This window comes from Cyrtonyx montezumae, unplaced genomic scaffold, assembly GCF_038088225.1.
Source record: "Cyrtonyx montezumae isolate F1298 unplaced genomic scaffold, pur_monq_1.0 scaffold_3, whole genome shotgun sequence".
Taxonomy (NCBI): Eukaryota; Metazoa; Chordata; class Aves; order Galliformes; family Odontophoridae; genus Cyrtonyx; species Cyrtonyx montezumae.
Genome location: NW_027072034.1, coordinates 97,539,248 through 98,115,963, shown reverse-complemented (window position 1 = coordinate 98,115,963; position 576,716 = coordinate 97,539,248). Strand labels below are relative to the sequence as shown.

The 576,716-nt window shown below is 38.8% G+C and overlaps 3 protein-coding genes across 4 annotated transcripts; 2 read left to right on the top strand and 1 right to left on the bottom strand.

Moving 5' to 3' along the window:
* Positions 1 to 296,733: 296,733 nt before the first annotated feature.
* Positions 296,734 to 297,417, bottom strand: LOC136051441 (uncharacterized). Its single transcript, XM_065740882.1, has one exon. It carries the CDS (start codon positions 297,415 to 297,417, stop codon positions 296,734 to 296,736), a length of 684 nt encoding a protein of 227 aa, XP_065596954.1.
* Positions 297,418 to 297,462: 45 nt separating this feature from the next.
* On the top strand, positions 297,463 to 535,773 carry PDE3A (phosphodiesterase 3A). Of its 2 annotated transcripts, XM_065742517.1 has the most exons (16): positions 297,463 to 297,761; positions 450,538 to 450,588; positions 499,214 to 499,474; positions 501,686 to 501,840; positions 504,866 to 504,981; positions 508,652 to 508,871; positions 512,651 to 512,736; positions 513,219 to 513,388; positions 514,591 to 514,728; positions 520,011 to 520,122; positions 522,681 to 522,794; positions 524,231 to 524,430; positions 526,583 to 526,786; positions 530,118 to 530,273; positions 531,552 to 531,792; positions 534,716 to 535,773. In XM_065742517.1, exons 1-16 carry the CDS (start codon positions 297,684 to 297,686, stop codon positions 534,961 to 534,963), a joined length of 2,550 nt encoding a protein of 849 aa, XP_065598589.1. In that variant the 5' UTR covers positions 297,463 to 297,683; the 3' UTR covers positions 534,964 to 535,773. The 2 variants fall into 2 exon arrangements, with proteins under 2 accessions (XP_065598589.1, XP_065598590.1); XM_065742518.1 differs by lacking the exons at positions 508,652 to 508,871; positions 512,651 to 512,736.
* A 13,709-nt stretch (positions 535,774 to 549,482) lies between these two features.
* Positions 549,483 to 574,280, top strand: SLCO1C1 (solute carrier organic anion transporter family member 1C1). Its single transcript, XM_065741116.1, has 15 exons — positions 549,483 to 549,543; positions 552,959 to 553,104; positions 556,266 to 556,407; positions 557,121 to 557,253; positions 557,875 to 557,996; positions 558,669 to 558,815; positions 559,914 to 560,012; positions 560,802 to 561,047; positions 561,886 to 562,050; positions 565,534 to 565,729; positions 566,705 to 566,870; positions 567,148 to 567,332; positions 571,446 to 571,510; positions 572,633 to 572,750; positions 573,801 to 574,280. Exons 1-15 carry the CDS (start codon positions 549,540 to 549,542, stop codon positions 574,021 to 574,023), a joined length of 2,157 nt encoding a protein of 718 aa, XP_065597188.1. The 5' UTR covers positions 549,483 to 549,539; the 3' UTR covers positions 574,024 to 574,280.
* The last annotated feature ends 2,436 nt before the right edge of the window (positions 574,281 to 576,716 follow it).

The following is a 576,716-nucleotide window of genomic DNA, read 5'->3' as shown; positions in this document are numbered from 1 at the left end:
CATTAATGAAATGGGTTTTTTTTTGGTCCAGGTACTCAAAGATTTGAGCATTATCAAATTCTGTAAAATGTAGCTGGAAAATTATGGTGTGTGGTCACTTTTTGCTATTACTTTTTCTGTCCCAGTGGTTCCTAATAGTGCACTTCTAACCACCTGATTATTTTACTGAGGGAATGACAGAAGTAAGTTTGTAGAGTTTCTCTTGTTAGAGTTTAAGTCAGATCAGGCTATTTTTTTCCCCTCTTGAGTGAAAATCTGGCAGCTTCAGCATGGATCTAAAGAATAAAAATGAAGTAGAAAGCATACCAGTTGCATCTACTGATTTGCAGTAACTATTCACATAACCTTTTTCCTTGAGTAGATGAATATGATACTTTTTTTTTTTTTCAATAAGGAAGGTAATTACTTTAATCTATCCAAGGGTGTTGCAAGATAATACAGTAATAATACAGTAAGTGCTACCGTGTCCTTACTGCTCAAGATCAAAACCTGAAATGTTAAGCTATCTCATAAATTATCTTAGCTATGGTTGAACATAGCAGAAGAAACGTAGCAGTGATTGGATCATGATCCCAACCTTATCCTATGGCTTAAAGCTTTTCTTTTTTTCTAATTATCCAGGTGTCTTCCGGTTCTTAAATGTTAACTAGGTGCTTAGTTAATAGAAGTAATTTGATCACTTTTTTTTTTTTAATTGATGTAATTTATTTATTTTCACAAATTGATACATATAAATGTTTGGCATTTTACAAAACATCGATGCATAAGGTACATTCTTTCTCTTGTTCCCCTCTGTTTCTCCAGCAGTATTGGCATCACCAAATAATCTGCAGATTTCCTAAGTTGTGTACCTCAGGTATTTATTGTGTCCGTTACAATTAGCTCCTGTGTGTAGACACAAACAAACTTTAAAGACTTAGGCCATTATTTGCATGTGCATGACAAAACCTGATGTTATTTTGTATAACTGGTGGTTCAGATCAAAATGATATATATTTTGGTCCTTAACTATGTGTTTTGTATGATGTACTGCAGACCATGTAGGCAGATCTGTTTTGTTATAGTTTCCATAGCTAAAAGGAGCACAGTAGTTCCTGTTATTTTTCCTTACAAAAACCTAATCCACTAGCTGATGTGTGATGTACCCATGACAGTAATATGGCAGTTGGCAGTGGTAAATATAGCTGCGCAGCTTGATAATGGCTATGTGTTTAGGAGAGCTTCAAGCTTCCATGGAGCTTGTAGGAAACCTATCTGAAGCTCCAATTCAGTTACTGGTGTATATATTTTTTTGTGCATTGTCACAATTTGTTTTCAATTATGGATGTCTTTTTCCAAAGCTGATTTCATTCCAAGGAGTGCCTAAGCATGAGATCAGTTAAGAGAAATGATTGCTTGGGCAGGTTTTATCTTTCCAGTTGTTAATTTCTCGCTTCTGTAAACAGAGGATAATCTGAACTCTGCATTCTTTTATATTTCATTGTTAAAGACCTGCCGTGTCAAGAAGTAGAGATGGGCATGATATTTTGCAGTCCTATATAGAATGAAAATGCCAAGCAATAATCCCTCTTTTGTTCCAGACAGATGAAGTGATCCATCCATCCACTTGTATCCACTGTAATTAGAGTTTATGAAGCAACCATTTCAGTACAGAACTTCCATCTGCACTTCATAACAGTTTCTTATATAATAAAGGACAGCATTTGAATTGTCAGTCTTACAGATAATGTGTGTTTTCAGTGATTTTATATTTTAAATGTAAAAATACAAAAGTCGGCTTATCCTTGTATTCTTGCTTTCACTTTCTTTCTCTTTCCCCGTTTGAAGATAGTAGTCTTCAGTTTGGGTCCCTTTCCTTTTTGCTTTCTTTCCACAAAAGAAGCTGTGCTGCTTTTCATGGAAAAGGGGCACCCACTGTGAAGAAAAAAACAGTTTGTAGGCCAAACAGCATAAGGGATGGTCTCATTTATAGTGGTCTGCCACTGTACTTCCATTCTTACCTACTTAGTGTACTTCTTTTAGAATTCCAGTAATAAAACATCATCTAAATCCAGAGGCTTTTCAGATAAATCTTGAAGGCAAATAGTATAGTTTCACAAGGCTGCCTTTCATTTTGGCTGTGCTGTAGCTCCCAAAGTTTTGACACTTATGATTGCATCCTGGTAAGAAAGGTAACTCAAATGTGTGGCAAAAAGGCTCTGTGATTATTATGTGTGTGACATAGGCAGGGCTAAGATAGAAGAGGAAGGCAGTACAAGGAGATGATCTGAACAGGTAGACAGCTGTATGGGAAGAGGTTCTGCCATCTTGGTCACAATTCTGCAGGACAGACTCTGAGCTCATACTCTTATTTGAACTCCCAAGCCAAAACCATGGCCAAGCTGGATTAGATTTCTGTCCAAATGAGGACTGCACAAAAAGATTTTGTCTTCAAATCAATGTTACAAAGTAAAATCAAGGGGAAGAGTAAATGAATATGCCTCTATATGCTTCTTGTAACATTATTTCTGTCCCTCTTTGCTTAAAACACTATTTGTTATTTAACAAAGGATATAAAAATAGGTTTTCAAGCATACAAAATAATTTGCTGTTTTCTATTCTGGAGCAACTCCATATCCTATAAAGGAAAATCAGAATAGGTCAGTGCTTCTTCTTGACTGTAACCAAAAAGTAGCCACACTTACTAGTGTTGAAATACAACAGCAATGTTACGTAGTGGATTTTTCTGTGAGAAATTTCTTTCATGGTGCACAACTGACTTCAGAAATTTGTCTCAGGTGTAAATCTCAACACTTCGTTCAGATGCCATATGCCTGCTAGTTTATTCATATACTTTTTCCCCCTAATTTTCTAAATTGATTTGATGAAGGAAAACCAGTTTAGCATCTAAACAAACAAACAAAAGAGCAATTTGTTTCAAATCAGTTTAATCAAGTAGTGACTAGAGATGTTTCCTTTATTTAGAGATAGAGGCATATAATATATCTTATGTTACATGAGATCAGAGATCTTAAATGTTCAAGCTAACCTAATGCTAGCAGAGAAAAGTTAATTTGAATACTTGTGATAAATTGCTGGGATGTCAGTTTCTAAAGTTGGGGCTTTTCTTCTAGCACATTTGGATTTGAAGGAGTGAATTTACCTAAAAGCTTACACTGGCATAAAATATGTAGTCTCTACTCTGTAGTGACATCAGGGGGTTTTCTTCAGTTAAACATACGTTAGGAATGACATCAAGCCAGGCTGAAAAGGCACTGGGATAAATGTGCCTTTGTGCTTATTTTGGTAGGTGAATTTTACTCAGGTTGGTGCACTGTACTGGTAAAACTGATGTGCAGACAAGTTCTTGTTTTCTCAGGGTAAAGACAGCTTACACTTCAAAAGTATTATACCATGCAGTATTTTGACATCTGAGAGTCCAGGTGCTGTAAATCTTTCAGAAAGAAAAGTGTTTTTAGAGTTCAGGGTGGAAACAGAAGCATGAAAGTAACTGTATGTGGTTTTAGCTATTATAAAGAAATCTCTCATCACTGAGGAGGAAGAAGTGCTTAGAAACGATGTTAAAATGGCAACCTATTTTCTCATTAATGCTTCAACCCACTTCTCATTTCCCCTCCTTGTCAGGGGGCTTTGAGTTACCTTTGCATGAACTTCTGCTTTCTGGCATGATCAGCCTTTTTGCTGCATTCCTGACCTGTTTTAATACTATTAGATAAATGACCCCAAATGACTGTAGTCTTCTGGACCTGTTCACTATTATTAGCAAGGTTCCATGAGAAATGCAGGGGCTGCATTAAGTGAGTCTTTAGTAAACACAAGTTATCAGAAAATCCTGTTTTAGTAGCAGAGAGAACAGCATGTCTAGGACTGATGCTGGAGTTAGCTGTACCAGTATTTCTAGATTAGAAAAGTATTCTCTGTGTTAGTGCTGTTTTATCAGACAGCTGCTTTTGAGATGATTATATGAAAGGAAAAATTTATAAGTTTTCTTCAGCATAGGCTTTGTTTTCCAGCCCTGAGACAGTGATAAACTAGTCTTAGTCTGAATTGTGTTATGTGTATTGGTGAATGAAGGACAGCAGGCTGTAATGCATAAGTAAGGGTACATTTAGTAATGATCAGCAGACTGCTATTGGCTATAATATAGTGATAAAATATAAGGCATTGGGAATTGCATCTGCCTGTAGTGCAAAACGGTGAGGACAAGAAGGGCTTGAAACCAGGCTGCAAAACAGCCAGTGGAGCAACTACACCCAGACATACTGTTAGTTCTGTGAAAGATGCCAGTCTCTCTCCTTCTGTCACCTTGATTGCACTGAAAGCATATATACAACCAGAACACATAACTTTTCTTTGTGCCTGGATTCTTAAAAGGTGGAACACTGCCTAGTGCCCAGGCTGTAGATTGGAAGGCACCAGGTTTTATTTTGTCATTACGTGAATTAGTTTGAATACAGAGATAAACCTAGTTTCTTAGCTGTGCCAACTATTTTATTTTGATGGTTATTCTTCTGATGGGTAAGAGGTACCAAGAGCCACTTCTGAGACTCAGGCTGCTACCCAAGGTTTGTAGTCTTTGTTGGTATGTTGTGTTAGACTTCACATGTGTACCATAGAGTCGTTTGAGTTGGAAGGAGCCATCTGGTCCAACCCCCTGCAATGAACAGGGACTTCTACAGCTCGATCAGGTGCTCAGAGCCCCATCCAGCCTGACCCTGTATGTCTCCAGGGACAGGGCATCCACCGCTTCTCTGGGCAACTTGTTCTAGTGTCTCATCACCCTTACTGTAAAAACCTTCTTTATATCAATCTAATTCTCTACTCTTTTTGTATGAAACGATTTCCCCTTGTTCTTCATGGCAAACATTTGTATATATCCTGAAAGTCTGCTTTTAACAAATTGCTTCCTTGACCCTGCTTCCTACTCCTGGAAGAGCCTTAGTTGGATTGGGTATATTTTTCCCCATTCAAGATTCACTGGTTTACCAAGTGCAGCTTCAGCCCTTGCTGTAACCAGGAGTTTGGTGCTTAGATCAGAAATATTTCTGATTACCTTGTCTGCATGCCAGATGATGCAGTTGTACTCATGGCATATCATGATCAGAGTGTATATACAGAGCATCTGTTAGACTGTGTGTCCGTAATAGAAGTTCTTACCAGGATGTCATCAAGAAACTTGTTTTGCACTTCTGTTTGGTTCTTTAGGCCCTGTCCTTCAAATTTCATTCCTTATCTGGTGCATGCATTTAAAAGAAAAGGGATTTGACAAAAATTGTATCCTTTCAAATGCTTTTCTCCCTTGTCTAGTCTGTAAAAAAGAAGTTGCTGCAGGAAGAGTAAGTGGCTGGTGAACATGCAGTCACTGTTGTGCCTTGCACTTGACTCATTCATCTCATTCACATTTTGTGTGGATGAATTCATGGAAAAAAAAAAAGTATCAAATCCTGTATTCAGAATATTATATTAAATGAATAAAATAAGGCATAGGCTGTGTTTAGATTCCACTTTGACTTCAAATAATGAACTAAAACAAGGTTAGTGTTTTCAGGTAGATGAGTTTTGTCATCTGCCAATAAAGTGATGATTTTCATTATTTAAATTGATGTTTAGTGTGCTTTAGTATACTTCTGTGAAACAGGTCCTTCTCAAACAGAAATCCATAAACCTGCTAACATTTAAAGTTGTCTCTTAAGATTCTTTTTGCTAAATGAAGTAGTTAATAGAATAGAGAACAGGATATGCTATATAGTCTGTATGTATTCTACATAAATTATTAAACATCTCAAGCACTGTGATCAGTTTTGGGTCTCTCAGTACATGAAAAACATTGAGGCCCAGGAGGATATCCGGAGAAGGACAGCGAAGCTGTGAAGGATCTGCAACACAGGTTTTATGAGGAAACTTGGAATTGTTCAGTCTGAGGAAGAGGAGCTCAGGGGAGACCTCTGTAACTCCCTGAAATATGTTTGCTGCGAGGTGGGGAAAGGCTTTTCTCCCAGGTAACAGCAATACGATGAGAAGGAATAGCCTTAAGTTGTGCCAGGGAAGGTTCAGGCTGCATATTAGGTAATTATTTTTTTTTCTCAGAGTGATGTTGCGTTGGAACAGGCTGCCCAGGGAGGCAATGGAGTCACCATCCCTGGAGGTATTCAAGAAACGTGGAGATCTGGAACCAACGGACATGGTTAATGGTCATGGTGGGGATGGGCCAATGGTTAGACTAGATGATCTTAGAGGTCTTTTCCAAACTTAACAATTTCATGACCTGTCCATTCTATGTATGATAAAGGTAATGGTGATGTGGTGTTTTCGGAAATGGCTGCTTAATTTATGGTGGAATGTCTTGCATTAAAATCTCATTTCCTTAGCTATAATTTTCTTCAAATGTGCGATCAGTTATATGTATGCCACACTGCTTAACCCCATCCTTTGTAGAATACGGTCCATTTTTCCCTCTTTATTCAGTGTGTGGGCAGGAGCAAGGTTAATGCTTTTAATTTCAGGAGGTAGGAAGATATAATGTCTTTAATAAAAAAGATATATTTTGACCAAGGGAGTACAAAAAGTTTGATTTCATAATTTGAGGGCAGATGAACTCTAATCCAGTGTTCGGAACAGAGGGTCTTGATCTTTCTAGAAAAATCTATGTGTTCAGAAGTCCCAGCAACCACATTCTTCACATTTTCCTTGATGAGTTTTATCAGAGAATTATTACACAAACTGTTGAATGATATAACTTAATTGCAGCTGATATGTTTGTAGCCTGGTATTTTGTATACTTGTGTGGAGGACAGCAGCCAGACAAGCTTTCTCATACACATCTGAGACCTAATCTGATAGAGTGTCTTTGAACTGGCAAGCATCACTTGAAAACAAGGATCTTTGGAGGTTATGTGAGCATGGAAAGCAAGGTAGTAAACAGTTTGAAGGGGAGAGTGGAAGTGAGATCCATCAGGATTATCTCTGTGGTAGATCATAAGACTAAGCAGATGAAAAAAATTTTTAATGATCTACTGACAACGTTGCTTATAGCCTCGTGTTAAAGGTGAAAGTCTTGTAATTGGCAGCCTCATGGTGTGTAGTCTCACATGAGTTCCTCGTGTAAGAGTTGTCCGTAACCCCAGGGGCCATTGTTTTAAATCCCACATGATTTGCAAAATCAAGCTCTGAACATTACTCAAATAATATTTAGATAAAATGAACAATTTAATCCTGTCTGTGGAATGCCTGAGGTACTATTTTGTTTTACAGCATTGCAAACTATTTTTATCTATATACTTTAGGAGAGAAAAGTGTGCTTACAACCATACAAAGTTAGATGTACTTCATTTAATCTTTGTAAATAGAACTTTTAGTTCTATCAGTCCCCTTTTAGGGGATTGTTGACAGACTTATTCCTAAAATTATGCTTTTTTTCCCTCTTCCTCTTTCTCTTCTTTCTTTTATTTTTTTTTTTCCCTGAATGGGTTCCCAATTACAGGTAAGACAGCAGTGAAAGGCTGGATATTTAAGACTCCTTGTTTATGTTCTCTAGGCTTTGGAAACAGTCTGTAGTATGGCTTTCCAACAGGAATTGCATGCAACCGCAGACAAGCTCTTGTTCAAATAGCAGTGACAGGGAAATACAAAATACTACCTGCATCCTGAGAAAGTTAAAGAATGGAATCACTACATTTTGATGCTTCCCCTCAACAACAGCCTTTTTATATTTCTGGAAAATATTTATCAGCAGGATGAAGAAGCAGTCTCATAAAATTTTAACTTTCTTATATGCAGAATGCCAGGTGTTTGATGCTTGGCACATTTTGAGTCATTGAAGTTCTGCAGTGGGGGGCAGACAACAGTCCCAGCCAATACTACTGTAGGCCAGGATGTTTGGAGAGAAAAAAAATGAGTGTCAAGTTTAATTTTACATGACTTCTTCCATTCTGCTCCCTTATTCCTAGAGCACTTAACTTGCTTTTACTCTTGTATTCTATTTCTTTTTGCTATCTTTTGGAGAACTATATTCCATTTTCACAATCGTAATTTAGTGTTTTCCACTGTCATAAAGGAGGCTGGTTTGGGAATTGGACCACCCAAATGTTGACTATTAAATAGGATGGAGCGGGAGGAGTGGGAGGTCTGGACTTGCTGATTTTATTTATTTATTTATAGCTTTGGAGGTGAGTGTAGTTCCCAGGAGGTTGCCAAAGTTCTGTGGAAGGGGGAGTTGATTTTAATTTACCTCCAGCTAATGGATGCATGCCTAAGAGCTTCAGTTGCTTTTGATCCAACTGTGACTCCACTTGTTTTTCTTTCTGTCTAGGAATTTTTTTAAAGCAGCTCTATGACAATGGTACTTCTGTTTCATTCTAACAGTACATGCCAATAATTCCATTCTTCAGATGTACAAAAGAGGCTTTTCAAGAAAAACAATTTTGCAAGTACAAGTTACTGTGGGTCTCCTGGTAGGTGTGTGTGCGTAAGCTATACTGGTGTTGTAGTCTTAACATTGGCACTGGAATGGCCTGCCTAGGGAGGTGGTTGAGGCACCATCCCTAGCGCTGTTCAAGAAGCGTTTAGATGAGGTGCTAAAGGACTTAATTTAGTAGTTGGGTAGGGATAGTGATAGGAGGATGGTTGGACTAGATGATCTTATAGGTCCTTTCCAACCTTATGAACTTATGAACTTATGAACTTATTGACATTCTTTTGTGAACACGTGTCTCTGTGCTTCACAATCTGTGTTGTGTTGTCTCCTTGTACTCCCAACAACAAGATGGAAGCTACTATTTGTTTCATTTTTATAAAAATTTATGAGAAGTACTCTTATTCTAAACTTTGATTTCTCCAGAGAATAAGTTAACAGAACAACAGAGAATGAGATACTGTATTCACTACTAATTCCTGATAGGGTAGACATAAACCTGCCTAGTTCTGTTGGTGGCACAAAATTTGTCATAGTCTTATCCACAGGAGACAGAAAAGGAGGCATTCCTTACAAGCAGTTAATCTGGTTAGCTCCTAACTTGTATCCAGAAATTGTGCCATAAGACTCAGAAAACTTCCCGTATCTGATAGCAGTCCATTGTCACCAAAACTCAGTCAAGATAGAAGAGAACATCAGTCAGATTACTATGTCCCCTATGGAGCACCCCCTGTGGTAATCAGCAGTGTGTGTGCTAGTTTGCTACCACAAGAAAAGTTTTGTGTTGTTTGTGCTACTGCTTCTAGAAAAAAAGGCAAATATTTGTAAAAATGCTACAATGAACAAAGACTCCAGATGTGGTTACAACAGTCACCTAGGGAGCAATTCAAGTACCTAAACATAGGCATCTAGGATGTTTCCTAAACTACAGAGTATTGAACAGTACTAGCAGAGATAATGCAGAGCCAATGGGATAACTTTCTCATTCTCTAGTAATAGCTGTAGACCAGGAGAGGCATACAGAGAAGTCTAGAATTTCATGAGACGCTTGAGTTTAGACACCTAAAATACTCCTCTGGTAATGTTTGGGATTAAAACGGGTAGAGACTGATAGCTGATAGTGGAGAGATAGCGTACATATAGAGATCTTGTTAGTTGGATGAAAATGATGTTCTTTCATTCATGAACTAGAGGACAATACTGAAAGAATTACAGCTATACTGCCAGGTATTGGTCCTCAACAAGGCACAGAAAAATGTAATTTTCCAATAGTTTTAACCATCATTTCCCAAGTGAGGAATATCTACTAACCTTTTCTTCCTTTTTTCTCTGCTCGTTATATACTTGTCTCTTTCCAGAGACAACTGATGCAGTGGGATTTTGGAGAAGCCCATTAAGATCATGCCAAAGCTGATCTGGAAATATCTGTTCTCCTTTATTTGGGAATAAACTGTAACCAGCCATTTCAGCTACTGATAGAGTTGGGTCCTTTTTCCTGTTTTCCAGGTTTCCCATCATAGAATCATAGAGTCACCGAGGTTGGAAAAGACCTACAGTATTATCCAGTCCAGCTGTCCACCTATCACCAGCAGTTCTCTCTAAACCTTATCCCTCAATACAGTGTCTAAACATTCCTTGCACATGGTGATATCTGTGCTGAATTGTCGATAAAGGAGTAAATTCTGATGGACAGAGATGCTTTGCTGTGGAAGACAGAACTTTTTTTCTGATTGGACTTCTAGACATTGCAGAGTTTAATAGATGGATTTCTAGAACAGTCATGTTGCAAACATGGTCCCCCTCAAGGGGGAAGGTTGAAAAGGTGTATGGGAACTGTTGAGTCACGGCCTGAACCACTGACTGATCACCTGAGGTGAGCACTGAGTCAGCTGCAGGAGCACAGGTGAAGGCAATGCACTGTGTGACCAGAAGGGGTGGAGTCTGGCTCCACCTCTCCCAGACCCCATTTAAGGGCTGACCACCACTGGGGAAGGATCTCATGTTGGAGATCCCTCCCTGTGGAGTTATTGGTTAACCTCAACCATCTGGAAAAGGTGACCCTCTCTTTATTTACTGGTTGTCTGTTTACCATCCAGATAAGCCTATCAAAATATGCCATCTTCCTCACTATTTTCTTTGAGTACCACTCTTCTGGATTATTCGCCCTACAGAGAGTGAGATGGATGTTTGCTACACAACAGACCAAGGTTTTCAAGATTCTAGGAGTCATAAACAGCAGTGAAAGACCTATGATGGTTGAAATATTTCAAAGTGATTACTGTTATGCAAAGTGACATTTCTTTACACAGTCTTTGGACATCATGGAGTAAATGTGTACTCTGATCACAAGACAGAGGTTGGAAGCTCAGAAACAGTAATGTCTTCTGCGTAGGATTTACTGATACTGTTGCAACTGGCTTGCAAAGCTGCTGTTACCTTATTCTCAGATCCTGCTGAGATCACTGTCTTAACATTAAACATAAGCACCGGCTGAGATAATAACACCTGAATACACAGAAAGCTGAAAACAGTGCAATGGAAGAAAATGTCAAGAGCCCAATCCTGCCTAGTGTAGGATATAAGCAAATCTCAATGGGGGCCTGTTTGGTGAATGAACTGTTTGCTGGTTCAAACTTTAGGTTGTCCAGAAGCACGCATTAAGCCTTGAAGAGGCAGTGATTTTATAATCTTTCTTCCAGAGCAGCAGCATGTTGTGCAATTGTGCTTTGGCCACTGATTCACATGTGTATTACAATGGAAAGTCTGCCAGCAGCACTTAGGGCGAGCACCTAGGCCTACAGCATGTGAGGCAGAACAAACATCTCCTTTTTCCAAGCAAAACATGTCAATCAATTTAAACTTTTTTTTTTTTTTTTTTTTTGTGTAAGCTATCCTTTTTCTTCAAATAATCCTCTGTGCAAGAGCTCATGGGAGCACTGTTTTCTGAGTGCATTATGGCTGTACAGTACACATACTGCAACACAGAGCAGTGTGCCTCTTACAGCATGGGGTGCTGGGTGAGGAGTTGCCTGCTCATTGCACCTTAGCCCTGGTAGCATGCTACTCCTCTCACGAGCCTGACCCAGATTGACACTGCTCATTTCACCCCCTTCTGTCTCCAGAGTTCCAAATATACAACCCTTCAAGGGCTAATTTGTTCAGGTCCTGAGAGGTCTAGCCTAATCCTTCTCTGATCTTTTAGTGACCATAGAGTAACAGGAACATTTGGAGAAGAGCTTCTTGTCTCGTGACTGGTGTTCAGAAATGTTATAAGTTAACTCTGTTTCTACACAGCTTAAAGGATGTCAGATTCATTTTGTATGCTGTGAATTATCATAGAACCATAGAATGACTTGGGTTGGAAGGGAACTTAAAGCCCATGCAGCCCAATCCCCTGCTGTGGGCAGGGCTGCCACCTACCAGATCAGGGCCCCATCCTGCCTGGCCTTGACTAGGAATGGGATGTCCGCAGCTTCTCTGGGTATCTTGAACCAGTGCCTCACAACCACAACCCTCTGAGGGAAAAATTTCTTCCTAACATCTAACCTAAATTTTCCCCCTTTTAGTTTAAAATTGTTCCCCATTGTCCTGTCAGACTGTGTAAAAAGTAGACGTCCATCTTGTTTATAAGCTTCATTTAAATACTGAAAGGTCACAATGAGGTCTTATCCTGTCAGGTTCAGGGAATCACAAGCAATGGTGTCTTACAGGGATCAAGCCCTTGCTTTCTAACTTCTACTGTTGAAAAAACAGAAATTCAGTTTAAAACAGAGTGGATGATAATTGTTTATGAAATTGAATTGAATATTGTCTCTATTGACTTGAGCTGTGGATCAGATGCTCTTGGAGCCTACTGTGTGAGGCACCTGCTATGTATGTGGGTGCCAGTAAGGCCCTTGGGATAGAAGTGAATTTCACCTTGGCTGAAACTACATGGTGTTTGTATTCTCTGGCAATAAACTCACAGTTAATCAGTCTTTTCCTCACCCTGTGGTTACAATGGGTGGATGCTTGGCAGCAGGATATTTTACACGCCCCTGACATTCATCCCTGATCCTCTTAATTAATGGAAGCTTACAGCACTTTGGAATTGTTGTTATTGTTTTGCTGGATACACTGACTTTTCTTGGACTCAGAATCATTTGCAGAATTTGATGTGCAGATGACCTGACTCTGCTTAAAAAAAAAAGATGTTTTGAATTACCTATTATCTTGTGCAAAGTAAAACTATTTGCTCAGCCTCCTTGTTGCCTTAGAAACTTGTTGCAAACAGCAGATAGATGCATGACTTTAATATGAGGAATGTCCAAAGGATGAGCATGTGAGTAGTGAAAACAGAAAATCACAGCAACCTCATTGTGATGTCTATCAAAGAGTGGGAGACTATTTGCAATATTTCCACTTTATTGTATGTTATTTATAGGCTTCTGGGCCAGCACCAGGCATTTGAACTTCTTCCTGAAAGACATTTATGAGCTTCAGTCCACATTTAATCCATCTCTCTTCCTCTAAGCCCCCAGATGGTCTTGTTCAAAAGCAGAAAATATGAGACGACATGGGAAGAAGTTTGTTCTTAGCATTTGGGAATCTGAAGCCCAAATTCTGGAGTCCTACCTTGGTTTTTATTTGGGAGATTGCAGGTTCTATAGATTTTGTCCGATGTAAAGACTTCTGCATTTGTTATAGTTCTAGTATTCATATGTAAAATTTAAAGATCACAATTAAGGCTCATTTCATTTATAAACAGTTAAGGGTGTTTACAGTTGCTATCTGCTGAGTTCTAGATGTTCATCATACCATAAGGAGAATTTGTTATATAGACTTAGAAGCATTGCAAAGAGAATATTAACAAATTTGGAAATAACTTGTGACAAACTTAGGATCCTTGTCCTTTAATAAACTTAGCCCAGCTTCCATGTTCACATGCACGCCTGCTCATATGTCCCATTGGCTTCTAGGAAGAAGTCCCTACAAAAGCTGGGATATGCTGGCATAAATCTGTGGAGCTCTAGATGTTTAATTCCTTTCATGTGTGTGAATTTAAATGCAACGAAACAGAACTTTATTTGTCAGCAAACTTTAAGTCTTCTGAAACAGTAAGAAATAATCAACTTCAGTTTGTATGGAGAGGATTGCCTAATGGCAACAGAAATTACTGTAGTTAATTTGAATTTAACTCTTAGATATTATCATTATTATTATTAAAAGGAATTACTGGCGTACCAGAAGGTTGGTGGATTTTCAGAGTTGTGGCCTTGATACCAACTAACTAACCTTTTGCTTATTTGATTATGTTTACAAAAGATCTAGCTTTCTGTTGGATGTTATTCTCCAGCTAATGAGATCTTTGAAATTTTCAGCCAATTTAATTCTGCAGGCTTGGAATAGGAGAAGGAGCTCTGTTTTCTGGATGATCTGGATGGTATTTTTGAAATCCACCTTAAACTCTCTTGGATCCAGCAACAGAAGGACTGCAGAAGTTCATCAGCAACTAAAAAAAAAAAAGTCTGTTTCAAACATACTTAGAATAACCTAGGATAAAAGAAGGCTGTGGTAAATATCACAAATGGGGAGAATTTGGACAAAACCTGCACAAGTGGTTTACCTAGCTGAAATGTCCATTTCCAAGGAATGGTAAACAGCTGAGGATCCATATTTTCAGAATCACCACGTTTTTGCAGTAGGTTAGCTGTTTACATGCCAACGCCTTCCTATTTGCCCTACACTGAATTTGTCTTTGAACAAGTAAAGTGGCTCCCACCTGGCAGGAAAAAGATTGGGAAATCTCTTCAGGCTCCTTACATATTGTAGATGTTCTGTAGGTGGCTGTATGGGCAGAGCACCCCACTAGGTGCTGACCACAGTACTACTAAATGTTGCTTGTTCTCTCTTCACTAAATGGTCCTGGATTTGTTTGAATGTCAGGATTATAACAGCGTCTTTAAAGCTGTAGAATAAAGAATCAAGAATTTTGCAGCCTTATTTTCTGTTCTTTGCTTTGTATTCCTCCCCTGATGTAAGAGTAGGGTATGCTTCATGAATGTCATGAAATGTTTCTGGGTTTCAGTCGAGGTGGAAATTTCTAGTTTGGTTTGTATCTCAAGACAACTAATTGATACCTGTGGAATAATTTTTGATGCTAGTATATTTTCTGGCTTATGAGTTTAAATTCTGTCCAGAAGTAGTTAATGTGATGAATATTTGACACTGAACAATTGAAGTAGAAAAGCACTTTCCTCCAAAACATTTAAATATTCTATTTATTTTATTTGTATGCGAGTATTTTTGGGGGTGGTATTTGGTTATTGTAATATGACGTGCTAAACCATCAAAGGTTTGTTTTGTTGTTATGGCATTCCATCAGTAGTTAGGAAAAGAGAACACAATCAAGTCCTAAAGGGAGAGACAGGAAGTTTTTGAACTGCTGAGGCTGATCTGTGCTTGAGGATCTGATTTGCCCAAAGTGCAGGTTTGCTTTCTATTGCATCAATGTCACTGTGAAATCCTAAATTCCTGTTGGCATTCAAAACGTTGGCATTTTCTAACTAGATTTTCCTCTGCAAATAATGCCTTTTATCTTGTATGAGAGAACAAGGGAACATTACAAGATACGTGATTTTGCTAAGCACTAATCGGTATGGATTCAATAGGACATTTTTCACAGGACCTTCCAGTATAATCAGCATCAAAGGTTAACATTATTGTAATATAGGGTAAGCACAGGGAAAACACTTCAAAACATTTCTTATAGCATACAGGATATAAGATGAATAGATGCCTGCGGAGTTCCTTCGCTACCAGTAGGTTTTGCCATGAATGGCACACTGACCAGTCTGCCAGCACTCTGATCCTGTGCTTACTGTGTGTGATCTGGGAAAGACAGGTAAGATGCAGTATGCTGCAGCAGCAGGACAAGGTGGGGTTTCCTTTGTGGTACAGCCCCGTGGTGAGAGGTGGTATCTGTGATGCAACTTACTGGCAATGGAGTGTGGTCCCTTGTGTCCTTTGTCAGGTGGCTTAACTCGTAGAACTTCTATTGGATCAAAAGGCATTCAGAAGACTGCACTCTGTGAATGTGCATGGTGCAGCAGGAAGATCTGGAAGAGTGGATAGCTCTCCACATGTATGTGTTCAAATATACTCCTAATAGTATGTGTGGACTGGAGTTTGGTTTCATGAACAACATTATATTCAGCCCTTTCATGATAACAAACAGAGCTGTCATTTTGAGTTGAAGTAATTTAACCAAATGCAGAACTGCTGTACTGGAAAGAGAGGAAGTTAAAAAAAAACAACCACCAACGAATCACTACTGCTTTCGAGATCCTATGTATTCCTGTAGGATATTTCCTTTGAAAATCTTAGGCATTTGGATGTGTTTCTGCACAAGGGTTGCTCTGCAAGTAATGCCTCCTAATTTACTATTTTGGGCCCATGACATCAGAGGTAGATGTTGGTTGAACCTTCCCACCAAAATTCTATCATGTGTTGTTGCCATGCGACAGATGGCAGCAGAGGGGCAGTCTGACACAATAGCACCTGATGTGGAAGTGTGTATGAAAGCGATGGTGTCAGTGAATTCATCCATGTGGAAAAATTTGCAGCCATTGACATTCATCAGTAGTTGCTGAGCACTTACAGAGACCAAACAGTGGATCTTCCTTTATAATCCGTAATAAACGTATGGTTTCACTCTTGTCTACCTATCTACAGGTTCTATAAACATTTATTTCTTAAAAAGATGCCGAACTTTGGCAAAAGAACACGTTCCATTCATTACCTCTCTGAAAAAAAAAGCAATTACAGAGACTGTGGATGTCAGAATGGTGAGGTGGTACATGATGTATTTAAGTAGGGACAGCAGAGATCTGAAAGACAAGCTATGTTCCAAACAACCATGCACAGCTGTGACACCGTGAAATTAAGAAAAGAGTGTCTCAATCAGCTTATCTGTGTGAATTGGTGTATGACAGTGAATTCATATGGAGCTGATTATCAGATTCAATGCCCTGGAAATGGTAGTGGCCATGTTGAAATACTGCAAGTTTGTCAGGACCTATTGAGGTCCTGAATATAAGGCTAAAGTTTTCTGGATCAAACCAATGCCGCTGATGAGATGTGGTGTCACCAACAAGAGCAGAAGTCAAAAGTGGCAACATTTGAATTCTCCATTGAAGGAAATGTTCAAGATGTGGTCTTCAGTGGGTAAAGAAGGTGCACTATCTTTTGGGACAGGAAAGGGGTGATCCTGGATTTCCTGAAACCTGGACAAACCAAGTCTGACCACTATATCAAAATACCAGCTTAGCTGAAGGCTCAAACTTTCAGTCAGGCCAAAGAAGACAATCTTTCTCTTACAACGTTGTAATACCAGGACCCATGTCAGTCTGAAAACTGTAGAGCACATTGCCAATCTTGGCTGGACTGTCCTACCACACCCACTGTATAGTCTAGATTTGGTGCCCTATGACTTCTGTCTGTTCAGGTCAGTGAAGATGGACTGCCTGAACAGCATTTTCCTAGCAATGATGCTATCATAGTGGCTATGAAATAGTGGGTCATCAGATTTTTGAGTGCAGCATGCAGGCTTTTGTTCACTGATGAACTGGTGTTGAAAAATAGTTTTTTGTAGCAGAGAATTTGCTCTATCAAATAGTATTCTTGTGCTCTTAGTATCTGTTAGAGTTTCTATGAAAATAAATAAGATGCATTTCTTTCAGAGTGTCGTATGTACAAGCAGTGAATATTTTAACAAGTCAACCGTCCAAAAAAATGAAAAAAAACCCAACCACCACAAAACCCACAAAAAAATAAATAAAATATACAGTATGATAAATTGTGTGAGAAGGCCTGTGTATGCATTTATGCCCTAGAAGATGTAAAAAATAGTGGCATCTGGTAAGAAGGCTTTTAAAATCATTACATTCAAATATCCAGATGTGTGTGATCATAGGTAACAAGAAGAAAAATTCAAATGCTATAGAGGTCGCTGTGTCTGTATATTTAAATAAGAAATAGCAATGTTAAATTTGGGAAAACATCATGAATTCTAACATAGTGTTAGATTGTTTACTTCACTGTATGTATTGTGATACACACTCGAAACTGTAAGCAAGGGTATGTAGTGACAAGATAAGAAATTGAAAGATAGCACCTTGCTCTTATGAACACTTATATTTGTTCAGCCAGCAACATTGATAATTTTGTTGTCTTAATTTAAATCTCTCACTGAATTGTGAAGTGTTTTTAGGAGGAAAAAAAGCCTGTTTTATTATACCATCTGAGTGACAGCTGACAAACCATGTCTTGCACAGGTTATCCCAGAATGAGAAGTAGGAGAGCAATTATAACAGTATGTGACAGACAAAACACTAGGTGGTGAGGTATGATTTTTAGGTTCAAACCAAAGGACTGAGATTGGAAAACTGATTGAACTGGAGTGGAGATGGCTATCGTGTTGCTTAATGAACTGTAGGCTGGCAAACCCTGCTAATGACAGGCATTTCTGAAAGGCCTTCACTGGGTTACTTGAAGAGATTTAATGCCATCTCCATCTCAGGCTGGCTGTTGGATATATTTCTTTTCTGCATCTCTATGAATGAAGAATGTCTGAATGGATTGCAGAGAGCACTTGTATGTGGTGCAGATCTGTAGATGGGAGAGCAACTGTAATATAAGAGAAACATGAATGGATCAAACAGTCACATAGTGCATTAAAAAATAAAAACTTTTTCTTCAGCCACAGGGAAGATGAGAGCAATGAACTACAAATTTTGTACAGCTGCTTGGTTTGCTTTTTGCAGAAAATCTCATGGTTACCCAAGCAAATGCCACATCAAATGAATTATCTCTGATCTGTGTGACATCTCCTTCAGTGAAGCACATTAGTGCATCTCAGTCACATGGGCCAGTTCTCACACAGATGTGTTTATTCTTGGGGTAGCTACAAGAAGCACAGTACTGATGCTTCCTACCATGTGAGTTTAAATCTGTACAGCTCCCACTCCCCCTCACCTCAAAATTTTATGTAAGGATAGTTACTTCACCACTGTACCCTACCTTCTTTCTCCTACTCCTCTCCATGTCTCTGCTCCTCTGTTTGTTTTGTAGTATCTACTTTTACAGAATCTTGGTTCATTTAACACACTGCAGAATACTTAGGATGTCCTTAGATTCATCTGTTTTTGTGCATTGCCTCCATATATCTCTTTTCTGTCCTGGGCTCCCAAGTCACTGGCCTCATGATGCCTTGCATCCTTATGTGTTTCACTGCCCATTATGCATGGGAGTGGTATTACTCTTGTTTTTACAGGCTGTCCCCACCTGCAAATGCACTTGTCTATTCTTCAGAAATCTATCAGCTATGTGGAGGACTGTTGGTGCTCTCTTTACTCGAGTGGTATTCTCTGTAAAGAGGATGGTAAAGCTTTGATTTCAGGCTTTGTCCTGTACCTGTACTTGTCAAAGTGGAAAATAGTGATGTGCACTGAGGGAGGAACAGTGAAGAAAACTATGTTGGAATATGGGATTACAATACTTGACTTTTCCTGCTGTGCTTTATCAGATGTTACTGTGACTGTAGGGACATGGGAATACCAGGGCAAAATTGAGATTTGATCTTTTGATATTTGAACAACTTTCACCTGTCCAGGTTATTTTCTGTCCATATTAAGTGAACGCAGTCTGAAAGTGAAGAAGCAGAGGAAGTTCCTGACTTTCTTTCATGTTCAAGCAAACTACAGAGGCTCTCCTGTAAACAACCGTCAACTGTCCTGGTATTTAATGCTAATAGAAGAGGAATTTTTTGACCCCGAGCCAGTGATTTGACAATAAAATTCTTCTGGGTTTTCTAACTGGACTTTTCCCTGTAAAGTAATCTGTTTTTTTTTTTTTTTTTTTTTTTACGTTTTCCAGACATGAACTGCCAGCTCTGATGTGTGTGTGAGCTGAAGCTACCAGACTCATTCCAAGCCTTGATGATCCTCAATCAATAGAGACATCATCCATCTCTGGTAGTTGTTAAGTGCTGCTAAGGGGCTACTTAAACTGCCAGCTAAATCAAGTTATTTTTGGTAAAGCTCTCTGAATGGTGCAGTTACTAATTGAGTGAACTCAAGCAAATCCTTTATATTATTCTGCTGAGTGCGTGGCAGTGATTTACAGATTATACATAGTAAGACCAGGTTAGCAAAGGATAAATACCAAAATGTGAGTGTAGCAGCAATAGATGAGTCTAAGCACTTCTGGAGAAGAAAGGAAGTATTTTTCGCTTTTTCTAAATCAGTGATCAGTGTAAATATTTACCACAAGATTCTAAATCAAAGCATGAGGAAAGAATAGCGATGGTGCAAAGATAATTATGTAAAAAGCTATAAAACAGAATGATTTTGAGGGAACCCTTCTCTTTGGATTGCTGAGATTAAACTCTTCCAGAGATGAAGCTAAGAATATGCACTGAGAATTTTGCACTCCTGTGCAACTTGAAAAACTTCAATCACCAATGAGCAATAGCATCATTATGTAAGAATCAAGAATCTAAAAATCTAGACAGAGCATCAAAGATAAGACCACAACATCACAGAAAGGTGTAGAATATAGATCAACTTAGACAGTCCAGCTAAGTCACAAAGACCCTGTTTGATTTTTGACAAATCACTTAATGTCGTTGATTTCTCTCTCCTGAGCTGCACAAAAGCAAAGAGAAGTGGTTGTCACTCTCAAGTAGATTTTGGAAGCTGTTTTGTCCTGGTGCTCTCTCCCTCCTCCCACAGCAGTTTAATAGGCACAGAACAATTCAAAGGCAGAGAGGTGCTCCTGGTTTTAACCTCATGGATGGTCTTGTGATGAGAATTCCAAAATCTGAGAAGTATGGATTCTGCAGGAAGTGTCATGGCCTTACCACATTTTCACCACAGAAAAATACCTTACCTGACTTCTTTATGAGAAGACATGACTGGAGAACAAGAAAATAGGATTAGCAAAAGAATTTTTTTAAGTATAGCCTGGAAAGCTCCAGGGATCTTTAATAGCCTTTTGGAAAACAAGTGGACCTGTATGCTCTGCCTCTGTCTGAGCTCACCCTTAGAGAAGGCCAGGGGCTTGGTTCAGCATCCTGGTGCCTGGCAGATGACCTGCTGCATGTGCTCTGCTGGTGGTCTGGGCTGGTGCTCAGGAAAGCAGTCATTTCTTGAAAATGAGATTTGTCTTACCGCTGCTTACATGTTCTAGCCTTACCCAGTTCCTTGATAGAAAGATATTCAAACCCACAGCAATATCTGATTTACATGTAGGCCTAGTAAAGGAGACTTCCTAAATACTGGCCTGAGTGATTATCTTATGGTTAGCCCTCTTCCAAGCACATGAAATCCTAGCGCAGCCAAGGTGACATAACTGACAGGTGTTGTCAAACATTAATCAGTTATCAACTGAAAGAGGTGTATCTCAGTCTACCTTGGGAGGTTAAAACACAGAGTGAAGGTTATAATTATGATGACATCATAAAGGCAGCAGGCAATTACAATTTGACACAGAAGAAAAGCCTTGTTCAACATGCCATATTTAGCACACGAGCATTGCAAATGTACCTAAGCTAGTGAAGTAAATAAGAGCTACTGTCTTTTAGCAGCTTCTAAATCCTCCAGATATTTTTAAGACCAAGGCTTATCTTCATGTGACATGTTTGTGCTTTGAAAATGATATGTGCTTCTGAAACTAAAAAAGCTTTTGGAAAAGGAGAAAGACACTGTCACTCACAGAATAACACCATCTACCTCAAGATGCTCAAAGTTCTCTGCCATCTCAAATCAGATCCATTCTATCTGGAAAAAAAAAAAAATAAACAAGAAAAAATGACAGATGTGTTAATTTGTCATAACAGAGAATATAAAATGAATATTCCATAATTATTAAAAATTTGTATCTTTAATTTTGCTAATTAAGAAGTGGTAGCATATTATTTGCAGGAATTTTAAAACTATACATTTAGATAGTAGTGAAGATCAATGTATCTGGTATATCTATATACTGTTTTGATTTGTTTTGCTTTGCAAATTATGTGCAGAAGAGGTAGGAGTAATTCTACACAGTGAACTTCAGCAGAAAAAGCATTAAGAAAAATCTTTCAGTGATAGAAAGGATATAACTTGCGATTGATTGAACATGGATTGTAATATGGGATATTGACTTGGGAGGAGGGAGACATGGTCTTCTTTTGTATAAGACGTGCAAGCTATGAAAGAAAGGTAGGATTTGAGATACTTTTGAGCTGTAGTCAGATAAATTTCAAAGAAATTGCTTGGAGTGCAGGTAGCTTATGTGTATGAGCTCTTTAACCCTAATAGGTATCTCTCTCTGCTTGTGTAAGCATAAAGGCTAAGATTGTCTAATTAGCCATCAGTGTGTTCTTACAAGCTGTTGCTGTGATGCTTATTTACTTGTTAGGTCTCCAGTGTGTTCTACCAGTCCAACAATGGTATGAGTTTGTAGGTATAATAATTAACTGTGCAAGATGATCTTGGAGGAAGTACATGACTAAAATGGACACTGAAGCTGGTGATAGAATGATGTTCTAGTACCTCCAGAAAATCTTCCTCCCGGGAAGTTTGCTTGAGTCAAAATATGTAAACACAAAAATGTTTAGGAGCAGGGAGAGTGAAAGGCAATGAGAATCAATGCATTCATTTTCTGTTATGTGTGTACTATTTCCACAGGATACTGACAAAAGAAGCAGTGAAGTCTGAAATCACGAAAATGGAAAAAGAAAAAAAAGTGAGTGAGAAAACTTCAAATGAAGACCAAGTAAATGCAAAGATGAATAGATGCATAGAATGATGAAGTAAGTGAAACAGTTACTGACTTGGATGAAGCATGGGACCAGGAAAGATCAGTAGATAAATGAAAAATTATTACTGCCACCTTAATCCCAATGAAAACCATATCACATACTTTTGTGACATTATGCAACTTCCTGAGGAGAATGTGCAAAAGACTTTATCAGTGAAAGATATGAAGGTGAAGTTAGTCTCAGGCTGGAAGACCATAAATTGCCTGTATTTCCTGTTAGAATCCCTGTACAAGCATCCAAAAGGCCATAAAATGGAAAGGGAGAAGAAAGCCAGTCATGTGCGTGCAGATCTTATTTAGAACCTTCCTCTACAATCTGTGGGGAGACATTGTGCAGTGTGATGGTATGCCAAGGAAAATATCTACAGCACAAAGTTCTGATGCTATTCTTAATTATGCGCTTGAACAAATAATTCACTGTAGATGTTAGTATCAAAATTGAATGCATTCCCTCATCTCCATTAAGTTGTATTGTTACTGACCTAATTATGAGAAAACTTGCAAATATACACATGGATTGATTACATGCTATGAAAATAAAAAATACACTAGAATAACTACATGTAGATTGCATAGCTCTGATTCGTCAGCTCAGCCAAGAATGAGAAAACATAAAAAAAGAGAACCACAGCCAAAAAAGAGAAAGTTGATCATCATTTATGGAGTTAAGAAAAATAAAGCCCTACAAATAAATTCAATGAGAACTCTGATTCTAGATTCTAGTTTAGAAAAACAAACAAACAAACAAAAAACAACACCGTGACTCAGTTTACACATCTTGGCTGACTTATCCACATGAAAACAATATCAGAAGCTGTCTAATACAGGGTTGCCTTCGGCAGCTTAAAATTGCTTTTTTGGTAAATCTACAGTATAAAGTGAATCATTGAATCTTCAGTGTTCCATTTTTCTAATAAATGGATTTGAAAGTTGCAGGCCTTCTAAAAGCACAGGAGATCTAAACACTTTGAAATGCTATAATAAATCCCTTAGAAATTCAGGAATTCAGCAGCAGTCAACAACTCCTCAGGTCTGAAGAAACTCTCAAGAGAAGTGGTAAAAGTGGAAAAATGTGTGCCATGTGTCAAGTAGAAGTGTTTACTTGAGTACTTCAGCAATTGAGTAATTGCCAAATTATGCAAAAGAGATGAAGGAATGTAGAATTACTTTAGGTTTACTATTTAGATGGAGGAAAACATACTGCTACTCTGGAGAACATTAAAAGAAGTACTGATAAGTCCAGTGTAGATAGACATGGTTCATGAATAGCAACAACATATAATATAAATACAAATACTAATACGAATGATTTGAAGTCAGTGTACTTACACTATCTAAATTTACATTGATTTTTGGTGTATTTTAAGAAAAAAACAGCTCTAACAAGAAACAAATTATATTCCATGCTTCTTTGGTATCCTAGCAACTGAAGATTAAATGTGTAAGTAGAAACTTTGCTCCATGTTTAAAAAAAACAGAAATTGTTTCTCATGGATAGTGGAAAACACCACTTATCTGAATATTCTCAGTGTCTCATACAAGTTAGACGTGGATAAAACTTTGTCTGCTAGAAAATCTGGTGTGTTCTGAAGGAAAAGAAAAAGTAATAAATCCAGCCTGCTTGTTAGTTCTTCTGTTAGTGAGATTTAACTTCTTAGTTATGCTGATAAGACCAGCATCATTTGTCTGCACTTAATCTATGTCAGTGTTGATTTAGGGTATAGAGTCATGATTATAGACGTGGGTTATTTTTCCCACTGTATTGGAAGAGAAGGAAGACATTATAGGAGTGGACTCATTTCTTGCAAAAAGAAATAAGTTCTCTTGTGCTGATGTCTAAGAGTATCTTTTTTCATTCTTCTGTACTAAATCATTATTAATACAAATGCTAGTACTCTGGGCTTATATTTACTGTTCAAATTGTCTGCCTTTATGTCTGTTTCTTCATATAACTAGAGTCATTTGAACATAACTGATTGGCTTAATTCTGAATTAATATATAGTAGTTCATAGCTTAATTTGTGATGACGCATCCAAATTAACTTTTCAGGAGGATCTTAGAAAAGTATAAATGACTGCATTTTTTCAGAGAGGTAATGGATGGAACATGATCTTTTGCCAAAGTTTGGCACCTTTTTAAGAAATAAATGTTTATAGAACCTGCAGATAGGCAGACAAAAGGGAAAATATATGTTTTTTACAGATTATAATGGAAAATCACCTGTTTGGTGGAAATGTTCAGCAAGCATCAATGAATATCAATGTTTGCAAATTTTTTCATGTAGATGTATTCAATGACACACCTTTGCCTTATATGCACTTCCATGTCAGACATCATTCTGTCAGCCTGTCCCTCTGCTGCCATCTGTTACACAGCAACAAAATATAATTGAATATTGGTGAGAAGGTTCATCCTCTACTGCCATATCAGTAACATCAACCTCTGATATCATGGGCCAACAAAATACAATAGGAGGCATTATGTTCGGAGTAACAAAAACATGTATGAATTACTATTTTGTACAAAATTTTGAACAAAATGTGCAAATTGGTCTGGAGAGGCTTTGAAGAAGTGACTTCAGGATCAGTTCCTTTGCTTGTGGTCCAAATAAACCAGAATGTGAATTACTTATCTCCCACTTGGGATTGCTCCTTCCTCTTTTCCTTTTGCCAGCCACTTCTCTTCCTGCAACTCAGGTTCCAAAGGAGAGCCCACAGCACCTTGCTCCAGGTATTGTGTTTCTATCTAATATGTCCCCATGCCGTTCATCATGCTAATTAGTTTGGCTGAATTGCCATCCCCTCTCACTTCCCAGCCACAGTGCTTACTGTTCACCCACAAAGGCAGCATTGAACACTCTTTAAGAAGAAAATCATCAAGGGATGCTTATATCTTCTCATGCAGCTTGGTTTCTCAGACACCATTTATCTGACAGAATAGAGAATAACCTCATACTCCAGCAAAACAACATCCAATCCAAGATGCAATATTCTCAGCTTCTCCTGGCTTTCACAGGCAAGTTTAAAATTTTCCAGGGTTTAATGAAGTAGATGGTAGAAATGTTAGGCATTCACTGGAAGGCTGTCCAAGAAAAACAGCAAAACATTTGGAAATATTGCACTTGTCAACACCAGCAGTTTAGCCATGCCCATCTGGCATACACCTGTATAGACCTTGATTGTGTCCAAAAAAAGCAGATGAAAGGAAAAGCTTTTCATGTGTTTTTTTTTTTTTTTCTGCTGTTCTTGAGGGAATTGAGAAGAACTGCCCTTAGTGAATCCAGTGTGGCAGAAAAGATATTTTTGAAGCACTCTGAATGGCAGTTTACCCTGGAATTCTTTAATGATAATGATGGATTGTGATATCAGAGAAATCATAAGAAAATCTATGTAATTCATTAATGGTTGCTAGACTAGCTACTGCTTCAAATAGTTCTTCTGACATGTACATCTGTAGGTTATACTGAACATATTTGGCACTCCTGTATATGCAGTGACAACTTCTATGACTGTATGGACGCCATACTGATTATTTCAGCCTTCTGAAACCCTCTGACTGATCTATGTAGCAGCTGAGGACATCTGTCTGAGAGTGTCTTCAACAGTGGTGTCTGGGATACTTTCCACATTGTAACATGCTCTGAGGCAGATTTTGTGGATCATCATTCCTTTTAAAACAAATAAATAAAAACCTGTGATTGCAAACATATTTTAGTGTGATGCTATTCTGCCACCAACCATCAAGACTTAAAAATTTAGCATAGAAATGACACCCTGTGCCTTGGATGGGGCTTCATGCAGGTAGCAGATTTCCTGACAGCAGTAGGACCATTTTGAACTATTTTTCATTCTAAGTCATTTGGCTCTGAGAAAACCTTTGGCATGAACCTGTGTCAGATTAATAGATCTTGGCTTTCATAAATATATTCTGTCATTTGCAACTGCACAGCATAGTCTTCTTGCAATCCCTTTGGTCATTCTCTCTATTTTTCAAAAGGATGTTTTTATTCATGGTAGAAATTTAGTCATCATCTATGTTTGGACCTGGTGACTGAGGTGCCAAATTTCCAATTTCAAAGAAGCAAAGGAGTTGAAGACACATACCTCTGGTGTTTGACACCATTTCCCATTTCAGTTTTTGACTGTTGATTTCAATCATATTCCTACATTTCATATTGCTATGGTTTGTTGATCTGAAAGGTGTGAAGTGTATGCTTTCCAGGTCTGATGTAATCATTTAATATCCTTTAGTGATTCAGCTCTGTAGAGGAAAGATTCATCCAAATCACATTCTAATTCAGAATTTCTCTCTCCAATTGGAAAGCTTGCTTGTGCCCACAGACATCTCAGAGTGCAGAACCCTATGCCTGGTATACAAAGTTTTTCTATTCCTTCCTTATAGATTAATTAGTCACACAGGAGATAACACAATAATAACACAAGAAATTAATAAGCACGATCTTCAAAGACTGTTCCTGTTTTGTCAGGATCTCTTACTTCTCCATTCTGCCCCAAGGCATTTCAGTACTTACACACATTTGTTAATAGGATTTTTTTAGAGACTCTTGAAAATGTCATCATCACAGGTCTCTTGTACAAAGAGGATTCTCCAGAACACAATCAGTTTGAACCATAGGAGTTGTGACCCCCATGTATTGTTCTGGGAGTTAGTTTCCTTCTCTACCAAACTCAGTAACTGATGTACAAATGTAATTCTAGGAATGCTAAGAAAATAAGGCTGAGACTGCTTCATTAAACAGATAGTCCTGTATTTTGCTCTGCAGACAATTGAAAACTACTTGACCACTTTAGATAATCTGTAAGATACTATCTCTCAGAACAATGTCAAAACTTTATGCTGATCTCTTGATAGCAAATTAGATTTTACTTATCTGAGAATACAGTAGGGGACCTGTGCTATTTCAGAAGAAATTGAATTGATTCTATTTCAATGCACTTTTCTTCAAAAGCCAAATTCTTCCTTTTGCCGGAACATTTTATTAACTAATTTTCTCTACAAACCTTGAGAGTAATGAGCTCTTTGATCCTCCTGAAACATGTACTTGAAAAAAACAACTTTTCTAGTGAAGTTTAATAATTCATAATGTTACACAAAATATCTTAACCTCTTCTTAACATGGCTGTGCAAATCATACTGAAAAACTATAAGATAGAGGTAAGAAACCCTTGTTATTTTTCCCTCCCCTCTAGTTAACTGTTTAAAGAGACAGTATGTGCACAAACTGGAAGATTCATTCAAATAGTATAGTAGATTGAATTAAGAGTGCTCATGCTGTCATTACTTGATTTCAATCTTTTTTGTTTTTATAATAGTTAAATTCAAAGAAAAATGTTCTGTTCTTGGAAAAGCATCTGATGAAGTGTTGCATTATTACATAATGTATTATGTACCAAGAAGGAAGAACTACAGTAAGATGGCTGCATGAGTTTGGAAAGTTACTACTAGGTGCATAATGTTTTGGAAATAAACATCCAGTGAAGTTGTGAGCAAGATCTAATTGGTGAAGGATTTCTATACTTAACAAGGAACTCACTTAAGTTGTCGTTGGGTGTTAGTGACATAAAGGGGCCTCCAATCATGTCTTAATCAGTCACATGGATTGTAGAACCTTTAATTTATACAGCTCTAAAGGATTTGCAGAAAGAGTCTGTAAGTGGTCAGTTTACCAAAGGTACACTTCTTGAGAACAGCAGGATTTTAGCAAAAGACAAGTAAATTTGGGTGTATGAAAAGGGTGAAGTACATGAGTCAGTAACAATAAATTGAAATAAGAGATAGTGCAAATTACTTGGAATTGGAACATCTTTGGGACGTAAACTGTTTTTATTATTCTTTGTACTGTCTGGTATGACACGATCGTACTGCAGGAGTTCTTTTATGCCACATGCCACCATATTGCAAATAAAATTAGAGTAGCTATAGAAAAGCTGCAGCAGTGTCACTGTGAATAAGAGGATATAGGGGTACTGTAATGATAGTGGAAATAAACATTAGAACAAATTTAATATAAGCAATGCAAGTGTGGTGCTTAGGTTATGAAGCAAAAGATTTGCTATGCAGAGAAAGTTAAGAGTTCTGTGCTTGTAAGATATGAGTGAATTGGTTGATTCAGGAGATGGTTTTTGCTTTTCTAGTGCTCAGAAGTAAATGGAAGAAGTTTTGTGTTACCAAAATGATCCTCTGGAAGAATCCTACAGACTGTAAAATCTGCAAGGTATCATTATGAAAATACACATACCACCATGTCAGTCTGAAGAATTAGATTTTCTAGTGATTTGTATCATTCTATACATGACTAATTTCCCAAATACACATTCTGTGCTAAAAGCTGTAACTACTGTGTATTGCAAAAATACATATATATATATTTTTGCAAAATATTGCAACAAAAATAAGGTGGTTTTGCATTTAAAGTAATAACAACACAATTATTATTAATAATAATAAATCGTGTACTGAACATAGAACTGGTAATGTAGATAGTTGCAGCATTCAGAAACAAGGAGGAGACAATATCATTTAATGTTCTGATCTCTTCCTTCACAAAACTGTTTCTGGATTTAGGTAGATTCAGAAAACCTGATCCAGGGTGAATTTTTAAAGCTCTCATGCTGTGATTGCTCAGCTTTGAAAAGTGGAAGATCACAGTATTTGCTGGATATCAAAATTATTCTCTCTACAGGCAACTCTGTTTATGCTTTACTCTTCAGTTCATGAGAGCATTTTATCTCACTTTTTTTCATTAGTACCCTTAGAAATAATCCTTTCACCCATTGCTTCTCACAGAATTTGCAGCTGCAGATGACTAGGACTGGGATTCTGGAAAGCAGCAGTGCTAGTATTTGAGAGCTCATTGGCAGAGCTGGTGAGAGAAAAGATTTTTCAGTAGACAGTTTTAATTCTCTCTCTACCCTCCACTACCCACAGTTTTAGCAGTTATTTCTGAGTGTCAGTCAGCAAAGATGAATGTGTGGGTTCCTTGGAGATGCCCTGTTCACAGGCTCTGGACAGGAGCACTGTGTGGTTTGTATAGTCTTGGAGAGTTAATGAGGGATTTGGATATGCAGAGGAAGCAGCTGCAACAGGACAGTGGGTTGTGATCAGTGTTTTCTTTTCTTTGGCCCCTGTTGAGCCCAGTTAGGTTTTTAGTACTTACTTCAGAGGAATGAAACTTGTGTAAGGTCCCCTTGATGCCCAGCTCTCAGGCCACAGCCCCAGCCTGGAATTAGTGATTTGCCATCACCCTGTTTGCACACTAGAGTTGTTACAGCTGTGAGCAATTGCAATTGGACCCGGTAGCCAGAACAGTGTTGTTCCTCAGCTGAAATGAACAGTGCAATCCTTTAAAAGACTTGAGAGAGATCTCCGAGGTCAGTTCCGGGTACTTGTTTGTCCTGACTGTGAAAATAACCTGATTGTACAAAAACACTTACGGCACTTTCAACTCTGTCAGTCAGTATATGTTGTTAAGATAATTTAGAAAGATAGAGGATAGAACAAGGATAGAAACATGCTTATTTTTTAAACAAGCTGAGATTAAAAGCATTTCTAATTTCACAAATCAAAGGAGCCTGGGATTTGCGTCTTTGGAGACCCAAAAGGCCAGTTCTGTTAGCCAGAAATAAAACTTGCTAGATAAGACAACATAGCTGTGTTCTGAATCCTTGTCCCATGGTGACACAACCCCACAATGCTGAACTGGATCAGATCTATGGCACCGACTGCTCCCCTGGGGAGGGAGCAGCGGGACCTTCTGTGGCCTGCCTGAGCTGTGCCTTCCTCCCCGACACTGGCCTCTGCTCGTGACTATACTGATAGACTTGTTCACACTGTTTACAGTGGCATGTGGCACTTCTGGCTGCACTTCAGTGTTGTCTTACTGGTTTTATTTTGAAATGATTGCTTCATTTTCTCCAGCGCCCTTCATCTCTTTCTTCCTCCCTCTAGAGAATTGGTTTACAAAGTATTTTATACTTTGGCCAGTGTAGCATTGACCAGTCCTTTTTTCTAGGGGAGGAAGGAAGAGAAGAAAAAAACAACAGTTCATTCTGGCTTTATTAGTGTAAACACTACTGTGCTGCAAAATGAATAAGCAGGCAAGCAGCTTAGATATACAGCTTTGAAATATTCACTGGTAATTGTGTTTCTGTTTCTTTTTTTAATCTTTTAATTTTATTTTTATTTTTTTTAACGTGATTTGATGAAAGATCCCTTTTGACCAAATTTGGTGACATTTGGGTAAAGGCTTTTGAAGAATGTCTTTCTCCTTCAGCTCTCAGTGAAATTCATCCAAACATATGAAATGGAAATGTTGTTGATACAGTTTCTTTGGAAGCTGTGTGTTGTATTTTCTCCGCATTTCAGGCTGTTTCCTTAAAACTTGCTTTCTGCCTGTTGCTCTTCCCACTAACCTGAATCCAGAGCAACAACAAAAAAAGACCTTCTGACTCTAAGTTCTCTTATGTGGCTCCCAAAAAAGCATTCTGCCAAGAATTTTGGTGAGCACCGTGTGTCTAGAGAGCTGTAGTGGTAAGCTGAGGCAGGGCTGTGCTAATACAGAACTATCCAGGAGCCTTTTGTAGGCTCAGTAAATTGTGGAAATCGATCTTGTTTGGTTGTGCCAGACTCAACAGTCCCTCAACAAAATGCAGGATTTCCTTCCAAGCTAAATATCATATTTAAGCTATCCCTAAACTACAGCCACTGGCTCATATGTTTGTCAGCTCTTTTTCATTTCACTGGTAATACCATCCTGTTTTATTACACATCCTTCTGTCTTTTATTAAAAGATCCTTCAACTGCAATGAAGCTTTCCTTTTTCCTTTCCTCTTGATATGCTTGTAAGCCTCTTCTGATGCATCGCAAGCATTGGTGTTAAAAAGCTCTAATCTACTGCAACTGTGCACTTGTCTCATGTCAGTTGTACTCTGAGCTGCCAAGACTAATCTTTAAAGCAAGTCCTGAATTTTACCAATCTCTCCATCTGATGGTTTGTTCCAGAGACATTATGCTATGTTTTGTGTCTGTATATTGTGTATCCATGACTTCACGAGTAATGGCATACCATCATAAATATTATTTCTAAAATAGTTTTGACAGTAAAAGAATATTCCACAAGAATATTCTACTAGTTATCCATTATGCTTCCCCATAACATAAGTAACTGATCTGGATACTCTTTGTTCTCTAATTTGCTTTCTCTTGCATCTTCATTTTTTAATGATTTCACTTGTTTTAGGGACTGGCAATATTTACACTTTGTAAAATTCCTCCTTAGTAAAGGAATTCCAGTCTCTTTATGGATCTGCTTTTGCTCGGTCTCGGATGTCATCTTCTTGTCTACATTTCTATTCCATTTTATTTTTTTTAGGCCAGGCTTGCCTGGAACTTTTTTATTTGTATACACACACATGAATCTTTTGGAGGAATTATGTTCCCCTTGAAGACTGATAGAGGAGTTTTTTCCACCAGTTTTCCATTAACAAGTCATTTCCTGAGGTGTGCTAGTATTCTCTCAGGTATTGCTTTAAGTAGTCACAAAACGATCATGCTTGTGATTCACTTTGTTGGCTAATGTGAAAGTTATATATGGTGTACCTTCACAATCAACCCTTGTCATTTTAGATAAACTCATCAATGTTTTTGAAAACTCCCAGAGGGCGTTCTACTGAGTATAATGTTCTCTGCTGCTTTCTTGGCTTCAAAAGTCTTTGTTGTGGAATTAATACTACAGATATAGACCTTTCCCTTCTTCCTGTACTTCCTGACCTTTGTCCATATTCTTCTATCAAAAGCATCATTCATTTTCAATCATTTTGAAATGTTTTCACATTTGGAATGACTATGTTCTCTTCACACATGGAATTATGTTCCCACATGTGATGGTACTATTTCAGATGACTACATTTGTAACCTGAATGCCTCTACTTCGCTTAAAACAAAAACAAAAACAAAAACCAAACAAAACAACCAAAAAAAAAAAAAAAGAAAAAAAAGAGAGCGAGAGAAAATATCTTGCTTTATAATTCCTTTCTACAGATTTACCATTTTTAGACAGCCAAGCCAAGATCATTCTGCCCTAATTTGTTGTCTACCCAGGAAAAGAGTTAGCAGTAATCAGAAGAAAAAGAACTACCAGAACTACCTCTGTTTTGGCAGGGCCTTGCAAGGATGGTGAGTCTACCTTTTATTTTCACCTGTGCTTTGAGCAACCATGACTACTAGGGCCAGTGTAAGTCATCACAGCATTGGTGGTGTCTGAAGTCAGTTTTAGTTTACAGAGTAATTTGTACAGATACGTGTCCTACAAATCACACTCTCTATGCTTAACAAATAATGTTAATAATTACAGTTATTTACATTCACAGTAGCTTGATGATTGATGTTATCACTTTGTCTTTAACATATTTGCCAAAGCCTGCTACTCATTAGCATGCTTTTTGTTGCATATGTGCTTCCTTTTAGAGATTTTAATAATTTGAAATCAAATAATACCAGACTTTAAGTGTTCATAATGATGAACGTATCGTGATTCATACTAATGAGTCACTGCCTAAGAAAAACAGCATCTTGATAGGGAACCTCTTTTAAGCATTCTTGGCTGCTGTTACAGTCCCCAGGATGGGATTTAGATAGTTGTTTTCAATCTGTTCCAGAAGAGACTGGAGCAACAAAATATGTATTTGTTTTCTGCCAACATCTTAAAATCTAAGTCTTTATCTTTTCAATTAACACGGGCTGAAAAAGAAATTGTGAACAGTAGGGCAGCAGGGTTTGCAGAAATTTTAGTAGAAGGGACAAAGAATTTTTGTCTGAGTACAAATAAACCTAATGTACATACTTTAGGGGCAGAAATGACTTTGTGCATGTTATAACCACAAGATCAGGCCAACATCCATTCTTCAGTCATGGACACTATCTGCCACACCAAGAAAGTCACTGGCATACTCTTTTTAAAGGCACATAGGTGAAAGATTTTCCAAAGAGGTAACAGACAATTCCCACGGATTACTTTAGTGCTATATACATAATACTGTAGCCAATCATCTCTGTTTGAAATTACTCACCTAAATTGTTGATCATGTGTCACTTTTCTCAACTGTAAAGTTGAGAAAATTTAACTTCAGAGTAACCTGTGTGGGTGAAAGTCCTTGTCGTAGTGCATACACTGTATCTAAACAGCAGTTATTCTACAAGTAAAGCTAAAGTGCTCTAATTTTCTTTCTTTTTTCTTTTTATTTTTTTATCGCACACTGAGTTTCCCAGAGCATTTTCAGAATGGGTCATAAAAGTCATAAGCATCAGTATGATTTGCTTTTGATAATGTAATAAAATTATCTACTTTGTTTAGCCATTGACATAAGAGAGATAGCTTTTACTGTGAAACACGGAGTTTTTTTTATCAATTTCAACCTACAGTTCTGGTTTGGATACTTAAGAGCTATGGAGCTGTCACAAAGTTTGTTACTGTCACTGTCATGATTTCTGGCTGTGATTCTTCAGTGAAAAGCATATTTTCAACCATTTTAGGTGACACCTGCAGAAAGGGCTCAAAGCCATATTGGATAAGATGCCCAGAGCATCTGTGACATGGAGGGTAGTGCTGTATATAGTGTATATAGAACAGCTTATAGTGCTGTTCTTTTCAATAGACTATTTAGGAAAGGGAGGGAAACTCATGAATGGAAGCTGTTAATGTTGTCTTTAGTGGTGCAGGTATTGACAGTGGGATAATAGTTACAGTTCATTTATACTGAAAAAATTGAAGCAGTTTGTGAAAGACCAAGGCTTAAAATAAATGTATGCCTAAAGATAGGCTCTTCACTCAGTGTTTAACTGAATAAGGAAGATAGCTTTTTCAAAAACCTCCAGTATTTAACAGCTGTTAACATGAGCAGAATCAGCAGCAAAGAATGCTGCTAGAAGTGATTCTGCAATCATTGTTTGTTTTGTGCTAGGTAATCTGTGCATGTGGTCAGAAGCATGCAAAAAATTTGGTCTGTAGATTGTGACCCTAACCAAATATGCCTAATCTGATAAAATAGAAATAATAGAAGAACAAACAAAAACAAAATAATAATTTAAAAGAAAGCATAAAGGAAGAGAGGAAGAAAAGCACAGACCAGAACAGTACAATACAGACAGGAAGATAACAAGGGTCATTGAAAAAAGATCACATAGTCAGCTCAGGGAGGTGCGTGTTTCTGATGTGGATTTGACATCATGCCTGTAGGAATGAACTGTCTTCATTCCTACAGGCAGCATGAAGAGCAAGCATTGACAAGGAAGGTATCTTGGCATATGGCCTTGGACAGCACGGCCTGTGCAGAAGGGGCAGCATGGAAGGTGACATTGAAGCACCTGTGTGGCTTTGAAGAAGGCAGGAGATATGGACAGATTGGAACGCACGTGGCCAGTATGATGTGCATTCAAAATGTGGGCTTGCTGTGAAGGGGCCAGAATTAGTTTCAGATGACATCATTTTAATTACCAATTATATTTAGAATATGTAGTAATATGGTCTGAGACTTTACATATGTTAATTCTGCAAATTTCAGTATGTATCTACAGCTTGTGAAAACAAACCTAGCTAGGAAGATTTCCTCTATGTGAACTTCAAGCATGGTTCTGCAAAAAGGTTACATACCACAGCCAAAGGTGATGTTTTTTTTTTTTGTTTGTTTGTTTCGTTTTGTTTCATATCTAAGTCCAAAGTTGGTGTTATTTAGCCTGTTTTTAATCAAGATAGTTCTTTTTAATGTGGTATGCAAAAAATAAAATAATATTGTGTATTTATATGTTCAGGCTTAACTTCGATTTGGAGACATGAGGGTATTTGGCCCATATTTATCAAATAGGCTGATTGTATTAGAAACTAAGAGTAAGCACTTCTAGTGCATTGCATTACAGCATAAATCTTTATACAGTCTGAAATCTCCATGTGGAATTTGTTTGCCAGTGTTCAAATACTGCCTCTGAAATATCGTAATGCCTCACTGCATATTGAAGAGCTGAAAATGTCTTTTGTAATCTTCATGTGTGAGATCTTTTACTATCCTTCTGTTCATTCTTACAGTGATCTCAGAAGCATAATACCAAATATCTGAAATTTTGAATAGTAATCATGATGGCATCTTTGTGTTGGTAAGTAGCTTGAACCTTTAAAGTCAGATACAGGGGAGATTAAACTAGCTGAAGTCACATTATTATCATGTCTAGTAATGTTGGGACTTGAGACATACCATCCTACGAAGTATTCCTTCTATTCCTGATCTGTTTTGCTACCAGTAAAGCATGAATTTCTTGTGAGAATCTGTGGATCCAGTTGACCTGTAAATCTCTAAATCTTTTAATATAGAAAGTCATTATCTTTTACAGAAAGCCTAGTGAAAAAAAGAGACTTTTCTTAGAAGTACAAAAAAGATTTTCCCCTCTACCCAATAGTGGGATTGGTAAATCCTGAAGATGATTGAAATTATAGATAGTTATCTTGTATCTCCAGTCTAAAAGGAGACACTCTATATAAGACAATTCTCATATTAAAAAATGACATAATAACCAGATAGGTATTACCATCTTCCAGAGAAGCCCAACTTCTGAACTGCAACATCTTACCAACAGAGATTTTGGATTTGAGATGAAATAGATATTTTCTGTGGAAGGACTACACTTAACCTCCTTCCTACTCATCCCCTTAAATGGCTAAATTTCATTTGAGAAAAACGTTTTAGTGGTAAACATTTGAATAACTAATTTCAGCATTCTGCATGAGAAAAAGATAATCTGTTCAAAAGTGTTTAAAGCCAGATCTCTGTTCTGCAGGGAAGCTGTGGCACAGCTTAGATCAGGTGGGATCTAGATGTCAAGGCTGAGCGAAGACTTTGGGAATTATTTCCTCTTCTTTTTTTATTATGCATGTCTCCTCCCCCAAGTAATATTTATGCCTGTATGCAGGACTGAACTAACAGTCTGAGAGAACTGTCTGTATGTAGGAGGAGTGCAAATGTTTCTAACTTTATTTCAGATGTTTTTGTAGTAAATTCCCATGTACTATTATCCCGCCATTACTGTTTGACACATGAACCCACACCTTCACATTTTAACCATTTTGTCTTCCTTCTGTTAAAGAGTTTTTAAATAATAGTTTTAATTTTACTACCATGGTACTAACTAGAACACAGGAAGCTCCATGTAAATGCAAGGAAGAACATCTTCATAGTCAGAGTGATGTAGTCCAGGAACAGATTGCCCTAAGAGGCTGTGGAACCTCATTCTCTGGAGATGACCTGCCTGGACACCTACTTGTGTGACCTGCTGTAGGGAATTACTTTAGCAGGGGAGTTGGACTCGAGGCTTTGCACAGGGTGTTAGTACAAAAGGTTTCTGCAAAATTAAAAATAAAAATATGTTTTAGTGGGCAAAATCCTTTTGGAGAGTACTAAAATATTGTCTGTTGAGCAAGTCTCCTCTAGATCATATAGGCTTTAAAAGGGGAACAGAGATGTCTTTAGGAAGAGAGGTACAACTTGGAATTGTACTATTGTGTGAAAATTCAATTTCCCACATTAGAGAGCGGATGTTGCAGAGTCCAGGGAAGAATTAAACAAAAAGTGTACAACCAACAGAACTGATAATATTTTACATTTGGTTTTAGTAAGTGATTAAGGCCCACAGAATCTGGCATAGGAAAGAACTTTGGATAGCATGATTGCATAAGAAAGCAGGAATTGTTGTAAACCCATTTGTTTTATTAATATATTGCTGCAGTGATTTCATACATTGCTTTCTTCACTGCCCATCTTTGCCAGAGTTCTTCAAGAGCAACACAGCAGGAATTGCCACGAATTACAAACTGCTTCCCAAAGGGTGCAAAGTAACCTGTTGCTTTGGTTTGCAAGTAGCTAGGTAAGTCCATCTGTAGCACTACATTGTTCAGGTTTACTGCCTCTATGAAAACAATGTTCTTAGTGATTTTAGAGCCTTCTGTCCTTTAATCTGTCCAGTGGATTTGGTAAAGGACTTGTGTATTTCTAGATGTTGTTAGTTGACCACTTGCTTTCTTGAGTGGTCAGTCTCTTGTTTCCATGGAGAGTGGTTGGGAAAGGCTTGGTGATTTTCCTTTTTAACCCCCCTTTTTAATTTGCTTTTCGTTTTCTTCATGAAAAATAAACACTATAGGATAGGAATTTTGTTAGCAAATAAATAGAGGAGCCAAGAGATAGCATCTTGTCATACTATGGGGGAGAAAGTTGAAAACCCTTGCAAATTACAGGCACATCAGAAGGAGAAAATGGAGAGAATAATGAGAAAAAAGTTATATTATGTGTAAAAACCTAGTAGAGAAGCAACCCTCCCTAATGTTATGCTAATAAGATTGCAGCCTGACACTGGACCTGTCTTCAATTTAGTTGCTTTTCCAGATCAAGACACCTGGTCTGAGTATCTCACAAAACGCAATAAATGTGTCATGTTGGATAATGAACTGAAACAGACTTCTAAAAGAAATCTCTGTTACAGAAAGGAACAGACTTCACTGATGGGTACAGTGCAGGGGAGAACCCAGTAGCTAATCAGTATTTTACTACATGGTATTTAAAATTAGTATAGTGTGTATAGGAACTACTGAGTCACAGCCTGAACCACTGACTGAGCACCTGAAGAAAAGACTCGGTCAGCACTGGAAGCACAGGTCTTAACCAGAAGGGGCAGAGCCAATCTTCAGGCCTCTTAGATGTTGTTTAAGAGGTAACTGCCACTGAGGAGGGTTTTTTTCTGTTTGTTTTTTCTTGTTTGTTTTTGCTGGAGATTCCTTCTTTGTAGAGTCTTTCTGTGAGTCTAGGTCTTCAGAAATGGGTGAGCAGCCTTCTTTTTGTAGGGCATTCTTGTTGTGCTGGTCCTACTGCTGTTACGTAGTGATACTGAAATCAGCAATGGCTTACTATGGTGAACTTCTATTGGCTTCAGGAATGAAATAATTTAAATATTCACAAACAGGCAGTTACTGAGAGGGAACCATGCAGGTGAGTTTAGAAGACCAAAGGAGATTTTCTTTTGTTGCTATTCTCTACAGGACAGTGTTAGAAGAACTTTGAAAGTGGTGTTATTTCAGGCTTTTAGGACACTGGAAACTCAGGGGTTTTTTTTTGTTTTTTTTTTTTTTTGTCTTGCTTGGTCTTCATGCTCAGACAGTTTCAAGAAGATATTTAGCTGTATGACATAGGACATAGCTCTGTGCATAGATGTGTGTTGGTGGGCACTATCTAAGGCTTTCTCAAACGTGCTTTCATTCTTTCTTCCAGTTTGTGGATTCAGATATTTTCTGAGAGGGGTCTAGCACAAAACAAGAGATACTGTTTTGCCCTTTCAAGCTTGGATCACTGAATTTCACTGTTCCTCTTCCCTGGGGCCAGTTCAAGGCTTTCCCTGTTAAGTGGGGAAGGAAATTTTACTGCATCTTTTTTTTTTTTTCCCTTTCCTCTTAGGATTTATGTATGTGTAGTTTCTACTGCTTGGACTATTTCTTTTGCTGCACCTAGCTGTGCTGCCTGAATGCTCACTCCAACTTACGTGCCAGTTCTAAATGTTTTTCAGGATCGTTGATCTATTCAAGACAATCTGTATAATGCATCACATCAAATGTCCCACTTAAAAAAAAAAAAAGTAAAGACAAAAACAAACAAGAAAAACCCACCAAAGATACCCCACAGATCATTAAATGGTTTGTTTTTTCTCTTATTTCCTAACATAGTATGATGCATCTGTAAGGAGGAAGACTGTTCCTCTTGAGACTGTGGCTGACTTGCAGTATTCCTCCTTGAATGCATCAACTATTCTTCTATGGTAGATCTCTTACCTCATGCATCACTTTTGACATCACTTTTGCAGTCTTAAGGTGCTATATACTATGGCAATCAATCTCTTCCAGCCACCTTCTGTACAACAGCAAAATTGAATGACTTGTGTGATGAATGAAATTGTGGGTGTTGTAATATTTCTTCCCATGTTGAATGGTCTAAGTTTTATTTGCCTCTTATGAAGTCTTTTCTGTACTGATTATCTATTTATTTATTTATTGCTATTTAAAAACTGAGCTTCTTCATGAGCCAACTCCATTATTAGCTTGGGAGAATCAAGGTTGATTTTGGTGCTGGAGAGAGACCTTGTGAAACTTTGAGGATCTATGGGCTTTTCTCTATTAAAGAAAAAACAAAAAACAAAAAACAAAAAACCTGCAACTGCTGCAATTTTAATTGTCATAGCTTGAATTTTCATCAGTCATCTTTCTTGTGTGACTTTCTTTGAAGTATTTCTCATTGACATGTTTGTATTATAGCATGCTGGATTTTAATAGGCAGCTGGTGCTATAAGGTAAATTATACTAACATGAGTGGTCATTGCTGCTCTACACTTTTATCAAAAGGGATGTGATATTTTTATGAAAATTGACTCTCAACACATTACTGGTATAGCAGCATTTGTTAAGAAGAATTTAAGCTTCTGCAAAACCTGGAGTTAATCTTTGAATAATAACATATGTAAGTTTTAATGCAGAAAACTACTGGAAAAAGTGGAAAAAATGGCAGAATGTTGTCATGGGAACCACTAACACTGAGGTATGGGTGAAAAAAAATTCAGAGACTGCAATTATTTGCAAAAGAATCTGTAGATTTCTTGAATGCTTTTTCCACTTAATTCTGATGATAGGACTTTTTTAAGATTGTGGATTCATGCATTTATACAATTTTTTTGCTTTGTGCAAGATAAATAAATGTAGATTTGGAAGATGGAATTGCTGAGAATCAAATACACAGACTGAGAAGGATTTTTATTGGTGCCTTGTAATTGAGAAGTAAAGTTCTTTCATTCTTAATAAAATGTTTAATCTTTTTTAACTGAGCACAAGAGAAATATGCATATAGAATAAACATAAGGACATGATGTGGGCCACTGAGAGAATATCTGACAAGTGCAGCTAATCATGGAATAAAAGCTGAAATAAGTAAGAAAGGATGGGTGAAATCTAGATCTACATCACTCTGGTTTTAATTTTTGAGGCTCTATAGCCTGTTATTTAAATGCTTTCCTGATGAGCTTTTCTCTTTAAAAATAAACTCAACAGTTCCTTGTGAATAATAGAAGTATGTATCTAAGAACAGATTTACAAAGCAATTTCTATTTTTTCTTCTAAACTTCTTGTTGGGTTATGATGGGTCTGGGCCAGTCAGGTAGATTTTTTCACTTGTCACTTAATGTCTTTGCAGAGCCATTCTTATTCAAATATTTGTTACAGTGGTCTTGGAAATGTGTGGAACTGACAGTTCTGTACAGAAAATACGGAGTATGAAGATCAGCCAGACTCTAAACATTTTTATCATTCTTCAGGTTCATAAGAAAAGTAAGTTTCTGGAAAATATTTAAGGTGGTTCACCAAGGCAAGTGGAGTTAAGAATTATGTTCCAAGCCTGCTGGGACATTAGAGCATTTGTCAAGTTATCAATTAGAGCAAGTCAAATATATGCTACTTCCACCCTAGTCATTTTCAGGCTCTGACTATATTTGCAGATACATCCCTGAACATGTCTGTGCCTAATCTGCTTCATAATCCGCAGTGCATTTCAACACACACTTGTTTGCTTTTAAATCTGTAAGTTTCTTACTTGGCGTTTCCATTGGCACTGAGTTCCATAGGTCCGGTCTATCCACTGCATTGAGAACAATGCATTATATTTTGTATCAGACCCCAGCCAGCTTTACAGCATTTGCTTTGTTTTGTGACTGCAAAACAAAAATTAATTTAAAAAAATTAAATATTTTAAAGCATATTTTCATGGAACTGCATGCTTTAATCTGTCTCACTCCTGAGTGTTTCAGAATCCTTCTATCTGTGATTGTTTCTCCCCCAGTGCATCATTGTATATTTATCCACAATGAATATTATCTGCCATTCTTTCGTCCAGCATATTCTCTTTTGCTGTCAGCCTGGCTTTCTGATTTAAAACAGAAGCGAACGTAAGTTTAAGGTATTGCAGCACTTGTTTCTGTGATATTTGAAATATAATTGCAAATAAAAGTACAACTCTTTCCTCTGGGGGTAAATGCTTTGCATGTTTGAGGGATATTCCTGGTTTAATTTGCTGTCCTCTGTCTAACGTAGAGTTTTTAAGTCATACTGCAATTTCTTTATCGCTAATAGTCAGTCTTTGCAATGTAGGATTCTTTACTGTCACATACTTGGTCTTGACCAGGAGTAGAGAGGCAATAGCTTCTTATAATCAACCAGAATTCATAAGACGGAGGTGGTTGTTCTGCCTTCACATCGTTCCACGTTTATGTCAGGTCTGGGGCAGGGGACAGGCAATTTGACTCAGTAAAAATCCTAATACAAGAGTAATAAATTTGAATCAGCTGAAAGATTGCTCTTGATTAAGTGGTAGAGGCCCTAGAGACAGAGCTTTTTTAGAAAGAAACAGATCCCTAGATACATAGTCAGATCTGTGGTTGTTCCGTGAAAATTAAATAGAAAAGTAGCATATATATTCTTGAATCTCATGGCTTCTTCTACACTGTGAGTTTGCCAATTAAGTTTGATGCTGAGTAAGAATGGCGTATCTGGGCCAGAACCTGTATCTTCTCTCAGTGGTAGTAGTGGCCATACAAGGCAGAATACAAGATGTGGTTCCTGAGTCAAAGGTATTGTCTGAGTTTAAAAGTGAGCAATATGGATTGCAGGCATCTTAGCAAGTGTTTTGATCATTCTGCCTCCTCTGGCACCGGTGTGTGCACTGGGGGCAGGATCTGCTTATGGCCCATCTTCAAAGCGCTACACCGTTAGCGCTGAGTATATGGCCTATAATGTTGCAGACTCCAGTACTTAATATGATTCATCTGGACAAAAGGTGGAACTCTGACTCAAGTAAGAAAAATCAGATTTCTTATTTTCTGAAGATCAATTGTTGTCTTCATCTTGAAATGCTAAGTAACTGCTTTAAAAGGCTGTTGTAAAAATCAATCTTACCAAAGCAGTTTTAATTGACTACCTTACCTTGTTCTAGTTGATACTAGAATAAGTAAAGGTTTGATAAAGGATTTCAAGCAGACAGCCCATGTTATTCATTTTACGTGAATGGTCATGTCTGTTTAGCTATTAATTACCTCGCCCTTTGGTACAATTGTTAAGTGAAGTCTAATTTATTCCTACTTTTATTAAAAGCAAGTGTACTTAGTGCTGTCATGATAAGCAACAGACTAAATCCACTGTGGAAGAGAATTACATCTGGAACCGGAGGAGATCAACATAACATTTTTTGGTGGAAGAGAATGGTAGTTTAATAAAATATTAAACAAGATTAATGTTGCAGATGACCTTAAAATACTGTATAACAAAGAGAAGAATGCCAGTTATACATACAGCAGTAACTGGCTAATGCTGAGTGTCTGTTAAGTTTTAAAAAGATGATCAAAATGGTAAAAAGGCTCTAAATTCAGAATGATTGAGTGAGTATAATTCAATGTGGATGTTAGCTTACCAGAGAAGTAAACAAAAATAAACTTAATTATTTCTTCCATTCTGTAGAAACTTAAGTAATTTGGTTTTGGAAAGAGAAATTTAGTAAAGCAAATTTCACTGTGTTCAACTAGGGTGTTTAAAAGGCCACGGCTGGCTGGCAGTCTCTCAGGCTGACTTTCTGTTCTCATGCAAACTGGATCTGTCTCCATTCCAGACACTGTGCCAGGCACTAGGGGAGTCCATGTGGCAGGCTGTCCTCTTCTGCTTGGAGCAGTCTGTGACCTCAGTGTAGCAGTGCACATGCTGAGTAACTCGTACAAATAGCAGATGATTTCTTGGTGGCGTGTTCTTGGGGGTGACTAGCTATACTCTAAAGCTGGGGGATATAGTCTGCCTCCAGTGGGTTCTTCCAAGAACTCTGAGGGCAATAAATTGTATATTTCCCCAACACTCAACCATCTATATTTATAAATGCTCGTTTATTTTATAATCTCCAGAAATGTTCTTATCTGCCTTAGTTCAACTGAGGAGTTATGTAAAAGGTCCTTTTCTTGTCATATTTTAGTAACATTTTCATTTATCTAATTCACAGCAAAGCATCCAGAGAGATAATATTAAGATTTGTTTATATCCATTGTAAAAAATTTGGCACTACATGAATTGTCTGAACTATCATTCACCTTCTGTTATACTGAGTTTTAAGATGTACACAGATGTATATAGTAATTATGTGCTCATGGGTATCAAGGATTTGTTCTTCTTAAATCATAAACTGCTTTCCTCTAATGCTGTTCATTTATGCTAAACTTGCAGTGCAAAGGCAGCAGTCTGTGATGCTTGTAAAAGGACATATCAAAAAGGTCTTCTAAAATGAGGGATTTCGGGGAACTTCGTGGACCTGCTGAGTTGCACCTAAGGTAAAGCATGCAAGCAGTCACAAAGCTCCCAGGATGCTTTGGCTTTGACAGAAAGGTCTGCTGGAACTTGCAAACAGAATGTACAGGAGATGCTCTGGTCAGATGGGATTTAAATACTAGTCACTCAGCATTTATTTTGGGGCATATCTCTGAAGTGGGGCCAATTGCTGTGTGGAGTTGTGTGCCTATAAAACTGATGTGACTTCTTTGCATAATCTTGATTTTTTTGATCATTTTCAATCATAACTCTGGTTATGAACAAGGTGTGCTGGTTTAACGTCAATGCTTTTAATGTGGTCTAAACAGGCTGTTCATGGCACAGGCTGCTGAGCGTCTCCATGGTCTTCATGACTGTCAGCCTCTGAGCATGTTGCAGGCTGTAAAAAGTGATGCAGCTAATGTCTGTTGCATGTTGTTTAGTCTTTCAGATTTTCCCCTGGAGGACAAATGTGCGTGCTGTTATTTGAACCATTTTGTATGGTTTTTGTTTCGAAACAACCCACAGCTGTATGCCTGTGGCAGAAAAAGAAAAGGATAAGGTTAAAGAAGTGAGCTTTGCATGCAGATTGGGATGTGGTAAGATTTACCTTAGCTTTTGCAAGAGTTTTAGATTATACTTAAGGAAAACTCAATATTCTGCACTGCTGAGCTTTGCTTTTACATAAATAAAGTTGTACTACGCTAATGCATAGTTGATGACAATGTGGTTTTCAACCTGCAGCTCTGGGAGATGTCATGAACATTTACCTGTGGTACCTGAAGGCTACTGCCTGTTGGACAGATCAGAACTGAGACCTGGCATCAGCTGTTTTCTGCAGGAAGCCGTATGTGGCAGTGAGCAGAATAATTCAGAGCTGATCATTATAATGTGAATTACAGAGAAGAGATACTGCAGTGTCTTCAGTTATTCGGAATTTATTAGGAGTTTATTTTGACTGGGTATACTCTGCTCTTGTAGCTGGTTTGTGTCAGTTGAGTGTGGAATCTTTCATGGAAATTGGCTAAATCTTTTGGCTGATTAGAGACGGTAAAGATCAAATAAAAGAATGTCAGAGTTTCTCTGCGGAATTGACAGCAGGGCACTAGCATTCAATGGAAATTTACACAGAGTACTTTTCCATTTCTAGAAATTTATTGGTATTTTTTCTCATATTTTTTACATAAATTTATAAAGAAACTAGAGAGATTTATCACCTAGTGCTGCACTATGCCTAAATAATTGATAGACAGGCAGTCCTTTTGAAATTTGAAGGTTAAATCCTGGCAGCAGAGGATTGAATAGCAGTTTCCCATTGACTTCATTGAGCTAGGGCTTAATATAATTGCCCAGTAGAGAGAGGAATAATAGTTTGGTAATACCTCAAAGTATTTTCAGTGAAATCTGTTTACTAAGAATAAGGCTTCTCTATGACAAAGAGATAACTACTGAGATTTAAAATGGTGCAAAATATCAATCTGAAAGTAATGGAGGATGTTCTTTCTGTTCAGTGATGTTGAACTACCTTTTGGTGAATGTGTTTCCTTTTCCTCACTTTTCTGCACTGGACTGTTGAAGTCAAAGATGACAAATTTTTAAAAGACTTCTGTGAAATCTACTCTTAGAATAATATCTTATGTTCCTGCATTTGGATATGAATACAATTATTTAAAGAAAAAACCTCAGGAAAGGGGAATCCTTCTCTTGTGAACAATTTATCCATTACTTTTTTTATCTTATTTGCCTAAAGCAGAACTACTTCTTTTTCATTAAGAGGGATGAGAGGGAATTTCTTTTCTTCAAAGAAAGCAAGCATGATTTGGCAAATTTCTAATTGATATTTATATGTAGTACTTTTGAAATGGAGAATTATTTTGCGTTTGTAGAGTTAGTTCTAATGATTTGAACAGTTTTTCTCCATGAAATGAACCTGAATGTTGAAAAGAAAGTTGCCTTGACAAGTCCCTCTGCCACACAAGAAAGAAGATCACGCTGTTACTGAAATATAGGTCACATCAGGATATGCTTCATATGTTTAATTGCATCTTTTTATGAATGGCACACTTTCATGCATTTCTTATTAAAGGAAACATAGTGTTTTCATTTATTAGGAGTTAGAAGCAAGACTTGTATTAAAGAGATTATAGGCGATGATTTATTCATCACCGGCTGTCAGTGCTTCCGACCTGTGGGATGATACCATGTGAGAGGGCTTTCTAAGGGCAGGAGAGTCAGGATTTCAGCTGAAGCCCTAGGGTAGTATCCTCTTCAAGGTCATACTTTCCTCCTTCATAGAGTTCTTGACTCGTATAGTCTGGATAGTGGGAATGTCATTTGAACACACTTTAGTAATAAGGCATTTGAAGGAAAGTTGTTTCTCCTTTACTGTGTTTATACTAAGCAAGGGAGTACAACACAAACACTGAATTACTAATACCAGCTCATGTGAGTATTAAGTACAGCACTGCAGTGCCATGCTGAGATGTAAGGTTCCCCTCTTAGCTCATTCAGAGCCATCTTAGGTGTTGCTGCTTTGCATTGTGTAGTCTTCACATCTCAGAGTCAGTTTGTCAGGGAGCCAAACAGATGTCTTTATATTTGAATATCCTAAACGTTGAATCTCTGATGCAGTAAAATTTTCTCTCATCCTTGGCAAGCATGGTCCAGTCTCCCTGAACCACGGTTTCCCTGAGAGAGAAGACAAAGCTCTAAAAATACTGGGAAAGAATCAAAAGTATATGCATGAATTCTCTTTCCTACTGCAGCAATCCATGGATTTGAGATGGGAAGAAGAAAGTGGATGTTTGGTCTTGTCAGTAATTATGCAGAACTCTGCAGGGGTGGTTTTTTTTTTTATTTTGATGTATTCCCTGAGATGGTAGAATACCTTGCAAAAAGGAAATAACATCTGATTTGGACAGATGTCTGTCATTGTAATTATTAGCTTTCAGGTGGTTAGCGATAGCAAAAATAGTCAGAGTCAAAATATTTAGGCTGCCTCCCAAGCGTGTTTTAAATCAGGCTGAGCCCTTGCACAGGAACGTAAAATATAAAAGTGCATCCTCCCTGGGGCCTGTTGTGCACATAGATACAAATCAGTTTTTAATTGGGGAAGGTGAAATGCACATGGCAAAGTCAGAAACTGAATCTATGCAAAGTAAAAAGGAAAATGGATGTTCCTCGAACTTTTAACATGAATCCTTTTCATTATTTTCTTTCCAGTAACATCTAGAATTGGGACAAGCGTTCAGTCTTCCACTCCTAGTTTGCAGTGGTGGTAATAATCATAGAGAGGTTTCATAAAGTCTTTTTATTTTGTCCCTGTTAGAGGGACTAGACTTAACTCTATTTTTTTATTTGTAAGATCGTAGAATCATAGAACATCCTCGGTTGAAAAGTACCTCAAAGGTCATCAAGTTTCAACTCCCCAGCCATGGGCAGAGTTGCCAACCACTAGACCAGGCTGCCCAGAGCTGCATCCAGCCTTGCCTTGAATGCCACCAGGGATAGGGCGTCCACAACCTCTCTGGGTGACCTGTTAAAGTGCATCACCACCCTCTGAGTGGAAAAACTTCCTCCTAACATATAACCTAGATCTCCCTTGTCCTACTTTAAAACTATTCCTTCTTGTCCTATCACTAGCAACCCGTGTAAACAGCCATTGACCTCAGATCTTATGTTCCCTCTACAAAGTATCCAACTGGTACAATTTAGCATTTGTTCCATGTCTTGCAGAGGAGGCATATCCTTGTTATCTCTATTGGCAAAGTCAACATCAGGGGAAAATAAGGACAGCTGGGGCTCTTCAGCATAATCTTCAATTGAGTTTTCTGTTTGCTTGGGGATACTTTCTTTTCTCCAGACATATCTGAGATAAATACCTTTCCTTTCCCAGCATTCCCTGTCAAGAACACATTCATACTAATTAGTGCTTATGCAAATTTACAAAAGTTTCAGAAGGAAGAATTATTTTTCAGCTACAATTTTAGGGTATGGGCATGTGTGACATTAGTAACCCATCACACAAGCTAATCAGTAATGATTATTTTAACAGGAAAGGAAAATCTTATACACAAACTATTTCCTTCATTTTAGTCATCTTCACCAAGCACTAACTCTGACCTAAGCCTTTTCCACCTCTGTCTCCTTTTTGTTTTGATGTTTTAGAATTTTTTTTCCTAAGACTGTTAAATCTGCTTTACTGCTTTTCTATATCCTATTTCAATATGTGACCTTATGTAGGATTTGCTTCATCAGTTAACAGTTAACAAACAGGCTTGTTCCCGGTCATAAATACTTCTCTAAATGATGTTTATTATAATCTCTCATAAATGAGAATCATTTATGCAGACTCCTCTAACCTTGAAATGGAATTCAGATTGCCTTTAATTCCCTGTAAATGTCTGAATTAACACAATAGAAGTCTTTCCAGCATTGCAAGCATTTTGAGTTCGGGGACATACCCTATAGAAGTGATTTTTTTTTTTTTTTACCTACGTTTACATCACATCTTCCCGTTAGGAATGTTGTGTTTACTGAGTGGTGAACACCACTGGCGTGCACACACTGTTTGGCTGGTGAAGATTTGTGTAAATTCAAAGGCAAATTGTTCCCAGCAACTGGCAAGTTGTGAGTGGGCAAGATGCCCATGTTCTACATCCCATGCTCAAACTTATCAGCTCTATTATTATCATGGTTGAAATGTAAGTTGCCACAGGCAGAAGTTATTCCACCATTTTTCACAGCAAAAAAAAAACATTTTCCATGTGACACCAAAGGGCTTTGAACTTTTCTGTACTGGAGTCAAGTAGTCATAGAATTTTGTGATTTCATAGAATCACAGAACTGTAGGGGTTGGAAGGGACTTCTAGAGATTAAGTCCAACCCCCCTGCAAAAGCAGCTCCCTAGACCAGGTTGCCTTTGGGTTTCTGCAGTTTCAATTAAAAAGAAAACATCAGAGGTTTTGAAGCCAACAGACCAGCAGCTGCATTGTAGCTAAGATTGCATGTCTTTCTTTTCTTACAGTTCATTCTGCAGTCAGTCAGGGAGTAAGTGGACTGGTGAGAAGTGTGTAAATGAAGAGCTGTAAGTACCTGTAGAGTGAAAGGAAGATTGAGAGAAGAAGCATGCAAGGGAAAAAGGCAATTGCCACTCAAAATGATGCAAATGGAAAACTTAAGTACAGTCATGTATTTCTAACATTCATATCAATATAATGGTGAGATTAAGTTTTAACAAGGTAATCTAACTCCGAGGTCTCTCTGTTGAAGTTGGAGGAGCTGATGTAAATGTACATTGCTTTAAATGAGTAAATGTAGGCCTCTGAGCATGGTATACATTTGTGGTCTTGGCATGTTTCCTAAAGGCCAGACATTTACAGAAGGGAGAGACTTTATACAAGCCTATGCATACATACCTCCTTCTCCTTGACACTAAAGAAACAAGCTAACCATCCAGTTGAAAATGTTAAGGTATCTGAACATACCAGTTGGTCATAAGATGAATGGCTGTTTAAGGGGAGATGAGACCTGTTTATGCCTAATTAGATTATTGCCAGCTGTATCTGTATGGTTTAGGTCTAGTGAGACCCAAGAACATCTGGTCCTCATAAAGGCTATGAGCACAAAAAGGGATTTTGGTTGATGGGAAGAATTCATTGTTCATGTGACTGCTAGGCAGATGGTGAAAAGCGTGAGGGTAGAAAAGTTCCTCTGGGAGTCTCCGATTAAGAGAAGCGTGTAAGAGTCAGTTTCTGAAAATTGTTGTCTGTCTGAGCTAGAGGAAGCTTCTGCCCAGTATACTGTTTCCTGAGATAAATTGTATGTGAATGAAATAGACTTTTGATATATCATTTTTTTTTCCTTTTTTTTTTCCCTGCCTTGTTGAGGTAGCTTTTGAGTGTCCACAGAAAGATACCATGGTTCTTATGTGATTTTTCTGTACCAAAGCACTGGTAATGGAGCAGACAAAATTTAGCTTGATCTCTTGTTTGAGAAAGCATTTGTGATTTTAAAAACTGAATGAGGGAAAATAATTTGGACTTTTATATTTTAACAATTTATTCAAAGAAGTGAGATTTAAAAGAGGTCTTTCTACTGCTAATGTTGCAAATAGCAGGGCTTTCACTAGATGTGAAAGATGAGTGTCCTGGGTTTTTGAAGTAATGAGAAACATAGAGAAATATATAGCAATTCTTTTTATGGTAAGTTAGAGCAATAAACTTGTATTGTTCCTTTGTTTGAACTAGATTGTGCAAGGCAGTGTCTCCAGTGCATGGCATCATTTTGACTTATCTCAATTTCTCCTTTATGTCCTCTCAACCTGACTATCGGAGCAACCTGGCTCAAATCCCAGCTCTTCAGTGGGAGCAGAATGCTGTGGTCTGCCCTCATATATATGTGTCAGGAAACATGAATGTCAACCTCTTTTTCCAACAATTACGTTGGCTCCCATCTGCTTTAGAATCCAGCTCAAAGCAACTCTGCATCTATTTAAAACTCAATTTGACGATCTGTATATTAGCACGAAGACCCTGTTTGGTTTTTTGAAAACAAAAATAACAAAGTAAGGAAAGAATTTTATTAAAATACTAGCGGATAAGAAAAGTTAGAGATTGTTTCAGCCACTGTGTTCACTATGCATCTGGCTAAAATAGTGCCTGGCCTATCTATTAAACTCCAGCAAACAAAATGTATTTCTTTTGCTGGAAATAATTTAAATTTGTGCATTGTTCTATTTACACCAAGAGAATGAATTGCAATTAATTTTGTTAGGTGTTAGCTGTGATTGCTCAGCTTTCCAAAGGGAAGAGAGAGGTCAAGGATCAGAGTTCATGGAAGGATTTGATCTTTCAATCTGCTCTCCAAAGATTTTAATTGCATCTGGAATTTAGCAGCTGAATTCTCTAGGGCTGTGCAATGGGTGTACTGTGAATGAACTGCTAGAGCATCCTCCTTCATTAGCTCTAGGATTAGAGCTTTAAGCAGTCCCACACACTTTTCTTCCTGTTCTGTTTTCCGTTCTTAAGTACCAACACTCCCAATTCCAACATGTCTCTCTGGGGCAGAGATGAGACTTCGGGGACAGGCAACAGTAGGATGGTGCAGCTAAAAAGTAAGGCTCTTTAGAGACAAAATTCATGCACCTGTCCTGACCAGATGTGGTTAAAACTCCATAGCTCCATGTAACTTAAGGATTTATAGATCTGACTTTTGGTCCAAGACCATCACCACTAGAAGAGGTGGCAGCTTATCCTTATATTTGGAATTTGTTATAATTCTTGAAATTTTTGCCTCAAATCAAATCTATTTTTGCGCTATACAAATATACCTTAGCCATGTTTAATTAAGTTAAAATTTTTTAATAATGACTTCTCTATTGCACAATAGTAAGAAAGAAATATCTGAAATGAAATTGTATGCTATTAAATGAACAGATAAGCAGTGACACTTCGTCTAATTCATTGGAAGAAGTTCAAGGACTTTTCTGTTTGTTCAGAACTGGGCATCTAAATCTTGTATTTAAATCTAAATCTTTGTAAATAAGTCTTACGCTTTGGCAATGAAGTCACATAAAAGGATCTGTCTGAGTCTGGATGAACTTTCCCAGATTAGGTGGAGTTTGGATTTGGGATTTTGTGTTCAGGAAGAAACCATGCAAAAGAAATTGTGTTAAAATATTTTACCTGTGTTATAATATTTGCATGGCTCTAATCACTAGTTTGAATTAACAGATTTTATCTGAATTTCATCAGCAGTCTAGACCAAGGCTTCCATTCAGGGACATCTTTCATTCTCAGTGGCTTCTGTGGCTTTACGACCCTGCGTGTCTTTATTTATTTATTTATTTTGTGGGGGAAGTGTTTGTTTTGTTGCTGCTTTGTTTGGTTTTTATTTGTTTTGTCTGAAATGTATCAAGTTTCAAACATCTTCTGCAGCACTTTGCTACTTCGTCAATTCAAATCAATGCTTTGTATGGATAACGAACTTGTGGACATCATGGGTAGCTGATACCTGTGACTGTCAACCTTGACCTCCAACGTTCTCTCCTTAAATTAAAATCTTTTTGAAAAGCTGTTTGTAGTCAGAGATCCCTGAGAAAGGGTAAGACATACGTATCATTTAAGTATCAATTGTAATCAATGTACAAAAAAGTTCAAAAAGTGAAGTACATTTCTAGTGATTTAAAGAAGAAAGCACAAATATATACCCCAGCTCGTGCTTCAGGATAAATTGCCTAGGGAAATGGAAAAATCTGAAAAGGCAAAATGTTCTGCGTTGCTTCCTGAAATTTCAGCAAACAGGTTTTTGCAGCTGTATGTAATTACAAGAAGAGGACTGTTTATTTAACAATGATATATTTATACGTTTACTAGGAAATACAGCATTAGTTAGAAAGACATTAAAATATCTGTTCAACTATCTGTTACTGTATCTGCAAACTGAAGTCTTTAAGAAGTAGTATTGTTCCATTCAATCATTTTTCAGTTTCTTGTAAACACAGCAAGAAAGGGGTAATCCAAGGGGGAAGTTCATGGAGGTTCATGAAAAAACAGAGATGTTCACTTTCTAAATTTATTTCTCTCTCTGATACAAATATAACGCTGTTTATATCTCAGGAATTCAGATTTTTTTGTATATCTGTCTTTGGTCTCACTTTTGTTAGGTTAGAAAACTGTAATGTCTTCATTCCAGATTAGGAAAGCTGTGCACTGATATATGCAAAAGAGTTTAGGGCAGAGGGGTAATTTGAATATCTCAAACCAAGACTGCCTTACCTACACAAATAGTCTCATAGATGCCTATGGTTTAGTTAAAGAAGTTTTGGGCTCACATCAAGTAATGTATGTCCAGAATTATCTCTATTTTTTTATGGTAGAGTGACTTGGTGGACCTTTCTGTGGATCCAGGGAGAATCTGAACCTTGGTTGTGCATTCTCCCCATGATCTGGTTCTTACAAGCACAGTTAGAACATATCTCTTAGAATATTCTCCACCTGGAGTGAGCGGCAGCCTCCAAGCTCATGAGAAAAACATCTGGAGAAAGGCTAGATGGTGATGGTAGTCCAGCTTACACAATAGCCTCGTGGATACAGCATCTGACAGTGATGTGATGCAGTCCCTTCCCTACGGTATGTGTGATTACAGTCCACATGCTCTAGATGTGCTAATTCTGAAAAAGTGCCTTGACAGTCAGAGAACAGTTGATGTATTGAAGATAGTTGACTTTCAATTCCTCCTTTAATAGTTCTTTTTCTTGTGTTAAATAGTACAGAGAATTGAAACCAGTGTTTCAAAGTACAGGCTAGCATCATAGCCACTCATATTAAAAACAGAGGATGGAATTTAGCTCTAATATTTTTTTGGGGTAGTTTCTTTTCTTTCTTCATCTTCTTGAATTAATTTAATGGTGCTGAAAAGTTCTGAATTTTTTTCCTGGACTAGATTCATTACTTAAGACAATGGGAGTTGTTTAGTTTACTTCAGTGAGAATTCGATCAGGCAATTTATTGAAAGGCAAGATACAACATGAACAAGCAACAAAGCCGACTCTCCCTTCTCTCAGTGCTCCTCTTCAGCTGCATACACTTGCATTCTATTTCAGTTTTGATCTCCAATCATGAAAATGGGTTTTTCTCCAGGCTTTTTCACTCCTTGATGATTTAAGGAGATGTTCCTAGTGTTGCTGTGAGTGCCTTCCTATTGTTGACTGGGTTTATATCATGAATTCTTTTCACAAGGTTCATCAAATAAGTGCCGGAGCATCATATACACTATTTAGACTATGTGGATTGGCATTTAAAGCAGTTGTGTTCTGTGTTGTCCATGATGTTTAAATTATTCCCTTATTACATGTCTGCCATGTAGATTTTAGCAGCAGAGAGCAAAACAGAGATATGACTGAAAATGAGCAAACAATGAGTGGAGTGGATTTGTTATAATGCAGCATCTTATTAGCAGTACCAAAGTGCATGTATGAAAGTATGCAGTAAGTACTTACTGAAATACTGATATCACAAATGCAAGAGCATTTATGGATACATCTCCTGAAGTGTGCCAAGTCCCCACACCAGCTAGCTGCTTTCTGTGCGCGAAGAGTGAAAGCCTTTTCTCTCTACCCTCAATAACATAAGTACTTGTTTTAATTACTGATTACTGCAGATTCTCCTTCTCCTCCCATTGAGATCTGATCTTTGAATCTGACTTCAATAAGAATGTAATCAGGGCAGTAGAGAAGAGAGTGCCTCAACAAAGAAGGGAAAACCTTTTATAGTAAACCTCAGTAACTGAGGGATGAGAGAGCTTTCTCTTTGCTTTGACTTTGTTTGGCATAAAAGAGTAAATGCCATTTAAAGTCTGGCTAAGTGCTCAACCCATTCTAGGACTTCCATAGATAGAAAGCTAAGTGATCTCAGAAATGAAAAATAAAAGATGCTGTGAACCTAGGGAATACCATCTGCAAAAATGGAAGACTGTCAACCAGATGTGAGAAGTGTTAAGTGGTGAAGTCTACAGCACGTTTGGCCATACAATGCAAAAAATGTCAGTAGTCTACCTGATATATTCTGTCATAACACAGGAAATAAGACCATATTTCTTTGTATAGATCCATCTACGGTTAGAAAACTCACAATGAATAGTGTTATGGCACTGGAGGGGTGAAAGACCACTACAGACAGAACTTTTCTTTTGTTTCTATTTTTGCATGAGGGATGAGAGGGATGAGACTGCCTGGAATTAATCTTTATGAATAATCTTCAAAAAACTGGCTTAAAGCTTTTGCCTCTTTCTACTGTTAGCACTGCTATTGAGGAGATGTATACATTGTTTTTAGAACAACTGTGACTATCCGTTGACTTCAAGTTCTGTTTTAGTCTAGTGATGGGGATTCAAGCATAGTTGAATTTAGACAAGGTAGTTATTTACGTGGCACTTAGTACTTTGAAATTATTGCCTGCTCATACTCCTTAATTTTAGTTATGTTTTCTCCTTCCATTACTCTACAAATCCACCTGAAGTGGAATTGTACACTCCAGTAACTTTATAAATATGTAATTCTTCAGTGTTAGTCTTTTAATCTTGACCTGACTTAGGATATTATTTTTCTGAAGCACTCATTGATCTGATACTTCTCTCATGAAGTTGACAAAGTATCTATTAAGTGGAGACAGAATTGTCCTTGTTTGTCTGATATATCAAACAATGGGCAAAACAAAATAAATAATTTGTCACTTCTAAGAGCCAGAAAGCTATCCTGTAAACTATTCTGTTTGCTGATGTTTTTGCATTCAATGAAGATAAATAGCTTGTTCTGAAAGTAGTGCCTCCTATTTAATTTCGTGGTAACTACAACAGATAGTTATACTCTGCTCTCTCTATCTGATAGAAAAAATTCTCAGCTACAAAAAACTATTTCTCAACATAGTCACCACCATTAGTTTGTGTTTTCACTAGCAGTGAACAAGAGCCTGCATGCCATGTCCATAAAAGTCTACACAGGCAGAGGTGACCCACTTTCATTGTTAATCACTGCTGTGATCATGGCCACTGTGTGGTGAACTATTCAATCACAAGGAGTATCAAAGCAAGTCTGACTATTCCTTCATGTTCCACTAATACTCAGAATCCCTGTCAGTCTTTGATTTCTCCCTTATCTTTACTTGTAAAAGATAATGGATCACTGTGTTTTAGTCAACCTTATTATTGCCTGGTCTTGTTACTGCTTTTTGACTATTTTGATCCCACAATTACTCGTGTCCTTCATGGAACTGTGTAGTTCCAAACAATTGACTTTTCTGTATAGACAGGGAATTAGTTTTGCAATATGCATGTTGTGATGAGTCCATTTGGCACCCTAATGAATACATTAAACAGGTTTGGATAGATGAGAACTGTTTTAGATTTATCTGCAAACAATTTTGTAACAATTCAATGAAACAAAATACAAAATATGAAAAAAAAAATGTTTTCAGTACTTTGTGGCATGGTTTGCTTCAAAATAAAGGGTCGCAGTTTTAGGTGACTTAAACTTCAGGCCTAGTTCCAAATGAAACAGTCTGACTTTAGGAAGAAGATAGGGTTTTTTTTGGTGTATTTTTTTTTTGTAGTTGTTGTTTTTAAAATAAAAGCAAAAAGCAAACTTCTCAATTATCTTGACTTGCTGCTTGTGCTCTGTGCTTTTACCTCACGTCTGAAACTGCCATAGCTGCAGCAGTAGAGCTATGGTCTGACCTTTCCTGTTTACCACTGCATTTTTCCATTGTTCCAGATGCATTGTCCTCCCATTGCATCAGAGTGGAAGACTATGCTGGAAAAACCCTCAACAGTCAGAGTTTCCATGAGTGCCCTCACAGACTCTGAGTCACAACCTCTCTGAGCTTTGTGCATGCCATCTACAGAACAAATGAAATAAAGGTAAAGGCTATTAGAAATTACGGTAATTATAATAATAAAAAGTACTGGAAGTGTTTTAAAAATTCCTGGAGTATGTGCTCTATCCTAACTACTGCAGACAAAAGGGTTATGAACTCTGTTGTGCTTATTTTCTAGTTTCTGAATCTGCTTCTGGACCATCTGAACATGCTACTGTAAAGAGTAAGAACACTTACAGAGATAGGAGTCTAGTTCAAGTTGATATTGTGACTTCTAAAATACTTCCTCTGTAGTGAGATGTTTATAATTCTGTTTTTTTCATGTGAAGAGTGCTCACAGCAGCTTCACTGAAAGTAATCGTGAAGTCCCTGCATGTTTGCAGGTGAAACATTCTGAACATAAATAAGAGATTAATCATTTGAGAACAGCTGACTGCTCTAAGCAACAGCCATTTTTCATCAATGCTTGTGATAAAAATTAAAAAAAAAATCAAAAAATAACCACACACACTCAAGCCTACAACTAAATATAATATAGAAGTCCCCAACAGCCGATCAATGAACCACAATTATCTCTCACAGCTGGAAACATGTTTTTCTTTGAGTGTAACCAACAAACTGCTTGACAGTGTGATGATTATTTCAATCAGGTTATAAAGGATAATGCTGTTTGAGAGCTGCTTCCTTGGAAGATGTTCTTGTAAATGTGAGAAAGAATTTTTTCGTCCTTTCCAAACTGGTGCAGATCTTGGTAAAAGGCAAAGTCTGGCTGACTTGAATGTAAAGTTGGTTTGTGATTCAAGTGCTGCTGCTGGGCAGAGCTTCATTAGTTCTCTGTGCTCCCTCATGCTACTCCTGTTCAATTGCTAGTCACTAGAGTAGCCAAGCAGACTTATATTGATCAGTATTTGGTCAGTTCTGCCAGGTCCCAGCCAATGCTGACTGGATGCATGTCACTGAGGTGAATCACAGTGTGAGGGAAAAGCATAGGGGAAGAGTCGATACAGAAGAGGAGATTTAAAAAACAGGTTGGTATGTTTTGTTGTCCCTCATACTGTGATCTTTTCAGATACCTCAGCAGAGCTGGAGCATGACCTAGAATAATGAGAGTTAGTGACATATGATCTGTATGACTGGCCACCCTAAAGCTGTCAAACTGAAGGACAAGTTTTAATCAATTTTTAAAATGAACCTGTCAGCAATATATCAGGGAAATTAATTTTTTTAGTGCCCCTGTAAACTGTCCTCCTTGTTTAAGAAACAATTAAGAAAGAATTCCCATGTCCTACTACCAAATTATTCACAGAAATTCCAGACTGGTATACAAAATTCCCACTTCAATAGCAGCTGAATGTTTGAGTATCTTGCAATTCATAGGACCTGTTTTAGAAGTTGCATAATATTTGAGAAGTGTTTTCTCTGCTGGAAGTGTGGTCATGCTTTAGAAAGTAACACGTTGGTGTTATTTTCCATTTCTTACAGTACCTGCTTCTCAGATTGTTTTCTCAGTATGTAAATACAGTATTTTAACCCCCTTGTAGATGGATATTCATTTCATACTACGAGTTATTACTGGTCTTCTTGTTGGCATGGGGCTGTCTTGACGCAGTTTTTGTCTGTGATTCAGCTTTGGCTTCCAGATTGCTCCTTCACATAATCTGATCTTTCTTCTTAAATAAGCTGCTTGCAGTTTTCTCATTTATTTTGGTAACTTTGTTATATTTGGGAAAGAGAGAGTCTGCCAATCATTTTGCTTAATATTTAAGCTGATCTCTGTTTTGCTAGAACTACATGATCATGGAAGAACTTTTGTACTCCCATGAGGGATGTTTTACGTTGTTTGGTTATTTTTTCAAACAATGGTCTCTTTTTCTTGGAAAACATCTATATTTTCGTAACGAGCATTTTAGGATGCTGAATGTAGCTTTTACTCCATCGTGCTGTTCAATTTGTACTTTGTGTCTTAAAAAATATTTAGACTGTCATTAGAAGTTAGTTGAAAACAAAAGCAGGTTCCTTTCTAGGTCAGGTGCTACTTCCCTGTCTTTTTTGATTTTGAATTATTCATGCTGCAGGTTATTTATGAAATGATAGCAATTTGTGTGGGGAAATGTGAGGCTGAGAAATTTTGTGGGATATCTCCAGACACAGTATATTCTTTTCCCCTAACTACAGCCAAAGTGGAGGGATCCCCACTGTAGTTAAAAACTACTTTTTTTCCTCATCATTACGCTTTACTTTACATGTTCTATTGGTGTATATAAACATTACAGTATAGCAAATGAGCAAGAATTTCCAGGACAAAATGTAGTATAGAGAAAAAGCTGTTGATTGACTGCTAAAAATCTTGTCGTTTGCTATCAGACATTATGTGCTGTGCAAATCGATGGCAGTGAAGTCTTGGAAGCTTTTACTAAACAAACTGTTCCTCTGAATACCATGTCAGGCAGGATGTGTTAGGATATGTCTGAGTAGTTTTCAGTGATGACATTTCCGCACTGTATCTGATCAGCCCTTGAGAAGCAGAGAGCAAAGGTCTTGTTTGCTCTTTTCCCCCCTTTCCCCTTCCCTTTCCATATATGTGGAATGAGTCTCATTTGAGCAAAATCACTGAGGAAGACAAATAGATGTAATTGGGTGAGCATAGGTTTAGGTAGCTCTAAATATTGCAAAACAGTGATAGACTGTAAAAGTACCATACAGCACAATCCACAATTAAACAAGATTCTCCCAAGATTAGTGTAGAACAACATATCTTGGTGTCATTCAGATGTTCTCTCAAGACTACGTTCTTGGCAGGCATTCTGTTTGGATGATGCTCTTGTTTTTCCAACTGTATATGGACTTCTTTGGTTCCAAATTAGTCTGTTGATTGGCTGCAGATGTACACTAAAACAAAGGACATTTTGGTGTACATTTTCAAGTGACTGATGATTAGCATTGGTTGGAAAATCTTCCGTTGAAATGATTTGACAGACATTTGTGGTTAGAACAAAATTGATATTTTCTGTGGAAATGCATCAATTTTGCCAAAAGAAAAAAAAATCATTTCTTTTTGTCAAGTCATCTTGAAATTCATGGTTTATTTTAGGTCAGCTTGTTGATGGTTCTAAGTTGTTGCATTGTTTTAGAGTACTCCTTAAGACTTGTGTTTTATTTCCTCTTTCATTGCTTTGGGTTCCACTGATAAGTCTTCTTCTAGGCTCTCCTATTGGAGATGGAATAACAACAACCTGGAACCGTACATTGTGTTTCTTTCAGAGAGAAAATATTTTATAGAGGAAGGACATTGTAGATACGATCATAGCTCATATGATGGAAGTGCAGCAGAGTTGTTTGCAATTGCTACTTTGTAGGAGATTATAATGCTTCCTGTACAAAAAGTAGCTGTGGAATGCCTAAGGCTTACTTTCGAAAAATAATTCTAGACAATCTTAATTGCTTAAAATCTGCCTTACATGCTGCCTTTTGCTTTTTTTTTTTTTTTTTAATTTAGGAAAAAAAAGATTTCTGAGTGTATTTTTATGAATCTTTAATAATTCCCTTAAGTCCAGTTTTTAAGCTCTTCTCCACAAGTACGAGGATTTGAAATTTAGTTTTCATTAAGAAAGTTAAAGATCATTAAGGAATCACTTGTTTCAAGGAGCTGTGGCCCTAAGGGGAAAAAAGAAGTGACATCATTAGAGTTTCATTGGTAACACGAGAATTGACAAATATGGGATAGTGACAGTGCAGTATTCTGAAGAGTTGTAAGATCCATCAGCAGTAAACATGACACTTGTTTTGTTGGTGATTATTTTTCTTTTATTTAGGTGATCTTGCAGATTCCAGGCCTTTAGGAAAAAATAGAAGCAACTTTTTAATTACTACTTTCCTTGTGCTCCATGGGTGCAGTAGTCTATGCACAGGACTAATTGTCTGATGTCAAAATGACCAGATGAGTCAAAGGAAGATCCTTCTCTTCCTTACTTCCCAAAGAAAATATGGGTGAAAGGAGAAAGGAAAGGAAGGAAGGAAAGGAGGAATGTAGAAGAAAAGAGGACATTAGTGGAAAAGATCTGGAAGAGGGCTGCCAACCTCTCCCTTGGTGTAAACCATTTTCACTGTCGCCTCTGGATATATGCTCACTTGTATTCCATAGGAAAAACAATCTCTGAATGAAAACACATTGAGAACACTGTTTAACAGGTGATGTGGCATTGGTTAATAACTGCAAAAACTGCAAAATAAATCTAAGATAAGTAGCATTCTTGTCTTTTCCCCAAGATGAAATCCTTAGCAATCTCTTTTCAGCTTCCTTTTGCCTTCTTGCAGTAGTATTTTTGTTTGTAAACTGCAATTTAAAGGTACTGGGATCTCATGTTTGTCTTGACAGTGAAAGTATACTGTATGCAAAAAATTTTCCTTGAATTTAATAATTGGTCAATGGAATTTCTTTGACGCCTATAGTGATGCATTTAGAGTTTAACAAGTGTGCCTTGGGCCAAATAAGCTCATTTCTTATTTACTTCACAGATAATTTTGTTACAATTTCTACAAGAAAGAGGAATTCCTTATGTTTCAAAAGCTTCTTTTTATTTTATAATAAAAAATTGTAAACTTGTTCCAATTTGCTTGTTACTTTTTAAATGACTACAACAATGCACTCTATTTCTCCTTTTATATCCTATCTCACACTTTTGCTAAAATGGCTAGCTCTGGCTCTGATTTTTGCAGTGACTTCCATCATAGTTATAAATGTTCATATGTGAATAAGCTTCTTAATGTCCTGTTCCCCTGTGACTTGAGAATTTATCTTTAGAAAACAAAATAAAACAAAAAACCAAAACCCTTAATAAACATCCCTCAATTGCTTAAACATCTGTCCTAGGAATATGCAACTGGAGCATGGAGAAAACAGAAGGGTCACACTAACCAAATGCAATTCTTGTAAAACAGGGGCATAAGGAGATCAGATTGATAGCTGAACACATTGAGGATTTAATGTTATCCAAATACTTAGTCTATGCTTATGTAGGCACTAATAACCTTAGACAAGATCTACAAGACCCTTCATTTGAAGAGAGAGTAGAAAATGCCAGGCATTTGTAAACAGTAGTTTACATGGATAGCAACTCTAACTTATTAAAAATAATTTTACAATTAGACAAAACACTAAATCTGTGAATTAGTACCATAATGACAGGAACAGATGTCTTTTACTGCTGAATGAGCAACAGAAAATATCAGGAGTGCACTGTGCAATGCTGTCTCATGCTTCCTGACAGCCAACTTAAACTCCATGGAGTCAGCCTGCTCCTTAAAAAATGTACCTGATGTTTGTCTAGCCAGAGGCATGCTGCAGTAGTGACAGAAGGCACTCTCACTGCATGTCCTAAACCCCCTCCATTTTCTTCCCTCAGTATGCCAGAAACTCTGGGCAGTGTATATTCAATTTAGTCATTCCCCTCAGGGATGTGTCAAACAGGAAATTGTGTTCTCCAGAGATCTCTCTTGGTCCAAACCACCCAGTCCCAATTAAATAATCTTCTGTTGTCAAACGCAATTTCACTGTGTCAAGCTATTACCCATATTTCACAAGAATGCATTTTTTTTTTAATGTGCTAGGTTTATGCAAGGTGGGCATGTAGACTTGGCTTCACAGCTCTGTGATGCCAATAAATTGGCAGGATGTTTTTAAAGGGAGGTAGAATAGGTTTGACAGATAATTTTTTGTGCTCGCAGAGAAAAGTGAAAATATGATTACTGGAGTGTAAGGAGGTAGCAGTCTACAGGTTTCTCTAGAGCAAATGCTCGCTATTGCTTTTACTGTGGCTCTGTGGATTTGATTAATTGTCGAGATAGGGTTGGAAGGATTGAAAACTGTTGCATGAAATAGGCATGCAAAGCTGTCTGCACATTGCAATAAATCTGAAAAGGGGTTGTTTTTAGGTAAAGGTCATCTGTAGGGTATTTGAGGAAACCTGGTAGAAGGATTAGACATGTGGTAGTTCTTCAGTGTTCTTACAGCTCTGCTGAGTGCTATTTCTACTGTCCCATTCCTCACAACTTCACAGCAGAAGTGGTACAAACTGCCACCAAAAGCATTGTGACAGTTTGATGCTAGGCAGCTTCTATTTGGGTGGTGCTATGGTGAGAGAGACTTGAAGAGAGGGAGAGCTCATTCCCCATCTGTTTACATAGTGACACGAATCTGTCATGGACATGGGTAGTCATATAATCCAGATGTACTTTTTGTGAATGAGCCAGGGGCAAGATGCTTCCCACGCGCCCTTGAAAATTGGAGTAGTGGGATTTTTTCAGAGAGGACCCTTTGCAGCAGTATGACATGTGATGTTAGGCACTCTGTTAAGTCTGTTGATCTTAAAAATCCTGTTCCCTTTCTTACTTGTTGGTTCAGTGTGAGTGATTTTATGTCAGAGTAATTAAATCAAATGGAAGCATTATGTTCTTCAAAGAAGCAGCAGAAAGCTAGCATAGTATCTACAAATCATATACTCTCATCAAACCTCCAGCTTGTTCAGGAGGGCTTTTTGGCTCCAATTCTTTCCATTTGCTTTTGTGAGTCAAGCAATTGTGTGAATTTACAATTGCATCTACGCACATATATGCACAAAAGCTTTGGATGGTGTGAGTTGAGACACTGAGTCCTAGTGGAACAATGGTATGGTTGAGACAGACGTGTGCTGGCACTGTGTTTTGAAACATTTTGCTTCAAGCTCAGTGTTCTGTAGTCATCACTAATAGTTGCCCGCGTGTTAATTCCTTATATTACAAAGTTCCATTTTCTCTCTGTATCCTCAGCGTGGAATGGAGGCAGGAAGTTATCCTGTTCCAAGAGAGGTTTCCAAGCGTGATCTCTGGCTAAGGCAGATTTGCAACCTGGATATCGGAATTCTGCATCCTCGTGGACCGTGTGCCCTTATCCCTGCGGCTGGGGGAATTCAACTCAACAGGCAAACCGTGGCAGGCAGGATGAGGAATGAGCTTTCAGAGCCCTGCTTCTAACTAGGCTTTGCCCTCAGCCGGTCGACAGAACCCCGCATGCTTTGTGCCGGGCGGGTCCGCGAGAGGGCGCCCGGTGCGCGTCGCTCCCTCTGGTGCCTGGCGAGGCCGCGGCTCGTCCGGCTGCTCCGGGCTGGCGAGCCGCCCTGCTTGGGCTCTCACCTGCGCAGGGACACGCGCATCTCCTCCTGACCAGACGTCAGTGACTCGCTGAAAGTGCTGTTTTACAGCCCATTGGCTGCGGCAGTCATTCTCGAACTCCTAGCCGGGATATTAATATATATTTAATAGTTACGTGCTTCTTTCATGAGAAGGAGTGCACCAGGTATGTCTGTGTATGACTGTGAATGGCTGCAGCTGGAGAAAGGAAGGAGCTGTCAGAAAGGTTAGCCAGATCAGGTTGTGCTTATGCCATTGCCCCTAATTCCTTAGGAAGGGATTAATTCCTTCTCAGATTAGGTGCCTAAATGCTGCAGTCCAACAAGCAAATGGCATCCTGGCTTTTCTCAGAAGTAGTGTAGCCAGAAGTACCAGAGAGTGTACCAGGGAGGCAGTCGTCCTGCTGTACTCTACACTGGTGAGGCCACACCTCAAGTACTGGGTTCAGTTCTGGGCTCCTCCTACAAGAACAGCACTGAGACCCTGGAGTGTGTCCAGAAAAGGGTAACAGAGCTGTGAAGGGTCCGTAATTCAAGTCTTATGAGGAGCAGCAGAGAGAACTGGGATTGTTCAGTCTGATGTGCCAGGGGAGGTTCAGGTTGGATGTTAGGAAAATTTTCTTCTCAGAAAGGGTGGTGATGCATTAGAACAGGCTGCTCAGGGGGGTGGTGGAGTCACCATCCCTGGAGGTGTTCAAGAGCACTGTGTGGATGTGGCACCAAGAGACATGATCAGTAGTCATGGTGGGAATGGGCTGATGGTTGGACTAGATGATCTTAGAGGTCTTTTCCAAAATTAATGATTCTACAATCTATCCATTCTGTGTATGATAAAGGTAATAGTGATGTGGTGCTTTAAGAAATGGCTGCCTACTTTGTGGAATGTTTTGCTTGGAAACCTCCTTTACTTAGGTTTTATTTTCTTCAGATGTCTGATCTGTTGTATGTATACCACACTGCTCAACCTCATCCTTGGTAGAATACTGTTTTGAGTCCATTTTTCCCTGATTGCTCTGTATTCAGTGTGAGAGTGTAAAGCTGTATGAGCTGGAGAAAGGTTAATCCTTTTAAATTCAGGAAGTAGGATGACATAAACATAGGTTATGTTTTTATTTGTTATGTAGCAGAATAGTTCTTTGTAAAGGAATAAATCATGCACTGTGAATAAGATACCTACTGTTACTTTTTGGATTTTTTTCTCATTACTTTTCCCTTTTTATTTTGCTAGCAGTCTGTGAACAAGAAGTGTCAGGGATTTAAAACTATGGGAGACTTTGTAACATCAGAAATAAGAAGAAAAAGTTGTAAAGGTGGTGTATGTGTTCTATGGCCTTAAGGGCAGGACTGACACTGTATCTTCAACACTTCTCTTGATTGTAAATTCCCTGGGCAAAGCTTGTCTTTTCCTTTTTGTTGTATAAAGATTTGGTTAACATGATCTGAAACCCAGCAAGACTTAGGCTTTTTGTGATCTTGCAATAACGGTGGTCAGTAAGGATGGCAAACCACATAGCTACCAGGCATACTTTCCTGTAGTGGACAGTGGTTATCATGCTCAAACTTAGACACTGAATATTTTTCCTTAACATAAGTAGCTTTCTATTCAAAAAGGTAATTGATATGAGTAGAAAATTCAAATCTATGAAAATATGAGCAGAATACAATTTTGTTTTTCTTCAGAAAGCTGGGTATTTTCAGAGAAATACCCACTTTTTTATCAAGTTTTCATAAGGTTTCATAAGACAGGATTCAAGATTTGTGACCACATTTTTAATTCATCATATTCCTGCTGTAGCTTTAAAGTTTTCTTTTTTTAACCTACTCTTTAGTTTAGTTTCTGCAGATAACTCCACTTTTCAGGCATGACGTGAGGGTGAAATCCATTAATGATTTTCAGACATTCATATTAAAGTTTTGAGGGCCGTATAAGTACTGAGATGTCAAGAAATATTAGACAACCTCCTGCAAATGTCTCCACTCTTTTCTGTGTGGTTCATTAGTGTGCACTTGGAGATGACCTTAGTGTTGCTGGTGGCACCCTTTCAGATCCTGTTAAAAACAGCTTTTGAATGACTCACTGTTTTAGGAACATGGAAATTTTCCCAAAGTGCATTTATGCTCTACTTTCTTAGGCTTAAGGAGCAGGAGCTGATCAGGAAGGCTGCTAAAGATGACTGAATAACAAGTTGACTATTCTCCCATGCTTTGGAACATCTGCTGATGATTAAAAAAAAAAGAAAATCTGTTGGCTGTGGCTGGTGGGAAGTAAATACAGGTTGTTTTTTGTGTCATTGATGATGTATCTTTGGAGGATTACACATGCCAGTTGCTTGACTTCAAGGAAAATTTTTGCACTGAAGTGATGACACAGATACAGTATTGAGTTATAACTTTTTTTTTCTTTTTTTCTTTTTTTTTTTCCAGTGCTTCTGTTCTCTCTTTGGTGTTTTGTGGATGGTACAAAGATCTACAGTTCAAATATTCTTGAATTTTGAGTTTGGATGTAACTTCTTATATGGATTGTTTTCAAATATGGATTCTTTCTCTTCTCTAGGCTAGATTTGTTCCTTTAGCAAAATGTATAAACTTGTGTTTTACCACTGAATGTTTTTGCTGTGAAAATTGGTATGAATCCTAAATCTGATACTATCACTTCAGATTCAGAGGAAATAAATGGTGAAGAAGTGAACAGAAGCTTGTTTAGTTCAGTGCTGTGTTGGAGACCAATGAACCCAGGGTGAAACCTGAACTCAAACTAAGTAATCAGAATCTATATTCTAATGGGAATTTTCCCATTAGAAACTCAGGATGTGGTCTCCTAGTCTGTCCCCAAAACCGTTGTGAGGTTCATGGATATGGCAGGACATTTCACAATTGTCTATTGTCTACAAGTTTATTTGGGAGGAAAAAAGGAAATTAAACAGATATGAATGGAATTAGTGATTTTAATTTGAAAATCAAAACTGTTTGACGTTAGTGGAGTCTGATGTCTTATATGAATTGTCAGACTATTGTTTCCCATTTTCCACTATTTTCTACCCGCTGTAAGATCTTTTGTGATTTGGTTGGGAGAAAAACTTGGGAAAAAAAAAACAACGTGAAAAAAGTGTTCATGTCTGCTGAAATGCAAGATAGTGTGAAATGTTTGGTCTGGAAAAGAATAAATAATCTTAGCTGGAATTAATGCAGTTGTCTGATTTGAATGTTAGCATTAGCTATTTTACTGCTGGTCAAAAATTAAATAAAAGGAGATAATCAACGGAGGGAAATCTGCATGAGTTCTCATCTTTGTGTGATGATGAAAAATGAGCTGGTGAAAAATACAAGGAAATGAGGAGATAGCTTTTCTGAGTTTTTCTTATATTTATTTACTGAACAGAGAGGAAGAAAAGGAGAAAATACTAGTGCAGAATGGGGTCTCCTAATTGATGTATGACAAATCTGAATGCAGCATCCCAGCTCTACATAAAAGCCAAACCACTGGTGCTTCTAAATTGTGCTAACAAATACAGATGCTGAAGGTGAATTTGAGTGTGCTGTTTGAACATTTGCTGCTATCTAACACTGACATCTTTCAGTTGAATTCAGATATAGGAACATAGAACCAGAAATCCACGTATTTAGCTATAGCAAAATTCTGAGTGGGTAGGCTGGGGGAAAAGATGGGTATTACTGATGAAAATTGTTGTGTTTTCCTAAGATGTTCCAATTGCATACCAGATATCAGTGCTTACATAAAATAAGTAAAAACAAGAGAGATTAGACTATCACTGTGATGATTCATGTCTTGCTTACAGTGGAAGAATTAAGATACTTCATGTACTTTTTGTTCATAGCTTTTTCGCATGAAGGCATGAAGGCCTTCATGGTGAGAAGATGATAGTTTCTCTAACTTGAATATCACAGAATTCCAAGGAGGGAAAAATGCTCTTAAAATGAATATATAGTGCATAATTTAAGACTAAGGGAAACTTAAACACCTACTGAGCAGAGAACATGATTTAATTGGAAGGACGTTTTTAGTGATATTTTAGTGCAGTCAGGAGTGCTAGACTTCTTATGAAAGTTCCATCCAAGAAGCACGTGAGTGTCCCATTTTTATATTAACTGGTTCATTTTTGCTTCTCTTCCTGAAAAGGGGATGGGAAGGTGAAAGGGGCCAGGGAGGCCTACCTTCCGCTCATAGTGAGTGAAATTGCAGCACTGAACTAAGACAAACTACTTTCCATGATTTTCAGACTCATAATCCATGAATCTTAAATATATTGTTGATTTTGATAGAGTATAACTGTGCTTGTACTGTAGGAGAGCTATTTCTGTGATTAGAAATGATAATATACACATATGAATATGATGCAGGAGATTTAACATTGAATTCTTGTAGTTAAGTAAATGAAGAGAGGAAAACACAAATTAGTATTTAATGTGTCAGAGGTACACAAGAAAGCAAATTCAACTAATAGTACTGAATGTCATTATTAGGCTTCATTGTTATGTTACAATGGTTTTGATTGCATTCTAGATCTCTGTTTCTAATGTTATCTTTTTACTGTTTTGATTTTTTTTACTGTTGTTTTTATTGTGACATTTTGAAGTATAACAATAAGGACTAAAGGACTGTAATGAAAATTATATCTGGGTTCTTGGTTCAATTATTATTTGGGAAAGTGAATCTGGGTCATGTGTTACTATGGCCTGAATTTTCACTAGGTAAGGTTTATTTCAAGGTAACGTGGTTACCTTGAAATAAACGACTTGTTTAAATTATAGTAAGATATTCTGGTCTTGTAACAGCAATCTAACTACACTTTTAGTGACAGCGTTTTCCCTCTTCGTCTTTGATCAATAGGTTTTATTTTTAGATTTAAATATGTATCTCTATATGTTTAAGTATGTGCATTCAGCAGTTAATATGTAATTTCTATTGTAAAAAGTTTGTTTGCATAAGATGTTCAAATAGGCAGAGAATAAATAGTATCCTGCAAACAGTACCAAGGATACATCAAGGACATTTTCTTGGATGAACTTTCTCTGTGCCACTTGATCTTATATTGTGAAATGTTCTGGCAATTTGTGAAGCAGTGAACAGATGAGCTTCCTGTGGCTCTAGGATGTGTCATGGATATTGGACCACAGTATTTCTACTAATTACAGCTGAACATATTGGTGCCTTGTGGTCAATGTGACTTAAAAAGGAGAAAATAGATATGCCAAATCTTTGTACATATTCATCAGACTGATATATTGAGAGAATTATTCATGAGAACATGCCATCTCACTGAAGTTATCTGAGGTCTGCTGTCGTTTTATTTATGTTTTACTTCAGTAAAAAAAACTTGATATTTCTAAAATACTGCCAGGAAAAGGAATCTTTTGGTACACAGATAATGAAGCATCGCATCAAAGATATTTCTTAAGTGCAAATAGTTAGAATTTTTATTTTATTTTATTTAGAGTGGTGAATTATGTGGAACGCTTCCTTTTTAAAATAGTATCCTTTCCTCACACCCATATAGATGTACACACACACACACACAAAAAAAAAGAATGCCAACCTGCTGTGGCATCCCAATGTGTTGATATGAAAAAAGGAACTAAAACAACTATTATATAAATTTACTGTGGAGTAGTTTTTCCTAAAAAGATATGTGTTCAGCTCTGCAGACTGATAGATCATATGAAGCGCAGACAAGATTCTGCACATTTCCCACCTCTTGACTGTGAGATTTGGGGTGTTTACCTTGCCTAGGTCTTAAATGCAGGTAGGCTACCATTTATATCATACCTCAGCAGAGGCTTAAGTAAGTTCTTTGAAATGAGAAAAGCTGATGGCTGAATGTGTGACCCATTAGAATCTGGAAAGAGAAAGAAGAGAATCAGGTCATTCAATCAATCTGGCATTTGAAGCAGAGGTGCTTAAAGGGTTTTTGAGGCTAAATTCCTTTTTTTTTTTGGTTCTGCAGCTGGCTTGGCTTGGACTCAGTTGGAAAGTATATGGATGGTTATCATATTAGGGTTTGTTCTGGAGAAATTTTAAAAATGAATTAAGGTATGATCTCCAGTCAGGATCATTACGCTGCAATAACATTCAAATAGATGCTTATCTTAGATTGTAGCTGGAGAATATGGGTCATTACAGTTGTCAATCATTGCAACCTTTTCATTCCATCAATTTCTGCTGTTCATAATTTTTTTCTTTTTAAAAATTACTTAAACTTTTAGTACAAATTGAATTGAGGAGCTAAAGCCCGTGATACAACACATGGGCTAAATTTTCAAGCTGCTTGAACATCCATTTAGAAGAAGTTCCTCTTATTACAGCATACTGAGATTGGCACTTTAGAATTTTAGGTAGATAAAGAAGTTGCTTCTGAGTCTAAAAATAGTTTATTCAGAAGGTCTAAAAAATGATGAAGTTAAGCTTTTAATATTATCACAAATAACTGTAATGACTGGAGAAACATTTGCTCTTAAGTGCCAGCCTAAAATAGTTTTTAAGAGATAAGATTATGGAGTTTTTTTCTACAGTCAGAAAAGTTGAAATTGATCTCAACAAAGTTTTATATTGTTATGAAACAGCCTTTCAGAAATGGTTTTGAATGGCATGTAAGAAACAGAAGTGATGAAATCTGATTTTCCTTGTCATTTCATTTTTTTGACAGGAAAAGTAAGTACTCAAAGAACAAGAATAGTAGAATTTTTTCTCTTTAGTAATTTCTTTTTTAGTCCCGTTTTTCTAGTTTTCCTTTAAAAAAGACAAACAAGTGGAGAAATAGGTGGAAAATGTTATAACACCATGTGAAAATCTGTAAATTTTACGTTTCTACAATATATGTGATCAAATAGCGTTTTCAGATGACGAGCCATGTTATGATTTTACTTTGAAGTTGAAATGTTTTAGTTTAGTTTTGTTTTTCTTCTGTTTGCTTTTTAAACTAGAAGAATTATTCAAAGTTACTTTGTTTAATACAGTGTGTGAGGGTCAAGCATTTAATCCTGATAATTTCTTGGTACTTCTAAGAACCTACTAAATGTGGTTTAGTGTATATGTAAAATTTGTTAACTGTATTGTACATGTTGGTCCAGCTTGTATAGTGTTCTGTTATGTGTTGTAGGATTCTACAAAGAATAGCTTTTATGTGAAATTTGAAGCTGAATTTCTTTTTGCTTGCAGTAACCGAAATTACTCCAAACATAGGACACTTATTTACCTTTCAGTACTAGAAACTGCTAGCTGTGTGATTACCTAGTAGTTCCTGTGGTACCAAGTTTATTACTTTAGGGGTAGCATTTTTACTGGCTGTCATCTTCCGTGTTATACAGACAATGGGGTTTACAGTGGTTGATAAGCCCAAATTCATAAAGATTTTCATTCTTCTTTGCCATAATTAATTAGTTCAAATTTTCATAAAAGCAAGTTTAGCACAAAAATGTATTTAGTAGAAGTAGATAAAGATACTTTTGACTGAGAGCACAAAGAGCTTTAAAAACTGATATGGAATTCAGGTGTCTACAAACCTTTACAAAGTTTGGTCTACAGAGAAGCAGAAAATACAAGTTCTATAGCGCTGTTCTCTGTTTAAGCATATAAAATGACTTGTGACAATTTCAAACCTTCCTAAGTTGACCTGGTTATGATAGAAAGTCTGAGGGTTGAAATAAAGAGATAAAAGAAGCACATCAAGCACTCCTGATACTGCAGTATGAGAGGAGGTAAAAACTCTAGCCACAAGAAAAATGAGTCTTGGTATGAGAGCTAAAGAATGTTGTAGGGATGATATAACACATCCTGAAAACAGCAAGTTAAGACCTACCTTTAGGAACCTGACACATTCCTGAATATAACTCAGTAATTATTTTGCATGCTATTGTGTGAGTCAGATTCTTAAAAATGCATCTGATACTAAAAAGAACAGTCATCCTGCAGTGCTAATTGTAATTAATTGTTAGTAATAGTAAGTTGTATATACCATCATTTATCAACCAGTCTCAGAGCATGAAGGCTATCAGTTTTTTGATTTATTGATGTATTTATTTAGGAAGTAGATCAGTAGTGGAGCCAGCTCTTGATTTCTAATATTCCTGGTCCTAGAAGTTTGCTGTAGTTCTTAACTCACACTCACAAAAGAGCAGTTTCATTTCAGCTTTTTGCTCTACACTCAAAACTTTCAAGCCTTCCTCACCATCTTATCCATAACTTTAGATTTTTTGGCCCTTGGTGACAGTTCTCTCTGCTATACATCTCTGAGATTAATCTGATTTTACTTTTTAATGTATTCAGACTTAAGTGAAGAAATTCTGAGGTATTCTGAGGTATATAGTGAAGAAATTCTTAAGGTAGAAATTCTGTTGCCTACAGTCAAACAAGAAGTGCATAGGGCTAGGTAAAAAAACTAACTTTCTCATACAGATGCAAGGGTTTTCTTCATTGATTTCTGAGAGGATGAAATCAGATAACAATAAGAGATTCATTGAGGTGAACTGTGAAGTTAGATATATAGAATCATAAAATTCACCTCTATTGATTCCAGCTGATGAGCATTTAAAATGACAAAGGGAATGATTATCTTTAGAGTGTGAAGTGTCAGAACCATAGCATGTAATCGGCACACAGTAAAGAAATCTTGCTTTTTCTTCTACTTTTCCTGTTGATATAATCCATTTTTGCCAGTTTTCTTGCTTTTCTAATGAAGTACTTTTGTCTTCAGTACTGTAAAATCGAATAGTTTATTTCAGTGCTGCTTTTTAGACCATTAAATACAGTTCCTTTCTATAAGGATTTTTTTCCAGCTGTTCAGTCATATGATTTCTTAGTCTATGCAGCCCAGTAAGAGCCTCTGCAAGTGTTCAGGAGTATACTTGGCAGATCAATACAAATAATCTTTTAATTTATACCATTTGGCATTCCCAAATCAGTCCATCAGGAAAGACTTTTCATTTGACTCTGAAGTGAACTCCTCCATAGCCATACCACATATTCAGAGAGATTTGTTTTCATCATTTTATCTGTTGCTCTAGATGACTCATTATGACATGCTTACCCTCCAGAATTAACTACTGTTCAAATTTGCTTTTTACATGTTGCACAGGCCTTTCCCATTAGAGTTGTTGGTGTGCTTGGGAGCCAGCCCTGAAATATGAACTCCATCAGAATATTTTGGTTTGAAACAGGTACTATCTGGTAGAAAGTACTAGCATCTCCAGCTCAGAACACACATGCTTTCACACTGCTGGTTTATGTGTATAAAAAGGAAACATCATGAGTTTCATTTCTATCTTATGATTTTCATTAATACTCTTTTGTCTAGCAACACCTCTTCTTTTGGTGAATTTCATATTTTAGAAAGGTAATATATAAGTAGATTACAGTCTTCCAGATATTTCCAAACTGTCCTGCCAATGTTCCTCAAAACGTTTTGCAGCATTTTCTTATTTAATGGATTGTTTATAGGAAAGAAGTTTAGCAGCAAAACTTATTCAGATCTGGATATTCTCAGCTGAGACTCTTTCTCAGACTACAACAAACTCAAATAGAAATAGCTATGGACATCATCTCCAAATGTTAAGATATACTCTGAGAGAGTAATCTGTTTTTATGTAACCACTGACTACCCACAAGTGTCAGTAAATCTTGATCACTACTAGCAGTGTCTAATGATTTAGAAAAATATCAGTTTTGTACTGTGGAGCAACAAATAGTTTAGGAAACCATCAAATCTTACAAGGTTTTCTAACGCAATATATTGATCCAACCTCAGAGGAATGTTGGCCAGAAAACGACAGACAATTTGTAGGAAGAAAAATTACCAGGATTAAGAGAACACATAAATGGTGAAAAATTCTATATTTTTGCAACTAAGTATTTGATGCCAAGTATTTATTTAGAGTTTTCTTTAAAATTTCAGAGCAAATATCAAATTACTTCTCAGATCCATACTGGAAATGTTTTTTTCCTGGCACATGTTCATGAACCAGTACAGATTTAGAAGCCATGATAATGAAAGAGCATTTGTAATGAGAACCTAGCCTCTTCTCCTGTTTCTACTAGTGTTCAGGATATCTAAACTCTTCAAACAGGCAATATTTAATATTCTGTGAATTTCTGATTTTTAAATCCTATTAATCTGATCTAGTATAGAGCTAATCCAAACTATTTTCTTTAGCTTGTTTTGTTCCAAAGCACGTGACAGAAATTGGAATAAAATCATTCCATGAGGACTTTACCTACAGAATTTATACTCACATATTATAGGAAACTGTTAATGTAGTCTTTACTGTTATCAAGATGTTGGTATCTCACCACAATTAAAAAGAGAAAAGTTGATTGTAGTGCCAGTTTATTAGATGTCAGACATTTCACATCTGCTTTAATGGAGGAACTATTTAACTTCTGATGTGACATCCTGGAGAAGCATTATTTGTGAAATCTGGCTATTTTACATAGAGAAATTATGATTAGTTGGAACTAATTTGAAGTAAAATTCCATCCTGAATGAATTTCTTCATTTCAGAAATGGAAAAGACCCTCGTTATCTTGGATCCTGTGTTGTGGTAACAGTTGTTAAAGGTAACTTTTGAGTAACAACTGTTTTGTGTTCGATTTTATGAAGTTCATGTTCTCATAGCTGGCAGGAAAACTTACTAGAGTTTTGCAGCTAGAAAATGAATTCCAGCTCTATCTGAGATTCTCATTGAGTGATTCAAGTCATATATTCATTAAATTTCCTTCACTTACATTGTAAATAGAATTATAGGGAATGACTGGAATGGTCACTGAAAGGAACTAAAGAGAATATTTGTGGGAAGGAAAGTTTAAGCTCATAGTAATGACTGTTTGCTCTGGAAGGCTGATTCAATTTTGCTCATCTAAGAGAAAAAAAAAAAGAAACATGTGACTTGTATATTAGTGCATTGGAGGTGGTTTTGAAGAAACAAATGCTCCAGTAAATTTAGAACAGAATTTTTGTACTGAAAATATCTTTCTTGCTTTTTCATGTGAGTTGTTGCTTTTGTTTTGTTTGCATGAAAGCAAGGTATTTTATGAAAAGGCTGCATTTGAAAACTGTGGTAGTAGTTCAGGATCCATCTGTTCCTGAAGTTACTTACATCCTGTAGCCATTCAATTTGATTCTTGGAAATTGCTTTTCCAGGAGACTAGTATCAGAATATCTAACTCTGTGTGCAGATGTACTGTTGTAATTATTTATTTCATAAGTGATAGCAGCAAATAGAGTAAGCTCTGCATTTTCTGTTGAAGCACTACTGTGAAATAAAGACTCCTACTGCATTCCATCCTGTCGTAATACATAAAATTATCTAGACTGGAAGTGACCTTCAAGATTAAGTCCAACCATCAACCTGACCAACTGAGTCCATCACTAAACGATATCCCTCAGTGCCACATCCACATGTCTTTTTAAATACCTTCAGAGATGGGGACTCTACCATTTCTTGGTCAGCCCATTCCAATGTTTGATCACTCTTTCCATGAAGAAATTCCTTCTAAAGTCCATTCTAAATTTTTTGTGCCTCAACTTCCAATAATATGTTGGTGTCCTATCACTTGTTACCTAAAAGAAGAGATGGACAATCTCCACACTGCAACCTCTTGCCAAGTAGTTATAGGTAGTGATGAGATGTAATGATGTTGTGGCTATGAAGCCACCAGTTACAAATGAGATTTTCCTGTGCAAGATGCTGCAATAAAATACAAATGAAGATGCCTGCCAGAAGTGTTTTATAAATTTGGGCTCCAAGTTGTAGTTTCGTGCATTTGTCAAATGTGCTTGCTTCTGCTGAAGTCTTGATATCCTTCCTCTATGCTCTGCTTTTAGAATTTAAGGAGATTCAACTGATACTTGAGCTTCATGTCTGGCTTGCAAAAATGTACAGTTCTTAAAAAAGTGTTGTGAATTCAATCACTGCTCTCAAGACTCTGTTGTAGCTCATAGTACTTCTTGTTGTGTCCATGCAGCAATTGGACTTTGTTTACTAAATGTATATGCAAATTAATTTCAAGTACCTATAGGAAATCTGAATAACATTTTTAATGTATTTTGCAAGTTATTGAACGCTTGGAACTATTGGTCTACTGAGAAAGATTTAGACCAACTGTTTAATTATGAAACAGTAGCATTTGTTCTGTCTGGAAATACCTTGGGGATGTTTTGCTTAAGCTGTTTACAGAATCTCATTGCTTCAGAGGTGGTACAAGCACTATAAAGGTTTTGTTTGGTCCTATGCTTACAAGAACGTAACTGAAAGGTTGTCAGGGCCTGCAGAGATGCAACGAGGAAGGCTAAAGCACATCTGGAATTGAATCTGGCAAAAGTGATAAAAGATAATAAAAAAGGCTTTTTTAAGTATGATAACAGTAAAAGGAAGATTAGGGAGAATGCGGGCCCCCTACTAGGTGAGGGGGGTGTTCTGGTAACAGGGGATGACCAACCTGGTGGCCTTCTATGATGTTGTCACTGGCTGGGTGGATGGGGGGAGGGCGGTGGATGTAGTCTACCTTGATTTCAGCAAGGCATTTGATACTGTCTCCCATGACATCCTTATAGCAAAGCTAAGGAAGTGTGGGATAGACAAGTGGACAGTGAAGTGTGTTGAGAACTGACTGACTGGCAGAGTGCAGAGGGTTGTCGTTGGAGGTGCAGAGTCCGGTTAGAGGCCTGTAACCAGCGGTGTCCCCCAGGGGTCCATGCTGGGTTCAGTCTTGTTCAACTTATTCATCAATGACCATGATGAGGGGATATAGTGGCCACCCTCAGCAAGTTTGCTGATGATACGAAGTTGGGAGGATTGTCTGACATGCCTGAAGGCTGTGCTGCCATTCAGCAAGACCTGGACAGGCTGGAGAGCTGGGCAGTCAGAAAGCAGATGAAATTTAACAAAAGCAAGTGTAGAGTCTTGCACCTAGGGAGGAATAATTGCATGCACCAGTACAGGCTGGGGGATGAGCTGCTGGAGAGGAGCTCTGTAGAGTGGGACCTGGGTGTAATAGTGAATGACAGGTTGACCATGATCCAACAGTGTGCCCTCATGGCAGAGAGGGCCAATGGCATTCTGGGATGCATTAAAAAGAGCATGGCCAGCAGGTCAAGGGAGGTGATCCTCCCCCTCTACTCTGCCCTGATGAGGCCTCATCTGGAGTACTGAGTCCAGTTCTGGGCTCCCCAGTATAAAAAAGACAGGGATCTCTTGGAAAGAGTCCAGCCCAGGGCCACAAAGATGGTGAAGGGCCTGGAGGATCTCCCCTGTGAGGAAAGGCTAAGTGAACTGGGTCTGTTCAGCCTTGAGAAAAGAAGACTGAGAGGGGACCTGATCCAGGTTTATAAATATCTGAGGTGTGGGGGACAAAGTGTTGAGGCCAGACTATTTTCAGCTGTGTGTGGAGACAGGACAAGGGGGAATGGCCAGAAACTGCAGCACAGGAGGTTCCACATGAATGTGCACAAGAACTTCTTTACGGTGAGAGTGACGGAGCACTGGCACAGCTGCACAGGGGGGTTGTGGAATCTCCTTCTCTGGAGATATTCAAGACCTGCCTGGACGCCTACCCGTGTGACCTGGTGTAGGGAACCTGCTTAGGCAGGGGGGTTGGACTCAGTGATCTCTTGAGGTCTCTTCCAACCCCTATGATTCTATGATTCCATGATAAACTGTGAAAAAAACATTTTCCTAGGACTACAATTCTGTACTGTAACTGGCAAATCTCTTGGAATTAAGCTCTGCATATATGGAGATGAAAAGTACTTGTGTAATCAATGCTAGAAATAATATGAACAGAACTTTACTGTACCTCCTTACAGCATTTGATAATAACTTTTCATAGTGATTACAGTTAAAATTAGGCTATATGAGGTTTTGTTTCCTTTTTAGATCAAGAACATTGTAGAAAATTGCAATTACTACAGAAGTGTTTGCATCCCATCAGACCAAAGTTTACAAGGAATCCTTTAAAAGAAACACTTCTGCTTTATCTAAATGCAGGTATGGATGTTTTTGCTTTTGTTAAAAAAGTTTGAAAAGAGTAGAGGTACAGAGGTCTACCATATGCTAGATAGCAAATACCCAATGATATGACTTGCCATGATAACTGTATTCATCCATCTGTCCACATACTATATATACACTTTATAAACATGCCTACAGCTATGTACTTATGACTTAAAAACAAGGCAGATTTTTCTCTTGTGTATTTCTCTTGGCCATAAATGCTCATATGAAGCCATTCCTTTTAAATCAGGACAGTGCTGTTTGAGGCAGGCAGAAACAGTTTTCTTGTAGTGAAGGTTGATTCTTTGCCCAAAGGTTCAGTGTAGTCCTCTCCATGTATGCCGGCTACTGTGACAGCTTCAGAGTCCAGGAGACAGTGTTTGACAACACACTTTTCCCCATGTTTCCACCACTACACACTGAGAATGTATTTAACCCGCTTTGCCATGTTGAAGTTAAATAGAAACACCACTTCACTCCCTTATGTAACTGGCACATACCTCCAGCAAAGAGCAGGTAAGAGTCTATTACTAAAATCCATATATTTAGAGAGATTCAGACCACTCTGATGTGAGGAATATAGAGCTTTCCTTGTCTCAGCATCTGTTCTGCTAAATTTGCATTCAGCAGGCTGTTTTCATTAGTTCTGGCAAACAAGCTGCTGGTAGCATCTGACGCTTACTATTCTATCATAAGAGGTTATTAAAACTGATCAGAAGAGCAGCATTCAGCTGAAGGTAAAACCTCTTTCATTGCCTTGTACCTTTCAGTTATATTTTTCTAGAAAGACCGGGCATCAGTGAACAGGGTGAGATGGAGATGAAAAAGGAGAGAACCTTTCTCCCTTTTTGGTAGACTGAAAGAATCCTATATAGTCCCCTTTCTCAGACTCGCTAAATGGCTGAAGCTGGAAGGGTTCTCTTGATCAATCTGACATCCAGAGCAGGATGCCCAGGCCCATGCCCAGGTGACTTTTGAAGATCTTCAAGGAGAGACTCCTCAGATAATCTGGAGAATCTGTTCCAGTGCTCTGTCACCTGCTCAGAACAAAAGTGCTTTTTGATATTCAAAGGGGACCTCCTATGCTCCAGTTGGTGCCCATTGCCTCTTGTTTTGCTACTGGGAACCACTGAAAAGGGCCTATCTCCATCTTCTTTGCACCCTCTGCCAGTCTTAGCTCTGTTAAAATAAGTAGACATTCTATAAAGGAATGTTTAGTCCTACATAATACTCAAGTCTAATGAGATATAGTGCCCACAGTCTCATCAACTCAGTCTCATCCAGAGGAGTCAGATATCTCTTCCATAGAGGCTGCCAGATTTATCATGAATTTGTATGATAATTAAATGAAAAACACCATTTAATAGGTACTCTGATACTTAAAATATTGGTGAATATGGTATTTATAGATTTGGCGTGACTTAAGTAAAAAGTTGGTGACAGCAGAAAAATTTGTGCCCTGGACACTCTTGAAACAATTGGCAAACAGTGAACAATAATGGAAACTTAAAACAGCTCTGATTGTCAAAAATGGAAATGGAGATGTTTTACAATGCATCAGTAATGAAGAGCTGATTTATAGACTACGGCATTTTAAAACAAAGGCTGTGATTCCTGGCATCAGTAATAAGTAAGAAGTATGATATTCCTTTCTTTCTGCTCCCAAAGGGCCTCATTCTGCAACAAGATCAGTGGCACAGATATCTTTGTAACTCCACAGAAAGTCTCTTGAAGCTGAATAGACTCCATAAAGACCCAGAACTAATGGATTTAGTTGCAGGGCTGAGAACCATGCTTATAAAACTCAGGTCTTAATCAGATGGAGCCAGTGTCAGTATGATACCCCTGACACCGAGCATACCATGTAATAATTTGGAGCAGGTAGATATTTCTAAGACTGTTTATTAACAGGCATCCATAGATTACTGTATCTACAGTGCCAGAACTTGGGCTTAAATGGAATAAGTGAAGTCACCTGAACCTCACTGAAGAAAGACCAGGAAATTGTGCACAAGGCCTCCATACTTTCCTGAATGCAAAGAAGCTTGAGTGGCTGACCGCCAGGTGTACCGTGCCAAGAGTTACTGGGATCTCCGGCACATTCCAGTGGGAGTATTAACAGGTTTTCATATTGCTGGGTAAAGTCTTCCAAACGTTCAAGAGTGCCATGAATCTCTACTGTTTAATGTATGTACAGTTTGTGGTCCTTAGTTATCCGGAAACTCTTGAAACTCTGCAAATACCATATGAAACTCTCACACCCAAACAGCTCTCCAACATTCCTTCTCCCCTCTTTGAGCATCTGTGGTCTCTGTAACCTAAAAGCATCTGGAAGTGTAAGCTATAGGCTTCCAATCATCACCTTGTAATAGGATTAGCACCCTATCAAGCCCACAGATGCTGGGCATCTGCTGAAATTACTGTAATACTTTGGAATAGAAAGTAATATTATAGAGGTGTGTGGAACATAATCAAAAGCTCACCAAAGTCAATGAACTCTGCTACCCTGCATGCCTCAGTGGGTTTTGGGTTAACGTATGGTCAGTAATAGCTTTGGATCCTCTATGACATTGTCCCATCTGAATAGACTATGAAACAGCTCATAAAGACCGACTGAAAGGTTTTTTCCCAACTTACACTGAGTTAAAAGACTGAAATAATTAGATGTGGCCACTGAATTTCTACTCCTGGACATGGTAAGACACACTGCTGTAGAAAACAGTTTTCAGTTCCTGGTTTTAGGAGATAAGAGAAAGTCAGGTGTAGATCAGACCATGTAGTACTTCCATGATGTAAAGCAACACGTGGACTCAATAATAGAAAATTTGGGTAACTTAGCTATCAAATAATCTAAATTATGACACAAAGAAATTGTATGGCCTAGATGTGTGGGTGTCCAAACTTTTGGCTTGCCTAGGCCGTGTTGAGTGAAGATGAACTGACTTGGGCTGCATAAACATACACTGCTCCAAAAGAAATACATCCTATTTATTTCCATGAAAACAATGACAGATATGAGGAGCACAATAACACTGCTTGATACAGCAAATCTGCAGCTACCAAAACAACAACAACAAAAAAAAAAAACAAAAACAAAAAAAACCCAACCAACCAACCAAACAAACAAACAAAAAAACAACCAAAACCCAACCAACCAACCAACCAAACAAAAGAATTCAACAATTCAACATAGTCACCATCATTAGCTATGTATTCTGACTAGCAATGAACAACATCCTGCATGCCATGCTCATAGCAATCTGTACCAGTGGAGGGGACTCACTGTCACCACTGTTGAAACATGCCACCCACCACTTCATTGTGCTCACATCCACTGTTTAGTCTCCAGAAATATTCAGCATGCATCAGTGAATGTCAATGGGTACAATTTTTTTCTGCATGGAGGAATTCAATGCCACACCTTTGTTTCATGCACGTTTCCATGTCAGAAGCCATTTTGTCAGACTGCCTCTGTGCTGCCATCTGTCACGTGGCAACAAAATACAATGGAATATTGATGAGAAGGCTCATCCTCTACTGCCATACAACTAACATCCACCTCTGATGTTGTGATGTAACAGAATAAAATAGAAGGCATTAATTTTGGAACAGCCCTTGTAAAACATACAGTACCGTTACATATATAAGTAACAAAAATTATTATAGTTTTTAATATTTTTATTACTAAAAAAAAAGAGCAACAAAAACATAAAATGAATGGGATATTCAACCCTGTTCTTGTGAAACTAATGCATCAATCTGGTTGCAATTCTTAGTGAGTTCTCAAGGTGTTTGTCAGAGACTTTTGATGAAATTTTACTTTCTGTGCTTCATCCATGATTGCTAGCATGCTTAATTGTTCAAAAATGTATGTACTGACAAAAAGTGATGATATGAATAAGACATGATGGTGAAGCATAGGATATTTTTCTCTAGTAAAGAGGCGTGATCAGATTTTTGAGTTGAATATACAATTGCAACTCCATACATTCTATGTGAAAATTGGCAGGTAATATTTATGTCAACTGAAAATGGTATTACAGATATAACAAAAAAATGATATTTTTGGCAATCTTGAAACCTGTTCTCAAAATCCTTTACCAAAGCAGAAAGCATGAGTGCATCTTTATTGCTATTCACAGGTCTGTGTTTAGCCAGCGTATGAAGCTGCAAAAAATTATTGGGTATATCTTGAGTTAGCACTACACTGAGCCCTACCCATGTCCTGGTTTCAGCTCAGACAGTGCAGATTCTTACACAACTGTTCGATTGTTGCTGAGTTAGCACAGCTGGGTCCAGGCCAGGTTCCACTGCAAGGCAGAGCTGCTACCATGATGGTCTGGCTACACAGTTCTGGGCTGCATGTGGGCTGTGGGATGAGGGTTGGACATGCCAGGTCTAGAACAAAGATATTTCAAAACTTCCTTTCTTCTACACTGCAGGTGCTGTGCTTCAGCTTCCTGAAGGGCAGTAAGGAAACTTGCCCTTAGGATGTTTGGCACCTATTAATCAATCATAGAATCTTACATTTGCTATGTAATTTTATCAAAATGACAACAGACTTCATTACTAATGTAAAATAACAGCAACAACTTCCTCCCCACTAACCTCATCCCCATTGAAGATGGGAAGATGTGGTTTTAAGTATTTTGGAGGCCAATATCCCTCTTTATATTTAAGAGCATTTACAGTAGTTAGTTGTAGCTTACAGGATTGTTCATTTTTGTTTTCTTTTTTTTTCAAATTTGACTGATTTTTTAGTTTTCAGTGCTTATTTACTTTTATTTTGTGTTCCTCCTTGGACATCTCATAAAAAAATGCATAGTATATACTATGTATACTAGTATACTATGTATACCAGTATACAATCAGTCTTTCTAGGGACTACAGACTGTAAGATGTTTGGAAAGCTGCTAAAGTAGCACTGCTACTGACCAGGAGCTGACAATGGCTTTGTCTTCGAAGAGATGTAGGAAAAATGTAATCAGGTACTATTATTTGCCCACTGGAAGATTTACATGAGTTGAATTTTTTTTCCTGGGTCTCAAATATACTGAAGAAATGCACTTCTATCATAGCAGGGTGTGGCTTCTGCTTTATTTTGGTTTTGGTTGGTTCTGCTCAAATTTATGGTTTTATTTCACTCATCAGGGAAAGGAATCTAATGACATTTGGTTCCAAATCTGGATGTCATCTGAAGACATTTTAATCTGTATCTTTAGTGGGGATTCATCCAATCTTAAAGTAATGTCAAGAGACCTGTAAAGGACTGGAGTGGAAAGCCTTACTAGAAATTCTGCAAATTGGAAGGCATGCATTAGCTGACAGTAAAGGAATTTTAAGAGGCAAACACCAGCTGTTATGCTAATAGAAAGAAGACTGAATGTAGTTGACCTGCCAATTGATTGGGCACTTTGTTGTAGCAGAACAAAAGGACAGCCTGAATGTGCATGAAATTCTTATGATTGGGGTGGGGAAGATAATGGAAAAAAAAGAAAGAGGAAAAAGGAAATTTTGTGTATTCAGTTCTCATTTACAAACTGGCCTGATCCCAAAAGAAAATTAAAATGCAAATTGATTTTGATTTTTCTCATAGTTTGTAATATTTTTAAAAAAGCAAACTTGACTTGGTGTATTCATTTAGGGTTTGATTTGCTCACTGACTTGTGTTTTCCTGAATCAACTGAAGTAGGCAAATATTGTTTGAGATGTCACGTTCCTTCAAAGATTTATGCCAAGCTTCATACCTTAAAATTGTAGCTAATGAAGATTCCCCTCAGAATGATTTGTGTCACTGCTTCCCCCAGTGCCTTGTCTACCCACAACAGCTTTTTGGCTGATGTTCCTTCTCTGGGGTCAACCTGGGTAGCTGTGAAGCTAAGCTGAGGCAGGTAATGGAGCCAGGAAATCACGTACTCACACCTCCATATTGTGGCAGATATGACTGAGCTGAGAGGAGTCAGAATTTAGAGTTAGGAATCTCCCTGAATGATGGAGAGGTCTTTTGCAAAAACTTGGATCAGATTGCTGGCTCACGTTTGCGATTATTTGAATCTGAAATTTTGATCTGCATTTCCCTGCAGTAGGAATGAAGAAAAGTGATTTAAATAAATTGAGGAAGATTTCAGTGTCCAGTCTAAATATTGTCTGAAACAGAATCTCTTGCTGTTTGAAGTTGCTCTAATTTTACGTTATTTGGGGAAAACAAAACAAAAAAAAAAAAAAAGAAGCTAACACATTACATTAGCTTTTTCTCCAGTTTTGGCAATGGATATTGGCTGCCCTAACAGAACCTCTTCTGCATTGGTAATGCTTGCTAGGAAATGCATAGTCTTGCAGTTGTAAATAAGTAAAGAAGTTGACACTTTACTCTTTTCAGAATGTTTTTTTGTTACTGATGTTACCAGTAACTGATTTAACAATTTAAGAACTTGAACGAACATAAAACTATACATCCAATATAAAAATAAAATAAATGCATAAATAACGGAATAATGGAGCTTTGAAGAAAATGTAACTTTCAGATTAAAAAGTTGGAAAATGCCTTGTAACAATGACATTAGAACAAACCAGCATTTTTAGGCAGAAAGTACCTCCAGTGAACTTGATAGCCCTATTTTTTTTGTTTGTTTTTGTTATCCAAATGTAACAGTGTTATGTGATATGAGATCAGCTATTCAGGTTCAACTGACTAAGGATAAAACTTGTGCTTATTGGCATTTCCTAAATTTCTTTTGTACAACTTGTACTGCAAAGATGACTGGTACTGAGTTAAGACAGGTAACTTTAGAAATGCAAGAAGTTGTGAAAGGTCTGCTCTTTCCTGTGGCTTAAACAAAACTACAATTCCTGTGCTGGGTAGGCTGGTAATTCTTTCTGTACAATAAGAAATCTGGAGAAATAAACGCAGGATGAGTGAGTGTGAGCATTTAAAGAAAAATAACAGTAGCATCTTTTAGGAATAACTTTGTTTCAAAAAGAAGGGGGTTGTCTCTAAGGCATATTATGAGTGCTTTATTATTTAGATGCTTTATTTATGAGACAGAAATGATGTGCCTGGTAAACTGAAAAAAAAAAGTTTTTCAACATGCAGTGATTACTGGAGTAATGTGAACCTTTGCTTTATTTATTTTTGTGCTGTAGTTATTTTGTAACTCTTAATTTTTTTTTTCTGAGTAACACAGTATGAGGAGGATACAAGCTATTAGTTACGTTATATAGCTACTAAAGCAAACTAAAACTTCATAGTGCTTCAGAGAAACCACAGTTGATATTTTTCATTTGGTGTTTATAGTAGTAATGACCCTGTTATTATTGCTTTCAGTCTAGGAGGGGGCTAGGATAGGGGCTGATTCAAAGCCCAAGGAAGCTGCTAAAAGAAGTAGTGATGGTCTTCAGCGTCATAACAAACTGCAAGCATACAAAGTGGTTGTATTTGCTTTAGTCAAGCCATCACATTTTTAATGCCACAGTAAGTTATACTATTCTATTAAGTTTGACTTCTTTGAATGCTGGAGATGAATTTGAAAATTGCAAAATATATAGATATATGTATTTATGAAATGCTGTAAAAATCTGAAGTAGAATGATTTCAGTAAGCAGAGAATTGGCTGAGGCTAGAAAGGTGAGAGTAACTAGTGAAGTAGGAAGACTGAGGTGGGGTTCAGAAATAACAGGAAAAATGCTCCCTTTTGTGGCCTAAAGTAAGATGAATTTCATGAGCTAGAAGAGATAGGTACAAGAAACATTCATCTGGGCCCATTAAATCAGATATCTATATGTTGTTCAAATTTAAGTATCCTGTAAAGGTAAGATAGAGTAATTGCACAAAGCTGATTTGGGGGAATACTCTTTGTTTATTACTAGAAAACACATTTTTACTCAGGCATCAATGGATATGTATCTGGATGATGGAGTCCAAGGGAATGATATTAAGCTGTCCCTGACTTTTGTGCTCACCCTACTGGACAGCAACAGCTGCTTGGCACTAGTGCTCAGCTGTTCTGCTCTGTGGGGGATAGCAAGCGTACTGCCCAAGGGTTTGTGCCAAGAGGAATCCTACCTTTCCACATTTTGTTTGGGAATTCTCCATGGTTAGAGAGCTTCCATCAACCTCTTTTCAACCTCCCAAGTCTGGGAGCAGATGGCAGTAATGCCTAGGACAGCAGGAAGATGTATTCCTTGGCAAAACTAAAGCCATGTGCCTGTGCTGAGCAGTAGGCAGCTTCTGTCGCATGAGTAACCCATCACAAAAAAGCAATACGGTCCTGCTTTCTGCAACTATTTCAGTCTAACACTTATTCTCTGAACTATGATTTTAAATGTGTCAGCAAAACTGTTATGTCTTTTACCCCTTTTTTTTTCCTCCAGTCTCTTCTGTTTGCAAAGTCTTGTGTTTTTCTCCTTTCTGTATTGTTCCATATGTCTTGTGCGTAAGTTAATTTCTCATGTTTCCATCTGTATGAAAGAGGACAGCAGTGAGGACTAGGCCACAGCTACTTCAGGAAATGTAGTGTGTTCCTTGGGCTAAGATAATAAAAGATTGACAAACCAGCTTTGTCCACAACCCTGTCTGGCAGCAACAGCTATCAGCTGCTTTGACAGGAGCCCTGACAAGGCTAAAGAAATAGCAGCTCTGCTCCAAAAGCAGCTATGCTGCCTCAAATAATTTTTTCTCAGCCAGCAATAGTCTGCCTTATGGTGACTCTCTTTTCTGTTCTGTAGCCAATTTTCATCTGATGGAGACGTAACTTCTTTCTCTTGTCTCCACTGTTGAAGATATTTGTTGCATCTGAACTGTTAATCTCCTATAAGTCGGTGGAATGTTTTCTGAGTATCTCAGGAAATGTTCTCTACACTGTCCACCCTATATGGATTCTAAGCTTACATCCCATGTGAGAACTGCAGTCATTCAGCCAGAGACAAACTTTTCCTGAAGCCTGATTAGCTTTCATTAATCAAGCTGTTTATATAGCTTGCTTTGTTTTACAGTGAACTTCAGCTAAACTGTGGTATTTTCCTGCCACATCCCCAGCCTCTCTCATTAGCACTGATGTGATTTGGGGCATCTTCTGGTTGCCCAGGCTGCTGATCCACGGCATCCTGAGGACATCTTGAAGGAAGCACCACATTCTTACTCAACTTAGCAGCATTGCAGATGGGGATGCTTTTCCACATGAAATGAAATTGCCTGGCAGCTGTGGGGATTCAGAGTTTTCTATCTGTGCACATGCATGCACAAGCACCTCATGAGCAAATACACTCTCTCAGAATGGTGCTTCTGCTCACTGCCTACCTCTAATGGCTCTGAAGTGAATGGATGCCTTTTAGGATCAGTAATGGCACGATCTATGAGGAGTGCTACAAAAGTAATGCCTCCTATTTTACTCTGTTGGCCCACAGCGTCAGAGGCGGATGTTGGTGGCAATGGTAGTAGAGGTTGAACCTTCCCACCAGTATTCCATTACATTTTATTGCTGTGTGACAGATGGCAGCAGAGGGGCAGTCTGACATTGAAGTGTGTATGAAGCAAAAGTGTCACTGAATTCTTTCATGCAGAAAAAAATGGCACTCACTGGCATTCACTGACACTTGCTAAATGTTTCTGGAAACCAAACAGTGGAAGTGTGCATAGTGAGGCAGTAGGTGGTGTGTTTTAGCACTGGCAACAGCAACAGTGCATCACCTCCACTGGAACAGGTTTTTATGAACATTGCATGTAGGCTCTTGTTCATTTCTGGTCAAAATACATAGCTAATGACAGTGACTGTGTTCAAAAATAGTATTCAGCAGCTGAGAACTTTATCAAATAATGTTATTGTTATACTCTTTGTATCTGTTGCAATTTCAATGGAAATAAATAGGAGGCATTATTTTTGGAGTGACATATCTATTTCTTTTCTTTTCTTAGAGATATACAAAAAATATTTATATCATTGGGAAAAATGAACCTTCACCTTTAATTTGTAAGGAATTTTGTTTGGGAAGGGAGCATTGAGTGGCAACAGCTTCTCTATTACTACTAGCTGAGTGATAGAAGAAGCAAACTGTGCTGGAAGGGCTCACCTCAGCTCCAGCTTTTACCTATCAGATTTCCGATTTCGTTGGAGTATCCTAGTGTTTTATGTGATAGGTCATCCTGATACAGATCTCTTGCTTCAATATTGAGTACTTGCTGAAGCCAATGACAGAAATTACCTACAGCAGAAAGCCAAGTATATCCTGTTCATGATGTGTCCTATTTACCCAGTGAGCATTCAGTTCTCTGAGGAAAACAAAACAACCTTCTCAGGAGAAATAAAAGCATCTATGACATAGTATATGGTAAGATGAGAATGTAAGAAGGCAGCATTCACATCTGATTAGTATGTGAACCTAAATCTTCAGTATCCTGGACATGTCCTGTTGTTCCTCTGTGCTTGTGTGAAAAGAGAACAGACAGAATATCTTCAAAAGCAACCCTGATTTTCCTGGGTCCTAGAAGTACAGGATTCTCATTCAGATGTAGGGAATGTTTAATTTGACATATACAAGATTTTTCTTTCTTTTTTTTTTTTATTAAGGCATTCCAAGCCTTTTCTACAGTTTTATCATGAATACTTTTTTCAAATAAGCTTTAAAAAAAATAATTCAAATGCTTCACTAAATTGTATAAGTGTATTCCTTTTTAATATATTCAAGTTATTTATTTTGGTAAAACTAATAATTTAATAGCTTTTTTAGTCAATTAGCTGTTTTTGTGGCCTTTGGATTTCCTGTCTACATTCTACTGTGCAGCTCAATTTGTTGTAATGCATTTTATTTAGTTAATTATTGGATCCCTTCTATTTATGATCCTTGTAATCTCAGTGCTTCAGCTTAGCACTGGTACTAATGTGGTGCAATACTGCTTCTTCAATATTGAACAAATCTGCCAAAAGTACTGTGGGATCATATTTTATTAAAAATAATAATAAAAGGAGGCTATGATTTGGCTTATGGGTGTCCATATAGTTTGGTTGCTTTTTACCTTTTTTTTTTTTTCCTTTTTTCTCTTTTTACTGTTGCTTCGTTTTGGAAAAAAATACCTTAAGGGCTGCAAAAATGAAATGCTATCAGACTATCAGGATGAGTGTTCTCCAAACACCATCAGGTTTTTTTTTTTTTTGCAAGATGCAGTTTGTTTTTCATGTTAATGAAAGCATGAGTGTTCTCCAAACACCATCAGGTTTTTTGTTTTGCAAGATGCAGTTTGTTTTTCATGTTAATGAAAGCATAGCATATGAGGATCTTTATTTCTGTAGGCAAGGATTATCTGTGATGAGCAGTAGTTGAGGCAAAACTAAAGGAGGAGGAATCATGTAATTAAGGCAGGAAAATATACCTGTAAGTCTTGAAAACTTCTTTTTTTTTGACATTATGCATTGTGTTTTCAAGATACAAGTCTGTTCAAATATGGAGTATTTAAAATTCAGTTTCCTTAACCTTTCACATTCCTCAGAAATTCCTCTTTCTGAAAGTTATCAAATGTGTCAGACTTCTGCATTTCTGGATGCTTGGCAGGCAGCTTTAAAAAAAAAAAAAAAGAAAAGGAAAGAAGAGAAAAAGGAGAACATACTGATCCATAGCATCATCCAAAGTAATTTTGTGCATTTTATAACCTTTAATAACTGGCAGAACTTTTATGGTAGCCTCGCTAGTAATACCGTTGCAGCGACAGATTCCTATGTGTGCGAGGTCTTTTAGAGCCAGAGCATGAACATTCAGCTTTTGAACAGGGGCTGCAGGGGGCTTGGTTGAAGACTGTGTGAGGCTGTCAGAATTGCTCTGCTGGTGTCAGGGGAGACTGGGGAAAGATGGATGGGACCTCTTTGCCAAAGCTGCTACCTCATTCTACTTTCCTGGGTGGCACTAGCTACTGCCAGCCTGACCCACTGGAGACACTCTTTGGCTCTCTGTCCCTTCCCATGGCAAGGAATGGTCTTGCCCTGAACAAACCTCATCAGAATTACATTCTGTCTGAGCTGATAAGAAGCCTCCAGTTCACTGTGCCTGCAATGAAAACTTTAAAAGAGCGACAAGGAGCGGAAAACTTGGAGCGATACCTCTTCCTGAGCAGAGGGACAGGGTTCTCATCAGCACTGGATGCATTTAGGTGCTTTGGATGACACCAGTGAGGCTGAGGTTGGCATAGCAGCCTCCCTGGGGAAGCCGACCTCCAGTTAGACCAAATGAGGGGAAGAAGTAGTAGGCTGAGATGTGTGAGGAGGGATTCAGAGAGAAGGGTGCAAGGCTGTAAATGCTTCATGTGTGCACAGCTGTGTGGTGTTTCTGCTGCTTTGCTAATTGTGCTGGAGCTTTGCTGGTACTGCTAAGGATGGTCCCCACACCCACTCTGCTCTTCTGTAGCATTTGCTTTGTTTCTGTGGTTTTTTGCTTTGTGTTTAACTGCTTAACATATCCACAAGTGTGCAAGCTGCTCTGTATGGAAACTGTAGTACTGTTTGCATCAGCAGGTCTTGTATACTAAAATCTAGTAAATACTGATTAAGCATATGTAATTTATAATAATCATTCACCAGCTGGTCATTTGAAAGCCAGAACATTGGTACTATGTACTTGGTGCCTGAAGCTGTTCAATTTAAACCATTATTAATAATGTTCTCATGGTTTTTTCTTTTAATTCTCATAATGGCCGGATACTGTGCTGCACATCAAAGGAATTTTGGTTTTAAAAGCAATGGTGAGTGCTATGCACTGCATTTGCTCCTCTTTGATCACCATCCGCAGCACAAATAAATCTCATTAATCAATATTTTCTCTATTTCCTCCTTGCCTTTCTCTCAGTGCCAGAGATCTGTTTCCGATTTGCTATGCTTTGTTTTAAATGAGGGGAAGATTTCTATGGCTATCTTCTGTTTAAAAGGTAAATTTCTCATTACTTTAGGAATGAAACCATATCTGTTGTAAGCAGGGTTTGATCTAAGCCTCAGCTTGAATGTCAAAGTGGGAATATTGAAGCAATTAGAACAGACATAAGTCTGTGAGCAAGCCATTGGCCAGGATTCATTCACATAAAATATTTGGTGCACCCTTGCCAACTGAAGACAAATTAATAAAAGTCACAGTCTGTTCACAGACAATTTTGAGAAAAGTGATAAATTTGCTAAACAAATTATGACTTGCTCATCCACTTCCAGTTGTGACCAGAAATTGCTATGAGCAACTGGAGTGCGTTCTGCACAGCCTCCGAGACAGTCCTTTTTTATTTTTTCCTAAACTGTTGTAGATCTGTTGTGTGACTCCACAGGCTCACTGCTGTGTGGTGAATAAATAACCTGGGAAGCAATATCAGTGTAGCTTGCAAATAGTTGTAAGGAAGAACTGGAAACCCTTAGATGAAAACCACTGTTGAGGACACCGGTCATTAGCAATCTCCATCTCTACACTACCTAAATCCTGACTTTACTCATGTCAAGTGCCCACAAGAGGGATCCTTGTCTGCTCTAAAGCACAGCCTGTGAGAGCTGAGCATGGCAGAGGGATTAAAGTTGTGATAGGACTCATATCTACAGGATTAATTTTGGGGATGTGGAGTGCACGGTGACTAAAATACAATGTGTTTAAGTAAATTAAATCGCTGCTACTCTCAGAAGTGCTCCTTTTGTTTTAGCTAAGAGGCATTGACCATTTTTTCAGTATTTCATGTGTATTACCTGTTTCAAGATCTCAGTGTTCACACATGGAACAACTTTGCTTCTGCATTGCATACACTTGGGGTCTTTTATTCTACTTCTTTTCCCCTGTATGTTTTATATTTGTCTTCCGTTTCTTTGTGCCAGACGTTTTGGTGCATCTGCTGCCACCAATGAATGGCTGTGACGGGAAAATCCAGCCCCTCAGGGGCAGAAGGAGAGAGAATGGATGATTAGTTTTCCATTCTATTGAACAAAGCTGGCTTCTGTTGCCATTTTTAACACTCCAGTATTACTGGAATTAATTTGATGCATCTGTTCCTGAATTACCTCCCATAGTTCTAGTCCTTACTAGACTTCCAAAACAGCGTTGATTTAGGCCTGTTTGTTCCAATCCATATTGCATTCCCACAAACTCTCTGCTATTTTAAAGCAGTTTAATTGCTTTTTAAATCCTTCAATATTAAAGTCATAATAAATTTCAAACTTCATTATGTTATTAACCAAATGTCTCTAGTTTCTGTCTAGTGCTGTATAAAGCCTGGCACATATCACCTTGTCATATTAAGTTGTGAATGTTTGAGTTCCAGAGCCTGGTCAGGGACAATTCCTAGCATGCAGCTGTCTTTCTTTGAGGATTCTACAAATCCCAGCTTATATTTAACCTATTCCTGTTGACTTAAACAACATAAGTGATGAGTGAATAGATGCCTGATAGTAATAAATAATGTTTTCTTACAATAAATACTTTCAGGTAGCATGACATCGACATATAGTTTCTTCATCTTGAATTCAAAGTTTCTGTACTTAGTGCTGTGTTTAGAGAAATTGTAAATTGTGTATTTTTGTTGATCTTGTTGAACACACTCAATTTCATTTGGCTGGTGTTACTGTACAAAAGCAAACAGTAACAGAACAGGTGAGAATGGCTTAAACTGAAAGAGGAGAGATTTAGATTAGATGCTAGCAGGAAATTTTTCCCTTGGAGGGTGGTGAGGCACAGGCACAGGTTGCCCAGAGAAGCTGTGGATGCTCCATTTCTAGAGGTGTTCAAGGCAAGGCTGGATGGGGCGCTGGGCAGACTGAGCTGGTGGTTGGCAGCCCTGACCATGGCTGGGGATTGAAACTGGATGAGCTGCAAGGTCCTTTCCAACCCAACCCAATCCAGTCTATGACTCTTTGATTGTATGAGTACTTCACTCTCTCTGAGTTTTCAGATCTCTGTCTCCTCTTGCTTCTTTTGTATGAATTAATTCAGAAACAAGATAAGTAAAATGGGAGAGAAGTGGCTTGTACTGTTAGATTACAGGGGCTCCACTGAAACTCCCATTTGAAGCAAAGGGATCCTATTAAAAATCAATATTTAAATGTGCCAATGGGAGATCCATGCTTTCCATCTGCTCTGGGTTAAGCCAAATTAGCTTTCCAGCCACTGTCTCCCCTCCCTTCTCTTTCTCTTGCCCCAGGAAACAGAGTTGAAAACACAACAGGAGACATAAAAGCTTCTCCTATGTCCAGCCAGGGATATACATTTAGAACTGCATTACATTACATTTCCTATGGCCCTGAGTGGCCAATATGATGGCCAAGAATAGCTGAAATGGAGCAGTGCTTTGAACATATTCCCTCAGTCTCTTTCACTCAAAGAACGAAAGGAGAAGAGGTACCAAGCTATTGCAGAGATCCTCCCACTGCCTGAGCAAGTCAGCTGCATTGATGCACCTGTGTGCATGGGTGATTTACACCACCAGAATTAGTGTAGATAGGACATGCTGAATGGCTGCTTTTCAGTAGGCTGCCCATATCAGGAATTGAAAGAGCAAGAAGTACATGAGAAATAGGTTCATTTTAGGCTGAAAACTGGTAACAAAATGTAGATTTGATGTGTACCTTTGTTTAACATTTGCATGGAGTCTGGCTAAGTCTTCATGTTTGTAGCAGTTTGGATAAAATCCATTCAAGGCTCATTTATCCTCCTAAAACTGAAGATAAATCTGACCACTTTACCCAGTCAAAAGCATTTTGAATATTCAGTAATTATGCTGTCTAACGAAAGAAACCACGTGTCTTATTTAAAAAGCAGAATACAAAACCAATAACACAAGACAATAGCGAATGTTTTTATCTGCTTCAGTTCTAAAACCTGGTATGTTGAAATGAAACACAACACATATTTATGTTAAGGTATCTTGCTTTATTTTTAGTTTGTTCTGCTTTCCCTTTGTATGTACATAGGAACAATAAGTTCATTAAAAAAATAATTGTAATGAAAGCACTAATTCCAGAAACATATCAATTCCTCCATTTGAGGAATAAACACCTCAGACTTAAAACATATCCTATGTGTCAACCGCTTCAGTAAGAGTTGAAGATGAGGAGAGAGAGCTCCAGATGAAGATTTCTATACTCTGTCCCATTCTTTTAAGCCTTAAGCAAGGCTGGACTGTTTCTGCATTGCACTGATTTTAGGCCACTGATTTTGTGGGAAAGGCGTGGTGTTGTTATTCCTTCTGATTTTGTTGTGGACAAAAATGGTGAATAGCACTATAACGTGAAGCAACGTGGGTGGTTCAAATTCCTTCTTTCTCAGTGTAATTCTGGTTGGTTAAAAACTATTCTCTGGAATTGTTACAAATAAAAATGTTTGAATTAGATGACAGTTAGAGGTGATGTGCTTGGGTTTTATCTTATTTCTAACTATTTCACAAACAAAAGAATATTTCCTCAAACATTGTTAATACCATCTACTGTAGGAATGTTAGAGATAAGTTCTTCATGGTCTTTTGCTTCAAGGCATAATCTAGGGTAGCTTTGGGACTACTCAGCATAAAAATGCATTTCATTCATGCTTTTTGAGCATGTAAACCCAGGTGAAATTCACCACTTTTAGTTTCACATGTAAAACATTGCAAAGCTACTTCAGTTTGAGGAGACAGAAGCCTCCTAACCTTGATCAGGAAGCTTAACTTGGATCAGAAGGCTCAGTGTCATTCCTTAGTATATGCAGAATTTCTTTTTTCAAATTCAGCCCTCTGACATGATTTTTTTTCATATCTTCTTTCCTTTTCTGTACGAACAGAAAAGATTGCATTGCTGCATGGCTGAGTCATCACCATTCTGCATTTACTGCCTGTAGCCGGAGTGGCTCTCTCCTGGCTGTGATGTTTCCTTTTCATTGAGGGCTTCAGGCACAATCTTCGTAGGTCCATTATGGAGGTATGAGTTATGTAAGCACAGAAACTGTACTACATAAGGTGTATGAGTGCCTATCCTTGTACAAGCCAGAAAGTCTTCAGTACTTCTGTGAGAGAAATGAAAAGATAGTTCTGCCACCAGACCTAGCTCTCAGCTCTGTCGTTTCCAAGCACTTTCAACTTACCTTGCTCTCACAAATACTAGACGTCAGAGTGGTATTAGAGCAGGAAGATTAACCTCCTTTTTTGGGAAGTCCCAAAAATGTTCCTTTCCCTTTCCCTTTCCCTTTCCCTTTCCCTTTCCCTTTCCCTTTCCCTTTCCCTTTCCCTTTCCCTTTCCCTTTCCCTTTCCCTTTCCCTTTCCCTTTCCCTTTCCCTTTCCCTTTCCCTTTCCCTTCCCCTTCCCCTTCCCCTTCCCCTTCCCCTTCCCCTTCCCCTTCCCCTTCCTTTCCTTTTGATGTATTCTTGTTATTTAGAAGCAGCTGTTTTATTTTGTCAACAAATAGAAAATGTGCAAACTGTAAGAATTTTTCTCAAGTGTCCAGGGAGTTTAGGGAAAATAGTCCCATCAACTTTCAGTGAACTTGCTCCGCTCAGCCCTAGAAACACTTTGGATATTTTCTTCTCTATGAAACAGTCCAAAAATTTCCATATCATGCTCAGTGGAAACACTGTTCATGTTTTCTCTACTGTTTCTACACTTTGTGGAATTGATCTGGTGTGAAATTAAATCTGTTTCCTTCTTTGTCTCTGTCCTTGTCCTTGCCAATTCTTCCAGCCATTTCTCCTCTAGCCAAAGCATGTATTACAATAAAAACAAGGCATCCATTTGCAGCTGCAGGATTAAAAATACAGATTAACTTCAGTTCTGCATTGTAGGAAAACGTATTCTTGTCTTTGTGGAGGAGATCATGAATAACATTTAGTTTCTTCTTCATCCAACTGTTCTACCTGGGAAGATGAACTGCATACTTTATTTCCCATTTTCTCTGGTTGTTAGTAGTAATAGGAAGTATTAGTAGTAGGAATAGGTAATTAGTAATAGGAAGAATAGTAGTAGGAAAACAAAACAGTAAACACAGTGGAACTCAAAAATGCTCTGGAGTACCAGGAAGTGTGCAGAGAAGCTACAGAGGAAGTGTCCTCTCAAATTGTGGTTTACAGTTATTTCTCTTCATGTATGACTGTTCTGTCAAGGAGCCCTTGCCATAGAGCAGTGTTGGTGAATCCATCTGTCGTGTGATCCTAGGTGAGGGCTGTGATACCATGCATTGTTGCCTCTTGTCTGGGGCTTTCTGCCTTTTGTGTGGGCCCATAAAGCCATGCAGTCTGAATTGGGTATGCTTCACTTGTATTATTTCTGGTTTATTTCTGTAAACTAAATCACAGGGATGTTAAGTTCATCCAGGTTGAGCAGCTCATTTATTTTACATTAGCATAAATCATCCTGATTCCAAAACCACATCATAAGTGCAGTATTGTATTGTCTCACATAGCTACTGATTGATGAGCTAGTATTGAGTGTTGTGGTACCTACTATGCCTTTTGGATGATTAAGTGGACTTAGACATTCACTAAATTAAGTCAAAACAACTTAACTGTAGCACCTTGGCTTAGTAGTTGATTCCTTTTTCTTTTTGCTCCTTATATAGTCATTGACGAGAGATAAGTTCACTCTTAGTAGGACTGTTTGAAGAAGCAGACCATGAAATCCTATCAAATCAAAGTAAGCTCTGGCTCTCATATTCAGATTTAGAGACCTAACAGAATGTGTGAGCAATTAAGGAGGAACTTGTCTGTGCTTCTAAAATACAAACCTATTTAGCTAAGTGCATGTAACTAACCAAGTTTGAAACTGGTAACAGATGAATGTCCAAATAAAAGGATGATATGAGGATCACTCATAGTGGGAGTAAGCAGATTTTTTTTTCCTAAAGCAGGAAGATTAATGTTTCAACTTCTTACAAGCTGAATTGTTTATTTAGAGATTTTTCAAAGTCTGCTGAAATAAGATGGTTATCTTCAGAATTCCATCCACTGAAATCTGTGGATTTCTGTAGTCATCTGGTCCCATTTCTTATATGTTTGTGAGCTGGAAGGAAAGCAGAACTTGTCTGAAAGAGCGCTTGCACTGAAGTTTCGATGTCTTCTTTGAGTTAGATTTGCTTTTGATATGGAAATGATCTCCAGCCCATCAACAATTTTGTGCAGTGACAACTTAAATGTATTTGGAAGGATACTGTATTTTTATACACATAGAATTTAAAGCATTTTTATATAGTTAATTCAAGTGGTTAAAGAGTGAAAACATGAGAAATGTAAACATCATTGACACAAGCTGCATTCTATTAATTAATTTAAGCATATCAAACAGAATGCTGTTGCCAGCACTTAGCGTGCTGTTCCCTTTCCCTAGAAGCTTGTATGCCAAATACAACACAGGTTAGATGGTGGGAAAAATAATCATGGGAATCGACTGTTAATCTAAACTTCTGCTCCTATGTACGTGTCTGGCATTGGCATACATGAGAATAAATTTACAGGAGCATCTAGCTTTCCTACTGAAACACAAGGAGCTAGACTGCTGAATTACTTCACTGAAGTGATCCACTAGGTGTTTTTGGAGCTCTTGGGTGATAATGCTAAACAGACTCTTCTCACTGCTTTATTCCTTCTTGTATTCAAAGACAAGGTTGTTGGCTGGTTGCTTGCAGTCTTGCTCCTTGGCATCCAGCCCTGGTATTCTTTCGTCTCAATTCTGCATAGCGATTATCACACTGGCTCAGCACAGAGAAGGAGCAAAAACATTTTGCGAAAGTGCAAAGGAAGAAGTAGAATTAAGATAAACATTTACATAACTGGGAAAAATTACCCAGGAAGGACTGGAAATCTGATGACATTCTGTTTACCTAGCGCAGTGTTAAAACAGTTTGTGGGAGATACAAAACAGAACACTTCATATAAATCACTGTGAATGTAAGGACCTGTGAAGCAGTTCAGCAAACACTAAAATTATCAGGTTGGCTCAGCATAATAGCTCTGACCTTCCTCAAGACAATATCTCGCACAATACTTCAGTGCTCACTTCAGAAGGGAAAATAACAAGATGTTTTACAACTTAATGTTAAGAGAAGAAATAATGCGGTCTATATGCAATGTCTACAAACTTTGTCTATCTATTCCAAACAAATCTAGGCCTTGTAATTATCTTAAGGGAGATTTTTATGAAGCTAGAAGTTCATTCTTGTTCCTTTTTTGTTAGGATACTGTTAGCAACAGTAGACAATCATTAGATGTGTTTGTACTTTTCACCTGTTTTAACCAGTAGAGACAAAGTTGTGCAAGAAACCAGGCTTTACATTGACCAGCTCAGGTGTCTGGTTGACAAAACCTGTCTTTGGTGCCCCAGAACTTTGCATGCCTTTCCAAGAGATCAGACCTCAGGTGTATCCTGTTGGGGTACAAAGGACCTTTGTTCTTAGAAATGGAAGCTTTATTTGTAAAATTCCACAGTATTTGGCTCCTCTTTCTGATGCTAATTTGAATTTTTCATGCCCTCCAATTTGATTATGTTCATGTTTTCTCCCAAAACTTCACAGCAAACCTAAACCTAGCCAGAATATTTTTAAGTGTTAGCATTCAGTCACAATATGGGAGGAGTAAATGTGGAAATGGATATTCTTTTTTTTGTCTAGGTTAGTCCAGCATCCTTCTTGATTACAGCATTTGGTGTGTGAAAGCGAGCATAAAACCAGTCAGACAGCCAGCGTTGCAAAGGAAAGTAGCTAAAGAAGCCTGGGAAAAACATACAACTAAGCAAAAAAGAACTTGGAGAATTATTAATGCATAGATGGATTAAAAATTCCTCCCCAATGATAACGGACTACAGCAACCACAGATTTTGCATTTTCAAAATAAAATGCAGAAATCATTTATTTGAGTAAAGCTTCCCAATAATAGCATAAGACCATTATAGTCATTAGAATAGAGTTAGAATTAGAATTCTCCTGATGGAGAAGAGATGGAGAAATAGTTTTATGCACACCATAAATTTAATAATAAATACTGTATAAGAACATGAGCTAGATAACATATGTCATGATAAATAGTCTAGTCTACCAGGAGGCATTTATTAATAAAAACTACAGCAACAGCCAAAACAAACAGGTCTCCACAGAGCTCAAGTTTCTGCTTCATGTTCTTTATTTGCTAGGGTTGTCTAGAGCTTTGCACAGAGCAGTGATACATATAGTAGCCAAATGATAAGTCAGAAGATGGATGCAGGCTACTCATTTACACCAGAAGATATGGAGGAAAGAGTCTGTCACTAGATGAGACAAGAGAGAAGAGGAGAGAGAAGAAAAGTAAAGCTTACGATGCACAGTGACCATGGAAGTGTGAATACTGTGAAAGGATTCCTGGGAGGAGAAAGGATGAGTTGCCTGAGTACTGAAGCTAATTTATTCACTTTTTGTGGAAAGGAGAACAAGCTGTAGATCCCACTCTGCTGTCAGTTCTGAACAGATTTTGGACTTGCATCCAAACACTGTGTTCTCTTTATTTGCAGTTCCTTTATCTTATATGCCTCCTTGTCCTGGTGACAGCTGTATGCTCTTTGAGGAGGTACTATTTGAGTATTTGACCGAGGAAAAAGATTCTGGACTTTCTCAAGTCAGTGGGGAGCTGCTTCTTGGATCACTGCGCATGATCAGTGCAGCACAGTGCCCAGCCCTGTTCCTGGTAGTAAAATGCAAATGCAGCTTTCTCCATCCTGTCAAAACAGCAATGCTCAGAGCACTAGGAGGATACTAGGAAATTCTGTGTGCTCTAAGCACGTTCATGTTTTATCTTATTTTATTTATTTTTATTTTGACTATTTTAACATTTGTAAGCAGGTTATATTTTCTTTATGTCTTTTTTTTTTTCTATTTTCCCTTTGGAAGATAACAGTTGATTTTAAGTCCAGTAAAAATGTAATCCCTTCAAAAAGACCTAAAGCTGAGCCTTTTCCAGTAATGTTATGACAGGTCATTGTTCTGTAAGATTATAAATTTTCGTTGTTGTTAAAATATAAATAAATAAATAGGAAACTTGTACATGCCCCCTGGGCATTCGCTCAGCTATGAAAATACAAAGTACAAGTACATTTCTCATCACAGAAAGGAGAAGGGTGGTATGTTTGAAACAATAGTAGTTGATTTCAGAAATTCTGTGATTTATTACACGTGGCAGCTTCAGATTTTTGAGGCATGCATAATATATTATTTCTTCTTCTCTTCTTCCTCCAAACAGATAATACTTTTGGTTGATTTAGTACACAATTTCTGTGATGCTGTATTCTAGAGGAGGGGTGAAAGATAATTCATAACAATTTGCTACAAAAAAGCTACTTACAGCACTGCTTATTTTCCTCTAACATTTATGCTGCAGAAACTATATGGTGCTAGCAGCAGCCTGCTGACTGCCTATTTTGAGCACACACCTCCATGCTGGCAATTTGTTCCTCAGCTGGCCAGTGCTAACTGCTGCTGGGCACAGCCTGCCCAGCTGTCTTCCTGATACCTACATGATCCTGAATGTGACCAGGACTTGCGTTTCTCATGCAGGATGGCCCAAGGGAGGATGAGGGGAAGGGAGACCAGCTTTGGAGGTATGGTCGTTGGAACAGCAAAAGAAAGCAATTGAGTTTAGGCATACATACCACAGGTAGCTTTCTAAAGATTACCTCTGATAGATTAATTATTTTTCATATAAGAAACTCTGTGTTCAGTATACAGAACTGAGCTTCCGGTTGGAGCCCTGATTTGCTGGTTTGTTAACAATTTTAGCACTTGGAAGTAGAACATACAGAACTGATTGGTGTTGAAGCTTACATCAAGAGAAAACACAGTTCATATCTCATCTCTTGCTTCGCTCTTGCACTTGGGAGGTCTCTGGTTTACCATAACCATCAGACGAATTTGGCTGCCAAAATCAAAAGTCATAACAATCTACTTAGCAAACATGCCAGGTTTGCTGGAAGATCTAATGCTTGATCTTTGGACATCTGCCTTCACTCTCACTATTACTCAGTAGAAGATTATTGTGTTGCTAGTTAGGCTTGCATCTCCCCTAAGTACACCTCCAGTACTAAGCTGGAACATTTTCATAGTCCTGCCTGAGACTTTGTGGGACTACTTCATTTACTGCGGCTAAGAGAATTTGTTCTGACCCTTGGTCACTATGAAGAAACCTTTACCAAAAGAGATAGCCTGGGCATTTTTTTTTTCACATGGGCCTTTATTTTTCATGTGAATCCCTTAGCTCTCTTTAGCTCATTTCAAATCCTGCTCTGTTGTACCACAGCAGCTCGCTGGAAGCTTGCTGACAGAAAGATGCTTCTTATCCTTGTCACCTACTGAGGAATTAATCCTATTTCACTTGAAAACATTACCTTTTGGCCAAAGGTTGTGATCTATATCTGCTCTGTTCCTTCCCACTTGCTTCAGCACTGGGCAGGGCCCGTGGGATAATAGGATCCCAGCAGCCAGAAGGGTTGTTCTGGGACAACTGAAGCAGCAGACGTAGCCAGCAGCAGTCTATGACTCACTGTGCAGAAGAGTCCCCATGCTGCTCTGGATGGGGCCTTGGCATGCTCAGTTCTGTGACTGGGAATGTCATGGCTGACATTGGCTAGATGTGAACAGTAATTATCATGTGGGTTAAGGAGGAAATACAAAATAGTTGAAGCTTCAGCCTTTCCGAATGCTGGGCTATTTTGTTTCAGCCTAAGTACTTTCCCTCAAGCTAACTCATATATGACTTTTTGTAGTTGTGACATGATGCTCACCCTGTTTCACCCCAGAAAACTGAATCTCCTTTTTACTGTCCCACTTCATCATCTAATTGTGGGTTGTGTGCATTATATGAGACAGTACTTCAGCACAGCAGGTAGAAATGATCCTTGTTGCAAGTCCATTGGGTGAATGGAGATAGCTCCAGAGATAAATGTGTATAGAATTCCCTTAAAACAGAATGGCACTGTTACTTTAATTGGAGTGTTTTATATTCATGAACCTGTGTGTAAAGAGGGCTGTGTAATGAAGATCATTCATAATGCTGCAAGGTATTCAAGCTAAGATAAGGAAGGTAATTTGTGTTTTAAAGGCACAAATTGATCCCCTGCTGTGTTTAGGAAAGCTTGATCAACTGTGCATTCAGAGGAAGACTTAATGGTTGTACTCTGGTTCCCTGAGTGCATATCATAAGAATAACATTTTCTGATGAATGGTATCTTCATTCTGTTCAGTGTTGATGGTTGTAATGAAAGCTAAAGCTCAGTAATATGCACAAAAATTGCATTAAATCATTGTAATGCTTGCCTACAGCCCCTTTCTGAATACCAGGAAAAGATAAGAATTCACAAGAATTTACTGTTCCTTTCTTAGAATTCCTCAGCATATGAAAATACCTGCACCTTCATCACATATAGGGCATATGAACAGTCCAATAGTTCCTGTATTTTCAATGCAGAGCCAGGTGAGTATAACCTGCTGTAGGAAAAAAGACTTTTATCTCTTAAACCTGCAAATGGCACTTATGGAAGAGGTTTCAGAGTATTTATTCAGTGTTATCAACACAAAATGCATTTAATAATGAGCTCTGTATTCCCTTGGGCTTAAATTAGGAAGGAAGAAAGCATTCAGAAAGGCTCCCCTTGCTTTCCCCATATCTCACAGCAACTTGTGGTCTGCCTGCTGTTGCAATCAGAGATATCAATTTTAGGGGAGAATTTGGCGCCTTCCTTGAGAAAACTCCCCTAAGAAAGGGAAAAAACCAGGAAAACACCACCTCCTCAGCCTCCTGGAGTACTGCAGGTCCTGTCTGCAAAGGGAGTAGCAATTTTTTTCTCCCATTTCCTTGCGGGCTGATTGTGAGATCCAGAAGACAAACTCTCTGCCTCCCATGGCAGTCCACATTAATAAACTGTTTTCTGTGGAGGTCTCTTGAGAACTGAAGTGTTCCACAGCCTGTATCAGGTCCACTGTTCCCTAACTCAGACCCATGCAATTTTAAGCACTTTGTTAAAGGGAAATGGTGTTGCTAGATTAATCTGAGCCTCTTTACCTTGGTACTGGGAAAGTTTGTAGGCAAATCTGAAGGAGTTATTTGAGTTATAGATTCACACTAATGTCCCTGCACTCATTTTTGCTTCTCTTCACAGTAAATGGCTCCTTGAATTCATTTTCTGTTTGCTGCTTTTGTTTTTTAACCTCACAAATATTTGTAGTTTCAATAAAGGCTAATTAGCAGTTTTCTAGTAATTAAGTTTAGGAAATATAACCTGAATTTTTACCATATTTTTTTCTATGTCTGGCACAAGCACTGTCCCAGGTGACATCAGGAAATCTGAAAAGCTGGTGTAATTCTATATAATAATGTCTATATGAGACAACTGAGACAGGCAGGAAACCACTATTTCAAATCTTTCACATGGATAAGAGCATGTGTTTCAGTTTGAGTCTAACATATTTAGGTCAGTATCTTAATATGAAGATCTAGCATACAAGCTAGGAGCTTCTGTTTTCATTTTAGTCAAAACAGGTCTACTATCAGGAGAGCCTAGAGAGCTGACCAGTTGCTTAGAACCTTGTTTCATACACAGGCAGCGGTGCCAACATAAGCTCCCAGGAGTATCATACCTGGTCTCCAGTTAATTCTCCAGGAGATCCTGGCTTGGACAGCATGATTGACTCTAGATATCTAGTTTGGGATGTCCTGAGAATAGCGAACTACTTTCTTGAGAGCCCTCAAAATTCAGTTGAATGCTTTGCCTACTTCTTCACTAGGCTTTAGGTGCATCAAAACCCTTCCCTGAATGTAAGGAAAGCTCCAAAGCATTTCAGAAGAATGGTCATATTTTCTCTGATGTTTTTATCAAATTCTAAACAAGATTAATCTCAATTTACTGGATTTACCTGCTGCTGTTAAATGACAATCACCCTTCATTTCTCATGAATTTAGTGAGTGTGTAGTAGTGAATTGACCCAGTTTTTAGTTCGCACAGCAATGGATCAGATTTGTAGAACTCAGAGATTCTCTAAAAAAAAAAAAAGTCATGAATTTAAGATTATAATTTTGAACAGAGCAGTACTTCTGAATACATTGTGTATTCCATTCAGGTTATTTATAATTGCCGAGGGAGGAAAAAAAGATGGTTGCAACATTTACAGAAGTTCATATTTTAACAAAAATAAACCTCTGAACATTTTCTGACGTGTAAATCCAAAAGTGGTTTAACACCCCAAATTTATTCTCTTGTCCAGAGAAATATCCTTGCAATTTATTAGTGCTAAATGCTTTGCAAAGCACTAACTGTCCAATAGAAATGATTATAGGTATGGTTTTGTGCAGTAATGAAGGTTTTGAGTGAAAGTTAAGGTTTTGCCATGCAATTTTCCATGAAAAGTAATGGTGAAACCACTCATACTGCAACACTCATAACACTCGCTGTCATTAGAAATTGTAGCGCTACCTTCTTTCACTGCAACAAGATTTTTGAAATGATGTTGGTGTTTTTTCCTTTTCCTTTTCCTTTTCCTTTTCCTTTTCCTTTTCCTTTTCCTTTTCCTTTTCCTTTTCCTTTTCCTTTTCCTTTTCCTTTTCCTTTTCCTTTTCCTTTTCCTTTTCCTTTTCCTTTTCCTTTTCCATTTCCTTTTCCTTTTCCTTTTCCTTTTCCTTTCTCCCTCTCCCTCTCCCTCTCCCTCTCCCTCTCCCTCTCCCTCTCCCTCTCCCTCTCCCTCTCCCTCTCCCTCTCCCTCTCCCTCTCCCTCTCCCTCTCCCTCTCCCTTTCCTTCCCCTTCTTTTCCCTTTTTCCTTTCCCTTTCTCTTCCCCTTCTTTTCCCTTTTTCCTTTCCCTTTTCCCTGTCCCTTTTTCTTCCCTTCCTTTCCCCTCCCCCTCCATTTCCCTTTTTTCTTCCCTTTTTCTTCTCTTCCTTTCTCCTCCTCAACCCTTTTTCCCTTTTTTCTTCCCTTTTTCCTTCCCTTCCCCTCCTCTCCCTCTTTTTCCCCTCCTTTCCCTGACAAAAATCAAAGTGAAGGATATAATAGAATAACTTGAAATTTATAATGGAATTTCTATTGATTTTAACTTTTTTCCCCCTCTATGATGCATCTTTCTTATCTCTTGATGTTTACAAACAGATGATCAGTGGCTGAAACAATTCTCTCTTTCAGAGGAAACTAATCAAACCATTCTGGAGTTTATAGAAAGTTTGAATAATTTATTTCACAGCAATTCTGGAAAAAAGGGAGACACACCAAAATATTGTGCCACAGTCACTTTTTTTTCATGACATTCCTGCTTTAACCTCAAATGTGAGAACTTGCCATCTAGACAGATGTCCTAACCACCTGGATTTATTCCAGGATGAGCTGTTCTAAGTTTCTGTGAGAAGTTTTAAAGTCCTGGATTTTGTTCTGAAGAAATGTTTTTGACTTGCTGAGCCATTTCAGGACGAAGAGCTGGCTTTTCAATCTCTGAGCATTTCCTAATATTAGATTTTAGATCAGCACCTTTAGAATAGATTTTAGATCAGTACCTTTAGAATTAGAATATTAGATCAGTACCTTTGTGTTTCTGAAAGAAATAACTATTAGAATTCATTTTTAAGCAGTTTTCCAAGTATTAACCTTATTACTGGCAAACTAGTTCAGCCATAAACAAATAATATCCAGCTAGTGTTTTATATAATTTGTGTAAATATGGGAGAGTGAACGAAGATTTTTATAGTGCTTCTCTGCAGACTGCAATTTTATTTTGTTACTTTGTTTTTCTCAGGAGGATGAAGATTATTATAACTGAAAAGAAAAAACTTCCACTCATTAGAAAGCAAAATGTAAAAAAAAAAATCTATTGTTCTGATAAAACTTAATCCATAAAAAGAGAAAAGTAGGAAGAAAAGAACATCCTCAAACCAAACAAACAAATATCAAACAAACCCCTTTTCTTTTTTTTTTTAATGACATTCAGTGGATGATAAATGTCACATCAGGCCACATTTGTTTAGCTACATAATATCTTTTTACAGACTCTCTTCACGCCTTCCTGGAGCTTGGATTTTCAAAGTGATGATTAGTGTCTAGGGGCTATTCTAAGTGTGATGAGTGATGCTCTGATTGTCCATTCTCATCAGGCAACATCAGAAGCAAGTGTCTTCTATGGACTGTTTCTTGTGCCAGAGTATATGCGTCACTACTCCAGCTTTTCAACTTATGTCCTTCATTGAGATTCATTTAGACTTGAAGAGTTGTCCCTAGAACATGAATGCTTTATGCAATTTGATATACCTCATTCCCTTCTAATCTCTCTCCTTTTACTCCCATTTGTACAAGACATGCTTAAAATTCACAAAGAAGCATTATCCTTTCTTCTATAGTTCAAGCACTGAATCAGGCTGTGTAGCTTCTGTTAATGTTTTCTGTCACTTCTTTTTTTAAAAGACCTTGCATAAGTGACCTGGCCTTTCAGTATCTCAATTGCCTCATTTCTCAAATAGAACTAAAACGTATTCCTACTTTCACTCATTGCTATTATCTCTCAATCAAACAAACCAACTCCATGAGCGAGGAAACTGCATAGATCTCAGGGTAGAGAGTGAACAGAAAAAAATGCAGCAGCCTGAGGAAACCTGAAAAAGAACAGAGAAGCCATAGTGTTCAGTCTGCATGGTGATTTGATGCACCTGGGCTGCTTGACTCCCCTTGGTGTACTCTAATTTCTGCATTTTGGATACCTTTTGCTGCAGTCTCCTCACCCAGAAGCTGTACATGACTTGCTCACCACTGAATCTGTTGGCACTGATCTCTTCCTCATGTATTCAGAATAAGTGTCCATAAAGTGGAAAATGTCAGAAGAACGGTTATAAAGGACATGCTTTCTCGTGAAGTACTGATGTACAGAGTTCAAGGAATAGAGAATTGTGTATCTGAAGCATCATTATTCGGAGGCCAACTAAAAAAACGTGCAGAAAGTTTTTGGAATTTTATAGACTTCAGCAATTACATTTGAAAGATTCTTGATTTGGTTGATTTTGAATACTCTAGTTTTTTCCTTTACTTTGTATGGTAGAAAATCACACAAGCCTGTCTCAAAGACTGCTTTGTTTCAGTCATGAATACAAATGTGTTCTCTTTTTTTTTGTAAAGAAAATTGTTATTTTAGTATGCCATGTACTGCTTACTTACCTGCAATAGTGTCTCTATTGCAACATTTACCACAGTACTTTCATAAATAAAATATTAAAAATAACAGTAAAAATAAAGACTTAGTTCTTACAACAGAATCACAGAATGGAATATCACCTGCAGAAGCATAGAATAATTAACACTGAGAGGGACTTCTGAAGATTGTTCAGTCTAACCTCTTCACACAAGGCAGGGTCAGCTGTAGTAGACTGCTCAGGGTTATTTTGGGTTGAATTTTGAGTACTCCAGGGACAGAGGCTTCAAAGCCTCTCTGGGCAACCTGTTCCAGTGTTTGATCACCTTTATGGTAAAAATCTTTTATATTTAAATAGAATTTCCTCTATGGGAGGACACTGTCTTCTTAGTTTCCCTCCTGTCAAACAAGATCCTTCTGAGATTTCCTTCTTTCTAGACAAAGCAATTTCATCTTCCTTAGCTTCTCTCCACGTAACAGATGCTCCAATCTGTTCATCACTGTCATAGCCCTTTGCTGGATTTGCTTCATTAAGTCCGTGTCACTCTTGTACCAAGTGGACATAATCTGCAGATTGGCCTTACCAGTGCTTAGAGGAAGGATATTTTTTCCCCTCAGCCTGCTGGCAACAATTTTAATATAACTCAGGATGTGCTTGTTTGGAGGTTCTACCACCTTCCCATGGGCCTAGGTGAAGCCATCTGGCTTACAGTTTTCCGGATTCTCCTTCTTGAAGATAGGGATTTTGCTTTCATCTATTTCTCAGGAATTTTCCTTAATTGCCATGATATTTTGAAGATAATTGCAGTGATGTCAGCCAGATTCGTCAGCACTTGTAGGTGTACACTCATCAGGTCCCATGTACTTGTGTATATCCAATTTGTTTCTAAGTACTCTAACCTTACTTGCATCCACTGAGAGTAGGGCTTCCTTGCTCCTGACTTTCTTGTGTATTTCAGAGGCCTGGAATTTCTGAAACTAAGTCCTTCCAGCAAAGACTGACACAATAAAGGCACTGAGCATCTAAAATTCTGTATTTCCTGTCGTGAGGAAGATAAACTGTTCAGTAGTGGTACCCATATTTTCCTTAGTCTTCTTTTTACCTATAGAAATCCTTGCTGCCTTTCTTATCCTTCATCACAGTCAACTTCAGGTGAGATATCCTTTTTCCAACTCTGCAGACTCAAACACTGTTTTTTTCATCCTCACAGATAACCTGTACCTGCTTCCAGCTCTTATGCACTTTTTTTTTTCATGTTTTAGTCTAGTTAGGCAATCATGCAGGCCTCTCGCTACCTTCACTTGATTTCCTGCTTACCAGGGCAGACCATACTTGAGGTTGAAAGCAGTGAATATAAAACAGGCTTTACCAGATCCCTGTTCTCATTAAGACTATACCCTCTGGGATTGTTCCAAACAGATCCCTAAAGGAATCAAATTCCTCTTATGATTAGTAGGAATTGTGGTCTTGCTTTTTTTTTTGTTGTTTACCTCTCACAGGCTCCTGAACCCCACCATCCTGAGGTCACTGCAAGAGGATCATCTGAACTTCATATCCCTGAACAGTTCTGCCTTGTTGGTAAGTATAGCACCCAGCAGAGCATCCTCTCTCATTTGTACCTTAGTCATTTGTGTCAGGAAGATATTAACAACATACTCTACAAGTCTCCTGGGTTGCCAGTGCCCTGCTTTGCTTTAGAGAGGTATCCACTTCTGATTTCCCAGAAAAAGCAAGAGCTTGCCCTAGAATGTTGTGCTCTCAGCAGTTCTTTATTTGTATGCATACACTTGATGTGAGCCTCCTTCTGCTCTATTTTGATGCTTCAATTTAGGAATACTCAAACTGCATATATTAATTGCTGATAAGTAATTCATAAATTAATTTCCAATTATTCCAATGGATATTCAGGAAAGTTGACTGACTTGTGATTGGTTGTTGTAGAAATTACCTTTAATATTTGTTTTATCTCTGTGTTTACACTTGCATCCCTATAAATACGCTGATTAGAACTAGCTATGGTAAGAAATGTTCTGCTGGCTTGCTGCCCATAAATAATATTCCATGATTTCCTGAGGGGAAAAAAAAGTCTTGTAGACTTGTTGCCACTTGTCCTCACTTCTATTTGCAGCTCCTTATTTCCCTTGAGAAGCATCCAAGACCATTTGGAAGTTGTATTTTCCGATGTCCTTGCTGATCTCCTTTCCTCCTCCCCCCTCCATTTCTTGGAAGGATCGACTTATTAAGACGAATCTCCAATTTTGTTTAATTTAATTCACTAGCATGTGTCCATTTTGTTTCTACTTATCACACAACATTCTTTATCTCTTCCTTTTTCATAATGTAGAAGTCACACTTCAAGAATCATAAACATAAATAAAGTGGACACTTTTTCATATTGTAAAATATTTTCTCGCTTGACAGCATATTCACCTGTCAGATTATCATTAGGTAATGCACTGACATATGCATCCCTAAGGGAGATAATTTTGAATTGAATTTTAATTGAAAAATGATCATGATTAGCCTTCCAAAATGCATGGAAGGTATTAATCAACTTGCATAGAAGACAAACATTATTCCTCAGAATAGCAGCAAACAACAGTTCCAAAGCTAATGTCCTGTTCTGTGCAGAAATACTCCAGCATCCAGTGAACTTCATATTTTTGGCTGAATCAACTTTGACAGTGTATTGATCTTATAATTCCTTATTTGAATTCTAGCATTTAAATATTTTCTCTCTAACATATAATATTGCTCTAATATTCATCTCTAACACATAAACACATAGATTGCGGTCTGAATTCACAAACATAAATCATCCCTGTAAAGAGATTTCAAATGTTGCCTTTTCTCTCACTTGTTGATATTTCCAATTTTTGAAAACACAATAACAATACTAGACTTTCACATGCTTAGAACAAAGCTTACTTAGCACTGCATCTTTGTATCCTATACCTCTACTTAGAATAAAAGTTAATAAGCATTAAACATCTTAACATGCTCAATGTTAATATATTTGAACTTACATTAGGGGTATGAGTGAGCAATTGACTGATGGGTTAGACCCAAAGAGTTACAGTAAATTGGGTTACAGCACGTAAAATAATATCAACCCCAACAGGAATTAGTGAAGTATTCTAAATTTAAAGGCGTAGAAGAAAAAAAAAAAAAAAAAAAGCAGTGCAACAAGGAACCAATGGATTTTATGTAGCCATATTTGTTTTTCCCTTGAGCAGACTTAAACAGACTATAATTTTGAATACAGTATATGATTTAGTTCGCCACATCTCATTAAAACTATTTTAGCCCTCAGTACAGATAGGGTTCTACCTCTCTTTAAAATAAATGCAAGTAATACATATAGGGTTAAGGAGGGAGTTCTAGTCATGCTGATGATGGTAGAAACAGCAGGAGACAGATCAGAGTGTTATTTTAAATCATACAGAAGTCCTGCTGAGAATGACTTAGGGAGTGTGGGGCAACATTAAAATAAAGGGATTTGTGTAGCAGTGATTGGAAGCAAAAGTTGGTTTGTTCTCCTGCCAGATGGATACATACTGACTTCCATTGTGCTTATTTAATCCATGCAGACCAAAGTGTTTTTTTTTTTTTTTTTTTTCTGAAATCAGTGACAGAATTCCCGTTGACCTGAACAGGAATTGGAATTAGCACTGTTTCTCTGTAATTTACATTTTCAGACCATTTACAAGTGGGATTTTTTTTCCTTGGTCAACATGGTAGGAACGTGTCAGAACATCACAGAGATGTATGAAGTAACTGCAGATTAACGTAACTGAAAATGTACAAATTTGATCTGCTGTCTGTTGAGAAGTAAAGTTGAAATAATGAGACCAGAGTGCAAAGGGATCATTAGAAATGGAAGAAGGACTGTTCGTTTGGAAACAGCACACTAGGTTCATAATAGTCACTGCAGTTCCAGCACTGCTGCAACTAATACATGGTTCAGAAAGGGAGGCATTTCTTCTAACTCATACTTTCTCAGTTTCTCTAGTATGTGATTCTGAGGATAATGTCTAAATCTATGTAAAAGCTGCTGAACTATACTTTGCCATTAAAGTTCTTTTAGATCTTCCATATAAATTGCATATATTAAATACATGACTGTTTCCATTTAGACTTGCAAGTATCTACACCTGAAAAAAAAGAGGTGAGAAGTGCCTAACACAGCTCTTAAGAGAGAAAGTGCTGGGCAGATAAAATTGGCTCAGTGCAGTTGCAGATAGAAAATGTCTGGCACTAATGTTTCTTTCTAAAGTTCAGACAGTAATTATAATAAGCAATTGGAACTGGTAATTTTCCTCAGCTAAAGGAGTGATACCTCAGTTTAGATTTTCCTGTTCCATTTCCCTGGAAAATGGTGTGCTTCATAACATGTTCAGAGATGACATTGACACCAGGTCTTGCACAGCTATTGGGAAGCACTGATGTGCAGTCTGAGAATGGTTTATGTTTCTTTTTCTTTGCATAGCCAAAATAAGACAGAACTATACTGCAGATTCTTTCCCACTTATACTCTGGGGATTCTGAATTATTTCACTTTTCCTGGTGGCTATATGTAGCAAAACAAAACATCAGGCAGTAGTTTACATTCTTGCTGCCTGCTTTATTTAGCGCCAACCCTGAAGTGACTCTGGACATTTATAAAAAGAGAACTCTTACAACGCTAAGCCCATGTGAAAGATGGTGTTGGCTTTCCTCTGTGGAGATTAAAAACAGGCTGTGGTGTACAGTGCCAAGCGTAACTTCTTGGTTGCAGTAAACCAGAGAGCCTGTTTTCTGTCCTGTCGTCATCTGAACAATGCTCTGTGCAAAAGTGCATTGTGGGTTAATGGTATTGCTTCTGATGATCTTTCTTTTCATGTGAATTCAGTCTTCTGAGAATGGGTTTGACACTTCAAAATGAGTGCTGTGTCTCAGTCAAAGCAGGGCAGTCCTTACTGGAAGACAGAAGTACACACTGCAAAACAGATCTGAATTGCCAATGCCCAAAACTGAGAAGTATAGCTGGTACTTGGTTAGAACAGAAACAGTTTATGTCTCTAAAATGTAGAAACAAATCAGTATTACCACAGTAGGATATCATGCAGTAATAATTTTTCTTTAGTAGTATCAGAGATAGCCCATTTCCTTTTTGTGTTCCAGTCTCTTCATGGCAAAAAAAAAAAAAAATACAGAGGTTCGCATTCTGTTAACTCAGGATTGTTGTAGATCTGTTAAATGTAGCTTAACGTCAGCTAAAGGAGGACAGATTAATGGAAGTTTTCCTTAGGTCACAGTATCTGTCAGAAGCCACAGGTTAGAACTTCTTCGAAAGGCACGGACATTTTTATGAATATCCTGGTGGCACAGAGAATTACCTGATTGTAAGAGGTTTGTGGAAAGCATGCTCTGATGACAGTCTATTTTGCTCATGGATTTGGGTGGTCAAACCTAAAATAGGAATACCTCTTCGAGAAGGGGAAAGGGCAGAATACATATAAATCAATACATCAGAAATGCTTGTGGGACAAAATAGTTCAGTCTTTCAGGCAGCTGAAGTCCAGACATTAAGAGGAAGTAAGTTAAATAATTGGTGGTGCATTTGAATGAGAACATTTGTCTTGTTTGTCAAAATCCCACAGATATTCTTTAAAATGACAGGAGTTTCTGACCACATTTCCCCCCTTCCCTACCCTGAATGAACTTGTGAACTAGTTAGGCGCTGTCTGGGTTCCGGACATTTCAATAGTTTTGGCTCTATTTTAACATTCAGCCTAGAGGAATTCCTGTTAGTTTTGTTTATGCTCTTTATTAAGCTTTTGTTTTGTCAATTCAATCTTTTGCTGTGTATTGAATGCACTAATGAGAAAATCATTTTATCAAATGAAATCTACATTTCCATAATTTTGAGAAATGGCTACTTTCTTTGAAAACAACCTACATAAAATCCAGACTGCAAACATTCCTGAACATTGTGCTGTTTAGGTTGTTGGCAAGATGTACATGGATCCAGACTCCAATTCCGCAAGACATTATCCTCTCTATATAACGGGAGAAGCAAAAACCCAATTTAGAATGCTTCACTTCTGAATTTGTTATGGGTATTTTTACACCTTATCCAACTCAGGAGGTTTTGCCATTAGATTCAGAATTATATTGCAGAACAAGTGTCAGAGAAGACTAGTTACTTTCTTATCATTAGGCAATTGAATAGACAAATATCTGGCTTGTGCTGTAATTATAGGACTCCCTAGATTTAGCAAGTCTAGAAACATGTGTTTCGAGCATGTTCTCTTAGCAAGTGTTATTGCATCAGGACAATAACATAGAAGAGTCTAGAAGAGATTGGAATTTATTTTGCAAAGAATGGCATGGAAATAACCAGCTGTCCTTGTACCACAATTATTGTGTAACCTGCACATGAAACATAATTTCAGCAGCTTTTCTGGATAATGCAAATATCAAGATAAAATGATACCAAATCCACTAGTCTCACAGATCTTGAATTGCTCTGGTGGATGCAAATACTTCCTAAAGCTCTCTTATTTAATGTTATTAATGTTAATTTAATACCAGTCCATTGAAACTGTTCATCAAATGCTTTTGATATGTCTTAGGCATAATTACTATTTAGCCTGATGAAGTTTCTAAATATGCTCTTCTTAAAAAAAAGTATTTTTATTTTGGTTGTACCACAGAACTTTGCAAAAATTCATATTCTTACATTTAGCTTTGTCTCAGAGACTATGAACAGGTATTTTTCTATACTTTCCAAGAGTGTAGAAAGGTTTAGAAAGTGGAGTTTTGACGGATCATCACTCTTTTTCCTCTTTTTTTTTTTTAATCTCTCAAGATAGAAATCATAAACCAATCTAATCACCTTAGGACTATAAGGAAGAAGATTTTGGGAGCAGTTAAAGCATCTGTTTTGATGCCCTCTAGATTAAATATATGTATCATTTATGCATGGGCTCACTATTCTTGCTAGACAGTAATGAATTATACAATGTTAATGAATACTGTACTGTATTCAGTGAAAGCTTTTTAGTCTTGATCTACATTATTTCATAGAATAACAGAATCACAGAATTGTAGGGGTTAGAAGAGATCTCTGGAGATAACCTATTCCAACTCCCCTGCATGACTAAGATTGGGATAGTTGTTTCTGATCAAGAGAAACACAGGAGGGGCTGCAAATCTTGAGCCCTAATGAATGATACAAGCTTTTTGAATGAAATTTCAAAGGAACTGAGAGGCAATTGAGGGAAGAATTGAAAAGAATTAATCTGATATTAGTCTATTGCTTGTAAGATATATATATAGGATCAAATGATTTTGACTGATGCATGTTAGCCTCCTGGCTGGGTTGTCTCAATTTTAGTGAGCATGTAAGACCACAGAAAAAGTCATTTGATATTTATCTGTGCTAATCTTCCTGGTATTTATCTGAAATGAAAATGAAAGAAACGTATCTAGATCTGCTGCAAGTAACATAATGAAACAGAAATATATTTTGGCTGACTAAAATTTTTATTTTCTCTGCGCTTCACCTCAGGTCATTAGACAATCTGTATGTTCTCTACATAAAGTAAAACTTGACTATTTGCTTTGGATACTGTCTTCTAGGCAAAGTGAGACTACCTCATGGTCTATGACTTGAGGTAGCACTTTGTTCAGATGGGAACTTGCAGGTTCGCTCAATGCAAATTTATAAAATTGGCTTTGACTCTACTAACACAATGGGAGCCTTGTCCGAGCAGCTGTCACCAGGACTAGCAATAGAGACTGTGAGACTGAGCTTGTTCTTCGAGTTTCACTGGGGAAAGATTTATCACCAGGAAGTTTCCATTTGCATTCCTGCTTGTGTAATGGATGGTACGTTTCTTTCTTTACTATTTCAGGTTTTTCCTGGCTCACAGAGCTGCATCTTCTAATATCATAACATCCTTTATTTAGACCTATGCAAGGAGGAACTCAGAGTCGTTGTTTATTTATGTTCTGAACTGTGTTACTTTTATACTACATGGCTTTCCTTCACCTAATGATGAAAAGGGACTGACTCACCTCAAAATAAGGCAAATGAAATACAAACAAAGCTAGGAGTAACTCTGATTTCACTGGGCTACTGTGAATGATTACTTGAATTACAAAACTATTGGAAAAAGTATTGCAAGAAGAAATAACTTCTTGTTTTAACCTTGACAACCATTATCAGAACCCACTGTCACACCCAACTTCCATTTTTCCTTTCCCTTTCTTCCCCTCCCACTCCTTACTTCATAATTTTACTATTATTCTATTTCATTATATTGTTTTATTTTATTCTTGCAACATCTGGAGCCTTTCTCCTACTAGAGCCCTGTAGAGGTACTGCTCCATACAGTGCTATTCATTCAGTTATGCCCACTGGATCTGAGTCAGTCTTCCTTGTCGATGATGAGAGCCTTTCCTGTGACAGTGAGGGATTAAGCTCTAGAGGGATATTTTACCTCTTACTGCTAAAATTCTTTGGATCAAATCATGACTTGTGGACCTGTCTTACTTGTAAACCTTGACAAAGACAACATGGGTAGACCAATGAACTTTTTCTGATACTGTACTGTTGAGCTACAACATGACCCTCAGTATCTCTGGATACAATTATGTGGCATAATGATGTAAAGTGTAATTAAAATCAAGCTACTGCTGAACACATTAGCAGAGGTAGTAAAGGGGCCTAATATAGAGCTTTGCATAAATGAGTTTTCCCTCCGTAATGTGCCTGTGTGGTTACATCTACGGACATATGACACAAGGAATACTGACTAGGGACAGCAACATTTCATGATGATGATGTGCAATATTGCATATCAAAGTTTACAGAATTCAGAAAGTCTTAATCATACAATGGTGAAACAAAATGCAAGGGCTGGAATTAACTGTTTTCATACTAGGACTTACATAATTGTAAGTGAAATCTGATACTAATTGTTTAAGTAGGAAGGGCTTTAACTTTGTTAATTATTTTTTGAATTGTGCCTAAGTATTCTTTCATAAACCATGATACAGTTTGATAAAATATACTTTGATTTACAAAATTAGAAGCACTTCTAGGTGATTACAGCTGTCCCTTCTAGCCTTAAAAATCAGCAAAGCGCTACACATCTGAAATATAAAAATGGAGATTTCAAACAATTGTAAGATTATTTTAATCCCCCTCAGTTAAAAAACAATAACAAAAAAAAATCCAAATGATTTTCTGTTTTTGCTACTGCTAATAGATCTGAGTATGGTTATGTCATGAAATTTTGTACCCTGTGATGAAGGAATGGAGAACTAGGGGTCATTGTGTAGTTTGTACTCCAGAACAGGGAACCTTCTACTGAAAAAGTTCAACTATGATAAATAAGGTGAATACAAACACCAACGAAAGAAGAGCCACTTGAGTTCTTTCACTTATCATCATATATGCAAGAGCCATATTTTATCTTGTGAGTTAGCTGTTATGATCCTAGTCCAAAATTCATATACACACTGTAATTATACTGATGGAATAAATAAATATGATGCAAGATCTTCAGATTGAAAAACTTTATAAGTGCCACAGACCATTGGAACTGTACTGCTTACTGACTGAGTTTAAGGTTAAACTAGAATGACAAACCTTAAGGCCTTCATCCTTAAAACTAATATTTTAAAAAAATCAATTTAGCCCTCTGATGTATTGAATTTAGTATCTATCTGTATCAATTAGTAAACAGCCCCAGTTGAAGCGTATAGCAGATCTTTCCTGAGACTTAAAGAGTAGCTATGGTCAAAATCTTTAACAAAAAAGATTCCAATGTGAAGTTCTAGCAGAAATGCTAATTCAGGACCTTCCGGACAGCAATTGAGCACCTGATGGGAAGGCAGAGAACCCCAGGGGAGCACAGATGCATGCAGGGTACCTGAGTAACTGGAAGGGGTGGAGTCAGGACCCATCCCTTCCCAGACCTCATTTAAGGGTTGACAGTGGAGGCAAAGATATCTCTCGCTGGAGATCCTGGCCTACCTGAAGCTTTCTAAAGGTAAATAACTCTTTTCCTTCATTTCTGTGTCTATAGCTGCTGCATTTGGGCTTGTTCTCATTTCCTGAAGCCAAAGACTTTGCAACCTGCTATTATCATGGTACTTTCTGCCCTGTTATAGCACTACAGAAGTCTACTATGTTTTGTGTAGTTTCATGCTATGTTAAATATTCTAGTACCTTCAAGTGTGCAGGAATCATATGATTGGCATCTGTTTTAGGTAGCTGTTCTGTATCTTCTTGCCAAGAAGAAACATGCATGATGTTACGTGTGGGTTTTTTCTTCTTGCTCAAAACTTGTTCAGACAAATTCACATAGCGAGGACATTTCATGAATAGGGATGTTTTATTGTATTGGAAGTACTAAATCATGGCTTGAACCAGTGATTGAGCTCCTGGAGAGAAGGCAGAGCCTACTCGGAGGAGCTCAGGTACCTGCAGTATACCTGAGTGACAGGAAGGAGGGGAGCTAGGATTCACCCCTTCCTCACTTTTTACAGCCTAGCACTTTACTACTGTGTTATCGCTGCTGTGCTTTCTATTGTATTATGGCATTACATTTACTTACTATTATCGTTGCGTCCAATAATTCTTGTGGATTTTTATTGTAGAGTGTGTGTAAAAGGATAAAAGACAGAAATTCACTTGATAAGTGAGAAGTTAGATCTTGAAACTCTTGACAAGTGCTATATGCAATTATTTTCAGTCATATTAATAGTGCAGAAATGCTTTACAGCTAGATCAAATACATTTATCTTAGAACATAAATGTTACGTAAAATATGGCAGGTAATCAAACGTTCTCTGGTAATACGTGTACAATTTCTGAAGGAGATTTAAAGAATGAATGAAAACTTGAAGTGTGATTTATTTTATGACTAAATAAATACTAAGCCATTCTATTCAAATTCAAAAGAGGAGTAGAGGGCTATGTAGGAGTAGAACATGATTTTATAATTATGGTTCTAAATGTAATGTCTTTGAGATGTTGCCAGTGAAAGCATGATGACAAGTAAAGCAAATTTGTTTAATCTTGACCTTTCTGTAGTATATTATTTAGTATAAATGTCACCAAATTCATGACCAAATTTAAGGTATTGCATCTTTTTCTCTGGTTTAGCAAGTGTCGCTCCCTGTCCCAGTTAAATATTTAAAGTGTAGTATATTAGACCTATAATATTGGGTATTGTATATGAAAAAACCCATCTTATATATGAAAATATTATTTTTTAGACTAGGAGGAGTGTGTGTTATCTTATTAATAGGTACATATAACACAGATACTGTTTCTGATAAAATGAATTAAACCCCTGCTGTTAGAGATTTGATTCTGAGATGTAAGGTTTCTGGAATACAGGTGGTGGTGTACTTTCTTTTTTAGAAAAAACAAACAAACGAAAAAAACAAAACAAAAATAAACCACGTTAGCATTTTTCCATAGGAAACATTACAACTTTGAGTGGAGAAATCTATTGGTAGTTGCCCTTCTTTTGCCAAATCTGTCAGTGGATGATGCCACTCCTATTGTGTGGAAATATTGCAGTGGACAAGCCAGAATTGGCAGGCTAGAGAATAGGTCTTTAGATAGTCTCAAAGAAATCTAAATGTTGGTGGGAAATACATAAATGTTCTTCCAATGGAGGCACTGAGCAAGTTGGTCCTCCTAACTAATACAGAACTAATTGTTTGGAAGAGAAGCAGGTAACTGAACGGAGGTCATATGTAGCTGAAATACACAGGAATGACACTAAGGATGAGGACCACCTTCAGAACAAATCTTTAAAATACAAAATGAGGATTTGATTAGTATTGGGCATAGAAGTTGATAGAAGCTGGGAACGCTACAATTTTCTTCTCTATGCATATGACCCAGAACATGCTTCAGTAAAGATTGCTTTAGCTCTTCTGGCAGTTTTATTTGTTGGACTGTTAATTCTGGATGCCAACACCAGAAGGCTTTTAGTTGCAATAGAAATAGAGACCAAACTGAAGCAGATGATACAACTGCTGCACAATCAACACTAGCTGCACTTTTGTGGGAAGGATTGCTTTGTACACAGTTTAGTTTGGTTCCCTATAGTGGAAGTCCTCAGTAGTCACATCACTTGAAACTGCCTGAAGTACCTGTTCTAGGCCTCATGTCTATAGTAGGAGCTGGAGTGTATTTGGTACACAGTAGGAGCAAAGCCTCTATCTCAGTTTTCTCCTGAAGGAATTTAGCCCACATGTATTTAAATCACTCTGTGAACTGAGCTAATGCCAGATGACTGGAGAATTTTTTGCAGAACTGCATCAATGCCATGAACCAAAGATGTTGTACTACCCTCTCCTTTGACAGGCTTCTTGGTAACTCAGTAATGAGGAAGCTGTGTCTTCACTAACTGGATAAAAATAAGAATAAAAAAACCCAGTATTTTTCTTTGTTGCTGTTGTTCTTGCAGGTAACACTGTGAAGCATTCAAGAAAGTTTTGGGAAAATATTTTTGTGGACTCAAATGCTTGATAGCTGTGTCCTATCTAACACTGGCTACAAATAAGTCAGGTTTTCCCAAAGAAGTCCCATGACTGAGAACTGCTAAAAAGGAAAACTTTTGCAATTAACCTCAGCTGTACATTCATATGCAAATACAGTCACTGGAGAACTGTCTGATTGTGGAGACTGTATATGTATTCAAGTGTTTGCTCTACTTTCTTTGAATGCAAATGATCATAAATGCAAATAATTTTATAATTAATTTCTTTTTTGTAATTTTGCTGTAATTTCTTTTTTGTCTGTTTAACATGTATAGCTTACTTCATTTCACATTACAGTAATTAGAACTTATTTCTCTTGTCAAGAGTAGAACTCCATTTTTCAGAAATATCATACTCCTAATACAATGAGTGTTATAGCTTATGGAAAGCTTTGCTGCTGCCCAATGAGGAGGGGAAGAAAAATAATGAGAAACTTGCAGCCTGTTTCTAAAATTTTTACACCTAAAAATGGAATGGCAGGTTTCAGGTCTGGGACCTGACTTGAAAAATAAAAAGACCCTGGAACAGATATACTTTTCATTTACTGGCTTTTCAAAGTTAACTTTCCTGAACCTGATATATACCTGTAACATTTAACCTCCACACATACAGTTCAGAGATTAAAAAGTATGTATTTTATGCATCTCAGTCATTATGCATTACTTTACTCAGAAAAGTCTCTGAAATACTTTGGTTTTAAATTCTACAGAAGCACCTTTTCAGTGTTCACTGAACAGTTTAAAATGCTGGACACACTACTGAACAGTACTACATAAAATTAAACTGTGAACTAATTTGTCTTCTTTTGAACTTCAAGCAGTGTAGAATGTATACTATTTGTACATCTTTAGATCTAAGCTCTGCTCTGTGCTTTTAACAGACTTCATATGTGATATATATGTAGGCAGTATGTAATATGAAGGTCCATAAAGAACAGAAAGGTGATAAGTGTGGTGGGACATGGGGTAGGAAAACATCTAGGCTCCTATCTGTCCCAGTGAGTCTGAAAGTGCAGATCCAAGTGTTCTGGCAGCAAATGTTTTGAAAGAAAATGGCAGGGAATGCTGACTTGCTCAATGGAAACCTTGACAAAATGTCTGGTATCCTCATTTCCCTGATAGTCATGGAGATTGCTCCTGTCTAGATTTCCTCATGCTGAGGCATTCTTTCCCTAGCCTTTCTAGGGCCCTGAGAAATAGAAAAGATGTCATCCCAAGCTAATTCTATAAACATTGCTATCAGAAAAGACATTTTAAACTATCATAAAAAGACCCATTGTGCAACTGGAGTCTTGGAACAAGATTGGGTTATAGCTCAACCATTGTTAAAGGTTAATGTTCCTATCATTGCATTCCTTCTTCTAGTTCCCATAACCAGGCTGTAATGATAGATAAATACATGAGCTATTTCTTTGTGTTGGCAAAATCACAATTCAGAAAGACATAGTTTCCTAAGTTATTTTTAAACTAATATGCTGGTTTATAGCTAGATGAACAGAACTATCTCTTTTTTTTTTTTTCATTTTTAAGAGAAAGGGAGAGTTTTTTTTGTTTTGCTGTTCTTACAGAAACATTTTTCTCAATCAAAACGGAGTAACAGCTTTCTGAAGTCAATGCATGACCTGAAAAGGAAGCTAATTAAAACAATGGCATTAATTTGATGTTGCCAAATGTTAACCAATCTGGTACTTTCCATAATTATTTTTACTATTGTAACATAATTCAAATGTCTGTAATTGTTTAGTGTTATGTTCCTGCGAGTGTTGAATGCTGATTCCAGGGCGGGAATTCTATTTACTAATTGCTGACTGGGCAACAAAGTCTGCACATCCTAGCTCTGTTAATTTTTATGCAAAGAGTACAGTAATGTCTCCTATATTTTCATAAGATGCTGCCCTGCTTGCTTAGGGTGTAAATAGTGTATTTATGAGAAAAATGCTCTGACAAAACATTACAACTTTTAGGCAAATCTGCACATTGAGTACTAAAATTTTTCTTGTGGTATAGTAGCAGAGGAGGTTCTACTTAGGACAGGCTTTCTTTCAGAGTCAAAAAAAAAATAAAAATTTGGGCTTCACAGTCTCATCAGACTTAGAGAACCTCATAAGTTTTCATGCAATTCACCTGGCACACCACTACTGATCTGCACAAATGCCTGCAAGATTGCCACAAGTGCTTCTGGGCTGGCATGTACTATTGATATAGCTTGTATGTTGTTCACTTTGTGTTTTGAGGGTGATTTTACTGGTGAGTCCTCAACACTGTGTAGCCATGTTGTGCTTAGTATTTGTTCAAAGGAGTTGCATGCCATGTTGCACTTACTGCTGTAGGTTTATTGGTTTAATTTGAGAAGAAGGAGGCCAGCTCCAGCTACCTCCTATTTTTGGTGTCCAGTCTACTGGAACTATATGTTTCTGAACCAAAGTTAACCCCAAATAAGTCTTTTCCTGAGAAGGGAAGTATTCTGTTAACTCTTTTTGCTGGCTTGTGATAGAATTTAAAGATGAAATTTTCTTCTCTTCATAATCTCCAGGAAGATACCTGTGAAAGGTAAGACAGATGAGCCTCTCTGGTAGCATGGCTCTTTGGCAGTGGTGTAGTTAACAGTAATTAACAAAGCCACTGAGATGGTGCCTGAGTGGATGGCCCTTGTTCCCTGCAGAGATTCAGTGTATCAGTTTATTCTTTGGATTGTGTATTAAATTGCTCTTAAGCGAGAGATAGAAGTAATCCCTGCTAGGGAAACTTTTATTGAGAGATTATATCAAAAACCCTTCTTGCAGTTTTTTTACACAGAGGAAATAACAAAAGTCCTTCTGTAGTTTCCGTATAAGAATGGTTTAGCTATCCATCCTGTTTAGCTAACTTCCATAGCTCATTTGAAAAATTAGGACTCTTTCAAAAAATATCAACTGTAAACATTCCTTGCCTCCGTTCAACCTCCCTCCTCCCTAGCTTAAAAATACTAACAAAGAGAACAAACAGCCACAAAAAAGCCCACAAAACAATTCCTCCAAGAGAAATAAATTGAAGAGGGAAACAAACTGTTTCAGCTCAGATTACTCTCAATGCATCTCTGTAAACTGCTCTTCAGTTATTTTCTGAAGTTGTTAACTCTGAGATGTAATAACCACTCTAAAGTTACAGACATCAGCATCTGGTTCCTCCTAAAGTTGTATTTTATGCAAAGAACAAACTGACAGTGCTGTATGTTCACTATTTATGCAGAGGAGCAGGTAGTGCTGTTTGCAAGCTCTATGTGGTTACAAATGAAATTTGTCCCTTGTTAACTGTGAAGTAGCAACTCTAATATGTTTTTCAGGTTATATTTTTTCTCTGTTGAATGATCTTCAGCTTTTGCACAATTCTTTAGTTAATGCCTACCAGAAATACCATAGCAATAATCTACGGTATTTAAGGGGGAGGTTAACATGATAGAGAAAGTGGTAGTGGTAACTTTGGCTAAATGTGTTTTGACAGATATTTTTAGAAATGACGCTAAACATTGTTTTTCTCTCAGTTACTTGTTGGAAGTTAGACTTTCCCATTTTACAGCTAATTACAAGATTTACTTTAATAAAGCAGAATAACTATCTGGTAGTTTTCTTTCATCTTCTGATGAACCAGATATCACAAAAGGCTAAGACAAGCATATATCATATCTGTTCAAGTGGAAAAACACAGGGTGAGAGAAGACCTGCTCTTTTAAAGTGTTTCAGTTGCTAGCTCTTATGTGGAAAAATCATATTAGTTATGCTTTTCTCATCAGACACCATCGACTTAGCTCTTTCCGAAGCCTAGAAATATCACACCTTAGTGCCTGGTTTGTCTTCACTGTGATACTGATATTAATATTGTTTCAGATGTTAGTCTGGATAGTCTCTTCAAAACTGAAGCAACAAAGCACTCTTTAAGCAACTAAGTAGGATTGTAGATTTTGGTTTATGGTAAAAGGTAGGCTATAACACAGCTCTTAAAATAATGTTTACCCACAAAAGAAAAGACCAATGAAATGGGGAAAAAAATTCGGAGAAGAATTTTCTTCAAGAAATCTTTTTAGGCTATGGAAAACCATAAAGTAGCTGTCTCTGTTTACAAGAGACATTACATTTATTTAGATAGAACAGTGGAGATAATCACTTCTGTTGATGAGTTCTTTCATGGAAAGATGTGAGCTTACACAGTAGGTTAGATGAAATTACTCAGAGTTCCCTAGTCTGAACTGCTAGGGAGAAAGAACAAGATAAAGTACTTGGACAATAGAAGATGGCTCTGTAGAATCTCACTGTGCTCATGATTGTGTGGATCTTGGTTGCATCATTACTATTTTTTCCTACCTGCAGTACTGTCATGTAGGTAAAGGTACTTTTTTTTTTTTTTTTTGTAAATAATGGGGGCAACACAAAGATGATGGTGATGGGGGGAAAAAAATCTGTTCTGTTCGAAACTGATTCAATCAATGATAAATGACTGTTTCTAAGAACAGGGTCTCAATACCATGCTAACAATCTTTAGTTGTTCATGCTACAGTGCATCACTTTCATACCAGTGTGATGTCAAAGAATGTCAGCTCCCATGCCACTGTAAATTGCAATAACATATGTTGAGACACATAAAAATTATGGTTACATTTTTGAGGCTGATATTGCTGTTGGCTTTTCAGCTTATACATTCTTCTTTTCGGTAGCTTCTTCAGAAAGCTTTCATGGTAACTTTTTTTTTTTTTTTTAAAGGAGGGAGAAAGCCCTCCTGAGATGCGATGTTAAGCAAAGTACAAGAAGTTCCCAAAGGGTGCTGAACATGAAGAAAAACATTTCCAGCATTCCTATAATAATGCTGTGTTTACTTTTTCAATTAATAATTCATTACCTAAAACAGCTTATGTATTACAAATAAGTCTGTACTGAATTTATGGAGCTGAAAACTGTCAAAGGCAAAGATGGTTTCACTTTTCTTGCTATTATTTGTTTGTCTGAACTCCAGAAAAGGAAGTTGTAGAGAGTATATAATGTATCATATACTTGCCTTCTAGAACTTTTGTTCTTGACAAGGCGTCCTTTCCTGTAAAATTTCCTGAGGTTATAAACATCAGGTCAGTTACCAGTATTCTCTTTTACAGAGTGCTAGTAAGAATGTAGGCAAGTCACATGGTCTGCATGTACCCACAGTCTGCACTGCTCAGTTTGGAGCTGGTCACCATTCAGAAATATCACATGGAGGCAAAGATATGACTTCTAGTCCTGTTTCTTCAGGTGTAGAGATCCCTAGCCATGTCTCTACTGCTGTCATGGGTGGTCAGGTCCTTCCGATGGGTCTGAGCAAGGAGACTTTGGCCACGAATAATGTCTGTTAGATTAATGTCTGTTAGAAAGAGATTTCAGGAAGATATCTTGCCCCATTATCTGCCAGGAATAAAAAGATAATGTGATCCCATTATTCCAGTGTGCCTCAAAGCTAAAGGTACAAATGCAATCGGTTTCCAAGACCCATTATAAGTTGATCGTGTAATTATTGCAAGATAGGAAAGAGACTGGACCAAATATTCATTTGGTGTAGATCAGTCCAAGTTGTCACTGACTTTAATGAAATTGGTTGATTTATATTTGTTGAGAATCTGACCTATCACACACAGAGACGGAAAATGTAATGCAGTTGGCTTCAGTGGGAGTTGTGCTCCCCTGTCCAAGGCACAGTGTAATCACGTGTGTAATATAACTGAGTTCCTGCAGCTGTGGGAGATCCATCTCGGATTTCCTTGCTGTGCTGGTGTCTTAAAAATTATAAAAGAAATTTTCAATCGCAGAGCATTTTTATTTCATTTTATTACCTTTAAGACATCTAATCTTGGCTAAACATATAGTTGTAACATCGTTTGACTTTTGTAAAAATTAATTATACTCCTTTTACCCCTGATGGCTTCCACATTAATAAATTACACTATAAATGCACATAGGTGAAAATTAGAATTTTCTAACATTAGTCTAAAATAGCAGGTTTAATGGTTTTATTTTGCACATAATGGTTACAGAACTTGATCAAAGCCCAAAACTGAGACTCTCTCTTGTCTTCAAAAGGCCATTCTGAACAGGCATTGTTATTACTGGAGCCAAAAGGTTCAAGATTTTATTTGCAATTTTATCTTCAGAACAGCTTTTTTGGCATTCAGGCCTGACAGAGGGATTTATTCAAAAAGCTTCAGATGTTCGACTCCTCCAGAAGACTCAAAGTTGCACAGACTTGCAAACATGCTGAGGAACTTTGTGGTAAAGCTGATGGAGCACTGGAGCTGGTTACCCAAAAAGGTTGAGAGTTTTCCTTCTATGGAGATACTCAATACCCATTTGAGTACCTGAGTGACCTATTATAGGGAATATGCTTTATAGCAGGGGGGTTGGACTCAGTGATTTCTTGAGGTCCCTTCCAATTCCTATGATTCTGTGACTTCATCTCTAATATCCAAAAGATGAATCAGGATTCCTGGATGAAATGTGGAACAGCCAGTGCATATACCAGCAAGTGAAAAAGACGGAGGGCAGCAAATGCCTTATGACTGATGAGAAGTAGGTGTTGGAATTTAACCCAGGAAGCAGTTAAACACCACATGGCCTTTTACTCACTCCCTAGAATGGTGGAGAGAATTGTAAGGAAAGGTAGAATCTATAGGTTTACTAAGACATAAAAGAGAAAAAAAATAACAGTAATGATAATATGTCTGTATGTATACAGATAAAGTGATACACAAAGCAATTGCTCAGTGCCTGCCAACTGATGCCCGATGATTTCCCAAGCAGTGGCTGCCCCTTCAGTTTTATAGGGCTTTTTTTCAGATGGTGTCACATAGTATGGAATGTTTGGTCAGTTTAGGTCAGTTGCCCTACTTCTGTCCCCTCCCAGCTCCTTGTGTACCCACAGCTCCCTTGTTGGCAGGGCAGTACAAGAAGCTGAAAAACTGAAACCCTCTTGGCTCTGTACAGCACTGCTTAGCAACAACTAAAACATCAGTGTGTTATCAGTATTATTTTTCTCCAAAAGCTAGAACATAGCATCATACTGGACACTGTGAAGAAAATCAACACTTTCCCAGATTAGGCCAAGATGGTAGAACTTAAATGTTTTATTCAGGATCACCAGACTATTCATTTATCTAACTGGGATTCCCATAATGTGGCTTACATATGAGCTGTGAGAGAAAAGGGCATTGGATTTCCTTTTGGAAGCAAAGATTGCTGTAAGAATTAACCTTCCATTTTCTCAGTATGAAATGCCTGTGAAATAAAGGTGTCGCTAGCATAGCATCAAAACGATGACATTAGCTGTGTCCAATAGTGTCTACAAATCATCAACTTTTTTTCAGATTTATATTTTGTTCTTGTTTTTATCAGTTTTTATGGGCCTTATATTTTTTGCATTGCTAGCTAACTAGGGTGATATAAATCTTGGAGCTGTGAGAACCCAAAAGATCCTTGTAAGCAATTATGCAATAACTATACTAAAATAAAACAAACTGAGGCCAAAGTCTAGACATTTGACTTTCATTTGTATGATTCTTATCTCTGTCATTTTCTTTCTGCAAGGAGATTCAGTAAAGCCTTCCTGCAGGAAAAATTGGTCAAATGCAGTACAGTTTAAACTGGTATTGTACCATTTTTCCTCACTGTGTTCATTAAAAATGTAAAGCATTATTTTCTTTGACCTTCTGTGTATTTCATTAGTAACTCTCCACAGCTCCACAGAGCCTAAGACTGGATCCAGTACCTTAGGAAGTACTAAGATGTTAGTATTTGATGTCTAAGTAAGAGACTATTTTCAGCCATACTATAGAAACAGAACGATATTGTTCTGTGGATTAGAACACAAGTGAAATTTCAGGGTAGCATGGGCAAGTCTATTTTCTCCTGTTAGTGCTGCATCATCCTTTAGTGGGGACTGCTCCCTTCAGGATTTCCAGTGACTTCCAGAGCTTTCACTGATGTTCAGCTTCATAATGTAGAATTGCTGTTATCTTTTCAGAAAAGACATATGAAGAGTTGAGCGGAGGACATGTCATACAGGATTTAGAGCTGCTTTTGAAGTGCTTCTTCTGAGTATTCTGGGACTCTTTGTAGCTAGTAACCTTTTTTTCTTGGTACTCTTCCCATAGAATTTGGCTCAGTGACTTGAATTAAAGGCTTTGCCGAATTAAGACACAAATTAAGTAAAGCACACCTACTACTACAGAAAACGCTGCTTGAGAAATGGTCTTAACTAAAGTTAGAAGAGTGATGTAGCCCTAGAGCATGTTCAGTTTGCTTATGTTAAGAGTCCTACAGATGCCACTAGGTATTATCATGTGAGTGAATATAGCAGAATTTAGACTCTTCATAGATTTTTATAACTCTAAAGGGATACATTATGAAGGACTTTGAACGTTGTAGATGAGTGTCTGCGCTCAGTGCACATAGTGGAGGAAGACTCAAACATTTTGGAGAAAATCAAGAAGCTAGAAGCAGTCATATGGGGTTGGTACTGATCATAAATCAGATGGGATTCAGTTGTATATTTTTTCTGAATATTTCTGTTGGTTTCCATGGTCTTCTGACTTATGAAGAACACTTGTGGAAGCTTAATTTTTCTGGCAATGGGAACTAGGCAACTTCAGAATACAGCTTATCTATTTTCTCCTTAAGTAAGAGAAAAGTAGAGTAGAGTAGTCAAGTAGAGTAGTGGGGGAATCCAATGCTCATATCTTTCCCAAAATCTAGTTGCTTTAGGATCTTGGAGTCAATAAGTTAAAGAGGTACTAATAAGCTCTAGATTACTTTCATCTTTCTTATCTAGAATATTTTGTATTGCACTCATTAAGGTCACGTTACTATAATCACATTCTTTGATAACTTTTTGTTTATTTTAATTTGGAAGTGTTTTTATGAGCTGCATTATTTTTTACTTAATGGTTCCTCCATTTGAAAGCTTTGGGTAACAGTTAACGTTCAGGCAATATGAAAGATTTTTTTCTACCAGATATTTATTTATGTTCTCAGTATTTGAGGTAGTAGTATAAGTCTGCTTAAGCTGCAGACAATTAATTCACTTGATCTCTTCCTTTTTTTTTTTTTTTTTTTTTTTTTTAAGGACTGAGAAACAGTTTTTTAAAAGCAAATATTTTTATATGCAATGAAAGAATGGCAGGAGAATTGCTCACAGCACCTAACATGTTTGTGTAGAGAGGAATAATGAATAGGTGGTGGGTAAACTTAAACAATATTTTGAGGCAAAAGGAAATGCATAAAACATGATGAAAATATTAATTGTTTATATGTAAAATGAGAAGCTGTGGTTCTTACGAACTGGCAAGTCCAATAAAAGCATATTTTCACACTTTCTAGAAATTTGACTGGTGTGAGGACTGAAGAAACTTGAATGTGCTAGAGCAGAATGTTTTTTTAAAGTTGGGTTCAGTTTACTTTACTACCTTCTTAGCTTCCTCTGACCATGATTTCTTGTCAAAAACATCTCTGAAGGAGATAGTGAGGGAACTTATTTCTTCTTGAGTGGGTTTTTTATACTTAATTTAGGTGATAATTGAGGTTATCTTTTTTTCTCAGAGTATTTCTTACCATTGTCTCCTTCCTTGAAATTACTCAGCTATGGTGTTTATAAGAACAATTAGTCTCCCACGAGGCTTTCCGTTTGGATTTTGTGAAAAACACATTATAGACTACAGAGTTACTCTGATAAAGTGATGAGAATGTGCTTTATTGCAAGAGAGACATGATTCAGCTTCTCTTATTAATGAATTCAAAGCATTGGAGCCTGTGGCAGTCTCTTTGGGGATTTTTATTCAGTGAAGTTTGCATGTGAGCCGAGTTCTATCTCGTATCCACTTAGGTGTGTGAGAAAAGAAATAAAATTGAGCACTACCATTCTAAGAACCTTTTGATAAAAAACCTCAAGAAACAAATAATATTTAAAGCTTTAAGCTATTTAATATAATAAAATACGACTGCTAAGATTTGCACTTGACGGCTTGCATCCAGTGGTGGGATTCTGGAGGATGAGGGACTTGGCACATGAAACATTAAAAATCTTTCTCTTTGAAGTCCTCTGTGTCAGTGCTATGCTTGGATACAAAAATTATTTAAAATTTCATACCTGCCCTCCAGAGTCTGGCCTGTTTGCATTTGAGATTTTGGGTTCAGGCTTACTGCTAGTGAGTGCGTGCTCTCACTTTGTGAACTGAACTGTCCTGAAATTAAGTAACTTTGATTGTTCCTGTACTCTAACATCTTCCTCATCCCAATCCAGGTCTTAAAAGTGGAGAAGTAGCATATATTTCAGACCCGCTAGAAATAATTTTTGGCATATGATATTTAAAGTTCAAGATCACCCTATCTCATCCCACTGTATATTTATATCCCTCTTGAATTCCAGCACATTTTGTTTTGACGTTTTTCTCAAGAGTTACCAAGACAAATATGAGTAGTTTTAGTCTACTCCAAAACTCTGATGCAAAATAAAAGACACCAAAGATTTAAATGATATAAACAGCTATGTAGTGAGTACTTAACCCTATAATGACAGAAGAGCTCAGGGACTTAGTTTGAAAATGAAGCTTTCCTCTTCAATATCTGTTTAGTGCATGAATTCCAATTATGCAGCACAAAGTCCTGAATGTACAAGACACCCTTAAAGATGTTATTTTAATACGTAAGAGGGAAGTGACAAGGGATTTGAGGCCATTTATGCTGGGCTATTCTCATCTAGAAGCTATGCTAGCAGGGCAAGCACGTTTGTGGGACGGTTCCTTCCCTCTCTCCCCATGACAGACTTTGCTGAGGATCTTACCTCACTCAGTTCTGATAAGGCTTAAAACTGAAATCTGTTGCATTCTCTTTAGACTGGGAAGGACAAGTGGGTTCGATGCCTTCCCCCCAAACTTCTCCACAAGTGAAAACAGAAACTTTATCCAGGCTATTTTCCAGTGCTCTCGACCTTCCTCTTACATGGTGAAAGCACAGATTAGGTCAAAAAGTCTTCTTTTAAAATCTTATTTTTCTACCTGTTCTAGACCCCAAGTTGAATCAGGGAAAAGAAAATGTCTAAACAGTATTTCTTTTGGCAGTACTCAGGGCCTGCCTGCAGTCCTGTTTCTTTGTGACGTGGGCTGTGATGGGGAAAGCAGTTGTCTCTTCGTGTTTATTCTTTTAAATTCATCTAAATTTATTTTGTATTGTGGAAATGGTAAAATAATGACTAAGTAACCTTTAGCAGCAACCCACCTATGTTTCCATCTCTTTCTCAATGAACCTGTGAAAAATTATCTCAGAAAGGAAAATGCCAAGGCTACAGAGAATCTGCAGGAAATGATCAATGGCTCAAAGTCTGTTGAGTGGACAGTTAGAAATAGTTTTCCTTATTACTTGATACTAGGGTGATTCTGTTCAATTTCTCCATCAACCTGGATGGTGTGTCATTGTCTCAGAAACATCTTGGGTAACACATTTCTACAGAAATGTAGGGTAAAGTATCATTCTAGACTGAAAAATCTTTTCCTTTTTTGGACAGATTACAGAAGGAAGAGCTCTTCCAAAAGGCCTTGCTGTTGTTTCCAGTCTCTACTTGAGTAAACAGAGACCCCAGTCAAAATCATGTTCATGTTATCTTAGGCATTAGTTTAATACTTAAAGTAGTTCTTGTCCTGTTCATTTATATTTAAGAGACAATGAAAATGGATAAATGGGAAGAAATTTTTATCTGCTCTTTTACAGGGAACTTGAACATTGCTTTAGCAAATATTGCTAACAAATTTAATTTTTAGTGAATTAAAGGAACAACAGTCATAGTTATCTAAATTGATGTAGCAGATATACTGGTAGTGAAGAGGTGGATAACCTTAAAATGTGCTGTCTGGATGTCAACGGTTTACCAGGCTGGTTCAGCCCGGTTCCGTGACAATTGGTGTGGGGGATCCACAGACCCATGCCCCAGGAAAGGGGAAGGGGGAAAGGGAAAAGGGAGATGGGCCTAGAAACAAAACAGCTGCAACGATCTGAGGAGGAAAGCTAATTTACTAAATAAGATATCAGAAAACAAAATAACACAATATAATACAATATAATTGGAATTAAAGCTAATAAATAAAATGAGCGAGAGAGAGTGTCCGATAAACCGAAGGCCTTACGCTAATGCTGAAGGTGAGACAGCAGCGAGCACCCACTGCTGAGTCCATCCCAAAGGAAAGAGAGTATCCTGAGACCACAGACAGTTTTTATCTTTCCCTCTGAGCATAAACATGTAAAAATGCAAAGCATCGCAAAGTCCTCTGGGGAATGGAGTTCTTCTTCTCTTCTGAGACAGGTATACCCAGAACTATCGATGATTCATGGAGCTGGAGCATTAACTCTTTAACTCGTAGTACACTACATGATGTTGTGATGTGGAATACCAATGCCAAAAATCATAAAACCATGACACTGGAATTTAACCTAGACCAAAATTGCAGGGTGTAAAAGCATCACCCCTTTTCATCTTCTTTACCATTCCCTGTTGATATCATAGCAAGGGATTTCAGTGCTACTCATCAAGCTTTTTGTAGCTACTAAGAATGAATTTTTGTTTTGGAAGTCTAATTCAATGATTTACCCACAGGATCAATTTTATTAAAAAAAATATATATATTAGTAATTACAGTTAGTTCTTCATATTCATTTCATAAAGTAGCAGTTGGTATACATACTGAGCAGAAGTGACAATTGAACTAAATTAAAATAGTAATTAAGAAAAATAGTTGTTTTTGTTAACATCTTCTTTACAATATGAAAGGATACTGCCTGACTTTTTTTTCTGTGTTTTCATAAATAAGTTCAGAAGGCATTTTTAAGAAAAATGCAGTTAAGAGTATCAGTTAAGCTCTTATGTATGTTGTCTGATTGATTTTTAACATCTCTATATATTAACCATGTCTGCTTAATTGCTATCTCCAAAGCTGAATATTGATACTGACTTCAGCTGGCTAGCTAAGAGAGGCTACCTTCCACAGAACAGCCGTGCTCAAAACATACAACTGACATCGTTTCAAAACAAATTCATTATTCATATTTCCATTTTATTATATGTCTTTATAATTTATTCTAATTCTATTCCAATGGTTTTAATGGGGTGCTCTTCATTACTAACTCTGACCCACTTCCAATAGTGCATTAAGCTGTGTGATTAACATCTGTCACATATTGTTTGTTCTCTCGTTTTCTCCCCAGGGATGTAAGTGTGTGCAGTGAAGTGTCCTGTTAATTTGTTATTTTAAATATGCATGTTGCTATGTATTTATTAGTGAAGAAAAAGCCAGGGAAATTGGCCTTCTATTTGGACCATGAAGTAAGCAGTTTGTTAATGCATTTTTCCCTCATCACTGATGTAAAATAGTAATATTGTGAGTAAAATTAATATAGGGATTTCATTCTAAGAGTGATGTAATATCATGTAATTTCATAAATTCTGTCAGTGCTTTGTTTTACTACATCGTTTCTCACAGAATTGAATTCTCCACTGAATTATCTTGAATCCAGTATACCTTTTGGATCATATTATTTATCTGCAGTAGCAATACTGAGGATACCATAAGCATTTATATGCACAGAACTGTCTGATAGTATTTCAAACCCTAGAAGGATTAGGAATGAAAGTGAAAAACTTCTCTCTGTTTTGAAGCGATGGGCAAAGTTTAATAGCAGTTTCATTTTTTTATCTTGTTTTTTTATCATCTGCGGTTTCTGAACTGGTTCCTCTGTGCCTTGTCTTTGCTTTCCTTACTGATTTTCTGTACAGTTTATTTCTGGTCAACTTGGCCTACACAAAAAGCTAGGAGTTATAAGTTATTAGATTTAGAAACGTAAAAAGTTGACTTTGTTTTTATTGGGCTGTTTCAGACTTAAGTGTTAGAAACAGCTGGGAGGCTAATCACTAACTTTCTGAGAAATACTAATTAATGAAAAATTCAGTGGTCTGGAACAATCTCAGAAATAGAAGCTCATTCCTTGTCAGATTTCTCTATCCACTGCATGTTTCCTTTGTTATCCAAAGATTACTTTCTAAATGAAAAAGTTTGAAAGAGAATGCTCAATAATAGAAAATGAGAATATTATAAATATGAACTCTGTCTTTTTTTAAGCTGAGTGGATGAACTTTAGTTAACCTTAATAGGGCCAAGATTTCATTCTGAAGATATTTGTTTTCAAGCCTACAGAATGCAAGTGTGAAGCAATAAAATTATCAGCCACTTTAAAGTGGAGCATGATAATAACTGCAATGTATTTTATGAAGTTGAAAAGTTTTTCTCTCTTTTTGTACTGTCACAAGACTTGTCAAGTAGATCTGATTTTCTATCACATTGTCAACACTTTGAAGCAATGACGACTGCTAAATGTTGCACATGATATTTGAGTACTGTCCTTCTTCAGTCTTAATTGCATAGTCTAATGTAGTTTTTCATCTTTTTCAGTTTTTAAAATTTCCTACAAACTACAAAAATATCAATTACTTGCAGAGCAACTGAACTTTACAGTTGTTTTGCCTTTCATTTCCTAGTCTAAATAAGCCCTCTGCCCTCTGTTGAGGGCAAGGACAAGCTAACAAGGACAGCTAAGGTTATAACAACACAGAAGAGACTATTTATCCCTGAAAATCAATTGCATTATTTACCAAGCAAGGCTGAGATGCTGTCATTCATTAAGCTGCTGTAATAAGGTAAGTTTGATTGAATGTATCCTAGGGTAGAGTGACAAAGGATTGAGCTAGTCTGTCAGAAATAAAACCAGAACTGAGAAAAGCTTTCAAAATTAAGAAGAAAAATCAGTTCCTGAAGATAAACAGAAAACTTGTCAAAACTTCAAGAGCATACCTGAATTAATCTCTCTTCCATACCAGGCATTTAGTGAGGAGACCAGAAATAAATATCTGTTTTGTGCCATTGGCTCTCTTCAGTGCATGCTTAGGACTCTGACATGTCTTCTGAATCCTCTCATACTCTTGAAGGGTGGTACACATTGGAAGAAGTATCTTTCGCTTGCAGGAACCTAAAACCACAAAAATCTGGGATAACTCCCAAAAATATTGGGTGCTAGACCTTCAGCATTTGTGCTAAATACTTAATCATTTAGCCCACAGGAATTTTGTAATTGCATGTAATAATGAGCACAAGTTGCTGAATATGTCATTGCTTCCTACTGAACATTATCATAGGGGTAATTTCTTATGTAGTTAATTGTGCTTACTGTCAAATTAGAATTTGTCAGTGTTGATTATAATTGCTTGTGTTTTGCTGCACTTAGAAATTCTTAATTTTATGTTGTTCAGATCATGGTTCTGGAGAAGCAGTTAAAAAGGGTTTTTCATAGTGAAGAACTGACAACCGTAATTGTATAATGAATTAATTGAAGCAGGTTAGGCAATTAAGGAATTCTATTTATAGCCAGAGCGCGTTTCTCATTCTTCTTACCCTTTTCCTTATTTGTTTCCTTATATACAAGCAAAAGAAACAACTGTACTCTCACAGTAATTGAGTGGTTTGCATAAAGATAAGGTCAGTAGGAAGTGTTGAGATCTAGATCAGACAAAGGCCAGAATTAGATTTGGTGCTCAAGTCAGGGCCAGGACTCAGGTTCTGATTATTGAGAGTCAGAAGATTTGACCAACTTCTTGATGAAAATTCACATCAATATGATAATGCTTTCCCTTTTGCTCATTCTGTTGGGACAGTCCTCATCTGTAGCAATATGGACCAGCTGCTTCTTTCTGCTCTGTCAAAGTTTGAGCTCTGATTTCCATCTCAGAAAAGTGGCAAACTGTTCCTTAAAGATTTTGGCAGTTGCTGAATCTTACTGGAAGAGGTGCCTCTACAGTGTTTGCATAGGATTCAGGGCCAAAACCATGAATGTGGTTTATGATTCAGGGACTGAAGTCTGAATAATGTGGAGGAATTTGTATTTGGAGTCCGTTTTTTGCCCAATTAAAAGTGGTTGGTTTCATTTCTTATGTATGGATGGGGTGTCTGAGCAGTGACAGTGAATATATATATATACATACACATAACTCAGCCTGGAACAAAGAATGTAGCATTTTATTTTGCCCCAAGACTGCTGCCTACTTCCTGGTCCCTGTTTCATTGTCTTAGGAAGACAGGCTCCATGTTTCATAGGAGGAGAGATAAATATTACTAACACAGAAAAGCATAGGAAATTGTAATTAAAGAGTTAAGTTAATGCATGGCAAACATGAAATAAAATTTTAGCTGCTGTAAAACTAGCAATTATATAGCAGTCAAGAATTAGTTCTTGTGAGATGTACTTTAACCTGCTGTTGACGTTTTGTGCCAGAGGAAGATTAACATGAATGAAAATAACCTTGATATCTGTCAAGGCCAATTTCTTTTAATTATGGGTCTTAATGATACCAAGGGTAATGCTTCTTTGCCAAGTCATTTCTAGGTGTTGGTGTTTTCATTTAAAGTTAGAGATAACTAATCCTACTGTGACAGTGAACTCTTTGTTTCATAGTGAAATAGAAGTTTGTTCTTAAAGTCTTCCAAAATTGAAATGAGGTTCTAGTAAGAATTGAAAAACTGGTCAGTTTTAACTCAGTTTTCCATCAGCAATAAGTTAGCTTAGTTAGCATATATTTATTTAAGTTCTTCAGGTTATTTTTAAGTTAAGCATGGTAAGCATTATATTTAATTACCAGCATTACAGATAAGATCTGTTCTTAATGACATCCTATTTCAAAAATGGCATGAAAATAATCCCCCCTATTTCTCTGAAAACTCTAATAATATTACTACTACTACTGCTGCTATCAATATTATGGTAGCACTGGAGGACTAATCAAGGACAGTTCCCCAGAAATGTCTTCTGTCTTAAGTATCTTACCATTAGAGAAGATCAGAGGCTATCTGGCAAGTTATTTCCTCACTATAATCTCCCACTTTGCCAAACTTTCATGCAGTAGGCTTGAATTTTGGTTTTAGACCTTAATCTAGCAAGTGGCTTTGGTTTCTAGCTTGTGTGGCCTTGTGTCACCAATTTCTACGTCATCTGGGTTTCTGGTCATTGTTGGTGAGGTGCCACAAGCCCAAAGTAGAATTTTTCTCTTCTGGAAGTACTTTTCTTTTCTTTTTTTTTTTTTTTTTTGTTCCCAGAATAATTAATCATTTTTATTCTTTTCCACTCTAAAGAAATATGCATGAAATAGAATGACTGTTCTTGCTGTGAGAAGCCCAGCTAATTTGCAACCTTGATAAAAGAGCCAAGGGCTTGCGAAGACATTACTATGAACAAGAGAGCACCCTTGGCCTGTGCTCTGGATGGGATTCCTGGGGAGGCAGCCTTGTGCTCCCAAGAAATGCTACCCCACTTTGCAGAGAGCCCATCTGGAACTTCCTGCTCCTTACATAGCTGCAGTAGTCAAGGTGTTACAGGAGGGACTTTCTCTCCCTGTGACTTCTGTCATACTGCTACTAAGACAGCCTCATTTGCTGGTGACTGCTTGCACCCAACGCTGGGTTTCCAGGTTATGCAGTGATATTCCAGGTTATGTGTGAATGAGCTTTAGAAGCAAAAAGCCATTGCCTTGAGTATACTGGTAGGTTTTCTGTGACTAGATGAACTCTGGATAACAATTTTACAAAGGGCCACTGATGGTGTCTCTGAACCAAAATCCAAGTAAAGAACTCAAATGTTTCCAGAATTGCTCTAATTACTAAAACAACTTTGTTTCATACAAGTCACTAATCTTTTAAAATGCCTTACTGCCTGTTGGCAGGGGAGGCCCTTAGGGAGGGATTTGCCAGCATATAAAGACCTTCAAGTATATCCAGCGACTGCAGTCCAGGTCTGCAGTCATCCATTACAATGAATAGAGGATGTTGCTGACTACAAGCTTTGCATCTTTTTCGGGCTGTGGTACTATTCTCAGCCATTCAATGAGAGATGGATTTGAAGCACCTTTTCCTTTTTATTCAGAAATGATGACATCAACTGAATAAAATGCAAACTGATTGAAGGCTTGTGACTTTTAAGGATTTATTTCAAAGGTAAGCCAACAATTCAATCATACTGCTGTGTATGCAGTGATAGAGTTGTTTGTATGCAGTAATTGAATACTACACAAAGTGCTTATGATCACACATTTTTTGAGCCAGAAAAATGTTATAAATGCCAATGTGTAGAAATGACTGCCATTGTATATGCCAGATTGTGCTTTTCCACCTGCAGCTGAATTTTCAGTGCTGGAATTCCTCCCATGCCTTTTCAAGCCAACCATGTCATGAAAAAGTCTGCCAAGGATCTATCTGGATCTTGGCATGAGTCCTTGGCTGGGTGGGGAGGAAGAGGTTGGCCGAAGAAGAGTAATTGAAGCTGAAATAATTTTTAACTCAGCAATGTGTTCTCTTTGCTTATGAAGAAAAGATTCTTCTTGTAGATATGTTGATTTCCTGTAGCAACAGAACTGTTCCAACATCTTATTGGCTTTAGCTATATTGTTTGGAGAAAATTCAGATTGCACCTAAAAACACTGACAAGAAATTGCATATGATGGCCTGAAATCACTATTACTATGGTCACACTTGAATGTCAGTCACCAGTACCCATAGAGTTTCCATAGGATAAGGTTAAGATTCGAATTCCTGGCCTCCTCTTCTGAAAGAAGTTCTGAGGGATATTGCATCCTGTATAAAATCGCTTGAACTGATTTTTATTCTCATCATGAACATTCATTTAAACAGTCTCTGTCGGCTTTCTGCATATCAAAGTTACTGAATGCATTTTATTTGACATCAGTACTGCCTGCAGTTATAGTAAATTCAAGGAGTTTCCCAAAATCAACTTGATTGGTACTGCTACTGCTGTTACTGCATACCTTTTCCAGGGAAACAGTCAGAACAAAAAGATCACTCAGAGGTGAATCATAGAATCATCTAATTTGGAGAAGACCTTTAAGGTTGTTGCATCCAAACACCCACATTACACATCAAGTCCTGTGTTTCAGTAAGTGCCTCATCCACACATCTCTTAAATACCTCCAGGGATGGCAACTCCACCGCCTCCCTGGGCACCCTGTTCCAATGCCTAACTACTCTTCCTTCTAAAAATTTCTTTCTGATATCCAATCTAAACTTTCCCTAGTACAACCTGAGGCAACTACATCCAACTTAAGACTAGTCAAGTAAACAAGAATCTTCTTTACCCTATTCTGTCTGAAAATTGTGAAACAGATAAAAACAGGCTATTAATTCATCTGTTATTTAATAACATTTGTATTTGCAGAGCAGAGAAACTCGGAATTGCAAAAAAAAAAATGTGATGCTGGACCAAATTAAGTTCCTTTAATCCTTGACTTCCAAAATGTCAAACAATGTGTAAGAAGATCACAGCAGAAAAGAGGAAATGAAATGTTGGTGGATGATTGTCATCCATAGAGGTAAGTGACTTTTGCATATGGACAGAAGATAATGAAACTACTGGTCATTTGTGATGTTCTGTTGGTGCACACATTAGTGTATTCTCTTGATGCAGAAAATGTTGGTGAACTATTTCATTTTTTTTTTTCCACTCTCTACTGCTACAGCAGCAACCTGGGAGATACAGGAGGGCATTATTCATGGTTGCTGTCTTTTTTTTTAAATCTCATGTTGGTGATATTCCAAAGGTCATTTTCTCTTACTGTTGACTGCTTTAGTTTGTCTCATTTTCCTCAAGCACAACAGGGAATGGGAAAATTTAGAAGAAATAGAGTTATGGTATGAAAGTACTCTGATTCAGTTATACTTAATGTATTCAGAGGTTTAACAGAACATGTCAGCAGAAAGACAAATATATACATAAACAGATGTGGAAGAAGAAAGATGAGGTGGAGCAGACAGAAGGCAGGGTAGTCAGAATCTAGCTGACAAGGAAGTGTGAAAAACATGTAGAGTAAGACTAAGATGGCAAAACTATTATTTCATGCTGTTGAGCAGAAAAAGAAACTTGAACTGAAAAAAAAGGTTACACTGGCCTTCTAGGATCTAATTGCTTATGTAGAACTATTATTTCTTGGAGACTTCAATAGGTGGTGGGATCACTGTTCCCTATCGGGGCAGAATGTTTCTGCTCACAACTACTGGAAGCCCTTTACAGGTGTTTCTCCAGTTCACCTTCTTTGCTCTGTTTGCTTGACTTACTCAAGCCCTTAGGTTTTTTTATCAGAGTTTAGGAAAGGGAGAAAGGGAGAACTGGATTACCTCTGTGGTCTCTTCTAATAAGAGGATTTGATGCTTCTGAAACTTCTGTCTATTCTTAGTGACTCAGTACTGACTTCTTACTAAGCTTTAACTTCTGTTTCTAGCATGAACTAAACTTCTTCCTCCTCTGAACTTAGCTTGGTAAATTAGTTTTGACATGGAATATTTAAAGTATAAACATTCTATAAAATGTTAAAGCAAAATGGTCACTTCTTGACATTAAATTAACAAAACCAGGCAAAGCTATCAAATGCCTTGTAGCTGTATCTAAGCTGAAGAACATAAACTCTTACAAGAACCTTCAGCATATAAATGAAATAATTTCTGTAAGGGTTTATTGTTGTTTCCCATTATGACTTTGTGCATATGTTTCAGTTCATTCAATAAGGTTTTATATAAAAAGAAAATTGAACTATAATTCTGCCATTAACTGCCAATAATTAATATTAGCTCTATACAAGGAAATTCCTCTTAGTTTCATTCTTGACAATTCAAACCCAGGAATCATCAATTTATCTTTATTGCATCAGTTTACCTTAATCAAAACCAGATTGCGACTACTTAAAATGATTTCTAATTGAATTGTATCCTTCTTAAGAATGATGTTTCATACTGGTAATTTCTTACGATGGGAGAAAAAATAATTTTGGTCCTATGTAGGAAATGGCATACAGGTAACAAACCTCTTAACTGCTTTTTTTTTTCTTTTGACTAAACTGCATCTCTGAAATATTTTTAAGTTTAATACATGATCTTAGAATATGTGATGTTTTTCCTTCTAGCTATAAGCCACTTGTTCGCTTATTTAAAGACTATAGAATTTGGAATACGTGAAAGCAAGAAAGGAAAAATGAATACAGTTCAACAAGAAAGAAGCCCCCTGAAATCTTTTTGACTTTATAGGAGAAAACGTAAATAATCTAGCATTTTTAGCACTTTTTCCTTTGAAAACACGCAATGCAAGGTTTCCTGCAATGAAGGATATATATGTAGCTTTTTTTCTGTCTATGGTAGATCATGTATGATACAAATAATGTTTCACTAATAGCTTATAGCTTATAAGACATGAGAAATCATAAACCAAATAAAACAAAAATAATTTCTGAATATAGGGAAGTCCAAGTGTGTTGCAGATGAGTTTTGCATAAAAGGATTCAAAGTATGTGTGTATGTTTGCCACTGTCTCACTGAAGGTGATAAGAGGTGTAGAAGTTCAGAAACACCACTCTAACACCAAGCCTGCCATCCATCTGATATATTACTCTAGTTTGGCCATATATCCTCCCTGAAAACCAGAAGTGCTTTCTGGCATGCCCTGAAGTCCTTATCCAGAGTTCCGTCAGACAGACTGGAACATGCTGTATATCCACTCTGGTCCTCTCTTCTCAAAACCTTTATTCTTAGGGAAAGAAGTATTTGGTATGTGCCTGGATTTTATCACAATATGGAGCAATATGTTCAATTTATTTATTTTTTAAACACTCCCAGAAATGAAGAGGAGTTGCAGATTGATTTTGATAAGATGAATTCTTTTACTGGTATTTAATATATTCCAGTACTGGAAAGTAGCTCTAACCGATGAGCCCTAAAAGATTCAGTTTCATTCGGTCAACTCAATGCTAACAGCTACAAACCAATGCTTAAAGGAGGTTGTGTAAGAAAATAATTTTGTGGCAGTGTCCTATTCTGTGAGTAGCATTAGAGGGAAAAATCTAGTGTCACCCTTACCCCACACACCTATTCATAGTTCAGATACTGATATTATTTATTAAGTCTTAAAAATCTCAGAGATCTAAAAGGTCTAATGGACTCAGAGGTCATCTTGCCTATATTTAACCCTTGTCAGTTTGTCTAAATTACTCTGTGGAACTTCCACAGATTGGAATTATTTAAGCATGCTGCTTCATAATTTTTCCCATATTTTTTCCACTCTTGTTCAGATTCATCAGCCTTAAAGAGAAGAAGAGAAGTTATTCTTTTCACAACTTTTTCTATAACTGAAGATTTGTGGCATTCTCCTTTTTTTTTTTTTTTTTTTGTATACTTAGGTAAATCAGCCCTGTTTTTTTTTTTTCAGTTTACTCTCATGTGTAGCTTCTTCATGTATATTTAAATTTGCTGCGCTGTCCAGATCCTTTTCACTTTTTCAATTCACATGCAAATTTCTTTTTAATACTGGTACTGAATAATGCCTGTGCATCCTAGAAGTCAGATGGGTGTTCAGCTAACTGTCTGAGATATGGTATTGCAAAGCACTGTGTCTTGGCAAGAAGTCTCCCCTGGGAAGTGTTGACATGTGCCACGTTCTAGATTCTGATGATGGAGAGAGTGCTCTCAATGAAAGAGACCACATTGTCATAGTAGAGTAGGACAGTACCTGAACTTGGTTATGTCTACATTGTTAGTGGAGCCTAAGAACTTAGAACAGAGTTAGTACTGGAGGCCCCAGTGACTAACCTTAGGTTAGGTGCCTAAAATTAAACGTTGTGGTATGTTTCCTCTGTGCTTCAGTTGTTTTTTGGATGCAGCTCATTTCATCTAGATTTCACTACAGAGGAGCTAAAAGTGTCTAGTCCTTCAGAAATCATCTAAGAGAACTCTGTCTAAAATCATATAATTGCTGGGGGCACTCCAGTGTGTCCTTTCTCAGCCATAAAACTAAGTTTAGAATGAATGCTTCTCTAGAAAAGCTTTTTATATGTTTTTGGACCTTGTGAGAACCTAAGATCAGGGTTCTTAACAGTAGATAGAATGAAGATGGGCTTACATTCAAGGTTATTCATATGTAAAGCTAGGTAACTATACTTGCTTCATGGGAATGTGTAAAGCCCAAATGGTGCTGCTGAATGGACTACTTTTGAAATATTTTGGGAGCATGAAGGTAAATTATAAAAAGATACAAATTCTGTATGTTTAGACTTGTTTTATGAATGCTTTTGGAAGTGGTCCACAAAATGGCAGTGATCAGAAGAGCCTTCTGATTTAACAAACAGGTCATGTGTCCACGTAATGAAACAATATGGTAAAATTTTACAGGTTGAAGCAAGCTTTGCGGAAGTTTATCTTATATGACCTTTGTTGTCTTTTCTTTTTGTGGGATTCTTCAGGTGACAAAGGTTACCATAGTGCAATTAAGCTTTCAGAAGCTTGGCTTTGTTTGCATGAACTGAATTCTGTACTGCATTTTCTTTGTCAGAAAGTTTTCATCAAGGATTTTTAAATATATATTTTTTCTAAACATACTGAAAATTATAACAAAAATATCTGCTTGTTTTGTGCTGAATATACCAGTGTGAGCAATCCCATCTTTATACATTATCCATGTCTTTAGATTTCTTTTTTCTTTTATGGAACTAATCCTAGCAGGTAATGGATTCCAACAGACAAGTCAAAATATTAAATAAGCAGAAAAACATAAAAACACATCTAATTAATATTTATGGAAATTCTTATTAGAGGGAGCTTTTTGCAATGAAAATTGTCTTGATTCAAATTAACTAAAAACTTACGGGCGTTTCTCAAAGTAACACTGAGTTAACAGTTGAATAGATCAGTTCTGAAAGTCTGCAGCCATTTCTCCACTCTCTTCTTTAGTAGGCTTTGGATTTATGAGATTTTATTTCTTTATGAACAGAAAGTGATAGTTTTGAAGATAGAAGCAGTCAAACATCCATCTCATTGTTTCCAACCTGGAAAACTGAGCTCTAATATGTAACTCTTACAAGATTTAGTTTTGCATAGTTATTCCAAAAACCCAATTTTCTTTTTTCTGATCACTTTTTCTTTGGAAATTCTGACATGAATATTTGCGCTGTGTTTCCAGTCTGTTACATCCCTCAAGACAGTCATTGGCTTTCATGCAATGAATTTGGGCACTGGTATGTATGTAGCATATGAATAGGGAATTTCACAAGAGTAAACTAAGTGTTGGAATGGATCATCAGTATAGTAGGCTACAATATGTAGTTGAGGTCTGTGATACAGGTTTTTGATGTTTCTTAGCTCAGAAAAAAACACCATTCAATTTCTGTATTTATATTTCTGTTTGAATGTCTTTTACTACTGAATTTGTAGTCTCCTAAGTTCCTTTCTCTCTTCCTTTCAAGAAAAATGTTTGGCAGTTGGGACAGAAAAAGTTTCAGACACAGTGTGTGAACATCTGGGAAAACTGACAATAAAATGTTGAGTTCAGCAGTCAAGTAGTTGGCTAAGTCCTTTGTACTGCAGTTGCTGAGTTATCTCTGTCCTTGGAGACCAATATCAAGTGAGCCTTTTTCTCAGATAAGTGGTAGAAGTATCATCATGGAAGCATTTGTTAAATATTTCTGCCACTTTATGGAGTTCAGTGAGTAGTTGGAAGAGGTCCAGAACAAACAGTGTAACTGGAGACTATCTGTTTTGTGTTATGGCCAGATATGTTTCTGTCCCCAGACTTAATGTGGAGGTGGCACTGAGCATACACATTGTTGAACTTCAGCTGTTTCCCATGTGTTCCTTAATTTTCCTGTTTGGAATATATGCTGCATGAATCTTTCTCTAGTTGCTTCAGAATTCTGCAGTTATGCCAGGCAAGAAAATGACCAGATAATGAGGCCAAAGCATTATTCCGTGCCCTAAACTCAATGCCTAATGTATGCCATTGTTAGAATTACTACATGCCCTGGTCTGATGCAGATGGGATGCTGACTATGGTGTACAATAGATCATCTCAGGCAGCATCTCACTATTCGCGCTGTTTGGGACATAATGTGCAGGCAGTCCTATGGTTTTTAGGAGTTTAAGTCTGTGTCAGACTGTGTTTCACTGGCGGCATTTCTAGTACTTTCCCTTTTCCCTTGCTTTGTGCCTTTTCCTTTACTCACAGGAAGATCTTAGAGTCATTTTCCATTTGCTACAACTGCGAATAGTGTGTATTTTGCAATGTGAAGATGCATTCCAAGTAGCCAGATCCCATGTCCATCAGACATTTAGCAGTGGCTGCCCAAACAGCGACTGTAACAAAAATAAATAAATAAATAAATAAAAAGGGGGGAAAAAGAGAATCTAAGCAGTATTTGTGTTCAAGATGACCTTCTTGAGAACAGGCAATATCTCTACGATATCTCTAGATTCACCTTTGTAGCTGTCACTGTTCATGGACATACTGTATGTCCAGACCTTAAACTACAAGATCCCAGGTCAACATAGCCTTTCTTTTCTACTTACTGCACTATTGCACTTGTACTTTTATCACTAGCAACCAGGATTAGATGGGGTCTTAAGTGTTTCTTAGCTCTTCCCTCACTAGAAAAGGAGGATATTTTAGGAACTTCCTTTGAGTATGTGTTGTACAGTTTTCAAACATATAGTATTATCTGCGTCTTTGAAAAACTGATCTCTGAAGGCCTTATCTATTTCTTTCAGATACATAATTAGACCAGTAGAAGCACTCTGAAATTATTTTAACCGACACTAAAATTTCATGAAAGTTTACTACCTCAAAAAATATACAGTTTGCTCTGAAAGTAATGCCACCTATTTATTGCCATGGAGACTTAAACAGATACAAGGAGCACAATTACAGTATTTGATAGAGCAAATTCTCAGCTACAAAACAGCAGTTTGTAGCATAGTTACCATTATTACCTATGCATTTTCACCAGCAATGTATGTTTCCTTTTTTTACATCACTCACTTGAACAGGTTACTTAGTATTTATTATAACAGGCAGAGATCTTAGTACAGATTATATGAACGCTGTTTTTCTTATTACAAGAAGCCAACCTGCTTCGTTATAATAAATTAATAGTTTTCCACAATAAGCTATGGGAATATTTCTGAACATTGGCATCTTCTTTTACAAAAACCAAAGCCCATTCAAACCTTCAGCCTGAAATCTGCTACTTTGAGTTTGTGTTTGTCCCCTATATCTTTGCCCTTGTTTTTCGAATTGATTTCCACTGATATTCTTGGATACCATAAAAGTTGCCAGTATTCTTTCTTATTTCAGAAAACAATCTAAGTTTATTGCTATGCTAAAATTTCTGGGCTCTGAGTACTTCAGGCCTCCTTAACTTGTTTGTCTTAGTATATTGCACTACTAAAACCAGGTAAATAGAAAAAAAGTGTAAAAGTACATGCTGACAAGGTACCTGGAGATGTTTTGTGTTTTCTTGTGGTATTGCTTTTGTTCTTCATTCATCATATATAGAGACCTGGAACATTTAAATGTCCCCAGAAAGCTCCTTTCAAGTAAAATTACTTCCAATAACATTCTTTTGCAATGCAGTTAGATACAGTTACAAGCAAAGCTTCTAAACATTACTGACTTAATTCTTAAATGTTGTTTTTCATTGTAGTTCTTTGTAATGGCTTCCATAAAAAATGATAAAAGTAAAGGTACAAGAAATACATTAAGCAAAATTCAATAGCTGAAATTATATTTTTGGTTAACTATATAGATGTTCTGAGAGACATCTGGAGCGCTGCAGGTATCGCATTAAGAAGAGTAAAAATATAAAGGAAAAAGTAAGCAAGGGCATAAAGGAACTCTGAATGTTCACACTGTGCTATTAGCTTGAACAGCTGTCAGGATATTTTAGAGGTAACGAAAATAACAAAGATTTCTTATCATTTTATGTAAGTAGTAGTAGTCTCATTGACATGGGTATGAGTCTTTACAGAACCTGATCATGAAGGGCACCATTTCAATACATATACATAATGTATAAGATGAGAACAGCTTGCACTAAGTACACACCTACACCTTATTTCTTATTTCATGAGTGCTGTTAATGATCCAGAATGCTTGGTTTTTTTTCCATCTGTCACAGCATACATCTATGCTTACTGTCAGAAAACTGTCAACTGCTTAGTAGTTTGGATTTTAAAAATATAAAAACATCCACCAGAGCTTCCTAAAACCTGACCTGGTTGAATTTCAAGTGCATGAACTAATTCCTATAAGGCTTGCAAGTGGACTCACGCTCTTTTATTTCTCTGTCCCTTGGTAAGAAATGAACTTTTCTGCTTCTCTTTACGTGAATACCTGCTGCAAGCTTTCCAGTGCACCTATGGGGTTGGCAGATCCAGGTGCATCAGGGGAGTGGGACAACTCATAGGGTGCTGTACTAGAGAAAAAGCTTACAACTGTGTCCCACTGTACATAACAGCAATGCTCTAGCTCAGATGTGGCTGCACATATGTATGCATGTAGGTTAACAGCAGGGCTGAAGTAAACTGAGTTATATACTTCTGCCAACAGTCTGGGTGCTATTTGAATAATTTGTTTGATTGTTTTATTTCAAGTGTGTTCTTTTTTCTTTTGGAAAAAATCCTCAGCTTAGCCCTACAGACTGTTCTTCGCAGTATACTTGGCTTTTGTCTCTGTAAGCAGAAAACTGAAGCATCTTGCAATGCCTCTACCTTTTAGAGCTTCTTCTTCAAGTTCTGCCTGAACTTTTTCTTTATTATTTTCCAGACTTCACACTAAAAAGTCCCCCAGCTGAGTTATGCCCCTTCGTCACAGAATTCACACCCCACCCCCTCCACTGACGCAAACTTCAGAGAACAGCTCCATGGAGGATAACCTAAGTGCTGCCTGCAGAGCTAAGTGTGCTGTCCTTGCTTGTTATTGTAGCATTGATATACATATCTTCTTTTCCTCATTTGTTACATCCTAATGTCATTAGAACAAGCCTGCAGCAATTTTAAATGCTGGCTGCACAACCTCTTTGACGTCATTACAGAAAGGTCTCGACTGCAGACCCTGTATATACTGTCTGTGATATAGTGTATAAAAATCCATGTCAGTGCTGGCTCTCAGGGAGCACTGGAAATGATTCAACTGTCTGGAATGGGCAGATGGCTGCTATCAAAGTTTTATTATCACCGTCATTATTATTACAGTCGTTTGTGACACATGCTGAACTTTAAGACTGGTGTAAAAGCTTAAGTATTTGAGCAACACTTTCTGAAATTCAAACCCTTCAAATCCTTTCCAATCGAACTCTGAAAAGCAGGAGTATGTTTAAAGCTAATTAGGCATACTGCTTGGTTCCACTTCCAACTTTCAGAGTAATTATCTCAAAATTCTTGTTCTCATGTAAACACAAATGTTAACTATTTTTAATTGCCTTGATTTATTGCAGAACTTAAATTCATTGTGTGTTGAATGTTCAGCAGGGTGGAAAGAAAATCTGAGTTTGTTTAAGTGTGTAGATGGATAGGATTGTCTATTATGGCCCCTGTTCGGAAAAGCTTACTATTAACCCAGGCTAACAGGAACTGCTTTTTGGAGGCATCCTCTAAAACGAACCACAGTGAGGAGTACAGAATTAATTGATATAGATTTCTTCAACCTGCAACTTGTATAGATTTATTTGGATTTTTTAAGAGTGACATTTTGTTTTCATCTCTGTAGCTACTACCTCTGCTGCTTTGGGTATTTGAGTATTTCAGTTCTCTTCTGACACATCAGTAGAAGCCTGAAGGTTTTTCTCAGTCATCCTGAGACTGGCTCAGACTATGCTATGTTGTCTGGCTGGCTGTGCTCTGTGCTTGTATTTTGTGCTGCCTTCGTGGCTCACCAGCATGAGGTATAGATGAACTACTGCTGCCTATGCCATTGCCTTTTGTGATTCCTTTTTGTGGTTATATTTAGCCCTGAGTGCTATGATATTGGCTTTTGGATTCTCTGTTCTGGCCAAGTTTTTTGTTTAAGTTGTTGTCCTTTTCGTTTTACTGAAACTGGGCTGTCAGCAGGGGTCCTCTCAGCACAGTAATGACTCATGAACATATTTCCATTTCCAGGAGGGCGTATTGTGGTTGGCCAGCACTGCTAGGCAGACATCTTATCCTTCTTGTTCTGCCTTTACCATCAACATCCAAGTTATGATTTCTCAGGCAAGGCATCTACTGTGTGTGCTTTTATTTCTTCCCAAATCTTTGAAATCTGCTGTCAGATGCTATGGACTACTTTTTATTACAACTTATTAGATATGCAGCCAAAAGTTGTTTTTGCTTTCCTAATCTCATTTCTTTACTATATGTCCTGAAAGTAGGCTAGTAAACTCGCGTAATGGCAGCTCTTTGGGAAGTGAAAGCAAAAAATTGGCCCTAATTCTTTTTCAAAAGTATTCTTTTCTGTGGTTATAGCATTCTCTTGCTGTCAGGCATCAAGGCATTTGCCCAGCTTGCATGCCTTCTACTAGATATTTAAAACAGGGCCAAGGTTTTTCTCACTACCTAAGTCTGGATTTATTCTGATTTAAGTAATAAATTTGGCATCCAGGTAAGTCTAGCAGTAATTGTATGAATCACAGAATAGGTGAGGTTGGCTGAGGAGGGACCTCTGGAGGTCTGCTGGGCCAGCATCTACCTCAAGCAGGGACACCCAGAGCAGGCTGCCCAGGAGCACATCCAGATGGCAAAGAGCCACTCAATCTACAGTTGTTGTAGTGAACTTACAGATTCTTCCCATAATCAAAGGAAATTACACTTAAGCAGCTTGTAGGGTTTTTATTAAAAGTCAGATAGTTTGAATTCAGAAGTAGCTACTGAGAAGCATGAAAGCAAATATTTGGAAAGGTCAGTAGATTGCTGGGATGATACAATCTAAGGCAGTGGAACAGAAGTAAGAGAAAAAAGATTGGTAATGCTAGTGCTGTAAATTGTCCCTTTTTGCAGATCTTTTAGTCATCTTTATTTTTTTACCATTGAATGTGGGGAATGTTCTTTACTATTTTGTTTAGTTTTCTACTAAAACCAAAACCTGATGTTTTCTCTTGTTCCTTTAAAGTGCATCCAGAACATTTAACAGAGTTGCCTTCCAGCTTATCAGACGCATTGTTTCTGTCACTTTTTTTTTATTATTTCAAATTATCTTTTAATGAAAAATCCTATGAGAATCATTTCCCCTATGCTATACACGTGGGAAAAAAATCCTGCAAATAAAAACCTGATTTTAAAGTAGGGTATAAAGGAAAACAATGTAACTGTATTACCTGACTGGAGCTGCTTTAGTCTACATTCAGTAAATTCACTTATATATATGTATAATGTTTTTCCCTAAAGCAGAGTTTCCCAGCTATTGATTGCTGTCACTGACAGAAGCTGTGGTCAGTAATGGATCTAGAGGCCAGCCAGCTTCCAGTGACGCAGTTTCTAGGAACATGCATGGTGCCAATCTGAGCTCCAAAAATCAATCACACAGAAATGGATTATAGTTTGTAACTGTCAGAAATAGTGGCAGCAGTGTGGCAGTACAGGGCATTGCTCTGTGTCTATAGACCAAGTGTGTTTTCTCGAAGAGCACAATCTTTCCCTCTGAGGATTTTTGGGTACCTCACTTTTAACCACAGAGAGCTGAGCTGCTTGAGAGTTCATGGGAGGAAGGACTAGTGATTGCCATGCATGTCTCTTTTCCCTCTGTCATAATTGCCTGGGAAGTTATTTCTCTTCCTACCTGGATTTTGGCAAAATTGGCTGTGTAACACTCAGTGGTGCCAGAGCTCATCTCCTTTTGTTCCTCAGGGAAACTTGCTGTGCCTCAGCCTTGTTCTTTTTTTTTGCCTGTAAAGCCTGGTTTTTTAGTGAAGGTCACAAGCATCACAAATCTCAAAATGGGAAGGAGAAAATGTGTAACTCACTGTTTCAGATGCTGTTGCTCTCATAGTATCATTAGATGTTGCTTATCACACTGAATTTAAGTGGAATGGAATCTCTTGAGAGATTTAAAATAACTTTATCACCAAATGAAGGCAAGTTTAGTGAGCCTGTCTGCGCTGCTTTCAGTTAGAATCTCTGGCGGCACTGAGCAGTCTGTCCAGGGAGCTGTGTCAGTATTGCCTGAAGTTTGTCTTAAAGTCTACTCCCATTTGATAGCAGATAATGAATATGTTTTGCTGACATTCTTCTTATACATTCTCTCATCCTTCCCCAGTAATTAACATGACAGATAGAAGCACAGAGGTAGAGGAGCTCATGCAGACTAATTTACTCAGTGCTTGTATTTCAGTGAATAGCTTATGAAAAGATAAGTACACTCTCTTCTGTCCCCTTACCTGAGATATTCAGACCACTTTCCTCAGATTCCTACCATGACAGCTTGCTTCTATGGTTGTGAGAGCATAAGCTTCTTGCCATGTCTCAGATGTGTATCTGACCTTGGTTTCAGAGGTAAAAAGAGACTGAAAGGAGATTTGCAATCAAAATCAGTTAATGATGAGATGAAATTATGTAGGAGAAATTGACTTTAAAAGGATAAATTAAGTCATGTTGAGCTGTGTAATGTTGCAGTCAGTCTGCTACCCTCATCCAAGCTAGTTCATTAAGTTTGGCTATTTTTGGGACAATTGACTTTTGATCAGAAGTGCCTGGCTTTCAGTGCTCTCTGAGCTCCGTTTCCAAATGTTGTGATCAAGACCACAGACATCTACTTATTGAGTTATAAGAAGGGTGATCTGGGGGTGCTTTCTATGCATGTAATGCTACCTCCTGAGAGATCCCATCACTGCACTCTAGGGCAATGTCTGGTGTGCGTCTGAGTCCTACAGCAGGCTGGTATTGTCCACGTTGGCAGCTCCTTCTGCTGAATTTCCCTTGCAGCTGGGGTCTGGATTGCTAACACTGTGCTGTTCTTGGTCACGGCAAAAGGCTTGCTTAAACTGTTCAGGGGCAGCTTCTGTTTTGGCAGCAGATGATGGCCCTCCTGGAAAAAAGATGGCCCAGTAAAAGATTGGATGGAGCCCTAGGCAAGCCTGATCTGATAGATGGCAGTCCTGCTGGCAGCAGGGGAGTTGGAGCTCAATGGTATTTAATGTCTCTTGCAACCTAAGCCATTCTATGATTCTAAATGGAGAAAAGAATGAGGAAGGAATTTTTTTTCTGCAGGGGTCATATCTCACTCAGGCACATTAGCTCATCACCCAGCCATATCCAACAAGTAGTACCACTGTGCAGGGCTCCTGAATTCCAGCCCTCAGGCAGCAGCCTGCTTCATGATCTCTCATTCATCTCCAAAGACAAGTGTAGTGGGCTGGAACCAGGACAGACAGTTCAGATTAAACAGGCTGTGAGTTTACAGTTTACATGGTCTGGGGTGTGTTCTTGAAACAGGATTGGCCTAGATCAAGGAGAAATAAAGCACAGTTTGTATGTTTTGATGTAAGACTAGAATCAGAGCAATCTGAACAGAAACAGACCAAGGTAGTTTTTTTTTTTTTTTTTTTAAGATGTTTGGATTTTTTTTTATAGGAATCCTGACAGAGTACTCTTTTTCTGAATGCTCTAAAATGCACTGGCACTTGACCCACTTTCTTCCCAGGTTTACCTGCACACAGCATTTTCTGTAGCTCTGGAGGACTTCAGCTACAGACAGGAAGAAAAAAACGCATTAGCCAAATAAAATTACAATATAACCATTTAGTTGGATGGTGAATGTGCTCTAAAAGGTATCACAGACAGGACAGAGTCAGCTGTGAGAGTTAAGAGGGCTGCTCCAAAAGTAATACCTTGTATTTTACTATGTTGGCTTACAACAACAGAGGCAGATGGTGGTGGTATGGCAGCAGAGCCTGAACCTTTCCACCAATGTTCCATTACGTTTTTGTTGCCACGTGACAGTTGGCATCAGAAAGGCAGTCTGACAGAATGGTATCTGATGTAGAAGTATGTATGAAGTAAAGGTGCATCACTGAATTCCTGCATGTGCTGAAAAAATGGCACCCATTGATATTCATTGACACTTGCTGAACGTTTCTGAATACCAAACAGTAAACATTGGTACAGTGAGGCTGTGGGTGGTGTGTTTTGGTGGTGACAACAGTGGGTCACCTCCACTAGAACAGATTTTTAGTGCAGCATGTGGGCTTTTGTTAGTCACTAGTGAAAATGCAGTTACCGGTGGAGACTATGTGGAAAAACTGTTTTGTAGATGAGAATTTGCTCTGTCAACTAGTATAATTGTGCTCTTTGTATCTGTTGTAGTTCTCATGGAAATAAATAGGAGGCATTACTTTTGGAATGACCTACATAATATTCTCAGGCTTGTTCACATAAAAAAATCCATTTATTTCTAAACCATCAAAGTGTCTGTGTGGATGTGGGGATGTGTACAGGTTTAATAGTATAAAACTAGCTATAAGGTAGGTGAGGTGGTGTTCTGAGAGAGGATATAAGAAGGAAGGAAACAATGAGGTGCTCTAGAAGGCAGAAAACACTGTTTTTTAACAAAATCATAAATGTTAGAGTTGGGATCAGTATGCCACAAGTATCTAATTTCATAGATATTTCACATATATCATACACATTTAATAAACATTATTTTTTCTACATGCTAGTAGCATACCACAGTGTACTTCTAAAAACCACAAAAAGACAACATTAATGGGATTTTAACTTACTTCATTTTCTGGGACTTCACTGCAGAAATAACTCCAAAAGCTGAAAGATGACCTGATGTTTGAAAGAGACAAATGGGACCTTCATTGCATGGATATCCATTTTCATTGAGACCATTGGGCTGCAGCACCCAAACTAGCTCTTGCTCAATTAAAATTAAAGAACAAGGGAAAGGTGACTGTGAATAGAGTGTCTAGATGCAGCTAGATTTTTGGCCATCTTGGCTTCCTGGTCCTCTGTATTCTACACACAATATTTTAGCCAGAACAAACTACTTTAGGTGTGAGATGAAAATGTGCTACATCATCTTGATCTAAAACACACGTCTCAGCTACTCCATCTTTCCTCAGAATTTAGCCACTGGCAACACATTAAAACACTAATAAGTCCATTCAGCGCGGGGCTGTGTTACGCATGTCTGCTGGCCTGTTCATTAAAATTCAGAAGTTGTAAAGTGTTAAACTTGTCTACTACAAGGATTTTTTTGTGTGGATAGTCCAGACAGGCTCATAAAAGTCTTGGGTGCTTTATATTCTAGATCCAACTTTACAACAATAAAGCTCCTTGAAATTATATGTATATGGAACTAAACTAAATACCACAATATAAAGAAAACTGTCAGAGCACTGTGTTCTTAAGTGGTCAACTTAATCTCTGTAAGGTTAGTATCTGTGCACTGGCTGAATTAAGTTCTTATGTTTCACAGCTAGAGTTCCAGTAAAATTGTAGCATGATATGCAAACATTTTCCTCTCCATTGAAGATTTTGCATATAGTCTCAAAATAAATCTTTTCTGAAAATATTTTTTGTGAAGAAAGCTAAAATGAATAAATACAGGCTGTGCAATAGGCTGCCACTAATCCTTCTATCTAATCCATCTATTTTACTGTTCTTACCTGAGAAGAGGCATTTTTTCCTTACCTTTCATGAAAGTTTTGATGGTAGATTTGCATATTCTGCAAAATACTTACATGTAGCTCAGCAAATATGTACAATCCTGCTGATGTTATAACCACTGTGAAAGAACTTTCAGACCTTGTGGCATATCATCACCTGTGACAGCCACACAGTCTGCAGGCAGGTGTAGGTCAGGTAAACCATGGCCTTTCAGATCTTACTTTATTAGAAATGATTCACAGAGTTCTTACTGAAACAAAGTAGCTAACGATCTTCTCTAAATAATCACGGCAAGAATAGATGGTATGATTTTCCTAGCTAAAATGACAGTAGTAAAAAGTAGTTAAATCACCAAGTCTTGAATTATGGTTTAGGGGTTGATTTTTTTCATTGTTTGTTTTTTAAACCATTTCACTTAAATCCTCTATCATTATCTTATAGACATATTTATAAATGCTTGTACACACACATGCATATACTTCAGCTTCTGTGTGCATGCTATAAATTATACCTTCTAAAGATGAATTCTTTTACTAACTTGAGATTTTGTAGCAACCCCTGTAAACTAGAAAATGCAGCAACAATGAACAATCACTGGATTTCCAAGTGCTTCTAACTTTTAGAGTTAAATGGACTTTATATTTAAAAGTTAATTACATTTTCACTTCTATTTCCTATGTCCCTATTCAGCACTTGTTGGGATTATGGTGTCCTCTGGCAGAGAAGCCAATAGGAAGCTGGGAATGATGACTTCTATAGCTGTTCCAATGCCAAACGTGGCACAGTGGGTTGAGGTTATTCTGTGTGTCCATAGCTGCATTGAAGAAACCACAACTCTGCAGGTGTCTCCTTAAAAAAATAAGTAAAAACCTATTGTTCTACTGAAGGGAGTCCTAAGTGGAATATTAGGTTGATCATCCAGTGATACTAGTTACATTTAGTAAGGCATTTTGAGGGAGGAAAGGCCCTCCATTTTTATTGCTACATGAAACTGAAGGTTAGACAAGATTTTGCCTAGCAGTATGCTTTAGTTCTAAATCATAGAATCATAGGGGTTGGAAGGGACCTCAAGAGATCGAGTCCAACCCCCCTGCCAAAGCAGGTTCCCTACACCAGGTCACACAGGTAGGCGTCCAGGCGGGTCTTGAACATCTCCAGAGAAGGAGACTCCACAACCCCCCTGTGCAGCTGTGCCAGTGCTCCATCACTCTCACCATAAAGAAGTTCTTGTGCACATTTGTGTGGTACCTCCTGTGCTGCAGTTTCTGGCCATTTCCCCTCGTCCTGTCTCCACACACTGCTGAAAAGAGTCTGGCCTCACCACTTTGTCCCCCACACCTCAGATATTTATAAACCTGGTTCAAGTCCCCTCTCAGTCTTCTTTTCTCAAGGCTGAACAGACCCAGTTCACTTAGCCTTTCCTCACAGGGGAGATCCTCCAGGCCCTTCACCATCTTTGTGGCCCTGTGCTGGACTCTTTCCAAGAGATCCCTGTCTTTTTTATACTGGGGAGCCCAGAACTGGACTCAGTACTCCAGATGAGGCCTCATCAGGGCAGAGTAGAGGGGGAGGATCACCTCCCTTGACCTGCTGGCCACACTCTTTTTAATGCATCCCAGAATGCCATTGGCCCTCTTGGCCCTGAGGGCACACTGCTGGCTCATGGCCAACCTGTCGTCCACCAGGACACCCAGGTCTCTCTCTACAGAGCTCCTCTCCAGCAGGTCATCCCCCAGCCTGTACTGGTGCATGCAATTATTCCTCCCTAGGTGCAAGACTCTACACTTGCTTTTGTTAAATTTCATCCGGTTAAATGATCAAACTGTAGACTATATGTGGAGATGAAGCAGAAAATCTCTTTTTCTCTGTCCCTCTTCTTTTCTCTTTCTGAAAAAGCTATTGGATTTTGCAAACAGCAGGGCTTTCTACAGGCAAATAGATTGTGCTGCACAACTGGTTGTGTAAATATAAAACATCAGGAAAGCCCAGACTGTAATTTCCTATCATGCTGCAACGAGAGAAGATGGTGAAGAAAAGGTTTCTCCCTCCCAGCTTTTTCATTTTGTGTACAACCAAAGCCTTTCCATTCTCATAAGTCTGATGTTCACTCTTCCTCACTGTCATTCTCTGTTCTCCTGTTTACCCTGCTTTATTGCTGCCAGCTTAGGCCTTTGATGTGACTGGATATTTGACTGACCTTCTTCATACCTTTTCTTGTTGCATATAGCTCTGTCAGATCTGAAGTTGTTATGGATTTTACCTGTTTACATAGCTCTAATGTGAAGATTACTCCATGACGTTTCCCAAAGCATCTAGACTGAATGCAGGAATTCAGTTCCTCCTTCACAGCTCCTTATAATTGTTATAGTTTGGGAGATTTTTTTTTTTTTTTCATGTAGGCTATCTGGGAACCTCGTACTTTCCCACAGAAAATATTGAAGTATCTTTCATTTTTGACCAGTCAGGCAGCTTACTGACAGGGACAAGGTTTTTTGGTGTGTGTAGTAAATCCAGTCTGAAACTTTTACTCTGTCCATCACAGTGTTATAAGAGACATAGATTTATACAATACATATCTGTTTCAAATAAATTGTGTGGTTATGTTCTTGCCTTGCTTTTCTACAGCATCTGGGATCCATCAAATTATTATACATCTGGTTAGATACAAAATACATTCCTGTGCTCAGTGACTGTATTCTCTGTTTCTGTGGATTATTGGTGTTTTACTGACTCTTTGTTTAAAATTTTGCTTATTCTTAGTTTCAATACTTTCTATTTGGACTGTATAGATAGCTTAGTTTAGTAACTTACATCATGATAACAAAGTTCCTCTCATGGGGAAAATTAGGTGATATTTTATGATGTGATTCATTATGCGAAACATCAGATAGTGTAACGCTACGTAGGTATAAGTAGATAAGCAAAAAAAATTAACATTCTGCTTATTTGTTATTGGAAAGAAATTGCATTCATGCTTAGAGGTCTAGCATAGCTAGTTTTAATGCTGTGGTTCAAGGGCAATTTCTGTGAATGTTTTTAAAATTAAAGGAGCTAATTGGAGAGTAGAGTTCATCTCAGAAGCTCTCTAAAACAGAGATGGCAGTCAGGCCATAGGAATATGTACTTCTTCATTGCGCCTGCCTTCAGACTGGAAGCAATACATCAACACTAGTAATGCCAGCTTCCATGACCTCAGTATTCAGTGATGTTTTTCTTACAGTCTTAACATTATTTCAATCCCATAATCTTTTGAAGCCTTGCTCATAATTATGAAATAGTTGAGGTTACCAAAATGAATGTTCACTAGGGTAGCGACTACAGAAGGTGTATGAAGTTCAAGTTGTTCTGGAAATGCAGGAAAGGTTTTCTTGCTGTCTTGTAGTGCTGTATGCACAGGCTGTCTTACCTACAGCAGTTCAGATGTTTCAACCAGAGGGATAAGAATATCTCTCATTTAGTACAGTGTTGAATATTCTACATGTCTCCGCAATCCTAGCACAATGCTGGCTCTCTCATTGCTGGTAGGAAAGTTAAGGAACCTTCAAATTATTTTGAGCTTCATGTAATAATGCCTGGCCTTCTTGGAATCATGAACTATTGGGATAATAAAATTGTTTCGGACCAGTATGCTAGGAGAGCTTATGCAGCTTTGTGATAAGAGATTCATTGGCCTTAGATGAGGTTGGCAGGCAGAATCTCAACTCTCAAATGCAGTTTGCGGTGGGATCACATGGCATTTGTGCAGTGATGTGTTTGTTGACAAATGTGACATAAAGAAATTTAGAAGGAAAAAGAAACCACATTTTCTTAAAGCGTTTTAGATCACTTTGTGGTCTAACCACATGCTCAAAAACTTCCTGAGCTGGAAACAGTCTCCAGATGACCTACAAGCTTTAATACTTACCAAAACAAAAAGTTCTCTACCACAAAAGCATTCCAATGGTTCTATTCTGGTAGAAGACAGTTTCTCATCATACACTTCATTATTGAAAAATGTTCTGTTTCCTTGTCACCTTTTCTTCTGCATAAAACATAAATTTGTTGTAGCTTAAGATAGCTTTTGGCTTATGGGATAATTTCGTATATGCAGCAATAAATTGGGGTGCACAGTATAACTTTTTGGTAACTTGCCAAATTATCTCCAGTGTCAGCCATTCATAACTGTTTTTCTTGGCATTTATTTCAATCACATTTAAAATGCGTAAGGCACACTTCTAACATCTCTTCTGTAGAAATAGAAATTTCACTGGAAAAATTTACTCCACTGGGTATTTGGGGAATAATTGACCACCATGTCCAACAGTAATTTCAGTTTAACAATCTAATTTATTCATTATTTCAGTGGGACTTTGAGCTAGAGGATTTATCATTCAGGATAATGTGAGTAGGGTTTTCTTTCTGATCTTTGACCTGCATGCCCTCTTTTACAAGCTCCTACACTACATGAAACATTGGTGTTTCCACCATGAAAGACTCCACTGTACATTTCCTTGGGATTTTGATTTTTTTTTAATATGCTGAATTACACAATGTTTTATGCCTATACTGTTAAGCATGTCTGCACAGTAGTTGGATGTAAATGCACCTCATTTAGATCTACCTGGCTTAAAACTAGGTACTTCCACCACAGGACTGATAAAGTAGAGCTCTGCACAGCTGATATGACCGGCTGAAAAAGTCTGTCTCTGCAATGCCTAGGCTATGTTGTTACTGATACTGGAAGGAGCTGTTTTAAGCCCAGTTTGGACTTGTTCACATGAGTTATTCACATCTTCCATTGCACAGTAATTGTGGTGGTTTAACATCCCATGACGGGCTAAGTACCACCATGATGCACTCACTCTCTCTCCACAGAAGGACACTTGAAGAAAAGTTAATAAGTGTGAGTTTTTTCACCAGCTGACCAGGAATCAGCCTCGTGTTCAGTTAGAAAGTATCTCCTCTAGACAGAGGCATTTAGTTATCTGAATTTCACCTGGAGATCCACTTCTGCTCCTTTTTGTTTGTTTGTTTTCAAAATCTGGAAGTAGATTTCATCTGTAATTCTCACAAGTCAAACAGTTCAACACAGAGACTTCAGCTTTTATACGAAGATAAATATAAATGATCTAAAATCAAAACCATGAGAAATTTCAAGGTCAAAGAGGAATAAACTGCTTCTCAACACCCTTTAACCTGTCAACTTTTAAAACTTAGGTTGGTGGTAGAGATAGAAACCTACATAACTTTGTTTATTTGTTTGTATTTTGTATTTCTTAGAAGCAGTTTGCAGACTGCTGGAGTTGGATATCATCTTTTTTACAGCACTAAGAGGTCTGTTTCTTGGGGACCATTTGAATCTTTGCAGGAAATCAGACTCTGCTTCATGTTAGTTATATGTCCATCCAGGCTGGATGGGGCTTTGGGCAACCTGGTTTAGTGAGAGTCCCTGACTGTAGCAGGGGAGCTGGAACTAGATGATCTTAAAGGTCCCTTACAGCCCCCAGAATTACATTCTGTGATTCTGTGTCCTTTAATTTGCCTTTAATTTGCTTAAATGTACAGATCTGTGGAATTGGGGATATTTAACTATCCCCTTCTAAGATATATTATGAAATGTAATTGTGAGAGAATCATGCATGTTTCAGAATGAGAGGCTAAATGTATTAAAAATAAGTAAAAGTGATTGATTTATTTATCTCAAGTAAAGCTGAACACAAATCTTGGAAAACTTCAGGGGTTGTAAAGAGTGCATTTGGCCTTTGTACTTCAAAATCTTGCAATTCTGCAAGAGAAAGTAGGCATTATAAATATTCTTTTAGTATCTTTTTAGGTAGTTAGTAACAAAATGAGGATGCTTCTTGAAGTTCCATTTACTTCCTTTTTAAGCAATTCATGCATTTAAAATATCTCCTTACGAAATGATTCTGGCTATGGGAAATATAATCATCACGATTCTATAATATGTTTCAAATTTCATTGATCTTTATAACACATCTGACCAACTGTACTGCTACTGTACCCACTAAAGCTTGGACTATGCTAACATCCCAGGGAAGAACATGCCTTCAGTACATGCTTATTATGCCTGTGATGTGAGATCCTGTCCTCCATTTCCAGCCTTTCAAGTTTTGGTTCTGGGAACTTCTGTGATTCTGCTGATATCTTTTCCTGAACTCTGCAGTGTTGATTTTTTTTTAATAAACTTTGTTATAGCTGAACACAGTAGAGGTTTCTGTTGGTTTATAAGTAAGTGTACAGCTGACTGTTCTCTGCATCAAAATAGAATGGATAACTATCACTTTATGAGTAAGAACAAATCATTATAGCCAATTCCTGATACTTTGTGTTGTGTAATACATCAGCCTGAATATTCTGTTACACAAAACATAGCAAATGATCACATCTGTTTTTTTCTTATTTAATGAAAACATAGTGAATGAATTAGAGGTTACATTTTAAAACTAATCTTTTTGTGATATTATTTCGCCAGGTATATTGTCTGCTATTTGTGAATGAATGGGAGGAATATATTCACAACACAGTTTGACAGAATGGTGTTAGTAAGACTTTCTGTACTGATTATTCTGTCTGATTCAGTCCTACAAATTCACATTTTCTACCCAGAAATCTATAGAGAAACCATTATGGTCTGTTGCTTTCTTATCATCACTGAAAATTTTTGAAAATGGAAGGTGTATGTCATTTTGTATGGTCACTGTTCATAAAGAGCATTATTCAAAGATTCTGCCTGTGATCCAACACATTGGGGTTGCTGACATTACCTAATTAATGACTTCTTGCTGACAGATATGATCTTTAAATAATAACTAGTTCCATTCCAAACATTTTATACTGGGAAACTACTGTGCCGTGTCAGCTTTTTCTGTCTTTAACAAACCTGAACCCATGGTCCAGGTGAAGTGTCTATTTCACAGAATCACAGGATTGTATGGTTTGGAAGGGACCTCTAGAGATCATCGACCTCCTGCCAAAGCAACTCCCTAGACCAGATTGCACATGTAGGTGTCCAGGCAGGTCTTGAATGTCTCCAGAGAAGGAGACTCCATCACTTCTCTGTGCAGCCTGTGCCAGCACTCTGTCACCCTTGCTGTGAAGAAGTTCCCACGGACATTTGTGCAGAATTTCCTCTGCTTCAGTTTGTGGACATTTCCCCTTGTCCTATCACCACACACTGCTGAGAAGAGCCTCATACCTCGGCCTTCTGCTCCTTAGATATTTATAGATGTGGATCAGATCCCCTCTGAGTCTTCTTTATTCAAGGCTGAGTAGACCCAGGTCTCTCAGCCTCTCCTCGTAAGAGGTGCTCCATGCCCTTTATCATCTTTGTAGTCCTCCGCTGAACTCTTTCGAGGAGATCCCTGTCTTTTTTGTACCAGGGAGCCCAGAACTGGACACAGTACTCCAGGTGAGGCCTTACCAGGGCAGAGTAGAGGGGGAGGATCACCTCCCCCGACCTGTTGGCCAAGCTCTTTGTGAACTGGTGGGCAGTACATTTGGTTTTAGACCATCTTGTATAAATTTTTGTAGTATGAGAAGTGTAAAACAGATATGCAACATAGTTATAGCTCATTTCAGTATATTGAAAGGAGAGATTATTGAGCAAGAGATACTGATCTTGTATTCGTTAATATAAATGGCTTAATAACTTGTTATGGACAGTTTCCTTTCATATGCTTGTCTCTTTGACACACCATTCACATACATACCAAGAAATTTCCAATTAAAAAAGCTTATCTTCTGTACCATTTTTCTGCAGCATGATCAAATGTGACTTTTTTTTTTTTTTTTGTAATGCATGTTAATTAACAAAAAAAGTATTTCTCTCTTTAAGTAGTCACAAAAAGAAATGATAGATCTTTTATAGATTCCACCACAGACTTGGGACTTGTCAAATATAACACACCCTTGAGTTCATAGAGGGTCAAATGCACTTCTGTGCAGTAGGTTAGCACAAATTTTATCACTGTGAAAGTTCCTCATAATCTGAAACATAGGATTTTTCTCTTTACGGAGATAATTTTTGCCTAACTCCAAGTACATTCTGTAGTGAATGGGAATATGAATGTTTGGAGAGGCTTTTAAATGTCAATTGTAGTTAAGAAGCTGAATACAGAGCAGATATGGACATTGCAATAGTCTTTATTAATCAGCAATCACAATGTTGATTTCTTCCTGAAGGTAAAAACATAAAAATGTGACCTACTAGATTAAATTCCAGATGTTCCTGAGTCTCTGTTTTGGATTTGCCACTGTTTTGTGCTTAACGAGGGGTGAGTCACTTCAATTTTTCTACGTATGGAGAACATATAATATACAGTATTCCCTTTGTGCCTAGTGTAGCAGAAGATGTTAATTAATTTGTCTGCAACTTCACAAAAGTGTATACAATACACAAAAGCACAGATCCTTGTGTAGCTCTTTCCCCAGGGCACAGAAATTGGTGTCTACTTTAGACAAAATTTGTTTTCTCCATGATAGTTTTGTTGATATTAAATGACTGGAATTCAAGATGTGATTATGGATTACAACTGGTTGCAATCTGTAAGACTTGTTCATCCCTGACTATGCAAATTTAATTCTGATGTTATGTTTCAGATAAACTGCTTGTTGAAGCGAGATTTAGAATTTGTTTTCCGTTAATATTTAATCTTGAGCTTAAATTTTTCACTGACAAAATACAGATACACGATTATACCTAGAAGCCTAATATGGAAAGATCAGCAAGCTGGTTGAAAAAAGAAAATAACAAACCTGAAAAATCAAGCGTTTACAGGAAATAGTTATGCACTACTTACCTGGATCTAGCAGAAAATTTAGAAGATAAAGTTATTGTCATGCATTCCTTATTGTCATATACCTTTCCCCTTTTAACTATTTTGATTTTATTTTAAGATTTTTGTTTGTTCACTTTTTTTGTTTGTTCATTTGTGTTTTTCTTGGAGACTGGATTTATTTACTTTCAAACTACTACAGAATCACAGTATTGTTAAGATTGGAAAAAACATCTTGAGGTTGCCTCCAACTCTCCTGCCCAAGTATAGTTAGTTAGCTAGAGCTGGTTGCCCAGGACCATGTACCATCAAGTTTTGAGTATTTCCAAAGGTGGAGACTCCACAGCCACCCAGGACAATGTAATCCAGTGTTTGGTCACCTTCCCCGTAAAACATGTATTTTTCTTTAAGTTGAAATTTTATGTGTTCGAATTTGCGTCCTTTGTCTCTTGTCCTCTACTAGGCACTGCTGAGAAGTAGTCTGGCCTAGGCTTCATTCTTTCCCATCATGTAGTTATACACATGCTAGATCTTACCAAACCTTTCTTTCCTCCAATCTGCTGCTCGTATGAGAGGTGTTCCAGTTTCTTAGTCATCTTTGTGGCTCTTCGCTGGACCATAAAGTGGACACAGTACTCCAGATTGACTTGTGTTGAGTAGAGAGGAAGAACTTTCTCGCTCAACCTGTTGGCCTACAGCAGCTCAGAATGCTTTTGGCTTTCTATCTTGCAAGGGAGTATTACTGCATCATGGTCAGCTTGTTGTCCACCAAGACCTCTCTCTCTAGTTATTTAGCAGGTGCAAAGCTTGGCTCTTCCCTTTGTTTAGTAAAATACAATTCATGTTGGCCTGTTTCTCTAGACTTCCCAGGTCCCTCTGAATGGCAACACAATTCTATCATGTATCAGCCACTTCTGCCTGTTTTATATAAGCTGGAAACTCACAGAAGGTGTACTCTGTCCCATTGTCTAGGTCACTGAAGATGTTAAACAGTACAGACACAATATCAACCCCCGGAGTATGCTGCTAATGACATGCCTCCAACTGTTACTTTCTGTGGGTAACTACAAAGCTCTGGGCTTGGATGTTTTCAATCCAACTCACTGTCATCAGTTTGTCCCTGGCTATGTTATGGGGGAGAAAGCCTTACTAAAATCAAGCTGAAAAACATCCTCTGCTCTCCTGTTATCTATCAAGCTAGTTACCTCATTGCAGTAGTCTATCAGGTTGGTGAGGGGCAATTTCTCCTTTGCAAACACAAGTTCGCTGCACATGGTAGCCCTCATGTCCTCCAGCTGCGGGTAAGTCTTTCTTGCTCCAGAAATAAGTCTGTTAGATTGAAAGTAAAGCAGCATACAGCCATTAGTACTGAGCCTTCTTGATTTAATCTAACATGACATTATTTATTTATTTATTTATTTACATTCGAGTGATACTGAAAGATACTGAGCATCCTAAATTCCTCCTGCAGTCTCTTGGCATCTGGATTCTCACTGTCATTTTCCAGGATCAGCCTTTCCAGTGTTGCTTATGTATAAACTTGAGAAATGAATCTTGAAGATATGTCATACATTTTGTTTGTTATTTTAGGCCACTTTATACTTGATCTGATCTTCAAGGTCAGTGTTCTGTTCTATTTTTTAGGATAAACAAATCTGTATCCTTCTTTGACCAGGACATCACATCCTAAAAATATGTATGACAGAGCTGCAGTTTACATTATATTTCTTTCATCATTTGGTCTTTATAGTCAATAGGAAAGAAGCATAGCATTGTTCCCTGCCTGGATTTATGACCATGCCTTCATTATTTCTATAATTCTTTATTACAGCAAGTCCTGGGAAAGTTTGTATTTGACTAAGGTAGGTGATAAGGCAGTGGCAACATCAATGTGAAAAAGTTGTAATGTTAATGTATTTGGGTTGCTCCAGAAGTAATGCCTCCTATTTATTTCCATGGGAACTACAACAGAGTGCAACATTAACATTATATTGATCGAGAGATCAAATTCTCAGCTACAAAAAATGATTTTTCAACAAAGTCACGACCATTAGCTGTGCATTTTTCCAGGAAGGAACAAAGGCCTGCATGCCATGCTTGTAAAAATTTGCACCAGTGGAGGAGACCCGCTGTTGCTATTGGCACAGCTGAAACGCACCACTCATTGCTTCACTGTGCTCACATTCACTGCATGGTATCCAGAAACGTTCAGCAAGTGACAATGAATGTCAATGGGTACCATTTTTTCTGCATGGAGGAATTCAAGGACAAACCTTTGCTTCATGCGTGCTTCTGCATCAAATACCAGCTTATCAGAGTGCCCCTCTGCTGCCATCTGTCACATAGCAAAAAAAAATATAATGGAATATGAGTGGGAATGTTCAACTTCTTCTGCTATACTACCAACCCATCTGTGGGCAGACTTAATAAAATAGGAGGCATTATTTTTGGAACAGCCCTGGTACAATTAGAAGGCTGTACAAGGTTTTTTTTTTGTTTTTTTTTTTCTTTCCACAGTATGTTTGTGCTGTTCACCAAGACTTTTCACACTTAAGAATATTTTTAGGCTGTTTCAAAATATCTATGCAATATTTTCTAAATGTATCTATGGCTAGTGATGACTATGAAATTCTATGTAATTATCTGTCATAACTGTTTTCTGGCAATTTACAGGCATATTGATATATTTATAATCTAGTTTTTGTTTGCATTCTTTCTTATTTTTGGTATTTTAATCTTCTCTCACTTCTCAATTACTTTATTATGACTCCTTGGGAGTTTTCTCATTGTACTTCACATGGATCGATTTATTTAAATATTTTATTCTGTTGAAAGTATATTAAAATCAGCACATTATTTTAATTTTACATATTTCTCTCTTGTAAACTGACTTCTATTGTTGTTATTATTTTATTAGCACAGCATTGTACCCAGATTTTTATGCGGGTTTGTGTGTATATGTATTCTGACTTCTGAGAAAGAAGAGATAGGAAAAAATCTCTATATTTACAAAGAGTTTTATCCTGTGTCTGTAATCTGTTCTTCCTCCTTGGATATTTAAAAGATATTCTGGATATGTTAACAGAAGGTCAGTTTCCATGGGAGACTCTGCTGGGAAGAGCTGGCAAACCGAATAAAAGAAGAAAGAGCGTAAGAAATGTTAATGTCACCATTTTACTGATGGGGTTATGATAAACACGCTGAAGTCACAGATTAACCCTGACACAGAGCCAGCAACTGAACCCTGCAACACAGTCTCTGGCTCTAGAGAAGTCATAGCATCTTTTTACAGGGAGTTTTGTCACGAGTGGCAGTGAGTCAGAGGTAGTAAAAACTAAACGACTTGCTGTTGATTTCTTTATGATGGCTTATATCTTACGCCCATAGCAGCAGTACTGAAATACACTTATAACAACTGTATTGAATAAAGTTGCTGTCTGGTCCATAATCTATTTCATTATTAGGACTGCTTTGCGTTATAGCACTTTTTTTTTTCCGCCACAAATACTCTTGGTAATGGTCTGACAAAGGTAATTAATGAAACGCTGTTTCCTACTTCAGATTGTAAGTAAGTTTACTGCTCTGCTTCCGAAAGCTACTGTTGTAGTGAAGCAATGAGAACTTCCATCTATTATTTGTAAATTGCAGGAGGCTAAATAATCTATTGCATTATAAACAGCACTCTCACACACAGATATTCACATACACTGCAAAAGAATTTGTGCTTTGTCTGGAGTTAAATGAAGTCCCAAAGGTAATTTCTGTACAGTGTGGGAAATTGAGTCTCCTGCAGGAAATTTATAGCTACGATTGTTTCAGAGAAATGAAAAATATAGCATTAAATGTTTTTAACAAAAATATTTGATGGCTTCATATTTTACATCTGACTCATGCCACTGCAAATTTAAAGAAGTTATAAATCCTGGGCAAAGTTTTAGGTCAGTTCATAGGAGCTAGTTTGACTAACTCCATTATATTCTTTTGGTCACATTATAAAGTGATTTATTGAATACACATTTAATTTGAATTCACTGCTGATCTACACTAAGTATAGTAGGGTTTATACCAAGGTTCATAAAAACCCATTTGGGAACAGCATTAGAACATAATTAAAAATAATCATTTATTTCAATTAATAACTGAGAATAATTGTCCAGTAATAACAAATTATTGGTCTTAAGAAGGACTTTTTTCCACCTTGTTTAGAATCCTCTAAGAGTGATGACCAAACAGATGAAGCCTGTCTCTATGAATTCTGAGGCATCCATTCAGGACTTGTCCTGGGCTGATATCCCTTCCTACAGCCGTGATGTGGCTGGACAGGAGGTATGGAGGTGACCAGACATCTTAGCTCTTGTATGGTCCCTTGCATGCTGTTTGCTATAGGAACTGCCATTGGCATGCTCATGAGTTTTCTCTTATGTTATCATTAATTTACTAAGGATCTGTATGACAAAAGGGGAAATGAAAATTTTTAGAGTTTTCTGTTCTTTCTATGCTTGCCTTTATAAAATAAATTTTTTAAATTAAAAAAATATATATGTATCAAAACAATATAATTGTTTGTTTTCCTGAAAGAACAGGAAGACACTTTCCTGCTCTGACAGTACTCTGAATAAAAAAGTTACAAGTAAGTCATTTTTTTATGTCTTTTCCTCCATGTATCTCTCGCACTTTTTGGGAGCTGGAATAAAACCCACTCTCTTATATTTACTGCCCTTCCTCTTTACAGCTGCCCTTTTTCTCTGACAATGTGTTTTTGAGTGCACTGTTTCCCTTTTGCTTTAGCTTCTGTGTCAGTGGAATGAGCATAAAAACGGCTTGCCTTTTCCACAACAGCTGTGAGCCAAAGCTGATAAATAAAAAACCCATTAAGCTCAGTACATACTAATGTCGAATAAGGACAGGTTAGTAATTGTTATTTGTGTGGATTAGTTGATTATAGGAATAACTGAAGTGGAAGGTGAAACCTGTCTCTTTGGACTTCAGTAGTTTTGAGAGGCTGCAGGAGTTTTGTCCTCTGACTTTCTACCAAGATTAATTTTATTCCTGAGAACAAAAATATTCCAAAAGTAACACTGAATTTATCTTATATAAGAAGAGCACTGTGCTCCAACTGCCACTTAACTTATCTACCCCTTTTTCCTCAAGTTTACCTTTCCTTAATATGACTTAAATACAAAGATCTCAGACTTTTACCATCTTGCAATTCCCTTTTAAGGGATGCCTGGAGTCAGAGAGAAGCACCAAATTGTTGCTTTAAAGCTATTACTCGCTCTCTGGGTTTTGGACCAGGCAAAAGTCTAGCATACTTATTTTAACTCCATACTTGAAGCAATTCCTTCCAGTATCATTAATTTCCTCCTGCATTTAAATCTCTTAGTGTAATCTGAGTATTCCACTAAGACACAGAGCAATTATTATTATTTTTTAAGAACGCTGAGGAAAAATGGGAAGTATAGATGGATGATGCAGGCACAGCTAGCTATATCCCTGCAAAATATCTACCCACCAGCTATGCTACCTCTCTTGCCTAGTTACACTAATAATTTAAAGATAAACATCAGACATTTTTCAGCAACCCCCACACTGAAACAATTGCATGTTTCATAGTTTCCTAAAGCCTCCATGAAAGTCAGCAGATTTATGGTTCAAAGCAAAACACGCTATCACATGCAACAGCTTGCAAAAATAAACTTCCTCCCAAATTTGATGTTCCCTGATTGTGGTGTAATTTTGTTTAAAGGGCAATTACAGCAAAAGACTTCTGTAATTGTTCAGTTGAAAGTTGCTTGCTGTTTCTGTGAAGTGTTCCACTGCCTGTCCTTACACTTCTGTTCGCTCCTCTAGTCCAATAGTGCTATGCTTTCTCATAGTACTAAATGCAACTCATTGCTAATAAGTCGTGCAAAAAGTGATCTGAATAAAGAAAAAATAATCTTCAGCCTATGAAGGCTTATGAATTCTTGTAGGAATTGTTCTTTTATTCTCTAGAAGCTCACCAGGTTTTTGAGGGTTGGACTATACTTCTGGAGCTCCATTCTAACCTCAGAAGATCACTGTTCTTCTCACATCCACTACATGTTCTTGAGCAGTTTTGGAAATGGGGCAGATATTTTTTTAATTTTCAGGTTCTCAATCCATTCTCTCAGGTGAGATTGTCTCCATGACATTCATTTTCCACCCAGTGCGTGAAAGTGGCACAAGGAAAACAGCAGTAGACCTAACTGATAAAAGATCATGCATAAAGTGAAATGAATCTTCAATGTTTTCTGACTCTTCCTGATTAAAAAGAGTTGTTCTCACTTCTTTGGGTAAGTGATCTTTGTTTGCCTAATGTGAGCATTTGCCAGTTATGATTCCAATGTTTCCCTGCACCTACAGGACTACTGAGACTACTTCTATAAAAAAAAAACAACATTTGGCCTCATCTATATGGACTTGGATAAAAAAAGACAGTGCAAGGAACAATAGATTCAGTTGCTCAAGAAAGCCCATAGAATGCTGCGTACTGCTTGGAAATGCAACCACAGTAAAATCAGGGAATTAAGAGATGTCTCAGAAAACATATCTGGACTCCGTTTCACTTATTCTCTGAGGTATTATTAAAAAATTGGTTATGGTTATGTCATAAATGTATTTGTTGAAATGATTCATATGTCGGATGGAAAGTAGCACTTCATCAGGATTACAGTTTTGTTTTGTTTTGTGTTTTTTTTCTTTTTCCTGATATATTCTACATTCACTAAAATATTCATCATGAGAGATTCTATGACTCCAAGACAGAATTTAGTGGAACTAGAACTGGGGTTGATTGCTGAGGGTGCCATAATGTTTGTACAAAATGTTATAACTTGTTTTCATATTCCTGACCTGACCCAGCAGGAATGATATAAATACCAGTGTTTTAGTTGGTCAGGGATAGGAATTGATCTACCTCCTGCTTTCACTGATAGAAGGAGGAACAAATGAATACATATGGCCAATAATTATATAAGATATGTTCCAGTAGTAATGCCTCCTATTTTATTATGTTGGTCATGGTGTCAGAAGCAGATGGTGGTGGTATGGCAGTAGAGCTTGAACCTTCCTGCCAACATTCCATTCCATTCTGTTGCTGTGTGATGGATGGCAGCAGAGGGGCAGAATGGCATATGACATGGAAGTGTATGTGAAGTAAAAGTGTGTCATTGAATTCCTCCATGTGGAAAAAATGGCATCCAATGAATTTCATTGCTGCTTGCTAAATGTTTATGGAAACCAAACAGTGCATGTGAGCACAGTGAAGTGGTGTGTGGTGCACTTCAGCAGTGGCAACAATGGCAGTGGTTCAACTCTGCTGGTATAGATTTTTCCAGGTGAAGAAGGCAGGCTCTTGTTCATGGCTGACAAAAGTGCGTAGTTAATGGTGATGACTATGTTGAAAAACTGGGTTTTGTAGCTGAGAATTTGCTCTATCCAACAGTGTTATTGTGGTCTTCATTGTAGTTTCCATGGAAATAAATATGAACGATTACTTTTGAAGCAACCTGTGTAATTTAACTGGAAATTCAAAACCTATGTGTAACAAAGACAAGATTAATGTAACAGAAGAGCTTTCTAATAAGAACAGCAAAATCCTAATTTGATAAAGCACAAATTCTAATTTAGTTAACATAGAACTTGATCTGCTTATGAAAGGGTTCATGTACATGGATGCCTGTAATTGCCAAGGGGAAATGGAATACAGGCCCGTTTCAATCTCATATTTTCAAAAAGCCTTTATATTTTTGTATTTGTTTTGCTACATAATGGGGACAGCTTTTGAGCTTAAGATATGATGGAAAATTTGAATTGTTCCTTTCCTAACTCCTTTATATAAACTGCTGTAAACTCAATCTTTGTAAAAGTTTGAGTGATTGGTTGAGTTGCCCAAATGGCAGCTAAGTTTTGTGCATTTTCATGCATTTGCATTCCTACTTATGTTTGTATTTCTCAAAGTTTATCTTCTCTACAGGGAAGATGTGACAAAGAGCTGATGTGAGAGTCAGAAATTATCAATCCTAAAATGATAAAGTTTTTCTCATTAGTGTAAAATTTATCCATCTTCTCTTTTCTGCCTTCTTATTCCAAATCTGGAAGACCCGCAAAATATTCTTAAAAAGAAACACACCATATTTTCAATAGGAAAATTTGTGAAAACATGATCATAAGCGCATCAGGCATGTTACATTATCTTTCTCTTCCTTTGAAATGAGAGAATTAAGAACTTATTCATATACTGTGTAACTTTATAACCAAATTCATTAATAATTATCTGTAAAAAGACTATGGAACAGTTGGTCCCAATTATCATAATTGTCAAAAACAAAATAGAACTGATTAAAATTAAATTTCAAGTCCATCAGTTGTAGGCTTCCAAGAAAACCTTATTTTTTGAATTTAAGATGAGTATGAAAAAGACAGATAGATTGTTCTAAGTTCTCAAAAATCAAAAATCTCCTGAGAAAAAATGTTTAATAGTGTAAGAATTAGGTAGCCCATAGTGATATAGATGTACTATATGGAGTACTTGTTTTCAAACTATCAAAGGAAAACATGAAGATTTATGATCAATTAATCTAAAATGGTTAAAGGTACATCTTATCTGACAAGTGGTTTGTCATTCACAGTCTGTAAAACTAAACAGTTTTAGCATCTAAAATGATAAAAGAATGACACTGTTATCTGATAAGATGTACTAACAAACATTCATAAAAATAGGTATCGGATAAGGTAAACTGAGGTCTTTAACAAAATAGATTTACTATTAGCAGACTTTCATTCTTCCTGTCACCTTTGAAAATATAGAGGTATTTTTCTGTCAGGATATAAAAGAGTCCATTTCTTCTTATGTGATTTATGGTAGGTGGAAGTTCAGTTTTACTAATGTGTCCCAGATGTATCATTTTTAGTTGACAAAAAAAAAAAAAATAGGATTATACTAAGTCTTGATTTAACTTATTTATGCCCATAAAATGTCTGACATCAAAAGTACAGCCCTGTTAATCAGTCTTGCCTTCTTCATAATGCTTTTAGCTGGCCTAAATCCTATATCAAAGCCCTGATCTGTTCACTGCTAAACCTTGGAAATTTGAATTTGATTGTAATATTTTCTCAGCTTTACAATTTCTCTTCTGCAAGTCTAAAATACAGAGGATAAGAACTGGATTCACACATCCTAAATTTGTCCATCCAGATGTTAGGCATCAGTCTAAGATGACTGTCAACACTTCCAACTTTGTTAAGATACCAAAGAAAGAAAGATACTGTCAGAGGGTAATTTGCCCAAATTATTTTAAAGATGGATTCTGGGAACTGAATTAGTTTCTCCTTCCTTCTTTCTTAGTCACACAAGGAACTTCTGATTAGTTCATAGGGCTGTAGTAACTCCTGCTCCTTCCAAAGATGTGCGACTTCTAGTTGAACTTCTAGTGAGACCTTCTAGCACTTCAGAGCTAGCACAGTAACTACAGTCTGGATGGCTATCTGAAAAGTCTGGCTCTGGAAAACGTGTGAGGAGACTGAGTACATCTGAATGTTGCTCTTCTCTCATCGTTGCCATTTTTGTAACTACAGCATTGGTTTTGTTTGATCAGTATATTTTTGTGTGTCTTTTAGCAGTATAATCACTATACACAGAATTCCAGGTCTCTCAGAAGGCTGTTCCTCTACTACTCCTAACATCAAAATGGACATTGGCTTTAATGAAAGCAAAGTTTGACTATCATGGCTGTTGCTTTGTGTGTTCTGGTACATGAAGGGTTTGAATTTCTTCTGCCTATCAGATATCTATGATAGAGTCCAAGACTTAAACTGGACTGAAGATGCCTATGGACAGCTGAATGTATGAATTCATTAATAATTTTGTTTCTCTAAGACTGTAATTTTCATCAGTCAGTTTAATGCTTTAATCAAATTTCAGATACCTGTTTTGATAGCAATTGGTACATAGTTCATTTTTGATTTTTAGTACTTTGATCTTCTGTACAAAAGGTGGGAGGGGGTATGTGAGAGGAGATTTATTCCCAAATAGATAATGTTTACCAGTCACTTAAGTGGTGATGGTAGTATTCAGCATGGTGAAATTGAAAAGGGACTATGACCACATGCTAGCATGTTATACAAGGTCATACTGGTTAGAAAAAAGACAGAAAGGTTTCCTGAATTTGTTTTCTGTAGCTGTTTAACTTAACTTTATTGTTGTTGTTGAATGTTGCAGAACCCTTCATTTGGCAGTGAGGAAATTGATGTGTTTGATTGAAAGGGCCAGCAAGAGAGGAATATCAGGGCACCATGTCTGGGATTTGGAGATCTGAGCTCAGTTTTCACTTCTGATAGACCTTTCTTGACTCATTGTGAGCAGTTTACTTTTTCTTGGACTGCTTCTGCACTTGGAAATGAACAGAATTGTTGAAAGACTACATTATTCTTCGTAGGGTGCTCAGACATGGCACTATGTGACTGCAAAACGCAGGTTTGTCTATGACAGAGCCATGAGATCTGAATGACAAAAAGGAGCTTCAGTTTTTTGTTCTATTACTTTTCCTTTCATGGCAGAACAAATAAGATTTGAGTAATATTGTGTGAAAGAAAAATAGGAAGAAAACAAAGAAAAAATGCTGTCAAGAGAACTTTTCTGGGATCTGATCCCTCTTGCAAATAAAATTAATCGTGGCATGTAGTAACACATGAATTTCCTCGTAAAATAACTGAGCCAGTTTTTAATTGTCTGCTTACAAAGATTTGCATTGAACTAGAACTGATCTTAGTATCATTTTCCTTTCAAGGAAATTTGTTGTACATATTTTCTTGACTGAGTGCCTACTTTTTTGTCATATGCTAGTATCTGATATGTTGATATGTTCAGTAAAATACTTAGCAGATATTTCTGTTCCCAAGAACAAAAGACTTCAGAGCAAAACATATTGCTTCTTCTGAATAAATCTTGTACTTTTTAAAAAGCATACAGTAAAACAAAAACAAAACAAAATAGCATATGTACCTTGGGTGCCATTTCTGGGAGTAAATTATCACAGAACTATTACTACAATATAGGAAAACTGAGCCACTATTTTTATGCTAAATTTTAACCGTAGCAATACAGTGACAGTTAAACTGAGAGACAGACAATGTAAATCCAGAAGCAAGTAATATGTATATTTCAACCATCTGGGCTTTTGCTCTTTTCAGTATTTGTTTGCTAGTTCATTCTCCTATCTATAATCTAGAGGTTTATGGCAAAGTAAACTTATTAATCCTAACAACCATATTTTCATTTGGAAGCTGGACCAACTGTCAATAAACATCGAAAGAACTTCTCAGTCTTCAGAGGACATGGGTTAAAGGAGAGGTTTCATGCATTACACAATTAGTGGAGTAAAAATTCTTTATTGAGCTTATTCCTGGCTGTTATTGCTAGTGAACCTTGCAGGTCTCCCCAGATATTGGGTAGCTGAGGACTTAAAATGCCATCTCTTTGAAGATTTTTCTGTGTGTGTCTTACTTTTGACATGCATTTGAGCATGGTTTTCATCCTTTTTATTAATCAGAAATCTTTTTAGATATAGGTCTATGACCCTCCCAAAGGCAGAGTCATTTCAAACTTGACAAAGGTTGGTTGATGTCCGTGAATATGCAAATAATCAACTGCAATCTTTCCACTTCATTTCCTTGAGGTGAAACACTGCCTCTGTGAGTAACATAAATACATCTTTCCCCGTGATTTTTAATTCAATTCCTGAGACTATTCATAACATCAACATAGTAAACAATATGAGAGTGAATAATCTGCAATGAACATTGTCATTACCATCACATAGTCCACAGTTTAAATTTACCCTTTTAGTTACATGGTATTTATGATCAGGAAGTAACAGAATAACAGTTTTATTTTAGGAGCATACTGCTTACTTGTGTTTGTACAGTGTACATTTTATATTTATGCACCAGTGGAATGTGTGATATATAGTTGAAAGTGAAAAGGCATATCTAAATTTCAAGCAGTTTTCGTGCAGAAGGAAGTCCTATGATTTTGCAAAAAAATATGAAATTTAAGACACTAGAATTGCAAAGATAACATTGAAATTTTATGTTATGTTGTGCTTGTGGTCTGATTTTCAAAAATTTTCAGTCCTTTGGATATGATAAAATAACAATGAAGTTCAAGTATCTTGGCAAGTAATAGTTTTGGATTTGACAGATCATGGATTTTATGTCACATTTTGGATTTCTGGCTGCCAGACACTACTCTTACATGAAATTTAATTCTCGTTAGTGCTAGCAATACATGTACTCATCTACATCTAAAACTCTTTTTCAAAATGCTTATTGGCTAATGTTTATAAATAGCCTAATACAAGACAAAAAAACTTTAACATGGAATGTCACCCACAGTATTAATGTTGTCTTAAGTGAAGTTTGCCATGCATTTTCACAGACGATTTCAGAATAGTCACCTGGACAGACCATATTATCCTGCTTCTCAGATGCTCCAAGTCATTGTCTTCAAGCAGAATCCCATGATTTTCTTATCCTGTACACCCACTTTGTAGCCAAGGTAACTCCACTATGCAGCAGCATTCCCAACCTCACTTGCAAGTATGTGCTTTACACAAGAACACCGTATCATGCCCACGAATGTAAATGGCACAAGTTTTCAGGAGCAGTTGGACAACTGCACTCTGCCCAAGTTCACTGGCATACAGACTGCACTGACACTTCCTGGACACCGAGTAGACCTGCCTGTCAGAGCCTGCCATCTGAGGATTTTGAGAACAGCATCCAGTAATAATATTCTGTGATGTTCAACAGCAGTTCCATCTGCGGTTATAAACAATTTGCAGCAAAACACAAAAGTACCTACTGTTCTCAATTTTGTTTCCCCCTTCAAACTCATGCTTCTTTAATCTTCTTAGGATTTTTCTCAGTTTGTTTTTCAGGAGTTTATTTGATTTATGGTTTTATTAATTTTCCAAGAACTTTTGCTAGTAGCATGATTTGCCTGTGTTTTTCCAACAGGAAATGAGATCAAGACTAGTGCGTGATGCCAATTTTCAAAATTTTATTAACAGTGGAGAAATGTTCCTTGGAGAAAAGTTGGGTTTTGCCACCTGTGTTCTCAGTCCTGAAGATAGTTTTCTGTGAGTACTTGAGCAAATCTCTTCATAGTACTCCACCTCAGTTTTCTTCTTTTTAAAATGAGGATTAGAATACTTGACCCAGCCTAGAAAAAAAGTTGAAAGTACAAATAGGAGTGATATCTATTATATCTGAGCCAAATCTTGAAGCCTTGTTGAGGTTTTCATAAAGTAGCTTTTGATGTTCTATTCATCATTCTCCAGAGTTTAGAAAAAAACAAACAAACATCTAACTGAATTTGACAGAATCCCTCACTTCGCTTTTCACTTGGACAGCATCTAAATTGTCAGCCAGAAATTGCTTATGTGCATGCTGAGCAAAAACTATTATGCCTTGATTGCTGAAGTCTCTGGAGGAGTAAGTCACTTTTCACTACAGTCTGAGAGAATGTCCCTTCTGTCATCCACTGGATTCAATGTGTTGGATTGGTTGTTCAAGAAGAAAAAAAGGCAACCAAAACCCAAACTGAAATACCGCATTACTCAATGGAAATTTACTTCCAAATGTTTTCAGTGTTTTTAGGGTTACCCTTGTTACAGAACAGCAGTTGCTTCTTCCAGTTGGCTCTAACACAGTACAAAATGTCTCCTTGTACAAGCCTAATGCTAGCAAAAAACTGTATTCCTTTACTAAAGCATTCTAGCTCTACTGTGATTCATTTTTTACTCATAGCTTTCAACTACCTTTTTTAGAATGAATATCATTCTCTTGATACAGGTAAAATACCAGAATTGTCTGTCATTCCTGTCTCCTGGAATGTTTGTGTGATAGCTGTTCAAGGTTTGGCCCTAAGCCATCCAAGTACTGAATTTAGAGCAGATGTTGAGGGTGTTCTATCTCTCAATCTGCTAGAAATAATATTCTAGAACAGGCTAATTAATCTTAAAAAGAGTACTCAATTCATACTTTTTCTTCCTAACTCCCCTAGCAAAAGGAAAAATATCAATTCAAGTTCAGTCTTTCCTTCAACCACATCAGGGTGATCTGAGAGCTTTTCCTGTCTCTGCTGAATTGTCTCACAATGATACTTTTTAGAACAGGTTATTGTGATTGTACTTTCTGCATATAAAACTTCCTTATCTAAAATGTGTATATTTGTATTCCCAGTTTATTATATTTCTGCTCCTAATCTTAGTAGGCCTGTAATGTTTACAGAGTGAAAAGAAGAGGGAACTTGTTTTTAGTACCATATTCTCTGTGTCATATGACACAGTAACAGGGAACGCTGATTTGGGTGTGAAAGCTGTGCATGGAAGGCCTGAGATAGCATGCTGATACTGTATCCACAGGGATGGAGCAGTGAGAAAATCCATGGAGCTGCATACAAACAAGATCACCATTTTAATGGCAGTATATGGAAATTCATTTAGTCTCCAGAAGAGAACTCTTTCTTCTGTAAGTTCTGGAAAAAAGCCATGCATGTAGTAATATTTTCTTATATACTGATAGATCCCAAAACACCTTATAAAAGCATCCATCTTTAGGAAAACAAATAAGCCTCTGTACAGGTTGGATCGTAATCCAGATACTCAGTGTAGAGAAAACACAGATAAAATAGTTTTCTGTTTCACCACACTTTTTATTCTTAGTAAAACAAACTGCATGATCAGTATGCCACAGACATGATCATAGTTGTCAAGGTTTGTTCAATAGTTCTGTTAAAATAACCAAAGTTGAGCAGGTAACATCAGGTTTGTCAGTCTGGACTGTACACATTCAAGTAACCAGTAGAGTTGAACAGTGTAACAGAGAAATTAAATGAGCCCTTTTTTTTTATGTAACTGATTTTTAGAGAGCTACATCATCATAAAATTGAATAGCATATTTATTTATTTAATTTAATATTTAATTCCATGAATTATGGAATTAAAAATTGTGGATCTAAGTAGCTAGTACTTTAAAAGCTACCTTAACCATTAAGTTGGAAAGAATCTTCTTAAAGAAAAAAAAGTTAAGTCTGACTAATGTTTCATAGGAAGTGGAGACTGTGCCATAGGTTTTTTTATATGGAACAAAACCTATTAAGCACCTCATGATGTGAAGGCAATTCCAAATTATATGAACAGAATTTTCTTGATTTACTGGCAATGCATTTTTTAACATTACAGTGAGCGGCCACCAGGACTGTTTGGAGCCAAAACAATGTTCAAGTAGTCCCACCCTTGTAATTTTCTAGCCTGGTTTTGGATTCAGTCACAATGAATTCCATGTCTAGTGAAAACAAAACAAAACAAAAAACTAATAATGGCTTCTTCTTCATAGTTCGACAGTGTTGTCTTTCTGAAAAGTTAGTTCATGTAATTCAGTGATGAAAATGGCCAACATAATCATAGTCATCTTTTTAATCTGAATCATATCTCTTTTCAAGAATCCACAAAAAAACTGAAAATTGATTTTGGTCTCCATGACGCACGCAAGATAGGGCAGGGCTGACCAGCTGCAATTAAACCACTGCTAAGCTCAGCCAATAGATTGCTCCATAATCGAGGCAGATGTTTCTCCTTTATACTAATGGAACTCCTGTGGACCATATCCTTTTCCAAGAGAAAACACCAGCACAGTTGGAAGCTCGGAGGACTCATCTCAACAAAAGAAACAAGGTGCCAGCAGAATCAACAGCAGCTTATTAATAAAAAAATTGTGAAAAGAAGATCATTTGTATTTTGTTTAAACCAAAACAAAGTATTTTTTCTTAATTCTTTTCTTGTTCTTCTGCGCAAGGCTCTATTAGAAGTAGCATTGCTTATTCCTGTAGCAATTTACATTTAGGAGAGAGGAGAAGCAGGGAATCGCTTGCAGTTATCTGTATGTCTTCTGTATGCTGATCACAAGATGAGAGACAGATCTGCATTTCTGTAAATATTTGTTATTAAGATTTATGTGTCATATATGATAATTGATATGCTTTAGCTATGTTCTAGCCTAAAATAAGGTAAATTATATTATACTTCAAGAGTACAGATTAAATGTGATTTGAATCGTATATCAGAAGCAACTCTACTAAGGTGTGTGAATTTACATTTGTTTATGTCACCGTTAGAAAAGAGTAACGCTCATTAAATCTGCTCTAGAGGATGAATGACAATGAACAGACCTATGAATCTTCAGTAGGCTTTGTATGAGAACTGTTTCTAGATCCTGGAAACAAATTCTCTTCTCTTGAGATTTGTACATCCAGTTTTGCCCAGTCAATGGTACAGAAAGTTATTTATGAAATGGTAATTATTGCCATTGTTGTGTCTTATGTAAATGTGAACCTGAATCCCGTAGATATGAGTTTCACAGAAAGAACAGAAAAGACAGGGAAAATTGGGAAACAGCATGTCTTCTCTCATTGCTGTTTTCTAGAAGCAGTGGCAGAGGATTGAAGCTTGCTATAGCTATTGGATAAAAATGATATAAAATAACGCAAAGTCTTTGGAACAGAAATCTTCTCTCTCTCATTCTCTGTCTCTCCCTCCTCTAGTTTGCTCCAAAGACAACCTGGCTCTTGTAATTCATATATTTCTCCCTGGAACGACAGAGAAGGAAGTATCTGGGGAAGGTAAAGCACCTAAATAAAACTCAGTACAAAATGGGAACTAGTATTCATTTCACCCACATGGAATAGAAGTGCTTGTTGCTTGTTTTCTCTTGTCACACTTTCATATATATTGCACTGTGGGGCTGGAAGTGTCTGTCAGGTTTCCTCACCTCTCAGATGTGTGTTATGCTAAGCAATGAGGGCTACCCTATGATTACCAGCATCATTTGTAATCTGCTTTGCTTTGGTGATATCTCTGCTACTGATGTTGAGGGGAAGAGAAAGAAAATAACTAGTTTCTATCATAGTCCAATTGAAAAGGAAAGGCAAACAACACTGTCTCTCACATTTCATAAGCTGTGCAAAAGCATTGGCTTTTAATAACATCTTCTTAAGATTATTTATGTAGTCTATTTGCCATTATCCATATCAGTTCATGCCCTTTGTGTATTTTAGATAACACTGTTGTGTTCCCTTTGACTTAACTCTGTGAAGTTGCCAAAAGTAAGAGTAGTTCTGGGCTCACTGTGCAGATCCCTTCCACAATATGTTTATTAAACAGTTACTTATTATTATAGATTGTAAATTCAACTTTCAAACTGGAGGTCTCTGTAGAATTAACAGGTTCTATTTCCTTGTGTTTCTTCTTGGTAAATTTATATCTGGAATTTACATCCTCAGAAATCTGTCCAGAAGTGAAAGGAAAGAGCTCAGGCAAAGCTCAGCATACTTTCAGACTGATTCTAGGAGACTGTGCAGGGGCCAAATCTGAAATTCCCTAAACCTTGTTTGCTCTGTTTTGGGACTTAATGTTGTCTTTCCTTTAAAAGTAGGCCACCCACATGAGTTGTAATTAGATCCAAAAGTCTTCCGCCTGCTGTATGAGCTTCCAGCCAATTTCCTCATAGGATCCATGAAGATCCATTGAATGTACTATTCAAAGCAGCACTGTGTGCATTAGTAATACTGATGAAGAATATGATAGGTCATGAGGCACAATTTGAATTTTAAAAAAATGCACATTAAAAGTGCTCAAGAAACTATCTAATCCCAACCAAATACTTGGCAGAAATGAATATAAATGTGTCTGGATTGCTAATGACTTGTGATTAAAAACGTAAGGAGAAGAAATAAAAGAGGCTTTCAGGCTCTACATAGCCTAAATGCTTTCTGTACCTGCTTAAAGTGGTTCCTGATTATGCAGGATGTGAACTGTCACAGTTTCCCTTGCTTGCCTAATAGTAAATGTAAGAAGCATAGCAGCAAAGACAGAAAACAGCTGTTCTCAGAATGCAGGCTTCTACAAAATATCATGATGGTGCTTCCCTTCACTACAGAACCCCCAGTGACATGGGAGTCCAGGTCTTGGTAAAGGATAAGTAAACAGTCTTCTGGGATTTCTGGGGATTAAGAAATGTATCATTATGTTTCTTTTTTTTCTTATGAATATGATGGCTAAATCATAGCTGTGAAATAGTAGGAGTTGTGTTGGCAGTAAGGCATATGGCAATTTGGTTTTAATTTTTAATATTTTTTCAAAATATTCAAGGTGTTGTAGCTTAGACTTTATTTGTATTACGATCCTTCCTTTACCAAATGAAAAACAATTGTTGGGACAGATATCTGTTCTAAGAAAGGCTTCCAAGAAATGAAACAAAGGAGGAAAAAATGACTTGTTCCAGAATCTGTGCTGAGAAAGGCTCAAAGCAAATTACTTCAGAGAGAATACCCAAGAAGCTACTTATCTCTCTTCTGGACTGTGGAAGTCAGATAGCATGCTTCTGTTTAGTAAAAACAAAGACAGAGAGAGAACCATTTGAAGCATTCTAGGTCATGGCTTCCCAATCAGGAGGCTGTGGAGGCAAAGGAGGGGCCTATGGTGGGCAGTCTCCTGCTGGAGGTCTGGGCAGCACTGTTCAGGCTGCGCCAGGAAATCCTTGGCCCTGTGCTGCCCTGGCTGCGCCAGGAGGCCCTGACCCAGCTGCTATGGCCTGCCCTGAGAGACAGAGCAGAGGTGTTCATCCAGGGACTTGTGGTCACCATTGCGAGCTGGTGAGATGAGGAGGCCCACAGGCAGCTGGTTCTCAAGGGCGTCCACATGTCTGGAGAGAAGGAGGAGGGCAGGAGGACAGCTCTGTGGCCACCCCTGGCCCTGCATCCTCCCCACAAGGGACTCTCATATCCAGACCCAACAGCAGCACCAAAAGTGCCAACAGAAAGGAGCAGCCTAGTACACCAGAAGCTGTCCTTCATGGCGATCCCAGCCCTTCTGCTCCTGGCCTCTCACCTGTGAGGGCCCGGCAGCCCCATAACAGAAGAGCTGGCAGTGACCTGGACCCACAGCAGCTTTGCAAGAGGCCACCCTCTCAGAAGCACTAGGGGGGATTGCTCTTCTCTTTAATATATGGATGGATGGATGGATGGATGGATGGATGGATGGATGGATGGATGGATGGATAGATAGATAGATAGATAGATAGATAGATAGATAGATAGATAGATAGATAGATAGATAGTTGCACAGAATTACAAAATGGTATGACTTGGAAGGGAATGGAGATTATCTAGTCCAACGCCCCTGCTAAAGCAGGTTCCCTTGAGTAGGTTGCACAAGAAAGCCTCCAGGACAGTTCTGTAGACAAGAAAGCATCCAGACAGTTTTGTCCAGAGAAGGAGACCCCACAACCTACCTGGGCAGCCTGTCCCAGTGCTTTGTAGCCCTTAAAGTGAAGAAATTTTTGCTCACGTTCAGGTGTAACTTCCTATGTTCCTGTCTGTTCCCATTGCCCCTTGTTCTGTCACTGGGCACCACTGAAAAGCCAGATTGCTCCATCCACATGACTCCTGCATTGATTCCCTTTCAGTCTTTTCTTCAGGCTTAACAGCCCCAGTTCTCTCAGCTTTTCCTTCTAAGAGAGGCCCCTAACAATTTTCTTTGTGGCCTTCTGCTGGACTCTCCCCACAAGTTCTCTGTTTTTATTGAATTAAAAAGTTGATAACTGAACACAGAACTCCAGATGTGGCCTCACTAAGGCAGAGTAGAGGGGGATGATCATCTCCCTCGACCTGCTGGCCGCACTTTTTTTAATGCACCCCAGGATACCATTGGCCTTCTTGGCCACAAGGGCACACTGCTGGCTCATCCAGGTCCTTCTCTGCAGAGCTCTTTTCGAGCAGGTTAGCCACTAACCTGCACTGACGCATGCAGTCATTCTTCCCCATGTGCAGGAACCTACTCTTGCTCTTGCTGAACATCATCAAGTTTCTCTCCACCCAACTTTTGAGCCTGCTCAGGTTCTTCTTAACTTACCAATGGCATTTTCAGTCAACAATATTAATAGATTTTAAATAACACAATATTAATAGATTTTAAATAACACATAAATAGATTTTAAATAGCCTAGTATAAAATATGGTGCCGTGCTGTGTGCTTGCGATTTAATTGAACTTCTCTGAATGTGAATACTTTAAAAAGTAGAAGGAGTTAAGCTGAGATATGCTCTAATTTTTTTGTGATAATGGAAAGCTGGGAGGGTATTCAGTATATTGTGGATTTCAGGACAGAGTTCACATTTACTCACTTATGAACCACTCCTGTTTCCTTCATCTATTCAGCAGATAAAGCTGCTATCTAAATCAATAGCTGCTAAGTTTAAGATATTTCCTATCATAATTCTGGAACAAAAACAACCATTTGTTTCAAATTGGAACCATTCCCAGTTCTTAGCTGTAAAGCAAATATATATGTACACATGGCTCAAAGACACATGCTAAGCATCACTCATGCAGCGGAGTAAGCCTAGAGATATAATGTGAAAGCCCTAGAATGTTTAACCTATATTTTTGAATGAATTTTATCATCCACAAAATTCACTGACTTCTCTAGAAAATACTGTTTGTTCATCAAGCAATTAAAAAATGAACTTGTAACTAATATGACAAAGAAACACTTAACTTCTGAGATGTTTGGAAGGTTTATACTTTCATGAATACTTATACCACTTTAAGTTTTTATTTTCACAGTCTATGAATTCAGTGCTTCAGCTGGGATTTTAAGAGAAGCAATCAGGTGCAGTTTCAGGTGAGTCTGCTTTAGCAACCACTGTCACTGTTTTGCTCTCTATTTGAGTTGCCCTGGGACTGAGTTACATTTCACTTTCTTGGTTTTTTTTCCTAAGAAAACTCCCAGAAAAGTTTTGAAGATGTTGCAAGCTGCACTATATCACATGAAATTATTATCTTAGTTTTCCTCCTACTTTGCCTTTATGCCTTAATTCTCGAGGACCACCAGCTCTACAGCCACTGTGGCCTATCATAGATGTCCAAACTTTTAGTCATCAGAGTACCACCTTAAAAGATCTTCAACCTCTGCAAGCCACAGTCTTTTCTCCAGAGGCTGTGAGCCTCCACCTTCCTGCTCTTCACTGATCCCTCTAGAAATTCTCTGGCTTCATAAAGTAAACATACTTTTTCAAACAGGAGTCAGTAGCATGTAACTGACTCTCTACCATGCTAGTTGAAATCATAAATCTCCACCTCCAACTTTTTGCTCTTTTCAGAATTCTTTTTTTTTTTTTTTTATATGGACTATTTCTTTGCTCCTTCTGAAGGACTGCATCTGAACTGGCTACAGTTTCAATTAATATTTAATGAAAATGTATAACCATAGTTGGGAATTTATCTATTAAATTTCAACTTTCCTTCATCCAGTCTTCTCCCACTATTGTTCCCAGCCATACATGTGCCAAGCTCAGTCTTTTTACTGACATATTCTTGATATGATTATCTTTTAAATTTACACCCTGATGTCCAGCTGCTGGGGTTCTTTTTGGTTGGTTGATTGGTTGTTTTTTGTTGTTGTTTTGTTTTTTCCCCTCTCTTCAGTTTCAGTCTTTTTCTTTGTCCTTTTTCCTCTTTGTTTTTTTTTTATTTCATCCATCTCTACTTAAACCAAAGTAAATAAATAAGGTGAGATAAATAAAGATTATCAACAGCATTGCATTGGTGTGCCCCCAGATGGAAAACACCTGGTGGAGTCCTTAGGAAACTGCTTTGCAAAAGCTTAAAGGCTTGTGTGAAGTGTGAATTTTCAGTGAATGTATGAAAGAGCTACGTAAAGAGCTGTTGTCTTCAAGCATAAGAATATTCTTTCTTTCTTGGAAAAAGGTAACCTGTTTCTAAAAATTGTAATAAATCTTATTTTCTGATGTTATATATATATATATATGTATATGTACATTTAACTGTATTGGATGAAATCTTATGTATTTTTTTCCATGTAGCTACAGCAACAATGAAAATCAGTCTGAGGCAAAAAAAAACAAAAACAACAGAAACCTGGAAGCTTTCAGCCAAACCAGTTAGTTTAGTAATGTTGTCTGTAATAGTAAATATTGTATAGTAAACTTCAGCAATACAGATATTTCCTGTCTCTTTCATAAGAGTTCTGGTGTAGAGCGTGGGTATATATCTTAGTAAATACGGTAAGAAGAATTCCATATTTTTTTTAATACGTAATTTTCAGATATTTATAAGTTGATGAAATTAATTGAAAAACTTGTTGGAAGCTATAAAAACATGCTAGATCTCAAAACGTCTTTATAACAAATCATTTCTATAGGTCCTATCTGATAGCAGATTCTGATGCAATTGTTAAAGTATAATGGAGCAGGAAGGAAGAATCATGTTTGAATAAGAGTATAGATGAAAAAGAAGAGTTTTAGCTTTTATTCTTAGAGCTCTCATGGTTTTCCTCTAAACAAGGAGAGTAATTTAGCCTTATATTTCCAATGGCTTTATCTTTAAACGTTTTTCTGTGTATAATCCTTTCTTCCTACCTCCTGCTCTACAGGCTATGGTGTACTTTAAATGGGGCTATTGTAACTTGTATACTTGTTGGTCCTATTTTTTTTCTCTTGAATCTTGGCAGAGTTTTTTATCCTACTGACAGCTATTTTTTCTATGGCACTTTTAGTTTTGTGCAACAGTACTTGGCTTAAATTGCTTTTGGTTTAATCTGTTTTTTGGTATATAAACAGAAATTGGTGTTGGGAAACCACAGGAGTGATACCATATTGATCCTGGGCTCCTTCACTAGCCAAACTGTGGTAGAGTATGGTTTGTGCTTGCAGAGTGACAATGACTGGTATTAGTCTGTTCTTTGCTTCCAGACAATAGGCAGATATTTTGGTAATTCTTTACAGCTTCTGTGAAACTTCAAGCTGAGTTGATATAAGAGTGTTTATTAATATGACTCTGTGGCATACGTTCCTGGAATACTGTGTATTGCTGTTCCCATAAATACATGTGTGTTACTCATTGTGAGGTGTGCATTTCCATTTAGTGTATGCCAGGAACTAATGGGAGGGTTTTGTTCTGCTATTTCATCAGTCTTTAAAATATGAGTTGTTCAATACACTTATATAGAAATAATTTAGCCAAGTAGAGTCAAACAGATCCCAAAAGAATCAGCAATCACAAGAAACCCTGTTCTGTGCTCCTCGTTTAAGGGTATGTAAATTGATGTAGCTCAACCAGAATGATGCTAGTTTGTATTTAATAAAATGTCTTTGATAAACAGTTCCTTCAAAGTAATCTGTAGTAAAATATGTCCAGAGATCTGGAGTAAATTTATAAACTAGCAATAAGAGGGAAGATGCTCGATGACCATTTATTTTCATTTTGCCTTGTTAAATCTGCACACTTTAACATGTTCTAATCTATGTGAGCATGTCTCTTACTGATGAAGCTTCATTTGGGCAGTAGTGACATATTAGGGACACAAAACTTGTGGTTTGTTGAAACAAAACTATGTTGACTGAGCCACCACAACACACTTTGGTTCTCAGTTGGCAGGTGAGTTTATGTGGGCTTTGAAGTCCTGTTCAGTGAAAACATCTTGCTTCAAAAGCATGCATGCACTTCAATAACAAAAAATGTATCACGTTTATCTAAATGTTTAATCAGGAGCAATTGAAGCATGTAAGCTTCTCTTGAGATGGAGGAAAGCTCTTTAATTCTCTTTCCAAGAAAAACTCAGGAACTATTGCATGAGTATTTTCAAGAACTGTGAAAACACTAGAAATCAAGGGGGCTTTTCTTATTTTATTGTAGGGCTCACAGAACTGGCCAGGAAGCTGGGATCTGTGGCTCCTTTTCTTTTTTCATATGTCCCTTTAATTCTTCAAGCTCTTCCACTCTCTTGGAGTTATATTGTGAAATGTCAAAGCATCTGCTGTAACCATCAGAAGCTAATAGTGTCTGTGATCAAGGCTGGCAGCACAAGAGCAGTTTGTGCATGTCTGTGGGTTTGCTCAGAGCTATTAAGCTCTGTTGCAAGGAAATGGTTCATGTTGCACTGTTTTGGAGCACAAGTGCAGTGAAATCATGACTATCTATAACAAATCTGATACATGTGCTCTTTCAAATTCCTTGGGGGAGAATTGGCCTCTCCAGTGTATTTGTATGATCTTTGGTTCAATTTGGTATTCTTATTTGGGCCAGTATGTAGTTTTGTAAGTAAATCTTATTTTGTTTAATTTTGCTTCCTCAAGGAATCAAGATGAAAGAAGCTAAGAATGTATACTGTGGAACAGATCTTTTCAGTAAGGGATCTGATGTGACGTTTGTTTGATCTTGTCACTGTAATAGATAATTTCATTAAAATCTCTTTTAAACCCCTAAATAATTTCTAACATTTCATCAGGAAAACAAGAGTGGTCAAAATAGGAGATATTGTTGCTCCAACTTGGAAATCTATGGTTTGCCCATACTTCTGAGTAAAGAGTATGCTTATTTTCCCTTAATATCAAAAAGGTCATCATAGAACAAAAGGGGATTAAAAAAAAAGAAAAAAGGCAGTGGGATGATTACTTGCATAGCATCCATATGAGAATGCCTGAGTAATTTAGATTTCTCCACTTTGAAAGTGTTTTGGATGCAATAGCCTAGAGGTCAGTGGTTACATCGAATGAGATCTTAGGTAGTCTACCATCTTTTCCAATTAAGAGGACTTAATTGGAGACAAGCTCAAAATAATATAGAATATATATATTTTTTCTTTTCAGGAAATTGGGAGCAGACTTGTGGAATTACTTCAAAAAGGATGTGGTTCTGGGAAATCTCTGTGCCAAGGGAAGCCTGCATATGTATTCAGAACACTTAAATCACATCAGGTTCAGGAAATAATTTGAGCTGAAACTGTCAGATGGAAGGTCGCTTAGTAGAGATACCATTTAGACTTACATTCTTCACTCACCCCTTATAACCACCATGGACTGTGGATTGTGGATCTTTTTTTTTTTTTAATTTCATTGTTACTTTGTTGTTCATTGGGAAACATACCTCATCTTGTGATTCTGGGTTAATATTTGTATTAGTTTAATGGTCTCTTGCTGAGCATATGCCTAAAACTAGTGCATAGGATGTTCCATACTAACACGCAGAGGAACTTTACAGTAAGGATGATGGAGCACTGGAACAGGTTGCCTAGAGAAATTGTGGAGTCTCCTTCTGTGGAGATATTCAAGATCCGTTTGAACACCTTGTGTGCAACCTATTGTAGGGAACCTGCTTGAGCAGAGAAGTTGGGCTCAATGATCTCTAGACGTCCCGTCTAATCCCTGTGATTTTGTGTGATTATGACGTCCAGTAACTCAGTTAAGGTGAACCAAAGAACTATAGTATTTCTTATGGATATTCAACTTTTGCTTTTACTATCTTTGCTTTACCTGTATTCATGTTATGATTGGTATCTCCTTTGATAGTTCATCTTATGATAGTGAAACACATTTCATTCATCTATTAATTTATGTAAAATGAAATATCTGAACCTTATATAAATATGTATCTTTAACACTGAGACTGCTATAATCACTTCAGTAGGTTTTCTTTTGTCTTCAGATGCTTCATAAAGCCTTCAGCAAAGACTAGTTTATTCAACATGTTTTGAATATGCTCTTCGTTTAATATGGAGTATCAGCTGTACTCTTTTATTCCATTAATAACCTTCAGATGAAATATTCCATAGCTTTTTATTTTATTTTTTTTGGTATTGGTTGTTGGAAATGTTTATTTCATTCTTTCTTTAAATCCCTACTCAATCTCTTATTCAAGGCACTATGTCTGTGACCAAACTAAAGAACTGCTTGTTCTTTATCTTATTCCTTTTAGTAGTGATATTATTTTAAGATGATGCAATGTTAAACAAATAAAAAAAAAAAACAAAACCTCTAACCTGTTGAATTCACATAGAAAAATCCTCAAAGCAATGTGCAGTTACATTCTTATCTTAAATCATACTGGTGAATGTTGATAAACCATTTATTTTCTGTACTATTTATTTTATACTCCACTCATATTTAAAATACTCCTAATGAAAGATACAGCCTGATTTCCAGACTTTACTGATCATATTCAGGTCCAGGGCAGCAGAAATAAGATTTGTTGCCTATTTCTAATGCAGCAGTGAAAGCTAACAAGGTTACTATTTTAACATACTGCTCATTTCGGGACTCTTTGCCCGTAAGAAATCTGGATACTCTCTAACTTTGATTTATTTTTTTTTTTTTGGGGGGGGGGCATTATTCACTCAAAATAACAGAGCTTAACTTAAAAAGTGGGTTAGTGCTTGCACAACATAGGAATACACTGCTAGCACCTATAGATCCAGTGCCAGACTTGGGCTGGCATTTACTTTTCTGTGTAGTTATGCTCTCTTAGTATTGTTCTTTCTCCTTTTTACCATATATGGGAGTGAAAAAAAGATAAATTTGCTGTCTGCATTTAATTTATAAGCACTTATGGATGCCTCAGCAAGATATTAGAGGAATTCAAAATATTACCAGCAATAATTATTATAGTATACTATAACATACTCCTTTAGAAGGGTTGTGCTGATTCTGACTAGTGGGAAGAATAATTCAAAAATCTCTTCTTTCTCTTATCCAAGTGCATTTTGAATTTTATGTTGAAGCTTACACACCATTTCTTAGTGTTAGTACAGTATAAGCTCATATGGCTCTCTTCAGTTCTTCCACAATCTGGAAGCAGATTGTCACTAATGATTTTTACATTATTAAGCAGGGTTTTCAAAAGAAACAGACAAATGAAAAAATCTTTGATTAGTCACACTGTATCATCACTAATTATGACTTCTAATGTTTAAATATAGCAAGTAACATGAATTTACTAGTTAGTGAATCAATTTAGACAAAATAATTGTCACAATTAAGGCAATTACAATGTATCTGAATACAGTTCTAAGCACTTCACTTATGAATACTTGTGCAACAAGAAAATTGGGCCAGAATTACTACAAACTGAGTATCCAGAATGTATAGAAAATATTAAAAATAATTATCCATGTTAAAATCAAATATTTTCTAAAGTAAGTTGTATAAAGTTTTGAGGAGAGGAAATGTTGTTTGTGCCTTACCTGGTTTTTACAAAAATAATTGGATTCCTGGCCCTTCTTGACTACAACAGCATTATTTCTGTGATTTTACATGGCTGCCTGCAATGTCTCTGTTTCCAGAAAAAAATACTCATCTGTCAAAGATTATTCTAATAAAGCTAATTTGTCTTGTTTATTGAATTTCTCAGGTAAACTGACTGATTTCTTAGTGTTTAGAAATGTTTTAGACATGGAGAGCTCATCTATCACTAGTCTATTGAATTTCATTAATGGCTGCAGCTAGTTTCTTCAAATAAAATTAATTCAGGGTACTTTTTTTGCTCAATTGTTGGATTTTTTCTATTTAATGATGATGATGGAAACTAATATTAAATTTTACATTGTGTATGATTTATGATTTCTGTAACAGATAAATTCTCTGTTGAATAATCCTGTCCTCATTTACGTTCAGAACAAAGTGGAATGGTTTTAAGGTCAAGGAGGGAAGGATTAGATTGGATGACAGGGGGAAGCTCTTCACAGAGAGTGTCGAGGTGCTGGAACGCTCTGCCCAGAGAGCCTGGTGATGCTCCACCCCTGGAAATAGCCAAGATCAGTTTGGATGAGGCCCTGGGCAACCTGGTCTAGTACCAGATCTATAGATTTGTGACCCTAAATGTGGATGGGGGGGATTGGAACTTGATGATCCTTGCAGTCCCTTCCAACCCACGACACTCTATGACTCTCAAATACAGTAATCTCAACAGATCTGCAGTTTGTTCAGCCTCTCACTAATCACACATGTTCAGACTTGTTTCTTTCTTCAAGTGAGCAGATGAAATAATGATGCTCAAAATGTCCGATTTCCCTACTGGATACCCTGTAGAATGAGTTTCCTTGCATTCCCATACTGTTCCAAGGCAGAGATGTGCTTATTCACTTTGACAGAAGATTAAAAGAGCATGCAGTCCAGTTCCTGCCTTCTGGAGTTCTTTGGTGTCCCCATGTTCACCCTGGTTTTGTGTCTCTGAGTGGCTATGGTAATGCACAAAGTGGGCTGGATTTACCCTTAAAAATAAGAACTGTACAGGAAGAGTTTTCCAGACCACGTAGTTCTTAAAAGATTTTTTTTTCCCACTGCAGGTTTGCTTCTTCTTTAAACCTACATGCCTGGCGCTTATTAATGAAAAGACTAGGCTTTCCTAGCCACCTTTATGTTTACTATGGGTGAAAATGAGTTCACCAACAATATTAATGCATTTTCTGCTCAAGATCTTCTGTCTTGCTGCAGGAAAACACAAAAACAACTGGCAAAACAAGGAATAAATTGGGGCATGGCAGCCCAGACCTGATTTACTGAATTCCACGCAGATCATCAGTCTTGATGGAATCTGGCTTTTAGTTGTTTCAGCTGGGTCATGAAATTTCATCTTTGCCCCTCAGCAGAATGCTGCCGTGGGTTAGGCTGCCTTGTCCAGCATGCTGGTGTGACTGCCTTCAATGCCATTCCAGTGTTGCTGCCTTACTTGAAGGTAAGGCTGGCTTAGCCCTCTTCTATTTATTTCAACATACCTGCATTGCTGCATCATCATTTTCAGTATGTTTATCCCTTCTGTGTTTTGCCCTTAGATCGTGCTGCCTTTGATGGATTAATTTTTTTCCTAGCTTGCCAATGTCTTTGAAGCTCATAATTCAGGTTAGTCTGTAATGTGAAGCTAGGTAGGCTCAGGAGTAATAAAAACAGCAGCTCGAGAAAGAGAAGGAAGATATGCACATCTTGCTTTCTTGGTTAGCAAATGTCTGTATACCAAACCAGTTCTGCTAAGTGGCTGCTTAGGTGTGATGTCTCAAGGTAAGCATGAAGGACTGCACTTCTGTACACACTTGGGTGCCTTGCAAATTGCTGGAGCTTTAGGCATCTTCTTTCATCTTTTGAATTTAAGTGCGGTTGAAATTGAGTATCAGTGTCAATAGCAAAAGAGTGACCAAAAAAACATCTGAAGCCACATCTCAATTCCCAGTGTAGCACCTTAATTATAAGATAATGCTTCCCTTTTTTTTTTTTTTTTCAATGCTGTTCTGGGTCCTGTGGGACTATCTTTTCCCAGCCAGGTATGACAGTTAATATTAATGTGCTCTATCTAACACAGTGTGTTGTGCAATAGTGTATGAAGAATTTTTCATCTTTCCTTTCTGAATAATTCTGTTTCAAGTATCACCTTCTATTTGCGCTGGTAACAAAATCAAAAACACAGTTTTGTCTGCTGCTGTATAGTATTTCTTATCAATTCCTTTTCTCATAAATACTCATTCTGAAGTACTCAACAACCTTAGGAAGCCATGTGACCCTTTTCCTCCCCTTTATTACTGCCTACCAGAAGTTGGCTCCCACTGCATAAAAGGAGAACTTTAGACCATTCATGGCTTATCTTACTTGCAATAAGCCAACAGATGAGGTTCTGCCTTGACCCTGCATCTGATCGTGAAACTGTCAGGAGAGAGTTATGCGCTTCAAGAAGGCATAAATCATATAGTTAATCATAATTAAACCTGCGGAAGCTAAGAATCAGTTACAGGCACAAAACCTTTCTGCCAGCCATTGCAGCTGCCCTTTTTTGTAAATCCATAATTTGGAACAAGATAAGCATCCAGGGAAAAACAAATGCCTTTTGCTTAAATACATAAGACTTCCAAGACAGAGGTTTTTACCTTGAAATCCCAGCTCTGAATAATTTAAATTGATTTATTCATAACATGAATTAGAGATGAGGAAAGGTGAGGGATTTTTGTGTGGGTTTCTTTTTTTTTTTTTTCTGTTGAAATCAAACTTATGTTGCTTGTCCTGCTCACCCCAACAGAAATTGTTTGAAGTGAATGTTTTCCAGACTTGTAGAAATCTATGAGAATTAATATGCTTATGAAAACCAGCACAGGCCTGGACTCAGAGGGAACGTGCAGGACACAAGCCTGAGCCTTCATTTTGCAGCTGAAATTCTAAGTATAAAACTTCCTGCACTCAGATATTTGAGTCCAATATTAAAATATTGGTTAAGAGATTTTCCTGTGCCTTTTACCTCAGGGACTTGGAGCAAGTGGAGCAAGTGCAGTACTGCTCTATCCAAACAAAACTACAGAAAGTAGGACTTGGCACAAAAACAATATACTTCTTTATTGAAGGGGAGAGGGGAGAATCTAGTTTCATACTGGGATAAAACCAAGCTCGTTACCTTTATTTTATGCTTTTTAAAAAAGTGGCCATAGGGAGAAAGGAGGGAGGAGGAAGATCAAGAAATCAAGAATAAAGACTTGAACCTGAATCTACCTTGTCTAGGATGAGTGCCAAAGTCCACTGTATTAATGCCTTATCTGGCTATTTTTTTTTCTATAAACTTTTTGTAATAATTTCATTTTCTTCAAAGAAACATTCACTGGAGAAGAGGGTCTATACTTCATTGAATCCAGTGTTCAAAGTAAACATTCTTTGACAACAGGACTGTGGGACCATTTCACATCAAGACCCAGTGGTTGTTAACTGCTTCCGAGGTCAGAAGTGCTGCAGAAAGAGGAGAATAGAGCAGCCCAAAAGTAGCCAGGAGTAAGGCTGGGCAACTGGTACAGTGACTTTAAGATGGCTTTGTGTACAGACAGGAGAAAAGGGAAACCTGAAACTCCCTTGAGTTATGGAAGTAGCATGAAGGGGACATGTAGTGGGGAAATATTGATAGTAGGTGGATGGTTGAACTAGATGACCTTGGACATCTTTTCCGACTTTGGTGATTCTATGCTTCTGAGTGCCATAAGTACTGGATTTTTCTGCTGTTGCTTTTCTTCTCCATGTATATTTTTCCGTCTCTATGGTTTTAACTGGAAATTACACTTTTCCTGAAGAAATTTGTTTTTGTGCCTGGTACTGTTCCATGAAAAGTTTTGCTCTTTTATGAGTCAACAGTTTCTGACAAAAGTAAAGCCAGTCATTAGAAAACCCTCAATCAAACTGCTTTTGGCATTCTGCATCATAGAGCATTTCTGTACAGAAAGAGAATGCATACTGCCACGCACTACTCCAGCAACCCCAGGTACCCCATAATAATTTCTAGCATAAAGATTTCTCCAGCATTTTCTCTTTTGCCTCCAGATAATTTTGGGAATAAAATCCTTGACTGATCACTTCTTGAATGCTGTGAGTTCTGAAGTGTCTGTATCACCATTCTGTGCTATTCAGGAAGTCAGATTAGATGAACAGTGATGCTTTGTGGTTGTAGGCTCTATTTAATAGTTTGCTTGACTCTTTTTGAAACATGGAATGTGGGCTAGACACTGTACAACAACTCTGTCTGGAGAATCTGCTTGTTTTCTCCCTTTTTTTGACTGTATTTTCAGCTAACTCTTACAGGAAGCAGTCTGGGATAAGACCATGCATAGCAAAGATCTACTATGACAGGAGAGTATGATCATCTAGGAGAGGACTGAATTCATCGCATTTAACTCCCCTTAAAAAAAGATGAATAGAAGTGATGGGAATTGAAAAGATGTTGGTTAGATATTGCTGAAGTACTATGGATTTGAACAAACAAAGACCATCAACAACAAACCTCACAAACTGACATTTAATCAGGGCCTTATCTTTCTATAGAAATTTTGCTGCTGGGGGAAAAATAACCTCTTTCATTTCAGAGGATGATTAAAAAACTTACAGAAAAGTGAATCTTTTCACTGATGGCCTCCAGCATCTGCTGATGTCCAGCAGATGGTGCTGAGGAAAGCTGATGTTTCTTACGTGCAAAAACAATAATGGATGTTATTATTGGATATGATTCTCCCCATTGTTCAGTGCACTTTACATTGCCACTGTTGCATGCATGCTGAGTGACATGAAGGAGTCTTACTCAATCGTCAGCCACTGGAGATGGAAAAATGATAGTTCTGTTTTCTGACGAGGTATTGGAACCCTCCTCAGGAAATGTTATGCTGAACTTTTCATTTAGCACATAGCCAGAGACCACTTTGTCTATTGTAAAACTGCAAAGCCAACTGCAGACTGTAAAATGCCCCCTGTGCTGTGATAAACTGCCACTTAACTTGAGTAGTGCACCAGTATCCCAGACCTCATGGTTTTGCCTTGCAGAAATTTACCAGAAACTTTTGATTTGCACTGAGAATCATCTAATTAGCTGGCTGGTAGAGCTGACTGGATTAAAGAATCTGAAAGCACTTGTACCATCCAAGGGTAGATGAAATCACTAAGACAACTGAATTGTATTTGCAGCAGAGAATAAACACTGTGAAATGTTTAAATTCACAGGCTATTCTGATTGCCTTGTTTGTGTTCTAGACTTTAAAATACTGAATCCGACAATTCTTGAATCTTCTGTAGCTTAAAATGTTGTCTAGGGCTATCAAACCTCCTATAGATGCAGATAGTATAAAGGCTTCAGCATGAACCAAAGCTGAGTCATAGAGTAGTTGCAGACCTTGTTCTTTTGGTGCTGATTCGAAGTCCTTGGTGTAAATGTTCTGGATGACATCCCTATATTTACTTAGACTAGTAGCTCTGATGTTTGTACCATAGCCATTGTTTGTCTAATACTTTAAAAAGTTTTCTACATATCTGAGCAGAGTGACTGCTAAGTCCTCTTTACACACTGAGGAAAGTGAAGACAAGGTAAAGCAGAATTGGAGCTACAGAAGAACAAACAGATATTGCAGAAGTGAAGTGAGAGGTACATAGTATGGGTCTCATGGGAAAAGTAGTGAGTAATTGAGATCTTTAGGAAGCAAGATGCCGCCATTAAGCGTCCCAAAGAGAAAAATGGCAGGAAGTGGCTTCTGCAGCTAGTGCAGACGCTTGTTTTTGAATGATCAGCCCATTTGGAGACCTCTCAGCAGGACTTACCTGCTTGTTCTCCACTTAGATGGGAAAAGTAAAGTATGAGTGCCTTGTGGTGAGCAAGTAAGGGAAAGGCTGTCCCAATGACTGAAGTTAAGACTTGTATATCTGTGTTAATTTCCCTGCTTTATGTAAACTTTCTGTGAAAACAAGGAAAACAGCCTCCTTGTTCCTGACTTCCTTATCAAACATATTATTTTGGCAAAGAATTGAGTTAAAGAGGGGGAGGTTCTCTTCCATCACTAAGTTTACATGCAGGGTGCATGTAAACTTAGAAGAGATTTTTTCAAAGAGGAGAATAGATATTTTTGGAGAGGGAGAAAAAAAGTCCTTTAAAATGTAAATGAAATTAGAGAAGTCTGGAAAGGAAATAATTGGATGTTTAAAGACAACAGATTTTTTTTTTTTAATTGATTCAACTTCTCTTGGATTTCAAAGTTGTTTCTTTATGTATCAGATTTTTACTGGCTTCATATTAATTGCTTACTGCAGGCTTGCTGGCCTTCATTTCTATTTCTTTTGATACGGCTCTAAATGATAACATTCCACCTTGCATTAATTTGACTTCGGAAAAATAAATGTATTGGACAGCTATATTCTCTAACTTGCAGAATGAAATAGAGCACCTATATAATTATTTAAATAATTAGAATGCTTAGCACCTTAATAACGGGCTTAGGAAGCTCAAATATCAATGAACACTATGCAATGAAGTTCACTAGGGAGGATTTCAGGACTACTGCTGTCTACGATGGTTTGTGCTGTGCAACATGGGTAACCAGATCAGTGCTCTGCAAGTGTGGCTGCAGTAATGTAGTGAATATCTACACTAGCAAGTTCTGCCTTGCAAGTGGCCACATGTTAGCGTGAACGTTTGATCTGGTTTGGGTATGTGGATAACTTTCCACAGGAATTCATATATGCACACAAGGAAACAACATCATAAAGGAAGATTAAGACTGGGATCAGGTTTGCTGCAGACCTGGAAGTAGAGGGTGCAGAGGTAGAGGGCCCCAGAAGCAATGTACTCTATGCAGCAGGAGCCTGCACACTGCCATTGCTACTGCATTGCCCATAGCCCTGCCTTGCCTGGGGAGATGTAGCAGGCATTTCTCCCACAGTACAGAATTATTATTTTATCTGGCCAGAATCTGTGGCTGAAGTAAAAAGTCTTTATCTCCAGCTTTATGGTCAGACCTGTTCTTTGTACCCTCTGCTCACTTTTGGTTAAGTGACTGATGTTATTCAAAGAGTGTATGTTCTTATCCATTAAACTGCCTTTCCTAAAACACTGTATATTCAGAGGTGCTTAACTGTACATATAGCCAGCTTCTTGTATGGCCAATGAATAATGACTTCAGTATTTTGAGAAATGGCAGAAGAGCCATCTATATATTTCAGACCAAAATGACAAAATAACTTGATATATTTTTCCTAGCACAGTCACATGGTATCAAAAATGTTCTGTGGAGAAATTATTTTAGGCTATAAAATATTCTGTTTGTTTTTTCTGTCTACTGAGATAACAGCAGAATGTTTTGTCTACGCATATCCAGTCTTCATTAGCTGCTGGAAGATGTAAAACTGATTCAAACTTCTTGGAACTTCAGCCCAAAACAGGAATAATTTATAATGGTTTAGATTAGAAGTTTCTGAGAAAGGAACTTACTTTAATAACTGTGTTTTAGTTCATTGTTGGCTTTAATTTTTTTAAAGCATTTATTGCTTTTTAGAGTATACTTTAATTCTGTGACTGATTTTGTTTCTTTGTTTTGGTTTTGTTTCTATCTATCTGACTAGACATCCCCTCATGAGTGAACCATTGGCACAATTAATTAATCCTGTTGTTTCTGGTTAAATTTATTTTTATAAGACCTGGGTACCATTTAAGAGTATGATGTTTCTCCAAGAGGCTCTGTATAAGTGGAGTGAGATGGTCAATGACTGAAGATCTCAGTTCCAAGTGGGCCATAGGGCTGAGCAATGGATTACAACAAACAAGCAAAATAAGTATTGCATAGACACAGCAGGTTTTTGTTTGGTTTATTTAATTTGATTAAATTTAATGTAGATGTTGCTCAATAAAAGGGGAAGGAGATTATTCGAATAAGAAATATTAAGAAAAGAAAAAAGAAGACTCAGGAAAAGAAGCATTGAAGTGAGCCCTTCAGGGAAGAAAAGAAAGAGAATTAAAAGAATAGTATCTGTAGTTTGCTAAAGGAAAGTAGTTTAGAAAAGGGAAGTCCTGGAAACTGCACATCTGCTTTCTAGAATGTAGGTGTTTTCCATATTGTTTGATGCTTAGTTCCCATGCTTCTCTTTTATTCTTTTCTTGATATTAAAACTTGGACCATAGTAACATTAAAATATGATGCATCTTTTGATATTAATGTTTCAGTTAGTCTAAGTTAGTGCCTATATTGCTACATACATGGATATTTGGATAGTTGATTGTTTCCTTATACTGTTTTTAGAGAGATAGTCAATTGGAACCTAGAATCTGGTCTCCAGCATTGCTGATTTTAATGAAGTTGAGCCTGTACCATCTGCTAGCCATACAAATTGCTTGGAGAACTTTCATGTTGCTATTCATGTAATAGATGATATGTAATTTATGTATTGTATTTCATCACTGGTTCCAAAGAAGACAAGAGTTTTGTTATTGTTTTTCTGTAGTCACGGCATCATTGCTATTAAGCAGAAAAAAAAAAGATGAAAAATAATTCAGTACATTTCCTGTAATAAAACTGATAGTCAGCACCTTGAAATGCAACAAAAAGCCGTTAAACACTGCTCACAAACAAGTAACAACTGTTTTGTTTCCAAAAGTGGTTTATCAGATTAAGACAGCTGACTGGCCTTCCTGATGTTTATGCTTCAAACTTTTTCTGGTCTGTGGTTTGTTTTGTGGGATGCTTTTGTGTCACTGGCTGAAGAACTGGACCTGTAATTATGTGAAACATATTTTTTTTGTTTTGAACAGAGCACAAAGAAATTATAGCTTCATTTTTATGCTACCTTTAAAAAAAAATTCCAGGAGAGCTGAAAATATCAGATACGTGAAGTTCATAGCAGTGTTATTGAATCCTCCCTTACCTCTGAAAGGATTTTGAGTATCACCCTGTTCTATAGAAAAGAGGGTCCATTTCCACCACAGAGATCTGGTATCTTTAGCAATTGTTTAGCTACTCCTACAGCACTGTAAAAATGAATTTGTGTTTGATGAAGGCTCTGAGATGATCAAAAGAAAAGCACTTAATAAGTACATGGTATAATTATTAGCCAATGTTTAACAAGATTTTATGATTAGCCTATTCTGCCTGTGTAAGTAGTATTTAAGTTAGAGTTAATATAGGGTGGAGAACCAGGCTCCCTGCTTCACTGCGTGTTACTGTTTACACTGAAACTCATCTTTTTTGTCTTCAGTCTGTGGCTGCTCAGTCTAGAATACACAAATGAGGCTACTTTGTTGATAAAAACATTGTTTATTTAAATCTTAAATATAGGCAGGAAAGAGCCACTTGATTTCAACAGCTGCTTTTACAAGAGTGTCTTGGCGAGTAGTAGTTGCTTATTCAACCATCAGTGCAGAATTAACTCATTAAGATAAAAATCCCAAAATTTATTTATGGTACTGTGAAGAAAATGTGTATTTAAGAGCAGATCATAGAATCACAGAATTTCAGGGATATGAAGGGACCTCAAGAGATCATCGAGTTTCCTACAATTGGTTGTACATCCAGGCAGGTCTTAAATATTCCAGAGCAGGAGACAATCTAGGTAGTTTGTTCCAGTGTCACCCTTACCGTAACTAAGTTCTTCTGCATGTTTATCTGGAACTTCCTGTGTTCAAGTTTTAGGCCATTGCTCCTTGTCCTATCACTACACACCTCTGAGAAGAGCCTGGCCTAATCCATTTGCCTCCCACCTCTCTTTACATATTTATAGACATTAATCAAGACCACCCTCAGCATTCTTTTCCCAGGCTGAATAGACCCAGGTTACTCAGCCTTTCCTCAGACAAGAATTCTCTAAGTTTGACATATTCCTCTAGTATATCCTAGGCAAATCTCTTTCTGTCTTCAATTAGCTGACCTCTGGTTTCTGAGGAGTTCTGTGGTTTTGAATTGCCCAATGGTTCAGATTGACACCATTATTTCACCATCTCAACAGGCTACATGATGTACAATGACATTTCAAGTCTGACAATGGCTGTATTAGAAATATGCTATTTGATGGATTCTTGCCCGAAGTACCATGCCAATATTCTTTTCTCAGTGCTTCAGTTATCACTATGAATGCAATTCATGCACTTTACAATTTAATGGAGGCATTTAAGGTAGCAAAATGGAGCAAGTAGCAGAGTTACACTTCAAGGAAGTGTCATGATCACATATACACATCTATCTCTTCACTCCATCTTATGTTGTGAGTTGTTTCTCAGTATTTATTCAAGATCTGTGCAATAGTTTTATAGGAATAAAAAAAATCTTATATACCTTACTGCACCCAGCAATTTCTGAGTGTGAGTTCAATGGAGTTTCTCTGTAGGTTATTTAAACTGTTTTCAACTCTTTTTCAACTCTGTTTTCAACTTTTCTTTCTGTCTGTCTGTCTTTCTTTCTTCTTGAAAAAAAAAAAAAAAACATTTATATTTTAATTCAGCTTGTCAGGAGTTAAAGAGAACAAAAAATGTTTATAAATACAGTAACACCTTATAGTATCCAAGAGAACTTGTTAGGTTTCAGTGTTTCATAGCACTTTCCATCTCTGGCATGCATCTTCCTTCTTTGCCTGAAACCTGTCACATTTCCATTCAGAAGATACAGCAACTTCAAATGTTCTTTAATACATTTAAACAATTCCAGTGTACAAGAAAGAATAGAGGATACAAGTAGGGCAACCTGACAAACCCTAGGGCTTTGTCATAGCTTATTGAAAAATAGAAGGTAAACTCCTGTGAAGGTCATCTCAGGGACTGTCAGAGAAGTCCACCAGGCTGCACTGTCCAGTGTTGCTATACACAGAGCCTCCCCCCTCCCTGGTGCCAGCTAGATGCTGGATTTGCAAGTGTGGCATTTACAGGCCAGCTCGGTTCAAGCAGATACTGAGCCAAACACTAGGTGAGAAAAACAAGCAAGTGATCTTTATATCTCAGCACGTGGGATGCAGAAAATCATGATGAACTCATTAGAAGAACAGAGCATTTGTGGCTTAAATAAATACAGCTTCTGGGCCTGGTCCCATCCTGTCTTCCCTGAAAAATGAGCAAGCATAATTCCACAAAGGCTTTATTTCATCTTTCATTTACTTGGTCATGGATAAAGGAAAATCATGCATTTTTCACTCAGACGAGGATGTATTAATATCAACTTTCTGCTCTGAGGCACCACTTTCAATACACTGATAATTAAGAAGCATATTCAGTGTACTCCCTTTCGCCAATTTTCCTTATAACGAGGAGCTCCAGAATGAAGACAGCATTAGCAGGTAACACTCAGAGAAAAGCAATTGCAGCACTTGACATAGACCTGTGAGTCCCCAGCCACATCTCTATTTTTGAGCTTTTGATTGTTGATTATTTGTATCAAATCAGACTTCCAGTTTTGCATGTATTAAAACTACAATTCTTTTTTTTTTCTCTTTTCATTTCTCATTTTTGTTTCTTCTTTTTAATTTCACTCAGTTTCTTCCTCTTCCCTTTCTTTCTTCTCTCTTCTTTTCTGTGTGTGTATGTGGAGGGAGACTTCAGTGGCCACTGAGAATATGTATTTGCAGGAAGATTGTGCTTACCTGTACAAGCTTACAGTCCAAAGGAGAGGAAAGGGAGAGTAGGAAACATGGCAAATATATGGGAAGCTTAAAGTAAGAGCAGAATGGCAGAAATTCAATAAGCAGCACCTCCAGAACAACAAGCATTTGCCTGTTACCACACCTCTTCACAGCATCTTTAGAGGAGAAAGCTAGAAGGCAGTCTTGAAATCTACCAGCTGTGTTTAAACAGCCTTTAATGTATTAAAAACATTTCATTATAAGAAACAAGATCATCTTTTTCTTTCCAGGCTAGTAGTTTGGGATGCTCTTTCATGTGTTTATTGGTTATAATACCTCGTTCTTGGTCACATATTTGCTTTTGGTGAAACCAGTACTACTTTATGGCCATTAGATGGGCATCACTTGCTTGTGATTATGCAGGTTAAATAAATTTAAATACACACTCAAGTCAAAACTTAGTTTGCTTTTACTTAGTTTTGAATTTGTTAGACTGCTAGAAGTTGTTATCCACAGATAACAGAGATATATGCAACATAGAGATGTGATAAATAAATTGACATTATCTTGCATAAAGCTTAAGGTTAGTTTCTGCATTAGGCCTAAGTACCATCAGTAGAGGTCTGTTGTTAACATTTCAAAAACAGTAATAACCTGTGTGCTATGGAAATAGGTGAGAGACTCTTGTGGGTGCTGTCCTGTTGGGAGGGGCAAATAGCTATCAGAAGATAGACTTTTACTAAGGTTTTATCACCTATCAGAAATTAATCTGAATTTTTGTGGGGGCATTAATTTGTCTCTGAGATAGATTTTATATCATAAACCACAGATATGCAATCTTTTGCTTCTGTAGTAGCATTAAAAGTCTAGAATTTGGGAAACCATTCTGACTTTGCCTGTCAGCATCAATGTTTCTCCATTATCATAGGCTAGTGTTTGTTTTGTTGTATTTTGTGGGGATCCTCTAGCTACTTTTTCTTCTGAATTGTAAGAATTTCTTTGGTTTTTCATTAGAAAGCTGAATCTCTTATGTGTCTAGGAGCCTCTGCTTTCACTGTATTGAAGCTGCCCCTACAATCACTTATTATTACTTAATGTAATAGAGGAGGTGTCATGGAGCTACCTGGCCTGCAGTTTGTGCAGTCTGTGTGCTGCATGTTCCAGCAGAAGCTACTAATTCATGCTCCCATTTGTTGGCAGATTTGTTGATTTTTAATATCTTTTAGATTTGTTTTATGATACCAGAGTACCAAGTCTCATCTTTTCTCAGTTAGAAACTAGAACTAATTGCATCTTTCGACATTTTTCTGTGTAAATTCTTCTGTGCCTTTAGACATTCAGAGTGGCTGCTTATGTCCATGACAAGCAGCGCATTGGTGAGTGGTCTGTGATTAAAACCTGCTGCATGTTTTAAGAAGCATAAAGACAATATTGATAAAGGAGTTTGAACACGATTTTAATTGTAAAACAAGGCCAGTTACTGTAGATTACCTTAGAACTGCCAGGAGGTTCTTCTTTTAGGGGTGTGTGTGTGTTTTATGAGTGGAAATACAAGAAAGTCAGCAGATGAGGAGCTGTCCTTGAGTGTTTTCTTGAGGATTTTTTCGTAGTTCTTTGTTTTCTTTTTTCCCCTCCAATTAAGGAACCCTCTTTTCTCTATTTCAGGTCCCTTCTTGAGTGTAGATAAGGGCACCAAGATTAAAAATGTGCCACTGATCCAAGTCTTCTTAGAGAGTCACGTTAATAGCATTTGTGAGTTGCTGTTGGCTGAATGATTATTAAAACTACTCATACCAAGATGTAGGAAAGTGTGGAGTTGATCAATAGTTGCCTGTTTTGCTAACAAGTCATTTATTAAGTGATAGAGATTGTTAGGCTAGGCAAAAGAGAAATTCTTGTACATGTAAATACAGGACCAGGTTCTTTATTAAGATAATGCTAATGTAAATCTTGAGAATGTCTGCTGACATCCAACAGTGACAACACAATGTATTTCACAAAGGCCTACATTCAGTTTACAGTAGCAGACGCCTTTGGGCAAACAGTCTCTCTTAAATTGTTTGTCTAATATAAGACATTAGATTAACCAAACTACCTTTTGTTAATTAAGCAAAGGCTTGCTATGTGGTAATGCAGTCTTAACCAGTTCAAAAGCTCATGGAAAAAATAAACACAGCAACTAAGCTATTGTTCAGATTGTCAGAACTCTCATCCAGACAAATCCTCCAAAAAAACAAACAAACAAAAAAACATGCCAATAGTACTGTCCTTAGTTTTGTTATTTGTTTCAAAATGGAACACAGAGAGTGCAAAACCTTTTAGTGCATGTCAAAGTGATTTGTTAAAATAGCTATCATTGTACGCAGTCTATGTTGAAGGATATAATATGACTTTATTAATACAAACGTGATAAATAAAATAGCAACATCTACCATTTATCTTAAATATATCCAAAGTAGGCTTTTCCACCCTGTTGACATGTGCTACCTCCTCCATTGCCGCAAATGGTCTCACTGCATGCTGTCTTTTCTCTCTATAGCTCTTTGTACAACTGTCAGTCTAAGTAGTGCACAGTCACCAGTTGGTTTATTGGATCTGAGAAGAGAACAGGGACTAGCTTTGCATTTTCTTAGGAACAAAAATCTCCTTTGTGGGAGGACCTACCTGCCAAGGTTTAGGTTGTGCAATACGTACTCCTGTTGCTTGGCTCCAGACAGGCATGCTTGCAAACCTCTGAGTAGCCAAGACCTAAATGCTCCGTTGTAAAGAGTATGTTTACTTTCTACAAACTGAAGACAAGGCTCTTGAAAGCTTGATTTTAATAAAAGTTAAAGGTTAGCTAGATATTTAAAGGGGTGCAAGAATGGTTTACTTTATCCTACTTTTAAATGTTAAAGTGAGTTGGTAGAGCAAAGACAGTGCAGAAATTAATTGAGTGTATACATAAAATGGGAATATTGTTAGAGCCAATTTTTTCAAGCATTGTGAATACTACTGACATAAACTGAAACATTTTTTTAATTGCTCTACTCTTATGTGTTCCGACAAACATGTTGGAAAGTCAAAGTAGTAGTTCTGGATATTCTTCAGAGAATCTGAAGAAGAATGAGAACAGATGATGTCATTTTCATATTTGTAAATTATTTTGATAGTTTTAACTCTGAGTTGAATATTATTGAGTCTGGTGCTTTCATGTAGAATTGTGTGCCTGTACTCTACAGCTTTTGAGGATCTAATTTTTTCTCTGCTGTGTTTTGCAGACTTGTATTCTTACCTAATGAGGAGCTTGAGAGATATTTAAAAAAACAATCAAATTGACATTTGGATTTAATCATAAATTTCAAAGATAGGAACACAGTTCATGTAACAGTCTCACATGATGCCCATCTAGCTAGTACACAATGAAAACAAATTTTATGAAATTTACATTATTCAGGGAGGTTGAGATGTCAAAACATTGATTTCATGGAGTCAACAGGAAATTCCTGGTTCTCTGCAGAGATAAACCTGTGTGATCTAAATAAGTAATTTGATTTTAGGAATCCATGTATATTCTTTCTATTTACTTTCCTAAATCATTTATTGGATGATTTTTTGAAAGAATGAGAATCAGTTAATTTTAATTAATTAGCTTTAAGACATTACTCTTATATAACTTGTCTCTGACCAGAGGGTCTTTACTGTAGCATTTTTGCAGTTATGAAAGTTCAGAAGGATTTATATCTAGGGCTACAGGAGGTGAACCACTGCAAGGTAAGTAATTGATATGTGATATTTGATATGTGATTTGTCTCTTGAATTTTACTGTATTTTACTGACATCAGAAGTATTTCCTTTTTTCAGAGCTCTGCTGTGGTAAATGTTCCAAAGGCTTACCTGGAGAGGTAAATAGGTTTATCCAGATAGGTCTCCTGTAGCATTATTGTAGACAGATTGCTGAGATATGGAGTTAAGTAAGTGAGTAATAAGCTCGATGGAACTAGACAGTTTTTTTTTTTGCTTCAGAGGTGGTGAGATTAAAACCTAACTGACAGACCATCACAAATGTGCTGCAGTTTCAAGCTGCAGGTTAGATCAGGTGATCTCCAGGCATATTCTCTCACCAGTAAGATTCTCGTGTTTTCAGAAAGGGGGTTGAAAAAAAATAAATAAAGCAAAATTGACACTGATAACGGAATTATGTAGATGACAATGTAACATTTTAAACATCCACGTGCTTAAGTTTTTGACAGATATACTTTTCAGTCAGTAAATGGAGTTAGTCCTATGGTTACCAAGCTTTTGCCCAGGCTGCGGTTTGTAACCACTCTGTAACACAGCACGTTCCTAAAGCACAAAATTCTTAATTCATGAAGTACATATTCCTCACAAGCCAGTCAGTTGAAGCGTTTTTTTACCTTACTGCAAATGTTTCTGTCAGCCTTTAAAGTATCTTTGTACCTTCAGCTTTTATTCCTCTCACTGAAGACCTGCCACCTTCTTTTTATGAAGTTGTAGGCTCTAGGCACTCTTTTGCATTAGAGATTGTGCTAGACTTGATAAACCTTCATTTTAAGAATATCAGGATCATTTATAGAAAAGATTGGAAACATACATGTGCCATATCTACAAAAAAAAATGTAGCAAGAAATGGAAGCCTTCCAATATTATAGTTTCCAGAGTGCCTTTAATGGCATACCGAATGTAGTTGATGTATTGCAAGACTCTGAAGCATACTTTATCTACTTAATGTCAGTACTTCCAATATTTATCATCAGTTTGACTGTATTTTCAAAGTCTACTTCAATAATCTTGTGACTTATGTGGAGATTGCTGTTTTAATTTGTTCAGAATTTTCAGATCTTTACAATTGTGGATGAGCTTCTTAAACTACAGATGAATTAAAAAAAATAAAAATCCAAGAAGGCAAGGGAAAGATGAGAGCAGTGAAATTACACATCCTTTTAGCACTTTCCTGAATGAAATTGATGAGATGACTGAAGTATGGTATTTCTTGTGACACTGAATCAGAGAGCTGGAGAGAGTGAAATGGGAACTACTGTAAGTACAGGTATAGAATTCAGTTCCCCTGGAGGGAGGAATTGGCTAAAATAGGAAGAAAGAAATACCATACAGAAAAGAAACACAAGAGCACAAAAGGTGGAGAACACTGATCATGGAAACATCATGGAGGAGAAACATGAAGAAGGGAAAGTAAATGTTAGTCTAAAGTGGGGCCAGAATTTGAGAGGAGAAGTGGGGCCAGAATTTGAGGAGAACTACTGATGTGGAAGAGTAGCAAAAACTACGAGGGAAACTCTGAAAGCACAAAAATAATTTTGTTAATGGGACCACCTTACAAATTTTAAATACTCTTGATGAATAGTAATGAATTTTTTCTCTTGTTTGAAAGTTGTTGAAAACATGAAGCTGTTTTAGTAAATTTAGTATTATGAGAGTTTGAAAATAAATAATTATGGAGACACACTTGGAACAATACAAATGGTGACAACGGTATCTCTGAGACTGCTTTCCACAGGGGCACAACAGGCACTTTCGCTGAAATATTAAACTGTAATATTGATTTTTAACTTCTAAATAGGTGAAAATAGAACTTTGAAAGCAATAACAAGATCAATGAGCAATTGATAATAAGAGCAGTGTTGTCTTTCATACAGACAAAATGAATAGTTACAGAAGTGAAAGGGGAAAAAGAATAGACCTCAAGGAATAGTCCGGTGGAAGGTATAGTCCATCACCGAAACTCTTTAGATCAGAAGGGTAGATCTGAGCCAAGATTATCACACGTACGTGACCAACATATTGGTTTTCCCTGAAAACATACTGAGCATACTGAGATACTTACCAAAATTTCAATTCCGATGGAGCTCTCCATGTTTCTTATGAGTGAATACTTATTTTTTCAGACGTGACAACGTCTTCAAGAGATCATTACATTAGCTGTCTTACCTGTGTGGGTCTTCTGTATTCAAACATTTAATGAGTTATTAATGAGATCTAATGCAACCAATCATAGTTCAAATTTCTTTACCATTTAGGTATAATCTGAAGAGCTGTCAGGTGAGTTTTTTGCTTTATGTATAGTACCAGATCTGCACTTCTGAGACCATTCCTGAGGTTGTTGCCCATATTTTTAGTGACTGAAAGGTATTTGATTGTATTCAGTAGCATTCAAATGCCAGTCTACACCTGACTTGATGTTTTTGTCTAGGAAACAATAATAAGTCAGTCTTCTTCTGCTTCCAATGCATTAAGCTCCTATGTCATAAGGATTTAAAAACTAATATTAATTAGATTTTCCATTATACTAGAATGGATGGTAGTTAGGGTCTTTGGAAAAATATTATCTCACAGTCTATAAATCACTTTAAAAGCAGAGATTCGGCAGGATTTTGGTTTGTACTGGCTTATAAGATACTGTATACAGAGAATCTTGAGCATTTTTTTTCATAGTATTAATTTTTCATGTGCACAATTTATTCATTGCTAATACTGAATAAATGTTACATAGTTCCTGCTTTGTGGAGAAATTCAGGACCCTTGCAAAGCAATTAAGTTGCTTTAAAATCTCAGAAAAGCAGTAACATGAAGTTAATTCAGTAAATTGAGAGGAGCTGTTGAATCCCCTGAGAGTAGAGAGGCCTTGCAGAGAGATCTTGACAAAATAAAGGGCTGGGCAATCACCAACCACAGTGAAGTTTAACAAGAGTGAGTGCCAGATGCTATGCCTGAGACAGGCCAACCATAGATGTGCATATGCAGGAGTTGAGAGGCAGGAGAGCAGCCCCACAAAAAGGGATCTGGGCATACTGGCTGACAGCAAGTTGAATTTGAGTCAGCAGTGCACCCTGACAGCCAAAAGGACCAACCATGCCCTGGGATGCAACAGGCCAAGCACTCCACTGGGCAAGAAATTGAGTTGTCCTGCTTTGCTCTGTGCTGTGCCACCTCAAGCACTCTGTGTAAGTTTGGGGCCACAATATAAGAAGAGCATCAAGCTATAAGAGGTTGTCCTGCTGAGGGCTATGTAGATAGTGTCTACAGGAAAGATGTGTGAGTGGCAGTTGAGGTCCCTTGGTTTGTTCAGCCCATACAAGAGGAGGCTGATGAGATCCTTCATGGCATTCTATAGCTCTTCACATGGGAGCAGAGGGCAAACACTGACAGTGATAGGACCCAAGGGAATAGCATGGAGCTGTGTCAGGAGTGTATCATGTTGGTGTTAGGAAAAGGTTTTTCACCAGGGGGCGGTGGGCATTGAACAAGCTCCCAAGGGCAGTAGATACAGCCCCAAGTGCTAGAGTTCAAGGAGTGTTTGGATAATGCTCTCAGACATGGGGTTTGAATTTTGGGTGGTCCTCTGTGTAGTCAGCTATGATCCTTGTGTGTCCCTTTCCAAATCAGAATATGTTACAGTTCTATATACATGCATGCCTTCTATCTGATATATTAAAATGTCTTTTAATGATTCTACAGTTTGCCATCATTACAACTTTGAAAAGTTAGTGCTTTCATTACATTACCTTGATTCCCCTTTTGCTAGTATACTTCTTCACTACATAAGATGAGACTTGTGAGCTTTATGAACTTTAAGTCCACAACTCCAGGCATCCATGGATTTTTCTGCCTTGCAGCAAAGGAATTGCACTGATTTTAGGGAAGTTTTTATAGACTTACACTGGTATGAGTAAAAAAAGAAAAAAAGGGTAGCTTGGGAGTTCTACCCAATAAGAATTGCAAATTGCCTGTTATTTGAAATCAAAATTCTATGTACTCGTCTGTCATGTAGAAATAGTTATCAACATTAAGAGAAGATAAGGAAGCAGGAGAGTGCAGCCAAATACCAGTGTACTTTGCACATTAATGATAAAGGAAATAGTCTCTTGACCAAACCAAAAGCATGATAGTTGCCTGCCTTTGTGCTCTAAGAGTGCTACACCCATCAGCATTTCCGGCAAGCAGCAGTAAGTCTAAAACAAATAAACTTTAGAGGCAATTTCCTACCTTGGCTTTTATAATATAAAAATTACAAGTGCATAGTTAAAGTAATTGCAAGGTAACAAAATAAAATAGGAATAGTGACATCATGGGTCCAATATTGTTTTGAGACTCATTTAACTAGGCTTTATCTTCAGTAGAGGTATGGAATCTAGCCTGTAGTTGGAGAATCACATTGAGAAAATATACTCAGTGGTTAGATGCTGGTATGTAGAAGGTAACATTACTAATAGACCAGCTGAAGTGCCTCTGCACCAGTGTACACAGTTCGGGAAATTAAAAGGAAGAGATGGAAACTGTGGTGCAATTAGGAACCTATAACCTAATTGCTATCACAGAAACATGATAGGAGAATTTCACAAATGAGATTCTAAAATTGGGGGCTACAAGCTTTTTAGAAGGGATAGGCAAGGCAGGAGGGGCAGGGGAGTTGCCTTCTACGCTAAATGGATATAGTGTCAAGAGCTGTCTCTGAGAAACAGTCATTAACAAGTTGAATGTTTGTGGGTTAAAATTAGGGACCAGACCACTGAAGGACATCTGATGGTCAGTATCTACTATAGGCTGCCTGATTAAGGGAAACCTGTTGGTGAGACCTTTTGCTCCAGCTTAAAGAGGTGCTGTGCTTGCAGGCTGTCATCCTGATCAGGGATTTCAACCACCCAGATATCTTGTGGGGAAAAAAAACACATTAAGCTGTAGGCAATCTAGGAGACCATTGGAGTCCATTGAGGATAACTTTCTGGTCCAGATATTGGACAGATCAACCAGAAGCAAATCATTACTGGATCTGGTGCTCACTAATTCAAAGGATCATTAAGGAGTTTAAGGTTGGAGGCAGTCTGGGTTTTAGCTGTTGGGGAACTACAGGCTAGTGAGCCTCACATCTGTTCCTGGGAAGATCATGCAGCAGATCTTCCTGAAAGCAATGTTAAGGGCACAAGAAAAACAAGGAGGTTATTCAAGACAGTCACCATGGCTTCACCATGGGCAGATAGTACTTAACCTATCTGGTAGCCTTCTATGATAGAGTGATGAGATCAGTAGACAAAAGAAAGATAATAGATGTTGTCTGCCTTGACTTGTGCAAGGCCTATCACATGCTCCCAGACCACATTCTTATAGATCTGAAGGGTGGATTGTATGGTGAAATTGGATGATCACAGCCATAGAGTTGTGCTCAACAAGTCTGTGTCCATGTGAAGGCTAATCAGAAGTGGTGTCCCCCCGAGCCCCTAACACAAGAAAGATGTGGAGTCATTGGAGGGAATCCAGAGAAGGGCCACATGGATACTTAGAGGGCTAGAGAACTTTTCTTATGAAGAAAGTTTGAGGGAAGTGGACTTGTTTAGCTGGGAGAAGAGAAGGCTTTATTTAAAGGTATCTTATAAATGGAGTGAGACCGACTACAGACTGATTGTGATAGTACAAATAGGAAAGGCTTCAAACTAAAAGAGGAGAGATTTAGCTTAGGAGGATTTTTTTTTTACTCAGGGTTGGTGTGGCACTGGCAAAGTCTGCCCAGAAAAGTTACAGATTCCCCACCCTTGGAGATGTTCAAGGCAAGCTTGGATGGAACCCTGAGCAACCTGGTGCATAACAGCCCACAGTGAGGGTTAGAACTGGAAGATCTTTGAGATCCCTTCCGATCTAAGCATCCTATGATTCTGTGTAAAAGAAATGAAGTAATTGGAGGGGATGTGGTGATAAATCAGGATATTCCCTTTTGACACTGGGAAATTTCGAAGCAAATGCTGTAACATATCATTCAGTTTTGTCTTGTGGCATGTTGAGTATCACAAACAATGGAGAAAATGACCATGAGCTTTGATGCATTTATCCATTAAATTACTTAGCAAGGATAATAGAAAATGTATGGGTGGAGGAAAATAACATAATTCAGACATTTAACTCACATGCCCTAGTTTTAGTTCAGCAGCTCCAGAGGTACATTAAACAATCCAATGAGGAAAAGAAAAATACTAATTTTCTCAATTCACTAGGTTTTTACCATCTTTATGGAAATTGTTATTAGATAAAGCACTATCTTCATTTAGCATATAATCATTTTAACTTTCTAACAACAGATTAGTAATCCCAGGGGAAGCTTCTTGTACCACAGAGAAAACAATTAGAAATGTTGTAATTTGTATCTGGTCATTTTTTTTTCTGCTTCTGTTTGTATTATGTAAATATTTCAAATGCTTATACTTATCCAGACTTTTGGAGGATGCTTGCAGTTTCTACATGATATTAAACATATTTTGTTTGGAGACTGTGAAGTCTCAAGTATGTCTCACTTAAAGTTTTGTTTTTAGATACTTGACTTTGATTATACAAAATTATGAAATAAGATATTTTTTCCCCCACAGGCTTATCAATTAAGTCGCAGTATTCTGCAAACAGGAGGTCAGTATTTTATTTGCTTGCTGAACTGCTTGTAAACTTCCTATACTGGTAGAGATTTTGAGTAATAGGAAAGATAAAGCAAGAAAACTGTGCATTTCATTCCTTTTCAAAGCATTATTTTTGTTAATACACAGACTGTAACAAGACAAAGCTAACACAGGTAATGAGTAGCTTTGTTCACCTATGGAAAAATCCAGTTTTTGATTAAAAAGATAAATTAATCAAGAACTCTAACTACTTTCTCATTTTCCTTTTTTATATATTTTTAATTGAGTGATATTTAGTAACACTGATGCACGATGTCATTAAACTCAGGTTAACTGTGAAAGACAAACCAAAAATTGAAAGTCATTGCTCATATGAGTAAAGTGTGGGAGAGGAGCAAGAATGGACTAAGAAAGGATGCCAAATAGAGATGGATTTGTTCAGAATGAGAAAGAAATCAAGCAATAGGATCTTGTCAGAAAAGTAGAGGAAAGTACTTTAAGAAGAGAGAAAGTAAATTTGGGTGCCAGCATGTCTTGTTGAAATGAGGCTTGTTTACCCACTTGGTTATTAAGAGATTTTATTGTAGATGAGAAGCTTGCTGCCGAATTTTTTCAGTTCCATGCATTTCATTTTCCAGGGTGGAAAGAAACTAACATAGTAATTCAGTGATCAAGCTTGGATTGTGTGTAGTCAGTAAGTGTGCACTCTAGATTCAGTACCTGAGAGTTATGCAAAAAAAGCATTTGCCTGTTCTGAGTGAATCTTAGTCTCACTGTTCTTTTTGTGTGTGTCTTTCTTTTTAGTTATATACTTCTTTGATATATTTAGTACATATGAGGACGTGAGACCTGTTGAAAATTCACTTTCTTCTTCTCTAGAACGTGCAGAGCACCCTCTCACTTTAGACAGACCCCACACTCATTGAACATCTGTAGTGTTTTTTGGACACTCACAAAGGAGCTGTGTCTTTGTGATGCCTTTTCTCTTTGTCAACAACAGTGGTAACAATGATGCCTTCTGAGTACATGGGGACTTGACCTCAGTGGAGGTATCTGTCACCAGTGTGCCCAGGCTTTGCTCTCCTTCTTCCTCTGGTAAACATTTGTAACTTTTCGTCCCACTTAAGTGTATGCTGCTTGCTGGAACTAACTTAAGACCAAAGGATCAGAGACTCTTTTCTTTGAATTGTCATGCAGGAGGACAGACGCTGATGGGAGACCACGTTAGTGTAACAAGGTAAGACCATACTGTTGTAATGTAGTGGACTCTGTGCAGATTGAGGCATGCTTGCAGGAAGAGATGAAGATAAAAAAGGGATAACCAGGACAAGCATCATCTGTGAAATGATAAAATAAAATCTTATCCTTCATTCCTGAAGATGTGGAAGTACTCATTTTTCTTCCTCTTTTTTTTCCCTCCTCCTGATATTATTTCTTATGCCTTAGTATTGCTCTAATGTGCTGCTTTATTAGCTGTTACTTCTTTACTCTTGTGATAGCAGACTTCACTATTGTAGCTATCAAAGTTGCCACTACTTTGTGGTTTAAGCTTCTTAAGAAAAAACCCTATTTAAGTAGGTACCTATTTATAATTTGTCCTTGTTTTCAACATCTCAGATAATGGATGAACCTGATTTCCATTTGGATACAGCTAGTTTTTCTCTCAGAGGAAGTGCTTATTATTTCTGCAAACAGGCATAAGAAAAAGTCGCTGAGAAAAGATGTGCACATGGTGCTGTGTTCACTTAGCTCATCTGCTATGCTCGTGCACGTGTCCTGATCCATAAATAAGATTGTTGCTATGCTGAGTTTGCCAACCCAATAAATTGTGCCATCCACAGTAAAAGCTATTTTTTGCTATGCTGTAATCTTTTTTTATAAAATATTTTATTTTATATATTTAAATATATTAAAAATAGTCTCCAGTTATTGTAATGTTTGAAGCCTATACAGAAGAAGCATACCACCTTGGTTTATTCCAACTGTTTTTCCCAGTCTGCTGCAGGACTATGCAGCCACTTTTGACGTGGACTAAAAATACTGTAAATATAATGAAATAAGTCTCCTTATGAAATGAGTTTATCAGGGGCCTGAGAAAGGTACTGTCTTGAGGTAACAGGCAACTAGTGCAGAGACAGTTGTGTAAAGGAGTGGAGAATAGATATCTAGTGCTATGATTCAGCTGAAAAAGATGGTTGTACTGAGATATTTCAATGTAAAAGATCATATAAGTGATTGAAATGATAATTCATTTTATGTTTTGATAACATAGCTTGTAGATAAAGGATACAAAAGTTGTTAAGTAATACACACTCTTCACCTCAGTTCTGTTAACTTTTTCTGTAGATTAAGGCAATGGCATGTGGCAGGTGACAAGGAATAGATCAGCATTAGAAAGGCTTTTTGAATGGGAACTTCAAACACAGTCTTTTTTGCTTTTCAGTTATCAGACTACCTTGGTGTGTTATAAATAGCAAGAATAGATTGTTAGATACATTCAGTAGGAAAGAGCAGAGGCAGAACAGGGAAGTAATAACTTATATGAGATACCAATCATATTTCCATCAGCAGAAAATGACTCATGATTCATAAAAGCCTTCTTTATACTAGAATACATTGTTTAGAATTTTGTTTAAAAATTAAACAGAACATCTAACTTCTCAGCAGCTGCAACTTCCTGGCCTGATTTCCAACGGGCATTCTATAAATAAAACATATATTTCAAAGCACGAATTCTCCTCAGAAGTATCTATAGGCAGCTTTAGAAGATTATTGTTTTTCAACACAGTCTTATTAATTTGTCAGCTGAACAATGCTTTTGCAGGGAAAGTGATGAGTGGGAAGTGTGTTTTGAGCTGGCAAGTCAGAGTGAGGCACCTTGCAAAAACAAATGAGCAAAATAAAAGGATCCTTGCAAAATCCGAAGCAGAATTTGTGCCAAAATTGTTGTTCTGGACAGCAGTGTATGGCAGCATGGTGAGATTTCATTCAATCTACTGTTGGTTAGTAGTCCCCCAAATAAAGGTAAACATTTCACAGTAAACCCTTCTGCGTGGATTTCAAAGGCTTGCGTGTTAGCAAGAAAATGTACTGTGCACAATTCAGTATCATCTATGGCAAAAAAATAAAAAATAAAAATGCTAGAAGATGATCCCTCCATCACTTTCTTGGCATACAGGGCTACTTGCATGTTCTTCTTTATGTAAAAGAGCCAGTCTCTTTTCCACCGCCTCTTCTGAGATGCTATACAAATCCTTATTGCAGAGTGTATCACAGGTGGCTGTAGGCAGCCCTTGGGTAGGCACAGGAGAAGAGGAAAATCCTCTCAGAAAAGGCTTTCCCACCCCTTGTTAAATTCTTGTGTCAGGAGAGATGGTTCACAGTATCTGAGGAGCTGCCTTGGAGCCAACAGAGACAGAAGGTGGACACACCATGCATTGCTTTTTGGCAGCCTGTTTTAATCCCGTACCTGTAAATATGTATTCTCTTACCTACATGTTTTGATTTCATGTACTTTGCTAGTGCAAAGTGTGAGACCTGGTGTACCTTCTAACTTTTACAGCAGATGTACCTGTACTGTTTAACAGGCTGGGTGTGATTCGCTGATTCTGTGGCCGAGAGGTACATGCTGTGTCTTGTGCCTGTGAGCATAAACTCGTGTCCTTCCTCATGCCCCCTGCTTGTGGCTCTTTCAAGTGAGGTGGCTGCATCCAGGCTTCAAACCATGGGCAGTGCCTCGTATGAGCTATTCCCTGAGCCAGGACCAAGCACTGACTGAGGAGAGAATGCATTTAAATGCACTGTAGCCATGCCAGGGAACGTGCTAAGAGCAAGATGGTACAGATGACTGTGGCCCAGCACTCAGTCTGGCTTTGTTGTGTTTACTGGAATAGGCAGAGCGCATAGCCAAAGAGGTCAGGATGAGAGCACGGTGCTTGAATGCTTTAGCACACCAGGGACATTTGCCCTGCTGGCCTTGGCAATGTTTTCTCATGCACTGCTTCTGTGCATATGCTCATTCCATTCCCCTTCTCCCTCCTCCCTGCCTGCTCCCTACCTTTTCATGCATGTCTAAGAGAGATGAGCTGAGCACAAAGTCTGCAAGTGTACTTGGTCCTCATCCTGTCCTCTAATGATTGGAAACATTTATTGAATTTAAATCTGTACAGCCGTGTGAAGGCCAGGCACATCTGGTTTGGGAGTTCCAGTCACAGACTTGGAATGAGGGACTGAGACTCTACCATCCTTTAAAAAATAATGTTCCCAGGAATGTACAGGACTGCAAAAGGCTCCCTGCTGCCCTGCCAAGGAGCCTGCAGTAGTGTGTGTACTCCTCTTAACTTCTGAAGAAATCACATAGCTTAATTTTGACTTGGTTTGCTTCCAAGGTAATGCAGAGCTTTAACTCAGGCCACCCTGTGTTACACACAAGTGACTTTCCCTTTGATGGGTATTATATGCTTCTGGAGTATAAATACAAGCTATGGGTAAAAGTAGAAAACCTTTTTAGAGTGGAAATATAATTATTACAAGTAATAATATCAAAATGTGGCAGAAGTGGAAGTTGATTTCCCTTTTAATAGAATTCTCTTGGTTTTACGTAGGTGAGATCATAAACAAATAACATTCCCCCAGTGATCTACGAGTTTGTACCCTTCTTCCAACAAAGTAAGAGCTCCCTAGTGCGTGAAATGTTTTCCCAAGTTATACAAAGGATCTTAAATCACTGAACTGTTTGAAAACTTTCCCAACACTGTATTTGTCTGTCTGTGACTGGAAATCTGATGGAGTGATAAAAATTACTGTCAGGATGTTTTAGGCCAGACTTCGAAGGCTGACAATGTAGATTGATTTAGGCCAGCAATCCTTTCAGCGCAGACATTCAAATCAGGAGTGTCATTTTGAGAAACTCTCAGTAAAGGGATGTGTGTTGTTAGAGGTTATTTAGTCTTTTTTATAGTTTATAGAGAAATGAGACAAAAAGAAATTGCCTCTTCAAAGAACACTGCTGATGAGTTGGCTCTGCAAGTCAAAATCCAGAACAAGGGTCTGAGAAGCTAGAAAATGCACACAGTTGTAAAACTGCAAGGAGGAGTAGCCATGCAGCTTCAGAAACTCCAGTGTCAGAGAGATAATCCTACTCATGTTGAAGTCAATGACAAACTGCCAACTCACTCTGAACTAAGAACTGGTTCAAGATCAGGAAATCACAAATGTATTTTTATTTGCCTCTTTAAGCCTTCTTATGTATGTGTTTTTGTGTATAAGTTTATTATTTTACTCATTCAAAAATCTACTGCCTCCATTCTAAGAAGGATTTTTTTCCAGAATCAAAGATGTGTTACATTCCTCAATTGCAGCTCATTTCCAGTAAGACACTCTGTTCCATATCAACCATTAACACTTCCAGATTGTAAACCTGAGAGGTTTAATGGATTTATTCTTGTTTTCTGATAGTGTGAAACTAAAATTCTAAGGTAAACCTTTGGTGATGGAGACTCTTTTTGTCCATGACTTTGTTCTGTGGTGAAATTAGATGTCAGTATAACCCAGGAAAGGCAACTCTTTCCTGAAGGCACTTATGCTTTAACAATTGTCGTTCAAATATTCTGTACAACAAAATATTGAATTGATTGGTCAAAAAAAAAAAAAAAAAGTGAAAATTAAATAAGGAAATATTCCCTGACTAGAAATTCACTAGAATGCAAAAAGTTACACATTGTCATTAATTCCTTCATGGTAAGTTATGACACCAGAGCTAGGGATTAACTGTGGACATGCATGAGCAGTATTGGAGGCTGGAACTTCAGGTGACTAGCTCTCAGGTTGCTACCTGAATCATGTGCAGAGTTGCAGGACCTGCTATTTCTTGGTATTGTGGACGGGAGATGGAAGTCTCTTAACAGTAGATAATTGAAACCATTGCCTTATTCACGTGTAGAAGTGGTCAAGAGCCTTTGTATAGGAAAGTTGGAACAAAAGGTGACAAATGGAGTCTTTTTACCTTGCTCTGTCATTATCTATGGGGATATTACCAAAGACTCCTTTCAATATACAAACAATGAAAACCTTTTGTTATTCTAATCCTAGTTAATAACTGAAGCTTTGTTTAATGTGTTTACAGTAAGCTGTGTTTGGATTCTCGACGTATTAACAAGCTATATTTTTTATATAAGGCTTATGCTCATAAGATAAATATAGAGCCTGACTTACTGTCTCTGCACAGGAGAAATGTAGCTTAGTTTGAACATTACTTTATTGTTTTGTTTGCTTGCTTTAAGAAGAATAAAATGGAGTCCACGACCAGAAATAAATCAGTAGATTCTTTAACAGGAACAGCAACATGGAGCATAGCTTTTGATCCAGGATATGAGTAGAGTGCTACTGACTAGCCAGTTCTAGATGTCTTAACAACTTGGACCAGTTGGCTGCCTATGTGCATAATGTAATACGTTTGCTACCTAACTCCACCACCACTTAAAAGTTTGTTGATATGAGGAAAACTTTAAGTCATTTTGAAAACAGAATTTAGTGCAGTTTGACTCACATAGCTATTACTTCAAGTTTTTTACAACATTCAATATGTAAAGGAGAGATTGTCAAATACTGGGAATACATAACAGAGTTTTTTAAAGAAGCGAGAACTAGATGTTAGCTTAAAATTAATTCAGTACACTTAATTCCATCTCCCCAGGCATCACTAGAGAGATGGAAAAGAAATGGTAATATGAAAAGAAATTAAAATTACTTTGCCAGAAAATTCTATAGCCAAAGAAAGTGACCTTTTCTTCAGTGGAAATCATTTGGTAGGAAGGTTGGAAGTTGCACGGTAGATCCACATGGTCTCACATTTGGATCCCACAGAGGTATCTTGGATCTGTATCTAAACCTGGAGCCAGCAGGCATGTACTGCACTCAGAAGGCTATAGCAGAAGGACCAACTTGAATGTGCACCACTTATGACTTATGTCTATATATGCATGAATAGAAGTATGTGCCTTGCTTACTGACTATTGGTTAAGCTGGATAAGAAAAAGTGCAACAATATATCTGAGTAGGAACACATAACTTTTTTATTTAACAGAAGAAAAGCATGTATGTAAACAAAACTTTTTTTTTTTTTCCAGAAGGCACATTATTAGGTTGTATATACCTCAGCAGAGTATGTTTAATTGGGTTCAGCTTTGTCACACGTTGGCAGTACAGATTTCTGGCTTGGAGTCTATTCATGTCTATTTGGTTGTGTCAGAAGACCCTTGCAGGCCTAATAAATGAGGCTGTTAAGGTAGCCTCCAAACCAATAAATTTGTGTTTTTCGTGGAGTAAGTAAGCTGGCGCTTAGGATTACTTGACATGTTGCATAGTGATTCTCTATCTCTTCGCTTTCTGTTAACCCAGGCAAAAAACAAACAAACAAAACCAACCACAGTATTTTGCCAGCTACTGCCTTTTATTTATGGAAAGTTGCTGTTAATTGTAGTTCATTGTCCTTTCAGTTTCTACTGTGTTTTTCTCAAATTCATAGTTCTCAAATATGCTAGTAGCTTTAATACTTTGTTAGTTAAGTTGTGGATAATTCATAACATATATTATTTTAGTGTGGTTTCTTCAATTTAATTTGTATATAAAGATGGGTTTATGGCAACATGTGGACATGCCTGAGAATTATGGTTATATTTTAAGTTCAAGCAGCAATGCTTTTCTCATGGCCCATTAAGGATTTCAGATTTCAGATAACTTCACTTTTTGAGTACCAAAATTTCAGTATTAAGAGTTTTTTGGCAGCTGGAGGTAGTTGTTTGGTGACTAAGAGGCTGCTTTCACTATTTGCATTAGGCATTAGCTGATAAGTTTGAGATACAAGATTCATTTCAATTCTAGCAGATGTGATCGGTTTACCTTCTGTTTAAAAGAGATGTGCTTTTAAATACATATGAAAAATAATTAATATGTAATATTAAAAAGTTAATATAATTCTGTAGTCTTACGTATTCATTAAATACAAAAGCTACATGAAAAGGGTCTCAAAAATTGTGGTACTGTATGTAACATCTATGCAGAGCAGGAACACAGGGTTACTACTTTATTCAATCTTTTCCTTTTATGCATGCAAACAAGCTGCATTTTTAAACAGCCCTTTCACATCAGTTCTGTGCATAATTGTCCTGATTTGTCTGGTTACTAATACTTGCTGAAATACCACTTCTTATCTTCCATCCCTTCTCTGTCTATTACCACTTTTCAGCTACTCCTCTGCATCTTCTGACTTGTTGGACTTTTTCAGGAGACAATTGGTAGTGCTTTAGATTGTCTTTGAATGCTGCCTTCTTTTGTTGTTGAATTTTCCTTCTTAGTAGTTTGTCACACATTTTTGTTCATAAGAAGCATTCAGATTTATTGTGAATAACTGTGAAAATGTGTGTCAGTGTGTTGCAGCTCTATGGTAGTGATGATGTAGTTATCTGGTTTGAAAAGGAGTTCATAAGATATTAATTGCTTACCATTTTCTTTTGATATGACAGAAAAGGTTGCATACTTGCACAGTTTCCTGTGCTACCATTCTATAATTATTCAGTGAGACTAAGAACAAGAAATATTTTGTACTGCAGGTAATGATATAGAAAGATTCCTCCTCATAAGGAACAAGCAAACTACAAGTCTGCTGTGATGTTTCTTTTTTCATTAAAAAAGATGTTTTTAGTAAGAACCTGGCATTACTCATTGTGTATAGTCCATCAAGACTTTTATGATCTTCAGAACGGGGAATGACTTTTGTTCCAACTGAAGTAAAATACCAGAGTGATGAGCACAGAAACCCTAGAGGGGCAGGAAGGCAGATGTCCTATAAGGTTAAATTCTTTTTTTCTTCATATTTATCTTTTTCTGTAGAATTAACTCCATCTCTCACTGTTAAAAGTAAAATAAAATCACTATTCAGGCCATATTCTTTTTGTTCTTTGTTTTAATTTCCGTTTTTACATGTGTTGTAAGACTCAACAAGATGATTTCTGTTGTGAGACCTAAATACAACTTTATCATAGGGTATTAAAAACATGATGGTGGTTATTTGGTTAGCCACCAATTTCCTTTCTCATGCTCTCAGTCTCAGATTACTTAACTGTCATCTGGCATTCTCAGACATGCTAACTAATTGCTCTGTAGTAGACAAATAAAGAGCACATTTACAAGTAATATGTGGGATGTACTAACGAATGTCAATACATGTGTTGCTTGGATACAGCTTTTATTTGTGTTTAGGGTTATTTAATTAACTTCTTAATTGTCAGTACAGAGAATTGAAGCATACAGTCCAAAGTCTAGTCAGTGGAAAAACTCAATAGATTGCAATTGACTTTGGCTCAGACATCTACTGCTACAGTCATCAATAGTACTGTAGTAGGAACATAAAAGATGAAAATTAGAAAAGGCTTAGGTGGTGTTGGACCAGCCTATATGGTGGAGGAGAACATCACTGGGCATACCAGGTTAGTAGAAATGCATTTGAAGAGGGAATTTTTCTGTGTGTTTAGATAAAAGGAAAAAGAAATGTTGAACAGCCACTCAGGTGAACGCTGGTAGGCTGCATAATGGGCAAAGTACAAAGTACAAAGGGGAAGAGAACTGTATGTGGTAGCATGTAATGACTGATTTCTGCCTGCTTTATTCTGATCCTCCTTATCTGTTTTGGGATGAAAATTGCAGGAAAATGTCAGTGTTTAGTACTGGCCTATACTACTCAACATTCAACTAACAGAAGACAGTATAAAGGATGTGTAGGTAACACTGAAAAGTGATTCATGGTTCCCTCTTCATGCACTTGTAGAAACACAGAGTTGCCATACCCTAATGTGTCTAGGAAGTTGGAGTTTTATTCCATTTTTCTGCTTGCACTCTATATTAAGACCAAACACCTTGCAGACGATGACAGTCAGATGATTACTCATGGCATTACCCAAGCAAATGTACTTAATTTACCTAGGGAAGATGGGGGAAGTTAAATGAAAAGATCCAAATTCTTCAACCTGGAGCTAAACATGATCCCATGAGTTATGGTATGCTGGATGGTAAATTTCCCATCATATTACTGCAATCGTGCGAAAAGGAGAGGTAGCAATGAGCACTGAACATGCCCAAGAGCACTGAAAATTCAAATTGTAATGAATGAGTGGTAAAAAAATATTGATGTAGAAGACAAGATTATACACAGGAGATAAGAAGCATAGGGGATATACTGCTGCTGCCTTCCATGAGGCATGCTGCCTAGAGATGTCACTTGAGGCTGTTGTACCGTTCCAAATCTGAATGCAGTAATAATATTAATAATAAGGGAAGCACCTGGATCGACCTTAGGACAGTTCTTCTCTGCCAAAGTTCTGAGATAGCATGGAATGCTATAAACTCCCGTGGGGTGCTACTTGATTGTCTGCTTGATGTAGCTGTGGGACAGGGAGAGGATGCTCCAAGCAAGGGTGCAAGTGACTGGGGAGATGCAGCAATGAAGGCTGAGAACCAGCAGGCACAGAGCCAGTGCCCTCTCTTCTCTGTGACCAGAGGCTGAGGCAAACCAGAGTAAAGAGAGCTTTTCCTGCTCTTCACTGGAGACATGACTGATGGCATGCTGGCTGCCTTATAGGTGTGTGTTCTCAACCTTCTGGGAGCAGAGACTTTCTCACTGTTTGATTTACTTTTGATTTTCAGCATGTATCAACAATGCAAAAATATACATATATATATATATATGTTGGGAAGGTTGTGTATGGCATAGATAGGTGTGCACAAACCAACCAAACAAAAATACCCAGCCCACACCTTTTCCAGCAGTTAGATTAGCTACAGATACACATCTATACACAGGTCAAACACCATCTCTTTTCTCTCTGTTTTCACACTAAATCTCTTCTGATTTGTTGCAAAAAGGGGACTTGACTTCATTGCTGCTGTGATGGACTTGATTCACATACTAACAGAAAGAAGGTGGTTCTTGTACCAAATTTTAGTAAGAAAAAGTCCTCAGGATGTTTATTTGAGCATTATTTACCAGACTTCATTTATAAGAATTCTCAAGCCATCTAATCCTTGGATTTTTTGGGATTATGTGCAGCTGAAATATGAAAGAACTGTCTTTCAGATGTATTTCCTTAACTTCAGCACGATTTGCCCTAAATCAACTTTTACAGACTTATGGTAGCTACCTAACAGTCCATCAGCCCTTCAGAAAAGCCAATACAAGTTTTATAATCTTTTTCTACTTTCCGCAGATAATTTTTTCAGAAGCCAGGAGTTTCTCACTAGAATCTCATGCTTCATTATTTCCTTGCTGGTTCTTTGTTTTCTGTTCCAAGGGTCTGGAATGCTACAATATTCTTCACTTACTTTTTGAGGAAGAAATGTCTGGCTGTCACATAAAAGTTTCAGTATCTTGTTCCAAAAATTCATTGTATTTAATATTTTAACACACCAACATTTCACCTAAAAACAATATAGCTAGTGTTTTTATTACAGTGATGGTATGAAGATTTAAGGGAAAGTAAGGTGCGTAGGGATATATTGCCTCCCTTCTACAGCTTGCTTCTCTTGAAAAGAAAAATGTAAAGGAAAGAAAATTGCTTCACAGTGCTGCTTTGTGCAGTTATCCCTCAGTAACTGGAAGAATATTGTTTTAATAAAATATTTTAGGAGGGTGCCCAATAATTCATGAAAGCCAGTTCCTGTCAAAAACTTGTTGCCTTACTTTACCCTTCTGAGCTTATTGGGGTAATGAATAATTTTTCAGTTGTGTGAGTGGCGACTAGCACGCTGTAAATATCAACATCTTAATGAGGGGTGCAGTACACAAACCCAGAGGCCAGCATGTCCAAAACATAGGTTGGCATGGGAAAGACCTAAACCCCCTTTCTGTCATCCAGTGCCTCCAATACAGCAGTCAGATTGCTGACCTGTAGCAGGCACCTTGCTCTGACTCCTGAAGTGTGCAGACTTAATACTTAGCAGCCTTTACTGAATACTTAGACAGGGCCAGAACAACTTGTATCGTTCAGCATCATATAAAACATGAAGTATGAAATCCAGTGTGGTTTTAGAGCCTCCACGTCCTAGCGTTTTGCTGCAAAAATGCACACTTCCTTTGTCACAGACTGACATAAAGGAAGGGGTGTTATGGTTTTCCTTCAGTGCTATGAAGGAAGTTTTTAATATGAAAGAGCTCAACAAAAATAGCTCTCCAGACCACTTTTCCTCTTTGTGCTCAAAATTCCAAATTTAATATATTTAACAGAATAATGCTGTTTCTTGAAAAAAAAATCTCTAATTGTTAAAAATATAAATAAATAAATTTTCTCTCTCTCTCCTTCATGAGAAGCTCCCTGGAAAAACTGAAAAGAAAAAACCATGCTCATTTCAGGCTTCAAACTAGATGAACTCTTTGCTTTTTATTTTGGTTAGCAGCTTGGACTCCCTTTCTTCATAACTAACCTGAACAAATATTATGCCTCAGATGACTTCAGGAGATCAAATTCCAAAACAAGCAAAGAAACAATAGACAACAAATTGTTTAATCATGGAAAAATAGGTAGTTAATTATTCTTCTAAGGAAGATAGATAATCATTTGCAGGCTTATTTTTTTCCAATATACAGGAGTACAGTGCATATAGATTTTTAAGTTGGGAAGAAAAAAAAGAAGCATACACAGTAGTTTTGAACTAGCTTCAGCCCTACTGTGCTGTGTACACAGTGTCATAGTATCCTTAGCAAAACAAGGAATCGTTTATACAACCCCATGCTGCATAGGAGCCCTGTAAATACTGGAATTTTACATAATGTAGAAGTGTCACGCTTTATGGAGTGTATTACATACTTTTGCTACCAGGAATGAAGTTTTGTGGTTAGTAAAAATATTAATCTATAGACCTGTTGCTGGTGTTAAGCAATACTGTATTTTAGAATACTTGTTCAAGTTCAGACCCTTGTGTATCTCCTGCTAAGCAAAATGTAGAGTCAGATTGGAGCTTCCATGTGTGCTGACTCTTTTCAGTCCTTTGTGATTATCCTCCAGTACAGACAAAGCAAGTACCTGCTGATTCCTTGCTTCCTTCAGAAGGGAAAGAAAGAAAAATAAAAGATCCCATTATTTACCCATGAGAACGCTCAAAGTCTGATTAAACTCTGATAGTGGTGGACAGCTTCCCTGGCAATCCCAAGGCACAGCTCAAGCAAACCCTGTCGTAAGATAGAGAAGTGTCTCTTCTTGATTCCTGGGAGAACTGCAGTCACCTGCACTTAACCACAGCTTTCACAATGTGGACCAGCCTGGATGGGATAAGATTAAGAGGTTTTTGTGAATGATGACTGCTTACAAGACTTTGTGACTCTTACTATGTTTTGAGTGCTTCTCTTGGGAGCACCAAGAGTGCAGCCGTGTGGGATTAAGTGCAGCAGTGGGGAAAAGAGCTCTGTGAGGACAAAAAGGTGATGTGCCAGTCAAGAGCTGGTGATAATGGCAAGGCCGAGCTATCCAGGCACAAGATGGCTCAGGGGTCATTTAGTTAAGCTAGTGTGTTACTGTGTAGGCCAGAATACACGTTGGCTGGTCCCCAGGATTGTATTAATATTGCTGCCCCTCTGTGGTACAGTGGCTGGCCTCCAGCAGGTGCAAATAGTGGAGCAAATATGCAAATATCTAAAGACATTGGCAAGAGCAGTCAACTCATTGGAGACGGAATTTTAAATTCTGTTATGTTAATGAACACTGGACAGGTACAGATGTTCAGCACCTCTGGAAATCCTAGTACTTACTCAGATATTTTACTATGGATCTAGATGCCTCATTCTAGCCTTCCTGTCTCTGCTTGTGAAATCTGCATTTCTCACCTGGATATCTCCACTGTTTTTCCTGAGCAGATCTTTCTGTTTATCTTCTATGATAACTGTTTGCCTGATATTTAACCCAAAACAACTCTTGTTACTTGCAGTGGAAGAAGAGAACATCCCTGCTCCCAGGGGACAGTTCTCTTCCCACGATTGCAAGATGCTTCTGCTCAAAATAAGCTAAGTCTCTTTTATTTGCCACAGCCTTGCACTGCCTTTTCTTACCTAACATCTTGGCTAATACTCTTCCATGGTCCCTTACTTCCTACACTGATCTGCATCCTGTGAATTTTTGTGATTTTGAAATCTTTCTCATTCTGATCCTGAGTGAACTCACATAGAACGTAAATATTAAAAAAACATGGTACAGTCTCAGTATAACCTGTTGCAAAGTGAACGTGGTCTATTCAGTACTTCCATTGTGTTTTACATATATAATCCAGAGTTTTAATGCAAAATCAAACAAGACCAGGCTGATTCAACTTGTTTGTTTTTATTCAACAGGGCTTTAGAAATGGAATACAGAAACAATGTTTTTTTTCCCCCCATCCATTAAATGTTTGGAACTCCGGCAGATCTAGCTGCTTTTCCCACACTGCTGCCTTAGTAAACATAAGGAGAAGTTCTGAGCTTTAGGTTAGATCCTAAAGTGTGCTGCTATCCTCTTAGATGTGTCAAGTACCATCCCATTCCCACTAAGCCCGAAAGGGAGATCAACACCATTTGGTGGTATCTGACCTCGAGACATTGAACGCTTATACCCACGTATGACATCCCATATCTATGAGGAAATTTCTTCTGGTTGATGCTTCTTTTGTTTCTACTCTTATTCACAGTGCTGATGTGCTCCTTTTAGATGATTATAATCCACTGCAGAAAGCTCTTTTCCTTTGGTGGGTTTCTGTACCATGGAGCTACTAAGCTTTCTTCCAGACATGGCTGTGTGGGGCAGATCAGGGAGGTACCAGAAGGGGAAAGGAGCCTGAGGATCATGTAGAGACACTACATGATGTCCAAGCCTCACAGATGTTGGAAGAGAAGTTCCTGAAAATCACAGCAAACTGGGCTGTTTGCTGAAAACCAAGGACACAGAGAAACTAAAATCAAAACTGGAAGAAGGGCTCTGTCTGCTAGAAAACAGCCGTTTGCTCATGGGTTTTATCTCCCTTTACCTAGTAACCTTGTGTTTAGAGGTTGCCAAGTTGCCTATAATAGCTTTTATTATTTTAAAACATGACTTTTTTTTTTTTTTTTAAGAAATTCTTTGTTAACTGTGGAGCAGCAGAAGAGAACTTTCTCTTCTCTGCACATTCCACTGTTGGTGGAGGTTCAGGCAGAAGCACCTCAAGGCTCTGTTGTATGGTCCTATTACATGACTCATGGTCTCATTTTGCCTGCTCAGGGTAAGGTTTTTAATGGTTCTTATTCTCCATGCAGGAATTCTGATGACTTTAGAAAACTGTCCCACCTGTCAAATTAGATGTCTTGATAGGTTTTTCTTTTTCTTTTTCTTTTTCTTTTTCTTTTTCTTTTTCTTTTTCTTTTTCTTTTTCTTTTTCTTTTTCTTTTTCTTTTTCTTTTTCTTTTTCTTTTTCTTTTTCTTTTTCTTTTTCTTTTTCTTTTTCTTTTTCTTTTTCTTTTTCTTTTTCTTTTTCTCTTTCTCTTTCTCTTTCTCTTTCTCTTTCTCTTTCTCTTTCTCTTTCTTTTTCTTTTTCTTTTTCTTTTTCTTTTTCTTTTTTTTCTTTTTTTTTTTCCCTCCAGTAAAACCAGTAATCAAAACTCTCAGCCTTGTAGGGCTGTTCAAATCACAGGATGAATACAAATCACCCTTATTGCTAATACCTTAGCTTACTTGGTAGAAAATCAAGCTGGGACAGGAGAAGCAGCCTTGGTTTTGTGAGTAACCTCATTTCTGCTCCTAGAATCTGAACTGAGGCTCTTCTGAACTGATTCACTATCTGAATGTTTGTTTTTTAACCAGCATTTTATGGCATGACAGAAGAACCAGGCCTAATATTGATGAGCTAGGCCACACTTTTTTTCAGCACTGGAATGAGAATCTGAGTATGCATTCAACATTAGACTAAGAGATACATTTCAGTAGATGTAAGGTCTATTATAGTCTTTATTTGTTGTGGCACTTTGCGAATGGCTTATTTTTTCCTTCTTTTCATTTTTTCAGCTGCTGAATAAGAACAATATTCTCTCAGTGTAAAGTGCTTTGATAGAATCCAAATGGAATTTCTGTAAGCACACTGTAAGTTTATTATGCTACTGAACTTTAAATTTTACTCTTGGGAAAGTGCATTAATTATGTAAAGCAGACCAAAATTTAGCAATTCTAATGGAGCTCAAACTATTTAAAAGAAAACCCTGAGAGGTATCTTAGGATTCTAGGTTGTTACTTCAGTACATTTGAGCTGGCTTTGAAATGTCCCAATAATTTTGTAGCACCAGGTGCTGGGTTGAAAATCATTATCACTTGATAATTTCAAGATTGGATCATTGGAGAGATAGACATTGTTACTGCTTGAAGAAGAGTGAGATGACAAGCCTGCCTGTCCTCTGTGTTGAGTACGCCTGTGTGTGTTTCAGTCTTTGGCCTTGTAAGGCATGTGGAAAACTTGTCCTCAAATGTTTGGCCAAGGACCATGTGGATCTTTCTAGGATTTCCATCTTTTTAAAAGATGATGATAGGAAGGATCGCTAAAGATACTAGTTTTCTGACTGTCATTTAACAGAGGATGGTTGTACTGGTTGCTCAAGAATACACACGTAGACTTGAACAAGTTTCTCCAACACTGCCCAAGGAATGTTCGGAAGAAAGATGATCTGATATTGTAAGTACCCCAACCACTCAGAAGGGTACTATAGGCAAGCATTGGACTTTATTCTACAGCATGAACAAATTTGAATGTCATGAGTTTTCCACAGACACAGAATGAGGAGAAAATTTGCACCAACTCCTGGAGTCCCAGAGCAGAGGTACAGCAGCTACACCACAGTTTGAGCGGGAAACTCACTAAGCCCTAGTCTGAGTGTCCACAAACTCTGACAAGACCTACATCCTAAATCTGTGATTCAGGTTAATTTCTGAAAGAATGAACCTAACCGAGCCTTAAATTGTTCCCAGATTTTCTTCTTTGCTGTTTTCCTACATTGTGTACAGAAGTGCAAAGATCCCACGGATAAGGTATTTGCTCACAAGCTGAAATCCCAGAGTTGATAGACATGGGAAATAATTGTTATGGGCCTGAGGAAGGAAGCTAACCCACTTCCAGAGGATACTGATACAGAGCTTCTTTTTTCACTACAAAAGATAGGTAAGTCTGTGGCAGAATCATTTTCAAGTGCCAATGATCAATCCAGTGGATTTATACTTTAAAAAGTTTTTGTAGAACTAACATCATAAAAATCCTATGTCTACAGTAGCATAGGAATGGGTTATGGGAAATATTCATTTTTGAACTAGTATTCAGTCTTTTTATAGTAAACAGAGAGAGGAATGCACTTATCAGGGTTGGCTCATTTGATTGTCCTTTAGATACTTGGTTAAGGATGAAATGAATTGCCCCTTAAAGTACTTTTCATTGGGAAGTCTAAGTACATGGGTTAAATAATGTCATAGCATTTGTGCAGAACTACTAATTGCAGATTGTAACAGATATGAGTCTTGTATAGTGTATTCCATGGTTTAACCTTTCAGTAGGAAATTTCTCTCTCTCTCTCCACTGAAGAGTTGTTTTCTGAATATTGGCTGTAAAATAAAATGCTGCATATGAAAATATTTGGAAAGAAAAACAAAATAAAAGCTATTGGAATAGCCCTTTAACATCAGATGAAAATTGTCTTCCCAAAAATATATTGCATCAATGGGTATACAAAAAAGCAAGTGTTTCTTGTTCAAACAAGTAGTTTTCAACAGGGATTCTTCTACTAATTCTTTCCTGCTAGCAAGGAGCAAGGCTATGGAGTTTAAAAAGTGTATAAGAAATGTTAGGCTGCTGTTTGCATCTAGCTTCTATGTTATAGGTAAATACAAGATGGTTATAATTGTAATTTGTTTTGTTGTTGTTAATTTCTTTATAAAGACCTTGAAAATACTGTCCACTCGTATAACAGAGAAATGCTTAAAACCTTAGTAATTTGTTGAAGTTATAGATATTTTTAAGTGCAACTTCCTTCACATTCACCAAATGATATTCTTTATCAGTGCTTATTTATAGTACTTCCACAAAGAAAACTCTACTTTTTTCCTTCACATACCTCAGATACCAAAGACAATAAGATACTGAAAAAAACTGATTTTTTTTTTGTTTTGTTCTGTTTGTTTTTTCTTTAATGGTACTTCCTTTATGTGAGTGTTTTTAGAATTACATCAGGACATGCTTCAGGGCTGTTGCGACTCCATTGTGTTTCCTAAGTCTTTAGTGTTTGACTTTGCACCCTCAATGTTACGTAATATCAATCCTGCATGTAATACACATCCTGCTGAAAGTCTGAGTGCTTGCTGAATACCTGCCACACACAGATTCCAGGCCAGCCAGTGGATGAGACGCATTTTTTCATCTCTCTAAACTCCTTTCTTTGTTCCCAAGGTGATGTGTCTGCTCACAAGCTGAAGGGAAGCCTTTCATGAGATGCCCCTGTTGTGGTGGAATTTTTGTGATGGGAGCTGTGTCATCCTCTTGGGAAGAAGAGAAAAATGTCCCAATTGGTTGCAGTGTTACATGAAGGATGTGAAGAGGAGAAGACTTGACACTTTAGAGTTCAGTTTGGGTTTGGAAGGACAGATGTGCCAGGTTTCTGTGATACATCCTCCAGACTAATGAGTGACAAGTTGAGTAAATGATTCTTTGTTTCCCACAAACTACTGGCTGTGCCTGTTTGTTGCAACCAGAAGGCTGTTGATCATCACTGTTGCAGGGCCCAGCAGCCCATGCTCAGCTGAATGGAGCTTGATGATCTTTAAGATCCCTTCCAACCTAAGATATTCTGTGATTTTGTGATTGCCCGCAATGGCCCCAGAACCACTCCATATAGCTACTACCCAGGCAATCCGGTCCCTGTCTGACTGCAGGCAGGGGCTCTGCCTTTCCAGGGCTGGTTTCTCTGTTTAGCTCTGCAGGATGGCATGGACTTTTTTGTTGGCCCTTTCTCTCAGCGTGTCTGGGTTGTTCTTGATGGCAGCTGCTGCCCTCAAATAAAAGCTTTGCTAGTCTGGATAAATGATATCCAATACAATCTTCTCAGCCACAAAACCTTTCATTTTATTATCAAAAACCAATTACATAGGCCACGTATGATTTACCCTTGGTAAGTCCATGTTGACAGTTCACAGTCTCTTTCTTTCATCTGTCCAGAAGTGACTTCCACTTAAAGGGCTTACTGCAAGGTTTTTCTAGGGACTGAAGTGAAGCTCACCAGGCTGTAGTTCTTCCAGTTGTTCTTTTGGATATTTTTTGAAGATGGACAAAAAGTCTTCTTTCCACCAGTCATCAGGACCTCCTGGATCTCCATGACTTTTCAGAGATAATAGGGAGTGTCCTCACTATGACATTGGTCAGCTCCCTCAGTACTCTTAAATGCAGCCTGTCTAGTCTCACAGTCCAGTGTGATCTGAGTTCTCACAATCCCTGACTCAGTTTGCACCCACCGCTCATATTTCCTTTCTGCCTCATACTACACCTTTAGAGACCAGGAAGACCTTGTTAGTACACGCTGGATCAAAGAAGGCTGAGTACATGTTATCTGCCCACTGTCACTGAGTCACCTACTCCTTTCAGCAATAATCCACGTTTACTGTGTTTAGCCTTTGATTTTGGTAACTGTATTCCCCAGACTTTTCACAAAGAAAGCCCAGGCTTTCTGACCTAGACCTCCCCATACAGTCATATAATACTTAGACTGATAAGACATTATTCTGTTTAATGACTTTGCTCCTCCCATGTACCCAGAATTATCTAATTACTGTGTATGTGGGAACCTATTCAAAATTGATCCCAACTACCCCAATTTAACTTAAAATTTTAAGTTATTGATCTTCTCCCCTTGTTTAGAATCAGACTCATAGGACTTTTTCAGAAATCACAGGGGTTATGAGCAAAGATCTGTTATACAAGTTATAATCATTACACAATACTTCCATAATGTTGTTCCAGTTGCAAGAATTTTGCTTCTATGCCTGTCTCAGTGCTTCACTGTTTGAAGTTAAAATTTTAAACTAGATGTTTCTTATTAAACTGTTGCCAAAAATTAGAATAATAATTACTTTACTAATGGTGAAAGAATGCAGCCAAAACCAACAGACCACTTCACTTTTAGGAAAACTTGTACACTTTGATATAAGCCATAGAAGCATGTTATCTACTCTTTTTCTTAAAATGAGTTTTAGATTTTGATTTTCTTTAAAGTTTGGTAGGCTGAATATCATTCTGACTTCTCTTTTCTTGGACAGTTATGTTTTTGAGTGAGCATATCTTCCAAAACATTTGAAATCCATTTAGTCAAAAAAATCCATTTAGTGAAAAACATTTAGTCAGCTTGACCTCTTCTTTTGGTACACAGCTCTCTTCTTGGAGTTGAGCAAAGGAATTGTCGAGCTCAAGTTTTGATCATCCATTCAACTGAAAGGAGAGGTTTCTGTATGTGAGCCATATTGCAGACTGTGGGAATTCAGCTTGCAATGCTTTAAAGGCTAGATAACTGCTATGGTAGTAAATGACAGATCAGCCTCATCAGGTTTATATGGTACTTCCTTTCTTCCCTGTGCTCCTCTGGTTTACTCCCTCCATTCCTGTTGGTGAAAGAATCATGAAATCACAGAACCATGTAGGTTGGAAGGGACCTTTGGAGGTCACTGAGTCCAACCACTTGCTAGAGCACATTCCCTAGAGATGACCTGAAGCACAACTCAGAGGGCTATTCAAGCATATGGCATGTTGCCTGTGATATTCACCATAGTGTAAACTATCAGGATACAACTCTTCTTTAATCTGTAAGCATTCAGCCAGCAGTGTCTTATTCCAAGTATCTATAACGTGCAACATGACAGAGACCTGTTCTTTAATGGAGTGAGGAGGTGGTGCCACAGAACAACTGGTAGCTCCAAAAACTTACTGGAGCTGTATAGTACCCATCTTTGTTACAATGCTGTGAAGCACATGGAGCTGAAGATGAATCAAGCTTCCTACGCAAGCAAAACTTTCTGACAGACTCAGCAGTAGTTTTATCTTCTCCATAATTAAAGAAATATTATCTTACTAAGTTTCTTGTCAGATAAAGCTAGCTTATAATACTGGTCCACTGCTATCAAAGTGCTTCACTCAAACTCATTGATGAATAAGTACATTGGCGAATGAAACAAACAAACAAATTTGTATGTACTGAAGGTTCTTAATCTAAGTTTCATTTGATTATCAGCAGTCAATAGTGTGTTATGTGTATTTCAAATCCTAATGACTGAACTGGTATGTTATTCATTCTCATGGTCTCTGATTTCATTTCATTTAACAGACATGATTCCCAGACACCAAGAGTGTAGCTCACAACCATTTACTTTCCAGAATGGGGAATTAGAGTAACTATTTCCAATAATGTGAAAAAAGATATTACTGAAAAAATTTGCTTGGGGTTTAGAAATACTCCGTGGTTTCATACAGAGGCCATTTGCTGCTGGAAGTGGTCAGCATTGACTTGGGAGTAGCGATAGTCCCCAGTGGAGTACAGAGTATTGGTACCTTTAGGTTAGCTTTCTGGTTTTATAATTAATTTAAAAAAGAATCCCTGCATAGTTGCCTTCCAAGGAAGAGCAGTGTTTCAGAGAAGGCTCTAAGATGTTTGTTTCACAGAAGATTTTGCTGCACTTTATGTCTCTCTCTCTCCTTTGAGTCAAAGAAAACACTGAATAAGCCTTTTGTTCAAGCTAACAGCATGTGGTGATCTAACCTTCTGTATTCTAGGATCTGTGTGTCTTTCCTACCATCTGATATCTACAGGGCATGGTTTTCATTCAGTGTAATAACGAAAAAGGTATTTCCATTTTTGTGAAACTATGTCTTTCTGTGGTTTTGATCTTCAACAAATGTACTTTTACAAACCTGAATTTTAAAACCAAGCTGCTTACATCCTTACATCATACAGAATTCTTAAAACAAATGTTTCCTCTATTTATTATGGCTTAGATGTTAAAATAAAAATACAAATAAAAAAAAAAAAAGGCTAGGTAAATTACTTGCCAGCAAAATAATCCAGCTTTAACAAAGGTTTTCTCTAATGGTTGTAATGGTTACAGTCAGGTTACAAGTACTGGTTACATGAGGCAGGACTTGCAAGTCCAGACACAGGTTTCAGCTACACTGTCACTTGAGACCTCTAGGTTTTGGATTTTTGTTTAGGATGATGCAGCTCACTATGTATTTATTTCATGGTGATTGGACCAAGTAAATATGAAGTCAAAGCATTTTGTTACCATCTCAAGATGCTGGTAAATAGCAACAGAAGAATGATATGGAACAGATGGATGTTCTCATTTGTTTAGCAGGTGAGTAATTTTTCTGCAAATGGAAGGCTTCCAAATCTGCTCTGTGGCAGTGCCTCATAGCATAATGTAAATTGTAGAATATTGATATCTGCTATCTACTTAGCTTACTGGGTAACAAAACAAAACAAAACAAAACAAAAAAACAGGAGGGAATAATCAGTTCACACTCAAGAAAATGAGATCACCTGCAGAGGGAAAGAAGGCAGAAAAATATCAGAAGATATAAGACTTTGTGAGAAGCTTTGTGATAGAGTGTTTCTAGTAATATTTCCAATGAGAGATTTGACTATAGTTCATTGAATTATTAATTTGTTAAAGTCTTACTATTTTGAGATAATAATATTTCAAAGAAAAATGCTCTCATTTGGGGGTGGAGGGTAAGAATTCTTGTAAGTCTGTTCTTTTTTTTGGAGTGCATTTTTATTAGAAGTTCTCTCTGGCTTTATGTTCTCATTTCAAATCTCATGGAGTAAAAACAACTCTGCCTGTGGGCTTTTTACACAGGACTTGTTACCAAAGTGATTAAACACAGGGCACCGCAGTTCAGTTCCTGCCTGTTAAAGTTTAATCCTCAGCCACTTTGTTGTTCTCTTACGTGCTTTGGACTACCGATGCCATAAAGCTACATGGCATCTGTTAAAATTAAATTGTAACAGACTGATATAATATGTCTGAAACACCAGCAGAGTTAAGGCCTATAGCTCGTTAACGTGGGTAATTACTACCTCGGGGAAGTCAAATGTCTGTATGCACAGCACCAGCCCTGGCTCAGTTGCAGGCCTGCAGAGACCCTGGGCGTGCTGAGCTGCTCTACAGGACACACTTGAAAACCACTGTACTTTTGTGACTGCTTCAGCTGATGCTGTTTTGTATGTTATCTGTTGTTAGAACAAACAAGCAAACCCCAACTCTGCAAATCTGGGACTAATCTGAAATATGAAAGATCCATGGGGTCCAAAACCTCAAAAATAGAATTCAGATTCAGAACTGAGCTGCTAAACCAAAATCTATTGCAACAATCTCCGGATGGCTATTCAAGGACATGTAATTATATACAAGAATATATACTGAAAAAAATATCCAATGAGGATACTAGTAGGTATTATTAGATCCATTGCTAGGTATTAGACTACACTGGTACTCAGAATGTTAATGATTTCATTCCATAAAATATTAAATGAAGCAAAATACAATGGCATCTTTACAGTCTTAACAGAAGCAAAGATACTGAACAAGGTATACAAGGTATTGGACAGCGTTACCCACAGTGAACTAAATGTGTGAGAAGAGGTCTTGTTTAGAAAAATATTGCTTTCTCTTGTGCTGAAAGGCCTGTTTGTTTCAGGACTCGAGAATGTTGTTCAGTTTCCTGCTTGTAGAGCCTGAACGTATTGGGAAGAAAGCCCTGCCTTTCAGAATGACTCAAGAAAAAAATCAAATGTTAATGATTTTCCTTTTTCCTGCTTAGAAGGATTCAATAGGAAAACCTAATTTAATGGGGCTATATTGATCTTCCTCTCAAAGTGTCAACTCTCAGGACTATGCCACACTGTGATGTGCCCAGTGGCAGTGACACCAGCAGTGAACACATCATGCCCAGGCAGTGTGAATGTTTGCTTCACTTTGATTTCCAAAACTTGGTCAAGAATAGCCCATCCATATACATGTGCTGAATCTACTGGAGGGTGACAGGACTCCCTGGCAGTTTGACTAGTTCTGTAGCACAGTAATTTTGTAAGATTATTCTTATTTTTATTTTTTTCTTTTATTTTCCTCCTGCAAAGTACAACAACAGAGTAGTACACTAACAAAATCATACCTTTTGAGAGGCAAAGAAATTACCAAGAGGCTGATACTTAAAAGAGGTACCAGTGACAGTTGTTAGTTCAAGGATGTTTGTGACACTGTAAACAGTTCCTTACAAAGGTGTATCCAAGTACATAAGCCCTTTTGGGAATGAAACAGCATACACTGCTGAAGACAAGTGTACAGTCTCCTGTTTCTCAACTTTTGGTCTTAAAAAGAACTTTGAACTGAAGTCTTGCCTCAAAGGAGTAGAAAAAGATTAGTGGTGTAAATCTGAGAAAGAGATAAAAGACAAGAAGTATAAATCTTAGAAATCTTAGGGATAAGGGCTAGATTGAAATGAGTTGAGGTTTTTCTGGAGGTTTTCCTTCCAAACCAAACTGAAAGATTCCAAGAAAATTGGAGGGGAGGATTGCTCTGCTCATAGGGATGGATTGTTCTATTCTTTTGTTTGTTTTATGCAATAAATCTTGATTACCTAGTTTAGAATCCATTTTATAGAGTTATTAGGTGTACTGGTGTCATGGTTTTATGATTATGACAACTGGGAAGAAAACAGTGATGTGAAAACCAAGATAGTGGGACTGAATATGGGAAAGGGCAGAGTTCGAAGTTCAGACATAGAACAAAGTGGAATGATGCACCCCAAAATGCCATGCAGAACTACACTAAGGACATCAGGCCTTTTGAAACACAACAAGCAGCTCTGAAAGTGGTGTGACTTTTTACAAAAGTCTTCTTTTTGAGGGAGCTTAATAGAGAAAAAAAGTTGAGTACCAGGAGTCTGGTTCAACGACGAGCCGTGTTGATTTTCTTTGCATAGCCTATTGGTGTTATCATCTACAGAAAAAAATATTAAGCTAAGCAGATTAAACAGATTAAAAATGAGGTGGCAAAAGTGTCATGAAATAGCACACACAATAATCCTGATATACCCTATCAATTTTATGAGCCTCGTGCATATTAAGAAATCCAAATCAATCATAGACATTTACAGAGTAGAACAGTCAAGAATAAAGAAGAGCTGCTGATTTCCTTTGGGATTGTTGATAGAGGGTCAAGACACCACCATCCTAATGGCAAAGGGAGAACTAGCTAATTGTTGAGCAGGACTTGAATGAATAATGATCCATATATATGACCTAGAAAATACAATTTTTATTTTCACCCAGCTTTGGGAAACATAAATCAGAATTTCTAAGGTAAAGGACACAAATAGGTGCTTTCAGAAGTAATAAGGAATATTAGAAGTGACATTTTTATGCTTTAGCTCAGGTTGAGGGAGGATCTTGTTGTGCTGTTTTTTATTTTGTTGTTGTTTGCTTGTTTGTTTTTGAGAACACACCCCAACACTGTTATTAACAGGAATAAAGAGCTTCATTTCTAAGATAATAGAAATGAATCTAATAATAGTCATTGCAAAATTTTGAGAAATTGAAATCTTATTACTGACAAAGTGGATTGTTTCTGCTTAAGGACAGATGCTTTTTATGCAGCATTTATTAAGAACTCTAGATTTTTGAGTGCTTTTTTTTTTTTAGGAAAATTTAAAACAACCCATTACCATGCTCTTGATAAAAATGTGTTTAAGTTGGTAGAATCTAATTTTAAAGGACCTCACACATTAACATTAGGTATCATGCAGCTGTGTGAGTAATATGACCAGCACTGCAGTATATTCAAAGGCAGTCTGGGGAAAATCAATACTTTCTGAAATAACCCCCAAAATCCCTAAGTGCCTTTTGCTTATAGGTGAATGTCTACCTATCCCTTCCAATAGTTAATATACTGCAGTAAAACTTACGTAATTATAATCCCAATTCTAACTAGAAGAAGCCAAATAAGGTTTAATGTTACACAAGATCTTTAGCAATGAGGTAAACAGGAATGAATATGCCTGTTGTAGGGAACATCTTAGTTATATTTGTGAAACCCAAATAGGAATCTGCTGAAGATGGTAACTCATTTCCAGCAACCATCTTACAGTTTTTAGCAGAACATGGTGGCTAAATCTCAGCTGCAAGATTATCAGAGTAATTTATAAACTCTATGTAGTATTTATGAAAATATAAATATATGAGGGAGAAAACATACAAAAATAAATAAATTAATAAATAAAGCACATAGACAACTAAGGAACCTGTTCTGCTTGAAAGCTGAACATCTTTAAATAAATATATTATAAGGCAAGCAATTTCAAACAAGAAATTGTAGTGAAATATATGAAATAGTTATAGATGTTGGATTTCTTTTACAATTCTGAGGAGCAGCTCATTTTTTTTTATGCTGATGTAACTTCAGCTCCTAATTGTAACAGATGAAGGAATCAGGCCAGCTGATTATTCTATCTGTTTGGGCTGAGAGGTGTTATATGGAAAGGAAGAGAGAAAAATGAGATACCTATTATTTGATGTGTTTTCTGGGGTGAAGAGATTTTACTTTCACTTCTTCGCTTACAATTCTTTAATGCCTTTTTTTTTTTTTTTAGAAAGATTCCAGAAGTCATTTGAATATTTTTTGAAGTTAATTTTGACCTATCAGCAGTGCACAAGATTGACTAAAATGGCTGCAACTAAATTATGATCTGATTGAGCAAGAACTTGAAGCTCTGGGTCCACAGATGCTCACTGTCTGATGTCAACAGAAAAGGAGAAACTTGTCATACTGATTGACTGCTGTTTCTCCTTCTCTTAGGGAACAATTTCTTTTTCTTTCCCAGGAAACACAGGTAGAAATGCTGTTCATGAAATGGCTGTGGGAAGTCAGGTATTTCCTTACTGTTTTAAGTCAGGTATTTCCTTACTGTTTCAGCTCCTGAGCAGGTTTCAGTTGAGTTACTTGGACTTCTTAGTTCAAATAGTATGGAGAGCAGTCCAGGTGCCACACAGAGGGTGAGTCTGTCTTTAATATGATTTCTTAAAATCCTGATGGTGTTAGTAGAGTTGTTGTTTGTCTTATTTTTGTTGTTTTCTCTTATCTTTTACCCCAGGAGTACAATGATTTCTTTCAGGTCTAGAAGAAAGTACCCAGTTTGATGTGTTTTTGTGTATATATCTTTTATGTCTGTATCTTTTTTCTAGACTCTCCGTTTTAAGGGAAATTCCAGAGAAAAAGGATTCAAGAAGGATTTTAAAAAATCTTTTTAAAGAAATCAAGATGTGTGCTCTAGTCAGGTTCTTTGAAGAAGATCCGTTTTGTCTTTCCTTGCACTGACATGTTGGGATGTCCCTAAATCTTGTAAGAGTGTTTGATGAATTCACTCATACATGAAGGCTGTCTCATTTTCTTTTCTCAAAAGGTTACATCCTAGTCTCTTGGGGAACATCTGTTGTAGGCTGAAAATTAGAGCAAAATTCAATTCTTGCCTCTCTGAACAGAGGCACTTTCGGGCATGCTTGGGAGTACAACAATTTTTTCAGCTCTCTTTGCGTGACAATGATTGAACAGTGGCCAGGACACCTTCCTTTTGTTTGAATTTGGCTGTAGTTGATACCTGGTCTTTACTTTTGGCTGCCATATCCCTGCTCCCAAATCACAGAATTGTACAAGTTGGAAGGGACCTTTAGAGATCATCTAGTCCAACCCCTCTGCCAAAGCAGGCTCCCTAGACCAGGTTGCACATACAGTCATCCAGGTGAGTCTTGTATAAATCATATAATTCTCTGAGAATCTAGCTATTCCAGGCATTTTTTGCTTGGGATGATATCTTAAATATATTTGGAAGTAGACTGTTATTAGCTGAAGTCTTTTATGATTGTTATTTCACTACATTTGGTAACTAAGATTTTTGGTCATCTCTGAGATGTTGATTTCATTCTGAAAGCTCCTGTATAATTTGATATTTGCCTAACTTTATGCATACCAGTTTAGTATAGAAATGTTAAAGCTGGAATTTCTTTGATTAAGGGAGCCTATGATCACCTTGGAAAATTATTTCTCATGTTTTTTCACTCAAGATATTGTCAGCAATATTTGAGGGGGATATTTGTAGGTGAAGGTTTAAAGGAATATCAAATGCACCCAGATCTCAGAATAAATGAGTGTTTCTCTTCTCTTGAACCTGGTGAACAGAAATTGGTAATGTTGAATGAAAATGTAGTAGTGATATGCTTTAAAGTGATTCTTGGAGCACAGCTTTAAAGTTGGAACTCAGCTTAGCACTCAGCTATGCAGACATTTCTTCTACACTGCAGAGCATAATAAATGTATCCATCAGAAAGTACATGAATAGGTGCCTGTGAGTCTAGTAATACAGTATACAGGGTCCCATGGGTTGTCTTTGCTTTTCATAGACTAGCACTGTCGCTTTCCACAGAAGGTCTGCACATTACAAAGTGCTGACTGGAAAAGTCTGAGTGGAACAGAGCATTTGAAGTACACAGCTCCAGCTTGGGTGGTTTGCTGGCTTTTGGGGGTTTTTGTTTTGGTTTGGGTTTTTTGTTTGTGTGTGTATTTGTTTGTTTTTTGTATTTGTTTTTATTGTTTCTGTTTGCTACTTCAAAAACAGAATTTCCTTTACTATTATATAAAAAATGGTTATAAGCTTCTTACTGTTAATTAAAATGAATGAGCAGATATGATCTAAGTTGGAAACCTTTGAACTTCTGAGTCTAGAACTGTTTGATTTAAAGTTTTCAATTTTTTATCTTCCTAGGAAATAAGATGATAAAGAGACCTAAATGTAACTCTTACCTCCAGGCTTTGTAGATGACTGGATCTGACTCTGGCTTGCACAGAACTGTGCATATAAAGCCTATTAAACATGAAGACCTACAACTGGACCCAGGAAATCAGTTACATGCAAAAGTCAATGGGTTCTGTCATCTCTGATCATGAAATGGAGGTCAACATTTTTCCTTACAGTCTTATGTAAGTGCACTTTCAGAAGCCTCATTGTCTGGAACTGAGTAGGGTCCTATTTTACTTTTCAACTGGAGTGGAATTATTTCATGAGGACATATATTCTGGTTTTTGGCTTAGCTTAAGAGGCCAGAAACTCATCTCAATGGCATTTGTCTGTATGTCTGTAAAACAATAACTTTCAAATATCAAACCTGATTGCTTTCAGAACTTTAGGGGAAAGTTACAGGCTTTGATAGCCAGAACCTTGTTGATTTTGCAGAAAAGCAGGAATAGAAAATGGAGGACATGTGGATCTTCTACTCTCTTTCAAGTGCAGATACAATTTTGGTCTCATTAAATCAAAGAATTGTTTAATGGCTCCAGTGTAGCAGAGCAGAAATGCTCCTTGCAGTAGTTTAAAATTTTATTATTATGATTAACTGCCTTCTAGGAAGGTGTCCATGGTGAGAGATGGAGAAGAAACTGGGGGATGCCAGGAAGTGTGGACTTACATAGTCTGGTAAGAGAATGTACTTCCTAGAAACAACAGCCAATAGCTCAAATGCTGGCCTTGATAGAGTGAATAGGAATATACAGACCCAAGAGAAGAGATTGATGTTATAGGAGAAAAATGGGAAGCACAAAAATTAGCTTCTCTAGTCCTTTTGATCCAGAGAAATTTAGATATTCAGCTTCTGGGAAGGAAGTATTATTTGGGGCACGTTCAAGGCCAGTAAGGAGGCTGTAAGGTATGGAGCATGTCAGAGGTCTGCAGAGGAGGTTCGCTAAGGTACACTTGAGGAATCTTGCTGTGCAGGTGATGGGGAAGACTCACTGCTTTGGAATGGGACAGTGAAAGGGAATGGGGAAAAATTCTTCATCTTCACTGAAGCAGTAGAAGTGATGATGATGTGAAAAACAGAGGACGGCTAGGAGGAAAGGAGGATGTGTAGCAAAACTGATCTGGTCTGTGAAGGGGAGACTGAAGGAAAGCAAGAAACTTCCACGGCATGCTGTAAGCTCAGCTTACAGAAGCTACAGAAACTACAGAGTTTGTGACCCTCGCATTAACTTCATTTCACAATGTTCCCTGCATGCTTTGTGTGACTTCCAAGTAACACATGACATCAGCAATCTTAATAAAAACCACCTGCTTGGTACATTTTATGTTAAACTCTGTTAAAATCTCCAGTGCTATCAGGAACAGAGTATAATTATTTTTCTCTAAATTTGCTGAGTGTTGTTAAATGAATTCTTTCCTTAAGGAGAAGAATGTGAACTTATATGCTTTAGGTCTACATATTTGAAAATAATCATTTGGCTGCACAGTCTTTTACACTGATAATTATGTCAAAGTTAACTTCTGATCCTCCTCTTGAACCTAGTCTCCTTCTAGCCACAATCATAACCTTTGTTTCAAGAATGAATGAATGGTCCCTGAGCTCTAGGGAAGTACAGTGTGTAAATGGCCATCGACCTGAAGGGAGAGATCTATGGGTATGTTCAACATACCCCAGAAGGTCTATTTAAACTTCAGGTGGCCTGGTATCTTTCAAATCAGACATGAAGCTATGTTTATACATCCCTCAGCACAAGGAAGAAGCTGCTGTGGGCCAGAGGTAATTAATATCAGCAGTTAAACTAACTGCTTCAAGAAAAGTTCAAGAAATTACTGCTTAGCTCTCTGCTAAGCAGTTCCATGAGGTTGTGATTTTTACTATCTGTTAAATATTAGCTTAGTAATATAAGATGAGAAGAATCATTCTTTTCCTTGCTTTACTTTGACAAGCCTGTTCTTAAATTTCTTTAGTTGTCACAAAGTTCTGAGGAGAAAAAAGGTGTGCTTTTTTGCAGAAGTCTGTGCTTTTTGAGGAATCTGAGTTTCCTTTTAAGAGCCACAGCCATAAGTCAGAGCTTCTTTTAGTGTCTCCTTGCTCTCCAGTTTAATCTATTTTTAACGAGTGAAGAGAGCTTCCCTCAAGGTAGTTTCAGTGTTTTGAGCTCAGCTGTTTGCAGGAAGTTTCTGAACTTCTTTTTGCTTTATCACAAAAGATTCACGTGTAAGGCTGGCTTCTGAAAACTTATTTTAAGATGGGGAAGGGAGTCATGACCCCGTGATTTTACTGTTTATATCAGCAGAATGTCTTTGGCATCTAGCTAGGAAACGAAAGGCCACTGGGCTCTGCTGGTTCTGTTGCTAATTTTCCAGAGTGCTTTTTTCCAAACTTAGTAGAAAAAGATTTGCCTGAAGGGACACATAAATATGGGGGCACATGAAAAACTTCTTAACATAAAAGTTCTGTCTTTAAAGAGACAAAAATAAAAGTGGCTTCCACAGAGACCGCTGGCGGGAAGGTGGCCTGAGGCTGGCCTCTGTGCTCTTCTCAGCAAAGAAACCTTGAAGACTGCTGCTGGAGCTCAAGGCTTCGAGGAATGAACTCCCCATGCCATCCAGCACTGCCAGCAAAGGCAGTGACTTTGTGGTCTCTGTAGGAGCCAAGCTTAAAACGTGAGGTTCAGTCTGGAACTAAAAGTGGTTGAGATGCTGTTTCCACATTCTCCCTTGAATATTATCTGCAGGGAGGAAACAGGGAGAATGCCTCTCTCCTTGAGTGAGTATTTCTGCTTCCAGTGTTTTGGAAAGAAATGGAATACACCAATTTTCATTTGCACTTAGTACGTTGTAATCAGTGCTGTCCTTCTTTGCTGCCATCTTACAAGCTTCAGTGTTTCTCAGGCTCTTTTGAGGACATACCATGAAGGCATTATAATTCCTCTAACCTAGAAGCTGTTAAGTAATTACATCTGGTTGAAAATGAAAATATAGTGGGAAAAAAAAACAACCCTGCAGATTTGATGGAAGCAATCACAGTTTCTAATGCTTCCTTTACTTATGCTTATATGAAGATATTAGTAATCCAGTGAAATGTGTGAATTTGACCAGAACAGAAGTTATCAAGAAGTTTCATAAACTATTTGAACATTCAGATCTGGACTTATTTTTGCGGTACACATATGTATTGCATATCAATATCTTCACTTCTCTGATTTCCAGTAGTTATAGAGGAAAAGTTTTTATCCAGTTGAAAACAGCATCTTTCTCTGTAGAAGTTTACTCATGATAAGAGCAGCTGTGTCTCTTCTGAAGAGTAAAAGAAACATGTTACTTGCCCCGGTATTAAGAAATCTCAATTTGAAGGCTAATTTTCTCTTCCTGTTCAAATAGTGTCTTTTTTCATTTTTATTTCTTTCGTGTTTCCAACTCATTCTGGTGCATCCTTCTTTTTGAGATCTGTGAGTTATGACTGGGAATAATGGATCCTTTTTGTTTTTTAAATGCAAATGTGAAACCTTGGCCTGCTTGGTTTCAGACTTTCAGACAAAACAAATGGCATGTGTATCACAGCAAATTCTGAAAATTAGTAACTGGAAGAAAAAGAAGTGATCAGAACTTACTCAGAAATTCACAGATGGAAAGGACAGGTTGAGGGTTGATGAAGTTTTGTCTTCTGGTGTTGTGTGTGATATCTACTAGCAGAGTTAAGAGAGAGGAAGGGGCAGTGTGTACATCTCATAGCAGTTGGAGCTATGCTGTTAATGGACCTCTAGTTCTCTGCTTTTAGGACTTCAGAGGTGAGGTGAGGAAGCAAACCATAAATTAGTATATTGGCAAATACTATATGTAAAATAGTTGATTAAACATGTTTATTTTCAAGAATGGGAGAGTGGCTACTGAAATTGCTCATGAATCTTGTAGCAATTGCATATGTCCTGGAATTATATCTGCCAGAGAAAAATATCTTCTAATTCTAGTGTACTTATAGTCAGTACAGTTATTCATGTTCTGTTTTCCCTGCACTTTTTCATAACATGTTTTTGCATAGACAAAAAAAAAAAAAAACCAAAAAACCCACTACTGTCCACATAAACTCATACCCCAGACGATAGACTCTGAGCCTCTGAGTTTGTAAACACAAGCCTGTGACTAAGACAAAGAGATTTTTGGTGTTGAGAAGACGAAAAGTCTGCGATCAAAGAAATACAGTCAGAGTAATAACAAGAGAAAACAGAAAAATATTGTCAGCATAATTACTTTGGAATTCTCACTTCTTTGCCCAGTGCTGCCTCATTGTGACGCCCATTATCTCCGGGTAGAATGCACAGTTCAACATAACTAAAATCCACAAATGTTGTAACTCTGGAAAAGTTGTTACGTATTTTTATTTTATATAATTTTCAGATGAACACAGTCACCCACAATGAATTTTGCAATCCAGAATCGCTACAAAATGAATTTCAATGGTATCCCCAAACAACTTATCAAAATGGCTATTCCTAAAAGGATCACAGATACAATGATTAAGTATTTAACTTAGTTCCATAAATAATATTTAATTACATAAAATACGTTTCATTTTCAGTAATTTAGCATTGTCCATTTCATTAATTAACCTTGTAAACAGCAACGTAATACCTGTGATGAAGATAGCACATGTAAATAAATCTGAGAGTCAGCACTTTGGACAGCTTGAGTTAGTGTTTATTTATGTTGTTAAACCTGCCGGTTCTTCTTTGCCGTTCCCTGTTTTCCACTCTTCTCACCCAGGAGCAAGAGTCCCAAATCCTGACTGCATGTGGGAAGGAGGTGGTTGTTGTCATTCTAGTGGCCATATGGTCTGACCACAAACTCCCTTACCTCAGCCTTAGTCTCAGAGGAGAAGCCCAGTCCTGAGCAGCCTCAAGACTGTCCCTGTGTGGCCAGTGAGGGCACACAGTGCTGGGGAGTTTTTCAGGTTAGAGACCTGAAACTTCACAAACTGCCTTTGAGTTTTGGTGAAGTGGTGGCTTCTATGCCATTGCTGATGTATTAGCATAAAGGAATTGAGTAACCCCAGTGGTGTGCACACCCTAATGCAGGGCTGGAGCATCATGATGCCCCCTAACACTCAAGTTTATATTGGTAGGCTGAATTTTGGGTACATCGATTTTGGGCACATCTATTTGGGCAGTCATGGCATCACAGAGTGAGATTCTGGCTTAAGCAGGTTTTGTTTTGCTATTGCCCTTACTGCTTCTTGTGTACATTGGGCAAAAAACAAAAGGAAGCACAGAAACTTCTTTTAAGAAATTCGAAACATTGGTAGAAAAGGAAACAGGCCAAAGAGCAGCAGAGAGGAAACTTACTATTCTCATCCATGTGATTTTTGCTTGATTTTTCCTTAGATACTGAATTACACCTTAAGCTCGTGTACTTCATCTCTCTTTCACCACATCAACTTTGCTCTGTTCCTGTTAGTTTGCAGAGAGTTAAGGTCTGATTCACTGTCTTCTCATCTCTGCATTTAGAAAAGGCTTTTCCTCTCTCAAAATTCACTCAGGATTGTTGGTATAAAGATGCTTTGAAAAGAGTGGCTTCTGAGAAGCCTTATTTAGTCTACTGCTGAATTAATTATAAAGGAGCTTTGCAAATTTTAATTATGGTATTTCTACAAAACTGTTGAAATGAACTACTAATTGTAGTGTAATGCACTTTTCATAAAGGAAAGAATGATTATGGCCCCACTACAGAATTTGACAAGTTTGTTTAGAACATAGGTATGTACTATAAGATTTCTGCAGTCTGAATCTATATTTAATGATTGTACAGTATGTGTTTTCTAGACTGTTCACACTGCTGGTGTTGCATGACAGAAACACAGATTCACTTAAGTTGTAAATGAAACCCGTCCCTAAAAGTATAGGTGACAAAGTAGTGTTAGATTTAATTCCATTGCATGACTCACTTCATTTTCACATGTCTCTTTACCCTTGATTGAACAAACTGATATTTTAAATGCATTATAAATTTAATCAGAGGCAACAAGTACAACAACACAATGTTAAAATTATATCCAGGAAAACATCTGGGACTGTAGAATGGGAATTATTCTAGCATAAAAATTAGTTTCTATCCTTTACTAGACTAATTGAATGAGCAAAGTAATATTGAAGTTCCTCAGAAGTTTATGTAACAGGTCAACTCATGACATTTCCCACATGCAAAACAGTGCATTGATCATGAATAGACTTATGAGCTTGAGTAACTTCAGGGATGACTCTGTTGGACTTTTTCCTCTGTAGTTTGTTGAGAGCATTCAGATGAGATCAGAACACCTATTTTCATGTGTAAATTCATCTGGTATTAGATTTGGAGGCTAAAGTTTCAGTCTTGCAAATTTTATTTTTGTGAATAATCTATTGTTTTTTTAAGAGCTATAGCTCAGAAAGGAACAACCTCTTAAAATGAGGTTGATAATACAATTATTTCTTTACCAAAGAATAATGTAATACCCTGAACATATCTGAAGTTACGTTGTTTACCTTCCTATAAAATATATTTTATAAACCTTAAGACATTTATACTTTTTTCTTTTTCTTCAAACCAAACTCAAAGATATGGTCTTCTCTTCAAATCTTCTCCATATAGAAAATCCACCATAGGTGATGATGGTGCAAATAAACCATCAGAATCAGTTCAAAATTCTGTGGAGGTGATTATCTAATTTCAAATATTCAGAAATGTCCATCTTCACAATCTTTTGTATATCTTAGTCATTTTCCATTCATTTTTTTAAATACTTAATAAATAGATATTGAACAACTTCTATTCAATCAGCAGCATAATGAATACATATGATTTTCTTCCTTACCATGCTTAGAATTCGCTGTTACGTTTATATGTGAGCCTTACCATGACTTCCCTTCAAGTACTCAAACACATCAATAAAGTCACCTCTGAACCTCCTCTTCTCCAGACTGAACAATCCCAGCTTCCTCAGACACTCCTCATAAGGCCTGTGCCCACGACCCTTCACCAGCTTAGTTGCTCTTCTCGGAACATGCTCCAGGGCCTCAATGTCTTTCTTATTGTGAGGAGCCCAAAAGGGAACACGGTGCTGAGTACAGAGAGATGAGCACTTCCCTGCTCCTGCTGGCAGCACTATTTCTGATACAAGCCAGACTATCATTGGCCTTCTTGACCACCTGGGTGCTCTGCTGGTTCATGTTCAGCTGAGTGTTGACCAGTATCTCCAGATCCATTTCCCCTACACAATCTTCCAGCCACTCTGCCCCAAGTCTCTAGTGTTGCCTGGGGTTGTTGTGGCCAAAGTGCAGGACCTGGTACTTGATCTTGTTGAAGCTCATCCCGTTGGCCTCAGCCCAGCTATCCAGCCTGCCCAGATCATTCTGTAGGGCCTTCCTACCCTCAGGAAGATTGACACTTCCTGCCAACTTGGTGTCATCTGCAAACTTGCTGAGAGTGTACTCAGTGCCTCATCCAGGTCACTAATAAAGATACCAAACAAGGCCAGTCCCAGTAAAGACCCCTTGGGAACACAACTCGTGTCTGGTCACCAGCTGTATTTAACATCAGTCACCACCACTCTCTGGGTCTGGCCATCCAGCCAGTTCTTTATCCAGCAGAGTGTACCTGTTCAAGCCATGGGCTGTCAGCTTCTGCAGGAGAATACTGTGGGAGACAGTGTTGAAAACTTTGCTGTCATCTAGGTATCATCTTTTACATAGCATTCTCTGAGATGTCTTGCTCTGTGCTGAGCTGGAAGGTGTATTTTGAAGTACATTAGTCTCCCATTTAATTGCATACAGACATTTTCTTCATTCGGCTCTGATTGAATAGGAAGTAGCATTTCAAAAGTTACTTGTTACTTTAGCCCATATTATTTTGAGCTAAAGAACACACACAGAAAAATTCAAGGTTCCATCTTCTATCAGGTATGACTTAGTCTAGCCCTTTTTTCTATTTTTCTTAAATTCAGACATGAATTAAAGTGTTCTATGGATGTTTCAGTGTCCAAAAGCTGGAAAGTATTTGAAAACCAGAGGTTTGAAAGCCTTATGAACAAGTTCCTCCTGCTATTGCTCTTATCTGCCACGAAGACTGAGGGCTGATATTTTGCCTTTCTTCTCTTTTGTTAGGAAAAAATATTGAAAACTACATTCTTCATGTATAAGGCTGGAAGAAAATGAGCTTGCATGAATAAATTGAACAGATGTGTCACTTTCTATTGTGCAGATAGAATAAATAGCTATGTTTTATGCAAGTACTATCGAATTACTAACCACACAATGCCAAAATATTCTTGCAGAAGCAGGCAGGCTCCCATAGTAAGCTCAGCAACTGTAAACCCAATTTTTCCTCTCTGATTATGTTCTGACTTCATGCTGAACAGTTTGAGCTCGGTCTTTGGGTTATGATTGTCTTGATTTCTGAGATATTTTAGTTTAATTTGTGAAAAGCTGTTGTTTTTGCTGCAAAAATGAAGTGAGTATCATCAGATCTTTTTTATCAGTTTGCATTTATTCTTCTTTTTTGTGGAGGATTGTTTGTTGTTGGAGGTTTACTTTCAAAATGTGAGAAGTCAGAAACCATCTACATGTGTAGTTTACAGAGAGATGAACAATGAAAAATTGATTCATTTAAGTCAGGTTAAGGATCTGGTTAAAATTCTGGCTTTCTCTAGTAGTAGAGAATGTGTTCTATTACTCACTTTCTTGGATTAGATATAAGAAATCTGTCAAAGCAAAAATACAAGTTATTTCCTTCTTGCATTTGTAATAGAGAGTGTTCTGAAGCTTATGCTGACTTGGTGCCTTGTAAAATTTTCTTGCTGGAATTACAGTGTTTAGGGTGATAGAAAAGCCTAACATCCAGTCTGTTTATGGAAATGTAAGTACCTTATTGCATTTTCTTTTTGTTTTAGTTCAGATGTAACAATTTTAGGGTACAGGAGAAAAAAAAAATCCATGTTGGTTAATTCTGTTCTGTCTTTCTAATTGTTAGCAGTTAAACACAGTCATTTCCTTTTATTCAAACCTCATTTCTTGCTCTAGACGTTGTATGAAATGTTAAACAGCTGCTTTCATAAGATCCAGAGGTAAATATATTCACAACACAGGTAAAGCAATTTCTGTAAACACTCCGTGCTCTGGAAGTATTTTTGTGACAAAACTGAACATCCTTTTGGGGAAGATGCAAACATCCTTCAGTCAGCTGTGCCTTTCATGTTTGAAAACTGAGCTTCAAAAGAAGCAGATAGGTTCTTTTTAGAATAGTGGTAATTACTTTGAGAGCTTTATTACAAAAACTATAGAAATTAAGAGTTTTACTGCTGTATGCTGTGCACTACTGAAATGGGAGGAGCTGAGTGTGGATCTCATTAAAAGTATCAATTTAGAGTCAGGTATTTTGGAGTCATCTATAATAGATGTAAGTAGGTTGTGTACAATTGGGAATATGCATTCTGTGCAAGTCTGTGCTCGTTATTATTGTGTGACCCAGCTTTAACTCTGCATAGTCAATTAAAAGAACAGCTAAGTCAAGTGAAAGAGGCTATATATATGCATGTAGAAATTGCCCATTCCTTCATTGTAGGTTTCAAAATAGTAGCAATGACTGAGGTTTAAAAAAGCCATCATATTAAGCCTGCAAAATGAGCCTCCACGAAGCAATTCCCTGCCTGTATGCTCCTGTCTACAGTTTGAATTCAGCCTCTTTGATGTATACATTAGAAGACTATTTTTAACAAAGTTCCTATATTATTTTTCTGACAGGATCCCTGCTTCATTTGGTGTACGAGATAGATGTAAGATAGATTTGATGTAAGAGATAATTTATTTCTACTCTTGCTTTTTGGTAGCACCCAGCAATGTGTGTACGAGCAATGGTTAGGCTTTCTTTTATTTTCACCCTAGAGCTGTGATTCGAGCGATTGATATCATTACCTTTTTCATGCCTCAAAAAAATGAAGCCCAGGCAGAATTGATTCTAAACTACACAGTATTTTTCATGCCTAATATGGGAAGCCAATACTTTCCCAGCATGAGTCACAACTAGGATTTGTGTGGAATTTTAAGTTCAACATTTGTAAAATCAAGGAGCAGTATTAATGGCTACTGCTAAAATTGAGTATTTTTAATATTTACTCAGTCTTTCACGGAGGCTGGATCAAAATCCAGTTATCTGATCAGCTTTCATCTGTCGCTAGAAGATTTTTCTTTTCTTTCCCCTATAACTCTTAATTTTAATACCAAACCAAGAAACAGTATTCCAAATTTATGAATATTTTCTTGAGTTCCAGAGATTCTTACTTTCAAATCCAAGCTGACAGGTCTTCCCTCCACCTTTTCTCCTAGCACCCAACAACTGCATTTTTTGCACATCCAAAACCCAGAGATATTTAATTTCAGTAAGCAGAGCCTGTTTCCACAGCACAGACAGTTCAGCGTTTCGGAAGCAAGTTAAATTCTGCTCCTTCCCTGGCTCTCTATCTGACAGGTCAAAGCAAAACTGAGGGATTGTTGAAACACTGGAAATTCTTTCTCCCTCATGGTCTCCCCAGCCACTGACTTTTCTCTCCTTTGCCCCAGCTGTCTGTCCTTATCCAATTCTCTCTTTTACTGCATCAAACTCTCTTGTCTGTGTTGCATTTGGTGAGATTGCTCACAGGACTGGAAGGTGAGGGAACAAAGAGCACAGTGGACATTCAAATGCCCATCCTTCAATAACTGGAAATATTGGCCATGTGCTCAGTACTGACATCTGTGGGGGGATTTTCACTACCAAATTGCAGAAAATTCCACTGAATATGTACAGTGTGGTTTTTCAAGTGCTTCTAGCGTGTATGAGTTGGACCATGGTTCAAGAGGACAAAATGTTGCTACTTCCAGCATCAGACCACCAATTTCCAAAAGTTAAGCTCAATTATTTAAAATTTGATTAATGCTTTGAAGTATTTAAATGACCTGAGGAATAAGCACTGAATTCTTTTAACAGAAGGGGAAGAGAGAGGGCTCAAGTAACAGCAGATATTTCCCTGACTTTGTGCTTAGAATTGATTAATCCATTTTGGCTGAAAATTTCCCCATAAAATCAGCCTAAGGCATAAACTCAACATGGGTGATGTTAGTACCAGTGGCTTCATTGCATTACAGCTTTCTTGGACTTCAAACAAGCTCATATAAATCGGAAGTATTATGCAATCTTAATAGCAGACTGTGTTACCAGCCTGTTCACAACAAACCAGGTGGCATAACTGAAATTTCTAGATATGCTTTGATTACTAAAAATGAGTTTCCTGTGATTTATTGCTGGCATTCTAGTATTTCATTAAGATATGGGGAAAAGAAAGCAAGGCATTCTTCTTTAATCTTAACCTGATTTTCTGTGTTTTTTCCCCAAATCATAACGAATCATGTACTGTAAAAAAATAATTCTAGTTGTAGTTGGTTTCTTCTTCCACATCTATACATGTTCCCTTTCTTTTAAGTTATGGTCTCTGTAAACTTGACAATTGACAATTGAAATTAATAGAAAATTGACACTGAAGATATCAGAGACAGATTTCTCATAAGCCATTTGGTTGTATTTGGTTTATTTTGGTTGTATAAGCCAACTTTATTTCGGTTGTATAAAAAGTCTGGGAAAATGGTACTAGTGACTGCTGTGAATAATTCAATAAAATAATTTATAGATTTTATAATCTGTAACTGCTGGTGTCTAGTGCTTCTTTCAACAGGTACAGATGGAATTCACACATAAAGCAACCATTAAATCAGATTTGTCTTCAAAAAGAAATTTATGACTTAACCAAAACAGGTTGCTAAAAGCAAAGTGAAAAACTGAAATCATGGCTGAGCCAGCAGTAATGGAAACTGTTTGTATCTTGATGTTACTAGCACATTGTTCAAAACAGTACTGATTTGATCTTTTGGGTATGTACATGGTACCCACAGAGTATTCACTTTATATCAGCTGTGTACTTATCCTACAAATAAGTGAAGATACAGTTTACCTGGACTAAAACAACAATAAAATGAGTTCATTGGGTTTTAAATAAGTATATCGCTGGTTCAGATTCTCCTACAGACAAACTTAATAAAACAGCAGAGAACTCTTCATATTAATATTTGAGGTATCCAGCCTTGGTTAGGCACCCACAAAGACAGGTTTCCCTCCAGCGAAGGCAAGTTAGGAAGCATATCCCATAGCATACAGAGAGTCAATAAAAAAGGCTGCCATGACTCACAGTGTCCCCTGAAGCTATCAGAAAGTACAGCTTCAGTCCGGCTGTTGATTTATCTCAGCTGGTGCATTTTGTTTTCTTGTTTTCTAACGTTCCCACAAGATATCACATTATTTCTTTTTCTTTTGTTCTCTGTTTATCATAGATAGTATGGAACTTTCCTTGAACACACCTGCTGTAAGAAAAGCATTCAAGTTGTGAAACTTTGATGTAGCCATTTTTCAATTGATTACTTATGTTAACAGACACTGAGCTTTCTGAAATCATTTTCAGAAACCTGTCTTATTTTCCCAAAGTTCAGTAAGCCATCTCTGGAAACCAAGAGAAATGAAACCCTGTTGCTGATCTGGTGTGAGACTTTGAGCCAAGCATCTTTTGTCTCAGTTCCCTCACTTGTAAATTGCAGATACAGCCCTTTTTTTTTTTTTAATTTTTATTTTTATTTATTTATTTATTTTTTACACAGCTGTATTAAAGCACCTGGAAGTCTAGTTGCAAAGCAATATATTTGTGATAAAACGTCCCTTACTGCACAGCAAAGAAGAACATGTTCCAAAGATTTATGGTTTATAAACAGTTCTGAAATCTCTGCAAGGTACTGTTTGGAATACTGAGAATCTGTTATTAATAGATACTTATTTTGGGCTTTTTTAATACAAGCCATGTTTTGCTGTGAGCTTTGCTGATGTCTGCCATGTGTTAGAAGACAGTTGGGGCATGTCTGCTTTTCACAGTTATGTCCTGAAGTCCATTTCTTATGAAAAGCTACTGTCTGAATAAAGAAATAAATAAATAGATAAATTACATTTACAACACACATTGGTAGCATTTTGTAAAATCACTTTCTCGTAGGTCATGAGTGATTTCAGGGATTAAATTAAATAGAAGCTGCATAATTCCATCTGCAGTGTTACAATTGCCATCCAAAATCTGGAAAGAAAACTCTAACTCCAGTGTGGTGTTAAAAAGAAGCATTACTTTATTCCTCAGGATACATACTGGGTGACTTGACAAAACAAGCACATTTTCTCAGATTCTACATTTAAATAGTTAAACTTGCATATTCAGTACATCTGCATACATATTCATTCTTTTCCAAGAACTCATTAATATATGTTAATATCCCTCTGTGTATGTGCTGTTTAATCTAAGGTGGTGAGACGATGACTTACTTTATCCCCATTTTCCCATCATCAGTTTCATCACAGAGGCTTTTGGCTGACCTCTAGATGTTTTTCCCCAATTTGGCAAACTTCCATTGCTTGTTAGGCCATAATGAGCAATTTCCCAAACAATATATGTGAAATCTGAGGAAAATGTCCTTGCACCTGGTGAATGCGAAAGATAAAAGTAGTCTATTATGACTCCAGTACTACTTCTGAAGCAGAATTGTTGAGGAAAACAATGCTGCTCACACACCAAGCAAAGCCGAAATGGAAAGTTTTAGAACTAGCACTCACTGATTTTGCTAAACTAATACATTGGTCCTTGAACTAATACACTGATTCCTACTGCTAAACCAGCCTATATCACAACTCCTCCTGTAATAATTGACTGATTATCCTTTTTAAGCTTCTTGGTCTAATTCTAAGGTACTGAACACCTACTGCTTCCAAAGAAAGTAGGTGGGGCTGTGGATGCTCCCTACCTCTCTGAGCTCAGCATCTACAGTAGAGGACTTTGTGTATAGCTATGGATTAATTAGAAATTGCAATAGCAAATATGCTGAGTGTTCTGTTTTATTGTAATGATGAATTGAACAGTTTTTATGACAGTTCATTTAATGCAGACTTTTATTTGAAATAGCTGCTCCACCAATTGTTGTCTATACATCAGTACTACATTTTATTCTATTCCTGAGCCTTCTGAATTGATGTAAGCAGATGCAGCCTAATGTATTACGAGTTAAAAGAGTCCCTTCTATTTTTTTGTTTTTAATGGTAAATTCCTGTAGAAGGGAAGAAACTGTTCGTGTTTTTTCCTTAGATTCCACCCCACAGGGAGTATTGTGAGAGATTAGCTGCAAGTTAGTGCTAAAATTAGGTGCTATGGTAATGAGTAGCAAGCTGTTGGTCTTAAAGACAATTTGGTTTACCAAGAGTTAGTACTATTTTACATCCAGAGGTTTGACTTGATCCCCTCCAGAACTGGAGCCTGCACTGCAAAGTTGAGCTCCAGAGTTTAATTTTATTTTCCATAGAATCCAAGTATACCATATTCTATGCTATGTGTTTATCAAGACAACATGCCCTGGGAGGTGGTGGATTCACCATCCCATGAAGCATTCAAGTGTGGAAATGTGGCACAGTGGGATGTGGTTACTAGGTATGGTGGTGATGGATTGATGGTTGGACTAGATAATATTAGTGGTCTTTTCCAAGCTTAATGATTCTATGACTCCATGCAACACCCTCTTATTTTGCTTAAACTTAGTCTGCATTTTTCAGCTTTAGAGGCTTGGATTAAATCAAGCCTATTCTGCATAGATTTATTTTTCATACCTCCAATACATACTCTGTATATATTACTGTTGCTGAGCTATATTGCCATGAAAGCTCTAGAAATCGTGAGATGAGTCAATTAAACTCATCAGTGTTTCTTTCCAGGTAACAGTGACACACATGGTAATTCAAAGATTTTACTTTCATTGGTTGGCATGGTGGATGCACTACGGCAGCTGTGTGCTGCTCTTGTGATGCTGCAAAGTGGGCTACTGCATCGGGATCTTGTGTAGGTAGGGAGGCTTCAGGTTAGAGACTGATATTGTTAATGTTGAGTTACGTTAAAGGAGCTATGCAAATTCAGCCTCCACTGCATCTGCCATACAAATATCTAGATCAAAACGTGCAGCCACTTGACATTCTGTGTTTTTTCAGCATGGGTATTTACAAAATAAGAGGAAGACTGTCTGCTGTGATGCTGAGACAATGGTCAGTATTGAGCTATCCCTGAACATTAACTTCTGCTGTGACTTTTCAAATGGTATTTAGCAAAAGGTGATCAAGCTTGAGCTACTGTTTGTAACATAGATCTGCTACTATTTACTCCTGACAACTCTTCCTATAGGTATTGCTTGACTGTGTTTCAGTGTCAGGGTGATGAGTACCTGTGAACTGTGCTCTGTCTGCTGTCAGTTGGTTTCATTTGCCTTTTAGGAAAAGGACATCTTTTGGCACTGGTGGTAACTGTAAGCAGTTTACTACTAAACATGTTTTTCTTGTTATCATATTCTACAATGGAGGGTCAAATTTAGCATAAATTAGGGCAAGCCATTTTGATATCAATGGGTTTTGATGTAACTAGTGGAAAATTTGGATCCTGTACTATTGCTCAACAGTCAAAAGGCTGAAGTCCACCTAAAGACTCGTGTTATCACCAGAAATGCAAATAAAGGAGATGGGAGTCACGAGGCTGAATGAAGGATGACAGGTCAGCATCTTGGGCACTCCCAGGTGATGGCATGAGGAAATCCTAGGGGATACTTTCAGGCACCAAATCTAACAGTATCATAAATTAGTTAACATAGTAAACTAGTGAGTTAAATTAGCCACTCTCTATGGTATGTGAGATCAAACCAGTGTGAAAACTTACCAAGCAATTTCTTGTGTCCCAGACTGGAGGGAACAGGTAGGGCATCCTATATTTGTTCCCAGAAAAGTTGCTATGTAAGTTGTGCACTCTTTTCCCACGGAGTAGTTACACTGACTCCAGCCTCAAAATCTGTGAGTTAAGCATCACTGAGCATTCAATTTCATTATTCCACTGTACTTCATGTTGGAGTGTGTTAAAACAACTAGCATATTGTAGGTGCAAGTAATTAATTAATGATGCCTCATATTCATAATAGGTATCATATATTTCCTTACAATTTGAATTCTCAAAGGAGATGTGGCTTTGAAACCAGTAGATCTGAATTTTACTAAACTTGTAGAAATGTATTTGGAAACAATCCTTTTAAATGACAAGACACTAAAACTTCACTCTTACTTAGAACAGCTTGATTGTTGTAGGAAAGCACAGAGCTGTGCAATAAAATTAACACTCTTTGAAGTCAGGTCCTCAGAAAGTGTAATGATGTCCAAGAGGAAGTTTTAAAGTGTTGTTGTTTTTTTTTAAAGGAAGTGTTGAACTTCTCATTCCTGTGCCTTTTTATATGTGCATTTCAGCTCTGTGAGAGTAGTAGCTGAGAAAGTGCAGCTGAAGCCCAAAGGATTAATGAAAGGGAGGAAGAGCGGCAATTCTCTCTTCTGTTTGAGTACATTGGTGTCTTTCTTCAGAGCTAGTGATGAATGTGAAAGCTATAAAGACTAAGTGAGAAACTAAGAAGCTGGGACTTGAGAGAATGAGCTACTTCCCAAAAGAACAGTAAAATGAGGAATGCTCTGTCAGTGAAGCTGCTGCAAGAAAAGTAGAAGTGAGTTTAAAAAAATCAACATCTTTTTAAGAAGATAGAAATAGCAGGACCCCATTTGTGAAAGCAGGATGGTGAAAGCAGGACAGTGGACTTAAAATTGGAATGAAGAAAAGAAATAAAAGCAAGCCAGGGGCTACATCCTGCCCATAAATTTCATATGTTCTTTCAGCCATTTTTGATGTGCTTTTAGCTCCAGTAAAACAATGGTCCAAAGGACTGAAGACTTTTCCATATTAGTGGAAACTTCACTGAAGTTAAAAGAAATTCAGTATGAAATTCTTACTAAGTGACTCATCATATTTGGTCATTTCATTAGACCTCAAGAGGAAGGAAAACTTCAAGTCCTCTTATCATCTTCTTTTTAGTCCCCTAAAATTAATAGCAATTTTGCTACTTATCTAGCTCTACAAAAAATGTTGTCTATATCATGATTCAATGTGCAACCTGAAACTCCAATTTATACATTCACTCATCTGAGTAAAAGGTACTGGCAGCAATGCTGCTCCTCTAGTTCCCAGATGCTGCTTTTCTACTGGCTGAAAAATAGATGGAGCTGGGTAAAACACTTGGTTAACACAGACTGCCAGATAGCTGAAGAGACCTCTAGGGCAAAAAGAGGGTTGCAGAACCCGCCAGGCTTGAGTCATGCAGCAATGGTTCTCCCTCAGTTTAGGAACATGGGAGAATTATTCCTTCCATTAGCATTCCTCCCCTGAGCAAGGACTGCAACCAGCCCCCGTGAGTGGAAGCGTTCACCGCTGACTAGTAAATATACACGAATTTTAATGGAAGAGTGCCCCAGAGCCCTCAGTGTGTTGGTCCACACAAGTTATAACTGATGAGACTTCTCCACAGCCCTGTATGTCAGGAGTCTGAAGCAGTGGATTCAAAAGATCCAGCCTAGGTAATGGCTTAGGATGGAATCTGTTGGTGTTGTTGTTTTTTTTCTTTTAACCTAGAGCACTGTATGAGAAGAAGACATAAAAAGAGAAATAAAGTATAGGAGAACCAAATTAGGTAAATTCCCAACCTATTCCAGCCACAGTTTCAATGATCCTAGCATAATAGTGTTACCTGGCCTCTTTGTGTGTACAGTCATGTTACTTTTCCCATTTACTCTTTAAGAATGAGAATTTAAGTTGATTTTGCTGAGAGATGGACTCTCAGTTCCAGGAAAGAGTCTTAATTTTCTCCTAGCCCAAAGGTTAAGGCTCTAATCCTTTCCCTGGAGCTAAAACAAGGAAACGATAAAACTTTCCCACTACTTAAAGAACATAATTGTTTTCAGAATATTTTGAAAAGAATAAAAGTTACAGTTAAAAGTTTCCATTTGGTTCTCTTCCCTATTGGCTTTGGTGCTGCCATTGTTCTGATTTTTGCAAGTATAAAGAAGTTTCTGTAAAAGCATCTTATGTCATGACAGTAAAGGACTACTTTTACACACAGCTGGGGGGAAACACTACCCTCCTCCTTTTCTCTGGCATGATGATAGTACTGACCGCATCTGGACTCACTGCCAGTTCTTCAAGATGCATCCAGGACAGATAAGTGTCCTATCTACAAACAAAGGACAAAGAGTGCATGAATATGTATACATTAAAGCTTCTCTTGAGTTCCCTTTGTCTGTTAGTGAAAACAAGATTTATAAGGACAACTTAAGTTATAGAAGAAATGACTTTCTGCTTAGATGGTGTCTAAATATTGTTCCAAGTGTCTCTGGATTACAGATTTATGTAAGAATTTTTCTTTCTTGTTGTTCTGTTCAGATTTTGCTGTTTGTTTTGTTGTTATTTGTTTTTTTTTTAATATATCTTGACTCTAAGGATACCAAGGAAGTTCTTGATTAGCTTAGCTGAATCAAAATCAAGTGTGGCTTGGCTATATTCCTTTTAGGACCCCATTATGATAATGTGTCTGGCCTTCTTACATAGCTAAATTACTTTGTGGTTTGAGTGGTGAAGAAAGAGTCCTGATGCGTTTTCACTGTCAAACTTTTCAACACCATACTGTACATTTCTCTTAAGAGCACTTTTGGAAAGAAAAGTCCCTGTTGCCACGTGGCTAGACTTTAGGCAAATCTTCACAAGAGCACAAGGCATCATAAAAGAACTGGAACTGTCTTTTCTGTCTTTTTGAAGAGTTGAACACAGTCTTATGGTCTGATTTTATTAAAATATTTAATGTAACTGCACAGCTGTTCATTGTTTATGCAAAGAGATAGAACAATGTACTGCAATTCAACTTAGCATGAACAAAACTGAGCTGAAATATGTCTATAAAATGCAGCAGAAAGGCCTCTTCTCTCAGTGCCCTCTTCCAGCAAAAGCCATAAGTTCAAACTTAAAATTCTTACTCATAATTTAACTTGTGGATTATCTAGCCTTATTACTGAAATCAATGCACTTTTCAAGATCTTATGGCCTTATTCATCCACTGGTAACTTTAACAGACTTCTAAGTGGCTGAATGAAACTTTTAAAGCCATTTTCAATAGTTTTAAGTAAAAGAAAAACTGTGAGGCAACCCCATTAGTCAGTCAGTTAAACGTAGTGTATGGGAATTCTAATACATCTTTGAACCCATGCACTCCTGAGCCTGGGAGGAGGTAACTCAACTGTCAAGATGCAGAGTATCAAGGCTCCTACATTCTCAGGCACAGACTTGGTCATTTAGAAGGTAATAGCAGTAGGATGTTTAATTAGAAGTCTCCAAATCCCAAAGCTTAGTGTATCAAAACTCAAATCATATTTTGGCAAAAGGCGCTCTCAAAATTTTCAATGCACTTACTCCATGTACCCATCCTAGCTTTTTCTGAATTTACTGATTAATAAAGATAGAGCTTGATTATAAACAGAATAAGAAAAAAAAACTTAGAAAATTGATAGGGTAGTATTCTGCAAGTCTAAGAAAGAAAATTAAATCTTAATTTCTCTTCGAGAAGAGCAGATTTGCTGGGTGTGAAACTGACTCAGAGACAGCCCTGAATCTTTGCATAGAAGTGCCTTTGGGAATACTTACTTATTTTTTCAAAGAGGTGTTTAAATACTGTGGGGTTTACTCAAAATAATGGAAAGTGTGAGCATCTGTTAATACGAAAAAGATATTTGTAGCTGTGTCGGTCCTAGAGTGTAAACACCCACCTTCAGATAGTACAGATAACATATCGTTTACTGAACCAAGAATAATTCATGTAACCTTTATACAATAATACATTGAGCAGATGAACTTCTGGGTCCTCAAGCTGAAAAGTTCTAAAATATTCTTTTTACAGTAAAAACTGTCACAACTTCTACCTTGTCTACTTAAACACATGTTCAAAATGATGGATTAGTGGCTATTTTGGATGCATTTTTACTGTAGTGCTATCTTAAGTCTCATTTAACTTGTGCAACTGTTTTTAACGTTATAAACATGTAGCCATTATGTGCCAAAAGGAAATACAATGTGCTCTCTCTGTGCTCCAGTCACATTTCAAAGGTGGTGTAATTTACAGAGTGCTGCATGAATGTATTCTTGGTTTACTTTTGTTTATTGAATTTTATTTTTTGTCAACCATCAAGGAACAATGTAATTTTGATAAAAGATTTTCAAAGAAAGAACACAGCTTTTGATGAATTTTATCCAGAAAAAAAAAAAAAAAAGGTGGAAAATAGCTTAAGCCTCTACAAAGTGATTATTATTGAAAGTGTGCTGTCTGTAGAGACATACTTCAGTCAACTTTGTATAGAGGAAAGATTGTGTAAGCAATCGCTGCAATTATCAGACACTACATGATTGATAACATTTGCGGATGCCTAACCTTTAATTGCAAGCTTTTTATTGCTTGTATCATCTGTAGAGATGTATAATAATAGATCTAGCCTGCAAAGCTTACTGTGACTGTACATGGTCTGCAAGTCTGTTCCACATGGAATAGAAACCTGGGGCATGAGAAAATAAAAAGGGCAGGAGTAAAGTAGCTATGGCAGAAGGGAATTCTGAGTTAGTACCATGATGTTTTTACATGGCAGTATTCCCAGAGACAAGGCCCTTAAGGGCAGCCAGATGTTTACACGCAGCTCCAGACCTGGTCTTTCATCCTCAAGTAGTCTCAATGAAGTAAGAGGGCAGTATTGCCTTCAGAATAAAAATGGAGTAAAAATAGCGGTTCTGTCTCTGAGAAAGTATTAAAGTTATCTCCCTGAGGACCAGCAGACGTGTGTGACATGCAGATCAGTGCTTAATGTGGAAGTAGAGAGTTTTCACAAAGGATGGTCACCACTGTACTAATCATAGAATCACAGAATTGCAGGGGTTGGAAGGGACCTCAAGAGATCATGGAGTCCAACCCCCTTTGCCAAAGCAGCTCCCTAGCCCCAGTTGCACAGGTAGGCATCCAGATGGGTCTTGAGTGTCTCTAGAGAAGGAGACTTCACCACTTCTCTGTGCAGCCTATGCCAGTGCTCCACAACCCTCACTGTGAAGAAGTTTCCATGCATGTTTGTGCAGAACTTCCTATGCCTCAGTTTGTGGCCATTTCCCCTTGTTCTATCACCACACACTGCTGAGAAGAGTCTGGTCTTGTCCCTTTGCCTCCCACTCCTTAGATATTTATAGACGTGGATCAGATTCCCTTGGTGTCTTCTTTTTTCAAGGCTGAACAGACCCAGGTCTCCCAGCCTTTCCTCATAAGAAAAGTGTTCCATGCCCTTTATAATCTTTGTGGCCCTCCGATGGACTCTTTTGAGGAGATTTAATGGAATTATCAAGAGCAGAAGTACTACTGCAGTTTTTCTTAAGGTTTCACTGGGAGATAAGTTTAAAACTGCTGCCAGGCCATCCTTGGATCCCTCCTAGATGGGGGCTGTCCAAGAGATGTACTGCACCAGAGCACCTCCCCCACCAAACCTGATCACTCTCTGGGCTGTGGTATATGGCTCTGGGCCTTCTGGAAGAGTGAGTCTTGCAAGGAGTTTTTGTCACTTCATAATCACAAAAGACTTAACAGTCCTGCTAAGTGGATGATACAAGGCTGGAAGAATTACAGAAGCCTTCAGAAGGTACTTTGCTTTTCCATCTGAGAATCTCAGATTACTCATAAATCTGAAGTTTCTTCTGAAAAAGTATAGTGATAGTTCTTAAAAACTGCTTTCCTGCTTAAGGCAAAGACAGAATTGCACAGTTTGAGTATTTATTATCTTTGTTCAGAGCCCTGTTTAGCCTGACATTGAGCATCTCCAGGGATGGGAATCCACCACTTCACTGGGCAACCTGTGCCAGTGCCTCACCACCCGTACCATAAAAAACATTTTTCTTATATCCGATCTAAATCTCCCCTCTTTTCGTTTGAAACCATTTCCTCTTGTCCTGTTGCAATAGACCCTGCTAAGGAATCTGTCCTTTCTTAAAGCCTCCCTTTATATAGTGGAAAGAGACTTCTGAATTATTTCTTCTGTTTTAAAATTGAATAGCAGAGATGCATAGCTTTCTCTATAGCAATTCTTCCTGGTAATTTCTGCAGTGATGATTAATCTTTGCCACCCTCAGGATGTGCTTCCAGTGTAAAACATGCAGTGATCACATAACGAACTCTGCAGTGCGATAGTGCATGTGTTGCTGTGCAGAAGCCTTTGCTAGGAAGCAAAGAATCAAACAAAACTATCAGGAATAGAGAAAGCCAAAGATGAAACTGTGACAAAAATAGAAAAAATAATCAGAAACAATCCCAGGTGTTGCCACCTATGATGTGCACCTGTTAATGGCTACAGGAGAGTTAGAAGTTAGAACTCGGCCAAACTCCAGATGAAGCTGAGATCAAGCATGGCACAGGGAGTAAGTAGGATGTCTGCTATCAGACTTGGTGTTCTTGCTCATCACAGAGAAGCAGGAGCTTAACAGTGAGCAAGAGACCAAGTTTGGGAGGTACAAGGAAAAACAATAGCTGCCACAAACCTGCTCATTTTGTGGTTACAATCTATACTGCTCAATTCTGGGCTTTGGGTGAAGATCCCGTGGGGCAACCCTATGTCTGTGGGAAGGGAACAGACACTGCAGCTGGTTATCAGCTTGGCAGCTCAAATTTGTGCAGTTTCTGTGTGACTGGAGAAGGGAGTCTGCCTGGAAAAGCAGCTACTTCTACCTACATTTATTCTGGCTCCTCTCAGTTATCCATTCGTAGATAAATTCTTTTATACATGGTGCCAAAATGGCAAGATGCTGGTCAGTTTTTGCAAGCTGCCTGAATGACTCACCAAATTTCTCAGATTACTGACTAAATATTACAAAAAAAAAAAAAAAAAAAGGCCTAGTGAAATTGAAAGCATTTGGCATGTCTCTGTTGTCACTTTTGTGAATCATAATAGTTCATTTAGTTCATTTAAGCATCTTTCTGCCTGTGGAACAATTACTTGGTAGAAGCTGTCAAGACAGATGTATGGCTAAATGCAAGGAGGTGTCACAGCAGTTAGGCTGACTGTGCTAGAGAAACTGTGCTGCTGCACACATTTTCCAGGTGATGGTATTGTGGTAAGTGTGGCAGACAGCAAAGGGAGCACAGGAGCTCAGGTGTGCCGCAGTGCTGGAGTTTACAGCTAGGGCTGTGGGGGACTCCCCTCACACAGGAGAATCCCAGAGGGTACAAGTGTGTGGTGGATCCACTAAACCTGGAAGCTTCAGTGGAAAGAACTGAGAGCAGAAGGGTCTGTTAATGCAACAACACTGAAGCACACTGTGGTTCCAGAGCAACAGCCGCTAGTCAACATGAGGAATTCAGTTCCTAGCCATTGTGGGGAAACTCCACTGTTTCTGTGGGACTCAGGTAGCACTGTGAAGGAGTTTGTGAAGCCTGCCCTCATGTCATGAGCACTCACTCATGTTTAAATGCATGATTTTTTGGAGAAGAATATTTTTAGGGTGAAAGGCAGTCCAGTGGCTGCCTACCACAGATCTAGCCCAGCATGTGTTTGCTGTGGATGTTATAACACTTTGGTGAGTTAGGCCTCTGAAACATGAGGATGAACTCATAATAGAGGTGGCTTGGGTTGAATTAGAGGGATTTGGGTTGGTGAACAAAGTTCTGCCATTACAGAAATGAAAAAGTAGGCCTTGAGTTCCCTTGTTGCTCATTGCTGTAGCCCTTTCATGTAAATATGTGCAGCAGAGGGCACTAGTATGTTGATTTGTATCTGGTCATGCACTCTAAATTGGGATTCACCAATAATATAGCGAGGGCTAAAGGCTAATTAATAGTAACAGCACTCTATTAGAATACATGTTATTCTTTAGGGAAATAGGTTGATTACTCCTAAGTGAATAACTGGTTGCCATCTCTGGTGTGCAACACTCTTTTGAACTTTGGGCTGACTTTTTAAATTAAGCTCTACTGAGAAATGGAGATTTCGATGAGCAGGTATGAATGCTTCAGCTAGCATCCATAATGAAATGGCTGATGAGCTCTCAGCAACTATTGTGGGTACAATTTCATTACAACAGCTGAAGGAAAGATTCTGCTAGGAACAATGTAATTTTAGTATAGGCCTAGAGAGCAGAACTAAAGGGCAGAAGGCTATTTGATTCTTCTAAAAAGTATGCAAAGTTTGATAGTACTAGGGATAAAGCTCATGGATGTGAAGTCATACCTTACTTGAAACACTTCTAATTAGGAATCTTGACAGGAGTCTCCTAAGCAATCGTTGTTTGGAAAGCATGTCAAGATGACAGCTGGCTAAGTGAATTGTGAATATGAGACAAAGCCATGAAGAATTTGATATTGATTACCAGTTTGCTTTCAGCAGTCCTTTGGTGGACTTACTAAGCTGGACTTACCATTGCTTCATGATGGCTCTGTATCTTTGTGAAATAGGTTTGCTATCCTGTTCTGTTGCAAATGTGTCCATGTTTCAACAGTTCTGTAATAAAAAACATTCCTACAAAGAAACCAATGAGCAAATAAGCTAATCAAAGACCAGCTCATTATAAGCATCTGCAAGGGCAGCATTTGGAAAGAACTGAGGCAACATTCTCTTAAACAAACCCTTTTAACCCAGAATTGTAATACAGTGCTGATTTAGAATGGGAAATCTCTGTTCCTGGCTGTTGTTCATCGTTATGATGTATGAAAACTACTGAGTCACAGCCTGAACCATTGAATGAGCACCTGAAGGAAAGATCTGCTCAGTCCTGGGAGTACAGGTGAAGGTGATTCACCTGCATGACCGGAAGGGGTGAAGCCTGGCTCCACTCCTCTTAGACCTCATTTATGGACTGACTGCCAGCAAGGAAGGATCTCTTGTTGGAGGTCTTTCCTTTGTGGAGTTCCTTCCCTACAAATCTAGACCCTCAGAGATGGGTGAGCACTCATTTTCCTTCTTTTGTAACATCTCCTTGTTCTCACTGGTCTCTTTGCTTTGACAACTGTTATGTATGAAAAGGATAATAAACTATCTGGAGGGGAAAAATAGAAGCCAACAAAAAAATGTATCAAGCTGGCACCTTTCTCAAGAATTAAAGGTAGCTTAGTGAAACTGGAAAAAGAAGTTTAGAAATTGGTAAATTAATATGTAAAGAATTTAAGGGGCATCCTCTTGTGTGGATTTTTCCCAGTTCTCATTGTTTTCCTGTTCTTAGAAAATTTCAGTACCTTAATTTATCCTCATAATCTGTTTGAGATGTTTAAGGCAATTTAATGTCCATAGCACTGTGGTTTTGGCAGAAGTTGGTGACAGAATCCAGTAAATATTATTGAATTTGCATCTCTGCATCATGTTATAACACTTTGGAGTCCTTTCTTCCATCACTTGTGACAACTTCTTTTTGTGTGAATGGATACTAGCTTAAATTCTGTGAGGAGCAGTGATTGTTTCAATGAGTAAATGATTAAGTCCTTAGTTTAAGCATCCATAATTCTACGCTCCAGTGAGATCCATTTGAGTTTCCTGTGTTCATAAATGTGTCCTCACACATATGTTCTCTTTCTCTTCAGTGGTCAGTAGAAAGAACTCTAATAATAAAGAGAGAAAGAATGATTTCTTAGATGAGAAATCAGACAAAGTAGTTTTGTTCACATTACAAGCAAGGTCAAACTGATCCATAGTTTCAGTTAAGTCCTTGGAATTCAGTGGATCATACAGATGATACATTTTCAGGAAAAATGCTCACTGTAAACATGGGCAAAAAAATATATGCATACTTTTGTCATATATTATATCAAATTCAACACAAAGGCTTTGTCCTCTGTTTGCATGAAAGTGTCATCCCAAACAGCAGTTCAGATGCTTTACAGCTAAATAGCAGGAGAGATACTAGTCTGCTTCTCAGGCAGCTGTGGGAGAAGAGACTTAGATGTTTCCCAGTGTGAGGGAGTGGAAAGGAGGAATGTGTTTGTATAAAAACAGAGGGAATGATGAAAGGTCTGCATTACCCAGCTGAAGGGTCATTTGGGGCCACTCTTACTGGGCATTCATCAAAAAAAAAAAAACCCAAGTGGAACAGATTTTAAAACCCTCTTCATTAATATGTTAAAAAAAAGGTTATTTTTGGAAACAAAGCTGAGCTTTAGGAGTCCAGAGTTAAAGGAATAGAGGATGGAATACTGGGGAGAGGTTATAGAACTGTTCGGTTCTGTTCTTAAGTTCATGTTGACTTTGACAACACTACTTTTTTTTTTTAATGGCAGTTACTAGTAATTTCAGTCATTTATTTAATTAGTCCTTGATACGTGCATAGTTTGAAATAGAAAAACACTTGTGATGGTTTAATTATGTTTGTAGTTAAACTGTGATTAGCCAGCAATTTTTTTCCTATCTAGGCCCCACTCACTTCTCATTACTATATTAGTTTACAAAAGTCTCCCTTTCATACACGTGAACAAAGCTTCAGTGGGCATTGTAGTAAATGTTGCACCATGTCAGTCAAGGTCTTCATACATAAACTTGTGAAGCAGAGATGGTTTGAGAAGTGGATCAGTGTAGTAACTCTGATATATCCTTTCATTCTGTGACTGACTAGAATGACCATAAGGAAGTTCTTTAACTTCTTCTGCTCCAGTAACTAGTCAAGTTCATGTGTATTAGATATATTTATACTTATACCTCTCTTCAGCTTTATTAAACATTACAGATTTCTCTCAATGGCTTTGATCAGTTCATTCAAATGCAAGGCATGACTGGAGAAAAATCTGCTCTTAGTATTTACAAGTGCTGAGATGAATGTTGAGAGATCAAGACAGGAGACGAACAGTAAGAGTACTACCCATTATCTTTGAAAATAATGTTCTGCATGTATATACTCCCTGTCTGCCTTATCATCCTTACGTTCCCCCAAGGAAAGAAAACTAAGATGTAATGTCAGAAAGTAGGATATTTGGCCAATTTATTTTAGATAAAGAAAGCAAAATGCTGGAAAGTAGGACAATTCTACAAAAGTAGGACATCTTACTGCACGTTAAGTACCTTTGGCTTATGCATATTGTATCACACTTACTTTACACACACAATTAGTTCCAGTGACTTCAAAGTGGGGCTTTCCACATGAGCTGAGGAAGGTTTATCCCATATGATAAATCTGTAGTATCATGTGAAAATCAAACAGGGTCAGAATATATCCTGAAAAGAATCTGCATAATAACTCTTAATGGTTGAGTTGATATGAAAAAGAAAAATGTGACTGGCACTTTGTTTAGAACTGAAATTAGAAGAGAAACTACAAAGTAGCTCAGTGAAGCTGGAGCAGAATGTACAGATCAACATTCTAGGTCTGAGCAGCTAAGCACAAGATCAGAGTAGCTGTGTGAAACCTGTGAATTTTATGTTCACTTAAGATAAGAGTGAGATCATTCTAGTGTTGTCAAAGGATGCAAAAGACGCAGGATGATGGGGGAAAAAAAGGGCAAAAGAATTCATCCTTCTCATTGCTTCTTCATCATTATTGTATTAATGCAGGCACGAACTCCACGCAGCCCAGCTCACACCATGGCTGCTCCCTGCCCTGTGCCACTTTGATGGTGACTCTGCCCCAGCGATTGGCTCAGCCTGGCCCCTCAACACCTACTGAACATTGGTGCACTATTAACCCCATCTAGGCTGAGACCAGGGTGTGGGGTGCAGTGCCAGCTCAAGTGATCTTGAATAAGTTTATGGATTTTCATACAGTAGTTAAACACAGTTCTGTGAATAGCAAAAAGTATGCAGCTGTACCTTCTGTTTTGATAAAACCTCTTCTCAAATTCCTTTAAGATTGCCAAAGAAATCATCAAAATTTTCATTTATTTGCAGCTCCATTTTCTGTCAGCATGAATACATTACTTGCAAATTCTCAAATGGATTCTGTAGAGTTGCGATTGAAAATCTGATGTCTCTTTACCAGACTTTTATGAGCCCTGTGGTACCAGAGACAATTAGCCCTCACTTCACAGCCATTCGTGTCTCTGCCTTTTGGCAATGTATTCTGTGAATGACTATCCTGATGGATGAAGTACATGAAGAGTAAAATTTAACTAGGGATCTCTGATGAACACCCTGAGCACTCACTAAGAATTGCAACTGCTGCCTTCGAACAAGATGATGTGCTCAAAAACATGGTCGTGTATCCCACTGGTTTTATGATTTTGTTTATGCAAGCAGCATGCCTCTGGGTTGGACCTCAGACTTCTGATAGGTAGTTTTGACTCCTAGACCTGATTCATTACATTACCTTGTTTGTGACTGCTAATGTGGACCTGTCTTTGTTGTCATCCTACCTTGTGGGACTTCATGCACTGGGATTGACAGCCCTTGGCTCCCCTTTCATCATTGCATGAGTGGGGTTATTTCAAGTAGCTTTGCTGTGTGTAGGCTTTCATACAAGGATCAACTTGCCTATGCTGTGTCAAAAAATATCCAAGATTTTCCTTTCATCTCTAGAAACTACTGTTCTCTGCCCTTCTCCGTAGAAGGGGAAGCATCAGTCTGCTGATCTGCTGGCCTCTTTAGTGCAGGGACTCCTGTCTGTCTCCCTCTCTTCCCCAGAGAGACTTCTCAGAACAGAAGCAAAGCTAGAAATCTAGCATGATATGAAGGCTGCTTTATGACACAACTTTTCAACACCTTTATCCCACCCTGTATAAAAGGTAGCTCACACAGATGTTTCTGTGATTTTTAGGAGCTGTGCTGATATGTAAACTGATGGTGCAAAAAGTACATGCCATAGTAAAAGTGAGGGCATATATTATGTTTTGGCATATTAATAACTCCAATCTGTTAATCCTTCCCTTCAAAATAAACGTGTGCAAGCAGGGCCTGCTTTGCCTGTATGCCTGAACCAGTGATTTTTCCACAGAATCACAGAATTGTAGGTGTTGAGAAGGACTTCTAGGGATCCTCTAGTCCAAATCCCCTGTTAAAGCAGGTTCCCTGTAGTAGTTGCACAGCAAAGCACTCAGTTTTGTTCGAGTACAGCTAAAATGATTTTTTTCAACTGGCAGGAAGAACCAGTTCTCCTCTACAAGATTATCTATAGATAGAATTTTAAAGAGGAAATTTCCCTTCTGTGTCCAAAACAAATATAAGTGTTCAAGGCACAAAAACTATGCTCTTTCTTAATTTGAATTTTAAAAATTTAACAGAATATCCAAACAAGTTAAGAAAAGTGGTGGCTGGAATCGAAGGTCAGAGGAAGGAAGTGGGAGAGAGTATCTTCTGAAATGTCATTTACTATGATGAAGCCAGAAATTAGATTCCCCTTGAAGCATTTAAGAGATTGTTTCTTTTGAGGACCCACATTTTTCTTTCAATGTCTGACCTACAAAGAATCTAGTTTTACTTCAGGCTAAACAGGCAGAGCCTCCAACTTCTGAACTAGTGAGGCTCTAAGCAAGGGTTTGTCACAGGGAAAGGTGTTATCAGTTGAATGACGAAAACTGAAGTCTTTAATATCACCTTATCCTCTCAAGGAACGAAGGCTGATTTCTGTTGACAAGGAGACATAAGTGAGATTGCTTGCTAGCTGAAAATGCCCATGTACAAATGCCTTCTAAGACACTGAAATATGAAATTACATCTTTTTACAATCTCTTTTGTATTAAGTGAAACTGTCTCTGTCTAACAGGAAAATGGGGGCAGAGCATGACAATTGATACCCATTACTGAGAGATGCCATATCAGATTCAGGATTTCCAGGTACTGTGCTCAAGCTACCTCCATCTGTTCCCCTTCCCATCTCCCCTGTCCAAAATTAAATGAATAAAAAGTAAATCTAAACATTACTGAATTTTTAAGCCCATTTATACTATGTTCCAGCTATGTTATCTATTAGTAAATGAGATTCAACAAGTTTAAAACACCATATAACAGTTACAGGGATCTGGTGAATACACGGGTAACATTTTTCAGGATGAAATCTGGTACTTTTAAGGAGTAGTGAATGGAAACCCAAATATTTTCCAAGTCTAATTGTTCATTATATCTATTTGTTGACTCAATTTTTAATGACCTTTTTAAAATAAATTTAACAGTAGAAGATTGATCTTAATGAATTCCCTTGTTAAAATAATGCTGCTGAGCCCTAAAAACATCTACTTTGTATACTATTTTACTATGTATCACTTTATTAATACAGCTGGTTTTATATCCTGTTAAATCAACAATAAATGAAGTGAACTAGACTGCCTGCATACTGCACTGCTGCATTAAAGAGGGAAGTGAGGACCTGAAGAGAACTGCAGTTTGTCAGTTAATGGGCAAAGTGCATTTACAAGCTCAACTGGTGGAATGACCAAGAGCTCTTAATGTAACCAAAAGTGATGGGGAGATAGATTTGCTGCCATTATACTGCATGTAGATCACATCAGAGCTTTATAGACTGCGCCACTGCAAACAGAGAGGCCAGCTACCTCCTGCTAACTCTGCCTGTCGAAAGCAGAAAAGTAGGAAAAACAGTTGGGTGAGTTTTGCCAATAGTATCATAACCCTCAGCTTCCCCCTGTATTATAAAGAATCTCTGGATTTTTACTAATCTCAAGCCAGAGAGACTATTTTCTTTGTGCTTTTTCTTCTGAAGGTTTATAGTGGAATATGCGAACTCTCAACTGACTTAGGTGAAATTTGAGGAGCAAAATTTCTTTTCTTTTGGCTTGATATTTTATTTTAACTTCTTTTTTGTCCGAGAGCTTCATCTTGCAGTCTTAATATTGCACTGCTGTTCAATCATCTAGAACGGAAAAGGCAACTGTAGATAGGTGCTACTAGGAAAACAGGCAAAGTGCTTTGTAAAAAGGAACTGAATAGCCCCCTAGAACTCCTAGCTGAGTAAATAAAATTTTACTCTTAGAAGACTAGGAGAGCTTAGGAGAGGTGATATTTATGTAAACTATTGTCTAGTCTTTGTCTTCAGAAATTATCACAGGATTCTGATTGAAAGTGGGGAGTGTTGGAGATTCTCCAGCAAAGGGGAAAGTATTTGTAAGCTATCAAAAGGATTTTTCTTCAAATATTGAAGGAAACAGGATCAACACTTAATTCTCCTTCTCACCAGCCCTGTCTGGGAAGGCTAATGGAAAGGCCTCAAGGGATTATCCAACACAATGAGGAAGACCTATAGATCCAAACGCTGTAATGTCCCCCAAAAAGTCAAAGTTAGCATAAAAGTAATGTTTACCCAAATGTTGTGGCTTCTGAGACACTGGAGCAGCTTTCTTTAAAGATGAGGCTTCCAACAACTTGGATAATGTGCTTTTGTACTTTTTTGAAGGGCTGCAGAAACTGAAAGTTCTTTTCGTACTTTTCTCAGAGTAAAATTGCAATAGAGGAAACAGCTGGAGTTTCTTATAGACACATCATTACCTAAAATGCCTTAAAAAGGGTTTTAATTCAGCAACTTCTCATTTAAAATAGAACTAAGATTAAAAAAAAATTATATATGCCAATATAAATCCCTCTGCAAGTGAAAGATTACCACTATTACTTATTTAAACAAATTCATTATAACCCTTATCCTGTTACATTTAAGTTGATCTATTCACAGTATCTTTTGTAAATAATTTCTTTTCCAATGTGTGCTTATTGTCTTGATTAATTACTAGATGATCCAGCTACAAGTGTTCAGCAAGAAACAGTAAGGCTTCATTTCTGAATCAGTGCTATGAAGGTACACATATACACTGAGATGGTCTCTGACTTGCAAATAAATGTTTACTTAAAAGTAAGATATGCTCTTTTTTACCAGTGGAAATCTCCCAGTCCCCAAATTATGCACAACATAAAATACTGTAAATACAACATTTTTTTTTGCTACCAAATTGCATTATGCTACTGATGTAGAATATTAGTAAAGATACTCCCCTCCAAGTGACTTGATGTATATGAGCATAAGATTTACTGCAGAGAGCAAAGATTTACCCTCAGAGTTGGGTTAATGGAGTGAAGAAATTAAAGAACCATGGATTAGAGCTCTTGTGAAATTTTGGGCTGCATTTATCAAAGCATGCATAGAGACAGGTAAACTTCTGCAAGCTGGAGGGAAGTTCAGGTATATCTAAATAAAAAAATATTTAGGCTGGCATTTCAGACTTTAAATCAAATAACAACTCATGAGGACTTTGAATTTTAAATTTGTTTTAATCTCTCCTCATTTGTTTTCCATTCTGACCTTTGTATGATTAGGATTTGGGGTAAGAAAAAAAATGGAATGCAGGTGGTGAATAAACAACTTTTAGCTGTGATTTCAGCAATTCCATTATCTGTTAAGACTCTTTTTATTAGATAATTTAGCCATACTTTCTCTAAACATTAACCCTAATGATTATGTTTGAAACCATCATCTGCACCCTGACTGAGAAGTCATTCAAGCCCTGAATGGATGCAATCATTTATCTGTAACCTCAGGAAATCCCTTTCAGCAAGTGCTTCCCACAGCTATTATCTTTGTTGAGAGATTGTGCAACACACATATCAAATTTACTGCCACTTTGCTTTCCCTCTTACAATGCCCAGTTCCTCTCTAGCAGCTGTCAGTGTCTTTTCCACTGTTTTAGGTAAATCCATCCACTGGTAGTTTCCCTCTTCCCCGATTTGGGTGTCACAGGACTCCTTTCTGCAGATCATAGGAAAGGCTTATGTGTGTCTAAAAAATCAAATCCTGCTGCCAAACATGCAGCTTGCAAACAAGTGCCAAGATGTCTTGATCTTTCTCATCGCAAGGGAGAGGTACCCAGTGCAGCAAAGCAAAATCATTATACAGGAAAAAAAGGTGGGATCCATGCACAGAAACTAGTAAGTGCCATCAAACATACTTTGTTCCTTTTTCCTCGCAGCATTTCTCTTGCAGATGACTGCTTGTTCAGGACATTATTTTCAAAAAAGTATGTTTGCACTTGTATCCAGGAAGACAAGCAAATAAGCAGAGAAAATTTTGCCTAAATAAGTGAATGTTCCTATTCAAAATTCTGTGGCTAGATGAATGGATAAGTGACAACAGTGATGAATAAATACTGCCTCAAACTGCCAAAACTCAGCATTAGAAAGTATAAACAAAGCAGTACTGCAAACAGATGGATTCATTTTAAGGTTTATCCCATTTCAGTCAAGAGATGCTAATGAGGCAACTTCCTTCTGTACCCTGACCCTGACACACTGTGTGCTAACACCAGTGAGGAGCTGGACTGGCGCTGGCTCTGATTGCCAGCATGCAGCTGCCTTTCCACAGGAGTAACTACTACCAAAATGACAGAAAGCACAAGTTTTTCCTGCTGAAAAATGATAGGAGTGAATTGCAACAGGCAACAGAAGAGATATGTAATTCCAGTAATTAGGTATTTGTGATTATTTGTACTGGATTTGTTGCCAAAAGCTAAATCATGGGGATTTGTTTGCTGGGCTTTGGAAGGAGGAGGGTTGCTGAGACAAAAACTTCCCATGCCTGAAAGATCCCACCAGCTATCAAATCAGACCCGTTGCCTGTTTACATTGCTGATGCAACAACTCCATGGGTATGTAAGGCAGATGCTGTCTCTTCAGCAGTTAGCAGTGATATGATACTGCAACGTTTTCTTAAGGAAACCATCCTTTCAGCTGCTTGACTTAGAATCCAAGTAACAAAGTTTGTTTGAAAAATGCAAGCTGTAGGAGTTTTGGTCTCCAACCCATTAAACCAAATCTTAAATATAATGAAGCTATACTTGAAATAAAACTCCAGATTTGACAGTTAGGTAAATTTGGGAAGCTCTGGTCCAAATACTCAAAACATAATTATCTGTCTGAACAAAAATCCAAAAAGAAATGCATCTTCCTGTGTGACTATGTGGATTTACATACTGTCACTAGAAAAAAAATTTAATGCTAATACTTCTTCGATCCCTCTGCTGCCTGCTGAGTTGTTCAGTTGTTTTCTTCTACAGCTTTCTCCTTGTGCCACTATTTACTCCAACAAAATTATTTGCATTTTGTTTTTAAATGTATTACATGGAAACAAACAATGTATCTGGCCTACGCTGTTAACAGATGCAATACCTTCCAATGGAGATGTTTAAGGACACTTTTCAACCGTATTTTTTCTTCTGTACATTGTGAAAGCTACTTGTGGCCTTTGATCCTGATCTGGGAGACTTGTGTGTGACCTGGGTGTAATTATGGCCTTCGCAATGCTGGCACCGGTGGGATCTGTGCCGGGACACGCCTGCAACTTGGAATGTGTCTCACCTGTTGAAATAAGTGTTTTATAGCTATGTGAAAGGTAAAATAAATATATAATTGCAGAAAGTAGTATTATTTTAAAGAGGAACCATGACAACTTTTGTGAGTTCAGAGAGAGCAGGGAAAGAAATTTTTGCACAGGCCTTTAAAGCATGATGTTCCCCTCTCTCCTTTTCACTTTTTGTATGGAACAACTCGCCTTCAATACACACAGTTATCTTGCATGGGTAATTGTAATGCAAAACATCTGTATACATACATGTACTTGCAGTATAATTTCCTTGTAATAATTTTCTGATGCTCTTCAAGTTATTGTTAAAGGAGGAACTGACCCCATTTTCTTGAATGCACTGCAGCAAACATCATAAAAACTTTTTCTATGACTAGATACATTTGCTGAAAGGAATTGAATTACATAATAATGTTGCTGCCTTATGCTGTCATTTCTTAGGTTGTCTGTAATCTAGTTTATTGGACCAAGTTCCTGGATGTCTTCTCCTACTGTTCTAGATCATTTCTTAACCAAATATGATCATGTTACTAATTTAATTTTCCTTGCCCTACTGAGGGGGAAATAATGTTTATATTTGTTCATTTCATGGAGATTTTGAAGCCAAAGCTATATCACAATCCTATGTTCCATCTTTCCCTATCCTTAATTCACTTTTATGTAGTCATTTGGAGAATGCCATCGTGCTTGCATTTTCTTACCAAGGAGACTCTGTGTTTAAATATATTTTATCTGTCGACCAAAGCAGGGGCTCCATAAAACTGGAGTAGAGCTGTATACCATACTCATCACCACATCTAGTAATCTTTCCTGATGTTGCTATTTTGTTGGAGTAGATGGCCCGGTGTGTTTCCATCAGCAAGAAGATGCTAAAAGTGATATAAAGCAAGCAATTACTAAGTTTCTTGGGGCTAGTCCAACTACAGAGAATATTTGTAATTTAAAGATGCTTTAACTGACAGTCTATTTTTTCTTCTTAAATCTTTCTAACTTTGGATATCAAATGCAATAATAAATTCTATTCTGTGTCCCTGTTCAGGGAATGTGCTTAATCTTGGAATTACTAGCATCTGTACTTCATTTCAGTAGTAAATTACGGTTGGGATATGCTAACCTCAAAGTGTGAGTAAAAACTTTCTGAATGGCTGGAAGCTTCTTGGCACTTCATAGTTGATTTACAGCAATTAGCTTAGTTTTCATTCTCTTTCGACTGATAGCTTGAGTAAAATTAGTGTTAATTTCTTAGCACTAGAGTGATAGACAACTATTCTGTTGAGAAAACATTTTGGTGAAAATTGGATTTCAACTAAAGCTTATTTTATGTTAATCACTTTTCCTTTCTAACAACTTCCTCACCTTCTTCTCCCCACCCTTCTCACCCCCTTCATTAAAAGCATAGAAATGATGGAAACATTAAAGTTTCCCATGCAGAAGATGTTAATTCCTTACCAGCTCAAAATAAATTTCAAAATTATTTCAACTATTTTAATAAAAAATGATAAATGATATAAGTATATCCATGACTAAAATTTATGACCTCATTTTAGACATCTTCTGCTCTGCTCTCTATTTATTTCATTCTGCAACTACTGAAAAAGGGACTTACCAAAAAAAAAAAAAAGGGGTGTAACTTCCAAATCAAAATTTGTCTCTGTCACTAGTAAATATGGGTAGAGTAACTTTACACATCTGTTCAAAGCTCCTCTTCCTGAAAACAATAATGAATAATGCCTATCATTAGGAGTTAGAAATCAACAGTTTCTCAAAATGAGTGGCTTCCAGGGTGTATATTTGTGACATAGCTGCCTAAGGACAAGTTAGAGCTTTTGCTAGAGAAGGACTAACATATTAGACAGTATTCTAATATTTTAATATTTATGTACAGCAGGAATTTGGCCTTTGTCACATTTTATATTGTTCTGTAGATTTGTCTAATGAGAACTATTGGAGACGTGATTTCATATCTCTATGCTTCTCGGTCAGTCTGAGGTGAAACAGTTGAACCATGGTGCAAATACATGAAACTTCAATTGGGTTCATGAAAAATATCACATGCTTAACTGAGACACCCTAAAGAAATTAGAAAAGCTTGTCCAAATTGCCTTTCTCCTTATCTTGATTTTGGAAGTTTGGAATGTTCAGAGAAGGGCAACAAAACTGGTGAGGGGTCTGGAGCACAAGTCTTATGAGGAGCGGCTGAGGGAGCTGGGATTGTTCAGTCTGGAGAAGAGGAGGCTCAGAGGAGACCTTATTGCACTCTACCACTTCCTGAAGGGGGGTTGTGGTGAGGAGGGGGTGGGCCTCTTCTCCCTGATAAATAACGACAGGACGAGAGGGAATGGCCACAAGTTGCACCGGGGAAGATTTAGATTAGACCTGAGGAAGCATTTCTTTTCTGAAAGAGTGGTCAGGCACTGGAATGGCCTGCCTAGGGAGGTGGTTGAGGCACCATCCCTAGCGCTGTTCAAGAAGCGTTTAGATGAGGTGCTAAAGGACTTAATTTAGTAGTTGGGTAGAGATAGTGATAGGAGGATGGTTGGACTAGATGATCTTGTAGGTCCTTTCCAACCTTATGAACTTATGAACTTATGAATGCTTCTAAAACTTAGCAACAAATATTGTTTTCGAAATGTGATCTGATATCTGGAGAATAACGTTCTGGAGAGAGAAAAACTAGGAGCTATTTTTAGGAGAATATCCTTATTTTGTCTTCCTACATAAAACAAATATCAAAGCCATATGTCAACAAAATAGATTTATCTGAAATCTGTGGACTACATATCTATAAAATATTAGGAAGATCCCTTACTGCCATGCTGCAATGTGGAGGACTTAAGCATGCTGGGCATGGGGAAAAATTATAATTAAAATGTTCTTCCTTAATCTGAGTGATGAGCCTCAGAATTGTCTTTGAGAATCTCACGCTAATTAAGATTCAACTTAAATTTTCCTTTAGAATGACTAAAGGGAGTAGAGGAAGAACTTAGAATGCAATTAAAGTGGCAGAGCTTGATGACTTAGCAGAATTGTTCTGCTTTAATATAGAAAAAACAAATGTCCTAATGTCGTCTGCTTCGTGAAGCAGCGATAAAATTCTCAATCTATTCATATCCTCCAAATACTAGGAAACTTCCAGGGAATTTATGCTTATCAGTAAATCAAACAAATGGCACTAGCTACAAAACCATGCTTGTGTCCTTAACGATAAATGGTAGAGCCAAACCTGCTCATAGTGGTGTCATAAATTCATTACCTCATTCAACCTTACACAGCTATTATTCTAAATAAGAAGTATGGGTAATGCAAGCTATCTGTGTTTTGGTTGTTTGTTTTTAAATCTAGATGTCCTTGCCACTCCATTTTTACTGAGGGCCCAGTTTACGTTTGATAAAACTGTAGCTTCAATGGGCTTCCATATACCATTTAAAATGGCATATATATACATACATATATATACACAAGTACATACCTACATATATGTATATGTAGGTATATATATATTCTGCTTAATTCTGCCATGTTTGCAGTTTAGTAAGCAGGAAATCAGGAAGGATCACCACTTTCTCATCCCAAAAGAAAGTACACATCACTTTTCATGCTGATAGCCATATCTTGAACTTTTTTTGATGGGGAATTCCCATGTCACCACTACAACAACTGCAGTTTTGATGCTGAATTGTAGTGATGATGCCATATCTCATCACCAGTAATGACACAATCCAGAAGGCTGTCACCTTCAGCCTTGTATTGGTTCATCAGGTGCTGACAAACTTGCATACAGTGTTCTTCCTGTTCCTGTGTGAGAGCATTTGTGGGACCTACGTGGCACAAACTGAAATATTCTAGCATTGCCAACATCATTTCCAACACACTGAAGCCAATATGCAGATTTGTACAGAGTCCCCTAGTTATAATCCCCAGATTGAGTGAGATGATCTAGATGCTTTTTATTTTGTGGTGTGACAGCTGTGCATGGTGGTCCAGAATGTGACTTGTCTTTCACATTGCTGTCATCACTGTTGAAACACATCACCCACCACCTCACTGTGCTCGCATCCACCATCTGATCACCATAAACATTCACTAAGTGTTGATAAATGTCAATGGATGCCATTTTTTCCACATGGAGAAATTCAGTGACATACCATTGCTTCATATATGCTTCCATGTCAGACTTCGTTCTGTCACACTGTCCCTCTGTTGCCATCTGTCACTTAACAAGATAATGTAACAGAATATTGGTGGGAAGGTTCAACCTCTACTGTCATACCACCAACATCCATCTCTGACGTGGTGGACCAATGTAATAAAATGGGAGGCATTACTTACAGAGCAGCTCTTTGGTTTGTAATGTTATTGCCTGGTGAATGATAACATCAGATTTCAAATATAGTTAGGTTACACATGATCTCGTGCTGCAGTCTGTAACTGATGAAAGCATGATGTAGCATTTGTGTTTAGTAGCTAGTATCCTAATGGATACATTTGCTTTGTGTAAGGCAATTTTTTCTCCGTGTCAAACATTTTCAAAATCATAATTCTTTACTTAGGAAAAAAATAAGAAAAAGGCAAACTTTGACCGAGTTCTCTTTAGTAAGAGAAGAACTATAAGTAAATTGATGAAATGATCTTTTGGGGACTTATGCTCGAAATGTTATGCTTAGAAACCTTCTTTTATGACATGTACAGGAGAAACTGATGCTTTTATTGAGGTACAGCGATATTATCTCAATGTTGGTCTGTAAAAGAGTAAGTGATTTCTTATCTTCAGCTGTTGTTATCTCAATTTTGAATGTTCCTTTGCAGATACAGCCAAGATTAACTGCAACCACATAAACAGGATGCAGCAATGTCTTATTTCCCTTTCATATTATCACTCTCTACTGTTACTAGAGTTAGTTAGTTAGTTACTAGAGTTTACTAAGGAGAGTTAGAAACATTTCATGATTTTCTGTGATGAGAGATTTGTTTTTATATCCTGAATGAATTTTCAAATCTTCAGAAGAAAATCTCTTGTGTATGTACACATTCTTCATGTGATCAAAGTGAGGTAAGAATATATATTCAGATCTTCTGAGTATTTAATGAAGATGTTACAAGTCAAAAATGCAAAAGGGGTTCATTATACCACCCTTCTCCAACTTGATCCGTATTTAGGCTTACAAGTAGACTCATCTTCTAAACTCTTTTAGATAGCTTCTGTCATTTTTAAGTGGCTGAGCACGATTTTGTCAATGTTGGCATTAAACACGTGGCTGTATTAATTATTGTTATTTTTTTAATCTTGAAAGACAACTTTCACTCTGACAGTACATTCCCGTTTGGTGGTTTATTCAGGATAAATTCTTCCACCAGTCAAGACAAGGCATGTCACTTTAAGGTTTCTACCTGTGTTTTCTTTTTCTTTTGTGTGTTTAGTTGTTGTGTTGCTAGTTTTGTTTTGTTTTCTTTAATTCTTGCTCTGAAGAAATAAGTGAAGGCATTATCCTATTTTATGCGGAAGAAAAAAACCTCAGTAACCAGGATAGAAGAAATCAGTCTTTGAAAATAGTTAATTTCTATGAATGTTTAAAATTGCATGTAGGAACTCATCATAAACAGAGGCAGCGGAATCTTTCTCATGAAGGATAATGAGGCTTAGTCACCAACATGGCAGAAGGCATCTTAGTCATCTGTACATATTCTTGGCTGAATCCTCTACAGTAAGTTAGCAGTGAGATGGAGTGTTCCCACTCCTAGAGCTCCCCTTGATGTAAGCATACAAACTAGCCTCAGTTTTAGGCTCTGTACTGTGAGAGCAGCCTGCCATAACTCCCGAGTGTACTGTCATTACAGTTTTATCTGATATCATCTATTAGCTGAAACAATGTCATCTTCTGTTAGGGGAGGGAAACGTTGATTTAACTTCAAAATTGGGCCTACTTTTTAGCATGCTTTTGTTAACTGAGCCAAGCTCAGCATTGTACACTTTTTCCATGGTCAAGAGGGATAGAGAGGTTCCCCCAGAAGGCAATTCGGAGTAAGGATCCAATTTAGTCACCAGATTGCTGCCACAAGGAACACATCCTCTCCCTCCCCAGGCTTGTTGAAGGAATCACAGGAGGTGAACCTCACTGGGATAAAGTTGTCTTTTGTGAATATCTCAATCACATAGCACAAGAGAGATGCAGTCTTGCCATTCATGACATACAACACATCAAAGCCACGTAAAGCTCAACACACCATCATCTTTGGTTCCTGACTCTCTCTCTGACTGCATTTGTGTAACAACAGGCATGTACATTTACATGCTCTGCCTGCGTTTTATGTGAATGTCCCAAATCTGTGTTTAACAATATTTTCTCAGGCACTGAGAAAGTCTGGGAATTTCAACTTGGCACACATTTGGAGCCAAAAATATAGAGCAGCAAATGGGCATATGAAGGATCTGGCCAAAATTCATTGTCGTTATCCGAAACGTCATTCTGAATGTTCTCAGAGACTTTCAGGCTCCTGATAGACTTAAGCATGCCAGTATATCTGAATCTAAGATTCTGGACCTGTCAGAAGCAAGTCCCAGTCAGCATATTAATTCATTAGCTTTACAAATATGATTCTTTGAAAGACTTTTGTCTTCGTATTATGGATTTTTGTGATCTAAATTTAGAACTAATACCTAAAGCAATATCAGTCCTAGCCTGTGTTCCATTACACACACCTGCAAGCAAGCGTAGGAATGCCAATGAATAACTGCTAGTGTTACTGGAGGGATATTATAATTACCATCCAGTTTACTAACTGGGAAGCAACATGTTATCTCTCAGTGCTCTATCAAAATCTCTTTTGTTGTTTTACAAGATAATCCAATGGTATCCAGAGTATGGTTGTGTACTAACACTTTGTTTACTCAAATCCTACATTTCACTTAACTGGCCTTCTATCCACAGTAATTTTTTCCAAGTGTTCCTTTTTCTGTCACACAAAATAGAGGTCACGCTCTCATGATAATAGGTATCTAATTCAGGATCCTAAGCCTTATCTACCATGACTTATTAATAACTACCATGTAGTGATCTATCACTGTTGGATGTTTTCTGCTTTGCAGATAACCATTCTCTTACTTCTGAAACTGAAGTACCAGTTTCTTCATTATAGTCATCATACAAGTCATCAGACTTAGCTGCTAGCTAAAGTACAACATCAAGAGCACCTCAAATTCACAGTTTTGTTTGGCCTTAGGCTTAAATACAGACAACAGACAGGAAAGGCTGAACTCTCTGCTCCAGAGATTCACTCACTTCTTTTGGACCTGAAGAATATTGGAGTACTATAATTTTTAGAAAAAACACTGAAAATGCTCTTTTCTTCCTACGTGAAATCCCATTCTAAATAATAATTCATTCCATCATTATTGTGGTATTGTATTGTTAAAATATTCTGTTCAAATATGAATGGCATTGCAGTAAGTCCTTTAGGAGGAATGCAAGATAAACATGTTGGTTGCATGTATCTGAATACAAAGAAGGGAAAGGGGGGGTACTAAAATGTCTAAGTCCTACTCTAATATAATCCTATTTATTCCTTATGGAATCAGTCTGTCGAGCAAAGAGAAATTTAAATTTATTTTAAATTTATTTAATTCAACATATAGCTATGTAAATTAGATATCACTTCAAACTACACATTTTCTGGTTGGTATTTCAGATCCCTGGAATCGATCCATAGACTCTACTTGGGTACCTGAGCTAGGTGCTGAAGCTTAAGAGCTATGAAAATGCCTCTTGGCTGACATATCTTCACCTACTTGCACTATAGTTGTGGAAAAGAGAGGAAATTGATGAAGAACTAGGTCCTCTGGTCTCAGTGTGGATCTTATGTTTTACTTTAGCTCAGCGTTAAGTCTCACTGTTTGAAATATATGTCTAAATTTTCTTTCTACTGTGGTATGGTTTTGAAAGTGCACGTAAACGGTGGAACAGATTGCATTTCACCCAAAGTTAACTTACAGTAGCTACTTTGAATGGGATTTATACAGCAGTGAAAACTTAACTTTACAGTACCCCCCAGACTGAAAATCCTTGATGTATTTTGGAAACTCTATAAATGGAGGGAACAGAGAGAGAGAAAAAAAAAAAAACCCAACAAACAACAGAATGAATAACATACCAATGCATATATTAGTTGGCAATTAACAGCTGTGGCATGGGAATTCATATTTCATAAACCATCAAAAAAAAAACAGTTTAAAAATGGTTAGACACTGACTATAGCTTTACTGAATAAAACATCTTTCCTACTGAAAGAATATTTAAGATGAGAAAAGAAAGCCCACCTATTATTCATTAGTAATATTAATAACATTTGGTAAAAGTAGGAATTAACTACATTATTGGAATAATTCACAAGGAATAAACCACGTGTCTTCCATGTGATGGTTAGGTTACTGAACATTGGTAGCATGGTAGCAATAGTAATGGGTGGACGGTTGGACTAGATGATCTTGTAGGTCCTTTCTAACCTTGTGATTCTATGATTCGATGACAATGTCTTCTGTGGTAAATTTATTTGCACTGTATTTATGAATGAGGAATTGTTCTTTGACTTAAACTCTAATTCTTTCATTTCAGTCTCCTGTTACTGTACTTTTTCCTTGAGGGAACAGCATATTCTAACTTCACCTATTTTGTCTTTCTGCATCTTAATTTACCTGATATGGTAACAGATTTCTGTTTTCTCTAGTTCTTTTCTGCACAGTTCAGTGTTCCAAATTCCATTCAAGATTATCAAGATGAGCAAAACTTGAAGTTGTAGGATGAGTGGGGATGTCTAGACTCCAAAATTTACTTAGGAAAGAATGTTCGTTAAGATAACAATGAACTGAAATGTGGGTGGAACCTCTACTCACTTTCTAAAACCAAAAAAAATTACTACAGAAATTATGAAGGGAAAAAGCATTACTCTCTATTAGGGTAAGGTACTGCTCAAAAGAGGAGGTGTCACTGAAATTTTAGACATGTTCTGGAATAGTCAAAATTGATTAAAACATTTTGTGAAACTTGGAAAATTTGATAAGGCTCTGAGTTTGTAACAGAGCAGGCTCTGGTTCACTCCATTATGGGTACATTTCCCAGTGTATTATGTTCAGTTTCCAAATTTAATAGCAATTTTTTTGAGCAATGTAAGAGACTAACTCCCAAAATTGTTCCTGCCATTTCTAATTTAGTTTGCTTACACATCTGCAGTCTACAGAGAGAAACTTTATGCAGTGCATTAGCTGTAAGAACAATCCAGCAGCTCGGCATCTCCCCTGCTGGCTGGGGAAGCATTGCTGCAGCCTGACTTCATCTAGGCAACTAATCTGCTCCAGGCACAGGCACCAGGTAAGAGCTAAAATGTGTTTCTCTTTCTAATAAACTGCTCACAATATTTGTCCCTTGGGAAAGGAAAAATGCTCAAATTCTCCAAAATCTACCTGGGCATGAATGTTCATTTAGCCAGCAATGAGCTTAAAAGATGAATGGAACTTCTGCTCACATTCTAAAACCTTCTAGACTACATGTGTTTCACTGGAACAACTACCAAACTAAATTGGGGCAGTTATCAATGGCTTACTGAAATCTTCTATAGGGGTGATAAACTTACACTAATGTACGCAATTTTCAACTGTTAAAGTAAAGACAGACTGTCCCTCGAACTTGCTACAAAAATGGTTGTTCAAGCACTGCTAATTTATTAAATATGATTCTGAGGGAAAAGATTTCATTCTATGGTGTATTTCTCTTGTTTCCTTATTTTACAGAGCGTTATCGTAATTTACCGTTCAGTCTTTTTTCATCCTTAATTGTGAAACAAATAAATGCCCCTTGCTGATGCTTTCTATTTTCCTGAAACTTTCAATTTTGCTCTTCTGCATTTAAAAACATAACCACAAATATTAAACAGACTTCTCCAAAAAGTCTAACCCACTGCAATTGCTAACTATAGTGTTGATAAATTCCCTGTTGCAGTTTTGGTTAAACCAAGCCTATAAGCCATGAAACCAATGTGTTTTAGGGATTGCCCTTCTCCTTGACATTTTCACCTTCCTTCAGGTGCAGGGTCCTGCTCCCTTCAGCTGCCTTCTGTACATCACAACCTCTCTGGTGGAACAGCAGAACAGATGCTGACTACAGCAGCTGCCCTCAGTAAAAGGCTCACTTTCTGAAGTAGTTCATCCATCTTCCAGCTGAGTAGAAGAATAATCTGATCTGATATCAGTTGTAATACCATCCTCAAAGCTCAATCTCCTCCAAGAGTGTAGAGTGGGAGAAGTGGAGGATATGCAACAGACAGGTATGTGAGTGTGTGCAGACTCTGGATGCAGCTCCCTCAGCAAGTATCTCACAGACAAGGTCCAGATGTTACCTGTCATTGGGATGAAGGGGTTTTTCTCCATCCTGAGGCCATAGAGTTATGTGTCACAGGACTTGCACTGTGATCACCTGGTAACAATTCATCAGAAAAAAAACTAATCTGTGCCTTTCACATTGAAGTGAAAAAGTGCAAACCCTGTCACAACACATTCTGACCACATGTCAGCATCATAGAAGCCTCATTCCAGAGCCTGTCACTGCTGCATCACCTGTGCATTTTCGTTCATTCTATGCATTAGTTATTTTAATCTTAAAATGTCCCCCTTGTGCAATTCAGTTGAGATATTTCTGTTTTCAATAATACATTTTCCATAATGCTTTTCTTCCTCCTTCAGACCTCTCTGAAATCAAGCACTGCAGTCACTGACACGTTGACAGTTTTACATGAATTAATGAAAAAGGAGTTGGAATTGACTGACAAATTTGTTTATCATTATTAAACTGACTGTGAATCTAAGTTGCTCCAGTGGAAAGAATATTAAGAGAAGGAGGAACTGAAAAAAGTATCTATCTGCAATGTATGATTAAAAATATATTCTATTGTTTAATTTATAATGAGTAATTTTAGGAATTAAGGCTGCTGCCTGGAGCAGAAATTCTTGCTCTGAACTGCATTCAGGACTGCCTTACTGGTGTAGCTAATAAGCTGAGAGGAAGTGAAAATGAATATTTCAACACTGTGAAAAATACTAGTTCAAAGTTGGTGCTTTAATGGAAAAAAGAGAAACATGAATCATCTTGGTTACAAAACAAAAAGATATGAGATGAAAAGATACTTGATGGATAAATCATAACTACTTTTTTCTTTCAGGTAAAAGCTGAAATAAGTAAGTCTAAGAGTTGCAGAAGTGACACCTCATCTTTTTGAAACAACACACTGTGGAATGAGTAAGCTCACTGTATCACATCAGGCTCCTGCTTTTTTTCATTTGCATGCACTCCTCTTTCACACCCATGTTTCCTTTAACACTTCAGCCCTCCCCATCCCCTCAGTGTTTAGCTTTGCCCGGTCTGTGGTAACTTCTAGGCCTGGCGTTCACCAGGACGGGACTGCATGGTGCAGGCCAGCTCAAACAAGGCTACTTCCTCTTTCTGTTTTCCTGCCCAAAGAGGCCAGCCAACCAAAGATGAAATTCCTCCATTCCTGGAACATCTGGCCGATCCTCTCAATGCTCGTAATTATCCTCCCGCTCCCAGCTCTCTGCAGGTGCAGGGAAGTGTGGTGAAGGTTCTGTGAGAGAACAGCTTTACCGTGGGCAAGTTCACCTATAAATCTTGAGTAAATGCGTGCCATATGATTTAACATACATTCTTGGTTTTGTAATTTTTGCTGAGAGAGGATCTCACTGATAAAATGCCAAGTGGAATAATATAAGTTAAGAAACTTAAGGCAAAACCTCCAAGCTTTTTGTGAGCGCAGAAGTATGTATTGCCATCAAAATCTATATCTCAACATCATAAGCTACCATATCACTAATGCCTTTACCATCTGTCTACCCTCATTCACTTGTTATCCCTTCTCTCAACACAGGCTCTCATTTCTCAGCTGCTTTTTGTCTTCACCCACTGTTCCTCCCTTGTCAGACAGCCGTTTGCTACCCTCAGCTCACACAGAAACCCTGGGAAATCCTTCCCATGCATTCCCTTGCAGGGTTTGCTCTTGTAGTCCAAATGTGAGTGTTGCCAGAGCCACAACCTGTTCCTTGTTCAGCTCTGCACAGCACACCTAAGCAGATGGTGAGTAATGGCATGCAATGCCTACTTATCTTTCTGTGCTTTCCTCCATATGGTTCCTATATTAGGCCTGGAAACAAACTGAAGGAGGTAGTATGAATAGGAAATGAATTCCATTAAGCTCCACAAAGTTGCTGTTAAAAATTGCTGTGTCCTTGTACTGATACAAGAGTGGCTGAGTCAGTTCAGACCTGAGAAGGGAATATACAGCTCCCCCAATGTTTGTAGGGTTACAACTACCTGCATCACATAAAAATGTTATGGTGTGGTGCACAAGCTCGCAAGCTACTTGAGCACACTCTTCAGTTTCTCATTTTCTCATTAAAATTATCTCAAAGCAAGCTCAGGATCTTGCTGCATTAATATATATCTAAATGATCTGACATGATGCAGGACTACGTAGTCCTAGAAATGGTTAATGTTGCTTTCTACTTTTGGTGGTGGTGGTAGATAATATTTAAACATATGAAACAACTTGATATTAGTGTTTAGATCATCTTATATTTAGGTGTATATTATTTGTGGTTAAAAGGGGCTGATTAAAAATGTCAAAATTTCAGCATTTAGAATAGCATTCTCAAAAGAAACCTAGAAAGGTTTACAAGTATAGCTGTCACTACAAGCTGTAGCTTTCAGTGAGACAACTTCCTAAATACCTAAAGGCCAGAATTACTTTACAGCTATTTTTGATATATTAATTACTCAGTAACTTGGGGCCCAATCCCCAAGAGAGAGAGCTACAGCCTAAGAGATGCACAAAGCCCAAGAGACAGTGAGCAAGAATGTACCATCCTTCAGCAGCCCTGTGAGTAGGGAAAAGGGAGGAGCAGGTCTTGAGTTCTTGCCTCATCTTCAGGGTTGGCTCATGGATTTTACACTGAAAAATCATAGAATAAATGACAAGAAAAAAAAAGATAACCAAATTTGGAAGTGGAAACAAGGTGTTCTCCTTCCAGGAAGAAGGAAAAAAGGAAGGGAGAGCCTGGGTTTATTTTCCTTTCCTGACCCCAGATGTCTCTTGCTCCTTTACATTCTCCACTGTAACCACCAGTCTGTAGGAAAACCTGTGAAGCAGCCCAAACCTGAAAGGAGGCCAGCTTACAAGAAATAACTAAGGATTCTTCAGTTCAAAAGACAGCATGGCTCAATTCTGCAACATCAGTATGTGTACTACAAGGGCTGCTGCAAAAGTAATGTCTCCCATTTTATTTTGTTGGCATACAATGGCAGAGACGGATGTTGGTGGTATGGCAGTAGAGGTTGAACCTTCCCACCGATATTCCATTCCATTTTGTTGTTATGTGACAGATGGCAGCAGAGGGGCAGTCTGACAAAACGGCATCTGACATGGAAGTGCATATGAAGAAAAGGTGTGTCACTGAATTCTTCCATGTGAAAAAAGTGTACTCACTGACATTCATTGTCACTTGCTGAACGTTTATGGAGACCAAACAGTGGATGTGAGCACAGTGACGTGGTGGGTGGTGCGTTTTAGCAGTGGTGTCAGCAATATGAAAGATGCTGTTTTACAAATCAAGAAAAAACAAAAGGAGAGTCTCTTTTCAATGTCTCTACATTACCCTGCAATACATACAGTTCCTGATCAGCAGATGGTTCCTAGGGGCATCTTGGTTGCATGGTAAGTGCTGGTGCTATGAATTGTTGCAGTGGATTATAATCTCAACTTTTGTTTGCAGTAGAGAGTCTGGTGCTATGAATTGTTGCAGTGGATTATAATCTCAACTTTTGTTTGCAGTAGAGAGTCTGGTGCTATGAATTGTTGCAGTGGATTATAATCTCAACTTTTGTTTGCAGTAGAGAGTCTGGTGCCCGAGGCTTTTGAGGGTAATATTATTTCCTTGATTCTATGATCCAGCTGCATGGCTAATCCAGTTTGACCCTGTAATGGACTGGTGAGATTTCTAATGAGCCATCATCAGCTCCTTCTGAGAGCTCCCACTTCCCTCAGCCTACCTGCATTAGTAGCATGCATGTGTGCTGCAGCTTCCAGCCATACACAAATATTTCAGTGAGCAGTTCACAAAGGCAAAGAAAGGGACATCCATAAAAAAGGGGATACTCAGCAGTAAGTATAGACACTCAGATCCCAGTCCTTGCTTCAGAGATTGGTTTATGTCTTTTAAATATATTTTTATCTTATATTTACATTTACATTATACATCTTATATTAACCAGCCATTGGAGCAGAGGCTGAGATCCAGATGTCTCTGGTCCTCAGTGAATGTTCCTGCCATGCAGGAAACAGCTCCTCAGGTGATACAAGCAGAAGAACATGCTTGTGGAACTTGTCAGACATGAATTAGACATGGGGAATTCAGCTCTGCTGATACTGAAAGACTCCTAGACATACCTAGAAACATCAGGCACTTTGTTTACTGCTGAAAGCAGAGGACTTATTGGTAGCTGAAGAATGTTTGGATGCAGGTACCTTAAGATCAACTGTGTATTTTTAAAATCTTACTCAATACTTACTGGATTCTTTAAGTATCTAAGTAACTTCAACAGTTAGATTTCAGGTCAATTTGTGCTTCTTGAATGTTATTTTAAGACTTTTCCCTTAACAATTTTTTTTCCGCTCTAAAAGTGGTTTCCTAATGTGACTCAGAGGGAGACTGTCATTAGTAAGTCATTAATGAGCCTGTAACTTTGATTGTGTTCATTACATGTCAAGTAAGAATTATTTCAATGAAATAGCTTACTTCTTTTTTTTTTTCCTAATCAGTAGGACAAGAATTCATGCTCAGCATCCCTTTACTCTGAGAGATTTGATCCTTTTGTTTGGAGTATGCTAGCTAGAACTGTTACTTTCAGCCTATATGTCTGTTTCTCAGCTATTAAAAAAGAAATACATTCTGTTTGTCTTACCAGGAAAAGGCACCTTGAAATTATTTGTCCTGTTTCCTAGGCTGCCTTGCTAAGAGGTTGCATGTACACTAATGAATTACAAAAACAGAAGAAAAAAGAAAGCATAAAATCTAGTGTACATAAACAATTATTTAAAAATAATCATTTTCTGCTAGCACTTTTGGCAGCATTCACACTGACACACAGGATAATATGGAACTAGCCCAAAGACACTGCTACATGTTAGTAAATACCACATGAGTTTTCAGGGTCATCACCCAGGGCTGTCACAAAACAGGTTATGTCAGAGGCAAGCTGAGCATCAGCTTTGAAATTCCTGTTTGATTAACTGCTGACCTTCTCGAGCCTTTTGCAGAATATTCTTAAGCATGATGATGAGAAAGGACAAGAAATTACTCTGCCTTTATAGGTGCAGTAGCTGGATCCTACAGTGAAATGGAACCTTCTGGGTAGTAGGGCCCCATCCTGCAGATATTCATATATTCACTGAATTTTGTTTCTTTCATCCCCCAGGGGACAGGGATGGCACTCCAGCCCCTTCACAATGAGGCAGAGCTTTTCTGAAGGACTTGAGTCTGCTTTTGCATGCCTCATTTTCTCACAGTTCTACTTTGCTGCATGACTTGTTTGTACAACAAAGATAAGTATAAAATAGGCCTTGCTGCAGAGGAGGGTGTTTCTAAGGTACTGCTTATATAGGTATGATTAAGCACAGTGTATTAATTTTCTGTAGATTAGAGTCATGTTCAGTACTGCAGTAAAAAATTATATAAATTGTGAACTCTCAGATGTGACAAAATAGTATCACCCTTGGAAGGCTAGTTTCATTTCACAGGAAACATTGAATACACTGTACTTTTAAAAGCTGTTAAATTATGTGTCACTTGTGAACATCCTTTGACTATCCTGCAGTTAAAACTTGATGGAAGTTTGCATTTAAAATAGGAAAAAAATCCCTGCATATTTCACCCTCAACCTTGTTAGAAGCTCCATGGTGCCAGGATGCATTACCCTCACCAGGAATCTACCTGAGCATGGTAATCCATATATCATAGAATCATAGAATGGTTTGGGTTGGAAGGGACCCTTAAGATCATCTAATTCCAACCCCCTGTTATAAGCAGGGGCACCTCCCTCTAGACCATGCTGCTCAAAGCCCCACCCAGCCTGGCCTTGAATGTTTCCAGGGAAGGGGCATTCACAGTCTCACTGGGCAACCTGTTCCAGTGTCTCACCACACTCACATTAAAAAATCTCTTCCTGGTGTCTAGTCTAAATTTGCCTTCTTCCAGATTAAAACCACTCTCCCTCATCCTGTTGCACATGCTCTTATAAAAAGTCCCTCCCCAATGCATATATGTGTATTGATAAAAGATATGCCCACAAAGAATACTATACAAAAGCTATAAAAGTTCAGCCACACCCTTTCTTTCCCAAATTAGGGTATTAGTTTTCATTATAGCAAGACCACTCGCATTCTAAAGGTAATCAATTCATTTCTGAATGAAGCATACTTTGGAATATAGTCTGTACTTTCTTAAATGCCTCCAATGAAAGTCTTTTGGAGACTGAAAAGCTCACTTCTATACCTCGGCAAAATCTGAATCACAGCCCACTCTTCATATTGAGTGAATATTTAAATTGTTTTCCTAGTACAGTAATTGTAATACTTTCTGACTTCCCTACAGTGGTAGCCAATGAAAATGTTCATGAACGGATGTATTTGATGAAGGTTCTCTTCATCAAATGGATCCCCTCCTCAGTATAGGACTTCATTTTTGTTCGATGCATACTTCAATCATTCCATTACAAAAAAAAAAAAAAAAGATTCTTGAGAAAGTGAATGAAATGAAGCTAATGAAGTGTTGGTATGCTTGTACTTAATCTCAAAATAATTTTACTTACTATTTCCCTGCTGAAAAATTGGATGAAAGTTGATGTAATTTATATATCAACTTTCATATTGAGTGAATATTTAAATTGTAATTTATACATCAACTACATTTCTGTGCCACGCTGACTATCAAAATCAGTGAGACAATTCAAATGAAAAAAATCTTCTGCTAGATGGGTTACATGACAGATTTATCATTTTCAAAACTTTAAATTGGATTTCATTTGATATTTGTTGTGAACTGCCAATGAAGTCAGAAAAAATACCTGTTAAAAGCAAACATATTTTTACACTCTCTACTAGATAGACAACCATCAGTGTCCTGTAACCTACTGGTCTTCATCTAAACTTCCCCGAATTTAAATGACCTAGAGGTGATGTGAATTGTTTGGTAATGTATTAAAATCTTTTTAAAAATATTTGTAAAATTATTTGAGCTCCTGAGTGAGAAAAGTGTTGCTATTGTTACTATTGTGTGTAAGTATTAATTGCAGTGTGGTTCACAAATAGGGGAAACTCAACTTTATTTGGTAAAGCAATATTTATGAAGCAGAGATGTAAAAATGTAGATAGAACTATACACGTGTTGTGCAAAGTCACAAGAACGTAAGAAAAAATTAATTATAAGGAGGAAAGAAGTGATAAAAATGATCAAAATGTATGAATATGAATATTCAAGTATAGACAGAGAGACGCAGGAATAAGCTGAGTGAAAGCCATAGAGAGTCTCTATTTTTCTTTCCTCCCATGGTACTACACAAGGTGATGTGGTGTGGATTTGTTTCTCTCCATCATTTCTTTACCCCAGTAGTGTCTCTCATCACTTCAGCTTAACCACAGCACTTCTGCTTGATCAGGAACTTTTCTTTTGTTGTATTTCTTTTGGGAGGACAGTCTGTGCAACCTGCTAAGGGATATGTACATGCTGATTGTGGTTTCCCAGACAAGCTGCAGGCCGCTGACTGTAACCACAAACCAGCAGCGGTATGCGATGAGACCCTAGGGAAGTGTGGACAAACCAAACAAGTGATGGCTACCCAACCCTGGACAGACAGGAGGAGTAGTAGCTGGGCTAAGCAGTTCCGTTATGAAATCTTTCCTGCATTCCTTAAGAACTGGCCAGGGAAACCATTTCTCTCATCTAGGTAGAGAATCATGTGTTCTGCACAGATACTTCATGAAAAAGTCCCTCGGGTGTGTTAGATAAGAGTACAACCTGCTGGACATGGTAATAAATGAAAGTCATTTCAACTTCTCCACTCATTTAACATTTAACTTGGCAAAAAAGATGGGTTGGTTTATCAGAAATGAAAGCAGAGCCCATGACTATCAAGGAAGGAGTGATGCTGAGACAATTTCGACTTGGGGAAATGTGGGCTGCCCAAACCCCCTTGAGATCTTTGTTGTTCAGAGCAAATTGCTTTTGTTTTTGATGTGTATTTTTTTTTTTTAATCTTAATGTATTTTGTCTTTCTTATGTAATTGGACTTTCCTCTCCTCCAGACCTCCCTGTGATGGCACCCCTGGAGCTTCATGGTTTCACCTTTTTTAAAGTCTAGAGGAAACCTCTGCCATGACTACGGAAGATTGTCCTTTGGATGGAAAATGGAAGGCTTTTGCTAGGTTTGTACCATAGCGTAATATTCTGCAAGTAGTGGTTTCTCTGGTGGATAGTGATATTGTTCCAGCACATTTATGCAAGGGGGTATCACTAATGCCTCCATCTGGTGGATCAACTGATTTGATTCTTAACTCTGTGTTTTCTTCTGTTAGGTTGCTGAGGTCGTTTTTATTTATTTATTTATTTATTTATTTTTAATTCCAGAATGGATGCTTCCAAGAAAACCTTACTGAATATGTTTTATCTCTGGTAGCAAATTTTATCAATGGTATCTCTTCACTATCAGGGTAATGCTTGCCCAAAGGTGAGGCGTGTGACACAGACTGATCACTGCATAGAGTTTTCCCCTACTTCAAGCATCTTTTGAACAAAATCGTAACCAAGGAATATAATATTTATTTCTATTTAATTTTAAATACACCAGAGCGTCACATCTGGACTCTCATTCTTTTTAAAACAACAGGAAAATGACATTTAAATAGATTGCTCTGATAACCTAATGATATGAAACTGTTTCTATTTTCTTTGGGTTATTGTAAGTAAGATTGTAAGATTCATTATAAGGAGCCTGACTCCACAAGTGCTGAAAAGCCCACATCCCCAGGACTTCAGTGAAATCTTGAGCTGTTCACTGTCAGCAGGGGTACAGCTGGCCTTCCCAGAAGGTCTCTTCACCAGAGAAGGAGGACAGGATTTTCACTTGCCTGTAACTATTTATTTAAGATACTGCTTAACTGTACTTAACTGTAGATAGATGCCTAGTGAAATAATATCCTGAAGAATGAACTGCAACCAACAACTTCTGTGTTTTGTTTTGTTTTGTTTTTGTCAGTGCATGAGAAGTCTCTGAAATGGGAAGTGTTTCTTGTCTTATGTGGAACCCACCTTCTGCTTGGGTCATCACCTACAGCATTAAATGACTGTTGCCTTTTTGCTGAATGCTTTCAGATACAGTATGTGTAAAACACCTGTAGATAGTCAGGAGATGAATGAGAGACAGTTACTTTGTTTAATTCAGGAAAGTTAAAAAGTATTTGCAATCATCTCTCACACCATACAGAGCACAGTGTTCAGCATCTTGGTATTATGGACAAGTGAATTAATACAAATCTGAGAGTACTTCAAGGAAATCTGGAGGATATTATTTAAAATATAATAATTATAAAAATCTCCCTGATGAGGAAATCAAGATACTATGAAAAAACAATCCATCTACTTAAGTTCAGTAAGCCTCAGCATATGGCTTGAGGCTGTCTGCTGTCTATCATGTGAGGCTGGAAAGGTGCTGTCTGTGGCACAGGGTTGCAAGCTTCAGGCAAGCTCAGCTGCCAGTGGCTGAAGCCCTGATCCTCAGTGAAGCCCACTACTCCTCACCACCAGTTTGTCAGCTGGGCTGGCAGTAACCTCAAGGATCCAGACAGCAAAGCTCACCAAAATACTTTCGTCACAACAACTGGGGTTTTCCATTGCTGGTAGGGTCCAACCCCTGCTGTAAGTGCTATTGCAGAGCTATTCTATCAGATTAACCTAGAATGTGCCCAGCTAAAAAGATGGTGCTTTTAATCGAAACTGAGTAACTCTTGACTTAGTTGAAGTAATTATAATAGAGACAGATATCCACCTATGTCAGTGTAGGTAATGTACACTTAAAGGGGGTAAGAAGCAAAAAGAAAATGTAGGGAATGTTTATTCCTCTACTTCTGTAGAGAAATACTTTTTTATTTTGATGACTATGCAGTGCCAACATTTTTCATGTCAGTAAATTACATTATAAAGTAACAATAGGGACGTAAATTAAGATTTCAGTGAACACCAAAGGTTTGATCTATCTGAACTGCAGCTGTTGGTATGTGTTGTCACCCACTGGTGAGGCCACATCTAGAATACTGTGTTCAGTTTTGGGTCCGTCACTACAGGAAAGACATCGAGGCCCCGGAGTGTGTCCAGAGAAGGGCAATGAAGCTTTGAAGGGTCTGCAGCACAAGTCTTATGGGGAGCAGCTGAGGGAGCTGGGATTGTTCAACCTGAAGAAGAGGTGCTCAGGTGGAAGACCTTATTGCTCCCTACAAGTCCCTGAAAGGAGGTTGTAGCGGGGTGGGGGTTGTGCTCTTCTCTCAGGTAACTGTGATGAGAGGTAATGGCCTTAAGTTGCGCCAGGGGAGGCTCAGTTAAGATGTTAGGAAAGACTTATTCTTGGAAAGAGTGGTAAAGCCCTGGAACAGGCTGCGCAGGGAGGTGATGGAGTCACTGTCCCTGGAGGTGTTCAAGAAGTGTGTAGATACAGCGCTGAGGGACACGGTTTAGTGGGCAATATTGGTGGTAAGCGGGCAACTGGACTAGATGATCTCAGAGGTCTTTTACCACCTTAATGGCTCAATGATTCTGTCCAGTACTGCAATACGTTTGTGCTGTTTTGACGCACCTAGACTTAACCACACCCAAGAAATTCCAAACGTTGGCAAGTTGTTAGGAGCCATGTGCTTACAGCTCTCTGGGCCCCGGTTCTGCCTCCGGTTCTGCCTCCGTAAGGTTGGTGCATTGCACAGATGGAAACCAGTTCTGTTTCTCGAGGTGTATCTGGCAACTTACTGATTGCTCTCTCACCCGCGCAAGCTGTGACCCTTTCCAGCTGTTCTTAATCTGGTCCCTTAACCTTAAAAAAAAATAATGCACAAACATAACACACCAGCTTTCCGTTCCTCAGAGCCAAGCTTTGCTAACAACATCTAGGTTGTTTTCAAACCTGGCCTCCAACATAAAAGTGACTAATAAATCTATATCCCATAATAGGCTGGAAGGCCATTATTTAAAAACATACTCAGTTTTTACGACCCATTTCTAGTAAAAATCCCAACCACACCTCTCTGATGCTCCCCTTCTGCTGCTTACATCCCAGATGACGGGCACGATAGCCAGCGAGATGCTCCAGTAAATAAGTGAAGGCTATAAACCTGTCTCAGATTAGTGATTTGTGTACGTGCGAGGGGGAAAAGTGCAAGGAAATTCAGTTTTTCTAATCTGCTCATTTCCTGGCTCTTAGTCCTCTGTAACTTCCTAGTTGCCGATTCTGTTCCTCCGTGGTCGGTGTCAGTGCTCGCTGCTCCATGCCCTGCTGTGGGACCGTGCCGCTGGGGGCTGCGGGCTGCCCCTGCCCTACAGCAGAGCCCCGCAGAGCTCGGGGTGCACGCAGGAGCGTCGCCCGCTGGCTTCGGGCTTCCCAGTAGAACGACACCGCTAATAGCAATCAATCATCGTTCAAGAGCATCCATCTTCCCGACTTTTTTACGGCCTCGTAATTGCCCCCTCCCTGACAGACAGATTTATGCCCGGCCCGGTGCGGGGAGCTCCGCCGCCCGCCTGGCACCGCCGGCTCCTGTGGGGGACACGGAGCGGCCGCAGCCCAGCTTCCCCTCCCCACGGCCGCCTTCTGCCTAATTGTCGTCTCCGTTAGACCCACGCGCCGTTCTTTCTGTTGCTCCGACCGCGCGGAGGATTGCTGCCGGGCTCCCCGCCGCCTCCTGTCCCGGGACGAGGAGCGGGCCTCACTCCCATCACCTGAATTTTCCGTGCAAAAGTCACGGACCGTCCCTGCGCCGTTCGAAAGGGAAACGCTTTCCCTCTCTCTTCCTCTTTCCCCGCTTCCCAGGCAGGCTGCCTGCCTGCCGGTCCCTCCCGCGGCTCCCGCTCCCCCGGCAGCGCTCCCCGTCCCCCCGCCCCGTGCCCTTTTCTCGCCGCGGTCCGCCCGTTCATCCCCCTGCGGGGCACGGCCGGGCCCCTCCAGCGGGCAGCGCTTGGGGGGGAGGTGATGGCCTAGAAACCGCGCGGCGCTCCGCGGCGGTGCGGCTGTGCCGCTCCCCTCTGGCTGCCCGCGGCTCTCTCTCTCCTCCCGCGGCGGTCGCGGAGCAGCGGGGGCGCCCCGTGCCCCCCATGCGCGGCGCGGGGGCTCTCGGGGGCGTCCCGCGAGGAGCGCTGGGGGCGGCCGCGACCCGCCGCCCCTCGGGCTCTGTGCGCTGAGCGGGCCGGAGAAACCCCTCCGGCGAGCGGTCCGTCGGGGCCGCCAGCGGCAGCGGGGCATCCTCCGGCGGGCGCCCTCGGACGGCACCGGGGCGGCGTCGGGGCGGCCCCGGGCTCGCTCCGGCCGGCGCGGGGGGTGGAGGGGGAGCTGGCGGCCGAGGGCGGCGCGGGGCCGCGGGGCCGGAGCTGGGGCTGGCTGCTCCCCGGCGCCGTGCCCCTGGGGCTGGCGGGCGCCTTCCTGGGCGCGGGCCGCTACCTGCTGCGAGGCGGCGCGCGGCCGCGGACGGCGGCGCTGCTGCTGGCCGCCTGCTGCGGGGGGGAGGCGGTGGCGCGGACGGCGCTGGCGGCGGGGGAGGACCGGCGGCGCTCCCTGGCCGCCGCGGGGGTGGTGCTGAGCTGCCTGGCCGCCGCGACATGGCTGGTGCTGAGGCTGCGGCGGGGCGTCCTCATGCTCGCCGTCACTAGCGCGGCCAGGACCACGTCCCTCGTCGCCTTGGAGAGGGTCCCGGCGTCCTGGCGGCCCTACCTGGCCTACCTGCTGGGGCTGCTGGGCGTCCTCCTGGCCGGCTACGCCGAGCGGCTCTGGCCCCCGCGGCGGGCCGCCCCGCTGGCGGAGCCTCCCGCCGCCCCCCCGGCCGCGGACGAAGCCCCGGCGCTCAGGCGGCGGCGGCGGTCCAGCTCCATGATCTCCGCCGAGATGTCGGGCGGCGGCGGCAAGAGCCACCGGCGGACCTCGCTGCCCTGCATCCCTCGCGAGCAGGTAAGGCACGGCGCGCGGCGGCGGGGAGCGGAGCGCGGCTGCTGCCCCGAGGGGACGAGAGCGCAAAGCCGGGCTGCCCTACCCTGCCCTGCCCCGGGCGCTCGGTGCGGTTCGTGTCTCGCAGCCCGGAGCCGGCTTCGCTCTTCAGGAGCGCGGCTGAAAGTTGAGGTGGACGGTACGGAGCCGGCGGGGTGCGGCGGGAGCAGCCCCTTGATCGGGGCACGTCCCCTGCGAGCGGCCCGCCGTGCTCCGCTGCACTTTGCCTCCCCGGGGCCGTGCCTGCCGCTGTCCCTTGGCTCGGTGTGCGAGCCGACACGGGGTGCTGCCGTTCATCTCAACTTCGCTGCCGTTAAGAGGCTGTGATTTGCGCGGAGCGGGGAAAAGTTTCTCGCCAGCCACGCACCTGAAAAACGGGAGAAGAAGCGCACGGACATCTTTAATGCACGGCTGCAGGGAGCACTGCCACGGGCACAGGTTCGGCAGTTGCCTGCCCGAAGCGCGTCCTGTAGGGCTGCACCCCAACAGAGCTGTTCCTGGCCGGGTCGTGCAGCCCTGCGCGGTGCTGCCGGGGGAAACCCGAGCTAAACTTTACTTTCCAGCTGGTGTTGCAAAGGGCTCTGTGAGCAGCGCTCACCTGGAGCCGCTGCCCCGCATCGAAGGTTTTCGCTCGGTCACTTGGTGTGTGAGCACGGCGGTGTGTTCTCCACGGTGGCACTGAACCAAATGGTGCGGGTGGGTGGTTTGTTTCTGGACACGGCTTGGTCGCATCCCTCTGTGATAGGTTGTGACATTTGCTAGCAAAGGGCCTGACAGCCTGAGACACCTGAGTCTTATTTTACAACCGATGTATTTATTTAGAGTTTTTGTTTAGATGAACCAAATGTTGACCACGGTGTCCCAGCAAATACAGTGTGAAAAAATAGGAGTTGGACTCATTTCTGACTCTGTTTTCATACAAACCAGAAGAGGAGGGTACAAGAACGGCAAATGCAGTATCTAAGGCAAGGAATTAACACTGCTTCTCCTTGATGACACTGATGACACTCAGCTTTTATGATGGTTTGTCCTTTTTTTTTTTTTTTTTTTTTACAGCAACCACTTGTAATGTTTTAAACACATTTCGATCTGCTCTCACACTTTTCCAGTTCACGTGTCTGAGTGTAGCCGCTCGGGAATAGGGGTCCCTGGTTGTGGCCACATCATTTTCTCCCTGACAGAGGCACTGACGCCGTGGAGGGCTGCCGTGGACCTGAGGTGGTGTCATGCCCTTCTTGTGCTCTCTGTAGGGCAATGCCAGTTGTGACTCCATGCCAGGCTGGGCTGCTGGGTGCTGCCACTGCTGGGTGTACCCACTGCAGGATTTTGGCAAATTTCACTTTCTTTTGTTCTCGCTCAGTATTAATCAATAGCGAGATCTGGTGTTACCTGCGTCACTGCATGGTTCGAAATGGATCACTACTTCCACATCTAGGGCAAGTTTTTCTCTTGCCCTGAAGCACGTTGTGGCTGTATGTGAATGGACTTCCTCAGTAAGTGCGGCAACTCAGAGCAACAGAGACCCTGGATCTTGGGGGAAGTGCTGTGGGCAGTGGGGCTCTCCCACCTCCCAGCAAACAGCGTGTGTGTTTGTAGCTAAACATCATTTCTCTGTGGACTTACAGAAACCATAGGTAAATGTTTCTCTTTTGGACAGCTTTTAAATATAACTTGTTAAAAATAGAGAAGAGGGCTTTACAAACAGGAGCGGGCTTGCCCTCACCCTTGGCGTTAAAAAGCATACCCTGGGCCCAAAGGCACTTGGTGGCATGTCCAAGAGCCACCACCCATCTATCAGGAAATTGATCTGTGTCATTGTGGCAAAATATCTGCTTGCAGCTGTTGGGTGACCGTAGAAGAGGTTTTAGAGGTGCTTCCTATCACTTCCCATGTACGCTTTCCCATTGCTGAGCTCTTAAACTTTTATTTTCCAGAGTACAATTCCCTCCCTCCTTGATTGCTTCTGTGTATAAGCGAGCCTGCAGAAGTCAAAATTCAGAAGTCTGAATTCAGTTTTGTTTGGTCACTCATACCTTGGTTACATTCTGAATTTTTCCTCGCTGCAACACAAATTTGGGTTTGTCTGGCTTTGTGATACAAAGGGCAGTACGAGGAGCTTCAAAGCGACATCACGGAGAGGTGAATTAATACGGTTAAAATTAAGAGTACTTAAGCTGTGTTTAATCCATTCATAGGAATCGCTGCAGATGCGCGTGTCGCTGTAAATTATTCAGTCAACAGAAACATGTCATCTGAATCACTTGTCAGTTCCAAAAAGAATTTAGAAAGAAAGTTTAATTAAGAAAAACACCGCTGCTACTGAGTGCACACACTCAGATAGAACCTTCTTTTGTTTCTAAAGGAGCTCTTAACAAGTTCTAGTTTAATTCAGGCTGGGGGCTCATTTTGATGCTTTCTTCCCCTCCACTTCAGCCTGGTCCTTGGATAAAAGGTTCCGTTCTGCTATGCTTGCATTTCCCACTCCCAGCCTGCTCCTGCCCGCAGCTGATTGCTGCTCCGGTGGTTCTGCCGGCACCACTGAGGATGTACAGCTCCTGCAGGGCTCAACTCAGCTCACCCAGCTCTGAGCAGGGAGAAATTGTGAATGGGTGAGAATGAGACAGACAATGAATGAATGAATGAGCAGTTTTTTTTTTTTTCCCCGTAAATGCACAGGCAGCTTTCGGAGTTTCTTCTTCACATTTTTGCAGACATTTTTGCATAGAGGAGGTGATCTGTGTCTTGGCATTTCCCCTTAAAACCTTGTATGGCCGTTGTATTCTGGAGGCTGATAAACAATGCTGATGCCACATGCTCTGCCCTCACCCAGTGGCTGTGGGAGCCTGGCGTGTCCCCGTTGGTGGCACTGGAGGTGGCCCTGCCTGTCCTCGTGGAAAGGCTCCATGAAGCTGTTGAGCTCCGTGTCATGTGTGTGGGGGACAGTGTTGTCAGATGGTGCTCCGGTGATAAGATCAGAGAAGTGGATGAGAAAAAGAAATAGATTTGTTGATTTTTTTTTAATTATTTTTTTAAGGGGAAACTCAGCCTTTATCAGTTCTTCTCGTTGTTTGACAGTGGGAGCTCTGTCAGTGCAAGGAACACTTCTCCCTCCTCCCCCCCTCTTTCCTGGCTCTCTGATGTACCCTTCTCTTATAATCAATGGTTAGTACTGCGTATCCTAACCCCTTGGCTTGGGAGTAGGGTAGGTCTGCGTGCAACATACTGAGATTTTAAACACTGGAGAAGAAAAAGCAGATAAATGTGTATGCTCCCTAATGCATGTCCCTTATTGGACACAGGGAGCATTAGCCTCCTTCTAATAAGTGTTACCGAGCTGTAATTCCTCTGGTAAGATTTACCATTGGTACCACTCGGGTCAACAGAAGCTGTGTAACACTGCATAGCTGTCACCCCGTGACCTGCTGCAACCCAACTGGGTGCGAGCTGTAAGTATGGAATTGCATGGTGATTCCAGATGTGTTATATATACATACGTATACATATACATACATATATTATATATAAAATATACATATTTTTGCATTATTTCATTTAGGCAAACACACCCATGTGGTTTTTTCTCTTTCAACCTTGCAAAAAAAAAAAAAAAAAATTAAAAGCTTGCTGATGCAGCTCTCACGGTAGGCAAAAATAGCATCAGACCTGATTGGATAAATCCAGAAATGGATTGGCCAAAAAAGCAAAATCCAGTGGTGACTTTCTTCTCTTTCTGCGCGGTGTGAAAATGTGGAGCTGTAGGGACTGAAAGCCATCCTGTGTGCGCTGGCTGTCGTGTTAATTAAATAAACAGCCCAACAGCGACCTGTGTGTAAGGGGCATTCTGTGGAGCTTCCCGGGGGTGGAGGAGAAAGCAGTGTTTTGGAGGAAGGCTGGCCGGGCTGCTGCAATGCAAGTGTTGAGCATGGGGCTGTGATTTGTATAGGGAATACTGGTAGAGATGTGCAGCTTAGGAGGGAATAAAAGTGAAGGGCCCGGAGAGCAAAGTGAGAGCTGTACTTTGGGTGCTTTTTCTTTCTCTGTTGGTTCTGCAGAAGCTCCCAGATGGATCATTTTCTCAGAGCCCCCTCTGCGCTCCAAGTGCTGCACCTTTGGACCCATTTTTCAGGTTCTGAGTTGTGTTTTTTGCTGTGAGCCCTGCCCCGAGTGCAGCAGGGGCATCAGCAGCTCTCTCGGAGCAGGGATTTGTGAAAGCCAGGGAAAAAAATCACAGCAAACGGGAAAATAAAAACGCTGTGTCTGCCCAGGTGGGGATTTGCGTCGGTGTTTTCCGCTCTGAGCTGAATCCAGCAGACGAAAAGAGATAGGAGGAGGCCGGGCCGCTCTCTCCCGCTGTCCTCCCACCGCGCACCGTAGCCCGAGCTGGGCCGGGCCGTGGCCGCACTGCTCCCCTAGGGGGCACGCGAGCCCCTGCGCGGCTCCGGCAGCGCCAAAATCTGTCCGTGGTACTTAACGAAATGGCTTTTTCTTCTTTTTTTCCTTCTTTTCTTGCCCTTTCTTTTCTTCCCCCCCCCGCCCCCCCCCCCCTCTCCCAATACCCACGTGATTGTCGCTGCTTTTCTATTTTTTTCTTAATGTTCCTTTTTTTTGAAAGTTGTTGGAACTTTTGGGCTTCTGAAAGTCTTATTACAGGCCACGTGAGTAACTGGAAATCCTGGTGCAAAGAGGCCGTGAAGAATCTGCAAAAAGAGAAATCACCATTGCCTTATGAATGGTGGCACCTCCCAGTTCTTTGTTTTATAGATGATTATTTATAAATAAAATGGGAAACACCATGCAAAGAGATGCTGATGGAACAGCACTGTTTTTTTTTTGGTATTTTCTCACTACTGCGTCTGCGTGCAGGAGGCAGCTGGGTGTCCTGGTGCCACCCTACAGTGCTGACAGTCAAAAGGTGAAATAGAGCCTGCAGGAAAGATACTGGTTGTGCAAGTTTGGCTGGTGAAATTACATTGTCACTTTTGGAACTCACCAGGAAAAAGACATTGTGTCAGCTGGCAGTGCTGGGCACTGAGAATTTGTGTATGTGTGTAACTATCTATCTTCGTATGTATATATATACACATAAATATATATGTATACACACATATACATACATAAGTGCAGTTACTGAAAAAAAAAAACAGTTAACCATCGGCATTCAACACTCACACCCTTCCATCTGGATTTCATTTCAATAGCAATTTTGTTAACAAAGTAGTTCTCTGAAAGCATGGTCAGGTGGTGGAATGCACTGCCCAGGGAGGTGGTAGAGTCACCATCCCTGAAGGTGTTCAAGAAACACTCAGATGTTGTACTAATGGAAATAGTTCAGTGGGAGAATATTGATGGTAGGTTGATGGTTGGGCTGGATGATCTTGGAGGTCTTTTCCAACCTTGGTGATTCTATGATTCTGTGATTCTATATAAAGCATTACAGTGAAGCACGCTCAGTGAAGTTCTGCCTTGCTGTGCTGTGTGGGGTTTGATTAACCAGAGTGAATAGTTGGGGTCCGCAAATAGCCCAAACCTCCTGTTGTCATCAAAGAAGAGAATGGAATGATAAGGAAGGACAGGATTGCCCAAAGAGTGATGAATTACACATATATACATATATATATGTGTGTGTATGTATATATATAATTTTAAAACTGAAGTATCCGATGTGAGCCACTCGCTGGGACCTACTGTTGCATGACAATTATGCTTCTACTCTTACCATAGTTAATTTCTGAAAACAATCAGGGAGAAGATATTTAGGAGCATCAGTATAGATAAAGGCACTTTATCTATAGTTTTTCCACTTTTCTCATGACTGGTGCAAGGCTGGAAAAGTATGAATTTTTCTCATCATAAGTAGCTCCAACTGTGACTGAGGTCTCTTTGTCTACTGCCCCAATCTGTTGGCGAAAAGTGACTTTTCACAGTCTGTATTTAGTTGGTTGCCTAAGTTTGATTCTTTTTTAAGGACAGAATTTTTATTTTGATTTGAATTTTAAAATAGGCTTATATTTTGCATCACTACATTTCGGTGGGACTGTGCCTACCACTGAAGGAGCAATGCTTTTTTGACATGCTTACAATGTTTTCTGATGGTGCTCAACTCCTGAGACAGGTGCTGGTGGCAGTTCTAGAAGTAACCATTCCCCTTAAGGTGGCTAGATGTTTCTCTTAGAAAAACCTTAGCCTGACTGAGAGCTGTGTGAGGTACTAATACATCGATGTCTGTTGGAAAGCTGTAGAATTTGTTTTTCTCTAAGGACTGAATCACTGGTGGCTGTTGGATTTATGTTGTTTTCTTCTTTTGGTTTAACCAAACCTCTGTGTTAGAATAATCTGTCAGACTTCAGCTTCCTTGGTGTGAAAGTGTTTTAAAACAGTAGGGGAATGGTGTAACTTTAAAACTAAACATCACTTATTCTGTGTGGCATCCTTCTAGCTGCTGTTTGTTCACAAGCTTGCTCATGAAATGAAATCCATATGGAAAGGTGTGAGTGTTTGAATGCCAAAGGTTAACCATTTTTTGAGTTCCTGCACTTAAAGAGTTCCAGCTGGTTGATGATACTTTCGTACATCTCTGTATGCTGGAGCTGCAGCCACTGCACCAGTGAGAAACAGTTTTTTACACCCTGAAGAACAGGCACTTCTGCTCATCTCTTGCACTTGCTTTTGCCATAATTTTACGTAAACAAAGGGGTGTTTGTGATCAATATCATGGAGCCTAAGCAGGACACTGATATATACTGTAACCTACGTTACATGCAAGTAGAGATTTTTCTGCAAAAATATATACCCCAGATCGACCTTAAAATGCAGCAGCAGTGATGTCACTGGGATGGCATCTCACTCCTGTGAGACAGTGAACACCTTTAACTTCTCATGGAGACTTGGCAGCTGCTCAGGAATATTTTAAATTTTGGATTACGGAAGGCATGGTTTGCTAAAAATGCTTTATTTTCTTTTGTAGTAGCTACTGATAGTATCCTCTCTGCCTCCACTGACTTCAGTGGAAATTGAGAGTACCCTGTCCTCCCATGAGAGAAGGTTGATCCTTTCGGATGCATCATCAGTGAGGGTGAGGGTGTATTTCCAAACAGAGAGCAGCAGATAGGTTTTTGTTGTTGTTGTTGTTGTTTAATGATTTTTTTTTAGCAGATATCTATTCATTTTGCCTTCTTAAAGAACGAAATTCAAAACAATTGTTAGTTGTGGTGCTTGGACTGTCACCTGAGATCTTGTGGCCTATTTTTCTAAGTGTATGCACGCACATGCATATTTATAAATCATACCTTTATATGTACATACTCATATGCAGGTGTGTGTATATATATAGAATCACAGAAGCATAGAATCATTAAGGTTAGAAAAGACGTCTAAGGTCATCTAGTCCCAACAACAACCCACCACTACCATGCCCACTAGCTGTGTCCCTCAGTGCCGCGTCCACATTTCTTGTGGATAAACCCCCAGGGATGGTGACTCCACCACCTCCTTGAGCAGCCTCTTATGTATCACCACTCATTCTGAGGAGAAATGTTTCCTAACATCCAGCCTGAGCCACCGTGGCACAACATGAGGCCATTATCTGTCATCCTATCACTGTCACATGGGAGAAGAGGCTGACCCCCACCTCGCTACAGCCTCTTTTCAGAGAACCATAAGGTCTTCCCTGAGCCTCCTCTTCTCCAGACCAAACTATCACAGTTCCCTCAGCCACTGCTTGTAAGGTTTGTGCTGCAGACCCTTCCCTAGCTTCTCAGAATAGTATATATTAAAATGGGAAATGGGGTGATCTTGGGATTTTTTTGGTCATTGTTTCCCCTGGTGTTTTCCAAGAGCAATTGTTAATGGTATCGTAGAGGGATGGGACTGTTTGTCTTTGGGAGTGCAGTCCACAGTGCAAGTTACACATGACACCATCCTTCCCAGATGTTTAATAATCAATTTCATAATTTCTGATGTCACAGACAGGCTTCTTTCTTAATACCTCACCTTCTGTAATCACCCCCTGACTTTTGATATATTCAACATTTTTTTTCTTCCAATTTTATAAATTTTTCCTTTTTTGCTTTTAAGTACTTCAGTGGTGACTTTGATAAGTGCACATATACTTACGTGCTCGAAATGCATGCATTCCAGTATGACAGCTGAACTTGGTGCTACAGCTTAGTTCTAGAGGCGCCAGGCACTAGGTGCTTGCTTTATATGGTGTCTTTGGTACCTAGCCTGGCTTACCGCTAATTTTGGCTGTGACGTGGGGCTGAGAGCTGGCTAGACGTGAGCAGCTGATAAGCTCTGTGCACTGCCAGAGCCAGCAATGTTCTCATGGGCATAAATGGGAGCTTGTTCAGCGTGGAGCTCTGCCTGGTCAGAATTGCGATAAGAGAAGTTGAAATAAATAGGATACTTAAATTTTTGCAGATAAGAATGATGATCTTCAGCTGGCAAAACTTGTTCTGTTCTCTATAATGAATATATAACTGCTGCAGTGTACCTAGTTTCAAAGCAGCTGTTGACCGGTTAGTATTTGTTATTTATTGAGACAATTCTGAAAATGTATGGCAGAAATGCCACCTCTGTAGACTTTACTCCCAGAGATTCACTGTTTTTCTGTCGACTTGTAAATTCTGGAGGAAATGAAACGCTGTGACGTAGTTTTTACTCCGTTACTGGCTTTTATTTTAAGCTTAATTCATGTGCAAGGTTTATTCTTAAATGCTGTCCTAACTGTCTACTGATTTTATAAAAAGCTCAAATGAATAAACATTTTTTACCAAAGGATTTGGTGCTTTGCTTTTCGTGTGTTGCTGAGGAGCTGAGTTGTGAAGGACTCAGCCAGAAGCTCAGGGATTAGAGGGGGGATGGGGGTGAATGGGGAACTTTCCTCAGTGAAAGTTCTCTTCTAAGATGTGTAGAGATTTTCTGATTCTGTAATGCCCAGAAGCAGGCAGGTGTAGAACTAAGAGTATGCAGCTGAATTGCTTTGTTTCAGACAGTGCTGGCTGTGTCCAGGCCTTGCTGCAGACTGCCCTGAGAAACCGCTCAGTGGCAAATGGAAATACTCTCTGTGTCACACTGATATTGAAAACTGCCTTCTGGGTTGCAGAAAACAACATGCTATTTCTTACTGAGCTTGCAGTCTTTGTGTCAAGTAGTGTAATAGAGGAGCATATGATAATAGTGCAACAATTAGATGGGTCGGGGTGCCAGCACTTCAGCACATAGTCAAGCTTAAATTCCACTCGAGGATCCAAGCCTGTTGTTTCCTCTTGGCAAGGCATCTTTGGAGTCAGAGCCAGCTAATAGGAAATACTCAGCACTGGGGCTTAGCTGAAATTTAGGACATCTGAAGCAAGCTTTCTGGGTACGTGTGATGTGGTGAGAGAGAGATGGCAAAACTGAATGTTCTGTGGAGAATTCTTGAACATTTTTGAGTGAAGTGGTCAAGAAAGATTGTTCATCTCATTCCTTTTAAATCTAGCCAATCTTTATTTCGGATTTCTTTTCTAATGTGCCTGGCTAATCAATCTAGTTCTAAAACATGGGATGTTCTTCTGGTTAGATGGAAGGTATAGATACGGGGACAGAAGTGACCACAAGGCAGATTCACTGCTTTTGTTCCAGTGCTTTGGCTGTCATCATCCTTGAATCTAGATTTTACTTTTCCTTATTATTTTTTTTATAGAAAAGAGAGAATATTCCTAGGATTAACTGTAAAATGTCCTGACTTGAGGTTGTGATCTACCACTTGAGCAGGCTTTGTGGAAAATCAGAATTTGAAATTTTATATTTGTGTCTGGATGTGCTGTCTTGTTTAGAATTTGTTATTCTTTTGGGAGCCACGGTAAATCTGTGATCAAAAGTGATAAAATTCTTGGCCATTAATTAGTGCTGTTCCTTAATGGAAGGGAGCCTGCAACTTCAAATGTACATACTTATTTCATGTTCTGATTTGTTTCTATATATTTTCTGTTCCCAATGTAGTGATGAGGGATGCTGAATTTTTTTTTAAACTGAAGTCAGTGTATCATAAGATTTACTGATATGCACTTACAACAACAATAACAACACAACTATAAAAAAACATACAGCCTGAATCCTCAGCTATTGGGAACTGTGTCAAGACAGCTTCATTTATAACCATGCCATTTACTTCTGAGAACTTGGCTTAGGGGCTTCCAAGTCTTTTATTTGGGTAAGAGTTTCAGAACTGAGATAAAATAGATGATCAGATCATCTTGAACATTCACAACAGCAGGTTAAGGAGGAGAGAACTTTAGTCGGAAACTTGATAGTGCAGAAAGTTTATTTCTCTCTTTCTTGTGATCTGGATTGATCATGATCTAAAATGGGGAATCAGTGTTGGAAAGCAGAATTATGTCATGCTGTCTTTCAAATGCTTGAATTTACAGTCTCATGTTTTTAAACAAAATTTTGCTTATCTAAATTCTTATATGATTTTTTTACAAGTGAATATTTAATAAAAAATAAATTTAGGAGAAATCCCATGGCATCGATGCCCACATGCTCTGAGTTAACAGTTTACTTAGTCCCACTCTTCTGCAATTTCATGAGTGGCTCAGTGTTTCATTTTGAGCTGGGAATGTTTACCATCAATGGGCTGAGTGTTCCTTCCTTATTCCTGTCTTCTAGTCCAGGAAATCTGAAGCCCATCTCCATTAAAGATGGGCTGAATAAATGCAGGGCAGGCTTTGGATGCTCAGTTCTGTTTCCATGTGTGAGGAAGCTGAGTTCAGCTTGTTTCAGAGCATGACTGCTGCCCAAGAAACATTACCATCTTGCCTGGTGATAAGTTTTCCTTAGCTCATCTCACTGCTTTCCTTTCAACCAGTTTCTAGAGCATCTGTTTTGTTTGTTTGTTTTTTATTTGTTTGCTGAGCCAGAAAAATCCACCTATGAGTCTGAATGCAAGGAGGTGCTGGTGCTGTCTCTGATTTCAGGAGATGAATTATCTTGCTCTAAGAAATGCAGAGGCTTGAATGCAAGAATTCTTCGGTGCCTTGTAGGAAACTTTCATACAGTGATGACAGATATGCATAATATTTGATGCGAATGTGAAGGCTTGTAAATAAATAGAAGAGTAAAATAATAATAATAATAAAAAGTATTTTCAGAAAATCATGGGTATAATTTCCAAATATTATGCAATGTCTGACATAGGCATGTATAGATCTTTGAAAATTTCCCATCTGCTAGCACATCAAGAAATGCATTTAGTTGATTTGCACTCTTATTTCACCTTCCATCCTCTCTATGGAGTCTCTTAATTTAAAAAATGCACTTTTTTAGTCCTTTCCATACACAGTAGTGGCCTTTCACCTTTTTGGGACTGTTTGTTCTGAGTGATGGCTGGAGCGATAGCACGGCTCCTGTGACATCAGAAACATTTTTGTTGGCAGTTGTTCCTGATGAAAGACTCTATAGTCTGACAGTGGTGAAGATGACTAAGTAGAGACAGATTTATGTGGAAACCTTATTAATACCCATAAAAGAGAGAATGAAGGCATAAGAAATTTGGCTCCGAAAGAACAACCAAAAAATGCTCTGTTCTTAGAAGCATTTGGCACAGCTCCATCATGCCTTTTGTGGGAACTGGCTCTTTGTCTGGCCTAATCTCGATGCATTTTTTTCCTTCCTTTTTAAAGATTACTGAAAACTTCCACTTTTCCCAAACTTTCTCACAGTAGAATAAAATTAATTTTCACTTCAGTAATGCACAAATCAGTTAATTATTTCAAAGACAATGCAAAACAGATGTCTTTTTTTTTTTTTTTTGATTGTTTCTCAGCAAGGATTTAACAGTAGCCTTGCTGTGAGATCTTTCACTTCCACCAAATCTCCCAAGATGTTGTATGTTGCTCTCATAATCAAGGTGATTTACAAAGGGAGTAATACTTTTTAGCTACAGAATATGATGACTGGAAAGAAACTGCATCACGGATGGGAAATAATAATTAATTTCTTTGGTGCTTGGATCTGAACTTATGCTGACTTTTTGAGAGTTGAGAACAGGATCTGAATTTCATAGCAGATGTTCATCTGTTTATAGTGGGTTTTGTGGTTCCAAACCTTATAGTAGGTGGTTCTGGTTTTGTCACCTTGGGATTCAGCTTTGTGGAAAAAGAAAATTAGCAGCTAACCGAGCATTGTGTGTTTGTTCCAAACTGTGTATGTATTAATTTCATCCAGTCCGTAACTCTGAGACCCTAACTAACTGTCACTGGTACCAGGGCTACCAAGAGCAGTGCCCTGCTTGGCATACTCAGCATGCTTATTTCAATTTGCTGTTTTCAGCACAAGTCCCTCTATTACACTGCTGCAAAGAAATCCTCTTTCAGCCTTAAATTCATTCAGCCTGGCATGTGGTGAGTATTGAAATGCATGTGAAGCGAGAGGAGAGCCAACCCAGTGCCAGCAGTCAGCTGAAAGGTTCCTCCCAGTGGTTTTGGTACTGGCCTGGGGAGATGCCTGTGATGCTTGGTGCATGCTGAGCTGCATTGGCTTGTCTGTGTAGCTGCAGTGGGGTTTCCACTTAAAATATTAATCTCAGTTTTTACTATAATACATAGTATGTTCAGGCAAAAATCTGTTGTAAATGAAATACCTGAATGTGTTCTTTTCATGTGGGTAGGGCTTTCCGTTGTGGAAATGCTTTCTTATATTCTGAACAATATTTCTTCTGAATTCTTGTTGCATATGTAATTGAAACAATTCCTGGTTTCCTTTAAATAATTTCTTTAATGAGCTAGGCATGTAATTAGTCAAGACATTTTGGTTTAGATCTTTAAGTGATCCATGTGCCAGTGAGCATCTTGTACTTTTTCCATATGTGTATTATTTTTCCCAGTGAGAACATTATGCCTAGCTCACTCCTGATGTGAGCACATACTGATTCGAAATAGGAAGCAAAAAAGTAGCTTTTAGGGCTGGCTTATGAGCAAGATCTGACTCTGGCTTTATTTATTTCTGTGTCTTAAATGCATATAGATTTTATTTCTGCTCTTAAGCACTTCCCTTGGTGTTGGAACCCTTTCAGAGAAAAAAAGCAACAAAAGTAAGAAGAAAACAGGAAGGAATCCCTGTCTGGATGAGAAAATAATTTGATTTTATAAAAATCTTTTCCATGAGCTGTTGCTTATGGACCTGGAGAGACATCTCCCATGGACTGATCTTTGGTACCTTTCCCTCATCTAGTGACAGTATGAGGTGTATGTATTTGCTTCACCATAGGTGGGATTGATATCCTGCAAACAGAAGGTTCATAACTGAAGTCCCAGGGCTATTCCCCCATAATGGCAGCACTTGCCATGCTTTTTGGGTTTCTAAGATGGCATAGTTATTTTTTATTAACTGTTGGTAAAAATTTGGGAAAGTCATCACCACCTGACTTGTACTTGTGTTTTTGCTTATTTGTGTCACTTTGGAGAGAAGCAATGCTAACGTTTTGTCAGGCCAGATGATTTTAAGTTGTTTTGTCAGATGCTTCTACATAGAGCTGCAAGTACTGAAGTCTATTACTCCTTTGATGATTAGTATCAAATGTTGAATTGGTGTTGCCCTCTGCTGATTTTATGTAGCATTTTTACTGTTCTCATCTTTAGGAAGCCCTACTTACATCTGGCCTGACCTTGTGAGGTGCATCTTGTGTTCAACCTACACTAAACTTGGCAGACAGTAAGAATGAACCTGTGGATAGACTCATCCCATGTCAGATTTCATATTAAATACTGCTGTGGAAAAGATGTAGAAGCTAGGGTTAGTTCCTGTTGGCCCAGGGACGTGAGTGAGAGGTGGGGCACTGAAGTTGAGAGCTCTGATTTAATGGTGAGGTGCTACAAGTTGAGGGGTTGCAGTGCATCTCTTCAGGTTTCTTGGAAAGTTGAACATTTCTTGTTGAGTGAGCTATATCTTGCTGGCTGTAGTTGAGGCAATTAAAATACTGCATTAAGCAAGTTGAAGAATCAGTGCCATATTCTTCGTTTGTCACATCTAACTTTCCATCCTTCAAATGTGTGACTTGCCTGAGACTGGCTCTGCAAAACGAGTCCGTAGAGGAGTTTGAATAAAATTTATTTTGAAGGGAAACATGTTTCTCAGACTCCCTTTGCCTGCCACAGAGGCCAAATGCATCGCATCCGGTGTCCGCTGGAGGAAGCTTGGAAGTCCAGAGTTCCCCCTGAATTCTTCTCGTACTTGACAGCTCCTCCCTGCTTTGTATATACAAACAACATTCTTTGAGGGGACTGGAGAGGGTGGAAATGGCTACAAACAAAACCCAGATCTTTTCTGATGTGTCAGAAGATACCAGAAAAGAATAGTGTGCTCCATGTTTGCTGGTAGCTGGCTTCTTTTTCATCCTGCCTCTTTTGTAACAAAGGAGGATTGGTCTGGATGTTTGGGAAAACCATTTCAGCAGTAATGGTAGTAAAGCAATTCAACAGTTCAAACGTGTAGACTTCTGGATATTCTTCCATGTGGATTTAGATGCCTGCTTTTTCTTAGGCCTATGTTTCCAGAAAAAAAAAGAAAAACAACAGCAGAATTTCTTGCCTCTGCTGCCTTACCCTTCCCTGATTCGGGAGCTGCTATGCTGTTTGGTTTGCTTTATCAAGTTGTGATTGGTGGCAGAGTTTTGTTTACTTTTCTTTTTCTTCCCTTTCAATGGTAGCTTTGGGTTCCAGGTAGGCTTCTCACTGCTCTTTGTTTTGGCCGAGGTACAGGTTGATTTATGAAGCTCTTTTGTTAGCTCAGTGCCTCTGTGGCTGCCAGTGGAGTGCTATGTGGTGCGAGTGAGATGGCGCGGCTGGGAGCTGGATAAGAGACAAAAATCAGAAGGACGTGACAAAGCACCAAGGCCCAGGCCTTTCTGTCCCTGCTTACGTCAGCCAGCAGAGTTCCAGTTGAGGGAGAGCTCTCACGTGAGGAAGGGCCTGGGGATGTGTTCAGGTCAAGTACAGCACGTTCGAGGTGTGACACCCCTCCCTCTGCCCCACCCAGCAGTTCTTGCTTGGTTGGTTTTTAATGTACTTGTCACTCCATATTGGGTTGTTTCTTTTTTTTCTCTTTCTCTCTGATTCTTTCTTTCTTCTTTTTTTTCCCTCTTTCATCATTCCCTTCCCCCTTCCCTTTCTCATTTCCTTCCCTTTTCCCTTTTTCTCCTCCCTTCCTTCCTTCCTCCGTTCCTTCCTCCCTTCCTTTCTCCCTTCCTCCCTCCCTCACCGGATGGTTCTTAAATGGCTGTTAGAATCTCCACTTGCCAACTGTAAAATTGCCCAATCGACTCCAGGAGATAAGCTTTCCCAGAGGATGCTTTGACAGTCATTAGGAATACATCAGATGGCCTCAGGTATCTTTCTGGGAAAGGATTCTCATTTTCAAAACTTTACCTACCTGTCTTGTTAAGAACTAAGTACCTGGTTAGTGTGACCTTTTGTAAAAGCCTTTTTTAAAATTTATGTTAAATCCTCTTATAGAGCTTTCTAGTTAACACTGGTCATCACAGAAATAAAGCAGATGCTGTGACTGTGAGGATTTTTCAAAAAAAGGTCAGGAAGATGGATGAATGTCAGTAGGCTGAGGCAGTGCAGTCCAAAGCTGGAGCACTCCACTTTCCATAGGGGAGCACAATGAACTGAGGCCTGAGGACTGAGCTGTGTATTCCTTGGGGAGGTGACCCCCCTGGGGAAGATAAATTGTGACAAGAACTAAGATTTTTACAATTGTCCTTTAGGTCAAAGGAAGAAAAAAAGAGTGTGCAATGTTTCAGTATATTGAACTTGAAGGATAAATCCTTTCTTTCCTTCTCGTGCTGGGCTCCAAAATTGGAGAATGGTATTTGGAAAGTGATGCTGACCACACTGGTGGCTTAAAATACCTGGTTAAAATTATTTCCAGAGAATTCTGTAACTTTGAAAATGCAAAACTGTATAGCTTTACATTATATTTAAGTCTCTTTGTATGTCTTACCCTCCTTCCTTTAACTGGAAAAGGAGAATTAGTTAAAAAATAAAGCAACCTCCCTCAAAATACTCACACCAACAACAAAATAAAGAGAGAAAAATGCATAGGATGATGCTTCTGTCGTTCTGGTGCTTCCAGTTGTGAGTCTGCAGTGGTTAGAGGGCTGTTAATTGAATTACATCCTTGATATTTATATCTCCCCCCTATGCATGGGGATCTGTGGACTTGGGCATCCTGGGCTTAGAACAGGGACAGGAGGGTTCTGCTGTGGTCTCGGCAGTACAAGTGACACAGTTTAGGACCAGGACTATGTTACGTAGAGAACATGATTGCAAAGTGGAAGTGTTTATATATAGAATAAATATATATGCCTATTTTTAATTGATGCGTGGGTACCTGCAGCCCTATTAATAGATGAAAATAAGGAGAGGAGAGTGAGGAAAGAAAGCACCACAGCTGTGATTTATAAAGATTGATGTGAAAACAAATATTACTCTGGTAATCAGAGGAAATTCTTTGTAAAGCATGTACAAGAAAGGTATTTTAACCCACCTCAACGATTTCCTGCCTGACTGCATCCAAAGAAAATCAGACAGACTTCCCTCCTGCCCTCCCTCAAAGGTCACTTCCAAGTAACTCTTTCTCTGCTCCCCCCATTTCTGTTGACATTGAGTTTAACTGTTGGTTTTTTGTTTGTTTTTGATGTTTTTCCTTTACTCTTGTCAAATGCTTCTTAACTGATCTTTAACGTGGTATGTGAAACTGCATCTAAAATATTCATTGAGGATGGGGAAATGGTTTGGTTCAGCATTTAACTGTGAAATATACCAGGCACCATATATAACTGGAGAAATGGAGGGAAGCGACTTGAGCAAAGTCACCTGGAAAACACAGGGTGCAATGAGAGGTTGAAACTAGCTCTTATGGCATCCCAGACTCATCTCATACAATGCCAGCTGCCTGAGGGCAGCACTCCTGTTAGGGCTCTGCTAGTCCCTAAATCTCTCTTGCATTCAGTTATCTTTGTCTTTGCTATTAAAAAGGATGTTTCTAACTTCACTTCATAAGATTCCCGTTTCAATTGTCTGTCAAAAATGAGAATTAAGAAAATACACTTCTGGGACTTTATTAGGGGAAAAAGGGGGGGAAATGAAAGAAAAAAAGGAATAAAAGGAAAAGGAAAAAAAAAGGAGGGAAAGTAATTCAGAAGTGGATACTCTTCTTTCTGCTGTCCAGAGAAGTTTCCCTATATATTTTTTATTTTATTATTTTGTTTTGTTTTGTTAGTTTGTTTATTTTTTGGCAGCAAGGCTTTGAATGCCTTGTCCTAATAAACCTTCTTTGTCAGTGTTCATTGCAAACCACAAACGCTCCATCTATCTGCAGGGAATAATATTAATAATTTGAAGAGTAACTGGAAATGAAAACAAATCTTGTTAGTATAATCCATGACCTGACTTGATTTAACAAACAAACAAACACAATTGCCCTTAAAAAACTGCTGAGATGCTGTTTTGACATGGAGCTGTAGGTATTGTGGTGGCACAATATAAGATGGGAAAGCATTTGCAGGAAACATAACCTGGAGATCCTCTCTATCCTGTAACTGAGCACGGTTGTTTGAAAGGAATGACAGATGAGCACTAAACCAAAGACGTCACGCTGGGACTTTTCATATTTTTCTCCAGTGATCATCTTAACATTTAATGATGAGATTGATGTTTTCAAATGCCAGTTCATATTGTAAATGTAGTGTAAAAGACTGACTTGCGGGGAGAGGGAAAAGAATGAGGGCCAACTGCTTGTTCAGTGTTGAAGTGGCTCCAGCATTTAAAGGAATCAGAGATCTTTGAGGGGGTCTGTGGTTAAGAGGCATTTTCTGCTTCATCACAGCCGAGATGGTCTCATGGGGAGTTCTTTGGGTTCTTACTGGTGATTAAAATCACACTGCTATAGGGGTTGTGGCGATGTTGGGCCCCCAACCCTTTTTACCCTGGATACAGCAGACCCTGTATGTACTGCATGTTGTGTGGCTGTTGGTCCATCTGTTTTGCTGTGTGGGCAGAGTCTAGCAAAAATACTATGAAAGCAGTCTTTTTGGAGCACACTGGTTACTGAGGCTGCGTGAAAGGAGGATGGGGAGGGAAAAGAACTCAGTCATTCGCCTGTGTAGGAGCCGGAGTCAGTGTGAAGGTAACGGAAATTCCTCTTGATGTGGGAACAGGTCAGGAAATTGCAGTCAGAGATGGAATAGCTTTGGAGGACGGCATCAGTAGGGCGCTTTTATCCAGCATTCTGCATGGTTTGGGGATTAAACTTCAGCTTGGGAATCAAATTTGACATCAATTCTTGCCTGTTGCTCAACTGCTTTGGGCAGCTTATGTTGAAGTATCTGTGACTTCCTTTATAAATGGAATTACTGTGTCATTTTCCACATCCTTTGCTTTATTAAGTTTGATCTTAAGTCAAAGCCCTGGTGTAAGAGTCTTTCTGGGGGAGGGCCTGACAAGGGATGCGCATGTAATAATAGCTGACACATGGGTCCCTGGTGTTGGAAGGAATTTGTAATTGCTGGAAATTACGTAGGAGAATACCTCTGGAGAGGGCCATTGCTTTACAGAACAGATAGAAAGGGGGAAGGGATTCAGCCCAGGCATGGTGCAGTCTTAACAGCTCACCAGATCTCCCCATCCTGAATCGTTATCATTGTATGAGGCTGCAAAGTGTTAGCAGGTTGGCCAGCTCCTGCAGGACAAAGCATAGAGATCTCTAACAGGGCTGCTGCCTTGTGTGCCCTGGGGAAACTTGGAAACCCTACCCTAGCTTGTACCAGCATCACTGGGTAGAATAAATCCATTCTTGATGATGTACTCGGTGCTGAATGAAGCAATCAACCCCAAACTACTTATGCTGCTGAAATAAATATGAAAACTGCAAAGCCACCAGCTCAAATCCTGGCTCTTCTGTTCTCTCACACTCAAATAGGAGTAACCATGAGGCAAAGCAGCTTCTGACAGATACCCTCACTGGGTGGCAGGAAGCTTACCTCGCTGCAGGTAGCAGCTTTCCTGCAGACTCTGTGGCGAGGTGCCCCTCTCCTTTTTCTTGTTTTCTGTCATATTGTGGCTCAGACTTTCTCTACATGTTGTTCAGCAGCAGCAAAACCACCATTTCTGGTCTTATCCTAGGGAGGTGTATTAAAACAGCTTGGAGGGACTGGAGGTCTGGCAGCAACCTTGCAGTTGACAGCCCTGAAATGCCCTATCATTTATCACACCTCATCAGATCAGGTACATAACTTAGTTCTGTGCTAGTAGATGATACTACTGATGCTCCTGCATTTTTCCTCCTAAAGGAAATGCTTGTGAGATTGTTTAGGGTGTTGGTGCTGCTGTTGTGCTTGGGGCTATTATGTGCAGCTTATATCCCTGTTTCCTAAGCCTGTGGTGGTGTGATCGCTCCCAAAGGCTGCTGGCTGCTGCGTGGTGATGGCAGGGCTCTGCACACAAGCACTGAACTGTTGCTCAGCTGCTCAGAGGTAACACCTAGTTCAGTCACCTCAGTTAACTTTGAAGCACAAGGTAAATTTCATGAAATTAATGGCCTTGTACTCAAAACATTGCATACAAAGAAGTATTTTATATTCCAGGTGTTTTAAATTGCCTCCTTATTTATAAAAAGGGATACCTAATCAAAGTAACTATGAATAGCTTTTTGACCAAAACTGAAATTCATCTGGAATGTTTGTTTTGGGGAAAATGCTAGTAAAACTTTATTCTGCTTGATACAAACGGTTTATTTCAAGAACACTTTGTAAGCATATTACTTGGCTTTACAAAGTTGAAGTGCAGGAAAAGGACAGAGATACCTCAGAGGAGCTGTGATGAGGAAAGCAGCTTGTCTGCATTGAGAGGAGTAGTTCCAGCTAGCAGGACAGCTGTGCCATTAATGCAGGTGGGAGATGTGTACCTAACAAGCATACAAAAGGCCTCGCTTGGCAACTGTGTGGCCATGCTGAGGCTCCTGATGACTTTTGTTCAAAATAAGAAGTTCATGCCGTCAAGCTACAATAAAATCCTATCTTAGTGAAGATAAAAGGAAGGAAGGCTGTATGTTTTTCTCATGACATCAGCAGTGAAAATTGGGCGATGAGTCTACTTAGTGAATGGAAACCTGTTTTTTAAGTGCTCTGGATCTGCTTTTTACACTCACACCAGCTAGGCACCAAGCACCTCCAAAGAGCCTAGGCTTGGCTGGCATCCTTCATGGTGAGAAGCAGTGAAGCGGGAGATCAGCATCTTCAGCTGCCTCACCGAAGGTGGCTTCCCAAGAATGGGAAGGAATAAGTAGCAGTGGAAGTAAATCGACAGAGGGATTTTATTTTTTCAAGGAAGGCTGTTCTATCTGTCAGCCTTACAGTTCTGTAAGCTCCTAATTAATCTATTATTTGACCTGCAGTTAATTCTGCTGTCTTTCATGGGGAGGTGGAAGGTGCTGTGGAAACAGGCAGTAACCCACATGATGCACTTGTAGTGGAAATCCAAAGTCAGAGCTCAAACCAGTGATGGAGCACCTGGTGGGAAGGCAGGGCCAATAGGGCCAACCCAGGGGAGCTCAGGTGCATGCAATGCACCTCAGTGACTGAAAGGAGTAGAGTCAGGATCCATCCCTTCCCAGACCTCATTTAAGGTTTGGCAGTGGAGGTAAAGGGGCCTTAATGGAGGCACATATGCCTGAGACCTTCTGAAGGTAAGCAGCTTCTTTCCTTTGTTTCTGTGTCTATGGTTCCTGTGTTTGGGCACACCCTCATTTGCTGTAGTCAATGTCTTTGCCACTCTGCTATTATTGTTGCACTTTCCATCATGTTATAGCGTTGCAAGCTGGAGCCCCATCATCTCCACAACTGGGGGCAGGTCAGGTTGTGTTGCAGTGAAGCCAACTTCCATTGATGCAATAATGATCAAGTGTTTTCTTCCCCCCCCACCCTGTGATAAGCAGTGTTGGCTTAGGTGGCTTAGCAGGTCTGATGTCATTTGCTGTTCAAGATCATTGATGTGCTGTGTGTCTTCCCCTCACGTTATGTGTCAGCATTTGGTTTATTTTTTCCAAGCATTCAGTCACTGAAAGAATAATACGTGAGGCTGTTTTTTACAGGAAAAGCTGAATATTAGAGGCAGAGATAAAGCTTTCTCAGTTTTTTACTGTTTTATGGAGCCTTCTGCTTTTTACTTTGTGGAATGGTACAAAATTGGAGTGCAAGCAACCAACAAAATGACTGCAATGACTTATGCAGTAACGGGCTCTGAAATAAAGCATACCTATGCTGTCTCTTAAGGTTTATTTATCCTGTTCCTCTTCAAACCTTATTTTTGGTAGTCATTCAGTTTATGCTAGACACTGTTTCCTTTCTAAGCAACCACAACAGAAGCATTTTGGAACCTTTAACATTTCTATATAGACTAAAATTTTCATGAATGCTTGAAGGCCAAGCAATTTGCTTCACTTCTCTCTCTTCCCCTCCCCCCTCATTAACAGCTCTTTTATATGATAGATTTCTGAGGTTTAGTAGGAATTGACTGGAATTACTTTGCACAGAGAGCAAGTGATACGTAATGCATGGGTACAGCAATTTGGACAGTATTTAACTCAATTGGTTTGAGATGCAAGAATCGTGTCTTCTTTTTTTTTTCCTGCTGGAAAAGGCAAGAGACTGCCAACTGCTCCCTTAACTCCCATCAGAGATTCATTATCGTTGCACTCTATCTTATATTTAAATTTTAAACAGAAGAAATGAATTTACTAATTTAACAGAGGACTTATGTAATTTCAGTGTCTGCAACTTCTGAAAGGCAATCTCAACTACTGAGTAACATGCCAAATATGTCAAACTGTAATCACAAACTGGACCAATTGCTACAGCAAAATGGGAAAAGGCTTGAGAAATGAGGGTAATTACTGACACACTTGCTGACAATGAGAGAGCGTTTGCATTTTTTTTAAATTGAAAGTGAAAAAAAAGAGTAGGGTTTTTTTAATTTATTTTTAAGACTAGGCATTGCAGGGTGGCTACGCAGAGGGCATGGTGTGCTTTTGAACAGGAGCAGCAGACACTGTGACTGCTGGCAAATGCAGCAGCAGCATCTGCAGGGTTCTAAGGGCACCACGTTGTTTCTAGGAACTGGGATACATTGGTTATGCATACAGAAAAGCTCCCAGGTAGCTCCCACACCCAGTTGTATATTTGTTTCATCTCTTTAGCACGGTTGAAATAAAAGTGCAGATACGTATATTGCTTCCTTGAACAATGCTAACTCTGAACTGCTGCTTCTTGATGTTGTAACTTGGGTGTTCTGTTTGGGGTGTGTGCGTGTACCTGGGGGTGTTTCTTTAAAAGCAGTGTTGTAAAAGGAATGCCACATACTTGGAATCTGTTAACAGGGAGTGTTACTGTGTGTGACAGTGATTTATTGTGTAATTAGGTTGTTGTTTTACTACGAAGGGAAAAGAACTAGCACTGATCAAATTTACTATTTTGTCAAACTTCAGTGGGAGCTGGGGTACGTTGAAAAGAGCGTGGTCACCAGGTCGAGGGAGGTGATCCTCCCCTTCTATTCTGTCCCAGTGAGGCCACATCTGGAATACTGTGTCAGGTCTGGGTTCCCCTTTTCAAATAAGACAGGGATCTCCTGGAGAGAGTCTAGCAGAGGGTGACAAAGGTGATTAAGTGCCTGGAGCATTTCCCTTCTGAGGAAAGGCTGAGAGATCTGGGACAGTTTCCCCTGGGGAGGAGATGGCTGAGAGAGGATCTCGTCGCTGTTTATAAATATCTGAAGTGTGGGAGTCATGTCAGTGGGTGGGCATCAGCAGAACAAGAGGCACAGGAACTGGCTCCCAGAGAGGTTGTGGAGTCCCCTTCTCTGGAGATATTCAGACCTGCCTGGATGCCTTCCTGTGCAACCTTCTGCTTTATCAGGGAGTTGGACTCCATGATCTGCAGGAGTCCCTTTCAATCCCTACATTTCTGTATCTGTAACACGCAGATTTCACCTGTGTCTGAAAACTTGTTCTAATGGCAGTTTACGTGGCAAAGCCCTGCATAACCCTCTAGCATTCACACCTTGTGCCTATGGTTCAACCCAGGCTGGAGGGACTGGGCTGGCCCACTGTACCAAGTCTACATCTCAGCCATGTACTGCAGCCCAGAGGTTTGCAGTGTACACAGTGTGACTCAATGCTGCTTTCCCCTTTGTGTGTTTGAAGAACAAGAGGAAAGGTGACTCACTTGTCTAGGTCTCCATCCCAAGAAAGCACTGCTGGGGGTCCTGTCAGAATTTAGATTGCTAATACAGGAAAAATATTTTTTCAAAAATTTTTTTTTCTTTCTTCAGTTTGAGAGACTTTTTAAAAAGAAAAAAAATCTTTTAAATTGTTCTCTTCAATGTGAAAAAGTGATGTTTCCTTGGTTTGCCACTGAAACAAAGTTTGATAGGGTGTATCAAGCACTTTGTGGGGTTGGGTTAGTAGTAACCCGGCTCTTTTGTGACCTTCTGAAGGCTTATTGTTGCTGTGTTGTCATCCCTTATATGATAGCCTGGAGGTCTGAAGTCTGTAGCGTGGTTGTGTGTGATGAAACCAGCAGGCACGGTGTCATAATTAACACTGTAAGAAAGTACTGGATTTTTTCATGTACTAGTGTTGTATTTCCAGCATGTTGTTCATTTTCCTTTTATTGTGGTCTGACAGTGTACCCTGAGCTCAAAACAATTTTTTAATCCCAAAAATGCTCTCAAGTCAAATCTGTCTTTGACTTTAGGCCTCTAGGAGTGTGGGGCTGACTCACAGCTGGAAAAAGTCACATTTTCTATTAAAACAGACATTAATTGGCTTTAATGGACTTGAGGTCTTTTTATCTTTAGAAGCCTCATCAGTAATAAGAAAAGCTTAAATTGTGATGGTCTGCTAATCAAAACTGAGGTGCCTTAATTTATGATGTTTCCATAGTGCTGTGTGTAGTGAAAAATTATCTGTGTTAGCAGAAGTGGGAGGCGTGTCTTGATTCATGACTCTCAGTGAAAAAAGTTCTGAATTAAATGCATATGTGAAAGCTTTAGAATCCTTCAGTAAGTTTTATTTATTGATTGCATGCTTAAAGTTTGATTGCAACATCAAATTACTTGAAGGGATTGTGTGTGCAGGATTGTTTCTGCCTTCCTTATCTACAGATTTCTGGAAGCTATGCAGGCATTGGCACAAACATCATCCTGCAGCCTTCAGGTTCATTCTTTCTTACAAGGTTTGCTGTGCACAACTACTTTGTGTGGCATCTCAAGCATCTATCCAAGAGTGGTATCTGTGACTGCACGCTGATTTTGGTCTCTGCCGGAACCACGGTCAGGATGATTTGATGTTTTGCATGAAGCACAAATAATGTGCTGCTCTGATTACAGGATGTTAATTGCTCACTTACTGAAGAGTCTTTCTCCTTCTGAACAACATTTGCTCAAACTCCTGCATGTACATTTACATTTTATACTTATATGCAGTAGAATATCACTACACATAAGTGTATCCTGACACAAGGCTCTTGCTTACCTGGGGACTTTGATACTTGTGTGCTGTCTTTTCCTCTGTGCTGCAGTTTGGTTGTGTGTTCCAGAGTTAACTCTTTACATGTTGACAGTTGATCAAGAACTTCTAGGGACACAGCAATCTGAATCCTTAGCACAAACAGCGTTATAATAAGAGGATGATTTCTCTGATGGGAAACACAAAGTGGTGAGCTCTGAACAACAGTTTGAGCAACTTCAGGTTGTCTCGTTAGATTGTTTTCCCTGTAGAAATTTGTTGAATGTTAAGAACATATAGGTGTTTGATGAAAGCATTGACTTGAAATCACATGTATTAATTTTTATTACATCCTGAAGGGGAGTTTGCAGGTCCTTACACTGATACTTTCAGCAGCATGGATTTTGAAATAGGTTGGCTGTTGGTGTGTTTCAGTAAGTGGCCAATTTCATTATGTAATTGGAAGACGCTAGTACATAAGTGTACTTGAGTGAGAGGAAGATTTGTTGAGTTCCTTCTGGTTTTGAAGCTGAGAGGTGCATGCCTGTAATTAAGAATAGGATTTTTTTATATTCCAGTTCTTTCTTTCTTCTCTGATGAAGAAACTAGAGATACATTTGACTCTTGATCTGAATAGATTGTCCTTAATGTTACAGTGATATCTAGAAGCCCCAGGCAAATCAAGATCACCTTGTACCTGGTAGTATGTATACGTGTGCTTAAGAGATGGTACCTTAATCTGATTTTTCTTTTTTATAGTATAAACAGTGATATAACAGGGCAAAGTTGAACCTCCTAATGTGATTATTACCTCTGGTCTCTAACCTAGAGATATGTGCACTTGTAGTACAGGTAGCTGCTGGAACCAGATCTCATTGATTGTTGAAAGGAGGCTTTACCCCCTTCTTTGCCCATAGTGATGCCAACAGTGGTGACCTGAGGGGACGGCAGTGCCTGCTGGTACTGGTTTTACCTCATTGGTAAAAACAGTGCAAGCCTTCCTTCTTGACGGAAGCTTTAGGTCAGTAAACCCATTTAGCTTTAACTTCATATGTGTGTTCCACTTTTTCCTTCCCCAGTGTCAGATGAGTTGTTTTCCTTATCCCTTTTCTCAAAAACTCTCTGTGATACTGCTCACCTCCATTGCCTCCAGGTGACATCGACTTTGATATCTTGTTTCATCTAATAACTGAAATCATTCTATGATAACCTGAAGAGTTTATTTCTAGTTCCAACTTTGTTCTCACTTGCTGCAGGATCTTTCTTGACACATGTTAAAAAGCCAGTGAAAATAGGAGTGTTGTTCCTCGTCCTGAGAATAAAGTTGGTTGCAGCTGCTAGAGCTGCATGTTTTGAGCCAGCTCCTCTGGAGTGACAACTGTGTTGTAAATGTGAATGATGTTTCTGTTTCTGCTGAACTAGTATTTGCAGTTGTTTGTGTTTAAGGATTTGATAGGATTTGTGCAAACTGATGGGTTTTTTTTGTTTTTTTTTTTTCAGGTTGCTTTTAAATGTACCTTTTGATCACACAAAGGCTTGGCTTACTAGAGATAAGTGCTGGCTACTGGCATGGTGATAGCTGGATAGTTTGAGGAACTGCCTGAGAAGTTTGTAAGCAGAAGGAGGAAGAGAATATGTACTTTCAGTGAAACAGGGGTCTTCAAAGATCTCTGCTTGTGTATTGGCACGATTGTTGTCTTTAACATATGCGAGGTGTCATGCTTAGTCACAGCCAGTTTAAGTCCTTTGTGTTCAACCTGCTTTACAAGATTTCTTTATAGGTGTCTCTCGCCCTCTGTGTCTCCCTTCTGTCACTACAGATTGTCCCATGTGACAAGAAGCTCTTGGTGAGAGTCAGGCCTGCTGTAGTGGTCTTGTTTCCTTGACATCAGCAGCGTTGCAGGTCCTTACCTCAGCTCTGAATTGCTGTTGGTTAGTAGTAGAGTTTAAATACATTTAATCCTGTTATTCATATGTATCTATTACCCTAGCTCTGTGAAAGTTCTTGTATACCTGCTGAAGTCAGAATTGTTGAATGTACTTTGAAGCTTTTGACAAGTATAAAGAATGACAGAATAACAATAAAATAGCTTTTTGCTACCAAGAAATCTGTGCTTTACTGTGTCTTTCATATTTAGCTGAAAGGTTTGTTTGTAGCAAGTTCCTAGAGAGATGCAACGTGCCATTGATTGTCTAGGTGGCTTACTAATGATTTATGCTGCTGCTACCAGTACTATTTAGGAACTTGCCCCTTCTGGCTTTGTATTAAACTTCCTTGTGGGACTTACACATTTCTGTCCATCCAGTGTACTAGCTGGGCATTTTTACTGCCTTTTCCAAATTACTGTCTTTAGAACAGTTTCCCCCGCACATGTGGTAGCTGATCCAATATGAATTGATGTGCTGAGAAGGAATAGCATCCCTACAATGAAAAGTAATCAATTCCTGTCTTTTTTCCTTCTACCTCTTTTTTTATTTTTTTTTTTTTTTAGAATCTTGTATGTGATGAGTCAGAATTTTCTTGAGAAATAAGAGGCCACTGAGGTATTGAAATGGTAGCGACAGAAAGGCTTAAATAGCAAAGAAAACTAGCACATTTCCAGTTATGTTTCTGCTAACACAAACTGCTTTATTTTTCACTATCTTATGTACTTTTCTGGAAGTCAGTGGATTTTTTTTCCTGAAAAGCTTGTAAATACATTTGATAAGAAATTAAGGTAGGTCTCCTAAATGCATGAATGTGACCACAAGGTTAACCATACTAGCTAGTGCCAATTCATTGAAGGATAAGTTTTAGAATGTTTTTTAGGCAAGAGTTTAGATTATCTGACCCATAGAAATACTGTTTATTATTTTGGATGTTACTAAGCATTATGTTTTATAGTGTCTGTGACTAACATTTGATTTGGGGAAGATTTGCTAAGTCAACCAGAGAGAACTAAATTCAGCTCAGAATAACATTTAACAAGGCTGCAGTGGAATGATGAAATAGGATGAATGTTACTATAAAGAGACCTGGTAACTGTTTATCTTTGAAGATATGTAGTGTCAATGAAAGCTGGTATTGTGGTGGGAATAGGAAAATGGTGCATCATATCTTTTAAAGGTTTGAGGTCTTCAGCTTCCAAATATGAAGGTGGATTTCAAAATACTGAGCTTCTAGATATCTGTGCGTCAGTCCTGAAATTTGTCTACTCTCTGCCCATGCTTGAGAATTGAGCATATGAAATTGATGACACCTTATTACTGGCCTCAGTGTTCTTGCTGCATATAGTGTGGATTTCATGGGAAGTACTGGAAACTTACCTGGCTCATCCTCCTTCTTTGTTCTGTCCTCTCTGAGACCTGCCTTGGCTGACAAGCCATGCCCAGGACCTGCTGTTGATGAATTGAAGTTTTAAATGAACTTGCTGCTGGGAGGAAGGAATGGCAGACAAAGCTCCTCCAAGAACACTCCAGACTTGCTGTTCAACGTTGCACCTAGCTTGTCATGCGGCAGCACACACCAAGCTGATTTCTTGGTCAGAAGTAGTAATTTGTTTTCCTTGCATTGGAATAGGAGCTTCTGGTAAAGATGAAAAGCTAAGTGACTGAAGAGGAAAAGACACTCCAGTTTCCCAAGCCTCCTGTATCTGATTTCCTTGCCAGTGGCTGTTGCGTGAACCCAGTCCTGCACAGTTGCACTGGTGCTGGATGCACTCCAGCTTGCTGAAGGAAATATTCTTTTTATCCCTTCCCTAAGGGCAGAAGTCCTTCTGTGGCCCATTTAATTACTGCAGGTTATTGTGATTGAAATTTCCACTATAACAGGTGCTAGGAGTTGCAGAGTGCTTTCTTCTGAAGCCTGACTCTGTGATCACTGACCTATTTGGATAGGTCAGGAAGTGATTTTTTTTTTTCCCCTCCACTCTTACCAGCATATTTCTGTCAACAGAAGCTCAGTTGTAGCTGCACTTATTCTAAGCATGAAAGTCCTTTTGGTGCTGCTGCTAATTCTCCTGTAAAGCCTTCTGCCTAAGTAAGCTGCAACTTGGCTAGACAATGCCATTTACTGGTATAGCAAAAGTAACCCATCAGGTCCTTTCCAAGACCCTGAAGTAGTCATGCAACATTTTCCTAGCATGCAGATCAGAGCTCTGACCTGTACCAGGGAGACTCTGTAAACTGGAGCAGCCCTTCCCCTTTGCAACTGGGCAAAATGTGATAAAAGGGGCTTTAAAATCCCCGTAAGTGACCTCAGGGAGTTTGTGTGAACTGTGTTACAACTTACAAAAGTTTACTTTGTGTTTCCCTCACCCAGAGAAAGTCAAGGTTAGGAGTCTAGTCTGCTGAGGTGGTTGTATGCAAGAGAGGTTTTGTCCCGCAGGGGTATGCCAGCTCCACAGTGTTGGCAGGATATATTAGCCTCTGTTGAGCTTATTGTCAGGGGCTTGCTGTTATCAGTTCCTGAGCTAGCTAGTCATGTCTAGACGGTGGTGTAACAATATACTGTAAATCAAGCTTGAGATCGTTTCAGCCTTGCACAGGAAACCTCCCCAGTGCTCTGAGCAGTGCAAATATCCATTGGCATAACCAGAACCAGGCTGTGTTCCAGTGGGCTGTGATAGGCCCTGGCTCCAGTGTCTCAGTGTACCACTAACTGGAAATTGAATGTTTTTTTATTTTCACATCAAATAAATACATAATTTGGGAGAATATTCTTTGTTCTCCTTTATTGTGACTTTGTAATTTACAAATGTGGATTTTAAAAGGGGAAGGGATGGCAGTGACTTCAGTACTTCCATCTCCTGTTGAAGTATTGGCATAACTCCATTCTCCAGTGCAATGTCACAGCGTGCCCCAAGCTTGCAAAGAGATCATCAGATCTGCAGCAGGCAACCTGAGCCTGCACTGGCACTGCCATTTCTTGGGCGTAACTTTACGCACACCATAGAGCACAGGGCCCCTTTCCCTTCTGAAGACCAACCTACTGAGTACTGCCAAGAATCTTGAAAATATTTGGTGACAGAACTCAGTTTTCTAACATCCATCTATAAATTGCCACTTCTTTAACATCAAATAGGAAATAGCCCAAAGTTCTGTGAACTCTAGTCTATCTATAAAGCAGGGTTTTCTGTTTGTTTTTCTCCTTGTTTTCAAACTTAATTATTGCAGGCTCTAGAAATGCATTGTGGGTTGAAAGAAGAGAAAGCTTTGAACGCTAGTTTTCTAATTAATGAAATAATCTGTGGTTAGGTTTATATTCAAAGTAATTTCATAATTATTACAAAGCTCCTGTGCTTTTCCTTTGTTTGTGATGAAAATGCAAATGTGTAATTCTTCTCTATGAAAAAAAACAAGAACAAAAACAAAAAAGGAGGGATCTCTACTTCGATACAGTGTCAGGCTCTGTATGGTAGCAATAAACGATTGCAAATCATACAGCCATATGTATGCATGTGTTGATTTTTTTGTTTACTCTTCCAATTTCCCTTTGATCTTATCATGGCTTCTGGCAAGAAAAGCCGTCAGCACGTACGGGAGCATGGCACTTGTTGGTGCCCCACTGTATGCTTGTGGGCAGCCTGTACCCATACCCACAGACTTCTGGAGACCAAAATGGTAGTGGCCAAGAAGGTCATTTTCAACTCCCAGCCAGCTCTTGTCTAGTACAGCTCTTCCTTACCACAGTCTTCCTGTTTTGCTGGTTTTATCTGGTTTTCTGTTTCTTGTCCTTTTAAAGAAGTCTGAAATGTTGAGGAAGGTGAACATTTTTGCCACCAGCACAAGTGTAGGACACCTTATTCTCTTTGATGGGAATCCCAGGTGGAATTTTCAAATTTCCTGTGATCCTGTTCTCGGGAAACTCTTTGGATCTCTAGCCACAAGCTCCTCTCCCTAATATTGCTCCTTCCTTTTCTTATTTCTGCATCATACTAGCATTCTGTTTCCTGTGCTGTTTTAATGCTGCCATTGGTTCTCCTCTGTCCTTTTGCTTTTTAGGATTCCTTGTGCCACACGGGTTCCTGGAAGAAGCCTCACAGTGATGATAACATGTCACCTTTAGTCTGCCTTGTAGCAAATGCTGACTAACATACCAAACTGTGGCAACTTGGTCATATTCTAGTATATGTGCATATGCTTGCACAAGTGCAACGCTGTATATATGTGTATTCTAAATTTTTATTCCATCTTCCTGGAAATAAATTATAATAAACTTTCCAAGTAACAATGTGTACATTTTTATAATTTTCCCCCTTCTTTTCTATGCCAAGTGTATCTTGGCTCTACCCAGAGACCTGATTAAAAATGTTAAAACACACTTAGCAGTGTGCAATGGCTGCATTTATAGCATCTGACTTGGATGTTTGTTTCATAGTCTGGGTTGTAACAATCTGATTCTCAGACTGCCATTGACGTCAGTTTAATAGGAAAATTCAAATACAACCTTTATTAGATTTTCACTATTAAGTTAACAATAAAAACTTTCTACAGATGCCTTACTTAGACGAGGCTGTTAACAGAAATATTACGTTAATGAAAATCAGGCCTCCAGAAACAAAGAGACTAGCTTATTTTTTGAAAATAAATAATTTTATTTTCTTTATTCTAGTTGACTCACATATTTTCTTTTTAATAGTGCTAGTGGTTTAGATGTTAAGTATTGGTGAGGAGGCAATTTGTGGCCATTTGTGGTCCTGCTGCAAATCTCCCAGCTTTTCCAGAGCAGGAGAACCCTTCCAAAAATTCTTCATTTAATTGATGCAATGGTTTGCCAACCATGGTTCGCCAACTCAGCCATACTGTTCACTGTTAAACAGTCGGGTACTGATACAACCTGAAAAGGTCTCCCTGGAGGTAACAGCTCAGGTCAAGACGCTGTGTGTCAGGCTTTGTACTACTTGCAGTAATAAGTAGTCTCTGCCTTGAGGGCTGTGCAGTGTACTGCAAGCAGATGGTGGGGAGATAAAACTACCTTACCGTTTGTCCTTTTAGAGGTAGGTATGTTCTGGTGGAGAGATGTTGGTTGATTGGTCTGTGTCAGAAAATACAGGCATGGACTTAACAAAAGAGTCAAGAGTATTTTGCCTCTCATCATCGATTGGTGCTTCTGTGACACATGACGTGATAAACCTTCTCTTGCAGTCTAACAAAGCAGATTATTTTGCTCATCATAGAAAATAGGACTGGAAAGTAACTTCTAGGAGGCTGTTCAGTTTATTTTCTTCCATTATGGTGGAACTAATTTTACCTAAAATGTTCTGGACCTATGGTATCTGCACTCAGGGAAGCTGAGGAACCTAGCCCAGGGCTTCAGTATTCCGTCTCCAAAAAGGTACTAATGGCCAGCTGTAATCTTTCTGCATGTGAAGTTCCAGTGGGAGCACAGGGTTGTTTGCTCTATCTTTTTAATGTTTAAGAAGACTCTTGCAGTCTCCCTTAATGGTCTTGTCATACTTTAATAGGTACTTCCAGCATCCAGTTTTCTAGACTTATGCAAATCAGTTCCTTGTCTGCAAAGTCTCTTGAAAGTTGCTTTCAGGATAGTTCTATGTAAGTGTAGGTAATTTTCTTGCTTTTTGGCATGATATACTGATGTGGCCTTGACTGCATCTCACAGCAGCGAAGGATGCTAAGTGAGTGGGGTTTTTGTGCTTTGTAGTTAACGCGAATATTTTGTACCATCTGACTTTCGTACTGCAATTAGGGTGTGGGAGGGAAACAGTTTTCTCATTATTTATGTGGTCTATGACAGCATGGTGAATCTTAGTCCTCCCTGTAGAAGGCCTGAAGGGCTTGGCTAAGGCTTGAGGAATTTGAAGGACTAGAAATTCCCAAGCCATATTTTAATAGCTTCATAGTTCCATTGATGCCCAAAGAAAATTAGTTATACAATTTTATTAAGTTACACATTTTTGATGGAGAGTGCCTAGTTAAGATCAGATGACCTTGTTTCAGTAAAGAAGGGTACATTCAGTGCTAGCCAGTGCTTAACATTTGTGTGTAGTGTGAACAGGTGTTACTTAAATGGGCACCTGCTCTTTGAATAAATGAATCTGCTGATGCTCAGAGTTTCAGTTACCTTAATTTTTGTGTTGAATGTTGCATATAGATGGAAGCACAAGCAATGGAGAGGTCGGGACGCATCATGAAAAAGAGAAAGGGAGGTATTTCTGTCTTTCCTGTTAAATCTTTTAAGGGTAAATGGAGAGGGAGAACAGAGAAAGAAGTAGAGATGAATAAAGAAGAGTGAAAGAAAATGAACAGAGAAGCATGGAAGAAGAGAAGAGCTTAGCCAGTGGCTATGCATGTGTTGTCATTTTAGTTCTACCTTTATAGATAAATTATTACAACTTTCCTTTTACAAATGTACTTCCCACTGTGGAAGCAATAATGTCAGGGTGGATTAAGGAGTCTTGTGGAGACGGAAGTGTATTTGTACCAAGCATCTTTTTCACTCACAGCATCTGTATGAAGCTGTTTGAATAGAAGAATTTCTCCTCTAGGAGAAATGTAAAAGGTCCATTTATTTATTTATTTATTATTTTGTTTCTCTTATCCTTTTACACGTATCCTTACACATGATCTAGATCTTAAAGATCAACCTACTACCAGAATGGATGGAGTATGTGCATGAACATCACGTGTTGAGTTGCAGTGACTGGTGTCACATGTTGAAATCTGTGCTGAGCACAGGACCCAAGGGAACAGCATGGAGCTGTGTTGGGGGGGGGCAGCTGGGGGTTAGGGACAGGGCCTGCACCACAGGGCGGTGGGCATGGCACTGTGCAGACAGAGTTGCACTACTGTGCTCAAGGGATTTATAGTTAATTTAGCGATTAATGCTAAGCAAGAAGGCATAAATTGTGGCATTAAGAGCTTTGTCATGAACTTCTGTCACGTGATATGGACAAATGAAGGGTGTCTTATATCTGTCTTCCCACCACCCCCTCTTGAGAGCTTGGGATTTCATGAGGTGTGTTTTGGATGAACGTAGACTTGAACTGTTATTTTGCTCATCTGCCATTAAGGCGGCAGTGTTCCATTGAAATGTTTGACAGTCTCAAGTAACTGACAATTATTTCACATGTGCAGTGTTTATCTCCGTGGAATGCTGTGTGACAGCTTGCAAGTGACACCGATGTGCAGCCTGAATCTCTGTTTCCTTGGTTCCTGCAACATTTTGGAAATACTCCCTGGTTCTTGAATGTGAACAGAGGCTCTCTATTCTCAGCCATGTTACGCAGCTTTGTGTTTCATTACTCTTTTTAATACTCAGTAAAGGGTAGCCTGCAAAAGTGCACCAGGAAGAGGGGACAAGGGATTTATACATCTGTATAAGCTGAAACAAATGCTCTAAATTTTGGTCACATCAGTTTAGTGAACATCTTGCAAAAGTTGATATATTTTTTTTTAATTTGAAAGGTGTAGCAGCATTAGTTATGTAGAAAAACCTACACTATTACTATTTAAAATTGTTACAATATGCAAGTAGTCTTGTTCATTTTTATTCAGTTCACAGATTCCTGTTTAAGTGTAAGGTTCACTCTTAGAATACCACACCACTTGATTTTAAGCCTTTGTTAAGAGTGTAAAATCACATATGCTGGATTTTCTGATGATCTCTTTTGCTTACATAGCTAAGTAGTCAAACTTCTGTTTGAAACCAGCTAGAAATTTCTGGAGAGGCACTGAATAGTTTTGAAAGGGATTAATTTGCTGTAGAATGCACAAATATCAAAAGGCAGATAGTTGTTGATGGGTGGGAAAAACTACTATTCTCTGTTCATTATAGTATACTTAAAAATCATCAAAAGAAACCTTTAACTTGTTTGCTACTTACAGTAAATTGTAGACTGATCTATTTTCAAGTCAGAGTGGCTTTCTGATTTTCATGGGTAAGCACAGTGCTTTGCATTATAAAGTCAGTGGCAAGCTGTGATACACTCAGAATCTCTTTCCTTGTGCAAAGTTGGTTCTTCAAATTTTTGGCAAATTGACTGTTCTCTTGTCAGTGTCACTCTAATCTTCAAAACAGTGAACAGCCCCTTCATCTACTTTTTCCCACCTTTGCTTAGAGAAATAGAAGAAAAAGTATGGTTTGCCAAGATCTTTTATGATTTTATCCTTATTGTCATCTGTATCATAAATACAGTTTTCTGTGTCTATAAGGTATGAAGTTTTTACTGTAAAAGGAAATTGCTAAAGCTGTAAGCATGCTAAAGCATGGTAAGCATGGTAAGCATGGTGAGATTTTCTTCTTACTGACATTTAGGTAGGCTGAAAAATGCAGTCTTCTTAGCAAGCTAGATGTCTAAATTGAGTGTGGTTTTGGATTTAACTTTTTGTGTTTGGCATAATACGACTGTTGACTCTTTAATGTCTGAGTTATTCCAACCTTAACAACAAGAACAAAAAAGAAACATTCCTAAGAAATGTTGTAGCTACTTAAACTGAAAATTCACTTCTCTCAGCAACTGAGATTTATTTTTCTGTTTAACTAGCTGGATCCTTTGTTCATGAGAATTGGCATCCTGCTGCAGTGTGGTATGTGTCCAGTAGTGAATGTGAACCTACATTGTAATGTCACAGCAGAGACGGCAGTGTGATTTATGACAGTGCTGGGTGAATGTCTGAGCTTCACAGAGCTCAACATCTCAGAGGTTGAGGGATGACTGACCATGGGTTTCTCTCCTCCTACATACACTAAACGTGGATTCAGCCCCACGGTGCGGGATTGTGTCAGTGTCTCGTTCTGTGCTGGGCCACCCCTGTGGTCCTGTGCTATACTGCTCCTCGCATACACTGAGGATTGGATAATTTAGCTGTGAAGGTTCCCTGGCTTCAGAGTGCTGGTGGCACATGAGTCACCTCCATGCAATCTGTAAAGGCAGCTGCCTTGGCATGCCCCTCGGCAGTGACGGGCTGCTGAGCTGTGATGATGGGTGCAGGGGGATGTTCCTCTGCAGAAGCGAATTCTCACTTGCCCTCAGATGCTGTGGCAGAGCCTTGGATGGTGTGAGGACCCATGCTGTTTACTCAGATAGGGGCATGTATGCTAAGACACATAATCAAAGGCTAGTAGGTGTGAACCAACGTGATGTGGAAAGATTGAGTAACAAAACCCATACCGCTCCGAGTATGTAGGATAACCAGAGGCTTGTTCCCTGGGTAATTATAGTTGGATGGTAAAATAACACCTACATAGCATCACAGAGATTGTTCTGCTTCATCCCCCGATTTTCAGAACTGTAAAATACTTGCAGTAATTCCTAGGTGGTCTCTCTTGTGTGTGGTGATGTCAGCCACTTGGAGAATTAATTCTGCTAAGTTTGCAGCTGCTGACTTATCTGTTTAAAGAACTTGATTCTTAATTTTCAGTGGGTAATATTATTTTTCCCCTGTACAACAGTTGAGGAGAAAGGGCTGGTTCTGAGGTTTAGCAAAGGCTACCACAGTACAGGCTTTCCTTGCAGTCGTCTAAAATACTGCATATTTTTGTGGCTGTAATATACAGAAAGCTTTAGTTTCATGGTTCTTCTTGGAATTGGTCCAGCTTGTGCTGTGAAAGTACAATTCAGCAGAAGCCCTTTTTGAATATTTATTTATTTATTTTTAGTATCCAAGAGTTCTGGATGTGGTACCCTGCATCCTTGTGAGAAGAGCCGTAGCAGCGGTGCTTTGGCACTAACTGATGTCTTGATGTCACTGCTTGTTTTTTTCACTTTTTTTTTCTTTCAAATTGGGTAACAAAGTAAAAGAACCCTCTGCTTTCCTGCTCTCAAAATCCAGTTTGCTCCTCTGTCTCCTCCCAACACCCCCTTGGGATCAAGAAGGTATGGTGTCTCTGGCAAATAAATAGGTAGGGTTTGGTTGGTAAGTGGAATTGATTTAATTTAATCTCTTTTTCAACTTCATAATGGATTCATTCAAGAATGCAAAGGAGTAGAAATGCAGCTTCTGATTCTTTTTTTCCCTCCCTTTCTTTCTCCCTCTCGTCAGTCAGAGTAAAATGACTTAAAATGGCTTTCTAAATAAAATTCCTTTTTTTTTTCTTCTGGTGCAATTGTTTCTTAACATTTTAAATAATACACTATGTTAAATTTTTATTTCTATTTTTGATTTACCTGCCTTTGCCCCCTTCCCTGAGAACATTAAAGCAACTTTACCGTGTTCGTAGCAGTTGCTGTAGAAGCATACCAGTAAAACAGTACAGAATACAGATCTCTTTAGCACCACCTGAAACCTCACAGGAATTGAGCAATACAAACTTAGTACCACAGAAGCCTGTTTCCCATCCTAATTAGCTCATGGTCTCATATTATTAGGTTTACTCTGCCAGTGCACTTTGGTTTTGTTATCTTGGCAATTGTTGATGATACTAGCGTTACTCAGAAAACTTGGATTTGAAATTTTGTTGAAATGTTTTCTCTTTTTGGAGCCAAAGTCTTTTGCAAGACTCATCAGTTTTGATACTGTCTTCTGGGGGGAGGGGTGTTTGAAAGAGTGAGTTTTGAAAAAATCTAGAGAGAATGTATGTGCTCATGCGTGTGCAGACGTGCGAAGTGTGGTAGGCAGCTAAGGGACTGGCGTGAGATGTGGAAGACTTGGTTCAGCTTCCTGGTCTGTGTGGTACAGAGAGATGTGGGATGGAAAACTACTCTCTGACCTTTGAATTGGGTGGAGTAAAAACTCAATCAGCGGTTTCTTACCGCCAGGAGATTGCTCTGACTAATGGTTTGCTTTCTTGAACTGAAAAGCATGGATTTTTCATTTTGAGAATGAAATTGTTACACCACAGTCATCTGTAAATACTAGGCAGAAAACCTGGTTTTGCAAGATGGGAGGAGTTGGACCGAGAAATCTGAAGGTAATAAACACAGGAGTAAGGTTTACCGGTCACTTACTGTATGCGTGAGTATATGTGTATCTTTGGCACTGTATAAATTCTATAAGCAACCATCTAAGGTGTTTTTCCATATCAAAAGCAATATAACTTCTCTCTGACTGAGCTGATGAACCCTGGCTCAAAGGTCCACCTCTATTGTTAGGGCTATTTAAACAAACTGTACTACACTGCATCAAGTTGAGAAGATCGAGTCTTAGGTGTTAAAAGACTGTGCTTTTAGCTATGTGTATGTACATCCATCTTCAAAGATGGAAAGTGTGTTCCAGTATGCTCCTACGCTTGCCAGAAAAGATAATTTCCCACTTAATTTGCTGCTGTTTTGCTTATTCATCGTTGCCTTGAGAAAGGAATGAGCTTTCACTGCCTATGAATTGTTCTGAGTTCAGTGAAAAATTCTACTCTCTGATTTAACATAGTTTAAACTGAACAACCCTATGGTTCATCAGTACGCTCATCAATTTTCTGGACATTCTGTTGAATGTATTTTACTTGTCTTCACATCTCTGTGCAGGAATGGATAGGTCAACAGATTACACATACATGAAGTCAATGTATGTACTGAAAAAGGATGAGAAGTCCAGATCAAAGTAGAACAACCTATTCTCTAGTCTAGAATTGATTTACTGTGGCAGTGATTTACTGTGTCTACCATATAGTTTGTTCTCTAATCTGTGTAACTGCTTCCAAGAGGTAAATTTGTTGTGCATAAGTAGACGTCTGACGCGGTAAGCTGAATGTTGACATTGCAAGAGTCCTGCCTCCTGTGTAATCATTCTGGTGTAAGCCCAGTGACAGCATCAGGTTGGTTATTTTCTTAGAATTGCTGTAGATTACTGATCTACTTTTTCGCCCCTAATAAGTCAGCGTATATCCCTTTTGTGCAGTGAGGTGCCTTTCTTTCCTTGGGGAAACAGTTCTCTCAATGTAACCAGGGGCTTCATAAATGCTGTAGAACAGCTGTGCTCAACACAACAAAGACTTTGTTTACTTCCACATTATTTATTCATTATTGATTTGTTTCCTGTCTTTTCCCAGTCCTCTGAAGTAATGGTGTTTTTTGTTTTTTTTTTCTTTCTAAATGCCTTTGATGGATAATTGAGTCTTCTCTATGCAACCTGGCATTCAGGAGCTTCATGAGTCCTTTGAAGCTAGAATACCTTCTGGGGCAGCATGAGAGGCTTGGGTACAATAAAATGAATCACCAGGACAAAGCCTCAGTAAAAGCTGTTTGGTAAATGTTCTAATACAAGAGAATGACAGATGAAACAATTTCTTCCTTCCTTAGTTCCTGTGCATCCAGGTCTAGGGAGCTGCTTTGACAGGGGGGTTGGACTAGATGATCTCTAGAGGTCTCTTCCAACCCCTACAATTCTGTGATTCTTAGTTGGTCTGAAAAGTCACTGCCCTGAAGTGGAGGCTCAGTCCATTCTGGATCACTGTTCCTGCTGTGGTCAGCTGCCAAGCTGGTGATGCCTCAGAGAAGGGAGAGGAATCCTATGAGCACATGTGAATATGGCTAGATCTGCTTGGAAGCAGCTGTAGCAACCAGGTCAGTCCACTTCCTGACGCTGCAACATAATGGTGACATAGCAGCACACCAGTGCTTCTCTTTTAAAGTATTTAACCTATTTAACTGTCACAGTGATTTGTCTGAATTTTGGTAGACATTTCCATTGCCATTATGTAGCTGTAGTATACTTTATTCCGCAAGCATCGTTAAAAGGTATTTTTAATTAACTGTATATAATCTGTGTTTCAGTAATGGGAGTTTAACTGATAAATTAATTTGTCCAAGTTGTGCTTATGCATAGCTTAATACAATATTGCACACATAAACATGAGCTCTCTTCCTTGCACTCTCATCCTGTTTTGTTTTTTTCTCTGTCATCTCTATTCTGTGCCTGCAACACCAGTCAGCTTGTTATGCTTACTGTGCTTAAATTCTCTAACTTGAGACTCCTGATGATGGAAATTGTTTAGATAATATGTTGATTTATTTTTCTCAATGAAAATGCAAACATGCTAGAGCTGGGCAAAGTATATGTTAATTCTTTCATAACAAAAAGGAAGAAATGAGGTCTATTTTACTCTTCCAGTGCAAGGGCTACAACTGGCTGTCTTGCTCGTATGTTGCATGTAATATCATCTTGTGCTATGGAGTAAAGAACACTGCATAATGAAGCTGCTATTTTAGTTCTAAAGTGCACATGCAAAAGCAAAGAAACCCCATGAATCAAGCAATGGAACTTAAAACATGGTCAGGAAATAATTTGAAATTCCCATTAAAAAAGAAATGAAGCAACACTTAAAGCAGTATACTTTTTTTCACTTGAAGTTAATGGGGTTGATATTGCAGGGGAAGGCATTCTAGTGAATTCTAATGGAGATGCCTGTAAAATAGCTTGATTCAAGGCATTTGCTTATCATTGGCATTGATTGGATGATAGCTACAGGTAAGATTTGGCCCAATTCCTTTGTTTTGAGGCTGCACAGACATTTTGTTACCCTTTTAATGTTTTATCTCAGAAATCTTGTGATAGATCCATGTCTGTCCACTTAATCTCCTGTACTGTGGTCTGAATTAACTCCTTTAATGGCTTTCTATCTCCTTATATGCACAGAAGAGAAACTTGGCCACACTAAATGGGTAATCATCTTCAGTAAAGCTACAGAAAGAATGACCCATTGCTTTCATTAGGAATAGTTTGACTCTGCAAAAGAATTCTGTTGGAGATAAAACATTATAAAAACAAACACCCCATCCCTCTAGAAGAGGAGCTAACAGTTAGAAGGCTAGCATAAAAGATTATTTTAAATGGAAAGTTTATCTCCTCTTCTGGTTCCTCAGTCTTTAAGAGACTTGAAACCCATGTTTTCAAGCTTTAAAAAAATATTTATTTTTTTTTCCCACAAGCATGAGAACTTGAGATATCTTAAAATAAACAATTCAAAAATCCAGCAGCCGAGAACCTTGGATTTTCATTGAGTCTCATAATTCCTGCAGCTGGAGTTTTACGAAAAACACAAATCTTTTATTAAAAGTCACCCCACCCAAATGGGTTAAATGTCTGGGCTTCTGAGAGATTACGCATTGATAATGCAAGACACAGTAATGGGCGCAAGGCCATGAACTGAGTTCCCATTACACGTTTACTCAGACAGACAAAAAATTGAATTAAGGGAGTGCAAAGGAAGTGGACAACATGAGGATGTGTGAAGTTTGGAGAATTTCTTCTTCTGGTTGTTAGCATTCCCTTCTTTATCCTTCAAGTCTGTGCTTTTGCCTCCACATTGTGCCTCTGATTTATAATGTTGCATTTGACCTTGTTTGTTTGTTGTAATAGAAAAGTGCAAGGATTCCCAAGCCTCTAAGCATGTGGGATCTTTGTTATCTGAAGCTATTCTGTCTTCTGCAAACAAAGCTTCATCTTAGGATCTTCTGGGGATTTGAGGAGAGGGCTGGGATGCAATGGCAGGTATGCCAAAGGGTTTCAAGAAGCTGATATGTGGGTGTGAAGCATAAACAGAACTGCTGCTTGCTTCAGTGTTGCTAGTTCCCTTGTCTGCTTTCTGAGCAAAGTATTTTGTTTGTGTCATCTTCTTTAACTTTTGGTTTATGTCAGGAGCAGCTGGAGAACTGGTTCCGAAATGTCTTGTGAGGAGTGCGCCTAAAGGCACACTGCAGCTGTATTTCTTCTATTCATCTCACAACCCACAGCTCTCCCCTTTCCTCACAGTTCCCAGGATGGGCACAAGTCACTGTGCAGCCCAAATTCCTGGTTTTGAAACCTGCTGGCCAGAGTGTTCAGGCTGCCCAGAGACAGCTTGGCTCTCCTAGATGTGCTTTGAAATAGATGTAAGCACCTTATACATAGCACGCCTTTCAATAAGGAATAGTCATTAGGATTGTTACCATAGGCAAAAAAAAGTCCTGTTTAACTGCAGAAGATTTAATTGCCGAGAAGCAGAACAAACCTGTTTCCAAGCGGCATTTCTCCTTCTTGCTGGAGTGAATGATTGCTGTGCAGTCCAGTTCTGCAGCTGGACTGAGGCGAGATTGATCTGTGTCAATGAACTTTAGTTACTGGAGCTGTATGATAGTTGGTATACCTGATACCCATGTAGCTTGTCTGAACAGATGCCAGTAACTCCATGGTCTTCCTTTTCCTTTCAGTCAGGAATTCAGTAAAGGACCTGTTTTGGTATACTGGATACTGCCTGCTTCTCAAAATTATTCCTAAAATCTGGGAGGAACTCTATATTTACAATGACTGTTTAGAACATAAAAAAAAAATCAAAGTGTATGAAGAAGTGCTTTGTTTTTATGTCGATGCTGTTCTGGGAAGAAAAACCCTGTAATGTGCTAGTTGGGCAGTTTCTTCTGTGTGCTCCTTGCAGTTTTGCTTTTTGCTGGTGTGTATGACAGATACCTCCCAGGTCTTTCTGTCTTCCTGTAGTGGACCAACTGCTTAGTCTTTGGAAGGTAACCTTATACATTAAGACTTATTTTCTTTGTGGAGAAAGAATGTCGTATTGCCTTCAGTGTTCACCTTCCCAAGTCAGCTCCTTCACAAAGAAGGGCAATTTTCTTTGTGGAGAAAGAATGTCGTATTGCCTTCAGAAGTATTGGTTCAGCATGGAAAAAGGAAAAGATGTAGTGTTTTCTAGCTCAGAATTACTTCACGTTAAACCTCTCTAAAGGGGTTCCTCTTTAAATGGGTGTCTGCCTATTCATGGCTTTTGTATTTTTAGATTAAACGAACAAGAAGAGTCTATATGTTGCTATTTGAAAGTATGACATGGCTGAACTTGCTATAAATCTCCCACAATTTGCAATGTGTATAGGAGCTGCAAGTGAATTGGCGTGTAGGATGATAAGCACAGTATGTTAACCCTCTCTGATGCTCTGGGTTTGGGAAATAAAATACTTAGGCTGGAGCGATGCTCAGTCACTGTAACTGGCTGCCAACTGAGATAGCCCAGCAGCAAATTACTGAAGTGGAAACTGTAGCCCATGCATCTAGTAGAGTGCTGTGTGATGCAGGTAGTTCATTAGCACCTGTACTGACGACAGTGTCATGGGGTCCTTAATGCACTTGTTAAAAATAACTGAAAACTTATTAACTATTTATGTGAAGGAGAGAAGAGCAAGGGAGAAGTGAAGGGGCTGACTTGGGAAGGTGAACACTGGGCTTAAGCAGAATTTGCTTGAGATTGGGTTTAGTGGTGGCAGGCAGCGTGCAGCTTGTGATTAAAACCTGACCCAGCAGTGCTACCAATCCTTTCCCCACTCCTGAGCCTGGCCCTGTTGCTCTGCCTGTCTTGCTGGCCCTCTCACTTCCTGTGTTTCGAAGTCCTGCTAGGAATAGTGCATTTTATATGATGCCAAATGTATAAATTCCTCAGACCACTTGGTCTAGGAGGAATGTACTAATGGTGTGGCTGACTGAGTTTTAATCTGGGATGTTTTTAATTTTCAGACCATGTTAATTTATTTTAATCTGAAAATTACAAGATTTGTTTCAGTTCTCTAATTCATTGCTACTTGTAATACTTATTTGCTTTTTTTTTTTTTGGAAAAAATTAACACTTTCCAGTCCTCAGTCAGACCTCTGTTCTCCACCATTGATAACTGGTAGAGGAGCTGTGTAATGCAGTAGACTAAGAGTCCTTTGGAGATGTAAGTATTCTGGTTGGTGGTTGGTTCGGGTCATACATGATTTTTATTCCAGCAGTTGTTCACTAAACATCCAACTAGGGCTCCGGATGGTAAGCACCTACTCAGAAATGTTTAGTTTTGTGTAGAACTCATTTTGTTGTTGCTTTACAGCCATTCTCACTAGAAAAAGTTAAACTGAAAGCTGAGGGAGTGACTGATCACTCTGTGTTATTTTTGTTCTTTGTTGATGTAAGAACTAGTTTTGGAAATTTCCTTCTGGTCTGCTCAAATTTCTTTTTTACAATAGTGTCAGACATCACCCATTAGTTGTAGCAGTATCTACTTTTAGCATGAGGCAAATAACTTTACTGACTGACATGAGTGTCTTCAGTCCTAGTTTCTTGCTTGGAGTCACCAGTCATAATCTGTGGGCCTACCCTCCAAGCCCCCAGCAAAGAATTTCTATTTCTGGGAAATATATTGAATGCTTTGAAGTTCTGTGCCCTCATCTTATGTAGTTTTTGCTTGTGTTAATTCACTTCATTTAAACATATTTGCTTTTTAAATGATGGTTAATTCCCAGTAGTAGGACTGTGACTGAACTGTGATGCTGTTAGCAGGTCTGTGATGCAATTACACCAGTCAAGAAGGAACAGACAATTAGACAGCACATTTATTAAGATACTGTGAACTTGGACCCCTGGACCGTGTCACTCAAGGGCATGCTGAGTGTCCCTGCTGTTCCAGAAGCTTCAGAGGCACAGTCCTGAGCTTGGAAATGCTCTCTGAACATAGGGGGTAGTCTATGTGGCAATACGTGTAGAAACTAGCCCAGAAATTGGAAAATTGGTAAATGTATTGCTTTTTGAAGAGGTGGTGCCAGCACACCAAGTCAGTAACTGGAATCTGGACACACATTTAGAGTGGTATGAATCAAGGAGCTTCACAGAAGTGAGAAGAATAAATCTTTGGTGGTTGTAAGTAATTTTGACTTTTGTTCTTTCTTCTATTACAGATGTAGTTGATGAGGTATTTTTCTTCCTTTTTTTTTTTTTCCTATGCTTTGGTTATTTTATAAGGCTCTTTTCCAGCTCTTGCTATAGTCTTAACTCTGTTTAAATTCTTTCTTAAAAACTAGAAGATCTTTTGCTGTTTTTAGCCCTCACAGACTGCTGACTAGTTGTTGATGTAGAGGCTGCCTGCTGGGTGCCAGTGCAGGCTTCATATTGGCTGTTGGAGAGAGACAAGCTCTGCTTTGTACTGTGCTTTTATAAACTTTACCACCAATATGGTGGGCAGATGGCAGAAACACAAGCACTGTGTAAATGAAACCCTAGGGCTGGGAGCAGGCTGAGAGGCGATGGACTGAGAGGACTGGTTTGCATAGAATGTGTGTCATCCCTGGGTGTACAGAGAAGGGGTGTGTGTGTCATTTTTTTCCCCTCAGACTTTCTGAAAGTGGGTGCTTGTGACAGAAACTCTGACCAAATTGATCGCACATCTGTTGAGTGTAATGAGAAGCAGAACTACCTCTGTGCCTCCAGTTGTGCTGGGAGAGGTGGAGGAAGAAAGATGACATATATATCATTTTGTTCTCTGCTCATGTATTCTGTTCTTGTAATGATAGTTCTGATGAAGCGTTGTAATAGGTGAGTCAAACAATGTTGCCTGTGCTTCTGTCCTGCAGAAATTGCTTGTTTACAATACATGAAGGAGTTGGTACAGCACGTTGTGACCTGCGTGCTAGGTAATTATGGAAATGCCACCATGACGCCTGTTTAAGTGCACTTCTGTGCTGCCAAAGTTCTGTGGATGGGCGAATTCATGGTAGTTCTTGGTCAGCTGGCAGTTCAGCAGGAGATACGCAATACTGGCAGTAGGGCAGGACAGCCAGGACGTTTGGGGAAAAAAAGCCCTTCAGCTCTATGATCATCTAGGTTACAGTTGTCCTTTCAAATTGTACTATTTGGGGGCAGGGGTAGAATTTCTTGTTATTTTCTGCACTGGAAAAGTCTAAGATGACTTGTTCATCTGTATTATATATAAACATTGAAGTAATGGTGGTTTGAAGGAGCATGCAAGTTACTGATTATTTTTTTTCAGCCCAGACACAAAAGCTGAAACTGGAACAAGGTCATGGGGTTAACAAAGCCTAAGTCGGTTACTTTCTTTGTTACATGATTGTCTTTTTCTCCTTACCTGTGTTAGATCAAGGTGAAATCCAAGAGGAAAAGGTGTTACTGTAATTTATCTACTTGAAGACAAACATGGGATAATCCTATCCCACTTTTTCCTTTGGCTCGTGGAGGAAAAAAAAAAAAAGAAAGAAAATAAAGAAATACATTGGGTCAAGTTAGCAGAATTGTTTTACCTCTCCTATTGTGTGTGCTCCTCTGCATGGAACATCATGTTGTATTACAGTAATTAACACTGCAAAAGAAAGTGTTCAGAAGCCTTGTTTTGAGTAAATATTTAACTTTTGATAAATGTGGTATTGTTCTAGCGAGACAGCAGTACAAACATGTCACCATTTGGTGCCTTTCCAGCATGCACACCTTGTTCCTCTGTGATGCTTTTCCTAAACTTGAATGAAATCAAGGTACAGTAGGTACTTGTCTGAAAGATAGAAATGGAATTCAGCCAGTGCCCTTCAGAACTGAGTTCATCTTGATCTGTGACTTTTGTTGCCTGCGAATGAACTTGTCCTGCTACAGATCTCCTCTGGCTAATTGTCCCATTCATCTGTATGTGCTCCCATTGGTCTGTCTCTTTTCATAATCCTGTGATGAGTAGAAATAGCACTGTGCTGTTTTCTCTGTTGGACGGAGAAGACTGATAAGTGAACTGTCGAGGTGGTGCTACTTGTTTTAGTATTTTTGTATTGTTTTTGTAAATTATTGCTTTAGTAGTCAAATGACAAAATGGGCTGTGTTGAATTGCGAGCTGCCCTGAAGGTGTGGGGAATGATGTCTGATTGAAGAGATAGGTAGAACTGAGTTGTGGAGAGTATGCATGGAAAGTAAGGATGCTGGTATTTCACAAAATGGAAGAGTGGCTCCGCTAAAAGTACTTTAAATATCATCCAAGTTAAAAACAAAAGAGAGGCTATATACATATTTATCAAAAGGAGAAAATTAACCACCAAGCATCTTGACTTTTGGAACGTTACAATGTTTGATCTTTCATGTCAGTCAAAATTTCCCATGACAAACTTCATTAGAAGAAACTAGCAAGTGTGGGTCCGAAAGTACGTTCAAGACCTGGCAGCAGATGTGTGAGAATTGCTCCGATACAGACATCTCTGCTGCTGTCTTTCCCTCTCCTTTCCCTTTCTGCTATCAGACTTTCTTCTAATTTCTTGAAGGAGATTTGGAAACAAAGCATGTTCATGGGCACAAGTCATAGAGACTGCTTGGAGCAAATAACTTGATCATGAGGCACAAAATTGAGTACTCAGAAAAATGTACAGTTCTGTGCTTTAAGCCAAAGTTCACTAAATCAAAATGGAAAAAGCTGTATTTCTGCCTGACCATTTTGCAGTAACAGTGGCCATGGCAGAACTGAGCTCTTTCTAGACAACGGTTGGACTTGCTGACATTAAAGATGAGAACCCTCAGCATATTTGCCTTTGCAATAATGTGGAAGAATTAACTGTGAAATTCCCAGCAACTTACCTTAGCAATTTGTTTTTGTGTTACTGGATGTTTGTTATTTATGTCAATGAATTGAGGTGACTTTTGAAAAGGTAATGCATGTTGTTCGTTTGTTTCTGTAAAATTCAAATCTTTAAAAAAGGCTACAGAATTGTCTAGAAGGGATTTATCTTTTGTTGAAGACTTTAAATAAGGCAAAATCTTTTATACTTTACATTTTCATGGGAACCCATGCTGGTAATATGAGTCTTATACTTCTGCAGCACCCTAAATGCAACTAGAACAGTGCTTTTTTGAGATACTCTTGTTTTAGGCTTCTCATGTTTTTTTGTTTTCTTTTTTTCCCTCATGAAAGCAAGGCTATGTAAGCATCTGTAACATGCACGTGATCACAGTGTAATGAAAAATATCTCATGCTCTATGCTGTTCTTGAGTCAGCTGATAGAGGTTGGATAGGGGAGTGGATTTACGTAGCTGTTGCATCACCAGCATGTGGCTTCTGCAGATGTATCTCACCCTTCAGTGCACAGTCTGAATGCATTTTGCATCCGAATTTGCCTAGTGATAGCGAATTGTGGATGCCTTGAGTTACTGCAGGCTTTCTTCCTAATAAAACAGTGTTGTTTATGATCCTAAATGATAGTCCTCTCTTTCTTACTGTGTTACTCAGTTTGCTCTTCTGTATGAAAACATACTTTTAAAAACTGTTTTGACCAAATGAGAATCCTGTTCGCTTTAAAGAAAAAAGCCTTCATTTACCCTTATCCACGCTCTCTTATTAGTATATTAAAGAATCACAAGATGGCTGAAGCTGGAAGGGACCTCTGAGTCCATCTGCTCCAACTCCTTCTCTAGTAGAGGCACCCAGAGCAGGGTGCCCAAGACCACATCCTGACAGCTTTTGAAGACCTCCAAGGAGTTTCCACAGCCCCTCTGGGCAACCTGTGCCAGTGCTCTGTCACAGAAGTGCTGCCTGGTGTTCTGAGGGATACTCTTGCCCTGTCACTGGACACCACTGAAAAGAACCTAGCTCCATCTTCTTTTCAGCCTCCTTTGTTAGTGCATTAGCCATTCCAGAGGAGCAAGATGGAGAAGAAGCAATGATACTTATGCTGTCTTTTGGGGAATGTGCAAGTGATGAATATCTTATGTTTTTCTTAAAATTGACTCTAATTTGTTTTTAAAGCTGTTATTTTTTTTTTTTTTTACTGAGCTTCACTGTTGCTGAAAGTTGTATACTGTTCTCATGCATAGCTCAGTAAGAATGGTTCGGGGCAAGCAGGACTGGGCCTTTAATAATTTTTCTAGCTGAAAGAACAACAGTGGAACAGAGCTACAGCTTTGCATACGTAGTTTCTGCAATTAAGGGCTGCAGCTGTTCTACTTTTTTTGTCTCTGTGACGCAAATCAAAGTGCAGCAATGGTATTGCCTGAAGGGAGAGAGAAAGCTACTTGCTTGCTTCCCCGCACTGATAACTAAGCAGTGATGACAAGAAACTGGGGCAAAGGAAAGTTTAAAAGCAAAATTTGAATATTACAAATGACTGAAGATACACAGGTGCCTCTTCTTCAGTGCAAAGGGAAATAAAGCTGTGTGAATGTCAGAAGGAAAAATGAGCTACCGAAAGAAAAATATGTAGGACTGTAAATCTTCTCTTGCTCAGAGGAATTCTGACACATACATACACATACATAGTTGGATTCTATGTATTACAAATAGGTTACAGTTAGCCCCATTTAAAATATGTTTAATTTTTATATAGTGACTTCACCTTAAGAAATTTAATTTAACTTTCTCATTTGAATTCCTTGTGTTTCAACATCAGCCTGAATTATGTGATCCTGTTGAGTATCCTTGTGCTCTTTGTTTCTTGCATAGCTCTTAAAATGCCCACCTCATAAGGAGATTATAAGGAAACAGAGGCAAGTACTGTGTAAAAACAACAACAACAAAAGAAATAGAGCTCTGGAGACGGCAGAGTAGCTTGTCTGAGGCCACACAGCAATTAGAGGGTAGAGTTTAGATGACCCGAATCACAACCAATTTACTGCTTTCTTAGCATGCTTCTTGGGTGATTTGTGAGGTCATTTCAAGTTTTTTACATATTTCTTGAGCTGTCTAAACTAAATTTCGTATATGTTTTATTAAAGCTAAATTTTGCAGCTTTTATATGGGACTCACGAGGAAGAGGCTAGAGCTTCTTCCAGGCATCAGAGATGCCTGAACAGTGAGTGAGGACTTCTGCCAGGTGAGCTGGTGAAACTAGCAAAGTGAATTTTTATTATCTTTTTATGTGGGCAGTTTGAGGGAGCTTGTTACACAGATAACAAACGACGTGTATCCACTACCACATCCCATTCAAAACTCAGATTTATAATCTAACCAAAGACTCCATGAGTAAAACAGTGTGTTTCTGTTAATCACAATGAATGCCCAGCTGTATGTGTACATAATCTCAGGAAAAAAAAAAAAAAAAGAATCAGTTGTTGTACATGTAACTTAAAATGAAGTATATAATGAAAAGTGCAGGGTTAGCTGATGCTTGTGAATGTACTCAACTACTGTTGCCTGTGAGTCAAGCACTAAATTAGGTCAAGACTTCTGGTGGTGCTTGCATCCACAAATGCACACACTGTAATAGGAAACAAATTACATTTATTGCAAGACTGGGATTGAAGGTTTTTTCTGTTTGTTTGTTTTTTGTTTGTTTGTTTTTTTAGCTCCAGCTTTATTTTTTTTTAGCCAAGGCAAAACTAGATTGTAGGACTGAACAGTTACCATCAGTAACTGACTAGTTTACAGGGGCATGACTTAAAAAATGAGGAAATAGTTTAAAAATATGTTTATGTACTTGCTACAGACAATTTTATTGATAACAAAGAAACTTGTTGACTCCTTTGCTGGATTTATGTCTTGGTTTTCTTGACTGGAGGCTAGGGGACTAAGGGTGTGTCGTAATGGTACTTTAAGGGCAGGATTCACAGAGAACTCAGGAGCATTTCAGGCCATCTGCATTTTATTAGGTAGCCTACAAATTACCTAGCTATGTTTATTCTTAATTCCTAAAGCATTATAATCAATAGGAACCTCTCCTGTAAATCTGCTTAAGTGATGGCTCAATGGTATTTGATATTAGCATATTTTCACAAGCCTTGCCTTTTAATGTAATATTCATGTTTAGATGTAGTTCAAAGTGAGAACATTTCTTTGTATTTAATCCAGTTGTACCTGTAATGGCAGAAGATAGGATTAGGGGTGAAAGATTTTTAGGATTTTCCCCTTTTGTGAAGGGAAGTTGGAGCTTCAGCATCTACAATATATTCTCTATTTATTTATTCTATTTTCTAATCTTTGCTTCCTATAGATTCTGCTTGGAATCAGTAAGGTAATGAAGACTCATTAACCTTATATTGGCGAATCAATAGCAAGCCCAATAATTCCTGCTGTTAATATCAACTTCAGTATTAAAACTTGTTAGTTATTTCTTTAAGCCGATCAATATGACAGGGTGTTTCATCAATAAACAAACAGGAAAAACCAACCACACAACCTACATGGGGATACACGCATCACTAGACAGATGTCAATAAAATTTAGAACTTTTCCTGCTGTTTATAGTAATTGAGTGCTAAAGACTTTCTACTGAGTCTGAGCTGACTCTCCTTCTTTATTACTTCCTGCTTCTAATCACTCTTGAACTGGATTCATCTCAGCCACAGACTTAGCATTTAGCACCAAAAGACCTTGCCACTATTTGTAGGATTTTCCAAGGCCTTGTTACTCATTCGTCAGGGGGAAAACTTAACTGCTTGTGTTTGTATTTCTTGCAGTTGTAATTGCTTAATGCAACTGAATGTGGAATTATGAATGGACGTGTGCTTTCCATTTTTTACTGAAGATTGGGTTGTTACTGTATCATTCACAATCCTGCTTTCCTCTGGTAGTGTTGCACACGTGGAGCTTGTAACTTATCTCTGCGGTACTCTGGACTACATCTACACGAAGAATAGACTGCTATCAGGATCTGTAACACCCTGTCTTGTGGGAGATGTCCTTATCTATGTAATTATTTATTTACAACTGATTTCAGTGTGTGTGGAGTGCTGCTGAAGTGTAGGGCAGTGGTTTCTAGCTGCGCAGGCACCATGAACAACAACACTTGGCTGGGCTGTGGCATGTTTACCCTCTGATGAGGTGACCTATTGGAAATCAGCAGGATTTGGTAACCTATTCAGTCCAGCTCAGTAAAATTAGTAGATTGAACTTATTCAAGACCTTGAGTAATATTAGTTAATGGGTGAAATCAGGTCTACAAAAGCTCAGGAAACAGAAGCAGCTTAATTGGTTATCTAGCCAAAGGCATTTGAAGTCCTCCCATGTTGTATTCAACTTTCTGTGCTAAATAAAACCATGTCTATTTTTTTTTTAATATTCAAAGAGTCAACACTTTTTTTTCCCACACTCAGTCTTTTAACAATATTAGGGTAGATGTCCTAATTCTACAAACCTTATATAAATACATTTTGATTTTGTCAACAATTCAGCCCCTTTTTAAAGAGAAGACCTTGTTTCTAAATAATTTAATTTCAAATGCTGCTCCGAAGCCATTTTCTGTGCATGAGGAAAGCCTTGAACACATCAAGATTTGTTTACTGGTTATGCAAATGTTTGATCTACATCCAGGGTATAATATTGTAGTCTGGTCCCCTCGGTCACTTACTGGAGAAGGTGAGCTGTTAGGTTTGAAGAGGAAATGCTCTCACACTTGCAGTTCAGTTTTGTTCTAAACAGACATGAAAATGCACTTTAGTTTTATTTTTTTAAGACACTGTGATTTTAAATGCAAAATGAAATCTGTGCTAATTTCGTAGGGTTTTAAGTAAATTCTAGTGACCTACTGAAATGAAAGGTTTCTTACCTGTCTCCCCCTCACTCTTGCTTTTTCCTCCTCTCACAGATTCCCTTCTCTGAAGAAATAATGCCTATAAAGAACAAGTGCAGTAAACATGTACAGTGAAGCTTTTATTTAATTTCCAAAGACGATAATAGATGTTGCAAGCCAGCAGAGGATCCCTGAAATCTGTATTAATTAGACTGTCAAATATAGGGATTTTTATCATTAATGTTGCATTTTTGCAGTGGAATTGTGGTCAGATACAGCTTTATGACATGGCAATTAGGCAACTGTGTTAAGCATTGTTGAATAACATAAGCTCCTTTTAGGATCCCCTCCTCTAGCAGAGATGACAGTTGGAAAGAACACACTACACAAAATGTTTTGGCAGCCTTTCAGTTAGCTAGCAGGTATTTCCTTACACTCTTATTTCTGCTCTGCCATTAGTCTCTGAGGGAACTTCGTTTAAGGCATCCCAGTTATCTGTGTTTGTGCCCCTTGCATTCGGGGAAAAGAAGCACTGATAACCTGATTCAATTTTTATGGAATGCTGTGAGAATCACTTTTGGGTTTATAGATCTAGTACAGAAATAAAAGCATGGTGGGAGAGAGGAGGTGAGTGCCTCTCAGATCCAGCTCCTCATACAGACATCAGGGAAAGAATAGAAGAAAATAGCTGAGTTCTCTTCTAAGTGGTTTGGAAATGTCAGTGTTTCTGTTCTCTTCAGTGGCTGTAGGCTGGGGTGGTGAGCTGGGAAGTACTGGACATAACCGCATCCATACTTCAGTCTCTAAAGACATTTTATTTAGGTTTTTTGCTACTTTTTTCCCCCCAAGGTTTGTGATAACTCAGCGCAGCGTACATTCTCTGAAAAATGTTACCTGTGTTTTGCTGGTATGTCTTTGTCATCAAGGATGGCGTGGTTGTGACTGCTAATTGTAATGACTGGGGCAGACTTTGCACCTTGCAGCAAAAGCAGTTCTAGCTGGCTGTAATCTTCTCTGTTTGGAAACTCAAACAGTGGCGTTAGTCAGTACAAGTGATTACTTGTGTGCTTGGATTTTTGGCATTTGCATATTATTTTTCCAAATTCAAGCCTTCACATACTAAGAACTGTATCATGATCAGTCTGATAGAAATGTGGAGCATTTGAATGCTAAAATGTTCTGTTTTCTAAATCTGTCGGTGTATCTTTTCAAAATAACTTTGCTTTGCATTTCTTTGTTTTTATATGAACTGCAGTTAAACTTGTTTTTCCATTACTTTCAGTGTTTGGTATTTAACTTTCTAATTTTTTTTTGTTGTTTGCTTGCTTCTTCCTCTTGGATACAATCATGGGCAAGAACTTAGGGTTCTACTCCATTCTTTTTTCCCTAACTTACAATGTTAAAATGCTGTCATGGGAGTAATCAGGTTTTTTTTTTTCCTTATTTGCTCTTTGAACATTTAAAATTTTGGCTGAAATGTCAAGAATCATATTGAATGTGATGACTTGGTGGATTGGTGATATATGCTTACCTGTCTAAACAAGATTTTTAGAGTGACTGGAAAGGAAAGGTTAAAAACAGGCAGGAATCAGAATTACACTCATTTGCAATCATAAATATATCTACCATAAATGGTAGGCATGAGAGAGAAGGTGTTTCAATTGAAATTTTTATTTTCCCACTAATGACAGACCTTTATTCATCTAAGGGGATTTTAAAAATATTTTTATTCTGTTTTGTGTTCATGTTAATGTAGTTCTTCCTTATCTTCACAACCAAATATTAAAAATATGACTGTATTCAGAAGGCTCTCTGTGCATGTGGTAACTTTAGAAGACCTCTGCCAGTGGATCCAGAGACATAGGCACGCAACTGTCACCTGCACAAGGGGCCTTAGTTAGCACCCATTTTTAACTTCTGTTGCCTTCAGTGAAAGATACTTAGGAGAACAGATGCAGAGGGCTTCTGATAGGATTCCACATCTCTTCAGAGACAGAAAGATTATTTGTATGTTTTAGTAAGCGTATCATTTTCAGCTTTCACCTTCTGATGTTTTCTTTCTCTGCTATTTGACTTCTCTTTTCCTGTCAGTCATTATCAGTAGCAAGGGAGATTTTTTTTGTTTAGAGGCAGTGTCAAAGGCGTGGTTTATGTTGTTTTGCACTGGACATGTGCCATTTTGCTGTGCATAGTACTGCAGTGCATGTGGCTGTAAGGAAATTGATCCTATAAAGGTGTAATTTAAGATAAACAAGAAATACAAGAACAGTCACTGTCTTATGAGGCATTCTAGGATATTACTGCATGATTTTCATGCCTCTTCAGCAGTCAGAACGCTTGTCTTTGTGCACCCTTGGAGTGCACAAAACAGGAAAAGCAGTGGATAGGGAGAATGATGCACAATGTGTGATCCAAAGTATTTTATTTTTGCCTAATGTGTTGACTTTAAATTCATTCATAGAGCAGCATGTGGTTTACTTGTAGTTCCGTGTAATTATCAAATGAGCCTTGCACAGGAGCAGACAACGGTAATCAGAGAGTCAATTATTTACTAGTTCCTCTGCTTGCATTTGCATCTCTTTTTCTATGCCACATTACAAGAAGTTTCTGATAGGATTCTCAGAATATAAAAAATAAAATGAGAGGTGAGCACTTTGGTGTTCATTTTCATTGAATCCAATGGTGTTCTTTTAAATGAATGCTCTCAAATGTAAGTTTGTGGGCAGGGAGAGGAGGTGGGCATGAAGAACTTCTGGTGATTTCCACCTCAGGAGAAAATAAAGCACTCCATATGGAAAAAGCTCAGGAGTACATGGCAGTTATTGACTGTCCATTTCATCATGACATGCTGCCCCCCCCCCCTTGAACTGATAGCTAACAGGAGGGACTGAGTACACATGGCTTTTGTAACACAGTGATAAATTGGTGGACAGTTGGACCATGATGGTTTCAAGAGTTACGTGTTCGCCATCAGTGCCCCAAGGCCATTTATGTTCTGTGTCAGTGGGGTGCATCTGAATACCATATGTCACAAAGACTAATGTCCTCGTTCTTCCCTCTAATGGGTACGGCAGGCACCACGCGCTTGGAAATTTCCGTGCCTGCCTCTGAGATAAACAGTACCAGGGCCAGCTAATTATGTGTGTTGTTAAACACCAGAGCTGCTCACTTGTAAGGTGGATGCTGGCAATTAAAGAAAACCGTCAAAGGGCTGCGCAACAGAAATATATTTACCTAAGAAGGGATTGGGGGCTAACAAGTGAGGAAGCTCTTGTCCAGGCTGCTTGCTGCTTTGTTATTAGAAGGAGGTACAGGTGAGGGTTGGGAGTTGAAATGCCATAATTTTAAGAGCTTTACTTAGTTGAAGAGATCTGCCCAAGAAAGCAGTCAGAAGAATGGAATTTCTTAACTGGAACTGAAAAACTGAAGTGTTAAAAATGTACAGTCAGCTGATGTAGTGTGCAAAATCCCTTCTTGGCAGGAAGTCAGACTGCAGCATGTATACTTTAAAGACCGGGGATCCTGGTGCTGTATGAGTGAGTAAGCAAAGTATTACAGAAGGAGTCTGTTGGGCAAACACTGTGTAGCACATACTGAGTGGAGTCAATTACATGGATATGCTCCTGATTTTTGGAATGAACTAATCTCTGAGCTGACAAAGTTAAGTGCTGTTACCTGCATTTCTGCAGGCTTTCCCCTTCTTCCACTTGTTTTCTATCGTGGTAGATTTAATGGTGTTCAAGGTACACAGAGCTGTTTGTTGTTTTATTTCAGAAGCTGAATGCCTGTGGCTGTTGGATGAATGGACAGTGTTGTAAATCAAAAGAAAAAGGCAGCAATGCGAAGAATAAAACCTACAGATTACAGACACTTCTATCTTTTTGTGAGATTCAGGGAAGGGCTGACCATATGGTAACTGCTATGACTATGGCTCTGTTCCTTGATATGTTTAGAAGTGCCAAAATGACTGCAGTGTAGATGAGAATTTCATCCATTGACATTCTTTCTTCCATTCAAACATATTGCTTAAAAAAGGAGGGGGGAAGGTTGGATTTATGAAGCAGAGAATGATTGGTATTTGTTCTTTAAACAGTGAAGCAAAAATCTGGGAGGGCAGGACAGTATCCGTGCAAATGGAAAGAACAGAAACCAGCTGGAAAAAGAGATGGTCATTTCCAAACCAGGTCAAACGTGCAAAGGCTCATATTACATAGTCTTACATGCTTGCTTGTCTGTGCTAAACAGTTTGGGATTTTTAGGGTATACTTGGCACATGAGACAAAAGTTTCCCATGTTCAGTACCTGTATTTGCAGAATGCTTGAGCAAAAGGCAAAGAACGAGTAGAGAAGACCAAAAGCGCACATATATTGGAGAAGTTAGAATCAAAACCTAAACAGATCAGGAATATCTGAATACTGTTATAAATTTGTTATAAAGCTGTGTTTCTGGAATAACGCTGTCCCTGAGATGTAAATCCACTGTTTAGAGAATGTAACTTTCAGAACATCCCAGCAGTGTACTATGGCATGGTGGAATTTAAGTTCTTCCGCTGCTCCTTATCTTTTTTTTTGTTTTTGTTCTAAGAGACATATTTTATTACTTAGTGACTGTTTCACTACCATATGTTTATGACTTGTACTGTTTCTCTTACTTTCTTATTCTTCAAAGCGTTTTCTAGCTTTAAAGAAGCTTCTTCCGACCAAGCGTTATAGGTCTTAATCTCACATTGCAGCTGCTGAGTAAAAAAGATGTTGAATAATCTGGTCAGTAAATCAGTGCTGCAATTGAGAGTGGGACAAAAGTTCATTTTTTGTAAATTTGTTTTAAACATTAAGATGCTGCAGCTCAGCTATGGGACAAGATGCTACAATCTACAGTGTATCCCTGGTGCTTTAGTTTGGTTTTCCTAATGATGGGTAATTTTGCATTTCTAGTCTGCAGTTTTTGTCCCCAGATTGATTTTTGAGGGCTGAAGACAAGCTGTTCTCCTGGTTTGGCAAGTAGAAGTGGATGGTGAAAGATAAGAATGTGGCAACAAAAAGCTAACCATTGCAGTATAGGCCCAAAGTGGGGCATTTAGAGCTTTAGGTGGAACAAAAATCTAGTTTAACAGTAGATTATAATTATGTTTTCCCTCACGTGCGTGATGTTGCAGTTTAGCTATTAGTCCCGTGAGGCTGAGTGATATGTTCTGGAGTGAAGAATTTACAGTCCATTGGCAGGTTACAGCCACCATTTTATTCTCTAGAGCCCGTGGTAAGATTTCAGTCCTGTTCCCTGATGCCATTTGACTTTGCTCTTGGGTGTGTATGGGAATGTGTGGCTGGCCCTGGAGAGATGTGAGGAGCAGAGAGTGTGACGTGTCAGGCCTGATGGCAGATCAAAGAATCATAAAATCACAGAATTGCTGGGGTAGTAAGTTATCTTGAAGACCATGCACTTCCAACCCCCTGCCATGGGCAGGGTTGCCACCCACTAGGTCAGGCTGCCCAGGGCTCCACCAGACCTAGCCTGGTTGCTGGGGAACCACATTTCTACAGCGTGTAGTGAATTTGTGTGTTTACGTGGGAACCCTGATGTGGGAGGCTGATGCTGAATGTGGAATAAAGCACGCTACAGTTTCCTTCCAGGGAGTGTGTCAACTTCCATCGAATTTTGCCCAGTTTAAGCCAGAAGGCTGGGGATCATGTTTCCAGATTCTAGTCTTCCAGTTAATCTCAGTGCTTCATACCTGATAGTAGTTCAGTTTAAAAATATTATTGTCTGAAATAATGCAATGCCTGATTTGAATAATTTTTGAGTGTGTTTTCTTGATTCATTCTAGTCTTGCTTCCTGTGATAAATGGATTTTTGTGTAATAGGCGTGCTGATTAATCCACGGTGCACATCTGCTAACGGATGCCTTTACAAGTCAGAGTAATTTGTTGAGTAAGTGGCAGATTTCTGATTACAATCTCAATTTTGGAAATAACTGTAAAAGAAATACTTGGCTACATTTCTTGAATTATTGCTAGAAAGGTTCACATGCAGAGGGGCATCCTGTTTCTGTGTGTTATGCTTGCACTTTTGTGTTGGATGTTTGCATAAGGGCAGAAACTCAGTATGACACAGTGAATGGTGAAGCCCAAAATGGAAGCTGAATCTGCTATCTAGTGCAGCAGTCACTGTATCAGACAGCCCTCATACGCGAATCTAAATACATAAATCTGTATTTAACATATATATAAAATACTTAGAATGCTTTCTCTGAAGTTTTGATTGACCAAATGAAATTGTTGCTTTTTGTGGAAAAAGAGACTAACAGCGCTGACAAAAAATGGGGTAAGGACTGGGTAAAGCTTTGCATCTTTATTTTTGTGAGTATATGGCAGTCACTGGAACGATTCTCTTGACCTAATCCATTGTGTGCTCTACTGGTGATATGGCACTGATTTCAGATACAGTAGTGCAGAGAGGCCTCTGAGAAGGGCTGTTCCTTATACAGGTGCACTAGAGTTAGTGCTGAAAAGGGGTGTCTGGCAGAGGGAAGTAATTGTATTTGTGCAATACAGACAAATGTGGGTTAAGTGTGTCTCCTTGCTTTTTAGAAGAGCAATAGGTGAAGAAAAAAATGACTTTTTTTGGTAAACTTTGCTTATTCTTTTCAGCATCTAGTGGTCGTTTTCTTTTAACTGAGAGCTCATTACAAGGTACAGTCAGGTACTTGTATTTCTCATTCTCAGCCTGAAAAGTTGAAAGATGCGTAGTATTCTTTGTACTTTCTTATGGTTCATTTGGAAGTTTTCCCACTGTGCTTCTATTTTTTTTTCTCCTTTTTCCCATAATAAAGTTTGAATTTGGAAATGTGTGCGAGCTTGAAGAAGCAGACTTAATGATTGTCTCATCTGGCTTTCTAAAATAGTGCAAGGCACTGAGTCACTTCTTGCCACTAATAAGTTGCATCATTTTGCCAGGATCACAGTGTTCCAGTCTTAAAGCAAATAGTTCTAACAGTGAAAAAGCAGTTGTTACCATATATATGCATGCATGTGGAGATACATACACACAGTACGATGTCTTCCTATCCAAAGATGATAGTCAATCTTGTTATTTGAGAGTGATGAATTAAAAAGCACCAACTCTTTCCACTTTATTCCAGCCTCCAGTTTCAGAGAGGGAGTAGGTCTAAAATAAAGAAATACAGAACGCAGTGTTTTTAAAGATGGCTGTAAGCATAAATGAGGAAGAATGTAGATCCACTCTATGAAAAAAGTGGGGGACTCACCAGAGTAATTTTTAGTGTAATTTTATTTCCATCATTTTAATGTGTCATCTTTTATAGATCCAGTTTTGAAGTGATTTTTGTCCTACTTCTGAGTTCTGTTGCAATGCAGTAAGGTAAATTCTGTAGCAAGTCACACGTGTTCCTCCTCCTGGTTCTGTGCAGATGTTCACTGTGCTGAACATGCGATATGTTGATTTTTCAGACTTTATCAAATGGGAATGAAAAGCACCATTTTAACTCTGATTATTTTGTGTCTGTTTATCTTCATATGCTTTGCCAGCAAACCTGGTCCGTTTTGCCATCAAGATTTCATCAGGCTAAGTAAATAGCAGTGTTTCAATGTCCCCACTAGTAGAAGCCTCCTTTCAGATGGGAAAAGCAGGCTGTAGGGAGAAGCCAGCAGCAGTGTGTGACATGGACAGACAGTACAGCTGTGCAGGGACTCACTACCAGAGGGGTTCAGGTGCTGACAGAGGCCTGGAGGGGCTGGGCAGCTGAGTTGGGGTTCCTGCTTACTCCTAACAAGTGTGCTGAGCACCTGGCAGGGCAGTGTGAGTAACAGCACTCTGGAATCAGGTTTAGGGCTTCAGGAGCCTGGATCTTGTTGTACTGAGGTAGCCAGATCCCAGGGCTTCTGTGGCTTTGTTCCCTATGTCTTTGGCAATGCTCACCTTCCCACCTTCTGTTTCTGCTTTTTGCCCCAGGCTTAACAGAGAAGTCTGTGCTGGAGGGACCACCAAACAATAATTGCTAACAGCAAATGAAGGGCTGTTTTCTTGTTTGCTGTTTCAAATCATCTTTAACAACTGCTGGGCTGTTGTTATTAATAAATTAGAAGGAAAATCTCCAGTAGCTATTTTCATTGACAGTGTGGTGAGGTGAATGCTAAAAAAAATTAAAGGAACAAGAGGTTGTGGAGGGCATTGGTGGGGGCCCTGGAAAGCAGGAGCTGCGCTAGAAGGCAGGGGCTGGCATTTATCAGGTTACTGCAACCCTGTTCTGCTGATAGTTCTGGCCTTCTTGCTGTCAACTTCTGTAGCTGCCTTTGGTTGTACTTTCTACATATGAAGATAAAAAGGCAGCTGACCTGTATAGCAGGAGCACTGCAGGGAGGTCAGTGACCTGCTTCTTTCAGCAATTAGCTCAACTGTCAGAGTTCAAAGGAGGGTAAGGTGGTAATCAGTACAAACATTTAGTATCAAGAAAAGGAGAACCTTCAAGGGCTGCTTCAAAAGTAATGCCTCCTATTTTATTATGTTGCCCCATGACACCAGATGTGTATGTTGGTGATATGGCACCAGAGGTTGAACCTTCCCACCAATACTCTGTTACATTTTGTTGTCATGAAATAGATGGCAGCAGAGGGGCAATTTGACAAAATGGCTTCTGACATAGAAGTGTGTACAAAGCCAAGGTGTAATTGAATTCCTCTGTGCAGAAAAAAATGGAAGCCAGTGACATTCATGGACACTTGCTGAATGTTTATGGAAACCAAACAATGGATGTGAGCAAAGTGAAAGTTGGACTGGGCAACGTTTTTCAAATAACGACACTGTCATAGCAGCTGTAAAACAGTGAGTCATCTCCATTAGTGCAGATTTTTACAAGTACAACATGCAGGCTTTTATTCATTGGCGGCAAAAATACACAGCTAATGGTGGTGACTCTGTTGCAAAATAGTGTTATGTAGCTGAGAATTTGCTCTATCAAATAGTGTTATTGCACTCTTTCTTGTAGTTTCCATGGAAATAAATAGGAGGCATTATTTTTGGAGCAACCTACATAACCTTCAACAACAACCTACATTTCTTTCCACCTCTTTAGTAATAAATCCATTGCTCACTATTTTATTTATTTATTTTAAGAACATCTCATTGTGGAGGGAGACTTAGTGTATGGTAAATCTGCATGGCCACAGTTGATGATGGCTGGTAAGGATGAGTGTAAGCACCAGGATAGCAGTGACTTTGTCACTGGGGTGTCACAATGGCAGGACAGCAGTGGCTGTACCAGCAACATTTCCTTGTGGCTGGAAGGCACCAATGGCAGTGTCACGTAGGTGTCAAAGTGACCAGGTCAGCGATGTCTGTGTCACTTTGGTTTCACAGCAGACGAAGGTGCCATATCAGACTGGAGAGCAGTAGGTTCTGTGTCACCATGATGGTCACATTCACTCACATGCTGTTTGTCTTATACAATCTGTCTGCACAAGAAAAAAATCCTTATTTTTTTCTAGCCTAAGGTGGATTATCTTCATTTACTATCTGTGCGTGGAAAAACGATTTAATGGTACATTTCTCCACTGTGATGTCTTGAACAGCTGAGCTGCCTGGATCAGCAACTAATTGCCCTGGTTTTTGGATTAAGGTAGGAAGTCCAAAGAGTCTGTCCTCTGAGAAATGCAGTTTGCACAGGTACCTGGGGTCGGAGGATGTCATATAGGCATGATTGCCCTTGCTCCTATCGGTGGCAGGATGATGCTCTTCTAGAATATATTTGATCTGCTGCAGCATTTCTGGTCTTGTGCTTTGATGCATAAGCATACACTTCTGTGTACAAGTCTTATAAAAGTTTTAAAAGGGTTTTGAGGAGAATAAGAAATTCTGTCATAGTTAAGACTGTTGAAACCCTAAAGACTTGACAGATCAATTCTGGTTAGATATGAAACATATATTTTGCATGGTTGTTTATCTGACACATTTTCCAGCTTCCTTAGTTGGCAAAATTGTTTGAGATTTGCTGTATATGTAGTAGGACTGTGATAGAGGTTGCATGCAGAAAATAGAGCCTAAAGCATCCTGCTTTCTGTTATGGAATAAAATGTGAAGTTGCAGTATTTATGCTTAATTGTTTATATGGTCTGGAAAGAGATACGATTTCTAGGTAATTTTTGTGCACTGTGATATCTTGCTAGTGAATATTAATGACTGCCTTCTTTGTATGGAAAATTCACTCACTCACAATAAAAGATCATGAAGCAATATTTTTAGCCAATATTTTTTCACAGTTGCACAAGGGTGTTTGTGTAATTCATGTTTTTTCTTCTGTGTATGCTTAGAGCTTTTGAGCCTATCGACTGCTCACGGCCAAGTTGATCAGACAGTAGAAGTGAAAGGAATTCCACTGCTACCAGTTCTGTGGGAAAAAATAGTGTCTGGGCAAAAGAAAGAGGAATAGACGCATACCCTCCCTCTCACAGTTGAAGTGAAAAAAAACAAAGATGACCTCAGCTTGAATATTACATGAGAACATCAGTGCAGGGCAGAGATGTTTAAGTTTTTTGTCATGGGATAATGCTTGGGCTGTGCAGCATGTGCACCAACAGATACAAGAGGCTGCAGACAGATTTCCATAGCAAAGGACACTCACTTGGGACTAGGTGAAACTACTTGCTCATGGTGAAAGGGTACGGTGGGAGGTTGCAGTTCTGAGGCAGTACAGTGTTCAGAAGTAGTGATGTTGTGCAGAATCCCATCTGGCTGTCGCTGAGTTAGCAGGAAGTACTCATGGTGTTATCATTAGAGTGGATATACACACTTGACCCAAAATTATCTGTTTTCAAAGAGCAGCCTTTCAGTGTGGCAGAGTGCAGGAAGTTATTTATTGTACAGCTGTTTTAAATTGAAACTTTGAGGATAATAGGACAATTCTCCATCTCCTCCCATCCCCCTCAAGTTGTCATGCAAGAGCACATTTTCCGTGACTCCATTCTTGTTTGAACATCAGGATATTGCATAAGCCTCTCTTGGGGAAAAGAGAATATGCAGAAGCAGAAAATGACCCACAAGGGCTATGAAGTGCAGCTTCACATATAGTGTCAATAATGAAGAACATGGGTGGGGGGTGGTGGGGAGGAGGTTGTGTGGTTATTTGAATGTTTTAATTACTGGGGGTGGCAGCATTCATTTCCAGGTTCTCACGGTACTTTCTGCACAGCCATGGGTGTATCTCCTAATCTCTCTGTTCTTTGCTTCTGCTTTGAAATACAGCTTTCCTTTCTCCTCATAGTGAAATGTCATGGGCCAGGGGAGGACGATACAGAAAAGTGTAATACAGATTTCTTTGTTGTTGTTTTCATTTTATTTGTCTTTACCTGTGGAATTTTAGGTGTAGAAGTTTAGAAAGGGAAAGGGAAAATGTAAGTAGGCTAAGCTGTTAGAGAGCTCATGCAAATTGCACAGTGCATTTAGAGAAGTAGCTTTGGTGACAGTATCATACCACAAGTCTCATCCTAGACAAGAGAAGCTTAACACTTAGTAAATTTACATAACTGATGCTGAGGGCAAACATTCCTAGGTCACCCTGCATTCCTGTCAAAGTAATCCGTAGTTCCGAGAGTTGCAGAATTTCAGGTAATGCAGTTCTTTGCTGTGTGATCTCTGGTTCAGCGCTGTGGTTGAAGTCAATGACTCTGTTCATTTCAGTGTCAAGTGAAATAAATACCTTCAGATTTTTGTGAGTTGGAAATGACACTTGTGAATTACTTTACCAACTGCTTATGCACAATTTCCACTTTTCTGCCTGAAATGTCATCATCTCTGAGTTGGATGAAGCAATGCTTCAGTTGCCTGTAGTAGCACAGAAGGCTTACAGAGCAGAAAGAGCACTGTCTGATCTCATCGTAGTGTGGCCAGACCAGTGCAGAAGGTATGCAAACAAACATATGCCTTTCATGTATGTGTGCACATATGCAGTATCCTTGAGAAAGAAAATGGCACCTCTGCAATGTGCTCTCAAAAGCAGAATTGGTCACGCATACATCTCACCTAACGGTAGATCTGTAGCTCATTGGGAGGGAGCTGCAGCAGCACCCTAATGGAAGCAGAAAGGTGGTGGTGAAGGTGAACTTAGTGAGGTTTAGTTTGGTCTTTTCTGGCAAGAAACCAAATTACATGGGCATGAGATGTCTCAGTTCTTTCTCCTATCCTGTGTCTTTGTCTTTTTTATTCTGGAGAGCACTGTGGAAGTCTGGCCTGTGGAACAAAAGAAGAGAGCACATTGCATCCTTTATAACCTTCAAAATAGAAAAGTGTTGGGAGAAGTAAATAAACAGAGAGATGATTACTCTCAAAGGGCTCATTTCTTTTTAAGTGCAAATGAGTGAGATCAGTTACCCAATAAGCCCTGGCCACCTGCACAGTGCTTAAAAGGCATATTTACACCATCGTGAGAATCAGCACAGATAGTGAAATATCAACAGATGCTTCATTGATTTCGTGTCTAGTTTCAGGAGGGAAAACAGACCTTTTAAAAGATGATGTCTGTTTGAAACATTATCTTATCATGTTGAGGAATGTCAACTGACAAATTGAGGGGAGATTGTCTCTTCTTCTTTTGAAAGGTATCTCCTTAAGAGCCAGTGAGCTTGACATGGAGCTGAAAAGGTGCCTGTGAGAATCTAGTACTATAAATCATTTACCTGAGATAAAATGTTGATAAGGATTATGGAGAAATCACCTCATTGTTTTATTATTCTAGTTAATGTGAGTTGGCACTCTGTGTTTATTGCCCCTGCAATTAGAGTTTATGGAAGTTCCTCAAAGGGATGCCCTTGAACCTGATATTTAGTGACTGCTCCCTCTGCTGGTATAACAGCTTCTCACTGGAGGAGTTCAGTTTCTTGCATAAATATTTGTACACAAGCAATATGTATCAGGCTTCAAACTGAGTGTTGCAAAACAACAGTTTTATAGGCCAAAATAGACTAGGCTAATGTAACATCTTTGTGCTCAGGGGAGGGATTTGAAAATCGTGGGATAGGAACTGTTCTGAGGATATTTTGTTTAAGTAAATATGCTTATTAACACACACAACCCCTGCAGATGTTTGTTTTTTAAATTCTTAAGTACAAGACTTGGGCTAATTATTTGTTTTTTCCAAAGTGAAAGGGAAGATTTTGTCTTGTAGCTGAGATTTCAGCAGATGAGTATTTTTCAGAGGACCTCAGCTACCATAAGACCTGCTGTAGAATTGAAAGCAGTGAATGTTGATGAAAATAAGGAATTTGCAGCCTGATCTCAGATTGCCTTTTGGGATTACCAAGCACTTGCAAGCCTGCATTCTGTTGGAATGGTGATTGTTGAGGGGAATGCATAAGATCTTCGTGACAGCTGACTGTACTAAATGGAAGGTGCCTGAATTCAGACAGCAGCAGATTAGGAAATTGAGGGTTTTGAAACAAATTGCTTCCTGTTTTCATAAATGAAAACTAAAAATCTGCCATAAATTAAAGGTCTCCCAATATGAAACAACCAACCACAAAAGAAATGTAAACACTTGCTTCTCTGCCTTTTGGCACTGCTTGAATTTTTGCAGGTGTTGAGCCCATGGCATAACCAGGGGAAGGCGTACTATAGCACGTGCACACTGTGCTTCTGGAAGGCATGGCATGTTCCTCAGGCAGTTTCTTTCCCTGTCTACTTTAACCGTGTTTACTTTGGTATACTGTAGTTCTGTCCATATTTTTGGACATGCGTTTTTATTCTCAATTTTCATATTGCCAGTACAGAATATAGCAGCTTCTTTGCCTACTCCTTATACACTTGCTGAACTCTTAAAGCTTTGTATTAAGGAAAGGATCAAAATTCTTCTGGTCAAGAAGTGTGAGTTACGGGTCTGACTTCAGACCTGTCAGAGGGCACAAGACTAGCCACTATGTCTTAAGCTTTTATGTATTGTCATACTTGGTTCTTCTCTTCTTCCACTCTCCTGCTATATTTTTTTCTGAACTATGGTAAGAAACAATGTGCTAAAAACTATTTTGCTTAAATTCTGATCTTTTAGAGGCAAAGTAATGTGAAAGCAGCATTTTTTTTTACTGTTTTGGTGGTAAGTTTTTATGGGGCACAAGGCTTTATCTCTTCCAAGCACATGGTGTACACCTTGTACACTAATGAGAATCATTGACTTGAAATCATTGTAAAAAAGGTTATCTTCAGCAGAGATAGGTGAGGAGTCAGAAGGATGGAAACACTGCAGAAGAACGTTTTAAGTAGATCATTGATAAACTTTTTTACGAGCATATTGAGTAAAAACTGAATACTTTGGCCTTGAACAAGAAGAGCTCCTTAACTATGAGTGTAAAGCTCAAAAGTACAGAAATGAAGGCTGCAGTGATTTCAGTAAGGTTTTCTTTCCTTGCTTAAATTTGAATACCTCCTTATGTGGTTTTGTGGACTGTGGCCCCTCATGAGTAGGTCTTGGGGAAGGGAAGGACAGGAAACTGCAAACCTTAGCTCTGTTTGCCTGACATTTGGCTGTCCTCTGTTTGGCATATCCTAAATGGACTTACTGCTTTGTCCCCATGTCCTCATTTGAATAAATCTGTCCTAAAAGTGGTGAAACAGTTTGGTTTTTGCAGACAGAGATTCATTCCTGGTCATACTTCACTGGAGTTCCACAAAGGGTGAAGTTGTGCCAGATGTTTTCTAGCATGTCCTTCTCATAGGTCAGACGATCTTCCTGTGTGCTCAGTTTGTACTAAAGTTATTCATTCCCAGATGCTTTCCTAATAGCAATCCTGTCACTTGTGACCTCATAACTACCTATATTTGTGTTCTTTGCCTAAAACATGAGAGATTGAAAATCAAGATTTTACCATTACTTTTTCCTTGGGGGGGGGGGGGGGGGGGGTGAAAAACCAAAAACATTTTGCCATGAAATGTACTTGTTGGCTCATTGGAAAGAAGTAACTTAGTCTTCCATGGTTAACTTTTCTGTTGGTTGTTATAATAGCATATGTTTTGTATTACTGTGCAATATAAATAAATAAAAATTAAGGTTTTTATTCTAGGAATAAATGGACTCAAAAGTATCCAGAGGATGTGAAATGTAATGGAAGACGAAGCAAAGGCAGCAGTCTACAGTGAAAAATTTCATTTCTGTTTTCATAATTTTTTTATTTGTTCAGTAATGGAAATATGATGTGGGTTAGTTTCCCAGAAAAATCTCTGATTTCCTCATAGACTTTCTGTGATGCAACTCAGACTTGTCAAAAACTGACCTATTTTCATGATGCTGTTTAAGTGTAGCCCTAAGTTTCTTCTCTGTAAAAGAAGTTATTTAGCTTTAAGCCTGATGACTCGAGGAAAGGAAAAGTTGTATTTGTTAACTTCCTTCCCTGAATGCAGCAAACATCATGGATTACGCACACTCTAGTTTACTTCTGTATGCAGTGTAGGGCAGATATAAGAAACAGTTGTAACTTCCCACTTTTTAATGAGGTCTTTTAATGTGCAGAAAATTAGAAATAAAAATAAAAACGTCCTAAGCCTGTGTAGTTCTTGGTGGCTTAGTGACAGCATCCTAAATCTATGCTGTAGTTTTTTTAAGAAGAGAGACATGCAGTGGAAAAGAGGAAAGATGATTGAATCACTTAGGGAATAACTGGTAATTCATCTGAGATTCCTCCTCAGTAACCATTGATGTTTTCCATGGCCATGAGTTGCCACCCCTAGGTCTGGCGGTACCAAATGGTTTTTTGTGTGTTGAACACAACATATGGTGTGGTGCAGAGATGGCAGCTTCTAGCCTAGATTCTGCTGGCATCTGAGGCAAATAGTAGTTTCCACTGAAAAATGTGGGCAAACCAAAGGTGAGGAAAAATATGTGAGGAACAGATTTTGTAGGTGCTGGAACCTTATGAAACTGGGTGTTTAACTCTTTTGATCAGGCTTTGGTTTAATTATAGGAATTGATGTTGGTTTATAACTGGACTTAGGATTATAGTCAAGTACATGTTAGGAGGTTGGACTTCATCTCCTCCTGAGTCTCCTTCCAACTGGAATCTTTCTCTGACCCCTGTAAACTTTTAACTACTTGTGTTTGAGACTACAGAGACTTTGTCATCACCAAGGTCTTTTGGTGGTTACTGAAAAAGGCAAATAGTATTTACTGGTGTTTCCATTACAGTGGAACATTTAAAAATTGCATGCATTTTCTCTTAATACCCTGATACTGCAAGAAGTACTGCTGTGATGCTGGTTAGTTAGTTTCAGTAGGTTGGTGGTGGATTTCTTAAGCATTTAGACCTACTCACTAGTTGATGTCAACTTCAGTTGTACAACAAGGGAACGTGTTCCTCTTGCTTAAAGGATGATACAGAGGAAATGTGTTTCGGGCCTACGTCAGAAAACTTGCTTGTGAAAACCACTGTGGCTTCTCATTGTATTGCAAGTCACGAATTCTCTTGAAAAGATACTTTGAGAATTTATCTTCTAGTGATCTTGCTGATCTGGTGAACACCAGTAAAGAAATGTAGACTGAAAGCAGATAAAGTTTCAGTCTGTTTTGAAAACAACTGAAATGGCAATCACGGTTTTATTTTTTTCCATGACTAAAATACATGCTGTCAAGGTTATCGTATAAGCATGTGATATGAGAGAGTCTGTAAGCTATATCCCCTGGATCCAGAGGTTCAAGAAGTCAGAACCAGTAATTGATTTTACATGTGCTTTTATTCTTTTTGGATAACAGTGCTGTAATAGCTCCCTCAGCTCTTTGTACATAGGTCAGATGTGTTTGAGTGGGTCCCTCAACTCTTTTGTACTTGCCAGTGATTTTGCAGAACATTAGGAAAATGGGAGAGGCAGTTGTGTGAATTAAGGCTTAAATGAATACCAGAATTAGGAGAGCAATTCTTGTTACCGTGACAATTACTTCTTAGAAATGGACTCAGTGATATCAAGCAATAAAATATGGAGGTTTTTCCTCTTCTCGGTGCTGATGCTGTTTGTTGAGTAGAGTGCATAAGGAAAAGAAACATGAAAAGCACGTAGTGGGTTACACTGGGACTTGAGGCCACTGAAGCTATCTTTCCTTGTGATTTCCTGTCAGTGATGGGTTCTCCTCATGCCATCCTGCCCTTCCTCCTTGTACATTAGCTAATTTACACCATAAATAAATAAATTAAATCAGAGACATGAAATCTGCTTTGTTTTCTGTAAACTCTGGAAGCCATTCCGCAAACTGTCCAGGTGTTGCTTTGGTCTGGCACATGTCACCTGTTCTAGTGCCTCTGGCTCACATGCACATCTCAGTATGCTGCCAAAGGAGAGGAAAGAAAATGTATATTCATTGAAGAAAAACTGGGGGAAAAAAGGGACTGTATTTCAGAATACCTGATGAGATTGCTAGAAACAGTTGAGTAAAAGTGGGCTTGATAGCGGTGTTGTAAACCAGACTTGAAGTATTGTTGCTTCATGTCTGACGACTGGTGACTGGCAAAATGAATCCCCAAGAGAACAAACTGGCCAATACTATGCAATTTGATCAGTATTGGGTGATTTATTTGTTTGCATCATAAGAGCGCTTCATGATTTTTTGTTTGTATAAACAAAAATTCTTTCAGTACATAAAACACAGCATCATTACACTGAACTCATTTCTTTCTCTGCTTGTAGATATAAATAGAATGATGGCGTCTTACTCTCTAGCTTTTGTGCATCATTCTAACAGCATGTCTGCTTTCCAGGTCACAAAGCTTCCCACACGTGTGTTTTTTTGTTGAGCACTGTGACTGCTCAGGAACACAGAATTCTTTGCAGCTGAAAGTAGTACCTTACTGCAGGATGGCAGCAGGGTAAAAAAAAAAATGATTAAAATAGTAATTTAGTTCAGAATTGTAAGATTCTTAACTTTAGTTTCCTTTAGAGGTGATTCACAGATGATGTTGAATTTGAGGGGGCTGTGTAATTTTATTTTTCCTATAGTTGTTCTTAAAAAGTTTTAGTGAAGGGTGTGGTAGGTATTACAAGAGAAATAACTGTATCCTGGTGGTGGCTTCACCCTGATGGATAGTTGAATTCCACCAGACTGCTCTCTTATTTGTCTTCTACAAAGGAAAAGGGGGAGGAAATACAATGGAGAAGGTCTCAGGAGTTAGATAAAGATAGGGAGGTCACTCTCCAATTTCCATCATGGGCAAAACAGACTCAGTGAAGGGAAAGTAATTTAATGATTTGTTGCTAACAGGCTACAGCAGTGAGGAACTCAAAGAAAAGTAAAAACACCTTCCTTGACATAAACCCTATTCTATCACTTCCTCCCCAAGAGAGGCAAGGGAATAAAGAATGAGGGCTGTGGTCATTTCATAACACCTTTGTCTCTTCTGCTAACCTCATGGTCGCTCTGCCTCTGCTCCACAGCGGGCTCTCCCTGTGAGCGGCAGCTCCGGCCTGGGGCTGTTACTGCAGTGGTACCCATGGGCTGTGGCTCCTTCAGGCCCCATCCTCTGCTGCACTGCGGGCTCCTCCGTAGCTGCAGGAGGATATCTGCTCCATGTGATGATGCTCATGGGCTGCAGGGCATGGCCCATTCCTCCGCGGGCCTCTCCTAGGCTGCAGGGAGCTTCTGCTACGCACCTTGAGCACCTCCTGCCCTCTTGGTGCCTGCAGGGCTGCTTCTCTGTTTCTCACTCCTCTCTGCCATTGCACATTGCAAGTTGTTGCCTTCCTTAACTCTGCTCTTCCAAAGCACACCCAGTGTGGCTCATGGCTCAACTGTGGCAGCAGCTGGGTCCCTGTTGGAGCAGCTGGAGCTGGCTGTGGTCTGACATGGGACAGTGCTGGAGCAGCATCCACCCCTGCAGCCTCCTGCTATCAAAACCTTGCCTCAGAAACCCTCTAGAATACTGGAGTTGTCTTCAAAATGAATTTTCTTGTGGAAATCATGATACTAACTGTCATACAATCTGAAGAGAGATGTTCTCATACAATTCCAGTCCAGTTGATGGGATTTTGGAGGCTGAGAACTAGGCCTGCTGATGACTAAGAGCTGAATCATGCTGGGTTTCCCCTTAGATCAAAGAAATAGTTCTGTGGCTTCCTGGCCCTTCCTGTGCATTGGCTGCTCTGTACCCTGCAGAAATGGTTGAATTTCTAGTAAAGTCTCTTGACATTTCTTTGAGATGTTAAATCACTCTGAGAAACCTTTTTTTGAGTACTTTGTAATAAGGTTGTTTCAGTATGAATGCTTTTTCTTTTATCTGACACTGAGTTCTGTTTCTTCTTAGAGCAAGGGTTTGGACTGGATGACCTCTGGAAGTCCCTTCTGATCAAATTTATTGAGTGATGCTTTTGTATAGACAAGCTACTGATGTCCAAATAGGGTATGTGCAGGGCATATTGATGCACAAGCCTGTGCTGCAAGACTAAAAGCTGAAAATCTTATTTAATCATGCAATTTGCATCTCCAATGAAGGCAAATGAGTTCATTTTAATGAGTGGGACAGAGCCAGCTGGAGGCTGGGCTGTTCTGCTGCATCTGCTAAAAGGAGATTGAGGCAGTGGTGGGATTTCAAAGCCATCAGTTTTAAATAAAAGTGTTGCATTGGGTATGTGTGGTGCCACTTTAACATGTGATCTAGACAATACTTTTCAGCAGAGAATATTTTCCTTTGCCACAGCATACTTGAAAGGTCATTTACAACTCAGTAAGTACTTTTAGACTTGAAGCTGGAAAAAAAAAAATAGCAGACTACTTTACTTTTCTGAAGAAGCCATTTTTATTTACTAGCTATCAGCATTTTTTGTGTCTGAACTTCTTTCCCATGCTATCTTCAGGGGAAAGTAATTTAATTGTGGTTTCTAAACAGATATACTTGAAAAAAATGTAGCCCGAAATATCAGTTCAAAACTCAGTTGATGTTATATTTTTATTAGGCAGCATCATCTTTCCTCCCTCCCCTTCATTTGTCAGTTGAAATCTTCTTCTGGTGAATAGAAAAAGTTGTGCACATTTCTTTTTTTAGCACAAAATCAGTGTGACCATACATTAGCCTAAATAAGTGAGCAGCTGTTCCAAGGCAAGGTCTTGACACACAAATACTGTAATAATGCACAAAGACTTATATGTGAACACCTACAGAAATGTCCATGGATTTCTTTTCCCATAGAGGAAAAAAAAATGCTGCTTGTTATCATGGCCACTGTTTATAATAATAGCATTTGCCAAAATTTACCATACAGCACTTCCTTTAGTATGATTCTACAAAATCCTCTCTACCTTTTCATTTCTGTGAAGGTTTTGTCCCTAAAGAGGTCCAATACAAATAATTTAGTGTATAATTTTTTTGCTAATCAATAGCAGATTGTCTGTTTTAGTGACATAGGATCATAATATGAGTGCACACTTTATTCCTAAGAGGAAACAATTGTGGTAATTTACTGGCAAATACTTAACTTTAAGGCAATTGGTGAAGTACTCTTACGATTTCTGCTAACCCAAAGGAAACCACAATCCAGTCTGTCTTGTGTAGTTCCTGTGATTTTTCTCATACTAACAGCTGATGCTTTTTTTTTTTCCCCTTCCTGTGATGCTATAGCTACTTCACTCGGACAGATTTTGCCTACAAATCAAGCATTCATATTGGTTTATGTCAGAAGCTACTTTCTGCAGATACTTTTTGGTGTATTGGCGCAATATCTGATCCTTGGCTTTTCATCTTCCTCAGTCAATTCACAAATTCAATTGCTCACATTTTACTGTAAACTTGAATGCTGGTGGCATTTTCAGCAGTTTGGAATCTGCAGCTTCCATTTTTTTAGAACTCATCTCTTGCAATTAATTTTTATTTTAATATATATCAACGCAAACTTTTTAATACAAAGCTTCTGAGTCTTTGTGCTACAGTGGTATGATGCTGTCATGTTTAAACCAGACATCCTATTACAGGGCCAGTGTGGATGACTGAACCTTATTACCTAATATGAGAAGTTTTCCAGATGGTTTTGATGGACTGGGCAATTTGCACATAAAGTGAGAATGTGAACTGTGATTTAGAGAGCTTGTGTCTGCAGCCAATTCTAGTTGTGGTAAAGGATGAGCCACGCATTTTCTTGGTGGAGTTGCTGTATGTCAGCTGGAATTGGAGCACCAGGGAAATTCAGTCACTCCTATGAAAATAAAAGCAAAACAAACAAATAAATAAATAAAACAAAACAATCCAACCAACCATACAAACAGAAACAAATGAAAAAAAAAATAGGAATGATTGTGGTGTTTTGTTCTTCCTCTTGAACGCCAGTGTAAGGGTAGCAGTGTTCAGTTCTAGGACTTACTTTATTTCCTTGTCTTTCCATGGAACTCTCTATCTAGAAGAACCCTTGTCAAGAACACACAAGTGCCTTGGCTTTCACTGAGGGACAGTCCCACTTCTGGAGCTTTACTGTTTTTCTTGTTAAGTATACTGGAAGGATGGATTACCTAACTGTTTTTATTCACCCATGCTGAATTTCAGTGCAGGCAAAAATCCCATCTCTGCCTCCTTTGGAAGTGCTTTGGCTGTCTATTTTCTTTTCTCTCCCAGAAGTGGGATTTTTCTGCTTACAAACTGGATTTCACAATCACAGAATCCATTTTCCAGATGTTTGAGTGTACTATTTCCTAATGTGTTGAGTGCATTAACAAAAAAAGTGATGCAGTTTGAAGAGCACGTTATAAAGAAAGTCACCTGAACTAATCTGTAAATTATTATGTCTGCATTGTACTCCAATCAAGCCTGTTTGTCTTGCGAAAAGGAATTTATTTATTACTATGTCCAAGTTTAATTTTTCAACCCGTGGAAAAGTTGCATGACTTCTTGTTTTGGAGAGTGAAAATAATTTTAAAGTTGAATGGATTATTAGGTGAAATGTCACAGTGGAGGGAAGTGGAGTTTTCTTTATAGCTGATACTGTGTTTATCTAGAAATGTGAGGCTTTGTTTAGAGCAAAGCAGAGACAAACGTTTCTTTTGCAAATGAAGATTATTACAAGCTGCCATATTCCCTCACTATTTTGTAGTGGCTTTATGTCATTGTGGTTATTTATTCATTTATTTATTTATTGTCCAGTCACAGTCGTCTTCTTAAGCTCAAGTGGCTCCATTTTATATGAACACTGCTGTTCAATCATGGAATTGTTTGAGTTGGAAGGGACCCTTATAAAGGTCATCTAGTCCAACTCCCCACAGATCAGTTGCATAATAAGCTGTCAGGACTTATCCTGATGAAAACTGATGTTTCAGGGTTTTTTTTTTTTCCTAGTGGTTTAATCTTTGTTACCAGCCTAAAATGTAATGATGCTTTTATTGTCACAAGACAGCACATGTATTAATTTGTGTGTGTTTTATCATTACAGTGGGTTCAGAAAACTCTGACTGTTGGTACACAGGCAACACGAAAGTGTTCATTAATATACCACTGATTTTGCCATTGCATCTCTTCATATTTATGGCTTGCTCCTCCCTTGTTTTTTATGCAGCTCCTTGAAGTTGAGATGAATCAAATTTTCTTTCAAGGAGGTATTTTAAACCTAGAACATCTTCACAGTTGAGTTGTCTTTTTCATTGTGGCCCTACGAAGAGTTGTGCATGGGCAGATTCAAAGGGAGAGCTGGCAGTTTGCAATAGGGGACTAGAAAAAGGGCTGTAAGTCTCTTTTTTTTATTGTTTGTTGTTGCTAAATATACATATATATGTTTTCTTTTTCAAGAGACAGACAGAAAATCAGGTGGGTTCACGAAGGTCAGGTCCTGCTTGACAGAAGTCATCTCCTTCTGTGTTAATCTGGTGAATGAGCAAATGGCAATGGATGTAGTCTAGGTAGACTTTAGTAAAGCCTTAAATTCTGTCTCCCACGTTATTTTCCTGCAGAAGCTAGCAGCCTGTGGCTTGGACAGATACAGTCTCTGCGAGGTAAAGAACTAGCTGGAGGGCATGGCCCAGGACTGGTGAATGGAGTTAAATCCAGCTGGTGACTGGTAATCCTCAGGGATCAGTACTGGGGCTGGCTCTTTTTAACATCTTTCTTCATGAGCTGGGCAAGGGAATTGAGTCTACTCTCGGTAAGTTTACAGAAGACACCAAGCTGGGAGGAAGTGTAGATCTGCTTGAGGGTAGGAAGACCCCAGAGAAAGATCTGGATAGGCTGGATTGATGGGCTGAGGCTAACAGGATGAGCTTCCGCAAGACCAAGAGCTGGGTCCTGTACTTTGTTCATAACGACCCCATGTAGTGCTACGGGCTTGGAGCAGAGTGGCTAGAAAATTGTGCAGAGGAAAAAGATCTGGAGATAGTAGTTAGCAGCTGGCTGAATATGAGCCTGTAGTGTGCCCAGGTGGCCAAGAAGGCCAATGGCATCCTGACTCGTATCAGAAATAGTGTAATGAGCAGTCTAGGGAGGTAAAGTCCCTCTGTACTTGGCACTGGTGAAGCTGCATCTCAAGTACTGGGTTTGGTTTTGGGCCCCTCAGTACAAGAAAAATGTCAAGGCCATGGAGTGTGTCCAGAGAAGGGCAACAAAGCCAGAGAGGGATCTGGAGCACAAGTCTTACGAGGAGCAGCTGAGGGAACTGGGACTGTTTAGTCTGTAGAAGAGGAGGCTCAGGGGTGACCTTATCACTCTCTACTAGTCTCTGAAAGGAGGTTGTGGCAAGGTGGGTTCAGCCACCTCTTAGGTAATTGGTGATGAGAGGTAATGGCCTTAAATTGCACTAGGGAGGTTCAGGCTGGCTATTAGGAAAAACCTCTCAGAATGAGTGTTAAGGCATTGGGACAGGCTGTCAGAGGAGGTGGTGGAGTTAACATCCCTGAAGTTTTTCAACAAAAGAGTAGATGTGGCACTTAGGGATGTAGTGGGCACGCTGAAAATGGGTTGGCAATTGAACTAGAGATCTTAGTTGTCTTTTTGCAATCTTACTGGTTCTACGATTCTGTGATATTTAAATGTAGAGTTGCTGCAGGTGGGATTTTGGTTGGCATGGCATGCACTCTTTTTCTCTAACTAAAGGCCTTAGGCATCTAGAGGACCTTTATAAACAGAGGTTTTGTTGCCTGTAGCTTTCATGTTTTAACTTTAGAGGGTCCCATTTTTATTTCTGCTTGTTATTTTTTACTACTCCTGGCTGAAATCCCTTTTCTTGTGACTGAAACGGAAAAAAACAGCAAACGTGAAATCCTTTATCCTGCTGGTACAGCTTTTCTGCTGAAACAGTGTCACATAAAGGCTTATGTTATTTTCTTGCCTACTGCTTCTTCACCATCATACTCAGTAAACATGATTCTTTAAATCTTTCATGAACCTGAAATTTCAGGCTGTTAAGGGTTGAAGTGTTGCTCTATGGAGTGCTTGGGATCAGAGTAATAGCATTAGGAAGACACCGTGAGCAGTATGAGAAAGTAAGTTTAGAACCTCTGGTCTTGCATCCTGCTCAATAAAATCTAATACCCTTTTTCCACTTGGCTGTTTTATATATCCCTCGTACTCGTGGTATTTTATAGGGGATTTGCAAAGTCTTAGTCTTGGAAACTTCTGAAGTAATCTAGGCAATCAAGAAATACACTAAGAAAGTGCATGAGAGTGTTATTAAATAATGCAAGATGGGATACATTTTGTCCCCCTATTTACTGTTCTGCAGAGAACACTTGAGCACTGATGTGTGTTTGAGTCTGATTTGCTCTGTCATCAGTCAGTTATTGCAGTGGCTCAGAGGCTGCAGGTAACTGCTTTGTTTCTATTTTAGCCAGTCCTACCGAGCCATCTGGATGTCACTACTGTATTTAAAGTGGATGGGCAATATAATATGAAATATGAAACTGGTCCAGTTTGCTCATAATACAAATCATTTACAGTTTAGTGCAAAAGGTGGGAACTTGTAGTCCTACTGCAGCCAGTGTGAGCCTTCCCAGGGAGCATTGGTTTCAGCAGGGCTCCTGGGGACAACCATGCACTCCCAGGCAGCAATCTGGTGAGAGAAAGACCTCTGCCAAAAGACCTAAAGTGTAAGAGGAAGCAGCTGTGGAGCCTTGTCTTATCAGCCCCTTCTGCCAGTCACTCAGCTCCCACTACAGCATCTGAATACTAGAACTCCAGGAATATAAAGCCATTTCTCCAGGAATATAAAGCCATTTTTGTTTCTTTAGGTGGCTCCCTTGAAAAAGCAATTTCTCCAGGAAACAATTTTTAGGATAGGGTAGGGCTCAGAATGTTTGCCTCTCAGCTTGTGCTACGTGCTCTTCCCTTTCCAGCTGGGCAGATTTTGTCTGCTTTTTCAGGTAGGACCCACTAATGATGATGTCTTCCTCTAAAATCTCTCTAGATACTGGGATACTGTAACATAAACCAGATGAGGTTGAATCCTGGGGGGAAAATAGGCAGATAAAAAACAATGTAGCTTTGAGTTTTTCCTTTTCAAAGAATCATAGAATGGCCTGGATTGAAAGAGACCTCAAAGATCATCAGGTTCTAACCCTCTCCAATGCAGACAGGGTTGTCCAGGTCCCTATCCAATCTTGCCTTGAATCCCCCCAAGGACAGGGCATCCATAGCATCTCTGGGCAACCTGTACCAGCACCTCACCACCCTGTCTATGGAAAACATCCCCATACATGTAATCTAAATCTTCCCTCCTTTAGTTTAAAGCCATTTCCCCTTTGTCCTATCTATCTGCCCATGTAAAGAGTTGATTTTCTTCCTGTTTATAATCTCCCCTTAAGTACTGGAAGGCTGAAGGTCTCCTGCAGCCTTCTCTTCTCCAGGCTGAACAATCCCAGCTCCTTCAGCTTGTCCTCATAGGAGGTGCCCCAGCCCTCTGATCATCTTTGTTACCCTCTCCGAAAGTTCATTGTCTATTACTGTTTTGGGGACACCAGACCTGGACACAGTACTCCAGATGGGGCCTCGTGTTGGCACACTGCTGTCTACACTTCTTCTGATGCAGACCAGGGTATCATTGTCCTTCTGGGCTGCAAGTGCATACTGTTCGCCTATGTTAAGTTTTTCATCTACTAGGGCCCCTATGTACTTTTCAGTAGGGGTGCTGTCATGATTTTATGATTTCTGTTACTGGTATTCCACATCATAACATGATGTAGTGCATTGGGAGTTAAAGAGTTAATGCTGCAGTTCTGTAGATCATCGATAGTTCTGGGTCTTGGAAGAGAAGAGGACTTTGCATTGCTTTGTGCTTTTTTTGCTCAAAGGGAAAGAAAAACTGTTCATGTGTCACGAGACACAGGTTTCTTCTCTTTCTAGCCGTCTCACCTTCAGCATTAGCGTAAGGCCTTTGGTTTTCGGAATCTCTCATTTTATTTGATCTATTCACTTCAATTCCAAATACATTGCATTATATTGTGTTATTTTGCATTCCAGTATCTTATTTAGTAAATTAGCTTTCCTTCTCAGATTATTGCTGCTGTTTTGTTTTTTAGGCTTATCACATTTTCCTTTTTCCCTTTTCCCCTTTCCCAGGGAAATGGGGTCCCTCCACCCCAGTCATCACAGATCTGGGCTGAACCAGCCCGTAAACTGTTGACAAGTACTCTCTAGAAGTTGTTCCTCCAGTCTTTGTACATATCTGGATTACTCCAAACCATGTGCAAAACTTTGCACTTTGCTTTGTTGAACCTCATTAGGCTCACAAGGGCCCACTTCAAGTTTATCAGGATCTCTTTGGATGGCATCCCTTCCTTCTGATGTATCAACTGCACCACTCAGTTTTGTATCATCAGCAAACTTACTGAGCGTACACTCAATCCCATCATCTGTGTCACTGATAAAGGTGCTCATAAGTATCAATCCCAAGACAGATCCATGGGGGTTGGGAATACCACCTGTCATCAGCTTCCACCTGGACATAGAGCCATTGACCACAACCCTTCGGCTGTGACCTTCCAACCAATTCCTTGTCCTAAATAAGTCTACCTTTTAAATCTATTTCTCTACAATATGGAGGTGGTGGGAGACCATGTAATAGGTCTTGCGTAAACCTTGCAGGTAGATGACATAAGTTGCCTTCCCTTTGTAAAGTTTATAATATCCCTTGCCAAGTTCAGTTCCATCTATGCCTTGGCTTTTCTAATCCCATCTCTTCATGTCCAAACTGCATCCCTGTATTCTTCCCAGGTAACAGTGCTTGTACATCTCCTTCTTTTCCCTTGGTTTGACAAGCAGGTCCTTGCCAAGCCATGCTGGTTTCTTGCCTCCTTTGCCTGCTTTCTTATGTTGAAGGGTAGAACTCTTGCACTCTGGGAAAGGCATCATTGAAGAATAACCAGGTTTGCTCCACTCCATTAAGTCTAGGGACAGCATCCCAGGAGATCTCATCCATCAGTTCATTAAACAGGAATGGAAAAATCCTGAAGTTAGCTCTTCTGAAATTCAGACTCCTGACTCTGCTTTTGCTTTCCTTAGTGGAGCAACTTTGTTTTCTGCATTTGAAAAAAAGTTGTAACTGATGTGGTCACATCAGTTCGATTGTAGCTGCTTTGACTAACTTAATGGGAATGAAATAAGAGTGTGGGGTTTATATATATATATTAATTTTTTTATTGATGAAGGAAGAAAAGGGCTTTATTTTTCTCTTAACCATATTACCTAGCTTTTTTTCAACATCTTGGTCCAAAGAGTAGCAAGGATTACATCAAAGTATGGAAGAAGTCCATAAATTAGATGTTCTTTGCACTTCAGTATTGCATGCTTTCTCAAGGTACTCCATTTTCAAATATACAATCTTTATCTGACTTCTAGCAAACCTGATGAGAGTATATTGTAATAAGGAGAAACAATAAAAAGATATCAGCAAATGTTTATAGAGTTAGTGAATGCCATATATGGAATTTTAGCTCAGAAATAAAAAGAGTAGTTTCAGCAACTTGTGCCAAATATGGAGGAATTTCCTGCTTCTTAATTTCAATATTTTAATAATTTAAAAATAATTTAAAGTAATTTAAATTATTTAAAACCAGGTCCATAAATGCAGATTTGTTACTGAATTTTCTTAGTCACAAGGAGATTTGCTTTCTAGTGTGCTCTGGGATTCATAGAGAAAAGGGAAGGAAGGGAAGAGAAGAGAAGGGACTTGTGTGTTTTCTTGCCAAGCAAGAACTGGTTACTTTCTAGTAAGAAAGAAAGAGATAGTAACAAGTGTTCTTCATAGTGCGAATGTTACAGCCTTTTCCTTGCTACTACATGCACGATGGCTTAAGTGTTACAGCAGGAGATCTAGCTAGTGTTGCTAGAAACTGCCATAGGAATTTACAGTAGTGTATTGGGAGATGCTGTCAACTGCATTAATATCCAAATAGACCCTATCTGTAATTTTATGGATTTCTAAAATTATACTAATTCTGTTCTCTTTGTTTATATATGATAATGAACGTAGAACTTTATTTAGTCATGAGAAGTAACATTGAAACTTACTGGTGAGTTCTGGTTTGCTTGGAAGAATCTTGAAAACAAGGAGCTACCATAATCTGACTCCTTGCCCACATTTGTATTTTACTCAGGATATTTGGTGAAGTAGCAGCAATAAAACCAACAAAAGTGCACAGTAAAATCTAAGCTTATTTTGGCTTGGGGTTGACTAGACATTTAGTGCAGCTGATTTTTTTATCTGACTCTGTCAGCTTTAAGTTTACTAGTGAACAAGAGTCTCTAATTGTTTTAAGCTGGGACTTGTTGGGTGTGTTTGTTTAAAAGAAATACTCAAAACTCTACTTAACATAGCAGTGTTTTGTTCTTTCAGATTGTTATAACATAAAAGACAAGAAATGCAGATTTATGCTAGAACCTGTTGTCTCTTACTGTGTATACAGTGGGCTCAGTGTTATTAAATTTTAGTATTGTGTGCCCAGTTTGTATATTCTGCTATTTTTTCTACCCTTAGGAATGGAACGTTCATCCCACATTGCATCAAAAAGTGATTAATGCTCTTGCATGTTATTGTGTGGAAATTAGATTAGGAAAATATTTGGGTAAGTTGTGGGGTTTTCAGGCAGATCCAGATTTGTATACAGTACGTGGCACACACGTGCCATAGGTCATGAGTCCTAAAATCAGTGTTAGTGCAAAAATAACATCTCTATTGGGCATGTAAGAGCATTTTTTAAGAATTCTTAAAAAAGTAGATTCCAAAAATATGCTTTTGATAAAAGCTTATTAGACTTTAGTCTTAGGGTAAGCATTTGAAAGAAATAATTTTCATTCTAGTAAGCAATAAATGAATTATTTCATGTGAGCTTTATCACAGTGTTCTTCAGTAAAGTATGTATGGTGGCTCTATCAGTTCAGATAATACTCTGTTAATATGTATGTACATATACAATATAGGCAGCATGTCTATACCACATCTGTAAAAATACAGGCGTATGTAACTGTCACTGTGTGCATTGTAGTTAAAGCCCCTTAAGAGACATAAACCATAAAATGGCGTACTTAAAGACAAAGCTAAAAGTTAAATCGCAAGAAGTATATATATAATTTTAGATTATCTATTTAATGTGTGCTTTCTTATATAGAGACAGGATTTGGTAACTGCACTATGTTGCATCTCTGCCATTGCTTTTTGATGTCGTCCTTGTTACTATTATTGACTTTATAATCTGTTTATGTGGATGTGTTTTTGTAAGACATGGTTCCTCAGGACAATATGTAAACCTTATGGACCTCGAGGAAAACTTTATTTCTAAGACAATCAGAATAGGTGGTTCTTACTGTGTGTTCTTTTTCTCTGTTTTGTGCTCTTGCCCACTGGGATTGTAGCTAGACTGTGCAGAGCCTTTGATGTCATAACGCTACTGTATGCATGCTTCAACTTTATCATAGAAAAAAACAGTTGAAGCAATACATTGCCTTCAAATGTTAAACTGCACTTTTCTGACAGTTCGTCTTCTCAGGCTATAGGCACTGAATGAGAAGTGCAAGTGCAGTTTGATGAGTGCTTTTCTTAGCTTGAATGAAGAGAATCCAGCAGAACCCCAATGGCATATGTTGTCAAGGCAGTTTTTGTGACATCTGTGCTTTGCAAATTACACTGGGGCCAATTGAGGTAACATCTTTGCATATGACCCAGCAAGCGAGGCTGAGTCCTCAGCAGTCTTAGCTCACCCATCCTTTTTCCTGATCTAGCAAATTGAAGATATGCAGTCTTAAAGCCCACCAAGTGTCAGGCTCCACTTGGCTGCACCTGATGAGATGCTCCATTTTTCCAGTTCCAAGAGTTAAATTCATTTCTAAACTTAACTTTTCATGCCTGTCTATCTTGCTAACTACTCTGCATTCTGCAACCACTAGAGAACAGCTTTTCCTCAGTGCTGCCCCTTTCTTTTCTTCCTGCCAGGGCTTTTGTTTGCAGTGTCTCCTTGGCATCAGGCTTTTGGTTCTGGCCCTAAAGCCAGAAACCAGCACTGCGGTGCAGGGCTGTGGCAAGGAGCTGGGACAGTTTGCTTGAGGCTGGGAAGCCCTCAGAGGGCATGGCTGTACCTCCACAGATCTGTGTTCCTCTCTGACAGCCACATCAGACGATCTCTTTTTTTTATTATTATTTTTTAATAAATAAAAAGCTTTAGCATCCTCCTGGTTTCAGAAGACTTTTGGCACTGGAGAATGATTTTAATTTGTGGTTTTATGCTGGTTCTGACTGGGGTGCTCATTGTGGCTGTGTGGTTCTAGCAATCAAGTTTCAATTTGTTTTGTTGGCAAATGCTTCAGGCACAGCAGAAATTTTCTGTGTCTCTGAATAGAAGCATTTTATTTTCCTCTAATTCTTAAACCTTTGGAATATTTTTAATATCTCTGAACTGTAATGTTTCAAGTGTGCACTCTGTGTGTTGATTCCTTTTATCTTTTTGATTGCCCTAAATAATGTTTTTGCATGTGTAGCACCACTTAGCACCGGTAAACATTTTTGAGTTTTGTTTTAGTTTTCTTTCATTCTTAAAGAAGAAATTACAGAGTCTTTCAAACCCTGAGGTAGGAAAGGGTGATTATCGAAGAAAATATGAAACTGTAAACATATCCATGAGGTAAAATGTGTGCATTCATGTTAATTAGGAAAGTACTTCATCCACACTCTGAATCAGAAGAGGAAGCACCGACAGTATCTACCATAATGTTTTTTTGTTCTTAAGAAAAAAAAATACAGAAATTTGCCATGTGAGCGTTCATAGATAGTAATGAATGTTTTCTGCCTTAATGACTGGGACACTCTTAAGTCCCCATTCTGCAAGTTCTTCTACTCTCACATGCAGTGTGTTGCTGTGTTGAGCTAGGATTTACTTGCAGTAAGGAGGGGCATGTGTGCATTGGTTGCTGCAGGAACAGAAAAAGGAAATCCCTGTGTGCATTTCTACAAGTTCACCACAACTGCGTTCACAAGAGGGAACCACAAAAACACTTTTTGTCTGGAAGATGTTGTAATGCTGTGTACTTTTGTGCCAATGGATAACCCCACTTTCTAGCAGAATGACTGGTGTAAGTGGCAGCATTTTAAAAATATCTGTAGGCTGTGGATTTATTTGAGGATCCGTCAGAGTTGATACTTGTGTAGCTTTTTGCAGATTTTACAAACAGTATTTTGCAGGACTGGGGGAAGATTGTGAAATTGCCTAGAAAGGATATGCTTGAAGTAAACAGTGCAACACACTTGAGTTATATGCGTTAATAGAAATACTTAACTAATAGAAAAGACCTCAGCATTGTGTAATAGCAATGATAAGTTGCATTCCAGGATCCCAAGGCGTGTTATGGTCATTAATTAACTAGGAACAATAACTTCCTTTGATGACAAGTAGTGTTTCCCCCTAATGAGGCACAAACGATTAGATGCCTATCTAAAAGCAAAAACATACTGTTCTTAAAAGATATTTTCAAAAGTGACTGGCTTTTTTTACCCTCCATTTTTATTCACTTTCATTTACAGGTGTATTGCATTTTCTTGTTTCCATATTTACTTAAGTGTATCCTTGCCTAAATGCGGTCTTTCACTGCTTTGTTGATAGCAAAAGAGTAAAGAAGGTAGAAAAGTATTCTTTCAGTGTGAATTAAAAGTTCAGTGAAATGTTTCAGTGAAGAATTGGGAGCAGACACTTGGTAACAAGTTAATTTTCATTGAAAACCTTACTTTTATCTTCCTATAAAAATAGTTGCATTTTTTTTAATGCTTACTAGCATTCAGCTTCCTTTGGTCTAAAGAAAAGATATCTGCTGAAATGGGAGAAGATGGTGTAGTGTAAAACAAGCAAAAAAAAAAAATTGGGAAGGGAAGAAACAGATAATGTTCTTTCTCACTGTATAACCATTATGCTTTGTTTTGTCCTGTGGGGCGGTCCTCAAGCTTATGCTTTCATTCTATGCAACTTGAAGTTTAGCTAAGCAGGCAAAATACTGGATATTGGTTGTAGGTGTTCAGCCCTCAGGATAATGCAGGTTGGTCTCACAAACAGGAAGAGGTCAGCACAGTGCCTCATGAAGGAAACCCAGTGAAGTTTCCCATTCCCCCCTCTCTACAGAGGACAGATGGTTCTTGTGATTTACTTATTTTTAATAGCCCTTCATGGGATGCCAAAGGAATGCTGCAGCTGAAGAAAGCCACTGACTGCAGTAACACCATGAATCAATATGCCAGACTGGTTCCTTCTCTTTGCAGGAAAGAAAAAAAATAATGCAATCAGTAAGTTGTTCTGGTTTAGACTGGATAAAACAACGTCTGCTCTTGGGGCTTGTAAAGTTTGGAAGCCTCTTTAATATGGCCTGCTTGAAAATCTGTTTTCACGAATCATGTCCAAATAGTCCCTGTGAGCTCCCAGTCCCACCCTTTAGTCTAGTGCTGAGCCCTGCACCGTTATGCAATGCTTCTTGTGAAAACTGCCCACATGCTGTTCCTAGCAGACATCAACCTGGATGTCAGAGGGCCAGGGAAACGTTGCTTTTCACGTCATTGCGGCTGTTTGTGAACTAAACCCTCTGAAAATTGCCTATTCTGTGGGGGATTCCTATGAAGGGGTCTTTTCATTGCTTTTGGCTAGTTTTTGTTTTCCATCAGAGCTTGACTGATTGAGAACTGGACTTTATGAAAACTGGCAATTGCAATGTGTTGGCCTTAAATGGGACTTCTTTGCTGAATAGACTGATGCCAACTGACTTGTTCCTCAGAGCCTGTCCCCACCTTCTCTGCTTATAGCAACAGAAGGGGAAGGTTGTTCCTGGTAAGTAATCAACAGAGTGGACTAGTGGCTGACCTTACGAAGCTGAGTGGGTAAAACGCTGTTCACACCATGTTAGTCAGCCATGATAGATGCTGCAGCAACGTTGCTGTGCTATTTTGGATACCTGAACTCTATTTTTAAGAGCAGTCACTCATACCTCTTGAGACAGACTCATTCGTGAGCAACATCTACTTTATGTTGGCAATAAATCCTTAGAAGCACTTCTCGATGTGTTTTTCCATTTCTACCTTCCCTTTCCACATTTCAAATCTTTCCTATTTCTTCTGCTGGGTGGCTACTCCATTTGCTGATTATAAATGGCCCTCCTTTGTGTCTCTATTTACAGAGGAAAAACAAGTGACGTACTAGACTCATTGAGTGATCCATCTCATCTAATATTGCTGTTAAAATAACAGAGGAATTGAATTTGGAAAGGCTAGTTACTAACTATTGATGTAAATAGTTAACATAATAAAAACAAAGACCAAAATACTCCTACTCAATAAAAGCAAACAAAATTCAGTGCTCTCTTCTGTCAACCAGAAATTAATGTATGAGGGCTGCTCTGAAAGTAATGCCTCTGGTTTTTTTTTTGGCCTGTGACATCAAAGACAGATGGTGGTGGTATGGCAGTAGATGTTGAACCATCCTGACAATATTCCATTACTGTTTGCTGCCATGCAACAGATGGCAACAGAGGGGCAGTCTGACAAAATGACGTCTGACATCGAAATGCATTTGAAGCAAAGGCGTGGCACTAAATTCCTCCATATGGAAGAAATGGTACCCACGGACATCAATGCTTGCTTGAATGTTTCTGGAGAGCAAACAGTGGATGTGAGCACAGTGAGGAGGTGGATGATGTGTTTCAGGATGACAGCATTGTGAAAGACTAGCCATGTTCTGGACATTCATGCAGATTTTTGTGAGTGTAGCATGGAGGCTCTTTATCATCACAGGCAAAAATGCATAGGTTATGGTGATGGCTGTCTTGAGAAGCAGTGTTTTGTAGCTGAGAATCTGTCAAATAGTATTATTGTGCTCCTTGTATCTGTTCCATGGAAACAAATAGGAGGCATTACTTTCAGGGTGTCCTACATAGTTGGCTGCAACTCTGGGAGGAAGTCTAGTCTGGGCTAAAGCTGAGATGAATGAGTAGTGATTTAATAAGCCTTTATAGGAGTCATATTGCATGGTCAGCCTTTTAGAAAGTTGTCTGTAGTGAAGAAGGTAGTTTACCTAGGTCTTAGACAGCCCTGTTCACCAGAGAACTGAGTTGCTAAATGATCCCTTCCGCAGGAAAGTAATATTGTTTCCTCATCTATGTGAACTTGATGAATCAAATTCAAGAGATTAACTCCTCATTTTTAGACTCTTCAGCATCTTTCAGTAGAAATATGCTGTGAGATAGTTGATGGAGAAAGTTACATTTATTAACTGTAAGTCAAAGTCAGTTTGCTTTATGAATTTGAGAAGACTTTTAATATTCTTTATCTTCCTCTGTTCTAATGTTGTTTTCAACAGTATCTGTATGTTGCTTTTCAGACACTAGTTTGTCCAGATGAAAGTATTTAAATTGTGTTCAGTGGAGAAATCAGTAAGAGTACAGTTCTATTAACAATTCAGACATTTTTACTGTGAGTACGTCTCCTTGCCTCACAGCATGTTGCCAGTTTCACTTAACTGATTATTCTGACGCATAGCGTACTATCACAGAATGATTTGGGCTGGAGGAGGTCTTGGGGGTCCCTGATCTAAGCTGCACAAAGCAGGGCCAGCTCTGAGCTCAGACAACGCTGCTCAAGGCCTTATCCTGTTGGGTCCTAGGAGTTCATAAACACAGAGACTGCACAGCCTTTCTGGGCTGCCTGCCCCATACTTTCTGACTGTCCCACATTAAGAAATTCTTCTTCATATCCAATTTGAACCTCTCTGTTTTCCATTCATGCCTCCTGTCTCTTGACCTCCTGTTGTGCTTCAGCATGAAGAAGCTGGCTTCATTTCTTGGATGCCCTCCCTGGATGCTGCCCAAAGTCATTTTATCCCCAGGCTGATCCATCCCAGCTCCCTCAGCCTCTCCTCACAGGTCAGCTGCTCCAGGTCACAGCCATCTTGGTGGCCCTCTGCTGAATTTGTCATAGTTTGTCCACAACAATCTTGAACCCAAGACCAGTAAATGGATGGGTGACATTCCTGGTGTGGCCTAAGAAGTTCTGAGCAGAGGTGACAATCCCTTGCTTTCTATACTTTGCTGGCCGTGCCCCTGCTGATGCAACCAAGAGGATGTTGGCCATCTATTTCTGTTGCAGGGCCATGCTACCCATGCCCAGATGCCCACCAGAGCCCCAGCTGTTCTGCAGACCTGCTCCCTGAGCAGGCTAGGCCTAGTCCGAGTGTCAGCAGGAGTTCTGCCTTCCCAGGCCCCTAATGAATTTCATAATGCCACTGTTCTTCTCATCCAGTCTGTCTGGGTCCCTGTGGATAGCAGCCTGTATTCAAGTGTATCCTCTGAGTTGGTGTTATCTGCAAACTTGATAACACCTTTCACAATTTCCTTCAGGCGATGGATAGAAAGATGAGTTCTTTCAGTTTTCGTTTTACTTAGCCCTGCCTATGGAAAAGAAAATGAACCCTGAGTTTTCATGAGCATAATAGAGAAATAGGCAGTGTGGATTAGAAATACGCCTTTCAAATTTATTGTCTATTTTTATATTCTCCAGTACACAAGTTACTTCCATGAATGTGCGTGCTAAAATGTGCAATATATACACATCCTGAAAATCAGGATAGCATGGTAAAGACTGTATACCAAGACTTGTTCTCTTTTGAGTTCTGCCCAGAATTTGCTCTGGGTGTAAGAAAAGGTTGCTTTGTAGCCTTTGATCTTCAAGCTCGGTCTTTACTTTTTGAACACTTTAATTCCTGGTCTGTTTAGACTGTAACAGTTGGAGATGTAAATGACATCAAGCAGTATAATGGCTTAGAAAAATGAAGCTCAGATCCATAAAGGAATTCTCTAGGAATAAATGTAGTTAAAGCTGGCATTATAAAAAACAAAACTTTCAACACTTCCCAGTCATTATTTCTTATTCCCAAGAGCGTTTTTGAAATCCTTTGGTTTATGTGTTGCAGGTATCATCATATAATTAATGCTAATGTAGCCAGGCTTATGGTATATCTGACTCCTCATAAAAATAAATAAATAAATATAATGAGAATGGGGATGGGGGGTGTCTATGATAGAATCAACGGACTGTTTAGCTGTATACTGCTGCAGTGCATTTACTTCAATACTCCGCAGTCTTGGGACAGATTCCGCAAGTGATATAGGGAGTTATCAGCTAGTGGAATTTGAATCAGTGTTGGGCTTTAGCAGCTGTAGCAGCAGGAGGAAACACTTCTGCCTAGTATTGTCCTGAGGTGTGCGTTTGGAAAAAAAAATACGTATGAGCAATTACAGTATAGTAGAAATAAGCATGTTTGGGATGATGGAGCAAGGCACTGACATCTCATGTTTGATACTTTAAAATTTTAAAGTTAATTGAGTTTCAGCTCTGACCCTGGGAGTTTGTATTATTAAGTTCAGCTTATAAAAATTTGATCTCTCTAAGGGAGAATCATTCTCTCCTCTGTATCAAATAAATTTGTACTAATTTCTATGCAATACATTTCCTCTACAAGAACAGCAAAGCATTGACTTTTTCTTCCTCTCCCTTCCTTCCCCTATGTGTTACTCTCATACATAACTGAAAAAAGCTTGTCAGGAGGAAAATGGAGAGGATGGAGATGCATGAATACTCTCCCCTAGATCTTTCTTGAAAATTTGTAGGGTATCACTTGATTTCTTGTTTCTGGTGAACACAGTTAGGACTTGGGAAATCTGGTTTGTTTTCAGCCCTAGCAAATTGGTGATGTGACAGCAGGCAGGATATTAAGAAAGCACTTCAGTTTCTCTTAATCTCTATGTATGTGCTTTCTATATAGATTCCTGGGCTCTCCACAGAGAGCTTGTTCTTTGAATGTCTTGAGATTTCTCCTCACTGTGCTCTAAGTGGTTTCCCAGGAGCTTTTTAGCTCTCTTTCCATTTAGTGGTCTCTGCAACTTCAGCATTGAAATTTTGATTGCCATCATAGTTACTGTGGCTTTAGCATCCTCAGATAAATTTTCCCCATCATAAATCCCTGTTTTACATGAGAGGCTTAGAACCTGCTGAGCTACCTGAAGTTGTTTAGTGACTTCTTGCTTTAGCATTCAGCTTGATTTTCTGGGTTGTTAGAGTGAGCTGCAGCTTTACCTATTTTTTTTTTTTTTTGTCATGTAACTATTTCCTACTTCTCTGTATGTTTCTTTGAAGCAGTTTATTTTAACCCTTAGACATCATCATTTTTCTCTTCTCTAATTTTCCTTACCCGATACAAGCTCTGTTTTACCTTTTTCTTCCATGAGATATTTCTTCTCTTTTCCCACATCTTCATACTGTCTGAACATTTTTCCACGTAAGGTTATCTTCAGGCTTGCTTACATGCTCATCTTGCATGCTTTCTGGTCTGTCCTTTCTGCTGCAGTGGGCACACTGATGTTTATAATTTATTAACTTCTTTTCACAATAGCATCCTGTCTTGTAATGATAATGACTGAGGGATAAAGAGTTATAACGATAGAGAAATGAGACAAGTCATCTAGCCAAAATGCAAAAGCCATCATGACGGTGATGTATATAAAACATATGTGTGAGAATGTTTAAAATAGGCTTTTTCTCCCATTTTGCCCACCATATTTTTAGTTGTAGATATAGACTATGATTTAAAATAATGCTATTTTTAGACTTCTAAATACATAGTAGGAATGGTAGTGATACAGTCTTTAAATTCAGGCATCAAAATATTGTCTCTTGGGTTTCTCCCTTTAAGTTGTTCCTGTAAATTCAGGGAGTTTTAATTATTATCTTTCAGTTTGCTTTTTTGATCTCTTGATGGGGAGATGTATGGGGAACATGTAAAAACAAGACTATAGAAAAAGAGTAGGTGAACTTAAATGAAGGGACAGTGTGACATGAGAGTCAGAATCACAGAGGCTGAGCATTTAGCAGCTCTTGCCGATGTGAACCTCATGTCACAGACTAGAGAAAAACTACTTGGAATCCTTGTGTGTCTCCTGTGTTCCCTCTCCACTACTTGCCCCTTGCTTCTCCCCTATTCCCTAAGTCCTGTGGCTAAACTTTAATTTAAGTTTAATTAGTTCGAGTCTCAATTCTTGGCTCCTGGATTGTAAGTGTAAATATGAAATAACTTTATAAATAACTATTCTTCATTTTTCATATGAATACTGTAATTGATTGGGCTTCTTCAAATGCTGTAGAAGGGATTGTTTTGATGTTTTCCAGTAATTGCAGTGAAAATCTGTCTAGAACTGTGGCTCTTGAGCTATATATATAAACTTGTATTTTCTTTCTTTTTCTTTTTTTTTTTTTTGATTGACTAGTTGAAGTATTTAAATCTTTTTTAAAATAGAAGTTTCAGATGTTTGCATATGACTGGTGACGAGGTAAAGACAGTTGTAATACATTAATTAGTTGGTTATGTGTTGTGTGCATTGGTTTCAGCTGAAATTATGCTGAGATTGGAATGCACACATACGTTGAAGAAGTGGAGTGTTCTATAACAAGTCTGTGATGCAGTGGAGCAGTGGTGTAAAAAGTGTCTTTGCTCTGAAGGAAAGGAGTAAGAGTTATGCTGTCAAATACTGGAAGAAATATCTTACTCTTTATCCTCTCCTGGTCTTCTGCAGAAGGCACATACACATACATGCACATACATGTGTTTTCGGAAGCAAGTTTTTCCTTCCCTCCATAGTAGGAGGAACAAAAATATGTGAGGGATACTTTAAGCAGTATTTCTGTACATAGACTTGTTCCATCATATTATTATTCAGTTTTTTAAGGTCATCATTCAATTCTCATGTAACTATAATCTTACTGCAGTGTCTTTGCACCTTCAGCTCTTTGCCCATGTTTCAGAATGCCTGTTAATTTGTTTTCCCATTGCAAGGAGAAATAGTTGGCTATAAAATGCAATTCCCCCTTTAACACCCCCCTCCCCCCACTACACACACACATTTACCTTCTATAATATGTGGCACGTTGACTCATTTTTGCTCTAGACTCCAAGTCCCATGGCAGGTTGGAGCTAATGATGTGTTACTCCAATTGTGCTTGTTAAAGATAACAGAATCACAGAATGGCTTAAGATGGAAGGGACCTTAATGATCGTATAGTTCCAATCCCCTGCTGTGGACAGGGTTGACACTTACTGGCTCAGGCTGCCTCGGACCCCATCTACCCTGGCCTTAGTTCTTCTAGGGACTAGACATCCACAGCTTCCCTGGGCAGCCTGTGCCAGCACCTCACCATTGACAAACGTTTTCTCTTAGAAAAGTTAACAGAAACAGTGATTTAGAAGACAGCAAGTTCATGTAGATCAAAAGCACTTAAAAAAACAAACTTGAGGAATCAAGGACTTTTGCATTTGCTTGATTACCTTTTGCAAAATTTTAAGTACTCATAAGGCAGAAGTATAATTGGAGATGATGTCCAAGAAGTCCAACGTATGTTCTTGTCACTTTCATCTCAGAAGCAGATATTCCTCCCTTCTGCCTGATTTTAATCAAGCAGACCACCATCTAGGCTGCAGGGTGTCTTGGGTTTTAATGCCAGACTTTTACCAGTGCTTAAGCCCATGTTATCCTTTCCAAACTGTCAACTGTTTAGTTAAGAGCATGAGGAAGATCTGAACTTCAAAGTGGTCTAGTTTCTTCCTCATCTCCTATATACGCAAACTGCTAGAGCCATTTTATGGTTATCTGAACCTTGCATTGTGTAGCCATGGGTAATTCTGGTGCTCAATGTGTAGCTGTGACAGATGCTGAGCAAGCAAGTTAGCTTTCTTCTGAAATCTTAATTATGAATGTTCAAAGGTACTCTAAAATTGGTGGGTGTGTAGTTCCATGTTAGGGACGCTGTCATAGTTCAGGCCAGTCTCCGTCTTGTCACACCAATGGAAAAAAACAATCTAAGTAGTCTTTAAATACTGTGATGTTAACCCTTTGTTTTTGATTAGTAGTTAATTCTGTTTGAATCCTTGAAATGAGTACTACTGAATGCTGTGCCTCACTAACAGCTGATTTATTTTGAGTAATAGTGATGCTAGTGATTTATTTATTCTACTATGTGCTGAAAATATTAATTTTTTAGTAAGTAGCAGAATACTTCAACGAGCTTCTCTGTGGTGTATTTTCTATTGTATTTTTCCACTTTTACTCTGATTTCAAGGGGGAAGGAAAGACTTCAAGGCTTTGCTTGGCTCCAGGAACAAAAGTGCATCTTGCACAGTTATGAGCTACTCCTAGACTGCAATATTCATGTTCATCTGATCTCTGACTAGCTGACTTAATTAAAACAGTGGAATGTTTGTTCAGTAGATAAGAACATTTCTGGGAGTTATTTAAATTAGCAAGTACTCTGCTTACTGTCATTAAATGTCTTTCCTCCATTCATTCTCCCCTGTTCCTTGCGATGTGTAGTAGTAAGTGATATACGACTGTAAAATAATAACAGGTCACAGATGGTTGAAGGCAAAACCTTTAAATGAATGCAAAACCTCCTCACCATTCATTTGGAAGGTTCAGTGTGTGGGGTTTTGTTTTGTTTTAAAGAAAGAGCTTTCTAATTAAAAAATACTCTTGGTTTTACTTTTTTGTTGTTGGTGGTGGGTTTTTTTTACATACAGTTTTTGTTCTGTTCCCATTTTCAATAAGATGAGGTGATTGCACGTCCTGCTGCCTGCTTTTTCCTCTTTCCCTCATGGCAGTACTGCAGACATCTGGACTGGCAAATGGTGGTCATGCAGAGGTGCCATAGCAAATGCCAAGCATTGGGCAGCTGTGTAATGGACTCTTCTAGTCACCTGGTTTAGCAGGCACAGTTCTGCTTCCCTTAGGTGCTACCTGGTTTTGGGATCACATTCATGTTTCTAAATACCAGCACCGAGAGAAATTTTTAATCATCTTTCTCTGAGAATATAACCTCCTTGCATGCCACTCCCTTGTACAGTTTTCCAGTGATTTAAATATTATTTAAACCTAAAGCATTAATAGGCCTCTTGGTACTTTCATTCCCACTGAACTGGTATTATTTGTCTGTCTCTCTGAATTGTTCTTCTCTTTTAAAGAGCTTAACGACTTTGGCTTTAGGAAAGATGTTGCTCCTCTTTCTTCCGTCAGCAACTTTGGATCCTGAGACAAACAAAATAATCTCTTCAGAGAGGAAATACATGTAAGCTGGAATGATACAAGCAGTTCCCCCCTCACCAGCTGTGTATCTGCTTTATTGAGTTAGTTTCAGTTCTCCAGGCTATCATGAGAATATTTGCTTAAGCTTTTGGCTTCAGGATGTTTGTAGGTTCTTGTAAGATCAAGGTTTCTGTGGTGCACTTGTGCTGCAGGGCACAAATGGTTTGTTGAGGTGTCTGTTGTAGTGCTGACTGAGGGAATTAATTTCACTTTGTTTCAGCCATCGTGAAATTGTAGCTTGACTAAAAACACCTTTAAGTGCACTTCTAGCGATTGGGGTACACTCTGTAATGTTAAAATATTTAATCAAACCATTCACATTTCAGGGTATATCTGAATTTGAAGATGTTTTTTTCATCTCTTTTGTATGAAGTGTTCCAGTAAAGGTTTGTGTTTTTCCATGTCACAGATTTAATATCACAGCTACGGATTTTTTTTTTTATCTTTTAAAGATGAGTGGCTTGACTTTTCTTTTTTTAACTTGTACCTTTAAGGGATCCAGGTGTTCAACCTCAGTGAAAGCAAAGCATCATTCCATGTCTCCTGATCACCACCTGAATATCAAGTGTAAAGGGAAAAGTGATGCATCACTTCCTTTTGTGTTTTTAGTTGTTCTTTTAATTTCACTGAATAATTTTTATAAGAAAAAAGCTCGAACCAGGAGGGCTTTCTGTGTGGCCTAAGTGTGTCAAGATGCTGCTTACATAACATGGAGGGATCAAATATGCAAGTCTTCTGCCATGTTTCACACCTGGAGTGTTGAAATAAAATGCAGAATACAATTCACTGATAGGAGTTGTGTGAATTCAAAGTTAATTTGTGACAATCCACCATTCTCACCAAGGTAGCTTGCCTAAAGCATTTTGTAATGACAAGTTTTCTGGAAGGCATGTTTTTGTTAATATTTACTCTGCTGTCTAGTGAAAAGCATCTTCCTCCCTTAAGAAAGATTTAAGAGGAGCTAGATTTAGGGTTGTTTTTTTATTTTTTAAATAAATGGAGCCAAGTGGTTTAAAATGGTTAATAAACTGTCCTTGTAGGAGAACTGTCTCCCCAGAATTTTGCTGTTGCTTTGTTGTATATATGAAAAATGGGGTGCAAGTAGTATTTATCATGATCTTCCCTATGGGTAATTTCTGTGGGGTTTCTTTATTTAGCAACAGATGTGGCTACAAGAAGGTGCACTGCGGAAACTGCACAGTGATGTATTATTGGAGGAATGGTATGTGTTATTTACACAAACCTGATTATGAGGAGTGTAGTTCAGACTATCACTTTCTGATTTGCTTAACTGGACAACTTCAGCATTCTTTCTACATCTTGACATATTAACTAAAAGATGCCTTACTCACTTTTAAAAACACTAATATGCATTTCCTTAATGTGCAAAGAATTATCATTGCTTTTTATAAAATATATGGTCCAGGTGTGTAGGGGGTGCAAACCTTTCTCCTTCAAACTTGATTTCAATATGATGGCTCACTGTTGCTTGAAAGGTAGGTGCACTTCATTGCACATTTAGTCTTCAAAGATTTGTCTCCATTTGAATGGTCAACCAGGTTTGGTCAATGAGCAATAAATATGGATGGCACACATTTAGAGTGGCAGCCATATCATTTGCTAATCTGAGCAAGAAGCAGGATGGCCTTGTACCACTCTAAGACTATTCAGGCAGTCGGTCACCATCCTGTACTAAGTATACAAAGGGAATTGCTAATATTTAAACAATGCTTTCATCTAGGGAAGACTTCTAAGGGTCTTTTCGGGGGAATTATATTTAGGGCCCAAGAAGATAACAAACATTGAACAGTAAGAATCAGTGCAAAAGATACTGCTTCTGTAAGTGCTTTCGGCTGGCTCATTTTTCAGCTTTTCTGTATTCTGAATGTTGCATGTATTTGTGCTTTCATCTCTATATTTCTCCTGCTCAGACATTTCTGTGTACAGCTGTATATGCTGGATAATACCACATTGTTTCCAGTGGCTTTATTTTCACTGAGGATTTTCTTTTTTCTTGGTATGAATTGTGTTTCAAAACTACTTGACAAGGCTGTATAATACCGTTCATGAAGCTGAATAATTGGAGGGGGTGAGTATGGGGGAGGAGAGCTGTACAGGTGTAGCTATATGAGAAGATTATTCCAGATAGCAAGAGCTGCAGAGGAGTTGGCTTACGTAGCAGAAGCGCTGAGGTTATCCGGAGAGCAGAGAAGGGAGCCAGCTTGAGATGAGTGCAAGTTTGCAGCAGGGGGAATAGGAAGAGAGCAGATCTACGAAGTATGTTGGATGAAATCCATAGGGAGCTTTACAAACCAAGAAAGATATTACTTATGCTGGGTCAGATTTCTTTCCACACAGATGTTGTGTTAGCTCTTGCATTGTCATTATCTTGGATCTCTTTAGTGTGACTAATATTGCACAAATTTCAAATCTTATTTTCGTCTCTGTGCATGCTCAAATGCAAGGAGTAAAACTTGAAAAGCTTCCTCTATTGCTTGTCCTTCCACTACCCCAAAGTAAAACCCTGAAACATAAAACCTACTTCTTCTACTAGATTTTAAAAGAGTAAATATGGGTGAGCATACTCTTGTTTACAAAATAGAACTAAGTTTTGGGCTTTGCATTTCTAAGTACTGTAAAAAATTGAGGTGCTCCTTATATTCTGTTGTATGATTAGAATGAGAAAAGTGATTTTTGAGCTTCCTTGCTGTTTCTCTGTGATAACTGCTTTAACTCTGCTGTGACTTAAAGGAAATCTAACTGGAAGAGGCTGAGAATACGAGTAGATAAGTTCTTTAATAATGCCTCAAAAATGCTTGCTCTGTGAAGAAACTCTATTTGTTTCAGTTTCCTTTAAAAAACTCACTCTGGTTCATTTTGTTTTATGTTCCATTCCTGTGTTTTTGTGACGTCCCTTTCTCTCCTAGCAACAGCTTATTTGGGAAGTGGCTTTTGATGCTGTATGGTATTCAGACAATGTGTATCCAGTGCCATGATCAAACCTGGCTTAGTGTAACTAGCCGGAGTTGCAAACATATGGTAATGACCATAAGGAATTGAACTAAAGCCTTGAGCTCTGGGCAGAGAGTCTTTCCAGAAGAGCAAGGATCTGTCAACAGAATTGTAGCCCATATGTAATTCCTACAAATCTGTGAGCGGGAAATGCCAATACTTATTAGACCATGCATTAAATATCGTTGAACAGATGTTCTGTGAGCCTTTCATTCATAGTGCTGTTAGCAATGAATGAGGTATTATGCTCCTATTCTACATCTACAAGTGAAGTGTAACGATATCTTTGAAAAGGAGAAATAGTGTAAAGCATGTCCTGCTGCCATTCACGTTCCAGGACAGGTTTTGTTCTGTGGTATCTAAAGTTCATGTTCAAAATAAGTATTGAACAATACAGTCTCAAATTGTATAAAATATGAAATTGCACAGTTTATTTTGTTGTTAATAAAATATATATCTCTCATAGCAAAGTGAATTTTTCAGAAAAAAAGCAGTTCCTGAGATCTAGCCTTATCATTTCCTCTTGGCTGTGTTATGTTTGATCTCAGACTTCCTTCATAAATATGTGTTTTAATCCGTGTTACTTTTAAAGACTTTAGAAGGCTTCATAGAAAATCAGGTGTGATATTCTATATCATATTTTGAAAACTTCTGATAGCATCCTCTATTTCCTTCTCAATTTTCTTCTTGTTTTACACTTATTTGAGTTACTTTCTGGAGTTTCTTCTGTGTCTACTAATTATAGAAAAGTTCTGCTTGTCTAGTTTAATCTAATAGAGTGCATAGTTAGCAACTTGTCTGAAATAATCTCACCTGAGATTCCTCTTAAAGGTCATATAGGAGGAATTTGTTTTTCCCTCAGGTCATGTGCAGACACAAATGCATGGACAGCAGCCCAGGTGCTTGCATCTAAGACATCAGTCTGCTGTTTGTACCTTTGAACATAATGGTATACAAATAAATTAATCATGTGATATGTGAGCTTCCTGGTCTCTCTCAACTGTGATGATCTAAGCCTAACAAAAGAAGTAAGTTTTAGTAGTATAAACCTTTGAATTGAAAAGGAATGCAGAAGAGTAATGACATCCAAACTTCCAGTCTTGTTGGAGGCTTGTACCTAGTGCTGTTCCCCTTTTGTCAGGGTGAAGTACTGGATGAAGGGATAGAGTGCACCCTCAGCAAATTTGCTGATAGTATGAAGCTGGGAGAAATGGCTGACCCACCAGAAGCAGAGGTGGGCAGAGAGAAGCTGATGAGATTCAGCAGGGGTAAATGTATCTGCACCTGGGGAGCAAATAACCATACGCATCAGTGCAGGTTAGGGGCTGACCTGCTTGAAAGGAGCTTTGCAGGGAAGGGCCTGGGTGTCCTGTTGGGTAATAGGTTGGCTGTGAGACGAAGTGTGTGTGCCCTAGTGGCCAAGAAGGCCAATGGTATCCTGCGGTGCATTAAAAGAATGTGGCCAGCAGGTCGAGGGAGGTGATCCTTCCCTTCTTCCCTACCCTGGTATGGACACATCTGGAGTACTGTGTCCAATTCTGGGCTCTCCACTTCAAGGACAGGGAACTTCAGAAGAGAGAACATTTGTAGAACGTTAAAGTAGCAAAGATTAATACAAAAGGTGCTAAACAAAATGATGTGAAGAGCTTGGTTTTGGGTAGAAGCTGCTCTTAGGGTTAATTTGAAATGTTTTTTGGCCTAAGGTGATTTTTGCTCCCCTACCTTTTTAATTTTAACTCAGTCACCAAGCCAGAGAATTTGTTTACTCATTTAGATCTGCTTTCAAGCTCTTCACATGCTTATGTTAACCATCTAATTGGGCACTTCAGAATGCTAAGCGGATTAATTGATCATTAAAAATATCCTGTTCCTCTAATAAATTACATAAAACCTAGAACTCTGTAGTAATGTACTGTTTCCTGAGACCATGTTTCATGTGAAATTGAATGAACAATAGAAGCTGAGAGAAAATACACTAAATACAGAAAGAAAGGAGGAATCATGAGGACAGGATTTCTGACTGTCAAATAACCATCTGGATCATTTTGCTTTCAGTACCCAGTCGTCTTAAAATCTTAGTGTGGACATATGGTGTGATTTGTTCTAATTCTCCCTTATCATGGTCGACCATGTTATGCATTCCTCTTCATAAAACAAGCAAGTTTCTAATTCTTGATGTATTGAAAAAGTGTGGAAATCTGAAGGCACATTGTAAATGCTTTGTGTTTGGTTGAAGCTTTCCTTTAATATTCAAGTTTTCTTAGTAGTAATTTTGATGTGATTAATTCTTGTCTTCTCATCTATATGTAGTTAATTCTTTAGTGGGATGCTATCTGTTAAATTCCCCAAAATAAATTACCTTAGCTTTGTTTGTTATTATTTCAGAGTAATTGCTCTTTTTCTTTTCTTAAAAAAAAGTACTGTTTTATGTTCATTCCTTTGCAAATTCAATGGAAAGAATGTCTCAAGGCAAGGGAGAAAACATGTCAGATAGCAGGAGTAGTGGAGTATGCGTTCTCAGATTATGGCACTGATGATCTCAGAAGAGACTAACAGTCTTTTGCTTATATTTTGGTAAAACCATTCAGAAGTCAGCCCTGCTTTGAAATCACACCAAAAAACGAAAGTTGACCAGGCTGCCCTTGAAATGCAAGAACGTGCTGGTGTGAATTTCGGCATCTTGCCTCTCCCTCTTGACTCTCCAGCCAAGCCCCTGGCAGGTTCTTCCAGCAGGAGTGACACGATGCCAGGCTCCGTGGAGTCCCTGAAGTGCTGAAGGCTTGAAGATTGAATTTAAACAACAACAAACCAAGTAAACAGAGGGAGATTGAAAGCTTTCCCTGAGAGTTTTCAAATGGCTCACGTACTGGTCCTCATGTGCTGTTCATGCGATTTAGTTGAAAGTGGAAATTTTGAACTTCAGAGGATTGCTACCATTGCCTGTAAAGCATGAAAGTGGGTTAAAGTGGGCTGATGATAAAGCTGCATGGCCTTTTCATGTTGCCTGGGATGACTGGACTTGATGTGGAGATGTGGAGCTGTAGTTGAGGAACAGATTTATTGTTAAATATAGGCTGTTGTTCCTACAGTTCACAGACAAAGATGACAAAATTTCACGTGTAATGTGCTAGTGATGATAGTGGTTTGTGTCTGTTCCCTGGCTCAGAGTTAGATGACAATGAATGTATCATACTTTTTGCTGATTACTTCTTAGCAACTTTAGTCTGGTAATTTTTAGGGTCCCTGTAGATCCCTCTTCAAGGCAAAGATTGATCTGTAGTGCTTGTCTTGAGAAAGAAATTCATTTTTGTTCAGCAATGCCAACTGTAGTTCATTCCTCAAAACCCCACTGAAACGCATTTTTCTTCCCCAGTAAAACTGCTATTTAATGTAAATTGCTATACTGTATGCTGGCTTTTGTACTAAGACAAACCACAGCTCTTTGTATAGATTCAAGTTATTGATTAAATAAGCAGTTGTTCTGCTATCTATCTATCTCCATTCTCAATATTTTGGTTTTAAATTCTTGAGCTTTATTTTGGCTGAACTTTCAGGAGTTTGCAAATGGTGGCAGATGCATTTGATCTCAATCTGTGTGTTTGACAGTGATCTCTAAAGGAATGGAGAAGTTGCTGTCATGATTCAAGGATGAAAAACAATTTGACAGTCATATAGATAGCTCATTTGGAGGTTCACCTTTCTCTCTCTCTCTCTTTCCCTCATTTAGTTGTTTTTTAAATCACATGCACTGCATCAGGTTGTTCGATTTAAAAAGTGTGTATCATCTCCTCTCTCTGTTCCTGTAGCAGTGTGGAGAAGGTACGCCTCTGAAGGTTAGTAACAATGTGTTGGTGGAAACTCAGTTTTTTCAAGACCACTTTGGTACCTTACCTCATATGAAGAATCTTTTTAAAAGTCAACCAGATCCTTTGGTTGCATGTCTGACTTACAGCCAGGCGTTTTCAAAAATGAGGAAAGGAAAAATGAGGAGATCCATTTTTGAGGTCTGTGGCCTGAACTTTGGGAATATTTGAACTGAGCCCAATAATGTGAGCCTTAAGCCTGAAGCCAGTGTTTTCTTCCATGAGTTTAGCACAAGAAAATATATAACCATAATTCTGTCCGCTGCCTGTGCAGTTCTGATATAGCTGTTTATAGTGGAAAGTGAGTTGTTCACTGCACCCGAGTCCAGGAGGGGCTCTGTGTAATGTCCAATTTGCGTGCACCTTCTGGCGTATTTATTAGTGTATCTTCCGAAGTTAGCAACTGCTGCTCTGGTGTGTAAACGCAGTAGTCCATTCCACAAAGTAATGATGTGTGCCTACATACTAGAGAACAGAACTGAGCTCAGACTTGGCATTAAGCCCTGATTTTTGTCACTTGCACTGTGTTCCCCCCCCCCCCCCTTCATCTCATTTCTGTTTTCCAGGCACTTCATCCAGTGGTGCTTCTGGGTTCCCCTGTTTTGGAACTACTGGATCACCTGGTTTTTGTTGGCTTACAGCCCGTTTTTTCATATTTCCAAGTAAACACTGAGACAATTTCTGCTCTAGCCTTTGTTGTTCCTGAGAGGTGTGTGTGGGGGGAGGATTGTAAGACAGAAAATAGATTGTTTTTGCTGATGTTCTCTAGAACTCTTAATATTTCTAGGCTTTAATTTGGGTCCAAATGTGAGCACATCTTGTATTTATTTTTTGGCTAGTGGGGCAAAGTGTGTGTTTGGAAAAGGACTCAGATTACACAGAGGCTGCTTGGCCTGCTGGCTTCAGCAGATGGAACTGCTTAGCAGATACTCACCCCTGCTCTGTGTTCCTCCTTAAAAGGTTTTTGCATACTAATGGCCAGCATTTAGATAGTGATGTTTTAAATCCCCTGTGTACAGCTGAGAAATAATACAACAGATATCATAATCTGTGTAGTCTTTCTCCACCCTTCTTGCAATAATGTTGATTATAAAACCAAAATGCTATTCATTGATAAAATCTTTTGCGAGCAGGGGTCATTTGTCCATTTCCTGAGCCTAAATGAGTGCATAAATCTATTGAGAATGCTGCTTTTCTCAGGAACTATTCTTCCTTTTTATAATCTCTGTTCTATTTTCCATATGCTGTCCCTGGATTATTTCCAGGAAGAAAAAGCTGGAGGGAGGGAAAAATCCCAAACACTAGAAAACCCCCCAACCAAACCAAACTAAACCCACCAAAAGTTACCCCAGATTCAATACTTTCTAGCAGCAGTTATCAGGCTCTTATGTGTCTATATGGGGTAATTGCCAAGTACTCCAGAGGTTCCAGGTTCTTCATGTAAGCAGCCTCAGACTTGAGAAGCAGCTTTGGAGTCCATTTACTTGGTCAAGGATAGCTGAATTTGGTATTTCCTTTTTTTTTTTTTTTTTTTTTTTTTTGTGATCTGTAACTCAACATGGAAACATGTATTTTAGCCATTTAGAGGAGTTTTGCAAACAAATGTGAATTTACTTCTATCACTTACAAGGTTTATTTGAACTAAATTACATTACAAGAAAATAAATAGTACTTCTGCCTGATCATTTTTCATCTTATGATAACAAAACACTCAAAAAGCCTCGTATTCTCAGGTTTTGTTTGTTTGTTGTTTTTGTTTTGTTTTGAATTACTGTGCTTGAAAATGACTTGCTGGGAAATGGGGGAGAATGGCTGAGATCTTACTCTAATTACATGCAAAGCTGGCATTCTGATTGCTCCACTTCCAGCAAGTATAGTCAGCCCGGAATCTGAGAAAGAGAAGGGCTAGGGAGATAAGTCATGTTTAGGGGAATGGGAGGACTCTGAGAAACAGGATATGACACAGAGGCCATGGGAAAAAGTAAAAACTCCCCATTTGCCACAATCCCAGATGCCGATGCTGAAGTTCCTCTTTCAAACCACAGGGATGTAGGTCTTGATGGGGTGGGTGCAGTGAGGAGGCTGCGTAGGTAGGCGTGGGGCAACTATAAAGAGCTGATGTCATTTGGGGTCCTTCTAGGATGCACTCACATGTATGCTGTCAGTACATGGTCTGCACTTAGCATGTGAGAAATGGTACTGGAATACAAATCCTTATTATTATTGTTTGGCAAAAGCAGCTGCTTGTAGATGCTAGGACAGTCACAAAAATGAGTAATTTTATACTTAGGGAAGCTTTGGGCCTGGAACAAAACACTGGGGATCTAAGGAGGAGCCCTTACTGTTGCTAATAAATATCCACTTAAGCAGATTTGTCACTCAAGTTTCTGAAAGTTTTGTGGCTCGATGAAAAGAACATTCTTTTATTTCTTGAGCAGCTGTTCTTCTAAATGGGTGCAGCTGTACCAGAGGGTCCATTGACACCGACTGCTTACTAATTTGTGTGTTGGTTGCAGGGGGTAAGTGCAATCAGTCCAAGCAAAGCATTTTTTACTGGGAACTGAGGCAAATCTTAGAAAATCAAGGGCTAAGGATTGTTACGTGGGAGCGGCCACAACTGCAGTGGATCTGAGACGTTACTGCAAAAGCTTTTGAAGGATACGGAAGTTGGTTACAATTTGCTGTTAACTGAAACAGATTTGCTGGAGCTATCTCTGTTTATTCCAGGGAGGGCATGACCTGCCACATGCAACATGGAAGTAATTTGAAAGATTTCCTATGGCAGGAGCAACACTGTACATAAGTAATGAGGGTTTTTTCTTGTGTGCGTGTTGTTAGAAGTATGTGAAAACAGGAGCTGCTAACTTTCAGGCAGAGCTGTTTTTTGGTGTATTTTTTTCTTCCTTATTCTCATTCCAAAAGGTTTTTGGGAAAGTGGAATGGAATGCTGTTTGGTATTTTTTAACAGGACTGAGTGTGTACGTCTGTTTTGGAGGTTCTTTTTTTTTCTTTCCCCTCCCTAACCATCCCCTTCTAAACAGTGATCCTCCTAAATTCACACCATTGGGAAAAAGAAGGTTTTAATCTCTTCTCTGCTGCTGATTTGCTGCATGGCCTTGGAAAAGGCATACTATCTTCCCGCTGAAGGGATAAATTATTTAATTGCCTACAAAATATATTATAAACATAAGGGAATTATTTCAGAGGATTGTTGCTGTTGTTCCCCTAGGCCTAACTTTGGTAAAGTTGTGCTATTGTGTTTTTATCTTTTTTGTTTGTTTATTTTTAATAGGTGTGCCATTCACCTTTAGATTTCATGTATTTAATTCCTGTTTGGAGTACAATTAAATGTCTTTGTGCTGTACTAGGACTTGGCAAGTCAGTTGATTAATATAGGTTATAAATTCAGCCCCAGTGTAAACTGTTGAAGTCAACTGGAACTGCTTTTACTTCTTACAAGACATAGCTGATGCCACAGTGGTTCAATAGGTAGAAAACATGAGATACTTATTCAGATGAGCCTGTTCTCTTTTCAACAGTTAGTGATTAACTTATCTAAAATTCCCAGGAATTACTTGTTTCTTTATTTAAGTTCTCCCAAGGACTATAAATTGCTGGAAATTTTGCTTTTTGATTGTATTTATAATAAGGTGGAAACTACATATATATACACTATACACCATTGCTGCTAAATTATTCAGTATATGTAGAACTTTTTCCTGTGTATTTTATGTATTTCCACTATCATGGCAAGGCCATCTATTAGTGTCCTTTCACTCCTGTTCCTACAGTAGACAAAAATACCCTGTTTCCTTTTTGCCCAAAGAGGACCCACATCAAAGACAGGTGAATGTCTCTACAAATCTACATCAACACCCCTTTGATAAACAGCTTCCAAAAACATATGATGCTTTCATGAGCAACAGTGTGTTCATGAGCATGCCTTACAAGCAGTTTTGTGGTGTCTCATGCTTTAAAGTTGGACCATCTGGAAGGCAGAGTTTTTAAATTAATTTGCTATGCTTATCAAGTGAATAATGTACTCTTTTAACACTTTCTTGAACATTCCAGTATGTTTTGAATTGTTGCTGTTTACATTGGTTCCTGTTTTCTAACATGTAAACTAGGATGATACCTACTTTTGAATAACACATAGTGAGTGCATGCTTAGAAAATAAGTTATACTTAGTGGCATTGGTAAATATGAGTGAATGCAACATATACTTCCAAAGGTAGAGATCCATACTTGAATCTATAGACAGTGGACGCTGATACTTCAGTAGTGTTAAAAGAGATTATACTTTCTGCTTTTGGAAAATTAATGTAGAAAGCACAGTGCTGTATGCTACTTATAAAATTCAGAAACCATAGTATAATACTTGTTTTGATAATAGGGACCATTTAAATTCAACGTGAATCTAATTAATTTGGGCAGGGAGGAAGTTTTATAGACCTGAAATTCTTCCATAAGTTTGTGGAGTGGTATGTAACTGAATTAAAAAATGCCCATTTTAAGGGTAGTGCTTTCATTTCATCGTTGTAGTATTAATAAATTATTCCTGTTAAATTGGATCCTATGGTTCTTATCAAGCATCTAGTTCATCTCCTACATACTCTGGCTGTAAATACCTCAGTCTTGGGCCTCACCATATGCAAGAACTTTTGCTCCCAACCTTTTTTGCTGCCCTAAGACATGACTGAAAGAGATGTCTTCCTTCAGCAGCTTTCCTTATCCCCTTACTCCTTTTTTCCTTTCTGTTAATATAAAGCAACTATTATGATACTTACTATTTTTCTATTTAGTCCTGTGCTTGTTCTGGATATTTATCCTTGTACCACAGTTTCACTCCAAACTTTGTAAAAATCATTTAGAGTCCCAGTAGTTGTTATTTAGAGATGTCTCTGTCTGAAGCATTTTTAAAGTCTTTTTTTTCCTTGCTTTCTGTTGAACAGCTGGGCCTGATGCCTTGGCAGTACGTTACAGTATATTTTTTTAGATCCACTGACAGTGAGAGTTATTTATTTGTGGATGATAGCCTCCTCCATTTAGTTGGGCAGCAGCTTCCATACTGTTCCATGCTTCATGTATGGGTATGTTACACAGGGAAACTCATTTAAAAGCAGAACAAGTTCAGTTTATTGCGTGAACATGCCTTTGTGTATATGCACAGCAGTGTTTGGCATTTAGGTGCTGTGTTTATCGCTGCCTTCTATTGTGGGGATGGGTGCCACTTGGTTGCTTCTGTTCTTGGCCCTGTTTCAATGAAGTAGTGCATGGGAGAGCATGGGGTTTGTTTTTGCTGAAGGAAATAAGGAAGGCTCCAGGCTCTGGGGGCAAGCTGCCTTAAAACACACTTGCTGTCCCATCTGCAGCTGGCAGAGTAGTGAAGTTTTTTACATTGCAAAAACAAAAAGAATATCAACCAAAAAAAACCCACCTAAAATTGCTGAGAAGATGACTTACAATTGAATTCTGTAAACCAATTATAACTTCAGTGCTTCACAACTGTTTTAATTCACCCGCCTTGACTATAAGTCATTTCAGCCACTGGTAAACTTGAAGTCTGTGGAAACTACCTGAATTGTGGGTTAGGGAATAGCTGTGATGTGAGGAGAAGCTTTTCATCCTGCTGCTGTTTGAAATGTGGAATATTCATGAATTTTCAGTTGTTGGATCACCAGGTGGACCTGTATTATAAACACTGCTATCGTTTTAGCAATATTTGAGGCAGAAAGCTAAATTGAAAGCTCTTTACTTTAGAGGGGAAAAGAGCAGGGTCCTACAGGCTGCACCACTGTGCTAGCTGTACTTGGGCTTAAAAAAAAAACACGGTACCAGCCCCCACCCAACCCCTTCAATAGCTTCTATCGCCACGTATCTGTTTATTTCTAATGGCTCTTTTAAATGACAGCTTCATAAACTGGAGTATCCAAAACAAAGGCCATGGAGTTTACTTTGGCTATCTCAAGTAAATTTTCCAAATCTAAACATCAGCAGTGCTTTTCATAAATCAGTCCAATGACGTCATCTTTCCAATTAGTGAGCTCTTATTTGTGTTCTGGCCTAAAAAGCTATTTGACTAGTTAACGTTTTAAGGTTTTTAGTAGTCCAGACTTCTCACCAGCAACAGTTCCAAGTAATGTGCTTGAAGTGGGAACACATTTATCAATAATTGCCACTTTTAAAGTGCAGATAGCAGACAGTGATTAATTTTCATCCCTCTTTATTGCCTACTAGGAACAACAGACATTGTCTGCAGACTTTGAAATTGTTCATATTATGTTTTTCACTTTTTGTTGTTTAGGGATCCAGGCATCTATAATTGAATAAGTATTAACTGTGCTTCTGGGAGAGTGAAAGGAACAAAAATATACTGGGGAAGTCGTGCTTCCAAGAGAGGTAAAATGAGGTAGTGGTCGAGCTGGAAGTGAACCACCTGCCAGCCTAGGTATTTTATTTCCCAGAACATACTGAAGTTCAGAAAAGGGCTACTTCAAAGACACTCCACCTCTGTCTCCCTTTCCCCAGGGCATGTTGGTAGGGATCAAACCTCTGCTGACAGGGAAAGCTACCTGTAGTGCTGGGGGGAATGGTTCATTTACAGCTGGTCTTTCTGTGGGTTAAAGTACATCCTCTGCATGACATGGAAGCAAGAAATAGGCTGATAAGGTTTTAGCAAAATCCACCAACTGCCAAGAAACAGTCAAGCCAAGCAACAGTGTTCTTTCTTTTAATCGCACCTTCCTCTCCCTATGTGGAAATAACAATAAGGACTGACATGAGTTGAAAAAAGCCAGGAAATTTAGAGCCGAAGCTTAACTCCTATCCTTAGCTCACCCTAGCAACACATGTAGGCGTTGCAACACAGATGCTATGTAAGGTCACCCACTGGCAGTCCTGAAGTGTCAACTGTGATTGAATTCCTGTAAAGAGAAACCAAAAATTATCTTAAACACACAAACCATTCCATATGTGTGTGCATGATGTATGGTTTTGTTTATGCTAATGAAGAGACTTGCACCAGTGAGTGGTTACATGCTTGGCTTGAAATGTACAAATGCTCAAAATCCAGCTCCGTGAATCACTTTCTTTCAGTGTCCTTTGAAACAACCTGAGCTTGGGTTCCCACAGTGCTGTTTCTACTCTTCAGCTTTCTACACACAGTGGTCTTTTCACAGGACCTGCTATTTGTCATTGCTGTCTCATCTTGTTGATAGCAGCAATGGGGGAATTGTGAGCTAGACAGTCCTTTTTCCATTGTTTTTTTTCCTCAACTTGTTTCTGAGACAAGTTAGAAGTCATGCAGACACTGGCTTGCAACAGAGGCTAATGGTGGAGCATCAGAAGATGCTGAAGTCTGAATGTAATTTTAATATAGGTAATGCTGTAAGATAACTGCTTGAAAATACAATCAGCTATACTGGTGAGATACTTTTTTTGTTCTCTGCCTATTTAATGGTATGCTTTTTTTGCTTTTTTGCATTAACATGTGGTCTTTGCTATAAATGCTGAGCTGTTAAGTGATGGCAAAGTTGTTTGAAAATAGAGAAACTTTCTCTTAATGCTCTGTAAGAAATCTTCAGAGTCCTTGGGCACGTGCTTAGCAAATTGATGAACCGGACATCTTCAGTTGTGCATTCAACCAAATGAGCACATAATTGGAGACAGGGGGTTGGGCATCATATCCAGTACTGAAACTGCTGAGAGGGGTGGGATGGAGCCTTCTTCAGTGTAAATCAAAACAAATTCTGGTAGACTTGAGAAAGAAAGAGGACCATACTTGAGCCGGAGATGTCTGTCAGTCTTCTTGTAGAGACAGCTGTGCACTGTCACTCTGCAATAAGTTTTTTTGCCTTACCTTGTAAATAAGGTTGTGTTTTCATTTACATGCAGATGGGCTCAGTGAGATTGGATGGTTTGATGGGTTTGTTTGTTTGTTGTTGTTCTTCCTATGGGCCGAAAGGATTTTGCAGTCAGTCAGGTGAATTCCATTTTCTGGAGTATGAGATAGGTGGATTTGTGTGGGAGTTATAGAATCCGTTTAATGGGGCTGTTTTGGCTAGTTTATCAAGAACATTCCTTGTAGGGATATTGGAGAATCCAAAATGAAGCTTACTTGAAAGCATTTCCAAATGATGGGCATCCAGATGATGTTAAAGATTTATGTTCCTGAGGTATCTCACAGACTGTGTTCTGTGTATTAATTTGGTGACAGTGGTTCCCGTCAGAAGATTATGCCACATGTCTCTCTTGTGAACAGTGTTTTTGTTACGTGTTGCATGAGACAATTTCCTATTTGGTAAAATAAAAGATTGTTCCTTATTCCTTATTTCACTTCAGGGATTTTTTTTTTCTCTTTAAAGACTAGCTTGTGTGATGGTCTTACCTGAAGTATGCTGTTCAAATAGTAGTTTGGTGGTTTTGGTCATTAAAGAGAATCTCAATTTCTTGCATATCTTACCTAAAATTACTAGGCTGCAGAGGTGTTACAGTCATCTTGAGAGAAGGTCGGATGTGTGGAGCACTTGTTGACAGCCTAGTAGGAGCCAGTCATTGTCCAAAGCACAGGACTGAGTAAAGTTGTTGAATCAAGAAAGTGGAGTCTGCATGTTTCTTTGAGTGGCTGAAATACTGGATTCATGCGTTATCTGGTAGCTATAGTAGATAGCAGGTTTATTGGCTATACTGTTGAGGATTCTGTCTGATGATGCCCTTATCTCCCTAGTGCTACTGGTTCCAGAGCAAGTACCTTTTTGCACCCTTTAGGCAGCGGCTTCTTGCATGTCTGAAGCAGAGGTCTTTTCCTCTCACTGGGGTCACTTGAGCAGTATTAAAAATGTTCTGAGGGGTATTTTTACAAGTTAAATCAAAACCTTAAAAGAACACAAAAAGTAACTTGAGCTTGGAAAGGTGATAAGATAGAACTTGTGTGGAGTCTGCTACATGAGTCCAGGATGAAAGTGAGTAAAGTGGCCTACATATAGGTGAGACAAGATAGCCTCAAATAACTGCATTCCAGCAAACTGGGACAAAGATTGCTTTTCAGCAGTGAAAAGTAAAACTAGTGACAAATGCTTGTAGGACTTTTTTTTGTTGTTGAGAGGATATTAATGACATGTGGTCAGTACTAATTTCCTAACCCCACTGAGAATGCTGTGGTGGTAGTTACAGCTCCATGTGCCATGTTCAGTAGAGTTTCCTTGAGCTGTAGGTCCTGAAGGGAATCGCTTCTGCCACCCTTAACTGTTCTGTATATGGGATGAAACCGTAAGGAGAGACTGTGGGACTGATCCTGAAAACAGAACGCACATGACCACAGCACAGAAAGATGCTCTGATGTCTAAAACGTTAATCCAGGAGCAGGAATCAGCAACTACACGTGTCCTGGAAGGAGCAAAAGCATTGACTGTTAAGAAAGAGAAATCGATGATTAGCAGTGTGTTGTAATATATTTTGATAATTCAGCAACCACCACAAAGAAGGAAAGATAAATTAAGTGTAATGAATTAATGTACGGCTAACTCCTGGCTAAGGGTGATAGTGTAGCTCGCAGTGGCAGGCTGTATGTTCAGGGAACAGATTTTTGTCACCAATCTGATCTATACACTTAATTAAACACAGGTGGGTTTTTTTGTTGTTTTGTTTTTATTTTTTTTTTTTGCAAGGAAGTAATCTGAGCCAATCTAATCATACAGTTTTTGATAGAACTGTAATTTCTGAAATGTGCTCTGAGGTGAGTTTTCTGGAAATCCATTTTATCTCCATAAGCTAAGGGTTATTTTTCTTTAAATCCTTTCCTGAAGCCAAAGGATACTTAAACTTCAGTGTCAATTATGGGTGCAGTAATCTGCCTTGAGCTACATATAATGGGTTGAGCAGTTTCTAGGTACTGTAATTCCAACAAATGAGAATAATTGCATATACTCACTTCAAGAATGCAACTTTTTAACAGTTACAAAAGAAACTATTTCTGGGAATTCTGTGGTATTGTGAACAGATTTGTTGTATGTCAGCACTGCATTCTGCCTTCCCTACAGCAGAACTGCGGGTAGCAGTACTTGTGCCCCTGTGGGTAAAAGTGGCCAGTAGGTCCAAGGGAGTTTAATACTCCTAGCAGCCTTCTTGGGAGCCTGTGACCAGTGGATAAGAATAAGAGTGTTGTCTCATTGCAGAGTTTTCTTGCTGAGGATTAGCATCTGGAAAAAAACAAGTCTGAAAGCAGAAGTTTTTATCTAGAGATATGTCCTATTTGAAGCTCACTCCTTCTGTGAGCGTGTTTATCTGAGAACTTTGCCAGAAGAGAGTTCGTGTGTCTGATGAGATAAAAGGCAGCTTGCCAGCAACCACTTCATTTTCCCCCTAGATTTTTTAGCTTTGTTGTTGGTCTGAAATCCTTTTCAGGTCCTCTTTCCCTTGCTTGTGCTGCTCAAAGCTATTTGGACCGTGCATGGAGAATTTAGGCACTATCTAGAGGTGCACTGTGACAGCCTCTAGTGACAGGGCAGGAAGGAACAGAGCTGTCTTATCTGGAGTTTTGACTTACCACAGTGCATGTGGATGCGAAAGGATTCAGTGCAGGGAGAGTTTTAAGGAAGTGATTAACTCCCAAACTGCTAATGTTTTATATAAATAATAAAAAATATATTATTTAAAACATACACACAAAAGCAACACAAGGGCTCAAGGGGGTAGGATTGTTCCCCTACAAATGAAAGTACATTCTATTTATGGTTTGTACTCTGGACAGACTTTAGCAAAGTTTGCATTATAAAATGTCCAAGTTCACTGTAGTACAGGGACAGAGCTGCTTCTCCTTGTGCTGTGAAACCAAACGTGGCAGTCTGTTATTTCAGGGTATGTTCTGTTGTGAAGGGGAAGCATTGAGAGTGTGAATAGCTAATAATGTCAAAACACTATATAATAATTGTCTAAAGCGTTTGCATTCTTCTTGATAAAGTTGCTATGTCAGTGTCCTTTATAATACCAAACGTACTACTGCACCATTGCTGTTAATTTTTCTGTTCTTGGATTAAGTTGTGTAACCTTATTAATCTGCCTGTTGCTGACAGCAAGAGTCATCAGTATGGTAGTCCATGTAGCTGGGGAGCTCAGAGAGCTCAGGGAAAGCTTTACTCAGCTCTTGAAACGAATGGCTTGCAGTAGTTGAGCTTTTGGACCCAGGAGTTCTCAAATGAGTTCCCAGTGGCACGCTTTATTATCTGTCAAATACTGAGGAAAAAGAAAGTAGGTCTGAGCAGGTGTGGAAGCAAAAAGTGAGAGAAAATGGAAAAGAAATAAAACCATTTATGAGATTAAAAGTCAGGAAACACACCATACTCTGTGAATTGCCATTGAGAAAGTAGAAAGTTTAAGAATGAATGAATTTTAATATAGAATGAAAGTTTAGTTGATTATAGCTTGAAACACAGCAGTTCTGTCTTGGCCAAACTTTTGTCACTTAGCTGTGCAAGTGAAAGGAGAGATGTCTAAAGGTCTTAGGAACTCAAAACTGATCTGTAACTCCCATTTTGCATCTTGTGAACATTGACTGTGAGAGCACAAAGCCTTCTTATGTCTTCAAATGACATTCTGGAGTTATTTTATTCTTTCTGTTCAACTTCTTGAGATCTCAATGTGTGGTAATGTGATTTCTAACTACCATAACAGTTTCTGCTGAACTATGAAATTTACTGGTGTTTTTACTGGTGTTTTATTTACTCTCAGTAGTTCTCTAGATAATACTGTCCTATTTTCACTTCTTGAAATGCTAAGAAGGAGAATCTGCCTCTCCTTCCTCACACCTCCCTTGCACCTACCATCTGTGAAAGCGGGCATTAGCACCAAAGAAAAGCCACTGTTGGCTCCTGTATCTGGCTGACGTAGTCGTACTAATAAGCTTCCAGTGCAATTAGTTCTGTTTGTTGGAAATTTATCCTGTTAGATGACCATCAGCTGCTGAGGACAGTGACTAAAGATTTTGTCTCCTATTCTTGTAATGATAAAAGTCTGTATTTAAAAAAAAAAAAAGTGAAGTTACCATTTTCTTGTCTCAGAGCTTTGTCTTGTTTCATACTATTTATTTTTTCTTTAGTGACCTTTTTCCATTCAGGAAGGCTGCATTTGTCTTTGGGCAGCTGATGATTTATTTAGCCTGGAAGCTATAGGGAACGGTTAGCTTTATTAAATGAAGTGATGGGGATTTCTGAAATTGCTCTGATGAAGAATTTGCGTATGTATAGGGCTTCATCTTGCTCTCTAGGTAGTCTTAAGTTTGTATTTCTAAAGCATTCATAGTAATCTATTTACAGACAATTTGGAAGTCTATCAGATCTCTAAAACTATCCTGTTAAATTACTGCAGCTAACTTTTAATGCAGTTCATAATTAGTTACTTGTTCCAGTGGGGAATTAAATCAAGCTGTTAGGCTGTACATCTTTGTCAAAGAACAAAAAGCCGTGGCTAATTATACTGGCGGTGCAGGACTGCTGACTGACTCATGGTGCAGGAAGGAGACCATTTGAAATACAATCTCTTAGGAATGGAGCTGTGTATTCCATCCATGTTGTGAACTTAACAGGAAATGATGATGCTTTCCTGACATGGAATTACTGGCTAATTGTCTTTCAGGTCACAGACACTGCCCTGATACCTGCATGGTAATTTAAATTTACATTTCGTTTCTTGAAAGCTGTGGTGTCATACAGTGTAGTATAAACTGGATCATATGGGAAGCCATTCATGATATATAGGGAACAGTGAGAACGTGGATAATTCAGAAGCTTCGATCTTCTCAACTTAAATTTGCCTTATCAGAAGGAGAACATTGCAGCAAAATCTCAGAGGCACTGTATCAGCCAATTCCAAACCACTGCAGTTATCAAATTATACATTTGGCTTGTAATCCTATTGACTATACAGGCAGTACTCATCACTGCTGTAGAGAGTAGAACAAGAGCATCAGTGTTACAATGAGCTTAGTCTGTGTGTCTGACTTCTCTGCTGGTGTGTCCTTTTCTCATCACTTTAATCATTTATAGCCTCTTGATTTCATTTCTCCACTGCACAGTTGATAGCGCTTACTTAGCAATTCATTTGTAACTTTGAAATAATTGTTATAATAGGTTAGTAGCACATGCTGATCTTGCTAAAGCATCCTTTTTCTCATGAAGAGAGGGAAAGGGAATCACTTCAACCAAAGTTCTCAGATTAACTCTGACCTGTTGGATTAAATATAAGTTCATCTTTCAGCATGAAAGGAGAAAAAAAAGAGTAAATGAGGGGAAAAAAAGAGTCTCCTTGCACATGAGCTTATTAATATAATGAGAAGAAATTCCATAAAAGAAACCCTGGATGACTATAAGCAATATTGCCTTGGGCAGGCATCTGACCTACTAAGTAATTTGATCAGAACGTAAATATTGAAGTTCTGATTTGGCTCTAGAAGGACAAGCAGACCATAGGTTTACATCCTTGTACATCAGTAACGTAATTCTTCAAAGATCCTGTGTATAGGAGGAGAAACTTTGCCCAAAGTCTTTCTGGGACAACTAAAGAAGAAAAGAACACAGAAATGCACAGTGGTGAACGTATGCTGACTGATCTGATGGCTTAGGTTTCTGTGAACTGCTGGCAGAACTATTTGTAACATGAAGCTCTGTTTACCTAGGTGCATGAGGAGACACCAAGTGGTGGAAGCAGCTTTTATTTTAGGAGCTGGAAGGACACAGTACACAACTGATGAACTTCATGCCAGGATATGCTGGATCTGCTGGTGACCATTTTTGTGAGCACAGGATACAAACTTGTAGATTAGTGTTAGAATCTGTATTTGAACTAGACAAGTTGGAAGTTTTAGATATTCAGCTCTCAAAAATACGCTGAAACAAAGTCAATGACATTAAAGCACCTAGAATGGGAAAAAATAAATAAATCACATGATGTTGGTGTTCAGTATTTTCACAAACAATCAGAATGATGTACTTCAAGGAATGCTCATTGACTTGGAATAATGCGTGGAGCTAAGGGAGACTGTCACTGCCTTGCAGACCAGGTTTGAATGTCAGAATTGATCTGGACAAAATGCACTTGCAGTGTGGCAAATGCAGCACAATTCAGTTTGATAAGCGCAGATTACTGTAGCTAGACAATAGTAATGAGGACAGGGAACAATGTGCTCGGAGCAGCTGTTTAGAAAAAAACCTGATTTTGTTGTGGATCACAGCCCATACTTGCAGAAATAATGTGTGGTTGTGAAAAAGGTTAGTGCTATAATGAATACCTGAGCTGAACTGTTGTGTCAGCGAGACAAATCGCGTAACCTTTCTGCTTTGCTCTGATGTTATTTGGCTTCAGAGGGGCTATGTCTAATTTTGGGCCTCACGCTCCAGGAAAGATAAACCCAAGTCCAGAGGCGAGTACTTAAAATGACTGGAGATAAAGAAAACATGAGCTCTGAAGAAAGACTGACAGAATTTGAGCTGAGTCGAAAAAAGCTGGAGGAGTAACATGAGTCTTTAAAAGGTTCCCACAAAGAGGAAATAATCATCTATTGCATAAGTTAAAAGAGAATAGGATTACTTACACTGGCAGTGGAACCAGTGCTGTCAAACAAAGGTAACTGAGTGTCTGTCAGGAATGTCACCACCATAAGTGATCCTGATCCAAGGTGGGGTATGTGACCTTAGGTAACTCAGAGGCTCCTGCCAGTCGTCATTTGATTCAGCGGTGACCATCTGCTGACCCCCAGCATAGTAGCATAACTTTTGGCAATCGAGACCACTGAATGTGATTCCAGATGATAGTCTGTAACTGACTGTTGCTCTTTTTGAATCATAAACTGATGTTACATTTTGTTAGAGAAAAACATGGAATGGAAAAGGATGATTGAGAGAACAGTGATATCAGCCTTGTGCTTGAAATGAACCTCTACTTCTACATGGGCTGGCAATTTCTCACTTACTTAGGTCCCTTGCAATAATTGTGCACATATATGTGTTGATGACCAATCTCTAAAATTCTTTACACTGGGACTTTCCTTCTCTATATCAAAGCTAATTTGAGAAGAATGCACTCATACATACATATGCAACTTACCAAATTCATGAGAGTACTTTATTTTGTCACTTTGATTGCATCCATGTGAACGATTTGTAGCTTGTCTTTTTTGGTTTCCTTTTGTATGAAGTTTGCCCATACTTTTTCCTTTAAGAATTACCAAGATGAATGCCCTCCCCTTTAATTAGAGGTCAATGTATGAAACTGTTACTGCAGTGAAGTTAAGAAATGTAAAGAGAGATGCAACCTGTTAAAAAAAAAAAACAACACAAAAAACAGGTTTTAGTAGCAGCTGTTCAGCTTTGAGATAGAAAGGGAGAAATATTCCGTGGAAATACTGGGAGGTAAAACTATAACATTTCTAGTAAAACACTAGTACTTCCCAAGAGTCTATTTTTTATTTTATTTTATTTTATTTTTTGGTGCACCTTATTTCCTTATTCATTTTTATCTCAGTGACCATTAGCTCTAATGCATATTCATTTAGCTATAATTCTGAAACTGAATGCAAAGGTGAATAATTTTATTGAGTGTAGGAGCTATAGATATTTTCTTAAAATTATAAAATTATTTCTGTATTATTACCTTACACACATTTAGGGATGTGATTTTAAGTTGTTATTAAATTTCTCATAGAAAGTAATTATTAAAATGCTGCTACAATATGTATTGATTTTTTTATTTTTTATTTTTTGCTTTAATTTTGAAATACCTTTCTACTGTTAGGGGAGAAGATGTAATTGGCCTGCTATACTCATCATTAGCAATGCTGGGTTTGGATTTTTTTCTTTGCCTGCTTTTTTAAACTGTTTTTAAAGAGCATCAGATGTTTTAATTGCATAAATACGTACCCTGAGTGTCGTCTTCATCCTTGTTAAGAAAAGTACCAGAAAGCACTGAGGCATAAGGTTGTCATCTGTTACTTTACTTCTGAGCCTCAGTACAGTGAGCGAGCAAGCAAACGTTTCTGCATTTCTGCAGCTTTTAGGGCTTGTTAGTTGAAATGTTTAATACTGTATTCATTACCACATTTGCTTTACCAACAGAGAGCAGAAAGGAAATTGCTCTTGGCTTTGAAATCCAACATGTAATAAATTGGCCGGAGCAAAGGATGACCAGCACTCCACTACCAGTTTAGGGTACCACACTGTTCAGTTTCTTAACAGGTCTGTCAACTGCTAAATTGGTATTTTTCTCACAATGGTATCACAGTGCGTAGGTTAATTGGAAGTGCCTGAGGCACTCCTGTGGGCTCACAGCATCACCCACTGAAGCAGAACAGTGGTGTTCTTGAAAATTTCCAGCATAAAGTTACCAGTCTCCTGCAAGTGTTCGTGGGATGCCTGTCCGGCCCGTGCCTGGCTGGCAGCACAGACCTGCTTACTCCAAAACTGGGAGAGTCAGAGCAGGTTTGTACAGCTGTGTGCCCTGTTGTATGCCTGTTTAGCAAAGAGCAACTTTAGGAAGTGTCATAGACTGGGCTCATGTCTCCTCTGTCCTCTGCACATTTGCTAAAGACAGGGCTCCAAACAGAGCCAGGGCAAGTGCACAATGGCTGTTAGTGGTCTGGAGACCTCCTTGCCAAGAGAACTAGGTTTGAATGTGCTGGTGTGTCCAGACAGTGAAGTGCCAAGCAGGAATACAGCTGTGGTCTTGGAAAGCAGCATGGCTGTGCCCTGAGCAGCCGCTAATTAGGCTGGACACTGAGCCACACTGACGTGGCCAGGCGGCTTCCTGCACCTGGGCTGGATCCTGGAGCCTTGCACAATGTTGTAATTATGCACTGTAGACTTACCTAACTTGTTTTGCAGGAGCCCCAAACAGTCTGGTAATGATTCTGGCTGCTAGTGATGTGGGGGAGATTTGACCTGATACCTGTAAACTGGCAAGTTCTACATCCTATTTCCAAAGATTTTGCATTCTTTAATATATAGCATAATAGTTGTTATGAATTGCTGCAATTACTAAAGACAGTGTCTGAGCCTTTTATTAAAAGGAACAAACCTTCTGAGATTCGTAGGATTTAATGTTCTTGACCAGCTTGGTCTCTCAGGGTAGCTGTTTCTTCTGCGTTTGTAATAACTGGCAGATCTTCTTATTAAATTCAATATGAGAAAAAGCATATTTCCATTGAAATGAATACCTCAGGAATGAATTCTGTTTTGGTGGGAAACGCTCCAATCTGTCTGTGCTGTTATTTTGCTCAGCATAGGAGTCCTTCCATATATTTTACTGTACTTGTTTTTGCACTTATTTGCAGTTCTGTCTGACAGAGCCATATATAGGTATGTGTGCTTTTCTGTTCCCAAACCTCTGCTAGTCAGTATGTGCTTGTCTGTGAATGTGCACACAAACTGAGCCCTCTGAAGTGCAATAAAATCGGTAAAATTTGGATTGACCATTCTATTTAAGCACTTAATTTTCTTTGTGATGTAATACAATTTGTTCATCCAGCAAATCTTTGATACCCCCAGCTCATTGGCACCACACAGGCAAGTTGTTAAAACATCACCCAGTGACGTTAAAAAATTAGTCATTTTTCTAGCCTATCTTTTTCCTTAAAAAGGTAGGTTTCTAGAAAAGTTGGTTTCTTTATTGACCTTATTTCATTTAGAAAAACTTTTCCGCTGGCAAAAATTTCAGTACTGGAAATCAAGGATACTGTGAGTCCTTATCACCACCTGTCAGACACATCTATCTGTCATTGCACTGCTAAATGTCTACAGCAGCCCCAACAGTTATGGGACAATCCTTACCTTGTCACGTAATAGCTATTTCAAACAATGGATTGTATTACGTAATAAATGTACAGTAATTCTATAGTTCATGTTTTCAGATACTATCAGAAAGGAAGAATAGCAATGATCCAGGTAAAGTGCTATAAAGATTGGTGCCTTTTCTAGAGGAGTGACCAGCTCTCTGCTTCCCACCATCATCCATGACCTTTGTGTATCCTTCTCAAAAGTAGTGAAGAATAATAGCTGTGGTTCTGCTTATAGTCTCACCACTATCAGTTTCCTTTCTGCTAGTCTTTGGCATCTGTGTTTAACTGGCTGGCAAAGTTAGCCTGGCTTCTGTACCTACAGATGAAAATCTGTGATTACAGAAGAAGACATGTATATACCTGGCCTGCTCTGCTTATGGTTTTTAGCAAAGAAATACTAGAAACGTGGCCCAATCCTGGAATGAGATCTTCTAACGGAAAAAACAGTAGCTGGTTGGTGTTAAAGATGAACATGGTTCCAGTTGCTCTGTACACAGGGAAGGATGCTTGAAAAGGTTTTTTTATAAAAGGCATACACTCCTTTGGTTGCCAGCACATGTCCATAGTAGTTCAGCTCCAGCTATGCTTAGATATCATGTTGTGATTATAAAGATGAGAGTTACGTGACAAAATAAACTGCTTTTATTTTAGCTGACCAGCTAGGCTTCTTTATGTTCAATGTAGAAGAAAAGGCATTTCTATTAAGCATGTCTGATGACCTGCTCTGTGACATGCTTCATCTCACTGGTAGAGATGACATGGAGACATGCTTGGTTCTCTGCTTTTGATTTACAAAGGCAATATCTCAGGAAGTAGCATTGATTTGAATGTCTATACCATATATGTCTACAGGTAAAAACGATTAATTCCTCTCTAATTTATTGATTGGTAGCATGCCTAAACAGCATATCTTCCACTTATTAGGAGATGACTTTCTCTGACTCCCTCTTCTCAGGTCCTAATTTGGCTTCAGTTATTCACTCCTCCAACCTTTTGGCTATACTGAAACTGAACCTTCAGGAGTTCACATGATTAGACAACTCGCAGTGGGGGTAAAGGTGTGAGACATTTTTTATCCTTTTTACATTGGCTTTCGAAAGAGTATTGAATTACAGCTTTGCTCTTAATATCCAATATGGTAATTGATTTGGAATTGGAGTACTTAAAATGCTTTAATCTGACCCGGAGGTGGCTGCTGGGTCTGTTGAATTTACAAGGAAGATACTGTGGATCTGTGCTGAGAACAGATTCCTCTTGGCAGTTAGATTGACAGTACAATAAATTTCTAGATGACCATGTCAGTGATCATCTCTCTGCTTTGCTTGAAGTGGAATCTATAATGTATTGGGTTATATGTTGGAATATATGTGATACATTTGAAAGTCAAAAGTCTGTAACAAAATGGTGTGCATACCACTGCAGTGTCACTCACTGTATTTAAAAGCTACAGTGACATAATGAAAAAAAAGAAAAACCTTGAAAAAAATATTTGAGGTTTTCAAATAATACGTTTCTATGAATTATTCCAGGAGCTCAGTTTATTTTATTCAGCATAGAGGAATAATTTATCTGGCACTATTAGTACATCATCTGTGTGAGAATACTGTTTTATTCAGAAGGATCAGTGATGGAGGGGAGGAAAAGGTCTGATAAGTAGAATTTAAGTTTAGGGATAAAGTATGAAGGAAATAAATACCAATTCAACCTGATCTGAGGACATGGTAAGCTCACAGATTACCATGTTGTCATTGCCATTTTAAGTAAATTATGTGTTCTTTCTTTTAAGATAGTCAGGCATCTTGCTACATAAGATGAAGAATGTTGACAGTTTCCTGGAGAAAGGCTGGGAAATATTAATATTCTGGCTTTTAACTCTGGGAAGTTTGGTACAGTTCAGTTTAAAAATGTCATAAAAATGTCATGTTAAAATTAATTTTAAAAGAACTCTTTGTGGGTTACAGTAAAAAACATCTGAACTACCCCATGCTAGAGATGTGTGGCCTCAGTCAGTTGTTTGCAGGTGCCCGCTCTTTTCTGCCCATTAAAATAATGTTTAATTCTCCCTTGAGTGAAAGTTAACTGACTTGAAGCTACATGATATGAATTCCACCATTTTTAGAGGTTGCTTTATGTGACAGTCATGCAGCTTAGTGATGTCTACCATGTGCTCCTTCTTACTTGCCAATCCAGAAGACCAAACACTAATCAGATACCCTAAGCACTGAGAAGTCTCGTGGGGCTGGAACATCAAATTTAAGCCACCTTTTTAGAATGGGTTTGATGTTGCAGTAAAAGAATCTCTCTTCAACTTTCCTTTGCATACAGGCATGGGCAAAGTGGCTGCAAAATGTCGCTTAAAAATCCTGCGGTTCATACAATTATAGAATGGTTTGTGTTGGAAGAGACCTTTAAGATCACCTAGTCCCAACCCCCCTGTTATAGGCAGAGACACCTCCTACTACACAAGGTTGCTCAAAGCCCCAGCCAGCCTGGCCTTGAATGCCTCCAGGATGGGGGCATCCACAACCTCACTGGGCAACCTGTTCCAGTGACTCATCACCCTCACAGTAAAGAATTCATTCCTAATATCTAGTCCTTATCTGCCCTCTTCAGTATAAAACCATTTCCACTTGTCCTGTCTCTCCCCAGCTTTCCTGTAGGTGCCTCCTTCAGGAACTGGAAGGATACTATAAGGTCCTCCTGGAGCCTTTTTTTCTCCAAGCTGAAAAGCCCCAGCTCTCTCTCAGCCTGTCCTCATAGGGAAGGTGCTCCAGCCCTCTGATCATTGTTGAGGCCGTCCTCTGGACCCACTCCAACAGCTCTGTGTCCTCCTTGTGGTAGGTGCCCCAGAACGTGGATGCAACACTCAGGTGGGGTGAGCAGAGTAGAGGGGCAGAATCAACTCTCTCAACCTGCTGCTCACACTTCTCTTGATACGGCCCAGGATACCCAGTGCTCTTTTTTTTTTTTTTTTTTTATTGTGGAGACAGAGGTATTCTCTGTAAGTATCAGAAGTGAAAAATAAGGACCTTCTCTTCTTCTCTTTAACCCTATTAGTTTGTGGGATGGTTTATAAATATATACATATATATAATTATAGATATAAATATATATAATTTTAACTGCCTTTCTAAGAGAATATTTTAAATATTCTTGACAGAACCTCAGAAGATTTTTAGTGTTCTGGTGGAAGGATTCAGACAGTGAAGGCAGCGCTATACTGTACCTGTCGTAAGAGAGGCATTCTTTGGAAGGATGTTGATGCCTTGCATGTGTATTCTCTGCACAGTACAAAAAGTGCTTGCTTTAGTGCTACAAAGGTGAAATGGCTCTATGTAGGAAGAAGCGTCTGGGAGGAAGGTAAATGCAGCAATGATGCCAGTAGATTGAACACTTGCTTGCTTTCTTGATTATAATTACAGTTACTTTTCAAATTAAAGTATTTCCTCCAGGTTTATGCTATGACAAGTGGAAAACTGTGACTGAATGCAGAGCTGGGGGTTGTGTGCTGGAAATCAGATACTCTGTTTGATGAAAAGTTGCTGTGGCTTTCTTGAATTCTTGCATGCTGGGGATAGGAGAGAAAGAGAGACATTCCAGTGTTAGTTGTCTTTTGTTTTGTAGCAGTAAGAAACTCTTTAATTTGAAAGGATAGATTTTCACAGGACTGTGGCATTAGTCCAATATCTGTTGAACAGCTGTCAGCCTTATGGCTACACGTTCTTTCACAGTTTTTATTGGTGTGTAGGTGTCACTGTTGCACACAATGCGGATACTTTTTGTTGTTGTTTTGTATTTAAGAAAATCCATTCTGTGACAGTTGTCACAAATATGGTATTGGTTACTTCTGTCGCACTCAAAGTGCTCTGGTATTAACGGTAGGCAGAATACTGTTAATTATAGTACATTAATAAGGACAAAAGTAGCAACATACCCTTTTCAGCAGTCCATTAGCACTCTTGACTGATTAGCTCAAAAAGCACCAAGGGCTCCAGAGAAATGAATCAGCAGTGAGTCAAGCCAAACCTTGAGTCAGCACCGCACCACCCAGCTGTGGAAGCTCACCAGGAACCCATTGCTCTTATAAGAGCATAGCTGACTAGCTGATGGAAGGGATCCTTCCCTCTGGGGCTCCTGAGGCTGCCTATGATGCGCTGCTTGTGCAAGAAATCTCAATAAGCAGGAGCAGGTCAGCTGAGAGACTACTAAGACTGTGAGGAAATGTTCAGGAGATGGCTGAGATCTTTTTCCTCTCTTCAGGCTTCCTAAAAAAGGACTATGGGGAAGGTGGAACCAGGTTTTTCTCAGAGATGTATATTACAATATATAGAGATAGCTGCCAGAGCAAGAGAAAATAAGATAATTTGAGTTTTTCCCACTGAGAGTAGTTCTTTCCTACTAGAGTGAGCCTGGCACATTTACCTGGGATATGAAAAGCTGACCTGGACCAACAGTCTGAGCTAATCTAACATTGAAGAACCCTTTGCTTTAAATAGGCATTTGGAATAGAACACCTCCAGAGGTCCATTTCAAGCTATATTTCTCATTATTCGATACTTTACATACATATGGGTTCTCTGTCAGTGATTAATAACCTTGTAGTTAATCCAAACTGAGATTTATCCATGGTATTTTAATTGTAATTCTTTCTTCTGAGATTTCTACGCTTGATGGCTTCATCTCTAGATTCGTAGAGAAAGATTTCTCTTAGCATTCATGGGACCTAAAAACTACACTTGCAGAAGTGAGATTACAGAGGGTTGAATGGTATGGTTTTGGGCTTTGGTCTATGGGCTGTGGCTGTACGTTATAATGTTCTCTACTTTGGAAGTGCATGTCCTCATGTGGAGTTGTGGTGATGTAGCAGCTTCTCTCCTACATAGAATCCCCCAGTTTGTGCCAAACATTGCAGGCCTTCATGGCTACATGGCTGTTGCAGTGCTGGTAGCTCATACTCTGGAAGTCAAATAGAATTAATACAGCTCTGTGTCTACAGGTTTTGTAGTAATAAAGGTGATAAAGGACTTTAGACAAATGTATTGAGTTTTGTAGGCTCTGTGATACCAGAAAGACTCACTCTATATTTTGTTCTAACTGTTTGAATCTCAGGTGCCAGTAACCCAGGCTCTTAACTATCTCACAGATCCCTTATGTTCCGTCTGACAATATAACCAAAACCAACCAAAACAAAATAAAAAACAGGTGATTAAAAAAAATACTAGTTTTCTTGGTATTTTTCCTTTTTGTCACAAGTTTCCCTAGCAAGTAGGATTCAACAGTACTTGCTTGAGTAATCTAGAAAGTGCAAAGAGATTTTCGTGCTTGAAAGAAAGACAACATTGTCATGGATTTATTCTCTTTTAGGAGATTGAGAGCCTTACCACTCCCCAAGTTTTCGCTTTCAGACTTCTCACAGGGACTTCATTTTTTTTTTTATCCCTGACATTTCTTGAAGTGAACGTTGAGTTTTTGTTTTTGCTGTCATTAGGCAGGCCTACCTGAAGGAAAAGTTCAGACCCTTCCAGGGAGAAGATCAAAGAGATTAGTTATAAATGAAAGGTAGGGGAGGGAGGGATATTTTCCTGCCTTGCTTCATCATTTTCACTGATGAAGTCTGCAGAAGCAGAACAGTGTGGTGTTTGTAATATTTGGGGATGGCTCTGTGTTTCTGAGCTCATTATGGAAAAGAGCCAGCTAGAGAGCTGGAGAACTTAACAGGCTGCCCACATGTTTAGAATGTGCTGGGAGACTGCTTCAGGTTCCTATTTCCCTATATCTGCCCACAAAGAAGGAGGGAAGGGAGGTGGTTTCTGCTTTTCTTTTATGGAAGTGGAAAGAAAGAAAGAAAAAAAAATGAAAATTTTGAGAGAGAGATGAGAAGAATCTATTTTTCTCCCTCCTCCTTGAGGGACTGGGGCTAGCACCAGATAGAGCATTTGAATAAGAAAATGCCATGTTTGGATTTTCAAACACTTGAATTTCAACTGTGCTGTTGGCCTTAGAAACTTGTAAGGAAGTCCAAAAGAAACAGTCTTCCTCTCCAAAGAGGTTTAGCTTGCATCATGTGTGCTCCTTTGCTTGTAGAGTCATATTTAGTGATGTAATGAATAAAAATGTGGAAGTGGTATTTTTCAAATCTCGCTCTCTACCAACTCCAAACCTGAACAAAAGAAATGAAGGGCTGTTTATGGCCCATACTTGTCACTGTATAGATGAAAGCCAAAAACATTCAGCCTTATCTTGTTTTGTTTCATAAACTGTTCATAGATTCTCCCTTTCCACCCTCCCCAGAAACCAGAGAGAGGGAAGAAAAATGTTGACTTTGGAAAGTATGATTTCTACTGACAGGAGAGGCACTGATGTGTGGTTGACTTCTTTGGATTCCTTTCTGTTTTTCCTTTTTTTTTTCCATTTTGTTTTATCCCTCCTGCAGAAGGCAATTCATTGGGAAAAAACTTAGAACAATCTTTAGAAAGTGACTGCAATGGCAGCTCTGCAGTACATACCTACTTGACTGAAGGCTGCCTGTTGGGTCTTGATGCAGGAAAGCAAAATGCTCTTTATCTTCAGCTTGAAAAGATTTTCCTATCCTTAAAAGTTTCTGTGTTTCCCCAGAGAATTAATAATTATCTGGAGTCAAGACCTTTTGTAGCTTTTACATAGTCTTGTCAAAGAAATAATTCTGGGTGGCCTCTGCTGAGCAAGTTAGCAGATCTTTCTCATTATAGAATTTACTTATGTTAAAACGTGCAAGCTGACCTTGACAAACAAGATGTGATTTGTGATATCACTGTGCTCATGGCAGTAATCTAAAGATATTGCTTAATATCTTCTATTTCAAGCTGTCCAAAGCATAGTAGAAAGCTTGAGCTGTAAATAATGCTGTAGAAAAATGGCATAATTTTCTTTTTTGTTATTTTTTTTTTTCTGCTTGCTAGAATTTGGCCCTGTCCAGGTGGATGTGTACAGAGGAGAGAGAGACAGGAGTGATTTCTGCCCTATCTCTTCACTGCCTTTCCTCACCGTTTAATAAGAGACATAGAATCTTCTACCTTCACTTCAGCCATGAGAAGGGGGTTTGGAGACAACAGCACTTTGGCTTTGCCAACCATTCCTCAGCTCCTTGGCTCAGAAGTGAACCCTTCTCCCTCTGAACAGGTTCACTGTCCTGCGTGGGAGCCCTTATGTATAGGAAAGGAGACAGCAATGCTGTTTTAGCCCTTGTAAGTCCCCCTTAATCACGCACTTCTGATGACATGGTGATCATACACAGGTGATTGTTATTCTTTCTAACAACTGTGTTCAAGAGGAGCATTGCCACGCTGTCACTGCACATGGTGGGCTCATATTAGCAACAGCAGATTGGGTCTCTTTACTGAGAAAAAAAATTTGGCCTGGGGTACTGATGGTTGTGTATTTACAGTAAATTTATTTAGCATGTAATTTAAATATTTTGTTTTGAAGAGGGAAGTATGAGGTTTGGGGTTTTTTTTTTAGAGGGAAAAAAGCTTCGATATTGGATAGAATTTAAATTTTCAAGTGTAAGTAATTCTTGGCACTAGAACATATTTAGCCAAAGATTACACAGTTTTGCAGAAACAGTGTTTTGGTTTTTTTGAGACATGCTTATACTATGCAAATTTTTTATGTGATATGTGCAAAAGTGTATACAATTAGTCTTGGAAAGATGGTGGAAAGTAAGAGCTGGTTTAGGGTCAAATTCAGGAGCTTTTAATGGTAAGAGAAAATGTCTTATGTGGGCTATGAAAAAAGACTTTTTTTTTTTATAAAGCAGATTTTTTCATGTTGACGAGGTCACTAGAGGTGCCACAAGTAGTAAGGAAATTGTAGGAAGGAATTACATTTCGGTATGAAAATCTTTTTTTTTTTTTTTGTAATTATTTTGATATTTTCAGATTTCATTCCTAGAACTCAGAATATGTACAAGGCGTACAAACTTATCTGTTGTAAAAGATAATAATTACCTCAATTCTGTGAATGAAGGGGAGAAAGACAATTGCCTGAAGGCATAGAAAGCAAATTGAATTTTAAACCTTCCTTGTTTTTTCAGTCTGCATGTACTCAGCTAATTAATGCAATGCAAATTGGACACAGAAAAATTCAGTCCCTCTGTCTTTCCCCTGTCCTGAGCACAGACATCAATATCCTTCATTGAATCAGAGATCTGATAAAGCAGTAGCCTAAAATGCAACTGTCCATTCACTCATAGCCAGGCTTTATTATAACACTGTTTCTCACTTTCCTTTCCTCTAAAGAAATGAATGATGTAGAATTACCTATATAACCAGACAATATTGCATCTCAGAATACCCTCTGGGAGAGCATTCTTGAAAGCTCAAGTTAACAAGCTATTAGGCTAAAGTACAAGGTTCTGGGAAAATAGGCTGTTTAGGAAAGCAAATTAATGAATGCGTACATTTAGAAACCTTGAGAAGTGTTAAACTTTTTTTTCTTTATTTCTTAATGACAGCATATGGTTTCACAAGCTTATGAATGGTTGGTTTCTTCCTTCAGTTGGAGACTAATGTTTCTACTGAATCAGGCAGAACCATAGAATCACCAGTGCTGGGAAAGACTTCTAAGATAATCCAGTCCAACTGTCCACCTATCACCAATATTTCCCACTAAATCATATCCCTCAGTACAACATCTAAATGTTTCTTGAAAATGTCCAGGGTTGGTGACTCTACCACATCCCTGGGTAGCCCATTCCAATCTGACCTCTGCTCTCTCTCTGCTCTCTCTGGGGTGAGGTATTTCCTAACATCCAACTTAAATCACCCCTGGTGCAACTTGAGGCCATTTCCTCTAGTCCTATTGCTAGTTGCTTGGGAGAAGAGGCTAACCCCCACCTCATCACAACCTGCCTTCAGGTAGCTGTAGAGAGCAATAAAGTCACCCCTGAGCCTCCTCTTCTCCAGACTGAACAATCTCAGCTCCATCAGCTGCTTCTCTTAAGGCTTGTGCCGCAGACCCCTCATCAGCTTCATTGCTCTTCTCTGAATGTGCTCCAGGGCCTTGATGCCTTTCTTGTGGTGAGGGGCTCAAAACTGAACACAGTACTCAAGGTGTGGCCTCACCGGTGCTGAGTACAGAGGGATGATCACTTGCCTACTTGCAACACTATTTCTGATACAAGCCAGGATGCCATTGGCCTTGTCCATCTGGGCATGCTGTGGGAGACTGTGTCAAAGGCTTTGCTGAAGTCTAGGTAGCTTACGTCAACAGCTTTTAGGTAAATAGAAGTCATCCTGTCTTAACTGGGAGAAAAAAAGAAAAAAGAACAAACCTGAGCCTAAAATCATTTTTGATTATGTTATACCAAGTCACCATTTCTTAGGCTGTTCATATCAGATGATTTCACTTGCTTCTGCTTTTAAATATTTGTGGAACTTGAAGTAGAAAACACACAGGTCTCACTTTTCTGACTGTATGCTTCATAAAATTCCTCTGAAAAACATTATGAAAGGATTTATTGAGCTTTCAGAAATGAGGAGGTTAGAATTATGACAGCTTGTATGAACTTATCTAGCCCACACTGTGTTTACTCCATTCATTTTCACCCTATGTCCAAAATCTTTAAACAATATGCATCTCCTACACATACCTGCAGATTTATTTTCCTTACAGCTTCCTTGATCCAGTCATTGCACAGAAACCTGTGTTGGGTGTAAATCTGTGTTCTCCACTGAGGGAAGCAGTATTTTCTTGGATCGCATTTTTGAGGCTGTCAGTATGTGTTTAGAGAATGAGTCAGGAGATTGCAGAAGGAAAAATTCAGGGTTAAGATAGGTGAATGATGCCCTAGAGTGCTGACTTCTAGTCCAGTACTAAGCAATTTGTTTAAAATCCAGATTCTTATAAGTGAGTTCCTGTTTTCATGGCTGCCTGACTCCTTATCTTATTTACTGAATGCTTCCAGAGATCAGTGAGAACTGTTCTGAATGTGGAAAGTGTTATATAACACCAGAAATTCTCAGAAGTAAACCTCAGCTTTTTCATACTGTACTTTTCGAATCAGCAGATGTATTTGACCTGACACTCTTTGTCTTAGCCTTCTTCCTTAAAGAAGTCTTATTCAAATAAATATTGCCAAAGCTTACAGATACTGTGGTTATGAATGCTAAAAAAAGAAAGAGAATATGGAGGATTTTCCACAGCTTGGAGTTAAGACATCTTAGTGCTGTACTCACTGAAGAAAATAGAGCTCCTCATTCAGAAGCATTTGAGCATTTGAAGGCAGCACACAGAACAGGTACTGCATGAGAAATGACTGTAGTGATGTGCTTTGTGGTCCCTTAATTAAGCTGTATGGAATGCAGTAGAAGTAGAATTGGACTTTTCACTTAAAAATGTCCCTGTGGATTTTAATTTACTTTTTCCAGATTTTTTTTTCATTCCTGAGTTTTTTATGATTTAGGCCATAAGAGCTGGAAATGAGCATGCATTCTTATCAGGTGCATGCTTCTCCCAGTTCTCACTGCTCCTGACAACTCCTACTAGTCTTTTTGTTTGGTCAGATTTCTAACTTTGGTTCATCATCCTGGTCTAGCATGTGTTGCTGAGGACCCCAGTCCACATGTCCTTACTTCATCCTGTTGCCATCCACTGCACTATGCTGACTCTCTGTCTCTTTCACTCCAGTGGTTCCTACCACAACCTGACTAAATCTGCTCCTCACTGAGTACCACCATGTTTCCCCAAACTTGTTCATGCCCTGAACCTTTGATACTGCACATTTCTTCCCAGGGCTGCTCCCTCAGCCCTGTAGTCCCCTGTATCCATACCACTTTGCTGTGGGTGCAGTCTGACTTCAGTTTTGAGATGCTCAAGCTTGTATTCTGGCAGCGACCCTCAGCTGTCACAACAGAAGATGGGGAATGAAGGATTCTTTGCTCTGCAGTTCCTTATTTTATCAGGGAGAAAATGCTGTTTAGTCAACTTCAAAAAGTATTTAAAAATTCATGAAGGAGCAGTTCAGCAGTCTGTAAGCACTAAGCACCACTGTTAATGAGTGAAGGGAAATAAAACCAAAATGAAGTCAGTGGTTGTAGTCTGTAGCAAATGCTCAGGTAATATTCCACAAAGACACAGGGAGCCTTCAAGCTGTTTTAGTGCTGGGCATTATAGGAGAAATCTAGCAGAATTTTTCTTCAAAGCATTGGCCCCAAAGAGTAAACATTATAGGCTTTGGGGAAGTCAAGTCAGCCTCAACATGATGTCTCCCAACATTTGTTTTCTTTGCTGGATAATTCAGCACTGCATGTTCTGAGCTGCCCAAACCTGTGTATGTGGCCATCTGTGCCTGCTGCCATATGCTTCCTCAGCTTGCTGCAGCCAGCAACTCTAAGTGTTCTTTCCAGTGAGATGTAGTAAGAGGAGGATTATCTATCCTAACACCAATGCAGCATTTCTCTGGAGGAGCAGCAGGGGGGAGGGAGGTCTGTTGGTTTTCACGTTTGCCACTTTGCAGCATGTGAGGGTAATCCTTCTGCATCGTGGCTGCCTCAGATACTGCATGCAAAGGACTTTGCAGCACAGAAAGCAAGTGCTGCATATGCAGGGAGTCTTTTTTTTTTTTTTTTCTCCTTACTCATGTATCTTCTATTTTAAACTTAACAAGTCCTCCTTTCTGCAGAGTAGAAGCAGTATTCTTTGACACCCAGCTCTGTAACCTTGCTTGATAGCATAGCAGCAGTTCTTCAGAAGAACTGGTGTTTTTGTTTGTTTTTCCCCTGGTCCTGAGCAGGAATTGAGAGCTGCAAGAGATCATGTCCAGGTTTCCTCGCATCTTTATTTTTAGCTTCATAGATCATTTATGAACAAACTTTGGAGATGTGTGAAACTGGTCTGTTGTATGCATCCACAATTTTTCATGGATATCGTTCTCTCTGTGGAGGTATGTAACCCTGTATACATGTGCACATAGATACATAAATATATTATACATACATATCATGCAAGCTCCATGACAAATCACTTCAAAAACATTGCCAGGCAATTTTTACTGCAAGAGTTAAACATTTGAAGATTAGAGTCCCATGTGCAGTTCCCATAGGCCTATTTTTAGTTTCTCTTATGGGAAGAATGGCAAAAAATAGACCAGGACTGTGACTTTGGATTTAGTGCGCATAATGTTTATAGGTTAGCTGACAGGAGCGTACACATGCAGATGTGCCACAGGACTTTAGTACTATGCTTCCTGTACATTCATTAATTGGACTCTGGGTAGAGCTACTGCAGTTCGAGTGCTCATAACGGTAATTTTAACATGCTACTGTAAAATGCCTCACAGCTCTGAAATGCTTCGATTACTGAGCTGAAAGATCCACGGTTCTTTGGTGAGAGATTTCTTGAGTTCAGCAGTATATTCCTGGATTTGTCCACAGTGCTTTGTTTCTCCACCCCTCTCCCTTCCTACAGAGGAGATGCACATGAGTTCGCTGCTTTTGTGCAGATATTGCATTTACAGTCTGCAAGTGCTCTACTATACCACTGGTGCTGCACCTTTTAGGCTTGCATAAATTTAAACACAGGAGATGATATGAGAGGCTCTTTCATTCTCTCACTTCTTTAGATGCTGTTTTCACCTGCAGCTGTCCATGCTGATTTTCTAAGTTTTGTTAGTTCAGTGGGTCATGCACAGACTGGAAGGCAGTCATTGTTCAAAAGTGTCAACTGTAGTGCTTATGTGACTGTATGACTCAAAGAGTTCATGCACTGTGTTCTGATGCTCCTTTTCAAGTCATGGCTGCAGGGATCTTGTGGGAGACAGGGACGTAGAAACCTGTCATCTCTTCTCTGGAAAAGTGTACATTAAAGCATTATGAGTTTTATCTGACCAACTCCTGCAGTGATTTGTCTTTCCATGGAAATACTTGCCTCATGTTTTCCATCTAACTTAAAATTGTAGTTTTTTGTCTAAGAAGAATAATTCTTTGCATGGTGACTTGCTAGCATCTGAGAAGAAAAAATAATAATAATACAGCTTTAAAAATTGGAGCAAAGACGAAATATTTCATGAATGCTCCCTGTCCTTTCAGCTTTATGCCTACAGAGTACCTGCACTTAAAAACAGAAGCTTGAAATGCTGCTCATCTGAAAATGACCAGTTAAAAGATCTAGCTCTTTGCTGTTCATCGTTATTGGGAGACCATACTGTAACTTCACTGCCTATAGTATGCGAGTTCATTGGCACAGCTGTACGTCCAGTGTGCTGGAATTGATCATTCCAGGCTCATTGCAAGTGGCCATAAAGGAGGAAACAATTTCAGTAGCTCAAAAAGCAAATTTCTGCATTGCCTTCATTTTTCTGCCCATCTTTGTCATTCTCTATTTATGGAAGAGGGCTGGAGGAGGAAAGGCAAATATGTCTTTACATCTGAGATTTTACTTGGTTGGAAGTTGCTATGTGTGGTGGCAGCTTTGATCCTGTACCTTTTTAAAATTTCATCTCTCTTCTTTGTGGCTCCAGCACCCCAACAGCAACAGAGAACTGACACAGTGTCTTACAGATTTAAAAACAAAATGAAAACATGAGGCAGAGCCAGTTTGGGGTGATAGATGGTGAGGGTGGGATGGGTATTCAGATCAGATTCATCAGATGTGTTTGCCTTTCATTTCTGCTCTTGTCTTGTCCTCTGAGAGCAGAAGGCCCAGCAGGGAGGCCTGCCGTCTCAGCCCCACTCCCTGCGGCCTCCCTCGCTGCCACTCCTCGGCCGCCACTTCCCAGCCCCCAGTCCGGGCGGTGACGTCAGGGCTCACAGCAGTGATCCTGTGGCAGAGCTGTAAAGCATTATGCAGGGCAAATAAGAACTCTCTTATGAGGTTCTGCAGCTGGCTGGTTGCAGGAGTATGGCAGCAGGGATGTTTTGAGAGAAAGGCACTGCTTGACAAAGAACCCAGTCTCCTGATAAAGGTTTATACTGGCACTTCCCCATGCTTATAATACCATATGCCAGGGGCATAGCCTCTTTTTTGGTCATATTGTTGTTTAACCTAATCTGCTCGTAGGTCAGGGAGTCTGAGAAGCTGAAACTTAATATCGGTATGATTTTTTCCTTAGATTTCTCAGGCTGGAGTTACACTATTATAGCTGTGCTTCATATATAACGTGAAAGCAGTTTGTCAGGACCAATCATTTCTATAGCGAGAAGGAAATTTTATTTTTGAGCACTTTCTCAAAATAGCCTAAATATCACCTTTTTTTTCCTTCTTTTTTGATATAAATATTCAAAATTGTTGCTTGCTTGCTTTTTCCTGTGTTAGCTTATCATTACAGGATAGTATAAGCATGGTTGCTTTCAAGGAGGATTGTTGCTATGTGGATGTGTTTTTAAATCTTCTTTCCCTTGCAACCTAATCTTGATAATCTTTTCCTTGATCTAGGCGTGAAGACTCGCGTGATCATTCTATCAGTTACTTTGGTAACTGGTACATTAAATGCTCATACTCAAACTTTATAGGTTATTCATGCTGATAGCTCGGTGAAATCCATAGTTCTATCAGTAGCTAGAAAGGCTTTGGGTCTGGTGTGACTGTTGCTTTGAGGGCTTGTTATTTTTGAGACAGTAGCACCTAAGGTCTCTGAATTGAGATATGGCCCCTTATAAGCTGCACAAGACCAGGACACTTCCTTCAGCCAGAAAGAACTAACAGTCCAACTGAGTTTGGGCTTGAGGAAAGTTTCAGGACGAGAGGGAATGGCCACAAGTTGCGCCAGGGAAGATTTAGATTGGACCTGAGGAAGCATTTCTTTTCTGAAAGAGTGGTCAGGCACTGGAATGGCCTGCCTAGGGAGGTGGTTGAGGCACCATCCCTAGCGCTGTTCAAGAAGCGTTTAGATGAGGTGCTAAAGGACTTAATTTAGTAGTTGGGTAGAGATAGTGATAGGAGGATGGTTGGACTAGATGATCTTGTAGGTCCTTTCCAACCTTATGAACTTATGAACTTTATCTTGAACTGTTTTAACACTACCCTCAGCCCCAAATAACATGCATGAGGGTGCATCCCTCCATTTGTGTTCTCTGAAAGTTGCATTTATGGCTTTTTGCAGCTGCAGTTGGTGTTAGAGCTTCTCTTAGACTGCTGGAGGCTGAACTGTTGGTGCAGCACAGGCTCTTAGGCTATACAAATTCTCCAGCAGTACCTAGTAATCATCCTGGTACAACTTTTTATCAGACAAATGTTTATTTGACAATGCACTGGAAAGATAAAAACTGAAAATAAAGGAGTCTTGACTAAGGAGATAGGATATACAAAACAAGAACAACAAAAAAAAAAATAAACAGCAGCAAAAGCTAGGAGGAAGTCTGGACTTTTCACTTTCCTTACTGACTCTTCAAGGTACAAATTATCCCCTTGTCCTATACCACCTTCGTATTTCAAGTCTACATATTTCTACAGCTGACTTTAAAACACACACAAAATACCCGTGTTCTGAAAAAACCTTAGCAATATAATATTTTTTTTAATCATTGTATTTTAGTTTCCTTTGTTTTATCTGCTCTGTGGTAGAAACAACCTTCACCTATTGAGAACAAACTGCACAGTTTTCAAATTGCATAAAGAACGTATCTTTGTTCCCTTATACTTGCAGATGAAATTGTGGAGTTATTGTGGACTATTATTTCAAATCCTTGTGTATCACAAGTGACTTGCAGGTTGCTTTTCATTTCCATTCTCTTGGAAGGGGTGGGTAGGATACCCTGTGTGAGCAATGGAGAGCCCAGAGCAAAACACAGAATGACCAGGTGCGTGAATGTGGGCTGTGCTCATACCCCATTGACCACGAAGATGACTGCACTGCTGAATCACTCTGCAATTGTTTTGTGGAGTTTTTCACAATAGAGACATTTTTATCTGTCTGAGTAAGGAGCCTACACAAGTGGGACAGGTATTTTCTACCAGTCAGAGCCCAGATCTGGCAAAAAAGCTGTATGAATTTAAATAGGGCCAAGTGTCAGGTCCTCCATTTTGGTCATGACAATCACAGGCAACCCTTCAGACTTGGAGAGGAGCAGCTGGAAAGCTCCCTGACAGAAAGGGACCTTGGTGTGCTGATGGACAGTCGGCTGAATATGAGCCAGCGGTGTGGCCAGGAAGGCCAGTGGCATCCTGGCTTGTACCAGGAATGGTGTGGTGAGCAGAACTAGGGAAGCCATGTTCCCCCTGTACTGGGCACTGGTGAGGCCCTGCGTCGAGTACTGTGTTCAGTTTTGGGTACCTCGATACAAAAATGGCACTGAGGTGCTGGAGCAGGTCCAAAGAAGGGAAACAAGGCTTGGGAAGGGCCTTGAAGGCTCGAGAAGAGCCTGGGAGTGTCCCTCCCTGGGTGCAGAAATTTGCCCTTTCCCTCTCCGAAGCCCGTGGGTTCCTGTTTGGAGCACGGCAGTGGCATGGCAGCCTGAAAAAGGGGAGAAAGCAGAAAGGGCTGAGATGTGACAACCGCCGTGCGGTTAGCAATACCAACACTTATTTTTTTGCAATCTTTCTGTCTACTTTATTTCTGTGTTGGAATTGGACACGTATGATGAGGGTGCGTTGGGGCCGGTGTGCGCCCCAGCTGCTGCCCGGCCCCGGTCTCACGATCTGCACCCCACAGCTCTAGTCCTGCCGGTGCGGTGGCCTTTTCTTCAGTGATGATGAGGCCTGGGAGCCTCTGGCCTTCCTCTTTGGGGCTCGCTGGGTCTGCTGAGGTTGGCTGGTGGCATCTGGCTCCTCACAAGTGGGTGCTGCCTGCTCCGTGGTGGCAGTTGAAGGGCTGGAACATGGTCGGCTTGGGACGCCCATTGAGTCCTTCTCCTGAATGTGTTTAAAATGAGTTCGTCTCTGAATGTGTTTAAAATTTGTTTGGATGTGGTGCTCAGGGACATGATTTAGTGGTGTATTGTTCGGGTAGTATAGTTTGGTTGCAGTTGGACTTGATGACCTTGGAGGTCTTTTCCAAACTGATGGAAGTTCTGTGGCTTACGTAGAAGAATGGAGCACCTAAAATTGCTCATTTAATCTTTATCTCTTGTTAGCTTTCTTAAGGATGTATCTCATGGTAGTAGGGTGGTTTTTACTGAAAAAAAAAATTTAAAAAATGAGACAGTACTTTTCTGTTCTTTGAGTGGTTGGGTGTATGAGGTAAACAAAACATGAGCTCTGTGCCTTCTCCGTCCTCATCTTTCCTTAGCATCTTCAGTTCAGAATCCATAGGCTGGTCAAGGCCCTTTCTGGTCACAGAGTTTTTGGTGATCTGTTATTCAGTAAACGTTTCATTCTGCAGTTGTTCTCTCCATTATGTAAGATATATATTAAGTTGTAGTGGGAGAGCTGGAACATTCTCAGCTCTCTTACTAAGAGAGGAAGTGCATTCTCTCCTCAGTAAGCCTACTTCCCTGTCCTAATGCATGACCCTCTGGACAGGGTGGGCTGGCACCAAGCAACACAGCCAGCATATTAGATGTGTGTGATGTACACAGGAGATGTTTGGCTCAAATTAGCATGTAAGCAGCATTAGAAAGGCTTTCTGTTGATATCTGTACAAGTGAAATTCCTCCCTGCTATGAAATCCTGGACCTATGACTCCCCCACATGCAGCAAAATAAAAACAGCCATCTGCTTGCCATGTTCTTAGTACATTCCTGTTTGGGGTTTGTTGTTTTTTCTCCTTCTTTCTTCCAAGAAAGTTGACATCCTACTTCCAACCTCCTACTGTGAGATTATTAACATAGATGGTAATCAAAATTAAAGACTGCTCCAGGAATAACTGCAGCCCTATTCTGTGCTGTAAAGATGAAAGAACATGTTCTAGATGTGGGTCCACAAGCCGAGGTGAGTCTGTGGTTGGGAGAGTCCCTGCAGAAGATGGCCATCACAGGCAAAAAGACACGCAGATGCAGTCCCTCATCATTTTGCACCTTGTTGCTATGCGAAAGGTAGTGCCAGCTAGCTGAAGTGTTTGTGCTGAGGCTGGGAGTCCTCTTAAGTTTGTGCCCCAGCTCAAGCCTGCTTTTAAGTGCATATTACTTGGTTCTTGTATGAGCTCCAAGGATATTCCCTATTCTCCTCTGCCTCCCATTAAGTAATAAGATTACAGCAAACAGTTGGCCTAGATATAGCTTGCCGTGCTCCCTGGGTTGTAGATCAGACTCTGACCTCATTCTGTCGTTGCTCCCTGATGTCTGCATTCTCTGAAATCTGCTGGGTCCTTTCTCCTTAGGGCTGTCTCTCAATGCCATCCCATTGTGCTGAGCTGCAGCATCCCCAGCCCACCTGAGGCGCAGGGCTGGGCTGGCTGCTGGGTGCGTGCCTAGTACCCCTTAGCCGAGGCAAGGTTGGCTGGCCTGGGAGGTGGGGAGTTTGGCTGCTCTCACAACATTGAGAGATACCCAACGGCTGGATTTGTGCAGGGATTTCAGGAAAGGTTTCCAAATGCAATCTGTTGTCCAAGAGAAGTAGCTTGAATATTTTGAAATACTCTGTGAGTGAAATTTCATTACCACCAGAACAACAAAAGTGATTTGGGTCAGAAAACCCTTTCAAGCTTGAAACTGTAGTATCGGTTTTTTCTCTTATTTTTCAAATTTTTAATTCCAACTTTATGTAATAAAACAAAATATGAAATGCTGTTATTCCTAGATATTGAAACAGGAGGTTCTGGTGTCGTGGAAGTGTCCTTCTGCTCCCTTCCAGTATTTGCATGCAAAATGGAATATTTAGTATGGATTCAGTTTGAGGTGACCTGGTTTTCACTCTTGCACTTGGGTCCTACTGGTCAAACTTTTTGCTTATATGTAGGTGCTCTTTCTATTCTGGACACAAAGAACTAGCCTATTCCTCAGTGAGTTGTTTCCTGTCAGCCTGAAATTACTTTTCTGCTAATTATACAGCATCAAAACTTTATTTCTTTGGGGAAAAAAAAGGCAAAAATCCCATGTGTATTAATATGTGAGGCCTTAGAGCTATGGTATCCATGTTGCACATTTTTAACTCTCTCTCAAGCTCTTGAAATCAAGCATATATTTGCGAAGCAGGTTGGTAGGAATTTTGTGGTAGCTTGTCCTTTTGCAACAGCAGATAGTTATGCAGTGGATAAGGTACTGGGTAAATTTTCACATGCTTTCTGACCTTTCTTATGCTGGCATTGGCTTGTCTCCTCAAGTAGCAACCAAGATAATCTGGCCCCTGAGATAAAGAAGGAGAGATAAAGTTATTCTTAGCAATCTCTTGCTTTGGTTCTGGCATTTTGTACTGTCCTGCCCATCCTCCTCACAGGGTGGAAGGATGCAGCATGTTTGTTATGGTTTACCATATCTACTGTCCTAGCTTCTGATACTGGGCAGAGCTGAGCTTTGCCCTTCAGGGCTTTCCCACCAGCACAAAGGCAGCCCACAGTGTTCTGGAGCCGCTATAAACCTTCAGGTTTCAGTTCTTGTATTTGTCTCTCCCTTTATAGTCTTGGTAGTTGGAAGGCTCTTTTCTGACAGAGGAAATTTATCTCTTCCTTTTTTCCCCCTGCAATTCAGATTCCAGGAACTGGAATTTCTAAGAAAACATGAAATGGTTTGAGAATTATTGTCTGTTCGGATATAATCTGTACAACTGCAGAGAATCAGCATTTGTGTCTCCTGTAACTTGCAATGGGAGTGTTTAGTAATGCCACTGGCGGAGATTTCATGTATTTTGACTTTTACCTCTGTGTATTTTTACCCCCGTCTCTCCGGAACCTATGTGTTTAATATTATGAAAAATGTTGATGGCATCATATATATGGAGACTGAACCCAACTTTTTAGTCATAGGGTCAACAAAGCATGGCATTATGTGCCTTAAGCAAACCATTGCCTGGCAGCCCTTCTGTTTTTTTTATGGCCGTATCTTCCTCATCTTCACACTGCAGGTTGCCATTCCACAGAGGAGGGCATTTTCTCTGTGCTGCGAATATTCATTTCTGTGCAGCTTCTTGGTACAAAATCTATTTCCTCCCACCAGACTGGCTGTCACTCCCAGTCCACCCTGAACTTTCCGGATTTCTCCCTAACCAGCGCTGGTGTTGAACATGACCCGCCTTTCACTGAGAATGACTGTAAGCCCTGGTCCCAGGACCACACCACGTGTATTAGGGAAGAGGGGACGGATGTGGGGGAAGAAAAGTATTAGGTTAGGAAAAATATTTAGTATGTGTACATTTTTGTTTATGTTCTATATTTAGGTATGAGAAGGGAAGTGATTTTTTTTCCCTCTTCTGCAGCTCTTTTAAGCTCATAAAGCATCTGTTTCTCAGCTTTTGTCGCTGCTGCCTGAAGCAAGGCTGCTAGTGACACTGGTTCCCCTTCAAGGAGCCTTTATTCCAATCAGGGACTTGTTGAGTGTACCAGAAGTACACAGGCACCCTGCCCTCAGCCCTTGGTTTTCCTCCTGGTGATGTACTTGTGGAGCAGGAGAGTTGGTGCTAATAAACTAGATAACTGCAGTTATCTATCATTTCTCTTTAAAAAAAAAAAAAAAAAAAGGAATCACATGGAACAGTGGAAAGGGAAAGGGTGAAAATACTCTCAATTCATGATGCTCTTGTGGGGAATGATTTTGTGATAGAGATGCCTCACGTACCACAATCACTTTATGAGTAAATTGGAAAGCTTCATGAGGATTCTTCCTTCTCCTGGCATTTTGACTTTGCAGCCCTTCCTTCCACTGTTAATCTCTGTGTGCCGGTGTGAGGCTGAAGTGGTTTCACCATCTATAAAGCTTGGGGAAAGTTTAGGTCAGGTCTGGGACACAGCTGATGGTTTTCTTCTTCATTCAAGTTGTTCTCTCTAACTAAGGCTCTCACTGAGTAAAGAGGATTGCAGGCTGTTCCCCTCCAGGCACAGGGGAGAAAGTTGCACTATTTTTAATCCTTTGAGGTTTCCTAGCATTCCCATTTTACTTTAGTGCTTTCTTAAAAAAGGAAGGTTGTTGATATTTGAAGCCTGTCCTCTCTGATATTTTGAGGGTTGAACAGTACATTTTCCAAAAGAACGATAAGATCTCCTGGCAGCTGAACATGAGAATAATTCAGTTCCCTAGCGTATTCCCTTGACTCCCACAGAAAAGAATTTGGACTTAAATAGTTGGTCAAAAAGAAGCCTACGGTCTGGTCTCTTGAGCTGGAGGTATTTAGTTTCTGTTCCCAGTTTTACAGGACCATGCTGGGTAAATGTCTCAGTTATCCATCTGTGAAAGGGAGGTAAATCAAATGTTTTCCACAAGTTTGTATGGTGATTTGGAAATAAGTGCTTTAGAAGTGGTTGCTGCTAAGAGTTAACTGATTTGCAGCTGATACATAATAACAGGGAGAGACTCAAAGCTGTCTTACAGAGTTGGGATAATTGCATTTAATCTAATCTCCTAGACTAGCCTGGTTCCCAGGCATAGGAGTACAACATCAGGCCACGCTGCATTGATGGAAATACTGTTATTAGCATTAGTGCATCTGTCATCAGTAGAGATCTAGAGATCTCTTTCAGAGCGTCACAGGATGAGATCTGCTCTGGTGTTTAACACTTAGCAGTGTTATGTTTTTCTCTTTTTTTCACTTTTCCTTTTTTTCCCTTTTCCTTTTTTTTTGCTAGCTAGAAATACAACCTTTCCATCTGTACTCTCAGGGTTAGGGTAAAATGAAGTATGCTACTGTCTACAGTAATGACACTTGGTGAAGAAAAATATATATTTTTACCCAAGTTGAACATACGAAGATGAAAGAAAAATATTTGGTACACAGGAAGTAGTTTAAATTACTTTTTCTTTAAAAATCATAGGGGCTGAAGGCCTAGTAATGGTATTGAATGGACAGGAAAGGTCTGTTTTTGAGGGACTGCAGAACAGCTTGTCATTAGAAAAGGAGATCCTGCTTTTTTTTTATCACACTTGCTTTAGAAGCGTATCTCAGCAATACACAAAATCAGATTATGTGAGAAATAAATGTCTGGGAAAGAAAGGGCCAGCAGTGAAGAGCCAGGTAGTTCTTTGTATGAAAGAAAGCAAATTTCAGAACTTTCCATTTGAAATAAATGGACCTTTTTGATATGCAGCCACAGACATGCTTCTTAATTTTGTGAAGCCTGTTTGATAAATGTAGTTTAGGCAGAAGATGTTTTTCTCAGTAGCAGTCTCCCAAGAAAGAATGTTTAACAACTCTCTGGCTATTCAGTTTAGCAGAACCAAAAATGCTGTCCTGAAAGAGAGAGCAGGGGCAGCCACACATCTCAAGCCTGTCTCTATATTCCTACATAAAAATCCCTCTTTTTATGGGGAGTCCCTGCCTCGCTGTGTTCTCAACTCACTCCAGAAGGCCACTCACTGTATTAGTCTGCACTGTGACACCCACAGATAGCATATATTCTGTACATCTCTGTATGCTATACATGCACCATGATTAGAGTCTGCCGCTCTTGTGGGCTCTGGTTTTGCTGTTAGTGTGACGCTATGGAAACATTGCCTGGGTGACCACATGGAATTAAATGCTGTCGGACAGTGTTGCAGGGGAATGTATTTTATGATATCCCTGTAGGACAATGTGCACTGTTTTATTACTTTAAAAATAAAATCTTAGAAATAAAGCCTTTGAAGAGGTGTATTGGTTTGAAAAGCAGGATTTAAAATCATGGAAAAAAACAGCAGACATTGTGAAAATCTGCTTTGACTTCCAGAAGCCTCCACTGAAGCTGCTCCCGTTGGAGAGTGAGAAGCTGAGTGGTGCTTCCCTCCATGCAGCACAAGCCCAGCATTCCTGTGCCTGACTTTTGTCTGTTTATATCCAGTATCTCTGCAATCCAGATGGGGAAGAGCACGTGTGACAGCGTGTGTGTGATTTGGAGCAGCAGATGGGTGCGAGTGACAAATTGTTGCCTGTGTAGGCACCTACCTAGAGATTACTCAGAGTTCTGCCTCTGTGTGTTGTTTTGTTCCTATGCACTGTTATCAAGGAGGGCTCTGGCATGCAAGGCCTCACTTAACCTGACAAGGAACCTGAGCAGGCATTCCTGTTCTGCTGCCTCAGAATATGACTGTCAATGTGTGATGTGCCTACCATCTGAAGGAGCACTGACTGTGTTAAAAAATGGAGTGGGAGAATAGGAAGGTGGGATTGACTCTGAATTGCAGCTCCCCAGTAATGATATCCTTCGTTGTTCTGCACGCGGGCCTGTCATCCTGCATTTCTTGCCCTGTTAGAGCTGCCATTCCTTATCCTGCTCTTACTCTGAAAGTGCTCTGTGTAAAGAGAAAATCAATGGAAAGTTTGCTGAGAGAAGAGGTGGCTGTTTTGCTGCTGCTGTACACCAAGAGCTTTCGATGTCCTTTCTGCATGGGTATGCCCTTATCATCTGGTACAGGGCTTCACACAATGTCCAAAGGCATGAAAATGATGCTACTTCAAGCAGCAGTGAAATTTGTGGCCCAAATATATTTTTATGTGCACTGTCACTCTGTATCTTTGGACAGGGAGGTCTAAAACCTGCATGCAACTTGCTCACCTGAGCCAGTCCTGGGCACGTCAGCAGGGTGAGCAGTGCTGCTGTCACACATGCAGATATGCTCACTGTGCTCGTAATGCTAACAGTGCAGGGTTTGGTGTCTGGCTTATGGCGGAGGTGTTCTGTCACTTCTCTGCTTGTTAGTGCTGCCTTCTCTGGTGTGAGGCCACACTGTAGTGCCAAGGCAGAACCTCACTGAGTCAGGGAAGCACCAACATTGTGTGACTGTAAGCCCCTAAGTCTGAGGTGGGTGATCCAGTCCGTGTGCTTTTGGCCCCAAACATACTCTGTGGCCAGGAATTTTCATGTGAATGTCTGTGTTGAAATGATCGTGATGACTGGGAAAAAGCCTAGTTACTTCTGGGCAGGGCTCTGATCCCACACGAGTGTCCTCCCTAGGACAGCTGGAGGAGACACAGGAGCTGGACTGCTGGGGAAGGAGTGGGCAAAACATCTCGTGCTGGGAGATCACTGAGCTGATTTAATTAGTTCTGTTTCACAGGATTCATTTTTGCTCGGGTCACTGCTATATTCATCTATATGCTTTTTCCTTCCCTCTTAGCAATAGATAAATGCAGGGTGATAATTAATTTGGCAGGTTGATTGAGATTGGGTGGTAGAGAGGGAAGTTTTCCTGGGTGAGTGATGAGGCACTGCTGGTTGAGCTTAAAGTGAATAGTCCGAAATAGAAAGTAGTTAGTATAAAATCCCCCCAAGGGTGTGTTTAAACCAAATGTACTTTGGGTTTTGACATTGAGGTTTTTCAGCAAGCTACCAGGTTGTGTGCTGTGATTTTAGGACATTTGTTAGCTGGGATCTGACTGTTGAAATGTCAGTGCTATTCTTCTGTTTGGGAAACCTCATAGCTAGGAAAACATAGTATTAATGAAAGAAGTTTGTGTGGGTGTCAGGCTGGAATGAGGGTTGGCAGGATGATGATCTCTGTTTTCCAAGCAGCCCTGGGAGCTGAGGCTTCACCTGGGCAGGCACAGCACTGCTCCCATGCTGATGGGAGGCACTGCTGGGCTGTTCCTTCTTCTAATATGCTTGAGAGAGGCCTGTGGTGTCCTGACATTTTTATTAATAAAGCCTAGCTCTCCCTCGCTGTGCTGCTATTTATCTTAACGGGCTTCAGAAAAATTAGCTCCTGAAACTGTGAGAAACAGTGTTTATAGCTTTCTCCTGCACCTACTTTAGCCTCACCAAGGGCTGATTGTTGTGATCACTGGGCTTTGTGTTTCACAACAATCAGACGTTATGCTGCCAAATTAAAAAAATTGGTTTTCTCTTTTTCAGTAAATGCATGTGATAGCAGCTGAGATCTCATTTGTTCTGCTGCTTACTGGATTTCCATTTCTGTGGGGGCACAACAGTGCAATGCTCATTTAGCTTCTCAGACCAAAGCGTTCGGTCTGCTTCATGCCCTTCCTTCTTGTAAGCAGCTGTCTGTTCTGTTGAGTGAGTCCAAGTTGGCAGCTGTGTATAAATGCCCTCCTGGATGCACAAGAAAGTGCAATGGAGACACAAAGAAGTCATGCTTCATCCTTCCCACATCACTGTGATTGGTCCTCTCAGAAAAAACACTTCTGACAGGTAAATGTCTGCTCAAGCTTCTATACCTACTCAGTCCTCAGTTTTTTGTTGTTTTTTTTTTCCCTGATGAGATTGCCAGTAAGGATATTGATTTGACAAAATCATCTCTTTTCCTTTTTTTATTCTTTTGCTGTGGGTAGGCAGTTTTTCACTGGGAATTGCATTGGGAAAATCTTGTTTTTATATCGTGAGCCAGAAAGGACTCAACTGTTAGCTTAGTGCACTGATTGAACTAATTGAGACTCAGCTGCCTTCAATATGACCTTTCATGTTTTGAGTTAGTATTGTAATTTAGCTAATATACTGAGAGCTTGACTGAAAAACACTTGACCATCTTTCTGTTCTTCCAAAGCGTTTGTGATTGCTATGTAAAAAGGGGCCTCTTTATCTTCAAGGAACTAATTTCCCAGGATGCAGAGACACTCAGAATTGTAGAATCAGAATCATAGAATGGTTCAGCTTCTAGGGGACCTTAAAAATCATCTAGTTCCACACTCCTGCCACGGGCAGGGCTGCCACCCACCAGATCAGGCTGCCCAGGACCCCATTCAACCTGGCCTTCCGGGGTGAGGCATCCACAACTTCTCGGGGCAGTCTGTGCCAGTGCCTCACTGCCCTCTGAGTAAAGAATTTCCTCCTAATATCTAATCCAAATCTCACTTCTTTTAGTCTAAAGCCATTCCTCCTTGTCCTGACAGTATCAGACTGTGTAACAAGTTGGTCCCCATCCTGCTTATAAGCTCGTTTCTAGTACTGGAAGGTTGCAGTGAAGTCTCCCCACAGCTTTCTCTTCTCTGAGCTGAGCAAGCTGAACTCCTTCAGCCTTTCTTCATAGGAGAGGTGATCCAGTCTTCTGATAATCTTTGTGCCCCTCCTCGGGACCCACACTACTGTGCATAGATGAGCAACAAAGAATATGTTGCCTTCAAGGTTTTTGTTGAGTAACAACAGAAAGTGCAGAAAAACTGCATAGTAAACTGGAATTTCTGAAAAGATTGAGAGGAAAAACTAAAGAGAAAACAGTATGAGTAACATACATTACACAGCACATTTCTGGTGGAAGTGTTCAGATTCCTTGAAAAAAGAAAAAATTTGGTATTACGTACCTAAAAAGTGCTTTCAGGCTGTATGCAGACTTTGCTGCAGCTGCTAGCAAGCTTTGTTAAGCCAGTGCCAGGTTTGGTATTGTGACTGGAGTTCTTAATGCATAGTTAATGATTCCCAATGGAAAAAAGTAAATAAGCTTTCTGACTTTTTTGAGGAACTTAATTACACCAGAATGAGCTTGTCTGTGTAGCTTTGAAATCCAAGGACTTACTGTGACTACTGTGAATAGTAAGCAAGGTTTAAATAGTAATTTTTTTCTTCTTTTTGACTTTCTATTCTTGCTCTTCTGCCAGCTTGCTGGTACGCTTAGGAGTCTTGGTAGTGCTGTGTTGTCCTGACACTCCCATACCAAGAAATCTACTTCCATGGGTTACTGTCAGTGAATTATGGCTGTGGGTAAGGCAGGAAAATATCAGAGAATCATTTTTTATTTCAGTAGAACAGATATTTTTTTCTAGAGCTTTAGTTTTCATCACAGTGTTCAGAATTGGAAAGTGAGTAAATGGAAAATTTGGTGAATGCTTTGGCTTATTGAATACTTGTCCACCAGGTCAGCATGCTGATTATTCATCCACCGGATCAGTTTAAGTGAATAAGAAGTCTGCTTATGGTCATTTAAATTGTTTTGTTCATTCATTACGGAAATCTTTTAAATGTCCAGATAAGACTATTAACTTAGGAAGCCTTTGCTAGGAGAAATCTGTTCCACATCTGTATCTGTAACAGATCCACATCTGTTCTGTACTTAGAGGGTCACTGAATTAAAACAATTCCTTTTCCTTAAAAAAAAAAAAAATAATAATAACACAGATCTTTTCTGTAGTTTCTTACAGCTTTGCCTTCAAAACCCATTGTTAAAATCCCGTTTGATGTATGAAAGATTAATTGGTACCTGAAAAATTCAATGGTAGGACTGAAAATAAAAAAAACCTGTAGGGATTTGTTTTACTACTGTCATCTGTTTAAGTAGTTGTGACAAAAATTTATATAAACCCAGAGACAGGGTGTGGAGGTGGATATTCCCCTGCCTTTTCTTTTTCCCACCTACATTTTTTATTTCACTTCATGCTATTGAAAGCTAAATCTGCTCATTTCAGGAGATGGCAGGGAGCAATGGGTACTGCAGTTACCCACTGGGCCACTTTGCTTTGCCATGCATCTCCCTGCCTCCATGCAATGAGGCCAGCATCCCTGAAGAAGTCAGATGCAGTTTATTGTCTGGAAATACTCTAAAAGGTCATATGCTGCCATGAGAAAAGTCCTCAAAAATGTAGTCTCTCTTGCTGTCTCGCCCAGCGCCAGATATGATCTCATGGCTTTTATTCCTTTGGAGCAGAGTCCCTTGGTAAGCACTCAGGATGGTTTCTTCTCTCGCTTTCTTGCAGAGGTTGCCCTCCTCTGCCACAGCATCCACCCAGCTCTTACAGTGCTCTGCTTCTTCCCTTCCATTCTGCCACCGTGGCTTTGTGTCATTCTCTGCATGTGTTATTCCCCAGCACCCCAGCTTCAGGGGCTTCACCACCTGTCTATGTGGGGATGCAGAACAGGGGCTGACCTTGGGGTGAGTGTGTGGCTCCCAGCTCTGGCTCTGACAGCTCGTGCCTGTGGCTGACCCTGGGAGCTGACAAGCAGAGGTGGAAAAGGGGTTGTTTCTCAGATATTGGAGCATTCTGCTTTCTTTGTGTCATAACCTATGTGTGACTGTGTACATTCATACTCATCATGCAGCAAGGATGGTTTCCACACACCAAAGCGATGCTCCCTAAGTTAGTGAGGTCAGTAGATCACTTTGTTTAGTACCAGCAGAGCTCAGTGATCAGCCTGTTGCATAGAAGGAGCCTTATTCAAAACAGAATGTACAAAAAAATACTGACCTGGCTCCTCTAAGAAATGTTTCTTCTCATATGCAATCAAGGATATAAATTGTGCTTGTTATTTATTTTAATTTTTTTGTTACTGAAAAAGAAATGTATTGGGAACATTTTGTGCCTACAAGCTGGTAACAAACAGTTTCTTTTTACCAGTGGAAATATGATCCAGACTGAAGCATAGCTAATACCCATTCAGTCAGAGAATATGTATCAGACTGTACAGCATTCAGTGCGAACTGTAAGGAGGCAGTGTCAAAGAAGTCAACAGTGAAACACTGTTTCACATCCTCAACATGCTCATTCAACAAAATCTCTTCCAAAGAGGGAAGATGTTATGCTAGTGTTTATATACAGGCTCTGCTCTTTGGCAGGGGTTGAGGCCAGGTGCCAGCCTGTAAAATGGTTGGATGCTCCTATCTACTGCCACTGAACACTGGTTCCTGACATATAAGCAACTCCTAAAACTGCTGGCTGCCACTCAGCCAGAACTTCTCAGAATCTCATCCGTAATTAAAGTGCTATTATACATCCTAAATACTAATAGGAGTGATAAAATGGGGTTTTTCCAGGTTTCAGCTGTTCTGGGTAGCTCAGGTTATCCTATCTGTGTACTGCACACAGTTCAGCAGCGAATATTAGATGCTAAGTCCTTGGCTCTCAGTCAGATGGGGCAGAGGACCTGTTTCTCTAGAATTCCTGCGCTCTGCTTTGTATTCACCTTTCACAGTCATTGCTATCTAATTATTTTTATAGCTGTAAAAATACTGTGTATTTGTGAATCTGCACCAAATAAAATTCCAGAGCAATGGACTCTGTAACCTAAATAGAATTAGAGTAGGCTCTGAATTGGTTTAAAGTTTTCTATTAAACATTAAGTATTTCTGCTTCATTGGTTCTCAGGCACTGTTAACATGAAAAGATTTGCTCATTCCTTCTAATAAAATTCTGTTCAGTATTATATTTGCTTAAATAAAAAAAAATAATTGTGGTTTCCAAATGCTATTGCATTCTGTTACTGAAGTCTCCTTCCCCTTCCTCCTAATATACATGGGACTGCTCATATTTTTAATACTTCATTCCCCCCACTTTCCATTTATGCCTAATTGTAGAAGTTACTTTATTAAGAATATGCTTCTTCTATGTTTTGTTTTTGTTTTTGTAAGCGATTGCATAGTTAGTAGTATTGCCAGTTCAAAGGTGCCAAAATCAAAACCAAGGCCAGGAAAGACAACGAAGACAAAAACAAGACAAAAAACTGTTCGTTTAGATTTTACTTGTCATTCTTCCCTTTGTCCTTTTATTTATTCAGATCTTTGGCAGTTCGTGTAGCTCACATTTGCCTGCAGGTCTCTAATACTGAAGAGGGTTAGAAATATGGCTTATGAATTTTAATGAAAGTTGAGAATTTTATGTAATCATGTGCTGGGACTAGGAGAAGAAGTGTACTAAGAGATATGAGACCTGAACCAAAGATGCTAATTTTTCTACTTTAGCACAGGTATCTCGTCCCCTCGTACTGTTCCTTATTCCTTTTCAGCTAGAATTTCATTAGTGTACATCTCATTTACATGCAAAATTTAGTTTTACAGCTACAAAGTCAAGAGACTTCATAGTGTTTATAGAAAAAAGACCAAAACTGTGTTGTAGTGCACAGGATTCCACCTTAAATATTGAGAGTGAACTAGCTCTGTTTCACATCTCTTTTTCTCTCTATGGCTATGATTTTGATTTTAGGATCTTCCCGTTCCTGCTCTCCTCCATTCCTGCCCCTCATGCCTGGTTGAACTGGAAGAGGGAGAGAGGCTGTTTTCCCTACAGATCCATTAGCCAATTTGTAGGGTAGTGTGAGCTAGCTAGCTTCCACAGAGCCCATCTTTTTAAACATTCTTAAACATGCAAGAGTTGTTCATGCTATTGAAAGCTGCCTTCCTCTTTAAGTGTTAGAACTAGATCTAGGCTTCCAGGATAGTTTTGGATGAAATTCATAATAGATGCTTGCCTTCTGAGCAAGATAGACTTCATGTCAGGATATGTGAGTTTGATTTGGGTTTTATCCTACCTTTTCTATTTCTGGTGTGCTTAAGTCCAGCAGTATGATCAGTAATTGGGTAATCTGAAGTCATTTACCATGACTCTAAACCAAATCAATTCCTAGTAGTTTTGAGAGGAAATTGAAGGGTCTGGAACAAACTCTTCTGTTAGTGATAAACATAAATCCTTTTACTTCCAAATGCACTTTTACGTCTGTCTCTCTGTTTTCTAGCACACACCAATTAAATATTTTTTTCCTCATGTTCTGTTTTCAGAAGATTGACTGTGACTCAAGTATTTTATGTGCATTCTCTCTATTTCTGACTGTTGTTATTATGGCTAACAAATTAGAAGGCTGTGCTGCCATTCCGCTGGACAGGCTGCAAAGTTGGGTAGAGAGGGACCTGATGAAATTCAACAAAGGCACATGTAGGATCCTGCACCTAGAGGATAACTGCATGCATTAGTACAAGTTAGGGAGAGGAGCTGCAAAAGAGCTCTGTGGAGAAAGACCTGGATGTTCTGGTGGATAGCAGGTTGGCCATGAGCTGACAGTGTGCTGTTGTGGCCAGGAAGGCCAATGGTATCCCAGGGTGCATTAAAAAGAGCATCAAGGGAGGTGATCCTCCACCTCCTCTTTGCATTGTTGAGGCCATGTCTGGAGTCTAGTTCTGGGCTTCTCTGTTCAAGAAAGACAGAGATCTTCTGAAGAGAGTCCAGTGGAGGGCCACAAAGATGATGAGGGGCCTGGAGCATCTCCCTTCTGAGGAAAAAGGCTGAGAGATCTGGGGCTGTTCAGGCTGGTGAAGAGAAGGCTGAGGGGGCATCTATCAATGCTTATAAATCTAATGGGGGGGAGTTAAATAGTTAATACCATCTTCTTTTCAGTGGTGCCCAGCAGCAGAAACAGGGGCAGTGGACAGAAACTGGAACACAGCAAGTTCTGTCTGACCATTAGGGCATTTTGAGGGTAACAAAGCACTGGAATAGACTGCCTAGGGAGGTCATGGAGGCTCCTCTGGAGATACTGAAAACCTGTTGGGATGCTTTCCTGTGTAATCCACTCTAGGGAACCTGTTTTAGTAGTGGGGTTGAACTACCTTCCCAGAAGTCCCTTCCAACCCATGTGATTCTGATTTGTTTAGCACATTTGTTTAGGCTTGTTGAGGTAAAGGGTGTCATACCGATGCAGTTGTCCCTGTGTAGGTTGTTGTCCTGACCTGGATTTTGTTGCAATAATGTTATGTTTGTTTTCTGTCAAAAAGATTGAGCCATTCCGTAAGTATATTCTTTTTTTTTTTTTTTTCCTCCTTGACTCCTTGGTTACTGTGGATCATTGCAGATATGCTGAGAACATTCTAGCATGGGTTGAAACCTTGTTTTCTAAATTGTGAGGAAGAAATGTATTTTAAAGCCAAGTAAGTTTCGGTAGATTATAAAAATTGGAGGAAAAATGTTGACTTTATAGAGTCATATATTTTGTTACTACGCATGAGAACTGTTTAGGATTGACAAGGGCTCATAGCATGCTACCACTCCCCTTTTGCTTCCTTTTGTTCTCCATTATAGCTGGTAACAACCAGAGGGTAGTTCAGTAGAGGCTACTGGCATAGCACATGATATTCAAAGAGAGAACAATGATGCTGAAATTCTTTTACACTAGGGGCAATGGATCTATCAGCAAAAATACAAACACATCTGATTCCACTAAGACACGTTTGTGGATAAATTAAATGAAACATGGATTGTGTCATCTGCTATGAGAAGTTAGCAGTCTGCAAATAAAACTGATTCAGATTCATTGCCAGAATAAGTAAGGGGTCACTCTGCTGGTCCCAGCACATTTATCACTGGTTTTCTCATTCATGACTTTGCCCTTTCTTCAGTAAGTGGTTTTGGTAGTTAAATGCTGGAAAGTGGAGAAAAGACTAGTTGTTAGAGGCAGTAAAATGTATCTTAGCTGTCTTATCAGACCTGGCCAAAAGGCCCTCGAAAGACACAGAAGGAGTAGTGGGGCACAACAGAGAGTGATAGTAGGGCCAAGGAATTGCAGGAGAGTGCTCCAGGGGCTGTCAGAGATGTAGAGCACCAGGCTGTGATTGAGGAACTGGGTGACCAAGCTGTGCTTGAGGTGACTGCATGTTGCAGAGGACTGGATGTGAGCTTGAGGGTTGGTTGGTGGTGATCACAGGTAGCAAGCTCTACCTGGTTCCCTGGACCTGGCTGGACTGGCAGCAACCTTACCAGTTCTTTAGTGGGAATGATAGCTGAGCTTGACATTTGATTGTGTTACTTAAATTCGGTGATGTTTGTTAGGCCATCCATTGCTCTTCAGTAGACTGTGGAGTTGGTGAGGAGAGGAGCATAAAAAACCTTGCCATGAGATCTGATGGTACATTGTTTTATGATGGTGTGCTGTGTGCTTCCAGGTGTCTGTAAGACCTGGAGGACCACAACAACAGACCTGTAGCATTATGCCTTTTCTCTTAACTGTGAAATGACACCTGTGTTTTTTGTGTTAAGTTCACTGTTAGGAAATTGTTGGTAAAGATATCCCTTATACTGGAAGTAGCAGGTGGTAAGCTTCATGCCAAATTATTTTTTCTTCAGCCAAGCAAATGAAGAAAATGGACACCATTTCCCCTGAAGGTGTGAGGGCTGAGGAGTTGAAACAGAAAAAATTTTGGTACAGAAGTGTAAGAGACAGAGAGGCAGCATAGGTATGAAGGTTTGAGTAGAGATTCTGTGAGGTATGTAGCTTTTGCTGGAGGCATCTCTTGTCTCTTTTCCATACCATGCATTTACCATGAGGCCAGCTTTCATAAACATAAAAGCTCTGTTTAATACAGAAATGAACAAACACTGTAGTATGGAGAAAGTCAGGAAGCCTGCCACAGACAGTATTTCCACTAACAGAATATGGGAAAGGAAAATAATTGCATTAAAAAACAGTCAGTCATAAGGCTGTATCAGTTTTTTGTTAAAAAGCATGACACTTTTGATCTTTGATACTTACTTGTGTGGGTAGTTTGTTTCCAATTGCAGGAGTAGACAATTCTAAGTAACTTACAGAAAAGAAGAAAAAGATGACTAGAAACAGTTCATGGAGAAGATACAGATTTCATACGAGGTGTCTCTGCCTTTCCTCCTTTTTCAAAAGTGCCTCTTGTCTCTTTTGTTCCAGGATACATGTTTTGCAGTAAGCATAGGTTGTAAATCTCATTGTCTACCTCTAATGTGATAGAGAAGGCATTTCATTTAGCATGGAATTCTGGGGAGGGGAAAGGAATAAGAAAATGCTTACAATTTTAAGTCATTGAATGTCACATTAACCCTTCTGTTTTCATCATCATATTTTAATATCTGCATGAAGCTGTGCTGTTACGGGTAAGGCAAAACTTAGCTAGAAGAGACACCTAGACAGTTGTGGAGCAATATGTTCCTGGGTTGGCAAATGTGTTAGCAGAGCACTGAGAAGTAGAACCTGTGTGCTGTGCAGCTTGGGTAGCATTAAATTGTGCCTGGTTCCTCACAGGGGCTTTCCTGGGTTTTCTGGCAGGTTTGAGAATAGCTTTGGTGTCAGTAGTTCACATTTGCGTATAACCTGCAGGTACATAAAGCAGCAGTGAAGCCTACTGCATATCCTCTCTCCTCTTTTCTGTTCCCCCAGCATGACACCTATGAAAAGAACAGATGTATGCCAATTGTGTGTTGATAGAGAAAGAGTGAGTGTCTGTGTTAGCATACAGTTATCATAGAATCATAGAACAGCTTGGGTTGGAAGGGACCTCAAGGATCAAGTCCCACCTCCCAGCCACAGGCAGGGCTGCCAGATGTCAGATCAGATTGTCCAGGGCCCCATCCAACCTGACCTTGTACACCTTCAGGGATGGGGCATCCACAGCCTCTCTGGACGACTTGTTCCAACACCTCACCACTCTCTCAGTAAAAAATTTCCCCCTGACATCATTATGAAGTGTATAAAAGTGTATGAAGTATAATAGAAAAAGATGAAGACACTTTTCTTTTGGGATCCATCTTACACAATCTTATGCCTGAATACTTTTCACAACACAGCCTGCTGAGGTGCTTTGCAGAGGATGTGTGAGCTTAAGCTGGGCTTTAATTAATGCTTCTCTAACTCAAGAACTGCATACTATCACCACACATCTTCATAATTTCCACAAGAATCCATCATTTCTATACTCTCTCTTTACTTTTCTCTTTTATGCAATGACTCCCAACTTACCCTCTACTCATTTATTACCATGAGAAGTTCTAGAATAGTTCTGTGGTGAGACAAAATTAAAGCTGTCACTGACTTTCACACCTCGTATTAAAAAAATGCACTACTACTTAACCAAGTGTCTACTGGCTTTGGTGATCTCATTGGTATATCAGCTCCCCTTTTGCCAGTTTGATTGCAAACATTTGGCAAGTACTGAATCTGACAGTTATCGGCATGAGCAGTGTCATGCTCATGGTGATGCTTGATGTGATTTGGCTCTGACCATGTGGGTACAAAGTTTCAGTGACACTTCCCAAAATATCTCACTCTCAATATGAAGCTAAAGGCTATGTGAATTAAAGCGTAAAAGCGAAAATGTTTTGTTTTGTTTTGTTTTTCCCAATGGAAATTTTTAATGGACATCAAAGCATCAACTAAAGCAAATCGGTGCGATGTATCACTTACCTGTGCTTTTCTCTGTGTTTTATTTTTAGCTCATGGGACATTCTGAATGGGATCACAAACGAGGACCCAGAGGATCACAGGTCAGTTACTCGAATTTGTGTATTTATTTTTGTAAGTTTGAGGTATTACAGCAGGTTTTCTTTCTACGTTTGACAAAATTGTTCATTTTATAAATATGTGAAGGATTGAACACATAGAAAAAAGCATAAAACTGTGATAGCTTTCTGCACTGTGATTTCTGAGCTCTAGTCCAAGCGATTGAACTAAGTAGAGCTGAGTATTCCAACAGAAAGAAGTTTATTTTAGTATCAGAAAGATGGATTAGATGTGCTGAAAAAGCATTTCTTACCCTGCTGTCTTCATCAGGATAGCAATGCAGTGAAATGCTATTTTAAATAGTGTGTGTTCTTTCAAAAAAACTGGCAAATTTGTAAAACTTGGTTTGCCTTCTCATCTTGTCAATAATAAAGGGATGAATGGTGTTAGAACTGTACAGGGAGGTGAGGGGAAACTGTGTGTAGCTACTGCTTTGCTGTTGACTCATTGTGAAAGGAAGTTATGCTATTAGTGTTAATAGCATCACGTCAAACTCTTTACAGTTATCTGTAGAATTAGAAATGCTGCAAGGGGGATACTGCTTTTAATATGATACTCATAAATTTTCATGCTTGAGAAAAGCAGTATCTCCCATTTGGTACTGAAATTATGTACATATACATATGCTATTAGGGCTTCTGTATTTTAGATTGACTTTTCTATCAAATGAAAACTTTGTGAATATCTAAGTCTAAATTGATAATAAAGAAGCCCTGCTGCAATGAAGCTACCTGCTATTTGCAGCCGTAATTTCAGTAGGGTAGTTCTTGGACCATCCTTCATATTCTCCTTTGCAAAAATCAGTGGATAAGCTGCCTTTTTATTGACAAAATATCATGTGTTAATCTGAAAGCTGCTACTTGTTTTGTTAATATACAAGCTTTTCTATTTCCAATGCAGAGCTTTTTCACTAAGCTGTCTTTTTCTTTCTTGTCCTTATAATTGTAGAATTCTCCCTTTTTTTCCTAAGGTTTTTAGGCTTCTGCCTCACAACTTATTTCAAATCCATCTTGAAATTTGCAGAATGTTTAGTATTCGTTATACAATGTAAGACAGGTTAAGATCTGATTTTTCAGGTAACAGCAATTTAGTTTTTGATTGAAAGATAGAAATTTCAGAAAATCCTATTCAGTTATTTGAGAACTGAATAGTTCCAAAACTGTAAGTCATGGTACCCCCTGAAAGTGTGTTCCTTCAAAACTGAAGAAAACTGCAGGAGGAAAATAAACTTTTTACACAGGTAGATAGTGACAGGACAAGGAAGAACAGTTCTAGACTCAGAGAGGAGATTTAGATTTGTGGTGGGAATTTTTTGGTGAAAGGGTGGTGAGGTTTTGGAGCAGCTTGCCCAGAGAGGTTGTGGATGCCTCATTCCTGAAGGTGTTCAAGGCCAGGTTGGATGGGGCCCTGGGTGATCTGATCTAATGCCTGATTTAATAGTTGTCAACTCTGTCTTAAGCAAGGAGATTGGAACTAGAGGTAGGTCGATCCTCTTACCATCCTTTGATTCTATGAAAATCTCCATAGATATTCATCTTTAAGTACATAATTTTGATCATGTTATTTTTCTGAGCTTTTTTATTTCATTTTTTTTTCCATGTGTGGGTGCTTTCCAAATTTCTGGAAAGTATAAATCTTGAAACAATGTTGTAAATCTGCCAATCAGCCTATACCACACAAATGTTAAGGGATTTTGAAATGCTAATAGGACTATGAAAAGTGTCTTATGATAGCAACAGTGTTAAACATAATTCCTTTGAAGGTGAGAAAAAGTTGAGGAGAATCTGATTTTTACATTCAACACGAAAGACTGGAGGTTTAATCCTTTTGTGATTCAGTTGCATTGTTTTCAGTTTCTATCCTTAATAAATTTACACTTTGTTAAACAAGGTCCTGTTTAAAAATTAGGATAAATAGTCTTCTTTGAAGATGGACTGGAAATTGCCTGTGGGAGCTGCCACATGATTGCTTGTGAGTTTCCCTAGGTTTGAGGGGCTGTCCTCCAGCAGAAAAATGGGACTTGGTAAGAGAGGTGTTTATTGGCCAGTGACTGGGCAAGTTACAAGAGGGGAAGAAAGGGGGTTTGGCTTATCTTGTTCTGCAGTGATCCTTTAAATCTTAAGAGGAAAGAGGGAAGATAGATCTTAGGAAGCCCTCTGTGTGTGTGTTAACAATGTCACTTGAAAGGAAGTAAAACCACTGGGTTACCATAATGTAAAGCTAAAATCCTGATATAAACTCATCAGATTATTCTACCTAAACTCATTAAATAAAACTCTAGTCCTGTCAAGATTTGTTGTAGAACTAGTAGATTGTCTATGATTTATGTTTGAAACATAAGAGGAAACTATTCCAGTGCATGTCATAGTTCTTAACGAACCATTTGGAAAGTATGTTCCTTTTTCTGCTTGTAGGAGTTAAAAGCAAACTGAAAAATTTACATGTAACACTGGATATCAGATAGTCTTAGTCTTATGGGAATTTCTGTTTTCAGGAGTTTGTCTCCTGATAAGCATTCGTAATTCAGTAGAGAGTATGGGACAAGTAAAAGGCTGTCTTTATAGTGTTTTAACTTGCTCCTGACTTCCACACCAGCACTTCACTCAGTCCATTATAGATTATGCACATAAGTATGGATATCACTCTGAAAGTAATGCCTCCTACTTATTTCTGTGGAAACTGTATCAGATACAAAGAGCACAATAACACTATTTGATAGTGCAAATAAAAAGCTACAAAACACAGTTTTCCAACTGAGTAGTCACTGCCATTATCTATGCATTTTTTGCCAGTGATGAACAAGAGCCTTCATGTCATGCTCATAAAAATCTGCACCAGAAGAAGTGACGCACTATTTCACAGCTTCTGTGACAGAGTCATTGCTAGGAAAATGTTGCTCACATAGTCCGTTTTCCATCGTTTCCAAAAGACAGAAGTCGTTAAGGCACCAAATCCAGACTATGTAGTGTGTGTGGTAGGAGAGTCCAGCCAAGATTGGCAGTGTGCTCCGTGGTCTTCAAACTGGTATGGGGCCTGGTGTTATCATGTTGCAAGAGAAGGGATGTCTTCTTCTCTGGCCTGACTCTGAAAGTTTGAGTTGTCAGCTTAGTCAGTGTCAGAGCTGATAGTTTGTAAGGTTTCCAGGAAATTCAAAAGGATCAACCCTTTCCTATCCTTGAAAAGAGTGGGCGTCACTTTACCCACCAAGGAATATGTCTTGAACTTTTTTGAATACTCATGTTGCCACACCATGGACTGCTCTTTTGTCTCCAGCTAGAAGTGGTTACCAGTTAATGCTGTGATCCAGGAAACTAGCACCTTCAGCATCACATGTAGTGTTCTTTCTGTTCTTGTGTGAGCATGGGTGACTCATGGGGCCTCTACCAGGAACAAGCTTTGTTATATTCCAATGTTGCCAACATCATTTCCAATACACTGAAGCTGATATTCCACTCTGTATGTGGTTCCCTATCTCCCAATTCAAGTGGATATAGATGATCAAGACTCTCCTCATGTCATGGTATGACAGCTGTGTGTGGCTGCCTGGAACATGGTTTGTCTTTCACATTACTGTTGCCACTGCTAAAACACACCACCCACCACCTCACTGTGCTCACATCCACCATTTGGTCTCCACAAACATTCAGGAAGCATTGATGAATGTCACTGGCTTCCATTTTTTCTGTATGGAGGAATTCAGTGCTATACCTTTGCTTCATATGCAATTCCATGTCAGACAGCATTTTGTTAGACTGCCTCTCTGCTGCCATCTGTCATGCAGCAACAAAATGTAACAGGATATTGGTGGGAAGGTTCATCCTCTACTGTCATAACACCGACATCCACCTCTGACATCGTGAGCCAATATAGTAAAATAGGAGGCATTACTTTCAGAGCAGCCCTTGTATAGTTATAAACATACGTGTTTTCGTTTTCAGTTGGAATAACTTTACTTTAAAGCTCTTGTTACTAGCATGAATTACATGTTGATTTATGAAGAGTAAACGGAGGTACCTACCTCTTCATTCATTCTTTCATTTTTTAATCTCTAGAAATAACACTTCTTGCTGTAAATTCTTCCCTCAAAGAACTTATTATCTAGTCCGAACTTATTACTTAGTCTGGAGAAGAGGAGGCTCAGGGGAGACCTCATTGCACTCTACAACTTCCTGAAAGGAGGTTATGATGAGGAGGGTATTGACCTCTTCTCACAGGCAACAAACAGGACCTGAGGAAATGGCCACAGGATGTACCAAAGGAGGTTTAGATTGGACATAAAGAAAAACTTTTCCCCTCAGAGAGCGGTGAGGCACTGGAGTGTCCTGCCCAGGGAGGTGGTGGAGTCGCCATCCCTGGCAGTGTTCAAGAGGCGTCTGGATGAGGAACTATGAGATATGGTTTAGTAGCCTGTGGTACCAATGGTAATGAGTGGATGGTTAAACTAGATGATCTTGTAGGTCCTTTCCAACCTTGTGATTCTGTGATCTATGATTCTAGATGTGATATGCAGAAAGTGCAAAGTGAATTTTATTATGTTCCATGCTTAAATTTTAAGATTAATACGGATTGAGATCCTGATTGAAACTTCAGAACTAGAATTTCAAGTTCAAGAATTTCTTACATGTTTAGGAATGTTTACCTCACCTAAAGAATAAATATATACACATGATCTGTAAAACCATATCATCTAACTTATGTGAGGGGAGAATATCCGTGCTTATTTCTAACGTCAGTATATGTTAAAAGGAAATGTGACTACTAGAATAAATTCTTGGTAAATAGGCAAACTGTATTTTAATTATTCAGTGGTATTTCAAGTGGCATCCACAATACACTTTTCTGCAGACGTTTTCAAGGGACCTTGAATGCATGGGAGTTGTTTGCTGCTCTGTCATCAAGCCTTGTTTGGCTTGCTGAAGATGTAGGCGTAGCCCCAGTATTCAGTGGAATCGAGTGATCGTTCTTCCAGCATCATAAAGGGATGGTGATCAGGAGAGAAACAGAGAGGTCCAGTGTTTTTAATTCTCTTTAAATGTAAAAAGCTCTCAATTATATATCTGAGGTGCTGCGTTTTACCCCTCCAGTTCCTAAGCAACAGCTATTTTCAGATTGAGTGCGTCTGGTGTTGTCTACCTACTTCATGCTTCTGCGAGGTAATTCGTCAGTGAAAGCTAGGCTTTTCACTATCACGCCTGATTCCCTTTGTCATGGCACTGTAAGGAGACAGATGCTTTAAAGAAACGGAGGAAGCCTGGGCAAAACTGGTCTGAACCCTGCAGATTACTGAACTTCTGTACGTCGGGGAGCTCTCCTATCTACAGCCATGAAGCAGAGGAGTCAGAAATAAGGTTCTCGGCACTGGTTTGGAAGAAGCCTTTTTCTTGAGTGTGAAAAGCCTCTAGAGCTGATTCAAAATCATGAGTCGGAAATCTCTGTACTTGCTGAAGCGTAGATGGGAGTCGATTCCCGCTACTGACCAGGTACTGTGTTCTGGTGAATCTGTTGTGTCACTGTGCTCCCTTGCAATGCCACTGCAAACAGACCTGCAGTGGTTTAGTTGTGATGCTTGGGGTTCTCCAAATACAGTGAGATCCAACTGCTTTTTGCCTGTTGATTCCATGATGAATAGCACAAAAATGCAGGCAAAGCCAGTTTTATGAGAGCATGTGCTTGTGAATGTGGAGGTGCCATTGCAGCTCATTAATGCAGGCTTAAGTAACCAACAGAATGTCCCTGTTCCCAAAATTAAATGTTCATTAAAGGTTTAATTAAAATGAAGGTGTGAATTGCAAGTATTTTAAATGAATCAGTTAAGGAATTGTGTAATCCACGCCTGGTGGTTTTTTGGTGTAATTTTTGTTGCATTTCTTATCTCACATACATGTACCTATGTGTGTGTGAAATCCCTGGTTACAAATGGATGTAATGCACTAGCAGAACTTCAGCTTTTCCAGCATCATCTCGGTTGATGCATCATTTCAAGTATGTTAACAAGGACTGGAATACAGCAGATGTAAATGATATAGACCAGATGTAATGTAAAAAACTTTGGGATGCTGTTTGGAGCAACCATTGTCACTATAGGTAAGACTAAAATGTTGTGAGTGTAGGATTAGTACATAACCTGTTCTTGCACCAAGTACTGTAGAGTTCTGTGGATTTTTTTTTTTTTTTTGTCATTATCTTGGGTTGCATGTAAAGGCATTAAAGGGAATAATTCCAGAAATAATATATAAAGGATAAAGGAGGAAGTGGTTTATTACATGCACCAAGTCAGGTTTTCTGTTCATGGAGCGGTTGACTATGAAATGCGTCTTGGAATGCTGTTACTGATGGGAAAGCAACAATTTGGGAGACATTTCTTCACCAGAAACAAAAATGGAAAGCAGAAATGCCTATCAGTTTTTCAGAAGGATCCTCTTGTACTCCTTTGGTTGAGAGGGGGGAAAATGAGGGGCAGATTCCATGCCATATTTTATAGAACTGTAGATTCTGAAACCAAACTGGACTGCTGTGAAATCTAGAGATCTCAGGAATATTAACAGTCAAAAAAATATCATTCTGTCACCTCCAGCCTGTTTTCTGTTTAAATAAGAATATACCTTTTAGAAATATATCCAGTCTCTATTTAAAGGCTTCAGATGAATAGTAAATCACCATATTCTCTGGTACATTTTTCCATTTTGTTTAATGTATATATAAAGGTTTCACATATGACTTTGTCTAATTGAAATCTGTAGTCATATCAGTTTGCTATAGCTTTGAATGATAAAAATAAAACAGCTCTCTTTCAGGATTGTTTCTGTTTTGTTCAGAACAGGTACCTAGGTTATTATTCTAATTCCTAGCTATCATTTAACCTAGCTGAAATACTAAGTTTCAAAGGAATCAGATTTTCTACTAACTCAAAATATTGATCCAGCTCTATCAGGCATTCATAAGTGTCCTGGTAAAAGAGTGGTAAAAAAATGCTGTATTATGAATGTCTCATCTGTTATTTCTACTAGGAAGACGTAGGGATATCAGTGTTCTTTCCAAGGAAAGCTGCCTTTTGGCTTCCTTCTTCCTCTGACATAATTGCAGAACCTTGGCTTATTATGATCAAATACTTTACCATCAAAAATGCCTGTTGTATTTTGATTGTTAACCATTTAATTTTTTTCCATTGTTTCCTTTAAATCACTCTAACTCTGTTAGGTATGAAGAATCTGGAAGAAATAGGTAGTCCTTCTCTAGATGTGAGATGTGCTTGATGTTGCTGAACCATGTATCCTTTTCATCATGAGCCCCTGAATGTCTCTGGAAGGTTTTAAAAGAGAAGAGGAAATTTTCCTGACCATCCACTTGGGGGAAATTGTCCTTCTATGGAGATATTCAGTACCCATATGGACGCCTATCTGAGTGACCTGTTGTAGGGTCCCTGCTTTAGATGGGAGTTGAACTTCGGTGATCTCTTCAGATCCCTTCCAAACCCAGTGATTCTGTGATTCTTTGTGATTCTGTGACCTGAACCAGTAAGGATTTCTTGAAGGTACACTAAAGGATGAAACTGGTGTTCAGCTTCAGTCCCATAGAAATTTCTGGCTGCTGAAACACTGTTGTGCTGAGCAGCACAGGTGGAGAGGGGCTGCTGCATAGCAGAAGCCTTTCCTCGCTCAACCACACCTTGCAGGAAGATGCACTCGCTGTGTAAGATAATCACCACAGGGTAAGAGGCCTCTTCTTCAGCCTTTAGGCTGATGGTGCTAAACACTTATTATGCAAAATAATAGTGCTGTTGTTCTGGTGCCAATTCGTTACTCAGCTCTTAAAAGGATGCATTAGCTTATTATGGTCCAGAATAACCTTGAGTAAATAACATCATAGTTTATTAGGTAAGCAGTTAGTAACATTGTAGGTTATTTCTCTACTCATAGAACATGAAATGTATTTATGTTAGTGAATGACAAAAACCCTCCAAACTGATTTACCTTTGTTTTCATTCTTTTTTTATTATTATTACAAAACAATAAAGTTAACATACACACAGAAAATAAATATATAAATCCACAGCATCCTAAGGGAAGGAAATAAAGCCATAACTTCACAGTGAAGCTAGATACTCTTTTTGAACATACCACATAACCTAAAAATGACATCCAGATATTTTTATTCCTCATCCTAAAAACTTTCCATCAAATGGAGTGGCATCCATTTAGGAAAGACAAAAATGTGCAGGTTGCAAATAAGGGTAGAGAAAAAAAACCACAACTAGTTACAATGGATATAGACAGTACTTTTTTGGGGGGGTTGGGAGTGTTACATAATTTATTTTTTGATTTGAAGTTCATCTTGTAAGCTTACAGACTCATTGCAGAAGTCTCCATGGTTTCCAGGGGCTGGCACACTAAGCAATTTCTTTTTAGTCACTTGTTTGCTTTTTGTGTATATGAAAGAGTGAGGAAGGTGGGTTTGAGTTTGAACCCTGAATTAAAGCTTTATGGTTTCAGTTGATGAGGAAAGTCTTACCTAGTTAAATATTTTTATGTGTGGGAGAGTCTGATCCAGTGGGCGTTTTGCATGGGCAGATGTAAGCAATATGGTGATGAATTATATATTACTGTCTTAAAGAGACTGTAGTATCTCATAGTGTTTGAATCTGTATATCTCTCAATAATTTCAGAAGGAGCTGTTTTTTAGATCTGAGGGAACGATATAGTAATGTGTTTTCTCTTTCTTTGCACTTCCAACAGCTAGCATTGCCTGAACATCATCTACATTGGAAAACAGCTTTTTTAAGGCTGCTAACCTTCAAGTTTTAGTATGGTTTTGAGCGGAAGATCTCTCAATCTTGTTTTATGGACTGATTGTATTTTTTTTTTATCACTGATAGCTACAACTGAGAATTATTTCATTGAACAGATATGCATTTAAAATGCTGTGGTAACCATATGAGCCAAAGGTGATGAGAAGTTAAATACTTGCTGTAAGGATATTAAGTATTTCCTTCTACCTAAAATTTCCCATAGACTTCATGAGCCATTCTCTCTGAGTATAGGTTAGTTTTGCTACCCATCTTAAGACAGAAAAAATCTTCGCACATTAGCCCATGATGTAACTTTTTAATGAGATTGTTCATATTTATTTGAATTTAAAAACAGAAACAGAAAGGAATTATAGAAGCCCAATAATTGATACACAGGTGTGTGTAGATATAGAGTTCAAAGAGATGTACAGCATGGGAAAACAAAAATATTAGTAGTATTTCTTTAGCTAGAAATGCAAGCTCATAAGAATATAAACAATGGTAATGATTTCAGTACCTTTAAGTCATCCATTTAGATTTTGATGGATTTGTGTAAATTCAAGGAAGTGAGGCCACTTAACCTGCCCGTGGTTTACAGCATAGCTATGTCTAGAGTCATTTGCATTTAAGGTTCAGTATCCTCCTCCTTACAACTAATCCAAAAGGTGGAAGAAAATCCCATAGCCTGTAACCCATGCTGAGTGTTAAACAGCAAATAAATTGCCCCCAGCCTGACGTGAGTCATAATGGAAATTACAAATGCAGGGATTTTTTAGAGTTCAATGTGAGATGACATCATATTTTCAGTCTGTTCATGTATGATTTTTCTTCTGCTGGATTAAAGCTGTCTTGAAGAAGTGGAAGAATTTTACCTTGTCAGGATTTGGAACTTTTTTTCCAGAATTAATGGCTAACTAAGCCATAGACATTTTTTGCTTATTATATCTTGCATTTTTGCCCTGAAAAATCCTCACTTATAACCTCTACACATCCCTAAGGATGGATACATCCTTTCAGATATCTTTGTGAGAATGCTGAAGCTCCTGTGCTTAATTTTACTATCAAAAGTTTTCTGTACCTGCTGCTTAGCTGCAACCAGAGGTTTGGCAGCAATGTGGCACTGCCAGTTGTCTTTGTTCTGAGCCAGTTTCACTGGAAACTGTGTGCCCCCGTGAGGCAGCACTTGTTGCTTCTTGATCTTTGTAAGGATGTTTGTATAGGGGACAGCAGTGGCTGAGGTTGACTCACAAGCAAGCCCAGGACAGATGACTGCCCCTGTATCTGTTGAAAGATGCACCATCCTGGTATCTTTTGGACCAGGGTTAAAACCCTCAGTGCGTTCGGGATTCTTGGAACCTGCCTCCTTTCTATGCAAAAGTCATTAACTTTGTAGAAAAGAGGATAAGCAGTTGGTATGGGTGAGGAGGACATGGAGCAGTTGATGTGAGCTTGCATAGGGTTCCTTGCCTGAATTTTTGCCTGAGAATGAACTGGAACCAAGAATCTCTTCTTTCAAGTACCTGTGGTCAGCAGCTTGTGCCTGGTTATTTCCTTAACACAAGATGTCTCCAAGAAAGGCTGCAGCAAATGCTTGGAGCCACTCTTGCCATGGCACCACCCTCTCAACAGCGTGCAGTCCTTATAGGAGGTTTTAGTGACAGCAGGAGGGTAAGCACACACATCTATATGCAATGCAAGTCAGGATGGGGGTGTCACTACGTCATTGTGTCATTGCATGTACTTTGTAGAAGCTCATGCAAGCAGTCAGTCTGATAGGAGCAGTGGCATGAGTGACCAAGGCCCCAGCTCCCATTGCACCTCCATCTTATTCCAGTCCACATTTCTGAAGCAGAGTTTCTGCTGGTATGCACTACAACAGCGATTTTTGTATCTAACACCACCTAAAAACACTTCAAATATTTGTTTCCTATTAAGTAAATTTTAGCAGTCTTCTCAGTTATTCGTTGTTTACAAAACCTTAAATTATCCTTTCATTCAGCAGAGAAGGGATTTGTGGACTTAAGGCTGTTATGAGAAAGAGGACTTATGGGAGGGTTGTGGGTTGGTGGGAATGGAGCTGAGGCTGGGAGAGGAGAATCGCTGTTGCACAGAAGGCAAGGTGCAGAAAGCTAAGGCTCAGACAAGAAATGATCTATAAAATACTACCTTGCTTTCCAGTGCAGTGAATAAATAATATCATACAGAAAGCAACCTCAAAGAAATCAGCTGCCTCAGATTGTGCATTGCTTCACTCAGAATTGAGAAGCTGAACCACTAGTTGTGGTCGTGGGACCGTTTCCATTGGCCCCAGCTTTCTACCCTGCTGCTGTAATGAACGTGCAGAGGTTGAAAGGGATGGAAATGACTTTGGCACCCAGGAGAGGTAGCCTGCCCATGTACTCCCACCACTGCTGAGCAGATGACTGGTGTAGGCAATCACGATCGCAGATGTAGGCAATCATGATTGCCAGAATGTACTTTTAGGACTAGGAGCCAATGTTTCCAAAGTGCAACAGAGATGCAGTTCATTTCAGTAGGATCAGCTCCAGAAATGTGCTTGTCATCTTGCATGCCTTTGGCCAAGCAAGAGCTGGGGGGAAATCTTGGCACTGAACATCCTTCCATACTGGCAAATGACAGTGATAGGTCCAAAATGATTCAGAAGAAGCTGAAGTGTGATAAAGAAATAGCATATTCTGTTGATACAGAGCTGAAAGAGGCTGGGAAAACAAAGATAGGACATGTCTGAGTAGCAGCTGAGACACAGATGATGCAAGGGAACCTGCTATAACCTTCCATATCCATTATATGTAGAGTGAAGAAAAAGCCTTTTAAATGGCATCAGCCACCCTCTGAATTACCTTCCCCAACAACTTCTCCATTCCGATATGATTGGCAGTGGCATATCAGGAGTGGATTGGCAGCTTGATAATGACAGCCCTCTTCTTAAAACTCAGTCACTTTGTCATGACAGTATTCTGAATAGCTAACCAGGATCTAAATACAGATTTCCACAAATACTGCCTATCTTTTTGAAAACCTTTCTCTATGATTAATTCTCTCATGTTTGCAGAGAAGTTCTGCTGCTATTGTGTCACTACAGTTGTGTGGAAAAGAAACTTGCTGATGATACTCCACTTCAGTTGAATATTTTATTTATTTGGTGAGAAAGACATTCCCAGTTCAGGAAGGTTGAAATATGAAGGATCGTAGCCATGCTGCATTTTGCAAAAGAAAGCAAAATTGAAATGCAAATGACAATCTGAAATGACATTAAAGTGAAGTGATTCCTTGAAACTGCATGTGAAGATAATAAAAAGCTAGGAAGCATAACATTTTATTTAGTCTTTTTAAAAGCATAGATAGTGGGAGGAGCTGATACGCTGCCATCCTTTTCCCAAGCGTTACCTTAGACTAGAGAGTGCATATCTACTTCTGTGATCCAGTTATAGATTGATTATTACAGTTGGATCTGCAGGATGAGATTGTGAACTGTCATCATTTGGAACAAAGGAACAGAATGCTTTTCTCTTTGAAGTGATCAAATTGCTGAAATACTCATTTATCAGCCTTCATTTCTCTCATCATTAGTGTATCTTTCCAGTCCACCAGTTTTCCCTATTTTATTTTTGTTTGTTTTTTTTCAGATACCTTTTCTTAAACGTATGTACATTTTCTGACAACAGATTCTATTTCTTAGTCTTCTGGCTTACAATCTTCAGCTCAAAGAACACCAGTTAAGAAAGTCTGTCCATGTGTATTTTTCTTTTTTCAGTTATCCACTTGTAAACTGTTGGTTTAGGGGGGGAGTTGAAATATACTGGTATCTGATAGTGAGAGTTACTGGCTACCTTTAAGTGCCCATGCAGAATCTGGGAGACTTTCAGAGAGTTTAGGTAAAGTTAAAATTCTTAGCTTTGACACAAGATAAAGCCATCTGTAGGTTTTCAAACTGCATGTTCCTCAAATTTCCAAAAGCTGGGTGTGCCAATCTCTGCAAGAAAGCTACACTGAGAAAGTTCTGAGCCCACACTGATGTGCCTCAAAAAGATAAGCAATTAATAATGAGCAAAAAATCTCCATCTTCTGGAAGTAGCTATGCTGGATACAATTTTTCAAACACAGGTTAACATTTGCATGGAAGTCTTCAGTGCAAACACTGAAAGGTTGTTTGGAAAGTGTAAGAAACTGATAACAGGATCTTAGGAAAGGAATTGATGGCCGATTTAATACTGCTCAATACAGATAGCTTCTTTGTAATAATGATTTGAAAAAGTAAAATTGTATAGCACTTTATCTTCTGAGATTATGAATACCTAATTTTCAATTCCTCTCAGCTGAAAGCTGAGAGTTGTACCAGAAGATGTTCTTTTTATTTTCAATAGTGTCTTAACTTTCACTTATTGTATGATGTATGTTCCAGATATTCGTCACCTTCCCAAGTGTTGAACACAGTCATAAACTTTTGTATTTCTGTTTTCAGAGATGAACCCAGTTATGGAATGAACATGGTTAATGTACTCAATTTTTACTGATCTGTAACCAAGTCTAGTCTTCAGCCAGGCTACTTCCACTGGTACGTTAACAGTAACGTTACTAGAGGATGTGGGTGACTCTTAGCTTCCTTGTAGTTTCACAATGTAGCAGTTCTTTCCTGTTGCAAGATGTCTTCAGTAATGACAACGAAATGGTCTGATTTTCCTCTGCAGCAGCAAGTTTGTTTTAAAAGCGTTTTATTAATATTATTCTCTCTCTCTCTCTCTTATTTTTTTTTTTTTATTCAGTGCTTTGTTTTTGTACTGGGGAAGACATGTATGATGTAACTGCTGTTCTTTGGGATAGTTATAAGGAATAAATAAGGGAAAGCATTTCCTATTGTTTCTTCCTTACAGAAACACATCCTGACTCTCTAGTAGCTCATTTTATGAGTTTCCCAGTGGAAAAGCTCACAGCTGATCAGCTCTGTCCTCAACACCAGATGTTCTTTTCCTGCTTGCCTTTAGTAGAGAGCTGTAATTTAGTTCTGTGTCTGATGGATCAGTGTTCAAAATTTCAAAATGAATTATTGGAGCAGCCTCCTGAGATTTTTGAGTAACCCAGAGCTGTAGTAAATCTTAAAGTCAAGTCATAAAAAAGAAAATTTCATGTTGGGTTGGATTTTACAGATCAAAGGTTCATTGTGTAATAAGTCTGCATTGCTCAATTTTCAATTCCTGAATAACCTTGAATGTTATAAGTGCAGTATGAATTCTTGCAGTCCATAAAGGAAGTCTGAAGATTATCAGACCTGAATCTAGAGTTCATAAATTTAGATTTATTGGAATTTATTCAGGGCTAAAAAAGCTATTTGTTATGATGAATAGGCAAGCCTCTAAAGACATCAGTTATTGTACTGTAAAAAAAAAAAAAAAAGGTAAAAATTAATCAGCTTGAAAATATATCTTCATTAATGATCTGATGGACTGATGGCAAATTGCAGCTTCAACAGATTTTCAGATTATACAGATCTGGGAGAGATGGCAGATACACCAGAGTGTTGTGCTGTCCTTCAGGTGGATGTCAACACTCTGGAGAAATGGGCTGACAGGAATTCATGAAGTTTAAAAGAGGGAAATGCAAAGTCCTCCCACATGTAGGGAGAAGTAACTGCAGGCACCGGTCTAGGGACTTCTTGGTGGGGAGCAACTTGGTGAGGAAGGATCTTGGGGTTCTGGTTGACATCATGGGGTGAGTAGAGAAAATGAAGCCAGTCTACTTTTCAGTAGAGCCCAGTGAGAGAGAGAAAGATAATAGACAAAAACAGGAATTCCCATTTAAAAATAAGAAATATCTCATTTACTGGGAAGGGTGTTGGACACCATAAGACATGGCCCAGAGAAGTTCTGGAGTCTTCATTCTCAGAGATATTAAAAACTAAGCTAAGCATGGTCCAGAACAACCTGTCCTAACTGTCACAGCTTTGGTCAAGTATGTTGAACTGGGTGATCTTCAGAGGTTCTTTCCCACCTTCAGCCCATCTGTAATACTTTGTCCTGTGTGGCTGTGAAGATGGCTTTCTATGTGGCACTTTTTGCCCCTAAATTGCAAGAAGAGGGTTTTCTTTCAGTAACTTCAGCAGTTCAAGGCTACGATGAGAAGCATAATTGCTACCTGATGCTTGTTTCTGATAATATTTACATATTTACTGAATGCAGAATTGCCAAGAAGTTCTTACTGAAAGAAATGCTTCAGCATACCATCCTGTGACCTTTGCAGATCTTAATTAGTCAGCTGATGTTCCTGCCATTTCGGGATAATACCGATAAAAGGGTCAGAAAACTCTTTAAAAGAGAAGGGATATGTTGTTAATGATTTTATCCTGCTTGTTGAGTTGTGGAAGTAGAAGGTGAGCTGCAGAGTTACAAAGACTCTTCCTCTCTAGATCCCAACCCCTTCCAGTAGCTGGAAGAAGACACGTGGCAGTAGCAGATACTGCCCTTTTCATTTTCCCTACATCTCCCCTCACACACCACACTACAAAAAAGCTGCAGATAGAGAAGAGAAGCCAGAAAAATATCTTTCCAAACAGAGCTGGAACTTTATTAAAAACTGGCTACCAAGGTAGTGATTTAAAGCATGTAATCCCTTCTCAGACTACATAGATAGTATTTTGGTAGAAATCCAGGTAAACTGTTTCCAGTAACTTCACTTCTGAAGCACAAGAGCCCGCTTCTCAAAAAATGAGCTCGAAAAATGAGAAAAAAATTATTAATACCATCTATTATTCTACTGGTATCTGGCAGACTATTTGAAGTTTTCTTTCACATGTAGTTTTGAAAGTTCTTTTGCTCTTCTCACATACGTGCCCTCAGCTCCTGAGTAAACCCCACACATATGGCATTTTTGGTTTTCACATGCAGGATAGAGAGAATTAAATCTTCAAAGTTAGGTGACAGATGTGACAGGGATGTGGAATGAAAATGAGCTTTTTGCATGTCATATAATCAAACAGTTTTTATAGGTGTCTAAAAATAATAACTGTCTGTACATAGGGATTGTATTTTAGGACTCCTGGAGGGTTTTATGTACTTGCTTCTTTTAAATTAACAGTTGGAGTTCAGAGAACAATCTGCAGATAATTATTTTATATGAAGTTATTCATTAAGATGTAGCGAATAGAAGGGAGAAGTAGCTGACAAATGAAGTTGTGGCAGTATTTTTGATCCCTTACAACTCTGTTGGAAGTGAAAGTGATCAATATCAGAAGTCTGTGATTAGCATCTGAAAGGATCAAGGTTTCCTTTGAGAAAAGATTTTCTCAGAATGGGGATTGTTAATGGGATTTTGATGTGGTTGCATTCTCATCACGGAAACAGGTCCTAGGCAAAATCACATTGTAGATTTTGACTCATTTCTGTCCAGATAGGAGTTGTTAGAAAATATGATTGTCCAAGTGGTTTCTACGTGTAGCTTCTACCTCCTGTCTTATAAAGAGACCAGCTTTCTTGTTTGAGCTGTTAATAATGTCCGCATTGGTACAGCTTGATGTTTGTGGAGGAGCCGCATAAGGCACAGCTTCTGCTTCATCAAAGGATATGGTGCAATCAGTTGTGATAAGTTGTGATCCCCACAACATGCTTATGCTATAGGAGAGCCTGCTATACACTGCAATATTTAATTTTTTACTGAAGAGCAAACAGAGCATGCAAGCAAAGTAGAAACTGAAATGGATGTGCCTTAAGAGGGCTGTGAATCAGTAAGGTGCATTATCTGGTCCTCTACCTGACACATTTTTCAGAGTAAATCTCATAATCTCTTGGCATGGGGTAGCCCATTGGCTTTGGGACTGCAAAGGCAGCACCTTTCTTTCATGACTGTGATGCTCCTTCCCCACTCCCTCAATACTGAATCTTAGAGTGAGGAGAAACTGGAAAAGTTATGCAACTGGTTGATGGATTCCTGAGATGCTCAAGGTCCTAGGGATATGCTATTTTTGCTCCTGCAGGCATTTAAAAAAATATGCTTCCAACATTTTGTTTTGGAATTATTGCTGGAGTTCTGAAGTCCAGGAATTTTTAGCAAGTCCTCACCATGGGAGCAGAAAGAAACAAATCCAAGATATTTTAATATGGCACACATAGTTCTGCTGTTGCCAAAGGGAAGTGCTCTACTTAAATGTCAAGACAATGTTAGCAACAGCTGACTTGAGAGAAATAATTTGGTGATTCCAGTTCAGTTAGTAATGGTCAGCTGTCTTTCACAGAAAACTCTACCACAGTCTTTCAGTGCTTGCAAGGTGCTTACTGTGTAACGGGTATTTAAACTGGACTCTACTTGTTTCCTCAAGGTTTTTCAGAGTCCTTGTAGTAGTGCAGGTGAACATTCCTTTCCTAGCATCTCTCTTGAGCGGTACAGAGAGAACCACTGGAGTTAACAATCACATAAAGGCACTGCACCGATTTGGGTTCAGAAAGTTCACTTCCTGTACTCTTTAATTTAGTTTCTTGAGTTTCTTGATCTCAGTTGTCTGTGCAAGGGAGGTAAATAAGTAGTATTATTTTAATTGGCATAGTTCTTTCCATTGTGGTACTTGTCATTTGGAGTACTTTTCTCTGTTTTTCTCTCACTTGCCTGATTCCCTCCTGGTATGACCTTAACTAGTTAGAACCTGTTCCACTTGTGTCCCTTTTCATGTGTCAGTAACACTGTCAACTTTGAAGAGCCTTTTTGGCTGTTATGAGATTAGAATTTGACTTAGTCTTCTCTGTGAACGTCTCACCGTGCCATGAAATCTCATATATGTGTTGATCCTGGGCCTGTTTTAGAAGTGTTTAGTACAGTAATATACAACTCTCACTTTTCCAGATAATAAAGGGACCTTATCCTACTTTTCCCATTCAACTGTAATACCTGTTCAGTTTTCTATGAAAGTTACTTTGTATTACTGGCATCCTAGATAGTTTTCATCTGGCCACTGTCTATGTCAGCACTTACAAGCTTTTCTTCAGCCCGACATTTCTTGGTCTTGAATGCTTACTGTATTAAGAGTCTCTAACTCTTTATTTCCACCCTCTTCCATAAAAATTCTAAAGTCTCATAACGTTTCTTTTCGATTTGCCAGAAGCCAATTATTATTAGGTAACCACACCAAGATGCTTCCCACCAGTAACCTTCTAGATTTCTCACAGACCTCCTTTGTATCATCTTTGGTTCTGCATAGGCCCTTGAATCCAAGAAAGCTTGCCTTATCCTTTCCAACCTTTTTTTCCCTTATGTAACATTTCTAATCTGGAACTTTTCCCATCCACAAAATGAAGTCTGGGTTCTCAACATTTAAACTTTAATCCCTGAAAGGCCCATTGCTTTGATATTTAAACATGCCCTTTACAGCTAAGGACAAATCTTGAAATGATTCTTCCAACTCCTGTCTATCGGCTACAACTTTTAATAGTTTGATCTGCTTCTATCAGATCTTTTCAGCTTTGATCCCATGTTTAAACTTAATTCTTTCACTATGGCAAATGACTATATCATAATGCAGTAAGTCTTTCTAAAACAGGAAAACTGGCTCAAATTTCTTCATTTTGTTTCTGCAGACCTTTTGTTTTGTTGTTTTGTTTTGTTTTCTATTCAGAATGTTTTTTTTCATTTTGCTGCTATTCCATTTCACAAACCAAATCCTATGGCCTTTATTGTACTACAACAACCTGTTACCTTACATGATAATATTGATAGTTTACAGACCAAAAATTATCTGTCATGGTAGAGTTGAATTTACTCAGATGACAAAAATGCCCATCTCCACAACAGTTCTTTCACAAAAAAACCCCATCATAACAGATTATGTGACCATGTTTTTACTGTTCTCAGCAATTTTTTTTGCTTGCAACTAAGAGAACAAAGTGAATTTGGCATTGCTCTTTCACTTTATAAAAATACATTCTTTGTTTTTAAAGTATTTAAACTTTATTTGCCTTCTTTCTGTTAAAAAAGTCAGCACTCAGTGAATGTTTTAAATTTAATTTTATTACAATTCATTAACAAGGATAAATAATTTGACATTACTAGGGGGAATAAACAGGATTAGGTGGTGAAATCTCTGGAATTCCAAGGTAGGGTTGCCGCTGTGTTTAGGGGAATGGAATAGGCTGCCCTGTGTACAGTGAGCTCTGGATGCCTTAGCAGGGTGTAACCTGGTTTCTAAATTCCTGGCAGCTGGAAATATTGCTCAGTGAGAATTGCCATCCAGGTGATGCTTTAATTTGGTTTGCGTGTGTGAGGATATTATATTAACGTCAAACAAGATTTTTGCATAAGTGCAAGAAAATGACTCACTCCCTTCTTTTTTTGCCAGCATCTAGAATATGGTCAGTACCATTGCATCCAAATTTCTTCTGTGCACTGAGTATGCCACAGGGTGTTGTGTGGACAGCGACCCGATTTGTGAATTTCTGCTGCCACTGGGATGCCAGAGTACTTGCTGTGTACTCAGGTTCCAGAACAAAACTTGTCAGAAGTCTCCCCTATGCTGTATCAGTGAATCCATCTCTTCAGCAGCTATCACTTTCTGAGCTCAGTCATTGTCAGAAGACTTCTCAGTTATTCATTTTCGACCAATATAGACGTGGGTGGTTGTATTGTGAGAACTTGACATCACCATTTGCATCATGTTGTCCACTTTATGACTCTGTAGTTTAAATTTTGAGGCCACGTGCAAAACTCTGCCTGTTTTCTCCTATGCTAGCTTTCCTGCTGGAAAAGATTTTTCCCACTCTCCATGTCGGATGCAGTGTATAAGAAAGAAACAGGAAGCAATTGGCAGTTGAGTTAGTGAGCAAGGAGAATTCTTCTGGTGCTGCCTCCTAGCAAGAGAGTGCTACATAATCCTTCTGTAAATGTAATCCAAGCTCTATCCTACTGTTGCTTCATTTTCCCCCCCTCCACAGTCTTCATTTCCTACCTAGATTAGTGTGCGTCTCACTTGTTATAGTCAAACATTACCCTGTAGCACAAATAAGCCCACTCTCTGAAGTACTTTAAAGAGCAATCATATCCCCTCTCAGCCATCACTGCCACTTTTAATAGAGTTTGCTTTTTCTAGTGTATGCATAAGATATTTCTTAGGTTCAACTTTCTTCATAAATTGGATATAATTTGTAGTCCACCTAGGTTTGTCTTTTAAGGGAAAGAACATAAGGCAAGTATAAATCTATTTTTACCTTCTTGTTCAATTTCAGAGAATAATGTTTTTCCTCTATGTATTCTGAAAGACCCGGGCTTTCTACAATGGCTTAAAACTTCCCTGTGCCTAGTGAAAAGACCTTTTCTGAATTATCTAAATATAATCTATATTTATCTATAATCTCTCTCTGTATATATATCTGCAATCCAGAGAACTGTAATGATAGGAGAGGATAGGAGAGGATGTCATTTGATTTCATACAGATTAATTTCTTTAGGAATGCATAGTAGAAATGTGCAGTCCAATCTAGCAGATTAGCGTGCCATATGAGTTCTTTATGGTGTGTAAAGAGCAAGGCAGAAGTTTTGCAAAATGTAAGTGATATGCATAAGTGATACCATTCTTGGAAACTTAAAAAACTGGAACTCTTAAATTATGCCATATATATATGGCTACTAGTTAGCAGATAGAAAAGGGGTATAAAGCTGGAAAAACTCCAAAAGGCAGAATGCTTGCTGCATTCACATTTTGTAATTCAATTCAAGAGAAAAAGAGAGTTGGAATAAGTTGCCAGTCATCTGCCTCTGTTCCCGTTTAGCTTTGCTGTCCCTGTACCTGATGCATAGGATCAATTGGTTAAAGAGAGATCTAGTCCTTAAACACAACTGAGAATTGCATTTTAATGTTATATTTTTCTTCCTACAACTTCACTGCTAGTTTTGTAATCAGGAGCTTACCTTCTTGCTTTGCTAAGTTGTACATATTTTTTTTTTCTGTCTAATGTTCAACACTGAACTCAAATAACTGAGAAACTGGGAACTTTTAATTTTCAATTTAAATGACACAAATCACGACTGTAGACAAATTATTGTGGTGTAACCCAAAACAAGTTTGGGAACCTTTCTCAGTATTCCCAGCAAGCTGCATGAACTGTTTGGAGAGCTAGTGCTGTCAAATGCAAAATCCTTCTGGCAGACATTACCAAAGAAAAGCATTACTGGCAGAGACTTAGCAAGAGAGTGACAGCCCTCATTGCTTGTGATGTTGGATGACCTCATACTATGCAGCCTATAGCATATTATTTATGTTTCTAAGAAAGAGCGTTTGGTACCATCCCTTTCTCAAACACAGAGGTTGCCAGGTACTGTGGGACAAATATGGAGGTTCGGTGCTGCTTTTGTTTTTGTTGTTTTTTTTCCCTTCCTTTTTTTGTTGACTTTTCTGTCAACTTAGAGTTTCTTCAGATTTGCAGTTTCTGTGAATAATGTTTAAATAATACGCTCACTGGAGATATATGGATACATCATATAGATAGCATGTAGGAGGACTGTAGATGTGCCCAGAATTTTAAAATCTATCTTATATAATGCAAAAAAATATTTTGAAATATGAGTAAATGTGTCATGTCTTTGCTACAGAAATATTATTTCTTTTGTTTATTATTTGGATCTGATCTACCAGACAGATTTGCTCTGGAGAATCAATTACAGCTTTGGTGAATGTTCTGCTGGGCTGTTTGGTTCCAGGGCTGGGCAGAGAGAAAGCAGAAGCAGCGTCTCTGCAGTCCCTGTACTTTCAGCTCTGGAAATTACTTCCTGATGATGAAATCTGCAACGCAGACATGTCCACAGCAGGGGGGCTGGAACTTGATGAACTAGATGATCTTTAGGGTCCCTTCCAACCCAAGCCATTCTGTGAATCCATTCTGTGATCTTTACACAAGTTCATATTTGTTGTTTGCTCCATTATTATAATATCATTGAGAAGTGTTACAGAAGTTAAGTAAGTTTTTAAAATGAATTTTGGCTACAGCAGTTTTGAAATGGGTCTGCAGCTCCCCAGCTAGTCATATGAAACTCACTTCTTACTGCTGGAAGTTTTCTGAGAAGTAATGATATATATTTGTAAAGGTGTTTCAATTTCTGTTGATTGAACTCAGCAGCAACTATCATTTTATAACCTGTTAGAAAGAAAGGCAGAACGTACTAATCCTAGGAAAGAATGGCTTGTTTCCTTTTGGAGCACAGAATGTGTACAGATGGAGAGTATCTAGGCAGTGCTCCTAGTGTAAATGTAATCATTTAGGATTAGATGGCTTGCAAATACAGCTTAACCTAAATGGGTTGCTCTACAGGCAGAAAATCTAATTAAGCCTAATTAGTCAGTAATTTATGTTTCACATACCATATACACCCCAGTTCCCTGGTGTCTAACATTAATGTAACTCCAATGGAAACAGGCTTAAAAGCAGAGGTCAAAGAGGCTGGCCAGGCTAGGCCTCGTGCTGACCTTTCCTCTCCACTGTGGTAGTTCCACCAAAGCATTACCTCATCATAGCTTATGGACACACAAAGAAGTCTTGAAAGAATTGGAATATACTTGACTTTTTTGTGCTTTTAGACCGAGTTGAAAGCAGCCAAAAGCTTTCACCTGTTTCAGGAGAGAGCTGTTGATGGAAAGTCAGAAGGACATCCGCATTACCTTTGCTTCAGTCAAATACCACCTTTGAATAAAAAGTGAGGGCATTTTCTATCTGTTAGATAAATAATAGATGAGATTTCCAGAGAAGAATATTTTGTTGCAACTAGAGCATTTCTTAAACTCCTTAGGTTATTTTTTGGTTGTGTTGGAGTTTGTTGACACACAAAGAAACATATGATACTTCCAGAAGTGCTCATTAATCATGGATTAGAACGTATCTGTAATTATTGTCCTGATTACTTCCCTGATTGAATGTAAAGTGAATAATATTCTTGGTAGCATCTGCGTAAAATGCTCAAATGAGAGAACAGGGTCATAGGTCTTTCAGAACAAGTTTTGCAGTTGCCAGCAGGAGGACAGTTGAAAGAACACATTTTTTCTTTGATACAGACACATCATTAGTTGGTGCCACAGTAGATGCGAATTTCCTTTGACTGTCCCACTGAAATTAGATCACCTTCCCTTCCTATGTCATCTGATAAAATTAATGCAATTACATTAACATTAAAAAGAACAAAAGGAACATGTGACCACAGCAAGGGGGCACACTGACAAAACAGATTTCAAAGCAGATACCATCTTTTGAGCAGCCTACGTAGTGCTGGCCTCCATGTGAGCCTAGACTTAGTATTCATGCATAAGATGAAGTATAAATCTTCACATTTAAACTGAAAATAGGAATGAATATTGTTAATGTTTTCAAAGAGAGATCGTGGTATGACAGATTTTCTGATGCTTAAACTGATGTCCTCTTTCATACTGGGATGGGTTGTTTTTGAGGGGACACAGAAGAGCATAGGAAAGGTTACCTACATGAAATAGATGCAGAACAGAATAATCTGTTCTTCAATCTTGTATCTAATTTGCTTAGGCTACCTTCAAATAGTAGTGCCCAATCACTACTTGAACTTTTGGTTGTGTGTTTTTGTTTGTTTTAAAAACTTCCGAATGGTATAAAGCTTCATGGTAAATTGCACTAAAGGATATAAGGAAGAAGATGAAACAGAAAGTCTTTGATTGAAGCTGGCCCACAAACAGTTGTAAGAAGAAGGTGTTGTTCTAATGTGGTGAGTTTTCTTTCTTACTTCATTGAAGTCAACCTGTTTTGGCAGCACATTGATGTGTGGATAGAAGGAAAATTATCTTTGCTATTAGGAATTTCTTGAACAATATTCTTGTATGAGCCCCTGAAGAGCTGGTTGGCAGGGAGTTGAGAGGAGGGGGGCCATGCGTCATGTGAACCTCACCTGGTGCCTGGTTCAGAACATGATAGGGACTCTGTCCTTGTGCTGATTGACATCAACGCCTTTGTTCTCACTCCAGATCAAAGTGCCTCATGTTCATGTTGTAAGGAGAGGGTCTGATACTCCTCACTCCCTGTGTAGGAAGTGATAGTAGATGGGTTGCTCTTCCTGGCCTCCTGCACTGTCAGCTGCTGCCTCAGCGGTAACCATGAAGCTCACGCTGGAAAAAATGGCTCCTTGAGAAGTGCCCCGGCCCTACTGGTCTGCTGCCTACTCTTGAACTCTCCTGCCAGTTACAAAGAAGTGCCCTCAATAAGGGAACCAGCTTTAATCTTTCCCATAAGCTATTTACCAGTGCTGACTGCATAGTCAGCTGCAGAGTGTTTATCACCAGTGAAGCTGTGTGGGCCAGGAAGAAAGCTGCCTTTAAATTCCCAGTCGCAGATGACGTAGCAAGGATGTCAGGAAAATGGTTCAAGGATCAACTAACTGACCAAAGTTACTAGGAATGGTATGAGATTGTGTTAGCACTGTTCCTTTTCCCGTCGTAGATGTGTTGTAACCCTTTTTGGAAAGTGTCTGTTTTGCTTGTCACTTTGCTAATCAAGGTTTTGGTTAATAAGACCTAAAGACTCAGTCAGTTCTTCAGTACTTTTCTCAAAAAGCTCAATTGCAGCTGCACACACAAATACTTCTCTTGTATATAAATCTTTACTGCAACAGATCTTCCAAAGCATTAGGTAATTTTCCTGATATTGCTTGTTTGGATTTTCTTTCTTTATTCTTTTTTTTTTTTTTTGCATTATTTCAGAGAAGGAGATATCCCAAAAAGCAAGTGTGTGTTTGCCTGCATATGAATCAGTGAATGAATGCATGTTTCATTTGTCTAGCTGTTTTCAACCAGACACTGCTGCAACACTCAGCAGGCATGACTCAGGTGGATGTGCGCAACTGCTGAAGTACTCTGGTGTTTAACAGGGAACTGCTGGCCCCATCTGACTACCTTCCTGTTTGAAGTTACTGTGTAGCCTGTTCTTAAAAAGACTTACCGTATTTGTGGAGCTTCCCCCCTCCCCCTCACCTCTCTCCCAAAAATGGATGAAGTAGAGAGCTACTGAGGAAGAGCTGAAACAGGGAGCACTGTGTTGCAGGGGGCCCTAGATAGGAATGGAAGTGGAAAAAGAATGACGATGTCTTCCCAGCTCATGTTCCTGCCAACTTGGGATTCATCTGCATGGGTTATCCCATACCACTCTCCAGTGAATCGGCAGCAGAAGTGAAAGTTCTAGCTTGGCAGATGTCATCCACCCCCTTATTCTCTTCACTTGAATTTCAATATTTTGAAGGTTAATTCACTTACATTCACGCACTGATTTTTAACAGGAAAACTGAGTCTGTGGGCTTCAGTGTAAGTTATTAGAATGCCAAATAACTGAGGTTAAATTTTTGAATGGTTGTTTATGCCAACAGTTTATAAGAGTGGAGGAAATAAACCTTTTCTGAACAGCTTTCCTAACAGAAAGTGTGACTTAAGCCAACAGAAATGTGCAAATACATAGCTCAGTGCCAAAACTGCCATACATGAACTAGATTTATTATACACCAGGCAGAAAGAAATTCAAACATTCACTCCAACCCTCATTCTGTGTTGAGATTTGAGTATGGAGGGGGTGCCTCTAGAAGATAAACTGTTTGGGAAATTAAACTTTGGAAGAAACCCCCCCCCCCCATTCCATGCATGACATTTTTTGCCATCAGGCTCATGTGATCTGCTGTCATTACAGTGTGGATGGACTTCCCAAAGGTTGACATCACAACTGTTCAGTGTCACAACTACAGTGTGTCAAGTTCATAAGAAAATAAACCTCCCACCGGAAATAACTTCTCTTTGAAGCTCCAAAACTTGCTGTAGTCTCGGTTTTAAAAAAGCAGTGTCATATATCAAATGCACTGAAAAGTTATTTCAAGCTACTTTTCTATGATAAAGCACTATGGTTTGGCCAGCGCTGCAAGTGCAGATGTATTTGCTGCACTCCAGGCTTTGCCAGTGCATTATTTTATTTATGGCTTGCTCCCTTCCGTTTTAATTTTTAATAAGTGTTGGTAAAACTTGTCACATTGCTCTGTGCTAAAGACTTTAACAGAGTGGTAAAAAAATTTAAAGCTCTTTGACATGAAATATATTCTGGATCAACTCACACAGCAGAGAACACAGGGGTTAGCAAAAAGGCAGGCTCGCAAATGTGACTTAGCTACCCGTTTTCAGAAATAATTTTGTCTTTTTAATGAGAAAGCTAAAAAAGCAGTGGTGACAGAGCTCAGCTACAAATAGAGTATTACTGTTGCTGACTAAGCTCACAGGCTTCCAGCTTGCACTTGCAGTGGCCTTGGTTTGGTGAGGTACTTGAATGTAAGCACAGTTACAGCTGAAAATCTACACATGACCCCCTCCATGTTGTCTCACTGACCTTGAAATCCTCTCTTTGTGGTGATAGTGAAAATGAGGCTGAAGTTAGGCATTAGTTACTACTGTTAGCGATCAAACTGAAAGTATATTTCTTGGAAAAAATTTCAGTTGTGAATGTACCTGTGCTTAGGTTTCTGAAGGCTGCTATGAAGCTGTCAAAGGACTTTTAGCATAAGAGCCAAGTTTGATAATATGGTTATGAAGAAATGTAGTTACTAGGGTAAACACCTACTTTAAAAAAATGCATGGGCATTATGTCAGTAATGTAACTAAATTATATTGTTTCACTGTTGTATATCCTGATACAAAGATTTTTATCTGGAGCATTTGTCATTTTTGGCAATTTTGATCTGCTGGAAAATCTGGCTAGCTTGTCTGCTTATGGCCTTTAAAAATGCAAGTGTAGCACTAGAATTGTGTATCTTTGGTTGAGTTCCTGCCTGTGATTTATTGTGGTGACGTCACAGACCTCTGCATAGTTTTCTCAGGTGAGCACTGCACGGGACACAGTCACAGGCACATGGTAAGAGTGGTGCCCTCCACCAGTAGTGCAATAATAGGAGACCTTGCAAGCATTTCACCCTTTAGTATGTGAGACCGTGATTTCTGTGTCAACTTTCACTGCTGGCTTTGTGTGTCCAGGGCACATTCCTCACAGGCTGCCAGCTGTGAGCTGGGACATGCAGAGCTCTCAGCAGAGAGAGACTCAGAGAGGAGGCATCCTAAATGGCACAACCACATGAATGTCCTTGGTTTTATATTAACTTTTTAATGGACTCCTCAGTATTAAATTCAGGTTAAAAACATTCTTAAAAGTCTTTGGTAAGGAGGGGTTGGAGCCTGCAGCATCCTCGGGGCTTTTAGGCATCAGGAGGGTCTTATGAGGACACGCTTGGGCTTGACAGCAGGAGAGGGGCTGGCACAGCCCCACTTGCTTCTCACTTTTTGGAACTTGAAATGAGGGGTGAGGGTCATTACAAGAACAACGTAAGGAAAGCAATTAACATAAAGCTGAATCTATGTTTTATTCGGAAAATCAAATTAGTGAATACCCACCAGGCCCTCTTGCTTACAGAAATGGTTTAGGACCATTTGTCACCCTGCTGCACTGAATTTATTCCTGTAACGGCCAGGGGAAATGTCCTGGCTCAGATGATGCTTCCACGGGTTTTGGCTTGCTCAACTCTATTCTCAGGACCGATAAAGGCAAAAAGAGAAATTGTTTCTATCAAAATCCATAATAGATCGCTGACAACTTGGAAATGTTCCCTTTGGGGTTGAAAACAAAATGCGTATTCATTTCTGACCTTCAAATTCAGCCTATTATATAATATTATTGATCTAAAAATTGTCAGGCCAAGCATGAAATAGTCTATTACAAGTTATTCTGGTTATCAGCAGACATGAGGAGAAGCCTAAAATGCTGCTGCACTGTGTCACTGTACTGTGTCAACATGTAATCATTCTTTAGGCTTATATGTATGGGTTTTCTCTTCATCTTCTCAGCATTTTACAACCCTCTGCCCACCTCTTCCCACTCTCTCTCACCCCTAGCCTCCTAAAAATATAGTTCTCAGGATGTCTGGATTTGTAACGTATGGTGTAATGCTCCTGAGTAGCGAGTAACTGTTTCAAGAGCAGCTGAGGATATTTTCAGATAGTACCAGGGTCAGCCAGAATCCTCTAAAACTGTCTATCAGTATGGCATATGCTAAGACTCTTGAGCTGATGGCCTTTAAGAAGTGGCTGTGAGGGTCTCCAGCTGTAGGTGAGTTGGTCAAATAGGTGCTACCTCCACCCCAAAGGGCCAAATAAAGGCCTTGCTGTACAGAAACTAGAACACTCATCCTGTTTGCCTTGTTTGTTTTTGGGTCGTTTGTTGTTGGATTTTTTTTTTTCGGTGCTCAAATGCAAAAACTCAATTGCCAATTTTCAAATGTCTGAGCATTATTGGGTGGAGATAGCAGATGCCAAACTTGTAGCATGTTGGGCAGTATATATCCTAATTTCACTAAAGTGTCACTAAGCAAAGTGAGCTGTCTTTAAAAATGCATCCCTCAATACTACTGTCAAAGTATTAAATAGATTTATCTGTCGAGTGAAAACTTGACCCCAAAACAAGATGCAAAAACTAAGAAATTATATCTGTAGAAGAATAAACAAATGTTTTTGGGAAAGAATCTGCACATGATACTGATTTCCTTTAGTAAATGAGGACAGCCCTTTGAATAAGTTGCTTTTAGTATATGCATGTTACAGTGTCATAATACTCCTTATAAAGCTTGGAACAAGGTTCACTGGAGAATCCAGAATGTTGTCTGTCCATCTGGACTTTGTGATAATTAGGAGTTGAAAGCACATGTGATAATTAGGAACTGAAAGGTCATTTAAATGGAGTTTGTTAGAGTTTTCTTGGGATGTGTGGCTGAGGAGCACCAGGATCTGTGAGAGCTTCTGGAGGTGAAACTCACACCTGTCACATTGCCACTCAGAAGCTACATTTCTTTTGAGTGAAGGACTGGAATGAGTGGAGAGGTGTCGTGTTCTCTCTTGCAGTCGTGTGGACAAGCATTTAGGCTGTGTTTCTCATTGATTGCTTGAAGTATTACTCTGGAACAAGTGAAAGAAGACTTGGATTTTTTTTTTTATTTATTGCTGAATGTAAGCTACACTCCAGATTGCTGTCGGTAGAGTCACTGAGTGGTTAATCAGTTATGTCATTTGTAGATTGTTTAAATCAATGCCGATCTGAGAGATTCAGAAAATCTGTCCAATCTGTCACCTTTGCAACTGGAAGCTTGTTCTCTTACAGCTTCAAGTGGAGATTCAATACCCAGAAATCATGGAAAGATGTTTTTATTATTTAAGTATTTACAAAATCACTAAAGAACTATTACACATAAGTGTTTGTACCTGAAACGGCAGCAGGAAATAGCTGTATCTCCCCTTCTTTCTCTGATTTATTCCTGAAGGGCAATTTACAACTAACTCAAACAGACACTTTCCTTGTAATTGCCCATATGCTGGCAGACAGTAGGCAGTTGTTGAGTTTTGCTCATTTCTGGGTTGGCTGAATTGAACTGAGCGTAAACTTTAAAGTATAAGATGTGAGCAAGGAAAACTTTACGGTTTCCAGGCAGAGCTGTCTCATTGCAGTTATTTACACAGTGCTACTTTGACTTGCTCTTAAAAAGTTACACTAAGGCAGAGATTAGGAGTTCAAAGGGTGGTTTTGTAAGCAAAAAAGCCTTGGTTTCATTCAGTAAGAGGAGATGAGGAGTGAGCAGGGGGAAGTTGCTTCAGGCAGGTTTGTATACATAATCAGGGAAATGTAGTCCTTTAGAGCCTTAGGAATACACATTATGTGACACTGCTTCAGCGAGACAACTTGTGAGTGGCCTCCTTCCTTCATCTCTCCCTCCTTATCATCACCCTGTTGGTGTGGATCTGGGTTCTCTTCTTTTGAGAAACTGTTGTGGGGACTGAGTTTCCTTCTCAAAGCTATTGTGACATTTTACGTTCCTCACTGAAAGTAACTTAAAAGCTTCTCACTTCAGGATTTAAATGTAACATATGGAGGACACATCCATCCTCTTGATGTTTGGGTTCTGGTGCTGTGCTGTTGCTCCCTTCTGCATTTTAATGTGGATTGTTCATGGAGACCAGAAGTAACTGGAGCAGTCTTGCTAGCAGCAAACTCCTTTAATTAACTCCTTTAATACAAATAGGTGGCTGGCTTAGTTTGTATGCACATGTGATGGTATAGCACTATTTTAGCTCATCACAGGAAATGTAGCTTATAATAAGGACTTAAAATGTAGGCATTGTGCATGAATATTTTGTGCATGCGGTGGTGTTTATGTTCTGTGTCCATTGGCATGTAATTCTTAGGAGTAATATTACGCCTATTAAATATAATGTAAAATTAATAACTGCAGCTTACAATATTATCCCTATAGGATTTGAGTATCACTTATACAGTGTCTTGGGTCATTTATTGCTTGTCATCATGAGAAATTCATGTGAGATTTTACATAAATAGTACTGATGTTCCTTCCTTATGTTCCAGATGAGTTTGCAAGAAATCTAGGCAAAAGCAGCTAATATGAGTGGTGCTTTTTGCATACTCTGCATATGTACCAGGATGTTGCTGAAAGCCTTCTGTCTTTCTCTGTAGTCCGCAGTGAGAGACTTGTTCTCTGTATACAAACTTGCAGCATCCTCACAGTGACAAGTCAGAGTGAAGGAGAAGATTTAGTGCTTAGGGCTTGATATGTTGTGCCTTCAGATGGTGGCAGAGAACTTGTGCTGCTCAGTGATACAAAAATCTTCGATGAGACTCAACCAGATATTCTGAAAACCTCCAACAGCTTAAGAAGAACAGGGAAAAAACTTATTTTATATTTTATTTTATTTTATTTTTAATTTATATTTTGTTCCAGGGAGATGTGCAGATGCAAGAGCGAGAGAGAATAGTGTGCTTGCCTGCACAGCCTGCCCCCGAGTTACAGGGCTGCGGGCTGGCAGCGCTGCTGCTGCTGCAGGTTTTTGGGAACAACAGCCTGAAGTGCACACACACGGAGGAAGGCTGCATTCCTTCCCCTCCTGCCCGTGGCTTTTGCTTTTTTGGAGGAGGCGGTTGTTGTTTTTCTGCGCTTGCTGACGTCAACTAAATTGCCAGATGGCATTTCAATGCTTTGCAAAGAGACAGGAGCCTTTTATTACCGAGGTCACGTGGATCTCATTCATTTGCATTCCCAGAAGTGGTCTAAAGCTTTTGCGAAGTGTACAGGCAATGAGTGCTCTGCACCTTCTAGAAACCCAGGGTGCCTTTTGTGAGATGTTGTTACCTTAAGCAGACCTGATAAGGGGCATGCATAGATGGAGGTTTTGCTTCACATTCATTTGGCAACCAAATATTGAAAGCTTCCAGATGGTTGTGCTTTGCAGTTTTTTTTTGTTGTATGCTTTTTGTTTGCTTGCTTGCTAATTACAAAGGGATACTTGTGAGAATTTAGGGCAATAAACAGACCTACAGCTTAGCACAGAGAAGGTTACTTAAAGACTCTTGGGTGCAGGTGACTGGTAACTTGCAGAACAAATGTGCAAGCCCAGCACTGTGACAAATATTAGCATAGAAAAGCAGCTGTTCAGATTTAGCTTTTGAAGATTTCAGACACTACCACTGGAGCATGGATTGTGGTATGATCTATGCCTTGAGATGAGACTTAGTCCTTTTACACTTTTGAACACTTGACTGGGGACTCTGCACCAGATGCTCAAGATTAAAACAGTTTACTTTGCCATGCCTAAGCTATCCCCACAGTAGCTGGGCAGGGGCCATGGCAGTGCTCGAAGGACAGATCAGTCCCACACTGACATGATACCTCTGGCTGCAGCCCTTGTCTGACAGCTAAACCAGAAGAGGAGGAGCTGTGATTAGATTTCCAGTGGACTGAGACCTTGAATAAATGATCCAGGATGAACTTGAAAAGCCTACAGGGGAGCACGTGGATGTTAGGGAAGCATGTGGCAGTGGAAGCCTTCTGTTTATTGCACATGACCAAGTTGGGACTTGAACTGGTTTCTCAGGTCAAATGAATGTCTCCAACATTCTCACTTTTGTCTGAGAATGAAAGGTGGGAGTGCTTTTTATTTTTTCCTGAAGCAAGCATGAGAATCTTGGCTGGATCCCATGGGCTCTGTGGTGATGCAGAAAGGAGGCTAAGCAATCTGGTTTGGATTCAGACCTAACAGTTTAAAACTCCCATGAACCATGCAAGATTACCATACGCTTCAGAATGGGCAATAACCTTTGCTCTCAAACTGTTTTTTCATATATTATTTTCTACTAATTTCAGTTTCGAAGTGTGCCCCCATGGTGTTTCTTTGTTCAGAGTACATTGCAGTGACTAAGATGCATGTAAGTTACTGAGGGCCATCCGTCTGAAAAAAAAAAAAGGGCAGTGTAACCCTATGATCTTTGCAAGTGTGAATATTTTCTAGCTTAACAAAGTGCTATTGAAAGGCCTGAAACAGCAACACCACGTCTAACCCCCCCTCCCTGCTCAATAAGCCATGTGTTAATATTGCTTACCCTTGTCTTACCAATTTTCCAGCTGTATGACATGCCCTAAGTTCTGGTGATTTATCATGGTAGTCTGTGTATGTTAAGCATTGCTGTAATTCACATGGTGTTAAGTGGTTACAGAAGAACACATGAATAAATATAGTGAATTATTGGACTCTTTAAATTTGGTACCATTATACTCATGACTAGGAAGTGGAGAAATTATTTTAAGCTGGCTCAGAGCAGACTGGTTGAGGTTGCAGACTATAAAGAGTAATAACTAACTTGACCCCGCTTTCATAATTTCATTCTTCAGCTGGGGGAAGAGAGTACAACTTTAAGGCTAGCGTCTTAGGGAAACTTACTGCTCACACTGTGCTCTGATACCTAATTTAATTTCACAGGGGAATAGCGATTGGCGTTCACATCGTGATTCACAGATCACGGAGCAGGAAGCAGCCTGTCAACTTCGAGGAGCTGAAAGGGGGGGAGGTGATGGTGTTGCTTAGAGAAAAACAAAAATACAGTTTGTGAGGTAATTCAGCTCCTGAGTGCGGCAGGAGAACTTCAGTCCTGCCATGACTCCAGCTGAAGTTAGAGGCAAATTTGCCCTCAAAGTTATCAGTTTGTACAGTCTTGAGTGTAAATGTGTGCTTTGCTAGACTGGGGGGAAAAGAAAGAAAAAGAGCAAGAAAGAATAAGAAAAAGACCCTTTCCTATATAAAATCAGAGGATTTTGAGACTTCAGTTTTAATGCGCTCCTTCTGTCCTTGCATTCCAAATCAGCTTCATTCTTGCTATAATTCCACAGCCACTGAAACCCGTACCTTATAGCACATACGTTGCTAAATGCTTTGCATCCTCAAAAACTGCATTCATGAAACAAAAATAAAGCATGCTTACACCAGTATGCACAGGCAAACACTGTCTTTTTCCTTCTTTTTTTTTTCTTCTTCATTGATGTGTCATTATTAGCTTTTTTTGCAGTATTTATTCATTTTCTCTCTTTCACTATTATTTGTATGTGATTACTCAAAAAAAAAGGGTGGGGGGTAAAATAATACTCGACCAAATGTAGGGAGGGATTTTTTACTAAGTGCTGTGTAATTGTGGACAGAATTCAGCACCTTTAGCAACTTTAGTAGAAAATAAGAAATGGGGGATGGAAGGATATATTTGTGCTATCCTTATACCTTTGACTTAGCTCTCTGAAGGAGGTTCTGTTTTCTTAATACAGTTGTCAAGCACAGTATATATAGCTGGGGAGCTTTGTGTTCCTACAGAAATGTCTGTAATCCAGCTACAGAACATTTTTGTGTGAGAGTTGGTTCAAAATGTTATGAGATTCCCTCCATCTCCCCCAGATACAGAGATTTGTTTGTTGTTTATACAAGGTTGTTAAGATCACTGGAAAGAATGCAAACAGCAAGAGACTATTAGGCTTATATATATATATATATATATATATATAAAATGGATGAAGGGCTTTTTCCTCCTAAACTGATGGCTGCATTTTGTGTGCATGGCAGGGGCACAGTTGCAATTTAAAGGAAGAATAGTGCCATCTGGTGATCCCTGTGAAAGGCTTTCCCTTTCTGAACTAAAACTGAACAGTCCTGTAGTTAAACAGGGCTGTATTAAAAGTTCTACTCTGCTATACTGCTTTTGTTGTGCTACAACCTTGTCTGAAGCACTGACTCACTTGAAGCTAGCATGGGATATCTGGGTAGTGTGCTTATATATGGAAGTATCTGCTTTAGCTGTATTTCAGCCAGCTGTTTTGCACTGCTCTCCCTGTCTTCCCCGAGATGCAGCTCATCTCCTTTTCCAACTGTGCTTTTCACGCCAGCAGCTGGATGTCCTCACACTCGTGCCTCATAGCCCTGATTCCTGCCCTCTCCCCTGTCACTGTGATGCTGACCCTATGGACGCAGGCATGCCTCAGGGGAGAGGTGACCCATGGGGCTCTCCAGTCCTGCTGGGAGCATCCAGCACTGCTGCTGTTAGTGCCAAGGAAAGATTGTGACTGTGGTGAAGGTGAATTCATAGTTTATGCCGAACTAAATGAACGTCATTTTACAAGCAAAAATAGACACTGTGGGTGAAGTAGAAGTATGTCAGTGGATGAGTTTTGTTTGAAATAACTTATTCTGTGCACTTGGCAAAACAACTTTTAGTTGGTTTTCATTTAAGCCGATCACACAAGCAAACCCTTAAAGTGGAGCTGAAACCCCTAAATCATACATCGAGTGAGAATGTGATTCTTATCTTTTTTGCCTGGTTACTAAGTACACCTAAATCCACACAAATCACGCTTCGGAGTTAAACATAAAGTTCTGTTTGTAACTTTTCTGTTTGTTTTTAACTGGCACAGGCTCATCTGGCTCTTTATATACACAAAGGATTAGTTAGTCTTTAGAGATGGGTTTTGATTTGCATTTTCTTCTCTGCTTAAAAAAGGCCAACTAAATGTTAATTCCTTTCTTTCCAATTAATTTCCCTTCCCCCCATTTAAACTGAGCTATTAACGTGTTTAAGTCTGAGTTATCTTATTTTGTACAGAATTGGATCATTAGACAATTAGTTATGGCTTATGGGCATATTTTATCATGTCAGAGAAATTTTAATTGAAAACATCTTTCCTAAAAAGCAAAATGAAGTGGAGCCTCATCATGTTCCCTTTGTGTGCCACCTTGACTTTACTGATAGAAATCCAACCCATTTCTATGATATGTTAAAGAAGATAAAAAGGACTAGTGGATAAAGTTTTGTGCATACTTATTTTGGTGAGCCAAATTTCATTTAACTCTAATATCAGAATTCAGCTTTGGTCTCTACAGCAATTTTTACTTGCAATAAAAGATGAAATGGATACAAATAAATTTGTACTCAGTTTGTGGGAAGGGTTTAACGTTACTGCAACCTGCTGATGGGTTACATGGTGTGAGCATCACTAATGTTTCATGGTTTGTGTGACCATATTGCTGGGAATTACAGGAATTCACATTTTGCTAGGAATTTGTCCTTTTAAAAGAAAAAAGTAATTAACTGAACTCTTGTTTTCTAGGGAAGGTTTCTTCCTTGTGTTATTGCTGAAAATCTTCCCATATGCATTAGAAGCAGAAGAGGAATGTATTCAGAGAATGTTTTCAGTGTGTATATATATATTTTTTATGCTTTAATAGGATAAACAGGGCTCCCGGGGCCAGTGGAAATACTGGATGGAAGCAGTGTGGGAAATAACGTAGATGAAGGAAGGCTGAGCCCATGTACTTCATCAGCTTTGTCAGAGTACCGTATGGCAAACAGTTTTGCATGTGGTCTGTTTCAATACGTTAACAAAGATGTTGACATAAAGCATTGCAGTGAGGGATGTACATGACTCTTCCACAAGGTCAGTGGTATAAACTCAAGTGTTCCCTTGTGATTAAAGTGGTCTTATGTGTTTGTTGTTCTGAGTCACCTCCCAGAGTTAAACTGTGGAAGGAGACTTAACTGAAGTACCGCACGCTAGGTCACTGCTGTTAGCAAACCTGAGTACTGAAGTCATCTTCAAGGTCTAATCCATTATGGATGAGTCCCACCTAAGTCAACAAAGAGCCTCGGACTGCAAGAGACACACTCAGGCTCTGCAGAAGTCTGATGCTGGAAGAAAAAAAAAAAAGGAAAAAAAATTTGTTGCAGCATTGTTTCATCATTCTCTCATTTCATACATTTTGCAAAGCTGAAATGACATCTTACTCCTATACTTCAATCAAAATGCTTTAAAGTTACTAAAACAAAGCCAAAACAAGTCATTTCAAGTTGCTGGAAATTCCTAAAACAACAACTTTCTGTTGTGGTACATAATACTGGCAATAATGTTGTCAATAAAGTGAGACTCTGAACGCCTTTTTTTTGAAGCACGGTTTCTTATTTGTGAGGACATCATGTTCTTTGTGAAAGGTACCTTTGGCAAGTTTATTTGAATGAAAGTGAAGTGCTATCATCAAACAATTCCATATTATATCCACTGGATTTCTCTTGAGTTGTAGCGGGGCTTGCTACTGGTGTTTCTTTTCAAGGGGTTAATTTTTAATGTTCAAGGAGTGATTTCTGTGTTGATACTGCTTTCATGTACCTCCCTTTCAGAGCAGTCTATTGACCTGTCTGCCAGGAAACAAAAACTTCTGTGTGTCTTTAAGGCTCTATTTCCAGCTGTTTTGAAAATGGCTCTCTTTGCATCTTCCTCTTTGATTTCAACTTAGCAATACATCATCCTCTTCTCCCAAAACCCTGGCCCTCTCTTTGTGTGTTTTTCTTACTTCTCAGTCCTCTCCTACATCTCTGTACAGTTCTGTACTTTCCTTATCTTTCCGCCCTCAGCTTCAGCTTATAGCCAAGGCAGATGTGCTTAGTGATAGCAGAGTTTTCATACTCTATAGTATGTAGAGTTCTGTATGCATGTATGCAGGCACAGCTACCTTCTTACTTGCCTGAAAATTAATAACTGTCAGTGCTGCATGTGACTTACTCATCACATCGTGCTATTTCTTTTGAGTTGACTCTGTGGTCATGGAGGACTTGATAGCTATCTTAAAGCTTCTTGTCCCACTGAATTCAGTCTACCTAAATTGTTCAGTTATCATAAGCAGTTTCTTTTGCACTCGCTGACATATCTATATTCATTTATTTCTGTATATTACAATGAGCCAAAGAAATTCAGCTTCACAAAGATATTTAGTGTTGTAAGTAAGTATGTATAGCCCACAGTTGATTGTTTTTCTTAATACCTACATTCAAGCAGAAAACATAAGTCACTGTAGGAACAGAAATCATTGTTTAATTGGTCTGCCAGCATAATCTCCAGTGCTTCATGATCTGTCTGTTTTTTGGTCTCCATGGCTCTGCTGTCTTTGTAAATGCGAGCCAAGCTGCTAAATTTAGACTTGAATTTGAATCCAAGCTTTCCTAAAGCACAGAGGTGTTTTGGCCCTCATCAAAAAGCACAGATCTCCAGCCAGGTGGCCAGAGATTGGTATGGTGAGATGCTCATGATGCAGAAGTGCAGATTTGATTAGTCTCTAATTAGAACTGAGATGCAATCAGCCCATCATAACTAGGATTATTTTCTTCTTTTTCTTCCTAAAATACAAGTCAAGAGTTGCTCACAACCTCAGAGCCATAAACTGAAAGGAAGACTTTATAGACGAAAGCTGTGCAGTTACCCAGTACTAATCTGTCACCAAATTCAAGAAGGAAATTAGTGACAGATGAGTTTCTTAGAAAGACATAAAGCCTTTAGTATCTGATGCTTAAATTATACAGTAGACTGAAAATGGTCATCTTGTGCAGCCTCTTTATGTGATCAACTTATCTCTCATCAGGGAAGTGTTTTTTTTCTCGTTTGTTTTTTTTCTCGAAAAGCAAAATAAACCTATAGTATAAGATAACCTAGTGTGTCTTTACATAGTCTTTACATCCTTGCAGGCCAAGACTGAAATAGGTTGGAAGCAGTCCTCAGGGCTTGCTGGTCTGTCAGCTTAGATCTGTGCAAAGTAAAGAAAATCATTTCAACATCACAGAATATATGTAGAAGATAGTGTCTTGTTTTGCTTGTACATGAATTACTGTTTCTCTCTACTCCAATCTTCATTGAGGTATTTGCCCTTATATCACCTAGGAGAGGTGTGGAATTTTCAGATGAAGTGTGTGCTTGCAGTTCCTGGCTTCTGACGTTTAAGTAGCTTGTAAATTAGAGAAATCATAGCTCTGCAGTGCTGATGATGAAGGATTTGGAAGCTGGAAGTCCCTCAGGCTAAAATTGCTTTTCTTGAATGAGTCATGATACAAGAATCTGAAGCCAAGTCTTAAAGAAAAATGATTAATTCTTTTCACAAAGGAATTCATTAGTGACATAAAGTCATGAGAAGGAGGAGGAGGCATCTGTAATACGAGGTGGTTATTAAATGGTATTAGTGTGATCACTCTAAATCAAGATAACAAAAATAATGCAAACTGCAAGGTCTGATAGAGAAGAAAATAAGAAAATAGTGGTAAAATGTGACCAATTTAATTGCAGTGAGACAATCACTTGATTTTTTTAACCTCAAGATTAGTCTTATTCAGCCTTCTCTGGCTAAAGTGAAAGCATATTCTAAAAAGTCAGCCACTAAATACCATTAGTGTTCTGGTCAGGTGGACAGGTTTGTGAGATCTTCTGCCCCTGTTCCTTCAGCACATGCTAAACATGGCCCAGAATGTGCATCTGGCTCTTGCTGTGACTTTCAAATCCCTACCATAATTTCAGTGAGAGCAGTCTGAAGTTTAAGGTCACTTTATTTGTAACTTCAGTGATGATTATATTCTATATTCTATATTCTAATATTTTTCTTACTCTGATTTTCAAGACCTCGTGAACAGTTCTTTAAACTTCAGAGCTTGATGATTCCCTGAATTACTCCCCTTATGGCAATTCACCTCTGATATTCATATGCACATTTGATGCTCTCAACAGCAATTCTCTCTTTCTCAATCTTTTTCTTCTTAATTTAGAAGCTGTGTTTATTTGCATTATGGTTAGAGTAATATTTAATATTGCTGTTCTTCCACATCTCATTAAACAGTTCACAGTGAAGGACTGAGATGAGTGTGAATTTTTAGATGGGGTAGTCTTCATGTGTGCTTCTACAACTTGCTGCTAGTTCCAATGTCACTTCCCAAGCTGCATCCTGAGAGAGACTGAAATATTGTGAAAGGGAGACAATACAGGAGGATATGGTTTCTTTGGCTTTCTTCTAGTGTAGCTGAGGCTGTCAAGTTGGAAATGTGGGAGGATTAGTTAGTATGCAGGAGGCATAATGGTGATTATTGCTTTCAGTGGATCTTTTTTAAACTCATGCTGTGTAGTTGGCTGATATGTTTCAGTTCACCATAGAATCAAAATAGCTTCCTAAGCTAGGCGGGCAGTTGGGTCATTGGAGATATAAACTCAAACAGGTACAATTACCAAGTATTAATAGGTGGCACATCCTCTGCAATGTGTGCACCTAGCATGCTGCTCCTACTGGGCCCCAGCTGCTATTGCTGCATCTCAAGTTGAGACTTAAGACAGTTGTCACTGTTTTCTTTGCATGAACGCAAACTATCAGCTTCAAGCTACCAATTTGTGACCATCTGATGTACAAATTGAAGAACAATAACTTAAGACAATTGAGGACAGCCTCTGCAGTACAGAATTGTATTCCTCAGTCTGTATTATTCAAAGCAGATTTGAGCCCCATTTAGCTTTTTTTTCTTTCCTTCTGCTGTTTCTTAAAGTACTAATTTTTAAAATGCTGAGTTTAGCTCAAGTGTTGTCTACTTTTTAAATTATAAAACCCAACTGTTTCTGTGATCTGCTCTGCATCATCAAATAGTTTTCCAGGCTGGGATAGTCATGATTGCTTAAGGTTTTTAAGGCAGCCAAAATCATACGGAAAGTCCCTGGGATTTGGGTGACTGAGTCTGCTGGGAACACCAAGCACCAGCCCCAGAGTTTCCACAAGATTTCTGAGATGAGACCAGCAGTCTTAGCCAGAAATTTGCTCCGTGCTGTTGCCTCCATCCAGTTGCTGTTCTCACTGGATCCTTTCAGCATGATGCCTTATGCAGAAAGTTGGCAAAACTCGTTCAGCTGTCTTCATCTGAACTGGGGCTACCCATGGACCTCAAGGCTTAGCTGTTTCCAGCTCATCCTACACCATTCTGGTGTCCTGCAGTGCCACACCACCACGTGCTCTGGGTGACAACCCTCTGTCCCTTTTCCCTGTGATGTCTAGGGGAAGATATCATGGCAGAAGGGAACATGGAAAACTACATCAGTACTGGTGCAGTTAATAAATTGGAGTTGTTTTCGTCTAATCTAAATGGTGGAGAATTCTTCATTTGCGTTAGATTATGGGCAGTGCTTGAATCCACTTAAGTGTAGACTTCCCTACTCTGAAGCAATGAACCTTAATACCTCACTCCTTGAGACTATTTGTGTGTGCATCTCTATTGTTTGTTTCTTTTTGTTTTTGTTTGGTTTTTGTTTGTTGGTCTTTGTTTGGTTGCCAACTACTGCAATGAGGTTTCCTTTTGCTGCATTTGACACATTTTACAGATCTGGTAAAGCTAGTTTTAGGTGCCCTGAAAGCAAGAAGTGATGGTTTCCCTTAAAATTGGAGATGGCACCAAAACTGCTTTGAACTAAAATGTATTCTCTATTTCTGTCTTTTTTTTTTTTTTTAAGTTCTCCTGAGTATTCATATCTGAAGTTGCCTTTTATGTATGATACACAAAAAGCTCTCCTGCTTGTTGTTCTCTTAATGCTGAGGTCTCTGCTAACGCTCTGAGATAGGTTTCCCTCTGAGCAGCTGTGGCCTGTCAAGGGAGATGCCCACCCAAGCCTGAGTTCTGAAGAGAGGAACAGTCATTGCAGAGATAACAATTACCATGACCTCATCCCTCAGCAAAAAGGGAGCATAGTTTGTCCAGAGGAGGCCATGAGGATGATCAGAGGGCTGGAGCACCTCTGCTACAAAGAAAGGTTGAGTTTGTTCATCCTGGTGAAGAGAAGTCTTAAGAGGAAACCACTCTGAGGCTTTCCAGTAACTAAAGGGAGCTTATAAACAGGAGGGAGACTGATTTTTTACACAGTCTGATAGTGACAGAATAATGGGTATGGTTTAAAACTAAAAGAGATGAAAATTTAGATTAGATATTACAAGGAAATTTTTCACTCAGAAAGTGATGATGCACTGACACAGGTTGCCCAGGGAAGCTATGGATGCCCCATCCCTGGAGGCATTCAAAGCCAGGTTGGATGAGGTCCTGAGCATCTTTATGCCCAGAGCAGGTGGGTGGCAGCCCTGCCCACAGCAAGAGATTGAAGCTAGATGATTTTTCAAACTCTTTCCAACCCAAGCCATTCTACGAATCTCTGAATTACTGAGGTGGAAATCTGAGCTGTGGACTGGCAATGCAATTCTGAGTTGTGTCATTTATCACTTGGTATGTTTTGCACAGTGCACAACATATAGGCAGTGTGTATGTGGAGTTGTGCACGCATAGGGCATAATTTGTTAGTTGGCTTTTGGCACACCACAGACTTCATGCAAGACCAGCTCTGTTTTTGGTTTTTCCCAGGGAAAGCAAGGTGCCATACTGCACACACCATTCCTGATGCAGATTAAAAGGTATTATCAGTTTACTAAGAATTCTTAGCATGAATAAAGCTCTCCAACAGCATTCTCGTAAACGTCTGAACAATTTTTCTCAAATGCTGAAATAATTCACCCCAGGCAAATACCTGACATGGGCCAGTTCAGTCTGAGCTTTTTGGCTGACAAAGTTATCACAAACGGAATGGTCCTGTATTGGAAGATGTTTAGTCAGCTGTAGCCATGAGGTTTTTGAGCGGTGTCACCTAAGGTAGGGGTGCAGGATGTGAGATTGGTGCCTGCAGTCCAATGAGATTTGCTATAAATGGTGAGATGCATTCCATAGTTCTTGTAAGAAAACAAAGCATTTCCTCTTCAAACCATGCCTTTTTCTGAAAGATTCCAAATATTTGCAATGTCGTGATTAATCTGAACAGTTTAAATATTAGAAACGTTAAAAATGATGTTGCTTTCACCCTGATTTTTCTGAAGAAAATAGGCTTATAACATAAGTGTCCAACTTTTTGGCTTGCCTGGGCCACACTGAGTGAAGAAATGTTCTGGGCCACACACATATGTAATTTATAATAATGTACATTAAGAAAAAAACTTGTTTAAAAATATTTCTATTAAAATGCAATAAAAACATAAAGCTAGCAGATTCAACAGATAAGCCTTTTGTGACAATGCTTCTGATGGTTTAAAGTGCATTTGATAGATGGGGAGAAGCATCAGAGATGACAGAACATACAGTAGGATACTAGAGGAAGATCCAAATTAGTGGCCTTGTGGTAATGGATGACAGGCAGCTTCACGCAGAGAGAGATTATGGGGGAGAAAAATAGAAACCTGCTCACTGCTGGTCTGTTCTCCTCTTGGCTGTGTGGCTATAGGGCTGTTGTCAAGAAATGGTGTGTTGGCACTGCAGCGAGTGCTGAGGGGGCCAAAACATCAACTCTTCTGAGAGAACCATTTTATTAGACCTTCTCTTTGCAGAGCTGCTTCTGGTTTTGTAGTTACATGCTTCTGGATGCTTTCAATCATCAATAGCAAAAACAGTGGTTACATTGGTGATTGGGAAAGGTTTTCTCTAATCAGTGTGCTGAGGCAAAAAGAGGGTGCAATATTTAGTCCTGCCAAAGAATATGACAAAGCTTGTGGCAGGTCCACCTCCGGAGAGAAGTAGAAATGCTGTGCTTCGTTGAGGTGGTGAAAAAGTCCTCAGAAATTTCCGACTCCCAAGGAGAAAACCCTAAATCTTGTATTTTGACAAGGTAATAATAAAATAAAAATAAAAAGTCTGGGCAAGACTCAGCTCTGCTGCTTTAAGTGCAGAAAAGTGGAACGTCACAGAATTGTCTGCATGCTTTTCTTTTCTCCTTAGTCATCCAGTGAAAGGTGGAGTAGTTAAGTTTGTGGCGCCTTTAAAATGATTCATTATTTCCATAGAAGCCAATTCATGTTTACTCTTCAAATCACTCTGTGGACATTAAAATAATGGAGAATTATATTTGCGTTTAATTTTGTTTCCAGACAGCTTGGCTTGAGTGCTCATGATGTGACTTGGAAACTATATCACATTCTGATTTACTGTTGCTCGTAATTGTGTGAAGATTGAAGATATGCTGGATGCTGCTCTTTGCCTTTTTCTCCTCCTGCCTCCCCCGTTCTTTTACTTAACAGAGTGTTCTCGAGTGCAGTGTGGTGAAAGACCAGCACCTCTGCCTTCGTGGCTTTTCCTTCTACAATCCACAGCAAATTAATATTTTATTTTTTTAATGTGAGATTTTGTGAAGTAATTTCTAGTTTCTGATTGATAACTTTTTTCTTTCCCCTGGTTTTTTTTTATGTTGTTGCTGTTGTTGTTATTATTATTATCATTATGTTTTAACTGTTGTGTAGTCACATTTGTGTAATCTTGAGGTGGATATAGAGCAGTATTTTTCAGTTGAGCTGAATGAGTCCAGTTTCATGGGAATCATGTGCAGAACTCCTAGTGAGGAGAGGAGGAGGCAGGAAGGCATTTATTATGTGATATGAAATCTGCTTCATAGGTAGGTCAAATGCTTCATTACCAGGATCATTCCATAAACCAAATTTATTTATCTGATATGGATAAAATAATTTGTTATTCTTATTTTCCTAAATTTCTTTTTCATAAATGGTTTTATCTACTTTTTTTCCTGGTGGATAAAAAGCTATTCTCGAATTTTTATGCATAATACAATTGAGTAGAAGAAAACAAATGTAATTTTGTAAAATGTAAAAAAAAAAAAAAACGAACAAAGCCCAAAGAAGGTTGAAAGTTTTTGTTTAAGCCATGTTACAGAATCTAAAATAAATTATTCATGTCGAAAAATTCAAAGTGATCATTACAATTTATCAGAACACTGTTTCCAAGTTACATTTACGAGTGTTCCTAGATCAAAACACCCCGCTCTGACAAAAATTGTCTGTGACAGTGGGACATGTTGCCTGTGATTTGGTCTTGCATTTGCAGCAGTGTGGGCATATCTTCATGCGTGAAAGTTTCCTTCTAAATGCCCAGTAAGCTCCCAGCCACAAAAACCTGGATGACTGCACTTGGTACTAGGAACTGTGCACATCTGTCCCTATTACATAACGCTTCTTCCTATGATATCTGGCCATGTTTTGTTTTGATTTCATCTGAATTTTGGGGGAAGCACAAAACCAACTGTTCTGCAACATTGCAAGGAATTCACTTTGTTCATTGCCTCAGTTATTAATGTGCATGTTTAGTTTATATGGTTTTGGTTTTGTTTCATAGAATCATTGAGTCATAGAATGGTTTGGGTTGGAAAGGACCTTAAAGCCCCCCCCAACCCCAACCCCGTGCTGCAGGCAGGGCTGCCATCCACCAGGTCAGGCTGCCCAGGCCCCCACCCAACCTGGCCTTGAGCACTTACAGGGGTGGAGCATCCACAACTTTTCTGGGCAGCCTATGCCACTGCCTCACCACCCTCTGAGTAAATAATTTCTTCCTAACATCGAATCTGAATCTCCTGTCTTTTAATTTAAAACCATTTTCACTTGCCCTATCGATATCTGCCTGTGTAAAACGTCAGTCTACCTCCTTTCTAGTCTGTTCAGTTTCTTGCTGTCATGTCCTAAAGTGCTTTGGTTTTAGTCACCATGTGACACTGCTTAAATCAGCAGTGGGAATAAAAATGAGCAGTAAGCCAGATTTCTCCAAAATTCATGGCAGGAAAATGCATTCACAGTTGTTAGGATAGACAGGTGTATGAATATGGACCAGTGCAAAATTAAAATTCACCTTAGCTTATCTGTTTTTTGCTCTTCTTTTGTTTTGATGTGTTTCTTGGTTGTGGTTTGTTTTTTTTTACCATTATTATCATCATCATCATCATCAAGTTAGAGAGCTGTTTGTTTATGTTGATCACAAACATGTTATTCGTGCCTCTGTTCCCAAGTATCTGGCCATTGGGTTTAGATGAGTAAAGCGGTTTGGACAGAATCCAGATCAGTTCATGCAGAAGCTATGCAGAAAGTAGCAAACTACTTAACAAATCTAAGCATGGATTTTTATACACTTTCACCCTAAAAAAAGAGTGTGTATGTATATGTTCACGTGTGTGTACACATATATCCTATGACACCAATCTGAAGTTTTCAGCAATTTACTGTCTTGCCTGAGACATGTCACCATGTCTGTTTTGTCAAAAATTCAAGGTTTCCCTGTACTTAAAGAAAACACAGTTTACATTCTGAAGGTTTAAAAATCTCTTGCAGCTATCTATTTACTGTTTTATAGTAAACGGTATTTTAAATCCAGTATTTTAAAATGTTTCAAGCATTCAAATTGTAACTACTTTGAGAAAATAATAGTTTAATTTTATCTAGTCAGAGTAGTTCGATAATATAAATTCATTCTGAAATTGAGCAAATATTCAAACTGCTAAAAAGTATTTTCCTGTATACAAGTTTAGTGCAATTAAATTACAGCCTGCAAATTATATATATCTAGAATATGTTGTTAATGTAATTAAATTGGTGAAATATAGCAGCCCTTTCTTCTTTTTTACACGTTCTGCTTTTTTAAGCATGATCTGTTCTCCTTTAGATATGCTGAATGCTGTAGCATTACAAGTACTTCAGAGAAGACTAACTACAATATATAAAGTGGCATTTAAAACAGCTCACTAAAGTAGAGCGATCTTTGAAATACTGCATCAATATGAGTGATCAATAGTGCCATATGTCACACTGCACAAAGTGGTAACTTCTAGTGTTTTGTGGTGATTCTGGTTGTGACATGCTAGATATATATCCATGCTATACGGATATATGTCTCATTGTAGCTCCATATATGTGTGGAGCTGGGTCAGGGGTGTGCAGCACCTGAACAGGGTGGAAGTCCATGTAGCTTTCATGCAAGGTACCAATTGAAAAAATCTGATCTGCCGGTAGTACTTTTTGGGTTGAAATACAAGAAGGTACTGTCACAATGCTATATATATATATTTTTCAGTACTCATTAGGGTTCTGCATGAGGTGGTATTACCCATACTCTACTGAGTGGTATCAGGTGCAAACTTGCAAAGAGGAAATCACTTAAATTCCCCATTCTTCCCCTGTTGGGAATGCAGTCTGTGGAGATGTGGGCCTAACACGACCTGAGCACAGGCTCTGTTGAGCAATGAGTTACTGGCACAGTTGAGAGGCAGGATGAAACCCAGAGTGCTGTGTCCCCGTTCAAGGGACCAGCCTTTCATAGAACTCAGTAAAGTTCAACTCTAGATTTGGGCAAGAATATGATAGGCCCCAGATTCACAGCCTCCCTGCATATCAGAGACTGTATGGCAGAAATACACCATTGAGAAGAGCTCTCCCTCACTCTGCTTGGTGCTATTAATGGAGAACAATGCTGGCTGCTTTGCAAAATGTTAGCACTGCTGCACAAAATCTGGGCACCTACTTATGTCCTGCTGAGTCAAACTTGTTTACATTGTTGAAGTATTAATCTCTGTCTAATCGGCAGTCAACAACTCCAGGCTCCAGGCTTAATAGAATTTCAAACTGTAGATTATGCAGTTTTGCCGAAAGTATGAGACTTCTATCATGCTTTGAATTAAATATTCTCCCTCGCTCCCCTTTGGTCTGTTTTCCATGACAGAGGCAAAGATAGATAATTAATTCCTCCCATTCAAAGCCTTGTCTTTTAATTTAAGATTTTTCTTTAGCATTGGCCAGAATCTTCAGTTTGGAACACTGAGAGGTTAAGTAATGAAGAGAGCCATTAAATTAACTCCAGCGATTAATTGTCTTTTTTTCAGTAAGATGAAATAGCACTCGGTGTATCAAATACTTTCTTTGTCATGATACCAGATGAAATAAACCAGAAGTGTGGGAAAAAGAGGCTGTTCTGGTTGCATGACAGTGTGATTAGCATGGTGTGCCACTTTTTTATCCTGTGGCTTGCCTTTGCATGAGCAAGAAGTAGGACATGAGGAGCAGAGCAGTAGAGTGAAACAGCTATTGCTGGGACCTGATACCCACACTATGCAATTGGGAAAGTGGAAAGGAGATGTTGAGCTCTACTTAGCTAAAATTGCACTTTCTTCAGATACTTGTAAAGCTCTTTCTGAGAGTGAAGCAGTGTCAAGCTCTGTTTCACTGTTTGATGTATTTTGAAGTCCATAAATGATGTCACTGGTGAGTCATTCCTAGCTCTAATTGCTCTCCTGCTAAGCAGCCTGCCCAGTTCTCATGCTATGTACCTGACACTCCAAGAAACCCATATGCTTTTTTCAGACATTACTTCCTCATTTGGAATTTAGATTTCACTAAAATATACTCCAGGAAAAATTAGTACAGAATCTCTGGAGTTACATCTCAGGCGAACTGCTTGTACACCTACTGAAAGTCCAAAACAATAGGATTGAGTTATGTTTCAGAAGAACAGCAGAGGAAAAAAATACTCAGTCTTCCCCACTTAGAATTTATGATGACTGATAGTGTACCACCTATTGCAGCTGAAATGTCGCTGCTGTATTCAAAGTTCAGATCTGACAGAAGATATGCCTGCTTTATTTCTATTTATTTGCTTCTGCACATATCCAGTCTCCCTCCTAGCACACTTCAGAGATCTTCATCTAGTATTTTGCAATTGTATCATATAGTTGTCATTTCACAGACATGACTCATATTGTGCTGTTGGTTATAGATTGTTTCTTTTAGCGACAGAATATTGCTCTACTGGGTTTCAGGACAGATGGTATTCAGAGCCATTGAATGTCGGGAAATTCTGGGGAATTTCACAAATGTATTCACAGATTAATCTTCTTGTGCATACACTGGAAGCCCAGTGCTCCAGCTGTGTTAGATTCCCTGTGTATGAAGGTGGTTTGCCTGAAGTTAGTCTGAAGCGCATAATGTACAGAACAGTATCTACATATACTGAGACAGGTGTACAAGATTTGCCAGTGATACAAACTGCTTCTCGGTATTATTTCTGCTTATGCATCACTTCAGTTAACTTTTTTTTTTTTTTTAATGACAAATGTAAAATAGGGATACATTTTAAACTTAAGGGAAAGTAAGGACTGCTTGAACTGGTCATGGAAATCTGTAATTACTCTCACTGCATCTGTCTGAATAAAATAAGGATTGCAAAATCCTCTTTTATTTCTGTTTTGCTTTTGGTTTTGATGCCTGATACTGAGTTGCTTGAAGAAGAAAGCTGAGCACCAGAATGCTATATTTTAACATGTGACAATACTTTTAAAAGTCTCAGTATATACTTGGGATTTGTTCCATTCATTTAAGCATAAGTAAATAAACCTAAATTAGTTGTCCTAGGTCCCTCTCTGGACAGAAGAAAGGCATCTCGCAAGAAGGACTCTTCCCATCCTAAGCTATGCAGTGAGATTTATTTGGGCAAATAACCCCTAGCCATTGATTTTGCCTCTGTAGGGAAGCCTGAACAATTCATTCAGATGGATTAAGTAAACTGCAGATGCTGAAAGACAGGAAATTAGATATAATGAAGTTCCAAACTCTTTGCAGCATTATGCCTGATGCTCAATCTACTCCAAATGGTTCTCCTTACTTAAATAATTATTTTAAGTTATTATTTTTCCACTCAGTGGATAACAGCTTTAACAGAAGTTGCTGAGAAAGTTCACCATTGCCTCAGATACTGCTTCAAGAGGTTGCAAACTTCTATTGCCTTACCTGTACTATTTTTTGTCTTCTTCAGTCTTCTGGTACCAGTATCACAGTGGATATCGCTGTCATGGGAGAAGCGCATGGGCTCATTACAGACCTTCTGGCAGATCCTTCACTGCCTCCCAATGTGTGTACTTCGCTGAGAACAGTGAGCAACCTGCTTAATACACAGCTAACCTTCCAGGCCATCCACAAGCCAAGGGTGAACCCTTTGGTATCCTTCAGCGAGAATTATACTTGCTCTGACTCAGAGGATTGTTCGGAGAAAGGAGAAAAACTAGCTATTCCCAAGGTGAGTATGAGACAGTAACTCCATCTGTCGTCTTATGATTTGACTCTCCTTTAAAGGACCGCACTATGCTAGTGTCAGATCTCAGTGGGCTTTTTCCTTACCATTTTATATACTAATCATAGTTTTCTATAAAAAGACAATTAAATGGACTGCTGATTTCATAGTAAACATTCCCTGCATATCCTACAACTTTTTTTTTTTTTTTTGTCATCTTTAGAACATGATGATCTTTAGAACACCAAAAATTCACATAGGTGATGCACATATTTCCTTGTGGGTGCTGGTTGGAGCTTAGGAGAGAAGAAATTACCAGGAGCAGGGCAAGCAAAAACCTTTCAGTCCAGACTCTCAAGTCTGACTCACTAGTTAGTCTTACAAAGAGTTTCCCCTCCCACTCCAGAGATTTTTGACACTGCATGTAAGGTGACCAGAAAAATATATTACTGCCTTGACAGATGGTTTTATGAATGCCCGGGTATTCAGCAGGGATATAATCACTGTTAACTGTCGATGTTTAGGAAGTTAGCAGCTAGAAAGAACAGATCAGCTTTGAAGTAGTATGAATTATACACTCATTGCTGATTAGCTGTCCTGCAAGGTCTGCATTTCACTTTCAAAGCCAAACCAAAATACTTTTGCCATGCAATTTGACTTGTAAAATTAAATATAGATGCCATATATTGCTTAGTGAATGCTTTTAACTTTTAACAGTTGAAATGACACAGCCAGCATTCATTCTAGCATTTTCTGGCATCTGAACTGCAACACTTGTGATTCTTTTTAGTTTATTTTAGTATTACGATAATTATTGCTCTGCTTGCCAGTGTAACAGCTGCATATATGGAATGGGTATTAACAGGTCTTGAAGCACATGTTTTAGTTAAGTGTATATGTGTGCAATGACTGTACTTCAGGCTCTTACAGGTAAGATTATGTGGAAGAATACTGCCATCACATGAGCAGACATGGTGAACAGATACGAGTGTGTGGTTGCATAATATCTAGTGAAGAGCAGAGAAATGAAGGATGAAGAAATAAGTTAATGCTACAGAGGAGTAGTTTGACTGAAGAATTCACTGACCTGAATGCATTACAGTTCATAAAATTAATAGTATGCAGTCCTTTATTTATGTGTCTAAATATAAATTTAGAGTCTTTACCTTCAGCGTCTGACACAGAGTATTTGGGGTAAGACCATGCTAATGTATTTACCTGGGTGCTTGAGCTTCAGACCTAAGATATCTTTCATCTTAACTTTCCCAACCTTCTGGGAAAATCAAAGCTCTGTATCACAGAGACATATTTATTTTAGTTCTTAACTATAAAAACTACAATATAATTCCAAGAGAAACATCTTACAAAATCATGGTGGTACCCACTACAAAAGCTTTCTGTCATCATCCCTTATTATCAGTGTCTGCTTTCCAAACTTTGGAAAAATGAATGAGAAAAGGAAGAGTCAGGTGAAAGACAAATGCAGGACGATCGAGAAAAATCTTACATAAAGAATTATGCTCTCTCTAAGCTTTTCAGAAGCTTTTACCAGTTAAGTCTTGAAGATCTCCATACTTGTAGGTTCTACAACTTCTCTGAGAATCACTTCCAGTATTCAGTTACCCACACTGCATCTGTTTGTTTGTTTGTTTGTTTTACAATTAAATGGAAATTCCTGCATTTCCGTTTCTGCCCACTCTCTCTTGTCACTGGATAACACTTCAAAAAGCCAATCCATAGTCTTCCTCCTTCTTCTTGCATTTAAGTATTCATTCACACTGATAGGATCTTCATTTGAGACTTCTCCAGATGGAACAGTCATGGATCTCTAAGCCTGCTGTTTTATGGAAAGTACTTCAATCTCACAGTTATTTTTGTAGCCCTGATGACTTGTTTAAGTACTTTTGTCCATGTCATTTAAGATTAGCATTTCCAAAGAACACCATTGATGTTGTCTGTCTCCATTGAACTCCAAGCACTGGCTATGGAGTTGTGAATATGTAGTTTTTCTTGAACTTAAAATAGGGAGGAAATCCCATACCCTCCAAGTATTGAAAGCACCAGCCTTTGCTGAATTCAGTAGACAAATGCAGAACAAAGGTACCTTATTAGATATTGTCAGGTAGAATTAATGAAATGCTAGTAAGTGTTTTTTCTTCAGCATGTTTAAAGTTTTCACAGTCCTGTGTATACTCTAAGCAACTGATTTTTCTCTAGCGCTTACGGAGGAGTTTGCCTCCAGGACTGCTGAGACGAGTGTCCTCCACTTGGACCACAACAACATCAGCCACAGGTTTGCCCACGCTGGAGCCAGCCCCAGTGAGAAGAGATCGCAGTGCCAGCATCAAACCTCATGAATCATCTTCATCCAGGTTACAGATTTCTTCATCTCTCTTTCATGTCTGTCTGTGGCCACATTTCTTTGGTTCTGTGTGATTGTGTCCATCATTTAAAAGCTGTAACTTCAAACTATGTTAGAATAACAACTGCACATCTCAAGAAGTCAGATTAGCAAGGAAGTGCCATTCCCAATTTTAGTCAAATCATGCTGTAACTATTAGTATTACCAGGAAGCAAAATGGAAAAAAAATAAAACCCAACCTGTTTATTATAGCAAAACTACAGAATTCTAGCAGAATTACAGAATTATATAATAAGTTTGGAAACACGGGAAGATTATGTGGTTAATATCCTCTTGGTATGCAGAGATTTCCTCCATGGATATTGCCTAGCCAAGAAACAAATCTCACAGGTAATCCAACTGCTGAGCATCGCTTTTAAGAACCCATTAAGTGATGTGTTTCCATCAAGACATGGAATTTAATAAGTCAAAAAAGTTATATAATAGAGAAAAGTTTAATCTCTAAGTAGAAGCAGAATTACAAAGCAGAAGTTGAAAGCAAAGCTGAAAATGAAGGAGCAGAGAAGTTTTGTTGTGGGCAGGTGCCATACCTTCTTTAATTCTAAGCAAAGTTGAACTGATTCAGACTGAGATTTTGCTGTTGTATATTAGCTTTGATACGGATGCAAACTCAAAATCAGAAGTCTACTTGTTTCTGTCAATACACACAAGACTTCAAAGGTAGTTGTTCCACCAGTAGTTCATGTTTAAAAATATTCTTAAACTCAACTATCTGATCTTGTTAGAAGTGATCTTGAAGGTGATTCATGAGAAGGATGGAAACGTGCTTTGCTGCCAGGAAAATAAGACCACAGGAAAGGCACTGAGATCAATAAGAGATTTTAGGGCTGTGGTTTTAGAAAACTTGAGTGTTTCTTCTGCATTTCAGAATCTGTTGTCAGTAGTGGAGAAGAAGACAGGACCTTAGGAGGCCCAACATCCACAGTATTTGCTGATGGATAGTTTGGTTGAATATAGCCCCAGAGCACTGTTTTTACTGTCCTATAGTGGGCCTAGATGCTCAAGGCAGCTTGCAGAGTACACTGAATGTCTGGTGCAACTAAAATACATGGCTGGCCAAACTTCCCTTTATAAGGAGTCCCACGTATCTCACTAAAAGTAAATACAAAGAAGCTATAATCAAATGGAAGTATTCCAGCCATTGGTCTGTGGTTTGCAGGGTGCATTTGATTTATACTGTTGATCCCAAATTCTCACACACAATTTAAGCATCCTAAGATGGGAATATTAGGGAGATGGACAGCAATTAAATATTATTGTTGGTCCTTTTCTACATTTGTTATATAACTATGCTTGCTGAGCCAACTGAGCAGGCTATCAATTCTTCCTGTATTTAATGTGGCCAGTTGTGTAATTATAGCTCTGTCAAGCCTCCCAGCCTACTGTTTGCAGTTCTCCTTTTACAGTAGGAGAAAGAACGTGTATTCCAGAAAGGGGAAAAATGAAGCCCATAAGTAAGTCTAGCTTTAAAAATGTTGGCAAAATAATACAGATTTACTTTCAAGGAAAAGAATTTTGAACTGAAGGGGAAAAAAATCCTGATTATCTGCTACTTCCTCTTTACCAAAATCAAGCACACTACAAATCATAAAAAATGGATTGTTTATTAATTCAAGTGGAAAAGAGAAGGAGTGAGACAGCGGAGTTGGTCTGTGGCAGTTTCTGCAATAAGAAACACTCCAACTTGTTCCTCAGACACTAGATTTCCATAGCCACAGATTTGCAAAAATCCCTCTTAAATTTCTGTTTAAAATTAGGAGTCTTGTATTCCTGTATCCCTTTGTCACAAAAATGTTAAGACACAGTCCTCTTTTAGCTTTAAATGATTTGGGAAGAAAGCTTCCCTATTCCTGCTCTCAGTCTCATCTATATAGGATGTGAATCTTCCTTATGGAGTCAAATAATAGAGCTGTGGTGGTTTACATCTTTGCCTGTTTGGTTAGTTTTGTTTTAATTTGTGGTGGACCAATGTTTTATATTCTTTCTGCCAACTGAAAACCCTCCGCCACTCCAAACCAAATGGAAAAAAAAAAAAAAAAAGGGAACTGGCTTACTGATTTCTGTCCTTCTACATCATTACAGATTATAGAAATTTGAGCCAATGAAGGCAACCAGCAAGTGTTTTTAACAAGGCAGTACTTGCTTGTCCATCACAGTAAAGTGTTAGTGAAATTAAGACAATGTTATGTGTTTTTTTCCCTTCACAACACATTTTTGTTTTTATTCCTACATTAGAAAACTATTTGGCATCTTCTGGTACATGACCTAATAATGACTGTCCCCTTGTGTAGGTGACAAACGTTTGATCATTGTCACTCTGCCACTCCCCACAATATACGCGTCCTTTTTTACTTTAGAGAAGTTAACTTGGGTCAGTAACCAGTGTTCTCAGGATCTATCATTAGGATTTATGTCTGAGATGCAGTACTAAGTTATTCAGAGAACAAAGTGCTCCACTCAGAGAAGAGGCGCACCACCACCAGCAATGGAGCGTTTTGCTAAGCCTCTTTTGGCCTTCTGAGGATCTCTTCTACTGCTCTAACGGTTAGTGGGTATCTGTCTTCACAGTTGCAGCAGAGATGTCAGGGAGACTGATTTTTCACTTATGCTGAAAATTTCTGGCACTTGTTGTTGTAAGGTGGCATTAAAAGACTATATAAATTTAACATATTTCAGGCCAATTTTTAAACCTCTTTTTGCTGTCAGAACAATATACTGAAGACATCTTTGTGTAAATAAAGTGAATAGGAATGAGCACTGAAGGAAGTCCAGGAGTACCTACACTGTAAATATTTTTGCTGAATGCAGTATTCCTCACAAATAGTAATCCAGCTAGCAGATATGTGCTGTTTTCCTCATCGGAGATTTTGTGCCATCTCAGTACCAAATAGTTCTTGCTTTGTCTTCCATCATCTTCGATTTCCATGTAGGTTTTACTGTGTTGAAAAAGTCTTCTCTGCCCTCTTGTTTCACAGCACTGACTCTTGGAACAACTCCCTTCTGATGACAATCACAAAGAGCAGGTCCTTCTCTACGTCTTATGCCATGTCTCCTACCAACCACCTGAATGCCAAAAGGCAGAGCCGCCAAGGTGAGTGGTAACCCATGGTCTTGTAGGACTCACTCAACTTCCTGGGAACTTGGTGACTAGAACGTACAGTTGCTTTCATTTTCTGTCCAGTCTGTATATTTTGTTATTTTTCCATCAATATGAATATAGTTATTTACTTTATTTAAAAAAACTAGTGGCTTAAAATACTAAAACTCTCAGTCTTGCCATTGTGAATGTTTTGTGTTTATGATTTATAGAAGCTGATCATGACATGATAAGGAAAGTTCTATACTGAAGTTTATTTTGATCCATGCAATTCCCTTGACTACAGTAGGGCTGAGAAAATAATGTTTTCTGTAACATTTGTTAAATTAAATGTCTGTGTATATTGCCTGACTGAGATTTCCTGTAACACAATCTGTTTAATGCCATTTGGAGTTGCAGGCAGCAGCTGACCCTTCTTAATGCAGCCATATCCAAGACAAAAAGATTATATCTCAGAAGTCTGCCTATGTGTGTTCATTATTGAGGAAGTCCTTGTAGCTCTTGCTGATGTTTAGAGAAGATAATATGTTGGTTTTGTTTTTGTTCTTTACTTGGCATGTAGAACCTTTAAAGACATGACTTCTTGTTTTAACTGAGGGACTGATATGGAGAAGGTAACTTCTTAACTGATAATGGAACGTGCAGTATAACAGACATGAAGTATTCATAATCCATGGTAGTGTGGTTCTCTTCCATGTACAAATGAGAAATAAGATAACATTTACTCATGCTTTAAATTGCAATTGATCGCAGTGCCTTATTTTTCTCTTTTAATCACACCATGTTTTTTTCCAAACATGGAGTAACGTTGATAAAGTTGTTCAGAGATACTGGCCACCCAGACTTCAGGTGGAAATTGATAGATGCCTGAGGCCTGGCATTGACAAAGTCAGGGAATCCAAACTTAGAGATGAGTTTGAAGATAGCGCTGCACAATTATTCTGCATATCTAGCTCTGTCATATCACATCTCTTTTTTCAAACTGGAAAGTCTATTGAATCTCCTCACCCTAACCCTAATCTTCCAACAGAAGATATGTTACACCATAATGAAGATTCACTAACAGAATACTAAAAGAACAGCAAACCAGCAAATCCAAAACATTTAAACTCGAAAATAATGGAGATACAGGTCCAAGAGTCCAGGGATTTATTGTGGAACATAACAAATCGAGTTTAGACTGGTGATTTTCAGATATGAGTACATTCACTTGAAAACGCACAGTTAATATTTTGTACTGGGAAAGCAAGATTTAGCACTCCTATCAGTCAGTTTTACACTCATCTGTTTTGCTTTCAGAAAACAGTAGTAGTAATCTGGTTGCCCAAAAACATGATCTCTCCAGTGGTGAAGGGAGAGGTCTAATCCATCACAAACAATTCCTAAGGGCACTGATTCACATGAGTAAAAATTTTGACGCTGAAGATGGATATTTTGATGCTTTAAACTATTTACAATGATGGGTTTTTAATTACGATTTGCTTTTATCTTCCAAATAAAGAATTGCTTCAATCTGCAGTAATTATTGCCAATTAGACTTCTCTATATTGGCTCCATTGTCAGTGCATAACAATTCTTGCTGAGAGTTGCTCTAGATAAATTTGTAAACCTATTAATTTACAAAATGTCTTAAATTATGCTTGGAAGCTTAGCATTTTAAAGTACTGCTATCTATATTAGTTTTGGCAAAACTCTCATGTATAATTTCACATTGCATCAAATTTTCCGTTTTACTTCTTCATCTCTGAATGTTTAAAATTTTTGCAGATGGATACACTTAAAAAAAAAAGTGTATCATTCATCTTCTCTTTGATTGTTCAAAATTTGTTCTGGTAGCAAGACATGTTTTCACTCGCTTTTGGCAATAAGTGCTTAAACTTCATATTATTTCAAACAGTTTCTATTTTTCTGGGGTTGTTTATTTTGTTTTGTTTTGTTTTTACCCACCCTGGTAGGAAAATGTTCAAAAGATGAGAGTCCAGACTAGCAAAAGTAAGCCGCCTTTGATTAGAAATACTGTTGTGAAAGTCATTCTATGAATTATGAAACTTGCTTTAAGTTGTTGAAAGATGCATATATTGCATTCTATGGCAGTCATAAAAATAATTTTATAGCATGTACCACAAAGATAGTTAATAATCCAACTCAATCTTTTGTTCAACTAAAAGACTTAGAAATGTTTTTAAAATGTATTTTTGTTGGATAGAAAGCAGATATCTCATTGAATTAGTAGCTGTAAAACAGAGCATTTCTGTAATTTAATTAGATTTCCGTGTCATGGCCATTAGATAACTTTTTAACTGCTCCATAAGCTGTAGCATTCTGATCACAAAACTAGTATAGTATGCTAGTGGAAATAATTGAATTCAGACAGCAACATGAATCATGCCTTCTGAGGAAATTCCATAACCAAGAACTTAGAGGATGTTGAATATCTCAAATTTACAGTGTAGCAACTGTCAAAGGCTATTACTCACGAATGGGCAACAGCAAGCATATTTTAACCTCACATCACAGTAAGCTATCAGGAAAAAGTATTGGAACTATAGACATATATCCTGAAAGATTAGTATTTCATAAACTTAGGTCAACATATGGCCTCTTTCTAAGTTACTTGTGTCTGGAATGCATTTAGATAGTGGGTGCAGTTCAAGCATAAAACCAGTTAAAGCTCCCAAGCTCTTTACGTCATTCAGCTCTGGAGATGAACATAGTAAATGAGCTGGGACTGAGTTCCTACAGACTTCAGAACCAAGGTCAGGAGGTGTGCCTATTTAAATGCATTTCCTTTGAATAGAGATGCTGTTTGCACCCCTATGCTTTATTGTAATTAAACCTTTTTGTCTGAGACTAGAAAATGTAAGGTGGATTTGAAGGGATAGCAGTGTTTTCTGTCACATAATGGGCTCACTGATGCATTTCATCTTGGGAATGGTGCTCAGATAGAATTGAGGACAGGAAGAATAGCATCATTCTAATGTTTGCACATGTGAATATTACTAGTTTCTAGCTCAGGAGTGCAATATGATGTGGTACAAGTAATGGTTCTCATAGTGAGGAAGAGATAATAAAAAAGTTCAGACTTCATCACTTATAGAGGTCAGTATCAGGAAAGAATGAAGAAATGGCACCGTAAGGATGATATTTTATATTAACATAATGTGTAATTACTAATAATTGCTTTTCTTTTTAATTTATTTTTATTTATTGCTAGTAATCTCACATGTAGAAATCCAAATTTGCTGGGAATGTGGGTTAGCTATTCTTGTCCCTCCTGTGCAGATGAAGACAGTAAAGCAATGAGAATCTGCAGATAAGTCTAGGAACTGTCTGGTTGGAGTTTGGTGCCTCTTACTGGAACATACTGGTACCAGTAGTGATGTCTCCAATGCATGCTTTTCATTTCATGCCTTCTAGTTAATGCATCCTACTCAACAGGGAGAATATGTTCCATGCAGCAGATGGAAGCAGCTGATACTAATGAAGCTTCATCATTCTGTGACAGCCATGAGCTTGGCTCAGAGTAGAGAATGGGTTTATCTCTGTTTTTCATTTTGTAAGGTATGCTGCTACCTATGTATTAAAAGAGGACTATTTGTGCACTCAGTGAACTCAAACAACCATCTACCGCTAGTACTAAATGACAGGTATCTTCTCTTGCCAGGTATCCCACCAAATATTTCACCACTCACCTCTCCATGTCATTCACCCCTTCAAGGGACACCTGCTACAAGTCCTACCGGAAAAACATCTTCTGTGTCATTTCCAGACTCTACAGATACTGACAGCAAGCAAGGTTTAAAGCCACACAAAGTCTTAACTGCTACTCAGAGTGCACCTAGCCTGTCAGAACCTAACATCAGCCCGTCTGTTATCTGCAGCAGGTAAGATGGTTGTTTGACGTATATGAGCTCACTTCACATTGTCTTCACAAACAGACTTTTTAGATGCATGTATAAGTTCTTGTAATCTGCTACAGTATTGATATTTTACCATATTTAAGCAGTTCTCAGTATGAAATTGTATAGATTGCTGCTACAAAGTGGTTTTATACTGCAACACTGTTTGCTGCATTTGCAGCCTTTACGTGTCTGCTTCATCAGTAACTTTCAGACCTGAAAGCTGGATTTTGTGTTAACAGTTTAACAGTGGAGTTTCTCACACCACACTGCCAACATGAGCAACCACTCTGAGGTCATAGGCCAAGTCTTTCCAAATGGTCACCTGAGGTTAGATATAAAAATATAACTGCAAGGGTTTAAAATCTACTTGCTTATAACCCTCTTCCTAGTGTCTGATAGAAGTCTTCCAACAGTGCCTGAAGAGTAAGAAGTTTTCAGGACTGGCTCAGATGGAGTGGAACTTTTCTTCCCTAAGGTAGAGTCAGATTGTGTAGTACTGGGATTTTTTTCAGATCTCAGCTGCTGCTGATTTCCTCTAACTGCCATGAGTTGCAGTATTGGTTTTATTTTCACACTTAAAGGCATCTAATTATTAGATCTATTAAATTAGGCCACTGGAGCTTTCAATATACGTCCAGCTCAGAATAGCTGTAAACACTGGTATTTAGAAGTAGTTCCAGTACAGTTTTGAGGTGATCTTACCTGTTAGTTGCTATTTACATAATATAGTAGTAAGCTGTTTGTGATTATTGGCTAGCCAGCAGGCACCGTATCATCTAAGGCAATGTGATGGGTTAACTGGTGCACAAAATGGCATCTAACAGTCACCAAATAGTCTAGCCTTCAAATCCTTATCTCTCAAATTTAGAGATAAGGATGTGCTGAAGGACTGTGTCAGAGACTTGCACAAGTCCAGATAGATGACATCTCTTGTCCTTCCTTTGTCCATCAATGCCATCACTCCTTCTTAGGAGGCCGCCAGATTGGTTTGGGACGATCAGCCCTTAAAAGCCATGCTGGCTGTCTTGGATCACCTTCTCATCTCGCATGGCACCCTCTGACATTCATCAATGCTTGCTGAACATTTCTGAAGACTAAAAGGTAGATGTGAGTGCAGTGAGGTGGTGGATAATGTGTTTGAGCAGTGGTGATAGCAGCATGAAAGACAAGCCATGTTCCAGAGAGACATGAACAGCTGTCACACCATGAAATGAAGAGCATCTTGAGCAGCTCATCCATACAGATCAGCAGATTACAACCAGGGAACTGCCTATGAAGTATCTGTTTCAATGCATTGGAAACAATGGTGGCAACATTGGAATATCACAAAGTTTGCACTAGGTGGATCTGAGGAATGCTCACATGGGAGTAGACACAATATGCAAGTTTGTCAGGGCTTACTGAACCAATATGAAGCCAGAGGTGGCAGTTTCCTGGATCACAGCATTACCAGTGATAAGACATGGTGTCACCGTTATGATCTGGAGTCAAAATGCAGTCCATGTAGTGTTGACATGGGAGTTCCCTGGTGAAGAAAAAGCTAATGATGTAGCCTTCAGCAGGTAAATTGGTATGCACTGTCTTTCCTGGATCCTGGACAAACCATCAACTCTGACCACTGCACCAAAACACTGACTGTGCTGAGGGTTAGAACTTTCGGAGTCAGGCAGAGAAGAAAACAACATTTATCTTGCAACACAATAACATCAGGCCTCATACTTAATTGAAGACCATGGAGCACACTGTCAGTCTTGGAAGGACAGTCCTACCACACCCACTGTATAGTCCAGATTTGTTGCCTTCTGACTCCATCTGTTCATCTAAATGCTTAGACTCTGCAAGCAGTTTCAATAGTTACTGTCTTTCTTGTTGGTTATTTGGAACTAACACATGATTTAAAATGTTATGGTGTGACGACTGCTAACAGAACGGCATCCACTATTATTAATAGTTGTCTCATCTATGTTGAAAAAAACATAAGCACTATTCCATTTCTAGACATTAGTATACAGAGAAGTCATATCCGTAGATACAAACTGAAGAGGACACAAGTGATGCACCCTTCATTAATTTAAGCGCAATGTAATAAAGAAAGAGAAAAAAAAAGCAGAGAAATTCAATGGCTAAGACAAACACAGTTAAATTAACAAATGGTGGAAATGAATCTTCTTGTGTTTGAACTTTCACAGTGTAGATTGCTGTATTCATGGTACGTGGTGCTCTACAGTTACTACAAGAAACCTGCCTTGCCACAAAATTGTGCCAACTCAGCAAACCCCTGCAACCAGCAAGCCAACTCCCTCACCCCAGTGACAATAGAAGAAGTAAACTCTCAATGGATTCTGTCCCTTAAATCACATCCATCCAGGCAGTAGCATCAAGGCAGCAGTTTTTCTTACACACAAAGTGAAATATGATAGCACAACTGAGTTTGAAGGTATTATTAAACACAAATCTGTACTAGGCAATGCTGTTAAAATAATTTTTAAGTCATGACTCTTATTTTTGCTTAGAGGATGAGGCAGGGATCCAGTGAAATAATGCTAAACAATCCTGTGATTATGAACTGTATAATAATCCTTACACATAAAGAGAATTGGTTTAAAATGCTTTATTTAGACCACACATATTAAATAAATGTGAATTTGTATGCGATCTGAAAGTGAAGAGGTACATTCATAATAATGCAAAAGCCTACAAAAGCCTTGTGACACAACCAGTCAAAGGCTCTGTTCCTCTTATTTACATTTTGTCATGTTATCACTGACCTTATGGAAATTGTACCATGCATATCATCACATGTGGAGTTGTAGTTCTGTTTTAAATTCTTTCAGATATTCACGATTGCAAAGTGTACCAATTTCCAGAATATGTTTTTGGTGACCCTAACAAGTAGGATTTCAGACATTTTTTTGTATGGTGCACTTACAATGAAGCAAAGTTTCTAGTCCAAAGTTTGGCCAATTTAAATACTTTTTTAATTTTAATATGAATTCCAACCAGAGAAAGATGTTAAAATGTCAGTTTTTCATGGGAAGATTTGATACAGAGCTTCTCAACATTCATCCTTCAGGTCTGTGATTGACTAATATTGAAACATAGTTATCTGAAATGTTCCAGCTAGTACTGAATGCCTGCTTACACACATGGAATAAAGCATTTTAGTGGAAATAAAGAGCCAGGCGTTTGAAAGAGCCTTACTATTGCAATCCCTCACACAATGTCTGTTCTGGCAGTGATGAAGCAAACTCGTGTTGTTGTTTTGCTAAATGTCTGAATGACAAATCAGTCACTTTGTGTTCTGTCCAAAGCACTCTGCTTTGGTCTGGTGTACTTGGTTTGTTGTCACTGAAGTAATGGCAAAATAACTTTTTACATTATTATGGAGAAACGTTTTCAAGTTTTAAGCAAGAAAGCTACAGCGTGGTGGTGTTGAAGTTGAATTATATTGCATTGTATGACACTTCAAAAAATTTTCATTGTTTTCTTTAATCTATGCTTATAGTGCAGCTGTAGTACAAATAGAGTTCAACTGCAGACAATACAAATTAATTGCATTGGCCAGTTAATGAAAGGTATAAACCTATCGTCTTCCATTTCTGTCTTATAGTAAAGCTCACTCTTCAGTGAGCTCTTGTAATTTTGTCTTTAGAATACAGTCTATGCCATAAATCATATACTGCCAGCAGGAATCCTTTTTATGTAAGACTATCCAATGCATGTGGTCTTTATGTTGTGTATGTTTCTTGATGTTGTTTCAGCTGTGGCCGACCCTATAACCAAATAGAAGCTGGTGATGGTACACTAGATAGAAGCGATGGTACCACCCACACCCTGAACAGAACAGGTAATTCTTTGTTGAACAAAATCTCCTCATCTTTTAAAATTTAATAATCATTCACTGAAAGGGCAGATATGCCTCAGTCTCATAGAGAGAAAGCATAAGAAGGAGAAACCATACAAACTGCCTTTGAGCCTCCTTTCCTCTTTTGCTTGTTCAACATCTGGAAAAATCTCATGAAGAATATAGATACATTGCAAAATAAATATGGTTTCCCATATTGCTTAATCTAACGTAGCCAGCACAAATAATGGCCGTCACAATTTTTTTAGCTTTTAAATCTCTGATCCAATTTTTTATACTCTGCAGGATATATGCTTTAATGCTTTGGATATATGCTTTGGACAGCTTGTTCAATTTGAGACCCAGACAAGCAGCACATATGTATTATGAGTCAGAAATCCTGTTGTTAATATTCAGAAGGTCACAGGATGATGTTCATGCAATCCTTGATGTTCATACAACCGACTTTGTTACTTGTGTTCTAGATGATCCTGCACAAGCCACTTCTGACTATGAGACCAACAACAGTGACAGCAGTGATATTGTACAGAATGATGATGATACAGATTGCTCCAAAGAAAAGGCACGGAAGGGATCTGTCTGTAGGACATATGCACCTGAGACCATCATTCTGCATCCTTTGATACCACCTGAGGTAGCTTGTTTGAATTCTGTTGTCAACACAGACTGAATGTATACAGAATCTCAAAAAAAAGAAGAAAAAAATAAACAACTCTCTAAGGCAGTCTAAAGATTAAGTCCATGGTTTTAAGTAAAAAATAAAAATAAATTAGCAGGCTCATACCTTTGAGTAGCTTCTAAGCACTGACCACTTGTGAGACACTAACCGTATATTTTGATGAGTAAGTATAAGCTTATGGATCTGGCATTTGGCACTTATGTGGACAATGAAATGTTTGGCTTCTGTGTTAGTGTTGCCTTTAAAGGGAGTAGATTGGAAGGAAAAGAAATGATCATCTCAGACTAACAGCATTACATACTGTCTTCCTGTTCAGCCACTTCAGTTTCTCAATGGCCTTGTAATCTTGGTGAATAGATATTTTAAAATAAATCAATACTTTCCTGAGGCTGATGCATGGTATATATGTATTGAATTTAAGAACACTGGCAAGTGTTGATCTTCTCACAGCTGATGTATTCTACTGTAAATTTGATTCAGAGGTTAAGTTCAGTTATTTTTGTTTACAATCTGCTGTACAACTGGATTAAATAAATTAAGTTGACTTGAGCACTTGAAAAAATTATTCTAATCTGTTGAATTGGATTTGGACATGCTGAGAGAAGGCATTTTTCCTGAGATATTTACTCATTTACAGTTTCAGAGAAGTAAAGAAATAGAAGGAAGTGTTCAGGAGAAATGTGATAGCATGGGAGTACCTCATCTTTTGTTTGCAGGCCTGGAAACTGATAGGTCTCGATTTGACAAGTCTTTGCTCACAACATGCTCCATTAACCAGGATAGATTGCAATAGATGTGTCCTGATGCAGAAGGAGAAACTGAACATTTTCCCCTCTGAACTGCAGCAAATTTTACAATGAAGACTCACTTGGAAATGAATGAAAGATTCCCATGAATGAATGAATGAATGAATGTCTGTCATGGATAAGTTTAGAGACTGATGTTTCATAATACAGAATTTCCTATTCGAGTGAAACAAATGATAAAAGAGTGTCTAGCTGCAGGGCTGTTGGAAATGAGGACAGCTCTGCTGAGCTGAATAAAACACCATTGGCTTAGAAGTGATTCTAACATGACCTTAGTTTTTTAGAACACAAATTTTTTGCATGAGTTGCTTCACAGAACTGAAATTTATTTCATTCTATTTTCTGGCATAGGACAAGCCTGTACTCGCTCCTGAGCCTCTGGTTATGGACAACTTGGATCCTCTAATGGAGCAGCTTAACAGCTGGAACTTCCCAATCTTCGATTTGGTGGAAAAAATTGGAAAGAAATGTGGGCGGATTCTCAGTCAGGTAAGAATGACATCTCATCTGTGATGAATGGCTAGATTATTGAGATTTGATATATATGAAGTAGTGCTAAGACCCATAATCTGGTTGTCTGATAAATGATAATCCCTGACATCTAAATCAGAGCTCAAAATATGAACTCCTTGTCACTGAATTCCTGATTTTTAAATTCTCATCTCTTTTAGTTTAACAATGTGAAAGAAAAAAAGCTAGATACCTATTTTGCCTGCTTCTGTCCATAGGGTCTCATAGGGTCCACTGTGGGAGTGCTTAACAGTTAAAATACTCAGTCTAATGTAGGAAATCCTTTTTATATTGGAGCTTTCAGTAAGGTAGTGCAAGAAAGTAAGGTTTCAAGTAGGAAAAAAAAAAACCAAAAAAAAATAGTCGTTGCTGTATTTCCTCACTTGAAAGAAATGAGCATTTTGACAGTAAATCAAGATCATTATTTCATAAAGACTAATTTTCTATGAATGGGAATGTGAGAGCCTTCTACTCTTTCTTTCCAGCTGTTAGTTTTTCATTCCCTTCTGTATGTTGAACGCAGGCACTGACACAGCTCTTTTATACACTGTTGTTCCCTTTTTCCTGGCACATTGAAAATCAGATATCTTTTTCTCTTATGGAGGCATTAAAGTTTATTAAATGAAAAATCAAGTAATTATATCTAGGGTTGGGGGGAAAAGAAACACAGGAGGCTGATCTAGTGTCACTTTACAAGGCATTATGTAGTGATTAACACTGGAAAGTAGTTATGTTGATTGGTAATTGGGAAGATTCACCTTCACAGACAAAGCAGTGGCTAGTTGGTCAAATGTGAGAGCATGCCCTGCCTTTTATCATTCTGTTGTTTAGCAAGTAACATATATGTCTAACCAGCATACAAATTCTATGCTAGTTTTGGAGAAACAGGCAAACTGTGGTTGGATATGGGTATTGATATATATTCACTGCTGATCATTGAGACAACCATGCAGTACGCTGTGGGCATGTGACTAACATTCTCTTCTACATGTTGTCATTGCTTAGCAGCAGAGCATCTTACAGACTAATAAATGAAACATAAGGAAAAAGAGAACATTCCTAGTGTCATAACCAGTACTTTGAATGACCCAAAGTTTCTTCTTGCTTTGTCAGGCTACTTCTGTAGGTGTTAGATGCTTTACCAAGCTGCATGGAATTCTGTACCTCTTGGGACGACTTCCTGGTGCTGTCCATGATTTCCATTAAGACCCCACACTCTGTTTTTCAGCATTTGCTTCTTGAACGTGTTGTTTTGTACACATTTTCACTGTTGCAGTGTCACAAAATGAGGCCTGTAAAATATAATAGAGAAGCTCAAATAAATAATATCTGTGAAAATGCACTGTCTTCTGTAGCAGCTGCTCACAATAATTCTCACTCTCTTAAAGCAGAATGTAGCAAGTTCAACCTTGTTCTTAAAGTAAAGATAATTCCTATTGTTCTTTTCCCCACCTACTCACCTAAAAAAATTATTGTCAGAAGTAAGAGATCCAAAATAAGTAATTTGTTTTCTGTAGATAAAAAGTATTGTCCTTTTCTTGTATTATTTCAAAATCCTGGGATAATATCAACAAAGGAAAACAAAAGCTCTCATGATTTATTTTCTGGGTTGTTGTTTTTTTGTTTTTTTTTTTTTGCCATTAAATGGACTCATCCATTAAAAAATAAGTAAATTAACAAGCTGAATTAATTATGTTTGTCTTGCTTGGTTAAATTTATGAGATGGAACAAAGTGGAGTTGACATGTGCCTCTAGGGAAGCATTCAGTTTAGAAAGCAAACGCTGGCATAGCATCTTTAAAGCTACTTGAGATGTCTGTTTCTCCTTTTAGTAATGTTAAATTGATTTAGACATATGAAAATACCTTGAACCAGTCAGTGGCCATAAAGACATCTATGCAAAATACTGTCAAAAGCACCCTAAACGTGGCACTAACCACTATGCATAACAGGGGTTAGGGAAGAATTTGCATACCAGTCTAATTTCAGAAAGGAACAGCAAAGCCTCCAACTGAGCTGATGTTTCACAACAGGCCATAAAGTTAGATAATGCTTTCAGTCTCACTTCTTACAGCTCATATAAAAATAAAAACCTGCAGAAGAGAAACTTATTGGCTTTGGAAAGCAAATAAAGAGTTAAAGGACTGGATAAAGTAAGGGTCCCTCTCCAGCTATTGCAAAGCCTCAAGAAATACAAAACATTGACAGTACTCCTGCAATTTTTGTACACCAGCAGCACTGAAACAGAGTGCCATCACTGCATAGTGCATATAGGTTGATCCCTGGACAGTGCCGAGGGGAATATTTGGCCATCTCCTGATTGTGCATGACTTCTGAAGAGAGAAACTGCAGCAATTAGATGAGGGAGTAGGGAAATGCTAACCTAAACCTTGCATGAGTCCTCTGAGACTTTAATGTGTGCTCCTTATACCCTGGGAGAGGAGCTATGTGTGAATGACGATCCCCATTTCTAAAAAAAGCTTCCATTAGCAGTCACAAGGGAGAAGCACTTGTTTTCCTGTTCAGGCAACGGCACGAGAAGTAGGTATTTTATAATGATTCACCCAAGCATTAGCAGCTGTAGCAGAGACAAACAGAAGATGGAGGCAGGAGGGAGGAAACTGTGCAGAGCATCCAGTGCCAAGTGGCTGGACATTGTTTCAGCTTCCTCAAGGCTTGTCCTAAGCTGTGGGGATTGCACCGCAGCTGAGAGTCCAAATGATTAAGTGTCTGAATGACTTGCTTAGCTATTTCTCTGATGAGTAGAGAAAATAATGCCGTTTCACTCTAAGTCATGGGTAAGAGCTACCATTCATACCCATCACAGCCAGCTTCTTTTCTCACCGGCTACAGTTCTCCCCAGGAAATCCAAAGGGAGGTAAAAAAAACATGCTTTTATTACATGTTTTACTTAAGATACCTGTTCAGTGTTGGTACTGTAGCCTTGTGAGGTTTGGTCTTGCAGGTTAATATTTCTTTATGCTTCCCCTTCGAAAACAGAGATATTTAGCTGGAAATGTGGAGCTTATCATTCAATGATCTAAAACTGGTGTGTGAAATACATAATCTCTATGCATGTGAAAGGTTGAATCAAGACTACTTTACTTCAACCACCATTCCAGATAGATAAGTTGGATTCTATGTACCTTCTAATCGAAATTACGCATAAAGACAGTCTCTTTGTTCTGCCTCAGTAGAGCAGTATCCCAGTTTTACCTTCCACAGCCCTTCATTTTCTTTTCCTTCTGTGAAATGACACTACTGGTTTTCATCTGGGCTGTCTCCCTCCTTTTAGACTACATCCCTTTAAATGCAGAATATTGGAAATCACAGAGTCTTTTGGGTCGGAAGGGAGCTCTAGACATTGAATCCAACCTCCTGCTAAAGAATGTTCCCTACTGCAGGTCGCACAGGACGTTGTGCTGATGGGGCTTGAATGTCTCCACAGAAGGAGACATCACAGCCTCTATAGGCAGCCTGTTCCAGTTCTGTCCCCCTCAAAATAAAGAACTTCCTGTGTTCTGATGTGTGTCTCTTGCCCCTTGTCCCATTGTTGTTCATCACCATCTTGACTCCTACACTTTCGACAGCAATGACCTGCTGGAGAGGAACTCTGTAGAGAGGGACCTTGGTGTCCTGGTGGACAACAGGTTGACCATGAGCCAGCAGTGTGCTGTCATGGCCGAGAGGGCCAATGGCATTCTGAGATGCATTAAAGAGAAAGTGGCCAGCAGGTCAAGGGAGGTGATCCTCCCCCTCTACTCTGCCCTGGTGAGGCCTCATCTGGAGTACTGTGTCCAGTTCTGGGCTCCCCAGTATAAAAAAGACAGGAATCTCTTGGAAAGAGTCCAGCACAGGGCCACAAAGATGGTGAAGGGCCTGGAGGATCTCCCCTGTGAGGAAAGGCTAAGTGAACTGGGTCTCTTTAGCCTTGAGAAAAGAAGAGGGGACCTGATCCAGGTTTATAAATATCTGAGGTGTGGGGGACAAAGTGGTGAGGCCAGACTCTTTTCAGCAGTGTGTGGAGACAGGACGAGGGGAAATGGCCAGAAACTGCAGCACAGGACGTTCCGCATGAATGTGCCTAAGAACTTCTTTACGGTGAGGGTGACGGAGCACTGGCACAGCTGCACAGGGGGGTTGTGGAGTCTCCTTCTCTGGAGATATTCAAGACCCACCTGGACACCTACCTGCGTGACCTGGTGTAGGGAACCTGCTTTGGCAGGGGGGTTGGACTTAGTGATCTCTTGAGGTCCCTTCCAACCCCTATGATTCTCTCTCGTCTTTCTCTTCTCTGGTTTGAAGCATTCCAGGTCTGTCAGCCCTTCCTCATTAGGGGTGTGCTGCAGGCCCACAATCATCTTTGTGTCCTTTTGCTGGACTTTTTCTAGGAGATCCCTCTTTTCTGAACTGAGGAGCACAGAGCTGGGCATAGATGTGGCTTCATTAGCACAGAGTAGAGGGGAAATTTCTGTTCCTTAAATATAAGGAAGGAACTGCTCACAGGTCACCAATTATATATGTGGTATACAGAAGGAAGTAGCTGTGGATAGCCATTTCATTTACATTAAGGTGTGAAACACAGCTGATTTCTTGTCAGTATACCACTCATCCTTTCAAATGTGTCTTAAATTGTTTAGCTCTAAGCAGACCATTACCTGATAAATGGCATAAAAAAGACAATGTTTAGCTAATGGGAGTAAATAAATAAAGAAGTTGTAAGACTTTAGGTTCTGATCTGTGAAAGAAGTGAAGAACTGATACAGTAATTTTAGAATGTACCATTATTTTGTATGTTCAAGCTTGTCCATTTTGTAGTTGCTCCTGTCTACATTTCTGTACTCTCCTCCTTCATGAACACCCCCTCACTCATCCATCACATTCTCCCTTCTCATATATCTTCTCTTGAATGTCTGCAGCAGCTCTAAGCTACTTCTGTCTCTGAAATCCTAAAGACAGTTTTCACGTTTCATTGCCAAAATGAGACTTGAAGGAGGTAATTCAGAGGATCCAAATCATTTTGTCCTTTTTCTCATTCCTTCACTTTCTCCCCATTTTTCTGGGAAATGAATTGACTCGTTAATGCTTCTTAAAGAAGCTCTTGGGGAAATTTTCCCAAGACAGTAGGGAGCTCTAGCTTGAGAAAATACTACCGAGAATGCAGATTTCTGTGTGGTGATTTGACAGAATGATTTTAATATCTAATTTTTAGATTCTTTCTGAGTGACCTAGAAGAATGCTGGTTTTGTGTTTTTTTTTCAGGTATCATACAGACTTTTTGAAGACATGGGGTTGTTTGAAACCTTTAAAATTCCAGTGAGGGAATTTATGAACTACTTCCATGCCTTGGAATGTGGATACCGAGAGATACCTTGTAAGTAAACATTCCTAGCAGATAATGGTGCTTCCTTAAAGCTTTGGGTATTTTCCATACATTTTGTTATTTAAGCTTTTCTTCTCTCATTATTCCAGGTACTTCTTTTTTTAAACAAGGTGCCCTTTCTCATTAAGTCTTTATGTATGTTGTCTGAGGCCATAAATTCTCAAAGCATTTATTACTTACAGTTGCCACAGCACATTGTTTCCAAAGACAGCTGAGCAATGTTGTTGTGCAACTCAAACAAATAACAGAAAATGGTGATCGAAAAGCTCAGTGGCAATAGCTGACTGTACTGTATGCATGAAATCATTTGTGCTTTCTTGATAACTAAGAGAAGAATATTCTTCTTGACTTCTGCTGCATCACTGACAAATGGATGGCTCTCTAGCCAGAGGCTGGTTTTACTCTGTAGCCTCACTCATCCTCTTCCATTGCATTTACTGTTTCATGTTGTTTAATAATAATTCATGGGAATTTTTTTTTGTAACCTTGCAACCACATGGAACTACCATATGTACAAAGAACAGTTTCCTGATGACATGTTTTCTGATGATGCAAGCATACGCCTGTCCTAGCTGGAGTTCATTGAAACATTACCCCCTTGTGAGAGATCTGGATTTTTTACACAGAAATAGTGCTATGTTACCAAAATAGACATGCTTTATAAAGCAGAAAAAAATATATGTATTTGGGTGCCACCTGCTCTTCCACAACTACAGCTAGGCTAGTATTTTTCAGTCTGAATCACTCATTCACTGAAAAACCTGCTTTTAGTCATCCCCAAAGTATTTGCTAATTCAATTCAAACTTAACAAATCACTTCAACTGTGGAAGACTATTCTTTTTCTCCCGAGAAGAGAGGGAGTTATCCCCCTGTTAGCTGGCAAATAAACCCTGTGCTGAGAAATATAGGACACCCTGTTTACTCCCACCTCCCAGAAAAATGTCTGAAATACTGGTATAATAATTCATATGGTCTCACTCTTAAAATAATAAATACAAATTGGAACAGCTAAACTGTGAGGAATGGAAAGCAAGCTACCTCAGAATGCCCTCCAGCCAGCTGATTTGGACTCTCCTCTTGGAAAGTGTGAGAATAAATCTCAAATCTTCCCTTGTATCTGAGAAGGATTATAAGAAGCAGATTATAGCCGGAGGACTTGTATATTAATGTCTGACAGTCTTTCCTCTTCGTTTTCAACTCTCTCTCTACTCAGAGGGGCTCAGGAATTTTTGTGAATCTAGCCATCCATTTCTGTAGCTTTTCTTATATGCATTTCATTTTACAGCCAAGTATTTGTAAGTAATTTACCTTTCAACTTCTCATTTCTGTGAAGGAGTAGAAAACAAAACAAGTTGCTTTGATTGAACCAGTCTTGTTGTCTGGTTGCTCAACTGAAAAATGATGATTATTCCAGTTGGATTAAATTAGTACAGGTTTCACAAGATATTCATCCAGCCTTTATCCCATAGAAAAGCTTTACAGCCCTGTGCAGAACTAGGTTTTGCATGAGGAGATTAATACTTCAAGAAAGACAGGAAGGAGATCTCTTCCTTATTTTCCTTTTTTGTTTCCAAAGTATATCCATTCCTATGCTGTTTATTGTTTTGTTGTTTAAAAAAAAATTAATTTTTGCGTAATTCCAGCAGAGGCAGTGTAACCACAGGTCATAATTCAGAAAAGCAGATTTCTAAAAGTGTTATCACTATACTGCCCCAAATTACCCTAAATCACAAGTTGAAATACTTGTCTTCCTGTGATTCTACCTCAGAAGTAAGCCATGGCTGTGGTGCAGCAGTATAACTCCTCTTCAAGCATCTTGTTTGCTCTTGCCAGTGTATATCTAAATGATGCTCTCTGGTGAACTAGTGTGCAATTCTCCTTTCAGTCACTTGTGTTGATTGTAGGATTGTTTACCTGGCCTTGAAGGCTTTGAGGGAAGAGCCTTGAAGTGACTTATCTCTCAGTTCTGCAAAAAAAAAAACCAAAAAACTTGTAGCAACCCAGATTACAGGAGCCAGGGCCTGAACTCTTTATCTCTGGTCAGAAAACCACAGAAAGAACCTGGTTTAACTGTGCGGTGTGCACGTATCCTGAGCTTGATTTTGCAGTGCTACCATTAGCAAGTTGGTTGAAATCTGGCTACTGAAGAGGATGAGGTTTTCCAACTGATTTCATTTGAATCAGAGGTTAACAATGAATATTCAATTTACTGGCATTTAACTAGCAAAAGGCAGACACTGGAGTAAAGGAATAGAGCTGGAAGGCTCCTTGTTTAATACGTTCTCTGCCAAGTTTCCTGTGATACCAATACAACTGCTTTGCTGCTATTTTTCTCTTACTGGACTGATATGAAGACTTAGAATTGATTTCATCTGTGGTAAAAGAAAAGCTGAGCATTTACAAAATACAGCTGTTCTTCATGGTTGTGATAATATTGGATTTGTCTCTGGCTCAGCTGACTGCCATGCAATACCCACTAGATGGTGCTGATTTCCCTCTGTCGGAAACATTCATGTTTAATAGCAAGGTCATTTGTTTTGTATCACAGATCACAATCGAATCCATGCAACTGATGTTCTACATGCCGTGTGGTACCTTACTACTCAGCCCATTCCGGGACTCCCAACTGTGATTAATGATCATGGGTCAGCAAGTGATTCAGGTATATTTAAATATGCAAGCATATATGTTTGATTTTTAAAGCTTTTGACATAAAATTTGCTGGAAGAAAGCCAACAGCTGAGGTGTGAATGCAGTACTTGCTGTTTGTAAAGGCTTCTCAGTTGAGTAGCACATTGGATGTTGAATGTATGTTTGTATAACTTAGAAGAGAATGAAGTTGGTCTTCCAAAACCTAATATTTTATATTTAATGTGTGAATGCAAACCTTTGAGATCACCCTTAATATCATATGTTTATTACTAATTGAATTTTACAATAGGTTTTCTAAAAAGAAGCTGTATTAGCAGTGCTTTCTATTGCTCCTACAAGAAATGTAAACTTTTAAGTCTTCAAACCCTGCATTGTTTAGCTATTATGAAAGCACACAAGGAGCACACAAGTAGTGTCATGCACTGTGGTTGTTTGTGAATGTGAAGTGTCCTTTTGCCATTCCTCACTGTCCCCAAAGAAAGAGACTTGCTACTGCCTTGCAAGACCATTCTCTGCTGTCTTACAATTGCTACTAACAGGCAGCTTTTCTTATTGCACCTTTGTATTAACTTCTCCAGCTTGAGGAATAGCAACTAGAGGGCCTGTCTGTATTTTGTGGGCATTCAGAGAGATTTTCTGATAAAGCAGGAGTTTGTTCCACAGAGAACATTTCTACTTCAACGTTTTTGCTGGTGTTTCTTTTTGGCACACACATACAATTTGTGAAAATCTTCAGGATGTTTTGGTGGTAGGAAGGGTTGCTATTCCTGAAAAATTTTGTCAGTGATCATACCAGCAGGGGCCACGGGAGGCTTTGTAGATGAGGGAAAATGAGTTGAAAGAAAGGGGTTGAGTTTTGGGGATTTTGGTGTTTGTTATTTGAAATATGTTGTTCAGTTGCATATAAATTCATTCAATGCGTCTCACTCAAAATCTGCCTCTGACAGGGACACATTCAAGCTGATTCTGAAAGAGGCTGGTAAGAGGATTAGCAGCAAAGAAGTAAAAGTCTAGACCTTGGATTGGAAAACATGCCTCTATACCAATTGAATTCATAAATGTTATTCCACTACTTTAAGCACTGATAGTATTTCATAGACTAATCTGTGTGGTGAAGCAATTAGATGAAGGTGCTGGAAAGATCGAGTTACCCACAAAGCTCTAGCATGGTCGTATCTTATTGTCAGTACCTATCATAGTTTGAGACCAGACTCTACTGGATGGCAGGAACATCCCTGGGGGGTCTGAAATGGTACCTTTCAACTGCTTGCCTTCCTGCAGCAGGTCAGGTACGCAGCATCAGAAAGCACTCGGGTCAGGACATGTTTACTCTTCAGTTAGGTACTGTGAATTCTCCACTCCTCCTGCTTCGCTGTTCCCATCTGTTTCAATAAGTCACTGAGAAAAATGGTAAGGAATTTTCTAAATGTATTTATTTCTGTTCAGATTCTGACAGTGGAATCACTCATGGCCATATGGGCTATGTGTTTTCGAAGACATACACACCTACAGATGACAGCTACGGATGCCTAGCTGGCAACATCCCAGCTCTCGAGTTGATGGCTCTTTATGTAGCTGCAGCCATGCATGATTATGATCATCCAGGAAGAACTAATGCCTTTTTGGTAGCAACAAGTGCTCCTCAGGTAATTAAATCTCAGACATCACTGTTAAGTTTGGAATGTAACAGACTTCAGTTGCCACTGGTGCCTACAGCTTGCATTAAGCACAGTTCTACCAAATATTTTGAAGTGGCTTATCAAAGTGACAGAAATGATCACTTATCTTGTGGATTCCCAGTAAGTCTCCTTTAACCACATTCCATTACTAGTACTGTTCAGAAAGGTGTAGATAAAAATGTCACATTGAAGGAGAAGACAGTGTTCTGCTGACTGACACAACTTGTAACTGGGAAATAAAGGAAATATTCTGCACAGTAAGACACAGAAGGATAAAAAGAAACAAACAAACAAAACAATACAAATGAAAGTAAACCACCACCTGTGTAGTTGCCATGCATACCAGGCAAGTAAATTTCTGCACAATCATAACAAATATTTTCTGTTGCTCCTACAGGACATGAACAGCTGTGATATTTTATGAATGTATCTTTACACTATGCCTCTATCAGGGAAAAAAAATCATCTTAGTTTTACAAATGTGTAATCGAGACTTACCTATAATTACATGTAAATTGCTGCCAGTGCTGGCAGTTGGATTCAGCAATTCTGAGTCACTGTTTATTGGCATAATTATGAGATCATCTTTATTTACTTTGCATAGCTGACCAGCCTGACTCCAGCATACTGTGCTGAATGATAGTTCTGTGCATAAAGAAACAAAGAAAGGTGGTGTGATGGTGAGAAGCAGGTAGGGATTTAGAAATTACATGTATGCCTACATAGATCCAGACATCTTTCTCACCAAAGGCAAGTTATCTGGCCGTGCTTTGTGCCAGTTTCTGTCCATAAACTCCTCATAAATTAATGCTCCTCGTCTTTGCAACATCCTTATGATCAATAATTGACACTCTTGCTGGATAAATCGACTGATGGGAAACATTTGCTATTCTTAAATCTATTTTTAAAAGTCAGAAAAGTTAGATGATTAGCTTTAATGTACTGTCTATAGTTTGAGAAGAAATTAATTGACAAATTTCAAATCCTTCTTGGTTTTTGTTTGTGTTTTGTTGTTGTTTTATTTTGGTTGGTTTTTAATCTAGTATCACCTGAAATTTTGGCTACTTATATTCCGAATCTATTTTGTACATATATATCTATATACTTTTTCACCACAAACTGTATGAGCTTTCAGTAAAGCTGAAGTGCTGCTGGGCAAAAAATACACCTTGAGGAGTGAGGTCTTGGAAGCAAAGTATATCTATGTTAAATTCTTACTGTGCTGTTAATCAAGATAGACTCTAAATCTGCACTGCTTCAGCAGACCAACCTCTGCGAGAAATAATATATTCTTCAGGATAAGGTAGAATTCTTTACTTCTAGATGATGACATATAATTTAAGTGGAAAATAACAAAGTCTTAATGCTGGAAGATAATGTGTTTATATTTCTGTGAAAATATACAAAACTACACAGAAAAATATTTCCATAAGTTAAATAACCAAAATAATCAAGAGACTGAATGCTTCTGATGTGAAGAGACTTCCTAGATTGTTGTTATGCTATAAAAACCATTGTCTACATCTTTTCTTAGTTTCATTTCCAAGTGGAATTGCTATCACAATGAGTTAATCATCTTGACTTTGTAAATATTTAACCAGTTTTGGAGTGTTGTGCATTGTTGAGTTCCAGATTGGATTTTTTAATATTCATTTATTTATCTATTTATTTATTTATTGCTTTGGAATAAGTCTAATATTGACAAAATTGCCAGATACAAACAGAAAAGACACTTATCCCTGCTAGTACTAAGGCTGGTTCTGGAAAACAGGGAAGCACAACCTGATAATACTGTTCAGGTTTATATGTGTTTAAAACAAAACCAAATGAGGAAGCATACCTTGATTATATTGGATATTGATTGTCATGTGGTTTAGTCAGGAACCAAAGACCCGTAAGCATTAAAAATCCAGGTTTTACAAATAAATCTTAGTTATCACAACAAATCATCTGCCTGCTTCTAATTCTGCCAAAATCATATCATGAAAACTCAGCATATTCTTTACTAAATTAAGATTAACACAACTTGAATATATTTTATTTGTTACACCCACATCATTTTTATTTCTGTAATAGCAATGTTTCTTTGTCTGAACAGCTTCCCATATTGTTTTCACAGGCAGTGCTGTACAATGACCGCTCCGTTCTGGAGAACCATCATGCTGCTGCTGCCTGGAACCTTTTCATGTCGAGACCAGAATACAACTTTCTGGTCAACCTGGACCATGTGGAGTTCAAGCATTTCCGCTTCCTTGTCATCGAGGCAATTCTGGCTACTGACCTGAAGAAGCACTTTGATTTTGTTGCCAAATTCAATGCCAAGGTAACAAGAGTCATTTGACTTTCTGGTGGATGGTCAGAAAAGTTTCTGGGCTTGTTAGCATCACAGTGAAATGACTCAAAAGTCTGCTGTGTTGCTTTTTCTTCTGAATTTCCTTTTAGCTGCTCTAAGGCATCCTGGTGAATATTAATCTAGCACTTCTGTTGTCATTTCTTTAAATTATTTCAATTTAATGCAACAGTATCCTTTTTTACATTTGTTTTTCTTTTTTTTCTGAAGTTGATTTGAGGCAGGATCTGTTGTCCTGTTGATAACATGTGGAAGGAGATTATGAAGGGCTAATTTACCCTGTTGAGGATATTATGCAGTGTGGGACAATTTCATGAAAATCCCACTTTCATCCCACTTTCCAGCTTTGTTTGCTTGTTCACTAACATTTTAGATGTACTAGCAGAGTGCTCAGTGAAAATAATCAGAAGCATTACCAAGTTTCCATAGCATCTAAATACTTAATGTGACTTTTTACCTGTTTAATCATACTCTTCTTCTTAGCAAAACACAGAAATCATGACAATTTGAAATGCAATGAAAGGTTGATCCTTCTCTCCTGCTTTGTTCTCTTCCTGCTTTGTTCCCTCTGAGAAGGAAATCTAGAGATCTTTCCTTTGCACTCTGTTCAGTGAATATAAAATCACAACCCTGGGAACATATTATTAAGAACTGTTGTACTGTTTCAGTCTAGTTTCAATTTATTGGAAATTATCACCTGTCAGGTTACTTTAGAAAGCCCCGTCACCCATCCAAACTGTAAGCACATTACCTAAATAATGTCTGCTCGGAGCTGATATTGCCTTCTTGTTCCCTGTATAAAAAACCAAGCACAAGTGTGTTTCTTGTTCCTGACTAGGACCTCCTAGCTGATTAAGTGACATAGCTATAATGTTTTCCTGTGGTATTGTTAGGCTGGACCTGTACCCTGAAGTTAGAAACCTACAAATGTGGGACTGGTTTTGTTTTTCATTAACCTGTAGGATTTCTCTTCGTTAGGCTCTAAGAAGGTTTATAAAAGCCTTAGATTATGGTCCAAGGTAGAGAGGGAATTTATTTGCAGATCTGTAAACGTGTTAATTTCTTCTGCACTTCTGTTGTTGATGTTCCAGATCCCCCTGGTGATATCAGAGGGGGTTCTGTATGTCTTTTAAAACCCAGGGCTATTTTTATCTGCCTAATTTTGTCTAATTCTAATGGAATTTTCCAGCAGATACTCACCTGTTAGGGCTACAGTGACAATAAAGCACAGAGAATTTAGGCTGTCTATATATCTCCTTTGGTTTTGACAGTTTGGACAAAGTAGTTCATTTCTGCGAACATAAGTAAAGAATGAAAAACAACAACAAAAAACAACGAAGAAGACACAGCTAAGCTAAACCTTATCAGAGGCATAAACTATCTTAACTGTAGAAGAGGACAAGATTGACCAGCAGTAAATGCAGAGTAATAAGTGTTAATTCATGACTATTGAAAACTAAATTTGTCTTAAATCTATCAGGACGACGTAGATGTACTCACTTTGTAACCAAATATGGTGATACATGAGACACTGCAGGTAAACAAGAGAACAGTTTGATGTATCACGTTCTGCTAACTCACTATAGATTTGTAAGGACAGATATTTATCTCCTTCTTTGTCCTGATTGCTTGAATAATCAAATGGCCATGCATGGAATAAAAAGTGGAGGAGAAGGTGAAAATACTAACCAGTGTTTGTGGCTGACCCTAGCTTTCCCTGAGTAATCACTGCCTTAAAAGAGATTATTTAAGGTTTATTAGAAAAACCTCTTTTGAACCAGGGTGGTCTCAGACAGCAGACTTCACAAGTTTCTTTGAGTGGAGGTGTTGCAACTCCAGTAGATTGACATCTAAATGATCATGTTATTGAGTGGCTGAACTGCAGTTCATTGAACTGGGTGCACAACCAGAGAGACTTTAGAAGTCACTGTAAACTCATGTAAGCATCCCCCTACCATAAAAACTTTCAACCTGGAAAATACCAAGAAGAGATAATGACAATGTTCACTGTCTGTCACTCTGATGATAGAAAGTACTGGAGCAGTTTTTCTGTGATGTTAGTTATGTTAGATTGTACATATTAATAGCAGGGAACACTTAAGCTTCATTTAGTCATAGCACAAATTTCTGTTTTCAGCTACTGCAAGCTATGTTACAAGGGGGGATCTGAATTTAAAAAAAATAAGTAGACAGTAGAAGAAAGTCCCTTCCCACTAGGAGACAATCTATATGAAAAAATTGAAGTGGGAAAATGTGGCTAACAGCAGCAAAGGTTGGACTTTGGAGGTGGAAAAGACCGAAGTCTTCAATGGTTTCTTTTTTGCCTCAGTCTTTTCGGGTAAGACATATCTTCAGGAATCCCATATCCCTGAGATGTGCAAGAAAATCTGGAGCAATGAAGGCTTGAATCCGCACTGAATGGGACTGGGATAAACAAACTGACATACATAAGTCAGTTGGACCCAGTAGGATGTAGCCATGTGTGTTAAGTGCTTGATGAAGGGAGTAAAGTAGATGGAGCCAGACTCTGCTCATTGTTATCTCATGATGGGATGAATGACAGTGGCGCAAACTGAAATTCAGGGTATCCCATTTAAGAACAGGAGTGGGTTTGCTTCCTGTGAGAGGGATCGTACACTGGTAAAAAGTTACTGAGGGATTGTTGGAGATACTCAAAACTTAGCTGGGCACAGTTCTGAGCAGCCTGCTCTGACTGGCCCAGGTTTGAGCAAGAGGAGTGGACAAGATGAACTCCAGAGGTGCTTCCCAACCTCAACCTTTCTGTGACTCTTTGAAGGTGGCCCTTTGGCTGTAGAGAAGTTGATAGCACAAAGCACATTTTATTGTGGAGAGGTATAGGAAAAAGTAAAAAGGATAAAGAAGTTAATCCATTCAGAAAAGCTTAGATCAAATAGGGAAGTAGGTCTGTTACATCCATCTTCATGCTGTAACAGAATCACCATGGCATTTTATGGTAATTAACCTTTGTGCACTAATTAGCTATTAACTTCTTAAAGAAATTTCACAGAAAGGTTGTATTTGTCTATTTTTGTAGTAATGCTTTCAGACTGAGACATTATTTGATAAATATTAATCTATCATAATATATCTCAACATGTATCATTTTTCACTTATTTTTCTCATTATAGATTGATGTACAGAACAGTGTATAGATGCCTGAAGATTCCAACCTCAGCTTGCACTCATGATTTTGTTAAGCAGCTGAACAGCAAGATATCCCAGGGCAGAATGTTATCTGTGAATGCATCTTTACTGTCATAGTTTTCCTTTCTCTGTCTCTTAGGTGAATGATGATGTTGGGATTGACTGGACTAACGAGAATGACCGCTTACTGGTTTGCCAAATGTGTATCAAACTGGCTGACATAAATGGGCCTGCAAAATGCAAAGACTTGCATCTACAGTGGACAGAAGGCATTGTCAATGAGTTTTATGAACAGGTATATAAGTGCACGTTCAATATAACGTCTTCTGATTTCATGTTATGTGCTGAACAGTCCTGCGGTATACTAGTGCTGGTGTTGAGTGAAAATTGCAGAGAACAGGGCTGATGGTGTTGCATCAAGTTCAACTAGCCCATCCTTTTGCTGGACCAGCACTGAAGCTTTTGATGGGTCCTTAAATTATAACATTTTGGTGAAGATTATTATAAAAATAAATAAAAACAACACATGGAAATGAGATATCCTCTGTCTGTGCTTCAAAACTGAATTTTCAGTTGTTGACCTTTCAAGATACCAATGGGTTTGTGACCAGGTAACATTGTCTGTCTTTGGCTTTTGGAAAATATAGTTTGCCAGGAGGCAAACTCAGGCAATATGTAACTTCACAGAAACTGAAACTACTTGTCCAGAAACTAATTTGAATAACAAGATTGGTAAAGGGGATTTTTTTTGTACTGAGATGGCATTTAATCTTGACATCTACTCAGCTGAACACTTGTTGATATCACCAGAGGCTTTGCTGTTATAGGGGTGAGAAAGAATAGCAGGCTTCATACTGAGAGAAAGTTTAGCTTTCTTTTATATCATAGGAGGCAAGAGATGAAAGTCTGCATATACTTTCCCTCCCCTTTGTCCTCTCCCCCCAAGAAAATCTAGCAAAAAAGCTTTCTGGGAAAGATTTATTGCTTCTGAATAATGCCTGCTTAGATGGGGATCATTCTAATATTCCCAGGAAACAGTTAATTTTGACCAAAAGCCAAAAGGAGTTCTTTGTTTAAAGATACATGTACTAAGGACAAAATCCATAAGAAAACTAGGTCAATGAGATGGCTGGAGCTTGCAGCATTGCAGTCTCATCCCCAGCAAACAAAATGGCTGACTACAAGGAGAGTGAGCTGACAATCAAAGTGAGAAAACATTCCTGAAAATAATGTGAAGAAAGAAAGTAAACATTGGTTTTCCAACTTTCACACTCAGTGTAAAGTGCAGGTCAGTGGTAGTGGACATCATTTTGAATAGTTATCATCTAACATTAGTGTTTAATTCATGCTATTGGTAGTGGGTCCTCTTACAAACAAAGAGCCGTAATTTCAATTGAGCATTTGACGTAATAATTCTGTCATAATGCTATGCTGGCATGCTATGATAGTAGCATTCCAGTAGGACTATTTTTCTTGCATCATTTGTAATTGGTGTGATGTGCATTGCTCCTTTTTGTATCACATTTTTTCTTCCATTTGCTTCAGAGAAATTACCACTATTTTTCATCTCCAGGGTGATGAGGAGGCTAGCCTGGGCCTGCCTATCAGCCCTTTCATGGATCGCTCTGCTCCTCAGCTGGCACACCTCCAGGAATCCTTCATCACTCACATTGTGGGACCACTATGTAACTCCTATGACTCAGCGGGACTGATGCCAGGAAAATGGATAGAAGATAGTGATGAATCAGGTGACACTGATGAGCATGAAGAGGAAGAAACAGCTGAAATGGAGACTTGTGAAAATGCTGAATCCAGTAAGTTGCTTGTACTTTTCCTTTTCTTTTTTTTCCAACAGAAGTTCCATTCTGAGGCCAAAAAATAAATGATCATATTGTAGAAGCACAGAGACCATGAGCTGATCAGGTTCAATGTGAACCTCTCCAAAGTTAGAGTCATTCAGTGCTATCCTTGGTGATGTCATCAGGAAGTCAGTCCCACTGGCACTCCCTCCCCTATATCTCATCCCATGTCTAGAAAACATCAGCCTTCATTACCCTAGTGGAATAGTGATATGTAGCCTTTTCTCTAACAATTTCACCTTCTCTCTTCTTCCCTACACCCTTCCATGGCCTACTGAATCTCATCTCCATTTTCTATTCGGAAAGCTGAGAAGTAAAAAAAAAAAAAAAAAAAGGTAATTACTTTAAGCCATATTAGGACCTAAAACTAAAACGTGGGTCTTGTGATGTGCAGAAATGACCTTATTCTCTAATAAGATCCAGGAATACATACTCAGTTTAGTGTTGCTGTTGTACACACACACACACACACACACACTTTAACACATTAGTGCACACAAAAGTGTTGTTGAGAACAGCAAGCATTAAATAAGCATGTACTGGTTTATTTTAGTACCTTATGATCTACCAGATCTTCATAGGTTCATAGGTTCATAGGGTTCATATTGTCATCTCTGTAATAGCAGACAGAATTACACATTTATATGGCAGATTCAGGTTTATGGAATTGCTTATCAGGTGGAAAGCTGTGAGACTGCTAACCAGCAGAGACTCCAAAGCATTGGAACTGATGTTCCTGTATTAAAAAGAAAAATTAAAGATATTCTCATTTACCCATTCTACAGTATAGTCTTACTTTTAAATCCTTAGTCACCATTTGCCTCACTGCTGTATTCTCTTTTGTATCTCTCCTAAACAATGCTGCTTAAAAGCACAGAGCATTAACACGTGTCACTTTGAAAATAGACCATTTTTTAGTCATCTTCTGTTTCCATGTTCTACCCCGTGATAATAGAGTAGTCACTTTTAGACTGTATCTTTTTCAAAACACTAAGAATGAATATATCAAAAGGTTTTAAATAACCAAACAAATTCTTCCTCCTTCCTTCTTACTGAATGTGAGGTGCTGATCTCAGTCATACACACACATTAAAATCTGCTTTCCTCTGATTCCCTGAATTTTCTGTGACTGTGTGGATCTTAATTACATATCTACAGAATCTTTTGTGTGGGTATAGTCGTTGGAATTTTTTTCCTATGATCAGTGCAGTTTTGGATATTATAAATTTTCTCTGTGAAACAAAATAAAAGGTTGAGATGTAAGTTGCGTAGATATTAAGTGTTGTGTTGGTGGAGATCTTTTCTTTTTATTTTATTGATGGAATGCCCTTTAGATAGATGGAAATAAATTGTTTTGCAGAAAACGTTTGTCCTGATAATTCCTTTTAGCAGCTGAGATAAATTTAGAGTTATAAAACTTAATGTAGCTCAAAATCAGTCACTGTTTTTATTACTATACGGGAACATGCAATTTTCCCAAATTTCTGTTGCAAGGATGTAAATTAAACAGACTCATTCTTTGGTTATTCAGGCAAATTTTAACGCCACAAGAAAGTGCTCACCAGTCTCTGAGAGAGCAACAAGATGTGGAGTCACCTGGGAAACGAAGGAGAGAATGTCCTGCTGTGGCATTGGCAGAGCAGGGGCTTCTTATTAGTGCTAAACCTGAAGGTTTCCTACAGGGAACCAAGGGCTTTCTAATGAAGGATTGAGTTGGATTTGGTCTGTGCTCAGTGAAAAGCTCTTTGTTTCCAGTTCAAAAGCTTCAAGGGCTAAACATTTTGGACCCTGACACAGACATACTTCAAGCAACCTACAAATACTAATCCACGCAAATTTATTTGGTACAAAACATTCCTCTACGTCACCTTCTTTAACAAGAGAAATCAGCAGTTGTCTTTGGAGAGGTTATTATTTCAGTTCTATGACCAGCATTGCCAATGTTAATGATCAGGGAAAACTTTCAAGTTTTGTAGTGTCAAGGAGCTAAGAATCTTCTCTTTCATTTTTATGGTACATTATGTTGGATAAGCTATACAGGCACTGGAAAAAAAAGACACTTCTCTTTTTGTGGTGAGGTACATTGTGTCGGACAAGCTATGAAAACACTTCAGACAGCAAAACACTTGTGGCGCAGTTGTGTCAGGGTTAGTAAGAACTAACAGTGGCAAAAACATTTTGTAGATTAACAGGAGGAGACTGCTTCAAAACCAGTGATAAGCAAGCTCCCTACTACTATTTAGCTGCATGACCACTTCATCAGTGGTTAAACTCTGCCACTGTAGCAGTGTTGTAGCAGTGTTTTGCAAAAGCTTTAAGGTAATCTATTGCAGCAGTGCAACAGTAAATGTCTTTGTAAAGGCAACACAGTAACATGCTCCCTCCATTGATTCCTAATGCTCATTAGTTTTGCTCCTGCTCAGACCAAAGGTAAAATGTGAGAAAACAAAATCAGGACTGTTCTTCCAGAGCGGAGATCCATTTGGGGATTAAAGATTAATGTGGGTGTATAGAGGAAGGTGACCACTGTCCTGAAGCACTTGATACCTCACTCACAAAAAATTGAGTGGAAACAGCTCAGGAACCTGTGTTGTGCACAAACACTGAGGCAGTAGATGTCTCTACTCAGGGATGGCATGCAGCCTATGGCAGGAGAAGGCTGGGGTACAAACAGTGTGGGAAAGCAGTGTTCTTTCCTGGAGGTCTGGGGAGATATGGCTGTCTAAGTTTTTCGTAGTGTTTAAGTTCATGGCTTTAAAAATCTGTTGGTGAGTTCCCTGTTTGTCATCACACACCCTGCCTACTTCGTACAGCTTCTGTCCATTCCCCTTCTTCCCTTGCAGAAATCAGTACACTAATATCACATGGTATTTTACAGGAAAGAAGAAGTTCAAGAGGAGGAAAATCTACTGTCAGATCACTCAGCACCTGCTTCAGAATCATAAAATGTGGAAGAAAGTAATCGAGGATGAGGAGAGGTTAGCTGGGACAGAGAAGCAAGGCGCGGAACAATCCACACTGCACCCATCTTCAGAACAAATTCAGGCCATCAGGGAAGAGGAAGAGGAGAAGGGGAAGCCCAAGAGAGACGAAGAAGAGAACACAACTGTAGAACCGAATCAATGACAATATTTACAGCAGTATTTTAAGACAGATTGACTCGTGCACAGACTCTTTCTCAAGCCAGCACAGCATTTAGACACAACACTGTAGAAGTATGGGATTATGCGCCTACAGCTGTTTAATTTGTTTCTCTTTCCTTTTTATGGTGAGGTACATTGTTTAAACTCCTGTGCTCAAGGAAGCTTTCACACTGCTACACCGGCTTTTACAGACTTTCTTTAAAGAGATTTGGGGCGGGGGTGGGGAGTGGAATTATATAAATATATATATATATATATACATATATATATATAGCCATGGTTTTTGGCTACGCACTTCAGCAAAATACATTTAATGATATATTATGGTCACTGTGATATTTACAGAAGGAAGTTATCTACAGAAATGCTGTTTCTAAAGCACGTTTGCAGTTAACAGCAAGGTACCAGTTAAGTAGCTTTTGCTCTTAATACTGAGGGATAAAAGTTCCAAAGCTTTACATGTATCCTGCCAACATATATGTGTGTGAGGGGGGTGCTCATGTGTCTGGGTGGATGTTATGTCATATGGCAAAGTTTGAAACTAGCTGTAGCACATCCTGATACACAACAATGTGCAGGAGGCTGAACTTTTAAGAATTTGTGCCCAAGAGGAGGCTGGAGCCCTTTGTGAAGAGCTCTGCATTCCCATCCTCCTCTGAGGACCAGCTGCATGCTGGCTGTGTGACTCCAGCTCATCTTCTTTCTCCTCCTCCTCCATCAGCACCTCCCAAACTGCTGGCAAAGGGTTGTGTTGGAGCACTTACTCCAGGGGTTTTACAAAGGGTTGAGCAGGAGGCAGAAGAGAGCAAACGTGCGCGTATGCAGAAACTAGAGGCAACACTGCCATCTTTCCACACAGACCTTATGCCTCCACACATCTGTGGCCAAATAGACCATTTAGGAGTGAAGCTAAGCACCATCTCTTGAGAGCAAAAGAAGGGGAGTGCGGGGGTCATGCCCCTTCTCAGAATACAGTGCATTAGGAGAAGGACTGGAGTTCCAGTCCCGCGGATGTCTCAGCAACCACTCACGGGAGCTTCAGAGAGCTTGGATTTCAGTGCAAGGTGCTGGCTGGGAGCAGTTTGTTGCTGGTTTTCTGCCTAGAAGCAGCGTGTTTGATCCCACCAGTATAATTAATGGTTTTTTTTTTTTCTTTTTAACTTTTCTTTTTCAAGTGAGAGGAAAAGATCGGTCCTGTAGAAGAGCAGATCTTTTTGTTTCGTTCTGTTTGTTTTTTCTCTGTTGTTTATGCTGTGAGCCAAATGTCTATTTAAAAGGTTGAATATTCACTTTCAATATTTTATTTCACGATATTATATTTGTCAATGATTATCTGTCTAGATGTAAATATGGAAAAATTTTTATGGGTTCCTGTAGATAATGATATCTTTAAGAAAAAAAAAGAAAAAAGAAAAAAAGGGAAAAGGTTTTTTTTTTTTGTAAAGCTAATTTTTTAAAAATAAATACAAAAGCATTTTTATATAGTGTAACCATTTCCAAACCCAACAAAAAGGTCTTAAGTAATGTGTACAGACCCTTCTGGGAAGCCACTGGCCTACAGGGTCATGGCTTTTACATCTTAATGCTCTTCGGGACTGGCAACACCATCCAGTACCACAACATTTAAGAGTGTTTTTTTTCCCCATAATAAGACACACACATATATATACACACACACACACACACATATATATATATATAAAGCTCAGTATCACTCAAAAATGATTAGTCTGCATATTGTCTTTTATCCTAATCCTGTACCCCATGCCCCTAGCCAAGAAGAGGATTGCTTGTGGGACTAAGACGGGTTGTGAAAAGAAGAGTTTGCAGGAGAAGTCCTTTCTATGTTAAATAGCTGACATTGCATCCGTCACTTTTTGCCATTGTTACACATTCACTGTATTTCATGGTCCTATTGATACCTTCCCCAAAACATTCTCTGTTCAAAGCCAAAGTATGTTATCACATCAGAGAATCTTTTTGCTTTGCTTTTCTGATAGAATGAGATTTGCTGGAACAGAGGAGTTTGGTTTCTCTATGGTAGAGATGTTTGCATTTTGACAGAATGACACTAGGGCATGGCTCTGGATGCTCTTATCAGCAGAAGGATTTAGACAGTGGTTTTCAATTGAATCAGAAAAAAAAAAAAGGTCCAAACTGTTATTTTAAATTGAAAGGATAGAATTCATTCAAAAGAAAGAGATCTCATGTGTTCTCCAAGATCCCAGCAGATCTCAATACCAGTTTGCACCATTTCACAGTGCAGTTTTATTAACTCAGGTCTTTTACAGTGAAGGATTGTTGTCAGGCTTAAAATCAGATGATCTTTGATATTATTCCATCTGGAGGCAGTGTATGCAAAGAAGCAGAAGTAGCTGGGACCGGTTAACTGAGTAAGAGGTAACATTTTTTTTTTGCACTCCATATAGTTGCTGATAGAATCCAATTTCTGCAGTGTTCACTCCTTATCAATCTGCATTTCTCACAGGAAATGATCAGGGAATTCCTAAGGTTGAGATATGTATATATAACACAAAGAAATGCCAGAGAGATTTTGTATCAAATGTGTGAATACAATTTTTTACTTCTTTGTTGTTGTTGGGTTTTTTTTGGTTATTTTTTTAGTAGCTAGTGAAGCAGGCTGTTTTACAGTGGTTGGAGTTTTTGGTTTTTTTATGTACTAGTTTCTAGTCCAAAGGAGGCAAAACTTTAGAGCTGCAGTTGCAGCAACATGTCTGAGGCTAGACCTTGATGGTTTTCCACTTTGTGCAGTCCTTTGGTAGTGCAAACCCCAAATAAACCACAACCTGTGCAATATTTTTGGAAAAGAAAATTGTATTCTTTCATCAAAAGCGTTCAGATTTCAGGTAGAATATTGTAAATGTTAATATGAGTTTCTGTACGTACATTATGCAAAGGGGTTGGTTAAATGCTAGAGAAAGCAAGCCCTATCCAGTGTTTTGCAGTTAAAAAATAACATGAGCCATACATGAGAAATAAGTTGTGGGAATTTACTATGACAACAGAAGTCTCCAGTGCTCCTTGGAGAATTTTAGTTTTACTAATTCTGTGAATGAAGTCCCTTACAGAAAGCTGGAGAAATGGCTGAGCATCACCAATGCCTGCAACCTTGTGCTGGCTTTTGCAGTAAATGCCTTTCACATTCAAGGAGTGGGCAATTCCCAGGCAGCTGTGATTGAAGACTGCATTTCTCACCAATGCAGGGGTAGTTAGTCATCAGTTTTTACCCTATCGTGTGTGAACATCTCTACATCATTAAATTAAAATCCTGAACCACAGTAGAATTTGCTCAGAACCTGTTGACTGGAGGTTTTGGGGCTTAAACCCTTAATGTAGTACTGTTTGAATGAGGAAGATCAGTCTATAATGTTTCCGATAGGTACTTCTAAAAGAACCATCTGGGATCTAATCAAGTTCTGTTCCCAAGTCCCTTTTCTTGCTTTCCATTCTGTACTTTAAGATTATTTGTTTTCTTTAGAGAGTTCTCTTCAACTCATGTCTGCCTTTTTAGATACAGTCTGGCCCCTCCATCCATCCATCTTTTTTTTTCCTGCCAAACTGAGTACCAGTTGGTGGTACAGCCCATGAGGATTGTCCAGCTCATGCCCCAAACTGGGCTCCTCCACATCCAGTACAGCATCCATGCTGAGCTGTGAACTGAGTAGGTGTGGGATGGCTGTCAGTTTAGGTACTTGGCAGCCTGGGACTTGGGATTTTAGAGAGTTTTGTCCGTTTTCAAAATGAACCTGATTATAAATGACCCAAAGGGCTGTGAGCCAGAGAAGGCACTGGGTGCTTGCTCAGCCATCGCCCCATTGAGGTGCACCCAATGGTCCACGTGTGGGAAAGGCAGTACAAGTGTGCTCCAGCTCATGCTGGAGAGGAGCCATCTAAGAGAAATAGTGCTTAATGGGTTGGAATGGCAGCAATGAGTTTGTGGATTTTCTTTCTCAGAAAGCAGAGGCATTTGCCTGCTGGAAAATCTGTGATTCATAAAAGATGTAATAGTTTCAATTGCTTTTTTCAAGTACTCATATAGTTGAGATGTTCCTGCGTCGCTGTTTAAAAGCACCAAAGGTTCAATATAAGCATGAGTGAGAGAATCTCAAGCATCCCTCGGCCATATGGGCAGAAGATGAAATCAGCTGCCTGCCTCTCCTGTCTGCTGCAGCTGACAGGCAGTGTGAGGCTCAGACCTGGGTACTGGACTGAGAACGTGGGTGCTCCTCAGCTGTGCACTGCTGTAATTAGCCCTTGAGTTGTGACAAACAGGGAGAGTCAGAGTGCAGATTGGGAAAAAGAAAAATATAGTACAATATGAAGCAAACTTTGTGCAAGAAGGCTAACTTTTCCTTTTCTTTCAAAATCAAATGTAGCCCCATTGGAGCGAAGTAAGCCTAGGTTTTCTAAGCCTAGGTGTTAATCACAGTTGCTGCAGTGTTAGTCAAAATGGTGGCAGCATTAGAGGGAACTGTTCCCAGTAATGAAAGCAGAGGAATTTTTTTAACTTCTTTTTTTTTAAGTAACTCGACAAATAAACCATCCTCAGACATCTGAATGACCTTTATTTATTTTATTGATTTCCAACATTAGTAGGAGTTAAAGCCTGGAAATGTGAAAGGGAGGAGGAAATGCATCTTTGATGTGTTCTCAATTTCCAGACCTCCAGAGGAAGGTGCACCTGTTAAGTGTTACTGAATGAATGGGGGAATAATTGAAATCGAGGTGACAGCTATCTTAAGCAGTCATTGGAAGAGTTATCAAAAATATTGATTATGAAGGCAAACCTTGAATTAGAGCAAAATAGTGCTAGTGCATTTGAGAACAACTGAGTATGATAAATCTTACTTTGAATTTCATCGCCTTCATTCAGCAAAACAACATTCCTCTGGAAGTAAATCAAAGCAAGGCTTTAGCCCATGCTGTGGTGGTTATTGAATCTCAGCATCAGAGGCAGCAGTGCATGAGTTACCCTCCATTTACTTCCCAATTATGATTTATTCAGAGGCTTTTAGTGTGATTTGCCTGGCAGGCAGGTGATTTTTGATGAAAAACATGTCACGCCTCCTCAGCAGGAAGCACATGTCACCCGTGTGACGCCTTGACTGAAGCCTTGGGGTGATGGAAGCCCCTTGGAGCTGGCAGTCAGCAGAGTGCTGGTGTACTTCTGGAGAGCCCCTTCCCACAATGACAACAGTGCAAGAGCTTGAGCCAGTTCACAGTAATTCTTTGATAAATCTGAAGCAACATTAAGCACTGTGCAGCTTGAAAGCCTGCTGGCAGCCCTTGAGATGTGCGCAGCAAGTCCTGAGTGCTTGCACATGTGAAAGGATCCCTTCATCAAGGTGATGGGGTTGGATGTAACCAGTGTGCTGTTTTTGCAGCTTCAGAGTATGAAGTAAGCCAAGGAGTACTTTAGATTGTTAGTTTTCTGTCATCTAGGAAAACTTTTCGTGGTGCTAGGGGAGGAAAACAATTACAGCATTTATTTCAACTGAGATTTTCAGGTGGCTAGAGCGTGCAAGTCCAGTGCATGAACTGGACAAGCGGTGAGACCTGTGATGGTTACAGTGGTGTGTGAGATCCGGGCGCTGAGGAGAACACTGGAATTTGCAGGCATGGGAAGTGGTGTTCCCAGCAGTGGACTGGGTAGGAAAGTGCAAGCAGTTCTGCTTTCCAGCTGTGTGGAAGCACAGAGCAGTAAGAAAACACTTTGTCACAGCTGTGGGCTGTTTATCCTTTGTGACTGAAACCTTCAGTGCTGGCTGAAGACCTACAGAAGTCTGCTCAAACAAGCAAGACTTCTGGCTCATGGAGGGAATTGCATGGTGAGCAGTGTGGTGTACACCATGGGAAGCAGCAGATGTTGGGTGTCAGAGGGCTGCTGTCAGAGCAGCTGGAGAAATGCCTGTGGAAATGTAACCCCACCCTTTGCCCACCTGGCCATGGCTGGCTGAGCACAATTTGCTCAGAGGCTTTGCTTTCCAGCACTGTCTTCCTTCACCACAGCAAATACTTAGAAAGAGAACATGCTCATTATTTAAAGGAGATTTGGGGTTTGGGGGTTTGGATTTTTTTCTTCGTTTCTTTTTCAAAATAGTTCTCTGAGATGTGAACAGAATGAAAACAGAGATTGCCATGCCTGTCCATACTTCTGTAGATCGAAGCCTGTCACCTGTTCAAGCTGCCTTTCCTTTTTGAAGTTCCTTCCTGATTCTGACACGCAATGAAAAGCTCTATTTGAATGCAGAATTTTCATTTGAGGTGTTTATAAACCCGAATACAATACTGCAGATGGTATCGAAAAGATCAAAGGCAGCGTTAGGAGCTGCTCTGTGGCGTTGATGGTGTTTCTAATATTTCAGTCATTTGGTTGTTACTTTTCTAAAGTTAAGTGTTCTTGTCTTGAGTAATCGATGTAAGATGTCTGCATGATGGAAAGTAATTTAAGTTCACTGTTTTAAAAGATGTGATTCATGCTGTAGGCTATGTTTGTTCAACAGATAACATTTTCACTGAGGGGTGGCAGTTTATTTTTTGGTAGTGCTTTCAATAGAACATTGAGTGCATTTTCTAGCTGAATCACATTCTGAAACCTTTGCCTCAGCAACTCCAGCAGAAGCAGGATACTTCAAAAATAATGGCTTTCCAACACAATTTTGCCATTTGGGTAAAAACATGCAAGTAGGTAAGTATGTACCTCACATACAAGCTAGGCTTGTCAAAGAAAGAAAAAAAAAGAAAAAGAAATCAAAGTAATTAAGAAATCAGTCCAGCAAGGTCAAAATACTTTCTGAATGAAAATGCCAAGTGTGCTGATGCGTATGAAGTACTCAATGCCCCACTAAACTTTGGGGCCGATCACTCAAGTTCTGTGTTTCCAAATTCCCCAGAGGCCTACCAGGGCATTTGAGTTGAAAAAGCCCCTAGGGATTCAGCCCCATCCTGTCCCAACCCATGGGCTCCAGCTCCCACACTGCTGCCCTGTGTGCTGGGGCTCAGGTGGCTTCTGTGATGCTTGCTTGGATCCAGCATAGATCCAAATGAACCCCTCCCAGAATCGTTCACTTCGGAAGGTGAGAGAAAGAGGGGGGAAATATATCTTTTATAGATGGCTGTATTTGAAAAGGTGTTGGGTACCTTTGTAATTCCTTTGCAGCAATATTTTGAAAAAGAACTGCCGACCAAAGTGGCAATGCAGAGAAGTGCCATCTCGTTCAGGATTTGTACACGCCAGTTTTTAACACAGTGTTCCTTTCACTAAGTACTGCATACTTTAATTTATATTTATATCTTGTCAATATTGTTGTAACCGAGCTTCTCCTTTTTAAACACTTCAGGAACAAGGCCTTGTATTTTTAGGTGATTTTCATAAATGGAATAATTCTTTTCCTTTCACTAGTATCTTGCACTCAATACATGTAGCAATACTTAATATATTATCTTCACAAGTATTTGTTAAGTGATTTAGTTAATGGCTGATCAATGTTTTGTACAAAATAGATTCTGTACAGGAAAAAAAAATCTTTTAGATAAACATTATTTATTTTTACTGTTTTGTAAGTTAGACACTATAATGAAGCTCCTTTTTGCCAGAATTACTGGAAGTGCCTCTTGGTAAAATGTATTATACAGTAAATATGTATTCAAAATTATTAGAAATACTTGTCACAAAATGAACAATGTGGATGTTGCAATGTGAAGACAAACGTACAACATAAATATAATTCTGTGGTATCCTGTTTGCTGTGTTTGTTTTTCCTTTATTGAACAAACTCACTCTCAGTGCTCAGCTTTTTGTTTATGGACCCAGCAGGGGTGACCCATCGCTCTCACTCACTCAGGCTCTGTGAGGACTTGAGTGTGTTTGTATCAGCTCTCACCAGCTGGCCAGCACCTGCTCGGAAATGCAGCCACTGTGTGACCTACTGATGCAGAAGAGGTATTTTACCTTCTCTCTCCAGCTCATTTTTTTCTCCAGTTTGGGTATGGCAGGGCTGTTTTGGTATGCGCGTATCACATATTCCTTCTTCTGAACGGTTAGTCTGTACCATAAAGCAGATATATGTTCAATTACCACTTAATCTGCCAGCCTTCCTTCATGCGTGTTTGTGCCTCATGCTCATGTTTGTTGGCACCTGATTTTCTGTAACTTCACCAGCAGAATTCTGTGCTATATTTCATTAATAAATCCCATGTTAACTGCTGTGTGACTCAACCAATCTGTGGAAGGCCTCATTATAAGCATTCTTTTTTGCCAGTGTTTCAGTATCTGTCATCTGTCTGCTTTTCAGTCCAATATGGTCCATATTGGTTGAATGCACTCTACAGGGTATGGAACTGTTTAGCCATAGTAATGCAGGGCAGCTCATGTGTCCAGAGAAAATGAAATGTGTTACTTTAACAATATTTTCCTTATTTACAAAAGTAAAATCAGTAAGAGAAATTATTTTTCATGCAATTGTACTGACAAATATGTCATTCTGCAGTGAAAGATTTTGGTAGATTAGAAATCAATACAACTATTGATTTCTAGATGGTTATTTGGATCACCACTTATACTTTCCAAAAAAAAAAAAACAAAAAAAAACCATCCTACAGCTATCTAAAACATTTCCTATTTTTTGTCTTATGTCTTATTACCTACTTTCATCAAAGATCTGGAGAGCTTTCTAGCCAAGTTGTTTGAAATGGTTGCGTACAGATTTTCAGGATCAGCTATGTAGTCAAGGCCTCTTTTCCTATTACTTAAAATTTGCAATTTTCAAAATATGTAAAAAACATCAGCCAAAAACCTGGCTGCCAGTTTTGAAGTCCCACCATCTTATTTGTCCTCTGGCTTAAATTTGGAATGGTAAAAATATAAGGAAATGTGCACCAGGCGATGATTAAGAGGGCATTAGTTGGGAACACTCCCAATATGAAAGAAAAATACAGTTATCCCTATTTTAAACATAGCACTCATGAGGCTGCAGCTGGTCTGTCTCAGGCATTTAATAACGTCATGGTATGGAATTATTTAATCCAGAGATTCACAGCTGCTGACTGAAAAGCACACTGCTGGAGTGACAGAGAAAAGCTCTTTTCGTTCAGTGCTTCTCATCACAAAGACAAGCCTACCAAGGTAAGAATGCACTTGTCTTTGGAAATCACAGAACTCTCTCTGAAGCTCTTCAAACAGCAAGAGGTTCCCATGGGAAGGGATGAGCAACAAAACACAGAGCAGAAGCAGTCAATCTGCTAATGAGACCACACATGAGCATGGCTCTCCCGCAGCTCTGATAAAACATAAAGGAAACTGTGACACACAGTCAGTAGCTCAATTAAATGCTCCGTTTTCCAGGTGTTCAAATTACTCTCAATTGCTCCAGCAAATCCACTTGCCTAAGACCCACTTAAAGTGTTTCACTAAAAATAGAAAGCTCAGAGAACTGCTGGCACTCTGCTTAACAGTGCTTTCTTTATGTTTTTCCCTCCTTTCAATTTTCTCACCCAAATCCTGTGGCAATAGGCATTATCCCTCGTGCTCTGAGCTCTCTGGATTTCATCGGTTCTTCAGATAGAGGTATAGCAGCAAAAGACACTGGTGGTCAGCTGCCCAACATCTGGGTGCTGCCCTGGCTGATGGGGTGAGTAGCTCTGGGACAGGCACCTCACACCATCTCAGGGAAGGTTTTAAATGCTCTGCACTGGGATCCCAAATGGTGGTGTACTCAGGCGAAAACCATTAAAGTCAGCTGCTTTGCTGGGCAGCTTCATAGTCAGAAGCTGATACCAACATTGCCTTTGTTCGTGAGCCATCAGAGAATACATGCAAGTTTAAAGTTGTACCTAAGGCTTTGATGACTTGCGTTGCACTCAGGCCGGCCTGCTGGTTGTCACTGCCAAATAACACAGGACAGACACAGCTGTAGTGATTTGGAAGTCTGATGTGGATAAAAGGTTGCTGCAACATCTGCTTATCCACAGCCAGGAAGAACAAAGCGGAAGGGTCCTGTTTGATCTGCGTGATGACTTCACTTACAATGATTTTTGTTATTGCTGGTAAATCACTTCCCTTCACAATCTTTTGCACATGGCAGTTGTTCATTACTGTGCTTGCCAAAGGAATTGTATTCAACAAATTCATCACCTTCAGTGTAATAAAACCCTTCTGTCAAATTCTTTACACCTTTTCTTTCCACATTTTTAGCCCAAATCTTTGGGTTTAAACCTAGTCCAAAGAACTTGCATTACAGAAATTGCTCTGGGACTTTGTTGAGATTGATGGTATTAATCCTCAGTTGTTGGCCAAATTCCAACTTCTCTTATTCTCCCCAAAGCTCCAGTGGGTAAAAATGCTTCTTGCCTCGAGAGCTGTGTCATGTTGCTGGTTCTCTCTTTCAGCGTGTGTCAGATCTGGGATTTTTGCAAAGTGTGGTTCAATATAGGTAAATATACTGCTTCCCTTCTCTTTAAAACACTGGTGAAAGCATGTTTGGATTGGTAAATCTTGGTTTTTACTCACCATTCAAGATGGACAACCTTCTATCTCTTTTACCTGATCTTTTACCAGATCACCCTCTGCAGCTGGTTTCAAGATAATCTAGAGCCATTGAGTATACAATCCTATATGTTAACCTAGGCACTGAGCATGGAAAACATATGTTGTAAAGCTGGTATCATTCCATGGTAAGGCTGCAGGAAGTACTAAATTGCACCCAAACTGCTATTTCTCTGAGCACAGCCAATGTGTATTATTTGTCTACAGTTCTCTGATGTGGAATGGGTGTGTGTAAGGTTTCCTCTGAGAGTGGTTTTCTATTCATTTGTGCACCTAACAAGAATGTTCTTTTGACTGCGATGAAAAGGAAATTTGATACTGAGAAAAAGTGAATCCATAGCAATAGATGAGCGTGGCTAAAAAGAATTGAAATTATGCAGGCAGTGAAACTGGATTGCTTTATTTGTTAACTGTAAACATCTCTGTTGTATCTGCTTGTTGCTGACTCCAGGCTGTTTTCCTAAGAATCACAGAAAAAGAAAATATAATTTAATAATGTTAAATTATACTAAAATTCAAGTACTTATTTGAAACAAATAGCTGCTTCCAGGCTATCATCATGCTGTTACTTTTATTCTGGCAGCTGTTTTTCTAGACTCAACAATGGCAAGATGCCTTGAGCTCACTGCTCTCTGGACAAGGATTCAAGAGAGATGGATCTTTTTGAGTTTTTTCCTGAGCTCTGTGCAGGCTTCCCACATGGTCCTCAGCAGACATGAATAATTTCAAATCTTCTCCTTCAAAAGTAATTATCACTTACTAGCCAGTGCTCTGGGTCTTACCCTCTGCATTTTCTCTTCAGCACTGCCCTCTGAAGATTTAGGAGATCACCACAGCAGGAGGACTCCAGTCCATACTTGTTTCTCCTTCTGCATGAGTAGTTCTAGGCACGGCAAACCAGCCCAGAGTTGAGGTATTTACATTCAAGCATAAATACAATAATAAAAGAATATTTGGCCAAGTGTCACACTAAGCAGTTAAGTACCCATTCTACTGAAAGTCTGCACACAGCTTTACTTTCCATTGAAATATTAAGGCTTGGGAATGCATCCTCTGTTAGACCATAGAAATTATGAACCCACATTATATGACAATGTGGTCTATTAAAACCCTTATTTTATTTATACACCTTTTGGTTTCTTCTCCAAAGTCAAAATTTTCCTTTTGACGGATAAAACTGAAAGTTTCTTTGTCATGTTTATGTTTGTGTTCAGGTTTCAGAGTAATGTTTATATTTGCAGGCAAGACCTTGTGATTTAAATGCCTGTTAGAATATGTTTTAACAAAAGTCTCTTACAAAGAATAAAACTTCATGCTTCTCAGTGTGGTTTCTTTGAGGCTTTACAAGGTTAGTGTTTGTTCATGACATACACTTGAAGAAGCAGCAGCCAGGTCCCTGGAGCTGTACCTCAAAGACCTGTTGTCAGATGATTTAAAGACTGACCCACAAATCCACTGTGTGATGGGTGTATTGATACGGCTATGTATTATCATTGCCCTTGTCCCAGCTATTCACTACGGCTAGACTAGGCTTTGTAAACGTAATTAGTTTAACCCTGTTCTTTAGAAATGAAGGTGGTCGGGCTTCTGATTTCCTGTAACTAATACAAGGTAGAAATGCAAAGAAAATGGAAATGAACCTTGAGGAACAACCTTCAGTCTGGTTCTTTGTCCTGTATCCTCTTCCAAGGCTTTGTTTCTATTATAGAATAAGTATATATAAGTAAGCAATTTCTTTTAGGACTATGGGAAAGCAAAACCTTTCTTTGATAGATTGCCTAGTGAGCTTCCAGTGGATTTTGTGTCACTGCACTTAGGCAGTACTCAGCTGTGGGAGGCAATGAAAAGAGAAATCAGGGTGGTCATTGTCACAGGAGTCACACTGTCACATCCTGCTTCATGACTGGTAGTGATTTGTCTTCCATGTCCCAGTTCTTGCCAGTGACCTGAAGTAGGCGACCTGCATCGCCTTCCTATGCAATACCCATAGTGAGGGAGGCCCATTAGACTGATATGTTCCTGCCTAGACAAGAATTTCTTCTCTGTCAGATGAACTCACTGAGTTAGTTTTAGTGAGGATCTTTAGTGAGGTTCATTTTCTCCAAGCATCTCTAAGTTCTCTAAGTAGAGGACATGAATATGACTGTTTCCGGGGAACTGCTATAATTAGCTCATAGTGGGATGGTGATACTCATTTGGAAGGCGTAAGAAAACTTTCTATAAGGGAAATATCTCCCTCGGGGTTGTTTGGTTAAAGTTCCAGTTAAGATGTTATCTACACCTATAAGGAAGTCAGAGAAAAGTCTATAATGAAATTCCAGTAAAAGCATATCTGTCTAAGGAGGCTTACTGCATGATGCTTTTTCATCATGTATTATTTATAGTGAACCAAAATCCAGAAACAATGCGAATATTGCACTTACCCTGGCAGAACTCATTCTTCAAAGCATTACTTCATCTTAAACCTTTCTTTAGGTATTTTTGTCTTAGAGAACTATGCCTCAGTGTTCATCAATGCAACCTGTAACATAATGAGGTCTTGGATGTGAAAGAGATTTCTATAACAAATGTGGGATTCTGAATAGGAGCCTCACCTATTTCAAAGGACAGTGTAGTGAAGGCTACCAGTGAAAGAAAAGCTGGAGTTTGTCAGAAATCGTTAGATGAGACAAGGCCAGCAAGAAAGATTTAAGATCAGGCACAAGTACAGATCCTGTATTGTGTAAACTCAGTTTTCCTAATAATTGAAGGAAACAGGCTGGCAGCTGCTCTCAGAAAGAGGCTGAAAGAACTCTTAATTCTCCTAATCACTAATTTCTGTGGACTAGTAGGCAACCTGATATCTTGTAGAAAAGAGGAAAAGAGATTTCCAAGTTTCCAAACCAGCCAAATAAGAATGTAAGACATACTAAAGTACAAAATGTGAATTACGTGCAATATGATAAAATTTCAGCCGCATTAAAAACTAAAAATGGAGGTATAAAGAAAGAATGGATAATAATTTATAGTAAATGTGGGAAAACAGGAATTTGCTCCAAGTGTTGGTGTTTGGCACCTCCCACTTTGGAGTACCAGTGGGGTTTTAGCTGCCATGGCTACAGGCCGTATGCAGAGGGCGGGGGAGGGCAGGTTGTGGGGGGGGGGGGGGAGGAAGAAGAATTTGTATTATTGCCTTCTCTATATTCGTAATGAAATCACACAGGTTAGCAGAACACGGGATCTATAATCTTCCTCAGCCTAAGAGTCTGCATTGAGAATTAGCTGTGTTTCTCACCATTACACAAATTTGAAAATAAAAGTTGCCATTTCAACAGCCATAGCCCTTGAGCAGGAGAAACACAGAGCTGGAATGAAGTTTGCAAGATTTTCCTTTGATTTTGGCAAAGAACTTATGTGATGCAGCTCTATCCTTTCCTTTAATTCTTTTCCTGCTGGTTTACCATCATTTTGTCAGGGACTGGGCATATTGGAAAGGATTAGAAAGCACTGTATAGAATATTTTCACCCCGCATTCTATCTTCTCCCATCTACTCTCTCTTTTGTTTTTCTGGCCCATTCCCCCCTGAAGTCTTTTGTTTCCTGGCAATAAGCAATTAAGAAGTATTACTTTTTCCTTTCTTAACAAAGCTTTGGCACATGCTCCATCAAACTTGCAGCCTATTGCAAAGAAAAATATGCCTAGGAAGGCTTAGATGCTCTTCAGACTTAGTAGCTAGGGCATCCAGCATCTTTGCATGCCTGTATGCCCAGTGTTCTAGAGCTGATAGGAGGGGAGAAAGGAAGAAAATAGTGAGGAGGTGTGGGAGGAGGATGGGGGAGACAAATGCCAAGTGCTCAGGAAGAACAAGGGACAGCAGTTCCCCCACCCCTATGTTTACTCCTTTCTCTACCTCTAGTATAAGGTGGACCATCCCTACGCTGGGTACTTTCTAAGAGGAGGTCTTCCCCTCCAACAATTCCTGCTTCTATGCTGGGACCAGAGTCTGCGTGGATATATGGGTAAGCATAAGCAATAGGGTGAGCTTACCTACAGGTAGGCACCATCTGGGAGTTTCTGCTGCCAGGTAAGAGCTGGATTTTTTCATAGTTAAGGTGACTTTTCAAGACTATGTTTCTGTCCTGGTCTGCTGTTTCCTCTTAGTCTAGCAAGTGCAGCTTCCACGCTTGTGGGCTGCCACACAACAAAGGCATGTCTAAGGAGGCTTATTGCACAGCAGACGTGTTTCCACTGGGGGAAGGACTTTTTCATTGCCTGAGCTTTGATCGAGCTGAGAGGCACTCCGGGAGCTGCGTGGTGCAGCCTCAGCCCACCGCATGCATGTTTGGAGACGGGCCCTTCCCCGGACCTGACCGCCTGGCTGGCCCCACATGCCAGCCCTGGAGAGGGCACGCACTGCTGCTGCCCCCACAGTGCCACAGGTGAGCAGGGGACCCATTCACAGTGGGACAGAGACGATCCTGTTAGCAGGGGCTGGCACCCAACTGAGGGCCCTGGCGATGGGCAGGGAGATGCTGTGACCATGGCCAGTGGTGGTCTTCCAGGCAGTGTCACCAACCCAGATGTGTGCAGGTGGAGCGGGTGTGGTGGCTTTTGTATTCTGCCCGTTTTATTTATTTCAGTACTCCCTCAAAAGGTAATGTTAAGGTAGAATTGGGTTTGATTTTATTCTTCCAAATTGTGGTAAAACACCATGCTCGTCCCTCCTTTATCCTCGCAGAAATGAGAATGTGTCTGGTTTTGATGGTTCCTGCTTAGCTACGTTCAAAAGAACTTCTGCTATTTCACAATTGAAATTACAGAATGCACTGGCAGAATTAGACAGTCCTCTCACTTATGTACCTACTCTTCCTTGACTATTATGGAGAAGAGCAGCTTTAAATAGAGGAAGAAATTTTTTGAAACAGAAAACAGCCTTATACAGTGCTTTCTTAATCTCTAGTAAACGTTACAAAATGGATTAAGAAGGACTAACCCATGGAAGATGGCTAAATATATTCAGAGTGCTATGTAAGCTTCAGAAGATGCTACTTGTAACTAGGAAATTCTGCTTAGATGGCATTTGATTGAAGGAATATAAAATCTGTTGTCTGTGTGTACACATTGAATTGTTTATGCTTTGGTACACTTGGGTTTCTTCTCACTGTATGGTTATTTGCTTATTTAAGAGCTGAATATGTTTACTGCCAGAAAACCTGTATTGTATAAAGGATTAGCAATAAGAACTACTAAAATCAAGTAATACATTTTTATCATTGCAAATATTACAAGGTAAGGATATGCCCTTAAAACAACAAGCAAAATCTAAACCTTGTGTCAAGGCAATTGTTAGTTCAGTTAGGTGTTTGTTGTCCAATATACACAACTTTAAGAAATGTTTCTGTATGTGTAGATTCATCCATGCCTAAACCCTTCTGCAGCTGTATGTGTTGATAGAGCTCTGGTTCTTTTTTTCTACCTATCTGGTCCAGTAACCTGGCCCCAAGGAAATGTTGTGCTACATCTTTGGATTATTCTTTGCCAACACTCCTGCCACGTCTGGGATGGAAGAGTCAGTATGGGCAATCTGTCCTCCTGCTTCATGGCAAACTGGAGAACTGTGGTGTACAGGATGACAAAAAGCTCAGGCTGTTGCTACACCCAGGCCCCTGACAGTGCATCCTGACCAGCTGGTTCTCTCCATGGACATCTCCCTGGTCTGTTATCTCTGACCTCCCAGTGCAGCTGGGATGGCATTAAAAATTCTCCTAGTATATTACTAAAGGAACCAAAAAGACCTTTGAGCACCAGTAGTCTGCAGTCAGAGAAATACCCATATTTATACTTGTTGCACAAAAAAGGAAAGGCTAGAGCTAACAGTGCCAGTGGTCTATGGTACCCTGGCCACACTGTTCTGCTCTCTGTCTTATCAGCTTCCTTCAGAGACATTGCTGGCACATCTCTGAAGAGATAGGCTTCTACTGACAAGTATATGAGTTGTTTGAACTCTGCCCTTTCACAGATTGTACTAACTCAGTGTGGCATGATGCATTCAAGAACCATACATCAACTCATATGATGAAGTTAAGCACTGGTGTGTCATACTCCAACTCAGCAGCTCCATGGCACATTTTTGGTCAGCCCTGTATATGAGATGCAGTGGAGGAGATGATGCATGTCTCTGCTGCACATTCCCAAACTGGACACTGCTTTGCTCAAAAATGAGGAAAATTATCTTCTTCCATGCTTCTGATGTTATCCTTTTTCTTTCTGTAAATTATAGATTTATTTCATGTGCTTACATGGCAGCACACTATTTGTGAGTGTCACATCCATACTCATAAGTCTGATTGAATTTATCCCCACGTGAGTGCTGTGAGGTACATGCAATCATTCCCCACTGTACAAGTTTGGGAGTGGGGCATGCAGTGTGACGTTTCCCAAGATGACAGCAAAGAGGGAAAAGACAGTAAGATTTCTGCAAGCACAAGACCCTTGAAAGGCATGAATATGAGTGTATATACATATTCTTAAAACCTGCTCTCTTTCATTTGTGTAAAATCTGTGTTTTAGACAAACGTAAAAGAATAAGAACTTTTATTCTTATTTTCAGCCAGCAGTTCTATAAAACATAGTGCTACTAAAATGTGAACACAGAAGCTGATTTCATAAATATTTTCAGATCTGATTTAGAGAGATTGAAACTAAGAACCAAGTACTGTACTATGTAAGTAGAGATTTAAGAATTACTGATACCTTTTGTTCCCAAAGTGCAGCATTTAGGTTTTCTTTACTTCTTTGTATTTACCTGCAAAGAAGCAAATTCACATTTTTTTTCTTTAACAATTGACAAAACCACTGAGCCCTAAGGCCCTATCTGAAATGGTAAAGGGAACTAAACCTCTTTATTCTTGTGTAACTCATTAGCTAACATCAGGCGATTAGAGCTAATGTTTCAATCTAAAACAATTCAAGTCCCTCATTAACAAGACTAGATTTCCTTTGATCTAATTACTCAATGTCCCACATATGTGGGAAATTCAGAGATCAGCTCCGAGAAATCTCTGCAGACAAGGTCACATCTAGAAACGTGAACTTACATATAGGTTCCAGAAATGTGATTTAAAATGTTAACAAGCCTCGATTAGTCCACTGACAATGCTTGGCCAAATGTTCAATGAAATCACATTGGTGATAGCACAAGAATGAAGATGAAGATTGTTTACTGAGTACGATTTAATCTTCATTATTATAGGCAAGTGGATTGCAAATTTCCTTAATTAAACATCCAGTGTACTGGTCAGATTCTGTTGTAAAGTTTGATAATTGCTGTTGTAGGGAAAACAGTACAAGAGGGTGTTGCTGTCACATGACAAACCTTTGAGGCTGAGCTGAAAGGATGCCCTTTAAAAATGTTCTTCATGTTTTCTGGTTTAGAGGCAGGGGATATTATCATGGAGATTTCTTCAAAAGAAAATGCTCAATTTTTCTCAAACAACACAATCCTGCCTGTTGACCGATCTTCATTCAAATCTGAATCTTCTACTTCCAAGGAAAAACAATCATGTTGTGGAGGTATAAAGGTAGAGTAAGAGCTTTTGTATATATTTTTGTATATATATATATTTTGGTGGGACTTGGAAAACTTATTTTTTGTAACCTAACCCTTTGTAAGTTGAGATTATGTGTTGGTGAGTCAGTACAAAATTATTAAAGATACTTCAAAGTCACAAAAAGATCTGTCTCTGATCTGTATATGCCTAACATTTGGCAATATTCAAATAAAACATGTTGGCTGAGGTTTGATTGTTTTGAGACCATCATCCTGAAGGGTCAATTATATCCTCCTTATTGCACCATACTGTTTTCATGAAGCTAGGAGCAGAGTCTAAGAAGCCAGATACTACAGTCAGATAGACAGATGTTAATACAGATGGCATTTTTAAGACTGTAGCTTTCAGAGCTCTGGGAAAAATTATTTGTATTACGATCTGTGTGTTCTGAGTCCAACGTTATTGTAAAATTCTTGATTTGAGAGAACTCTGTATGAAAGTACTTTGAATTCAATATCTCTGCTGTATCCTCATTCCTGGTACCCACAGTACTTCACTGATACAACGGAAGCCCCCTGCATGAGCCTTACAACAAGGCTGTACCTCAGCCCATTGCCTCTTGGAGGAGAATTCCCCACTTTCTGGGACACTGAGGTACAGAAACTTTGCATGTCATCTATACCCTACACTCAGCAAAATGTTGAGAATCCTGGGTGAGGTCTCAATAAAATACCATACAACAGTGAGAAAGGCTGTTTGAGTTATATGGAAAATGACTCACCAGCCTTGCCTAATTCTTTACAGATTGTACATTGTTTTAATTTTTCTTGTTCTTCCAAATGAACCAAAATACTGGCAATTTATTCGCAGGTCCAACTTCCAATAATGTCACCAGGACCAGTGGTAATTTCACTGAAGTCTACAAATTATGCAAAGCAGTTAATATATAGTCATGTTAATGGGATCTAATAAATGCTATCAACATTTTTTATTCCCTCAATATTCTTCCTGATTTCACCTGCTCTTGTAAAGGCCCAGAATTGGGATCCTGCCTTGAAATAGAACATGAGTTGCATTAATTAAATTTATAGCACAATAGTTATTTTATCACTGTTCTTCCATTTGCTTTAAAATAATCCAATCCTCTCACTGAATAAAACTTCGGTCATAGATTAGCCACTTAGGAATCAGCTTTTTAGATCTAAAAATAGAAAACAAATACTATTTCAGCTCAGATTTTTTCTGTTCCAGATTTTTTTTTACTTCTGAGGACCAAAATGTTGTGATTAACCTTCAGACTTAAAACAAACAAACAAAAAACAACACGTGGTGTAGTGGTTTGGTTTCTGTTTTGTTTTGTTTTTTTAACAAATTACCAGTGTTCTCATGATTTAAAATTACCTTCATAAAGAAAAAAAGAGATGAGGTTAGATATTTTACTTACAGTCATTCACAGACCACTGAAGAAAGTGAAATCTGTGCACCTTTCTGTCCCAGATCTAAATCAGAAGCATGTTTCCACTAATACATGTGTTCTCCATTTCCTTACTGGGACAGCTCCAAACCCAGTGGAAAAATGTGTACCATGGAGATGGAGAATTTTGAAGTTCTAGTTTCACCTGTATGATTTTCTTGTGGAAAACCATAGTTGCTTTCAAATTGCTCTTTAAAATCCAAGAGCATGAACAAGCAGAAAATGTAAAATATTAAGGCAATATTTTTAATAGAGAGCTTTTTGAAAGCTTTAACCATGGGAAATAAGAACGAGATGCTGTTTGTTTACACACAAGTGCTTCTGAGAAAGGAATAACCAGCTCCATATAAAGAAAAATGTGTTGAATGTGACACAGAGCTATTTTTGAACCTTGACATAAGAACTGGCATCCAACAGTGATGTCAGTATTACTATTAATGTGCCTTGTCAAAAGTGATGTCGTAAGGAGTGTTGTACTGGCAAGGTTCCAGCATGCTGGAAAAGCTTCCAGCATGATTGCTCAGAGGTCAGACCTAAAGAGTAGGACAAGAGTCTTGGTCTCTTTGTATATCATACACAACTGTGTCTTTTATTTTTTTGTTTACGATTTTTGACACTTTTTGCAAAGAGCATCCATATATATTCAGTTAATACAGCTTGTATTTGAAGGTAGAAGGCAAACTTGTGGTGAGTATCCCCGGAGCTAGCAAACTTAGTAAAGCTGTGTTTACATTAGGCAATAGCACTGTAGGAATGGAACAGATGGCTCTGAGGACCCTGTGATCACCCTGTATGCATTTCAGCGTGGGGAGTTATTTTAGGTTTGAAATAATCCTGTCCCACAGGCCGAAGAGCCCTTAGTTGTTAAAGTGCCTTTCTGGAGTACATCTTCCAGTTAAAGTATTTTGGAAGGAATTTATTCTGCCTCTTTGTAGTGTGAACCACTGGGGTCCAGAATTTCATTTCTGAATCAGACTATCAGGACATTAAAGCACATGTGAAAATAACTGAAAAAAGAAATACTGCTTGTGCGAAACAGAAGGTTGCAAGAAGGTTCTTCCCTGGCAAGATGCTCGGCACATTCAGTAGAAAATGTATGTTCTGGAGCTGGAAAAAGACCTAATGGGAAAAGGGCAGTCCTAAACAATTATTGTTTTCGAGATGATTACTCAACTTGTGGAACCTTGTGACAGGAAGCAGATAATTCCTTCTGCTCATTACTCAACATCCAGTACTGTTCTAGAAGTTCATGTGGATGGAGACATTCCTGTATGGATACCTCAGTGCCACTCTGGTTTTGAAGGAGAACTATCTACCAGAATAGTGCTCAAAAATCTATCTAGTTGCAAAAACGTATGTTTAGAAATCCCAACACTAAACACTGTTTCGCCAGGCTTCACTTAATACCCTTGCTGTTACTGTTGTGAGACACATCCTCCTTAGAAAGATCAGGAGTGCACTATATTTCTCAGACCTTTAAAGCTTCAGTAGCTTTTCATCTACCTGGAATTAGAAGTGGTGAATAGCAAGTTCTGCTCAGATTGTTATTGCTCATAAGAAATACACAAATAGGCAATTGAGTATATTTCATAGAGAGGGAAAAATACAGACATTGTTATCAAGGAAAAGAAGAACTGGTAATGCAAGAACTGCTTAAAAATTACTAATAAAGTAAAGCATTTTGCCTGATTTTAATCATTGTCAATTTCTTTCACAGATATTTCTTGGTGCGTTATCTTTTGTTTATTTTGCTAAAGCGCTGTCAGGAAGTTATCTAAAAAGTACTATCACACAAATAGAAAGAAGATTTGATATCCCTTCCTCTTTGGTTGGAGTTATTGATGGCAGTTTTGAAATTGGTATGTGCTGTATAAATTCATTTTTGTTTTCAGAAAAAGATACAAAGATGCAATTTGTTGTGAAAAAAATGATTGTATGAATCTTCTCTGTCCATTAAAACAAAGCAAGGTACACTTAGTAGTAATTAATATGGCTATCAGTATATTACACTGGATAGATTATGGTTGCTAACACAAGCAAATCAATATAGTCCTAAATATTTTGTGATTTGATACACTCAGCTGTTAGCTAATAAATACAAATACACTTGTTAAATGATAAATGAGAATTCAACAACTTGCAAAGATTTTAGTCTTTTCTCTCCTTCAGTAAGAGTGCAAAACTCTAACTGTGATCTGTGTTCACTGTTCAGTCTTGCATTAAGGTTTGTAGTATGACATCATCTCTTGCTATTTCAAATTACTGGATTTGTCTCTTGCCTGTTCAGTTACTTGTGGCACTCATGGAAATGAAATCTTAGTTGGTATATAAAGCTTTGTTGCTCTATCATTTTACACAGTTTTCTTTTCCAGTTGTTTTTCCAAATGTTTATGGTTATCATGAAAGGTAGTGGGCTCCTATAAAGATAATGGAAAGAGGTTGAAGCACCAACCACATACTGTCAACCCTCCCCCCTGAAATGGCTGCATACACTACACACTGTGAATAATTCTTCTCAGGAATGTTTTATCAACAAGCCATAAAACTTGGTTTTCATTTTGTACTCTCTAAGGGAACCTCCTCATCATAGTTTTTGTAAGCTACTTTGGAGCAAAGCTTCACAGGCCAAGAATAATTGGAGCAGGCTGCTTAATTATGTCAGCTGGAACATTCCTAATTGCAATGCCCCAGTTCTTCATGGGACGGTAAGTGCAAAGTGATTGGTATTTTCCAACTGGACAACACATGCTGGATATTAGTTCACTGAGATATGTAGGCACTGACTGTGAAAAGGACCACAGAATGAGTTGTACGCAGATGTGGTTATTCAGTCTAATATTTACTATAAAGACTTACTGTCTTACAGAAGACCTAATTTAACATATGTGCCATTCTAAGCTTTAATCAACTTAAATTTTATTAACCTATGAGCTATATAACCTATTAGCTATATTTTGACATGATTTAAGAATTACTGAAGTTTTTGTGAAGCTATAACTAAAATCAAGAAGACAGTCTGAGTATCAAACAAGAGTGCATGCACTCTCTGATAATTTTTAGCACAGATTCATGTGTCACAGTAGATTTCCTGTTAAACTCAGATGCATCACTGTGACAGAACCAAATGGGGAATACTCATGTACTATTACAGTATAAACTAAGCACCATTTATTCCCTACAAATAGATCATTCATAATACTGGATGCAGATAAAATCTGCATTCAAGTGCTGTGTTTAAGTGCTCTTCTCCATGGTAGCAAGAGATTTGTTTGTTTCTTTTTTCTTATAAGTTGGGAGAGTAAAAAACAACTTTGGTTTGTAAACAGATATCAGTATGAAAGATTTCCTTCCACCATCAATTCAACTGTTAGCATCTCTCCATGTCTGCAGGAGAAAAGCCAAACTCCACTTTCGACCTTGGAAAAATCTCAAGCCAAAATAAATGCAGGTGAGAGCAATCTCTTTTACATATTGTAGTAAGCACCCTAGAACATATCAGAAGGCTCTCAAATGCTGATTTTATTAGAATGCAAAAAATTGGAATCAGAAAAATTTGTCCCAGAGAAAAGCCAGATCGAACTAGTGGGACTGATGGCGGCTGCAGCTCTCCCAGGGAGCGGAGGGGCAGCGCTGAGCTCTGCTCTGTGTGACAGCGACAGGGCCCGAGGGAACGGCATGGAGCTGTGTCAGGGGAGGGGCGGCTGGGGTTAGGGACAGGGGCTGCTCCACAGGGCGGTGGGCATGGAGCAGGATGCACAGGGCCCCAAGTTGCCAGAGTTAAAGGAACATTTAGGCAACACTCTCAGACACAGAATTTGAATTTTGGGTGGTCCTGCGTGCAGCCAGGAGATGGATTCTTTGTGGGTCCGACTTTGGATGTTCCATGATACTAAAACATTTATAAATCTGGCCGATTTTTAATACCTTTTAATATTTACCTGAAGTAATTTTTGCTAGACATATGTCCAGCTCAGTTTGATGGAATTGTCCACCTCTGGCCTCAAAATGTTTTTCAGTTTTCCCACTTTTCCAACGTCACAAGTATTTTAGAAGTCCTGTGCACTCATTATCAAAACGTTGTGGTAAAAACACATTTTTGTCTCTCTTGTGATGTACCCAGGATGTGAAAAAGAAGCAGGTTCTTCCATGTGGATCTATGTTTTACTGGGAAATCTTTTGCGTGGAATAGGTGAAACTCCTATCCAGCCGCTGGGAATTACATACATTGATGATTATGCCATTGAAGAGAATGCTGCCTTATACATTGGTAAAGTAAATAAATCGCTTTCTTTTTTTTTTTTTCCTAATGGATTTTTCCTTAGAGAAAATGGAGCCATTTTTACTAATGGAGTGAGTGGTGTTGAATTAACCTGCCCTGATTGTTTTACTTGCATTATTTCCAATATTACAGTTTATTTAACTATCGTTTACATGCAAGTATCCAAGTTCTCTTTTAATTATACTAACACAGTTTCATTATCTTGATTTGAGGAAGGAATTTGACCTTAGGTTCCTGCTGTTACCCTAATCTTCCTAGTTCTTCTGAATGTAGACTGCTGAGACTCTGTGCACATTCAGTTCTCTGTAAAGTGACAAAAACGTGTTATTTTAAGCACTTAAAATAGAATTTCAGTGTGTGCTCATGACTTTCCCTTCAGACTGAGGCAGGATTACAACCAGTAGTACTTGAAACTTGAAAAAGTAGATAACACCTTTTTCTTCTTGTATTCACTGTGTGAAGAAGCCTGTGTATTCACTTGAAATATTACCAAAACATCTTTCTCCATCAACACATCATCTCAAAAAGTTTCCAGCTTGGGAAAACTTCAGGATCTCTGTTTAAAAAAATGCAGTCTTTCCAGATTTCCAGACGAGTTTTGAAAATTCAAAATATGGAATGTTTAGCTTAAGCAGTTTTGATATATGTTAAGATTGGATACCAAACCAAAGTGATTTTTCTGCCTGTTCACTGTCTACCACAATTTAAAGTTTATTTCGGTAAGGGACATTTTTTTCCAATTACTTTAATCTATCTGACTAAAGATTTTATAGTAATTACAAGTTGATGCTATTATTAAGTTTAGGCCATCTAATTCCCTGATTTATTACACTGGGCTGAATTTTGTTCCTAAACTGTTCTTCAACATCAAAATATCAAAGTGACAATGAAGTAGTTGGCATTTTATTGTTTTTTTCTTCTTGCAAAAGCACTAATTTGTGTAACTAATGTGTTAGAGAGCAAAGGTGAGTTAGTATTTTAAGACTGTCTCACTTGTTATCTATCATATATTTTGTTCTTTTGTGCAGCAAGAACTGATGTTCATTTTCATTCAGAAGAATAACAATCCTCCGGTTTCTATTACAGGCTGTGTACAGACACTTGCAATTATAGGTCCAATATTTGGCTTTCTTCTTGGATCCCTATGTGCCAAACTTTATGTTGACATTGGCTTTGTAGACCTTGGTAAGTCAGAAAATTCAAGTTTTAAAAATATAGTTAAGCTGCAGAATTCCTATTTTAGGCTTATGTTCCAGTCAAAGAACTATCAAGTTAGCTTCTACAGATAAGAGGCTAATGAGGGCAGAGCAGCTACTCTTTGAGTTAAAATGGATGATTGTAATGCCATGCCTCATGAAATAAAGTCTATCCACAAGGCCAAGAATGGAAGAAATTGGAGGCCCAGTGCTCCCTCAGGCCCAGCACAGCCTCAGCCTTAGGAGTTGTGCTGGTGAGGAGATATGGGCAGACAGTAGGCACCAGAAAGAGACAGGACTGAGGCTCCTGCCAAGAGAAGTCTGTGTTCATTTTCCAATAGATCGACATTGCCTAGAAAACAGGTTCTGCAATGTGTACAAGAGCTCTTAACTACCTTCCTCATGATACAACACCTTTCTTCTAGCTGTGCTTATGACCCTAAAATAGAACAGCATGGATGGGAGCAGCAATTTTTTACCTGCACCACTCCATGGCCTTATCCTTGCAGCCTCTTTGGGAGCGTGTGAGCAGTGTTTTGGGACCCCTTGGTGTCAGGGGTGGGCCATCACTGTGACACAGGAATCAGCAAGCTTTGTTGCCTCCTTGAATGCTAAATTGCTCTTGTAACATCCATAGAGACACATTGCACCGTTAAATCTGGTGGCAGGGAATGGACTTCTCTAAAAAAAAGTTACCACAAAATCATCTTCCTTGCTATCAGAAAACATTCCTTAAACAACCTTTATTATTTTTTATACCTTCTTTGACTTTCTCCAGACAGCCTAACAATAACTCACAAGGATGTGCAATGGGTGGGAGCCTGGTGGCTGGGTTACCTCATAGCAGGTGTGATCAGTGTTCTGGCTGGCATCCCCTTTTGGTTCCTACCCAAGCAGCTCCCAAAACCAGAGAGCAGAAAGGATTCCAGCACCTCTTCTGAGCAGTCCAAGTTCATCACTCAGGATAACAAGGAGCAACACAAATCTTATCAGCCACAAGTGAAGGTTGCTGAGATGGCAAAAGGCAAGTCATTGGAGCTTCTGTCCTGATTGCTGAGTCTTTCTCTCACTAGTTTTCAAACTCTTTAATGATCTCAAAATTATTTTGTTTTCCTCTGAATTCAGTTTTCACCTAATTCGAATTCACAAAAAAGCCCTCTTAATTGTTCTGTAGACTTCCTCTTGCATGTAGAATTTATCCAGCTGTGAGTTTTAAAGTTACACTAGTGATGCACCAAATATCACAAAACTGCAGAAGTTTGTCATTCACAGAGTTTGGCCGTTGTAGATGCGGGGTGTCAGAAAGCAACAATCTCAGTTTCTAGTAAACCTTGTTATTCTTTATAGTCATCCATTCATAAAATGCATACAATTGCTGATCAGAGTAAGGATAGGAACATACCAGGTACAGTACTTCAGAAGACTATCTATATTTTAACAAAAGATTTTTTGCACAACTGCCTTTCCTTGGCTGTAGTTTGCCGGAAGTATTTTCCCTCAAGACTTCAATCTGTAATTCAATGTCTGTGCTTACTGTCAGCTGTGCATAGCACCCTCTGCTCCTAATTTCAGCTGAAAGACACTGTGGCTGTTGAGGACACACAGTAACAGCTCAGTCCTGTTTTCTGATCAAAAGAAGGTATCTATAATCAAGATGGCTGTTCTGGAAAGCTGATTCTTAGTATTTTAGTCCACCATTTCCACCATCCAGGAGTGCATCTCTTACAAACATAGTGGGACAATATACTCCCAAAAGTATCCTGCATTTCTCCTCTGGAAGACACAATCAGATTACAAAACACTATTCACAGCAGTTATTCTCTCTCTGGTCTAGTTGTCATTTCTGCTGTTTTGTCTTACAGACTTCTTGCCATCACTGAAGAACCTCTTTGGAAATCCAGTTTATAGTCTGTATTTGTGTGCAAGTATCCTTCACTTCAATTCTTTAATTGGCATGGTGACATATAAGCCAAAATATATTGAACAACAGTATGGGCAAACATCTTCAAAAACTAATTTTGTTATAGGTAATAATATATCTGCTTCTTGGTTCCTTAAAAATGGACATTTTAGGAGTGGTGTATGCATACATAAAGGGAAAATTGTTTTTGAGGCTATACTTTTTTCTCCTCCTTTCTTATCTGGCTTTTAAGTAGTAGCTCATAGAAGGTAAGTTATGTTATATCTGCTTTAGCACTTGTTAGCTCCTAGTTTATCTATGCAAGGGTGACTTGCATAGATTACACAATCTGATACTTCATTTTCAATTCTACTAGAAGAAACTGAAAATAATTAATTTTAAAATACTTGACATAAATTTGTCATCAGACAGATCTGTTTCCTTGCTGGCTTCCCACTTATTTCACCAAAGTGAAGATCAGCTCAGTGCATGCTTAAGGACTGACCATAAAGTAGCTGTGATATTGCCAGTGATTTCCTACTTTTCAAAGAGGTTGGTGTTCAGTAAAAGAAGTTAAAGTCATATAAGTGATCATATAACATATGCATCAAAATTAACATTATTTTGGTGCTATGGGGTGAAGGAAATACAAGTATTTCTGCCCTAACTTTACCTAAGAGCCTTTTTCTATAGTAAAGTTAGGATTCCCAGAATCTATGAACAGCTTGAGAGTGGGAGATGCTGCTTCTGTTGGAATCACTGAGCTTCTGTTCTGCTGGGCCCACAGGAAGAAGACACCATTTTCATTTAGTTGCAGAGGCAGCTTTGAGTATCAGGATGATGGCTGCTTTTTGAGGATGCCTTCAGGATGGTGAACTTCACTGTCCACTTTGTTGAACCTAAAGGCTTGGACTCAGTTTCTGAGGTCCAGTGACTCAACAGCATTAGACAGCAAAGAGGTTTACATCTATTCAGGACAGAGGGATCTGCCGTATTTCAGAGCAGCATTAGTTGCACAGCAACGAGGTATATATATGCAGAAAAGCTGTAGTGATCCATTGTGCTATGTTAATTCCTTAAAGATAGAGGCTGGAATTTCCTGGCACGACACCCCTACAAGCAAGGAGAAATCTTCAGGCATAGGCAATGGCCAGAGAAAGTCCTGAAAACAATCCCTGCATTCAGCACAGTACTTCTCATTGTATTTACAGATTTTCTGGACTTAAGCTTTCAGGTATGTGCAAACTGGGTGAGGATTAAGATCCATCTGATTTCACACAGAATACAGACTGTATCCAACAGGGAAAGTGTGACAGCTTGGCTAGGGAAGGGTTCTGAACAAGTGATCATCACTGCAACAAGGAGTTTTCCCTTCCTTTCTTCTTTGAAACTGCTCTTCCTAAGAAAGCTGAAGGTCTGCTTGTACTAACAGTGCCTATTTCTCTTTCCCTCTATTTCCTCTATTTCTTTTTTCTTTTTTTTTTTCTTTTTTAAATTTGTATTCCCATATACTTTGAGGACATCTGAACTGACAGAGCAATTTGAAGCACTGCAATATCAATAACAAAACATGCTGGAGGCCAGAAGAAGACATTTTTCAGTAGTCACAAACTCAGGAACATGCTAGAGAGAAAAAGGGTGCCCACTGTATTTGTATTGTTTTCTTTAAATATATGCACAATATTGTTTTCCACTATGCCAGTGTCAAGCAATAGGTTGATCTGTAAGGCCATGAAACATATTTATGAATAAAAGAGGTGCATAGGAACGGGCAAGCAAGGTGTGTGTGCTCCCTGGTGCATCACACAGCTCCCATGCTCAATTCGTCTCCTCATACAACAAAGAGAACAGGAAAAGCTGCAGTTTCAAACTGTTTGGACAGGACACCTTCATGAAATTATGTAGTGACTCTATATTTACATATGCTGTGCTTTGAAATCCCCTGAAATACAATTTTCACATGAATGCAGATGAAAAAATACCACCAAGTGTCTTGAAGCACAGCAGTAACTGAATGAGGCTGTCATACTTGCCAAAGTACTGACTTCTGCTTTTACCAGATGGAATAATTCTCCTTCGAACATCGAGTGTTCCTCTAGCATCAATGCTCAGCCCTGCTTTTTCCATGCATGCAGATCCATGTAACACTTATTAGAGCCAGAAATTCAAGGCATCCCAATGCACTTCATAACAGGGAGATCAGATGCTAGCATGAATTTGTATTTATCATCAAACCATTTGAAATCTGAATAAACTTCAGGAACTTCATCAAATGTTTGAAGGCATGGATGCATTTGTACTTGCTTTTGTTTTGTACGCTCACTCAGCTCAGCACCGCTAGATGTCAGCATGAAATAAAACTGCAAAACACATAAAAATCTCTGTGCTAACCAGAATTTAATGTGCTGAAGCTAGCTGGTAAAGCTGGGAATATCAGTTTCAGTAACTATGAAATCCAGAAAAGTGCACTGTGCTGGATTATGTAGATTTTTTTATGGTGGTCTCTATTTACATCTTTTTGCATGTACTGAGCAGGATGTTTTTTTTTAATCTTGTCCATACCTATCAACATAAGCGACCCTTTGAGAATCAGAGGTCACACAATGTTACTTGTTTCCTTCACTGATCTTCCACTTGTTTGCCTGAAGCTTATTACAAGAAGAGTGCCCATGGGTTATGTGTATCATTTAGGGTTACAAAATTCAGATAGTGGAGCATTTCCAACAACCAAAACTGGATATACATATATATATACAACTGCATATATCTCATACGCATGAAGGTGGTGGCATACCACTTGATCTCTCCCTGGATGAGGCTTCTTTGGGGAGTCATTAGTTTTACGTCTGGCTTTGTAACACTGGGTAGAACTGAATACGCTCTCTAGAATTACACAGTTTGGGCTCTTGCCAGTGTGAAAGGGAATGAGAGAAGCTGCCCCATCGCTGGAGAGTTGTTCAAGGCCAGGTTGTTGCTGTGGGCAGTCTGATCTAGAGGATGGCAACCCCACCCATGGCAGGAGCTGAACTGGATGATTATTAAGGTCCCTTCCAACCCAAGCCATTTTTGTGTTTCTATGATTCCTCAGTCAGCACAGCCCTGGAGCATGGCTCTTGCTGCTCCTTCTGTTGCTCCATGGTGAAGGACATGAATGGAGCCATAGGGAAGGTCTATGCCAGAACCCCACAGAACCCCGGCTGTCCAAAGCAGCACAATATCCCAGGCAACTTCTCCAAGCCTAGAGCACCATTCATGAGGAATAGCATTAGGAATACTTGAATCAACATTAAAATGATCCCTCATCTTACAAACTAACAGCATAGAAAACCACCTAGCTTAAGAAATTAGAGCATTCTTATCTAGAACTAAAATAATATATTGCTGATACTAACCTTTCAAAGAACTAGCAATTAAATGTTACCCTATGAGCAAGTTAGCAGCAATCCCAGCACATTCACAGGAACAGTCCAAGTCTGAACAAATAAAATGCCCAGCTTGAAGAAGTTTCATATTTTACTTCTTTATGTTGTCACTGCTGCTGCTTTAGTTGCTGAGGATAGTCCACTGAACTAGAGTTTTCACTAATACCAATTTTTCCATTCGATTTCAGGTCTTATCAACATTCCTGCTGTGGCCTTTGGCATATTCTCTGGAGGACTGATCATGAAGAAATTCAGAATTAATATTTTAGGGGCTGCAAAAATCTCCCTAGGATCATCTCTTTTTGGTTACCTGCTGTTGCTCTCATTGTTTGCCATGGGCTGTGAGAATTCAGATGTGGCTGGACTGACTGTGTCTTACCATGGGTATGCCGGGAAGGGCAAACTTCAGTATAAAGTGCTATTGTGAAAAAAAACTCCTTGATCATTGTATATAAAGTATATGTTGTTGAAAAAAGGAATGACCTAAATATGCTTCTCAGAAGTGTGATTCAAAGCAGTGGAAACCATTCTGTCTATTCCAGTGGGCATTGTGTCAGAACCCGTTTGTGACTGCTGCCTTCAGCTCATTGGGTTTTGTGTCACAAGTGCAGATTATTTTTCTGATTACTTTTTAATTATCATTGCCATGGGACCCATCCTTTGAATGCAGAGATTCCAGGAAATGTGAAGAGTTCAGAAGGGGAGTGAGATTCAATTAATTATTTATTGTCTCTGTGTGCTGATGAACAACTCATGATGTTTAATAGCCTCTGAACCCAAAACTGAAGAACTGGTGAATTAACCATGTGTTAACCATGGTGTTAACCTGAGGTACCTGAGGTAGCCCTGCCATTACAGCCCCAGGAGCTGCACAGTAGTTTTGTCCGTCAGCAGCTAGATGGAAGTGCAGATAGGGTTGTCGTGCAAGGTGGTATCATCAGTTTGGATAAATCCCATTCCAATCATTCCCCCACTGATTTTGCTGTGACAGTTGCCCATGAAACATTCACCCCTGTCCTTGCAATGGAGTATGCATGCTTTGTTGGTGTCATGATTTTATGATTTTTGTTATGTTTTGTTATGACTGTGTCCAGCTTAAGATAGATACAATCTTAGGAAATGTGAGAAAATGTTTGAATAGTATCATTAGCTTTCTCTCTTAATAAAGTAACTACTGTCTCACAGTGGGCATCTGATACTGTGAAATCCTCATGACAACAAAGAAGTTAGAATTTACCCTGATGTACGGATAGGAAGAGACTGCACCTTTATGGCCTAAAGACACAAACCCCATGAGCTGGTAACAGTTTCTTCCACATCTGCCAGAAAACATCATTGAGATTCCTCTTTTTCCTGCAGGGCCAAGCAGAAGGCTGGTTATGAGCAAGGCCTGTTCTCAGAGTGCAACATGGGCTGCATGTGCTCCCAGAATGACTGGGATCCTATCTGTGGGGAAAATGGCATCACCTACATTTCTGCGTGTCTTGCCGGCTGCCAGGCATCCAACGGTACTGGGAAAAACACTGTGAGAGCCTTTCATTTCCATACATGATGTGGTAGCTTTCCTAATATACCAATTCTGTCACAGTGAGTGAATTAAAGAGTAAGGTGTATCCTCTCCAACCAGAAACTGCTGAGGTTTTAAGCAATCTGCCACCCACTTTTAAAACTCTTTTTTTTTGTTGAAAAACCTTTTCCAGTTTGGATTAAAAATTGTGGCTAGCCAGATAAGCCTGATGTGCAATTCCTGAGCACTTCCCTGCTGCTCTGCTTATCACATGCTTTCACCTGCTGTCTTACAGGTATTCTTTAACTGCAGATGTGTAGGAATTCTGGAATCTGCTTCAAGAAACTCCTCAGCTGTGATGGGAATGTGTCAAAAAGGCAATGAATGTCCAAAAATGTTTCTGTATTTTCTGGTAATATCAGTTATCACTTCATATACTTTGTCAGTAGGTGGCACACCAGGATACATACTTCTTCTAAGGTAAGCAATCATTATTTCTGCTATGTTGGCAAATATTTTCAAGATGTTTTGATGTTCAGTGTGTTTTGATCTTGGTCTCCTTCTATTCCCTAGTACTGTGAAATGTTTTCAGCTGTGAGTTAGCTTTTAGATTTTTTTTCAGGTATTAACAGATATTCTACCGCTGTTACATCAGTGTGTCTATAGTTACAGATACATGCTATATGTTTCTGATTTTAAACATGATCTAGAAGGCCTAGCTATGATCTGTGTCAAGTTCTGCTTTGCTTAATAACTTTTAATCCACCAGAACAGTGATAAACCTCCATGGCATGGACAGAAATGAGCTCTACACATACTAATCAGTGTATGCAATATGCCCATAGGAGGTCAGTTTTCCCTGCTTCCTATGTATACCCATATATACATACACAGAGGTGACCTAACCCAAACCATCAATGTACACTCAGCTCTTCTCCTTGAGTCTGCTGTATTGTTCCATATCATTGTTATGTCCCACATTTCTCTCTTCAAATAATAATAATAATAAAAAAAGATAGATATAGCACGAGATGTTTTTTTGTATTGGAGTTTTTTCTGTTGTAACAATCATGAGTTTATTAAAAGTTAGTCCCAAAGGATTGTTCCACTATGTACTTAACTGCTGGGACTGTTTGTCCATCACTGAGTATAAGCTTCTAAACTAATTTTAGAAAGTGCAAAAGGAACATAATACTTCCAGTGATTAACCTGGGTTTTTGACAGTTTCTTGCAATTTTTGGATTCTAAGTGCTGCTCACTCTGTCTTGGAAGGCTTTCTTTCTCAGCTCCTTTTTCCAAATTATTTCCAGATGTGTATGATCTGCTTCTCAAACAAAACAACACTAAATCTCTCTGAGTCTTATTATTTTTGTGTTTTCTTACACCCAAATTTTCTTTGCTTTTGAATGAAATTTTCTGGAATGGGACAGACAGTGTCTTTATGCCACATGGAAAAAGCCAGGTCTAGAACTGGCTGTATATAGACTATATGGAAAAACCTAAACAGGGAAATGTAACTTCAGCTGTGGTTCCAGCACAACCCTTGAGCCAAAAGTAATGCTCATACAGAGGCTTACAGAAATGGTTGAGGTGAGGACACTTGTCCACCGATCTCCACAGGTGCTGACATTGAGATCTGCACCTTAACAATGCACAGCTTTCCCCACCAGACCACGAACTGAAAAAAACACATGGTGCCACTCCAAGGAGTAACTGCAGGAAGAAAAAGATCGATCTATCTATCTATCTATCTATCTATCTATCTATCTATCTATCTATCTATCTATCTATCTATTATTTATTTTTTTTTATTTTTTTTTATTGAAGCTTATGTGCTGTCTATGCACCAAGAGGAGGATATTGACAAGTTCAGAACTTGTGTTGCCCCTTGTAAAGTGAAATATTCTGTTGAATAAAAATTGGTGAGGATGCGGTTTTCTTCCTAGATCCCTCCATACATTGTTTACCTTATATCCATAAAGCATGTGGGTGAAAATGTATCACAAAGGGCCTTTTGTATCACAAAGGGCCTTTGCACAATCTCTGTCATACTCAGCCTCCAGCTCTCCATCTTTTCTCCACCACATAAATGTTTGGGAGGAGGCTCATGAAGCTGAACATCTCTGAGCCTAAATGGCACAGAAATGCCTGCACCTCATACTCCCAACCACTTGCTCCCAGGGGACTTACTGCTCAGTGGATGTATTTAGAAAATCTTAGAGAGGTAATAATAATAACAATAATAATCCTAAAACGTTTCATATGAAAGCAGAAAAGAATGGCTTTATTTGTTCTGCTCAAGTAGCTTTTGTTTCTATTGAAAATTATTGTACTTTGAGATACACTTAATTGAAACAGAGGAGTTATGTGTTTTTCTGCTGAACTGAAGGTGTCAGAATCTGATTCACAGCTAAATAAAACAGAATTCAGTAAGTTCAGTCCCCCTCTTTCTTGTTCCCTGTCACTGATCTGCAGGCACAACTCCACTTAAAGCTCATGCTTGCTTTTCTGAAATCCATCATTGTCTGCTTTCACTAAAAGTGTGTCTGAACTGAAAGCGTGCTTCTGTTCCCAGAAAACAACAACAACAATGACAACAAATCACTTTGGAAACAATCCACGGTCAAGCTTCAGACTTGACTGAAGTTTGCTTTTTGTTTTTTTTTTTTTTTTACAAGTTATCTGTCTGTAAAATTATTCAGTATTGTGAGCTCTGATAAGATTCTAGCACTTAAGCAACTTTCTGGTTCCAGGTGAGCAGCCATTGTTGCACATGCCATGGAGCACAAATACTGCTAAATCCCTAAAAGCCTGTAAGATTTAGTGACATTTACTTCAAGGGTTTACTAGACTGGAATCACTGAAATACGCTTGCAGCTGGTGGCAGAGTCATTTGCTCAAATGTCTTTTTTAGAGGTATTAAGCTAATTACTATTGCCAGGGAACTTGGGAAAGCCCTGTAGTTGTGGAGGAAATAAACCCTGCACTTCAGATAGCTGTTGTTTAAGCACAAGCTATTAATAGAATGTGATTAGGCAGTGATCTTTTTCTAGTCTCAGATCTCCTGAAGGATGCAGCTCTCACGATCTCAAACAACCACAGTTTCTGAGAAAAAGATATTACAAATGCTCTAACAATTACTTTCCCATCTGAAAAAGAAGGGTGTAAAGCCTACAGAACACATAATAAATACTGAAGTTTTTGTTTATCTTCCACCTTTGGCTTTCCATATCCTTAGACTTGATTAAAAGGACTTCTAGTCTGAAGACAGCTAGCGTATCACCTGTCTATTAAGAGAACAAAACAAACATCACTATCATATTGCATTCAGTTCTGCATAGATGACAATGGCTATAGACCATGAGTAACAAACAGTATGATGATAAAACATGATTAGGTCACCAGAGAACAAAACAAGTGAATCACAAGAGAAGCACACAATCATGCTTTTTTTGACTGTTTGTACTCTGATTTTCTCTTCCATACATAAACTCCATGTCATTTTGTGATTTCACTAGATTAAGGGAGGATGACCTGAGTACAGTCTTCTATAATATGGGTTCTTACTGCTGTCCTGGCAGCTGCATTGGGAAAACAGAACAAAACGAAACAAAAAACTGGTGGGGAGCAAAAAAGTTAGTTCTGCAATGTCTTTATTTTGAAGGGTGTTCCTGACTTCATGAATTTCTGTGGAAACTGAGTCTATCTCCTTTCAGAGCACATAGGCCATACCTCCTAAAAGGTGTGTTTAAACTCATAGTGACAACTGAATCTCAGCCTATTTTTCATAGTGAAATGAATGACTGAAGCAATAGAGAATATTATCAGGTAACACAATGAGGCACGTCTGTTAGTCACCACATATATTAAGCATGTCCCAGTTCAGCCAGGAGACTGGGACCATTCATGTACATGGACTCTTGATGGGTTAGGTCTTGAAATAGGTAGACTGGGTGAAGCAGCACACTTTGAGTGGTTCCATGTGCACCTTACTGCTAGAATGGACAGGAAGAGTAGCTGTCCTCAGCTTTATCACTTCCACCTTCCTGGGTGAGCCACATGCCCAAGGCTGGAGCAGGGCTGATCTCAAGCTGGTAAGACTGACATCCGTGCTGGGCCCCATGCAGTCTCAGAAATGTCCATCTGTAAATGGTCTGTTCTGTCATACAGTAGTTTGAATAATTTACCTTTACAGGAAATTTGATCTTGCTCCTAGACTCTGGGTAGGGACAATATTGTGCCTAAATACCTTTTACTAGTTCAGGTCATTAGCCACAATTTCAAATAGGGTTTAATTGAATAGGATTATCGAATGATGCATGATTTTATGAGTGTCCTTTTTGTCTTAATAGCTCAAAAGGGCTGGTCTCATCTGAAAGGGCCCCACCTTGAAATGTGATACTGAATATACATGTTTAGAATTCCTTGCTGCTGTTACAATTTTATCATATTATTTATATATTTCTGTGATTCTGCTGAATTCAAAACAATTAAGGAAAGTAAAGTAACATTTATTTCCTCCCTCATTATTTCTATTTTTGTTCAAATTATTTACAGTCTGTTCTATATTTCTACTTAACATTTTGTTTTTAGATGCATTAAACCACACTTGAAATCATTTGCACTTGGTATCTATACACTGGCAATAAGAGTGCTTGGTAAGTCCAGACATATTCTTGGGTGTATTTCAATGTAGTCCTCACTAATCGCTTATCCTAGAATTAAACTTGGATTGTTTGTAAAAGCAACTTCTAACAAGTTATTATTATATGACTTAACAAAAAAATTGGAAAAGGATTTAAAAAGGGGTGCAAATTTATGTTTCTATAACTGGAACACCTATGAGGAGAGGTTGAGAGAGCTGGGACTATTCCACCCAGAAATGTTCAGGAGGGATCTTGCTTATATAAATATTTATATAATTTATATTATATTTATATAAGTACCTGAAGGGAGGTTGCAAAGAAGAAGGAGCCAGACTCACTAGTGCCCAGCACCAAGACCAGAGGCAATGGATGCAAACTGTAGCACAGGAGGTTCCCTCAGAATGCCACACAGAACTTTTGTGCTGTGTGGGTGATAGAGCACTGGCACAGGTTAACCAGAGAGGCTATGGAGTGTCCTCCTTTGGAGATCTTCAAAAGCCACCAGGATGTGCCCTTGGGCACCCTGCTCTGGGTGTCTCTGGTTGAGCAGGAGTTGGAACAGATGGACCCAGAGGTCCCTACCAGCATTAATCATGCTGTGATCCTGTGACTTTATAAATCCTGTTGCTGTGTCATAGTTACAGTAAAAATATACGTTGCTAGCACCCATTGAGGTGGCAAGTGATCCTTTGTACTATGAAGCCAACCTTAAATCTACTTCTTGTCTCTCCTTATTCAACATCAAACAGAACAGAACAGATAAGGCTGAGAATTTGTGATATTTTTTCAGGTATATTTTTATGAGCTACTGAGGGGAATTAATCTAAGTAGAGGTGTACTGGAGGTCAGAGTTCACTGCTGCCTTTGATAAAGATGTTTGCTGACTTCAGCAGGCATTCTCATGATCTGCTTCGTTTCTGACCCCATCCTTATTTCTCATAGGGAAAAAAGTGTTCATTTGGGCAACGTAAGTTGTGACTTCTTAAATCAGGAAGAGTGTGAAAGCTATTCGAATGTATAACTTTGTATTCCATGTTAGTGTGTGTCTAGATCAGAACTGGTCACACAGAAAAGTAATCTTCTTTTCTCTGTTTCTTTCTTTGTTTGTTTGTTGTTGTTTTTTAATATACCCAGCTGGGATTCCAGCCCCAGTATATTTTGGAGTGGCAATAGATACCACTTGCCTGAAATGGGGAAGCAAAAGATGCGGGGGAAGAGGAGCATGCAGACTCTATGACTCCAGTGCACTCAGGTAACAACTCTTCTCCATTCATTCTTGGATTTGCTTTCTTTAAGCGCATATACAGCCAGCACAGGTAGAATTTCTATCAGAAAATGTGTGCAAATATTTGATTTGGGATGAATTAATTTGGCCAGCAAAAATATCAAGAATGCTTAGTTTTTAGCATTCTCTTCTGGTTTAGGCTTTTTTTAGTCCATACTAATTCAAGACTAGTGGAAATCACTAAATATTTAGCAAAAAAAAAAAAAATCAGTTAAAATCTCAATTTTCTCCTAAATATCCACCAAATTAGCAAAAAATTTTCTTCTGTGTTTATATGTGGAAGGGCTACTAAACCTCATCACTGCTCCATTCTGGAGATGGACCACAAAAAAGTAAAGGAAGAATCATATGGAGATTATCTGAAGTTCTAAAATGTGCTGCTATCTCTGTTGATTTATTGCTAGAGAAAAGTAATTATCTAAACTGCATTACTGAAAGACATTAGCAGAAACTGAGAATGGAATAACAATGATAAAAGGGAAAAGGAAGAACAGGTCTGCTGCTGAGGTTCCAACCCCATGAAAACAAACAACAAACATACAAAAACAAACAAACAAACAAACAAAAAAAACCACACCCAAAACAAAAGACGTTTCAGAAATTTGAAGAAAAGAACAAAAACTAGTTTAGGACTCATTCCTAACAGAGAATAACAATGTTATTACTGCTGTTGGTGTTGCAACTTTAGTTACGCTTGTAAGGTGAAAATACCACCAAATATTTTTGGTATAACTGGTACTGTATATGAGACAAGCAAAAAATTAATTGCCCTGGAAATGTTAGTATTCTTCTTACTGATGTGCACTGAAAAGGAAGAAGTCAGACGATGCCTGAGACCCTTTCTAGCCACAGCCTATACAATGAGCTCGGTGAGCTCCAGCATCATCTCCTTACTACTGTACTTGAACACTTCTTTCTTAACTTACCCTTATTACATGGAAATACAAATGTGTCCGTACTGCCTTCTAGTTGTGCCTTCCCTTTGAGATAGACTCTGACAGATTGTTTCTCTCTCAGGTATGTGTACCTGGGGCTGACACTGGTGTTGGGTACTGTGTCCATTCTCTTCAGTATTGCTGTCCTGTGGGTTCTCCGGAAGAGGTCTGCTCCACAAGATGAAACTCTCTCAGCCAACAGGGAAAAAGGCACCTGTGTGACAAAGAGCAGAAAAGATAATGTTGTCAATAGTGACCATTTAATTCAGACAACTTACTGGCCAGAAAAAGAGACTAGGCTTTAGGAAGGCAGATCTCCACCATGATGTTATCCAGTGAGTGGTGTTTCAGGCAAAAATTCATCATCAGTGAAGCAGGATTTTAGTATTCACCCTAAATAATATTGACCTTCCTGTAATTTTCACTGTAAATACAAAAAGCAAGGAATACGGATATCACAGTACATGTCCAGCTCTGAAAACACCACTCAGCACTTCTCCTGCTGAGTCAACAGTACTCAAGTGAGGGGACTTGTTATGGCTGGAGAGGTGCAGATTTCTACTTCAGGCAGGTTTTGTGACTGCTGAGAGTTGCATCCTTCCTTGCCAAGCTGCAACAGCTGCTGCCGCCCCTTTTCTACCTTCTGTGTACAAGGGGCAGCTGAAATGCAGCTTTCAACCATACTCCTGGTCTGACTTGGCAGTCTGTAAAGTACAGGGGTATTCTGCATCAGTTCTTGCACATAGTTCACCCTTCCAGTGTCGGGCAGGAGGACGGGGTTCTGCTGGAAGGACAAATCAGCCACACACTCTGAGCATCCCCTGAATTCACTCTACAGCAGTTAGGCCATCAAATGTTGTGGTTAGGAATTTCTTTTCAAGCATAGTCTGCTAGAGCATAGCAACACAGCAATAAACATTGTCATTACAGTCAACATTTCCATGAGTGTTATCTAAAAGAAATCGCAAAATCGAGCTTCTTTAGCCTCCAGCAGTTTCTTGTTTCTAGCTACTACTCAGTGTTCTGAATAATTCCATGCATACTATGCAATGTAATAACACCCTGATATGAGATACATATGATTAATTTCTTAAAAAAGCTATGAGAAGTCAGCTTCAGAAGAATAAAATTAATTTAAAGGCAAAGTGATTTGAAGCTTTCCCTTCTAATTTATTACATTTGTTAGCTGAAACTAAGACACGTCTCATACTATCCTTTTGTACATACATTTTGCAGTTTGCTGATGTTTGGTATTAAATAAAGGTGGAGAGCTCAGTGAAGGGTTGCTTAGTATGGAACAAAATCTCAAGAATGCTTGCACTGAACAAAAAAATGACAGCACCACTGCAGATTGCCTCTGTTAAAGCAACTAATAGTTGTGTGTGATAAAAGGTTGTTTTTATCCTTCATCATAGTATTGGCAAAACAATCTTGCTCTGCATCATTTGCATCTCAGCAGTGACTACAAGTACCATGCTGCCTTGCTGAGTTTGTAGACCAGAGGTAAATGTTGAGTGTCTTCTCGTGATGCATGGGAAGCGTCAGAGGCAGAAGAATAGGATTTACTGAGCTTTATTAATGATACATGTTTACATTGTGCAATTAGGGAACTACCTGTTCTTTTCACATGTAAGTATACTTAGAAGAGGGGTGTTGCTTAAGCAGCTATCTCAGCATTAGGTAAGGATTTAAACCCATCACTTCAGAAGATGCAGTTGATAGAGGAAGGACTAATGCGGCCCACTGTTTGCCATGTATTCTAGACAGGGACTTTCAGGTATCCAGCCAAGTGAGCGTCAGTGGCTGTGAGCAACAAGGCTCTGCAGGTCTATGTCTGGTCACTTAGACTTGCTTGGCTGGGTATTGAACTAAGGAAACAAAATAGTGAGAAAGCTTTTTGACTACAGGACTACCTGAAGCATTCTGGCTAAGGTGAATCACAAAGATTGGCATCCTACTCACAGGTCTTATTCACAAAATATTTTTATAAAAACAACAAAAATATCCAACTGTGTCAGTATCCAGGATTATGAGGGTTACTTGACACCATCAGGTCTCAAAGTAACTAATGCTTAATATCAGTTCTATGCAGCCTCAGATAATGCAAACTTTAGCACATGTCCAAGACTTACATAACTTCAAGCCAAATAGAAATCAGTTAATTTCCAGAAATTTACAGAAAATCGGAGGAGAGGGACAGGGGAGAAATCATGCTCTTATACTGAGCAGAGAAATAAAAGAAATTAAGGGAAATAAATGTATCCTACACTACTTGAGAAAGAAATGGGAAAAAAAAACATTTTGAGTTATGATCTAAGTTTATGCACACAAGACTGTACTTACTGGATGATTCTTCTAAAGCATGGGTTCTGCTTGCGTGAGTCATTTTCATTACATGTAAAAGAAGAAAGGGTACTATAAAGTAATTTAATTCAGCAACTCTTATATTTGTTAGGGTTTAAAATGAGTACTCATTTCTTCTCACTCTTCAGCAATGATCATACCGTAAGTTATCAAGCAGATATACTCCGTTTTCACTTTGAAATATTTCCAAGTCTGCTACTTTATTTTAGTATTTCAGATATTGAAGTAGAAACATGTTTGGATGTCTGATCAGAGATTCAGGTTCTGGATTGGTTATGACTGATGAACAAATATTCTCATCACTAATTTGAACCTGCCAGGTTCTTCCTATCATTATTTCTTGCCTTAAACTAAACCTACAACTGGTAATGTATCACAAAGGTCATCAAATTTAGGGATTTTATTAATATTACTTTTTTAGAATTAGCAGTGTTGAAGTCTGCTTGAAAGCCTGCAAGAAAGCAAATTCCTTTCATTTCCAAGGTTAAGATTGTTAAAATAATTTCCTCAGATTTCCTAACCACTGCTGTCTACTCCTGAGAACGTGGTGTAACTCATTACCTTCTTAAGCAGCATATAGCAATGGGATATATGTTGTGTAAAAACACTATTAATACATCTTCATCTCATAGCA

What these genes read in the sequence shown, in the direction of transcription:
- LOC136051441 (XM_065740882.1), bottom strand. Translation starts at nt 297,417, where the DNA reads ATGTCGCGGCGGCCAGGCAGCTCAGCACCACCCCCGCGGCGGCCAGGG.
- PDE3A (XM_065742517.1), top strand. Translation starts at nt 297,684, where the DNA reads ATGATCTCCGCCGAGATGTCGGGCGGCGGCGGCAAGAGCCACCGGCGG. An exon ending in TGGGTCAGCAAGTGATTCAG is followed by an intron (nt 522,795 to 524,230) that starts GTATATTTAAAT and finishes ATTTCTGTTCAG; the next exon opens with ATTCTGACAGTGGAATCACT. An exon ending in TAGCAACAAGTGCTCCTCAG is followed by an intron (nt 524,431 to 526,582) that starts GTAATTAAATCT and finishes TTGTTTTCACAG; the next exon opens with GCAGTGCTGTACAATGACCG.
- SLCO1C1 (XM_065741116.1), top strand. An exon ending in CATGTTGTGGAGGTATAAAG is followed by an intron (nt 553,105 to 556,265) that starts GTAGAGTAAGAG and finishes TTTCTTTCACAG; the next exon opens with ATATTTCTTGGTGCGTTATC. An exon ending in ACGGTACTGGGAAAAACACT is followed by an intron (nt 566,871 to 567,147) that starts GTGAGAGCCTTT and finishes GCTGTCTTACAG; the next exon opens with GTATTCTTTAACTGCAGATG.